This window comes from Notamacropus eugenii, chromosome 6 (genome assembly GCF_028372415.1).
Source record: "Notamacropus eugenii isolate mMacEug1 chromosome 6, mMacEug1.pri_v2, whole genome shotgun sequence".
NCBI lineage: Eukaryota > Metazoa > Chordata > Mammalia > Diprotodontia > Macropodidae > Notamacropus > Notamacropus eugenii.
Window position 1 is genome coordinate 24,531,414 of NC_092877.1, and position 576,716 is coordinate 25,108,129.

At 38.3% G+C, this 576,716-nt stretch overlaps 3 protein-coding genes and 1 long non-coding RNA gene across 8 annotated transcripts; 3 read left to right on the plus strand and 1 right to left on the minus strand.

The window, feature by feature from the left end:
* The first annotated feature begins 85,076 nt into the window (after positions 1-85,076).
* LOC140510565 (uncharacterized) lies at positions 85,077-143,566 on the plus strand. Its single transcript, XR_011969287.1, has 5 exons — positions 85,077-85,208; positions 110,565-110,639; positions 140,200-140,301; positions 141,176-141,315; positions 142,335-143,566. It is a non-coding gene; the product is annotated as an uncharacterized lncRNA (long non-coding RNA).
* Positions 143,567-144,087: 521 nt separating this feature from the next.
* Positions 144,088-204,088, plus strand: SLC5A12 (solute carrier family 5 member 12). 4 transcript variants are annotated; one of them, XM_072619304.1, is made up of 16 exons: positions 144,088-144,195; positions 166,608-166,879; positions 170,226-170,291; positions 172,588-172,639; positions 174,171-174,238; positions 177,626-177,780; positions 177,887-178,027; positions 180,685-180,814; positions 183,807-183,895; positions 188,829-188,941; positions 190,555-190,622; positions 193,519-193,605; positions 195,502-195,680; positions 200,197-200,300; positions 201,993-202,120; positions 202,829-204,088. In XM_072619304.1, exons 2-16 carry the CDS (start codon positions 166,682-166,684, stop codon positions 202,976-202,978), a joined length of 1,728 nt encoding a protein of 575 aa, XP_072475405.1. In that variant the 5' UTR covers positions 144,088-144,195; positions 166,608-166,681; the 3' UTR covers positions 202,979-204,088. The 4 variants fall into 4 exon arrangements, with proteins under 4 accessions (XP_072475405.1, XP_072475403.1, XP_072475402.1 ...); XM_072619302.1 differs by lacking the exon at positions 144,088-144,195 and adding an exon at positions 162,271-162,498; XM_072619301.1 differs by lacking the exon at positions 144,088-144,195 and having other exon boundaries at positions 166,188-166,879.
* A 14,835-nt stretch (positions 204,089-218,923) lies between these two features.
* On the minus strand, positions 218,924-448,781 carry ANO3 (anoctamin 3). Its single transcript, XM_072619308.1, has 26 exons — positions 448,403-448,781; positions 445,105-445,176; positions 423,457-423,560; positions 386,527-386,685; positions 374,610-374,710; positions 364,989-365,033; positions 361,501-361,632; positions 357,587-357,693; positions 354,634-354,689; positions 347,572-347,693; positions 342,016-342,150; positions 319,558-319,654; positions 313,632-313,692; positions 269,497-269,579; positions 268,923-269,063; positions 267,754-267,918; positions 254,694-254,730; positions 249,165-249,276; positions 248,094-248,151; positions 239,985-240,082; positions 238,591-238,724; positions 235,771-235,923; positions 228,670-228,817; positions 226,858-226,938; positions 226,569-226,674; positions 218,924-222,067 (listed from the first exon to the last, which is right to left on the minus strand). Exons 1-26 carry the CDS (start codon positions 448,569-448,571, stop codon positions 221,885-221,887), a joined length of 2,859 nt encoding a protein of 952 aa, XP_072475409.1. The 5' UTR covers positions 448,572-448,781; the 3' UTR covers positions 218,924-221,884.
* On the plus strand, positions 300,304-314,385 carry MUC15 (mucin 15, cell surface associated). Of its 2 annotated transcripts, none has more exons than XM_072619306.1 (3): positions 300,304-303,913; positions 306,552-306,701; positions 312,025-314,385. In XM_072619306.1, the coding sequence occupies exons 1-3, from the start codon at positions 300,343-300,345 to the stop codon at positions 312,252-312,254; spliced, it is 3,951 nt and encodes a 1,316-aa protein (XP_072475407.1). In that variant the 5' UTR covers positions 300,304-300,342; the 3' UTR covers positions 312,255-314,385. The 2 variants fall into 2 exon arrangements, with proteins under 2 accessions (XP_072475407.1, XP_072475408.1); XM_072619307.1 differs by lacking the exon at positions 312,025-314,385 and adding an exon at positions 307,277-307,945.
* Positions 448,782-576,716: the final 127,935 nt, after the last annotated feature.

Sequence of the window (576,716 nt, forward strand, 5' to 3'; positions counted from 1 at the left end):
TTCAATCTTTTGTAGAAGCTGCAAGATCCTGCATAAGCCTGACTGTGATTTTATGATATGTCAGTTGTTTCTTTCTGGATGCTTGCAGTATTCTCTCCTTGATCTGAAAATTCTGGAATTTGACTAAAATATTTCTTGGCATTTTCAATTTGGGATCTCTTTTGGGAGATGATCAGTGGATTCTTTTGATGACTATTTTACTCTCTGCTTCTAGGACCTTAGGGCAGTTTTCATCGAAGATTTCTTGAAAGATGTTGTACATGCTCTTTTTTGATCATGACTTTCATGTGGACCAATAATTCCTAAATGCTCTGTGCTCAATCTATTTTCCAGGTCAGTTGTTTTTCCAATGAGTATTTTTTCATTTTTTTTGAATTTTGTTTGTCTGATTCTTGATTTCTCAGAGTCATTAACTTCACTAGTCCAATTCCAATTTTTAATGCATTGTTTTCTTCAATTAACTTTTGTACCTCCTTTTCCATTTGGCCAATTTTACTTTTTAAGGAATTGTTTTCTTAAGTGTACTCCCCTCTCCCATTTTGTAAATTGTATTTTTAAAGGGATTGTTCAGTTTTTCTTCTGCATCTCTTATTTGATTTTTAAGATACTTCTCGAGCTCTTCCAAGAAGGTTTTTTTGGGCTTGAGATCAGTTCATATTCCCCTTTGAAGTTTCAGTTGTGGATATATTGACAATGTTGTCCTCCCCTCAATTTGTGCTTTGATCTTTCCTGTCACCAAGGTACTTCTCTATGGTCATTATTTTTCTTTGTTGCTTTTTCCTCATGTTGTTTGCCTTTTATTTCCTGGTTTTTAAATTTGATCTCTGCTTCTGGGGCTCAGAGGGAACTGTCCCAGACTTCTTGTGCTGGAGATTAGGGGCCTGATTACAGGTTTTCTGTGCTGGGGCCTCAGGTACTGGCAGCTGGATGTTGTAGTGATCTAGTAGTTTATCTGGTGCTGAGGTAGAGCTGGTGGTGGCTAGTGTGTGCCTGGTGTTGGAGCTTGTCTGTTTCTCCATCCTGAGGCTTTGGGTCTCTCACTCAACTGCTGAGGTGGGGGTTGTCACTGGCATGCTGGGATGCCTCCTGTCTTGTACTGGTCCCCTTCAGACACAGCAAGAAAGACCTTTCCCCTTAATCCCCCTATCCTTTGCAGCTAGAAAGGCTCTCCATCTTTCTGCTGGCTCCACTTTTCCAGGATTTTTCTTGGGGCAATATTTTCTGGATTTTTCAAGGTCTATAAGGGAGGGTGACAGTGACTTACTGCTTATTCTTCCATTTTGGCTCCTGGAAGTTAAAATAGGAGACTTTCAAACATTCTGTCTGTGGGCTGATAGCTACAGATGGATGGATGGATGGATACATGGATGCTAACTCCATTGATGAATGCTCTGCACAGGACTGTGCTCTTCTCTTACCCAGGTCCAACAAACCTTTCATAATGACCTTATAAGTTGTCTCTGGCATCAGCGGTTTGACAGGTCTGGAAACCACCACTGCTGCCAGTGCCTAAACTCTACTTCTAATAGGTGCTGGAGTTGGGATAAGGATTTTCACAGCATATATGGACTCCATTTTAAACAGAGAAATAGAATTTTTCAAAATATTGTATTAGTGATGGCTGTAACACATTTAAGCTACTCTTTATGCTGAACATCAGAAAATATAATTTTTCGTGTGCTTCAGATTCTAATCTTATTTCACTTCAGAATTTCCATCTATATATTATAGGATCTTAGAACTAGAAGAAAGCATAGAAATTGTGTAGTTAAACAAGTGAAATTGAGAATCCCAGTGGAAAAGACCTTGTTCAACGTCACACAACTAGTCTCTGTCTTATCTGAAGTACTGTGGGGAAAGGAAGGGGGGAAGAGGAAAAAGAGGCAGAGGAGAAGTCAAAAAGAGAGAGGTGAAGGAGAGAGAAATAAAGAGGGAAGAGTAGGGAGAAGGGAGATGATAGATAAATTAATCAACAAATATTCATTAAACACCTTAGCACTGTAACAAGCTATGTGCCTAGAATACAAAGACAAAAACAAACAATTCCCTGCTCTTAAGGAACATCCATTTTATGACAGGCAGTAGGAATATAAATAAATATATCTCTACATATCTACCTATCTACCTATTGATGTATCTATCTATCTGTCTGTCTGTCTGTCAGTCTGTCTGTCTGTCCGTCCATTCATCCATCCATCCATTCATCCATCCATCCATCCATCCATTTATCTACCCATTCCTTCATCTACTCATCCATCTACCCACCTGTCCATCCATCCATTCATCTATATGTCTGTCTCTCTATGTCTATCTATCTATCCATGTTTTTATCTAGTCTGACTTTTTCACAGTCAGTGCAAAGGCATAGAGAAAGTAGATGGAATGTTATATTCAAGGAACAGCAAATAGTTCAGCTTTCTGGGCCTCCAACAGAATACATTAAATTATACCTATGAAGGAAGAAGGACATGGGGTAGCAAGAGTAAAAGAGAGAATGATAGAGTAGAAGAAAGAGGTTGATTGTTAAGAGTTATAGGAGAAATAGAGGAGAATTAGACATGTGGGGAGATAAAAGGCAACTGAGGAGAGGAAAGAAGAGGACAGAAGAAGGTTGTGTCTTGTTAGCTAGGGGTATGTGTGTGTGAGAGAGAGAGAAAGAGAGAGAAAGAGGAAAAATAAGAAGGAGGAGAAGGAGGAGGGAGAGGAGAGAGAGAGAAGGAGGAGAGGGGAGGGAGGGAGGGATAGGTTACCATATCCATTTGTCCATTTGTCCTTTTCAGGTAAGACCAATTATACCTCCCTAGCCCCATTTAGTTAGGAGTGTTTCTCCTATAACCTTGTCTTGCTATGTACCATCATCCTAGAATCCTCATTGGGCAGGGCTACAGAGTTCTTGCTCTTCTCTGTGCTTAGAATCTCCTGAGAAGTGACAAGTATTTTCATCCGAGAAGCAGAAAACATCAACTTCTCATTTCTGGGAAAGGAGCCTATTTCTATATTGTAAATATGGTATTGATTTTCCCATCTTTTCTCAAATGCAAAGCCAAATGACTTTATCTTGCCTACTTTTTCCTTTCTTATTATCATCATCTAAAACGTCAGGAGACCTTCGCAATATTAGATTTGTTAGGCAGTTCATACTCCCTCAGTAATGAGCTGCAGTTAGAGTGAATTTGTCACTGAAGATAAACCTATCCCATCTGTTGGCTAGGTCGGTGCATCCAAAGCAAAAGGTGAAATTAAGATGGTTATCAATATCCAACAGAAATAAAAACAGCCAACTGGTGATGTGCATAGAGGAGTATGTATATCCAAGGCCATATGACTGCTTGGAAACAGATATCTATATACCAATTTATATACCAAGTACACAATCACTTAGAAATCTACCTTGATACATTATTTATCTGGTAAGTGATTTAATATAAATGAATTTTTTTTGTCCTCATAACTAAAGTTCATCACTTCAACTGCCTTTCCCTGCCTTCGGCTCAGTAATGGGATCGAAGAATAACCAAATATCAGAGTTGGAACAGACCTCCATGGCCTTTTATTTCAATATTTACCTGATCAAAAATTCCCTTTACAGCATACAAAGATTTGATTGTTCAACCTTTGCTGGGGTTAGGGTGAAGGACCACTCCTCATCCTGAACTCAGCCCAATGGGCTGAATCAGCCCATTCTATTCTTATTTTTTTTCTTTAGCAGAAAAGTTTTAAAAATGTATTTGTTTTCAGTTGTCTACAATCACTTCCATAAGTCTTAGGTTTTCTCTGTCCCCTCCCTCCACCCTCCCTCCCTGAGACAGCATGCAAACTTATATGGGTTCTACACATACATGTTTATTAAATATATTTTCACATTAGTCATGTTGCATGGAAGAATTAAAATGAATGGGAGAAATCAACCATGAGAAAAACCTAAACAAAACAAAATGTAACACAATAGAAAATATTCTGTTTCATTCTGCTTTCTGATTCCACAGTTCTTTCTGTGCATGTGGATGGCATTTTGCCTCAAGAGTCCTTTGAGAATTTTTTTGGTCCTTGCATTGCTGTGAAGGGCTAAGTCTACAAGAAAAATGCCTCACACACTGTGGTTGTTACTGTGTACAATGATCACTTAGTTCTGCTCCTTTTACTCAGCATCAGTTCATATAAGTTCTTCAAGGCCTCTTTGAAGTCTTCCTGTTTGTCATTTCTTATAGCACAATAATATTCCATTACATTAATATATCATAACTTGTTCACTCATTCCTCAATTAATGGGTATCCCCTTGATTTCCAGTTCTTGACCACCACAACGAGAGCTGTTATAAATATTTTTGTACATGTGGGATCCTTTCCCATTTTTATGATTTCTTTGGGATACAATCCTCTTTATGCCTCCCTTGAGACTTGTATTTGAAGATCAAATTTTCTGATGAGCTCTGGCCTTTTCATCAGGAAGGTCTGGAAATTCCTTATTTCATTGAATGTCCATCTCCTTGCCTGAAATATTATGCTCAGTTTTGTTGGGTGATTGATCCTTTGTTATAGTCCCAGCTCCTTTGCCTTACAAAATGTCATATTCCAGTCCCTCTGATCTTTGAATGTAGAAGATGCAAGGTCCTGTGTGATTCTGACTGTAGTTCAATGATATTTGAATTGTTTCTTTCTGGCTGTTTGTATTTTCTCCTTTACTTGATAGTTTTGAAATTTGGCAACAATATTCCTCGGTGTTTTCAGTTTGGGATTTCTTTCAGGAGGTAATGGTGGATTCTTTCAATGACTATTTTGACCTTTGGATCTAGGACCTTAGGCAGTTTTCCTTGATGATTTCTTGGAAGATATTGTGCAGGTTCTTTTTTTCATCATGACTTTCTGGTAGACCAATGATACTTAGATTTTCTCTCCTGGATCTATTTTCCAGGTCAGCTGTTTTTCCGATGAGATATTTTACATTTTCTTCTATTTTTTCACTCTTTAGATTTCATTTGACTGATTCTTGATGTCTCAAAGAGTCATTAGCTTCTACTTGCCCAATTCTAATTTTTACTAGATTGTTTTCTTGAGTTAACTTTTGCATCTCCTTCTCTATTTGTCCAATTTTCCAGTTAGGTTTTGTATCTCTTTATCCTTTTGTCTAATTTTCTTTTTAAATTCTTCTGTGAATTCTTTTTTCATGTTTTTAAGATCATTAGCCAATTTTTCCTCAACCTCTCTAATTTGGCTTTTAAAATTCTTCTTGAGATCTTCCATGAATATTTTTTGGGCTTGAGACCAGTTCATATTCCATTCTAAGGTTTCAGATTGGAGTACAGTCTCACTGCTGATCTCTTCGGGAATCATGTTTTGGTCCTTGTCCCCATAGTAAGCTTCTATGGTCTTGTCTTTTCTGGTTTGCTTCTTGCTCAGGATGATCACCCTTTACCCGGCTTTTAGAGTGGATCTCTGTTTCTGGAGCACAGGGGGCTCAGTCCCATGGTTCTTGTACTTAGAACTTGAGGCTTTGTGTATTGTGGCCTCTGCTTCTTTTAGTTAGAAGCTAGAGTGCTGCAGCTTGTCTGGTGCTGAGCTAGCTGGTGTGCCAAAGCAGAGGCCAGGTGAAGTCTTTCTGAGTTTCCCTAGAGTTAGCCTGGAGCTGGCTACACAAAGTGTTGGGGAGGGGTGGTCTGGCCACAGGAGGTCTCCTCTCCTGAGCTAGAGCACAGGCAGGCTCAGTAGTTTGTGGACCCTGTCTGTGCTAGTGTCCTCCCAATTACCCTGGCTGTGCAAAGGCATGCCTGGGGTCCTGGTGTTGGCACTTTCAGGTTCCACTCCCCTGGGGCTAAAGATTTCCTCCAGGTTTGCTGAGGTATGGTTGTCTGGGACAGCTCCAGTCCTGCACTGGTCCCCTTTTGCCATAGCAAGAGGGAGCTCTCCCTCCTTTGCAATTTTCCTAGACTCTCTGACTAAGAGACTGTTTACTCCTTTGACTGATACCACTGTTCTAGTATTTCTCCTGGGGAAATATTCTCTGGGTTTTTCAAGGTCAGCAGGGAAGGGGGATAGCATTTACAGATCACTCTGCCATCTTGGCTCCTGGAAGGCAAAGTAGGTTACTTACAGACATTTAATTTGTGGGTTGATAGTCTCAGGAGCAATGTTGCTGTTACTTGGGGTTCTGTGCTTTTCTCTCACTCACTTCCACTGGACTCCTGTCCTGGGCTGATATGTTTGAGAATTCATACTGCTGCTGCTGCTTCAGACTGCCAAGGGCTTCCTGCTTGGCTTTGCTATGGTGGATCCATGCTGGTACAGTGTGTGTGCTGTGTGCTATGTGCTCCTCCAGCTTCCTGCAACAGATCCTTCCCATCCACCTTCCAGGCTGTCCTGGGCTGGAAATATGCCAGGGTAGATTTTGCCACTCTCCTAGTGCCATTCTCCTAGTGGATTCTGCCACTCCAAAATTTGTTCAGATTCTCTTTTTAGAAGTAAATGAAAGAGTTTATCTTAAAGCTTAGGTGAGTATGAGTTCTCACTCTGCCATCTTAGCTCTGCCCTTCCTCATTCTATTCTTATTCAGCCCAAGTTATTAGGAAGCTTTTGTTTTTTTTACATCAAGCCTAAATCTGACTCTTTGAAACCTCTGTCCATTCCTTCTTATTTTGCCCTTTGAGACTGGAAAGAACAAATATGGTCTCTTTGCCATGTTCTATTATTGTTGCTTTATTTCAGTTGTGTCTGACTCTCATGGCCCCATTTGAGATTTTCTTGTCAAAGATACTGGAGTACATTTTATAGATGAGGAAACTGAAGTAAAAAGGGTTAAGTGACTAGCCCAGGGTCACACAGCTAGTAAGTATCTGAGTCTAGTTTTGAACTCATGAAGATAATTCTTCCTGATTCCAAGCCCAATGCTCTATCCATTGCATCACCTAGTTGCCCATGTGACAGTCTTTCAAATATACTTTCTTCTCTAGGGCTATTTCTCCAACTCCAGTTGATACCACCAAGGCCACTCCTAGCACTGCCTCTCATGGTCCCTCATCAGTATGCTCCCATTGACAATAGCACAGTCAGACTTAATTACCTTTAATTGCCTTAATTACCTAATTAATTATAATGAGTAACCTCAGATGGTTTACTGAGAATTTGGAGCAAGAACTGTAGTTACCTATCTCTGAGGGACATTTTCCTCTAACATATAAGGTCCTTTAAGAGGATGGTCTCAAAGATGTGGAGACCACATATAACAAGGGGGCCACTCACGATTTCTGATAACTAGGATCTCTTTTCTCACTCATAAAGTACCATCTTATGAGTAACTCCACTGGGTTCAATAGTTGGTGTCTTTCTAGAGTTCATAGTGGACATTCTTCTCTGGTACAAGAGATCACACTCCTCCAGACTGCTTCCTGAAGGAAAGTTGGGGGCCAATCCTTTTGTATCCATGTCTTTCCATGTGTGTCTGTCTTTGTTACCAGTTATAAGCTCTGCTTTCTCAGGTGACCATCTGTTTGTCTTCACTATGTCCTTATTCTCTTAGTTGGATGTCTTATTTCTTGCTAGTCCCTTTTCTCCACTGACATGGTCCAATGGAGGGTATGAGGAGTGTAAAAGATTCTTGATGTACTTCCACCACCAAATGATTCACCACTTTTCTGGACAATTGCTGAAAAATCTCCAACTATTCAAGGCCCCCAAGGGCTTGGAAAATTTATGCTTTTCCTTCTTGACTCTGTTGAAGAGTCAAGGATCACAGGTTAGAAACAATCTTGTTTACAGATTTTTAAAACCTAAGTATGTCTGCTGATTGGTTGAAATAGGAATGTGATGATTCCTTAATTCATAGATGCTTGGAAAACAGAATCTTGCCTTTTATTCTTCAGGCCAAACATTCCAAGTCCCTTTAACTAATTCTCATGTGGCATAAACTTGACATTTATTTTCTCAATTGCGTTGTGTATACTCTCCAACTAATAATAATAGTAGGAATAATAAAAATAACTGACAGTTATATAGTCTTTAATGTTGGCAAAAGACTTTATCTCATCTGATATTTATGATAAATCAATGAGGTAGATATACCCCAAATTTACATTCCAATGTAAACCTTAATTTTACAGATGAGTTAACTGAAGTTTAGAGACATTATTTACTAATTAGAAAAATTAAGCAACTTATAAGGCATCTTTTTCAAGTGTCTTAGGTGGGATTTGAATCCAGTTCTATCTGACTCTAAGTCCAATACTTTGGCCATTATGTCAGTGTCATGTGGAAGAGAGATTTGATGCATTTTCCTTGATTGTAGAGGACTGGCTTCTGGAGGTAGTTTGAGGAGAGGAGACTTCAGGCCCACTTGTAAGAGACATAGGGAGGGATTGGTCTTCATCTGGGTTGGCCTGGAAGATATCTGAGGTGCCTTTCGAATCTATGATTCTATAACCCTATGAACCTTTCCAAAGATGACTCTGGATCTTCTTAAAGATCTATTGATATTTCAACTGGAAGTGAACTCACATCCAAACTACCCAAAAACTTTGTTCAGTAGCTCCCATAATGTATTTTCCCATGATCTTGTAAATTAGGGTTGAGTCTTTGTCTTCCTGATAAGTTTAATGAAGACAGAATCTGTTTTTCTTAATGGCTAGAATATTGTTCTCAATTTCCATTATTGTACTTGGTAATACAGTTTTAACTTGGTTTTTTAGTTTTTATTTCTCTCCTACTGGCCTCAGGGAACAACTTCTCAACTCTGCAATAGCTATATTTGATTTTAACAGGCTTCCTCCAGACATTCTGGCCCTAGTTAGCAGCTTCTAATTTAACATGAATTGGGAACATGATCACCAAACTTGTATAGACCACCATGATAAAAAAGAATCATTGAAGTCCTGAGGGAGGTAAGGTAGTGTATGACTTTAATCTAAGGTCATTGTGATCTCAGGACCCGGTGTTGGTGGTCAAAGTGGCTTAGTGGATAAAGCACTCCATTTGGAGTCTAGGGAGGTGAATTTGAATACTGCTACTAACATTCCCTGGGAAATCATGAACTAGTCACTTAACCTTGCCAAGACTCAATAGCACCTTGTAATCCTTAAACCACAGTATAAATGCTAGCTATTACTATTATCCACAAAATAGAACTAAATATGCCTACACTATCTGTCTTGCAGGGTTGTTTGAGGAAAGTACAAATCTCAAAGTCTTCTGTAAATGTAATAATTACAGTTATTGTAACAATATTACGATAGTGTCATTATTGTTTAATTATAAAATCTGGGTCTCTGTTCTCTAGGACTGACGTTGTCCAACATTAGACCTTTGCTACTGTCACTAAATTCACACATCACATACTCACGGCAAGAAAATCTTAGCATAGTTGTCTATTTCCTCTGTTTTCAGAGGGCTTTTTATGGGGCCCAAACTCTACTCTGAACTGAAACTTCAGTTTTTCTGCTACATTTCCACTGCGTGCCAGTACAAACTGTACACACTTAAGAAACTGGGGCTGTCCAAGTTTTGTGCTACTGTTTCTCTATTAAACATGGTTAGCCTTTGCTTCAGGCTTCTTCTGAAACAAGCCAATAAAAGACTGATTTTTTAATCATACAAATGTATCTTTAAGTGTTTAACTCTTTGGAACATTAGAATATGCTCATTTTGCTTTGTCATTATTTAGTATGAGGCTTCTATCCAATGAAGCCACATAATGGAGAAACTTGACTGCCAAGGTAGGCTTTCAAAGATCAGAATTGCACACACTATGCTTGTTTTCTGTGCACAATACTTCTAACTCTCAATTCCATAAATGTCTTTAAAATGATGAGTGTGGAATTTAGAAAGGGTTACAGTTTCAATAATCATTAATAGATTTCCTCTATAAAGTTTCTCTCCCCGCCATGGACTCCCAAAGTATGTGTACATATCTATCTATCTATCTATCTATCTATCTATCTATCTATCTATCTATCTATCTATCATCTATCTATCTATCTATGTTTGTCATCAATTCTCTTTGAGAGTTGACTAGAACATGAAGAACTGCCTCTAGTATGTAGAAGTGACTCATCCAGGTCACAAACCTAACATGTGGCTATGTCTGAACACTTACAGACTGTGATATAAAAACAAAAGACATCTATATCACATTTTGAAAAGTAAAAAAAATCAGCTATAAAAATAAACAAAATGTCATCATATGATCACTAAAAATTCATATGACTGTATTTTGTGTGCCATTGTCCTATGACCTACTTCCATCCTGGACTTCCTCAATATACCACTTTGTTGCTAGTCTGTTTCCACCAGAATACTGTTATACCTTGGCTCCAACTCCACCAAATTCAGAGGATCCAAGAACAATCATTACAACCAATCTAAGAGAAACTATAATCAAGGGGGAATTTTTGTGGCTAGAAAACGTACCCCAAATTGCCAATAATGAATATTCCATAAGCACGATGGCTTTTTTAGTGCCAGATCCTATTAGAAAAGTAGACGTTCCATTAAAAAAATCCTTATTTTGCTAAATACTTTTGAACTGAGAAAATGATATCAAATAGAATGAAGTGTCCAAGGATGAGAGATATAGATTTACATGCTAGGTGGAATTTTCATATGAAATGAAAGCTCTTAAAATCATTTGCCTCATTCAAATTATATGAGATGTTCTTCATACTTTCCACAGTCTACCTTCCTAGATGCTTTCATTTTTATTTAGATTTCTGGAAGATTTCCACCTATAAAAGATTGGTGCTGTTTCCACCAATGTGCAGGCAATAAATTGTACATTAGAGGTGAGAGGCACTTGGTATTGCAGAAATTGCAGTGGATCTGGAGTGAGGAGATCAGGAGTTGATGTATGGGCACTTTTGCTTACTATTTGTGTGACTTCAGGCAGGTTACTTTCCTCATTGTGCCTCAATTTCCCCTTTTCTTGAGCTATGTTACTTCTGAAGTTCCCTCCTCCTTAATGTTCTGTCTGTAGAATCAACAGCATCCAAACCACTAGAGAAAGACTTCTGGTTGTCTAACTCTATGGCTGTTTGGCCCAGCAATAGAACTCAACCATATTATTATGACTAAGGGTTCAACTCAACAGCCAACATTCATACTAGCATGGTGTTATGTGTCTTCCTGGTGGCATCTCGGTGTGTTCTAAATATTAAGATCCCTTTAATCTTCCTAAATAGTGTTGGAGAGAAACCTGCTTACTATTATATATTATATGGAACACATCTTACTATTGTCCAGATTTGGATGTTATACAGATTGGATGAAATTCCTCAAATGTGACAGCCTCTTGCAATAAACCCTCGATGTAAAATAATTGCCTAAAGTGTTAGGTTTGGTCCTTTCTCCTGATACCAAATCACTTTATACAGTTTCAAAAACTTTACTCTGTGTGGCAAAAGTCATGTATGGCCACAGGTTTCCTTCAACCTGGAAATCTTGTCTCTGCCGATCTTTAGACACAATATCTGTCTTCATGAAGCTTATTGGTAAAAGAAAGACAGAGATAGCTCAAATACAAGGGAGTATGGGAAAATGTACCATGTGAGTTATTGGACAAATCACTTGAATAGTTCAGAGGTAAGAGATCACTTCCAGTAGAAGAAATTGGGGAGGGCTTCATGGAAGAGGTATTTGAAATGGGCGTAGAGCTGCACTGATAGTGTTGGAAAACAGTATTTCAGGTCTAGGGAACAGCTGAGGTTGACCTATCATAATGTTGGTATAGAGTAAAGCCAAACTCTATAGGACACATATTTCTACCCAAAGATGATACCACTGATACTACCAACATAGCACACTCAGGACACTGGATTTTGGTTTCCTTTCTCAGTAGCAGAGGTGTGTCATATTTAGTCCTTGTTTCCTTATATGTTGTCATTTGTGTGAAAGGTGGGCATTCAGCCAGCCTAAAAACATTTAGTTTTCTCTTATGTTCCAGGTACTTCTCTAAGCTTTGGTGATAGATACAAAGAAAAGTACAAGTGAGATCCTTGAGGTGTTGGGTTGAAGGGATTGGGAATAAAGCAGTGAGCAATGGAAAGTGGGGCTTGAATAATTACTGCTGGGAATTCAGAATCCCTAGGATGGGGAGATGTGATGATTAATAAACTTTGATTTGCTTTTAGGTATAAATCCATAAACATAGGGTGAGTACACATGGGAATATTTTCATAAAGATTTACATAGATGTAAATGACAGTAAGAAAAATTAAGTTTTAGGTGTATGAATCTAGATTTGGAGCTCCATGATAGTCCCAGTCTACAATTGAGGAAACTGAGGCCAAGAAGGTTAAATGACTTTTCCAAAGTCCCACAGGTGATGATGCTGATCTTGGCTATCTGACTCCAGAGTCACTCTCTACCGCCTCCTGATAGAGCGAACCCATAGATAGGAGACGTAGACCTCATACTTCAACAAGACCCAAATATGCTGATAGAAACTCAAGGCTGATCAGTTAGAACATTAGCTGAGATGAAATGGTTTAAAAGTCGTTCTTCAGGGTCAAACAATCAAATGAATAGACAGCTGGGGATCCAATGGTGTGGTTAGAACTGATGTATCAGGCAGAACAGGGAACTAGTTGTTCCTTTGAGGTAGAGTCAAGGCTTATTACCATATAAGTAGGGGAAAGTAAAACTAGGCTAAAAAGGAAGAAATCTTTGGATCATCCATTCTGTTGATATTTCTTTTATGGGAAGACCCTGTGAGTATGTGTGTAAATTACTGCTCATGGACCGAAATGGGCTTATTTATAAGCATCATGTATAAACTGACGGTCAAGACCTGTCCAAACCCAGAGACAGTTTGATTTAGAGTGTGACCTGTAATTAAATAAAATCTAAAACAAATTTCTAGAGTGAAAATTATGTCTTCAAAGACACGGAAATTTAAAATTTCAAAACTACCTTTGTTGAGCTAGTTATAAAACAACTCATTTTTAAAGGTTTTTTAAGACCATCGATGTTAACAATTTAACTTACTTTAAAAGCTCATCTTTTTTTAAAAATTCCTTTTTCAATTCAGTAAAAACATTTTAAAGATAATTTGTTGTTTTAGGTTCTAAGGAAAGCTGTTCCTTTTCCCACAAGGGCCTACCCTATCAACCATGCCGCAGATGGGTTGTGCTATGAACAAGTGACCCCATTTGTATGTATGAACATCCACACACGTAATATTAACAAGGTAGCTCTTGGCTTTGACCCTTACAGGAATCCTTAGGCTTTATTATGCTTTTTGGACAGTGACTGTACCCCATATGAGTACTGAATAGTGGAAAAAGCATATAGACTTGGAACCCAAGTCCCTGGGTTCAAATTCTGCTGTTTCTTCTCCCTTGTTGTAGTTATTTCAGTTGCGTGTGACTCTTTGTGATCCCATTTGGGTTTTTCTTGGCAAAGATGCTAGAGGTTGCCATTTCCTTCTTCAGCTATTTTGCACGTGAGAAAACTGAGATAAATGGGGTTAAGTAACTTGCCCAGGTTCACGCAGTGTCTGAGGGTCAATCTGAATTCAAAGGATGAATCTTCCTGCCTCTAGACCCAGTGCTCTAACTACTGCACCACCTTGCCACCCCTAAAAATGATTATTAACTTTCAATAGCTCCTTTGGGTTTCTGGGCCTTGGTGATGTCTGGCCACATTGGAGCATTCATTACCCCTTCTCTCTGAACTTCCAGGTTAATTTCTTTCTGCCTTTTGTAACTTTCTGCCTCTATCCCTTTGGAAGACCATAAGCGTTGTTCCAATTTGCATTTTTAAAAATTGCTCTGACATTTGGTGTTAAATCGTGGCATGTTTGGGTTCTCTCTCTGCCATTCTCTTTTTTCAGTGTCCTTTGCTTGATTTTTCTCCCCACATTTTACTCTAAATGGTCAGTGCTTTTTAAAGCATCTTTTCATATTGTTCATTAAGGAATCTAATTTCCCTGCTTATTTTTCTCCTTAATTATTTTTAGAGCTCCTATCCTACTATGCAGGTTTTTTGGTGCCTGTGGTCTACTTATTGGACATTTCTTTTTCTGGAGATTTCATCTCACCCTCTCCCCATCTTCTACAACCTTAAATACCTACTGGTTGTGTCCTCTTTTTTTCTTTTTTTGTTTGCTCATTTCAGTCTTTCTGCTTTTTTTCTTAAGTTCCTTCCTTCCTTCTCTCTCTCTCCCCCTTCCTTTCTCTTTCTTTCCTTTTCCCTTTTTAAACAATGATCCATGGCTTATTTTACTCCACTTTTTACTATTTTAAGGTGAAAGAGGGGAGCTAGACTTGAATATGACCATGACCTCGACCATCTTGTCCAAGCTTTCTTTTTTCTTCTTTTTGAGGAACAGTTGTTTTGAAGAGGAAGTTTTTGGCTTAACAATACAACAGTTTCCAGTAGTGTTGGGTCTCATTTACACCAGACAGAGGATTGGACTAGATTAGCCCTAGCATCTCTTAGAACAGGAATTCTTAACCTGAGTCCACAGACTCTCAATGGGTTGATGGATAGAGATCTGTGAACTTGTGTGGGAAAAATTAAATCTTTGTTTTCATCAGTTTCTAACTAAAATTTAGCTTTTCTTTCAATTCTGAATGTAAGAAATGAAATATATTTCTGAGAATAAGTCCATTTTGAGAAGAGGTCTATTAACCGTCTTCACCAAACTCTCAATGGGGTCTATGACACAAAAAAAGATCAAGTACCGTCAAACGCCATAAGTCTATTGCTCATATATTGTTATTTTTCAGTTGCTCAATTGTGTCTGACTCTTTGTGATGCCATGGACTTGTCCATGAAGTTTTCTTGGCAAAGATACTGGAGTGATTTACCACTTCTTTCTCCAGCATGTCCCCGTTTTACAGGTGAAGGGCTAAGGCAAATAGAGATTAAATGCCCAGGGTCACACAACTAGTAAGTGTCTTAGGCTGGATTTGAGCTCAGATCTTCCTGACTCTAGGCCAGTGCTCTATCCATAGTATCACCTTGCTGCCCCATTATTCATGTATTTATGTTTTAAAAAATCATGTTGGAAGTGGGAAGATCAGGTTGCTTCTTCATAAGAATACGATTTCCATTAGGATCAAATACATATTCTGATCAGATATATACATACTATAACTCAATCAATCAATAAGCATTTACGAACCACCGACAATGTGTTAAGCACTATCAGGGCTATGTTGCTATCCTTACAGGTGAGGTCTGTTAATAAGAGCCTTTTGATATGTTAATAATAAGCCCATTTATAGAGAATCAACTTATAATGATTTTTTGTTTTGTAGTCGATCAACCTCAGTAAGATTGTACTATATGTAGCATGATGGCCCATGCAAAATTAATATTGCAATTATGGAAAAGCAGTGAAAATTTTAGATAATCATTTAATCTAAGGAGACTCCAAACATATGACGCTAGTTTTTTCATCCATTTTCCCCCATATTTTTTTGTTTTCTGGTACAGGAAAGCTGGTGTTAAAAGTGCCTCCAAAGAGAGACTTATGGATGAAAATAAAACCGAAGGCTGTCTTGTGATATAGATGATATACTGTGCAATAAAACCAAATCCTTCCACTTTAAGTTTGAACAAATCCAGATGTTTTCATGTGGCAATTATGGGAAAACTTCATGTAAATTACTTCTGTCAGAAATTATTTGGTTTCTGGAAAACTCTGGCATACATTACACCTGAAGTACACAAAGGAAAAATTGCCTGAGCTCCCCTATGCTCGTTAGTTACAATACAATGCATAGCACCAAGGGCTGAAACGAAAAGCTCTGGGCATTTTAGAAGATGGTCTTAATGGAAATAGTTTCTTTATAGCAAAAAAGCTGGGCTTTTCCACTAAAAACAAAACAAAACAAAAATTGCAGAATCTCAGAGTTGGAAAGGACTTGAGCAGTCGTCTGGTTTTGCCAGGGCAGCTGAGCTAGTGAGGGGGCTCAATGGATAGAGTACTGGCCCTGGGGTCAGGAAGACTGGAGTTCAAATAGAGCCTCAGACGCTTCACCGGCTTTGTGACCTGGAGCTAATCACATAGACTCTGCTTGCCTCAGTTTCCTCAACTGTAAAATGGAGATCACAGTAGCACGTGCCTCCCAAGGTTGTTGTAGGAATCAAATGGTATAATCGTTATAAAGTGCTTAGCAACACACAGTAGGTGCTTAATAAAAGCATTATATAAGACATGCAATATCTGATGTTCTATATAAATGTAATTATTCATGGAATATATTGCATGTAATATAAAACAAAGAGAGAGGAAGAGAAGGAGGGAGGAGTTGATAGAGCAGGAAAGATAAAGACAGAGAGTTTTAAATGGGGGGTTAAATCTTTGTGAATGAACAACTGACTGTCCCTTTCAGTATATGCTTAGCTATATTAAAGACAATATTAATGACAAATATTAATGGCTCCTACTATAGATACTATTTCCAAAGGAGGCTATCTCAGCTCAGGGCTATAAGATTTATTACTTTGATTCACAAAATTTCCATGTTAGAAAGGCGTTCAAAACCATTTATTCAATCCTCTCCTTTCACAGATGAGGAAACTATGGAAGGTCAGAGAGGAAAAAGAAATGTGTCCAAGAACACACAGTTTGTTCGCAGTAGAGCAGAAACTAAAACTGAAACGGGAACTGTTGTTCAGTTGTTACCGCTATGTCTGATTCTTTGTGACTACATTTGGGGTTTTCATTTCAAAGATATTGAAGGGGTCTGGCATTTTCTTCGCCAGGTTATTTTACAGAGGCAAGCAGGGTTAAGGGACTTGCCCAGGGTCACTACCACATATCTGAGGTTGGATTTGAACTCGGGTATTCCTGAGTGCAGGCTCAGCGCTCTGAGCCCTATGGGGCTACCTAGCTGTGGTCTGGTAAAATTTCTACTACACAAGTACACAGAGCTCTGGAGTCAAGTTAGTCCAGTTTCATCGGATGCTGTGTCCCTGCATCATTTAACCTATATTTACCTCAATTTTCTCATCTGTTAAATGGAATTAATAATATCACCTGTCTCATAGAGTAGCTGAAATGACAAAATAGATATTTGTAAAGTGCTTAGCAAATCTTAATGTGTTTCTATAAATGCTAGCTGTTATTGTTATTAATTGATATTGTCAGTTTAATTTAGTCATGTTGTTAATTAATTTCTCCCTTCCTGATCAAGAATATTGGCTTAAAGAGAAGACTTTGGGGGGGACAGCTAGGTGACCCAGTGGATAGAGCACGAGTCCTGGAGTCAGGAGGACCTGAGTTCAAATCCAGCTTCAGATGCTTACTGTGTGACCCTTGGTAAGTCACCTAACCCCGATTGTCTCAGATTTTGTCAAGTAATTGGTCAACTTAGCTATTTGAAGTTACAGTTATGAGTATATGACAGGATATTACAGGCTGATGCAGCAAAGCTTTTCAGCTGGCTGTCTTGTTTCAGTATTCACTGGTTTTGAGGGATTTAGAGGTGCATAAGAGCCTAGAGACTATCACTGTTCAAATTTAGCATCTCACAGGAGAGATACCTAAAGCCTAGAGAAGGGAAATGAGTGGACATGGCTTATTTAAATTCATACAATTAGCAAATCTGTGATTTAATTTAAGATCATTGGACCACCCTATCTCAATACACTTTTCTCTATAGCACACAGCTATTCATTAAGTGCCTGCTGTATACAAAGATGCTAAGTCTATCCTTATAAGACAGAAGAAAAGGGCCCTGGAGAACCTCCTTTCATTTTGTAGAGAAGAAAATTAAGACCCAGAGAAAGGATATGATTTGCTAAAAGTCTCACCGTGATTGATCCAAGAATAGATGCCACATCTTCTTAACTCTGTGCAGGGCTTCCTTCTTTCCAGGTAGGTCAAATTATCAAAGCAGAAGTTGGATCACCAACGTGGACCCTCTCACAGTACTTCTACTTCTCTTTCTGACCTACATCTGTTATTAGAAAAATCAAATGGTGTCACTACAGAAGGCTTGGGCTTTTTTCCCAGGAGGTTTCCCATGATATCAGCATTCTATGGTTGTATCTATGTAACACTAAATAGCTAGGTATTTTAAATTATTTAGATCATTGGATGATAGATCTAAGGCTAGAATGAACCCCAGAGGCCACACAGTCTAACCCCCTCATTCTACAGATGAGGAAACAGAGGTTCAAGGAGGTCTGGCCCAAGGTCAAATTATGGTGTCAGAGATGAGCTGCTTGGCCAAGTGGAGAGAAAGCATCTGACTAACTGAAACAGCAAAATCTATTTCTTAATTAATGTTCTGAAAATGTCAAGTTGGAAGGCATCTCTGAAGTCATCTAGTTCTACCTCTTAGCCATTTCAATGATCCTTCTATGGTAGAGGTTCTTAATCTTTCTCTTTGGCATTCTGGGCAATGCCTTCTCAGAATGATATTTTTTAAATGAAGAAAATAAAATACAGGATAACAAAAAAGTTGATTATATTGAAATAAAGTTATCAAAATTTTTTTTAAAAGTTCACAGACCCCAGGTTGTGAATCATTATTTTTATTGAGTTGGTGAAATCCTACCTCCCTGTAATATCCAGCCATCAATTCTATTTTTGTCCTCTAGAATGCAAAAGAATGCATGCCATTAATTTAACCCATAACTTTCTGTCACTACTGAATTTTAACAATAAGGTAAAGCGAGGCGGATATCTGAGCAAGAGAACATTTATTAGGAGGCGCATACTACCTGTCAGTAAATGGGTCAACGGCTTCACACGTCAGATATTAGATAGACATGCCCCTACCATGCTTAATATTATCTTTTCCCACTAAGATATTCTTTTTACTTTACAGAAATATAGTCAGTCTCCCCATAGTCTTTAGAATCTGAGCGTCAGGATTGGGCTCATTATTTCAAATATAATCTGACCACAGCAATGTACCATGAGGATCATCTGCTCTAGGTTAGGTCCTATTCTACTACCAACATAATTAAGGTTGTTTTTTGACTAGTCATGTTGTGTGGCTGTTTTACACTGATCATGTGATCAACTAAATACCTCAGGTCTTTTTTACATGAGCTGGTGATTAGGCAAGTTTCTTGATGCTGAACATATGGAGATGATTTTTTTCTGAACCTTGACAATAAAACTTAATCTTATTGGTTTCAGCCCATTCATCACATTAGCAATCCCTCCCTCAAAAAAAATGGCCATCCTATGAAGGTACAATCTAATTCATTACATTTATTTGTTCCGTTTATTAATTGAAAATTGTGGCCAAAGGAAAGGATGAAAGCTGAACCATGGAACATAGAGAGCAATATACCTCCTGACTGAGCTATATGGATTAAGTTACATATGGCCAAGTCAAGTGATCTGATGGAATTCTATTTTGAGAAAATCTTATATTGGTTTTATTAACCCTGCCTTCCAATCCTAGAATCCTAGAGTCAAGATTTTAAAAGCTGTATCATAGAAGAGGAACTCATTCTTGTTCCATGGTTAAAAAGTCTATGGCTTGTGTGGCTGCTTAGGAATCTCCAGTTGACATTACATAATTCGACACAAGGGCCCGTGCAGATGTTGTTTTAAAATTGGGGAGTTTGAAAGCAAGAAGTTAATCTCAGATGTCTAGACGTTCCTTCCCACATGACTCCAGCATGGAAGGCTGAGACCAAGGCCTTCCCAACCTGAATAATTTATATATCTGTAGTGTATTTTCACTGTCACAAAGCCAAGTTCCCCAAGAAATTTTGCCAGAATGCTGCTCCGCTCATTTTTCTTTGATCTCCAACCTCTTGGTTCTAACACTGGCTTCCTTTCTTGCCCCAAAGCAGGAAACAAGCTCCTATTTGTTAGATAATGTCTTTTCCACTAAGAGAATGTAAGCCTTTGGATAAAAAGTCCTGTTTTCAGGTCATTTGCTTTCCCAGGAAGTGGCCTCTAGCCCTTGGAGAAAAAAGTCCTGATTCAGGTCATTTGCTTTGCCAGGAAATGGCCTCTTTTAGCAACTGAGGCTTGCTCCCAATACAGAGGGTGTGCCTGCTGCCTTTGAATGAATTATTCCAGACAAGGCAACAAAATAGATCGTATCCTTGGCAGAATGATACCATCTGCCTAATTCAAATCTTTTTGTATGGCATTGATACAAATATGGAAAGAAAATCTTCTCTCTATTAGATTATATTAGCTGTTGAATAAAAAGTTGGCCTTATGTATAGACAATGAGTCACATCATGACTTGAAATTTGAGGGGTCCAAGAAAGGAAGGCTCTATTCTCAAATAGTTCCCTCATTGGCTTACCCTAGAACCTGAAATTCTGCCATTAATTATTCATGTCTTTGAGTCAAGACATATGTCTTCTTGAGTGCCTAATGAAATGAGCAACATATCCAATCACTCACTACATATCATTAGCACCAATTAGTATGAATGATTATTGCTGTTAATAGCATGGCTTAGCAGATGGAGAAGAGGCCTTGGAGTCAGGAAAACTTAGGTTCGAATTTCACCTTTGATATAGATTGGCTGTGTGACACGGGGCAAGTCTTTGAGGCCCTCAGACAAGGCTCTAAGACCAGAAATTGCCAAATGGTTACCCAATTGCATTGGTAAAGAGTTTTCTCATACATACATGAATATTCATACTGCAGATGTGTGTTTGCAGGCATATCTAAATGTATGCAGTTATATGTGCTATACATGCTTATGCAGTAGACATACATGTGTATATACACATATATGTATTTGTATATGAATATGACTAGTGAAATATATATATGTATATACAATTATCCTTTCCACATGGCAGGAGGTAGGGATGTGGTGCCTCTATGATCTGGAAAATCCACGTAAAATTTTTTGGCCCTCGCTTCGTATCAGAGAAGAAGTCTGAATTATTATCTTATTAAAAGATAAAATATGTTGATATTATACAATATTATACATATATTTTATGCATTTCTGAGTTTCTAAACGTTTTCTGTGTCATCTGCTAGCCTTTTTGTGTCATCTGTAGCTTCGGCAACACTCCTCTCCCAAATTACCATTTAGTTTTTTATGCTAATCCATGATATACTGAAACTGTGATGGGAAAAGTCATGATGTGGAAGGAATAACTGTAATCTCTACATTGATATATATGTATATGGATACTGTAAACATATATGCCTATATACACATGTGTACATATACATAAATATGTGTATATGTTTATAGGTATATATGTATGTATGTATACAGTACATATATGTATATATACACATAAATTATATATACATATGTATATCTAATTAGTAGCAATTGTATTAACTCACATTTTTATTCTATATGGTTTATAAAGCTCCTTCAAAAAACTCTGTTGAGGCAGGTACTGCAATTTGTTCCAGTTTTACAGATGAAAAGCATCGAAGGGTAGGAGATATTTGGCAAATGACTAATGAATGTCAAAGGTAGGAGTAGAAGAAAGGTTTTCTAACTCTCAAGTCAATGTCCTTTCCAACACATTAATATGCCCAATGACTTTCCTATAGCACAAAACATTAGTGCAAGACCCTGACAAAATGGGACCTAGGAAGGTGGACTTTGACAGAGCATATGATGAAGAGATAGTTTGGGGCTCTAGGGTCCTTCCAGGGGTCCTGAAGAGTGGTGATCTGCTCTGTTGGGTCATCGTGAGGTCCTGTGGATGTATAGGAGGGGAGCAAGAAGAAAGAGGGCATGGCAGAGACAACGGGTAGTGCCAGAAGCAAATGTTCCCTAAATAAATGTTGAACAAGCATTCCCTGAGTAAAAACCACAATTAATCATAATAACAAACTAGCATTTATGTAGAGTTTTAAGGGTGCAAAGCACTTTATATATATATGAAATACATATATAAATATATATGCGTATATATGTATATATGTATGTATGTATGTGTGTCTATGTGTGTGTATGTGTGTCTATGTGTATATATATATGTATATATACATATATATATATACATATATATATATGATTTCATTTGATCCTCACAGTAACCCTGGGAGGTAGTGGTTATTATCCCTATTGAATAGATGAGGAAATTGGCAGATAGAGGCAGATAGAGATTAAATGACCTACCAAGGATTATAAAGTTAGTAAGTACCTGAAGGCAAATTTCAACTCAGATCTTTTTGACTCCAGGCTGGCCATTCTATCTGCTGTGCCATAGCTGCCATAACCACTAGTCATCATAAGCTTTCTGAACAATCAGTGTAACATCGGAACGAGTAAAATGCCTCATAGGCTTTCTTCAGAGGGCAATCCTTGTGATGCAGTACATACATGAGGTCAGGATCTTCATAAGTACAGCTCTGGCCTCAAACATTTACTTGCTGTATGACCATGGACAAGTCACTTCATCCCTCAGTTTCCTCATCTGTGAAATGAGCTGAAGAAGGCAATGGCAAACCACTCCAGTATCTTTGCCAAGAAAACCCCAAATGGGGTCATAGAGTTGGAAACACTTGAAATGACTGAACAGCTCTTTGATTCTCTATCACATTTCCCAGAGCAAATAAACTAGGCCTCTTTTCTCTTTAAGCCTTCCACACCATCTCCTTCTCTTTCTCAGTCCTCTTCCCCTTTACTGAAAAAATAGAGGTCCACTGCAGTGAGCTTTCTCTTCCACATCTTGTATTGCTTCAACATTATCTCCCATTATTTCCCCCTTTACTACCATTCTCCTGCTATTTCCCTCAACAGTTTGCCCCCAAAATCATCTTCTAATTGCCCCCATCTACTTCATTCTAATTTTCTGTTTCTTCCTTATTAATTACCTGTTTCCTGTAAACATAACAAGGCTCCCTCATCCTTTAAAAAATAACCAAAAGACAAAAATAACTCACTTGACTAAACTCTTCTTTCCAGCTATTGCCTCTCTCTCTCCCCACTCTTTAACAATCAAACTCCTTGGAAGAAGCCATCTGACCTCCTTGCTTTCATTTCTCTCTTGTTAATGTCTTCTAAACTCTGGAATCAGGCTGCCAATGTTATCACTCAACTGAAGCAGTTCTGTCCAAAGTTACCAGTGATCTCTTAATTGCCATATTTTATAATTGATTCTCAGCTATCATTTTTTCTTGACCATTCTGCAGTATTTGATAATGTTGACCCCCTTCTCCTTCTGTGTATCTCTCTTCTCTGGATCCTTTGTTGGATTATCATCCATGTCTTGCCCCTTAACTGTGGGTGTATCCCACGTGTTCTGTTTTGGAACCTCTTCCCTTTCTTTCTTCTCTCTGTGTGACCACACTATTCCGTTAGATTCAGTGATCATCCTTAGGTAAGTACTCCTGTGATTTATATGCCCACCTCTAGCTTTTCTCTCTTTTTTATCATCAATTGGATATTTCAGATTGGATGTCTCATAGGCATTGTAGCATCAACAAGTCCAAATAGAGCTCACCCCATCTTTCTTATTTCCCTATTTCCATTACAGGCATTGCCATTTTTCTAGTCACCTGGGTTCTCAAATTTGATAGCTCATTCTCCCTTGCTCCATAAAGCTAAGCAGTTACCAAGTCTTTTTGATTTTGCTTCCACAGTGTTTCTCCCATCCATCCCCTTTTTTTCCCCACAGATAATCATCTCCCTTGCTCAGAGCTTAATTACTTCTTCCTTAGACTGTTGCAATAGCCTATTAATTGGACTCTTCCCCATTCCAATTCATCTTTCACTCAGCTGTCAGTCATTTTCCAAGTCTAACCAGGTCAATCTTCTATCCAACAAATTACAGTGACTTCCCTATTATCTCTGGGATTGAATATACTATCACCTGTTTAGCTGTTAAAGCCCTTTACAACCTAGATCCAGGCCCATCTTTCAGGATTTATTATGCATCACTCCCATATATGCATATTATATTACTTATTCATGTTCTTTCATATAGCTGAGTCAAATTGAACTCTTTACTATTTCTCATATAATACATTTGATCTCCTTCTGTTTACTGGTTCACCAAAGGTGTAAGATCTCTTTCTTCTCAAAACAACGCCTCTACCTTATAACCTAAGACAGTGGAAACAGCAACGAGGCCTTTGTGACCTTGGACAAATCACTTAATGTCTATATGCCTCAGTTTCATCATTTCTAAAACACGGGTCTTGGGTGAGATGAACTCTAAGGTCTTTTCCAGTTTTAAATTTATAGGAATATTTAATAAATTATTTAATTATTTAAAAATAATTTATAGGATACTATGATACCACTTCAATCCTTCCATTCACCATAGATTTGGCCTTCATTCATCTAGCTGGTCTGAACAAAGTTCATTCATGCATTCTCCAACTTCATGCTCAGTATTAGGCAGTTGGGAAACGAATTGGTCAGTGCCATGATTCTAGTGCTCCTACCATCTCTTCCCACTCATTTCCTCTGTGTCAGCCCTCCATGTTATGATATATGGTCTTCAATAGTTACTGTGGCTCCCAAAGTTCATTACTTTCTGGTCAATGGTCTGATGAGCTTCTCCAAACCTAGCTGGTCCTTGGACAATGAACACGCAATTTTCTATTGAGACCACAGAAGAAATATTTCCAACTGTCTGGGACCTCCTGTAATTTGTGATCAAATGACTTAAGCTTTCAGAACCCAGGATTAGCTCCATTCCATGAAAAGGAATCCAAGTAAAAGTTTCTCTCTTTTTTAAATAATATTCCTCACTGAGAAAGAAAGTAAATATTTCTTAGAATCATAGGAACCTAGATAATAGAACTAGAAGGGACCCCACACACCATCTAGCTCAACTCTCTTATTTTACAAATAAGGAAACTGAGGCAGAAGGAGGTTCAATAATTTGCTCAAAGCCACAGAAGTAGTATTGGAGGTGGGATTTGGATCTAGATTATGCTCTTTAGAGTCATTACTCTTTCGATTAATGAAGCATAATTTTGAAAATTTGAACTTAGGTTTTCTGTTTCATAGGGGAAAAAAGTAATTTAACCTAGTTAACCATCCAGGTTCACCAAAGATGAATATTACTTCCCAGGATCTGAGGGGGACTGTGAATTTGCAATGTGGAACTCTCATTTCCCCATTATAGCAGTAGGTGACTGCATCTATAGAAGGACATGCAGCCAAAGCTGGGGCGAAGGCTTGGAAATGCTATTGGAGCCTCCCAGCAGCGTGCCTTATCCTTGCTAGCACTAAATCGATTTGGCAGAGGCTAAGACTGACTGTTCCAGTGGCCTGGGAGGGCCATAAAGAGTCAGAAGTGCAGGAAGGCAAAGGGAACATGATCTCAGCTCTGATTACTTATGAAAACCTGTTAATAGAAAGTCTTGCTTTGAGTGCTGAGGTTGGATACATCTCACTGAGAAGGATGAAGGCCCTCTGAGCAGAATGGCTCTGTTTCCCAGCACTGTTCATTTTCAGAGAATCCCCCCAGACCTTATGAATCTTATCCTTCTCATGGGATGTGGGGCATCCTTGTTATAAAAATGTGGGAAGTATCTCTTTTCTCCTTTATGTAGTTCTTCCTCCAACAGTCTAGCTCATGGCTTCATTATGACTCAATCGACAAGTCTAGGGTGTAGCTTGAGTCAAAGAGAGGTCATGTACTGTGACCAGGGTTGCAGTGCTATAAGTGTCAGTCAGGATTTGAACCTCGATCTTCATAACTCCAAGTCCAAAACTGTATCTACTGTACTTCATTGACATTAAATGTCCCCAGATTGTACTGCCACATTGTGTGATGACTGACTTGGATAGACTTGGCTTTTCTCAGCAATGCAAGGTTCTAAGACAACTCCAAAAGGTACATGATGGAAAATGCTGTCTGTGTCTAGAGAATTATTGAATCTGAATGCAGATCGAAGCAGACTATTTGCTGTCTCTCTTTTTCGCTTTGTTTCTTCTTTCTTGTGGTTCATTCTATTGGTTATAATTCTTCTTTACAATGTGACTAATATGTAAACATGTTTATTACGAATGTATATGTAGAACCTGCATCAGATTGCATACCATCTTGGGGAGAGGGGAAATGAGAGAGGGAAGAAAAGTTTGTGGAACTGAATGTCATAAACTAAAAATAAATAGATTAATTTAAAAAATATCACCAGATTATTATAAGATTTCTACCATTCCAGGTCTCCACATGGCTGCTGTGCAATGGTAGCTGGCAGACAACTTGGATTGGAGAGGCGAATGAAGGCAGATTTAGGGAAAAACTGGGACCAAAGTGTAGAGAACGGCAGGAAGCAGATTTTGACTCACTATAAATAGCAACTTTCTAACAATTTATGGAAAGAGCAGCTTTGGGTGGTAGTTGGTACCCTATCATGAGTGGCATTCAAGAAGGGCCTGGAATTGGGTAAAGGGGATTCACAGTTCAGTGACTGTTGGACCATGGAGCCTCTGATACATGTTTAAACTCTGATTCTCTGATAGATTCTGTGAAACCAAATTGTAAAATGGGTCAAGATTTCAGATAGAATAGACCACAATTCTAAGATGATCAACCAGTGGTTTCAGTCAGTTACTTTAAAAAAAATAGCACAAAATGCAGTCACATCAGTTTGGTGTCATGTAGATCAATCAACAAGCAGATTGCCTTAATTTTGTTTTACAGCGAACTGTTAACATATTGTGTGCCTATTCAAGGTATAGGATATCTCCATATGATGAATATCATGTTGAAGGCAATTTTCCTGATAATTCATATGGTTAACCTTGGCTCTTGAAAGTAGAACTAGAAGAAATGGGTACAAATGGTAGAGGGGAAGACCAAGGATTGACATAAAGAAAAAACTCCTTAATTGTTAGAGCTACTCCAGATGAAATGTGCTGCCTGGGGAGGCAAAAAGCTCCCCCTCTTTGGAGATCCTCAAGCATAGAGGCTGTATGACCACTTGTTGGACATATTATGACAAGAATTCTTGGTCAGGTTGCTCTAGTTGATCCCTGAGATCTTAGATATTCCAGAAGTTATCTTAAAGCCTAGGACAGCCATGTGAGCTCGTGAACCTTCCACTTAGTTTTCTAAACCTCACATTCCCATAAACAAAAAGTGTAATTAGTTTAGGAATTCTTTCTTTCTAGACTGGCATCACAGAAATAGTAGTAGCATCCTTAAATAGAACACAGTCAGATAAAAATGTGCTTTGTGTTATTGTTGTGGAGTCATTTCAGTTGTATCTGACTATTCATGATCCCATTTGGGGTTTTCTTTAAAAACGTACTGGGACGTTTTGCCATTTCGTTCCCCAGCTCATTTTACAGAGGAGGAAACTGAGAAGTGACTTGTTTAGGGTCACACATATAGTCTGAGGCCAGATTTGAACTTAGGAAAAAAGAGTCTGATTCCAAGCCTGGCACTCTATCTACTGTCATAGAAGTCAAAGACTTTTCTCTTTGCCCTTTTGCTCTCTTTTGGAAACAGTACTGAAATATATTAAGGCAGGAAATAATTCCTTATTTCTGATCTTGGAGGGGTCTTAACAGCCAACTGTCTGATTGAGATAACAGTCGTATTTCCCTCATCCTCATTCAATTCTAAAAGAGTTGATTAGCATATATTTTAAAAACTCAAGTTCAATAAATCTCCATTAAACATCTACTCTGAGCAAGGCTTAGTCTAGGTGCTAGGGATCCAAACCTAAGAATGACACCTACCCTCAAGTGATTTATGTTTTAATTGAGGACTATAGTGGTCTGAACAGTGGAGCACTGGCCTTAGAGTCAGGAAAATCTGAGTTCAAATCGTGCTTCAGACATTTACTCACTTTACGATCCTGAAGAAATCACATCACCATTCTGGGCCTTAGTTTCCTCATCTGTAAAATAAAAGACTAGACTCAACCATTTAAGTCTCTTTTAGCTTTAAATTGAAGTCTGATCCTATGCACACAGGTAAATAAAATGCATGAGAACTTGAGGAGAGGGCCTTAGCAATAGGTGGTGGATGTAGATCAGGGAATGCTTTATGGAGGAGGTGAAGCTTTGAAGGAGCCTGAAATGATGCAGATGAAGTCAGAGAACTTTCCAGTCATTGGTGGAAGGCAGGAGGGGGAGTGGCTTTTGGGAATGACCGGTGGTGGAATGTCAATTTCAGAGGAGTAGTTAGTTTGACTAGATGCTAAAATACTTAAAGGGAACTTGGTGAAAGATAAGGCTGGAAAGGTATTTGTTTTTCTTTAAAATGAGTCAAAATTAATTTTGTTTCATGGCCCCCTTTTGAGATGCCCTTTGATGCCTCAAGATCCCATAAGAGCAAGATTGGGGCTTTTGCTGAATGGGAGCTTAGTGGTTTTTAGCAGCAAAGTGATTCTGCAGACATAGCTGGAAGTATTTGTTTTGGAATCATAAAAATTCTAAGAAATCAATCATTGGGTGGAAAATAGTTTCATAAAAAAATGTTCGAGGTTAGGAGCCTGTGTCCTTTCTTTCAGCACAATAACTTTTCTTTTTCAAGCTTGTTGAAAACATAATGTTTTTTGGTTAATATTTCTTTCTTTTAAAAATATAAGGTTTTTTCTTTTTCCTTTGTTTTTGAGATTAATGATGAAACATATGAGCGTAATGGCTGGACAAGCCTTCTCTAAAACAATGAGAATGTGGCTAGGATTTCCAAGCCTCAGTTTCCTTCTCTGGAAAATAAGGAAGCAGATCGGAAAATCTGAAGTTCTTTCTAGCATTAATAGTCTATGACTGATGAGCAGATACAGAAATAGCACCACATTTGGGTTTAGAGCATCTGGGTTTAAATATTGGCTCTTTCCCTACTTCCTGGGTGACTCCAGTGTTAATCCTTGGGCTTCAATTTCCTTATTTGTAAAATGAGGGTTGTGATGAGCTGCTATATAGATGACCTCTACAGAAGATAGAATAACTGATGTAGATTTTTAAAGTTGCCAAAGCACTTTACACACATATTATTCATTCGATACTCATCACAACACTATGATTTGGTGTTATTATTACCCCTATTTTAAAGTTGAAGAAACTGGGTCAATGACTTGCCCAAGGTCACATGGGAAGTGTCTGAGGCTGGATTTGAACTTGGATCTTCCTGACCTCAGACCCAGTGCACTATGGCATCCCCTAGCTACTTTTTCTGTTCCTTCTGGTTGTAAATCTGTGGTTTGGGGAGTCATTTTTAGTATTACAGTCAAGGAATGATCAACTAAAGCAATGTTTTATAATCATTCTTTTAAAAACATTTACTAAGGATCTACTTTGCTTAAGACTGGGTTCTGAGGATCCCAAGGTTAAAAATAGTCTTTGCCTCTGCAAATGGGAGATGACACGTGGATATTTAGTCATAAAAAGATATATTTAAAGTGGTCTCAGCTGATTCTCCAGGTGCAAGTGCTTCCTTGCCCTCCCCCATTCCCTATAAGGTTTTTTGTTTTTGCTTGTTTGTTTTGCAAATACGTTATTCATACTTATACATGTATGTGATTTCTCCTTGTAAGCTCCTTAAGGCAGGGACTGCTTCATTTTTTAGCTCCTCTTACAGTGCCTAACACTTAATAAATGCTTTTATATTTATATATAAAATATATTGATATTGAAATATAAATACATTTAAAATATAATGAACAATTTAAAGGTTAAGAGACTGCCACTCTTGCCACAGAATTACTCTTTTCAAACTGCAAGATAGTTGAAAGCATAAAGTTTTTTTTGCTGTTTCGTTCTTTTTCTTTTTAAAAAACTTTTTAAAAATTAATTTATTTGTTTTCAGTTTTCTACAATCACTTCCATATATCTTCGATTTCCCCTCTCCCCCCATCTCCAAAACTGTGTGCAATCTTACATACGTTCTACACATACATTCTTATTAAATACATTTTCAACTTAGTCATGTTGCACAGAAGAATTAAAATGAATGGGAGAAACCATGAAAACAAACCATAACATAACACAAGAGAAAATGGTCTGCTTCATTCTGTGATCCAATTCAATAGTTCTTTCCCTGGATGTGGAAGTCATTTTGCCTCAAGAGTCCATTGGGAATTTTTTAGTTCCTTGCATTGCTGTGAAGGGCTAAGTCTACCAGAAAAATTCCTCACACACTGTGGTTGTTGCTGTGAACAAAGTTCTCCTAGCTCTGCTCCTTTCACTCAGCATCAATTCATATCAGTCCTTCCAGGCTTCTCTGAAGTCATCCTTTTCATTGTTTCTCATAACACAATAGTATTCCACTACATTCATATACCACAACTTGTTCAGCCATTCACCAATTGATAGGCATCCCCTTGATTTCCAGTCCTTGGCCATCACAAAGGAGCTGCTATAAATATTTTTGTACATGTGGGACCCTTTCTCATTTTTTTGATCTCTGGGATACAGTCCTAGAAGCAATATTGCTGGTCAAAGGATATGCACATTTTTGTAGCCCTTTGGGCATAGTTCCAAATTGCTATCCAGAATGGTTGGATCAGCTCACAGCTCCATCAACAATGAATTAGTGTTCCAACTCTTCCACATCTTCTCCAACATTTATCATCTTCCTGTTTTGTCATGTTAGCCAATCTGATAGGTGTGTTGTGGTACCTCAGAGTTATTTTGGTTTGCATCTCTCTAATCAATAGTGATTTAGAGCATTTTTTCATATGACTATAGATAGCTTTAATTTCTTCCTCTGAAAACCACCTGTTCGTATCCTTTAACTATTTATTAATTGGTGAATGACTTGTATTCTTATACATTTGACTAAGTTCTCTCTATATATTTAGAAATGAGGCCTTTATCACAGATACTAGTTGCAAAAATTCTTTCCCAGTTTTCTGCATCCCTCCTAATCTTGGTTGCATTGGGTTTGTTTGTGCAAAAACTTTTTAGTTTAATGTAATGAAAATTATCCATTTTGTACTTTTAATGTTCTCTGTCTCTTGATTAGTCAAAAATTTCTCCATTCTCCATAAACCTGACAAATACACTATTTCTTGTTCCCCTAATTTGTTTATAGTGTCAGTCCTTATACCTAGAACATGTATCCATTTGGACTTTATTCTTGTGTATGGTGTCAGGCACCAGTCTGTGCCCAGTTTCTGCCACACTGTTATTTGGTTTTCCCAGCAATTTTTGTCAAACAGTGAGTTCTTATCCCAGAAGTTGGGGTCGTTGGGTTTATCAAACAATAGAATGCTGTATTTATTGACTAGTGTGTCTTGAGTTCCTAACCTATTGGGCAGCTAGGTGGTACAATGGATAGAGCACCAGTGCAGGAGTCAGGAGGACCTGAGTTCAAAATCTCACCTCAGACACTTGATACTCACTAGCTGTGTGACCTTGGGGAAGTCACTTAACCACAATTGCCTCATCCTGGGTCATCTCTAGTCATCCTGATGAATGTCTGGTCACTGGGACTGATATGGCTCTGAAGGAGAAATGAGGCTGGTGACCTGCACAGCCCTCCCTCTCTCAAAACAAAGTCAAGTGCAAGTCATGTCATCATTTCTCTGATGGCATGGTCTTCTTCAGCAACAAGGGATGAACACACATACCTAACCTATTCCACTGGTCAACCCCTCTACTTCTTAGCCAGTACCATGTGGTTTTGGTGATTGTTGCTTTATAATACAATTTGAGATCTGGTAGGGCTAGATGTTTCCATCTTTTTCAAAAAATACAATGGATTTCGTTATTATCTACTTGTCCATTAGCATCTACTTTTCTACTAAAGTCTTCCTCTGATGGCCCTGCATAGCAAAGGGACCTCTGGGTGCTCAGAGGCTATGCCAAAGGAACTGAAGTTCTGGTGGGTCCTACCAAGCCAGAAAGGCTTTGAGCAATGAGCCATTGTCAGACAACCACCCTAGCTAGGCAGAAAGGCACGTCACCGGGAAGTTGGCCATGACTTTGTGGATTTTCTTAGCCATAGCAGTGCTTGAAACAAACAAAGTGTGGTTTTAAGAGGTGCTCTCTGTGATAACTGTAGTTTCCCACATAATCAAAATCATGAATCTTTTGAAATATGAAATGTCAAAAGATGAGGGGCAACGTGGCAAAGGAGAATCAAAACAAATCTAAGTCAGGATGATGTGGTTTTAAATTCTGGTTAAAGACTGCTCAACCCTGGGCAAGTGACTTAACCTCTCAGCATCCCAGGCAAATCTCAGAGAGGATAGAATTTAGTTCATTTGCTAGTCTGCATTGGCAGAAGGAGTTTCCTCTCTGGGCATTCCCTACCCAAATGAAATCACACATCCAATCCAAAAACTCAAAACAAATCAAAACAAAAAAAAAAAGACCCTGAAAAAGGAATAAAGATGTGTTGGCTTTCAGTTATCCTGATTTTTTCCCTTTTTCTATAACCAGTCCCCCTCCCCAGATTGCTTGTTTGTTGGCACAACATTTCTAATGAAGGAAAGTGACATATGAAATTAAACTCCAACCCCAAATTTAGAACAAGATGAATTGTTTTGGGTTTCTAACAAGAACCAGCCAACTCTTCATAATAGTCATAACCACAGTTTGGAGAAAAAGCATTCAGCATATACTGAGTATTTTTTCTGTGGGAGTAAAAAGGAATATCTATATGGACTGGGTCTTTAGTGTGAATTGCTTTATTTGGCCTCACAGGTTCTGGTTAAAGTAAATACCTGAGTTTGCCATATCCAGAAAATTGGTACTCAAGAAATATATGATCACAAGCTTTATTGTTATGTGATGCAACAAGCAGGCAAACAAAAGCATATACACACTCCATAGAAAAATAAACCGGTGGAGATTTGTCCTCATCCTCAGCTGAGGGGGAGGGAGATCTGTTGGAAAGAGAACATGCTCAACTTTGGGGTTCAGGTGGCAAGATTATACTCCCTAAGAATGGGCTTGATTGAGACTAGGTAATTGATACCAGATGTAGGAGGGGACATTCCTAAACAGATCCAGATGTGGTAGAAAAGTTTTTAGAATTCCTTATTGACACCAGGCTGGACAAAGTTTGGGTAGGAAGAGTTTCTTTATCCATAACTCAAACTGATGGGAGGATCTAATGTTAACTAAAGTAGCAGGAGTATGGCTCTATGTCCTTACATTAGGTTGAGTTCATTCCATCAAAACAAACCAACCTAGAAGTCTTATTTGCCTTAAAGAATTAGCAATGGGATTAAGTACAACTCTCTGTTTTGCCTATATGTTTCTATGGGCATTGAGGTCTAAATGACTCTATACTGGAGTCTGATCATTATAACATTATAACAGAACATCAGATAATAAACAGTATTGAATAATATAAAGACTATAATTATTACATACATCCCATCCAGAAGTTGACACTGATGTCCATCCACCTCTGGCAACTACTTTAAGGGATGTCTTGCTTGTCATATTAGCAAATGGGAAAGTTTAATTTAAGACAATATTTTTGAGATTGTAGTTTGGACAGTGGGTTAGATAACACATAATAAAGTGATAACTGCACTGAGCAGACAATTGATTTTTAATACATTCTTAACTTTTTAGTCTTTGTTATAAAATTAATCTGTATAAGACCCTTCTTATTCCTTCCAGATGTTAATTTTCATGTTGATTCACACCTGAAAATCATCAGGGAACTTTGCTTAAAATGACATGGATATTCTGCAGCATCCCGGGGAAAGGGATTGGAGTGGGAAAGGATGGGAATGTGTAGAAGATGGATGTGGATAGGCATCAGCTGAATTGGTACGAAATTTGGGATGAAGGCAGCCAAAGTTTGACCCTAAACTGGTGATTGTGGAGAGCAGGAATGATACATTAGGGTGAAGAGTGAATTGATGAAAGCCATGAGGAAAGGGAGAAGTAAGTTGGTAATGTTCCATATTCAATTGCCAGGGTCCCTGGACTTCTGACTGCCTGACTATCTTTGCCATCAATAACCTCTAGGGCGAAAGTTATTGTGATGTACCAGTCTTAGCTGACCTTATGACACAGAGTCACCGTGGATAAATCCCACCATTTGGTGTTTTCTATGCCTCAGACCATGGGCACTTCAACAACATAGATGGATGCATAAAGCTCTCTCCTAGGGAAATGCTAAGAAAAAAATGGGAACTACATCCATAGATACAAAAGAAAGATACTGAAACTCTCAGAGCTATTCTGCTACATTGCAATAAGGGTCCTGCATAACTCTTGATCTCTTCTTCCAAGTATTGACAGATAATACAGAAATGCCCATATGATTAGGACCAGTCTCACAGACTCTAGGTCAGTTAGGTGTTACAATGGATAGAACACTGGACTTGAAACCAAGAAGACTCATCTTCATGAGTTCAAATCTGGCTTCAGACACTTATTATCTGTGTGACCCTTTGCAAGTCACTTAACCCTTTTTGCTTCAGTTTCCTCACCTATAAAATGAGCTGGAGAAGGAAATGGCAAACCACTCCAGTATCTTTGCCAAAAAAACCTCAAATAGGGTTATGAAGAGTAAGACATTATTGAAATGACTCAACAACAAAAAACAATACAAAATTTAGTAGTGAAAATCCTACTTTCTCCTTCACACATACACACCACACACATAAATCTATAGATGCATATAGACACACACATATAACATATACATATGCACATATATACATTCATATGTTTAGACAGCTCCAGAAAGGAGAGTGAGTAAACCTTGAGTGGTTAATTATTTTTCAGGAATTTCTGCTGGCTCTTCAGCTCTACTATTGGCAACCCTAGTTATTTACTTTGACTACTGTTTAGTGTCATCAAATCACAGACTTTTTGAGATCTGGGGGTTGTTTAACCTAGCCCTCTCATTTTACAAATAAGGAAACTGAGGCCCCAAAAGGGTTAAGTTCCTGGCCCAAGATCATATCCAGAGTAGTAATCCAGAGACAGGATTTAGCCCTTTCATTTCTAAGACCTGTATCTGTAGCCACGGATCTCTGCTTGAACATGTTGTAATCATCCCCTTCTTTGTTCTCATTTCTAGTCAAATATTCCTGTCTCAGTCCTCTGAATGAAAATTCCTTCCCCTCCATTGGAAGGCATTGGTTGTCATCATGAAAGTAGGAATACCTCCAACCCTTTGTAGTGTAAATTTGAGTTCCACTTCTCAGTAAGATTGGTAAGGGGTGAGGGTGGGAAGAGAGTCCATACATTGGAGGCTTTAAATGAGATGGAGCAGGAATACTAAGGAGAAAGCAGAGATATATGGCTTTATAAATATAGGAACACAGGCAAATAGGATTCACACAGATCACACTATTAATAAAAATAATAACTTGCTTTTGTGTATTGCATCTACATTTTAGAAATATATTCCATGGAAAATGTTGGAATACCAAGCATTTCCTGTTTAACTAAATTAGCTTTGAGAGAGCTGGAGAAGTCCAGAAAGCAGTGTTTTCATGGATAGAGCAAATACAAACATAGGAATCAATACCTCAGCTTTAATCCTCTGATGTACTTGGGAAAAGACCATCTTAACTCTGTGGGACCTTCCTTTGCTATCTAGCATCTGGCTACACTGAACTCATGAAGTACTAAAAACACACAGGAAGCCACTTGGCTAAATATTTTAAGCTCAGATTTTCAATTTCATGAAACTAGTGAATTACCTGATTACCAGGAATGTTCAGGGGTAGGATAGCAGTGTTGAATTTCTATTTAATTCTATTTAACTATCTATTTCATTTTATTTAATTTTGGCTGACTAGACAATTGATGCATATTTTATATTACATATATGTGTGTATGTGTCTATATGCATATGTGTATATATATGTACGCATACATAAACACACATGAGGCATCCCTGATACAATTGTCAAAAGTGGCAATGTATATCAAAAGTGATATTGTATATCATTGTTAACTTGTGGATGTGATACATGTAATTATTATAAACTTTATATTGTTTGATTATAATTTGATGTCATATTATAATGCTAGGACTCCAATGTGGAGTCACTTATGCTAAGTGGTCCTGATGCCTGTAGAAACACACAGGTAAAACACACAGTTGTACTTTTACATTGTTAACTCTATATTGGGGAGATACTAGTAAGTGTCTGAGGGAGGATTTGAACTCAGGAAGATGAATCTTCCTGACATCAAGTCTGACACTCTATCCACTGTACCTTAGCTGCCCTAACCTAAAGATAGATGTTGAAAAATGAATATTTTTTGAGTATACAATAAACAAGTTAAATACTTATAAGAACACTCTTTGAACAAACATATATCATTCACTGAGCAGTAGTAGAGGCTGGTAATAGGATAAGGCTTGCAGCTTTTTAAAATTGGATATAGATGCTATATTTTAGTAGTTATGCTACTATCTTCACATTATACAATTAGTTATAAAGTGCTTTCATATACATTAGCTAGTGTAACTCCTCACAAAAGCCTTCTAGGGTAGAGGTGAGTCTGGATCCATGTAGGTCATTTCAAAGTGTGATAGATGGTATAAATACCATGACCTGCACAGTATTGATGAAGAATCTGAGGAAAAGAGAAGGTCAGGGGCTTACCCAAAGTCACACAACTACTGTGCGGTGGCTCTTTGTGCTGTGGCACATTGCTAAGCATTTCATATGTGCTTCGATCTGGATTAGAGGCAGTATGGTATTGTGGATAGCATCCTGGACCAAGGATCATGTATAAACTATGGGACCATGGGCAAGTATCTCAATATTTCTGAGTCTGTTTCTTCATCTGTAAAATGGGGACAAGAATAAGATCTATATCACAGGGTGGTTGTGAGGATTTAATGAGATAATATTTGTAAAGCAGTTTTCAAAACTTCAACATTATATATACATGAGTTATTATAATAATATATCAATTACCTATTATTTCATTGATGTGGGTACTCCCTCCAGTGACCCCACTACAGAAAAGACGAGGTTTAAAGTAGGTGTGAATTTGTGGTGGGGAAGTGAAGATTTGGAATTTTAGATGCCTGTGGGTTATCCATTTGAGAATATCCAAGAGGTACTCAGTGATATGAGCCTAGAGCTCAGGAGAAAGACTGAAACTAAATATAGATTTGGGAATCATGTACATAAAGGTGACAATAAACCCACAGGAACTGAGGAGATCATTGAGAGAGAAGAGATGAAAGAAAAAAAGGCACAGGAAAGTACCATGTAGGGCATCCATAGATAGAGGTTGAGAGATAGATGTTAGTTTAGCAAAGGAGACTAAAAAGTTACAAATAGCGTGTGCTAACTTAATTATAATGTCAATAGGAGATTTTTGTCTTCTCTAAAAGCCATTTCCCCTCTTTCAGAAATCATCTCTAAAATTATAATGTAAGTCAATGAAAAAATAATCTGTAGTTTGTCCTCCAGATAAGGTTACCTTCAAGTTCTCAGAAGTGCGCCTGTTGCATTAAATGAGAGACCCCAATACTCTAGCTAACTTGGGAATTCTTACTAAGTTAGTGAAATCTGGTTGCACAGGACAGTTCTACCAGTCTAGGGGACATCCTGACTCATAGAGATGCAGCGGTCATGAGATCATGGTAGGATTCTAGCCGTAGTTCACCACAGCTGTGAAATTGGCTTGGGCTTCTTCTGAGAAGAAGAGATAGATGATGGATGGTCAATGGGGATCCAAGACAGTTGGATTTATTGAAATATATTCTCCTGATGCTGCACACCTGTGAGAAGAGCAGCGTTCTTGGTGAATACTAACAACAAATGTTTTTGGTTTTTCTTTCCTAAAACATTTATTGGCTGGTTAAGTGAAACAAGGGAGCTTAAAAACTTGAAAGCATTGTTGAATTGTTAGCGTTTTCTTTTCAGGTCTGTGTCCAAAATAATCACTTCATTTTGAGCCTCAAAATTCTGAAGTTGATCTATGAACTAAAAAAGACAAAATCTCAGGTGTCCATATTCCTTCTGCTGTCATGCCAAGCACGGTTCCCTTTCCAGGATGCTCCAGGCCAAGAGTTGGAGCCCTTTTGGTAGCAATGGAGGAGGTATAGATGTGTGTTTATATTTTGCAGGCAGATGGCTAAGTCCCTGATTTAACTAAGGCTTAATGGAGGGAATTAACTTGTTCTGTTTTCCCCAGAAGGCAGAACTAGAAACAATTGGTAGATGTTGAAGATACAGGTTTAGGTAGGATATAAAGAAAAATTTGTTCCTACCTCAAAGACGTCTGAAAGTGAAATGGACTCTATGATTCAGGGGCTGATGGTTACCCATGACTAGAGGTCCCCAAGGTTGAATGGTCATTTGTCAGGGATGTCAGGGGAAAGAAAAAACAACCAGCAATAGTAAAAAATTCTTATCTGGGTACAGGGTAGGCAACAGCATTGTGAACAGTCTTGGACTTGTTCTCCATAGCTAGACCTAGATTGCACTCTCGACCAAGAAAATGCAGATTTGAATCCTTTAGCCAAGATTCTCTCTAAGTCTCAGTTTTTCATCTGTTATGTGCTGTATCAACACACATTTTGATGATCAATCATCAGAATGCGCTTACAGCGTTTTGGAACGATAAGACATGGTATCAACACTCACAATGACTATTGTTCAGTTCTTGCTATAATAACCAGGAGGATTCTGAAAGGAATTAGGAGTTTTTTTTTTTTTTTTTTTTGGTGAGTGGAAAAAACAGACCAAAATCCCCCAAGGAATTTCTATAAATGATTAAGCAGTTGCTGGGAAGGCCATACATTTATCAAAGTCTGCAAAACCACTTCATAAGGGCTTTTGCTCCATTACTCCAGACTCTTGGTAGGAATGCTTCAGGAGATGGACCAGTGGGTCCAAATCCCGTCAAATCAAATTGAGCTCACATGCGTGGACAACAGGATGATGTCATTTCTGGATTCACTTCATAAAAGAATTGCTGATGTGTCTTGTTTAAACCCCCTTGCATATTCAATTATGATGATTTTCTTTTTCCATAAAAAGACTGTATGCTATTGTTGTAAAGCACTCTACAGAATCACGAAGTCAGATAATAGTCATTTCTGTCCCGCATAATACGCTTGAATCATCCAAGTAATTTCAGAGGGATGGAATTTCTCTTCCCACATGTCCCAGAGGTGGTCTTTATCCTCATTTTGAATTTGGCATTGAAACGCCTTCACAATGGGTCATTTAATATGGGGTCTTTAGTTTTGGGACCATCAGAATTAGAGTTGGAAGGAACTTCAAGAATCATCAACTCTACCATCACTTTACAGAAGAGGAAACTGAGGCCCAGGAAAATTACAAACCTAGCCCAACGCCACATTGTTCAGAAATAAAGGGAATAGGATTTGACTGGGCTCAGATACGTACTAGCTGTGTGACTCTGGGTAAATCACTTCACCCTGTTTGCCTCAGTTTCCTCATCTGTAAAATGGGCTGGAGAAGGAAATGGCAAACCACTCTAGTATTTTTGACAGGGGAATACCTGTCAAAAGAGTCAGATAGCATTGAAATGACAGCAACAAAAGAACCTCTGACTAAAAAATCAGGGCTTTTTTCTGATGTAGAATACCTAGCATTAGTCAGAACAACAACAACAACAAACTCTTCCATAAAACAGGAAGAGAAGTGGGAAGAGAAAATGTATCTGCTGAGAATCAGGAATACTCCGTAAAGAGAAACGTGGAGAAAAGGCTATGTAAAGAGACACAGACCTGAAAGGGGACATAGTTCATTCCCTTTATTTTATATAATTATGTAATAATTTATATTATCACTTAATATATATTATTACATAAATACATATAATACATATTGCATAAATATTATTGGTTTATTATTATTGTTTATTATTATGTATTACATAAATGCATATTTATAATATATTACATAAGTATTATTATAGCAATCAATTATACTATAATATGTTAATATAACATAATATTTTACACAATAAGAGAACTGAGGCCCAAAGAATGGAAGTTGCTTCGGTTTTGTAGTTCTGTCATCAGGTACTGGGGCTAGACTCCTCACCTCCTGACTCGCAGTCTAGTGTTGTAGTCCTCTGAATGCTGTAGGAAGTCAGAGCTAGGTCTGTTGGGAAGTAATAATAGCTGATTTTTCTTTTGTATTTTATGCATATCATCGCATTTGAACCTCCCAGGGACCCTGTGAAGGAAGGTTCTACATCTCCATTTAAAGAGGAAGAAGCTAAAACTTAGGGAGATTAAGTGACTTGCCCATGGTCCCACAACTAAGAAGTCCTCTGTATCTTCACACTGCCAAGTCTTGACCTCTATCCTTTATTCCCCACTGCTCCTTAGAAAGCAGTGATGGATAGCCAGAGCACGTGCACGCTGGTTGGAGAAAAGGCTTGCCATATGACATTGCCTGGACACTGATTTATTATCTAATATTTTCCATTGCTTATTTTCTCCCAACCATTACAATTAGAAACTAAGCCTCTGGCCATAAGTTGGGGCAGTGAGGAAAGAACTCAAGAGTGCAGTGTTTACTATAGATACTACAAACATCAACTCCCTTGCACATTTGTAGCTTCCAACTTGGACTGGTGAAGCAGGCTATGTTTGGTCCTACCTTTATGGACCACCCAGGAGCCTCATCTGGAACAGTACTTGGTGGCTTATTTACTTGAGAATCTGGGCCAAATGGAACATATTACACATCTGTTCCTCCATCTGCATTGGCTACCTATTTTTCTTTGAATGTTACTCCAAAGCATGAACGTGATCTCTGAATCCCTATGTTGTTGGAGTCTGCCACCATGGAGGCTCTCTTTCTCCATGACCAACTATATTACCAATTTTTTTTTTTTTTGCTCTGAGTTTCAAAGCCCCGCTTTGGGGCTGTTCCCTGAGGCAAAACTTGCTTGACCATTTAGGACTGAATGGCAGATGATTGTGACTATGTGTCCATGATGATAAAAGAGGTGCAGGAAAATAATTGTTAGCAGTTAGAATAAAATATTAAAAGTTGGAAGAGACTACAAGGTTCATCGGATCCTCTTGTTAATGGACTTAACAAATGCAATTCAAATGTAAGGGGTTAACTGCAGGAATTCTCTGATCAATCTGAGATTATTTGTTGGTGTATCTCTCTATAAATTGCATCGCATTGAGAGATTGAGAGCATCTCCTTCAGCAGTGGGGTTAAACTCAGAGCCTTCTAAGTCATATATAAGGATCAACTTAGAAAATTGCATATTAATATTATCGATGTTCTATTATATTTTAGTTTATTTTGTTAAATATTTCCCAATTACATTTTAATTTGGTTTGGTTCATACTTGGGATTGTTGTGGCCATAATGCCCCAGAAGGTCAGTGTTTGACCTCTGTCCTTGAGGATGAGCAGTTGATTCTCAGAGTTGGGAATATTTTGATTTACTTAGGCTGTCGTGAGTTACAGTCACCTCTTTGTCTATCAGACATGTGATAGAACTATCTCTTGGAGTTTGAGAAAACTGAGTTAAAAATCAGGTAGCTAAAGAGCTATCCCAAGGAAAAGGGTGGAGCCCACATCTTTGCATAGACTACCCTGCCCTTGTGAACTTCTAATGCTAGATTTGGCCAGAGGCAGATTACTTTTGCATGAAGTCTCATCTGTGTGACTGAACAGGTGAAGGGGAGGTCCTGTACCCTAAGTTCCTGGACAATTGTAGCCTTTTGGAGAGAAGAGAATTACATATGTGGCCCTGAAGCTGGAGGAGCAGCAAGGGGACTTAACCACAATATAGAGGAATGTAATCCTTGAGTTTTCATTCTATTGCTACCATGAGTTATTTGGAGAATGCAAAGCTGGGGGTGAAATAGGGGGAAGGGAAAACCCTAAATATGTCTGCCCTCTGAGAGAGGTCCCAACCACAGCATGATAGGATGAGTACAAATGATTGTGTAGATCTCTGACTGGAGGAGAGGGAGAGATGGAACTCACCAAAGAGGGAAGACAATTATATTGATGGAACCCTTTGAATTTTCTGCATTATTACTGGGGAGCAAAATAAAAGAAGTAAGTCCTACCCCCAGTATGTTTGTATGTAGGCATATGTGCATGTTTATATGTATATACATGTGTTATATATATACATAATATATTTATATATATCTGTAGGTGCTTGCTTGGGAACAGTGGACCCTTTCTCAATATATGTGGAGACAAAATGAATTATATTCTGATGTTCCCAGAAGAAATTCTGGCAGGAGACAAATATTATTATTCAAAAATATTATTTTGAAACATTTTGTATATAAGTCCAGAGTATTATTGTCCAGGTGATGGGTTATACAGGATTTATTAAGGAACAAGACAGTAAGACAATTAACTCTGTAGCTGCAAAGATAAAAATGAAAAAAAGTTTCTTTTCTCCAGTAACTTACATTCTACTATGGGAGATATGTGTACATATAAGTAAGGTAATCTCAGAAGGAAAAGAATGGTAAGGAAGGCAGTTGGGTAGGAGATTTGGAAAGACTTCATGTAGGAAATGGTATCTAAGTTATTCTTTGAAAGAAGCACCTAATTCTGAAAGGTGAAGATGGAGAGCACTTTGCAGATATGGAAGAACCCTCTGAGAAAAGAGAAGAAGGTGGGAGATGGCATGTTAAGTGTGGGGAGATAAGCTACCAGGATCATCTAATTGTCCCCAACAGGGATTGACTCACAGGTACTTCGATACTTAGTGAATTGTTCATTGGAAGTAGTGATGGATTTTGGACATAGTAAATCTCATAGCTGTATCCATTCCTGTCGAAATGCCAAAGTCAAAAAGAAAACATTAATTAAGTCAATTACTCAACTTGAAAATCCTAGTCCCTTTTTTTCCAAAAGCTTTCCTCCTCTTGTGCTGTCCCTGGCCAAAGAAATTTTCCTTGGTTTCACTGGCCCAGGCAGAGATATTTCTTTTGCCCTTGGAATTCTCTTGAACACATTTCATTTGCGAAGTCCATGAAATTGGGTTGTAGAAACATTTCCACAACTTGCTTATTTTTTTTTCCAATTTGGCTCCCTGGTGAAGCAAACAGCCTATCTTACCTTAAATGACTGTAATAGAAAATGCCTCATTGGCTTTGAAGGATGTTTGGGCAGAACAAAAGTAGTCATCATTAACCCAATAAAAACAAAAACATGGGGATTGCAGGATTAATGTTGCTTCCCCCCCCATTCCCTCAAAGCCCACATACTTAAAAACCATGATGGGTAGAACAGATCATTTTAGATCATTTGGATCATTCTTGCTTTTTACTCTACATATTCTCCTTAAATTTTAGCATACGTAGGATTATAGATGTAGAGTTGGAGAAAACTTAGAGAATATGTAATCAAATTCCCTTCATCCATAGTTGAGAAAACAGACCCAAAGAAGGAAATGACTAGCCTGAGGTCACACAGCTATAGGGCAGAGATGGGGTTTAAATTCAAGTTCACTTCAAATTCAGGGAAATTAATAAACTTTCAAGGGAATAAAAAAACATCACATTTTGAATAGAATCATAGATTTGGGACTGAAAGGGGCCTCAGATGTTATATAGTATACTGCCCTCATTTTACCAGTGGAGAGGATAAAAGCACAATTAGATTGTGAGTTCCCTAAGATCACAAATATTGCATAAAGAGGATTCAAACCCATATCCTCCATCTCCACATTGAGGACTTGCTCTACTTTACCATGCTATTTGTCAACCTCTCTATAGTTTTAAACTAGATTAAAGCCCAGATTATAAATGTTTTTGGACAATTGGAGATTCTTGGTATAGTGGAAAGAGACTGAGATTTTGTACCAGGAGGCCTGGGTTGAAATCTTGGCTCTGCATCTTACCTCTGTGGTCTTGAAAGAGTCCGTAGCTTCTCTGAATCTCCTTTTCTTCATCTGTCAAATGAAGGGATTAGATTTAATTATGTTAAAGTTTCCTTCCAGTTAAAAAAAAAACAACAATTACATTTTGAACTACAATTCCTATTCCCTGGAAAACATTTTATAAGAAAATATGAATTATATTCAAATTTTAACAGTAATGTTGCTTTAATTTTATTGGAGATACCAACAAGGGTGATATCAGATCTTAGCTTGAAATAAAATTGTGTAGCTGATACAGTGGGATTTTATGCAGTTGCATTTTACAGATAATTCAGGACATGGACAGATCCAGTCTTGGGGGTTGCGCCACAATCAAGTCAAATCAACACATATTTATTATGAACCTACTGTGTACCAGGTACTGTACTAAGCACAGGGGATATAAAAATAGACAAAAAGACAGTACCTGCTCTCAAAAAGCTCATAATCTAAAATGGAGGTGTGGAGGGAGACAACTTGCAAATAACTATGTAGAAACAAGAGATATACAAGATAAAATGGACATGATCTCAGAGGGGAAACACTAAGATTGGGAAGACTGGGAAAGGTTTCTTGCAAAAGGCTTTGATTAGTAATTGAAGGAATTCATGGAAGTCAGGAGATGAGGATGAGGAGGGAGTTCCAGGAATATAACTTTTGTTTTGGTCTCCACACATAGATGTGAGTAAAATGGCTCATTCCTCCTTCCTGTACAAAGGGTGTAGCTGACATAACCTTACTGAATCTTAGAGGTAGGAGGGACCTCAGAAACTATCTAGTGCAATGTGTGTCTGAACAAAAATTTTCTCTATGACATCCTGATAAATGAATATCTTGCCTGGAAACTCTCTGGTGATGGTATTTCTATCACCTCCCAAGGTAATCATCTTTACTCTTGAAGACAGCTGAAGAAAAGGAAGAAGAAACAGGGAAAGAATAGGGGAAAGAGAGAGGTAGCAGAGAAGGCATGAATGGAAAGAGGTTCATTTATCAGAAGGGAAAAATAATGAAGCCCCAGAAGAATAAGATTCAGGACTTGAAAATATGGAGATGATGGTGCTGACTGGGAAATGGTCATGGCATGGGATAGAGTTGACATGTTGCCTTTATAGGAAGAGCTTTCTGATGCTCCCTTTTTAGAAGGCGTATCTCTCCTCTCTAAACCTTCTTAGCTTTTGGCTGTACCTCTCTTTTTCACTTACCAATCAATTTTTTTATGATAGCCATTTCCATATTCTATCTATTCATAGAGGTCCTATTTCTCTTACTAGACTTTATGTTCCCTGAGGCCAAGTATTCTTTATTATTTACCTTTTGAAGATAAGTTTATTGTTATCTTTTGTTCTGACATCACTAGATTTTCCCTTATATTGTTACCTTTCCTACTACCCTCCCCAGAACGATTCTATAAAACTTTTTTTAAAAGAAAAAGAGGAAGTATTTTTTCAATCCACAAGACCAATCAGTACTTTAAAAAAAACCCTAATGATATATAGGCAATGTACCACATCTGTGTATCATCTCCCTTCCTCTCCTCTGCAAAGTAGTAAGGTGATGTGTCATCTCATGTCTCCACATTAGGATCGAGCTTGTTCATTGTGATTTTGCAACATTTATTTTCTATAGTTTTGGTTTTAATCTTTCCAATCACATTGTGGTAGTTAATTGCATATATTGTTTTCTTGATTCTATTTATTTCACTTTGCATCAATTAACTCAAGTCTTCCCAGATTCTCTGTATTCAGCAGATTTGTCACTTCTTATAGCATGGTAATTTTCCATTATATTCTTGCACCACAATTTGTTGAGACATTCCCCGATTGATGGACATCTACTTTGTTTCTAGTTCTTTACTACAGCTACTGCTACAAATATTTTGGTGACCATGGGGACTTTTTTTTTTTAATCAATGATCTTGTTATTTATGTTCAGCAGTGGAAATCTGGGTCAAAAGGTGGGGGCATATTAACTACTTTATTTGTGTAATTCTATATTGCTTTCCAAAATGGTTGTAGCAATTCATGGTTCTACAAATAATGTTATCTTCCCAGGATCCCTACAGCAATGACTATTCCCATCTTTTATCATCTTTGCCAATCAGCTGATTGTTAGGTAAAACCTTCGGGATTTTTTAATGTACATTTCTTTTATAAAAAATGCTTTACATGTCTTATGTACATATATCATCACAGCAACCCTTTAAGGTAGGCAATGCAGATGTCATTATCTCCATCTTACAGATGAAAAAGTTGAAGCTCAGAAGCCTGAAGTGATTTCCCTGTGATCAGACAGTTACTAAGTGCCAGGACCCAGGGATTCCAATGATCTCTCATGTGTGCTCTTTCTATTGTGTCATGTTGCTAGGCGCAGGAAGTGCTAAAAGGTAAAGTTAGATTCAACCACATGATTGTTTTCAGAGCTGGCCCTATGCTAATGTGAACTTTTACACAAAACTTTTACTCCAGAACAAAGAGGAAAAATGCATTATAAGAGTGATGATAAGTCTACAATGGACTCAACAAAGCCAAATGACTTTTTGCCATCTTGCCCCCTCCCTTTGTCCTTGGGAAGGCTTATTGTCTCCAATCATCCATATAAAGGGTTGATTAGCCCTGCACATCTGAATATGGAAAACTCTCAGAGGAATTGACAGGGAAGATGGAAGAAAAGGCTTTTGATTCATTTGCTTTCACTTATGGAAATATTTTTAATGATCTGTAATTTCAACACTATTACCTATCCTGCCTCAGCTTGCAACTTCTCCATGTCTGAGCAGAGAGTTTCATGAACTGCAGTGAGCAAAGACTCCTCCACTGGGAGCCAGATTTCTCTTGAGGGGCCTCTCTCAGCCAAGCCAGTCAAGCTGATCCTGGACAAGAGAAACACTCCCAATCCAGCTCCAGACCTGTAGTCACAGCTTTTCCTGCTTTGTATACAGAACCTGTCAGAGGTTAGGTTCTGCTGGCAAAGCCACTGAGAACTCAAAGTCACCTGGACACCATGATGAAGCATCAGAGCAGGACTTTTGTGGAGGAGGATGGAAATTAGCCATGGTTGGAAAATTATCCTTGCTTTATCCAGGCAGTAAATCTAAGCAGGGCATGTGTCTTGGCAGATTACAGTAGCGATGTGCTAAGTGTTTACTGCCAAAAGGAATAGCGAAAAGACAGTGGATAATTATAAACACTGCTGTGGAGCATTAGTGAGAGGAGACAACTGAGAAAGAATTGTCCAGACCTAAGACAATCCCAACTCCAGACATTGATCAAGGAGTCACTTTATTCAAAGCCCCAGGGTTTTTATCTAGAATAATGATAATAACAGCTCAACTTTACACAGCACCTTAAGGTATGCTAAGCATTTTACATATATCATGACATTTGGTCTTTCATGACCTTATACAGTTATCATTCTTTGCATTTTCCACATGAGGAAACAGAGCTTCAGAAGAGTTGCACAGCTAATAACTGACTGAAGGAGGATTCAAATCAATTCTTTTGGCATCTGAGTCCAACATTCTCATGACTATCCCACATGTGTCTAGGGTATGCTGTAGACATGCCCATCTGTCAATAGATGCACTGATCACCATAGGTCACGTGGGCATGATAGTGACTGGTAAGTCAATAGCATCCTTACACCCCAGCCCCAGCAGAATGTGTTGGAGGTCAGACAGTGGCTACTGAGGGCTCTAATCATCAAGATGTTCCTTCCAATTTTCTCTCTGGATACTCAATACATATATTTTATTAGGTATGAGAATTGGATCCTGCCCTCACTATCCTGGATGAGTTTCACTATTTCTGATGGTTTAAAGCATCCTGGTGAATAAGGGTGATTTGTCCTCTGCTGTGTGGTGGGGAGAGAAATTTAACAAATTCAGGTTGAGAGGAAAAAATGTGCTCTGAGATTTCTTCCCTCCCCCCTCCCCAAATGAAGAGGGTAGTCACATACCAAGAGTCTGGAAACAAGACTTCCTGTTGGGGTTACAAAAGCACTGTTACATAAGGCCTGACCTCTGTCTGTGGGCACTGGTTCATCAGTCACACCAGGTCAAAAGCACAACATCAAGGGGTCATCCTACTTCTCTGGAAGGCCTTCACTCATGAATGTTGCATTCTTTATACCAGCTGACTAATATTTGCATGCAGTCCTTGACTTTTAATCCCCTTTTCAGCTTTCTGAATGTCTTTTTATAACACTGGATTTAGAGGATAAGATCCTCCTGGCTGAGATGAGATAATCTACAACTAAATTCATGAGTAGGTTTTAACTCTGTTAAGAACACCAGCTGCCTGGTGAACTAGATTGGACACTGGGCTTGGAGACAGAAAGAATGGGGTTTGAATCCTATCTCAGTCACTTAATAATTCTGGGACACAGAGTAAATCCTTTACCCTCTCTCTGCCTCAGTTTCTTCAACTATAAAATAAGGAAGCTGGAATCGATGGTCTCTGTGGCCTCTTCCAGTTCTGAATTGATCCTATGATCCTTCTTCCTGGTCAGAGAGTGTCTGGTGTATTATATGTGGGTTTGGGCACCACCTTTTGGGAAGGACCTTGGGAAATTGGAGAGCATTCTAAGCAGGACAGGTAGTATGGCTACTGGTCCCAAGACTGTGACTTGGAGGACTGTTTTAAAGACCTGGGGATTTTTTAGTGAGAAGTGAAAACCTGGGGGCAGATACGATTCTAGGCAGGGTTTTCACTTGGCAGATGGAACAGCTTTGTTCTGCTTGGTCTTAGAGGGCAGAGGAGAAGCAAAGGATGGAAGTCAGAAAGAAACTCATGGAGGCCTGATGCAGAAACAGGCTTTCTTAACAATGATGACAGTTTCAGGGGGACAGGCTGTGCTTGGGCTGGAGCTGCTGGATGTGGTACTGCTGCCCCTTGTTTTCAGAAGAAAACATCTGTATCTCCTAGTCCTGACGCTGCCTCCCTATACCAGGCCAGACTGCTACTGCAGGCCTGATCTCTGTTGTGCTTACCACTGATAGAGCCTGGTGACTCCACTTCTGTATGCCATGCCAGACTCTGCTCCCTGAATAGGGGACATTGTATTGCAGCAAATCTGTTATACCATTGTCAACACTCCTTCCTCCCTAGAGGGAGACAGAGAGGGTGGGGGAGAGGCGGGAAGGGGGAAGAAAAAGAGATAGATACAGAGAGAGAGACATATAGAGATGGAGAGGGAGAGACAGAGAGATAGATAAATAGATAGACAGATAGAAACAGACAGACAGAGACAGAGACAGAAGAGGAGGGAGAGGGACCAGAGAGATGGAAACACACATAGAGAATTTTCCCACTGGTCTCTCCTTGCTGAATGACCACAGATCCTTTGCCTTCTAGTCTCCCAGGGCTGAGGGATACCTCACAGTAAACAAGCACCAGCTCTCCAGGCATGGCCAGAAGCAGTGAACCTAATTCAGCGTCACCTTCCTTTGCCCCACTCACCTCACCCTTTAGTCAAATCCTTCCATTCCAGTTTTCCATGACTATGACAAATGTTCTGGTCTATTAATTAACTGATGTCAGTCTCCAGGCTCTTTAGGTCCATTTTTGGAGCAAAATGTCTAATTCATGGTCATTCTACAGTTAAGAGAAGATTTATTTAGCCATGGCCAGGGAAAGTTATTTAACCAGAATATGTGGTAAGGACTCTGCCCATTCATTCATATAAGGGCAACGCTCTTGTTTCTATGTTGCCCCCCACAGTTCATCAGCCAAGAAGCAGCCAGAAGCCAGAGCTCCCCATGTCTGTTTATTTGCATTTGATCAAGCAGCAATATCCTGATGATCCTGAGTCCATTTAAGTCTCCAGGATAGTTTCGACGCCACTTAAGGAAAAACTTGCATAGGGTTAAGGAGGTTACTGTATTTTCCCCTTCACAGGAAATGGATTGTGATGTGAGAGAAGAGTAAACAGGCCAGTGTCTCTGGTTGATGGAGTATTTGGAGAGGGATAAAATATATGAAGACTGGGAAGGACGGAAGGGGCCAGACTATGAAAAGCTTTAAATGCTCATTTTGTTGGGATTTTGTTTATTTTTGATCCTGGAGTTAATAGAAAGCCACTGGGGTTTATTGAATAACTGAGGGTGGTTTTGCGATCTCCGCCAGAATACAGGGGAGATAGATATTAGTCCTCAGAGACCTTTTTCATTCATTTTGAGTCCTGAGCTAAGTTTTCTAGGACTTCTGTCTGATAATAGCTCAAGCTTTTGTCAGATAATAGCTCAAGTTCAGGCTAATTAATATAGTTATATAATATAGAATTAATATAGTTCAATATTAATTAATATGATATAATTAATATATTAATAATACAATTTCTACAGCTAGCGACAGCTTATAGGGTGCTTTCCTCACAGCAACAATATCGGGGAAGCATTATCGTTAGTATTATACCCATTTTATAGATATTATGAAAGCAATGACAAGGAAGGTTAAGGGATTTGGCCACATTCACATGACGGCTAAGTGCTGGAATCCAAGCCTTGGGTCTTTTTTTCATTATCCTATTCCTTTTCCCTGTTTATCCTGCAAGAGTATGACCCTTTCAATAAAGTGAATTGTAGCAAGGAAGAGAAGTGGCTGTCACTTTTAAAAGCCTTGGAACTTCATCTTTATGTTTATTTTACCATTATCCGGGCTTCCAAAAGAGCCACCAATTTATTGTTTGGACCTTCAGCATCTCATCTGTTGAGCACCATGAATTAAATTTGTTCTGTAGCTATTTACATGTAAATAAATGAAGTCCAACCCATTCCAAGTCAAAACAACTTTTGAGTTACTCCTGTCTCTTCCAGTCTTTGTTTGGGCATTCATTCTCATTTCCTTTGGTTCCCCCTAGGGTCATACTTAGCTGCTCATCTCTTGATCTACTTTATTTTTAAAAAATTTTCCCCCACTTTGCATTAAATTAAATGTCTCATGGCAATTAATTTAATTTCTGTGTTAAATCTCAGGCTACTTCCTATGATTTATTTACTAATTAAATTCAATAAGCATTTATTAGATGCTAAATATGTGCCCAGCTATGAGGATATAAATACAAATGAAATATGCATTTATGCCTTCAAGAAGGTTACATTCTCTTGGGGGAAACAACATGTCAGCAGATAAACATGATCATGCCGTGGATGTGGGTTCACTGGCTTTGAGTCTGAGACTCAATTTTGAGACTACTCCAGATTCTTTCTTTGGGACCCCCCAAAATCCCAGACTCAGGGTGAACTCCCACCCAGAATTCCTACTGAGAAATTTAAAATTAAGTTCATGTATAATTCTTGCTTAGGTTTCTACAGATGTAGATAACAGGGTCTCCAACTTCTTTATAAGCATTCAAGGTGACAAATGATATTAAATACAGTACAAGTCTTTATTTCACCCCCAGAAAATGCAGGAGATGCAAAGGTTAGTCACCAATGAGTTCATAAAAGAAATTCCCACACTGCGTGCTGCTCATGCAAGCAGAATCAGATTAGGTGCATTTTTTGTATATTATCTCCCAAAAGTCCTCCATTTTCTTACACTCCCTGGATCTTGCCAATGTCAATTGCATTTTACAGTCTCATTAGATGGGGGCAGCTAGGAGGTTCAGTGGATAGAATGCTGGGCCTGGAAGCAGGAAGACCAGAATTCAAATCCAGGCTCAGATACTTACTAATTGGGTGACCTTGGGCGAGTCACTTAACCTCATTTGCCTCAGTTTCTGTGTTTGTAAAATGAACTGGAGAAGGACATGGCAAACCACTCCAATATCTTGGGCAAGAAAACTCCAAATAGGGTCATGAACAGTCAGACACAATTGAAATGATTGAACAACCATAAACTCATTAACTGAATGTACCACAGTTTACTCAACCATTCTCCATTGCTGGAAAATTTATGTTGCTTCCAGTTTGAAGAAATTCCAAACAATGATGCTGCAAATACCTATGGACCATACAAAGTAGGGAAAAAAACAATAGAAGCACTCAGTAGCATGCTACCACATGAAATGGTACCTCATGCCTAGGATATACTCCCCCCTCACCTATACCTTGCAGCTAGCTTGCTTCATCCCTTAGCACAGGTAACACCTCTGATGTGAATGAAGCCTTTCCTGATCCCTGATTTGATAGCATGCTCCTCTTCTTGAAATGACTTTACATTAATCTGTGGATCATTTGTGTTTCCTTATCCATCTCCATATTGCCTTCCCCCAGGAGAATATAAACCTCTAGAGGACAGGCATTACTTATCATTTGTTTTGTCATCGTCTCCCCAGTTTATAGAACAGCGTCTTGCTCATCATCAGTGCTTAATGAACTTTTGCTGAGTTAATCAATATATATTTTTGACAGATTTTAATTGTTCTTAATTTTAATACATTTTCAAGGTACATATTTCCTCAATCTGACTTCAATCACAGTTACAATTTTAAAAGACACCTTAGATATAGAGATTGCCAGCTAGTTTTTATGGTACTAATATATCAAGTTGTTTTCATCACTAGTAGAAAATATGATTTGGCTACTGGCATGTTGGAGTGTTTTGAAAGTGATCCCACATCAGAAAGAACAAATAGTACAGAACATTGCTACCTTCAAGCCAAGTCGACATGAAATGATTCACTTCGTGGCCTTTTGTTTGGCTCTCCTGTGAATGAACGAGCTTCAGAGTATTTTCTTGGGAAATATGTTTACAGATCCCCTGTTATAGAAGTGATGTTGGATGCAGGCAGATCCATGCCTTGTTCCACCTGTTACCACTCCTGATTCTCCCCCCATACCAACATCTATATCTGGACATTGAGAAATGTACAAGGAAAGCCATTCTGCTTGTTTAGGGGGACACACTTTCAAAACTCCACTTTGTGTGTCCTCAGTGATAATGGGAAATAAGAGCTTGATAATGTTTAGGAATTTTTTTTTTGGTGCTTGGACACCAGGCATGTCAACTAAGTCAACTGATGCAAGAAATTCTTTTCTTTTTGGTTTTTTAAATTAATTTATTTGTTTTCAGTTTTCTATAATCACTTCCATTTAAGTCTTAGATTTTCTCCCCCTCCCCCCTGAGATGGTTCTACACATACATTCTAAGTGACCACATCTTCACATTAGTCATATTGCATACAAGAATTAAAATGCATGGGAGAAACCCATGAGAAAAACCAAACCAAAACTAAACATAACACGAGAGAAGGTATTCTGCTTCATTCTGCATTCCAATTCCATAGTTCTTTCTCTGGATGTGGATGGCATTTTGCCTCAAGAGTCCTTTGAGAATGTTTGAGGTCCTTGAGGATGCAAGAAATTCTACATAATTTTACTATAACAAAATATTTTCTGCCACATGTGCAAATGAACTTTAAATAGAAATAATGGTAAGTCTATATTTTACTTTGAAATAAAATTTTTCATCCTAGTATCTCTATGTTCTTTGCCTAAAGGATAAAAACAGTTGTGCAGTTGTTTCAGTCCTGTCCAACTCTTTGTGACCCTATTTGGGATTTTCATAGTAATGCAACTGGAATGTTTGCCATTTCCTTCTCCAGCTCCTTTTATGGGTGAGGAACCGAAGGACACAGGGTGAGGTGACTTGCCCAGGATCACACAGCTGGTAAGTATGTGAGGCCAGCCTTGGACTCAGGAAGATGAGTCTTGACTTCATGCTTGGTGTTCTATCCACTAAACCACCTAGCTTTTCAATAAAAGCTATGTACTGTCTCAATTGACACAAATCGATCTTTCGAGATATTCTTAAATTCTGGTTTGGAGTAGCTAGGTGGTGCAGTGGATAAAGCACCAGTGCAGGAGTCAGGAGGACCCGAGTTCAAATCTCATGTCAGACACTTGACACTCGCTAGCTGTGACCTTGAGCAGGTCACTTAACCCTAATTGCCTCATCCTGGGTCATCTCCAGTCATCCTAATGAATATCTGGTCACTGGATTCAGATCGCTCTGGAGGAGAAGTGAGGCTGGTGACTTGCACAGCCCTCCCTCACTCAAAAAAAAACAAAGTCACGTGCAAGTCATGTCATTATTCCTCTGATGACATGGTCTTCTTCGGCAATGAAGGATGAACACACACAAATTCTGGTTTATCTTCATATTTCCATGATGATTTATGACCGTAAAGCCCATGGACTTATAAACATCTGCTCTCTGGCTGCAAGTTTCAAATCACCACTGAGATCTTAAAATAAACAAACAGCCTAGCACATGACTCAAAGGGCAGTGGAAGTGGAGAATTTCAGTAATGTGTGACCTGTGGCAGTGATGGCACATCATCCAAGGCATGCATGAACCAGAAAAAGGAGGCTGATGATAGAGATCTCCATGGGTGACGAAAGATAGACAGTCCCAGTGTGGCCCTGATGTCTGCGAAATATTCAAAGTGCAAGAGGAAAGCTATCAAAACACTGTGTGGAACGTCTTCAGAGGATCTGGAGAAAGATGTGGATGAGAAGGAAGGCCCAGAGGGGACCCTACACTGACAAGAGCATGGTCGTAATGAAGTTAAAAAATGCCTCTGTAGGATTGAGTCCCATCAAATAAATTAGGGTAAATGAGAAGCCTTAAAAAGGGCTTGGCAAACCCTCATACCAGAAGTACTAGTCTTAATTTCAAACCAATAGGTATCCAGTTTTCATCTACTTGGACACCTTCAGGTCTGGGGAACTCACTACCTACCAGTGTAACCTATTTTAGACTATCAGCTCTAATTTTTGAAAAGATTTTCTTTTCTTGTTAGCAGACTCTTCCTCTCTTAAAATTTGATTCATTGCTTCTAGTTTTGTCATCCAGGGATATCAGAGAACCTCATCCTTCTTATGAGGTTCCTAGGTGGCACAGTGGATGGAGTGTCAGACCCAGAGCCAGAAGACCTGGACATGAATACAGCCTCAGATCCTTACTAGCTGTGTGAGCCTGACCAAGTCACCTTACACTATTTACCTCAGTTTCCTCTGCTGTAAAATGAGCTGGAGAAGGGAATGACAAACCATTCCAGTATTTTTGGCAAGAAAACCCCAAATGGGGTCACAAAGAGCCAGAAACAACTGAATAATCCCTCATATTCCTTTATTTCTTCAAATAATAATCAAGGATCATAGATTTAGAAATAGAGGGGCATTTAGAGGTCATCTCTCTAATCCAGGTTAATCATTTTTCCTGGTATCAAGCCTCAATTTGCCTTTTTTGTAAATTCTAGTCCTTTGCCTTTGGTTCTACACTCTGGACTCATCAGAACAGATCAAACCTTTCCTCCACAGAAAAGCCCCTCAAAAACTTGAAGACGACTGTCATGCCCCACTCTTCTGTAGGCTAACTGTACCTAGTTTCTTCAAATGATCCTTAGGTGTCATGGGATTCAAGGCTTTTCACCATTTTGGTTAGACTTCTGGGGATGCTGTCCAGATTCGAAACTGTGGTGCCTGCAACTTTATGTAGTACTCTAGCTGTCATCTGACAGAGAGACAATCTCCTTACTCTTTGAAATTATGCTTCCCTTAATGCAACCCCAAATGCAGTTAATTAATTCATCTGGACCAGGAGACTTGAATTCACTGAGGATTCTTTCACTTATCTTGGGCATCAACTTCCTGCTATTCATCTTTTGTGGTCATTTCCAGGACAAGGGGCATTCTCCTTGGCAGAAAAAATAAAGAAGCCAAAAGAAGGGGGAAAGCTCTTCATATTGTGCTCTGCTTGCTTCATCCCCTTCAGTTCATTGTGTTCATTCAGTTCATATGGTTAATACTCCTAACTAGAGTTTTGATGGGACTATATCTCACTTGTAAGCTCATAGAATTAGAACTGGAAGACCTCAAAGGTCTTCTGATTTAACCTTCTTTTACAAGTAAAGAAACTGCGTCCTAGAAAGTTGAATGTCTAAAGATAGAGGTAATAAGTGGTAGAGCCAGGATTTGACCAAAGTTCTACTGACTCTAAATCCAGCGTTTATCTATCCTCTTCCTATGCTTTGCATCCGTCTTTTATGCATATCTTTAAACATCTCTGTTGGTTATGTTTCCTTGCACTCCTCCATTCATCTCCTCACATATCTTCTTTTTTGCTTCCCATTGGAATGTTTGGCACTCTTTCTTCCCCTCCCCTGGCCCCCATTCAGAGTTGCAGCAGACCAGATAATGGAGAAGTTCTAGAAAGGGGGGCAAGATAGAGGATGCTAGCGTCAACCAATCTACGTCTTACATGTTCTACCGCTTGAGCAAACCCTACCATACAGAGTCAGTGTATCATAGTGGATCAAAAGCTAGACTTAGAACCAGGAAAACCTAGATTCAATTCTGGCTTCTACACATGCTGGCATTTCATTCTAGGTTTAATCTCTTGGTCACCCAGGCAACTGTCTAAGGCTAAATGGTACAGAAAAGATACTAATTGACCTTGCTAGAGGGAGTTTGTACATCATGGATTCCCTACGCCAATGAAATCACAGGTCAGAATGTTGTACCTTGAGTCTTGAGAATTTCATTAAGAGCTCCCCACCCTTCCTGAGCTGACTTTCCTATTAGATTTCTATCCATGGAATCCTATCTACTTTTCCCTCTGAACCCTTTGAAATCTCTCTCTAGACCAGACTATATTCAACTATGTACAATTTTCTACTCCTTTCTTATAAACCCAAGGAAGAAATGGTCACTTTGCCCCAAGCTCCTCCCCTCCCCCATGTCTTGAATATTCTCCCTCTTACATTTGCCTCTTAATATTTCTTGTTTCCTTCAAAACTTTGCTTAAGTACTTTCTACACAGTCTTTACTCATCTTCAGCTGTGAGTACCCTTAGCCCCCAAAAGCAATCACTCAGAATTTATTTCATGTATATTTATTTTAATACATACTGTCTCCCCCAATAGAATGTAAAGTCTTAAGGGCAGGGATGAGTTTTACTCTTATCTCCATATCCCCAGTGCCTAGCACAGTGTCTGGGGCTTAGTAAATGCTAGACTTGTTGATTGTGGGAAGGGATAGCAACTCACTTTAATAGTGAGTGTGCAGTGTACACAGATCATGTTTTAGGATGTTCCATCTCTAGATCTCAATTTTCACCTTGATGGGCAAATAGAGGCTTTACCCAGCATTATCAAGTTGCCCTTGGATTACTGAGGCCAGTGTAACCACAGAGTTCAAAGTCACATCTGTCCAGAATAAAGCCCAGCTTTGGAAGACTCAAATATATTTTCTTCAGGATGGCTTTCCCATTCATTGAATTTCTACTTCTGCATTCTTTTTGGTCAGTGGTAATATATTTTCCAGGTTCTTCTTTCCCTAAAAAGAGGCAAGGAGGGGGCAAAGTACGTCTCATGTGCCTAGAAATAAATGTAATTATCTCCCCCGTGAGGGTTCCAGTCACACATTTATTCTACAGAGGGCACAAAACAGGGGTAGAGAATTTTGACATCTGGATCACATCAGATCGTACAGATTGTTGGGACCTTCCTGCCAACTTCTTGTTACTAATCCCTTGGTAACATAAAAAGAAAAAATATGGTTCTAAACTCTTCATAAACTAGAGTTGGGCAATAGTATGTTGAATAAGGCATTTATTGGGTTTGGTAGAAAGTTGAAGAATTTTCCTCTCTCTCTCGCTCTCTGGACCCATCTTTCTTTTTCTGTCTCTCTCTTTCTGTCTCTCACTCAGAGGCACATACATACATCTTCTCTCCCCACCCTGCCACCAATTTACCCACAAGCACACCTCTAGCCCTCCCCCAAAAGAGAATAAAATGGGGATCTGAACAGCTGGAAGCAGTTGAACCTCCCTTGCTGGCAGTGAACACAATGAATGAAAGCAAAATGTGTAAGTTCTTTAGGTCATTAGGAAGTTACTCTAATTATATCAATAACCCATTCATGGAAGACATTACAGTTTCTAAAGGGTTTTCTGCACAACAATATTATGAGATATGTCATGCCAATAGCATCCCCATTTTACAGATGAAGTGATATATATAGATAGTCACATGGTTAGTAGGAGGCAGAACTAGATCTTGAACTTGGGCCACTTTGATTCTAATTCCAAGGCTTTTAGAAAGAAGGCTTTTCCTGTGATGTTAGTACAGGAAGGGTCAATTAAGATGAACCATTCTAATCCACCCGTTTTATAGATGAGACATCTGAGTCTCAGGGAAGGGGAGCTGATTTGTCCTCGGTCCTGTACTTAGCAAATAGTAGAATCAGTACTTGAACCCAGCTTTTCTGACATCCAGTCAAAGGCATTTTTTGATGTCTCATACTGGCTTCTGCAAAAAGGTAGGAGAGAATTTGGGGGACAAGGGTATTTGGAGGTACATCCACAGTGTGTGACTGTATGTGTGTGTGTGTAAATGATCTGTACATACTCTGGTGACTTGTGTTCTAATTCCCAAAGCTCTTTTCTATTCTCATTTACATTTTGTCATCCCACATCATAAGATCAGTTGAAGTCTCAACTCTCTGCTTATCATTATCTCCTAAAACTAGACCTTAAATAATCATTTTTCTCAGTAGCTTCATTTTAAAATATACCATGCCAGACATTTTTAAACCAAAGACAACAAATGTCAATAAATACAGTTTAGGTTTTGAAAGTTTCAATGATCTTATTTGTCAGACCCTAGGGAAAGTAGACATAAAACCTTCCTAGCTCATATGCAGCTTACCTGTGAGGGAGGGGGCACAAATATTATTCCGTTTTTTACAAGGATGTAATTGAAGTTCAGAGAGGCCAAGAGATTTGGTCATTACTGGACAACTAATAAACACATACAGCGAGGACAGGAATCCAGGCATGAGAACCACACAGAAGAGAGTACTAGCCTAAGGCTGGCATCTCAGTCCCCCCAACTATTGTGAGAGTTTTTACTCTCTAACTGGAGGCATAATGGGAAGCCATTCAGATGTTTCATAAGTAGAGTTATAAGGTCAGAATAGTTTTGGCTTTGGTCTTTTAGTTAATCACTAAGGCATGGGTCTAATCTGCTGTGATTCCTGGGGGCATGGGTGAGGGAAAGCTCACACCAAGATGTGAAGGTGGAAGATGGAATGTCCTGAGGGAGGAACCACCAGAAGGACAATCATGTCCTTCTCCAGCTCATTTGACAGATGAGGAAACTGAGACAAAGAGGGAAAAGTGACTTGCCCAGGGTCACCCAGCTAGTAAGTGTCTGGAGTCAAATTTGAACTCAGGTCTTCCTGACTTCAGGTCTGGCACTCTATTTTACCACCTACTGGCCCATGTTTGGTTGTTTCCCCAGGATGGACTTCCTGAGAAAGGATCTGCTGAGAGCTAAGAAGGGCTATAAGATGGGAAGCAATGGTGGACAGCAATGGAGAACAAAGATGAGAGGTAGTGACCAGCGATAATTGCCAAAAATGATGGAGATGAGAGCTTTTGCAGAGACAGAGAACTTGTAGAGGGAAACAATTGTCTCTCAGTGCTGGAGCCCTTTCCAGGACAGTACTGTAAGTCATGAGGTTCATATGGTTCTCTGGAGGAAAAGCTACTCATGCAGAAATAGCACATCTTTCTATTGATTTGGGTCTGACTGCTTTTTGTTTTCATTGATTTGTCAGTGCAGTTTTCCCCCTTTGGAGACACAAGTTCATGGGGTACTGAGGTAAGGTAGTGACTGTTCTTTGGAGGAGGAGATGTCAGATTATGAAGTTCTAAGATTATCTAGGAAGGAACAGTGAGTAAGAAGCAAAAAGTCTTGCTGGGATAATAAATAAAAACATATATTAATATTTCAGAGAAAAACTGTGACTTGCATGGAACCCTTCTCATAATTCCCCAGTCCCATCAGTTAGGATACCAGGATTCCATGGAAGGCAAAACATAGATTCCCAGCTCCCTGGGTCCTGCATGGGAAACTGCAGAACTTGAAAATTAATTTCTGAAGTCTTGGTACTCCCCTCCTCTTCTCTGAGCTCAATACCTGTCAACTTACAATCAATCTTCCCAGACCGTAGTTTGCTTTATTACCCTACAATACCATGCAGGCCTAATGTTCTAATTGTTCACTGTTGGGTAGAAATTGGAAACAGACTTGGCTTTCATTAATTACCTCCTCTCCTCTCCTTTGCCTCTCCGCATCTCCACCATTGTTTAATTTGGCCTAGAAAGAAAATGCAGGCCAGGATGGATATACGCTCAGTGTGGCCACAGTCCAGACACAAACCCGGTGTACTGAGTAACCAGTTAACTTGAACTGAGCTTGCTAAGTTAAAATGCAGACTGGAATTCAGCTTAGGTACCAATACACAGCTTTGTAAGAGAAACTGGGTTTTCCCTACCTCTCACTTTTCAACATTATCCCATGAAAACACTCTTATTCGTGTAAAAACGAAACATCTACAGGTGTGGCCATCATGGAGTAGATTCACAAAAGCTTCCTTCTAAAGAAACTGGGTCTGCATGTCTCTGCAGTTCCCTTGGTTTCTTTCTTTCTTTCTCTTTCTTTCTTTCTTTCTTTCTTTCTTTCTTTCTTTCTTTCTTTCTTTCTTTCTTTCTTTCTTTCTTTCTCTGTCTCTCACTCCATCCCTCCTTCCTTCTCTCCCTCCCTCTGTCTCTTTCTTTTTGTCAAGAAAATAAACTCAGATAGATATAGAAACACAAATGCGCTCTTTTTCCTCCTCTTCTTTCTCCACCCTCATAGTTTGGAGACAGTGCAATACAGCAGAAAGAACACTGGTTCTAAATTAGGAGGACCTGAGTTCAAATCCCTCCTTGGAAACATATTATCTGTTTGATCTGGGCTTCCTCATATGCTAAGAGGAGGGGAATGGATCAGATGACCTTGGAGGTGCCTTCTAGACTGAGATGTGTGACTTTATGATATTGAATCAGTGATGAACTTAAATATATTCATGTGTCTTCCACAGCTGGGCCCTTCTGCTCTGGCCTTCTCCCCTCAACATATTGAATGACTTTCTGTGGAATTAACTAAACATGCACTGACTGGCTTTTGCTCCATGCCAGGTCTATAAGCTTTTAAACAGACCATATCCAAATGATGGTGGTTCTGCATGAATAACTATATAATCGAGTTTCCACTTAGGTTCAAAAGTCAGTGAAAAAGAGAAAAGTGTTTGTCCAAGTTTTAAAACCTAATTTCCAATCCTCATTTTACACTGAGCCTATCTTTGGTTTCCTGAAATCACTACTGGGATTACTACAGCTCAAGGTGGACACTGAATTCAGATTTTTTCCCACTAAATGTTGGCTTTTCCCCTAGGATGAATTTCTTCTGTATGAGAAGAGAAATTGAATTTGTTTTCTGCTATAAATTATCATGGAATCATAGAGTATTATATCTGGAGTGGACCTTAGAGATCCTCTCATCCAACCATCTGATTTTGAAGAGGAGGAGGTTGAGACCCAGGGAGAAAAAGTAAAGACTCAGCTGTTTATCCAGTCAATGAGAGCAGAGGGCAGGCTAGAGCCCACACCGACTCTAAGACAAGGTTTAGGTCTTATTCAATGTAGTATCTTCTAAGCACATGATCTGGTGTTCTCCATGCAGGGGGCACCATCACTTTGTCCTTCATTTCACAACTGGTGAGACTAGGGATTAATCTTTTCGTCACATTGAAGGTTTAGTTTTGGGCTCTTTGTAATTAGCCTACAATTTGAAGGCCAGGGGATTCATTAGTTCTCCAAAATTGACTTTCCTCTTTTCAACTTAAAACAATAGCCTTAACAACAAAAATAATGTGGGGTCAGAGGCTTCCTTAATCTCTCAAAGTGACTTTTCAGCTTCAAACAAGGGGAACAAGAAAATCCCTCTTCTGCCTTTCTGTCTTAAGCCATAGCTACCTAATTGCTTTTGACCCCAAATATCCCATGCTGAACCTAATGAACAAAGGGTCAGGCATCCAAGTGATTTTTCAAATACTCTTGAGAGCAGCTCAGTCTTCACATATGGCAGTCTTTTCCGTACTCTAGGACGTCGCTCATGGGCTTCTGGTGACCTGAATTCAGGTAACTAGGTTTCCTAGCCATTTTCTTATTTCAGTGCAAATTCTTTTGCTTTGTCTTTCTTGAGCCAAAGGTCCTTCCCCTTGGAAGGGTGAGCACCCAACATAAAAGCTGAGGCTTTCACTTTCTCACTATCATGGTTATCATCCCATCAACTCTGAGGAACAGTCTGGTCTGTTCTTTGCTCATGATCTTGACTCCAGCAAACCTCAGCTGCTTCTCCATTTTCTTCCTCTTTAGAAATCATTTTGTCTCTTCGTTTTGGATCTTAGAGATTCTGCTTATCCATGTAACTCTGTTGTATATATTCTTGGTGACTTCCCCTTGCTTCATTATATTATAATTATATTATATAATTATATATTATCATGGAATTATATAATTATGATATGCATGCTCAATGTATAAAAAAATCCATATATACTCATGTACATGAATATATTAATATATAGTCACATATGAATATATTCATATATGTAGCTATACTCATATGTTCATAACTATGCATGAATATATTTTGATCTTTTGAAAATGTGAATTTCTCAATTGATTTTCCACATCTGTCTCCTTAGGCATCTTTCCTTCAGTGAAATGGATGTTTGTCTTAAGCAATCTCCCTCAAGGATTTATTACTTTGTGGTGACGATGCGTATTTCCTGCTTCTCCTTGCTATGACTTACCCACATAGCCACACGCTGGAAGGCTAGCCTTGCTCCATTCTGGCTCAAGTATGAAGATAATGATGTTAGAGCATCCCTCCTCCAAAAACGAGTCCCAGATCTTGGTGACCTCCATTTGATATACTGTGTACTGGAACCACATGCTCTCCACCAGGTTCTGGGGGTAGCACCTCTTGGGATCCCAGCATCTCCAGAAGAATGTGTTCTTTTTCATCTCTCTTTAGTAATGGTGGGCAAGAATTTGTCAAGAATCATTCAAGACTGAGGTCAGCTCATTATAACAAAGATGGATGGAATTCATCGTGGCTCTGGATCCAGGAGGCTAAAGTAAACTGTGGCAATTAAAATGATGTCAAAAGACAAAGGTTTGGAGTAAATTGTAAACAGTTTTGTGGCCAATGGATGACTGACAAAAAAGCCTTCTTATTCTCTCATTCCATCAAAAAGAACAAACGGCTACCTTTTTATGTTTATATGTCTTTTGTACAGGAGGTGTTTCATTAAACAGCAATGGACTCTAAATGATTAGCAGTTTAATTAGAGGTGGACTTTATGAAGAGAAATAGGTTTACTCCAATGGTGGGCTGAGAGAGATATCACATCATTCTTGGATTGACAGACTATACCCAGACTGCCCCCAGCCTTGGGCAATCTAGACAAAAGAAAAAAATCCAAACAAAAAAATCTGTCTCTACCCAAGCTTGATTCAATAGAATTTCCCTAAGACCTAGAGATTCCTTGTAAAGTTGGGTTTGGTCAGATAGAGAAGTTTAGTTCAACCTTCAGAGACTGAGGTCTTGAAAATAGAAAAAATCGGGAACTCTGAATCTCCCCCAATCATCAGCTGTTAATGATCATTTCTCTCCTATTCAGAGACCACAGCATTCACCACCTGAATGATGACAAAGGGGCCTGTGGTCCAATCTGTATAACAACTTCTAGGAAGATTTGGCAGAGCAGCAGTGACAGGAAGCTAGATTGACCTGGTCCTCCATGGTCAGTGTTTTCTCTTGGACATACTACTCTAGCTCCTTCTGGTCTGGTTACAAGGCAGATTGTATAGCCAATGACTCCCCCAGATGATCATTGACTATGCAAGCTATTAAAACGTGGGATAACTGCAAGGATAGCTTGAGGGTAGAATGCAAATGATGTGTGCTGGCTGAACATGAGGACCATATTATTTTGATAAATTCCTCAGTCTGCAGTCTAGAAACAAATGGTTAAGCTCATGACCATGTAACTGGGTGAGAGTGCTGGTAATACTCCAGGCAGGAAGGAAGGTAATAATACTCTAGGCTTGGATTGGAGTCAGTCAGGTCCAAATTACAGCTGAGACCAGTAGAGAATGAGAAGAGGTAGAGATAGATTTTAAGGGTGATAGAGGTGGGTCACTGGGAGAATAAAAAGGAGCTTTCCTTTTTTGGGAAGTTTTCTGGTACTGCCCACACTCCTTAATATTAATAGCTAATGTTTATATAGTGCCTACTTTGTGCCAGGCACTATTCTAAGCTCTTCATAAATATTATCTTTTTTGATCTTCATAATAAACCTGGGATGAAGGTGTTAGCATCCTTTACAGTTGAGGAAACTGAGGCAAACAGAAGTTAAAGTGACTTGCCTAAGGTCACACAGCTAGTAAGCATCTAAGGTCAAATGTAAGCTCAGGTCTTTCGGATTCTAGGTCCAGCACTTTATCCATTGTACTAGCACTTTGGAGCTTTAACGGGGACAAATTGTTAGAGGTTGGGATCAGAAGCACCCCTTTCTCCAGCTCTATGTGCATTTTAGGGGTCTCCCTATTTGGATCAGATGCAAGCAATATTAACATAAATACTATTGCTTGTTATGTGTCTTTAACACTTCTGGCCCTTACTATCTGTTGATGAAATGGAATTAAGACCAGTACAAAACGGAGTTGAGCTGATATGGGAATAGAGAGAAGCAGTCAGATTCTGTCTCATAAATATCAGCTTTATCTTGTGCTGCCCCATGTATTGTCCTCCATCTGTTTTTCTGCACATCTTCCATGGGAATCTAGGCCATGTATTGTTTCATAGTTGCAGATACACGTGGTTAATCAATATCTCTTAATTCTGGGAAAAGGAAGACCCCTGAAACCGATTCAGCCCCCTTTCAACTCAACTGAAATCCATTCTTCCCCCTCCCAACTTGGAAAGCCCTGAATAGTTCCTCTAATAGAAATCAGATTACCTAATTTTGTATCCTAGTTTGTAACGTGTTAATTGTTTTCTTTTAGCTAATTGGTCTCATTTGATTAATTGTTTTTAATATGTAAAAATCTGGTTCACTCTGTATTCAGAGTCTTTGGACTGACTGGGGAGTTCATTGACCTGTTTATTATGCCTGTTTTGCTAATAAATGGTATCGGATGTTTCCTCAGTCATTATTAATCGTCCCCTACCCTGTGCTGTTGTTGAGTTGTTTCAGTCGTGTCCAGCTCTTCATGACCCCATTTGGGGTTTTCTTGGCAAAAATACTGGAGTGGTTTGCCATTTTCTTCTCTAGCTCACTGTGTAACCTTGAGCAAATTACTTAACTTCCTTGGGGCCTCATCTGTAAATCAAGGAAGTTAGATTATATGGTTGGTCAAATCTCTCTCAGCTTTTTACCTGATTGTCCTATCTGATGATCCCATCAGCACTTCTGGAATACATTTCAATGGCCTGGTTTGCAACCAGGACGCAGAGAATAGACTTTAGTTGAGAGGGATATAGGAGGACTTTTGAAAGTTAATGTAGGAGAGAGAAGCATGATGGTTGGGACAAAACCAACTTATCTGTTATCTTCATTTGCTTCCCTCACCCTGAACCGATAGGTATGTTTTTAGGTTTGGTCAGAATTCCGAACTTAAGAAATAAAAGAAGCCTTTCTATAAGACAGGATACAAAAAAAGATGATTGTACATGAAGCCACAACTCTATTATGTACAACTTGCTATTTCTTTTAAATAGATAATTTAAGGGCTTCTCAGTTCCATGTCAAATGCTCCATCTGCTACGCCAGGCTGTCTCTGGGAGGAAAGAACAGGAATCTGGGGTTAGGCTGGCAGTCTCAAGGGAATAATTCCTTAATTCCTTGAGTGGTAGACCAATTCCAAATGAAGTTTGGCATTCTATTGGGTTATGAAATTAGAGTTCAAAGAGACCTTAGAAGTTGTCAACTCTCTTATTGAAACCTGTACCTTGGTGCAGTGACTTGCTGGTAAGAGATAGAGAGATGAACCCAGGTCCTCTTGAGTCCAAGTCATGGCCAGCTTATCCCATGGAGAGTCCTAGAAAATCAGTGGGCTTTCTGGGGGAACTGGCCATCTAAAGTGAAAGAGAGGAAGAGGAGGAAGAAGACTCCAAGAAGAAAGAAAGAAATATTGAAATATCATTAGAGAAATCCCCTCTTCATGATTCTGCCCAGGGTCAGCTATGGAGAAGGAATGAGATCTCTTTGTCTGAAGTCTCCTCCAGGAAATGACATAGACTCTCTGTGAGCTATTCCAAGCTGTCATGTTATTTTAAAACACCAACTCATGACAAACATCATTAGCCTCATGAAAAGTGGCACACTTCAGAGAGGTGTCCACTGTTTCCAAAGAGAAAATTGGCATGTTGGGATAGACATAAACATTGATGTTTCATAATTTATCTAGTGGAATTCTTCTCAAGCCTCACCCTGCACAGGGAGGGATATCATCCTGGCTCCCAGAATAACATTGTTTATGGATGGGAATCAGAGAATGTACCAAGTATGTGCTAGTTAAAAAAAACAAATAAATAGAAAATAGCCAAGATCATTCCACGTAGCACCATGTGAAAAGCATTGTGAAATGGAGGAAGACTTGGAGCTAATTTCATAATCCAATCTAAGACTGACATGAACAATAAAACTGCCCCTCTGACGCGTTCTTCTCTTTTCCAACTCTTTGCAGTAATCAAAGGGTGACCCGTAAAAGTCCCATGACTCACAGGCTGTGGGGCAGCCAGGGGAAGCCTCATGGAGATTATGAAATAACTTTCTCTTGGGAGTTAGCAGAATCATCCCTCAATTTGGTTAAGTGAGCTCTATAAGTATTTATTCTCAGATGTTACAACTCCCAGCACCTGCAGCTACCCATGAGACTTGGGATCTGCCCGTGCAAACAATTTGGATTCCTACCCCACTGCCTGTCCCTTTTCTCAGTCTCTCAAATAGAACCTGGTTGGACAGACTCATTTTGAAGACTTTGAGTTGTTTTTTCCCCAGACAACTGCCTGCCGGTTTAAGAAAGCTTCAAATTTCACTCACTGGCTAAGGTTGACCATGTATATTCCATGTCTGTAGCTTCCAACCCCTTCTACCACCACTCCCCACTCCTGTTTTTCTTTCCTTTCCTTTGAAAAGCAGCTGGCATAGTGGAAGGAACGCCAACCTTGAAGCCAGGATGACCTGAGCCCAAGGTTCACCTCTGATACATCCTGGTTTGTTTGACCCTGGCATCTAGGGCAGAGGCATCACTCAGAAATGATCCATCTTGCCTTAGAAAACTACAAATGAACATAATCTGTGTTGCACTGTATTTTTATTTACCTTGTTAAGTGTTTTCCAATGATGCTTTTAATCTGGTTCTGCTGAACTCAGAAATGTTGGGATTCGTGCAGCTTTCTCTGAGTGTGATACCTCTGTTTTAGGAAACATTTTAAGACTCTAGGTTTCTGTGCACTTTGCATAAGAGTTTGCAGTCTCCTAATCTTCCAAGTTTGGGTTTCATAGTCTTTCTCTCTGTCATGGATTCCCCTTTGCTAATCTCGTTAATCCCTATGGATGCCTTCTCAGAAGAATGTTTTTAAATGCATAAAATAAAATACACAGGATTACAAAGGAAGCCAATTATATTGAAATAGTTTCAATATATTTAAAATATTTTTAAAGAATCAAATTCTTCTCTTCTAAGGGAAATCCCTTGGGAACTTCAGGAAATAAACCCTTTGGTGAAGTTAGTCTTTGTTCATATTTTTCATACAAGGGAGGTAGATGGAGTAGATGGGTGCTTAGGGAACAGCAGAGTTTTCTTTTAACTCTGATCTATGCAGGGGCCAGTGCTGAGGGATTTGGGGAACTCAGTAGTATTTCAAAGACAATTTCTAGCACAAAAGTTACTTAAAAGACCCACAGATTATGGGGTTGAAAAAAGTACACTGGATTTGAAGTCTGGAGGCCCAGATTCATGGCCTCAACTCTGATATTTTGTTAGCTGTGTGACTCTAGATAAGACACTCAATATTCCTGAACCAGAGTTTGCTCATCTGTAAAATGGGGACATCTGTATTACCTACTTCATTGGGATGGCAGGGTAAGATACCACACACTGAGGTACTTTTTGAAACTAAACGTGCCAGGCATTCAAACTCTACTGCAGAGAGCGCAGCTCTAATGGGTTGGCCTCTTTGTTTAAATGCCAAACATAAACCTGTCTAAAAAACTCATTTGTGGAGAACTAATGCAAGGAAGTCACTCATATGGTGTTCAGAAGAATCAATTCAAAGACACTCTCAAGGTCTCTGAAGAACATTAGAACTGATTGCATGACATAGGAGACCCTGGCAAAGGATTGCCCAGTATGATATGCCTGAGTCAAAGATGGTGTTATGCTCTGTGAGCAAAGCAGAATTGCAGTAGCTCAAAAGAAACTTGAGATGTGCAAATTTTGAGACGTCTCCCCCACAAATGTTCAAAGAGACCATTGTGTCCGATCTGTTGTAGAGCATACTGAACTTGTATTGGTCTGATCAGCCATATTTGAACACACTGTTACTTAACTCCAACATGGTGGTGTCACTTTGGTCCTCTGAGAATGAAGGACAACAACCAACCAACCAACCAAGAAGAAGGGAAAGGAACAGGCCTTTATTATGTAGTTATTAAGTATAAGCCACTATATTATAATATTTACAAATATTATCTCACTTGATTCTCCCAACAATTCTATAAAGTAGGTGTCTTTTTTGCAGCTGAAGAAGCTGAAACAGAGAGACTTCTCCAACGTTCCATAGCTAGTAAGTGATTTAAGAGATTTAAAGAACTAGATATCAATCAATGTGAATAATGGATCCCTGTGAATTGGTCACAGATATTTGAATTTGCATTATATAGTTATAATTATGTAAAATATGGTCATTGGCGCCATTCTAGTAGAAATATGCAGTTTGAATTTAGAGAATCAGGATTCATTATTTACACTAATCAGAACCTAGATTAATAAATTTATAAAGGCCAATAAAACGCTCGGTAAATGTCAATAGTTCTTCTTCCTATGAAGTCATTAGAAAAGAAGTCAGGCAATGCCCAGACTTTTCCACAGTACAGCAATAATACAGGCATCAAGTGACATGAAGTCCTTGCATCTAGACTGACTGGCTGACAGGGAAGGAGTTGTATGGAGTGCTGTATACCTTCACGTTGATTTTTCCCTCATTGCAAACAACTCTGAAGAGTAGAAAATGGACTGTTTTAATCCAAAGTGTACTGGAAATGGGGTTCACTATTTGGGACACATGTTCCTTGAGGTTTCTTGTAGCTCAGGAATGATGATCCTTTGATAAACCCTGGCTCCACTATGCACTTCTTGGGTCATTTAAACTCTGACTTTTAGTTGACTCATGTGAATCAGGGATTTGAACTGGACCTATGACTTTGTTGGCATGGAGAATGAACACCAATGCAAAATTGGTATAAGAAAAGGTGTGTGTGTGTGTGTGTGTGTGTGTGTGTGTGTGTGTGTGTGTGTGTGTGTGTGTGTGTGTGAGAGAGAGAGAGAGAGAGAGAGAGAGAGAGAGAGAGAGAGAGAGAGAGAGAGAGAGAGAGAAAGAGAGAGAGAGAGAGCAAAAGAAAAGAGAGGAGAGAGAAAGGAGGGGGCGCAATGACACAGGTGGCAAAAAACAGTCTTGCCAAGGCAGAAGGCCATCTCATCTCCTGAACCAGCAAAGAAAGAGAGGGTAGGTTGAAACAGAAATGAAACCTCACAGTTGATTCAACTCATTCCAGACCTTTCCAACCTGCTGAGTGTTTACAGTACTGTGCCCAGCAAATTAAAGCATTTTCTGGACTATGTCAGTGTTTCCATTACTGTTTGGTTTGAGTTTGCCCTGAAGTGGCATAAGTTTATTAGCGTGTCCATAAAAATTTATATTCTGCTGAAACTTGGCCCCTAGCCAGAAAGTAAATGTTTATATATGCTTTCAGATATTAACTTTCTTACATTATTCATACTTTATAGGCCTGCAACAAAAATCCCCAAGCATACACAGCTCCCTGTGTTGGTGAACTCACTAAGCTTTTCTTTAAATGATTAAGTTGGAAAAGATTTGTCTATCAATGGCTAGCATTTTTTAAATTACAAAGTGGTACCTGAAGTAGACAAGAAAAGGGATAGAAGTGACATAGGCATATTTTTTTGGGCCTGAGACTTCAATGATGTGGATATTCCCTCCGAAGGTATGTACCATAATTCCTCCAGGCTACATGCAGGATTCTTCTCCATGTCTCTTGCAAAAGCTCCATTGGTTCAGAGGGGATCCAAGATGCTAGGAACCATCTCAAATTTTTCTTTGTATGAGATATAGACCAATGTAGTACACAGTCTATCTTTTGGTTATCCTTCAACTACAGGTCAATGTATTGTGTTATTGACTTAGTTTTTATTAAATGGATGAGACTATTCATATAGATGATGATAAAAACTGGAAGTTTTCAAGCAAAGTGAGTGTAGGGTAAGTAGACTGAGTTAATAGCACCCTGTCACATTCCTCCTGACCAGGACATATCTATTACCAACAAAGACTGCTAGAAAATAGTGAGGCAACCAATGCACAATCTCCTACCACCTCTTTCAATCTAGTCAGGGTTCCTCCTTATTAAAAATCTTCAAACAGAGACTGGATGACCTACTACTGGGGAGAGAATAGACAGAATTCTTGATCAGGTGCCAAGTTGTTTGGATGAGATATCTGTTCTATCCTGTTCTACCTTTGAGACTGTAGGATTCTGCTACAATCATGGTATTGTTATTCAAAATCCTTCTGAAGCTGCCACTGACTATGAGCTAAAGAATGAAGACTTTGGTATTTTGTGAGGCAGTCTGCTTTAGCCTTTGGCCAGCTTGCAGTTGTTTTGGAGTATTTCTTTCCATTTGTAGTGCAGAGGCTCACCCACCCACACTTGAAAGAACAGCTCGAGTCCCCAGAGTTCAGCTTCTGCTTCTCCCCTCACTCAGTATTTTAGGAGTAACGAGGAGGTGTGGTTCTAGTTGTTCATGCTCCTCTGGCCAGTGTGTTTCCCCAGTAATAATAACCAATTAACATCTCCCCAATATTTGATTAATTAACATAAACTAATTTTTACAAAGGGATATTTACTGAGAAAATAGGTATAACAGCCACACACACCTCCATACACATATACATATATATATAATACACACATACACACTAGCCCAACCTGAGAACACATTCTCCTCTGTCCCTTGGTATCTGAGAAAAGTGTGTTCTCTCTTAAATGTTTCCCCACCAAGTTCATTCCCAGATTTGCTTTAGTCAACTAAGCTATTTCCTTACTTGTAGGATACAGTGTCTTGACTGCCAGGTCAATTCATGGCTGGGATGGGTCAAGTAGGTTGCTCTGGAGGAGGAAAAAAAGGGAAAAAGAAAGAAACTGAATGCTATCTTATTATAAATGACCCAAGTTGGCCCCAAAGATAAGGTGAGAAAATAGAGGTATGGAACATTGCATATACTTTCATATTTAGTTGATGTACTGGTTAGTTTTGTAGAACTTTTTAGAAAAACCTTTTCCTCCTTTTTCTGTTCTTTGATACAAAGGATAGGTCTCTTCAGAGAGGAGAAGAAAGGGAAGGATATATTTGGAAATTAAGATAATTTTAAAATGAAATAATACACACACATATGCAAATGTACACACACACATATAGCTGTTGTTTAGTTGTATTTGACTCTTTATGACCCAACAATTTTGGGATTTTCTTGGCAAAGATATTGGAATGTTTTGCTATTTCCATCTGTAGCTCATTTTACAGATAAGGACAGTGAGGTAAACATGGTTAAGTGACTTGCCTAGAGTCACACAGCTAGGAAGTGTCTGAGGCTAGATTTGAACTAGGGAAAGTGAGTCTTCCTGACTTCAGTCCCAGGACTCTATCCACTGTACCATCTAGCTGCTGTGCATGTGTGTGTGTGTGTATGTATGTATAACTTTTTTAGGGTTCTAAAACCTCCCCTTCTATCCCTCTCAGATAACAATCCCACTTTAATGAAAACAACTGAGGCCTTTCTATGTGAGCTCCCTTGTTTCCTCATCTCTAAACCCTTTGGGTTCCACCTTTCCTCTTTCCTCCAGTCTCTGAAATTGAGAAGACCCTTTTCCTTTGACAAGGCCAATCCCTTGTACTTGTGCCCTAATTCTATCTTTTTCTGTCTTCAGCTTCCCATTAGACTCTGAGCTTTTTGTGAGCACACATGGTCTTTGCCTTTTTTTCTATCTCCAGAATTTAGAATAGTGCCTGACAGATTTTAGTTACTTAATAAATGTTTATCAGCTGACTAAAATATTCAGCCTCTCCCTATTTTTAATTCTTTCCCTACTGTCTTTAAATATGTTCAGTCTTCTCCATTCTTAAAAACAAACAACAAAACAACTTTCACTAAATCCTGTCATCCTCAAATGCTGCCATCTTATGTCTCTCCTCCCTTGCTCAGTCCAACTCCTAGATATGATACATTCACATCTTTCTCCATCACTTAATCTTCAATCCTTTGCAATCTAGGTTCCTACCTCATCACTCAACTAAAAGTTCTGTCTCAAAAGCCCTTGATAATTTCATAATTGTCTAATTTGATAATATTTCCTTCACCTTAAGTCTTCTTAGGGTATTACAGATCATCCTTCTTTCCCCTTAGATTCTCCTGTCTGGATTTTATGACACAACTCTCTTCTAGTTCTCCTTCTCCCCCTCTCTTATCACTCCTCATCATCCATTGAAGGTTCATCATCTCTATAATGTCCCCTAACTGTGGGTTCCCCCAATATCAGCCCCAACCTTCTCAGTCTTCTTTCTCTACATTTTCTCTCTTGGTGACTTCAGCTCCCGTGGGCTTAATTATCAACTCTATGTTAATAATTCCCAGATGTATGAGTATATGTGTGTGTGTGTGTGTGTGTATGTGTGTGTGTGTGTGTGTATGTGTGTGTGTGTGTGTGTGTGTGTGTGTGTATTCAGCTGCAGCCTCCCCTGAGCTATTTTTGCTTTTTACAAGATGCAACTTAAGCATTATCTTCTATGCGAAGCCTTTTTCTTATTCTTGCAAATGTTATTGCCTTTCCTCTGAAACTACCTTTGTAGTAGAATATCTTTTTAGTAGCTTCAGAGGGAGGGAATTAATAATCGCAAAGATCAAAAACTAGGGAACTATTTTATACTTATTCTACTTACGTTGATTCTGTATATCCTTTATATACTTATTTTCTCTCTCTTTAGGATGTAACACCTTGAGAGCAGGTATTTTTCATTCATTTAATATAATATAGCAACTGGCAAATGAGATACTTAGTGCTGATTCATCAATATCATAGTTTGAAGATAGTTTGAAGACTCCACTTTCTTCCTTTTTTTAAAAAAAATTACATATTTTCCTTCTAATCCCATGGACACTCTCTGATTTTCTCAATTTTTCAAAGAGCACAAATGACAGGTCACAGAAACCAACTTTTAGTTGGTTTTACTAAAAAAGTTTACTAAACTTTTAGTACTTCCAGCATGTTATAATGTAGTGTCAGGACAGATCAGTACTACCTTACCAACCCCTTACTTATAAGTTTCACCTGTTATTTGATCTATTCTTCCATTCAAAAATTATTGATGTGTTTTGTTATTAGATGAAAAACATTTCCAGAGTACTCCTTGTTCATGAGAGATCTCTTTTAAGTAAGCAAAAATGTTAAGTAAAGCTCCCAATAAAGTGATCTCTTCAGAAAGTGCATCATTACATTTATGGCCTCATCACCACTATATCCATTTGAAAAAAGAAAAGAAAAAAAATAATTTCTTGTGAGAAATATGCAGAGTCAAGGGAAAAAATTCCCTCAAAGGCTGTATTATGTCCTAAATAAGTCACATTTCTGTAATGCACAGCATGTTTCATCATTGGTCTTCTGGAACTGCGAGTGGCTATTGTGTTGATCATAGTTCTGAGCTCCCAAAGTTGTTTGTTTTTGCAGTGTTGTTATGGTGTAAATGGCTTTTATGATCCTGCTCATTTCATTTCTAATGAATTTATAAAAGTCCTCATTATTGTTCATTTAAAAATATTAATGTCATGGTATAAATTGCTCTTCTAGTTCTGTTTACTTCATTCTGCATCAGTTCATATTACACATTCTATGTCTTTCTGAACTCCTCTATTTCCTTGTTTCTTTCAGTACAACAGTACTCCAATACATCCATATGCCACAATTTATTTATCCATTCTTCAATTGTTGGATATCCTTTTAGTTACCAAGATTTTACTGCCTCTCCCCAGAAAAGAGCTGTTATAAATGGTTTTTTTTTTGTCCATAAAGGATCTTTTCTCTTTTCTATGATTTCTTTTAAAGTATTGTCTTAGATGGAGTATAGCCAGATCAAAGGACACACCATATTTAGTCATTTTTAGTGTGTAAATTCTGAATTGCTTTCTAGAATGGTTGTACTCATAGCCAAGTCCACTAGTAGTGCACCAATGTGGTTGTTTTTTCACAGCCCCACCAACATTTTTCATTTTCTTTTTTTCTCATTTTTGCCAGTCTGATGGGTATAAGGAGGAATCTTGGTTACTTTTATCTTTATTTTTCTAAATAGTAGTGGTTTGGAGCATTTTTTTTTCAAGTGGCTATTAATAGCCATGGATTTATTTTCTTGAGAACCATCCACTTCTATCCGTAGACCATTTGTCAGTTGGTATATATCGTCTGATAATATTCAGAGATGGAGAAAAACATTTTGAAGAAATATAAAACTTATTTCTATTAAAATATTAGAAAATAGAAGTAAATGGACTTTTCATTAAGATTATAACTAGTATATAAAACTAAAACCAAGAACTGTCAGTATTTTTAATGGAGATAAACTAGAATCCTTTCTAGTTTAAATAAATTTAAGGATGAAACAAGGATATTCACAAATATTTGACATAGCATGAGAAACCCTTGCTGTAGCAATGAAACAAGAAAAAGAAATTAAGGGAATAACCATAGATGAAGAAAAAACAAATGATCACCTTTTGTCAATGATATGGTGGTATACTTAAAACAGTCAATGAAAAATTAATTGAAATAATCAATAGCTTCAACAAACTTCCTTGCAAGATAGAAAATAAATCTACACCAATCATCACCACTTCTACATAACACCTTTCAAACCTAATAGGATGAGATATAAAGAGAAATTCCATATAAAATTACTACAGAATAGATCTGTCCTTCCCAAAGATTTTCTCCATAACAGAAGCCAGAAAAGCAAATCTGTTCAATTATATGATCTCTGAGGTTCATTCTAGATCTAAATCTTTATAAGTTTAGTCCTGCCTTCCCTTATTCATTATCATCATTCCATCCATACCCAAGGAACGCTAAATGTGCTCTTTCAACTTCGGTGCTTCTCTTTTTGGTATTCTTAGCATTCCTTTACACTTCAGCCAATCTCCTCTATAACCCTTCAAAGAACCGATGTCCTCCCCAAAGTTAGTCCTAGGAGTAGATTATAAGCACTCTAGGGAAGGTATTTTGTTCTACGCCTTTTGCTATGCTCCTGGTGCTAAGCACAAAATACACATCACTGAAAAAAAATTTGTCGGGTTTATATATGAGACTTTGTGGATAGCTACTTGGTAGGATTTGAAATATATTATTCTTCTCAATATTTTTTTTACAGTCCTACCTCAAAATGATTGCTGGAAGCCACAGTGGGCTGCACAAAAAGGCATAGGATGCTCAGTTTAGAAGGACATTTTTTTTGTGTATTGCCTGGATGCTTTTAATACTTATAACATGGATTAGTTATTAGTTAGTTCATACCTTGAGCCTTGCCAGTTGAGGCAGAGAATATGTAAGTTTCCATGTCTTTTTCTTTGTACTCCCCCATCCCTTCTTGTATTTAAAGTCATCCGGAGCCTAGAATAGCATGAATGCCACAGTATAATATCTAAAAAAATAAGCAAGTTTTTACTCCCAAGAAATAGGAGCTTGTACACACACACACACACACACACACACACATACACACACACACACACACACACACACACACCACAGTGGTTAGAGCTTGGAGTTAGGAAGACTTGAATTCAAATTCTGCCAAAGATACTTGCTAGCTATGGGGTTCTGGGTAAGTTTCTTAATTTTGCTCAGTCTCAGTTTTCTTCTTCTGTAAAATCAGGAGTTTGGACTTGGTAGCCTCTAAGGTCCCTTCCAACTCTCAATCTGTCTATGATGCTATAAATTCTTCATTTACCCACTCAGTCTCATGGTAGATCATTCCATCTGGTCCTTTTCCAAATTTAGACAAATCTTTCTGGTTTCTTAACCAAGTCCACTGAGAGAAATCATGGTAAATCAGAGGCAAAACCACTGGTTCTTGAAAAGGTAAAAGAAAGGTATACTAAGACTCAAAAGGCAAGGTAGCAGCAACAAGGTCCCAAAGGAGACCTTGTATGTGGAATCTTGAGCTAGAAGATCTTCATGTTATCTTTTTTCCCCTCTCGTAGTTGTCTCTCTCTCCCCTCCCCTGTCCTCTCCTCTTCTCCCCTGTCTTCCCATCCTCTCCCTTTCCTCTCCTTCTCTCTTCTTCTCCCATCACCTCCCCTCTCCTTCCTTCCTCTCTCTTCCTATCCTCTCTTTTCCCCTCCTTTCTTCTCTTCCCTTCCCCTCCCTTCCCCTCTCTTCTCCTCTCACAGAAACTCCTTAGAGGCAGTTCTAACAAGAAGACTCATAACTAGACATCTTGGCAGCTGGGATGGCACTTGAGACATACAACATTAATTATGCCCTAAAACTGAGTGTGGTAGAGAGATGATCTTTGCATACCAGACATTCATAAGAAGAGAGACACCCATGATAGGAAAAACCTGGGGATTGAAAGACTGCACTTTTAAAATCATCATTTTATTTTATTTTTTCATTGTCTAAATTTCCATGCCCACAGGAAGACCCTCAGTCACCAAGGTCAACCAAGGCAGGCCCAAGTTGACACTCTCTTAACTAGCCTTTAAAACCAATTCTGGAAGAGAGAAGTTCCTTGCTATCTGCCATGGGCATACCCATTACTTTTCATAGTCTCTCTTTGGCCCTGGCTGCATTGATAATGAGAGGCAAAGCTATTTTAGACACGATAGTTAAAATCAACAAGGTGTTGCACATTGATTAAATGAATTCTCTTATGCACCCTTCACTCTGAAATGGTGTCTTTTTGTTGTCAGAAACTCCTTCTAACTTATTCTGAATACAATGGCCTTCAGCCCAGACTAATAAAATCCGCTTTGACCCAAATCGACAATTCCCAGAAACATTCTTTCAAGTGCATAAAGACCTGAAGGAAGGCAGGGGCCAGCCAGTCCTGCCTGTGATAGTAAGCTGTTCCTCAGGGAGCCTCACAAAATGCATCTGAATCTGAGATTTACAGCCCTTCTATCTCCTTCACAAACATAGGCAACATTTTCCAGCCAAGTTCTTAGGATTGTTTTTACATCTCTTCTTTCCAGCAGAAAAAATGGGGTGTCTGAATGGGGAGCTAAGATATTTATAGTAGACTAACTTAGTTCTTCATTAATTCTGCATTGTTTTTACATGAATAACCTATTTCCTTTATCCTAGTATTAATGAATTGATGAGGTTTGAAAAACCTTAGAATAGTCTAACTGTGCCAGCATAAACAGCCTGAAAATAAATCCCTCACCTCCCTGCATCTCTAACAATGACTTAACAGTTTGAAAACACTATATAAATCATGGTTTGATTGAGAGGTTGTGTATGCCTTAGCAAGGGACAGAGAGATGGCTGCATCTCAGGTTCTCAGGTAAGTATTTCATTTCTAAAGATGAAGCCCAACTGTGATAGCTATGGTCTTATTTAAAAAGTGGGAAGGAATTCAGGTACCACCATATGTCACGAAGTGTTTTCCTGACTAATATAAGGATCTCAAGGGAACAGGATTCTGCTCACCAGGGAAATTTTAAAAAGTATTAGGGGAAAATGGAGCAGGTAGGTTTAGTCAGATTCTACCCAATAGCAGGAAAGCAGAAAACAAAACAAAACAAAAAGATTTGAAACGAAAGGCTCATAATGAATGTTGGTGATACACTAGACCAGTTCAAAAATGTATGTTTTCCATCTGTATAGAATCACGGACTGCCAGTGGTAACATTTCCACATATTAAACAAAAGAGAAGTGCAAAGGAAAATGTAGTAGGAGAACTGCTGTAATCAGAGTTAGAGAAGAAAACTGAAATGATTTCCCAAATGATACTCTATAGTAGTAGGCAGTTATGTGGTTCAATGGATAGAGTTCTGTGCCTTGAGATAGGAAGATTCATCTTCTCAAGTACAAATCCGACCTCGGACATTTCCTACCTTTGTGACTGGGCAAGTCACTTAACCTTTTTGCCTCAGGAAGATACTTGAAGGATAACCAGTGTTTAGTTAATAGAGAAAAAGGATCCCCTATAGATAGTGAAGTATATTATAACCAATGATGAATTCCCTATAAAGAATTATACGAATATTATCAGGGACATGTCTTGACTTCAAAGGAAGCCAGATGGTCATATAGTAGGAGTGGAGGAAAACCAATAGACAACCCAGAGTTTCCATTGGTACCTACACAAAGGCAAAATATATTGGGAAAATCTCCAGCTATTTCAGGAAATTCTGTTATACAGGATTTATGGGAGGACATGTATAAGAGGTATATGGGATAGACAAGCATTTGTAAGTCATGAACTGCCTGAATGGAGGAATGACCTTCATTGTTGGTAAGAAGAATAAATGATTGAATGAATGAAAAATTATGAAGTTCTTCCTATGTACCTAACTCTGTGAAGACTAACTCTGTGGAACTTGATTAGAGCTTCCCAGGATCATAGATTCAGAGTTTGGAGGAACCCTAGTAAATCACTGTATATCTGAGGAAACTAAGGCCCATGAAGAAAAAATGACTTCTCTAAATTCACCCACCTAGATAATATCAGTGGCAAGATTAGAACCCAGATCCTTTGATTTCATGAGCCTTTCAACACTGTTGTTGTCGAACTCACTGTGTATTATACTAGCCTGTGCTTAAGTTCTATGGCCTTTTCTCCAGAGAATTTCTAAAGGGTAATTTGGGATAGCTTTTCTAAATGCACCGTCTTTGAGCTATACAAGGCTTTGTGGGGTCTCAGAAACAGGAAACCTGAGGATTTGAAATCTGGCTCTGACACTGACTGCTCATATGACCTTGGAAAGCCTCAAAGTCCCAATTTCCTCATCTTGAAAATGGGGATATTAATGCTAGTATTACTACTATGACAGAGAAGACTTCTAAGGGAATGCCTTAGTCCTAATGCACTCTATAGGGCACCCCAAAAATCTGAGGATGGTTTTATTCTTTAATAGCTTAAAAGCCCTTATAATTTTTATGCTTTAATAGCTCAGAACTGCACTCATATTTTTGGGACAAGATGTAAGGTATTATTGCTGCTTAGGTTCTGCTGAATACAACTACGATACCATTGTAAATTGCACAAACACTCTGATCTCACAACTCCCTGGTGACTTTGCCTGTCACAAGGCACATTCTGTACCAGGATTCTGAGTGGTTATAACAAGATGGCCTGGAAGCCTAGATGTCACAAGTGATTAGTAAAAGAATCCTAGAGTTTGGAAAGGATCAAGCCTGAGAAATGAATCTCCTCTTCTCCAGTTTGATGTCTGGCCAAGGTATCAAATAGTCAACCCAAGGGCAGCGTGTGGAACACAGCACTCTTAGTGCTCCCAAACCAGATTGAAATGTAATTGGGAAATATTTAACAAAATACATGAAAATACAATAAAAGAGAGGTAACATTACATTTTAAAACTAATTAATATGTAGCCCGTGGTCCTATTTTAGTTTCACACAAATTGTTTGGGGAAGGGAGTACTGAATTTTTTTGATTAGAAAGATCTGAGGATAAGGGTTCATATCCTGGCATATTAGCTATACGACTGTGAAAGTCCCATATCTTTTCGGGGATTTGACTTCCTTCTCTGGAGAATGAAGTTAGACTTGACTAGGGGACTTGACACTATCTACAGTTTCTTCTTACCTATGTTCCTGAGATATAATATGACTAGAGTAGAAGATTATGGAACCATAATGAGGCCCCCTATGTCAAATTAACTTTTGCCTTCTGTTTATATAACTGATCCATGCTGAGCTTGCAGTCCACTAAGATTCCAGGTTTTTTTTTTTTCCCCCATGGGCAGCTAACCATGTTTTCCTCTTATCCAATTGGGCAGTTGATTTTTTGAAACAAAATTTAAAACTTTACATTTATGCCCATGAAGCCTAATCTATTCTGTCTGGAACCTTATTCAAGCCTGTCAAGATACCAACAACAATAATAGCCTGCATTTTAATGTTTTCAAAGCACTTTCCAAATGTAACTCTGAGAGGTAGATTCTATTATTATCATCCTAATTTTGCCGATGAAGAAACTGACGCAGACAGACCTTAGCTGGTAAATATCTGAGGCTGGACTTAGATCTTCCTGACTGTAGGTCCAGCACTTTATCTGCTATACCACCTAAGTACTAAATATTTCTAGATTCTCCAGGGCATGGTTCAATTGCCTGACCTTTAGAGATATGGATTAATATTTTTATTGTGTGTTCATTGTGAAACTGGCATTTGGTGGTGAGGGAGTTGTTTTGGATAGAGCTTCAAATACTCTTTCCCCATTCGAAAAATAATGATCGATAGCCTTGCTTGAACTAAAACTTGCTTCCCATAGACTAACAATATTTAAAGAAATAAATAAATGTAATTTCTAGTACAGTACCTCCTGTCTCTGAGGAGAAGACCATAGCTGGTTAAACAGAACCGTAGCCTGATTTTACAATAGTTTATTTTTTTGTTATCATTATTGTAGCTTTAGGTTTTTCAACTGTCAAATGGGGGTATGGTGTCGAATAAATTCCTTTCAACTCTTAAAGCTTTGCTTGTATGACAATTTCTAAATTTCAGGATGAGCATAAGAAACTGGGTGTTTTATAGAGAGAATGGGAGAAGGAAATCTCTCTTTTATCTTTTCTTTTTGTTATTTGTTTGTTTGTTTTAGGAATTTCACTTTCATTTAATTACTTTTTTATGTAGAATGCAAGGATAGAATTTAGGATGGTATCTTTTATAATGAAAGGACAGAATATGAAGAAATTTAAATTGTGATGTCAGAAACATTCACTCTAATGTTTCTAAATTTATAATCATGGCAAGATTTAGTCATTTCTACTATATATGTCAGTCTATCAGAGATAGCACAATGTAGGGGCTAGAGAGATGGCCTTAAAGTCAGGAAAAACTGGAGTAATGCCCTGCCTCTGACAGGAACTGGTTGTGTGACTGTGGGTAAGTCACTTGACCTGTCATTTCTCTGGATTATTTTCTAAGACTGTAAGTAGCAGAGGATATGGTGATCTCCAAAAGTATAAGGGAGTTCTTTATCTTGGAGGATTTTTACTAATAAAATCATAGGTTCTTTTCCTGTTCTTGTCTATGTGTCAGTCCATTGGATCAGATCTGTAAGACTTTCAATATATTGGATGTCATATTTGATATTTGGTCTTTGCCCAAGAGCTTTACTAAATGTTGTTCACTGTCAACATTAACACTTTCCATTTCTAAGTGGGAGTGCCACCTCTGTTCTTTCTCCCATCCTCACAATCATTGCCCCAAGTCTGGTCACCTTTGTCTGAAATACGTAGATCATTTCATCATTAACCTTGCCTCCAATCTCTCCTCAATGTCAATATATTTCATACACTGATTCTAAGTGAATCCCATTTAAGTATAGCTTTTACCATCACATGGCCATGGCTATGCCATAACCTTATGGGGCATCCTTCCATTTGGGAAACTTAGGGCCTCAACAATTTTAAAGGTCTCGTGAATACAAAATTCCTGAATACAACTGTCCTGCGTGTCATCACTCTTTGCTCAAGAGACTCCAGGCCTTTTTGGAGACTCCAAAACTGCTTATTGTCTGTTTCTGCAATTCTAAACTTTTCAGTCCAGTGTTTGGAACCTCAGATCTATCAAGTGGTAAGCTTCAGCCAGCTATTAGTGTGAGAGCTCCTTTTGGGAAGCTACAGTTTTTTGTGGTTCTTTCTTTGAGTCTCCAGCACTTAACACAGTGTGTAACACATGGTAAGTGCTTGTTGATTTGTTGACTTGATGTCTACTAATCCAAACCACACTTGAAAAGGAATATTCGCTAAAACATGCCCAACAAGAAAATGAGGAAAAATCCATATCTACATGCCTTCCAAAGGTAGGTGGGTCTTTTTGGACTCCCGAAGACAGAACTAAGAACAAGGAGTAGAAGAAACCGACGCATGCTACATGCAAGGGAAACCAGACATGTCCATGGAACAGATTAGGGAATAGGTTCTCCTTTACCCTGGAGATCTTCAAGCAGATAATGGAGACTACTTATTGGAAATGTAGAAGGGATTTTTGTTCTAGTACAAGAAGACCCTTAAGGTGCCTTCTAACTCTTAAATTCCTTGCTCCCATGAAATGAGATTATGTATCTAAAGTGCTGTTTTGCTTCTATCTAAGACCTACTTGTTTGCTTTCCCTTTGGAGGCCTCATGGAGGGAATCTGACTTGAGCTGGCCCATGAATTTTGTTAAAAGCCTATAGAGTATATGCATTAATACACGTAAACATAGAGCAAACCATTGCATGGTAAAAGTCATTCACATCCAAAGAGCAGACTAACAAATTAAAGAGAGAAATAATCTTAGTTCCTCAGAATATGAAGTCATGAAAATTGGTCCAAGTGGCTCAGCAGTAGAAGGTTCTGAGAAGGCAGGGAAAGAATGAGGGTTCTGGGTGGTGGTGTGAATGGAGGATGGAGGCAGCAGAAGGTCCAAATGCTGAAAAATTTTCAGAAAGAGAGAAGGCCACGACCAAATCGGCTTCACTGTCTTCCCATAACTGATATTTCTGTGAATCTCATTATTTAATGCATTCCAAATTACAGAGAAATGACTTTGATCTGTGAGTCAGCCAGGTAGTGGTAGAACTCACCATATAGAAGGTCCTTGAGAGATCTTGCTTTTGTATTTGTACAAAATTTTCTATTTGTACCAGTGCATGGTATCCCCAAGCAGAGTACTGAGTACATGGTAAGTTTTTTCTTTCATTCATATTCACCCAACCATCTATAATGCTTCCAAGCGTTGGGGAACCTGTGGCCTTGAGGCCAAACATGGCCCTGTAGGTCCTCAAGTGCAGCCCTTTGACTGAATCCAAACTTCAAGAAAAAGTCCCCTTAATTTAAAAGTCCTGGTGATTACACCTCACTTAAAAAACAAACAAACAAACTCATTTTGTGACCTTCCACAGCTCAAGCCCTCATTACTTCTTGGTTAACTTATGGGGGTAAAGAACAATGTGTCTAAATAGAACTCTTTACCTCAGTCCTTCCTTAAAAGTAAGTTCAGAGCCATAAGCAGGAATTTGAATGCTGTGAGAATGTGCTATAATTAAGTGAAGTGAGAAAACAGAACTACTGGGAAAGTTGTTGCATTGAGGTGGCTGAAGGAGGCAAGGCAGAGAAAGGCTCATCCCATCCTAGTATATGGTAGTTTCCAATTTGAACCAGTTATTTTTGCTAACTAGGTACTGAACAATGTTTTTCTGTGCTACTGAAGGAATGCAAATTCTGCCAGCACTCTACATTTGGCACCCTGGGACAAAGCCCTGATCACCTCATCTTTGTTATGGCTCTGATTCACATTACATATACCTGTAATTTTTTTCCCTTTAGCATTTCTAAGTATGTCTACCTCACTCCTGTGAAAAGAATGACCATAGATTCAGGGCTGAAAGGGACTTTAAAGGCCATCAAGTCTGCTGAATGATATTTACTGGGCACTAACATGGGGAACTTCATTCCGACTTTATGGGAGAAAAAAAGTTCTCTTGGCATCTGCTACCTTCTAACCAATTTCCAGTCTATTGCATTTCTAAGCAACAGATGAAACTATTTTCCGAGTATCCCATGACTCCTCCTCTCAGATAATAACTAATATCTTTGCCAAAAGAAAACGCTTCTATGTGAAGAGGTTGTGAATAAACAGATTTTTAACTCTCTTAGAATTTCAAACCCTTCCTTGGAGATGGTTTCTTTGCTATGTGGATCTATTTGTTGATTTCATGTAAATGAGGTAATTGATTAAGTCAGACATTCACAACCACAAAGTGGAATTTCTAAGGCAGAAAGGGAAAAGGGCAAATGAGTTATGATCATTTGTTTGAATCATCATTGTGTGTTAGAAAAGATGCCAGGGTGTGCAGATGGCAATTCCATCCCTTACTGACTATATTTTTTGAGCATCTGAGAACACTCACCTTTCTCCGGAAGGTGAAATTCAGAATGACATTTTCATGCCAACAGTAAGTCATGGTTCCTTTTTGAAGGGCTGCCCATTTTTGCAGGCTACTTTGTTTTTAAAAGCAGCCTCAGGAAAAAAAAAGGCTACCTCATTCAGGGAATGATGTTCAAGGCCAAGGCCTTCAAAAACAACCAGTGACCTGTTCTATCAGTTCATGACTATACCTGTTGGCTGTATGTTTATTCAGCCTGATAGGAACAATCAACTTGTAGTTAGTTCAAACTTATTGGAGTTGGGATAGTGCCGGGATGGGCTTTTCATTCTACTGGCTATAAGTTTCTCTCTCATCCCCTCACTCCCCCCAAACTTTGCTAAATCTGAAGATGGCTTATATTAAGGAACTTAATCAAATGGGTGACATATAGTTGGTCATCCAACTCTGTTGGTGCTCTTGTTTCAGCCTTCTGGTTGCTTACCCAATGTCTTGCCATCGTGCCAGCGCTCTGAAAGGCCAGCATCCATAGGTTCTTGCTCAGGGATACTATTATGGTGGAGAAATATTCTAAAGGAATATTTTTAGAATGGTACAGTCATTGTTCTTTGTTAAGTACTTAAGACAGTTCAAGATAATAAAGGAAGAGGGATGATTCCGCTATGAGAAAAAGATTAGGACAAAAGAACTGGGAAGACTTTTCAGACAAATAAGAGTGAACAGCTGGTCTCCATTATTACCGATAATGAAAAACATGGAGAAGTACCTTTCTTAAGTCATAGACTGGAGGTGAAGATGAAATGGATAAAGACAATTCCACCCTGAAACTTGCTATGTTTCCCCTTGGTTGAACTAAATGTCCTCTAGGCTCCCTTTCAACTTTGAGATTCTCTGATTCTATGAAGGTATTATTCAATTTAATTCAACTCAACAAACATTTATTAAGTGCTTATTTTGTGCAAAGAACAGTGCTAGGTAATGTAATCTGATAATGACTGATGCAGCTTAAGATATTTTCCAAAACTCTCTACCAAATAAATCTAAATAAAGATACTCTTTCTTTCTTTGTCTCTATTTTACAGGTATGTTTTGTTTTAATACCACCTACGTTTTACAATATATCTTTTTTTTTTCTCCTCCCCTTCCAGAGGGTCATGCCTTAAAACAAAGAATAAAAAAGAGGAGAAAATGTTTCTGCAAAACTAACTAACCACACGTTCACCAAGTCTGATGTTACTTGCAGTGGTTTTCACTGAAGACTTCCACCTCTGCAGAGTAAGGTGGGTGATACATTCTTATATTTCCTCTTTGGAACCAAGCTTAGGCATTATAATTTCACAGCATACAGTTCTGAACATTTAGTGTTGTCCTTCCCATTTACATCGCTGTCATCATCATGTATATTGCTTTATGGGTTCAACTTATTTTACTTTGCAACAATTCATTTGAACCTTGCCATGCTTCTTACGGCATATTCATCATTTATTATGGTGTAGTGTGGTGCCTTTCCATGTACCACACCTCGCTGAGCCATTCCCCAAGTGATGAGGATTTATTTTGTTTCTAGTTTATCACTGCTACAACAATACTGCTACATACCTTCTTGAGGTATGTGACTAGCAGTCGTATCTCTGGGACCCAGCTATTGTTACAAATTGTTTAAGCTTCATATTATGTCAGAGAACAAGGATAAATTCATTATAATTAAAAACATTATAACATAGCTCCCATTTTCATAGAACCTTGAGGTTTCTAAAGCAGTGTATACACATTATCTCATTTGATCCTTGTAATGATCCTGTAATGTGATTAGTATTCTCATTTTAAAACAGAAGAAACTGAGGGTCAAAGAAGTTGTACTCCAGGGTTACTCAGCTATTAAGCGTCTGTGGCAGGATTTGAACGAGGTCTTCCTCAGCCCAAATCCAGCTCTTTTTTCACTCTGTGATGTTGCAAAGAGTTCTATCTTCAGCAAACAAGCCATTTCATTATCTCCTAACCTTTCAAGGATGGAAAGTTGTGTTCTTGCCCACATACTGGTCTGATCTTAAAGTGGACATGATGGAAACATGAGGATAGCGATTTGTCCTTCACCCAAAGAACACCAAGTATTTGAGATTAGGAAACTGATGTTGCTTTACGCAGGAATTTGGCCCCTCACAGGAAGCCTGCTTTTGCCTGAGGCACAGAAGAACTTAGCCTGCAGGAAATTCCTAACCAGAAATGGAGATCAGTCTTAGAGGTGGCCATCAGAAATGGAGACCAATCTCAAACCTGGCCACCAGAAATGGAGACCAATCTCAGACCTGGTCAAGGCTGCCACAGTCATATGCTTTGCCAGGGAAACATAAAGCTCCCCCTCAATGTTGGTTAAGTCAGTATAAGGGTGTTCCTTTTCAATGGCTTTTATCTACCCTTCCCCTCCTGGTCCTTGGTTTTCTTGCCTTCTCCATCACTCACTGCCAACTCTCAGCTGAAATCTTCTGATACACAGAGTTGAAGGTCTATGCAAATCATAGAAAGGGAGAAGAATATCAAAAAATGACCATACATTGGCAGGGAAGACACAGTGGAAAAAAGTTTTAGATTTGGAGTCAGAGGACTTGGATTCAAATGCTGGGTCTGCTACTTAATGGGTGTGTGACTTAAATCACTCAACTTCTATGGACCTCACTATTCTCATCTGTTCTTTTATTCATTTTTCAGTTGTATCCAACTCTTTGTGATTTCTTTTGGGGTTTTCTTGGCAAAAATACTAGACAGGTTTGCCATTTCCTTCTCCAGAACATTTATGGATGAGGAAACTGAAGCAAAATGAATTGACTTGCCCAGGGTCACATAACTAGTAAGTGTCTGAAGCTGGATCTGAACTCAGACCTTCCTAAGCCCAGGTCAGGAATTCTATCTACTGTACCCAGCTGCCCTAAATCTATAAAATGAAGGAATTGGGATAGATGGCATCTGAGGTTCCTTCCAACTCTAAATCATGTTCCTTTGGTCCTAGCATAGGGGATGGCTTGTAGAGTGGCTTACCATAAGTGTTCTTGTGTACTAGCTCCACTTTGCTTTTTGAAACTAACAATTTGGACACTACATATACTTCCAACAGAGCCCTTGGTAGTAGTAATATCATCAGTTGTCATGTCCCTTTCACTTGTTGGATAGCGTCATTCTAACTTGTCCAGCAATCTGGGGTAAAAAATCATAAACCCATGATTAGATAGTTCCTGATGAAGTAATAACATCAACAGTATTTAATAACAACAATGTCTAGCATTTACATAAGGATTTAAAGTTGGCATGGGGCTTCAATGTTATCTCATTTTATTTGCACAATAGCTCTCTGATTTAGGTTCCATTTTGCAGATGATGAACCTGAGGGATAGAGAGGTTGTGACTCATCTAGAGTAACACAGCTAGCAGGTGTCTGAGATAGGATTCCAAGCTGGGACTTCCTGACTCCAAGCCCCAGACATTTTCCACTGCATCACCTAGTTGTCTACTTTTACCAAGATAGAATCAAAATCATTTTAGTGGAGAGCAGAACTTTGGCTCTCTGAAGGAAAACAAAAAGAGTAAGAATGAGTAAAAATGGCACTTTTCTAGTATTAGCTCTAATTTCTTTTGTATTGATTTTTATTGTATTGATTCTACAATGTAAGTGATTTTTATGCTCTATTAACTTGATGTTTGAGTCTACATCTACCTTAAAGCCACTTTGCTATGTCCTTGAGTTGAGCTCGGGAAATAAGCTTTCTCCCTGAGCTGGTTTAAAGATACCATTAAAGGAAAAGTTCTTGTTTCTCATACTCTTTGCCCCTGACATATCTTTAAGTGCCAACAAGCTAATCTGGTGCCATCTCCAAAAGATGTCTGTCCTTACTGTCCTTGTACAATTAGGGGAGATAGTATCTCCTCCAAGGGAACAGCAAGTCTAGTAGTACTGATATCCTAGCAAAGAGGCGGATGTCTTCCATAAATCAATGAACTTTCCTTCATTGCCAGACTAGAATACTAGTCCACTTGTCTTAGCAGAATCAGTTTTAGTGTTCCGTGGGTACCTAGACAGTCTTCTTTCCTTCATACCAACAAGGAGGGTCCCCCCCTTCTCACTGGTTTTACTGAAGCGCTCAGTCTAATCTGCTTTCTTAACAGTTATATGAACTATACCAGTTAACAATTATACCAGTTAATAGTTGTATCAGTGTTAATAAACGGATCTTGCTCAGAGTATGCACTTCAGTCCAGCTTTATTATCTTTATTTTTTATTATTATAATATTATTTTATCTGTTATTATTATTTTTACTATTACTATTAGTCACAACAGTGCTAGAACATATTGGACCTTGGACTTCCCACTGGTTTGACATATATAATGAAAGATCATAAGGTCATAGATATAGAACTGCAAAAGGAATTAAAAAACCATTCAGTTTAAGATCCTAATTTTACAGATAAGGAAACTAAGGCTCAAGATGTGGCATGTCTAAGACTAGACAGGTAGTAAGCTTTAGAGGTGGAATTTGAACCCATAATCTCTGACTCTAAAGCTGATATACTTGATGGTTTCTTCCAGTTCTAACATTCTATTAGCTTATTCTTTTTCCCCCACCCCCTATTTTTTTCTGATGGCTCAGAACCCATATTCCCAAGCTGGTTTTTGCATGCCAAGGTATATAAATGTTCACATAGAAGCATTTTCCATTGGCTGTGATTTTAACAGTAAGTATTTCTTCATTTATTTCTTCTCCTCTGCAAGATTAAGTATGAGATGATATCCCCTCATTTGTCGTCTATGAATAAAGAATTTTAGAACTTATATAACTCAGCATCCTAAATGGTACCATGACCCTTGAGAGTATTAATTTCAATTAGGAGGCCCAAGAAGATTATAAGATTTGAGTCACAGAATTTCAGAGTTAGACGGGGCTTACTCAGCCTATATCTAAATAAGGACGATCTTCATAACTGTGACCAACAAACTGAAATCCAGCCTTTCTCTTATGGACTCTTTTGGAGAGGGGAGGTGTCAGACAGACAACAATCAGTCAATAAGCATTTTTCAGCTACTTACTATATGGCATCTACTGTTCCAAGAGCTGGTAATACAAATACAAGCAAAAAGAAAAATAAGAAGTTTCTAACGGGGAAGACATTACATAAAAAGGAACTTGAAAGAGGAGGGCAAGAGGGTCAGAAGGTACCTGACCCAAGAAGGCCCAATGTATGCAGCCTGATGGGAGATGAAGAACTGGCTGGCCTGGGAGGCCTCCCTAATGGAGGTTCTGGGAGAAACCCATGGTCCTCCAATTAGAAGAAGGAGTCCAAGATCAGCCTCAAATCTCCACAGGCAGTACATTTCATGAAGCATTTGGAAGTGTTGGTTTTTATATACTTGGAGTCTAAGTTTGTGCCTTTGCAGTGAGGTTTCTTGTTCTATAAGCACGAGTTGAATAAGCCTAATCCCTCTCCTACATAATGCCTTAAGAGTAAACTGAAGCAGTAGCTAAGCGACTTGCTGCCATATCCTTCCAGAATCTACTCTTTAAACTAATCCTTTTCTGGCAGGAGGTCAAGGCCTATGACCATCTTGATTATCCTCCTCTGGCTGTTCTGCAGCTTATCAGAGTGCTTTAGAAAATGTGGCACCCAGAAATCAAGATGGATTCATGATAGATGAATAAATTCAACTCGACCTGGGAAATATACAGAAGAATGAACACTCCACAGTTTTGGACAATATGCCATTTTTTCCCACTGTTTCCTCTTGCAGCCAATGAGCAAATTGAATACGACTCTTTTTGTGGGGGGAGGGATTGGGGACTTTTTTTATACATTTGTTATTATTGTTGTTTAGTCAATCAGTCGTGTCTGACTCTTTGTGACCCTACTTGGGGTTTTCTTGTAGATCCTGGAGTGGTTTGCCATTTCCTTCTCTAGCTCATTTTATAGATGAGAAAACTGAGGCACAAAGGTTTTAGTGACTTGTCCAGGGTCACACAACTAGTAATAGTCTTAGGCTAGATTTGAACTCAGGTCTTCCTGACTTCCGGGCTGGCACACTATTCTATCTTGCTGCCTATTTTATACATACGTATTTACAAACTGAGATAAAGTCATCTAATGGTCAGTTGAGTCGGTACTCTTGTCAATCACCAGATCAACAATGCAGAGATGGTTAACTGTAGCTTTCTTACACTTAGAGTATAGGCTTAATCGATTCTGTGTAAGAATCTGCAAACCCAACCTATCAGTTTAAACAGTCTTATATGTCATGTGACTACATAAGCAGCATAGAAACCAGAATGTGATAGAAAATAGGAGAAGATCACTATATACAACTGGAAACAAGGAAGAGAAAAGGGAAGATAAGGACGCCTGCTAGGTGCTCAAAACTGGAGCCCCAGCTTGGTTCCTGATCTAGATCTTACAGGTGGTATGATCTGTCCTCTAGGAATAATATCCAGAAGCTCAAAGTAGCAACTGGCAAATTGTCCTCTTCTCATCACAGTAAGACCACGAAGTCTGAGCCAGAAATTCTCTTGCCATACTGTTTATATTTATATATCTGACATCTGAAAATTCGTAGTGCAGTTTGAAGTTTTAATAGTTTACAGTTTTCATAATTTTATTACATATATATTATAAAATATAATTGTTATATTATTGATTGATATTATTTTACAACAACCAGTAATTTTATTATGGTGCTAAGATTTCTGAGACACCCTGTATATATGTACATAATGTGTTACTGCTGTTTGTTCTTCAGTCTCGAAGAGGACCCATGGCCTCATGAGGGTGATTTCTTGACTTGTGAGTGAATTGGCTAGAAGTGAGACAGAGCTACACAAAGTTGTCTACCTTACGCTCTCCCTGAGTCACTGAAGTCCAGTGGCAAAGCAAGGTCAAGATGGCTGGGAATGGTTCAGGATGCAGTAGATGACCTTGGCCTTTCTAAATTAAGGTCTCTCTTGGGTCATAGTTTGTATACACACAAACATATATGTATACATGCATTACATATATACACACATATCCATATGTAGCATCATCCCTGGCTCTGAGGAGCTGGCAGTCTGATTGATTACTATGCCAACTATTTTTAATCTGCCCTGGATCTGTATGGTCTTAGATATATGATTTTCACCCTCATGTTTTCATTTACACACACACACACACACACACACACACACACATACACACACACACTATATTATACACAATATATGAACACTTTATATCTCAATGTAGTCTTGGTGTTTCTCACATTGGACTTGGATTCCAATTCCCTTAATGATAATAGTTGGCATTTATGTAGCACATTTTACAAATATGACATTATTTGATATCCACAAAAATCCTAGAAGGGAGTTGCTGTTATTATCCCAACTTTATAGATAAACTGAGACAACAGTTAAGTGACTTGCCCAGGGTCACACAGTAAGTATCTGAAATTGTATTTGAACTCAGGACTTTCTTGACTCCACTGTGCCACCTAGCTGTCTCCTATTCTGAAGAATCAAGAAAAAGTGTCATTTCTCCACAGAGAAAGTAAAACAAAATTAAGTGAACTGGGATAATGATAAATAGAAAATATTCTATTACCTGAGTAGTCTCAACAGGAATCCGTCAGCCTGTCTGGAAGGCAACATTCGTTTTAAATGAAGAAGAGAAGTCAGCATCATTAGGAAGATAAAATGCTCTTTTAAATCAGCAGTGTTTATCTTCCCCGTGTTTCCATGTCTACGTCTATGCTCTTCAGTCGTGCCCTACCATATAATTTTCTCTCTTTTATAGATCACAGATGTTGGGCTAATGGGTTTGTAGTTTTAGAAAATGGTCCTCATCCCTTGCCTCGATATTGGTCCCACATTTACAGGACTATTTTTTTGGAACCTTGCACAAACTCAAATGTTTATGGTTGTCACTAACCTCAGAACTAAATATGATCTTCCCCTCCAAAATGTCAGAAGACATTTTTTCATTAGCTTCTGGAAACCAAATGGTTTTGAGAAACCCTCTTCCCCCAAGGAACTCAGTATTACTTATCCCAAAATTATCTGGTAGCTAAATGAATTGCAAGAGACAATGTGTAAAAGCAGCATTGCAGCAAGGATGCAGGGAGTGCCCAGTAGGGAGTAGGATGCCCTTTACCTCTTTTTCTTGAGCAATTGGGTTTAAGAGTTAAAGAAAAAAGGCACCAATACGTTCTCCATTCTTTTGGGGAAACTAGAAGTAGGGAAAAAGGAAATAGATACATGTAAAGGCCAGAGCAGGGCACTGTGGTCCAGCAGGAGGTGACTAGTTACCATGGATTGATATAGCTCCCAAAGGAGTCATGTGAAAAAATTTTGTGTAAAGAATTGTGCCCTGGGAGTTAGGAGACTTAAGTTCTAACCCCAGTTTTTCCATGAACTCAGTGTGGTCCATGGGCACCATGGATAACTCTTCCATGATATTTCTCATCGCTTCACAACGTCTCACATTTACCTAATTGCTATCATCTTAGTAATGGTAGTGGTTGATCATTCTCTGCACTGGTCAGCTGCCAAGTGAGGCTTGACCTAAAAGTGGGTAACCAAGTGACCACATACTCATCCATGATCTGGTTATTTATGCATTTCCTTCATGAACAGAACTTTGTTAAAATAGCATACAGATATTCAATAATCAAACATTATTCCAAAGTAGCAGTTCTTAAGCTGGGGTCCATGAAGTTTAAATTTATATACTTTGGTATCCTTATTTCAATGTCGTTGGTTTCCTGTGTAATTGTATGTATTTTATTTTATGTGTTTTAAAAACATTTTTTGAGAAGGGGTTCATATGCTTCACCAGACTGCCCAAGGGCTCCATACTTAACACAAGGGCTTAAAGACCCTGCTCCAAAAGAATGACTTAACAATTTTCAAGGAAAGACCCTACCTGACCTCAGATAAACACACTCTGTACCACTAACCTTCAGCTATTATCTATTACTGCTTGATTTATCTGGTTTTTCTTATTCTACTTTAAGGGCAACTTTTAGCTTTTTGAGAAATTGTTGATGTTTTGGGTATCATAATGCTGGGAGATGTTGCTCCTCTGTCATCTTTCGCCTTTCACCTATTTCTGCCTAGCCCAGAACTTTGCTTCAAAAAGCCCTTACCAGTACTCTCACACAGCTATTGAACTAGTAGGATTAAGCTGTTACCTATCACTTTTATACACATCTTCAAGGAAAGACTTCATCTATTGTCCTGATCTGTAGGCTTAGAGCACCAGAATCTTCTTTTATGGATTCATAAGTTCCTAGTATGTGTAGCATGGGCTTTCAGGCTAGTATCTCAGCTTAGAGAAGATCTTGAAAAGTTGGGTCTCCAGAGCCAGGCTGCCTGTGTCCCTCCTCAGGAATCTTGAGGGTTTGGGGAGGTGATTTCCTAGCATTAATATAACTTACAAGCCCTCAACCGTGTTTTTTCCCCATTGAATCACTGGTATAAAATATTTCCTAAAGCAGGACCACACTCTGTACTAAATATATATATATTTAGAGAAGGTAACAAGCAATTAAATGTCTATTATGTGTCACTGAACCTCTGCCTCAGTTTCCTCATCTGTAAAATGAGGATAATAATAATATTTACCTCCCATGATTGTTCTGAAGATGATATGAGATAGTCCTGTGAACACTTAGTTCAGCACCTGGCACATGGTAGCAGGGCTGTGAAGTAACTGTGATCTAAATACATTTTCCTTTCTTCCTTTTCTCTATCTGGCCAAGGTGCCGGGATCATGCTTCACTTTGCATCTAGCTACTACCATTGTTCTGCCCTGTGGTCCTCCCTCCCTCCACTTGCTCCGGGAATAATGATCAAATCATAAACAGCAAGAGAATAACAATGAACTTCCCACCCTCTATTCAGCATTTCTGTGACTTTTTCTCACCGCTAATCCCTTCCCTGGCTCTGGTTCCTCTTCGTGAATTCTCTCCTGCCAGTAGAGTGAAAGTGCCTTGAAGATCTTGCATTCATATCCCTAGGGCTTATCACAATACCTGCCATACAGTAAGCACACGTAAGACAGCCCTTCCTCTTTCCTGTCTACAATGCCCTTGGGCTGACTCTGCCCTTGGGAATATTGGAGCTTCCTGAAATGAGGTTGGTTCAGGACTGACTGCTTCCTTGGTCCTTCTTCTACCCACTGATAGAAGCAGAGGGCAGGGTGCTGCCTCAGATAAAAAAGAGAGACAACTTCTCACTCTCCTTCCTTTGACCCTTCAGGTGACGTTATGTAATGGATAGCAATGAGATGGGGTGCTTTTCTCCCACTCCAACCAAATGGCAAACTCTCCCAAATGGGCGTTAAAGTGAGGGCACTCAACTTAGGTTAGTTTACAGAGACCTCTGGCCTCCATATCTGCTTTGTGATTTCCTTCCGAAGAAGTGACCAGACTCTGATTTTGATATGAAAGCCCCTGAATTTGGATGTGACCATATATAGGGTCCCCTATTGGGAAAAAGAAGTAAAATACAGTAATAAGTGAAAAGCCATAAAACCTTAAACTTTGTTAAAAGTTTAGAAGCCTGAACATGGTGACCTGTTAACAATCACAACTTAGATCCTGAATGCTGTTGTAGATACTGAGTCATAACTTAAGAAACTCTGACCTATGAAAGTCATAACAAGAATATTGCGACTTATATGTGACCGGGACATGATTGATAACCAAACTTACGTTTGAGCATAACATTGGCCTAACTCCCAACCTCATTACTAAGCAGAAAACCAAAGATATTTATCAATAAACAGTGATGCCTTCTCTAGCTCCTCCTCCCTTTGTCTGTTTTCTATAATTATCACGAGAATTTCAGGATTCTTAGTGTGGATCCACTGAACTATCTGGCTGCTTTCCCAGACTCAAAATTGTCCCTGTTTGTAAGTATTCAAAAGGATTGGTTAAACTATTACCTATAATCATTCTGGAGATACTTGGCCTCTTCCTTTTGTATCAAAAGAACACCCCATGGTAATGAGAGAGGTATAGGGTTCCCTAGCCAGGAGAATTCTGGACCTTGTACCATGTGAATTCAGTGAATCTGCATTCATGGGTCCATGTGGTAGAGATGACTGTTATCTCAGGAAATTCCCATATTAGAGAGAATTCCGCCAGCATGAGGATGTCTGGGAATTGTTTGAACAGTACAGAAATGCAATGAAATGCACACTATATTTTGTGATCTTGCATTTTAACACTTGTGATTCAGACTGTGAAAGAGTATTTAAGTAGCTGTGATAGGCTTCCTATGGGTCTTTGTGTCCTTTAACATTTTTTTGTGTGTAAGAAATAAATAACTGTCCCATACTTAATTCATAATAGGAGAAATTCCACATGGGCCATATTCTACCCTTTACATAATTTGTCCCTGAAGTACCAGTGTGGGAGTTTAATGAGCCAAGGGGCATGAATAAAAGAGGCCTCAGCTCCCTCTCATTTAAGGTCAGTCTCCACAAGGATGGAATCTAGGTCAGATCATATGCATAAGTCTAGAGGGCAATGCTGTATCCTTTAGGGCTAACAGTTATTCTTTAATGGTATATATACGTTTAAACAAACAAACTTACTTCTGCAGTTCTCAAATCTTAAGTGGACAGATGGACACTAGTGACAATAGCAATGGTGAATGACTTGAAAAAAAGTCATTTTCAGAGAAAATACGGCATTCCCTTATTTGTAATTAGTAACACATCTGCTCAGTGTTTCAGATGAACATCTAAGTTCCAGAATGATGCTTATCAATTCTGCCTTTACATTTGTCCCCCTCTCTCCATTCACTCAGCTACCACCCCAGTTTAAGCCCTATTCCTTGCTATAGACTCTTAATTCGATTTCCTCATTCAAGTCTGCATGTTGGTGTGAGGTACAGAGTTGTCAAGAGTTTGGTAGAAAAGAAACACTTGCCTTCTCTTCTTAATTTTCCAGTTTCTAAAGGGAAAAGAAATAATCACACTGTTCATGATTATTCCTTGGAAAATTTACAAGGGTTTGGGGCAAGGAGAAAGACCATTTCTCTAACTTTATTTATAAAATTAATTTGCATTATTCTTAGACCTAAATATTCAAAACAGTCATGATTTACAGTTTAGAATGACAAATCCCTTTCCCATGGCATGCCAGATTCAGTTTCCAGATGTGTAGCTTGTGAAACTGAATTATTCGTTACAGGTGTTGTGGGTTATTTTTTTCCCCTCCCACTGGCATTATGTAATTAACTAAAGAAGCAGGAGGAGACCTGTTGAATTCATTTTGGAAACTGGATACAGTTGGAACTTCTATTGCTAAAGTATGTATGATCTAAAATGCTACTATTTGTAATGTATCCTTGGGTCTGTTCACTCAGACCTGACAGGGTGATGTGGAATTGCATGATAGATGCATGTGTTGCTAATTGGAGAAGGAAATGGCATTCTCTGGAATTCCTTCATGGACTACATCAAGGCAATCAGGCTGTGCTAATTGAATGACCATATAAAGCTGCCCTAGGGATACATTCTTTAAGATACCTTCAACGAAGAACTTGAGTTCTTGGCTCTGACGCTTACTTATACTGAAATATAGAAAACACTGATAATAGTTGAATTGCTTCAGCAGATAGAAATCATTGCATATTGAATTTGGTTGTAAAGAATAATGAGCTAAAATAGAAACAACAAAATTATTTCTTCTTACCTCCAGTGGTCACATGAAAAAAAATATCATCCCTGATCTAATCTACCATATTCACTCATTTCTGTGGTGTTTTCCGTTCCCCTCCTTCCCATCCCTGTAGTGCAGTGTCCCAAGCGAAGCCTTCTTCCAAACCTTCCTATTGCTTTTGAGGGTGCATTATTCTCCCAGTCACCCAGGTTCACAACCTTGGCTTTCCCTTTGATTCTTTTCTCCATATGGCCAATCAAAATCGGTTCATTTCTACTTTCACAATATTTCTCATATCTGTCACCTTCTCTCCATTCATTTTGCTACCACTCTAGTTCAAGCCCTATACATCTCTTGCTGTGGCCTCTGAACTGGACTTCCTAAGGTCTATATGATGATGTGAGGGAGAGTTGTCAACAGTTTGGGAGAGGTTCTACTTGTCTTCTGGCTTCCAGCTTTGAGAGAAGATGCAAGTCTTCTTCACAGAGAGGTCTCTAGAGGGACAGAAAGACTCTGGGAAGAAGTCAACATGAAAAGCAGTCAATGCCTTGAGCATATCCCTATTCCCAGCTTGCCTCTAGGGACACTTGAGGAAATTTCCCATTGGGTGAAAGATTGGGGCACTCTTTCACTTGAGCAGAGTCTTGTTCCTAGTGGAAGAGCTCATTCACTCTGTGTATTGTCTGGTATATTCTCATCAATATAACTTTTCTGATTTCTATTTGATATTGGCTTGGATAAATGAGTTTGTTTGCTACTTACTATGTGTGATAGCTTGTGTGTAACTGGTACTTGATAGGAATGGATTCAAACATTTGGAATATAGCTTGGTGAACTCCCTCCCCATTAAGGGATAGCAATCAGGAGAGTAGCTTGAACCCAAAATTTATTTCCCTTAGACTAACAATACTTAGAGTGGCAGACAGATATAACTCTAACCTAGTATTACCTCTCTGAGGAGAGCAGAATGACCTACCTTGTTGCTCAATCTCCTGCTCCCCAAATGGAAGTAATAAAAGTCTCCCCTGGAGAAAGATGGGAGGAAGACACTCCAGAGATAAGTTTTCCTTTTTCTTTTTAAAAAGGATATTAGTAATATTTTATTTTTTTTGATTACATGTAAAGTTTTTCAATATTCATTTTTGTAAAATTTTGATTTCTGAAGTTTTCTCCCTCCCTCTCTTCCCTTCCTCCTCCCCAAGACAGCAAGCAGTTTGATAGAGATGATACATGTAAAATCATGTTAAATATATTTCCACATTAGTCTTGTTGTGAAAGAAGATTCATAACAAAAGGGGAAAACCAGGAGAAAGAAAAAACAAAAATAAAAAAGTGAAAATAGTACGCTTCAATCTACATTTCAGAATCCATAGTAGATGTGGATAGCATTTTCCATCATGAGTGTTTTGGAATGGTCTTGGATCCCTGTGTGGCTGAGAAGAGCTAAGTCTATCAGGGTTAATCATTATACAATGTTGCTATTACTGCGTACAATGTTCTCCTGGTTCTGCTCACTTCATTCAGCATCAGTTCATGTAAATTTTTTCAGGTTTTTCTGAAATCCACCTACTCAAAATTTCTTATAGAACAGTAGTATTCCATTACATTCACATACCACAACTTGTTTAGCCATTCCCTAATTGATGGACATCCTCTCAGTTCTAATTCTTTACCACCACAAAAAGAGCTGCTATACATATTTTTGTAGATGTAGCTCCTTTTCCCTTTTTTATAACAGAGATATGTTTTCATGGCTCTCTGGGAGTCACAATCTAGATAAACTCATGCAGGATATAACGTACATGGGCAACACACATGTATGTATTATACAATATATATGTCATATACACACATATGCATGTACATATTATATAGTATGTATATTATATCATATATGTATATATACATAAAATATGTGTCAGATGTTAGAAGAAATCAGCATATAATTGTGATTTCCTTGGGAACTCCCAGTGTGGAAATTTCCTCCACTGATTCAGAATGGCATTCATCTATTTCTTAGGATCACAGGAGCATGAATCGTAGATCTAGCCCTGGAAGGGACCATCTAGTCCAGTCTCTTCATTTTTTAAATGAGGAAATTGGGTCCAGGGGAAGCAAAGTGACATAATATTATAGATTTGCTCAAGGCACTGAGAAATTGAATGACTCAAACCCAGGTCTTCCTGACTCCAAGTCTAGACCTCTGTGCATTGCACATTGATATTCTTTCTCTTTCCTCCCCTCAAATATCCTTTTCCTTTCTGTCTCCATTTCTCTTCCACTCTTTGTCTCTTTTGTTCTTTCTCTGTTTCTTTTTCACTTTCCTCCCCGTCCTTCCCTGCTTAAAAATATGATATTTTGTGTTAGCAAGATGATCATAACAATTGGTGAATTTTTTTTCAATTGGCAACTTGAAGGACCAATCTTCAGTTATCTGGAAAATTTCTTTATGTGAAAGAAATAGCTCAATTCTTGACATGCCAGATAATGAGGTATTTCTATTATCCATCTGAGACCAAAGCCAAGCCTTTCGCAAAAAAATAAAATAAAAAAAAATAATAAACGGCTAGAACAACTCTGATGCAAGGTTGTGAGTTGCATCTTGAAAAATCATTTTCTTTAGAGAACACACTCAAAATCTATGTTGTTTTTCCCAAGGAATCTGCAGCTCAGAAATCTCTTATTGCATTAGCCAGAAGGTTCATAGGGGATGATTATGTCTATTTGCAGGGTTGGGTGGTTTTTTTTTGGATACATTTCAGCATTGCAAGATTTGTCATCTGAATATTGGCTAAGAAATAGCCATAATGTAGAAACTATTTTTTAATTATCAGAAGCCTATGTTTTTTGTATTTTAGTGACAGTTTTGGGACTTCAAAGGATGATATTTCCTCATTCTTCTTATCTGACTTTTATGATTGTATTGTGAGCTTCTCATCCATATCTGTCTGAAAGACCTCCATAGAGAAATCACTCCTCATTCTGGATACTTTTCTCTGGTTTATTTAATACCTCAGAGGTCCCAAAGCAACACGGGCTGTCCATCTATTAATTCTGACATCCCTTCCAAGTCAAATATTCTATGATTCCTTACGCTTGATATGAAGACTGTGCCACTTCATATTCTGGTTGTACATGGAGGAGACAGCATGGTGAAGTGGGTAAAGCACAGGATTTAGAGAAAAGGACCTGGATTCAAATACTAGTTCTTATTTATTACCTACCTAACATTTGGCAAATCACCTAAACTCTATGGGTCTTCATTCCCTCATCCGTAACCTAAAGACACTGGACTAAGGTATCTTCCAATTCTCAAGCCATCCTTATGCTTCATGTGGTGAGTTATCATTGGTCCTAGGTTGTGCCTCTATGTATTTACCATGCATCTTTCCATTGCCCTATTATATATATGTAAGGGTAGTAATATTTAACTTTCCACATTGCAATGAATAAGTGAAGTTTTTAAATAAGTGAAGTTTTTAAAAGTGTTTTGTATAGTAGAATGTAAGATGCCTAGGACCAATTTTTCATTTTGTATTTGTATCACTGGTGCCTAGAAGAGTGCTTTGCCCATTTTGGTGATGTGGAGGGATGTGTGTGTGTGTACGTGTGGTGTTGTCAAGACTTGTGATTTCACTGTTGTGGGCAATTTCTGGTATATAATCTTTCACTAATGGTATCAACATGTCAGCTATGGTATTTTTATTCGCATAGGTCAGATTCTTTACCTAAGGTCCATAAATTTATATTTATATATATGTATATTTATACATACACAGATATACACACATATGCACATACACACATATACACATATACATACATATATAAACACATATACATATACACTCACACATTTGTATATATGCATACATATATATAATCATATTTAATATAATACCTTATAATTATTTATATTTTATTTTATAAATTTTAGAATATTATTCTAAGAAAGGGGCTACATGGGCTTCACGCTACATAGGCTTCACCAGAATGCTCAAGAGATCTGTGACTTAAAAAGGGTTAAGAAATTCCATGTGCTTGCCTGGGACCATGAAAGTTTAAGGGTGTGACAACAAGGGTGTGACAGTCTCATGGAATACAGTCTACTTGCCAATAGGAATTGTTTCATTCTTTGTATTCATATCCTCAGTGCTTTCCCAAGGCAGGCACTTAATAAATGAATAAGTTGATTGATTGATTTGAACCTAGATTTTCCTGAGTCCAAGACCAGCCCTTTAGACCATGCTGTCTCTCACCTTGTACACAGTAGGTACTTAATGAATGCTGGATTAGGTTAGATTTTTCTCTGGTACTATCTTAACCATGTAAATAAAGTTAGTAAGAATAACTTCTTTACATCTCAATTTAAATTTTATTTGACAAATATTTATCAAGCACCTACTACATGCAAAATCCTGTGCTAAGGAATGGGGGAAATAGAGTGATAAATAGGACACTGTCCTAGTGGAAAGGATGTTAGATTTTGAGTGAGAGGATCTGGATTCAACTGCTGCTTCTGGCATAGAGTGACTGTCCCAGGCAATTCTCTAAGATTATACTGAAAGATATGATAATTTCTCTCCTATATTAACATTCAATTATTTTTATTTTTTCTTGAGGCAATCAGGGTTAAGTGACTTATGCAGGCTCAAGCAGCTAGTTAGTGTCTTGTATCTAAGGTCAGATCAGGACTCAGGTCCTCCTGACTCTAAGGACGGTGCTGTATCCACTGTGCCACCTAGCTCCCCCCTAATAGCCAATTATTGAATTAGGACTAAGATTTTTAGAAATCAGCTCCTGCGGGTTGTTCAGGTAGCCTTTGAAATACAGTGTGCACAATGAGATGAAATCTTAGATGAAAACTCAGATCTGATCAAAATATTTGTAAAGAAATTTTAGTTTAAGTGAATTGGTGGACTCCAGTGTTTGGTCAGGTATAAATGGAAGTAGATTTCCCCTTTTGTCTAGATTGTTCTTACTGGGGTGAATTAAGTCTCTTTGACTAATACTGTGTGATCAGAGTCATGTCCCCCAGATTCTCATTAGAACAAGTCCACCTCTCATAATATTGATTCTCCTCTTATGTATTAACCAATTGGAGTTGATTGCCACCCTAAGTTATACCCACTCTTTCAAAAGCATATGAATGTTGAGCGGGTTCCATGTGAGGTCTTTGACATTCAAGAGTGTCCCTGACATCTTTTATTAATTATCCGCAGGATGATTAAAAAAAATGATTCATTACCTGGAAACTATGTCTTTTGAACACTGTAGAATAATTATTAATTTAGACTGGTAAGAGTTCCCTCATAGGGAGTTCTGGAGTTTCCTAAGCGGTGAAATCACAAGGTCCAAAACTAAATCAAATTGAAGTAAATCAGCCAACCAACACCAAATAACAACAACAAACCCTTTCCAACCTTAGTGAGGCCAAGAAGAGCTTTTCTCCAAGGCGTCATCATCCAGGGTACTGTTGGACTTAGAGGGGGGAAGGGAATGGGTGTGTGGGATGGCTGTCACTTAGTGCCCCAGCGAACCCTGTAAGGCTGTAAATATCATCAATCAATCAACGCTCATGTATTTAATCACCTACTTGTGCCAAATACTCTACTAGGTACTAGACATACAAAGGCCGAAGAGGAATGAGAGCCGGACCTTGGAAAACTGGCATTTTCGGGAGGAAATTATATGTACTGTGTGAGAGTCTTGAACGTAATTGACTTTCCGGCAAGGCTTTGGCTGGCTTGCTTATGAGACAGTCTGAGTAAGTACTGGCCTGCACTTTGTGCTTCTTCCTAGCTCAAGAAGAAAGGATAATAACCATAATAAGTAAATATAACAATAATAGAAACAGCAGCAACAATTCCATTATAATATGAGCTCCTCAAGTGAAGGGATTGTCTTTTGCCCTCATTTGCATCTCTAGGGCTTAGCACAGTGCCTGGCACATAGTGCGCACTTAATAAATGTTTATTGGCTGACTCCATGGAAGGAATCAAGGTAGAAGGGCAGAATTGTCTGGTACAGAAGCAGTTTTAAAAGTCTCTCTGGAAAGGGATCCAGTAGGAGTTTGGGAGAGAAGGAGGAGGTAGGGACAGAAGCAACAGATGGCGGCCCCTTCTCTGGAGATTTACTCTCAGGTTTGTAAAGGCTGGATCCTCATCCTTTCCTAGTCATGAAGCTGCGAATATTAAGAGAAGGGAATGACTGGCTTCTGGCTTCTTGTAGAAACCAGCTGGAACAATGGGGAATTCACTCAATTCTCTGCTTCTTGCCTTTGTTTTGCAGCCAAGTACAACAAATGGCAGGGTTTATTACTAATGGTTTCTTAAGAGTTCTTTACAATGTTGACGATGGTTTGCTAGATAAGCATAAAAAAGATTTTAATTGCATCTTTAGTTTCTGTTTTTGCTATAGAGAGTACTAGAGAGAAGGAAAACCTGTGGAAAATTGATTATGCAAAATTCAACTGGCTCCTGGCTTGGCTATCAACAGATTGCCTTGGGCCTCAGAGTATTTTGTGATGCTGATGTCCAATTTGTATGTTTTACACTTTGGGGGGGGGGGTATAAAATTTCTTTATAGAGAAAGAAACCATGAGGCAATGGGAGATCCACCCTAGAATAAAACCCTCATAAGCTAACATCATTACTTCCCAAAATGTAGGTCTCTTTGAACCAGAAGTCTTAGGTTTTTCCTCCCTTCTCTAAAGTGACAGATGTGGGAAGGGGAGTACAGTCCTCAAGAGAAGGTCACGCTTTGAATCAGCCACAATGAGGAGCACAGGTATAGTCAACTTCATTCATTTTTTTGAGTTGCATGAAAAGTGTTCCTCATCTGTGTGGTCCTACATAATTATCTCAGTCATCAGCAAATTTTTTGGTGTTGGTTGGTTGGTTGATTTGGTTTTAGTCTTAGACCCTGCTGTTTCATCACTTGAGAAACTCCAGAAGTCCCTGCGAGGGAAATCCTACCACTGTGTGTACACACACACAGACACACAGACACACACACACACACAAATGCCAGGTGTGCCAAGAAAGGCCTTGTATAGAAAGTGGTCCTTGGACAACATCTGGAAAGAAACCAGAGATTCCAAGAGGTAGGGGCAATGGCACATACCTCTAATGGTGTTACTTTAAGTGGAGGAGACTGAGAAGTCTGGGTCTGGGACAGCCATGGTGATATGTAATAGAAGTCCCTTGGTGACACTTAGGGGCCCACACAGATGGCTTGTGCACTTGATGACTGGTGGACTATTAATTGGCTCTGAATCCAGAACTGGGGGTGCCATCACAAAACTGAGCATTTTTTTTTTTTTTTGCTGCTCTGTTGGTGGAGTGCTAGGTGGCTAGGTGGTGTCATAGTGCACAGAGTGCTGGGTCTAGAGTCAGGAAGACTCATTTTTCTGAGTTCAAATCTGGCCTCAGACACTTATTAGCTCTGTGACTCTGGGCTAGTCACTTAACCTTGTTTGCCTCAATTTCCTCATCTGCAAAATAAGCTGGAGAAAGAAATGACTCCAGTATCTTTGCCAAGAAAAATCAAATGAGGTCATAAACAGTTGAACACAACTGAAATGTCTGGACAAAAATAAATGATGGAACTCTATCATGGTTTGACTTTTTCACTGACAGAGTCTGCTAAGAGACACTGCTTTAAGAAGAGAGGCCTTGGGCCTCCTCCCTTTTGGCCTTTCTGTGTCCCTGAGAAACAGAGCTTCTATCCTTTACTATACCATTGCTTTCATTTTTAGTAAAGGAGATTAATCTTTCCTTTGCCATTTGCTCTTTCCTTTTTAATGGAGATTAATCTGGAAGCTTGAAAGTTCAGGTGAGCATGTCTGTAAGCATCTGAGCATCGCAGATCCTGTGAGTCCAGAAGTCAAAGTCCATGACAGGTTTTCTAGCCATATCAGTTCCTTGAGGAGTGAGGCTCTCTGGGACCCAGTCCAGTGATTGTTGAGATGGGGACTCGGTCAAAGATAAGAGTGATGGATGAGAACTTGATAAGGCTAGGACTATGTAGAAATTGTGCTAAGAGTGGGCTGAATACCCTAGAGCTCATGGGAGTATAGAGGAGAGTGTGTCTCACATTTTTGGTAGGAAATTTTACAGTTCCGTTCTTGCTGTATCTTTGAGGTAAATTTCCTTCTGTAAAAACTCATTGAGGTTCAAAGGTTAGACAGAACTCAGGCTCTACTTACTGGCATCCACAAGTGGGAGACTTCTGAGAGCTTGAGCCAAAAGATCTAGAGAAGTGAAATCCAAACCTCTCAGGATATCACTAGAACTCTGAGGAGGACATAGAACCAGACTGCTTCTGACTTAATGCCTCACTTCACAAAGATGAGAAGACACAGGGGCAAAGCCAGTACAAAAGTCTAGTGAAAGGACTTGGAGTGTCATGTGTGAAAAACCGCAAGAAAGCTAGCTTTCCAGAACTGGAAACACATGGTGGGGAGAATTGTGTAATAAGGCTGGAAAAGGATAGGGTCCTGTTGAACAGAGCTTTACATGTCAAAGAGAGGAAGGGACATTTGATCCTTTTGTTAGGAGAGAGCCACAGGAGCTGTTTGAATAGTGGGATGATGTCATCAGACCTGTTAATGTGTACTGGTAGAAGAAATTTCTTCACCAGCAGTTCCCTGTATCAATTAAATTCCACAAGCAGACACCTCCCCCACTCCATGGAAATTATAAAGAACTCAATGGAATTTTTCTTATATTCAGAAAGAAACTGGGGATCTTTGAGAATCTTGAGACCATTCATCATTCTAAACACCAATGTCCATTGTAAAGGCCTGGGGGGTGATTTAAGCTTTTGGGTTGGGTGAATTCTTGACAAAGAGTGCGTTTATTGTACCTCTCATATCACAAAATAAACCCAATGGCTGACACCCTCCTGAGGCTTATTAAAAATAGCCCTGTGGTTATCTCTCCTGTAAGCTGCAGGGAAGCGGAGCCTGATTTTAGAAAGAAATAAAGAAACCTCTGTTTAACTCTAGCCACATGAGATCTGAAAAAAGAAATCATTCTTTCTAAGCTAAGAATACAGTTCTTTTTGTAGAGGAGAATATAGCACTTTGGGGGAAACTGCAGTATTTCTTCTCCATAAGTCTTCTGCTCTGACACATCAGGCAGAGAAGCCTGGAAGGCCCAAGAGGCCTTCTGTGTGTTACGTGAATGTGCTAATATGGTGGTTGGTTGGAACGTTCCCCGGCTGTACCCTGTTATTCTTCATTTCAAGAAAGGAAGGAAGGGTTGCTGATTAGCTCAGCTGGGCTTGGTATACGTAAGCAAATGAGTGTGAAAAGCTCTTAGGGATTTGTTTATGGCTAACCCATCTCTCCGCTTTACTGTCTCCTCTCTGTTCTCACTTGACAAGAATTTCAAATTAGGTTAGCTGGGTTGTTGCTCAGTTTCCTGATTTCTTCCTGATAACCCTGACTTTTGAGCTATAAGAATGATTTATGAGGAGCCAAAGACATAAGAAATTATGTCAGAATTCATCCGTGAGTCCTTTAAAGAAAAATTTCACCTCGGGAGCCTGGGGAACTAGGCTATGTTTGTTATTATCTTTTTTTAAATAAGACCATTGTAGTCTCTTCACTATTACTCATCTGGCAAATATCTCAAGGCAAACCATTAATCAATCTTACATTTTGTTCTGGTTCTCCTATGACTCAGGACTCAATGGAACCCATCCATTTATTCCTTTCCCACTGGTCATGTTTGAACTCCCTGTCTTGTTGGCTTATGACCACCACAAAGACAATGGTCATTACTAAGCTAAGGAATTAATAGATACTCAAATCAAGTTTATAGATGACCCTATGAGCCAAACTCCTTGACTTGGCAGGAGAGCATAGAATGGAAGCTCCTTGAGGTCAGGAACTGCTTTATTTTTGTATTTGTATCCCCAGTCTTGTGTCTTACACACAGTAGGTATTTAATTGTGAGGTTTAAAAAGTTTGAGACATAATTTTTGAGTAATTAATAATTTTATTAATAATGTTAGCATATTACTGATTAATTGGGTCACTGACACTCTCAAATGCTAAAGATGAATCCTGGTAGTGGTCTCACAGCTTATATGCTTTTGGAAGAGTGAGTATTCCTGAAAGTGGAAATCAGCTCTGATTGGTTAACAATTAATGAGAGAATCCTGTCCTTCAGAGACTGAGCCTTAAAATGAGGACTTTGGAAAAAGGGGAGGAACTCTGGATATCTGCAAACCATTGGTTATTAATAATAATTTTTCACATAATCAATGTTTGTTGAATTGAATTAGTTGGCATTGGCTCAACAACCAGCTTTTAAGAAATATCATTTATTTTGAAGTATTTCCAGAATGGGAATGATTCTTGGAATTTGGACTTCAGAAGGTAGACAGAGATTCTATCAAGAATACAACCAAGGATGTTTATGTTTGAAAAAGGTGTTGGGCCAGTTATGTAGTAAGAATGGGGCAAATGACTTTCCTGGCCATAGTTTTCCACATCTCCAAAACAATCCAGTCAGACTGGATGATCCCTAAGTTCTGGACAGAGCTAACAATTTAGTGTTCTCAAGAGACAACAGATTATAGGATCATAGACTCAGAACTAGAAGGGATATCAGGTCCAGATGAGGAAACTGAGATATTACAATTTCCCTAGTTGTCATCGCTAGTAAGGGCAGGATTTGGACCCTGGTCCTCTTACCCCTTGGGTAGGGGCAACCCCTACACAAGACAGGTTGGGTGCTACCCTGAGATGTTAAGAGAATGAAAAGGACCTCCAGTACATTCGTTAGCCACATGGTGACAGAAGGGCAAGGTATCCGTGTTGGATACCAATTACGTTGACAGATGAAGCATGAATGGGCTTGTGATTTTGGTAGAGACAACATCCACATTTTGGAAATCTTATATCCTCTTGATTCGAGTGACTTTCTTCTCCTGATAATTTTCAGTTGATCCTGTGTGTAGCTTATCTGTACATAGCTGTTTGCGTGTTGCTTCCCTTATTAGTCTGTGAGCTCCTTGAGAGCAGGGACTTTCTTTAGCCTTTCTTAGCACTCCCAAAGCTTAGAACAGTAGCTGGCACTTAAAATATTTATTTTCGGACAGATATATTTTTCAAATGCAGCAGGACACCTAATTATTAAAGCTAAAAAATTGAGACATCTGTCACACTATTTTTGTCCAACATAATTAAATTGCAGAATTGTACTTTTCTTTCATTATCTATAATCAGAATCTATGGTTTGCTCCCTTAGATAATTTAAATCTTGTGCCAAGAAGTGCATTCTTCTTTGACTGTAGATATAACCAGTGAGGTAGTCAGTGTGGTAGAAATAGCCCTAAAAGATAGGTGGTATATGATAGGGGATAAGTTAGGGGTTGTGCTTAGAGTGGGGAGCACTTTGTTTAATGATGCCTCACAACCAAAGTTCCTCATGGATAGGACTGTCTTGGTTTTGTATATGCAATGACAGTAGCCATCACACTGCCCAGTGCAAAGTAGCTGCTTAATAAATACTTACTGATTGATAAAACAGGAAGGCATTTACTAATTGAAGGCAGCTGTCAATACTATCAAGAAGGAGAGATGAAAATAAAAGGACCTATATGTACAAAAATGTTCATAGCAGCTCTTTTTGTGGTGGCAAAGAATTGGAAATGAAGGAGATGCCCTTTAATGGGCAAATGGCTGAAGAAGTTGTGCTATAGGATTGTGATGGAATGCTATTGTGCTTTAAGAAATGATGAACAGGACAGTTTCAGAAAAACCTGGGAAGATGGACACGAACTGATGCAAAGTGAAATGAGTAGGACCAAGAGAACAGTATACACAGTAACAAAAATATCATATGATGATCAATTGTGAATGACTTTGATTCTCAGCAATACAATGATCCAAGATAATTCTGAAGGACTTGATGAAAAATGCTAACCAACTTTGGGGAAAAAACTGATGGAGTCTGGCTGCAGATTGAAGCATGCTATTAATAATTTATGTATTCTTGTTTTTTTGTGTCTGTTTCTTTTTTTTTGCAACATAGCTAATGTGGAAATGTTTTGCATAGCTATACATGTATAATGTGTATAAAACTGCTTGCCTTCTCTAGGAGTAGGGAGGAGATGGAAGGAGGGAGAATATTTGGCAATCAATTTTTATTTTAAAAAGCAAATATTGAAAATATTTTTTACATATAATTGAGAAAAAAGCAAAGATATACAACATATGGACTAAAAAATAGAGATATATTATCAAGATTGCAGAGTCCAAATGGAGGAGGACTTTACTGTGTCATAGATTCAAAGCTGAAAGGGGCCTCTGAATGCCATAGAGTCCTACCCTTTCATTTAACAGATGAGGAAACTGAGGCCATGGAGGTCAAGTAACTTATCCAAGGTCATACGGGTAGTAAGCATCAGATCCAGGACCTCAAAGTCTATGAAAGAATGATTTAAAACATGTTCTTTCCCATTATTCTTCAAGCTGTGACCTTGGGTAAGTCACTTCTCTGAATGACCCTCAGTTTCTTTTTCTATAAAGTAGGGATGCAAATACTTTCATTGTCTTGGAATGGGGACAGGGTTATGAACTATGAAATCCTATAAAAACACAAACTATTGATTCCATGGACAAACTGGAAGAGCAAGGAATAGTGTTTTTATCAGATTTATGGAGAAGCAAAGAATTTTTTACTAAAGAAGAGGTAGAAAGCAGTATGAAATGCAAGATAGATAATTTTGATTATATTAAACTGAAAAGTTTTTGCACAACCAAACCCAATGCAACCAAAATTTGGAGATATGTAGTAAATTGGGAAAGAATTTTTACAGCTAATCTCGGGGATGAAGGTCTCATTTCTAGAATATATAGGGAACTGACTCAAATGTACAACTATGCAAGTCATTCCCCAATTGATAAGTGGTCAAAGGATATGAACAGGCAATTTTCAGAGGAAGAAATTAAAGATATCTATAATCATATGAAAAAATGCTCCAAATCATTTTTGATTAGAGAGATGCAAAGCAAAACAACTCTGACGTACCACATCATACCTATAAGATTGGCAAACATGGCAGAATAGGAAAATGATAAATGTTGGGGAGGGTGTGGGAGAGTTGGAACACTAATTCATTGTTGGTGAGGTTGTGAGCTCATCCAACCATTCTGGACAGTGGTTTGGACTATGCCCAAAGCGCTACAAAAATGTGCATACCCTTTGACCCAGCAATATCGCTACTAGGACTGTATCCCCAAGAGATCATAAAAATGGGAAAGGGTCCCACATGTACAAAAATATTTATAGCAGCACTCTTTGTAGTTGCCAAAAGCTGGAAATCAAGGGGATGCCCATCAATTGAGGAATGGCTGAATAAATTATGGTATATGAATGTAATCAAATACTATTGCACCGTAAGAAATGATGAACAAGAAGACTTCAGGGAGACTTATATGATCTGATGCTGAGTGAAAGGAGCAGAACCAGGAGGACTTTGTGCACAGCAACAATCACAGTGTGCGAGAGTTTTTTCTGGTAGACTTGGAATTTTGTAATAACACAAGAACTTAAAAAAAAAATAATTCCCAATGTTTTTCTAAGACAAAATGCCTTCCACACTCAGAGAAAGAACTATGAAATTCATTCGCAGAATGTAGCAGATCATTTTAGTGTGTGTGTGTGTGTGTGTGTGTGTATTATGTTTTGATTTGTTACATGATTTCTTCCATTTATTTTGGTTCGTCTACACAGCATGACTATAGTGAAAACGTATTCAATAGGAAAGTATATGTAGATCCTATATAGAATTGTATGGCATCTTGGGGAGGGAGGAGGGTGGTGGGGGGTAGGTGGGAGGGTAAAAATCTAAGTTATTTGGTAGTGATTGTAGAATATTAAAAAATAAATAAAAAAACCCCACAAGCTATTCTTATCACTCTCTATCTCTACCAGCATCTGAACAGAAACAGTTTCAGTTGACATTGACTTCATCATCTTTCTGGATGAACCTGATTGGCAGCTATATTGGTAAGACGTTCTATACTAAGTCATTATTGGCCTTGCAAAACCAACAGGTTAAGTGAGGATATATTTAATAATAATAATTAGCATTGCTATAGCACTTTAAGATTTGCAAAGTTCTTTACATATGCTATTTTATTTGATCCTCATCATAATTAGCATATATACGTATATACACATATGTATATGTACATATATATCTATATATATCTCTTATTATGTGCCAGACCCTGTACTAAGTACTTTCCTGTTATTATCTAATTTGATATGCCTCACTACAATCTTGTAAGATAGATGCTATATCCCCTTTTACAGATGAGGAAACTGAGGCAGAGGAGGGTTAAAAAATTCAGAGTCACAAAGGTAGTGTCTGAGGCAAGATTCAAACTCATCTTCCTGACTCCAAATCCAGCATTGTTCCTACTGACACATTGGCGCCTTAATCCCAAGGTTTCCATGCAAAGTCTGCGCTAATTATCAGAATCTTCCAAGAAGAAATAAGAAGATTACATGGAGAAAATATAGTACAGTGGAAAGGGGACAGTGTTAGAACCAGAGGACTTGGATTCAAATCTCGCCTTTGACACTACCTATATGATCTTGGGCAAGCCTTCCTATGCCTCTGTATCTTACCTGCAAAATAAAGGCATTAGACTGGGTAACCACTGAGGTCCTTTATGGTTCTGGAGCCATAATTCCCTATGATAATGTGAGCAAAGGCATGAGGGGCCAGTGGGGAAGTTAGTTTTGGGGGTCCCGGGGTAATATTGAGAGAAGACATCACAAATCCATGTGGAGTATTATATTTAGGGTCAGAAAGACCTCCACTGAAATCCCTCCTCGGACACTTAATGGGTGTATTTTCCTGGATAAGTTGCTTTCTGGGCTGCTGTTTCCTCATTTGTAAAATAAAAGGATTGCACTAGGGGACCTCCAAAGACACTTCTAGTTTTAAACCTATGATTCTGTGAGAATGATCAGAAAGTAAGATCCAGGATGGTGAAAAGTGATTGAATTAAACAGGCAAGGAAGGAGACCAGAGTATGGAGGGTCTGGATGTAGTCTTCAAAGACAATCACAGGTTCTTGAACCAGGAGATTATGTGATGAGCATGTGAAATGCAGGTTGGTAGATAGACTGTCTAGGGAGATGGTATCTGGGGGCAGAGTGGATCCAGCACCTCAGGCACTCACTGGCTGTGTGACCCTGGGCAAGTCACTTAACCTCTATCTGCCCTAGTTTTCTCAGCTTTAAATGGGGATAATAACAGCACCTACCTACCAGGAGTAGTGCCAAGATCAAATGAAGTGATAATTGTAAGAAGGATGCTTAGCACAGTGCCTCACGTAGAGTAAGTGCTATGTAAATACATATCTCCTTCACCTTCCCTCTCTTCCTTCTAAGGTTCCTTTCAGTTCCATATCTATGGTCCCATGACCTGCTCCAGGTGTGAAATGACAAAGGTCATGTTAATGGAAGTTGGAATGCTGTATTATAAGATCATGAATTTAAAGCTGGGAGAGTCCTTAGAAATCATTCATCTAACCAATTCATTTTACATATGAGGAAATGGGGGCTCAGAAAGGTTAAGCAACTTGCCTAAAATCCCACAGACAGTACAGCCAAATTCGAATCCAGGTCCTCAAACTCCCACTCCAACACTTTTCATAGCACCATACTACCTCTTATCAAATCTGCTAAGGGTATTTTGGAGAAAGAGTTAACAGTACTTGTTGATGGATAAGTAAGAGATGCGATGAAGGAAAAGAATGAATCAAAGATAAAATAGACTTCTTCCCTGGGAGAAATGATGGTGCTACTGACACAAGATGGAGCAGTAGAAAGGTCAACCAATTTCATGTAAAAGATGAAAAGTTAGATTATTGACATGGTGAAATTGAGGTAATGGAATGAGGAAATGGAACTGAACACACAGATTGAGACATCAATGGTAGAGAATGGATGAAAATGATTGAATTTTCTAAAGGTGAAAGTGTAAAGACAAAAGAGTAGAGTGTCCCGCCCAATAATATTCCTGTGACCTTTGACCTGAGGTTTTCTACCACAAAGGGCTTTAGGTCTGAGTGAGGTTGAGTATCCTCCCCCTTAAGCTTATGAGATTTTTCTTCTTTCTACCTCATCATTCCTGCTCCAGAGTTCCTCTAGAGAAATAACTAAAATAAATCTTAGGTACAGCTCATGTCTAGGGTGTCTCCAAAAGGTGGGCAATAGAGTCCTTTGTAGAAAAAAGCTACTGTTTAAAATGGCTGTCAGTTATGACAGGTTTATTTCCTATGCCTCAGAGACCATGTAAGACAGAAAAGATTGATAAGGCTACCAAAATATTAAAACACCTCAAGTAGTCCCTTACACTCTTAATGTTCCCTAAAGAAAATCAAGATCACTTTCTATGACAGTAGAACAGATGCCTTGTTTTCACATAGGAAGACCTGCATTGGCCAAACAACTCATGGGTCCAAATCTCTGAGAAGCCAGACCATGGCTGTCTTGAGTATTTTAGCTAAAGCATAATCCTGACAGAGGTCTTCTCCTCTGGCAAGTGTTGTTATAGATATTTTCTCCAACCAGGTGATTGGGCTCCCAACTCAGGGACTCAAGAACACTTAAATTCACAATGTATCTGCCAAGACTATTCTCTTATCACAATCACTACTCACCAGCCCGTGCTTAGGGGAGGAAACAGGAAATGGAAGAAGGTGGCTGCTGTCTCATCCTCATCTGGCCAAGCACCTGATCCTACTGTCCTGTGATGGTAACCACCATTGCTGTTGGGGGAGGAGGAAGTGCTTGAAGGCCAAGGAAAGGCTTGAAGAGGCCTCAAAGAAAGACTGGAACTCTTTACCAAGCTTCTTTTCTGGATGATGCAACCCCTAGCTACTGGAGAAATTACTGTGTTTTTCCAGTTAGATCAAAATCGTTCAACTGAATCACAGTATATATCCATCTGCATGGGAGTTGCCCCAGTCCAGACGGTCAGGAGTTCCTCTAATTACCTCCCTATTTACCCCTCAGTAAGAAGGCATGACTGACAGTCAGAAATGCAGGAACATCTCATTTTTCCAAGCCTCAGTGTCCTCATCTTTAAAATGCGTAAAGTGCAAAGAGTGCTATACCTTAAGTCAGGAAGGCCTGAGTTCAAATACCTCCTTAGACATTTACTGAATGTATGACTGGACCAGTCATTGAATTTCTTTGACACTCAGATCCCAGGTGTATAAAATAGGGCTGAAAAGTAGCATTTATCTTTTATAGTGGTTATAAGGCTCAAATGAAATACAGTAGATGAAGTGCTTTGCCAACCTCAAAGCGTGTTGTCAAAATCTTTTCTTATTGTTATCATTAATTCCTTTGGACTGGAACTATTATTTCATTGATATAGGGAGCTCCCAGTGAGGAAATTTTTCCATCACTGAAGATTAGAAGGGGCAAAAATGTATCACTCAAAAGTGTAGGATGGGTAGAAGGGGTGAACCATTCTACATGAGAGCGGAGCAAAGACCTGCTGTCTTATTGGTTTATTCAAAGATCTAGCAGAAGGCATGTTGGGTAAATCCTTCAAGGAGGAGCAAGGAGGAGAAACTCCTCAGAGACCTAGAGTCTGACACTGAGATGATTATGTGACTTATCCAGGGTCAGTGTGGCATGAGTTAAGAGTTCTGAGCTGGGAGTCAGAGACAGCTCATTCAGATGCTGTCTCAAGCACTCAGAAGCTGTGTGACTCTAGAGAAATTAAGTAACCTCTTGGTTTGTTCATCTATAAAAGAGGATAATGATAACACCTCCCTCACTGGGTAGATACAAGATTTAAATGAGATACAGTATGTCAAGTGTTTGGCAAACCTTTAGCCTTTACATGTGTCCCCCATTTTCTGGTCCTTCCATTCCTGTTTACTATTTCCCATCTACATGGCAGTGAGATTGCTGGAGGAAGAGTCGAGAAAAACATGAGTTCAAATCCTGCCTCAGACAGTTATGAACTGCCTGCTGCCAAGCAACTTACTGAACCACACTCAGTCTCAGTTTCCTGATCTGTAAAATGGAGATAATAATAGTGCCTAACTTATATTATGGTTGTGAGGATCATGTGGGATAAAATGCATAATTTAAAGAATTAAAGAAATACTAGCCACTATTATTTCCAAATCTTTGATTGCTGTCCTTACCATTTACCAGTTTGTATGTGTTGGCTATTAATTATGATTTAAACATATATGAAATGACCCATTTTGTAGGGGTGGTCCCATTTGCAGACATCTTTACCTTTGCCATCTCACATCTTTCCAGTGGCTTTAAAGTGGAGAAACAAGAAGTGAGAACAAGCTTGTCCCAAAATATTAGCACTTACTTCAGCAAGTAGCTGCCTCCTTCCCCAACCCCTTCCCCAAAATGCTAGATCAGCAAAAGACAGACAGGCACTTGGGAGACTACAGTGCACAATATGATATTCATAACTAGTGAAATTGGCCCAAATAACCAGCTCTTTAAAAACTCCAGACCATAGCTGAGGTCTAGGCAAAGGGGCTCCATTCTTCATATGCCTCGTTGAGTTGTTTCTCCTCCTCCTGGGAAAGTTAAATTTCAGTCTTGTCCTGCTCATTTTCTTAACAGCTTTTTCCTGGCATGTCTGGAAAGTGATGCTCTTGAGACTGACTTCTCGACCATCGAATGGTCAGTTCTTCAAGATGGGGATTCATGAAACAACTTCATTTTCCATTGGAGAAGGCAAAAACAGATTGAGATCTATTTTTCTTCTTTTCCTTCAAGGACTTCCAGAGGCCTCCTTTAGGGTGTATTTATTGTCTTAATATAAATTAGAATGAGAAGATCCCCCAACCTTGGGATCTTTGACACAGAAATATCCCTATGAGGTGGGCTGGTGGGGGGGAGGTGGGGTAGAGAATATCTTATATAGAAATATTCAGAGCAGTATTAGTCACAATTAAAAAAATAAATAAGTATAATGATGGAGGAATGGTAGTGTGAATGTACCGAAATGTTACTGCCTCCTCCATAAATGACAAAAAAGGAAAAGTTATTAAATATTACTGATAAAGTGATATGGAGTAAAGCAAGTGAATTTGAACCCCATTATATATACCGACTAAATTAAACAAAATAATGACACCAATTACAAATTTTTTAAATCGTAGAATATTTTAACTGATTATAAAATTCACAGATTATAAAAGTTTCGAGCATGTACAAGAAAGAGTACATTTATTTCTAGCTTTGTCAAATTAGAATACAGTCTTTCATCTCTGTTCTGGCCTAGTACTTAGTACTAAGTACTTAGCACTTATCGCAAGTCTCTGGCAATTAGTAAGTGTGCAATAAATGTGTAATAGATGCCTGTTAACTGACTGACCTCACCTTCAACTCTTCAGTGTCTTGGCCTTAAAGATAATCAGTTCAAAGGCACTGACTCCCACCCTTGAAGGTGTTGCCTCCTTGTCCTATCTTTGTTCAAGACTTCTTCTCAATAGTGGGTATCTGCCACCATCTCCCTTCTCTCCTCCTGCTTCCTTGCTGGTGAATGTTTCTAGGAAAAGTTAAGTAGCACTGACTAGAGTCATTCCAAATTCCTGTTGGCCAACTTCAACCAGCCCTTATTGCTATATGGTAGTCCTTCTGTTTATGCATATTGCACTCCATTCGGGAACTATTCCAAGCTGTTTCTCTCAACTCCTAATGCCAATGGCCTTCCTCTCCACTCTTTTCAGCAGGTCACCTCTCCTTTTTTCTCTCTTTATTGAAAAGATCAAACAGCTTTTCTTTTCTAGTTCTTATTTCTTGTTCTCTCTGACACCGGTATATTTGCGTGTCATTCCACACTCCATCCTGTAAAACAAATGATCTTCCTCAGCATCTCTGCTGAAATTTGCTTTCTTCAAGATCCAAACCAGGAGACATTTTCTCCCTGTAACTTTAAACACTCCAGCTTAGGATAGTAGGGTTTAGAGGTATAAAGAATCAAAGAAGTCATTCAGTCTAATCAAATTCATTTTTACATAGTCTTACAGATAAACCATAATAATAACTGAATCATGAGAGGTGATGGACCTTCTCCAAAGACTCGTATTTTTCTTAGCTTTTACTCCCCTTGATCTTGTGGAAGTTTTTAACCCTGCTAACCTTCCCTCCTCCTGGGCAGTCTATATTCCCTTAACTTCTGGGTCACTTTTCTCCCCTATCTTACCTCTTCCTGCTCTTCTTTATTAGTTTATTTGCCTCCTTGTTATCTCAGTGGAAGTATGTGTCCCTCAAAGATGTGGTCTAAGACCTCTTCTCTTCTCATTCTGCCTTCTCTCCCTTGCAGGTCACTTTCACTTATATGGCTTTAAACACCATCTCTATGTAGATGAATCCTAAAGACCTCAGATTCACACCCAGATCCTCTGATGCCTTTTCTCCTTTCATAATACATTGCTTTTATTGTAGAAATTTTGTGCACATGTCTTATCCCCTAACAGATGGTAAGCTCCTTAAAGATGAGGGCTATTTAACAACGTGATGGTGAATAAGCAGGAGCATGAAGAACTGGAGACCATGCCTTCTTGAGCCATTGGAGTATTCAGCTTGGATATGCAAAGACTTAGAGGAAATACTATGGCCGTCTTCAAGAATGTGAAGGGCTGTATTGGGGAAATGAAATATGATAGGCTTTAATAGATATAATAGAATCATTGTTGGAAATCTTCCTTCAGGATGTTTCATAATTTGCCCCATGTAACTGATTGCTTCTTTATGTGACCAGTCTCCTAACATTAACACATTTTACTTGTATTGTTTGATTTCTTCTTCCACCAAAGTCCTAATCAGCTGTCTTCATTGTGGTAGGAGAGTGACTTAGGTTATTGAAGGAGATGCAAGTGAAATGCAAACCTTGTTAAGGCCGACCAAATTGTAAAGCCTTCAAGCATAAGCCCCAAAGAGTGGTAACTAGGGTAAATAAACTGGGCTTTGTCCTACACTCATAGTCCTTGAGTGTGCAATTAGGTGAATAACTCCTTCTCTTCTCTCCTGTTTTTCCACCCCTCGATTTGTGGCCCCACACTTTGAAGTAGTAACTACATATATCTTTGATTAGAGATGTCAAATATAGGGTGCTGAATTCTATCTGAGTGCAGCCTGAAGCAGATCAAAATATAATTGAGAGATATTTAACAAAATAATAAAAATACAATAAAGCACAGATAATGTTCATCAATAGTTTTCAAAGTCAATATGCAATCCCCAGGATGCTGTTTAATGGCCCTGTTTGTATTTGAATTTGACACGACTGTGTTAAGGCTTCCCATGGTATAAAGCAGTATTCCTTTTTCTCAGTCACTCATGGTATCTTTCATACTGCTTGTGTTTGGTCTCAGAAATTTCTTCTTGTCTCTGTAGTGACTCGTGAGGAGTTAACTGAGAGGATCTAATCATTTTCACTTTGAGTTATTTGCATAGTTCATTGCAATATCTTGAGACAGCCTGGTCTTCCCTTGCAAGGTACATTTTCTCTACATATGCACATCTGTACACCAGATTCAGAGTTTCCAGATACCTCACTGGTAACAAACAGAGGTCAGAGAGTTGGGTGGATGGGTGAATGAATGGTTCATTATTTGTTGCAAGTACTCTAGAAGTTCTTCAGTCTCATAAAAGAGTAAAAATTGGGACTCTTTACAGAGACCTTTCTGATATTTTGCATGCACCTCATTCTCATCTCATGAAATGTTGATAGCATTGTCCCTGATTTATGTTTCAAGTATTTGCAATCTGCACATGGACATAATTGCCAAGAATTGTCTCAACTGGTTTATCAACATCCATTGCTGATATGTCTGACTACTGATTAAGTCAGAATTGAAGGTGGAGAATTGAAGGATCTGATTTCATTATCTTGTTTCACTGATATGTCACATAGATATAGCTAGAAATAGAAGAAATAGGTATAGATAGAAGGAGAAGCCTAACCTATGCCCAAAAGACCAGGAAACCCTTTTTTGTCCCCAAAAGATGAAAAATAGCCACTCCATTTTGCTTCCTTCCCACCACTTGTTTAAACTTTTCCTTTTATTGATGTAACATTGGTGGGTATTGTTGTGGAAGATAGAATTGACTGGGTAGTTCTCCATCCTTTAGTCTGGAGAAATGGCAGCACTGAAGCCTTCCCAGATGTTGTTCATCTTCCTCTGTTGGTGTGGGGTATAATTTTTTTTGTCAGTGCTGCTACTCCCCATCTCCCTCTTCTTTAGAGATTTAATCAGCCATACACTTCTACAATTATCTGGCTTTTAGCCTAGTGAAAATATAATAGTCCTCATCTCCATGGGGTTCCCCCTCAACTATCTTATGGAATGTCTGCAGATTAAATATTTTTAGTGCAATCGTAATTGATTGGAACCCCCAGTTAGGAAGATTCCTTCCATTTTACAGAAGATTTGTCTCTTTTCCTAATCTAAAATTTAATTATTTCTGGTTAACCCCTAGTTTCTAGCATTTTCCTTTGCTCATCCTGGACTGGGAATGCAAGACAAGCTCAAGATGAGTCTTTGTGACCAACCCTAAATGTTAAGCAAAATCATGATACAGGAAATGATCAGATAAAAGAACCAAGATAAGTATGTAGCAGTGCTCATAACTGGACATCTGGGAATAGAAGAAATTGGGGAAAGAGCAAGCATTGAAGAACTCACCTCATTCCACGAAGAGGCAACGATAACCAGCATCTTCCAACAGAGTTCTTTGTTCTAAGATGCCAGCAAGGGACCCCACAGCCTGTCTCAAGCTCTTGTTCCTCTGTTATAGCTCAGTTTTCGTTTCTTCTTCTGTCTTCACCCACTGCTCCTATACTGCCATTTTCCTCCATGAATTATCAGTACTTGACTGGATTCCCTTGTAAATTTATTTTTACTAGCCAAACATTTCTTGTGGATGTATCGATCATTTTCTGTTTTTTTTGTTTATTTGAGTTTTGATTTAAGTAATCTTAGAGCCAAACAACCCGTGCTTGGATTCCAGCTCCCTAACTGACTAACTACATATTTGGAATTATGCTAAAAGTAAGTCACTAAATTATCTGCTGAACTAGAGACTCTACCTCTTAGGCGTATGCCCCAAGGAGGTCAAAGACAGCACAAAAGATCTCATATACACTGAAATATTCACAATCTCTCTTTTTTTTTTGTAATAACAAAGAACTGGAAACACAATAGATGCCCATGGATTAGGTAGATAAACTGAAGTACATAAATATAATGGAATGTTACATTGCCATAAATTAACTATTAATATGCCTAATTTAAAGAATTATGATAAGACGTGAATCTCTATGATAAAAGGTGAAATAAACAAAACAAGGAAAACACTATACACCATGACTGCTGTGATGTAAATGGAAAAATCAGAAAACTGAGAGTGAACTCTGGGTAATTTTAATGATCAAGCTTGGCCCCAGAGAAGAGTCAATAGATCATTACTTCATAGGACAAAGTAAGAAGGGTCAGAAGGGATCTTAGATGCAATAGAGTCCAAGACTCTCGTTTTACAGATTTTCTTCCCATTTTTACAAGAGTCTATGGGGGTCTAGAGAATTGTGCATATTGTCAGACATAGTTGAAATGTGGGTTATTTTTTCTGCTCTTTTTTATTCTCTGTTACAGGGGACCTAATTGGTCTTTTGCCTTAGATCTGACCCCACTTCAATCCATCCTCCACAAGGCTGCCAAAATGATTTTCTTGAAGCATGAGTCTGCTGCTCAATAAACATCAATGGTTCCCAATTGTCTCTAGGAGCAAATATAAACTCTTTTCTTTGTCATTTATTTATAATCTGGTCCCAACCTTTCTTTCTAGCCTTAACACTTATTCCCTTCTTGTACTGAATATATCAGTCAAACTGGCCTTCTTACTGTTATTTATAAAAGATCCTCTATTTGCCTTCTCTTTGCCTTGGTATGGGTTGTTCCTAATGCCTGGCATGTACTTCTTCCTCACTTTCATGTCTCAGAATCCCTAATTTCTGTTAGTCATCCCAAGCCTGGCTTTCAATCTGAAGCCTTTTATGATCTCCCTGCCTAACAGGGTTCTGCCTTCCAAAATCACCTTGCAGCAATTATGTACATATTGTCTTTATATTCCCTGATTCCTAGTAGAGTATGTCAAAGGTTGCTCAGTCATTCCATTGTTTCTGTCTCTTCAAGACCTGATGGACCATAGTACACCAACATTATCCATGTGGTTTTTTTGGTAAAGACACTGGAGAGGTTTGCTCTTTCCTTTTCCAGGGTTTAAGGCAAACAGAAGTTAAATGACTTGACCAGGATCACACAGCCAGTAAGTGTCTGAGGTCAGATTTGAACTCAGGTGTTGCTGACTTCAGGCCCGGGGATGTATGCACTGAACCATCAGAAGTCTCCACCAGTTAACTAATAGGTGCTTAATAAAACTTGTTGATCAACTGAAGAGAGAGGGGAAATGGTGTATTTAAAAATGAAGATAATAAAAACAAAAAGTTTTAAAATAGTGCTAAAATAATTACCAGTTTTATGGCCTCAAGCAAGTTACTGGAATTTTTTGAGCCTTGAAGTACATATCTGCCAAAGTGTGGGGCAAGGAGTGCCTAAATCTGCTTACTAAGGTGTCAAGAATGAATGAATGAAAAATATCTGTTATGTACAAAGTGCAAATCAATGGCTCGAATATGCAAATATGCAAAGAATATGTCCCTGTTCTCGAGCTTTCATTCCAGTGGTGGAGAGAATATATTTCTTATCATTCATTCAATCAATCAATAAGCACTTATCTAGTACTTATGCACCAGGAATTATGCTAAACTCTATTATATGAATATGCATGGTAAATTCTAGAATTTATTTCCACATATGTTGAATAGAGGCTATAGGAAAAGCCAAGGGGTACATAGATTGAAGAGATGGGATTGCCTGGGATGTAAGAACGATCTGAAATTTCCTCAGCAAGGAGAACTTCTTGTATAAGAATTCCTTCCACTGATGCAGAGTTGGGAAGACCTGAGTTCAAATTGAGCAGTACATACTTGCTAGCTGTGTGACCCTGGGCAAGTCACTTAATCCTGTTTGCCTCAGTTTCCCCATCTCTAAAATGAACTGAAGAAGGAAATGGCAAACCACTCCAGTATCTTTGCCAAGAAAATGCCAAATGGAATCGCAAACTGAAAACAACTAAACAATGCCAATGCAGCCTTGGTAGCTCCCATTTTCACAGGACTCTATCACTTTTCCAACTTCCAGTGACCTGAACGTTTTTCTGAATAGACTAATTAGAGCCTTTACACTGGAATGGAAAATAGCAATGTCTATTTGCCTGAGGTGTGTAGAAGTGAAAGGATTTGCCTCAGATCACATATCCAATAGCTATATTTGGGACTTGGTTTGAACCCAGACATTCCTGACTCCAAATCTAGTGTTATGATTGGATAGTATACTGGACCTGAAGTCAGTTTCAACTGAGTTCAAATCCTGGTGCTTGGTATTTGCTGTGTAACCTCAGGCAATACTCTAAACCTCTCTGGGCCTCCATTTTCTCACTGGCAAAATGAAGGGGTTAGACTAGATGACTTTAAAGGTCCTTCCCACTTCCAGAGCTGTAGTTCTTTGAGCCTACTCATGCCAGGCTGATTCTCTTTGTATATAGTAGCTGTTGATTCTTGTCACTGTAAATACCCTGGGAGGGAGAACTACAGTATATAATTCTTATTTACAGGTTCATCCCTATTTTAATGACTTTAATTCTTGATGAATCCCAGCACTGCCATCTGCAAGTATTTGTCCACACATAAGTCTTACTAAGAACCTTCTGCAAGGGTGGTCTGAAATACTCAGGAGTCTTTTAGGGAGGGTTATTCTACATTTATAAGTTTTGGAATAGTTTTTTTTAAATTTCTTTCCCCTTGCTACTGGATATAGGAATAGGGTTCCTCTCTCAGCCTCAGTTTCCTTATCTGTAAGATGAAGAGGTTAGACTCACTAGCCTCTAAATTCCTTTAAGCCCGAAATCCTATAATGTGGGATTTAATGTATGTTCTCCCTGCTATAAGGGATTTCCAGGCAAGTAAACTCCTACCAATGGAGGCCAGCACCTTTCCTGCAATTTATCTTACCTTAGAGACCTGCCTAGAGCATGAAGAGGTCAAGTTATTTGTTCAGGTTCACCCAGCCAGGATGGGTTAGGAATCTTCCTGGCTTTGAAGACATCTTACACTACCCATTCCACCAAGTCTCCTGCCTCTCACAAGCTACTGGAGGGAGCCTTGAATGATTCTCTTAGCAGGTTTTCTCTGCTTTCTCATTGATCATAGAGGAAAGGATCTGTGGACAGTTCACAAAGATTCTGAATTCTATTCCCAGTAAGTTTAACCCTGGAGATGAGATCGTTCCTTTCTCCCCACTTACACAATGGCAGGGTGTGGTCCTTCCAACACTGAGTTCAGTCTATGGGCTTACTCAGATCCCTTAGCTTCAGTCCTGAGAACAAATCTATACTTCCCTTCTGGCTTACAGCTCAATCTCCCAGCTCATTTAGTGATGCCTCAGAAGGGTTAAGCCTCTTTAAAAAATCTATGAACAATTCAAAGGATCAGAGATTCAGAGCTGGAGGGGATCTCAGAGGCATGTAGTCTAACTTTTTTTTTTAAACAAATGAGGAAAGTGAGGCCAAGAGAAATTAAGTGACTTGCCCAAGGCCACACAGCTAGCTAAGTATCTAAGGTATGATTTGAAACAGAATATCTGCCATAATCCCAGTCTTTCAAAGGATTGTGGTCAAGTCACTGTAATGCCTTTAGAGAGGCAATGATAAGAGATCCAAAGCTCAGATGAAGAACAGAAAACTTTTGCTTTCTTAACACTTCAGAATGTACTGGATGATCATCCCTCCCTTCCTATATCTTTCTCTTCCTTTTTCTCACGCTCTCCACTATTCTCCTCTGCCTACTCCTCCATCATCCTTTTGCTTGCCCTGTCTTAGTCTCTCTTTGTCTCTTCCTTCTCCTCCCTCCTTTTCCTTTTCTTCTTTCCCTTCTGAACTTCCTGCATTTAATATGAACAAAGACTCCCCTCTCCTCCCTCCACCAGTCTGCAGATTGGAGTCTTTGGCACATCGGAGTGTTGGATTCGAAATCAGCAGACCTGAGTTCAGATTCCTATTTTGACACTCATTTGTAGTTAAGTTAATTTTGGCAAGTCATTAAGCTACGTTACCGTCCCAGATCTCAGTTTCTTTGTTTGTAAAATGGGCTAGAGGAATGGACTCCATGACTGTTAAGGCTCTAGCTCTAAATTTATGATCTTTATTTGGAGGCAAATGAAATCAAGCAACCTATCAAGCAACAGATTCAAATCTTACTTCTGCCAGTTACCACCCCTGTGACCTTGAGTAAGTCATTCTCCTTGATTCCAAATTTCCTCATCTGTGAAATGAGGGGGTCAGACTAAATAGCTTCTGAGGTGCCCTTCCGCTTTAAACCTAGCACCCTGTGATCTAGCCATGCCTTCTCATGCTACTCAAGGCTTGCTGAAGCACAAACTCTGTTCCCTTAAACATGGGGAGGCCGCCACCTGGTGGCCCTAGTTCAGTATTGACTGGGGACTCCTGGAGCACACACAGCTGTTCCCCATTAGATGCTGGGTCAGGCTCCAGACTCCAGTCAAGTCCCTATCACAATGTTAAAGGAGGATTGGGATCTTATAAAGGCATTCTTTATGGATTTGTAAAGAAAGGGTCATTTGAATTGGGGAGCATGGCTCATTTCCGGCAGCTTTCTAATTTCACTCCACATTTGAATAGCGTTAGTGTCTTACCTTGAACACCCCCAACTTAATGGTGGTGAAAAGTACCCATATTGCCTCAGTTGGCCATGTGTTTTATGGACCTTCCTCCTCTGGAGGCAGCTGGGGATTGAGCAGTCACACAGAAGGGGCTCTATGTCTCAGGCGACTAGGGAGGGTCATTAGGAAAGTTTATACCTTGCCAATTCCCCCTCCCCCCCCCCCAATCCATCTCTGGAGACTGCATTCAAACAGTAACCACAAACGAAATCAAAACTGGTCTGTTTTCATAGCTTGTTGAACACAGAGCTCTTTACCATTATTTTTTGTCTCTTGGTGAGACTCACCTGTGACTCCTCTGGGTTCTTCGAATAAACCCCATGTTAGTGAAAAAGTCCCATGGTCTTAGAACTGGAGGAGATCTTAGGGGATCATCTAGTAGTCTAGCTCCTCTATTTTTTTTTAAAAGAATAAGTTTAACACCCTGAAAGTTTAAGTGATTTGCCCAAAGATACATAGGTAATATCATGTATCTGGAGTTGGAAGAAAACTTAGAGATCATTTAGTCTAGAGATTCTTAATCTTCTCAGAAAAAAATGTTTTTAAATGCATAGAACAATTCATACAGGATTACGAAGAAACCAATTATATCAAAAGATAATTATCAAAATATTTAAAGAAACAAATTCATGAGTTGTTCATTTTATATATAAGGAAATAATTGTAAAGTGAGAGAAAGTGGCTTGCTGAAGGACACGAAGGAGGCTGAGCTGGAATTTGAACTCAGTACTTAGGACTCCAAGTATAGTACTCTTTTCATGGTACCACATTGACTCTGGGAAGGTCTGGGATTTGAACTCAGGTCTTCTTATTCCAGATATATCATTCTCAAGCCCAAGATTGGGAAAGAAAAAAAACAACTTTAAGATCATCAAAAAAAAAAAAAAAAGATGTGTGCTAGGACTTGTAGGAGATAGCCTTCAGGCTAGTGAATTGGCTTTTATGGAGCTCACCAACCTGCCATTAGAATTTCATGATCAGGCTTGACAGACTCACAGTTGCAGTTTCCAAAGTGACTCCCTGGTTTTGCCTTCCTCCCAGACTATTTGCTGTACTCGAATACTCTTTCTTCTCTCAAAATAACACTGTAACAGAAAGTGACATGTACATTGAGGGGGAGAGGGGATGGTTCATTATAATCACAAGTTGTCTGTTATTCATTAAATGGAGATTTTCTTGAATCTTAATTGTCATATTGTAAAAAACTATTTGAAAAGTGCAGTAGAAAGGGCACATCAGCAGACCTGCATGCTAAGTCTTGGCTGTCCCAATCTTATTCTTCGACCCTAGGTAAGAAATTTAAGTTACTTCTAACTTTCTCCATGTTTAAAATGGGTAATAATGCTGTCTACCTCACTGGGAAGTAAAGAGGGAATGGACAATGAAGGGTACTTTGGAAAAAGACAAAGCACTTTACAGATAAGTGGGTCATCATGGGTCATCTGTGTAGGAGCCATTGCCCTAGTTGGGATGAGGTCAAAGAGAGGATTTAATAATGCAGTAATCCTTTCCACATTGCAATTTCCCCCTTCACAGTTTGGACACATCGTGAACAAGCATAAAAAATTAAATGGGAAGTTTTGGGGAGTTTTGCAGAAACCACAGACAACACATAAAGGCCAGCAGATGACACAGAAAATGTTTAGAAACTTAGGAATGCATAAAATGTATTTATAATATCAACATATTTTATCTCTCAATACCACAATAGTGCAAACTTCTTCTCTAGTACGAAAGGAGGGCCAACAATTTTATACAGATTTTCCAGATTGCAGGAGTGCTGCACCCCTAATCCCCACCATGTGGGAGGGAGAACTGGAACTAATAGCCAGCATTTATACGGTGCTTTAATGTTTGTCAAATGCATTAAATAAGTTAACTGAATTGATGCTTGCAACAATACTGAGAGGTAGGTGCTATTATTATTCCCATTTTACAGATGAGGAAACTGAGGCATAGAGAAGTAAGTTGACTTACCCAAGATCACTCAGCTAGTTAGTGTCTGAGGCAGGATTTGAGCTCAGATCTTCTGGACTCCAAGTCCTGAACTCTAACAACTGCTCAATCTATCTGAGTGGCTTCTGAGCATGCGAAGTAAACTTCTAGCTACAATGCACTTCTGAGGTCCCCCAGACAGAGTGGGATTTCAGTGTACACCAGCAGATATTCTTGTGTTGCTCTATCATACAATGACTACATGAATTTAGAGATTGGAGGACCTTACAAGTGATGTCATCCAAACCCTTCATTTCACAGATCAGGAAACTGAGGTCTAGAGGCTTCACTCATGAAGGTAACAGAAAGTGGAAGGTACAGAATTTGAACTCGGGTCCTCTGACTCCAAATTTAGCACTCTTCATTGCACCATGTTGACTTCCCAGGGGTGACAGGGTCATGGTTCAAGTTGAAACTCTTGACTCTTGATCAACCAGGGTGGAACAACTGGGGCTCTGCTCCAGGGCACTAAAATTTAGAGGATGTAAACATTTAACATTCACTCTTTCAGCAGAGTAGAAGAAGGTAAAAGAATCATGAGTTTTGGGTGAGGATGTTGATTTTTGGGGGTTTCTTCCTTTGGGGATACAACAACCAATTTTCCATGGATGCTGGAAGAGAAATAGGAAAGACAAGTTCAAAACAGCTGTAGGGACTGTGGTATGCAGTTTGTTCCAACCATACTTCTTTCCCTCTGCCTCCTAAAGACATTGCCAACTTGCCATTCCACCTTCAAAATTTTCCTGCCCTCTAACTTGACCTCCCACCTTCCCTCTGTTAGCATCAAAACTATGTACCAAGATTCTAGCTCTAAGTGCCCCCCCAGCACCTACTGTTGACCATTAAGCACAGGTCTTATAAGTCCTACAGTCAAGGAGAGGGGAAGAATGGGAATATAGGAAATATGGGAAAGTAAATGGGGTTAGAAAGCACTATGGAATGAAGAGTGAAGACAGCTGTGATCAAACTTGCGGTGTACTGGAGTTAAGTCCTAAGGCTCTGGGAAGTCTAGAGAGCCTACTGGGAAGTTTCCAGTGTGAGCATTTATATTTCAGAAACCACAACAGCTACAAATCAGGGTTTGATTGACAGTTTTCTTGATTGTCCATACACAATAAAGTAACAGAGAAAATAATACTAGTGCAGAAAAAATTTTAAAGTGGAATTTTATGGAGAACTGGACATACACCAATATGTACCTGCTCATAGGGTGACTGAGATCAAATGAAATAACAGGTTGGAGTTTAGACACCTTAAAAGGCTAAATAAAAGTTACTATTGTACCATTGAAAAGACCAAAGGCATTCTTTTCTGTATATTATCCTTTATTATTAAGGATGAAGATTAAATCATAACTTTTGAGTGGGAAACATGTTTTGAGGTCATAAAGGCCAGATGAGGAAACTGAGACCCAGACAGGCTGAATGACATCCCTAAGGTGACATAGCTAGTAAGTGACAGAGCCAGGATTGGAGCCCAATTCCTCTGACTCCATGGTTCCATGCTATCACCATGAAGTTGATTCGAATAATGATAACTTGATAAGTTGATGAAAACTATGATGGATAGAACACTAAACCTGGTGTTAGCTAACCCGGATTCAACCTGCCTGCCTTTGACACATTATCATAGACGAGTTACTCAACTTCTCAATGAATATCTTAGACAAATCTCTGGGACCATATGTTATAAAAAACTTGCTCATCTGTATCTGTAGAGAACATTTTCCATGCTGGAAGTTACCTAAAGTGATACAATCAGAACTCTGGACCAAAAACAAAAGAATACACTCAAAAACGTAACTTTGAAAAACATGCTATACCCCACATGCATCAGAATGTTTATAGTGACACTTTTTATGGTGGCAGAGAACTGGAAATAAATAAGATGTCAATTGATTGGGGAATAGCTAAACAAATTGTGGTACATGAATGTATGGAATGATATTGTATAAGAAGCTATAAATGTTGTTCATCTGTTTTCAAAGAGGACCGATGACATCATAGAATGATGTCTTGACTTAGGCGTGAATTAGATTGAAGTGAGTCAGAGTTGCATGAAATTGTCAGCCTCACTTTCTCTTCCTGTTATTGAAGTCCAGCGGCAAGACAAAAGTCAAGATGAGATTTGTCCAAGATACCTTGTAATGACCTTGGTGTCTTCAATATCTGACTCAAGTTCTACAGAGCTTGCTTCAGCCACCTTCATGGTCCTTGATACAAAGTGTTTCGCAAGGGGGATTCTCATCTGTGCTTCCAAGAAGCTGTAGCATGCACAGCAGCAGCACCCCAATAAAGCTGTCTCAGCAGACAGGCTAAAGGGTAGCTGGATAACCCATTGGTTTGTCAGTGAGTTAGAGGGATGTCTACCCCAAGCATTTGAAGAAACTATGAATATGATGAATTCAAAGAAGCAGGAGATGGTACATATACTGATTCAAAGTAAAGCAAGCAGGATCAGGAAAACAGCAATCAAAATAACTACATGTAAATGGACAGAAAAACAGCAAAGTAATCAAAATGGAAAAGTGCAACATTATAACGACGGAGCTGGACTCCAATGAAGAAATAGGGGAAGATGCTTATGTAAAGGAGTAGGGGCTCATGAGTTTATCTATCTAGAGAGAAATTTGTACTGAACTTTTGCTTTCCAAAATTCTTTATTATAAGGGATAGAATTGGAATGATGGAGAGGTAGGCATTCACTTGGCATTCTGCTCTTAAGACCCCATTTAAAAATTCTCAGTTTGATCATTGCCACTTTGGAAAACCACAAAAGCTACAAACCATGGCTTGATTCATTATTTTGTTGATTATCTAGTCTTGAAAAAATAATGAAGACAGTGTTAAGGAAGATTAAAGTTAAAAACGTATCTTGCATAAGTTTTTTTTTCAGAATCCATAATTTAACGTTTACCAGCACACTGCTGAATGTGGGTGATGTAAAAATAAAAAGTATCAAGAAAAATCTATTAAACTGAAACTGAATGCTGCAGAAACAAAAAAGCTTGGCCCCAAAGAAGAGTTTTCAGGAAACACATTCCCCACTTTTTAAAACAGATGGCAGGATTATGGGTATGGAACACTATATATTCTGTTAGACTCTTTTGATGTATTGGTTGGTTTTACTGAGCTGTTATGGGAGATGAGGTGAAAAAAAGATCTGTAAAAATTTGTTTAAGAAACAGGATTGAGCTGCAATGCTACCACCATTTTGTACATATTTTCTTCCTCATTTGTTAAATGAAAACAATGGACTAGATAGCTTTGAAAATCCCTACTAACAGCTCCTCGAAATTTGGCATGCACATAGGGCCAAAAACATTAGCAAAGACTAGAAAACTCCTTCAGTAAGTCTATGGGAGCCATCAAATACTACCTTATTAAAGTGAGGGAAATAAGTATGGGATGTCATTTGTAGCCAAGCACAGTGAGTAACTTAATTGGATACTAGCCCTGACTTTAGATAGATCCCATGTTTATAAGGATGGCCACATCAAAGGGAAAGACAAAATTAGAAATAACTTGTAAAAGAAACCCTCCTAGGCTCCATGGTTCATTCTGTAATAAGTATCATTGAGATCCTTCTTGAGAGGTCACTGTTAGATTACTGCTTTGGCTGGCCGCCCCACTACAAAGTCAATGAATGTTTGCTTCTATTTTTTCTTTTAACCTCCCTCCCCCTCCCAAGCTGGTCATCAGTAATGAAAGCCTGTGTGTCCTTAATAATGGTTGTGGAACCTACCATGTATGCAACAAAAATATGTGACATCTTGCTTAGGCAAAAAGGAAATTTAACAGTGGATTAGTTTATGTTAAATACAAGATAGTTTGGAAGGAAGGGTTCTAGGAACTGATGTGATCGGGAATGACTTCATGCAAAAGTTTGTGATGCATTTTAAAGGAAGAAGATTCTGTAAGGCAGAGTTGGAGGAAATATATTTCAAACTTGTGGGATGGCCACATGAGATGGTGATGAAGGGTTATGTATAAGGAACACAGAGAAAGACAATTTGGGTATACTGTGGAAGAGGAAGCCATGCCCAAAGAGGCTAGAATGATAGGTTGGATCCAGATTTTAGAGGGCTTTAAAAACTGAGTAGATAAGTTTCTGTTTGTTCTGAGGAAGCCACTGGCATTACATAGTCAGATACTCAGGATAGGCTTGGATATCAAACTCTAATCTCCTCTTTCTAAGTCTGGTACTCTGTCCACATCACTACATAACCTCTGCCTAAAAATAGGTAAGTACAGTTGTACAAAAAGTAGTATTTTGTTGACTGTGAGTTGGTGTGAATGTGGGTATGTGCATATCCATGGCAAATATTTGCTCTGAGTCTGGATGAAAGACTGGTTCCTTGTGTTCTCTGGAATTTTCCAGAAATAAAAAAGGGGAAACTCTATACCAAGAATTTTCTAAAATGCCTAGTTGAGCTCTCTGTGAACATCTGGATAACTCTATACTAAAAGTCTTCATCTATATTCTACAGATCACTGAAGGAAGTAATTTCAGACTGGAACAGCCCAGAGAAATGCTTCAATTTTTCACTCAGTGTACATGTAACAATATCCTTTTGGAAAGAATTTATTTTATTTTTTTCAAAGGAATAAGGGGGGAAGGGCAAGAGGGAGGAAAGAATGTGGAACTCAGATTTAAAAAAAATAACCATTATAATTTTTTAACAAATAATTGGGAAATTTTAAAACAAAATAAAAATACATTAAACATGGAAAATGGATGTACAGAAAATTGACTGATTTTTAACATTGATTCTTAAGTCATTAAAAATAGCCTTTGGAAGAAAAAAAGAAACAAAATATTCTTCCCAAATATTCAGATTTCCAGAGATAAGCAACCCAAAATGTTTTTACAATTGACTTCATTTACGACATGGTGCAAGGGATCCAATATCAGAAGACCTAGACTCAAATCCCACTTCTGCCACTTACTGGATTTGTAAACATGATAGTTTACATAAGCTCTTGGGTATTTGTTTCCTCCTTTATAAAATGGCAAAGTGGGACTAATTGCTCTTTAAGTTTTCCTCCTTAGTGGATAATCTAAAGATCCTTTATCCCAAGATACAAGAAGTTGGCATTAAGCTTTCAAGAAGCAGAACAGAGTAATGGAACAAGTAGGGGTTGCTGTTTTAGTCCTATCTTTTCTACCCTTGCTTGATGTTGGACAGGTCATTTTACCTCCTGGTTTAAGTCTCAATTCTTTAAGCTAAAAGTATGAAGATGATCACCTTCTCTTTATTCATGAAGACCCTGAGCCCCCAGAAGGGAAAATGATCTGTCCTGGGGCACACAGAACATCCAGTCATGCTAACAAGCATTTATTAAGCACCCATGTGCCAATGTTAGTAGTAGAACTAGATCCAAAGCCCAGATCTTGTCCAATGGTCTTTCTATTCCATTGCCTTTGTAAACAAAACAAAGCAAAAATAAAAAAACCAACTTTCTTCAGTTATCCATTTTTAGATATTTTAATTATATTATGATGTAATTATGCACCAATTCAGCTCCTAAAGTGGCACAATTTTCAGTCTTAATACCAATACCATGATATTTATCAATACCGTGATATTGATAAAGACACAGGGCTTAAGATCAGAAGACCTGGATTTGATTCCCTACTCCATTTACTAGTTGTGTGGTCATGGACAAGTCAATTGATTCATCATGAAATCTCTGTGAACATGAATCCATCAATAAGCCCTTAAGTGCTTTCTATAGGTTGAGCACTGTGTGAAGTGCTGGAGATACAAATGTAATCGTAGTCTGGTACATTTCAGACCTTATTGGCTGCTAAGATGGCATGCATATATGGAGGGCACTAGGAAGCTATTTCAAGGGGAATTATGCTAATGTTGCAGGAAAGTTTCTTGTAGAGTCAGTCTGTGTAACTAGCATGTATTCCCATCTATTACTGGGTATTGGTAGTTAATCACAAGTTGAAGATAAGATTTTTTTCAAACAGTTATTCCAAAAATCATGTAAGTTTCAGTTATGATCTCTTTGATTTAGCACACTAGAAGGATCTTGGCAATTGACAAAAGTGGTGGAGTGGACAGTGCTGTGAGTTTGAAAGGCACAACACCAGAGGACTCCTCAGAATCCTGTCAATTCAAAGATTTGATGTATAACCAACATAGCATTGATGCACTAAAAAACAAGGAGATCCAGGAACCTAGCCCACTGAAAGCTGAGACACAGGTTCATCTGAAAGCCATGCCCTGTGTGGATGTGAACACCATGGAACCAATGTTGTGTAGGAACTGAACTAAGTTCTGAGCCTAATCTTGCCACTCCCACACCCCACCTCCAGATCAAAGTGGTGTAAGGGGAATTATATTCCCTGGACAAGGTATTGGGGAAAATGTTTGCACATTTATTCTTGGTTGAGCTTTAAAATAAATATTCCTGAACACTAATTAATTGTTGATGGAGCTGTGAGATGATCCAGTCATTCTGGAGAGCAATTTGGAACTATGCGCAAAGGGCTACAAAAATGTGCATATCCTTTGGCCCAGTAATATTGCTTCTAGGACTGTATTCCCAAGAGATCGTAAAAATGGAAAAGGGTCCCACGTGTACAAAATATTTATAGCAGCTCTCTTTGTGGTGGTCCAAAACTGGAAATCAAGGGAATGCCCATCAATTGGGGAATGGCTGAATAAATTATGGTATATGAATGTAATGGAACACTATTGTGCTATAAGAAATGATGAACAGGAAGACTTCAGAGAGGCCTGGAAAGACTTATATGATCTGATGCTGAGTGAAAGGAGCAGAACCAGGAGAACTTTGTACATAGCAACAACCACAGGGTGCGAGGATTTTTTCTGGTAGACTTAAAACTTCATTGCAAGGACTTAAAAAATTCCCAGTGATCTTTTAAGATAAAATGCCTTCTACATGCAGAGATAGAACTATGGAATTTGATCACAGATTGTAGTAAATCATTTTCTTTTGTATTACATTTTGGTTTGTTATATGATTTCTCCCACTCATTTTAATTCTTCTATACAACATGATTGTGGTGAAAATGCATTTAATAGGAATATATGTATAGAACCTATATAAATTTGTATGCCATCTCGGGGAAGGAAGGGGGAGGTGGGGGGAGGGAGGGACAGAAAAAAATCTAGATTGTCTGGTACTGATTGTGGAACACTGAAAATAAATTTCAAAAAATTAAAAAAATAAATATTCCTTTATAAAAGCCAAGTGATGTTAAAGGAACTTGGGGTGCCAGTTATTACCCTCTAAAAAATTGGGAGACATAGATATAGGTCTCAAGGTAGTGACAGCAGAGAAGATATCCCTGAGAGAATGAAGTCAGAGCACACATGCACACAAAGAATAAACAAGCACAACCTTAAGGAGTGATTTCCTGCAGAGGGTTGAGTCTTGAGCCATTGGCTTGAGTCTTGAAGGAAGTCAAGGTTTCTAAGAAATGAAGTTAAAGAGAGGAACATTCCAGTCAGGATAAGCCAAGGCAAAGGCTCAGAAAAGGGAGATAGAGACACGAGTGAGGAAAAGCAAGTAAGCTAATATGATTGAATGACAGAATGTGGAAGAGAGAAGGGTCTTGGAAGGAGGGTGCATCTTTGAGGAAGAGGTAGCCAGCAGCGTTCAATGTGGCAGAGAGATCACGCAGCAGAGAAAAGGTTGTTTAGACTTGGCACTTAATGTATCATTGGTAATTTTGGAGAAAATAGATTCAGTTGAACGATGAAGTGGGAAACCAGAGATGTTAGAAGATAGGAGGAGGAGAAGGAAAGGAGATATTGCATGTAGACAGATTTTTCAAGGAGTTTAGCTTAGAAGGGAGGAGAAATATAGCATGATAGCTAGTGGAGATGACAAGGTATAGTGAGAGGTTTTTAAGGGTGGGAAAGACTTTGGCATGTTGGTAGATGGCAAGGAAGGAATCGGCAAATAGGGAGACTGAAGAATAGGGACAAGAAGGGATAATGATTGCAGATGGAAAGAGATGGGATCATTCCTATCACTCAATGGTACATTCCTTGTTTCCTAATCTGGAAAATGGAAATAGCATTTCTAGCTGTCACAGTGTTGTTATGAAGAAAGGATGAGCTATGAAGTGCTACATAAACATAAACTCTCAAGAAATTATGTGGTTACTGAGGTAGTCATCCTATTCCATTGGCCACTGAAGAAAGACTTTAGGGCAATATTTATAGAGGGACTAAAAATATTATATACAACATATTAATTTTGTTGTCACTAGCAACTTTGGTGGGCATCTGTGCTCCTTCTTCTTTGCTCCCTTGGTTTTCCATTATATAGAACAGGCAAGGCAGGAGTTCTATGTCTCTTCCTATCCCTGATGATGACGATGATGATGATGATGATGATGAACAAATAAAGCTCAGAAAGGAGGTCAAGGAAGGAGAAAGAGAAGGAAAGAATGGAAATAATACCTTTTCACTGAGATAACCCATTCTTTCTCCCTTCTGGTCTTTCTCTTTTCCCAAAAAAGGAAGCAGAAAAAAATTAGTAGAATCTCCAGAGTCAGGGCCCAGGTAGCCAGGCCAGAAGCAGCAGGACAAAAGTAGAAGGAACAAGGACTGGTCATCTCAGTCCCCCCCACATCTTTGAAGTCGATATAGGCCGATGCATGAAATGTCTTACCATGCTGGATAGGCTCCAAGTACAGGACTGGTGAGAGACTTGGGTATCTGACTGGAGGATCAGTTTAACTAAGTACAGAGCAACTTGATAACAGAAGTTTTACAACCATCTGATGAGTGATCAGACCACAGTCACTCAGGTAACTGTCTGCTGAAACAGGGGAGTACTTGAGCTCTACTTCAGTGACAGGAATGACATCACATGAAATTGTGTCTGTTTTGTGTATTAAAATAAATTTTTTAAATCATTTTAAAATTAAGTAGACGACTATTTAGCATAATTTTATAGCTCTAGCTTTCAAATACATATACTTATTTATATAAGTACACAAATATAAATATACTTTATGGTACCTAATAGCTTTAGTAGGGAAAACTGTCCTTGTAACTACATAAAAATGCACATATACACAGGACTAACATGCTCCATGACTGGAAACTTTAGATACAGTCCCAGGAAAACATACGCATGTCTCTCCTAATGTTTCTCCCTTGTATGTTTCATTTCTCTGTTTGAGAAAAGTGATGTTGGTGCCTGTATAAAGGTAGTGCAAAGACTGTAGCTCTTTCCTCTACTTAACTGTTTTATTTATAAAAGCTCTGGGCTGATTTGCATAGTACAGGCTAATGACTAGAGATATGACAGGAGGTAAAATGGATATATTTGTCCCAGTTCAAATAGCAGACTGAAATAGAAACAAAAGAATTCAAAAGATAGAATAATCTCAAACTTAGGATTTTGGCTGGTTGGTTGTTGCAAATGTGATTCTGATTCACAAAGGAGATGAAATAATCCCTGAGACAGTAGCATAAAGATTCTGAGATTTTTTTTTTCTTGCGGGGAAGAGGATGGAGCAGTCTTAATTCAGCAATGGATGAACCAGCAAATGGTACCAGAGCACAGTTGAATTGAAAACCCACAGGTAGAGCAGAACAGCGGTATAGTAAAGGACCAGAAGATGGCAGCATCATAGAGAAAACAGCACAGAACAAGTCAGGGTAAGAGGGTTGTGTAAGAATAGAGTAGGCACTTAACAAATACTTTGTTGAATGACTGATTGAAAGTAACTTGCAATATTGTTGAGATGATAATGAGTGACAGTGTACCAGAGTTCTATCTAGACTACATCTCCAGGGTTGTTTTTTTTTTTTCTTCTGACCTTGGCTACATGCACAAATTGGGCAGCTAAATAGAGCTTTGGACTGGAGTCAGGAAGACTCATCTTCATGAGTTCAAATCTGGCCTCAGACACTTACTACCTGTGTGACCCTGGGCAAGTCATTTGTTTGCCCTAGTTTCCTCATCTCTAAAATCAATTGGAGAAGAAAATGGCAAATCATTCCAGTATCTCTACCAAAGAAAAACCCAAATGAAATCATGAAGAGTCAGACATGACACAACAACAACAGCAGGAGCAACATATGTAAATTAAATATGTTCTCTGATCACTTCTTGTAAAATTAGTTTGAACTCAGTCTCTATGAAAAGAAAAAAAGCTCTAACTGGACTCCAGTGCTTTGTGACCCATTATTATGCACCAAACTTTCTTCTCTTGCTCAGAATACCCGGGAAATAAATTGAGGATTAAGAGTTCATGGCACCGTGTGATTTTTTAGAAGGAAGAGCAGGAATGATTTGATGGAAGCCTTCTCCGATGCTCAGATCCCAGGAAGTCTCAGAAAATTTTCAGTGCAGAGTGTATAATTGGAGAAAGCGTTAAAGAAACCTGGAATTTCCATTAGACTGTGGCCAAATAAATTGGAGATCTTTTTCTCTATTGGAAATGAGGCAGAATTTCATTAGAAAACATGGAATTGAAGAAAAAATAGTAACATTAATGGTATTTATTCTTTGATACTTGGTGGTTTAAAATAAGAGCAGTTCTCCTGGTACCTAGTTTATGTTTTATTGAAAAATAATCTCACCGAGGAGTAGATAAACTAATGCTAATGATAAATCCTACAAAAAGAAGCCAGTTGGGCCTGATGATGTCAAGGTGTATCTGCTGCACTATCCCCCTAAGACTCACAAAAGCTCTGGGATGTTGGTTGGGTAGTCATGGTTATATCTATTTCAGAGATGAGGAAATAGACATGGAGAGATTAAATGGTATGTGATAATGATGTTCATTGACATTTCTAGGTGGCTTTAGGTTCTAAAATATAACTTTCATAAACTGTCATTTTTGATGCCCGTAACCCTGGGAGGTATAAACTGACATTATCTCCTATTTTTACTCATGAGGAAAACAGGTTACAAGAGTTTAAGTGATTTGCCAATGGTTACGCAGCTAGTAAGTATCAGAGGTGGGAACCTGGATCCCTCCAGTTTAGCTCTCTTTCCACCATACTCTTTGTCTAAATTCCTACGTGTGTACATCCATTGAGTCAGCCATGCTTTTGGGGCTATGCATTTTTTTGAGGCTCAACAATTTACAGCACAGTTCAGCAAACTCCTAATAAGGGCCTGCTAAGTGCATGGTAGAAGGAAGCTTTGGAGTTTAGAAGACATAGATAGGTTCACGCATTGTCTCTAATCCATACTGACTGTGTGTGATCTTAGGAAAGTCACTTAACTTCTGCATACCTCCACACAACTCTCTAAACCTAAAAATTGCTAAACAGTTGCTGATCTGCATTGTTAGAAGTTATTTCCCTATATGGAGTTCCCAATGTGGATAAAAACACAAATCTGGAGAAAAAAAAGTTGTTGAACATTGTACTAGGAGAGATACTGAGAAAATAAAACTTTACTTTTAGGAAGCTTACAACCTAGCTGGGGAGATTGAACACTTCAGTATGTGAATAAATGTAATAAGAAATAGAACAGAATGTGAGCCACTAGGCAGTGTAGTGAATTGAGGGCTGGGCCTGGCTTCAGAAGGACCTGAGCTCAGATTTGGTCTCAGACAGTTATTAGCTGTGACTGAGCAAACACTCAACCTTGTTTGCCTTTCTCATCTGTAAAAAGAGCTGGAGAAGGAAATGGTGAATCACTTCAGTATCTTGACCAAGAAAACCCCAAAGGGGGTCACCAAGAGTCAGGGACAGGCCTGAAATGACTGGATGACAACAAGAAGAATAGACTATGTCTGTAAGAGCCTTGACTCAACTCTATACCATTGAATGAATGAAACTAGAGCTTTCACCCAGGGCACCAACCAGAAATAATCCACTTCTTTCCCCATCCTACTCCAGATGGTTTCAATCAGGGATGTATCTTTTACCAGATTGGACTCATTAATCTTGGACCAGCAAAGTAGCTAGTGAGTGTTATCCACGTTTTGAAAATGCAAATTGGGACTTGTGGACAAATCACTTAGTCTTTTTTGCCGCAATTTTCTCATCTGTAAAATACAGTTAGATTAGGTAGCCTCCGAATCATCTTCCAGATAGAAATCATCTACTGTCCTATACTCCAATGGTCAGAAATCAGCTTTTCCAGATTGTGTGTGTGTGTGTGTGTGTGTGTGTGTGTGTGTGTGTGAAAGACCTTAGTTTGTAAAGGCCAAGGTGCCTAACTGTATCTTGGGCTATCTCCAGTCATCCTGATGAGTATCTGACCACTGGACCCTGATGGTTCTGGAGGATAAAGTGAGGCTGGTGACTTTGCACAGTCCTCCCTCACTTAAATCCAATCCACTAGCATGTCATGGCACCACTTTCCTGATGTCATGGTCCTTTTCAAGAATGAAGGACAAACAACAATGTGTGTGTATATGTGTATATGTATGTATGTGTATGTGTGTGTGTTTGTCTGTCTGGACAGGGCTCAGTTTGGGGTAATTAATTTGAGCCATGCCATTCTAGTGGATACACATAATAAATAGTGTTGATTGATCTGTATGTCAACTATACCAGTTTGACTTTGTCCAGGGTCTCTCACTGTATCTTGGGCCATCTCCAGTCATCCTGATGATTATCTAGTCACTGGACCCAGATGGCCATGGAGGAGAAGTGAGGCTGGCAATCTTGTACAGCCCTCCTTCACTCAAATCAAAGTCAGTTGCAAGTCATGATATCATCTCCCCCATGTCACGGTCCTCTTGTGAATGAAGGACAAACATAGCTATAGACTAGAAAGCCTCAGCACGTAGAATACATGTGGCTGCCTGTAATAATGAAATATACCTAGGCTTTTTGGGGGGAACATAGAGAATTTTAGTAAAAAATTTCCCTCTCTCCTTTCAACACCGCACTTGGAGAACAAAATCAGGAAAATGTTTTCTTTGCACCAGTATCTCCTCTTCCCTTCCCCATTCTACCATTCCCACCCTACCCCTTCCAGGTAAGGAAAAAAAATGTGTAGTGGAAAGAGTACTGCATTTGCACCTGGATTCAGTTCTCAGAGGGGATGGCTAGGTGGCAAAGTACATAGAGAGTCAGGCTTGGAGTCAGCAAGACCTGAGTTAAAGTTTGATTTCTGGCATTTAGTAGTTGCGTGACCCTGGGCAAGTCACTGTTTGTCTCAGATTCCTCATCTGTAAAATGTGGATAACGATGGCACCTCCCTTCCACAGCTATTATGAGGATCTGATGAGACAACAATTGCAAAGCACTTAGCTCAGTGCCTGGCATTTAGTGCTATATGAATGTTATCTATTATTACTATCATTTTAAAAAGTTCTCAACTCTGCTATTTACTTATATGACCTTGGGTAAGATTTTTAACTTGTTTAGGACTTACTTTCTTACCTGTAAATGAAAGTATGAGACTAGATAACCCCCAGGTCTCTTCCAGCTCTTAATCATAAATCTCTCTCCAGCAAATTATATCCCCCTCTGCCTGCACCCCATTGGGAAACAACCTTGAAGCCAGTGGAGATTTCTCTTAGGAAGATAACATGGTGTTCTCTGCAGAACAAAGAAAGGGATTAAATCAAAGGGAGAACTTGCCCCACGGTGGGGTGGGCAGTGGGGAGAAGTAGGCAATCTCCATTACTCTTATGACTTTATCTTTAACTTTCTCCCTTGGCCTGTGCCAAGATGTTGGGGGCAGTGGCCCTTCAGTTCATTTTGTGTTCCTCCCTTCTTCCAGGGAAGGCCATGAGTAATGACTTACAGGAAGGAAGAAGGAAGGCCACAAATGTTTATTAAGCACTTACTATGTGCCAAGCATCATAAACAACAACCTTGGGAGGTAAGTAGGTGAGCTAGGAGAGTTGCTTGGTCTGTTTTCAGTTGGACCCAAGTCACTTAAAACTCACTTTTGAAACTTGAAAGGAAAGGAAATTCTAAATATAAACAGACCTTTTTTGTTTACCTGGAAAAAATATCTCCTTTTCTCTTATAAACATGAAGATTTGATTAAAGTAATCATCTTCTATAGGTGTCTGAAATGCTAAGGGAAGAAAAAAGATTAGTGAGCTGGACTCCAATGAACTTTGTTCCTGGCTGCTGTGTCAGTTTTTTAAGTAACTGTCCCTTGGAAAATAGCGATGAAACAATTGGAGGTTAATGAAAGGATAATCACAGCTGCTGTGAATGAGGCCTAGATGTTTTTATTTTTCCGTGCTCCGTTTCCAAGGGAGACTTGCCCTCTTCTACCCTACCCTTCTTTCCTTCATGATGCCATCATGGAAAGATAGTTTGCAAATTGCTTCACAGGTTTGTCAATTGGTGTCCATACTGACACATTTGCGCCAGCAGCCATCTGGACTTCTGCAAACACTAAATGATGTCACCTGTCTCCCACCTCTAGCTTCCTAAGAATGAAAGCTCTCCAAAAATGGAATGGGAGCTTTTATTCCCCTTGAATAAAAGTCTTTAAGCAAAGGCTGGATGGCCACTTAGAAGGTATGTTGTAAGGATAGTCCTTTTTAAGGAAAATAGTCACCAAGGACCCTCTTAACTCAGAATGTCTCTGATTTGTGTATTATTTTGCTAATATAGATTTTAGATTTTAATAGCCAAGTTCAAAACTTGAGTTATTTCTTAGTATTAATTGGTATTCATTCTTCTGTAAAAAACACAACTAAATTACACATCCTTTATCTTGCCCTATTGAAATCCAGGTCAAAGGTTTCCAAGGACTCCAGTAAATAGACTTTAGGGAGGCTGATTCCCACAAGGGACCCCAGAAGAATGGAAATCCACAAAGTCCTAACATTCAAATGAATCCCAAGTATGCCAGGAGGATAAAATACCTCTGTGGGTAAGTAGACATCCCCTCTCACAAATCCGTAACTAGGGAAGCCATAACTGGGTTTTGACCCCAGGGTCTTAATTTAGATGGTACAAAAAAAACACTTGTCCTGTGGAACCAACTGGTCGTTACATCTAATTAGCAAGAAGTGTTCAAATGAGAAGCTACACTATTGGTGTATCCTCCTCCAAGGCAGCTGGCTATATTCCAGATGAGCTCCTCTTTGGACATGCATCTAACCCCATTGGAAACCTTTCTGGTGGCAATTCATAAGTATTTTTTTTAAAAACACCTACTCTGTGCCCAGAATAGTGTTAAGCACTAAAAATAAGCAGACATAAGAGAAAGTAAAACAATGTCTGTCCTGGAAGAGCTTACATTCCAGTTAGGGAAACAATATATGCTCATATAAATATAGTAACCAAGTAATTGTAGAGAAAACTTTACTAATAGCCTTTATATTGAAAGTATTCCGCGAACTGAGTGTAAAAGAGATTTTAAGAGGTCCAGGTAATGAGGGAGAACATTCCAGGCAAGGGGGACAGACAGCATGAAGGGATTTGGATAGGAGCTGGAAGATTATTGGAATGAACAACAAGTAGGCCATCTACAAAATGGTGGGTGGGTTGAATTGGATGACTGCCCCGAAGAAGCTTATATTCTACTAGGACTATACAACGTATAGTCAGATATCTAAGCACAAGCTTATTTCAAGAAGGGAAAAATATTAATAACTGAGGAGCTTAGGGAAGAGAAATATAGTGGAATAAAGGCTAGATTTGAACTCATAGAATCTGGGTTCAAATTCTGGTTCTACTACTTCCTATTTGTGTGACTTTGAATAAGTCATGTCATGTCTCTGGACCTCAGTTTCCTTAGTTGTAAAATTATAGAACTAGACAAGATGACTGCTGTGGAAGTGAAGGATTCAGAGTATAGATTGAGATTTTTTTTTTTTTTTTGGAAATAACTAGTGTGGGAATTTATTTTGTTTGACTGTAAGCTCACAGTTTTCTTTCTTTCCTAAGGAGGAATGGAGCAGGTGGAAGAGAGAAAAGATGGATCATCATTGATTGAAAAATTAAATTAAATTTGAAAATAGATAGCCTCTGTGGTCCTTTCTACCTCAATATTTCTAATCTAAGGTTTTATGGGAAAAGTCCCACCTGAGTGGATTCATAATATCGTATTTCTAATAGATTGACAGTTTCATGGGCAATCATCTTTTTTATTATTTTGCTATGTTATGGAAATGTTTGCTTTGTCCCATAAATTAAAAATAAAATAAATGATTTAAAAAAAATCACATTTATAGAGCTGGAAGTGATCTCAGGTGTCATCTAATCCAGTCCCTCATTTTACAGATGAGAGAAACAGTAGCTTAGTGGTGTTAACGGATTTGTCCAGGGTCACACAGATAATTAGATGCAGAGATAGGATTTAAATCCAGCCTTCTCATTCTAGAATCAATGGCCTTTCCATTGTATAAGAGGGTTAAGGTAAGGACTCTAAGAGCTGGAATTGACCAAGACAAGGCTGATCTTCAGGAGAGCTTCAGGTTGATTCACTGGCTTACTCTCATTCTAGCAGGGAAATACTTTTTGCTGTCACCAGTAAATAACACAAGAAAATTAAGGGGTCTATGTTTGGGCTAGTGACTTTAGTATGAGTTTTATTATTTGAAACTTTCAGAGAATATACCTGAATTTCCACCTCATTCTTATGAACTTTGTATGAAAGATAGACATCAACATCACAATTAGGGAATCATTAACCAAAGTCAAAGTCCACAAAGAAATCTTTAACCTCAAGAAAAAAAAACAATGCCTGCAAACAGTGTACAAATTGTTCTCTAAGTACAAACCCTTCAACTTGACAAAAACATAAGTGCTTCTCAAGATTTATACATATGTTTAAATAAGTACACTTTCCTACTACATAGGGCAGGAACGGAACCTGTGATTTCATTAGCCCAGGGGATTCTCAGGAGAGAAAATTACCTCCACCAGTGTCAGTTGGCAGCTTCTCCTTAATTTTTTTTGTCCTGGACAGTGTCTTGGAGCATTGAGAGTCAGTCGATAAACATTTTTTAAGTGCTAGACTGTACTAAATGCTAGGGAGTGTTGACCTGAAAGTTGGTTAAAGAAAAGGCAACAGGCTAAAGGAATGCATTTATTGCTAATTCCCTTTAAAGAAATGGTAATGTAGTACTACAGAGCCAGGATCAAGACCTGACTGCTCAGTACAGAAATCGTCTGGCTTAAATACATTTTACCGTGAGAAAGGAACTCTCTTAGTTGAACAAATTGTAAATTTAGTAAGACAAGACAATTAACAAGGCAGTGTCACTTGGGTTTTATGATTTCAAGCTGTGTAAATTTCCTCTCTGTAGCATATGTCTCCATGACATATGATAAAGAGAAAATTCCCCCACTCTAGTGGCAGACATCCTGGATAAACAGGTCCTTGAAATTGCTGACACAAGAAAGGGTATTTTTAACAGAGCTGACAAAGTTGAAATTACAACCCAGGGCATCTGTGTTTTTTATTATCATTAACATGTCATAAAAAGGGTCTTCTAAGGAAATTACTAAGTCAGCCCCACCTGCTTTGCTGACACACCAAAAGACATTCTCCAAGTTTATTTAAGATTAACGAAAAGAGACTATTAGGTCCAAACTGTTCTTAATTCAAGCTTTGGCCCTTATTAAAGTCCAAATTTTATATTAAATACTATCAGGATACAAAGAAGGGCAAAAGACAGTCCTTGTCCTTGAAGAGCTTATAATTTAAAGGAGAGGTCAAGTGTCTTGGCCGTAGTCACAGAGCCAGGATGTACCAGAGACAGTATGGCAGCACAGCGATTCTTGGTTTCAGTGCAGATTCTCTGTACGTATATATTTGCAATATATGCATGTTAATATATACATAGATACATTATATATATGTGTGTGCAACACACATATATGGGGTTGCTCTGTACTTATGTATACATATATATGTCTCTATATAATTGAGAATATTCAGGTATTTAATAATTTATATATATTAGCAATATATTTCTTATACTATACATATATTTATACTAAGTTAAATATTTAGATGAATGTAAGTACTTTGAGAGCAGGGACTTTTTTCATTTTTGTCTTGATATCCAATTCTAGATCTGTGATTGTATAATCCTTTCTGAAGTATCTAGCATGGTACTTGGCACCTTGTTTATTATTATTCAGTCATATCAATTATGTCCAACTCTTCATGACCTCATTTAGGATTTTCTTGGCAAGGTATTGGAGTGGTTTGCCATTTCCTTCTCTAGTTCATTTTACAGATGAGAAAACTGAGGTAGACAGGGTTAAATGACTTGCCCAAGGTCACACAGCTATTATGTGTCTGAGGTCAGATTGGAAGATGAACTTTCCTGACTCCAGGCCCACCACTCTATTCACTGAGTCACCTAGTTGCCTTACTTGGGACATAGTAGGTGTTTAACGATTATTACATATTTTCATGAGTTATAAAAACAAATGTAGGTTCACATCAATGTTGGGTATGAATGATTAATTTTTGGTAAATTGTCTTTCTCTTGGATATCCTTTCAAAACTAATTGTTTATTTAAATAATGTGTTCTACCTGGTTTTCATAGGTAATTATGAATTTCCCATAGCTTTCACCTCATACTACTTTCCTGCTTAGGCTCTTTCTATATTTTCTGAGAAATCAAGAAAGTCAGTCATTAGTCATGACAATAGAAATGCAAATCAAACCCTATGTCCCCAAGGATGGAGTAGAGACTTCATGGAAGGCCTTTTTCACTCTGGCTATCTTTGGGGACCAGGGCCAAGCCTTTTAACTTCTCTAAGACTCAGTTATTTCATTTGCAAAATGGGAATACTAATTACAGGTGGGTGTATCAAGTGAGATAATTAGTATATCTAAAGGGATTTGCAAACCTTAAAACACTTTATAAATATTAGTTACCATTATTAATGATAATAACCTGAAAGTTAAAGAAAACACAGAAACTGAATTAAAATTAGCTTTCTCCCATTGATAATGTTTTCGATTCCTCTTTCCTTTTAACCTCCTTGTAAGGTGGAGTTCCACTGTGCAGTATCTGTACTGTTAATGAGGAAGAGCCTTGAGCATGGAAGGAAGTAGTCTTAATCAGATAGAAATCCAAGGTTAAAACCATGTTACGAACATGTCTTTCATCAGTGTTAACACAGCATACATGTTTTATCAACTTATAATGCCTGTCCCTTGGCCTTTTCTTAGATAGGACATTGGCAGAGCCTTGGCAGAGTCAGAGAAGGCCAGAGTATTCTGGGACCTTTTGTAACCAGAAATAAGGATCTTGGTGCCAGCTTTGACCTAAGGCAAGACTATGAGGCTCCAAGAGGATGCCTTTGAGTCTCTTATCCCTGGATCTAATGTGCCTTCAGGCTGACCAGGACCCAGTGCTGAAATGTGGGAGGATGAAATCAACTAGACCCTGTTTTCCCCTGGCTTTATTAAAATCTCATTCTATCAGGTCAAACTAAGCAAGGATTCTTGACCACACCATTCACTAGTACCACCTTCACTTGTAAACATGATTTCCTAGTATTCTTTGCATTCTAACATGCTAGGAAACCCTCCTAGTTGAACAATGGGATAAAGTGCTAAGACTCTTTTAAGGAGTAGCTCAGACCATTACTTCTTTCATGTTTTGAAAGGTAGCATCAGGAGATGACAATACCTCTTTCATGGAATTAATCCCTAATGGTGGAAATTTTTAGTCAGGAAGAACTTTCAATACTAGTTAAATTCCAAACCTTGTTTGTTACTTTACCACCCTATGCCTCAGTTTCCTTACTTATAAAATTGGAAATATCATGGTTTTATGAGAAAATTACTTTGTAAACCTTAAACCACTGGATTATCATCAAGTCAAGTCACCAAGTGTTTATTGAACACCTACAATCGGCATTTAGGTGATATAGTAAATAGAATGCTAGGTGTGAAGCTAAGAAGATTCATCTTCATGAGTTCAAATCCAGTCTCACTTACTAGTTGTGTGATCATGGATAAGTCACTTAATCCTGTATGCCTCAGTTTCCTCATCTCTAAAATGAACTGGGGAAGGAAATGGCAAACAACTCCAGTATCTTTGCCAAGAAAACCCCAGACAGGTTCTTAGAGTCGGATAGAATTGAAACAACTGAACAGTAATAACAATAACTATGTGCCAGGCACTAGACTGAGTAGAGGGAATATTAAGAAAGGCAAAAACCAATTCCTACCCTCATGGAGCTTCTAGTCTGATCTGCAAACAACTATGCACAAATGATATAGACAGAATTAATTTGAACTAATCTTACCAGGAAAAGGCTTCTTGCAGATGATGAGACTTTAGCAAATTTTCATTATCATTATTCTTGTTAAATAGGCCATATATTAAAAAAAAATTGAAGCTTCAAGAGACCACAGAAGTGATCTAGTCCAGTTCCCTCATTTTGCAGAGGAGGAAACTGAGGTTCAGATAGGAATTACTTACCTAAAGTTATAGAGTTAAGGGTAACTCAGACACACTGGTGAATCAGGGCAATGTTTAACCCAAGGATGTAAAGACTTCTCCTGGTGAAATGGGTAGATAAGAGCAATTTGTTCCAAATATCATGAAGGTGGCTGAAGCAGGTACCATGGAGCACTTGGAGCTTGGTTAGACATCGAAGATGCCAAGGTCATCCATTGCATCCTGGGCATTTCCATTGTACTGACCTGTTCTGCCACTGGACTTTGATGACTCTGAAAGAGAGTGAGGCTGATGACTTTGCACAGCTCTGCCTCACTTAAATCCATTTCATGACATGTCAAAACATCACCTTTGTCATTAGTGATCAAAAGTGAAGGATGAGCAAAAGCAATAAATGCTTGTTGATGGAATAATTATTTTGCCTTCACTCTGTATGCCTATGTAGAGGTAGCTTGACTTAGTGGATAGACTGCTGGTCTTGGGACCAGGATCCAAATCCCTAGTTAATCCCTCTGGCATTAACTATGTGTCTCTAGAAAAGTCAGTTAAGTTTTATGTGCCTTGGGCATCTCTTGAGGACTTCTCTATTAAGTCATAGAAGAATGAATGAAAAATTTATTTACCATATGCCTAGTATTATGCTAACTGGAGATAAAAATACAAAAACTGACATAGTGTGGTTCCTGCCTTCAAGGAATTTATAGTCTTATGGGTATAGGACTATCTTTTACCTCTTTTTGTATCCCTATTGCTTAGCACAGTGCCTGGTACAGAGTAGGTACTTAATGAATGTTGATTGATGGATTGATTGATTGTGGTGGAGCCAATACATATAAGAAAGTAGTGGCCATAAAAGGATGCTTTGGTTTGGAAGTCCATAGGGATGCTGAAAGGAGATTTAAGGGAATAGATTGATAACCCATTCTGGTAGAAATTACAGCATGGTTTTGATTATAACTTCCTAACTAGAAAGTATGGAGGGGGCGAGATGGAGTGGGCCTTGTGATGCCTCATTACTCAGGGAAAAAGGGCTCCAGAGCTGAAATCTCCAGGACCCTAGTGCATTGTCTGATGTTTAGAGTACAGACCCAGGGTGAAAGACAAGAAGATGGTGAGGATGTGGTGGGGGTTGGGGATGGGAGGGGTGGGATATGTCATTAGGGAATGGACTTTCCATGTCATGAAGTTGCTACTGGAATGAAATCCTAAACTTTTTAAAAAATATACGTGCTCCAATCCATTACGGCTGTACTAAGCTATCTGAAAGTGGAAAGGTGCCATTTCAGAAGGTAGTGGACGCTCCTTTGTTACACTTCTTCAGGTGGAAGATCCATGAGCACTTGTCCAGAATGTTGTAGAAGGCTCTTCACTGTTGTAGGTATCAGACACATGATGGTAGGACTAGGCAAAGAAGGCTATCTCTGAAGCTATGCCTTTCAAGGAGACTTTTTGGCATAACTTCTAAGTGAACATTGTTATCATAAAATTCCATTTTCAAGAATGCTCTAATATTGATTTTATGATAAGTCAAATTGCATATGTTTAGGCTCAGAATGTCTCATGAATAGTCATCTCCAGTGGGTACAGTATTCACATTGTGTATAATACACTTTTATGACTTTGAGGACAAGGAGGCAAGAGTTGGGGGGAGTACTGGGTGAGATTCAGCTGCTGCTAAAGAAGAGTCTGCTTCTTACTACCTGTGTGACCTTGGGCAACTCACTTAACCCTTCCAGGTCTTATGTAAAGTGAGTAAGCTGTACTAATCCCTTCCAGAATTACTATACACACACATATATATTATATATACACACATACATATATACACACACATACACACATATATATATATGTATACACACACACATATATATATATTTATATATAAATCCCATGTTCTGAAATTCTTTTGTATACCTTACCCATACAAGCCAATAACAAGGACTCATTTCTTTAATGTAGACACTGCCTCCCATGATTCTACAGCACTCTCAATCCATCTTATGTGACTATACTCCACTTTCGTGCATGGGTGAACCAAAAAGGGTCTGTCCAGTAAACTAGGAACCATTCTCATTTTGTTCTGAAATTGAGATGATACCCATGGGATACCTGGGTTATCCTCTGCCTCTTTCTCATTCTTGCCACTTACCAGCTCATCTTTTTCCATCACACATTTCTTTGACAATTTTCACTATGGTACTTCCCCAAACTTTTGTTTATTAAATGTTTCATTCTACTCCCATCACCCTTAGTTTCTCTGTCGCCTCTGTGCAATGCTTGTCTTAGATCTTTAGAGACCATAGTTTTCCTTGACTCGTGGCCATATACAGTGATGATTATACACATATGTATTAATGAAATCCATGAAATTTCTCTTCCTTGTGTTATAACACATAACAACATTGTTGTGGTGTTAAGGCCTGCCATGCAAATAACAGAGGCTTTAGAATTTTGGAGCATAATGAAAAGAAGGATGATTTTTAGATGCTCATCCCAGCTTGTTTTCCTTTAAACTTTAAGTGCCATATTTTCTGGACATTTAACAACAGTTCTTCATAGACAAGTTGGAACCACATTGACTCAGAGGAGATCTGGCAGATTAGAAAAGTAGATGACTCATCCATTGTTGGTGTATGGAAATGATAAAGATCCACTCCAGAGATACATGGCTGACAGTGAGTGGAGTACAACCCCAGGGCCACTCTGATAGCATTCTGTTTGACCAGCCTTTTGATATATGCATAGAGGCATAGCCACCCAGATACAAATCTCTCAGGAAAAGCAACGTAAGAAAGTATGACAACAGGTTCCATGTGTTGGGTGAGAGGACTCACATCATCCTGAGATTAGATTTACAATCAGTTCAGAATAGAGCAAAGGGCAAGGATGTTCAAAGACTGGATGGCTCCTTTTGATCCCCCTGCCCCACTTCCTACATAGGGTCAGAGGCAGGACTGTCATTTCATTAGGAGAGAACTCATGGAGAAGGGAACTCCCTCTACCCCATGCAGAAAGTACTTTCTTTGATATTTCTAGTCCTAGAAAGTTGCCTAGAAAACTGAGAGGCTAAGTAACTTGCCCAGGATGACTAAGTCAGTATGTGTCAGACAGAGGGCTTGAACTCAGGTCCTCTGGGGTTTGGGTTTAGAATCAAGTGTCTCTCCACAAAGCCACACATAGATAGGCAAATGGCACTATCACCTCCTCCCTGTTCTTTTTTTCTTATTATTTTCAAAACGACTTGTGTCTCTTTTATGTACTTTCCACTCTCTACTTTCCAATAATGTTATTTTTATCCATGTTTAATCTCTCCTACGCGGTTGAAAGCTCTTTGAGGATAGGACTGTGACCCTAGGGTTTTTCCTTCAGAATCTAACATAAAAGCTGGAAAGTAGGTGGGACAAAATATGTATCTGTAGAATATTGAGACCATTGATCCCTTAACTCACAGGGTAATAAGTACTGCCCACTAATTCATAGCATTTAGTCTAGATAAACCCATCCAAGTTTCTATATCCACAGTTGAGGATTTGGTCTTTTGTGCCCTTGACTTTACCCAGAACATGAGGCCACTCTGAGCAGTTGTGGGGGATGCTTAGTAAAGGACCCTGAACCCTGTGCTCAACTGCCCTCTTGGCTTGAACCCCTGCCACGAAATGCTCCACTTGTTTGGCTTGGCTCAGTGTTATTTCTTTCTCAAAGGTTAAGCAGCAGTGGGCTCCATGCTTGAAATCCTTCCCAGAAGGACTCTGAAACTGGCCTCTTCAAAGTCTTGACATGTCTCTTCTAAGGTTCATTTGTTCCCTCTTTGCTTCCCAATGATATCTTAGTGCAGAGACTCCTTGTCCTCCTCTCCCTCCTATTCCCCTTCCTCCTCCTCCTCTCCTTTCTCCTCTTCCCCTTCTCCTTGCCCTTCTCCCTCTTCTTCCTCTTCCTTCCCCCCTCATCCTCCCTCAATCCATAATTAGTGAAGTGGAAAGAGAACTGGGTTTGGAATCACAGGAAGTGGGTTCAAATCCAGTACTGTAACTTACCATTACCCTGATCTTGGGAAATTTGCTTCACTCCTCAGGGCCTCTGTTTCATTATCTATAAAATGAAGGAGTTGGGGTATGAGAGGTTGTTAGCTTGGGGCTTATGAGCTTACTTAAAAACTTTTAATACCCATATGCCAATATAATTGCTTTCCTTGGTAATCTTAAGAATTTAATTTTTTTGCACTTAAATATGTTATTCTGAGAAGAGGTTCACAGGCTTGTCTAGACCACTGAAGGGGTCCATGACACAAAGAAGGTTAAGTACCCTGGACTAGATGAGCTCTAAGTAGCTTGAAGTGTGTGAACCTATGATCCTATGATATTCATTCATTCTCTCTCCCTCACACACGCACACACACATGTGCATGCACACATGCACACACATGCACATGTATGCGCACACACACACACTCTGTGTCTCTGTATCTGTCTGTCTCATGCAGAGTTGTGGAGGATTTCTGCACTTGTTTTGTCCCTCCCATGCCCTCCAAATAATTGCAACATACTAAAGTCTTTTGGAAGTCTTTCAATGAGAATGAACCCACTCTCTCTTGAAAAGGATCACTCTACAGATGTTAGGAGGTTTGTCTTGATGTCTAATCTAATTTCTACCTTCTGGAGCAGCAAAGACTAAGACTAATCCCTCTTCCAGTCAACATCCCTTCATGGTTGTTTGTCCTTCATTTGTGAAGAGGACTAATGACGTCACAGGGTGATGTCTTGACTTGTGCGTGAATTGTATTCATGTGAGGCAGAGTTGGACAACGTTCTAGAGTCATCAAAGTTCGGTGGGAGGCAAAAGTCAAGATGACTGGAAATAGCTCAAGATGAAGTGGATGACCTTGGCATCTTTGGTGCAGATACTTACTTGCTTTGTGATCCTGGGCAAGTCACTTAACCCTGTTTCCCTCCATTCCCTCATCTGTAAAATGAACTGGAGAAAGAAATGGCAAACCACTCTAGTATCTCTGCCAAGGAAGCCTCAAATAGGGTGATGAAGAGTCAACACAAGTGAAAAACAACTAAATAACAGCAAAATTCTTTCAAAGACTTGGACACAGATATCATTTTCCTCCTCCTCAGGGATGATACATCCCCAGTTTCTTCAATTAGTCTTTAGATGGCTTGAACCAGAGACTTCTCATCATTCTGGTAGCCCAATATGTCACAGTTAAATGGGGGCTTTCTGAATTGAATATGAGACTTGGCAGTGGGAGTCAATATTGGGCTGAATCTAAAAAAGAATAAATTTAAAAAGGATACTTGTGGAATCTTACATTTTTCTTTTTAATTTAAAGAGCTTATTTTTAGTTTTCAATATTCACTTTTATAAGATTTTGAATTCTAAATTTCCCCCCACCTTCCATTCCTTACTCCCCCAGATGGTATATAATTTGATATAGGCTATACAGGTATGATCACATTAAATTTATTTTCATATCAGTTATGTTTTGAAAGAAGAATCCAGAACTAAGCTGAAAAACCATGAGAAAGAAAAGACAAAAAGCAACAAAAAGGAGAGAAAATAGTATATTTCAATCTGCATTCAGACTCCATAGTTCTTTCTTGGAATGTGGGCAGAATTTTCCATCACGAATCTTTTGGAATTGTCTTAGGTCTTTGCATTGTTCAAAAGAGGCAAGTCTAACAAAGTTGGTCATCGTACAACGTTACTGTTACTGTGTACAATATTCTCCTGGTTCTGCTCACTTCACTCAGCATCAATTCATACAAGTCTTTCCAGGTTTTCCTCAAGTCTGTCTGTTCACAAAAAAAACTGTTATAAATATTTTTGTATATAGGAGTTCTTTTCCATTTTTTATGTTCTCTTTGGGATACAGATCTAGTAGTAATATTGCTGGGTCAAAGGGTATATACGGTTTATAACTCTTTGGGCATAGTTCCAAACTGAAAAATCTTACTCTTGCATCAAAAAAAATTGACTTCACAGTTATAGCATAGGGAAGTATGGTTTTAGACAGAAGTCTGAAAAAGGTCCAGGGGCTTTAGTAGATTCTAAACTTAGACAGAAAATAATATAATCTTGGATGTGATTAAGAGAGGCATAGTTTGCAGGAATGAGAAATTGATAGTTTCTCTGTACTCTGATTCAGTAAGGACCTATCTGGAGTGTTCTGTTCAGTTTTGAGTTCCATGACTCTGAAAGGACATTAGGATCCAGAATACGGCAGCTGAGATGGTTATAGGGTAATCAGCTGAAGAAACTAGATGGACTTATTCTGGAGGAGAGAAGATTCATAGGGTATAGAACCTCTGTCTCCAGATACTGAAGGGCTGTCACATGAAAGGGAAGTAAGGCTTATTCTCATTGATCTTAAAGGGCAGTTATCAATAATTGCAAAACTATAAATTTAGGCTCAATTTCAGAAAAAACAAAGAAAATCCCAAAACAAATGTCTTTCTAATAACTGGACTTGTACAAAAGTGGATTAGGTTGCAAGGACAGTACCAACAGCTTTCTCCAAAATGGAATTCTTCTTTAAGAAGAGACTGGATGATGCTTATTACCTATGTGACCCTGTGCCAAATAGCAACTTCATTTAATATCTCTAGGCTTCAGTTTCTCCATTTGTCAGATGACAGGCTGTGGCTAGATGATATCTGGGATCCTTTCAGTACTGGGTCTACTTTGCACATATATTACAGACAGGGGTGGGAATAGATGAATGCTTAGGTCACTTCCAAAACTGAAATTTTGTGATGTTGACCAGAGCACATTAAAATTTTTCTTATTTCTGGGTGCTGTGCCTCTCCTAATTCAATAGAACATCTCATTAGTTTTTGCTTTGTTTTTTGTTTTGTTTCAGTGTTTTTTTTGGTTGCCATTATTGACTCTTGTGACTGTTGAGCTTGTAACCCATTAAAATTCCTTGAGTTTTCAGATAAACAGTTGCCTAACCAAGAATACCCAATTTTATGTTTGTGAAGATGAAGGTTTGTAACCTACATCTAAGACTTTGGATTTATCCTATTACTTTTCATCTTAGTAGTTTCATCCCAGTTTTCTTGTTTGTCAATATCTTTTTATTAGTGACTCAGATAATGACATAGTTATCAAATTTACAGATGACAGCAAATTGGGGGGGATAGTTAACACACTGGATATTGGTCAGGGTCTATGTGCCAGACACTGCATTAAGCCCTTTATAATTATTTTCCCATTTGATTCTCACAACAACCCTGGGAAGTAGGAGATATTATTATATCCCCATTTTACAGATAAGGAAACTGAGGCCAACAGAATATAAGTGACTTGCCCCAGGCCACATAGTTTGTTGTTGTTCACTTGTGCCTGACTCTTTATGACCCCATGGACCATGCTGTCCATGGAGTTTTCTTAGCAAAGATACTGGAGTGGGGGAAGTAGGTATCACAGTGGAGAGAGTACTGCCCCTGGACTCAAGAGGACCTGAGCACAAATCCAGCCTCAAAAGCTTATGAGTTATGTGACCCTGGATAAGTCACTTAACCCTAATTGCCTCCAAAAAAAGGAAAGGATAAAAGATACTGGATTGGTTTGCCATTCCCTTATGAGAAAGGTGACCTATGTACCTATGGCTAAATTTGAACTCGGATCTTCCTGATTCCAGGCTCTTTGCTCTATCTAGTAGTAGCCTTGGAAGTATACTTCCAATAGACTTTGGAGGTTATCTAGTTCAGTCCTCTCATTTCAAAAATAAGAAACTAAAACCCAGGAAGGCTTAATGACTTCTCCAAAGTCACACAAGTAATAATAGATCTGGGATTTGGATGACCCCGAGTCCAGCATTTTTTCACCGTTACAATTCTGCCTTCCAATCCCAAGATAGTTGGAAGAGAGTGAGAACTTTCCAGAAGAGGCAGCACCTGAGAGGGACCATGAAGGTAGCTAGGGATTCTAAACAGCAGAAGAGAGAATGGTTTGCATTGCAGGCATGGGTGTGCTTGGGGAGAGGCAGTTGCTGTAAAGGAAGAGGCAGAATGCTGAGCTCAGTCTATACCAAGCTGGTAAGTTTGGTTAGAGTATAAAATATATGAGGAAAAGCAATGTGAAAAAAGTCTAGAAAATATGCCTGGCTAAGGAGTTCTTAAAATTTTATCTAGCATTTCCTATAGAAGATAAAGAGTAACTCCATAAGTGTAGGGACCTCCCAGATGAGGGAACTCTCTTTACCAACACAGGTTGGCACCTTCTGTGTGACTTATAGCCTTAGAGAGTAATCTAGACTTAGTGATGTCAAACTCCAATAGAAATGGGGCCACTACACCATACACGGGCTGCAGACTGATTGAATTTTAAAATGTTATCTTTGTTTTCTTGTATTTGCATTTATTTTGTTAAATATTTTCTAATTATATTTTAATCTAATTGGGACTACTCAGAAGTACCACACGATTGACACCTCTGTCCGAGAATACTGAGGGCTTGAATTACTTGTCCAGTGGTAGACCTCCAGTATGCATTAGGAGCAAAAATTGAACCTAGCTTTTCTTGGTTCCATGGCCAGCTCTCTACCCACTGGGGAACCGGGTTAACTACCAAGATCTAATAGATCCTATGATAGTGCATGACTTGTCAGTTCTTATATATTTAAAAAGGACCTTGAGATCTCCGAGGCTTAGCAAATGATGGAACGTCTTCAAATAAATCACTCAACATCTCACCATGGATTGGCTTTGGAGTCAGAGGACCTGAATTCAAATCACCCCTTCCCCATCCCCATCCCCCTTAGGCAGTCACTCCCTTCAGTTTTGGTGTCCGTAAAATGATTCAATCCATCAGCAAACATTCCTTAAGCACTTAATATGTACCATGCACTGTGTGTTTGCAACTGGGGATGCCAAGACAAAGACTGAAACCATCTTTAATCTCAAAGAGTTTGTGTTCCTGAAGGAGACAAGTACATTTGAAAGTATATAAAGAATAAACATAAGTAAATTTAAAGCTGTTAAATACGAGATATTTAGAGAAAGAACGGAGTAAGAGTTGGAGGAGAAGATGAAAGGATTCATGGAGGTATGCTGAGGTTTTCTCCAGCTAGAGATTTCTGTGACCCTATAGTCTTGGTTTTTCTCTAAGACTTTTTACCCTGGTCTCTCTCTGACTTCACCACCATTTCCCTGCATCATTTCGGGTCAATTTTATCTGCTTCTGGGACAGAATAGAAACCTGGTGCTAAGAAAGCAAACAGTTGATGTCTTGAATTGAAAATGAAAGAAAGACTCTGCTATTCCACTGGCAAACCCAAGCCATGCTCCATAAACGGCTATGTGCTCTCCCAGGGTGATTATGAAAGATCCTGGGATGATGGAAGGGTGTGGAGTCAATGAGCGATTATTTACCTCCCATTAGTCACATTATCTTGATTCTTAGGACAATGTGTTCTGCCTTGAACTCTGTCTCCTGGTTGGAATGTACATTTTTTCAAGCTGGACCAGGGAGGTATTCTTTGCGGGGAAGAGAAACCTTTCCAGGGTTTCTAAAATCACTTCTTGTTCCAGGGGCAACTGTAATGTAGTGGAAGTGGAATCCTGGGTTCAGGTTCTGGTTTAGCCAGAATCAGCTATAGGACCTCCTTTCGGAACCTCAAATCTGAAAAATGGGGATAACATTTTACACTGTTTATGTTTACTGTTGTGAATATAAAGTAATGAACAGAAAACTCTATATACTCTTAAATTATTGCCAGAGTGAGACATTGGGGAACGGTGGAAAGGGTGCTGGCCTAGGAGTCAAAAGTGTGTTTGAATCCTACTCCAGACTCTTTCTAGTTGTATGACTCTGGGCAAATCACTTAATCTCTTCATCCTCATCTGTAAAGTGAGGGGATTGGACTCAGTGATCTTGAAGTTTCCTTTCATCTCTAAATTTAATTTCTAAATTCTAAATCTAACTTCTAATTTCTAAATCCAATGAAATCAGCTCTGCCACTTAATTTGTATGCCTCAGTATCCTCATCTGTAAAATGAGGTGGTTGTATTACATGACCTGGTAGGTCCTTTTTTAGCTCTAAATATCATATCCTTCTACCACCACTTACAACAGCAAGATTGACCCAATTCCAGGCTCGATAGATATTATATAGTGGATAGTTTGTAGAAAGAGGCTAATTAAAGTGAATAGCCAAAGGCTTTTAGGCAGATTTCAACCACTCTTCTAGTATAAACCTGTCTACTTAACCCCAAGACCATGTTGAGGTAATTACATGTCATTTTACCAATATTCACGTCTTGTACATGCCTTATGAGCCGAAAATTAAAGCTTAGGTGGGGTTAATATTAAATGGAAAAGATGTCAAATCCAAGAGGGTCTACTTAACCAGTAAGCAATCACAACACTTGAGGACCTTGATGAAAATATGTCTGAATTTAGGATAGATATTAGCCAGTTACCCAAAAGAAAAATATTTAGCAGCCTAGTTTTTCATTAACCCCCATCAAATCAACTGTAATAACCAGGGAAAGAAATCTCAGCGGGTGTGTGCAGGAGCACCTGGCAGATGGTGGTATGTTTACTAATAACTGAAATGGTCTTTGCAGATATCAGATATCCTGTCTTCAGCAAGCACTAGCTGTGTGGCCACGGGCAGATCACGAAACAACTCTCAACCTCAGTTACCTCAAATGTAGAATGAAAATAATGGTGCCTGTCGCATTGATCTCTGCTGTTGTGAAGGTCAAATGAGACGTTGTACACAGGGTGCTTTGCAAACCCTAAGATGCGATTTCAATTCTATTTCGTTGGCATTTATTTTACTGTTACTTTTATGTACCTTTATTTGGTTGTTTATTAATTATATATTGTTGACATTTAGAAATGTCTTTGACTTTTTCCAGATGCATGAAAAATTAATCCACACTTACTAACCACCTACTATATTCTAGGGGGCAGGTAGGTGGCTCAGTGGATAGAACTCTGGGCCTGGAGTCAGGAAGACCTAAGTGCAAATCAGGCCTCAGACATTTAGTAGCTGTGTGACCCTGGGCAAGTCATTTAACCAGTTTGCCTTACTCCACTGGAGAAGGAAATGGCAGACCACCTCAGATCTTTGCCAAGAAAACCCCATGGACAGTATGGTCCATGGGATCATGAAGAGTCAGACACAACTGTATGCTTGAACAATATATGCAAGGAACTGTGTTGGATGCCAAGGATAAAAAGACATCAAGGTAACAGCCTCTGTCCTCAAGGCATTTTTTTTCTGGGGCAGACAACATGTATGTGTATAAGTAGATGCAAAATGCGTATGGAACAAATTCAAGATTATTGGGACTTTTGGGGAAGCAGGTACCAACAACTGAGAAATCACGAAAATATAACAACAAAGCACTTTTTCACATGTTATTACCCCATTTTACAGATGAGGAAACTGAGGCTAAGAGAGGGTCACTAAGGTAAATGTCTGAGGCAGAACTGAACTCATGTCTTCCTGACTCCAGGGCCACTCTGTTCACTGTGCCATATTTTGGAAATGCTGCATGGAGGACTTGGTGTTTGAACTGAGCTTTGAAAGAAAGGAAAGCCTTTAAGAGGAAGAGATGAGGAGGAAGGACATTCCAAATTTAAGGGACACCTGGTACAAAGGGACAAAAGAAGCATGGAGCCATGAAACATGGCCAGAAATATTGAGCATTTGAGGGGAACAATGCATAATTGTTAAACTCAGAAAGGTAGGCTAGAGGCAGGTTGAAGTCATTATCTGATGGAGAAATTATATTTTATCCTAATGGCAACAGGAAGCCACTAGAATGTTTTGATGAGTGGAGTTGACATGATCAGATGACACAGAACCAAAAAAGAAAAAGTAAATGAATCCTTTTTGTGTCAGTTGCTTAGATCATAAAAGTTAAAGTATGCTTCTTTATGTTATTTGAGAGATAATAACTAACAGTCATTAAGAAAGCAATGAATACATTTCTGAATTCCAGATTACTGCAGATGAGGAAGCAAGAACTTTAATTGTTGCTTTTCTATCTGAAACATTAATGCCTTGATATCTGTCATTGGACAGTGTAAAGGAAAGGGGGAGGGGGGTAAAGGGTGGCATGGAAGGGAAGCAATAAAGTGGTCAAAAAGAAAAAAAAATGTGTATGTGGGAAGCAGGATTATTGAAGCATTTTTATTTTTAATTTTTTTCTAATTTATTTTTAGGTTTTGACATTCATTTCCACAAGATTTTGAGTTCCAAATTTTCTCCCCACCTCTCCCCTCCACCCACATCAAGACAGTGTGTATTTTGATTACCCTTTCCCCCAATATACCCTCCCTTCTATCATACCCCTCCCTTCTCTTATCCCCATCCCCTCTATTTTCTGGGAGGACAAGATAGATTTCTATACCCCATTGTGTTTACATCTCATTTCCCAGTTGCACCTAAAAACAATTTTTAACATTCGTTTTTAAAACTGTGAGTTCCAACTTCTCTCTCATCCTCCCACCCCACCCATCCCCACTGACAAGGCAAGCAATTCTATATGTTATACATGTGTAGTTATGCAAAAGACTTCCACAAAAGTCATGTTGTGGAAGACTAACTATATTTCCCTCCATCCCATCCTGCCCCCCATTTATTCTGTTCTCTCTTTTGACTCTATCCCTCCTCAAAAGTATTTACTTGTAATTACCTTTCTCCCATTTGCCCTCCCTTGTATCATCCACTCCCCCCACTTCTACCCTTCTCCCCTACTTTCTTGTGGTGTAAGATGGAGTTTCAGAGCAAATTGAGTGTGTATGTTATTCCACCTGTAAGCCAAATGTGATGACACTAAGGTTCACTTTTTCCCTCTCACCTCCCCTCTCTTCCCTTCCATTGCAAAAGCTTTTTCTTGCCTTTTTCATATGAGAAATAATTTGTCCCATTCTATTTTTCCCTTTCTCCTCCCAATATATTCCTCTCACCCCATAATTTTATTTTTTTTAGATATTATCCCTTCCAATTATGTATATAATCCCTCCAACTACCCAGATACTGAGAAAAGTCTCAAGAGTTATAAATATGATCTTTCCATGTAGGAATGTAAACAGTTTAACTTTAATAAGTCCCTTCCCTTATGATTTCTCTTTCCTGTTTACTTATTTATGCTTCTCTTGATTCTTGTGTTTGAAACTCAAATATTCTATTCAGCTCTAGTATTTTCATCAAGAATGCTTGAAAGTCCTCTATTTCATTGAATGCCATTTTTCCCCTGAAGTATTATACTCAGTTTTGCTGGGTAGGTGATTTTTGGTTTTAGTCCTAGCTTCTTTGACTTCTATAATATCATATTCCAAGCCCCTTGAGCCCTTAATGTAGAAGCTGGTAGATCTCGTGTTATTCTGATTGCATTCCACAATACTTGAATTATTTCTTTTTGGCTGCTTCAATATTTTCTCCTTGACCAGGGATCTCTGGAATTTGGCTACAATATTCCTAGGAATTTTCCTTTTGGGATCTCTTTCAGGAGCAATCTGTGGATTCTTTCAATATTTATTTTACCCCCTGGTTCTAGAATATTAGTGCAGTTTGGCTTGATAATTTCTTGAAAGATGATATCTAGGCTCTTTTTTTGATCATGGCTTTCAGGTAGTCCCCATAATTCTAAAATTGTCTCACCTGGATCTATTTCTTAGGTTAGTTATTTTTTCAATGAGATGTTCTCACATTGTCTGCTATTTTTTTCATTCCTTTTGGTTTGTTTCATAATTTCTTTATTTTTCATAATGTCATCTGCTCCATTCTAATCTTTAAGGAATTATTTTCTTCAGTGAGCTTTTGGATCTCCTTTTCCATCTGGCCAATTCTGCTTTTTAGGGCATTCTTCTCTTCTTTGGCTTTTTGGATCTCTTTTGCCATTTGGGTTAGTCTATTTTTTACAGTGTTATTTTCCTCAGCATTTTTTGGGTCTCCTTTAGCAGGTAGTTGACTTGTTTTTCATAATTTTCTTGCATCACTCTCATTTTTCTTCCCAATTTTCCTCTACTTCTCTTACTAGATTTTCAAAATCCTTTTTGAGCTCTTCCTTGGCTTGAGACCAATTCACATTTTTCTTGGAGGCTTTGGATAGAGGAGTTTTGACTTTGTTGTTTTCTCTTTGCATGTTTTGGTCTTCCTTGTCACCAAAGTAAGGTTCTATAGTCTGACTCACTTTTCAGTTTTTGCTTGTTTTTCTAGCCATTTACTTGACTTTTGAGCTCTTTGTCAAGGTAGATCTCTCCTTCCAGTGGGGGTGGGAGGTGTACTGCCAACCACTTGATTCCCCCACAATCTGTGGGCCTAGAGCTCCAGAAACGGTAGCTGTCTCTGCCCTTGTTGCTGCTGTAGCTGCTGCGAGTTCCTCCACCCCCTTTCCCTTTTGTCACCTTGGGGCTGGTGCTTGATCACTCCACTCTCCCATTCTGGTACCATAGATTTTTTTCCACTGACCTTCCAATTTGTCCTCAGTGTTCTGGGGTCCTGAAGTCTGGAAACTGCCACAAGTGCAAGAGATTAAATCTCCTCAAGACCTGCTCAGGTCCTGTTTGTGCCAGTGAGTCCCATACTGGACTGTGCCCAGCCCCCTGTGTGGCATGATAGACACTTCCCAGTGACCTTCCAAGCTGTCTTGGACTGGAGATTTGCTTCACTCTGTCATCCAGTGGGTTCTGCAGCTCTAGAATTTGTTTAGAGCTATTTTTTCCAGTTATTTGGCTGGGCTTGTGGGCAGCACTCTGGAAAGTGTGTACTGTTACCCTGCCATCTTGGCTCCACTCCCCTGTTGAAGCATTTTTTAAAATAATATGCAGAAATGAATAGAAGGATGGCTAGAAGGAACCATAGACTAATAAGATAGTATAGAAAACCACACATTTATTATATACTTCAGAGAAAAGCATATAGACATACATAATAGAAGTATTCAGTTTTCTCTACAATCCTCTCTTTCTGCTCTCCCTTGTGTATGAAAACATTCATTTTATTTAAGTTCAGAATAAAAAAAGAAATAAAGAGAGAAAAGACTAGGATCCTGGAGACTTGGGTTCAGAAGATGATTCTGATTGTGGCACCAGGTTGGTTGTTGTTTGTTCTTTAATTTTGAAGAGGACCAGTGACATTGAGGATAATAACAAGCTTGATTGGATTTAAGTGAGGCAGGGCTATGTGAAGTAGTTAGCCTCACTGTCCCTTTAAGAATTATTGAGTCCAATGGCATGACAAAATTCAAGAAGACTGGTAATGGCCCAGGATGGCATCTTCAATACATGATCAAGTTCCAAGCATTCCATGGTGCTTGCTTCAGCTGACTTCATGGCTTTTGGAACAAATTGTTCTCATCTGCCCAATCTGCCTGGGGAAGTCTTCACATGCTTGAGGTAAGACATGCCTCTTGATGAGTCTAAGGCCTGTCAGTTACCCTCAATCTAGTTTAGTTCATCCGCTGAGAAGGTTTTATCAGCATGTGGTTGCTGAATGTGGTATAGCTTTTTGGAGCCACAGGTTGTTGTGTTTGTCCTTCATTCTCAAAGAGGATCATGACATCAAGATTATGACATGGCTTGCAGTTAACTTTGATATGAGTGAGGAAAGGCTGTTCAAGGTCACCAACCTTACCTTCTCCTGAGCCATCTGGGTCCAGTGGTATGACATTCATCAGGACAACTGGAGATGGAGCCGCAGGTAAGAGTTGAGTGAAGGTGGACCCAAAAGGTGGATGAGCAGCCCTGAAAAGGGCTCAACAAGTCCTCCCACCAGAGATGCTAGTTCTCCCTGAACACCTCATACAGCCCCATTATGTTGGTATTGACTTTGGCAATGTACTTTATGTCTTGACTTGTGCTTGATGTTCTCTGAGTCCCATCCAGCTTTCACAATCTGTGTTCTTCCTTCTCAGACTCCCTCCAGCCCCAACTGTCTATCATTCTATCTTTCTGAACACTTGATAGTTACACGGAATAAAATGTGGCCAGTCCAGACCTCAAGGGCTCTGGGAAGCAAGCCGGTATTATTTATTCATGAACGGGCAAGGTAAAAAGATGACTAGATGACCCTTCCTGCCAGTGTTTTATTAGATTACCAAAGAAAGCATCTGAAAAGTCAAATGATTTGATCCAGTTGCTTTTTGGCATGTGAAACAGACAGAGACCAAAATTAAGTGTGAGTATTTGGAAAACATATCACCCCTCGCTAGGCTAGACACCCCTTTCCCAGGCTAGCTGAAAAGAAAATGAGCATATGAGTCAAGGCTAAAAGGAATGCCAAAGTCTTGGGAATATAGAGACATCCAGAGAAGAACTATTATGATGGTGAAGGGCCTTGGGATCAAACCTCCTGAAAGATGGATAACTCAGAGAAAAGAAGACTCAGCACAGCCATGTAGCTGTCTTCCAATATTTGAGGACTTGTCATATGGAAGAGGGATTATACTTGCTCTACTTAGTTGCATGGACCAGATTTGCTCTCTGAACAGAGGTTGCAAGGAGACATATTTAGTCTTGGCATAAGGAAAAACTTCTTAATATTTGGAACGAGGCCAAAGTGCATTGGATTGCCATAGGAGACATTGCGGTCCAGTGGGAGATTCCCTGGTTCTGGAGGCAGAGGACTAGATTCTTTTCTCACCTCTGATGTTTACCACACATGTGACTTGGGGCAAGTCCCTAAATCTCTCCAGGCCTCAGTTTGTTTTAACATCTTTAACGTGATAAGGTTGGAATAGAAGGCTGTGGAGGTCCCTTCTGACTCTTGATCTATGATCCTATATGTCTTTCTCCCACTAGAGAGGTCTTGGGAATGTTGTTCAGGGAATTCTTGATCAAGTATGCATTGAACAAGATGGCTTCTGAGACCTCTTCTAAGTCTGAGATTCTGTCACTTAATTTCAATTTCCTCATCTGTAAAGTGGAAATATTTTCATTATATGCCTCAAGGAGATGTTGAAAGAATCAAAAAAGAAAATACAAAGGCAGTCCTTTATAATTCTAAAGATCTGTTTAGATGAGATTTGTTATTATTCACTCATGTACACCAATGGAGCAAAATGCAGGTAAGGTTTACTACCATGCTGAAGAAGCTTTGAATATAATTCAACAGGAGCAGTCCAGTTAAGTATGTAAAGCTCATTACCAATATGTTGGTCCCTTGATGAATGAATTCTTTGTCCATGGCTACCTATGAGCCAAAGAAAAATACAAACAGGCTCTTAGTCCTACATGGTTGCTATTTATTTCTATCATGGTGGTTACAGAATTGTGGGAAAGGTAGCAAAGGAGGCTAAGCATTAGACTATCCATGGACATTCATTTAATCTTTAATACTCTATATGTGAGGTCTTAGTCCATTGAATCATATCAATATCTTCTTATTAAAGAAACCAGAAGATAAAAAAATATGTAGCTAAATGGAAGGATGGCTTATAGCTTCTCCTTGAGAAGGCAAATAAAGGAGTGGAATTTATTGTGCATCTAAATACAATGAAAAACATCATGTCATGGTGTCCGTGGTTATATAACATTGCAATTTGCTTAGTAATTGCATACAAAGAGAAATGGACATAATTATAGGTAATGTTCTTATATCTATTGCATAGAATGAGGGGACAAAGAAAGTTTGTAAAGGACAAGCTAAGAGCTTCTAAGTCAATATATGCTTTAATACTTGGTGACTTCAACATAAAAGTAGACATAAAGAAGGACAGTGAAAAACTATGCTGAAATGCAGTTCAGGAATAAGAAATGAGAAAGGCCAGCACCTTGTGGACTATTCAGAAATCTTATGAGTGTATATCACAAATATTCTTGTCAAGAAGAGAATAAGAAGGAAAGGGATGGTTTCAAATAAATCAGGAAAGATTTAAATGAACTGATACAAAGTGAAGTGGGTAGAACCAGGATAACATTGTACACAGTAATATTGTAAGGATGATTAACTGAAAGACTTAGTGACTGAGCAAGACAATTATCTAAGACAATTCCAAAGGACCCATGGTGAAAATTGCTATCCACCTCCAGAGAAAGAACTGATAAAACCTGACTGCAGATTGAGGCACACTTTTTCATTTTATTGCTCTTGCTTTTTTTTGCAACATGATAAATATGAAAATGTGTTTTTTATGACTCCACATGTATAATTTTTTATTGTATTGCTTGTCTTCTTAATGGGTAAGGGAGGGGTTGGAGAGAGAAAGAAAATTTGGAACTTGAAATTTTAAAAATAAATAATAGTGTTTTTTTTTTAAAAGAGAGAGACTCACAAGAAACTGAGCCTCTCACTCTCCCCAAATCACAAAAAAAGTAAAATTGATTATATTCTAATAGGAACTCATTTTGATATGGAAGTTATTACTGAATTAGTTGTCTGAGCATAATCCAGTCATTGAACTGGGGGAGCAAAAGTCAAAATTTACATCAAATTAGAACAAAGGATCAAAATGAGAACATATGGCATTTTATTGGGGCAACTTTAACTTGAGTCACATTATCAAGATGTTGAAGCTGAAAGAAAAAAGAGAAATGGATAAAAACAGACATTGACACAGATTATTAATATTTCTTAGGGAAGTTTTCCCAGTTCTAACCTTCCATGAGTTCCAGTTCTAAATCAACATAAGAAATCGCTAATTGGAAAATCCTTATCTCTTAATGGACTAAAGAATGGAAATATGTCAGATATTTAAGTAAGAGGCTATTGAGAAATGTCTAAGCAGTTGAAAGATAGACTGAGTAGTCCTAGCTCTGGAGTAATCAAAAACAATGACTCTCATTTGGAAGATAGCATGACAAGTGGGACCAGATTTAGAGTTAGATGAGCTGAGTTCAAATCTTAGTTCTATATTACCTTTGACAGGTAACTGGTCTTCTCTGGAACTGTTTCCTCAGAGGTTCTTAGCCAAAGGAATCCCTGACACAAAAAGTTTACCTGGCTAAGTCTTTGGACCCCTTCTCAGAAAAATGTTATTAAATACTTAAGATGCATAGGAATGTAAAGGAAAACAACTGTGTTGACATAGTGGCGAAAAATTAAAAACAAAAATGAAGTTTATAGGTTCCCCATTTGAGAACCCCTGTATTTTATGATCTCTCAGATCTCTTTCTTTTCCTCTGATCTCTACACTTTAAAAATTTTTGCTAGTCTTTTGGAGCAAATGTTCTATTCAATATACTGAGTCTCTTGTTTTTAGAACTCTGCTTCAGTTTCTTCCTATGACAAAAGATTCATCAAAATGATGTTTTTTCCTATTTACAGATGTCACTATACACATTTAGAATGTTGAACTGCTTAACACAGTCTCATTTCCATATTCCCAAGTAATGTTTAACCTCCAGTAAAAACCTGGGAGATAAAAGAGTGTGTTATCTGTACAACATAATTCCACCCCCGTTGGTTATTAATTTCTGAATATCTGAATCCTTTGTAGAAGAATGTACTTCAGTGGCTGCACCGAAAGCCCCAGGCTAGGCTCAGGTTTCAGGTTCTTGTCCTAGAGTGTGACAATGATTGAAATCTGTTTTGGGTTTCATCTCTGAAATGCTTCCTGATCTAGAGTCTCCCCAGGAGCTCCATTCAGTGCTTCTTGACCCTGGTGACTGTTAAGGTCTGAGTGTTCCTTCTCTGGGACAAAAGACTAGCCACTTGTGGGAATCATCCCTGAACCCATATTCTTTGTAAGGACTGGAAAAGAAGAAAGCATCCACCCAGCACCATGTCAGCAGGAAGGGCAGGTGTCCAGACTAAGAACTTTGAAGTTTGGGATTATGTCGTATTTGCTTCTCTCTTTGTCGTTTCTTCAGGAATTGGAGTGTTCTTTGCCATAAAAGAAAGGAAGAAGGCGACTTCCAGTGAGTTTTTAGTGGGGGGCAAGCAAATGCACTGTGGTCCAGTGGCTTTGTCCTTGACTGCTAGCTTCATGTCAGCAGTCACTATCCTGGGGAGTCCAGCAGAAGTATATCGATTTGGGGCATCCTTCCTGATTTTTGCTGTAGCATATACATTTGTCGTCATCTTTACCTCTGAGCTCTTTGTGCCAGTTTTCTACAGGTCTGGAATTACCAGCACTTATGAGGTAAGGGAAATAATCGTTTGGAATATCTAGATTAATTGCTAATATGCTGACCAACCAAGTTCTCTACATGGGTTTACATTCCCATAAACCATTCCTGCACATAGTAGGGTGCTTAATAAATACCAAATGAGTGGATGGATGAGTAACATACACAGTCTTTGTACTAAGAATTTGCACAGTGCTGAAAGAGCAGCATATACAGTCTTGTACTAAGACTTTGCATAGTGCTTATACTTAGTGCTATAAACTCAAAGCGTTTTCACATCTCTCCTGTCATTTGGTCCCTGTGGGTCAATAGTCTGCATTTGGTGGATGGGAATGGGTTCTGGCCAGGAGTGTACTGGCAAATGTTTAACAACTGATTCTTTGGAAAGTTTAATCTGCATTTTTAACTCCCCCCATTACTTTCTTAAATCTAGATAATTAACAAAACAATAAATTAAGCCCTAATTTGTAGCATTTGCCAACTTCCAACTTTTTCATAGTGAGAATTTAATGATTAATTTTTCTAAGCCAGTTTGAACTGGCTCCAGAACATCCTTGGTGCTGATCCAAATTTGCACCAAACACTGAATTTTCTATACTCACAAACAGCTACAGAAAGGGATATGTTTTGTCAAAAACTGTTCAGTTTTTAGAGGATACCTTTTGGTCCCAAAGATATAGGCAAGATAAGAATGATCTTTATCTCCATTTTACATGTAGGGAAACAGTTACAACTAAGTTACAACTTGCCCAAGGTCACATAAGTAGTTAGGGACTAAACCCATAGAATAATCTAGGTTTTTTGTTCTCTAGCCCAGGATTCTTTTGAATATATTATGATGAAAGTCTGAGCATTTCATATCGAATCATGGAATTGGAAGGAACCTTAGAAGTCACTGAGGTCACTCAAGTGCTTGTCTAGTTTGTGCTTGGAGATATCCAATAAAAGAGAGCCTATCCATGAGCCAATGCAGCTTTGGAGGAGTTCTGTTACTGTGTTTCTCTTTGTAGAGACAGAATTTCTTTTCAAACACAGATTTATTACTACGTCTTTGATGTTTCTTTTTCTTCCAACAAATATCCATACACACACATATTTGAAATGTTACAGGACATTATAAGCAAAGTAAGTGTTTATAGGAAAATTCCCTATCTTATTTAGAAGCAAAAATGGGATACTCTCTCATTAATTTTCCAGCACTTCATAATAGAAATAATAGCTATATAATGCGACTCAGGAACTGAATTTTGGAACATCCTCACTAATCAGTTGGGATAATAATAATCTTCCTTCCACTTTGGATACTCATTAAAAATGAACATTTTTCATTTGATAAGGTAGAAAAGGTTGGAGGTGTAAACAGATGTTCACACTCCTAGAAAAGGAAAAATGGAAGGGTAGAGTACTGGATTTGGAGTCAAAGACAAAGGTTCAAATTTTACTTCTGCCAATTAATGCTTGTATAACCTTAAATGAATCCCTTTTAACTTTTCTCAGCCTCAGCTTCCTTACAGGTAAAATAAGGGGGTTGGGCTGTATGGCTTTTAAGGGTCCCTCCTAGCTCTATATCTGGGGTGCTAATCCTATGAATGAATTGACCAGCCAGATCACTCAATTCAGCCAAAAATACTTGACTACTTTTTAATAGAATGGACTACATCTACCTGAATTTAAATAAATCACACAGCACTTTGTTAGGGGCTTAATAAATATTTGCTGAATTAGACTAAATAGACAGTGACAAAAAGCAAAGAGCACAGACATGGGAGTCAGAGGACCAAGGTTCAAGTCCTACCTCTGGTAACTACCTGTGTGACTTTGGGCAAGTTATTTGTCCTCCCTAAGCCTCAGTTTCCTTCTCTGTAAAATAAGGATATCCCTTACCTGTCATACCTAATATGTTTCCAAGACATTTTATTTTTCCTCTGCAAATCCTGATACCTATGTTCTCTAAGAACTATCCCCATTTCTCCCACTCTAGCTCAGGTCCCTCATTAACACCCATGTGGTCTACGGTAAAGCCTCCTAACAGGTATCTCTTATTCTCTTCTTTTTTCTTTAATTCATTTGCTGCCAAAATAACCTCTCCTATGTATAGATCTGCTCATGTCAGACTTTTGGTTAAAAGTATCTATTGAGTTTCCATTGATTGCCTACTTAGTAAAGCCCAAACTTTTTCATATGGTTTTCAAAGCTTTCTACCATCTATCGCCATATTGCCTTTCTAGCTTTAGCTCATATTGCTCTCATATTATCTGCTTTCTAATTAAACTGGACAAATCTCTGGCACTCAGATCCTCTTTGCCTTTTCTGATATTCCTCTGATGCCTGGAAAACCACCCCTCCCCCACTCCTCCTGTTGAATTCCTAACTGTCTTTCCATACTTAATTGAAATGCTACCTCCTGAATGAAGGGAACACTGCTCACCTCTGGCAAGGCAAGCCCCAGAAGCAATTCCTCTCTCCTTTCTTTGGAATTGTCTCTATGTCTTTTGAAGTTCAACAGCTATATAATTATTGTGACTGAGAAGTGAGGATACCAGAGGAATGACTGGAGTCCTCAACAGCCTTAAAAGAAAACAAGCTAGTATGATAATTCAAGGGGGATGGTGGTGTGAATTTGGAGTTAGTTGTAACCTTAGGCAAATCCAAGAAGTGAGGGACAATAAGGAAGATCCCCTAAGCCTAGATGATAGATCTGATTAAGTCTGGTCTCAGTGGAAATGGAAAGGAAGGGGTGGATTTTATAGTATGAAATGAACACACAGAATGAAAACACCACCTTAAAGACTAAAAATCCCATGCACGGAGAAAACATGGTGAGATGTTGCACAGAAACAAATTTTAATTCAGTATCAAGAAAAACTTGTTAACAGAGTTAAAAAAGAAGGAAAGAAATGCAATGGGCTGCTTTGGATGGTAGTGAGTGAACCACTGCTGGAGGTATTAGAACTGCGATTAGCTGGTTTCTTGTTAAGGATGTTCCTGTCTAGGTAGGGGTTGAAGGAGAAGCCTTCTGAGGTCGTTTCTAACTTTCATGATCTGTGATTCTTAGGCTCATGAGGTCATAGATGTAAAGTTGGAAGGGACCTTAATGGTTAATGAGAGCCCAATTCCTTCATATTAAACATAATAAATGGAGGCATATAAAGGTTATAGCTATATAGAGGGAATGCTAGCATTATGAAAGTTAAGTGTCTTGGTCAGGGTTATACAGCTGATAAATATCTCAAGGTAGGATTTGAAGTCAGGTCTTAAATCTCCGTGCAGTGATTGATCTGTTATGCCACACTGACCCCTAGGTTACTGCTGGCTAAAGCACTACTAATTTTTGGCATATTTTCTTTTTGTTTCCTTTAGTATTTACAGTTAAGATTTAACAAGGTGGTCCGGTATGCTGCTACACTTATCTATATAGTGCAGACGGTAAGAATCATTTCCAATGTGGGGCTTGGGTGCTGGGGGAGGAGAAGAGGGAATTCTTATAGGAACTCGCCCCTGGTGAGTGGTGAGATTTCATTTTTCCAGTTAGGTTGGCAAATAAAGCAAGCTTCTTGGTACATGGGTAGAATTTACAGGGATCCATGACTACAGATCCAGGGCTAAGGATAGGAAAAGTAAGTAGATGCCTAGGACATAACATAGAACACTTTGAACATGACTCTTTTTTTAAGGACATATTTTCAATTCCAAAACATCCCACTATCTATGACACATGGAGACATAAAGAGGCAATGTGTCATAGTGGATGGTGAGTTGGCCTTGGCTTCAGGCCTCAATTCCCCCCCAGACAATGCTCTAAAAAGCTAAGTTGTGGTACAAGGTCAATCTACATTGGTAGAAGTGTCTTCACCAAAGAACTCCCTGCATTAGTGAAATAACAAATGTGATAAGAAACAAACAAATGAATAAATGACACATGGAGGATTCAAGTCATGTACATTAAAAACATATGCTCAGAGTTGTTAGTGAACAACAATCGTAAACCTATTCTTGAAAGAGTTGAGTTCAGTTTTTCCCTGGTAGTGAGAGGACAGTTTTCAAGGATACGTAGATGCTTTGTCCTGATTCTGTCTGTTTGCCCCAAAGCAAGACTATCGTTCATGGACTTACTCATTATCCCCCTTGTCATTCATGGAGTACAAATTAATTACTTGTTTTTACAAATAAGTAACCTGTTTTCTAAGAATTTAGTATAATAATTTACCATAAGTAGACCTAGAACATTGTGAGGATTCCTCAACAAAATTATGGTCACTCAGAAGAGATAAATTTAATGATTCATATGGCACATAAAGAATGCCTATTATCTGGATTTTGAAATATCCACCCTCCATTCAGCTGCCAGTGTGATTTTCCTAAAGCTCAGGTCCTATCATATCTCACCCCAGGCAATACACTCCAGTGACTTCCTATTGCTTCCAGGGTCAAATACAAAATATTCTGTTTGATATTTAAAGCCCAGGATAACTTAGCTCCTTCCTACCTTTCCTTATTCTCTGATACCTACTTTTCAGTCCAGTGACTATGGCCTCCTGGGTGTTCCATGAAGAGTTCACTCCATTTCTCAGTCTCAGACACTCTCTCTGGCTGCCGTCTCCCCCATGCCTGGGATGCTCTCTTTACCCCCTCTGACTTCTGACCTCCCTGACCTGCTTGAAGTCCCAACTAAAATCCCACTTTCTTCAGGAAGCTTTCCCCATCCTCTCTCAGTTCTAGTGCCTCTCCTCTGTTAATTATCCCTGTTTATCCTATCCATAGAGCTTGCTTTGTGTTAAGTTGTTTGCATGAGGTCTCACCCATTGAATTCTAAGCTCCTGAAGGGCAGAGATTGTCCTTTTACCTCTTTTTGTATAGCCAGACTTTGCAGAGTACCTGGCACATAGTAGGTCTTAATAAATGTTTATTAATTGATGGGCAGCCCATTTAGTTACATATGTATATATGTTATATATACACATGCATGTGTGTTGTTGTGGTTTGTCCCTCATTCTCAAAGAGGACCATGACATCAGGGAGGTGATGCCAATGGAAAGGGAGAGAGGGAGGGGAGAGACAGAGAAAGAGAAGGAGTGAAATAGAGAGCAAGAGAGACAGACAGACAAAAAAGATTGTTGGTGTGTCATGATGAATAGAGAATTGGTTTCAGAATCCTGAAGCCTTGAGTGCCTAAATGACCTTGGGCAGGTCATTTTCTCAGGGCCCCAGGGAAGTTTCTTAGTCTACAGTGGTAGAGAAGCTTCCTTCCAGGAAAGTACCTCTTGCACCGAAATAATAGGTCAGGACAAAACCCATATATGTATATTGGTTATTCTTTAATTCACTTACAGAGGTATAATGATTAATAGGTCTTCTAGTCTGACTCACTCACATTAGGGAATGGGAGAAGATGGAGAAGAGAATCTTCTTCAACCTAGGGGGGAGGAGGACCAAGACATTCCCAATGTCATCAAGTTCCTACAGGATTTAAATATCTTACTGTGCATCTCTTACGTCCTGATGGTTTCCAACTCCTCTCAGTGAGGTGATGAGTGGGGGCAGGAAAGACATGTGTTGTGCTATGTCCTGTTAACCCCAATGGCTTTGAATAGCCAAGTCTATGATGAGGGTGCTGCCACCATCAAGAAAGGAGACTCAGTAGAGGCCACACTAGATGCTTGCAGGCAACCTGTCGGCCAGTCAACAGCTTCTTAGCAACTCTCTTCACCTCTTTCTTCTTTAGATCCTCTATACTGGAGTGGTGATTTATGCTCCTGCTTTGGCACTCAATCAAGGTGAGTTGGGAGAAAAATAATGTCTCAACTATGCCCTCATCCTGACTTCTGTAAAATGCATATAGCATTGACAGGCTATACTTAAGGCTAAGTGCTCCCATGGTTGAAGGCTTTGGGGGCAGCTGGGTGGCACAGTGGATAAAGCACTAGACCTGGAGTCAGGAAGTTCTGAGTTCAAATGTAGTCTCAGATGCTTATTAGCTGTGTGACTCTGCACAAGTCACTTAATTCCTATTTGCCTCAGTTCCTTATCTGTAAAATGGGGACTCACTGGAGAAGGAAATGGCAAATTGTTCCAATATCTTTATCAAGAAAACCCCATGGAAAAACTCTGTGGGGTCATTTGGAGTTGGACACAAAGGAATAAAGCACAAACACACAGCTTCAGAGTGAGGATGACCTAAAAGAAAAAAATATATATATACATACACACATATATGTGTATATACTTACATACGCATATATATATAAAACTAATGAGTGAAGGATCAAAAATATTGGATTTATTGGATTTATTATTGTCCAAAAGTATAGCGCTTCTCCAATATGACAATGGATATGTGGAGTCATTTATTTTGAAATAATTATTCAGTCAATTACGATTTAAAAGGAAGAGATGATTCCAAGTTAAAAAGGCTTTGTGTCCAGGCCTGGCAATAGCTCATGTATCTAATGTCCAAAGTCCAGGTTAGCTTCGTGCAGTGGGCTTGTCAGAAGGCTGGCCACCAGCTACTGATTTTTTGCTTTCAGCAACTCCTGAAGGCCCAAAGATAGAGAGATTGTTATGGATATTAATGGTCACAACAGTGAAATCATGGGTCTTTGAAGTTGGGGGAAAAAAATTCAAGCGACATTTTAAAATTTTATACATATACATCTACATTTGTATATACGTACACATACGTATATATTTATATATGTCATTATTTTATTGAATTGTTAAAATCCATTCAAAATGGCAGCATTTCTTACCAAAGATTTGAATTACTTGAAAATTATGGTATATGAGCAGTTGAGTGCTGTAGCAGATAGAATGCTAGGCCTAGTAGTCAGGAAGGCTCATCTTTATGAGCTCAAATCTGAACTCAGACACTTACTAGCTATGTGAGTCTGGGCAAGTCACTTAACCCTGTTGGACTCCGTTTCCTCTTCTGCAAAATGAGATGGAGAAGAAAATGGCAAACCATTCTAGTATCTCTGCCAAATAGGGTCATGAAGAGTAAGACACAATTGAAATGACTGAATTTGTAGTATAACCCTGCTGACTAAGGAGGCACATTCAGACCAAGAATAGAAAGGTGTGAAATCTGAGAAAACCTCTTCTAAGTCTTATGGGTCTTCAGGACTGGGTCATGGTAAGTTATAATAAAATAAATGTGACATACCTGATGGAAACTAGTTTCCTAAGGGAGTTTATAACTAGACTTACCCCTTCAAATCAGGCGAACTTCCTTCTGCCTTAATTTCTGTAGAAAATTCTCTGCTTACCTTCCTTAGAGAAACCTTTTATAACATTTCTTACCTTTTGTAGTGACTGGCTTTGATCTCTGGGGATCTGTGTTTGCCACAGGAATCGTCTGCACATTCTACTGTACTCTGGTATGTATGTACCGCTCAGAAAAAGTTTTGCCAGCCTAAGATGGAATACAACCAAATCACAACCGGCAGAACTCTAATTCTGGAGTGAATGACTGCATTTCAAAGTTATGTGAAAAAGAAATTGCTGGCTTGAGTGTTCATATTTTCCAAATTATGAATATTTTTTCTTCAAATGCATTTTATTGATCTCCTCTAAGTAAACAAGATATAAACTTGGGTTGATGCTAGAATATCATGAAAACTGTTTAGATTTACCAATGGCTACATGTCATTCTGGTAATTACCTGTTTTTTTGGGGGGGAAGGAATGGATTTTTTTTTCATTCATTAGCCACATTCATCCACAGACAACATGTATACTGCCTAAGAAAAATGACCTCTCCCCACTGGCTACTTGTTGAGAGCGAAAGGATGATTGTATGTATGAGTAAGATGGCTGGTATTTGGTTCAATCTAAAGGTCATCCATTTCAGGTTGAATGTTGGTGTTGGCTAGTTATCAGTAAACCTGGAACTATTTTCTGCATTCTGATCTGTACTCACTCAATTCCTTAGCCTCAGACCCTGAGAGGTATTAATAATATGTTTAAATAAATGTTAGCAGTTAACTGTGATATTATTTTCCTAGGGAAGCAAATGGACATGGGTAAGAAATATGAGTAAGTAATTTGGAATGTGGGGACACAGACAACTGTCTCTAGATGCTGAATCGTTTTATACATTGTCATTCAACAGGTACCCAATATATGATATCACTACCAGGTATAGCATATAATATGCATTGAAATGCACCACATTATCCTAGGTTTCCCTTTCATCTTTTCAGCATTCAGAATTGCTTTGAAATGTCTTTCAGATACATTTCTCTTCTTTTCATTCCCACTGTCATCACTCTTTCCCAGATCCTCATTGATTCATACTAGACCTACTGAAATAGTTTTCTAATGAGGCTCCAATGCTTTTGCTCTCACTCAGCTTAATCCATTAAACACCAAAGCTAGATAAAATTTCTAAGTCATCTATGTCATTATGTCTTTCTTTGACTCAAAACCAAAAACCTTTTCAGTGATTTCTCACTGCATATGAATGATGAAATTCAAATTCTTCAGCCTGAAGTTCAAGTTTGGTCATCATCTTTCCCACCATAATTAATCTCATCATGTCCTCCTATTCACCAACACAAACTCTCTGCTCCCTTAAAGCCTATTTCTTCACGGTGTCCCAGAACATGACAGCCATTTTCCAAGTCTTTGGCTTTTGCTCAGGCTGACTTTCCCTTCCCTCATATTGTACTGGTATTCTTGATGCCCCAGATCATCCCTCTTCCAGTTATAGAAACTAGGGATTGCTGAAGCCATATACACTATGCAGGGCAGATTTTGATTTTGCAGCATATCAATATGGCCCTCTGCTGGAATTTGCTCTTCTCATTCCCTGTTTCCAGAAAAAAATCTTTTATTTTCCTTCAAGACTCAACTCAGGGGTCACCTCCTTAAGGCAACTAGGTGACATAGTACATAGCAGGCTGAGCTTAGATTCAGGAAGACCTGAGTTCAGATTGGGCCACAGATACTTCCTAGCTCTTGGACCCTAGGCAAGTCACTTTAACTTTTTTGTTGCCACAGAATATTCATTTACAAAAGTGGAGGTGATAACAGCACCTATTTTACAAGGTTGTTATGATGATCAAATAAGATGGGGGGAACTAATAAATATTTTTATGTGCCTACTGTTTGCCAAGAACTGTGCTAAGTGCTTTACAAATATCTCATTTGAGTCTCATAACAACTCTGGAAGGTCATTGTTGTTCAGTCATTTCATTTGTGTCTGATTTTATGTGAACCTATTTGGGGGTTTTCTTGGAAAAGATCCTGGAGTGGTTTTCCATTTCCTTCTCCGGCTCATTTTACAGAAGAGAAAACTGAGGCATACAGGGTTAAGTGACTTGCCCAGGGTCACACAGCCAGATTTGAACTCATGAAGATGAGTCTTCCTGATTCCAAGTATAGTGCTCTATGTACTGTGCCACCTAGATGCCCACTCTGTGAGGTGGGTAATATTATTATCACTTTAGAGCTGATAAAACTTGGGCAAATAGAAGTTAAGTGATTTGTTCAGGGTCCTACAGTATGCAAGACTGGCTGAACTCAGGTTTTCCAGATTCTAGGCCCAGCACTTGGTCCACTGTACCATCTACAGTATCCCAGAGAAGTGGGCAGCCCAGTCTTTGCTTGAAGATCTCCAAAAGGGGAAATCATCATGTCTGGAAGAAGTTCATTCTACTTTTTGGAAATTCAGTTAGGAATAAATCTGTCTTTCTAATCATTGCTTTCAGAGCTGTCTCTTGGCTCCCCCCCTCAAATCTTCCCTTTATCTTTCAGTATATCTTTTACCAATACCCCAAATCAATCAGTCATCCATCCAAGAAATCAAGAAAAAAATGTTGATTTCCTACTGCTTCTCCTGATACTTTTTTTGCAAGGTACTTGTGCATAGTAGGTACTTAATGGAATAGTTGTTGAATTTATTTGAATTTTGGAGTTCCAATTTGAAACATTTGACTATACCTTTCTAGAAAGGTAATGTTAATTTTAAAGTTATGTTTCTCTATGGAGTCAAATCCAATTTGATTCAACTCAACAAACATTTATACTCTGATGAATGCAAATATCTCTCACTGCAATTTAAGCCCTTTTGTTATCAATCACACAGGAGGACAAATGCTCATTTCAACGTGATAACTCTCTAAGAAAGTCATAGAGTTAACGGCTACATGATTACTAATATGAGCCTCATGGAAGCTGTTGTTCCAGAACTGGTTAGATGGGAGATCTGGAATCTGGATGATTGAGTCCTTATCAGACCTAGTTGAAAGAGTCAGATGTTTTACTATTATATAGACAGTCATGTTTTGAAAGGAAGTCTTTTAGTCTAAGCCCCTCATTTTTATATGTGGGAAAGTAAATTCCCTTTCAGTTCTAACATTCTATGAGTCTCAGAGAGACTGGTTTGAGTCTTATATACATTATCTATCATAACTGGTAAAATACAGGAGACAATGACAGGAAGCTTGGAAAGATAACGTGAGGATTCACATGTAAGGGAATATGATAAGGTGAAAAGGGCACTGAATTTGTAGTCAAAGGTCTGGTTTCAAATGCTACGTCATCACTGAGTCACTTAACCTCTCGGGCTTCAGTTCAGTCTTCCTCTGTAAAATGAAGAAGTTGGATGAGATTGCCTCTTAACATTTCTTCCAGTTATGCTTTTATGATTCTGTACTTGATAACATAAAGTCTTCTTGAACTTTTGAGCAGGTGACCCCAGGAATAAACCAAACTCTTGTCATGTTTGATCTGAAGAACTCACATGGATTCTATGTGTTTCAGGGAGGATTAAAAGCAGTTGTGTGGACAGATGCATTTCAAATGATTGTCATGGTGGTAGGATTCTTGACGGTTCTTATCCAAGGAGCAGCATATGCTGGTGGATTACAGAATGTATTAGACCAATGCAAAAATGGGTCTCGACTTGACATATTTGAGTATGTCTAATATGATTTTATTCTGTTTTGGGTTACCATTCCTTATTTTTTACAATAGCATCTTGGAATCATGGAACATGACCTGATCTATGCATGTGTCTCATAGCTTTGACGTAGATCCTTTGAGAAAGCATACATTCTGGACAATTGCTGTTGGAGGAACCTTTACATGGCTAGGCATCTATGGTGTTAATCAATCCACAATACAGAGATGCATCTCTTGCAAAACAGAAAAGCATGCTAAGATGTAAGTTGGTCTTCATCATTGTCATGATTATCATCATCATAATGTATTCATTGAACACCTACTATATGTCTGAACATATGCACATATTGAGCACCTTCTTTACATAAGCTAAGTTCAGGAATAAGACATTCTCAGTGAGATCTAAGAGCTTCCTTCAATGAGGTTGAAGAGATAGATCACATTTGGAAACAGCAGTGAACTATGAGATTCTTAAGAGCAGGAACCATTTTGTTTTTTATGTGTATTACTAGCACCTAGGACAGTACCCAACGATAGTCTTATTTAATTTACTTATTAAATTAATTTATAAACACATAAATATTTAATTAATAAATATAAAAATAAAAAAATTAAATTAAAATAAGTAATTAAACTACTTATTAAATGGTTGTGGGATTGAAATCCAGTCTGAGATTCAAGCACTACCTTAACAGCTACTGGTGGTATGACTTCACTTCTTAATTTCCTCCTCTGGGAAATAGATCCTCCACTTGTGTCATTGTTCTATGAAGGTATGATTTATTATAATCTAATAATTCCTAGGATAGCAGAGACATCTTTAGGAGAATGGAGTTTGGGGAAGAGGAACTGGATTAGGACAGATAGTAAAAGGTTACAAAGGGGATATAACTTTAGAAAGGCAGGACTGAGATGATTTTGAGGATGGGGACAGATCCTTCATCTCCCCTCCTTAAGAAAGGCAGCAAAGAACGTTGGCAGAAATGGACATGCTATGCATGATCAGGGAAAAATTAATATACCAATGAAATAGGAATTAAGGATCTTTGAAGTGTAGTGGGAAATAGTTAGAATCTAATATATATCCTTTTAGTTGATAAACTTTTGATTTATCTGAATAGTATTCTTTTGAAGTGATTTTTAGTAGATTATCCATTCATGACCTCATCAGAAGCAATGATCAAAGGATTGCAGAATTTGAGATTTAGATTAGAAGGGATCTCAGTAACTGGTTCAATCCTTTTATTTTCAGGTGAGGAAACTGAGGTCCAGAGAGGTGAACAAATTTGCCCAAAGTCACAAAGGTAGCAGATAGCATAGCTGAATTCAACTTCAGGTCAGAGGGTAATAAAATATTAGATTTGGGATCTTATAAACCACCTAGTACAATAATTTCCTTGTTTTCTCATCAGATAAGGAAAGTCAGGGCCAGAAAGGTTAAGTAGCTTGTTCAATGTCACACAGGTAGTAAGGCAACCACCTTGATTTTTTCAAGGCTGTAGTATTAATTCCAAGAAATTGAATACAAAGGTATAGACACAACCAACAAGTTGTCTTTATATACTATTTCATTCACATTAAAGGTGGCTAAATTATACCAGGCTTTGACATTGTTAAACCCTGAGATTTATCACTGTTACTGACACCATTATAAGAAAAATCTCTTTAAATTCTACTTCACTTTATAAAATAGCTGTTCCTGAGAAGTTGTGTTTCAAGTGGATTTTTGTTCAAATTATATCTTAAATGCATTAATTGGACTTTATACTTAAAAGATAACTGGGCTGAAAACATTTGAATAGTAAAGAATTTTCTGGCAAAAAAAAATCCTGAGTTATTTGTCTGGTGAATAGGAATTTTTCACATGTTGGATTTGCCTAGTATTATGGTTAGGATGATCTTCCCTCCTTCTCTTCCTTCTTCTCTGCTCCTCTTCCTATTATGACTCCTCTCCTTTTTTCCCTCCTCCTCCTCTTCCTCGTTTCCCTTTTTCTCTTTCTATCACTACTCCTTCTACCCCCTTCTTGCTCCTCCTAATTCTAAAAAAAACCAGAAAAACATTTCTAAACCTCACTCTTCAGTAACTTACTTCCTTGAAACATTATCTTATCCAGCAAAATTCCACAAAAGAATCTTGATAATGCCTAAAAGATTTTTTTAAAATAAAATTTAATCTATATGGTTCTAAAGGTCATAAATAAAGTGCTCATGTGGAGAGGAAAACTTATTTCCTTTAAGCAGCAGATGGGTGACCACCTGTTAAATAAGTGCTCCTATTTCAGATAGACTTTGGACTAGATGACCTCTGAACTCCCTTCTGACTGGGACTGTATGACTTCCAATGACGGGGTTCTCTCATTCCAATAAGGCATCCCATTCTACTTTGGAACAGTTTTAATTATTTTAATTTTATTTATTTTTAATTTTTTAAATTATATTTACATAACTATAAATTGTTATATTAATAATCATATTATTAATTAATTATTAGAAAGGTATTCCTTATTTAGCTGAGCTTCATCATCACATAATTTTCTGGTTCTGGTTCACTCAAACAAGTAAAATAAATCTAATCCCTCTTACACATGAGAACTCTCAAACATTTGAACACAGCTATTATCTTTCCTAAATGCTCTTTCCTTCAATTAAAAAAAAAATTCCTCCATCCATTTCTTATATGACATTGATTTTGAGCTTCTTGCCTTCCTGGTGGCTCACCTCTGAGTATAGTTGATCTCACCAATGTTTTTCCTGAAGGTTGGTGCCCAGCACTAGATGCACTCCTGCATGTCAGATTTGTGCTGTACAGGCTACTCAGTATTTTAAAATGTATGTTATCCCATGTGATTCTCACATCAGCCCCTTGAGAATGGATTCCATCATAAGGGATACTAACAGGCCTCTCTTCTCTCTTCTAGTGCTCTTTATCTTAACTTAATTGGTCTCTGGATAATTCTGGCCTGTGCAGTCTTTTCAGGCCTTATCATGTATGCTTATTTCAAGAACTGTGACCCCTGGACTGCTGGCATCATCTTAGCACCAGATCAGGTATGGATGCCAACAAGGTGGGTTGCCTGAAGGGACCAGATGGGGTAGGTTTGCTGATCATTTCTAGGTGAGCCACAAACAACACTGTAGCACCAACGTGATATTCACAGTGCCTGTGGTGGCCATGAGTATCCTAGAGTAATTCTCCATCATGAAATACAACAGACTCTCCACATGGAAGACAGAACCAAAGCATTTTTTCAGACACCAGAAAGTCAAAACCATCATAGTAACAAAAATCCATACCCAATAACAATGCAGAGGACAACACCATACCCAAGCCTTCTCCCTGTTTGACTTCCCACAAACCAGTTCCATTAAACAAAATCATGAACAAGCTCTTTCATGCACACGGGCCAGCTGCCTGCTTGCCTGCATCCTTCCCAGCTCTAGTTGTTCTCTCACTAATTTCCTCTCAGCTTTGCTGTAGCCTCTTCCTGTTCTACCCTTCCTGTTCCACCTGTTCAGCAAACTCCTCCCAGCACAGGGTCCATGTGATTCAGACTCATATAATTCAGGTTTCCATGGGATCAAGGAAGGTTTCATGGATCTATTAATGAATGGGAAACATCTTCCCATTTAAATTACTATTACAGATGTGAAAATCAAGGAAAGAGTAGTGTGGTCTAACAGAAATACCTTTGTCCTAAGAGCCTAGAGAAGAAGGCTCCAGTATAAACTCTGCCATTTATTTATACTGTGACTTTTGGCGAGGTACTTATCCTCCATAGGCTTCAGTTGCCTGATATGTAAAATGAAGCAATCATACTAGACTATCTGTAAAGTATCTCTTAAATTCTGTGAATTTATGAGGTTCTGAGGTTGTTTATGCTGTCTGTTGGCGAGAAGTATGTCTGGAAAAATGGCAGCCACTTGGGTCTTTTAAAAATTTTATTGATATCATTTGTTTTACATCAACTTCATTTCAAATAAATACTTTCCTCCTCTCCTAGCTGGAAAACCACTCCTTGTAGCAAGGAAAGGAGAGGAGAGAGAGAGAGAGAGAGAGAGAGAGAGAGAGAGAGAGAGAGAGAGAGAGAGAGAGAGAAGAAAGGAAGGAAGGAAGGAAGGAAAGAAAAAGGAAGGAAGGAAAGAGAGAAAAAAGAAAGAAAGAAAAAGGAAGGAAGGAAAGAAGAAAAGAAGGAAAGGAAGGAAGAAAGAAAAGAAGAGAATGGGAAAAACAGGTCAGTAAAACTCAAAAACAGTTGAGTGTAATAGGATATACATTGTTCTATAACCACAATCTCCCACTTCTACAAAGTAGGAAGAAAGGATATGCTTTTCTTTTTCATCTGAGGCAGCTAGGTGGTATAGTGTGAATAGAATGCTGCCATCTGGAATTGGGAAGTCCTCATTTCAAATGTAATGTCAGACATTTACCAGTTGTGTGATCCTGGGCAAGTCACTTAACCTCCACCTGTTTCCCCCTGTAAAATGCGGATAATAAATAGCACCTACCTCCCAAAGTGGTTGGGAGGATCAAATAAGATATGTGTTAAATGCTTAGCACAGCGCCCAGAATATAGTAGGTAGGTGCTGCGCAAGTCCTCCTCCTCCTCTTCCTCCTCCTCCTCCTCCTCATCATTATCATCAATCTTCTCCTTCTTTTCCTTCTCCTCCTCCTTTTCCATCTTCTCCTCTTTCTCCTTCTCCTCCTCCTCCTCCTCCTCCTACCTCTTGTCAAGGACCAGACTTGGTCATTTATAATTACATGCCATTTACACTTGTGGCTTTTTTTGATTCTGTCTCTTTAAATTGTTGAAGTTATATATATTATTTTCCTATTTCTGCTTATTTGTCTTTCCATCAGTTCACAGAAGACTTTAGTCTGGAACATTTTAAAGCAGGAGTTCTTAATCCTTCTTGAGTTATGGACTCCTTTGGCAATCCTGATGAAATTCAATGGACCTCTTCTCAGAATAATGTTTTAAAGTTTGCAAAACACTTTACAGATATGATTTCATTTTATCCTCATGATAACCCTGGGAGGCGGATACTCCTATTGCACTATTTTACAAGTGAGGAAACTGATGCAGCCAGAGACTAAGTGACTTAATCAGCGTCATACTGCTAGTAAATGTTCAAAATCAGGTCTTCCTGATGGCAAATCTATTGCTCTATTGACTGAACCACTTAGCTGCCTACGAATGCACAAAATACATAGATTCCAATGGAAACCATTAAATTGAAATACATCTATCAATTTTCTTTTGAGACTTACTGCTAAGCTTCTTCCACTGTAGTTTTCTTCTGGACATCTTCATCATGAATTGCTTAAAGGCCATTCAATGTAGAGACTTAGAAAGTAGTCAGAAGGGGCAGCTAGCTGGTGGTGGATAGAACATCAGCCTTGGAGTCAGGAGGATCTATTCAATTCTGGCCTCAGACGCTTACTAGCTGTGTGATCCTGGGCAAGTCACTTAACTCCAATTGCACCCCTCCCCCAAAAACCAACAAACTCAAAACATACAAAGAACCTAACAACAAAAATATTTGCCTAGAATACTGAGAGATTTTGATTCCTCTCTGCTCACCTCTAGCTGCAAGTATCCCTTCGCTAAAATTGCCTTGTATTCATAGAAGAGCTACAATCTACACCTGTGAAGTGAGCATTCTACTTACATACCCATCAGCTGGGGACTGGCATACCATCGTGCTGGACAAAATAATGAAAGGGACAGTTTCAGAGGAACCTGGGAACTTAGGTGAAGGGATGAAGAGTGAAGAGAGAAGAGTCAAGAGAACATTTCACACAAAATAGCAACAGTTTAAAGAATTGAGTGACCAATGACCAGACATGATCCAGAGGACTGATCATGAATCATGCTACCCACCTCCTGCGAGGTGGTGGACTCCCGGAACAGAATGGGACACACGTTCCTTCCCTGAAGGAAGGAGCTGCATTTATATGGGAGCTGATATTGCTTGAGCAACTGGTAAAGTTGCCCAGTTAATCATCCCCCTCCTTTTTTTTTCTCCAACCTCTCTCCAGCTGATGCCATATTTTGTCATGGAAATATTTGCCTCAATGCCAGGACTCCCAGGACTATTTGTGGCATGTGCCTTCAGTGGAACCCTGAGGTAAGCTGCCTGAAAGTTATTTGCTATGATGACAGTTAATACAGTCTAATGAGGAGAGGGCTCGTGTTGAATCAGGCAGATTTGACATATATTGACTGTGTGACCTTGAATACATCTTTTAACTTCCCGTGTCCTCACTCAACTCTCTAAGAATGTAACTCACAAAGGAGTTATAGACAGAAAAGTAATAATAATATTATGATGATAATATAAAATGTATTAATATATGATATGATGTGATATAATATAATAATTAGCATTTTATGATACCTACTATGTGCCAGACATTGTGCTTAGTACTTTACAAAATTTTTCTCATTTTTATTCTCCCAGCAACCCTGAGGGATGGGTCATATCCCCATTTTATAGTTGAGGAAACTGAGGCAGAGGTTAAATGACTTGTCCAGGGTCCTTGAGTTAGTGTTTAGGGTCAGATTTAAACTTAAGTCTTGATGATTCCAAGTCCTGCATTCTATTTTCTGATTGGTATCAGTAGAGTAGGTTTCTAAACTTGGAGTTCTCTATTCTAAAGAAGTCAAGATCAGACTTAAAGGGGAAAAAAAGATTGTTTGTGGGTCAGGAGTCCAAGAAAAGTTTAGCCACTGAGTACTCTAATCCATGATAACTGGGGAAACAAATTTTCTCTCCTTCCCTGGCTCTACTGTGAAATGTTATGTATGACCAATCTGCTTTTTATAGATGTCTAGAATGATGGGCACGTTGACAGCAAAATGTTTCTAACCCCCAAACACTCTGGGGAAGGAGACTGCTTTCCCAAACAAAGGAACAGAAAGCTGGGAGACCTACAAATTCTCCTATGTGAACAGGTCCCTCTGTCTGCAGCGATAAAGAAATCTGCTTTATTGAGCCTGCCAAGAGTCCAGATCAAAGAACTTGGCAGCTGTGCCCAAGGACAAGGCTGCCCACCCTCTTGTTTATTGCCTTAACATGGAACAGGGCCAGGATGAAGCTCATAGAACCATCGCTGTTGCCTTCTGGGACAGTCACATCAGGGGATGGACAAGTCTGGGAAACCAGCAATTGGGCAAAAGTTAACCAGCTGAAAATGCTCAGCTGAGAAGGGATGCTAAGTGTGAATTCTGCTGAAGGCATTTCCTAGTTATGTGAACCTAAGCAAAATATTAATATCTTTCAGCCTCAAATGAAATTAACAATAGTCCCTATTTCACTGGACTGTTGGGCAACTCCATTGCTGTGAACAGCTCTGATGCTGAAATAATAACTACCACCATCACAATCTTTCATATAGCACATTAGTCTAGCCTTTATACAGCTCTTTAATCTAGGCTTTATAGAGATAGCATTTTCATCTCCTGAAACTGGAGATAGTGGGAAGAAAATCCTCTCTTAAAATGAAGTTTCTCATCTCTTGAATATATGAGTTTAGAGAACCTGGCAAAGCTAGGCTCACAGGTATTTATGATAATAAGCTGTCTTGGGGGTGAAAGGAAATATTGTGAGGGGGGGCCTGAAATTCTATATTTGTCAATTTTACTGTTAAAAGGAAACTAGACCATTATTTTCATTTATGTAAACTTGAAGCTAAGGACCGGTTCTTTGAAAATTTGTATCATCCAACCCTAGCAAAGGGCAAGGCAGTTGGCAGTCTGCAAGTCAGTTAATACATATTTTTATGGGCTTACTAAATATGGAGCACCGGACTAGGTGCTTTGTAATCTTTTTAAAAATTCAGTTCAATTAACAGCACATATAAACTAGTTACCTTGAAAAAAATAGACACTGAGCTTAGGGAAAAGGGAACACAAAAGTTTTTATGGGAAGTTTCCATGGAAAGAGACTTGAAATCACAGGATCTGAGTTCAAATGTAGATTTTGCTACCTGAATGATAAGTCACTTAACCTTTCTGGGTCTCAATTTTCTTTTCTGTAAAAAAAAAAAAATGACTTTTAAGGGCCTTTACAGCTCTAGATCTTATGATCTTAAATATGAATCTATAATATTGTATGCTCTCTGGGGATAAGCCTGCATAGTGTTATTGTGAGGTTCTGGGGGATAAAAGGCACCAAGTGCTTAGGAGGAAAGAGGTAGATATTACTAACTAACTAACTAACTAACTAACAAGGCTTAAATGTCACTCAAGATAGATTGTTGCCACCTCATAGCTTAGCTTAGAGCTATTCCCAAGGAGACCAATCCTCCCCAAGCTTTTCTAAACAAGCCATAGCAGTAGAGGAACAATTAATTTGCAGCATTAGCCCATGCTGACATAACATCTTTACAGCCATCACAGAGTTTTGTGAGATGTCTCTGTTAAGGCATTTTGTAGACGTGAGCCTTTTTCTAAATAGGCTGACCCAGCAGATAGGACCTGCTAAAGAGTCAAATAAAGCTAAGAGAGCAAGGGAATTAAATACACACATACACACATACATACACACATACATACATACATACATACATATACATATGCATATATATACACATACAGATGTGCGCACACACACACATATATACAGAGGGAGAGAGAGATCAAAAATAGCAAATTTTTAATGAATCACTTATGAAATCCTTTTTGGCTTAATGAATTTAAAAATATAATAAAAAAAAAACCCAAATAAACCAGATCTACTAAGTTTAAAAAAGTTAGGAGGGGCAGATATTCGTATGTACTCAAATGCTTTTTAACTAAATGCTTTGAAATTTGCCCAAAGTATTTTTATTACATTTGCTTTAACTTCATTGTTATTTAGTCCCTGAGCAGTCCTTTCTCCTGCATTGGGCAGGTCTTCTCAGCCAGGTTGCAGAAATCCAGACCCATTTGCAAATGGGCCTGTTTTTGACTGTGCTCCTTTGTGCAACAGAATGTATTGCAATCTACCTCCAAGAGACTTACGTTTTGAGGGCAAATAAATAGATTAACTTTTACTAGCACTGAAAAAGCTTAGCACTGAGATTTCCAGCCCTCCTTGAAGCAGTCAGGGCAATCTCATTCCTATTAAGATCTCTGAGGCTGAAATAATAACAACTTCACAATAATAGTAGCTTGCCTCTATGTAGCACTTCAAAGTTTACAAAGCACTTTGCATGTTATCTCTCTGATTCTTGTAACAACTCAGTGACAGGGTCTTTTACAGAGGAGGAAACTGAGGCAGGGGGAGGTTAAATATCTTGCTTAGATTCACACAGCGAGCAAATGTCTGAGGCAGGATTCAGACTTAGCCCTTTCTGAATCTCCACGTCTGGCACTCCATCCACCATGTTGCCCAGCAGGTGGATACCAAGGGCTGATCTGTATCATTCGATGCTACATAATCAGCAAGAAATGCTATATAACTGCTCAGTGAGGAAGCTGAAAGCAGAAGGCCTTGGATCTCATATGACAGGTCAGCATTTCAGTCAACAAACATCTATGATCTGCCTTCTGTGTGCCAGGCTCTATTCTCGGAGCAGGGCAGGAAGATGTAAAAGTCAGTCCATGATCTCAAGGAGCACAGCCTTCAGAAATAATAACTAATGGTTTATTTCTAGCTATGATCCTGAAATATCTGGAGCCCCAGCTTTCTCCTTGGGAAGTTGGGTTATGTTCAATGCCATTAAATACACTGAGTGCAGATAATTGGCAGGAAATAGCTATATTATTGTATACTCTTGATTCCCTCCCTCCTCCCTTCCTCCCTTCCTTCCTTCCTTCCTTCCTTCCTTCCTTCCTTCCTTCCTTCCTTCCTTCCCTCCCTCCCTCCCTCCTTCCCTCCTTCCTTCCCTCCTTCCTTCCTTCCTTCCTTCCTTCCTTCCTTCCTTCCTTCCTTCCTTCCTTCCTTCCTTCCTTCCTTCCTTCCTCCCTGTTCCCAGCAGGCTTCTCTACAGCCTCTTTGGGGTAGCCAGCCTTGATGTATCTCTGCTCTTTGGGAGACTGAGTCTTTTTCTCCTTCTCTTCCTCCTCCTCTCTGCTCCCACTAGGTCAGGGCTTCTTAATGTGGGGTGCATGGTGAGATATCAGAAGGGTTGTGAATGTGGATGGGAAAAATGACATATTTTCATTAACTTTGGTTTCCTTTGTAATTTTATGCATTTAAAATGATCATTCTGAGAAAGGTCTCATAGGCTTCACCAGACTGACAAATGGGTCTGTGACACAAGAAGACTCAGAACCCTAGGACTAGACTGAAGGGAGCTCTGATGTTTCCAGTCTCTGGAGAAGGTGAACAAGAGAAATGGACCCTGGGAACATCTTCCACTTTGTCTTGTTTTTCCTTTCATCAGAATGTACATCCAAAGAATGTTGTCTAGAATCAGAGGTTGGGCTCTTGTTCCTGGAAAAATTTAATTCCTTTTAATTTATCAAACACTTATTAAGTACAAGAGATCATGCCCCGTGCCATTCTGGTGGCTGTCACAGCTGTTGCAGCTGCTGCTGACTTCAGATGACCCTAAACACTCTCTTTTTCCAGAAAATTTGCTGGTATTAAAAAAGGTTCTCAAGGCTATTAGTACCTAATTAATGTCTGGATTAAGAGCTTGAGTCAAAAACTGCCCTGGAAAGGAGGGAGCCAATTAGAGTAAGGAAGGAGCTAGCACTTTCTTGTTGTTCAGTCATTTTTTGGTCATATCTGACTTTCTGTGATTCCATTTGGGGTTTTCTTGGCAAAAATATAGGAGTCGTTTGCCATTGTCTTTTCCAGCTCATTTTAAAGATAACTTAGGCAAACAGGTTTAAGGGACTTGCTCAGGGTCACACAGCTACTAAGTGTCAGAGGTCACATTTGAACTCAGGTCTTCCTGACTGCTGGCTCAGTGCCACCTAGAGGCATCCACCGTGAGGCAATCCTCTATTTGAGTACTTTGGAAGTGATACCATCTCCCTGAGCTGCCCAACTCCTGGGCTCCATGGAGGGATGGGAGGCTTGTGTCATAGGGCTCATGGGCTTTTCTCTGTTCTCTCTCTCCCTGCAGCACGGTGGCTGCCAGCATTAATGCCTTAGCAACAGTGACTTTTGAGGATTTTGTCAAGATCTTCTTCCCCAACCTGTCTGACAAGCTGAGCACGTGGATCAGCAAAGGCTTATGTGGGTACAGTTGATTGGCCTCTCCTGATGTACTGTTCTCTTGCCTTGACCCTGGGTTCCTTTGGAAGGCTTCCCATCTCTATGGTGGGGCTTAGAATACAGGATTATAGACAGACACATGCATGCATACATAGTTGTACACAGAACTTTAAATACATGGAAAAAAATAGCCAGAATGATGTCATGGAAAGAGCATTCAGTGTGGAGTCAGAACACTTGAGGATGAATCCAATCTCTTCTATTTGTGATGACAAAGTATCATTTCCCTGGGCCTCAGTTTCTTCATCTGTAAAATGGTGGGGGGGGGGGGGGGAGCAAGGGTTGAATTATATGGCTTCTAAGATCCCTTTAGAGTATTCTCATCAGAGATGGATATTTAGGTAGGAACAGGATGGTTACGGAGAAACTTACTTGAACCCTCCCTTCTTCCTGCCTTCTCATTATTTCCCCTAAAACTGTAGGAATAGGAATTTTTTATTTACATGGGGAATTCATTTTTTTAATCAAAATTCTAATATCTCTAAGGTTCCTTTCACCTTTAATCCTATGATCCTATGAAATGTACCTCTGCCCTGCATTCACCAAAATGGTCATTGGATTGTATCAAGGATCACATGAACACCTTCCATTGGTGAAGTCCTTCAATGTAACAATCTTTCATTTAGGGTCTGCTTTGAGCAAGCACTATGCTAGACTGCTGTATACAAATAGCTGTTTATCTGTGTGTATCTATAGATCTGAAGGACAAAAACACAATATATGTGTGTGTGGGGGTGGGTGTCTCTAGGAACATATTATATTCAGTTACACAGTGATTATCTAATCTGATCCATGAAGTAGGAATAATATCAAATAACGAACATGTCTTTATTAAGTAACCCCTGTATGCCAGGCTCCATGCTAAGATTTGGAGATGCAAGTACAAAGAACAAAGTGATCCCTATTATCTATGAGTTTGTATTCTACTGGGAAGGCAGCAAGTGCACACACACATATACACACATATATACATACACACATATGTGTATGTACAAGTGCATACACATACATATATGTGTCTGTGTAAAATTTAGTTAACGAATACATATGTACACACAAAGTAGTTAATTGGAAAGTATTATGGGAGGGAAGATTGTAGCAACTGGTAGGGTTCAGGATATGTATTATCCCTATTATGAAGATAAAACAACTGAGACCAAGAGAAAGATAATTTGCCTGAGGCCACGTGGCTTTGAGAGGCTGAGCCAGATGGCAGGATCTTTTTTTTCTTTCTATCCAACTACAAAATGGTAGTTTCCCATGCAAACTACAAGGATCTGTGTCTACTTGCCTTCTCTCTACCCTTACTTGTTCCTAAAGTGTTTGGTCAGAGAAAGAATGTCCATAAGTTTAATTCTCAAGAATTCATTCAGTCTGACACAGGGAAATGCTCATTCTAGGAAAGACCCTCCTGAAACTTTGTTAGTTTTGAGGCAATTTTCATAGGTTAGTCCAGCTCTCAATGAATGAGATCCTTTCTGAAGGTGAATCTTCTAGGGAGTCTGGTTCATATCAGGATTGTACAGGGAGGCAAGGTCCACAGAACTGTTCCAAATGACCATTCTTTCTTTCAGGCTTGTTATTTGGAGTTCTCTGTACCACCATGGCGGTTGTTGCATCCTTCATGGGAGGTGTTCTACAGGTATAGTTTTGAATTTATGGGGAAAATATAGGGGAATTTTCTTGTTAATATGACTTGTTCACAGAAGTGTGTTTGAGAGAGCATGTACTGGATGGTTATGCCATTTCTTAAGCGGTTTTAGAGATAGTGTTACCTGATAGAGGGCTAGATTTGGAGTCAGGGAGTTCAAATCTCACATCGACATTTACTGTGATGTTAGCTGTGTGAACAGATGTAACTCACTTGACCTCTTTGGGAATTAGGATTTTCACACACTCTTCTTGCATTCATATTTATTTATTTTTGTTTTTTGCAGGGGTGGGTGTGGGTGGGTGTGTTGGCAGTCCCAGCTTGTGGTTTTATTGGTACATGGTATTTATTCCCCCAGAGAGGAAACATCCCCTATTACTACAGACTGGCAACTGTTAAGCAATTTATAATATTAAAGAAATTCAGTGAATTGGGCACTGAGAATTTAAGTGACTTTTCCCAGGGTTGTATAATCAGTATGTGTCTGGGCAGAAGTTCTACCCAGGTCTTCCTGAATCTGAGGTCAACTCTTCTCTATACCACTCTGCCATTCTGTAGTCATGTATTCTTCAAGTTACCTGCAACAGAATATTCTGTTCTCCAGGGCAAAATGCCAAAGAAGCTGAGATAGTAAATTGCTGGTTTAAATGAATTAGAAACCCATTAAAACATCAAACAACCTTCCAAATGATGGAATGCCTAATTGGTGATGGGGCACAGAGGGCATGTTAATATCATATTCAAACATGTCTAGTTCTGAAAGCAACATCAGAGCCTCCAGTGTGGATGTTTGGGCTCATCTTCAAATTGCCCTATACCTTTACCCTCTAAGTGCATTGGAATTGGTGCTTTTAAGCACCCTTAAATGGGGAGTGCCTTACCCTGTCTACTCTTCAAAGTGTTTCCATATCCCTTATCCATAAGGAATGATACCTAGCTCCAGAGATATTGAATGGCAGAACCAGAAATGCAGTACTTCTTTTTTTTTTTTTTGCTTTTTGCTACCTCTCAACATGGCCTTTCTTATAGAAGATAGAGCATCCTCAGTCTTGTTCTCTCTCTCTCTTGCTGTTCAGTCATAACACTGAACTATACTCTCCATAAGATTTTCTTGGCAAAAGTAGTGGAGTGATCTGTCATTTCCTTCTCCATCCCCTCTGTCTACCCTCATTCATTTCTCAGATTCAAGATCAGCATAAGAACTAATGACTAGGGCTATCCAAGAAGGGAAAGGCCTGATTCAGGTGTAGCCAGTGCCCCTTTCCTGAGGTGTTCAAGTTATCCATTAGGGACAACGGTATTGGATGATGGGTGAACTAGAAAACCTTCAAGGCTTCTTCTCACTGAGGCAGCCAGGTGGCGCAATGGCTAGAGAATTAGACTTGGAGTCTTATAATGTGTGTGTAGGCAAGTTACTCCCCTATAAGCAGAGATAACAGTAGCAGCTACCTTGCAGTGTTGTTAGATATTATATAATGGTATTTGTAAACCTTGAAGCACTCTGTCAATGTTAGCCATTATATTATTCTGAGATTTAAAAGAAATCGTATAGATGCTTCCATACAGGATAAACCACAAATATAACAAAAGACTTAAATCCAACATGAATATTTTAAAGCTGGCACATTGGCCTCCCCCATTTCCCACCGAGTAGACACATTTTCTGGAATAATCAATTGATGCTTCACCACCTTGCTATGGTTAGTCTGTATTTCCACCAGGTATAGCAAATTACTTTATCAACTTCCTGGATTCTCCTAGGTGCAATAAATTGGAAGTGAGTAAATTAGTTTCTCCTACTATACCAAAAACCAAAAGCAGTTTTGAATTAATCCCATCAATCAGGGGGAAAAAAATGCAAGGCTTTTCTTATTAAGTGTCAGCTATGGGAAAAGAATGCCTTCAGTCCTGCTGGCCTCCGCTTTCTAAAGCTATACCTGAGTAGTTTATTTCTCTTAAAATGAATCCTGAGCAGAATTGGATTTTGTAGCACATCTTGCTGGATGAAGATTCTCCACCTGGAAGGGACCTTTGACCATCTTGTAGAATCATGGAATTAGAAAGATGGGAGGTCATTTTGTCTAACAGGTAGAACTAGAATCAGAATTCCTTCTCCAGTCTATATGACAGCTGTTCATCCAGCCTCTACTTGAAGATGTCTAGTGATGGGGAGAATCCGTGACCTCCAGAAGTGGCTCATTCTACTTTGGATAGCTCTAACATGAATGCTTTTCCTTATCTCAATCTGTCTCCATAAAATTTCCATTGCATTGTTCCTAGATCTTCCCTATGTGTCTAAGAAGTTTAAATTAAATTATGCTTCCTTATTATAGCCCTTCAAATACCTTGATAAAGTGAACATTTCTTTCCTAAGCTTCCTTTTAGCCTCATTTCCCAATTCCTTGATCCTCCTACTGGAACATCTATAAAATGAGAGTGCAGAATTGGACTAAAGGATCTCTGAGGTTGTAGTTCTAGTTGTAGATTCTGTGATCTTGCAAAGTTATAAGAAGAGCCTGTGAAGTTAGGATTTTTTTCAACTAGAGGAATTGGGATGGCCAAGTAATCAGAGAAAGTTTTATGAAAGAGATAAGAGACCTTGAAAAATAGAATGGATTTCAATAGGCATAGAAAGGGATGGGGAAGATAGTCAGACAGGAGGATAGTATGAGCAAATTAGAAAGTGAGGTTCTCAAGATGGGAAAAAAGTCAGAAAATACATGAGAGGTAGGATGAAGTGGAGAGGTATGAAATAGGTAAACAAACTAAACTAGAACCATTTCCCTTTCCTTGGGTACAAGGGTAATGGATGCCCAAGGATTGTGCCAGGCCAAGTCCAGATGGGACATTACTACAATGCCTTGTCTTTGTGCCCTTTCCTCTCCAGGCTGCACTGAGCATCCATGGCATGTGTGGGGGACCCATGCTTGGCCTGTTCACTTTGGGAATTATATTTCCTTTTGTCAACTGGAAGGTATGAGCTGAGAATCACTTGTGAAATCTCTTTCCCTTGACTTCCTCTCCGTATTTCCCTTTGCCTCAAGCATTATCTCATAGCTGAAAGATATCTCTTTGGGAGTGACAGACATTTCCCTTAGACCAATAGGAGAATCCCCTGCCCTCCTACTCTCCCCCTCCCTACTTCCTTAATCAAAACTGTTTAGGTTGAAGCTACAATTCTCTATAAAGAAAGTACAGGAATTCCAAAGCTGTGTTGCAAATCCATTCAACAACTATTTATTTATGGCCACATGTACTGAAACATGGAAGCATCTTCTATGTGCTCCAGAGCACTAAAAGAGAGCCAGGAGAATGGGGACATGAAGGGGAGAGTGGAGGGAGGGAGGGAGAGACAGACAGACAGACAGACAGAGGATAATGGACAACTAACAGTTGAGTACATAGTCTTAGAAAGTCTTTAAAGGGATGTTAAAGGTCATCTAGACATTTAATCAAAAAAATTATTGAGTACCTACCGTGTTCCAGGCACTGTGATAATCCACTTCCCCCACATGACAGATGAGGACACTGAGGGGCAGAATGGTTAAATGACTTGACAAAGATCACACAGATATTAAGTGAGAAAGTTTTGTTTTGAACCCAATAATGCAAGATCTCTTTAGCAAGAGTAAGGATGCTGTCATTTTATGTTGTCCAGCAATGCAGACATTTTTTTTAAAGCATTTTATCACAACCTTTTTATTCTATGACAAGGATGAGTTCTGGCTTCTACTCTTGGTCAAGTTATTCTACAAATCATACACTTACAAAGGTGAGGAACTTTGAGGTTTAGTTTATCCTCTAAGGAATAAGTCCTTCCTTCCCTTCCCCACTCCAAGGCACTTCAGGTTGATTTAACACACTGTATTGATTCCAACAAGGGCTAATGAATAATTCACTTTAGTTGGGGAGAGAGAATCAGGCTGGTGATGTTCCTTAGACACTGAGAGTGGAGCAGCTTTTCTGGTTAGACAGCCAATATGAGTCAAGCAAGTCCTTTCCAGGCTCCATGGGGAATAAATGATTAATCTAGTGAAGACTTGAGATACTCATAAAATCTTTAGTTTTTAAAATTTTAAAGGGATGCTCATTCAGTTTCTAAAAGTTTACATTGATGGATGGTCCCATGTCTGGAATATTCTTCCTCACCTCCAACTTTGAGGAATCCCTAGGTTTCAAGCTTCTTGATGGCAGGGCTTTAAGCTTCTTGCCTTTTTTGTGTACCTCAGGGCTTGGTATATAGTAGGCACCACATCTTAGATAAGTTATTCCCATTATTTCAAGTTGTTTGTTTACTTTTCCCCATGAAATTACTTTGGATATGTTTTATATTTATTTATTCAAGGGCTGGCACAGCTACAGTTTGTCATTGTAGTCAAAGTGACCAGTACAGTGCTTGGGGACATAGTAGCTACTTAATGTTTGATGAATTATATTGAATTGGGTAGATTTGCTCTTACGAAAAAAGTGACAGCTGATGAGAAAGACAAGCATATCAGGGGAATGATAGCGGCACATGCCTGACCATTTGTAGCTATGTTCCTTAGGATTAGAGGAAATTTTACCACAGGAGGAGCTATGGCCATTTTGATAAGTTGGCACTCCTTATTTTTACAGTTTAAGATAGTTAAGCCCAAAGGACAGACTTCACCTATGAACATGGTGCTTTAAGCGAAGACCAAATTGGCTTTTAAATACGACTGCTGTGTGGGTGACAGGGGAGATGAAATGGGAGGGAGTAAACTATTTCCAGGAGACAGGACCAAGAATGTAATCTAGCTTCCAGACTTATCAGTTTTTAAACAATATTCATTTTCATTCATTCTATGAGATAGCTTTTCAGTGTCTAATTTCTTTTTCCTTCCTGAAGGGTGCCTTTGGGGGCCTCCTGACTGGAATTGCCTTGTCGTTCTGGGTGGCTATTGGAGGTTTTGTGTTCCCTGCCCCAGCAGCCAAGACCCATCCTTTGGTTTTATCAACAGAACAATGTGTTCAACTGAACATGACAGAAGCATTGCCCACAACGGCTCCTCCAGAGATTGTGAACAGGTACATTTACAACAAAAAAAGAAGCTTATTAAAGCAAAGTATATATGCCAGTGCTAGGTTTTATCCATAGATACTTTTTTTACTCAGTGAAATATGAGGAGAAATCTTTAACTACATCTGGCACATGCTGGACTTTGAGTGGGCCAGCCTGAGCCACCAATGTGGGCTGATCAGAGGTGCAATTGAGCTAGGAAAAGAGACATTTTGGCTCTTGAAGGGACAGACTGAAGGCTCCTGGAGAAGGACGTTACACCCAAGATCAAATCATTGTGATATCCCTCTCCTAGAGTCTTCCTTTCTTTCCCAACTTTGTGGGGCACTTCTCTTACTTTTCTTGGTGCAAGCAATCTTGGTGTCTTGTGTATGGTAAGAGTCCTGCCTGCCAAATATTTTTGCTGTAGGTAAAATAAAAAAAAAACAAAACAAAACAATGTACTCACAGAAAAAGGAGTACAGAGGGAAAGAAAGCATTGGATTTGGAATTGAGAGACCTGTGTTTGAATACAGCCCTGCTACCTACTTCCTATGTAAAACTGGGCACATCACTTAGCCTCATCTGTTCCTTTCAGTTCTAAAGCCTATGACACGCCTTTCTCAAGAGGCCCTACTGGTCTCCTCCAAGAACAGACAAAGGTTAAGAGTAAAAGAGTTAGGAGGCAGGCAGATTTGAAACTCATCTGTAATTAATAGGAAAAGCAAAATTCGTAAGTGACTACATGGAGAGTAATCTTTGAAAGAGGGCTTAGGCCCTCTTTAGACCCTGAGGGTCAGGGAAGAAATCAGAAAGGACTGAATGGAGAAGGTACAACTTTCTCTGGCACCTTGATATTAGAAATTCTAAGTCCCTGAGGAGAAAAAGTTCTGAATTTCAAGCATGAGGGACAGCCTGTGGAAACACTCAGAGAGCAGATACTGTGTACGTACAAGGTACAGCACATTCTGGCTAGTGTGGCCAGAAGGCAAAGTACGTGAATGTGATGAATGTGTAATAAGCCTGGAAAGGCAAGTTAGAGCCACATTGTGAAGGTTTTTGAATGATAGAGAAGCTGGTATTTTATCATATAGGCAGGAAGTAGTCAACTTTTGAGCAAGAATTACGTGGTCAGACTTTGCTTTAGAAGTAGTTGATTGGTCACTGTATAGATGGTAGATTGGAAATGAGAGGGCCCAAAGAGGATGCAATTCCAATAACCCAGAAAAGAGATGAGGAGGACCTGAATTAGAGTGATGACCATATAAGATGTAAGTGGAAATAAGGGGAGTGATGAGAAACTCTTGAAGATGGAACTAACAATACTTGGAAACCAATTAGAAATGTAGAGAAAAGGTGAGTGAAGATGAGGATAGTTTTGAAATTGCCAACTTAGGTAACTGGAAGGATGGTGAGAGTTTTGCAGAAACAATAGCCGGAATAATCAATCAAAGTTTGTTTTTTGCTGTTCTGCCATTTTTCTCCCAGGGAGTGGACTCAATTTTGCCCTTTGTAGTCAAGTAGCTAAATCTAGATCTCAAGAAAAAGAAGGGGGTTGGTGGAGGTATGGCAAAGACAGGTACGACAATATCTCCTCCAACTCAATGTCAGATGACACTCCAAATTTAGCCCAAAGTATAAGTGATCACCTAATATGTAATAGGATCATTAAGGGCATTGTGCAGCTTGCCCAAGATTCCCCAGCAAGTAAAGAACACAGATAGGTGTTGAGGCCAAAAAACCTCAATCTCAAGTCCAATATTCTTTCTACCATTCTATTCCGTCTTCTTTATTTTTTCCCCACTTGTTAGCATTGTATTTTTTCCCAATTTTATGTGAAGATATGTCTCCTCCTTTAAAGGAAAATTCTGGCTTATCCTAACTTAAGCTCAGTTTCTTTCTTAGGAACTCATCATGAGAGAGACTCTAATTTGTAGGAATCATATTCTTGCTTCCCTCACCAAAATTCCAGATTCACAGCAAAGAGATGACATTACTGGTTTTTTCTTTTTGTCCCCCAATCTCAGTATTCTGTCTTGTGCCTTGGCACAAACTGTCTTCACTACCTGAAATGAATGCACTCCCTCCTGGCTTATTTCAAGCCTCAGATCAGGTATCGTCTCCTTGGGAAAGCTTTTCCTTACCAAATATCTTAGTATTTATTTAGGTGTTTACTTGTTTCATTCCCTGGGAGAATGTAAGCCCCTTGAGTAAAGGACAGAAAATCTACTGCCACCCACAGCACCAAGGTCAGAGATGTTTGTAAGATCATGATTTCAGAGCTGGAAGGCTATCTAATCCAACCATTTCATTTACTTCAAAGTTTCTTAACAGAGTTGTGCGTGTGTGTATGTGTGGTTTTTTTTGTCCTGGACACCTTATCAGAATAATACTTTTAAATGCACAAAATAACAAAATCTACAGAGTTACAATAGAAATATAATTATCCCATTTTTTAAAAGTTCACAAAAAATTCTTATTTTATAAAGAAACTGAGGAACCAAGGGGTTAAGTGACTTTCCCAAGCTCGAACCAGTTCCTACAACTACAAATACAGCATCCTTTCCACTACACTATAGAACATGGAGTTGGTGCTCGTTAGAGGATTAACTGCCCCCCCCCCCCAAAAATCACTTGATCTTTAAAGGAAGAAAAGTCAGATGAAAATTCTTCCATGACGTGGGTAGCTTAGGCTGGGTCACAATACATGGGGCTAAGTGATATGTGAAAAGGCTAGGAAGGAGTCAGGTTATGAAAAATTTTAAAAGTCAAACAGAGGAGTTTATATTTGATCCTGGAGGTGACAGAGAATCACAGAGGACTGACATAGTCAGATCTGCACTTTAGGAAGATCAATTTTATGCTGAGTGGAAAAAAGCATAGAGTGGGGAGAGAGCTGAAGCAGGGAGATTAGTGGATTATGGAAATGATCTAGGTCTTCCTGACTCTAAATCTTCCATCCAATATATTATGTGTATAGTATTGGTCTATAGCTTATACTCTCTCTCTCTCCACACACACACACACACACACACACATATACATACATACATGTAAGTGTGTAGTTGCTTGGGTCACAGAGAGGGAAAGTGATGTTTCCAAGATCTTACAATTAGTATAGAGTCAAAAGTGAGATTTCAGTACATTAGATTGTAATCTCCTTGCAGGTAGGGACTTTCTTTTACTTCTTTTTGTTTCTCAAGCCCTTGGCAAATAGTAAACACTTAACAAATACTTAGTGCATTGAATTTAAAGCCCAGGACTTCCTGACTCCAATGCGGAGAGAAAGAAATATAGTTTAATGAATATATAGCTAGAAAACCTGGGTTCAAGTCCTGGCTGATCCATACTGGCACTGTGATCCTGGAAAAGACTTCTAACTTGTCAGTGCACCAGTAAGCTCTCTACAAAAATGAATTGCAGAGGGTGTGTCCAGTTGCAGTGGGAGAGGAAACTTCCTTATGTGAGAGTTCCTTTTATCAAAGTATCTGTGTCCCTTATGTATCTATTATTATCATAGACAAGGAAATGGAACTGTCCAGAAACACATAGTCAGGGGCAAAGACAAGGGCAGAACTCTTCCATAGCACCTTGTGGTCTCCACTTCCCATTCGTGTTAGGGTTGCTCAGTTGTTCCAGTTACATCCAATTCTGCATGACCCCATTTGGGGCTTTCTTGACAAAGATACAGGAGTGGTTTGCCATTTGTTTCTGTAGCTCATTTTACAGATGAGGAAACTGAGACAAGCAGTTAAATGACTTACAAATAGTAAGTGTCAGAGGCTGGATTTGAATTCATGAAGATGAGTCTTCCTGACTTCATATCTGCCACTCTATCCACTGTACTGGATACTTCTAGCCATGGCAAGGTAGATAAAGCCTGAGACTTAGAGTGAGGTAGATCAGGGTTTTGGGATCCTGCCTCAGATACTAGCTATATCCTTCCAAGTACTTCACTTAACCTCTGTCTCAGTTTCAACTGTAAAATGAAGATAATAATGGCACCTACATCAAGGGTTTCTTGTGATGATCAAATGAAAAAATATGTAAAGTGCTTTGAAAACTCAAAAACATTATGTACATGGTAGCTGTCATTATTATTATTAGACATCACGAGATCATGTTAGTGAAGGACTATGTCAAATCACCTGTTAATATTAGTGCTCTCTGGGTTATTCTTTCTTTTTCTATAAAATGGGGAGAGTAACAGTCTATGTTCTACCTAACTCTTGGGGTTGTGAGCAGCATGTAATAGATGGTTGAAAGGGCTGAACTGTTGGTAAAAAGTATTAACATTTATACACTTGAAATAACCAGGAGATGTAAAACCTCACATAGTCTATAACTTGTCAAATTGGATGCCATCAAAGGCCCCTGTGCTGGGCTTTGCTGCTTGGTGAGATGCCCTGGGAGCCAGCAGCAGGCTCCATGGAGCTAAGCCTCTTAGAGTTTCATCTTATCTAAGTGACTTCTGTTCTTCCTACAATTGCCTGTGCAGAAGCCAAGGCCGTATCGATGATCACTTTTCTATTTGCATTTTCACAGACCAGCCCTGGCTGAGACTTGGTATTCACTCTCCTATCTTTACTACAGTGCTGTAGGGTGCTTGGGATGCGTCCTTGCTGGTTTGCTTATCAGCTTCATAACAGGTTGGTACCATTAATTCAATTTTTGGGGTCTTAATAAAAATCAGTCCTAGTTCTGGCAGAGCTGACCTTGTGTAACAGAGAATTTAGTAGTGGTCAGAAGGGACCAAGCAGCCCCTCTGGTCCCTTCCCTAACTGGTCATGAAAATTCTACCTTACTCTCTTTGGGATATAGCACCGAAGTCCCTTCCTAGGTGGTTTAATAGAGTGGACTTGGAAACAGAAAAACTTGGGTTCAGTTATCTCAGATACTTGCTAGCTAAGTACAGGCAAGTCACCTAATTAGCCTCAGTTTCCCCATTTGTCAAATGGGAAGAATAATAGCACCTCCCTCAAAGGTTAAGGATAAGTAAGATAATATATATAAACCATGTTGCCAACATTAAAATGCTGTATGTGTGTTAGCTACTATAATCTTGGTAAGGTCATAGATTTAGAGTTGGAAGGGAATTTAGCAGCCATCTCATCCAATCCCTCACCTAACAACTGAAGAAACTGAGGTCTGGAAAGCTTAAGTAATATGCCCAAGATTATACAGGTAGTAAAGGAGAGGAGCTAGCATTTGACTCCTGGTCCCCTGATGCTAAATTCTCTGCTTTTCTCATTATACAATGGTAGTTTTATCAATCATTAGCAACTCTATTGAATTACCTAATTAGAGCCAATTGCCTTGCATGTCCCCAAAGGAATGGGAAGTAAGACGGCTAGATTTGATTTTAGAATGAAGATTAGACAATACTGAAGAAAGGTATTGGGTTGGGGTAGAGGAGGAGGAAGAATCTTAGACTAATAGTTTATCCTTCATTTCAAAGAGGACCAATGACATCGTGACTTTTTGAATGAAATAGATGGAAGTGAGGCAGAGTTGTACAAAGTCATCAGCCTTGCTATCTCTTCTAGAGTTATGAGAGTCCCGTAGCAAGACAAATGTCAGGATGACTGTCGATGACTTTATACAGGGAGAAAGGATCAGTGGAAGGAAGGCCCAGAGCACCTACATTCATCATTCTGCCAGTATCTGACCCTGAAAGCTGACAATAATGATAAGAAATTGGGCTAAGAAAAACAAGAATCTTTGTGTTCTTAACCTCAGATCCATGAACTTGTTTTTTGAATGTTTTGATACCTATTTCAATGTAACTGATTTCCTTTATAATCTTATATATTTTACATACTTAAAAAAATACTCAGAGCAGGGGTCCACAGGCTTCACCAGACTACCAAAAGAGACCTTGATACAGACAAGGTAAATAACTTTTGTCTGAAAGGAAAGGGATTGCGAGAAGCATCCTCCTTTTTCATGCTAAGGGTTTCTGGTCAAAGCTACCTTTATTTGGCTAATTGTATGTCAAGAGTTTATGTGACTCATGAGGGCTAATTGGGTAGATTAATTATTGATTTATATCTATCCATGTTAACATCTAACATGCTTGGAAAGGACCTGTTTCTTAAATTGTGAATTGTTTTGTTTCTGTAAGTATGAGAGCCACAGTACCTGGTTTGGGAATCAGTGGTAGGACTAGAAAGACTCTTTGGATTCCTCTACTTCTTTTATGTAGGAAGGAAAGAGATTCCCAGAAAGGGCAAGTGGATTTCCCAAGGTCACCTATTGCATTTGTGGTAGAGTGGAAAATAACAACTAGATTTCCTGTCCATTATGCCAGGCCATAAATACTTTTGGGAAATATTTTACAGGTCCAGAGAAAGGCAAAGATATTCAACCACGATTGATTCGACCAGTTGGGAATTTGTTTTGCTTTTGGTCTAAGAAATACAAGACATTATGCTGGTGTGGAGTTCAACATGACAGTGAGACAATTCTTGTGAGTTGGTTTTTCACACCTATAAAACCTGCCTACCACTTACCTAGAAGTTGTCTTTTCAGTGGGTGGAATTGGAAGAATTCACAGGGGTAGCTAGGGAAGAGTCAATCCAGTATACAAACATCTGTTTCTTTCTGGAGTGAGGTGTTAATTCACTCTTTAGTTTTCTGCAAAGTCAAGGGTAGGAATGAGAGAGGAGAATTCCAGAAGTGGAAAATCAAGAGCTAATCCAAGGGTGTTTTCAACAAACACATACTTAAGATGCCACCCACCCTGGAAGAGAAGGGAATGGAGGACCAGAATATGGAAATGTGATTTTAGTCTCTGAGAGAAATCTCAGTAAGCAAGGACTGTCCATCACACACATTAACTAGAGTTATATTTATTTGTTGATTTCAGTTCAAATTTGCTCCAAAATTTCCCCAGTCTTTCCTTTTACCCCAGGGTTATCCCATAGCCCTTAACAAGAATTAATTGGTTCTGCCATATAGTCAAGCCCCTAAGTTTTCAAGGGGGAATTTTCCATTCTCTTATATTGTGACCTTCACAGCAGCATCCTTCTGGAATCTTATGATCTCCTGGGTTTATGGAGCCTCTAGTTTCAAACTCTTTCCCTGGGATCAATCTTATAGTGTATATTCTATGTGCCAGAATGGCTAATTACTGCTTTAGGGAGAAGCCCTGATCTTTTCCTGTTATTTTCCTCAGGACAATCTTGAAAACGACTCTTCCTGGAAACAGGGGACTGAATCTGCCTTGCAGAATGGACTCAGAGACAGCCAGGACCATATCCCTGGCTATAACCCTGATGAGAAAAGTTATACCAATCTGGCTGATGACAAAGTTACCCATTTCTAGGGACTAAAGTCTGCCTCATGTCCCAATGCTTGTTTCTTCACTGCCATCTGAGTCACAGACACAGAGACACCAACATGTCTATACGTTTGTAGAGATATTCCACTCCTCTTTAAAACTACAGTCCTGGGGCAGCTGGGTGGCCTGGTGGATAGAGCACCAGTCTTGGAGTCAACAGGGCCTGAGTTCAAAGCTGGCCTCAGACACTTGACTCTTACTAGCTATGTGACCCTGGACAAGTCACTTAACCCCAATTGCCTCAAAAACAAACAAACTGCCAGTCTTGCTTTTGGGATTCTAGCTGGCTGGTAGAAAAGTAGAGCAATGCTGTAAAACTGTACGCTTTTCAAATACATATTTATGTTTATTTATGAATATAAATGATGTCAAGAGGAGACCCTTTCCCCAAGCATTCTATGCTTTAGAAGCTACCTTTTTCTATACCTGCCATTCCTTTCATGGTCATGCCTCAATTAGAGTTGGTTTGAGATTCATCAGAATCCTCAAAATTGGAAGGAACTTAAAAGCATCTTACCCACCCTTCTGACCTCCCTTGGCCTTGGTTTCCTCATTTGTAAAAAGGAGGGGATCAGTATAGACAGTCTTTGAAGTCTTATCCATCTCTAAGATGATGAAGCTGTTATAGCCCTTCCCATATTTTAAGCCTGGAATCACCCCTACTCCTAAGATATCTTTTCCCCCAAGTACACTATTCTCAAATTTTTATTACAGAAGGAGCTAGAACTCATATCCTTAATATAGCATTTACATATATACCCTGTTGATCACTAAAGATGGTGTGTGTGTGTGTGTGTGTGTGTGCATGCTCTTAGGTGCTACTGATTTTATAATGAACTAGGCAAAAATGCTCAAGGCTACTGACCACTATTCATAGTCCTGTAGCTCCTCTGTCTTCAGTTCCATGTCATTTGTCTTGGCCATATCAACTAAAGCTTGGAGATCAAGTAAGGGGGAATATGGAGAAAAGTTACACACTATACTCTCAGTCTGGACATCTGGGAGAGGGGAAGATAATGGGGGGTAAGGTAGAGATGTATGTTTAAATATGGCATTTGCTTTTCTATAGAAAATAAATATTACCATTAATATCAATCTAAGAGATGATCTAATCCAGGGGTGGGGAACCTGTGGCCTCGAGGCCACATTTGGCCCCTTATGTCATCAAGAGAGATCACCCTTTGACTGAATCCAAACTTCAAAGAACAAATAATCCAGTGATCTAAGTTTATAGGCAAGGAAAATGAGATCCAGAATGGTCGTCATTGTGACTACGGTCACATAGCTGATTAGTAGCAGAGAAAGAACTGGAACCTAGGTCTCAGGTCACCAAATTAGGCACCCTTCCCTCCATAACAGAGAAGTCAAACTAGTATAATCAGCACCAAATTAAAATGTAATTGGGAAACGTTTAGCAAAAACAAATACAAATACAACATAGATAATATTAATTTGTGGTTTTCTAAGCAAATATGTGGCAGGTAGAGGTTTCTGTTATAGTGTGACATCACTTCTAAATACCACAGTATTTCCCATCTCTACCAAGCTACTATGAAACACTGGTTTCTTATCTCAGCAACCATGCTTTGTTAAAGAGGGAGATTAAGTGAATTAAGCCATTTGTAGGACAGAGTTCTAGAAAGCTGTGGGTAAAGAGAAATGTAGAAAGATCCACTGGTCCTCCTGACTGTTAACTAGCCCCCAAAGCTATGTATGCCTATATGACCACCTTCTGCCCCCACTACTAGGCTCAAGCAAAGCCTGGGTATATTCAGATGACACGTAGAAAGGCATGCTTTTGAATCTCACAAACATTCAGTAAGGACCTAAGTACTAATGCCTGGAGGACATACAAGCATGAAGCAAAATGTTGTCCTTGACTCATTGGAGCTCAGAATCTAATTGAGGGATGTGGTAGATATTCAGATAACTGTAATACAAAATTATAAATGGTAAATACAAAAGAAAGGTATGGACCAGGTATTTTGAAAAATCTGGTGGTAGAGAAAGGATAGTTCCTGAATGGAACACCAAGGATGGCTTTCTGGGAGAGATGACATTTAAGCAGGGTCTTAAAAGATGGAGAGAATTGCAAGGGGCACAAATGGGGAGGGGGTCAAGAGAAGACATTCTAGACATATAGGATGATATACATAAAGAAAAGATTGTTCAGAACATGTACAGGGCACTTGCTCAGGATTATGCAACTAGTAAATGTCAGATCAGGCCTATCTGACCTGAGATCCAGCCTTCTATTCACTTGGGAAGGCAAGCCAGGCTATCTTTTGTCTCATTTCTTATCTAGCCTTTCATTACCGAATGGATTCTACCTCAGACAAACTGAGACCTGGGAAAGATCTTAGCTTAAAAAGGTCAAAGTCTCCCATTACGTCAAGGGCCATCACCAGTCCTCTTGACCTATGTCTTGCCACTGGACTCAAATGACTGGAGAAGAGAGTGAAGCTGATGACTTTGCACAGCCCTGCTTCATTTAAGTCTAATTCACTTGCAAGTTAAGACCTTGTCCTCCTGATATCATTGTCCTCTTTGAGAAAGAAGAACTAACAATACTAGACCATCAACTAAGAGGACCTGAGATAAGTTAAAGTCTAAAGGTCAATAGAGAGCAAGACAGGTTTACACAGGTCAAGAAATGAGTGGCTTGGGAACATAGATTAAAAAAAAAGAAATGAATATTTGAAAAGCATTTTCAAAACTCAAAGCACCATATAAATGCCAGCTAGTCTTTAAAAAGTGATATTTATAACTAGAACATCTAGTCCAGCACATTCATTCTACATGTAACAGTACTGGGCTTTCACTGGCCAGTCTCAGCCCTGCATTACATATAGATGAGGAAACAGAGGTCCAAATGTCAAGCGAAGTGACTTGACTTGCCCTAGTCTACCCAGGTAGCTGAACCAAAATTTGAACTCATGCCTGGTAGTTCTCAACTCAGGCTGGTTCAGAAAACTGGGATAGTGCATGTGGAAGGAGGGATCAAAGCCAGTGAAAGTCCCAGAAGGCTGAGTTTTTAATACATGATTCTGACAAATAAGGAAACTTGATCCAAAGGTAAGGGGTCCTTTCTTCCCTTCTGCACTTCCCAACCATACCATTTCTGCCCCCAGATCTGCCTTTGTAAGGAATGCACCTGCCCTTGTAATAAGAGCTTCTGCTGCACATTTTAAATAGAAAGCAGAAGAGTCTGGGATAGAGCTAAGCTTAAAGGACAGGAGTGGATTAATTTCAGAACAAATCACTGATCATTTAAAATTGAATCAGGGTAGTCATATGATAAATGTAGAGTCAGGAAGAGTTAAGTTCAAATTTCACCTCAGTTCAACACAGTTGTAATATCCTTGGCAAATCAACTCATCTTCTCAGCCTTGGTTTCCTCTTCTGGAAAAGAGGATGCAACAGTAATAACACTTATGGGGTTGTTGTGATGATCAAATGTGATAAATGCTTTGCAAATCCCAAGGCACTATTTAACAACAACATTACTACTACTGCTGCTGCTGCTGCTATTATTACCACTACTGTTACTACTACTCCTGGGGCTGCTGCTGCTGCTTTTACTACTGCTACATATTAATATTAAATATGACTACTACTGCTATTACTTCTACTCCTACCATCACATTATTATCAAAGATAAAGAAAAGAAAGCCTTGTGCATGGAGATCTTCCATCTTATAATAGGGAAGGAGGAACATGTGAGACAGGAGAAAAAGGAGATGAGAGATGGAAGAGTACGACATGAATAGCGAAAGGGGAGGAAAGAGAGTCTGGATTTCGGAAAGGCGGAGAACAAGATCAGGAGGAATCAGCAAAAGGGGAGTTTATTCTTTAGACAAACATCCCTAGGCAGGGATGTGCGGGTTTGAGGACACAACAATCGATTTTTTTTGTTACACCAAGGGCAGTTATTTTCCAACCTACTCTGCAGTAATAAGATGCTCCATTGAATATCAGTGGAATTTAATTATAGAAACAATGATGAAGATAGCAATTCACCAGCCTTGGCTGGAAGACACCCAAGGAAGTTGTTAATAACCAAATAGCCACCAGTTGCCAAGGAACGATAACATAACCTAATGTCGCCTAGCAGCTACATTAACACCCCCAAAGATATATAAATTGTATCAGATGGAGACTTTATAGGCCACTGGGACATATCCAGGATAACAATGGGTATAAGGGATATAGGGAGATTGAAATTTTACACAGAATTAAAGGGGTAGGGGAATAAAAGGAACCAGGAACTTGCTTTTGCTTTACTTATTTCCTGCACTTAAATGACTCATTTCAATCAACAATAATCTTTTCCCCATCCCACTGTCCTGGGAATATATATACCTCATAATGTATATAGTACTATACTATATATACCTCAGTGCCATCCTGGTTGGGAACTGGAAATGAATGAATAACTGAATTCAAGTAGGAAATATAAAAAGCAATTTTTGTACTTACATTTGACCTCTTGACTTCCTCAAGGTTGAGATCTCCCAAGACTAATGTCCCATTGCTTCTCTTTGCAATGTCAGTTATCAGAAAATTCCACAATGCTCCTCTACCTTCAGTGGAAACATGTTCTGCTCCCCTGCCCCTTCTGCTACTCTCTTTTTTTAGATAGTTCCATCTGATCTGTAAAAGGACAACTTAGGAGGACATGACAGTATATGAAGGTGATTCAGAGCCCATTTATAGGGAAAGAACTTCAGGTAATGGTTTTATCACTAGGAACGCAATGGTTTCAGCAGGTGAGGATGGGGACCTCCAAGAATTCTTGATACTCAGGACTATAGACACCAAAAAAAGATTTGAATTCTTCTGAAAGATTCTTCCAGAATCCATCCCTAAAAACTTGAATACTGGCAGTGGGGAACCCAGACCAGAGGTGCCAATAGCTTTTCTACCATTAACTGGGTTACCATGGGGGTAAACTAGTTCTAGGGGCCAAGAAGCCATTTTGGATGAATTTGGAGAATATTTTGTTATTTTTAAAAGTGATAGGTTTGGTGTTGGACCATGAATATTTAGGAGATGGAGTAAGTGGGGGCAGGATGGAGTGGAAGGATGAAGATTGTCTGGAAGTGTGGCCCAGAGGACTCTAATTATTTGGAACCTGTTATAGCTCTCCCTTTAGCTAAGAATCCCTTGATTTAATGATAATAATGTCATCCTTCAAAAGTTAAAGGGTCCAGCAGAAAGGTAATTGAATCCTGGACCTGATTCTCTTCTCTCCTTCTGCCCCCCCAAAAGAAAATGGTTACTGGAGTGAAAGTAACCAAGACATTGATGGGGTTGGGTCCTAGAATGACCATTTCATTTTAAAATTTATGATAGAAAAGAAATAGAAAGTCAGAGATAGTTTGACTACAGATATTGGGAAAGCAGATTTCAAAGGATAAAAGTAGGATCTAATGACAATGGATGCATCACTGAGATGTAAAGAGAGAAGTCACAAGAAAAAATTAAGAACATGGCTATCAGACTTATGGATAGGGGAGACAGAACGCATGGTGAGGTATAAAATGGATAACTTTGATTACCTGAAATTAAAAGGCTTTGGTACAAATAAAACCAATGTAGCCAAGATTAGAAGAAAAGCAAAATTTTTTTGTGAAATAAATAATTCAGCTTCTCAGATAAAGGTCTCACTTCTCAAATATATAAAGACCTTTCTCAAATTTATAAGAATACAAGTCATTCCCCAATGGATAAATGGTCAAAAGTAGGAACTGGTAGTTTTTTGGAGAAGAAATCAAACCTACATATAGTCATCTAAAAGCACTTTAAATCACTACTGAGTAGTGAAATGCAAATAAAAATAACTTTGAGATATCATCTTATGCCTATCAGAGTGGCTAAAATGACAGGTCACCTTCAATTTGGGAATGGCTAAACAAGTTGTGGTACATAATTGTGATGAAATACTACTATATTATAAGAAATGATGAGCTGGTTGATTTTAGAAAAACATGGGAAGACAACATGAAATAGTGAAAAGTGAAATGAGCAGTGCCAACGGAACACTGTATGTAATAACAGAAATATTGTCCTAAGAAGAACTTTGAATGATTAATTTATCTTGAGTGTCATAAATACTCAAAACAAATACAAAGAATCAAAGAAAGATACTATCAACCTCCAGAGAAAAAACTGATAAATAGTAGTAGATATAATATGGTTTTACATATACATATATAATACATACTATGTATGCATTTAACACATATGTGTATGTATATAATTGTAACCTTCACTAGCGCAGGGTGGGGAGGGAGGGAGAAAAAAATCTGGCAGAGAATACAACAGACACTAAGTAATCATAATCAGATCAAGAGAACAAAAGGAAATTAAGAAGAACAGAAAATCTGGCTAGCTTTGAAAATAATGTGTAGTATTGATTACATAGTTTTTTTTAAATAAAGAATCTGACATGGAAATTTATGGTTATATAGCAGACTCTCTTTATATCATGCTCTGTACATGGGAATGTTTTTTTTAAAAATCTTTTTGTATTTAAATTCAAAATGAACAACAACCAGAAGATCACAGAGGATCAAAGATATAATGAAATATCTCAGTGGGGAATGTCACTGACAGAAGAAGAAAGTGAAGGGAGCTGAGACACTGTAAGCCACTGAGCTGGGCTTCAATTCTTGGCAAAATTCTAGAATGTATTGTGAAATGGATAGCTACTAAGATCTAGAAGGCAACAGACAAAGCAACAAACATTTGTTAAGCACTTATTATGTGCCAGGTATTGTGTTAAGTGCTGGGAACCCATATATGAGCAAAAAGTAAAACAATTCTTTGACCTCAAAGAGCTTACATGTTAAAGGGGAAAGGCAACTCATAAAAAGGGGCTGAAGAGTGAGAGGATGGAGGTGAATGATGAAGGCACCTGAAGGAGGAGAGAGGATTTTGAAGTCCAGAACCTTAGGAGCTGAACAAGGAGGGGAATGAAGACTGGCTGGCTTGAGTTCTTCCACAAAATGGAGAAGGCCCCAGGAGGACCTTACCAACTGAGGGATTACAGGGAAGAAATATGACTTTATCAAACCTAGAAGTCATGTTCATTCTTGGTCCTAAAGCACAGATGATGAAACCCACCTCCCTCTTCATCTTGACAAGGTAGCTTGACTCAGTGATATAGGGGACGAAGTTCTGGACCTGAAGTCGGGATAACCTGAAGGCAAATCCAGCCTCAGAAATTTATAAACTGGATGAACCAAGGCTTTAAAAGGTACTTTGCTTCTAACTGACCTAGTTTCCTCATCTATAAAATGGAGATAACAGAGCACCTACCTTCTAGGGTTAAAATGAGGATAAAATGAGATCATATTTGTAAATTGCTTTGCAAATCTTAAAGCATTACATAGAAGTTAGCTATTATTATTAAGGATTATTACAGAGACATCAGAGATTATGGGTATGGAGCACCACACATACTGTCAGACACTGTCAAGACTTAACTTAATTGTTTTTCTTTGATACATGAGAGAGTTCCATTGCAAAGTAAATCATTGTGATAATAAATCATGAAATCATGGTGGCATTAAAAAGCAAAAAGTATCAGTCAAAGGTTTTCTTAAGGTATGACAAAAAGAACTATTTATCCCAGACTAACCTCATTCCTTTCCTCTAAAGCCCTTCCCTTCTCCTCTGTTCCTCTTCTGCTTCATGGAAGCAGCTATAATATTGTTGTTGTTCAGTTATTTTCAGTCATATTGGACTCTCTCTGATTCCATTTGGGGTTTCTTGGCAGAGATACTGACATGGTTTGCCATTTCCTTCTTCAGCTCATTTTAAAGATGAGGAAACTGAGGCCAACAGAGTTAGGTGACTTGCCCAGGGACATACAGCTAGTAAATGTCCAAGGCTGATTTTGAACTCAGGAAGATGAGTCTTTCTAACTACAAGCCCTTAACTCTATACACTGCATTACACCTAGCTGCCCTCATTACAATATTGGACTAAATCAAATAAGGTAGAATTTTAAAAGGGTGCCAAGTCTCATCCTTAGGCTCAAAAATTCAGCATCTCAAGCACAAGATAAGAGATAGCTACTTGACTAGACACAAGTTTATTTGAAAAAGATCTGAGGGTATTAGTAGACTATTAACTCAACATAACTCAGCAGTGTGATATGGTATCCAAGTAAAGTTGATGAGATGTGAGTCCGTGTTGAGAGGAAAAGCATCCAAAATTGGGGAATAATACTCCCACTATACATTGTCATGTTCAAATAACATCTAGAGTATTTGATTCAGTTCTGTGCATTACATCTGAACAGAGCATTCAGAAGAATGATGAATGACCTCAAGTTCTGGCCATATGAGAAAAAGCTGAAGGGATTGGGGATGGGATTGGAGCTGTTTAGTCTGTGGAAGGCACCATTCACTGAGAAAATACTAGTACTGTTCAAGTGTTTGAAGAGCTGTTAAAGTAGAAGAATAACCAGACTAATTCTGCTTGGCCCCAGAGGGTGGGGTAGAAAAAATAGGTAGATGCTAAGAAATATAGTCTTGATATAAGCAGGCGTAGGGATAGGAGGAGAAACAAACTTCCTAACAATTAGACTCATTGAAAAGTGGAATAAGCTACATAAGGGTATAATGGGTCCCATTTCATTGAATATCTTCAAACAAAGGCTGGATGACTTTGGGTTAGGTGCGATGTAGGGAGGATTCTTGCTCAATTACAGTTAGGAGGAGATGTCTTCCGGGATCCCTTCTTGATCTGGAGTTCTGTAACTGTTACTGACAAATATTAAAAGCAAAAATGCTTATGTAGAAAAAGGATTTGATCTTCTCATTGGCCCCACAGGAGAGAACTGGGAACAGTGTATGTAATTAACCGAATGAAAGATCTAACTTGGATATAAGGAAAATTTTCTGGACTATTAAAGTTACTCCAAAATGGAATGGGCTGCCATAAGGAACAGTGGGTTTTTAAGCACTAAAAAAAAGCTGGATGAGTATGTATTTTGATGGCCTGCTGAGGTACGGATTGGACTTAATCCTGGACATTGCTCCTAACTTAGAGATCTGGTCTTTTTCCTCCAGGTTAACTATTCCAAAAAATTTCACTAAGTCAGTCTTTCCCAAACATTCCATTTAAAGATTTCTCCTCTCTTTTTCTTTAATCATTATTCCTACCCATATAATCACCTTCTTTCTACAAGTCATTGAAACACAACCCAAGTTCTGCTTTTGGTCAACAATAGACATTGAGCTATAACCACGTCCCAACTGTCCATACTGTTTGGCACCCTACAAAGCATGTTAGTCATAGTAATAAAGCAAATATTTACCTGATATTTTCCAGATGAGGATGATAAGGCTCTGTGATGTCCAGTGACTTGTCCAAGGTCATACTAGTGCTGGCTTCCATTTCATAAATCCAGATCTGGCATTTTGTTCATTATATCTCCCATTTGAGCATTTCCAATGAAGATTTGTGATAAGTCATTGCCATTGCTTCCTTGATGGACTTCATGTTTGGATGATTTCACATCAGAGGAGCTTCCAGGCGTGTTCACGGATGAGGCTTAAACAAAATAAGGAAGTTGGGAGGAACTGGGGGTAGTTAGCCTCAGGAGAAGATATTGGGCTCCTAGTGGAAAGTGGAGATCTCTATCTTCAGAAGTCTGTGGAAGAGGAATAAGACTTGTCCTTCCTGGTCCAAGGGACAACGGCGAGAACAGAGAATAAAAGCTATTGAGGAAGAAGATTTGGGTTCAACATATGAAAATAATAAGAGCTGTTTAAAAGGAGAATGGGATGTGTCATGTGGGACCTCAGAGACTTACCAACTCTAGTCCAAATCACCTGTGTGGGGTTTAAAAAGGTTTGAGAGATGTAGTTTCTGGATAATTTAATCATTTTAATAATAAGGCCAACATATTTATTAATAAAAAGATGATCATTTGGCCATCTCTCTTGGACCAAAGACCCTATGTATGTGAATATTTTCTTCCATGTTAGAATGTAAACTCCTTGAGGGCAGGGGGCATTTCACTCTTTTTGTGGTTGTCTTTTTCTCCCCTGGACAGTGCTTGCAATATTGTAGGTTTGTTGAATATTAAGCGTTCGTTGAAAGAATTGATTAAAGTCCACAGTTACATAGGTGATAAAGACAGCCTGAACTGGAATCCTGGCCTCTTGACTCCAAATTCAGATTCTTCCCTCCATGGTACCACCTGCTTTATTAATCAAAGCTATTATTGTTATCATCACCATCACCATCACCATCATCATCACCACCACCATCATCACCATAATTATCACCATCATCATCATCATCACCATCACCATCATCATCACCATCACCATCATCATCATCACCATCACCATCATCATCATCATCATCACCATCATCACCATCATCATCATCATCATCATCATCATCATCATCATCATCATCATCATCATTACCATCACCATCATTCTTAGTCAGGCACAGGATGAACAATTTTTCCCCATAATGTTATTATAGAGAGAACTCTGAAGCTGAAAGGAAGGATAACTTTGAAAATTCCAAAGGTCCCTTTAAATTCTATTATCCTATGATTATCTGAAGAAACCTTTGAATCCTGATTACAGTTTTAGACACTAAGCAAGCTATGCATTGGCAGCATGACCAAGTGGGTAGAAGGCCATTCTTAGAGTCAGGACAACGTATGCTCAAGCCCCATCTCCAATATCTAATGGGAATGTGATCAGGAACAAATCAGTGAATCCCTCACTAGCCCAGGCAACTCACCAAGGCTACGGGTTGCTGATCCTCATTGGTACCAAGTATTTCCCAAAGTAACGACAGTACAGTTCTAGACCAAAAGCAAGACATGACCTGATCATTCATTGAAGACAATCTGCAGAGAAGAAGTCTTGTTTCTTTTGTTGTCTATGGTATTTGTGTCTAAGACTTAAGTCCCTAATCTATAAAATGCTTTCACGACTTTAGTGCGTTTAAGAAGCTTTATGAATTTTAAATTGCTATAGAAATGAGATTTTTAGCATTAGGACGTTAGAAGGAAAACATTAAAGCCCAGTAAATGTCCATGTGACTTTCAACTCCCCACCTATCGCTACCCTTCCTGTAGTCAGTAATGAGTAATTGAGTTGAGCCATGACAGCAGGGGTTCTATAGACCATCAGCTCAGTGCCAAATTCTCAGTGAAGACATGAGAACAATTTGTGAAGTCCTTGTCACAGAATCGTCAAGAATGTGGTATCATGCTAGGATTTGAGCTTTGGATTCCAGGAATAGATTGAACTAAGTCAAAGATCAGTGCCTTAAATACAACATAATCAGAGCTTTTCTTTTCCTCCCATTTCTGGAATAATCAGATGAAGAATATCATTGCTCCTGCAGGAACCAGCCAATCCACCATCACCCACAGGACAGGTAATTCAGCCTAGTAGAAGTGGTAAGGCATACGAAGGAAGAGATAAGAAGCAGAAAACATATGCCAAGCAAGTCAAAATACTACCTCCTCCTTGACTACCATCTCTCCTTACAGTCTGATGGAAACAGCCCAGGATCCTGAACAGAAAAATCTTGGTAGTAGCAATGTTCCCCAAACTGTCAGACCAGGTTCTAGACCACCCCCACAACCAGCAGTAAGAGGAGGCATCATTGTTGAGAAGGGATTCCTCATCACCACAAGGACCAGCTATGACGAGCTGCTACCAACAAAGAGATAGACAGAGACTTAGGAGTGGCAGTGCCCTCAAAACCACTGGTCCTGCTTCTAGCCCAGCCATCATCTGGGAAAGTGTCTTCTATGGAGAAGGATCCAGCCAAATCCAACAAATTCCAACCACTTACCACCTAGAGGGCAGGCAAGCCTTCCTAGCTGAAGCAACAAGACACTGGAAGGGAGAAAGAGGAAGTAGCATGTGCCTGGCAAGACATACAACCCCCATCTTCTTGACCACCATTTCTCTCTAGATTCTGATAGAGACAACCCAAGACCTCGAACTTAAGATTTGAGAACAGCGATGCTCCCAGCCCAGTCAGTATCTGTAACCATCACCCTGGGAAGAAATCTTTGTGGCAACATAGTCTGGTAACTGGAGTTATTATATCCCCTGCTACGGAAGACCCAGAGAAGAAATTTCTTGTTACCAAAGTCCTTGGCATTATGAAATGCGTCAACATCTGAAACTGATACGATATTTTTTATCAGTGAAACAACATTAAAGAAAGTGTTACTATCTGTTTTGGGAATGTACCCTAAGGACAAGGAGGCCTTCCATCTGACTTGTAATAGAAAATCTCCCACATGGATGGCTTGTCCCATTAGAATGTGAGTTCCTTGATTTTCTATTTGTATTGCCAGTCAAGTACCTAATGCTTTTTTTTTTTCCACTCATTTCTTCATACTGGGAAAATCGGTGTCAATCTATTTTCCTCTGGTTTCACTCATCATCCTTATAACTTTCAACAAAATATCCCTCTCTGGTTCCTGATTCTCCTGTACATGTTGTCATTCTGTTAGAATGTTAGTTCCTTAGGGCAGGTATTGTCTTAGCTTTTGCATCTGTATCTCCCATGCTTATCTCCCATAGTCAAATACTTAAAAATGCTTTTTCATTCATTCATTCACTTATTCATTTATTCACTCATTAATTCATTCAGTGGCTTCTGTGCATGCTCTTTTCATCATAATTAATGTAGGTAAAATGACTTATGAATTGAACTATAGAATGCCTGTCCATGAAAGGCAGGGTGGCTTTGTGGTTAGAGCACTAGATTTTTGGAACCAGGATGACCTAGGTTCAAATTGTAAGAATTGTTCCCTGACATCTACTGATTGTGTGAGGCAGCATAAGTTATTTACCTCTCTTCAGAGTCAGTCTCTTCATATGTAAAATGTAAAAATCACAAGGTGATTGTGTAAGTGCTTCAAGCACAATAGACAAGTGAGCTAAATGTCAATGGTGACAGAAGTCTTGGAATTCTTTTGTACAACTTTCTCATTTTATGGATGTGGAAACTAAGGTTCAGAAACAGGAAATGACTTGCTCAAAGTGAGGCAGTTGCAGTAGTAACAGAGCAGAGACTAGACTTTAGTTTAAAAGATTAACACTCTTAGTCTACAAATGAAGAAACTGAGGACAGGAGAGATTAAGTGATTTGCCCAAGGTCATGTTGCTAGTTAGTATTGGAGGTAGGATTTAAACCCAGATCTCTTGACTCTATAGCTGGTGATCTCTTCACTATACTACACTGCCTTTGTCTTCTAGTCCCAGTGGACTCTCTACCCAACTCCTGTGATTTCCTAACAGCAACTCTCCATTCAGCACTGCAAATCAATTATCCACTCTCCTCTGTCAAGGCAGTCATAACAAAAATGATATACGAACACAATTAGAATAAGATAGACTTTTCATGAGAAATAGCTTTAAAATAGTCTATACTGCATATTCTCAGGAGTACCCCGTCATTGGCTTCTTGAAAGATGTATCGCCAGAATCACATGAAAATTTAAGCACAAAGAAATTATGAAATAAATCTTTCCACATTTGAGTTGTCAGTGACCTAAACCAACCCCAAATCCAAATGAAAAGACTTAGAGATTAGTGGGCAGTGAGGTAGTATCATAATGCATGGAGTGCTGGGTCTAGAATCAGGCAGACTCATTTTCATGAGTTCAAATTCTGCCTCAGACACTTCCTAGCTGTGTGACTCTTAGCAAGTCACTTAACCCTCTTTTCCTCAGTTTTTTCATCTGTAAAATGAGGTGGAGAAGGAAATGACAAACCATATCAGTATCTTTGCCAAGAAATCCCCAAATGGGACCATGAAGAGTTGGACATGATTGAAAACAACTACCAGACCTTGATTTAAGGCAAAACTAGAAGCAATGGGCAGAATCCAATAGAAAGGCAAGGTTAGGCTCTATAAAAGAAAAAAAAAAAACAAAAAATAAAGTTTACTAATAGTGAAAGCTCATCCAGAAGGACAAAGGTTTGCAGACTTTCCCTCACAGAAGCCTTGCAAGCATGGGAGACACCCTGACTATTTGCAGGATTACTAGTGCGGAGCCACTAGGGACTGCCCCAAGCAACCATTAAACTGAAGGGACAATTTATTGCGTCCGTAGCCCCTTGGCAATGGAGAAACAAATGAGCTTAACACCTAGCTACAGACGATAATTACACAAAATAGGAAGCCATCAGATGGCACAGTAGGGGTTCTAGCCTAGATAAGCTCCTTTCTAGTTGACCCCACCCCTAACCTCTGAGGGTAAATTGTGGATTACTTGCCCCAAGAGGAATGGAATTCAAATTCCTGGCACGGATTGGTGACTAGGATATTCAAGCTCTTTCTCCCACGTATAGTACCATATTTTCTATTGCCCAGCAACACTGGCCTTCTTGTTTTTTCTCCCACACATGACACTCAAACTTTAAGACTCCCTTCCTTTTCACTGGTAGCACCTCACTCTTGTGGGGGCAGCTAGGTGGCACAATGAATAGAGTGAAGTCAGGAAGCCTGATTTTCCTGAGTCAAAGTCTGGACTCAGAAACTTTGTAGCTGTGGGACCCCTGGAACATCACTTAACCCTGTTTGCCTCAGTTTCCTCATCTGTAAAATGAGCTGGAGAAAGAAATGACAAACCATTTCAGTATATTGGCCAATAAAATCCCAAGAGGGATCATGAAGAATCAGATATGACTGAAAAACGACTGAACACTTCACTTTTAAAAAACTCTCCCTCCTTATCTCAGCTTCCTGTTTCCCTAAGTCTTAGCTAAAATTACAAGAAGGCTTTTCTGATCCCCTTTAAAGCTAGTGCCCTCCTCTGTTGATTATCCTGTATGCCATGCTTGTTTGTTTGTTGTTTTGCTTATTAGACTGTGGACTCTATGAGAGCAGAGGCCATCTTTTACACTTCTTAGTATCTCCAGTACTTAGCACTATGCCTAGCAGACAGCTGATGCTTAATAAATGCTCATTTCCTGCCTGTAGACAGACAATCACAACACTTAGCATTTCTATGTCCCTTTCAGGTTGCAGAATGCCTCACATACTTTAGCTCATTGGATCCTCGACAACCCAACTGGCAGCCTGAGCTTGGTTGAGCAGCTTGGTTGAGCAGCTCCTTTTCTTCAACTGTAAAATAAAGAAGTTGTAGATAAACAGATAAGACAATCTTTCAATTCTTACTAGGTGCCAGACAAAGTGGCAGCTGTTGTACAAGATGGTCATTGCTTCCAGCATTAGCATTTATCTCACAATTTATCGTGCTACACATTTGCAATGCACTTGACAGAAATTTTATTCCAACCTTACAAGACCCATCATGAGGGTATCATCTTCATTTTACAGTTAAGGAAACTGAGGCTGAAAGAGGTGAAGTGACTTGTCCATCGTTCCTCAAGCAATAAATGTCCAAGACAGGATTTGAACCCAGGTCTTCCTGTCTCCAAGTCCAGCACTACATACATAACAGCACCTAGATTCAGGAGTATTTAGAGATAACTCTAACTGACTGAAAATAGCCAATTGTTAAATCTTCAGAGTAAGCATTTACACCGTGGAAACTGGCAAACACTACAAATCAGGGCTTGATGTATTGTTCGATTGATTGTCTCTAGACTAAGGAAAGTGATGGTAAACAAATTAAAAATCCAGATTAAATTTAAATGTGTGTTGAGCATTCTTTTTCCCTAGAGGGCTGGTTGTTAAACAACCCTTTCCATTATACAGCTTCCGAAATCTTCATTACTCAATAAGATTTTAAAAGGGGCTGCAGGAGATTGGTAACACATAGATAAAAGAAAGAACTTGTGTGTGCTGACTAAATTGCTTCTTAGGAGGGAGGATTAATTTGGAAACCACAACCTGTATCATCCCTTGATGGGCAGCAATTGTAACAAAAAACATAATGGAGAATAATTGTCATAGTAAATAATAATTTATTGTTTGAAAAAGACTCCTGTTCATCCCACTCTAGCATGACGTTATGCGAGGCGTCACAGACACATTTTAGAATTGTGGTGTTCAAATGCCATGCCTGATCATGCATTCTCTCAAGTTCACCCCCAAAGTGCATGCATAGACCAAGAGGATCATAGAATCAGTCAGCTACAACCTCAAAGAAGTATTCCACAAACTTGGATTTGGAAAGAAGGCCCAGGAGCTTTGGCCAGCTTGACAAGGCAGCCCACATGCATAGGTATGGATCCACTGTTTGCAAAAAACATTGATGTAGGATATGAAAAATATATTTTGACTGCATTCATGTAATACAGAATTCCTGAGAAGAATGTGTGCTGTATATCTTTGTAAAATAATGTGCATTCTAGATTAAAAAATCACATGCTAGACTATTCAGCCAAGCATGTCTGTTAACTAAAGCATTATTGATCTGTCACTGAATCCACAGACCTTCAATGGTGGCTGAAACACTGCCCATCAATAATCCAATATAATTCTTTTCGAGTTTTTGTGCTGCTGTTATCAGCCAGGGAAAATTTTAATATTGTTTTATTAACTGTCCTTCAAGTCCCTCCTCCCTTATTTTTTAGGTTCAAGAAATTGTTAATAATTAAAAAGTACTTTTTACAAACTAAAATATTATCTATTTTTCTATTTTTAATCAGCATTTTGTCTCAGATTAAAAAAAAATAATGCTCTACATGGTTTGGGGGCATTAGGCAGGCCACTGGCTAGACTAAAGAAACCAAAATAACAAGCCTTTGACATTGTTCTGTGCTGGGGGCTAGGTTTCAGAGAGAGGCTATTTCTGCCTTGTGCCCAAGAAGACCCTTTGAGGTTTGATACACAAAGGTCACATATCAAATTTAACTGGGCACAGAGTCTAGGTAAGTGCATACACAGAACCAGTTAGGAAGAAAAGATAGTGTTCTACAAAATGTTGGTGCTGAAACTCCCTGATGGAATTTATGGTTGCTGTTGGATGAATTTATAGCAAAATCAGGAAATCTAGAGAAGGAAAAGAGGGCAATCTTTGGAGCAGATGGGGTAGAGACTACCACTTGCTTACAAGTGTCAGGGAAGTAGATACAAAGAATCCCCCTGCTCTAATAAACAGGTCATACGCTTGGCTCTTCCTTTAATACAAAACTGAGAAGTTCATATGTATTTTCACTAGCATTTACTGGCATTATTCTAAAAATAAAGGTGGAAAAAGGAGAGATCATTTTAGTGTCATCCTTGTAGAAACAACTTCCAAGAATAAGAAGTGTCATTCTAATATCGCATCTGATACAGCTATGGAAAAGTCAATTTCCACAACCGCCATTCTCAACTCCCAAACAGGTTTCAATCTGGGAATTTTTGGAAACAATTCTGCTTGGGAACAAAGGTTGAAAATTAAGTCAAAAAAAGCACTTTATTATCATAAAGATTTTCTACAAAAATCTGGGGACTAGCTTTGATTTTTTTTAAGGATAGAAGAAAGAAATTGTCCTGATTTTTTCATACTTCTCTCCTCCAGTGGACACCACAAGGTACCCGTTCTACTGGCTTTAGGTGAATGCCCTATGGTATTGGTTTATCGTAATTCACCAAGGACCTTCTTCACATTGAAATCATCTGAATTCAAACTGGTCCTGACTTTTGCTCCTATAACCCTAAGTACAAAGCCGGTGGGTACCTTTTTCCTTAACTTCCATCATGTTTTGTGTGATATCTCAAAAACAAAATGAAAACAACTGATTTTAGAAGAACGCAAAGCTCACAAATATCTAATTCTAGCCATAATATTTAGTTACATTCATGCATTGAGAGAGAGTGCATACATCTTTAAAAGAGTAGCCAAACCCGTGCACATTGTCCAGCTTCTCTTTCCCTGAACAAAGAAGACGAAAGGGCATAGTCTAGAGTGGGTCTTGCGGCCAAATGAGCTAGAGATTGAACATTGTTGATGAGCCACTATACAACAGCAACAAAAAAGGAAAAATAAATATTTACATACTTTCACGGCGACATTCTGGGACAGCTTTCCCAACAGATTAAAAGGAAAATCATATTGACCTTATCTTAACACAGTAGGCCATGTCAGAACTTTGGCTATTTCTCTTTTGAATAGCATAGAAAGTGCCAGTCTTCCCTTCAATGTAGGGGATTCCAGCTACTTCTTAGGAAAACAAGCCGCAACACTCAAAAAAGTGTGCCTGGGGTCCAGGCAGTGCTGTTTTCCTTTTCCTCCAGTGGGTAGCACAGTCATCAGATTTTTAGGTTTTTTATTTTGATTTTTTTGGTGTAACCTTGAAAAAGAGACAAAGGAAAAATGCCATGCAATTCTTTAACTGCACAGTCAACAGTCAACAGCACATTTTCCATTGCAGCACACAAGATGACGAGAGGCCAAGGCTACTCAGACTGCAGGTAGTCTGCAGGAAGGAGAACATCATGTAACAGCAGCCAAGGAAACAGCTCCTTTGACTCCTTCATGGTAAGCATCACAACTCAACTGAGCAATGGGAAGGGGAGGTGAAGGAGCAGAGACCACATGACGATGTTCAGCATGCTCTGACTGTGAACATCTACGCAGTACATTTGCCGGGCTCAGAACTCCAATCTTTTTTGACTGTCCTAGAAATTCCCCAAAGCCTGGTGCTTTAGGGAAGATTCTGAGACTCTTTATTGGCCCCCTTGGGTCCATGCTGACCTGAGCACACAGCCACACTGGGTGGGGCTCTTCTTTGGCCTCCTCAGGAACCTGGCTTTCCCAATTTATAGAAAAGGCTGTGAAACAATCATTCCCCACCCAGTCCACAGTTTCCACACATATTCAGATGTGTGCTTCCCCACGAGTCTCTGCAGGGAACAGGAAGGCCATGGTCTTCCATCCCCCTGATGGCTCAGTCTCTCCCGGGGCTCTGGGATCGGCTAAGGCCACTCTTGGTGATATTGCTTCCCGTGACATTTCCTCTGTTTCTGCAAATGCTCCAGTTCCGCATCATACATCATTTCTTGGACTAAATACTTCTCCCGCCTCACTCGGTCAGATAAATCTTTGGGCATGTCAGGAATCAGGTAAGCAATGAAAGACTTTATTCCAAAAACCAGGTGCTGAAAGTGAAAAAAAGTGGGGAGAGATAGTTTTCAAAGACTTGAGAGAAACAACTGAAAAACCAACCAAGCACATGCAAAGGCAGAACATGTTGCCCAGGAATCTATGAGAGAAAATATCTTGAGAGTTCAACTGAAATGGGCTGAAGTGAAGGAGGAATGGAGAGTGAGCCTGGACATCAGAGTTCTAATCCTGGCTCTGTCACTGACAAGCTACTTGATCTTGGGCAAGTCCCTTTCAATCTGTGAGTCTGCTTCCTCATTTGTGGGAAGGTAAAGGGTAGGGATCTGTGATCTCATTGGCTATTATTTCATGGAGAGAGACAGAAATCAAAGGGGTGGAGGCTCCCCCTATCGATTCAAATTGGCTGCAGTCTTCAACTTTGAGAGTTTCTCGTGGCCTTCCTGCAGCCACCTAGCCACTATATGGTAGAAGTGGATTCTAGCACAGGTCTTCCTGACTCCAATGTCAGCCTCTTTTACATAGTACAATGCTACCTATTACCTATAAAATGTGAATCATCCTTGCACCAACAGTCTTTGGGGATTTTAGTGAGGACAATTCACAGAAATCCTTCCCATTGCTTTGTAAGAGTGTGCTATTATTAATTGTATTACAGATCTGTTCCTTTTGGTTTATCTCGGTTGGGGAGGTGGGAGAGCAAACAGATTTATAATTTAGTGTTGTACATACCTAAGACCTTCATCAGGGCTGTTTTCTTTTCATTGATCATTATAAAAACATTAGCTGAAGCTCAAATTTAGATTAATATGAGTTTCAAAAGGACAATTCTAGAACAAGTTGATTAAATAAGTGTACATGGCTTGGCAGAAATAACATCCTTCAAAAGACATCAAGACCTTAAGAACAAAAATGAGATATGGTTGTGACCAACCTATAGATTGGTTACTGCGGCTCACAGATACTTACCTCTAGTAGAAATTCAGGTCATTTACATACAGCTGAATTCAACAAATGTTTGTTAAACAACTACTGTACACCAAAGACTCATTTTATACCAAAGGCATGGGCCAACATAAAATGAATGCATCATCTTTGTAGTTTAATGAGGATGAAGAGCATGGGTTCCTTCAAATCTTTGGTATATAAAGGATGGACAATACTGCAGGATGGCAAGCAGATAGTCTGATCTATGAAGGAGCCTTACTGAAGTTTAGCAGACCTCCCTGAGGGAAGCTTCTTGGTACAATGCATTTCTGAAAATCTCTTCTGAAAACAGATGGCATTTTCCAGGGACATAGGAAGAAAAGTTTTCCAAAAGAATGTACACGACACATGTTAAAGTTAAACCCGATCATTGACATTTTCTCCATCACTTTCTAAAATCTAGATAATCAATAAAACAATAAGTCAAGTCCTGATTGGTAGCATTTGCCAGTTTCTGAGGTGCAAAGGTTTCCACTTAAAATTTAGTAATCAGCTCTCATAAGCTGGCAAGAACGAATTTTAGCACATCCTTGAATTTTCCTAAATGAACAAGGTCAGTGCTACTGACCAATGAATCAGTATCAAATAAAGCAGAGTTATTGTAATTTCTTTTCTTCTGGGCTGATAATTGTATTCATGCAGTGAGGTTCCCGACCAGGAAATCTTTTTACTAATATAGTTTCCCCAGGACATGGTAGGTGTGGTCACCCATGGTCACCCAGGGTCACACAGCCCTAAGTGTCAAAGGAGGGACCTGAGACTTGGAGTCTTCTCTTACTCCAAGAGCGACCATCTATCCATCATACCATGCTGTGCCATGTAGGAGTCATGGGACCATAGGACGCCAGGACTCAAAGTCTAGTCCAATCTTCTCATTTTACAGATAAGGAAACTGAGTTCTACAGTAGCAAAGACAAATGATCTTCCCATTAAAACAGTAAGATAAGCAGGGCAAACATTAGTCTCAGCATTTTATAGAAAGAAACAGGGAAAAATCAGGGAGAAAAGTCACTGTGAAGTCTCACACCCTGAGTTAGTAGGGCAGTGACCAAAACCCAGATCCCAGCTAGGGCTTCAAACTTATTTCCACTACTCCCAAGGATGCGTTCAACAAGCAAAGTTGCTATAGAACTCTATAATTATTTAAAATATTAACTACTCCAAAATGTGCAGAAGTATACTGCCCTCATTCATTATATGATGGGTCCTGACATACTCTACAACAATGTGGCTCAGTAGATCTCACTGTTCTGAGAGTAGGAAGACCTGAGTTCAAATCCTACTTCTCATAGTGGCTAGCTATGTGGCCACGGGCATGGGAAAACCTTCAAAGAGATGCATTATGTAAATTACTTTATAAACTTCGAAGCATGATATAAGTGCTGATTTTTATATCTATTAATGCCCTGTAGGCTTGAGATTTTCCTAGGCTCTGACTGGTGAGTTTTTCTTTTCTCTTCCCCAGATCTAGGCTTTTACCTTATTTCCTGGCTATGCCCATACCTCTAGCTCCAACCAGCTAACTTTACATATCATTTCCCGTCATTAGATGGAAGTTCCTCCAGGCCAAAGAATGTCTTGCTGGATTTCATTTATATCCCCAATGTATCTCTGGGCTTGATTCCCCGAGTAAGTACTTACTAATCTTTACACTGAAGTTTTGATTTTATTGAATAAGGAACTCCCCAGGTAAGAAAGCTCCTCCTACCACTGCAGGTCATCACTTTCTTTGCAGTTTATAATCCTGAAGAGTTGCCTAGAACACTTAACCTTAGAGGGATTAAATGTCTTAGTCAAGATCATATGGTCAGTATATGTATGTCAAAGGTGGGACTTGGACCCAGGTCTTCTTGACCTCATAGCCAACCCTTTAAGCCCTAGTATAGCGGTTACATGATGTTGTCTCTCTGGCAGGGGAATGCAATCATGAAAGGGTTGTCTTATGAAGATTAACATTATGCACAATGGATTGAAGCGGAAAAAGATGGTGGGCAATTCTACCAACTTAAGCCTATTGAAAATAATGCAATCATGACTTAAGTCAGTGACCACTGAAATGGGAAAAATGCCAATGCTTCCAGGTCTGGACTGAAACAATGGCAGCTCCACTTAGATAAACACAATAGCTGCAGAAGACTGACTTTTTGTGGGGGTAGATGCAAATTTATTCTGGACATATTTGATTTGGTGAAAGTATCACTTAGCAATTGAAAAACAATTGGAATAGATTTGGATAGAAGGCTTGTCTACTGTAGGTTATGAATTTCCTAAGGGCCAAGGCTAAGTTCACATGAGCTCTTACCTGCAATCTATGGGTGGTCAATAAAAGTTTGATGACTTGGGAGTCACTGGCACAAAAAAGATGGAACTCTCTGAGTTGCAAAAACTCTTTGAGAGTGAGATGTTACCAGAAAACAAAGGACTGCTCCTTAGAGGAGAGCCATAGCTAGATGGTGGGAGAAAAAAAAAGGAAGACTGAGAAGGTGTCTAAAGAAGGATGACAAGAATTTGGTAATTGGAGTCCAGCCAGACAAGAATTTCAAGGAGGGGATGGTGGAAGCACATCAAATGACAAAGAAATGTTGAGGCAACGAGCTAACAAATAGTCATTGGATATATCACCTCTAATAAATATTAGGAAGGAAAGAAGGAAACTATGCATTTATTAAGTACCTGCTTTATTTATTCATTAAATGCTAAGCACTTTAGAAATATCATCTCATTTGATCTTCACAACGACCCTGTAAGCTAGGTGCTATTATGATCCCCATCTTACAGTGGAGGAAACTGAGGCAGATCGAGGTTAAATGACTTGCCCAGGTCACAAAGCTAGTAACTGCCTGAGGCTGGATTTGAATCTGGGTATTCCTGACTCTAAGCACAATGCTCTGTCCAGTGAGCCACTTAAACCACAACTGATTTAGCTTTTTTTTGGTACTAATGCAGACAAACTTAGCCAGAACATACTGCCTCCCTCTCAATCCCACCATGCCCCCCTCAATATCAATGGTTAAAAACTCCTCCTTTGCTTCAGAGCCCAATGTATGTGTCTCTTTTTTTACAAAGTCTTGTCTGATACTACCAGCTTCAAAAAATCTCTGAATTCATCAAGTTTTTCAAAGCATTTTGCTTGGACCTCTGCTTCAACCTTTCCATGACTTCCCTTCTGTTGCAATTAGTTTATACAAGGGTTATTCTTACTCTAAACTCCTTCAGGGAAGAGACTGTACTTTACTCTCCCTGTATCCTCTGTACCTTATGTGGTTATCATCTACCACAGTAGGTGTTTATTTAATGTTGAGTTGAATTTGTTTATGTGAAACAAACAACATGACAAAGAGGCAGTAGTGAAGAGAAAATCCAAGTTTGACTTCAAAGCCAGACACTTAGGAGTGTGATCCTGACATTTACTTGTGTGACAATCATTTCAACTTGTTTCTGCATCTATAAAATGAGGATAGTATAGTTTGCAGAAGAAAAGCGCTGTCTATAAAAACAGGGACTCTAATAACTGATCCAAGGATGGCCTTTTCTTTTGGATCTTTGCCTCACCTCAAACACGATGATGAAGGCCAAGCGAGCAGCGAGGACATGCCAGAACTGCAAGGTTAACTCGTATGGGTTGGAACTCCACGGTGGCGCTCTGTAGTCTCGATACCTGAAATCCACAAAACCAAGAAGCATGAAGTACAGGGGAGACAGTGGTCAGGCCCGAAGGCTCCCAGTTTTCAAGAGAGTTCAAAGACAGTCCATCCAAAAGCCCTCATTAGACTACACGGAGGGAGGAGAAGGAGGGAGGCAGGACATAATGGAAAAAGAAAAAGAAGCCCAAAATAGATACCTGCAGTAGCCAGAGTGGCCCGGGCCAAGTTCGCTCAGGTCAAACACGGATAAGCTGCTGTTGACATACCCTTTTAAACACCTGGAAGAAACAAAGGAAAATTAAAATGACTCATCTGTTACATACACAGTAGGCACTTCATTGATACTCACTCTATTGAGTGTCTAGAAGACTGAAATGAGAATCAAAGGGAATTGCTAGAGAGAGAGGAATAGACAGACATCCAGCTATAAGGGAGTGAGGTGGGAACACTAAGTGCTGACAATGCTTTCCAAGGAAATTTTATTGTAAATGGTAATGATCAATAATAATGATGACAACATACACTGATAACCATTTACATTTATAGCATTTCCAAAGCACTTTAAAAACCTTTCATCCTATAAATGACCCTTTCTTCCCCTTCTCCTCCTCATTTCTGTGATTCTAATTACGGGATTTGTCCATAGTCATACAACTTGTTAAAGGTAAGTATTAGGAGCAGGATCTGAACCCAGAGCTTCCTGATTCCAACTATATCACTACTCCACTCTTAAGAAAAAATTTAACATGTCAGACTAGACTGAATGGGAAGGAAAAGTCTAGAGGTCAGGAGTAGTTGGAACTTCCCCAAATGGGAAATAATACCATCTTTGCTAAGCACCACTTTTTAGCCACTAGATGGCGGAAAAGGTATCAATTTAATCATTCTTCTAAGGGGAAAATCAGAACTGTATAATTCTGATAGGAGTCAGGGCTGGCTTTCTAATAACATTTTTTATATAAAACTGTATGATTACCAAGTTTTTCATTCATTAACTTCTGTGATTTTCTTTTTCTTCTTTTTCAATTAATGATGTGCTTTGTTTTTACATTACAAACATTTATAGGTCACTCTATGAGATTTCTCTTGTAACAAAATTAAACAGTTGAGTAAAACTAACAATAATACATTGTGCCCTCATCTGAACATGCATGTAACATTCCATATCTGTAACACTCCTACCTTTTTTCTTAAAAAAATTACAGAAATCTATTTTCTCTCCTTCCTATATCCCAGTTTTTTGGAAATAGAAAGAAAATAAAAAACAAATTTCTTTTAATAAATAGGCATAGTGAGGCAAAAAAAAATTTTGCTTGAAATATATGTATATGCCTACATGTACATGTATGTAAATATGTGTATGGGTGCATATATGTATATATAAATACAAATATAAAATTCTGCAGCCTCAGTCCATTGCTTTTCTGTCTTGGGTAGTGTTGTTACCCATTGGTGCTCTGAAATCCCAAGTGGTCATTGTACGGAACATAGATTTTTACCATTTTCCAAGATGTTTATTTTTATAGTTTTGTTCTTGCATAAATCATTCTTTCATTTCTTTCTTCATTAGTTTGTTAAAAGTTCTCATTTTTTATGATATTAGTGATACAATATAAATTATTCTAGTTATGTCTATTTTTCGATGAATCAGTTCATATAAGTCATTTTACGGCTTTCTGAAATCATTTATTTCCTCATTTCTTATCAGATAAAAGTATTTCATCACTGTGATCTTGGCATTGTCCCAGTGCTCCCGTTTTAGCTGGCAGCAGCCCTTCCTTATTTCTATTTCTATCCAACTAGCTGCCCCCAGTAACAACGTTTCACCTAACAACACAATTCCTTGGAATGGGCAGTGTGAGGTAGATATGCCTAGGCTGCCCATGCATCAGTATGGACTTCATGATTACAAGTGCAGAATGCAGAACTGCAACCCCTGATATCCCTCTGTGCCAACATAATTTCATTTTATTGTATATAAAAAGGCATATTTGGGATTCCAACCTTACCTTTCTTGACTGTATCCTTGACCTTTACATGGGCCATATCTGAATGCATACACAAAGCGTGGGATGTAATCAGAAGTGATAGCAATGACAAATGCATTGGTGATTACAGCTAACACACCAATTCCTTCGAGAATTCCATACCAGATTCCTAGAAAGGGAAAAATTCTAGATCAGAGGCAAGGATTAAACACAACAACTGGACAAATTATTATTAACCACCTACTACACGTAAGGCATTGGAGGGATACAAAGCAAAATTCAACCATTTATCTCCCTCAAGGAGGTGGTTTTCTTTTGTGGGGCACAAGACATAGAGGGACAATGTCATATATTAGAGCAGTCAAAGAACCTGCCTGTGATTTTTACCATCTGTCCAAGCCCGGCCAAATCACAATTGCCCAGAGCTTCAGTTTCCTAATTAGTGAAATAATAAGGTTAGACTAAATGACTTCTGCAGTCCCCTCCTGCAATTCTAAAACATCGCACCTACTCCCCAGGGTTACTGTGAGGACCAAAGGAGATAGTAATTGTAAAGTTCTTACTGTAATGCTTAGCATATAGTAAGCATCATATAAATTGTTATTGTTGCTATTTTATTATCATTGTTGTTAAGATCTAGTTTAGCTGAAGTTGCAAGGACCCCGAAGGAGAGATAGGCAGCAGCATGTGCCAGGAGGCTCAGACCACCATGGCCGCCTTGACTGCCATCTTCCCTCAGACTCTGGAGACAGTCCATGGCCCTGAACCCAAGTGCCTTGGGATGAGCAACATTTCCAGCGTCATCTTGGGAAGCAAGTCCTGTGGAGAGACAGCCTGGTGACCATTCCTTCAGGTGCTTCAGTCACAGCTACTGAAGATCCAGAAAAGAAAGTTCTGGCCACAGCATTCCTTGGCACTGTCAAATGGTTCAACATCAGGAAATGAAAATAATTTTATGAGTGGAAATGACACCCAAGAGGAAACAGTACCATCTGCTCTGGCGACTGCAACCTAAGGAATATGAGACTTTTCCAGCTGACTTGTAGCTGAGGCCTTCCAAATGCATTATCTCACCCATTAGAATGTAAGTTCCCTGACAGCAGCGCCTGTCTTGCTTTTCTATTTTTGTATCCCAGTGCTTAGTGCGTGATAAATGATTAATATATGCTTTTTCACTGATGTATTGATTCATTCCTCCAGGAAGAAATGTGCCAGCTCATAAGCATTTAAGAGACAGCTGTGAGCCAGACTCTGTGCTAAGAGCTGGGGACACAAAGAAAGAGAAAAGATAGTCCCTGCTTTCAAGGAGCTCACAGTCTAAAGGGAGAGAAAACACTTGAACAACTCCGTAGAAACAACTGCTGTTGAGTCATTTCCATTATGTCCAACTCTCTGTGACCACTTTCAGGGTGTTCTTGTCAGAGATACTGGTGTGGTTTGCCATTTCCTTCTCCAGTTCATTTTATAGATGAAGAAACTGACACAAATAGTGTTAAATGAGTTGCCCAGAGTCACATGGCTAGTAAGTATCTGAGGCCAGATTTGAACTCATGAAAATAAGCCTGTCTGACTCCAGGGCCAGATTCTATCCACTGCACCACTTAGCTGCCCCACAGAAAACATAGTTAGAATAAATTGGAGAGGACAGAAAGAAGATGTTGTTGTTTTCCCTTGGTTCGAGAAGAAGGCCATGACATTAGGAAGATTATGTCAAGACTTGAAAGTGAATTGGATTTAAGTGAGGGAGGGCTGTGCAGAGTCATCAGCCTCACTCTCATCTCTGGAGTCATCTGGGTGCAGTGGCATGATATAGATCAGGACAACTGGAGATGGCCCCCAAGAGGGCAAGTAGTGGCGTTTAGGAGACTTTAACTGAGAATTGAAGGAAGCGAGGGAAGCCAGGAGGCACTGTTGGGTAGGGAGAGAATTCCAGACATGGGAGATAGGCAAAATTGCCAGGGTTTGGTGTATGGAGTGTCTTGTTCAAGGAAGAAAGAGTTAAGAAAGTCAGATAGAAGAGTACATAGGGTAAGGTGTATGAAGACTGGAATGGTAGGAAGGGGACAGTTTCTCAAGGGCTTCACACACTGAAAAAATGATTTTATATATGATCCTAGAGGTAACTGGAATTTGAGTAAAGGGGGTGACATGGTCAAATCCATAGGAAGGTCATATCCTGAGTAAAGGATAAAGTGGAGTCAAGGGACAACTGAGGCAGGGAGTCTGATCAGCAGGTTACCGCAAAAGTCCAGGCTTGATCTATACCCAATTTGTACCATATTCTTTCCAATTTTCCCAACTTTTTTTTTTTTTTTTTGCCAAATAATGAATTCTTATCCCCCACACTCAAGTCAAATGTAAGGTTTCTGTACTTATTTGTCTAATGTCTTATTTGTCTCTCAAGGGCAGGGGCAGGGGGAGGAAATAAAGGGGAAAAAAAGAAATTTACATGATAACTTTATTATATATTTAAAAGAAATAAGTCATACATAATGGACTTGAAGCTTCATGTACAATCATATTTTATTCTACAGTGTTATGGAAATGCTTATTATATTTCATAAATTTAACATAAAATAAATAATTTTTTAAAAAGTCCAAGTTTGAGGTTTTGAAGGCCTGAACCAGAGAGATTGCAAGATGGGAGGGGAGGAGTTGTTACCAGAGATGTTCCAAAAGTAAAATCAATAGACCCTGGCAACAGATTTGATTTGGGGGTTGGCAGGGAGAGAGGAGTAGGGCTTTAGGCAACTCTGGTGGGAAAATCTGAGGGAATCATATTTCTCTTCTTCCCTGAAGAAAGGAGACTAAGTAGGAGACATGATGGGATGGTATTTTTTCCCTTCCCCCAAAGGCAGAAGACCTGTCAGGAGAACTGATAGGATGGAAGGCATTTCTCCCCTTAGCGCTAAAGAAAGGAAAACAGGCAGGAGACTTGGTGCACTGGAATGGTATTCCTCCCCTTCCCCCCGAAGGCAAGAGACTAGTGCACGATGGAATGGGCTTAACAAGCAATCATAAGCATTTATGTTTTGTTTTTTATCTTTTATTTTTAGATAATCTATAAACACTTTCAAATACTGTCTTGAAAACTACAGAAGTACAGGGAAGACCAAGGTGGATTTCTCCTACAAGATTAATTAGCCCATATTCAGCCATTGTGCTATACTTCCCAGGGGAGGACCAATGGTATAACCTGCTGATTCAAGGAATTTGGTGTTACTGTATCTGCACTGCATTTTTATTGCCTTTCTGACTTTAGACCACATGGATTGGTTAGGGAATCACCTTTGCCTGCTTCTGCCAAACACTGGAATTATTTCTCATGTTAACAAGAACATCAGTCCTTCCTTCTCTCGCCCTGCATCTGAAAAGCCCTCCCCTTCTTACTTAGAATCCTTGGTTTAATGGATCATTAAAAAAAAAAAAATCATTCTTCAAGTCCTGTGATCTCCAGGATTCATGTTGCTCCATGTACATACCCTGCGTTTTGACATGGCCAAGTGTCTAAATTGCAACATGAAAAGAAACCAAATCTAACACGTCCTTGGTATCAAGCCACATTTGGTGGGGGAAGCCTTAATTTATTTAATAGACAGAAGAAAACAAGATACAGTGATATAAAGACACAAGAGCCCAAGATGGCAGCCAGCTATCTACCTTTCAGTGACTACCTTTACATTGAACAACTTAATTCTAGTGTCTTTCCTCTGTTGATCGTCCCTAGTTTTTATCCTGCTTAGAGCTGGTTTGTACATGGCTGTTCGCATGCTGTTGCTTCATTAGACTGGGAGCTCCTTGAGAACAGGATTGCCTTTTGCCTTTCTTTATTTCCCTAGAACTTAACGCAGTACCTGGCACATAGTAGATTTTTAAATAAATACATATCGATTGATTGAATAGTAAGTGGTAGAGGACGAGTTTGAATTCTCAAATTCAAATTCTAAATTCTCACACCACTTTGCTTTTTGACAGGTTACCCTTTACCACAGGTGAATGATTCTAAAAGGTAGGCCATATTTGCCAGAAGCACCCAATGGGTTTCAGTTGTTTGAGCACCAAGGAGACCTTGCCAGAGGGAGTGTGCTTTTGAAATGGTCTCATGGCATGACTCTCAATGATGGTGAACATGCATGGTGTTAGTCACGCTGATGAGTCTCCAGTCCTAGTCTGTTCAAAATTACAGACGTGACAAAAGAAGAAAACAGAGATTTTCAAAATTCCATGCAGTCATAGGATGACAGAAACTGAGATTTAGAGCTCGAAAGGACCCAGGGAGGGCTTCTTAACTTTGGCAGTCTGGTGAAGCCTATAGACTCCTCAGAATAATGTTGTTAAATGTAGAAAATAAAATGTAGAAGATTATAAAAGAAATAATTGTGTTGAAAGTTATATAAACATGCACACACACACACACACACACGTTCATAGATTTCTGATTAAGAAACCCTGATTGCAGTCCTGTGCTTTCCTTTTAAAGGTGAAGAAACTGATGCCCAGAAAGGCTGTGATTAACAGAGAATGAACCAACTTCTTCCTGCCATATCATAGTGAACCAAGCAGCTCTTTCTTCCCTCATCCTTAGTAGATCTCTCTCTCTCTCTCTCTCTCTCTCTCTCTCTCTCTCTCTCTCTCTCTCTCTCTCTCTCTCTCTCTCTCTCTCTCTCTGTCTCTCTCTGTCTGTCTCTCTCTCTCTGTCTCTTTGTATGTATGTTTGTGTGTGTGTAAGAGAGAGAGACACAGAGAGAGAGAGAGACAGACAGACAGACAGAAATAGAGACAGAAAAAAGATATAAAGAGATCAGAGAGACAAACTTAGAGATAGAGAAACAGAGAGAGAGAGACACAGAGACAGAGAGTGACAGGAGATTCAAGAGACCTGAGTTTCCATTCCAGCTCCAAAACTTACAAGCTAACAAGTTAACTTTAAACAAATTCATTTATCTCTCAAAACCTCAGTTTCCCTGCCTATAAAGCATTAAACCAGCATTTCCTAAATGCCTACTCTGTTGTTGGGCACTGTGCTAAGTGTTGAGAATACAAATAAAGGTAAAAAAAAGATAGGACCTACCCTCAAGAGGCTTATAATGTAATGAAGATAACACATAAAAAGAAACTGAAAGGAGTGGGGAGTCCTGAGGATGCCCTGCATCCCTCTAATGTGCACATCCTAATTCTACTTCTGCCCTTTAGAGCTACACACAGTACATCTAATATATAATATAATATCTTTTGTATTTAATTTGTTGTTTAGTCATTTCAGTCATGCTTGACCCTTCTTGATCCCATGTGGGGTTTTCTTGGCAGAGATACTGGAGTGGTTTGCCATTTCCTTCTCTGGCTCATTTTACAGATGACAAAACTGAGGCAGACAAGGTTAAGTGACTGGCTTAGGGTCACACAGCTAGTAAGTATCTGTGACTGGATCTGAATTCAGGTCTTTCTGCCTCCAGGTGGGGTGCTCTCTCCACTGTGCCACCTACCTACTATTTATAGTTAATACCCCTTCAGATATTTGAAGACTTTGTAACTCATGTGGGCCTACATTCCCTACATACCAGGCTATCCTTGCTTCAAGAAAATAGGGTCATCCAATCACTCACATTATGGTTGATGTAAATGAGGCCTAGGGATTGTAAGTGATCTGTAGAAGGTCACACAGGTAGTGATAATAGCATTAGCTCATGGACTAAGCAAGGACAAGAATGCTTTCAGTACCCATCTCATAGAGTTATTATAAGGAAAGATAGTTCTAAACTTTTAGAAGTCCTATAGGAATTTGATCTGTTACTGCTACTATTATTTTATTTTCTCATCTTTTTTGATATGATTCAGTTATAAATGAGCCCTGAACAAGTCATTATGTTGTGATTATTCTTGTATGTTTAATGTTCTGTGGAATACTAGACAGGCATATAAAAGAACTGGTTATTCTAACAGAACACAATCCCTCCACTGAGAAGCAAGCTCATCTTCTGCTGCCTCATTAAAAACATATCTGGGACTATTCTTGTAGGAAACTAGGTGCCCACCTGGTTTCAATTTCTTGAGTCATGCCTCAACATTTTGAAAGTTTTGCATGTCACAATGTTTGGAGATTGTTAATATTTGCTAGGGTGGCATACCAAAGTGACTTACCCACTCTACTTACAAAAAATTGTTAATTTTTTTATGGACCAGTGTCACATCTGGTCAATTGTGGATAACTCTTTTCTTTGTGATAATATTGCAATTCTAGTATATTCTATTTATTGAATTCTCAAGGAGAGTTTTGGGTTTACATATGTAATATAAGGATTTTTTGTTCATTAATTTGTGGAAGCAACCAAACCTGTGATATGTAATTCTAGTCACCAGTTTATTTATTCTTAGATATTTAATAGGTGCTCAATTTTCCCAGCCTACAATGATGTGTAGGGCAGTTTCTAACATTTTCTTGCATTAACTGCATTAATCAATAAATTCCAGTTCCTTTAGCATAACCCTTTTAAAATTTCTGGTGATGACCAATGTCTGAATTACTGCAAAAATCCTTTCTTTTCTATAATGACCAACTCTGCCATTTATTCCACTCTTGATATATTGTTGGCTGAATTCACAAGGCTATTGCCCATGGAGGGCTTTTTAATTCCGCTCTTGGATCTTAGTTGTTAAAACAGGCTCCAGACAGAGGTAAAATATTTTCAGTAACATTCAACACATCCAAATGCTGTTGAGCCTTTACTATTATTACTCTTTGGAGGAATGTCTACTTCTTCCTGAAATATTCCTATGTCTTTTACGCATCATTATTAGAACTTGATACCTTCAGTTATTTACAGGCTTAACTCTCTTTGGAATATTCCCATGGGTAATGATTTGACTGAACAGTGGATGGAATTTTTCACTTTTTGACACATCAGAATCAAAGGCTGGGAGCCACAGGAGCTACATAGCAGATTCTACAAATGGACAGATTCAACTCATACAGTAGCCATTCAGCTGGGAGAATCCATTAGCTGTTTACCAATAATCTTGACCTTCTTTGTTTCCATGCTTGGAGGCATAAGCCAATGATGCACACCCAGTAATGGCTCAAGAATTGGTTCATCACCAGAGCAGTTTCTAACGACACACACTTACCTATATTGGTTGCCCTTGCAGGCAAAGGTCTTCTCCATTGGGTGACAAATTTGTAGGCATCCAGTCGGATTTCAATGATGTTGTTCATTAGGGCCAGGAGTGGGGCCAGAGGGAAAGCTGCCACAAATATGGTGACAAAGCCAAACTGTAAAACTGTACAAAAAACAAAGGCACCAGATCAGGAATGGCAGAGAAACTAGAGGGAGCAAGTCTATCAAAATCCAACAGTGGGAAGAGACCTTAGAAACTCTCGTAGTGTGATTCCCAGTCTGTGGACTAAAGACCTCTTGGAGGCTGTACACTTATTATAACGGGTCCACGGATCCTCAAATGCACCTGGCTTTGTCATTTTGGTTGTTATCTCCAACAAAAAGGGCAGCATGCCTCAGCACTATTTTTAAACTAACCAAACATATGTACAAATAAGTATATATGTATACGTACACATTAGAGTCAAAGGCTAGAAGAGATAAGAGCTACAAAGCAGATTCTGCCAATGGACATTTTAACTCAGACAGTAGCCATTTAGTTCTGAGAATTCCTTAGCTGTTTACCAATAATTCTGAATATGTACATATGAATATATATGTATATGGACACACAAAGCAATGCAAGCGAATATCTATGTCTTTATGTGGATATACACATCGATATTTACATACAAGGAATATACATTCAGGTATAGGCATACATATGTAGACTTATATGTGCACTTATGCATACATACACATGTATATCTATGTATAGATACATATATATTTTTATGGACACAGATAGATACACACACATATATGTGTTATACTTGTATTGAGGATGCCTTTGTACTTTGTATAAAGAATTCCATATGCATGTTCATTACTCTTGTAATAAATTCATTTTCTACTCATGTCTTATGGAATCATAACTTTTGGTTAACATACATATATACATATATATGTATATGAATATATATGTATGGATATGTGAGTGCATAAATGTGTGTATCTATCTACCTATTTATCCATCATTTCATTAATGGAAAGAATTCCAAATGTGAAAATTCCCTCTCTCTATGCAGAGCACATGTTCTGTTTCTCCCATCAGAATGTGAGTTCCTTGAGTGTAGACAGACTATTCTCCTTTTCTATTTGAATCCTCAGGGCTTCGTAGAGCGCTTTGTACGTATTAAGCACTTAATAAATGCTTTTCATTCATTCAGTCATTTCTTTGACACTCATCTGTAATGTAGGGTCACAGCTTAGGAGGTTAAACAGGCTAAGAAGGGCCCATGGTCACAAAAGTAGTATGTGACGGAGGAAGGATTTAAAACCAAGCTGTCCTGGCTCCTCCATCTACCCCGCCAGTCTGCTTCTTGCCAGTTCTTAATGTAGGCATATTTATGTACTTACAGAATACTGTTTTTCACAGATGTGATTAATAAATGTAATAGATGTAATATGTTATATACCATGATACAATTAACATGTATCATAATTAACATAGATGTGGTTAGTAAATACCAATTAATTTATATGTTACTAAATTCTCAATAGTTTTAAAATAATTACATTAATGCTTATCAATGTATGCTAATAATGCAACTATCTTGTGGAGAGTTAGCTTAAAAATTTTTTTAAAGGAATTTTATACCAAACAATGATTAGGAAACACTAATCTTGTTCTGAAAGCAGCTAAATGTTACAGTGTCTGGGATGGTTCATGAGTTCAAATCCAGCCTCAGACACTTACTAGCTGTGTGACCCTGGGCATGTCACTTGACCCTGTTTACTTCAGTTCCCTCATTTGCAAAATGAGCTGAAGAAGGAAATAGCAAACCACTCCAGTATCTCTGCCAAGAAAACCCCAAATGGGGTCATGAAGAGTTGGACACAACTCAAAAACGACTGAACAATGACAGTCTGGTTCAACTCTTTGAATTTACCAATGAGCAAATGGGATAGAAGGAAGCTAACAGATTTTCCTATACTATAGCATTACACTGATTAAAAGACTGAGACAAGATTATCACCCCAGTATTAAAAAAAAAAAACAAAAAACAACAACCCAGCAAACAATTGGATGAGTAGGGATTGGGGACAAATGTGACTACACAAAAGATATGGGATTTTAGTGGACAATGAGATCGCTAAGGAGCCATCCTTAGAGATCATAAGATCATAGATTTAAAGCTGGAAGCAACAGATGTTATCTAGTTCAATTCCTCATTATACGGACAGAAAACTAAGATGCAAAGGCTTGAAATGACTTGCCCAAGGCCTCTCAACCAGCACATGGCAGGTTTGGAACTTGGGCCCAGGGTCTCTGGTTTCAAATCCAGTATTCTGTCCTTTATACTTCACATGAAATAATGGTAATATGCAGCAGCCAAAGCAAAACCAGATTCAGTCCTAAGGACAGAGTAGGAAGTGGAGGCAAGGCTTGTCATTTCAGCAGTAGAGGAGACTCCTTCTACCAGACCATGCTGGCATCTTCTCTCAGTTTCTGACCAAGTTATATAGAGCACAACAGAGGTTCAGTTAGGGTCAAGTGTACCAAGAGTGGGTCTTTCTGGTTTCAAGTTCAGCTCACTACCTACTGTGCCAACCTGTCTCTCCATGTAATCTCAGGTTGAAAAAACTAAAAGGACCAGAATTTCAGGATATCACAAAAGAACAAGCAAATGTTGTTGGACATGCCTTTTGTGGCCTAAAAGAACTAGTTTTCAGAATAAGCAATGGCTCCACTATCAGCAGATAAAATACTTCCCAGATAGTCCCATAGTCTGCTCCGAATGTAACACAAAATGTTTCACATCTCGAAAGCCTGCGCATACATTCTTACCCATTTCCAAGTATTCGTCTATCAATCCGTGGAGATTCATGGGCTGTAGATTCCAATCTTTTTCCCACTGGGGTAACTTCATCACCTGCTCGTTTCGTTTAATCTTGTGTTGGGTCCACCAGTTGTGGAACAAGCTAGAAGATAAGATTGTGGGACTTTAGATACCATGCCTAAGTGATGCTTCAGCAATGTCCCAGGTAGATGTGATTCTGGGTCTGTTCATGCTCCTGACAGAAGTCAGGCCTAGTGTTCTAGATCCCAGCCCTGGTGGAGTCCTTGGAGGTGACCATACCACCCAATCCTGATTCTGGTCCTCTGGGTTCCTCTGAGGCTCTTCCTTTTCCATCTGAACCAACTCCTCCCCTCTCCCCTCTCTGAGTCTTACCATTGATCTCCATGTCATTTAGACAAAAATATTCCTGTGATGAACTGAATATATAGGACCGTGTGGCCTAATATCTTTTCCAGAGATGTTGACACATGATATAGTTACATGTCAACATGTATTTCAATCCTGTCCTCCACACTGTCCCTCCCTGCCTCTGTCCTTAAAAAGAAGCTCTTTGAGAATAGGAACTCCTTCATTCAATAAATCTGAATATGTAACTCCCTTGTCTATGGCACTTAATAAATGGTTATTGAATGGGACTGGATTAATAGAATCTCTGGAAGAAACCTTAGAGGTCAGTCCAACCCTCTCATTTTACAAATAAGGAAAATGGGGCTCAAGAATGTTAGGTGACTTGCCCAAGGTCAAGTTAAGTATCAGAGGTGGAATTTGAACCTAGGTGCTCGGACTCCAGAGAATGTGCTATTTCTTTACTGTATTACACTAACAACAAAGCAGCTTGGAAACGAGAAAAACAAATCCAAATATTGTTTGATGGGCCTGCCTGAGCTTCTTATATCAAGAACTAACAGGACCTTGTGCTCCTCCATTCAACTACCCCCCAAAATCTGTTCTACATGTAACTTGGCTTCATTGGTCCCTAAAGCTCCTATAACACGTTGTATTAAATATATGTAGAAAGAGAATTTGTTTTAATGAATGGCACATGATTAGGTTCATTAAAATATTCCCATGTCTGCCCTCAGAAGCAATTAAACTTTAAGGAAATGGATAGAAACAGAATTCCATGGAAAACCACATTTCTCCACTGATCTTCCTGTTGTGAAAACCAATGGTATCCAAATGCATCTCCAAGTCCAATTCTCACTGTTGAGTTGAAATAGCTGCTCATTTTTTCCCCGCTGTGAAACCTCTAAGGTCAGATCCATTGGGTTCATTGAAGACTAGGAGGTCCTTTCCTAAAAGTGATTGACTTCAGTGAGAGTTGCCCACCCCATCCCAGAACATAAGGCAATACTTCAAGAAAAGCAGAAAATGTGCTTACGGGTATCCTAGTTCCATGAAGTTGTTCCATGTCTGCTTTAAAACCATAATAACGCTCATCTGCAGACAAAGGTCAATGAGACAGCCGCTGGGGTGACACTGAAAAAGAACAGTAAAAATACTTGAGTGGAAAAGTTGCTGCTTGGATATGAGGGCAACATTCCTTCTGGGGAGATGGGACCGAGATTCAGAACTTCTGAGCAATATTCCCTGAAGGCCTGAAGGAGATTAAATCAAGGAACCAGACAACTTGAAAAGCCAAATGGGACTGATCTGGGCCAGCCTCCATTACAAGGATTCCAACTGTAGAAAACTTAGCAGATGATCATTGAGTAGCTACTCTGGAGGAAGACATAAGAGGGAACATAATGGCTTCCTTCAAATAATGGAAAGGCCATAATATGGAGGAAGGCTCTTCCTACTTTCTCTTGGAGATAAAAACAGAGAAGCTGACTTTGGTCTCATGGGGAAGCTAGGTGGCACAGTGGATGCTGCAGGACCTCAGGCACTTATTAGCAATGTGACCCTGAACAAGTCACTTCACCCTGCTTGCCTCAGTTTCCTCATCTGTGAAATAAACTAGAGAAGGAAATGGTAAACCAGTACCTTTGCTAAGAAAACCTATGGAAAATCATATATGACTAAAATGACTCAACACAAACAAGAAGAAGTTTCCTAAAAAATAAAGCTGTCTAAACAAGGAAGGGGTTGTTTCAAAAAGGGGTAGGCTCCCTTTGCTGGAGGCCTTTAAACAGAGGCTGACTGATCCCTTTTCAGGGATGTTAAAGACCAGTGAATCCCTGTTTAGGTCTGAATAGAACTGGATAAATCCTGAAGGCCATTCCAATGCTGAGATTTCATAACTTTCAGTGATGGAGAACTCACTACACCTCACAATATCTTGAATTTCTATAACACTTCAGCATTTCCAAAAACGCTTTGCAGACATTATATTATTTGAGTCTCACAAAGATTCCACAAGGTAATTTAATAATGTACTGTAAATACTCTTAGCCCCTCTTTTAACAGATGAAGAAACTGAGGAATTCTGTAAAGTCAAGGAGTAATAGTGGAAAAAACTCTCTTTAAGGACCCTCCCAGTTCTAAATCAAAGATTTCATGATTTATCTCAGCACTCAAACCTGGGCTTTCCACTTCCAAATTTAAGACTATCTCAACTATTCTGTGGCTATATGAAACACTTTTCTTTTGGGGGATATTAAAACTACTAAAGAGTACCTCCTCATGTTGAAATGAATAGGGATCTCTGCAGCTTCTCTAAATCTGTCCTGTGGAATGACATCAATTTGATCTTTCCACAAAATATTTTATGGATTATAAATCTCAAATGAAGGAGGAATTTTGATGAAAAATTTTTTGGTAGGGACAAGAAAGCAAACCCACTGGTCTTCCATGAAGTGAGAGCATAATGTAGAGGAAAGGTTACACATGACTTAGGGTCATTGAATTTGAGTTCAAGTCCCTACTTTTTAGATGTGTTTTGTGCCATGGCATCAGGAAAGACTTGTGGCCATACATCACAGCCTCTGCTCTCTGGGTGCCTTGGTATGCTCATCCACAAAAAAAAAAAAAAGTAATAACCCTTATAGGATTATAGATTTGAAGGTGAAGGGGGCCTGGGAGACAATCAAATCCAACCCCTCTATTTAATAGGTGAGGAAATTGAATCAGAATCAAGGAGATACTATTGCACTCTTCTATGTATCTCAGGAATGATTGTAAAAATACAAATAAAACCAAAAAGACAGTTCTTGCCTTCAAACGGCTTACATTTGAATGGGGGAAAGATGACATCAAGAAAGGAGCTGGAAGGGGAGAGCAGGTAAAGATGAAGGTACCCTTCCAGGCCAGACAGAAATGTGTGAGCTGCAGAGGGTCACCTAAGTGTTGTTCATATCCAATTATTCAGTCGTGTGTGACTCTTTGTGACCCCATTTGGGTTTTTCTTGGCAAAGATACTAGAGGGGTTTGCCATTTCCTTCTCCAGCTCATTTTTACAGATGAGGGAATTGAGGTAAACAGGGTTAAATGATTTGCCCAGAGTGACACAACTAGGAAGTGGCTGAGGCTAGATTTGAACTCATGAAGATGAGTCTTCCTGATAAGTGTATAAGATGGAATTTGAAAGCAGGTCTTTCTTATTCCCAGCTGAACATCCTAGTCTCTAAACCACACTCTCTCTACCTGTAAAGTCATCGTAGGGAAGGGACTTTGGAAACTAGAAATGTGAATTATAATTAACAATACCCTTGAATTTTAACTTGGGGGCATTATGATAATGTGATGAATCTGAGCTATGATTCACGTGTCCTTCCCTTTCCCCAGCTCCAGAAATAGTCCTGAGGACTGTTCGAAGAAATACTGATGGTTTTTTTTTTTGTTCTTTTCAGCTTTGATCTATTCCTTCATCTTCTTTGCCAAGTCTTAGGGATCTAAAGAGAGGGAAAAATTAGGACACAAAGAGCCTCACTCTCTGGTCCTGGTGTCATGTGACTGGATTCTCAAAGTCACACAGAGAAGAAGACTTCCCTCCAATGGTCATTCCTATTTTACAACAGCTAGAGGAAATTTTGCAGATGAGGCTGCTGGCTTGTAGAATACCTGATCTCCCCAGCTAGTAAGTGGCAGGGTCCACATCTGAATCTACTTTTTCTAAGTTCTAATTCAGTCATCTTCCCTCTTCGGAACCTTTCTCAGAGCTAGTGACCCAAGTTTCCTTACTGTCACTTGGGTCCTCTTTCTACCACAAAGTGACAAACATGGGTTGATTTATAAGATTGAGAACAATCTTAAGAGCCTTGGACTCAAGATGGATACATATTTTTGAGGCAGGGAGGGAGGTAGTTCCGGGGATATCTGTACCATGGATTGTTGTCCAGAAATGGCAGACTTGCATAGGCTTTTCCTGGAAACTTTACAATGAAGGGCTCAGGAATCAGGGGGCAGGTAAAGAGTACAAAGCAAGCAAGGAGAGGGAAAGGAGGGGCACAGAATAAAGTCAGTCTGTGCCACAGTTTTATCTAAAATGGGCTCTGGCCATTCACTTTGTGGCACAATAAATAGGAAACTGGATCTGGAGTCAGGAAGATCTAAGTTCAAATCCAGCCTCAGACATTTACTGACTGTAAGATTCTGGACAAGTCAACCTCTCTCTGTCTCAGTTTCCTCATTTTAAAAACGGGTATAATAACAGTTTCTACTTTCCAGAGTTGCTGTAGGGATAAAGTAATATAATATTTATTAATCATTTTGCAAGTCTTAAAGTATTATAGAAATTCTATCTATCATTATGATGGATGATGACAAAATAAAACTGTATAACTATTATGACTACCAAACAGGCTGAATGAAGGATAGCAATGTGGCACTAATGCTTGCAGAACTTTTAATGGCATCATGAGACAGAAATAATGTCCTTTTCCATCGTCAATTGCCACCACTGAGGCATGGTAAAGTGATGGGTTTGGAATCAGAGGGAAGGAGGTTCAAATCTCACATTAGACTGTGTGGTCCTTGGAAAATCCCTTAGCTTCCCTCAATCTCAATTTCCTCATCTGTAAAATAGGGATAATGATAATACCTGTACAACGGTCTTAAAAGCAGAGGTGGTTGTCTGTCATGGCTTTATTTCCAATCCAAGTGCACCTGCCTTTCATTCATGATTACCCTGTTGGACCAGGTTCCAATCTACTCACATCTTCCCTGAGAGTGGCCCCTCAAGGCATTTATCACCTGGGTAACCATAAAGCAGTGGGGTAGGAAAATTCACCCACTCCCCCAAGATAACCACCCTTTTGAACATCAGATCATCCAGTGGCTGTGGCAGGATCTCCTCAGGGGATGCAGTCTGAGCTCTGATGCAGGGCTCATGTAATGAGAGTTCTTTTTACGATTTTGGCAGGACAGAGGAAATCACTCAGGATGAACAGTTATGGATGGCTTATGATCCGCATCACCTATTACATAACATTATCTTTCCCTCGAAGCTCATGCCTCTTCCAAATGTGGCTATTTCTGTCAAGGGCACCCAGGTATACAACCTGCCATCCTAGACTCCTTTCTTTCACTCACATCACCCACCCAAGCAGTTGCCAACTTTTATTGTATTAAAAAGACAACCTTTATACCATATTTCATATACATCCCTCTTCTCTCCAGTCATAGAGACACCACCCTGGTTCAGGCCCACATCGCCTTCTGCCTCCTTTTCCTGACTCAGATTTCTTCATCATTCACAACCTGCTAAAGTAATTTTCCTAAAGAACATGTCTGACCTGTCGCCCTCTACTAAATAAGTACCATGACTCCCTCTTACCTCTAGTATCTAAGATAAGCACCCATTACTGGAAGGCCTTGATGATCCTGCCTCAACCTACCTTTTCAAACTTATTTTACATGACCTGCTTCCTACAATCTGTGGTTCAGCCAAATTCATTTTTTGCTATTTCTCATACTCATACAAAGACATAACTGAAAAATCCAAACATGAATAAAAATGATGATATTTTGCCATCCCTTAAGCAGAAACACATAAAGAAGAAAGGATATATAATAATATTTAATGTAAATATTTTCTATATTAATTGATATCAATTAATTAATATATATTTAAAAATACTTTCTGCTACATTAACATCAGAGACAATTCACCATTGCTGTTTTCATTATGTATGAAAAGCATCTTCCTAAATAGAAAGACGACTCCTAGTAAAATAAACTCACTGAATGTTATGACCTATTATTTTTCATACAGTGTTCTTCCAATTTAAAATAAATAAGAAAAAAATTTACTTGGCTAGCCACATTGATAAAACTAATTGAATGATTAATGACCAGCCAATAATTATTATTTATAAGTCTGTCCTAGATCCCAGGACAGGCAGGTGGGCAAAGCAGTAGATAAAGGATCAGACCTGGAGTCAAGGAGATATGAGTTCAATTCTGGCCTCAGATACTTATTAGCTGTGTGATCCCAGGCAAGTCACTTAATTCGTGTTTTGCCTCAGTTTTTTTCATTTGTAAAATGATTTGGTGAAGGAAATGGCAAACCATTCCAGCATCTTCGCCAGGAAGACCCCATATGGGGTCATTGAGTTGGATATGACTGAAAATGACTAAACAACAAAAAAGGCCCAGGGCATTCATGAAGCTTTTTCAAAAATAATGAAGCACATTGAATCAAATTGTTCGTTGGAACGAAAGAGGTTATGTGCATGTGTACACACATAGACGTTATTTTCACTAATAAAGTACATACTCAAAAACGCTTGCAGACCACTGCTCTGACAGTTACTGACAAGGGTGTTGTTAGAATCAAATGAGACAGTGTATGGAGAACTTTAAAAAAATATATAAATTGAATTACCCTCAGCATTATCATTTTTATTATAGCCCAGTCTGGGTCTGCAGGACATTCAAATAACAATAAAAACTTGAATAGTCAGTTAATTCAAAAGATATTAAAAAACAAACATAAACAACCTGAATTGTCCAAGATAACTAGCATTTGCAGCATAAAATAATTAAAACTCTTACTGCCAGTGTAAAAACTGGGTTTTGAAACATTTCTCCTAGAGTTTTTTTTTTTAACTCTTTCAACTTCCTTGATGTGTTTTGGTTTTACATAATAAACATTTACAGTGTACTCCAGCATACAGAGGTCTCCTGTGACAAAGTAAAACTGAGTAAAATTAACAACAGGGTTGGTAGGTGGAGCCATAGTGCACAGAGCGCTGAATCTGGAGTCAGTAAGGCTCATCTTCCTGAGTTCAAATCTGGCCTCACACACTTCCTAGCTGTATAACCCTGGACAAGTCACTTCACCCTGTTTGCCTCAGTTTCCTCACATGTAAAATGAACTGGATAAGGAAATAACAAACCATTTTAGTATCTTTTCCAAGAAAACTCCAAATGGAGTCATAAAAAGTTGGACATGACTGTAAATGACTGAACAATTTTAAAAACTGGCAATAACACAATCACCTTGTCTCCTAGAGTATTATCTGTCCCTTTTATACCCAATAATCTAAAGTACATTTGTCTCATTAGATTGAACTGTGATTTCATTTCCCCTTTGAAGGAGAACCTTCTGTCAATGCAGATCAGTAACTATTCCACACCTTAGATTCTTAGATTCATGACTAGGGCTCATTCAGTCAGTATGTATCAGGGGACTTGAAGGTTGCCTTAGGGTTTTCTAGCCCTTTGTCCAATTTGCCATGTTCCTCATCATATTTTTTCTTTTATTATTAAAAAAATCCAAAAACCTTCATTGTGTTTCTTTGTGGGTGCCCTTTACTTTTGAATAACTTTGTGTGATTTTATAACAATTTTAAGCAGGCCTTTATACATGGTTGAATCCTAAAGGAGAGCATGTTTCTGTAATTCTCAAGATATTAGCAGAATGGACCCCTAAGCCAGATGCAGATCACAGGTAAGCAGCTATCTGTTCTGGATCAGCTCAGTTCCCAACTTGGACTCTACTAGCTCCTGGTGAGAGTGAGAGATCACGGGCTAATAAAGTCCCTTTAACCATAAACTGGGTGGATGTTAGAGGGCTAATCTTTCAGGAGTTGTGGACATGGTTTTGTTTTGGTTTTTTTTGTCTTTCTTTTTGCTTTTTTTTTTTGCTATGTCCATAGAATCAACTATAATACATTTGTAGTCGGAAGGTCTGGGTTCTAATTTCAGGTGAGCCACTTTTTAGCTGTGTGATCTGGGACAAGTGATTTCAGTAATCTGGACCTTACTTTTCTTTTCTATAGAATGAAGTGGTTAGATTAAATGACCTCTTAGATCCCCTCCCCCACAGCTCTGAAACGATGACTTTGTCTGGGGGTCTTTCAGCAAAACCAGAATGAAGTGTGCTTGTAGTTGGTTCCTCACATGGGGGTCATCTCCGAAGAACTGGGGAGATTGGTTGTGGCTGGCTCTCCCTGAGGATTCTAATCACTTTCTGGAGGATTCTGGGACACCTGCATAAAACCAGGCCTCACCTAAGTGGCTTCAGGTAACTGTTTTTATCTTTAGTTCTGAAGGTATGCAATAGTGCGTTTGTATTAGGGAGAGGTTAATTGTATCAGTTTAAAAAATCTAGAAAAACCTGTTGTACCATATTAGTATCTACCAGTAAAAATCGCTGTTTATTTTCAGTAGGTTCACAGAATGGCATTAGAAATGTGGCTCTCCCTCAGGGCTCCACAGTATGGAAACAGTTCCACAAATGACAAGGACTTTTCTCGAGGTCACCTTATCTTTTTATTTGCTAATTCCTGGGAAGAGAGAACCTGAAGTTTCTCAACTGTTCTTGATTCTAACATTAGAGAAAATGTGGTACAGAGAAAAAAGGATGGAAATTGGAGTCATGGGCCTTTCATTTAAATCTGAACTCTGACTCTTAATATCTTAATTAACATATTAATTCTTTATACTGCCAGGGGCAAATCACTCTACTTTGGGGAGACAGTAGACTCAGGTTCCTCATCTCTGTAATGAGAGGCCAGTTTCAGTGAATTCTGAGGTCCCTTCTAGTTCTAAATCTATGACTGCTGAGGGGCACTCCATCTCTTGGTCTCCATTTTTCTCCAAGGACATTTCTTTGATGAACAAATGCCAGAGAGTCTAGTGTCTTTGATGAATAAATGCCAGAAAGTCTAGCCATTAGCACACATTTATAATAAAAACTCCTTTCCAAAGAGATTGGATCAAATATTTGGAGCTACAAAGGACCTCAGAAATCAATTATTCCAACCCTCTTATTTTACAAATGAGGAAACTGAGGTTCCTGAAGATTCAGTATCTTGCCCAGGGTCATAGAGGTGGGATATGAGGGCTTTTCTCCCAATGTCCTTGTAAGGTAATTAGCACAAATGTTATTATCAGTTCTATCATTGAGGAAAGTGAAGCTAAGATACATCAACTAAGTTATATATAGCCACCTTGCTAGGAACCATCAGAACTGAGATTCAAACCCAGATATCTTGAACCCCAAGTTCAGTATTTTTTTCTATGCACCAAGCTATTCCCTTATTTATAATCTTGTAGCTCTCTTTTCTCATATCAGCCAACTATATCACCCTCAGATACTTACTTCTTCCAATCTCCATCGGTCAAAAAGTTTATTGTACTTTCCTGGACGACCTGAAAACCTATAAAAAAGGAAATATCCAATTCAGTAGAATTCATTGGGAATTCAAAGTAACTACCTCAAAAGAGTAGAAATGGAGATTTTTTGGAAAAGGTTTGTTGGAAAAAACTATTCCCCAAATGTTTTATTTTGGTTTGTTTATATCAATTGACAAGGATTCATTTGATTCTGAAGGCACTGGGGATATGGAACACAAGAAGGAACAATTCCTATTCTCAAAGAACTGAGATTCTAGCAGAGTAAGACCAAGGCACCGATCACAGTAGAGTGGGAAGTACTTGTAGGTAGAGATGGCTTCATTTTTTTATTTCTATCACTAGAGTTTTGCATAGTGCTTGCTATAGAAACTTAATCAATATTTGCTGAATTGAAGTCAAATTTGCTTTAAATAAAGCAAAAGAGAAAGAATAGAAAATTATCAGATGCTTTACTCCCATGGGAGCTAGCATCCAGATGTTCTCCAATCTGTGTGTTTTGTGCTACATAGATGGTACATTTGGGTGACTGCTCTCTCCGGTGTTCATGCTTGGATGGTACTCCTGAACCCCGCCTTAACCAGTCTTGGTGCACAAGTGGCAAAGAAAATGATCCAATTGTGCAGAACTATACAGTTCCCAGATCCCTCCCTCACTGAGTGCTGTGTACTTACCTAAAGTGGCTTAAACAACAGCCAAAACGGCAGTAACATTAACAGTAACAACAAGAAGCAGACAGGCTTCCAGTTGGAGACATTTTACTATGTGTGCCAGGTGATACACTAGGCATTTACTGTACTGTAATCCCTGCTTTTAAGGACGGACACAAAGATATATACAAGGATGGAAAAGAATGTAAGCCTTTAAAACTGTGTGATTCCCAACCCTTAGTACTGGCTTGCTCCTAATACAAATGGACCATTCTATAAGAAAGAAGAAAAGAGCCTTTTTTGGGAAATGGGGGAAGAAGGGGGGGAACGGAGGGAGGAAGGAGACTCTTGCCCTGGCCAGAATCACGGCACATATGGAGGTAACTTACCTGCCCAGAAAAAATGCAATGTAGAAGATGGAGCTGTTTAAGTTGACAAACTGAAATAGGAACATCTTCAGAGCATAGCTGTTCTCCCACTCCAATTCTGTTCGAGGCTGTTCTAAAAGGAGCAGCAGAGGGTGGGTTACATGGACTGATGGAGACACACTTCAGGTGCTAGAATTATCATCATTCTCACTGAATCTCAGAATTGGAAGTGGCCTTTGAGGCCATTTAGTCAAACCCTCATGTGAAGCACAAATCTCTTTGGTGGCATCCCTACTGGGCAAATCATCCCAGTGGCAGATGACGATCTCCTAAAACATTTCATTGTACTGTTGGGTCACTTTAATTGCTATCTAAATCTTTGTTACTTTTACTTATTTGGTCTGTATGTGTGACTTTATCAATTGGGAAACTCTTGGTATGGAAGCTTCTTCCACTAATATTGATTACCACCTCCTCAATAACTTATACAATCACAAAATTCACTGAGAGGCTAAAAGACTTGTCCACTGTCATAAAACCAATATGTGCAAAAAGGACAATTTGAACTCAGATCATCTTGCCTTCAAGACTGGCTTCTCTATCCAATTCATGGATCGCACATCTTACCCTAATAAACACAAAATTTTCATCTCCATATGCAAAGATCAGGAAATGTAGATTATATATGAAACTATAAATCTTGACTATATTTTTTTTGTTTTTTAAAACATGTAAATATATGTATGAAATTAATCCAATATGTTACTTTCAAAGCTATCCTGTTTGTGTTTCCTTCCAAACTCTGGTCCTTTCTGTCCATTGCTCCCAGAAGAATACATCTAATATAATCTTTCAACTATTTGAAGATAATATTCCCATTCCCCAAATTGCTTCAGCACTTGTCAGTGGACCATAGAAAAAGATTCTTCAGAAAAAAGCCAAGAGAATTTTAAGGAGCTACGGAGCAGAACAGAAATTCTCTTTGCTACATTTTCCTTATGGAAACAACATTTAAATGAATGCCCTCAGTTTGATGACTCTTTTCAGAAAGAATTCTAGTGTTAATGACCCCAGAAAATGATTTTATGGTTAGATATTTATCTATCACCCTTTACAGTAGCACAGGCTACCATCCTGCTATCTCTTTCCTTTTCAAAACTTCAATTAAACAGGAAATTCAGGGTCTCACAAATTTTCCAGACTCTCACTTTTTGGAAATTTTCAATTCTCCTTCTCCTCCTCCTCCAAGTATCAGTGCTATGGTAAGATCAAGAGCAGCCAATCACACAAACAGAGACTGGTAGTTATCATGAAACTGTAAGCCCCTTCAGGCCAAGGACTGTTTTTGACCTAAACTGAGTATCATCTAATTTGCTCTGCATTGTGCTCATGGTAGCAGCTTAGTAAATGTTTGTTAAATTAGACATTAGAAGTAGAAGGTAGCTTAATACCTAGGGTAGGGCAACCAAGACTTTGTCTTATAGTATTGACCTTTAGACTACTTCAGAATTACCAAGGAAGCTTAACATTTAGTTAAAGATGATTATTTAAAAGAAGCCATCATATACGCCTTTTTAATATCCAACATTTGCTAGTCATACTTTTTAATATCTAACTTTTGTTAGCCACTATAGTAATAAATGGAGGTAATTAGATGGCACAGTAGATAGAGCGCCAGGCCTGGAGTGAGGAAAACTCATCTTCCTGAGTTCAAGTCTGGTCTTAGACATTTGCTAACTGTGTTACCCTGGACAAGTTACTTAATCTCTGACCTACTTTGCCTCAGTTTCTCCATCTGTAAAATGAGCTAGAGAAGGAAATGGCAAACCACTTTAGTACCTTTGCCAAGAAAACCCCAAAGGGATTTGGACACAACTGAAAAATTACTGAACAGTAACAGTATAATGACAAATTTCCTTTTTGGTGAACTGAATGTCTTAACTATTCCTTACATTATTTTCACATCATCAATCACAAAGTTGACTTGAGTTCTATGCTCCTTGACCCAGGAACCAGTACTGCTAGCTATGGTTCTGCAATATTTGAGGTCACTCAAGCCAGAAGGAAAAAAAAAACCAAACTACCCCTCTCCCCAGAGGCCATAAGTCTTGCTTTCCAGGCTTTACCGTCAGCTCTCTATTTACTGCCATCTTTATTGGAGAAAAAACCAATAGTTGCTATCAGAGATGTGATATGACACGAGAGATTATGATAGACAATAGGTCAATGTGCTGTATGTTCAATGTAAAAGCAAAAAACAAAACCAAACCCAAAAGGCTATCCTTCCTTTTAACATATCTGCATAGAAGCAAACAAATATAAAAGGATGACTTTCTTCAGATTTGGTAAAAACTTGAAAGAAATATAATTTAAACCAGTATAAGTGAATGACATAAAACAAATGTTTGAGATACAATATGTGATAGCTAATACGGTTAGTTAGCCTTAGAATCAGAAAGAACTGAATTCTGTTCCCAACTGTGATAAAATGCTATCTTGTGACCCTGCACAAGTCACTTAAGTGGGTCTTAGTGGGCCAGACAACTCTCTAAGATGGTCTGATGCTGAGTAGATACCACTATGCAAGGCTGGATTTTCATCTATCAGGGTAGGTAGGTGGTGGGTGCAGTGGATAGAGCACTGGGCCTACAGTCAGCATGACCTGAGTTGACACACATACATACATGCACAAGTATATCACTTCCTTATAAATATTTTAATGATGCTCATATACAATTATATATGCATATACAGCCATATAAATATGCAAACACAGTGCAGGCACACATTAGAGATATGTGTGCGTACACATCTATATGCACACGTGTATAAACATTTGATATACAAGTACATGTACATACACACCTATAACATACACACTTGTTAATATATATTATATATAATATATATTTGTAAACAGATACTACGCATACAAGTATCAGAAAAAATATTTAAAAGAAAGTTTAGAGAAGGACGAGTATCGTATTGGGAGTTAGGAATCTTGAATTTTACTGAGGTTTGGGTTACTAATTCCTCCTATGACCTTGGGCAAGTAAGCCATTTCCCCTCTCTGGCACTGTCTGTCCTTATCTGAGGGATGTAGGTGTTATCTAAAGATATTTCATCTCTAGACCCATAACTCTATGATTTTTAAGGGCTGAGTGATGATTACCTTTGTTTCCGACTTGTCTCACTCCTAAATGGTTGGAATTCTTATTTTGAATATTTTGTTTTATTTTTAACAAAGCACAACATGACATAATAATTATTTAAAATAACTAATGGAAAGGAATAGTTGAGTGTATCACTGTTACTGGTTGCCAGACAGCTGAGGCTCACTGAAGGAGAATTCAACATATTAACTTGGAACTGGGACTTTCATATTCCATGAGGTCAGAGGAGATGGTTGTGGATTGGGAGGGGCAGAACAGATGTGTTCCTGGCCAGAAGATCTCTTCTTTCATACTATAAGACTCCTCAAAATACTATTGATACATGTCAGGCATTACTGTCACAATGTCCAGACCCAGACCATACTCTTATTTCCATTGCGGGGTTAGTAGCAAACCTCTCTCTAAAGAAAGTATAAGCTGGGTCCGCAATCCTCAATCAATCAATCGAGAACCATTTATAGTGAAGTCACTTTGTCCTCTATGACAGAATGACTATGGTTATTAAATCACTCTGACCTTTTGAGAAGAGCTCAGCTTCATTGGAGGCAAAAGAGTTTCTACAATCCATGATTTGGGACAAATGAATGACCCACAAGGACAAAGAGAAAGTGGATTGCCCTTTATGCAAGAGAGTAAAAATCTTTTTTTTTTCAAACTCTAAAAAAACTACCTGCAGAAAAGTGAATCTAAGCCCTCTTTCCTTTTTCCTTTATGGTTTCCAGGAAAAAAAAAGTGTTTGGACCAAAATAAAGAAAAACTAAACAATTCCCTCAACTCATCCAAATCCCCAAACTGAGTGTCATCTACTGAAGGTGAAACTAACCCAAAGAAATTAGCACAGGCCTGGAAGGATCAAATTGCTAGTCAGTCAGAAGTGGGTGGAACAGTGGTTTTTGTAGGAGTTTTATCTATTCTTGGATGATTCTGGGTGGAGGGGTTCTTTGAATTAATCTAGTTCAATCTTCACCCTGGGGTATGAATCCCATAGAACTGGAAAGGCTACTTTTTTCCTTCCTGAGGACTGAAGCTAGGAATCGTAACCTCTGTTTAAGGAGTTTTCCAGTTTTAGCTAACTCATGACTTGATCATTCTAAGCCTAAACTAATTTGACTTCTGGCATATAAATAAGTATTTATTTGGTGCCTACTCTCTGCCATATACAGTGTCAGGTACTTTTTTCTTAAGCAAATATTTAGAAATTTTATCTCATTTGATCCTCTTGATAACCCTGTGAGATAAGCCCAATTAACTTTTCAGTAGCTCCGATAGACTCTAAGATTCTAAGCTGTAGAACTGTAGCTAGAGAGAAGAAGGAGGAAAAGGACTAAGTGTTTATACTGACTCTACTATGTACCAGGCACTGAGTTCAACTGTGTTTGTTTTTAACAGATGTCCCATTTGTGCGAGATCGATGCTTTTATTGTCCCATTTTATAGTTGGGGAAATTGGGATAAGCAAAAGTTAAGCAACTTACCCAGGGTCACACAGTTAGCAAGTATAAATATGAGGCCACAGTGAATACATAGAAGACATTGGTCATTCTTGTCACCCTCCCTTCCCCCTCTTCAATGTAGTTATGCTCTGGTTTTGTAATTTAGAATCTTAGAGTCTATCAGAGACACTAACTGGGAAGTATGTGACTGTCTAATATCATATAACCAGTTGGTGCAGGTGTCAGGGGGACTGTGAACCTGTCTCATTGATTTTGAGATCTGTTTTCTTTCTCCTTTCCTTGCATCTATTCCTATGCCCTTAAAGTACAGTAAGGATTCCAAGAGGCTGTAAGATATCCATGGTTGTTAACACTATGCTAGTCGGGTCTAGATCATGGGGCCTGGAACTATGAAAGATCTTAAAGGTCATCTAATCCCATCCCTCACCTCTTTCAACCAATGAGACACAACAAAACTTAAGCCTCCTACTTAAGCAGGGGAATGTGCTTATTCCAGAGATGGGGAAATCTATTAGAGATGAGGAAAATAATTAGGTTGTAACAGCACTGGAAGGAGAGAACGTTCACAGGCCACGTAGCTTTTAAAGAGATCATGGGGCAAGGGTAGGGACCTAGACTGAGCTTCCATTATGAATGTTTGCTCCCACCTCAGTCCCCTCTCCCACTGACTCCCTCCTTTGGTCCGTTTGAAGCTAGGAAGGGTGACTAAAACCCCTAAACCAGTCCTGGAACACCTTTGTGAATGAAAACAAAGTGAGCTTATAACTGAGAGTGTGTGACCCATGCCTAAAGAGGGATTTCAATAGATTTTTTCAGTGCTAACAATCAAATCAAAATGTCCTCATACTAGAAAAAAAGAAAGTGTAGTTACACCATCCATTGTGTTAAATAGTTTATCGTGAATTCAATAACTTAAGTGCTTACCTAGATTGGTAAGGAAATAAGCCACCTTTTCATAGACCTGCAGTTAAAAGAGAGAACCAGTGTTAACAAAGGGTAATAACCAACATTCTGTTCACTGGGGGAAAGGCCAGGTTTTAAGCTGAAAAAAGGGAAGTCTTCAAAACAGATTTCAAACAATGGGACTGAATATATATAATCAGGATTATAGAACAGAAGTTTAAATTGCTAGGTTATTCTCTTGACATTGTATTTTACAAAATGTATACAGCATGATTCCTGGAAGACTGGAGGTAACACTGAATTTCTAAACCAGAATAGTTTTTAATAGGTAATTTGAAGAGCTGTAAAGAAATAAACCAAGAGAACATTTTCCCATCTTGGCACTTTCTAGTTCACACTCTGTACGAGGCACCATGCTAAGCATTTTACAAACAATATTTCATACATCAGTAGTTCAGTAGAGCCTTGGAGAGGGAGTGTTTTCTAAGTTTAGAATGCTCTTTCTTCTCCTCCTGCTGACATCTTATCCCTCCTTCAAGATTCAGCCAAAATTTTCCTCTTCTATGAAACCTGCTTCCAGGACTATCTCTAGAAGTCATCTCTCCTTTCACCAATCTTGATATTCTGTAACCTATAATTTTTTAAAAACAAAACTGAAGGCTTCCAACATGCTTTGCTATGGGACGATGAAGGCAAGAGTCACATAGGTTAAGACATGGATGGATTGAAATCTGAACCCTTGAAAGGCATATCCATATTTGTGCATCTTTGGTTCTAGGTCTAAACCTAGAAGGGAACTTACCTTATTTTACAGATAAAGAAACTGAGGCCCAATGAAGCTAAATTACTTTCCCTGATCATACAGAAAGTAAGTAGCAGAGACAGAATTGGAACTCAGGTTCTCTCACTCTAAGGGCAGTATGGATACCACACTGGCCCCATCTATAAGATTCCACTGAATTATTGACATATTAGAAAATATCTGTAAAATTCTTAGCACTGTGCCTGGCACATAGAATGCTCTTAATACATGCCTGTTTCTTTCCTTCCCTCCTCCCCTTATTATGTTCTACTGAATTATATCCATCTATGAATATTTCTTATCTCTACTACTGAGCAATTAGACCCTTGAGGACAAGGTCAAAGGTCTCAATTCATTTTTGTATATTCTCAACATGAGGCAAGGGGCATGTAGTTTTTATTACCTTTCATGTATATGCCCCTCCAATGCCTTCTGAGTGATATTCACTTTTAATCCTTTTGAGATTTAATTTTCTATGACTCATAATCATACAACACCACTGGTAGAATACTGGTGCTAAAAATGACCGTCTTCATTTCAGGGAGAAGCTGAGGGTCATTAAGAAAGTTTTGTCATTTTCCAAAGATAATACTATTCTCTTGTTTACATGTCAGGCTAATTCACTGGCCAGACCTTTGACTTGATGAGATACCTGGCCATTCGATGAGAATGTTTTTGAGATTTTCCCATGAATCCCCTATAAAAGATCCACCATTGTGTTGCAAGCCTTTCTATTGTTCTTCTAAGATCTTAAGTATGCCAAGGTAATACTCAAGGGCTCTATTTAATATTTCTTAGTTTTGCTACATGACTGATTCACTCCTTTTCTCCTCATGTCAATCCTCAATTATATCTTTGGTGCCTTTTCTTAAATGCGTGAATGAAAAAGTCATTTCAAATGCTTGCTACGTCATGTACAGTACCTATATCACAAGGTTGTTGTGGGGCTTAAAGGAGGTTAGTTATATAAAGCATTTTATTAACTTCAAAGTGCTAAGCAAATAGCAGTTATTTTAAGAAACCAATTTCTTGCCTTGTATGGTCTACAGATAATGAATAGCTCAGCTATCAAATTGACAGTGCCAATGGCATTCCAATGGCATTCAAGTTTTAGAAAACATCTATATAAAAACAGGTAATACACATTGTTTTGGGGAGACAACAAATTATTGTTACTCCTATCATTAGTTTGGTGAGAGATCTCATCTACAAATTAAGGGATAGGGACTAGAACAGAGGTGGGGAACCTGTGGCCTTGAGACCACATGTGGTTTTCTAGGTCCTTGGGTGTGGCCTTTTGACTGAGTCCAAGTTTTATAGAACAAATCCTTTTTTTAAGGGGATTTGTTCTGGGAAACAGTCAAAGGGCCACACCTGAGGACCTAGAGGTTGCAGGTTCCCAACTCTTGGACTAGACCTATAATTTTAGTGGTAGAGGGAACTTTTTAGGATAACTAGGTAGTACAATGGATAGAGTGCCAAGCTTAGAGTAAGGAAGACCTGAGTTCGAATTTGACATCAAACACTAACTGTGTGACCCTGGATAAGTCACCTAACCCCATTTGCTTTAATTGTAAAATGAACTGGAGAAGGAAATGGCAAACTACTCCAGTGTCTTTGTCAAGAAAACTCCAAATGGGATCATGAAGAGTTGAATATGACTGAAATGACTCAGTAACATCAGAGAAGACTTGGTTTAGGCAGCTCCCTCCCTCTACCAGTGTCTGTTTTTATTTTTGATTGAATTTATACCCTGAGTGCTTCACCCAGTCAGTACTTAGTAAGTACTCATTGCCTTTCTTTTGCAATATCTGTCTTAGAGAGTTGTCTAGAAGACTGAGATAGTAATTGAATTACCCATGGTCACAAAGCTGGTATGTGTCTGAGACAGAACCTGAACCTAGGTTTCATTGGTTCTATAAGCTTCCCCTTTAGAAATATAAACAAATAAAGAATGAACACATATGCCTTCTCCACCAGCCAGGGTTCCTCTCACTGATCACATGCACTAAGCATCTTCTACATACACTACAAAGTTATTTCTAAGGTTTCTATCACCTTAGGTGTGAGCAGGATGTGACCTACAGTTACCCTCAGAGAAAAGGTCAAGAATAATGCTCATTCCATGATGTAGCTACACATCTGGGTCACCCTCAAATGCATTCTCATGCCTCCCAGTGCTAACATTCAAGGGTCTAAGATATGTTCCAGCTCTAATTTTGTATGCTGTAGGTCTTTATGTCCTTTCCAAGTGTGACATTCTATGTCCTAAGATCTCTCAAAGCTCTAATATTCTACGTTCTTTGTTCGAATGTTCTTGCAACTCTGCCACTTGATATAAGGTATGTCTCAGTTCTAACATTATATGTTCCAAGAGACTTTCCAGTCCATGCATTGTATTCTATCACTTCTTTTAGCTCTATGTTCTTTCCAGTTGAAATTCCACATTCTATGGTACCTTTTCATTCTGATATTTTATATTCTAAGACTCCTTACAGCTCTTACATCCAATATTCCAAGGGTTCCTTTAGGCTCATTCTAAGTTCTATGTGCTCTGGCTACTTAAAGATCAAGCATTCTTATAATTAAGTCTACACAATGGCTAATACTTAGTGAATCCTATGACTTTAAAGACAGAAGAATTTCATTTTATTTGGCTGCTTTTCATTTTCTTTGAAATGGCACAGTATCCCTTAGATTGATGCAGCTGGGCAGAATCTCCTACTTACACTGTATTTTAATATCATTAATGAGCTTTACTGGTCAGTTAATTAACAAAGAAATCTGTCAGGGCTGGCAGGAAAGCCACCACCACTGGCCTTACAAGAACATTGTGAATGTTTTGTGAAACTTTAAGACATTTCAAAGCCAATGTCTGATAACCTAATAATGCTCTGCACTTTAGAGAGCAGGAGTGAGGGGACCCCAAGTATGACTACCCCTTTGATAAAGATATTTAGGAGGAGATACAGTATGACTCAATTACTAATGTGCACAATATTTATGAAGCAAAGATAGCTCTCTTTTTCCCAAGTGGGTACCAGTTTTACATGTCAATATAGGTTACAGGGATGGGGAATCTGGCCTTGAGGTCACATGTGGCACTCTAGGTCCTCAAGGTGTTCAAATGCAGCCCTTCAGCCAAAAGGTCACACTTGAGGACTTAGAGGCCACATGTGTCCGTGAGGCTGCAGGTTCTCCACCCCTGATAGGATTTAGTACTGGCCTCCATATTAGTTTGGCATTGAGTTCAACTCATTCATTTCAGAGAGCAAAAAACCTGAGGCACAAAGCATTCTTTTGACAAGTGACTAGCTAAAGATTTTCATGTGAAAGATGGGTATAGAGTCAAAGCTTAATCATTTACATATGTGAACATTTAGATGAAGAAATCCCAGAATTAAAGAGCAAGGGATTCAGAGTCAGTAGATCTGAATTGAAATCTTGGCACTATATTGACATACCTGAGTGTCCTTGAGTAAGTCCCTCAACTTCATTGAGACTATTCTCTGTAAATGAGGGGTTTGGATTACATGACCTCGAGATCCCTTACAACTTTTAATGCTATAATCCCTAAACTGTGTCAGCTTTAAGAGGCATTGATTTCCTCCTCCTCCTCCCATTATATCTTTTTATTGTAAAAAGACAATGGAAAAAGTCAAGAGATATTTATTAAGTTCCTACTATGTATCATGTACGAGAGAGACAGAGAAAGGCAAAAGACAGCCCCAAATTTCAAGGAGCTCACTGCGTAAAGGGGGGAATAACATATTAACATCTAGCCATACACAAGCTAAATACAGCATGTTAGAATTAAGGGGGATCAGGAAAAGCTTCATGGGATTTTGGTGGCACTTGAAGGAGGTCAGGGGAGCAGAGATGAAGAGACAGAAAATTCCAGGCATGAGGAATGACCAGTAAAAATGCCCAGAGCTGGGAAATGGAAGGGTTTATTCAAGAAATAGCTCAAGGTATAAGAAAACTGGGAAGGAAGGAAGATGTCAGATCATGGAGGGCTTTAAAAGCCAAAGAGGATTTTATATGGTATCTTAACTTTGACAGGGAGCTACTGGATTAGACAGAGTAACATGGTCTGACCGGCACCTTTTTTTTTTTTTTTTTTAATAAGTGGGGGAGGCATTGATTAAGCATTTCCCAAGACTATCAAGGCTTTATTTTATGACAGTGAGTAGAGAGCCTGGCCTTCGCATCAAGAATACCTGAGTCAAAGTTCTGCCTCAAAAACGTGCTGGTCAGGTGACTGCACAAAGTGTCTATCCTTTCAGAATTTTCTAAGACTAAATTTTCGGGGTGTTGCCAACCTGCCTTGGTAGCTTCCTTATCAGGGGTGCCCTAGACCAATGAAATCACAGGACCAGTCCCTACAAAGATTATGACAAATCATTAACACTCCATAATCTATATTTTACAATAAGCTCATTTATATCTGAAATTACGTTAAATAAAAATGTCTCACCGCTAGATACTGGGAATATCTGGAGGCATTTCCTAGATAGCAACCCAAGAAAGTTTTATTGAAGGTTGTTTGGATAATTAAATGAGATAAAAAATGCATAACATATAATAAACTTTGCAAACATTGCTACATAAAGGATAGTCATGATTGTTATTAGGAGAAGGCTAGCATCGAGTAATATAAAAAAATACTAAACTGAATATCAAAGGACATAGGTTCAAATCTAGCTCTGTTTTGTAGTAAATGAATTAAGGCTTAAATTCTCTGGAATACAGGTTTCCTCATCTGTAAAATGGAGAGCTGACTCAAGGAGTTCAAATTATTATCCCAGCAGAGGATTCTTTGGTCCTATACTATGCAAGTATGTCATACTGCAAAAATGTGTTACTCTTGTTAATAGGCACTAAACATCCTGCATATAAAATAGAATCAGGTCTTCTGGACTCTAGGTCCAGTGTGCTACTTATACACATGTAAGGCATATATACAAATGCGCACACACACACCTATACAAATGTAAACATATACACATGCATGTACACACATATATACATATACATCTACCTATATAAACTTATACTCATAATAATAACAGCAAGCACTTATATAGTGCCTACTGCATGCTAGGTTGGCACTGTATTAAGCTCTTTCTGTTAATACGGTATCGTTTGAAGCTGACAATAAGAGAAGAAAGTGTTATTATCCTTATTTTATAGTTGAGGAAACTGAGGCAAGCAGAAGTTTAGTGAAACATAGATATAGATAATACACAAATATGCCCATACGCATATACATACAAATGTGAATATATGTATGTACATATATATATATGTACATATATATATATACACCTGTGTACACATATACATACATATGTGCACAGATATATTTCCATTTATTGATTGGAAAAAATGAGACTTAGTGAGGCCACCTTACTTGTCTATGGTGCCAGTAGGGATCAAAGCAGTATTTGAACCTAGGTGTCCTAAGTTCAAATCCTAATTTTCTTTCCATACTCTCAATCTAACTAGATCCAAGCTTATACAAAAGACTATGATTCCCAAATTTTCATAAGAAATCACAAATTTTCATCAGACTGTGATTCTCCATTTCATGACTCTCAATTATTTTTACAATGGAAATATTTCTGTTACACTATCAACATACTATTTATTTTTGTCCAATAGATTATAATTTTGCAGATATCTTGTTGTAGAGGAAAGGCAGAAGAGAAGATTTGAATTAGGATGATCTTGGAAAATCCACAGTCTGTGTCACTATTGTCTTAAGCCCCAGATTTGAAGGGATCTTAATAATCCCATTACCTGTTTTTAGATCAGAAAAGTGAGACTCAGAGAAAAATCACCTAAAATCACACAGGCAGTTAGCAGCAAACTCAGAATTGTTGTCAGATCTTCTCATTTGTTCTATTGTAGAGCTTTTCGGTAGGGAAAAAGCAAACAACTTTTTTAGTTTCTGTAGTAGTAAATAATTACCCCTTTGGATTGAGGCAGTCAGTGCCAGAAGTAACACTAAGTCAGAATCCAAAGAGGTTTTAGAAAACATAAACTATACAGTATCTGAAGTCACGAAAGAAAGTAGTCAATGGGCTGATTTTGTTTTCCAACATCCTTTCCAGATGTACTTCATACATCCCAAACTATGAGTCAAAACTTTGCACTGAACATTCCAAGGACTGTGACCTTGGACTCAAGACATACTTCGGCAAAGATTTATATTTAGTAGCACAGAAATTAAACCACTCCCTAAAAAGGCAGTTTTGGGAAAGCAGATAAATCAATCGACCAGGATTCGGGGACTTCAGAGACCCTCTAGTCGAGGGGTTCTGAATCAGAAATCTCTGGATTCTTAAAAATTTTTTGATAATTCTTTTTTAACATAATTATTTTAATATCATTAGTTTCCCTTAAAATTTTATATATTTTATTTTACATCTTTAAAAACATACCTAGAAAAGAATCATAGGCTGCACTACCCTATGATAGGGGTCCATGATGGAAAAAGAGTTTAAGAATCTCTGCACACATTTGGTTTGCATGGTGTGACTGAGGTCTAGGGAAGTTTAATGATTTGTCCAATGCTACCCCGATGTTAAGCATTAAAGGCAGGACTTTGAAACCAGTCCTCTGAGTCCAGAACCAGTGATCTCTCTGTCAGACTATACAGAGAGCACTGAGTTTCAGTATTCTCATCTGCAAAATGGGAGCAGTAGTAGTATTATTATGTACATGGTGTTAACCAAGTTCTCAAGTCACGTTAGGCTCATTTCACTTAATGCTTAGCTAACAAGGCATATTAAGTCTTGTGTTCTGGTGAAACACAAGGTCATATATTTAGAACTGGAAGGGACCTTGAGGACATCTAGTTTAACCTCCTCATTTGACAGAGGAAAAAACTGAGATCCAGAACAGTTAAGAGTCATGCTTAAAGTCATGATTTAATAAGTAATGGATGCTGGATTTGAATTCAGACCCTCTGATTCTGAATCTGGTCTTGTTTCTACTGTCCTAGTCTCAGACACTTAGTAGCCGTGTAACTCTGGATAAGTCACTTAATTTCTCTCTGCATCAGTTTCCTCATCTATAAAGTGAGAATAACATAATACTTACCTCCCAGGGTTGTTATGAACAAAAAATATTTGCAAAGTACTTTATGAGACTTAAAACTCTGCCTCTATTTATGTGTGTATATACAAACACACACACATATACATACATGCATATACACACACACACATACACTTAAAAAAATAATTACTATAATGAATAAAAGGTCTACTTATCCTGTAGTCATATCCTTGAACTTGCTTATTAATTATGGTGAAATCCTGCCTCTTTCCTGATTAACTACACGTTCACTCTGCCTAGGAAGCCTCCTTCCCTAGACCTGTCTCTCCTTCTCTTGATCTTCCTTTTTTAAAAAATAATTATTTTATTTGTTTTCAGTGTTCTACAATCACTTCTAAAAATCTTAGATTTTTTCCCCTCCATCCTTCTCTTTACTCTTTCCCTCCCCAATCCCTCCCTGGGTGGGCTTGCAATCTTATATATTATGTTCTACATATACATTCCTATTAATTATAATTTCACCATAGTCATGTTGAATAGAAGAGTCAGAATGAGTGAGAGAAACCATAAAACAAAAGAAAACAAAACATAACACAAAAGAAAATGTTCTGCTTCATTCTGTGATCCAGTTCCATAGTTCTTTCTCTGGATGTGGAAGGTGTTTTGCCTCAAAAGTCTATTGGGAATGTTTGAGGTCCTTGCATTGCTACAAAGGACTAAGTCTACTAGAAAAATTCCTTGCACACTGTGGTTGTTGCTGTGTACAAAGTTCTCCTGGTTCTGCTTCTTTAACTCAGCATCAATTCATATAAGTCGCTCCAGGCCTCTCTGAAGTCTTCCTGTGTATTATTTCTTATAGCACAATAATCTATTACATTCATATACCACAACTTGTTCAACCATGTTCCAATTGATGGGTATCCCTTTCATTTCCAGTTTTGGCCACCACAAAGAGAACTGCTATAAATATTTCTGTACATGTGGGACCTTTCCCATTTTTATGATCTCTTTGGGACACAGTCTTAGAAGTGGTATTGTTGGGCCAAAGAGTGTGCACATTTTTGTAGCCCTTTGGACATAGTTCCAAATTGCTCTCCAGAATGGTTGGATCAGTTCATAGCTCTACCAACAATGAACTATTGTTCCAACTCTCCCACATCTTCTCCAACATTTATCATCTTCCTGTTTTGTCATGTTAGCCAATATGATAGGTGCAACATGGTACTTCAGAGTTGTTTTGATTTGTATCTCTCTAATCAATAGTGATTTAGAACATTTTTTCATATTACTATAGATAGCTTTAATTTTTTCCTCTGAAAACTGCCTGTTCATATCCTTTAAAAATTTATCAATTTGGGAATGACTTGTATTCTTGTACATTTGACTCAGTTCTCTATACATTTTAGAAATGAGGCCTTTATCACAGACACTAGTTGCAAAAATTCTTTCCCAGTTTTCTGCTTCCCTCCTAATCTTGGTTGCATTGTGTTTGTTTGTGCAAAAACTTTTCAATTTGACATAATCAAAATTATCCATTTTACACTTCATAATATTTTCTATCTCATTTAGTAAAAAATTTCTCCATTCTCCATAAATCTGATAAATACACTATTTCTTGCTCTCCTAATTCATTTATAGTATCAAACTTTATACCTAGATCATGTATCCATTTGGACTTTATTCTTGTGTACAGTGTCAGGCATTGGTCTATGCCTAGTTTCTGCCACACTGTTATCCAGTTTTCCCAACAATTTTTGTTGAGCAGTGAGTTCTTATCCCTGAAGCTGGGATCCTTGGGTTTGTCAAACAGTAGATTGCTATTTTCATTCAAACTGTGTCTTGAGTACCTAACCTATTCCTCTGGTCTACCCCTCTGTTTCTTAATCAAAATCAAGTGATTTTGATAAGTCCTGCTTTAAAATACAATTTGAGATCTGGTAGGGCTAGGCCACCTTCCTTAGCATTTCTTTTCATTAATTTCATTGGTATTCTGGATCTTTTGTTCTTTCCGATGAATTTTGACATTATTTTTTCTAGCTCTACAAAATAATTATCTGATAGTTTGATTGGTATGGCACTGAATATGTAAATTAATTTAGGTGGAATTGTCATTTTTATCACATTGGCTCTCCCTACCCATCAGCAATCAATGTTTTTCCACTTACTTAGATCTGATTTTATTTGTGTGAAAAGTATTTTGTAATTGTGTTCATATAGTCCCTGGGCTTGTTTTGGCAGGTAGACTCCCTGATACTTTATAGTGTCTATAGTAGCTTTAAATGGGATTTCTCTTTCTATTTTTTGCATTTGGGCTTTGTTAGTAATATACAGAAACGCAGAAGATTTGTGTGGGTTTATTTTGTAACCTGCAACTTTCCCAAAGTTGTTTACTATTTCAAGCACTTTTTTACTTGATTCTCTGGGATTCTCTAAGTATATCATCATATCATCTGCAAAGAGTGATAACTTAGTTTCTTCTTTGCCTATTCTAATTCCTTCAATTTCTTTTTCTTCTCTTATTGCTACAGCTAACATTTCTAGTATCGTATTGAATAATAGTGGTGATAATGGACATCCTTGTTTCACCCCAGATCTTTTTGAAAATGCATCTAGCTTATGCCCATTGCATATAATGCTTGCTGAAGGCTTTAGGTAGATATTGCTTATTATTTTATGTAAAGTTCCATTTATTCCTATGCTCTCCAGTGTTTTCAATAGGAATGGATGCTGTATTTTGTCAAAAGCTTCTTCTGCATTTATTGAGATAATCATGTGATTTCTGTGAGCTTTTTGTTGATATGATCAATAATGCTAATAGTTTTCCTAATATTGAACCAGCCCTGCATTCCTGGTATAAATCCCACCCGATTATAATGTATTATTCTCACGATAAGTTGCTGTACTCATTTTGTTAATATCTTATTTAAAATATTTGCATCTACATTCATTAGAGAAATTGGTCTATAATTTCCTTTCTCTGTTTTGGCTCTTCTTGGCTTAGTTATCAGAACCACATTTGTATCATAAAAACAATTTGGTAGGAGTCCTTCTTCCCCAAATAGTCTATATAGTATTGGAATTAAATGTTCTTTAAATATTTGATAGAATTCACTTGTAAATCCATCTGGCCCTGGATATTTTTTCCTAGGGAATTCATTGATGACTTGCTCAATTTCTTTTTCTGAGATGGGGTTATTTAAGTATTCAACTTTCTCTTCTGTTAATCTGGGCAATTTATATTTTTTAAAATAATCATCCATCTCATTTAGATTGTCGAATTTATGGGCATATAGTTGGGCAAAGTAATTTATAATTATTGTTTCAATTTCCACCTCACTGGAGGTTAGTTCAGCCTTTTCACTTTTGATGTTGGCAATTTGATTTTCTTCTTTTTTTAAAATCAAATTGAACAAAGGTTTATCAATTTTATTGCTTTCTCTTGATCTTTCTTCAAAACTCAGCTCAAGGCAATTTGGAACTATGCCCAAAGGGCTACAAAAATGTGCATACCCTTTGACATAGCAATATTGCTTCTAGGACTGTATCCCAAAGAGATCATAAAAATGAGAAAAGGTCCCACATGTACAAAAATATTTATAGTAGTTCTTTTTGTGGTGGCCAAGAACTGGAAATTAGGGAAATGCCCATCAATTGGGGAGTGGTTGAACAGGTTGTGGTACATGAATGTAATGGAATACTATTGTGCTATAAGAAATGATGAACAGTTAGACCTCAGAAAAACCTGGAAAGATTTGTATGAACTGATGCTGAGTGAAATGAGTAGAACCAGGAAAACATAGTAATAGCCACAGTGTGTGAGGACTGTTTCTGATAGACTTAGCCCTTCACAGCAATGCAAGAACCTAAAACATTCCCAAAGGACTCTTGAGGCAAAAATGGCACTCACATCCAGCAAAAGAACTATGGAATCAGAACAAGAATAAAGCGGACTATTTTCTCCTGTGCTATGTTTTGTTTTGTTTTGTGTTTTCTCCTGATTTCTCCCATTCACTTGTATTCATCTAAGCAACATGACTAATGTGAAAATGTGTTTAATAAGAATGTATGTGTAGAACCCATGTAAGATTGCATGCTACCTTGGAAAGGGATTGAGGAGGGAGGGGAGGAAATTTAGAACTTATAAAAGAGATTGTTGCAAACTGAAAAGAAATAAATCAATTAAATATTAAAAATGAAAGACTCAGTTCAAGGGTCAAGAGATCTTCTTTCCCCTTCTCCTTCCAATCTTTGCATTCCTATTATGATCTAACACTCAGTGTGCCATAATATAATAATCACCATCAAACTGGCTAGTGCTTATAGAGTATTTTAAAATTTTGCATTTTTTATATATATTATGTCATTTGATATACTTAATTGCATATATTATTTATATACTCAGCAATTATTCAATTCTCTGTGAGTCATTTGTGATTTTTAAGATTCTAATCCTCTTAAAGGAAATCTGTTTAAACCTGACAATAATACCAACAACTTCCATTTATAGAGAAGTTCATACTTCCTAGTTTATACATATGTCATCTTTACTCCTCATACTAATTGTAGAATTGGTATGATAACCCCAAACTTTAGAAATGAAAAAACTGATACTCACAGGGATTAAATGACTTACCCAAGGTCATATAGGGAATAGAAGAGCACACAGGGCTATTCATCCACCAAGGCCACAGAACACAAGAACACAGAGTATCTTAGGAGGATGGTGCTAAAGCCTGAAGGACCTAATAAGCTACTATGTCGAGCTCCCTCATTTTTAACACTTGAAGGAACTGAAGTACAGAGAGGTCTGAAATGTGAATGGCTAATAGCAATAATAATAATAATTACTACTACTAATGTCAATAACTAGCATTTATATGGCTCCTTAAGGTTTGCAAAGCACTTTACAAACATTATGTTATTTTATCCTCACAACAACTCTGGGAAGTAAGTGTTATTCTTGTTCTCATTTTATAGATAAGGAAATGGAGAAAGGCATAGGTTGAGTGACATGACCCAGGATCATGAAGGTAGTAAATATCTGAGGCTGGATTTGAATTCAGAACTCTCTGACTTCAGATCTAGCATGAAGTTTTATTTGCTTGAAATACCATGTGGGTCTATTCTGGCTTCTCTGTGAATAAAATAAAAGCGAAGATAAGTTGCAGCAATTCTTGTCTCCTTCAAACAGAAATGAAAACATCTAACACTTACAACATTGAGAAACATGATGATCACGAAATTGATGCAGACTCCAGTTCCTGATGTAGCAAACTGCCAGTACTTCTTGACAAAATACCACTTGAAAGATGCAAAGTGCTCCATGGCCACCAGGCGATAAACCACGACTGCAAAGACCGTGGTGAGCACCAAAGAAATCTGGATTGGGAGAGATGAGAACGGGAAATCACTACCCAGCTTGTGCCTCTCACACCAATCACCCTGACCCAGGGAGAGAAGCAGGCTCCCCAAGGGAGGAAGGAGACACAATAAACTCTGTTCTTATCTCAAATAATAGATGATTTTGTTAAACACTTTATAGTTGAACTGAACCATATGAAATCCATGCAAAGTTTTAGGACAAAGAATCCAAAATCATCATTCAATTTACACTGAGAACCATCTTATGTAGTAAACGTTGCTCAACTCTATTCCAATATAAATGTTTTCCTTTCATATTTAATTTTATTTATTTAAAAACAATAATCTGAGGATCCACAGTCTTCATCAGACTGCCAAAGGATCCATGACCCAAAGAAGGCTCTATACCCATTCTAGTAGAAGAAAGCATTCAACAAGTGCCTACTATGTGTCAGGCACTTAATTAGGTTCTGGGTATTTCACTACAAAAATGAAACAAAACTTATTCTCAAAGAGCTTACATTGTAGCAAATCAAAGCTCTTTAAGTTTTGTCTTTTTATTCTTAACACCTAATATACTGCCTTGCACACAACAGGTGCTTATTAATATTTTAAAAATGAATCACAGAGAAAGACATTCTCTATTCAAATCTCTACAGACTGTAAGGTAACATCAGTTGGGTATTTTTAGTAGAAATGTTGTATTTTAAGGAATTTCTGTTTCTCTGCCTTATTCATGCAGCGGATATTCCCAAAGAGGTCTTTATTCTAAGCAACATAACTACTGTCCTCAGAAAAATTCTATGACGTTTACAAGCATCTATTCTGCCCCTACCCTTGATAACTCCCCATTAACCCAATGTATGTTTAATGAATATATTTATTTAATAAGGTATTCAAGGTCTCACAATCAGTTGTTCCCACAGAAAAATTGTAATTCTTCCTGGATCTAGAATTCTCTGTCTTTTAAAATATCTTATTTGGGAAAAGGCATGAACATTAATGTTCTGACATTACTCTACCATTAAGAATATTCCTAATATGGAGATCATAAGCCGAAGGAGTTTATCCATGAAGGGCTGGTAAGGCTCAGGTTTTCCTGTGATGGGATTCACTCTTTCCACCTGGGCATACTTTCTCTCAAACTGGGGTCGGACATTTTCCTAGGAGAGAGATGACAAATTAATATATGAGAGTAAGTCATGAACTCTAAATATTTTCATAAAGTCACCATTAAGAGCAAGCCAAGAGTTTTGCCTGTTTAAAACTAAAATACCTATAACTTGGCAAGAGGAGTCACTGTTTTTCTCAACAATAATGATAATAAGTACTAACATATTTCTATAATATTAGAAAAGTGTTTTATACCAAAGTGACCATTCTCCTTGTGTGTGAGTTTTCTCAGGGTCTTGTCGACATAGACCCCCTCTCTGGTGCTTCCCTTCCCTCTCAACTTCTGTGCATGCACTGGCCAGGTTACCCCTGTCCTTGGTGAAACTCTACTTGAGTTCAGACTGTTGTCTACATTATTATCATGACTCTCTCCCAAGTCGATATGTTCCAGGCACAAAAATTCTTAATTCCATCACCACTTACCTCTTCCTCTTCCCAGTCAATAAGGTCCCAGTCATAGGTCAACACAGCCCTCCTCCTTTTCCAGAACTCCAAGAAAACTGTAGCTGTAAAAAATAATTTGTTCTTCAGCAATATCATGCATTTATCAGGAGAAAATGAGGAATGTGAAGCCAGGAGGACATCGACAAGAGTCCTCAAGATGGGCAGACATAGGAGAGTTCCTTTATTTATCATTGAGGTAGCTCCTTTATCAATAAAATCACCAATCCACTTGAACTTGAAGTTTTTAAGAATAATATCATTTATTTTTCCCATTAAATTGCTGCATTTTAAAATGTGCATATATTATTTTTATAATCTATGCTCTTCCTCATGAGATAGGAAAGGAAGTAACACTAACTAATAGATAATGATCAGTACCTTTCCAACTGCTGTTTCCCCTGCCTATCTCTCTACTATGATTCCCTCCAACAGAACACTAGAAGAAAGTCAGCCTTGAGGGGTGGAGGAACATTTAAGTCAGTCTTGAGATGTGATTCAAAAACAGCGAGGTCTTGTAATTTTAAGATATCTAGAATTAGTACTATGAGTTAATAAGTACCTAGTATGATATGACGTAAATGTTTGTGCTGTTGATGACTACAAATTTTGCCAAGTTGTGGGACCATTTTAATTAAAAAGAATTGTTTATACCTGCAGTAATTATAATGCTGAATAGTGTGCAAAGAATACCAAGAAAATACCAGATGCTTTAAAAAAAAGAAAGAAATGGAAAGGTCTTCACAAAGACTTTATGAACTTTGAAACTGGGTGGTACACAGCGAACAGAGAGCTGGGCATGGAGTCATGCAGAATGGAGTTCAAATCCTGTCCCAGACACTTACTGTGTGACCCCGAGTAACAACCTGTTTCCCTCAGTTTCCTCATGTGTAAAATAGTGATAATTATAACACCTGACTCCCAGGGTTGTTGTAAGCATCAAATGAGATAATAGTTACAAAGTGCTTTGCACAGGACCTGACATGTAAGTGTTAGCTATTTTTGTTATCAATTAGATAACGTTTAGATATTTTAGATAATTAGATAAAGTTTTTCTTTAGTGAGGTATTGAATTCCATTGCACAGACAAATTAGAAATGCTGCCTGAAAAGCACTGCAAAAGTAAAGAGGAAGAAAAAGAAAGAAGCTGCTATCTTCTAGCCATTGTAATAGTAATAAAGAGATCTGTATGTTTTCAACATAAAAGATGACTAATAAATGGTTGTTCAGTGGTTATTAGCTATCGTCCTTTGTTCTTGGAGAGGACCAAAATCACATCACTCTATTGGAGTCAAGGAACAGTGTATCTGACTGTATGATTAAATGCATAAAATAAAATACATGAGATTATAAAAAGGAAACATCATTTCCCCCCACCCCGCTATTGCACACACATGCTTACAGACCCTGCTTTGATGCTTATAAGCTATTGTTACCATGGGCTAGTCATTTAATCTCTATGATCCTCAGTTTCTTCATTTGTAAAATAGAAATGGAAAGCAATCAAAGAGCATGTGTCAGGTACTTACTACAGCTACAAAGATCTAAAACAAACAAACAAAAAATCCTGGCCTCAAGTAGCTTACATTCTATCAGGCATAAACAACACTTACAGAACTTATCTCATTTATTCTGTGAAAAGCCTCAAGTGAAGTTGTATGTGAAGTGCTTCCCAAATCTCAAAGGTCTACGTTAGCTATATAAAGACTCTAATTAAGCCAAGGAGTATAGGTTCAGATTAATCCCAGTTTCAACCTGTGACTTCCATCAATAGTGGTTTTGTGGTACCCTTGAGGATTTCACAACTTAAGGAAAGTTTCCATTCTGAGTTTCAGCCCTAACCTAGTTTATATTAAATTTTGTTTTTAGTGTTTGGACTCAGACATTTATTTCATCTTTCCAGAATGGAAATTTGAGGGAAAATAAGGTACACTTTCTAATAGAATAGTGCCCGAGGATGTCTTGGGTTAATAGAATGATTTTTTTTTTTTCAATTTGAAAGCATCTTAAGCATCTGTACTATAGAGTAGATAGTTTTAAAAGGCAATGCTGCAAAATTAACAATTCTCTTTTATCTGTTAGTATTGGAGACCTTTCCTGGGCTTCCCATCCTTAAGATATTTCAAATATTCTTAAGTTGCCTTATATGACTAGAGTTGTGATATATGCTGTTCCACATTTTGAGACTTCCTTAAAATTTAGAATCAGCTTTTAACTGGATGTCAAGATTTCGTGTTAGAACTACCTAGAGCCAACAAAGATACCAATTCTTTTTTGATTTAGCAGATGAGTCTTAAAGTCACAGAGACAGTAACTGACTAGCCCAGAGTCATGTAGCTGGCAGGTGCTAGAGGTGGGATTTAAACCCATGTATCCCTGATTCCAAGCCCAGTGCTGTTATCTACTCCATCTCCCTGTTTCAGGGAATAACTTTTAGTAAAAAATAAACATACTGATATCTTTCTAATTAGTGTATGGGAAAAGCTGCTATCTTTAGAATCAGAGGACCTGGATTCCCTCCTTTCTATGGTCAAATCCCTTATCCTTTCTGGGTCTCATTTCCTTGTGTATAAAATGAGGGAGTTGGACTCTAAGTGGCCTCATAGATCCTTTTTAACTCTAAATTGATGACTGGACTCAATTTCTAGGATTGTAGAACACAAAGACTGGAAAGGTCATCATTTTGTAGACATAGAAACTGAGATACAAGAGGTAGAAGTAGACCATTTTGCCCCAAATTGTGCAGTTGTGTTGGTGGTGGGGCTGGGATTAGAATCCTAATCTTTCAATTCCCACCCCTGGGTTCTTTCCAGTATACAATCCCACATCTATAAAAACAAAATATAACAATAACAAACAGAGATGGGTAGAACAAATAAAGAAAAGACTGTTCTGAAAGTGGAGTCTGAAAGAGAATCAAAGACTTGCCTGATTATCAAAGACAAGAGCTTGAAATTTCTTAAAATAAACTGGAGTTGAAATCACTGTTTATCAGGAACAACAAAACTGAGGCTGCCAATTTGAAGAGGGTGCTATTAAAATTTTCATTTCCTCTTTAGATTTATTTTTAATAATATCCTCAATCTTCCCCTAAGTGGTGTTGGAATCTTCCCTTTCACAAAAGTCGAATTAGTTCTACTCATGATTTGGGGAGCTCTTTGAATTCCAGGAAAATATTTACAAAACAATTTTAGTTGTCCCCTCCCCCCTTTCGAGGTTCACTTATTTTTAATTTGCATGATAACTTTTATTTTCACATTACTTTCATTTTCTAATTGATTCCTTATGACTCCACCACCCAGTAAGATATCCCTTGTCACAAACAATAAAAGAAAAAGCAATTACGCCAAACAATTACATCATTAAATAATCAATCAGTAAACACTGATTAAGCCCCTGCTATCTCAGGCACTGTGCTAAGTGCTAGGAATACAAAAAGAGTCAAAAGGTAATCCCTGCCTTTGAGGAGCTCACAATCTACTGGTGGAGGCAATATACAAGCAAAATATACAAAGAGAGGATATACAGCCTAAACAGGAAATTAACAAAGACGAGGAATTAGAATTAAGAGGGGCTGGGGAGATGGGCATGGGAAGGAACCGAGGGAGGTCTAGTAGTCAGAGTAGAATAGGGATTCCAGGCATAGAAGACAGCCTTAAAATAAATTCCTGGAGCCAACAGATGGAGGGTGTTACGTATGGAACAGCCAGGAGGCAAACATCACTAGGTAGAGTACTGGTCTTCAAGAAGCCAGGAAAGGTAGGAGAGGACCAGAATGCCAACCAGAGTATTTTGCATTTTATCCTGCAGGCAAAAGGGAGCCAGTGGAGTTAATTGAGTGTGGGGGTGACATGACCAGACCTGCACTTTAGGAAAACATCAACTGAGTGTGAGTATATGCCATGTTTTAGGTTCTCTACAGAGAAGACACAGAAATGCATTTTCCCATCTCTTCCTCAGGAACAAGCTTTATTAATTAAATTATACAGTATTTGGATGAATTTTTGTAATTATTGTTGCTATCCTTTCCATTGCTGTAGTCATCATGTGCAGTGTTTTCTCACCTCTGCCTATTTTATTCCCCATTAGTTCAAATGAGATAATTTCAGGGTTAGCTCTTTAGTCACCAAGAAATAGTGCCTTGTCCATAGAACAGAGCAGTTTGCTAGTTGGGAAGAGTGTTAGAGATAATGGCTGGATTAAGGGTTAATGGATGGATTTGGGTTAAGGGAGAGATAACTATAACCTTGACACTGAAAGTCACATTTGGAAATCCTTAGCAGATATATGTTTGTCTTATTAAGTCTAAGAGTATTCAATTCCTTCCAACCCTACACCCACCCTCAAATAGCATTTAATTATGTGCCTAAAGTTTTGTAAAATGATGTACGTGCACTATTCACTAGGTTCTCTTAACAACCCTATGAGACCAATGCTATTATTAACCTCATTTTATAGATGAGGAAACAGACTCAGAGAAACAGGTCAAGTTAAATCAATAAGCCTTTGTTAAGCACCAGCTTCATTCGAAGTATACAAAGAAAGCCAAAACAATCTTCCCTCAAGGAGTTTGAAGTCTAATGAGAGAGAAGATATCCATGGGATTGTGTACAAATAACATGTATACAGGATAAACTGGAAATAATCTTAGAGAAAAGGTAGATAGCATAATTGGGTCAAAGTCTCACTAGTTAGTGTGGGGGCTAGAAGTTGAACCTATGTGTAGAGTTCAGGAGGCTCTCTACTATGCCATACTACTACTGATATATTGGCATATACGTACATACATATATATGTATATATATACAAATGTATGTATATATATACACACTATACACACATATATATGTTATATTTTATATAATTATATTTTTTGAAGGATAGAGATTTGAGAAAAAGCAAGGCACAGTGAATAGAGAAGCTGCTCTCAAAGTCAGGGAGACCTGGCTTCATGTTCTTTTCCTGACATACTGTTTATATAGCCCTAGACAATCATTTAACCTTTTGATGATCTCAGTTGCTGATTTGCATTGGTACAAGGAGTTTCTGAAATGAGAGTTCCCTACACAAAAGAGATCACAGGCTAGTGCCAAAATTAAAAGAGAGAGCTAGAGCAAGAAAGTGAGAGAGCAAGTGAACAAGCAAGAGAACGAGAGCAAGGACAGAGAGAGAGTGAGAGAGAGGGAGGGAGGGACAGAGAGAGAGAGAGAGAGAGAGAGAGAGAGAGAGAGAGAGAGAGAGAGAGAATACACTGGAGAATGTGAAGATAAGAATCAGGATGGATAAGAATCAGGAATGGACAGGATCAGATCTGTACCACTGAAGGGAGTACCTGGTAGAAAATAGCCCTGACTTTGGAGTCAAAGGACCTGGGTTCAGTTCCCAGCTCTGTCACTTACTACTCATTTAGTCACTTGACCTCCTTGGGTCTTAGTTTCTTTATCTGTAAAATAAGTTGGGTTGAACTAGAAGGCTTCTAAAGCTCCAGCTCTAAACTTATAATCCTATGAGATCACAGATCCACTGAAATTCATTTCAATAACGCTTCAGTGTTTAGCTTCATACTCCAAAGGAAGGTAAATTTGGATGGCCAAAAGATGCCCAGTTGACTGGGTTTTACAGCGTTCATTCCCTTCCCTTCCCTTCCCTTCCCTTCCCTTCCCTTCCCTTCCCCCTTCCCCTCCCCTCCCCTCCCCTCCCCTCCCTTCCCTTCCCTTCCCTTCCCTTCCCTCCCTTCCCTTCCCTTCCCTTCCCTTCCCTTCCTTTCCCTTCCCTTCCCTTCCCCTCCCTTCCCTTCACTTTTCCTTTCCATTTCCCTTTCCCTTTCTCCTGTCTTCTCCCAAAATCTTAAACCTACTACACTCTGAAACTGGGACTCCAAGGGGCCTCTGCCAAGGGCTCCTGGACCCTGTTACCTTTACAGTGATTATCAATAGTAACTTTTGCTGTTTCCCACCCAGCCTCATGTCTTTGTTTTTCTGGACCTCATTAAAGGGGCTATGCCCTGGTTACTTCTTAAACAGGTCTATTCAATGAATGGGTGTTGTCTCACCCTAAGTGACTAAAAGGCCCAAGGTCTCCCAGTGCATCCTGGGCCATCTTCATTCATCCTGAGAAATATCTGGTCACTGGATTCAGATGGCTCTGGAGAAGAAGTGAGGCTGGTTACCTGCACAGCCCTCCTTCACTCAAAGCAAAGTCAAGTGCAAGTCATGTCATCATTTCTCCAATGGCATGGTCTTCTTCGGCAATGAAGGATGAACACGATCCACACAAAATAGACTGAACTGTCTTTGGTACTGAGATTTGACAGATGCAACTGGCAGGTTCACATTCATTTGTCTTTTCTATTACTCATGCTTTCTCAACGATCATAGAAGGCCAAGTGGAAGTCACACTCCCAAATGTATTAAATAACACCAAGTCTTTTTCTTTGCCTTGAGCTTATGGGGTTTACAAGAAGCTCCAAGTGGAAAACTCTATTCTGCATCTATAATGTTTCTGTTTTCTTTCATCCACAATGTCTCTTTCTAAAGTCCAGAGGTATGTGCCTAGCTTTCAGTTTCTTCTTTCCTTATGATTCATGCATAATTGGGCTAATTTAGTAACCTCATTTCAACAAGAGCTCAACAAAGTCAACTGAAAAACTAGCTCAGTTCTGACATTGAGATATCAAGGTATTATCACAATGGCATTTGCTAAAGGTGAGAGATAAACATTTGGATTAGGTAACAATAAAACTTTAAATTATTATAGCCCTTCATATTTGGAAAATTCTCAATATAGATGATCTCATTTGAGCTTTCCAATAGCCTAGAAAGTTAGCAGCAGGTATTAATACCCTCCTTTTAAAAATGAAGGAATTTGCTCAAGGTCAGCCAATTATTAAATGTGCGGTTATCTAATCTCCCTCAAGGGTTTAATCAGAGCAATCTTGTTCAGATATACAGTGAATGGAAGCAACTTCTGACTTCTATGGTTCAAGTAAGGATTACTGAATTGCAATCAGCCTGGGGAGGGCTGTGTCAGAAATTCTGTCCAAGAGATAGACACCTGAACCCTTTCATGCACATATACTCACACACACGAAGAGACTCAAGGATAATGTAACCTCTCACTTTAAATGCTCTTGTTAAATTCATAACCACTCATCAGTCCCCTGCTCCGCACCCTGGCTAACTCCATCTTCATTGTTTTTGACCAAACCCCAAGAAACTGCATACTTAAAAGAATCTTCAAACTCGATGACCTTTGAAATGGTAACTGATCACTTCCTTTCCCACCAGCAGGGGTGACAACAAAGGAGAGAATGTTCCCAAAGAAATAGCACCACCTGTATTGCCACTCTTACAATGTGCCAGGTACCTGGCAGTATGTTCTCCCCAAGGCCTTTTCCTTCCTCAAGGAGAAGGCAAACCCTTCCTGACTTCATGAATTTGACTTAGGGTCATGTGCTGAGACACAGCTGGTTAGGGTGGGTGGTCTGGGTAGGAATATGGTGTTATGGTTAATCTCAGTGTTACCTTAGCCAACAATCTCCACTTCCTATAGATCCTTGTCATAAAATTCTGTCGGCTGAGAAGTACCAAGGGCTATCCTGATTATTTTCTCTATTGCCCTTGTCTCTCTGGCCGTGATGACACTGTATTTAACACATCTGTCCCTAAGAGTTCTCCTTAATCCCTATCATGAAAACTTTCCATGGAGGAAAGATATTGGTCAGATCTTTTGACATCATGAAACTTATTTTGGGCAGGTGTAGTGAGGGATTTAGATATAGAGGTGAAAGGCACTTCAGAGGCCACTCAGTCCAGTTCCCTCATTTTACATAAGAGTAAACTGAGGCACAGAGATGTTAAGTGACTTGCTTAGGGTCATACAGCTAGTAAGTGTCCTAGGTGGGATTTGAACCTAGGTCTTCTAATTTAGGAAGTCCAAGTCCCCTTTCCACTACTGAGGGGTCATATTGACTCTAAATGGAGGTCCTACTAAGATGCGGAAATGACAGCTTATTAGAGTTGCCATCCATCAACACCAACTCCTTGAGTCTTGTACTGGGACAGTACAAATAGCAGAGACTGGGGACTCAAGCCCAAATAGCCCAACTCAAATTTAAGGCAATTTCAACTTTACTTTGCTACCTCTTTAAGAAAAATGGCTGCTTTCCTATCCTTGTTGATCTGGGCCCCCACCCATGTTGTCAGTTTGTGCCAGTGAAAAATATATCACACAATTACTTCTTTCCTTTATGAATGAAGAACAGTTTTTCCAGACGTAGGGTTCACTCTTTGTTGACACTTACAGCATTAACCCTTTTGGTAAAAGGGCCTGTTACCTTCTGACTTCACTTCAAGTGGCCAGCATTTTCTCTAAGCTATTTCATTCAGCACAGGTTACGTTATCATATTGAGAAAATGTAAAGCACACGGGGAACAGGCAAAGAGAGAAAGGGAAGTCCCTGATGGGATCACAGAGATAGGAAATTCCCAGATGAAGAAATACCCACTACCAATTTAGTTTGATGCCTTCTCTTTAATTCAGTCTTAGCCCAGAGTACTGAGATGCCCAGGGTCACATAACTCACTTATGTCAGAAGTAACACTTGAATTCAGGGTTTCTCTGTCAACCATGACCTAAAATGGTACCACAAAACAAACCACTTTTAATACCTCTCTGTGGTATCCCCTTGATTTCTTCTTTTTGCATGCAATTATCCTGGTGTCAGTTCTGTTCTGTTATGTGATAATTTGCCTTTTCCAACTTGGACAACTCTCTAAACTGTTTTTGCTCCCCATTTCACCTCCTAGATATGAAGTTTTTGCCTTCATTTACCAATTCAGTTCATTACTGAGAACAGAACTGTGAGAGGAATGAAGTCTGTTAAGTGATCACTTTCCTCTGGTTAAGCATTGACTTGGAGACAGGAAGACCTGAGTTCAGATCTTGCCTCAGACAATTATTATCGGTGAGACTCTGAGCAAGTTAGTTAATGGATCAATGGTTATGTCCGCTGACAGTTCTTAACGAGCCTGCAATAACAGTCCAGCATGTCACACATTGTTGGAAAATCCAGCATGCATCAGCAGGAATATGTGTGTTTAATGACTTGTTTATAATGCGATACTATACTATTACATGATTTTATATTGTGTCATCAAAATTTCAGTGCAGAAACCTCCAGCAAATTTACAATAAATTATTAAATTTAAAAATGCATCATTTAAAAATATTTTATATAGTTTTGAAATGATACAAATGAAAAATAAAACCTTGTTAAATAGTTAAAGAAAGTAAATTTCCAGGGGGGGCACAGTAATTTTTTTTCTAGAAAAGGCATTGGTAGGCCAAATAAGTTTGGGAACCTCTTGCAAAAGGGTCCTCTTGGGAAGACATAAGTGATATACTGAAGTTCCCAGAGGAAACCCTAGTGGGGGAAAAAGTAATAGACTTTCCCAATACCTTCCCCAAGCCCAAAGTCTGATATTTGCAAGGAAAACCAAGAAGGGGCAAGATCAACGCCACTAAACCATAAAGACAGAGACTTTCCTGAGTAAACCTGATCCTTTTCTGCAGTTGTCATAGGCTAAGCCCAATTTAACATATGGATTACAACTGTCTGAATTAATCCACTGGAGCCCCAGGCAGATAGTGTAAAAATCTCTTTTATGGTAGAATTGTGTTTAAAAACAATCTTAAAGAGTTCTTTCTTAGGGAGTTTTCCAATTATTCTTATCTAGAAGTTCAGAAATATTTTCTATTCTCTTATCTCCAAAGCCCTCTGCCCTTAGTTAAACAAAATCTGTTTTCCCAGCTCCCTAGAAAGAGTAGTAAGTACTTAAGAACATCTCCACAATAAGATTTACTGACTGAGAAAGTCACAGGATGCTCCTGACTTCTAACTTCAAAATCCCCTTCAGAAAAGGAGGAGTCTTCCCAGGTGTTTGCCCCAAAGAACTCATTCATCCTCCTATTCTTAGTGATACAGAGGCTTTCAAAGAAAAGACTCTTGTGTGGTAAAGAAAGGAATCCAAGAAGAAGGAAGCCAGTCCTTGAAGCTGTGCCGCAGATTCAGTGGTTTTCCTTTGCATATGAGCTGCCAGAAGGTCTGTCTGCCTACCTGAAGGTGACTAGCCTTTAGGGTCAGAATCCCTTCAGCAGGGATGCATCTTTTCTTCCCAGTTAGTTTTTGTTGTCATTTTTTTTTCAGTTGTACCCTTTGTGATCCGTTGGGGTTCTCTTGGTAAAACACTGGAGGGATTTGCCATTTTCTTCTACAGCTCATTTTAAAAAAATAATTTGTTTTCAGTTTTCAACAATCATTTCCATAAGTTTTAAATTTTCTCCCCCTCCCTTTCCTCTCCCTCCCCAAGATGGCATGAAATCTTATATGGGTTCTACACCTATATTCTTATTAAATACATTTTCACATTAGTCATGGTGCATAGAAGAATTAAAACGAGTGGGAGAAACTATGAGAAAAACCAAAACAAAACTAAACAAAAGAGAAAATAGTCCACTTCATTCTGAATTCTGACTCTGTAGTTCTTTCCTCTTCTCCAGCTCATTTTACAGATGAGGAAACTGAGGCAAACAGGGTGAAGTGACTTGTCCAGGGCCTCACAGCTGGTAAGGGTCTGAGGTTGGGTTTGAACTCTAGAAGATAAGAGTTCCTTACTCCAGGTCTTGCTCTTTATCCACTGCACCACCTAACTGCCCCAATCTAAAAAATGAGGAGTAACCATATTTACCCGAAAAGGTCGTTCTGAGAATCACTTGAGATATATGTAAAATGCTTTGTAAATCTCATACAAATGCTATAGTAATTGCGATCATTATTTATTTATTTATTATTACAAATGAGCAAATGGAGGACTGAGGAAGTTTAGTGACTAGCCCACTATGCTCCTTTGACATCTGGGTCTCCAGAAATCATCAGAGGGCTACATTACAAAGAAAACCACTTTCTTTTGGAAAAGAATTCCTCATGGGAACCGAAAAACTGGCATGGGATGGAACCAAGGGAGGGAACTGCAAATTAGAGGTTCTTGATTGGGAAATCTGGTGATGTATTCAGAGAACTAGCTATGCAGGTAATTGATCTTGATGACAGTTTCCCACCATGAAACCAATTTTTGAAGCTTCAGCTGGCTGACCACAGGAATGCTTATATGCCAGAATGAGGACCTGAAATGTCTTTTATTACTAATACGGCAAGAGTGTCACAGCCTAGTCAGAGCATTTTACCATCCCATCAACCCACTGAGATATACTTTTAGGCAGCACAATCTTAACCTGTCATCATTTAACTTGTACATAAAATGAAGAATTGCGGTAGGTATCTTATCAGAAATGAAGGAAGGAAAGAAAGAAGTTTTTTTAAGTGCCTACCATGTGTCAGGTAGCAATTCTACAAATGCTGCTACATTTGATGCACACAACAACCTTCGGAGGTAGAAGTTATTATTATCCCCTTTTAAAAGTTATGGAAATGGAAGATGAAATGACTTCCCTAGGTCATACAGCTAGTAAACATCTGAGGTTAGATTTTGAACACAGGTCTTTTTGACTCCATACCCAACACTCTGTGGACTGTGGTGTTCCCCCAACTGTTTCAAGGATACCTCTAGAAAGCAATGATTGTTCAGAAGGACCACCCAGTGAGCTATCAGAAGATCATGTGCAAGATGGAGGTGTTAGCATCCCATAATGTTTGCTAATCGATAAGCAAATAATAATAACAACAATAAAAGAATATTAACACTTGACTGATGCTCTGGACTATATAAAGGAAAATGGAAAACAAAATTAACCCAATATGGAAATTAACCACATGGAAAAAGGAAATTAACTTAACTAATTGACATCAGTATTTCTTTGTCATCTTGTGAAACTATGCTGAAAAAATTTAACCTTTTTAAACAAACTCCTTTCTTACTCAAAGGAAAAGCTACTTGTATTGAAGAGTCACCAATCACCAAAAAAGCATTAATGAAGGGTGTGTATATTAATATGTGTGTATATTTGCAAATATATGTAAAGTTTGAATGTAGGTCTTGAAGAACACAGGACTGCTCAATTCACTATGCTGCACTGCCATTCTTATAACGATATGCAAAAATATGACTTTTATACACTTTATGCCTATTTTGTAATCTACCAAATACTGTATATGGTTACTTATGTATCATGCAAACATTTAATATCAAATATCCATGTATAATTATTTGCATGTAAAATATACATATGCATACACACAGATATATACACACAGGAACTTATTTCCTAGATATAATTATAGACATGGAATCGGGAAGACCTTTGTTCGAATCTGACTTCAGACAATGAACAAGTCATTTAACCTCAGTTTGCCTCAGTTTCTTCATCTGCAAAATGAAGATAATGAATCTACTTCCCAGGGTTGCTATGAATACAAAATGAGATCCTTGTAAAAACATCTTGCAAACCTTAAAAGTGCTTTTACAACACTATTATTATTTATATGTATTTTTAATACTGTATGCTTCAAAATGCATTATAATATAAATATTTATTATATATGCATAGGCACACATGTGTGTATATATTCCTAATATATATGTGTATATTCCATGTATATGTGTATATACACTCCTAAATGTTATCATATCTTTGTTCAAACTCTCAGTGTATACATTCCTATCCAGTGCCATAGAAAGCCACCATCTCTAGTACCTGTAGTTTGTATCTCAGGGAGTAGCTTAGGGATTAAGACTTTAGTGACTTGTTGGCCTTCACACAAATAGCGTGTTTCAGAAGGAGAATTTAAAATCAGGTCTTCCTGCATACAAAACTTTCTATCTCGTATGCTACACTGGATCTCCTGTGTGTGTATTAATTTCATAAAGTCTCCCAATTAAACACTTTATTAAAGGTTCTATTATCTCAAGATAGGCTACTTAGTTTCAGAAAAGCTCAGTAACACAAGGGCTCCTGGGTCTTGTCACCCACCCCACTCTGGAACCCTTCACATCTCCATGCACTTGTATTTGCCCAACAGCTGAATATATTTTTATGTTCTCTCCCCCAATTTAATGGTGAGTTCTTTGACAATAGAGACTTTCTTTTCCTATTCCTATCCCCAGTGCACAGCAGTGTTTAGCACATGGTAAACACTGAATAAATGTTGTAAAATTTCATTTTTTCACTCATTTGTTCATTATATATGAATATACATATTCTGCTGTTTGCCTTTGTCCTCAAAGAGGACCATGACATTAAGGAGATAATGCCATGACCTTGAAGTGAATTGGATTTAAGTGAGGGAGGACTGTGCAAAGTCACCAGCCTCACTTTCTCCTCTGGAGCCATCTGGGTCCAGTGGCCAGATATAGATCAGGACGACTAGAGATGGCCCCAGATGCAGTGTATGTGTATGTATGTATCTATATATGTATATATGTGCATATATACATAGATATATACATATACATATATACACGTACATATACATACACTCATATACATAGGCAGCTACAAAGTACCCAACACATGATGGAGTCTGGCAATTTTTGTGATGTCCCACACCTACTACTCCTCCCTTCTTCAAAGAAAAGATAATTCTAATTAATATAACAGAAAAGTCCCTGATATAGTACAAAGAGTAGCAGACATAATCAGAAGCCCTTGTTTTAAATAATGACTCTACCCCCTGTCACCCATGACCTTAGAGAAGTGACTCTGAAACCCAGTTTTTCCTCAGTAAAATGGGTACAATAACTGTCCAAGGATCAAAGCAAGAAACAGTGGACATAGTTTAGGCAGCTAGGTGGTACAGTGGACAGAGTGCTGGATTTGGAGTTGGGAAGGCCCATGTTCAAATTTGGCCCTAGACACTTATTAGCCATGTGACCTTGTCCAAGTCACTTAACCTCTATTTGTCTCAGTTTCCCCACTTGTAAAATGAGGATAATATTACAGCATCTACCTCCCAGGGTTGTGATGTGGATCAAATATGATAATAACTGTAAAAAAAGTGCTTAGCACAATGCCTGGCATGTGGTAAGAGCTATATAAAAATGTCAGCTATTATTATTATGGTTTATGTTACAATTCTCTATCTCCCAGAAAGTCCCCTAAAGCATTCATTCAGGTGCACTCCATAAGAGGCCTCACAAAAGTCTGTCACCTGAGGACCAGCCTAGACAACATGGCGAGAGTCAATGCCACATTGCCCTCAGGAAGGATGACATTTTTCTGGCATCCACTCCCAAAGATCATCTGCCAATATGTGTAGGAGCTGTAGTCTGCAACAGCCAAAGGAAGGGTCATGTTACAGTCTTGAATTCTTGAAGTACAGTATCATGGAAAGGACACTGAACTGGTTGTCAGGACCTGAGTTTGAATCCTACCTCTCCATCTCTGGTAGGACCTTGATCAAATCACTTAAGCTCCTTAGGCCTCTCTTTTCTTATCTATAAAATGAAGAGACCTCTAGGGTCCCTTCCAACTTGAAATCTATGACCCTATGAGCAAATAACAACTCTGCTTAAATCCTTTTCTGATGTTTCATTATGGATGAGACTGTATCTTTTGAAGGTTATAAAATAAAAGATAAATCCTGGTTAGTCCTTTTAAGCCAGAAAGGCTTTGGATATGGGCCACCAACATGTGGACAACCTAATTCTGAAGACATTTGTAACCAGAAGCTTGCTGACTTTTGTTTGTTTGTTTGTTTTTTGGTCACAACAATTTTGGAATATCATAGGCTAAGGCCCAGAGGAGTTGTAGTCAATGCTAATGGAAGGAACACATACACAAATAACACAGGTTCTATAAATGGATGAATAGGAGAGACATTTCCATCAATGTTCTTCCAAGCTTACTACATGACTGCAGGTCCTGGAAAAGTAGAATCTCGGAAAAATATTTCCTTCTTCCTCTTCCTATTTTCCTATTCTGGTATGACCTGCCTTTCTTTCCTTCAGAGACTAGTCCCAAGAGTTAACTGGTTCATTTAAATACTATGTACATTCCTTGAATCCACTGACCAATTATCCTTCCAAGATTTGCATCCTGCAAGACATCAAGCCTGGTTCAAACTCACTGTCTACCTTGCTCCTTCTCCTAGGGTGCTAGGTTTTGCTTGAGGAATCCCACAGTCATGCTGGTTGAGTCTACTAAAAACTTAAGGTCTATCTCCTCAAGCAGTCCTCACTTCTTGGCAATCTGTTTATGCCTCCCTTCATTTATCCCATCCAGTATTTGCTTAAAATCCATTTGTTCCCCCTGATTTAAAGGATACTTCCTTGGTTAATGGCCATCAAGTTCAATCCTTTTATTTCATAGAGGAGGAATTGAAGAGCAGAGAATGGAAGCTATTTGTCCAAAGACACACAGGTATCCTGTAGCAGAACTGGAATTTCAACCCAAATTTTCTGGCCAAGTTTCAAAACTCTTTCCACTGTCCCATGTTGCCTCTCAAAGTCTTCATGCTATCCAGAGAACCCTCACATAGCAGATGATCCCACCTTCTACTTGACTGAGAAGGCTGATGTAATCTGCCCATTTCTCTCCAGCCTTCTAAATCTCTCATTTTTCTCTCCTTTGTTCCAGTCTCTTAGAAAGACACAGTCCTTCTTATTTCTTCTCCTTCCTGCCCACCTTCTCCTTTTTCTAAACCACCTTCCATACCATTACCAAATTCATCATCCTAAGGTATAAATTGGAACATGACACTCCCTCTGCTCAAAAACATTCTGTGACTTCCTACTCCTTTCAAGATAAAATACAAACTACAGAACATGGCTTTAAGGTCTTTCATAATTTTGTTCTGACCAACTTTTCAAGCCTTATTTCATGTCACTCCTATCCAGGCACTCAAAAGTCTGCCTAAGGGCACTAGTAGCTGCTCCCCATGCTTAAAATTCCACCTCCCATCTCCTACATTTATACTGGCAGTCCCTCTGACTGGAATGCATTATCCTACTCATCTTACATTTCAGTATCGCTTATCTGCCTAGAAAACTCTGCTCAAGCTCAGGCACACCCTTCCCCTTGCTTTTCAGGGGTGAGTCCTCTCTTCCTCCTCAAATTGCCTTGCATGGAAAAAAAAAAACCTAACACTAAGAATTAGGGTACAGGTTGTGGCTACACAATACAATAAACATTTTTTGACATCAGAGATAGTGGACACTTGTATCCTTGCATCCCTAGTAGCTAGCACAATGTCCTCTTATTGCAGGTGTTTAACAAATGGCTTTTGAATGAAACCAAAATTACAAAGAACGGAAAGGACAATGGAAAGACTTGTGGTTAGATTAAATAGATGACAATGGTGACTTGCAGAGGAAAAATAGCCTAAAAGGCAGCTAAGTGTCACAGTACGTAATTGAGTGCTCGGTGTGGAGTTAGGAAGACTTGAGTTCAAATTCAGTCAGAGCCACTTACTGACTCTGGATGTGTCACATTAGGTCTGCTTGCCTCAGTTTCCTCATGTGGGGATACAAATAGCACCTACCTTCCTGAGTTGTTAGGAGGATAAAGTAAGATAATGTTTGTAAAGCATATTGTAAATCTTAAAGCACCGTATGAATGATATTATTGGCATTACTATTACAGTAAGAAAAAAACTTGGTGAGCAATAAGTAGGATAGATGTATAACCTATTCCAGTGCATGATTCTCAACATATGAAAAGCATGAGAAAAAAAAATAAAACTTCAACACTGGGGTTGGGTACTCTCTAGGAGATTTGTGAAAAGGCAGAGCAAGAATTGCACAGATAAGCTGAAGGGACTTCAGTCTACAAAGGGAGAAGGAATTAAGAACATTGAGGAATCATGGATTATCAAGGTATCCATTAAGATCCACAGAAGGAAAACAGAATAACATGGTGGAGCAAAAAGGAAGAAATATCATTCCTTTCTTAAAACAAAATGAAAAACAAAAACAAAAGACTGGAAACTGGTGACACAGGTGGTCTAGTGGATAGAGAACTAGCCTGAGACTTAAGGGGATCTGAACTCAGGTTAGGGTCCCAACTCTTCCACATACTTGTTCAGTGACTCCAGGTAAGTCACCTGATCTCTACGTATCCAAGTTACAGAGCAAATGATCTCTGTTGTTAATGGAATTCCCTTGTTAGGAGGTCCCCATATGGCAAAATCACAAATCCAGTCTTTCAAAAGCAAGATAGTTGAGAAAAGAAGAAAAAGAAAGCAGTAGGGATTGTTGGTGGATTGACTGTAGGTTTTTAAGGAGATACAGGAACAAAGAGGGCTTCAAAACTGTTTTGTATTGTCATGGTCCCTCTACGAATGAAGTCCAATAAAACCTGAAGATGCCTTCTCAAATACTATTTCTAAATGCATAAAATAATATAGCTTGGATTATTAAGGAAATCAACAATACTGAAATAGTCATAAACATATACATATTTTAAAAGTTCACAAACCCTATTAAGAAGTCCTACAACTAAAATAATATTCATTGAGGGATCTCTTCTTATACCTACTCTTTCCTCCCCCCAACCCCCATATCATTAAAGTTCTTAGCATGTGGGGTTCAAATGGCTAGAACTAGAAGAAAAAACATTCTTTCAAATATCACAGAGGCAGAGTAGGTAAGGAGCTCAGAGGTCATTTTGTCTAACTCCCTCCTTTAGAGGTGAGCCCAGGGGCAGTTCAGTGAGTGGTCAAAGGGCACATTATTTGAGGAGAATTGGTTTTCCCAATTATCTGATGAGAGAGAGAGGGAAAGGTGATTGTTATGATGACATTCTGGCCTCTAGCCTATGTCCTATCAGGAGATCCAGCTTTTCATCTTGGTCCAGTTTCTTACTTTGTGATTGGGTATAAACAAGTCCTTCTGTCTTTTTGAGCCTAGGCTTTCTTCTCTAAAGAAGAGTCATTGGATTATATGGACTTCCATCCTTAACTTTCTATGACTTGATCACCTTCAGGCATTTAGTATCCCATACACACTTGCTCAATTAGCTACAATTTTATCAACAAATAGAATTGAATTCTAATGCTAATGTAGTCTTTGAGGTGTAAGCTACAACTCTAGAATCAGATGTTTGGTACTTTGTAGGCACTGAGATAAAGACCATCAATAATAATAATTAATAACATTTATATAGTACTTACTATGTGGCAGGCACTGTGCTAAGCAGCTCATTTAGCGCTCACAACAACTCGGATTGGTAGGTACAGATGAGGAAACTGATTCAAGAAGCATTAAAGGGACTTGCCCAGAGTCACACCATTAGTATGTGAAGTTAAATTTGAACTGTAGTCTTCTCAATTCCAGGGCTCCCTAGCATGAAGTCTATTTCCACTTCAATCAGTGATGCATGAAGATCATGAAAGTCATCATTTTTCAGTCCCTCAAGGGCTCCAGAAAAAAGTATAGTTAGTTCTTCATAGAGCTGTGACAAAACTTAACAAATGGGTATAATACAATGGGAAATCACCATATAAAAAGTGCAGAATATGTCACTATACAGAACTTGGCACCTGAAGTTGGTTCGCCTAGTAATGACCTTGTGGGCTATCTCATTTGGCTTAAGCTTTTCTTAAGAATCAAGAATCCAGGAATGGGATTTGCTATAACTGGTACCTGACTGACTGAATCTTAGTTATTTTCTTTCCAGGTCAGCTCAGAGAATTTGGTATACAAATGGGCAAGGCTATGGCAGTCACCATAACCAAGCAGATTTACAGAATATGCAATAAATTTTAGCAAAGGTCAAATTTCATAAATTGATTCAAATGCCTAGAAGAACATGAACTTGATTGTCAAAGCAGAAAGAGATGGGAATTTAGATTCATCAGATTTTAGAAATTAAAGGTCATCTGGTTCAAACCTGCCATTTTGAAAGAATATTAAATAATTTCTCCAAGGTCACTTATGAACTCTGTGTTCAAATTCAATACTGCTTCCATTATGCCAGGCTGTCTGCCTCTTCTGTTGCTGTCTATCAACAGACAGGTAAGTGATGATTCAGGAGTTCTCCAAATACTACCCCCTGATGACTTCTATCTGAGTGTCCATATGGTATTGTGACTGTGCTAAACTTAAATCCTACACTTAAGCAAAGGTACTAGGATTCACTGAAGGTCAAATGATGAATATCTGACTTGTCCATAAAGTTGTAGGTGAGTGACAGAAAGTTTTTCTGGCAGGTGATCTTAAACTTTTTTTATTATGGTTAACTTCAACAATCTGATGAAATCAATGGGCCTCAGAATATTGTTTTAAAATGTAAATAATGAAATGTAATAATGTAAAATAAATAAATGTAATAGATACTGTAAAAATTAAGGATAGAGAATTACAAATCAAATCAAGTGTATTGAAATAAAGTTATCAAAATACTGTTAATGGTGTTCTTTTCTTAAAGGTTCAGGGACCTCAGGTTCAGAACACTTGACTTTAAGCAATCCTACCTGTGATGTTTGCTTAGTATCTTCAGGACCTTAAAGCAATTATCTCCATTTCCTGGGCCTCAGTTTTCTCATCTGTAAAATTAGAGTTTAACCTGACAGCTTCTAAGATTAGTTCTAAATCTACATCCCCATAACAATAATGGTCTTTCCACAAAGAGACACAAGGACACATAGACAGATGTCTACACTGATGAATTTGGAGTTAGAGATCTGTGTGATTTCGGGTAAGTTGCTCAAATTCTTTGTAAAAAGATGGTTTTAGACGAGGTGATCTCTGAGATGTAAAGTCCTCTGATTCTATATTACCAAAAGAGATAAAGTGCTTTGTAAATCTTAAAGCACTGTATAAGCATTATTATTTTTATCAGCTAGGTGGCACAATGGATAGATGCAGGGCCTGGAGTCAAGAAGACCTGAATTCAAATGTGACCTCAGACACTTATTAGCTGTATGACCCCGGGCAAGTCACTGAACCCAGGTTTGATTTAGTTTCCTGATCTGTCAAGTGAGCTGGAGAAGGAAATGGCAAACCATGCTAGAATCTTTGTAAGGAAAACCCCAAATCGGGTCATGAAGAGTTGGATATGACTAAAACCACTGAACAGTAACCACCATTATTATTAATACCATTAGTTTTTTATCTGGCCATCACGTTAATCACCAGAAAAACTAGTTGGGCATTGTCAACAATATGAAAAAAATCATTCTGCCAAAGGCAACAAATTGCTGTTAACAAATTAGTATCTCAACATCACACACATTCCTCAGAGCAGATCTGAAGCAAATAATCAAATCAATCTTAAACTGTCAAACAACTTTGTAAACTTTTCTGTCCATGCTTCAGCACACGTACTTTCTGAAACACTTCTTTCCTTTGGTCTGTTTCTTAGCAACCCTGCAGACTGAACAGCAGGTCATGATGGACGTGTTGCAGTCAATAGGATGCTAGACTTGGAATCAGGAAACTTTTTTATTGTTTTTTAGTCGTGTCTGATTCTTCATGACCCCATTTGGGGTTTTCTGGGCAGAGATACAGAGTGGTTTGCCATTCCTTCTCCAGCTCATTGTATAGATGAGGAAACTGAAGCAAACAGGGTTAAGTGACTTGCCCAGGGTCACACAGTTAGTAAGCATCTGAGACCAGATTTGAACTCAGGAAGACTCTTCCTGATGCCAGGCCCAATGCTCTCTGAACTTTGCCATCTCAGGAAAACCTGACTTCAAATCCTATTTTAGGTAGCTGCTAGACATTTGACCATGGGCAAGTAACCCCTCTGAATCTTAATTCACTCATCTGTAAAACAGGGATGATAATAGTATTTGCCCCAAAGGACTGTTATGAGGATCAAATGAGATATGTGTAAAGAGGTCTACAAACCTTAAAATAATATATATGTGGAATAATATATCATAATAGCTAATATATATGTCTTACATTTATAACATATTCTATTTACGTAATAGTTGACATAATATTCCATCTGATATTCATATCCTACATTCATATGGCATCCTATGTCATATTTATATGATAATATATCATGGGATAGTATTTTATGATTGTAACATAGGAATATTAGCCATTAACAGGGCATCTAGGTGGCACAGTGGGTAAAGCACCAGGCCTGAAGACAGGAAGACCTGAGTTCTAATCTGTCCTCAGGCACTTACTAGCTGTGTAACCCTGGGCAAGTCACTCAATCCTGTTGACCTCAGTTTCCTCATCTGCAAAATGATCTGGAGAAGGAAATGGCTACATGAAGAGTCAAGGGTCATGAAGAGGTAGATACGACTGAAATGACTGAACAACGACAAATTAACTATTCCAATGAGGATTATTTTGGATAGTGGGTCATTCCTCCCTGACCACCTGCTTGGACTTTGCACTGTCCTTCACATGTCTAGGACCCTGCCAGTTTAGCCAGCTTCACCTTACTGCTACTCCATGCATCCCCTGCTGCTTCACAGATGTAGAATGCTTAAATTTTTATCCAAAGTCCTGTATAGACTTCTATCTCATTTTATGCATACCTTCTATTTTTAATTTTTATGCTTATATACTTTCATATAAGCATTATCTATCTATATCTATATATCTTATCATCATAATTATGGATAACATTATTATTACCTTTTTAAATAAAATTATCCATGCAAATGATACCAAGAGCTGATGGGACTCAGCCCATCATATTAGAGAATTCTCATGTCAAAAAAAATTAATTCAATAGATTTTAATTGAACATCTACAACGGGCAAGGCATTGAGTGCTCATTCATATGCCACATCTTAGATATCCATACAAAGACCATTTTGAAAATAACAGCACTAAGTTGCATTGAATTCATTAAATAACTGACAATTCTAAAAACAAACTTCCCTCCTCCCCGCAGATCATAGATTTGGAGTTGAAAAGGACCTTAAACACTCACTTAGTTCAATCATTTCCATTTTACAGATAATGGCACTGAAGCCTACAGAGGTAAAGGGATATGGCCAAATTAACATAAGAAGTCAGTTGTAGAAGCAGAATTCGAACTGACATCCTCTGACTCCAATAAGAGAAACTAAAGAGAGATAGAGACAGAGAGAGAGAAACAGGGAGAATCCTGCCTCCCCCTTCCACACACACTTAGAGTGTGTTCAGAATTCCTAAGGCACCTAATGAACTGGGTTGGATTCCCAAACTTCTGGTCCTGAGTTCATGATCTATCTTATCTCAGAACAGTAGACAATAAGTGGATGTCCCTTATTTAAGTAAAGTTAGAAGAAGAAGAAGAAGAAGAAGAAGAAGAAGAAGAAGAAGAAGAAGAAGAAGAAGAAGAAAGAGAGAGACAGAGAGAGAGAGAGAGAGAGAGAGAGAGAGAGAGAGAGAGAGAGAGAGAGAGAGAGAGAGAGAGATAATCATCTCCCTTCCCAGAATTCTAAGGCACAGGTTTTTTATTTGAGTGCTACTGGTTTGATGTGTCTGTGTTTAAGAGCTCACTGAAATGAGCTTTCAAACTTCACAGCTTAGAAGCAGGTCAGTTGGGTTCCTTGGGTGCATCTATTACCTGGGCTAGAGACAGCTGCACCTACTTTGGTTTCTCTGGCACATTCCTGCAAGAGAACGGGAGTCTTTCATTCAGTACCTGTTGGCAGATACCTCATAGGACTGAAAGGTAAGTGCTTGCTTCAAAACTAAGTGATAAAGATTCTTTGCTTCTCTTACTTTAAAATGTTTTTTTAAACTCATGAATTGACCAGAATCACAGTTCAGGATTCAACTTGATATCCCCAAAAACAAAAAGAAATATCTGTCCTCATACACTCATTAGGTCACTTGGCAATTTGTGTTTCATAAAGCAGATATAATGAGCCCTGAAAAAAAAAGAAGGGAATTGAATGAAGTCTGTGACTGAACCTGAATTTGTGGGGTGATGGTAGAAACCTATCTTGAGTGGACACCCAGAAATCTGTAGAGAGGACAGTTTGTTTGAGTTGAAAAAGCTGGGTCAAACTTAGAACAGTAGGGAAGGGAGGTTTTGAAGTCACATGGATTTACTGGAAGCTTCAAAATGATTAAAGGAAAAAATCAGAAAAAAAGTCTGGTTTCTTTCAGTTTAAACAATTTCTAATTCCATTTTCTTAGGGAGTTGGTGAATCTCAGCTGGAGAATGCTGATTTCTGTTTACTGGAAACAGACATTTGGTCACCTTTATAATCACAAAGCTACTCACTTAAAATATCTGTGTACTCCATATTTAAAAAAATATATATATATCTTATTCATAGGATCTTATAAGAACATTAAAGAATTAAAAAAAACCTCTAAAATTTCAGTTATTACTCCAAATCAGCCAAAATTTTGTAAAAACTAAACAGCTCCTTGAACAAGATCCATGAAATATACAAGTAAATTGACAGTTCACTTAAAGCTAAAAAAAAAAGATATAGTCATATATAACAGAAGATGTGCTGAGGAATGACAAACTAAACCTATGTTGAAGAACATTTATATCATGCTTTTAGATGATATTAATTTTCTAGTCAATCCCTTTTAGAATATCCAATCTTTGAGGTAGATTTTTTTCCAGGAAAGAAAGGGGGAAGGTCAGAATCATAGTTCTCATAAAATAATTAAAATTAAGAAAAAAAAGAATTATAGTTCTCACTAACATTCTTCCCAGAACTTCTTGTCTTTGTCACTTGGCCCAAACCCTTTGGAGATACCCATACTCATTTCTGCTTTTCCCTCTAACTGAATACTTATTCTTTGGAGCACTGGATTTTACACATTTGTTTTGCTTGGGATTCAGAAATGTTGTCTCATTGGCTTAGGCGACATCTGCTACAGAAATTCTCTCTCTTCATGAAGACCAGAAATTCTTTTTTTTAATGTATAGTCTTAGTTGCCCAAGTATGGAGAGCTTAAGAAAATTATTGACTGTCATAATATAGCTAGTCAGAGCTTGACGGATCAGAACTGGAATCTAGGTCTCTTGTATGCTAAAGCTTACCTGGAAATAGTTAACTTGGATTAAATGCAGCTATTAAAATATTCTTTGATTGTACAATCAATCTATGACTTACGCCTGTCCTCTTTGTATAAAATAATTATCAGGGTTGCTCCTTCTCCTGCCATCAAAATTCCATAAAGGTGCAATTTTTTGGAAATCATTATTTTTCATGTGATCTAGAAACCTACCAAGACTCAGACATTTTGGGAGGTGAATACTAAATATCTGAGAATGATGAAAGAAAAAACAACTTCCTAACAGTGAAATAACTCAAAATGGAATGAGCTGCTTTGTGTGTGGGGGTTTCCCCTAACTAATGAGCAAAAGCTGGGTGACCACTGGCTGGGGTTGTTTTAGAAGGGACTCTTGCAAAGAATTCTTATTTAAAGTTACAAATAGGACCCTATGGTTCCTGAGCTGTCTTGAGATAACTTGAACATGCCATCCCACGTATTACTGACAAATGTTCTTCTTGGTAGTTAAGAGATGAGCACCATGTTCCACACTTGTACAGTCAGACTCAGATACCACAAAACAAAGCAAAAACCACACAAACCCCAAACTTTTTCAGCATTTTAAGGGTTTAGGCAAAATAATTTTTCCATAAGAAGGAATGCCAAGTATGTCCATCAATTATTACATCTTAGGAGTTTTTAAAAACTTATGCTCTTTATTCATCTATAGGCTCTTTCATATGCACTTAAAATTCCAACTTGATCAACCAGTATTTTATTAAGTACCCACTGTGTGTCAGATATGGAGCTAGGCACAAGGATACAGAGTTGAAAATGAAACTGTCCCTGAACCTTAAAAAGCTCAATATTGTCTCTAGGAGACAATATGTATATAAATTAGCATATATGACACATATAAAATTAATGCAAAATTGGAGCAAACCCTAATGGTCCTCTAGCCCTATCCCTTCATTTCATAGAGAGAATCCATATATGGAAAGTCACTTTCACAAAGTCACATGACTAATGAGACTTGGAGCCAGGTCCAGTACTTAAGTTTCCTTCCCCAGCCCCTCTTCATTTATCTTTCATTATAGCAGTGTAATTAAGGTGATGTGTGCATGTATAAAAACCTCTGATTCCAAGTGGGTTTACGTGAAGAGACTTAAATCTCTGTTCCCTGTAATTGCTAATGATTACCTGGCATTTGGAGAGTACTCCCCCTAATTTCTCCATCAGGTTGTCTAGGGCTTGGTGCTTCCTGAGAGCACTATTAGAATAAAGCTGCCCAAAATAAAGTTTTCTAGCAATAAAAGGGGAAGAAAAACCCTTACCATTCAAACTGAGTGGAGATTTCCTGGCTTCCCACTCCATTTGCCCTTCATAATGGTCTAACCCCCCCATAGAAAATAAGTAACATGAAATTCCCCCTAAAAGACTAATGAGGTGCCAACCTTTTTGTGCTTGTTTAGAATTAGGAAAAAACAATGAAAAGATTCCTCTGTACTGAAAAATTCAAGACTCAGAATCCTCGCTCTACCTCTGTGCTCCTCCTCTGATTTACCCTCCCCTTTCTCTCTGAATTGTGGGGAGTTTCTCACATTTTCTGTGATTCTATCCTGTCACCCATTCCCATTTTTGTCTTAAGTGTACACCATATGGACCTACTAGCAGGCAGTCACAGGAAGAAGCAGAGGTCAAAAAGGAAAAAAAAAAAACAAATAAACTGTTCTCTCTGTTTTTACTTCCATTCTTCTGCACCTCCACCCTTTCCTCTAGTATCCTGTCTCCCCACCTGTAGTTGTGTAGAACTGGGCAGCAGGTGGACTGGAGAACACACATGGGAGACCAGTGGCCAAAATCTTGAGAAAGCTTTAACATAGCTAAGGCAAATCAAGAGACCAAAGGAAAGGAACTAGAGTGAAGGAGGTAAAATTAAAAAAAATTCATCTTTAGGACCCCATGATCTGAGTCTTTGGAGCTCCCAGCATATCTGAGTTTTTATGAGCTATGGGTTAACTAAATCTAAATTCAAAATGAGTACATCAGTAGCCAGGGATGAACATGGAGCAGAATGAAGCCCCGTAGACACTTGTTTTGTATTCGAGAAAATGGTTATAACCATTTAGAAGCTAGTGGGGTACAGTGACTTACAAAACTTACTTTTCACACTACCTATGTGACCTAGGATAAGTCAAAAAAAAAAAAAACTCTCTGAGCTTCAGTTTCCTTATCCATAAAATGAGGTCTCTGAGGTTCTTTTCAACACTAAATTTTTGCTATCAAATGGGTTCCATTCTACTTTTGTCTCTTACTACCTGTGACTTTGATTAAAATCACTTAATCTCTCCAGATCTTAGTTTCTTCTGTAAAAATGGGGGAGGGGGTCGGATTAAATAGCCTGTGAGCTCCCTTCAACCTCTAGCTCTATAGTCCTCTACTTTAGAATGGGAGTTTTGAAGTCATCCAGTCTGATCCCCTTTGTGGTACAGACAGGGGGGTCTGATGCTTCAAAAAGCCAAAACAAGCAAACAGAAACCCTCCCAAACAAAAACCCTGCCCAGGGCTGCCTAGGTAGTATGTGACAGTTGTCTTATGTATTCACCAAATCTGAGTCATAGTTTCCTCATCTGTCAAATGAGAGGGTTGGACAGGAAGACCTTAAAGTCATTTCTAACTCTAATTCCACAAGAAGATAAGCTCCCTGAGGGCAGGACTATTGGAATACTTAGGTATTTGTGTCCCAAGTACCTAGCATAGCACAGGTTCGGCCATGAAAAAGAGAAGAAAAACTAGCTGGGCAGAGATCCACTTGTGCAATATGGTTAACTCAGAGAGTATCTATCTACCTTCTTATCAAATGTTGCTTGAAAAGAATTAACCATTGAGTACAAGAACCTTACAAGCCTGATATATCACTCTCAGACATTCATAGCATAGCTCTTTCCCTTTTCTTTTCCTGGGAGGAAAACTAAAGGATTATGGGAAATTGCAGAATATCTGATTCTTTTGGAGATGGGAGTGGAGGGTTGGTGCTAACTCTTCACCATTTGAAATCTATGGCAGAAAGGCTGCATGAAGGGCTGGTGAAGACCCCTTTTCCCCTACTCCCATTGAAAGTTTAAAGTAAGAAGCAGTAGAAACAAAGAAGCCAAGTCATTATTGGGGTTTCATTAAAAAAGCAAAAAAAAAAAAAAAATGCCCAGGAAGAAACAGACACCAAAATTATCAGACAGATGAGGTGGGACTTTTTTGTGATGCTGAATTATAATGATTGTAACAATGATGACAAACTGAAGGTATTGAAGGGTCCTCAACAGCTCTCTAGTTCATCCTAAGAACCTAGAAGCCCATCTATAGAACATTTCTGAAAACTGGCCTGGATGACCTTCGTCCAAAGACAAAGTGAAGAGGAGAAAACTTGTTCAAAGAAATGAAACTTTTAATAGTTAATGTTGGGGTGGGAAAGATAGGTGGAGGAATTTTGTTTAATGCAAGCAGTTATATTAGGTACTAGTGAAACAAAGAAAAAAAATCCAAGCCAAATCCCAAACCAACACAACAGCATCTGCCCTTAATGGGCTTCCATTTCACCAGAATCCTCATCATTACATTTCACATGATGAGCAGTGCATCTTCCTCGAGTTTCAGAAAGATCAGAAAAGCATTGTGGTATACACAGAAGTGAGGCAGTTAGGTTGCCTCTGTCTCTCATGCCAGACTTTCCTTATTGCTCAGATGAAATGAGATGTAGGTTATTTTTTAAAGGACAAGTTCCTTTGAAATTAAATTCAACAAGTGCCTTAAATTTATTAAGCTACCACTGTATGCTAGGTTCTTGTTACTTGGGCAAACATGAATAGTGTTTTCCCTTAGGTAGATGAATGTGGACTTTGACCAGCATAAGCTCTGTGAAGGTTGAAATAACTCCCCTGGGTTGAGAGATATGGTCTCCAAAATTGAACTTGGAGCCAACTAGGGGTCCATGACTTGATCCTAAGGGATATAGGATCAACCAATCAGAAGGTAGGAAGATGAGTTTCACCCTGATCTCTCTCTAATACTAACCAATTTGGGGATATGTCTCCAACACAACTTTGTGTATCCTTATTCCTTAACACCCTCTCACTGGTTCTCTATATCATGGGATATAGGCATTCAAGACAGTGCTAGTCTAAGTACCACCTGTAGGGGTGAGTAGATAGGTGAGAGTCATTGGGAAAGTTCCTCTTCCCTTTTCATGATTCAGCATACTTACACAATAGAAAAGAAAATGGCAGATTACTCCATTATCTTTGTCAAGAAAAACTCAGTTAAAGTGAAGTCCATGGGTAAGAGTAAGAGTAAGACAAAATTTAATGATCAAACAGTGGTATGTCTATAATAAGTAAATATAGAAGTAGCTAACGAGTTCAAAAGATGGATTATTAGACTTGAAGTCAGAAAAAAATCTGAGTTTAAATCTTGCTTCAGATTCTTACTAACTAAGGGATGCAGGCAAATAACTTCATCTCTATTTGCCTGTTTCCTCATCTATAAAAAAAAACAATAGCACCTGAGGGTAAACTTAGATAATGAAAATATTTCACTAACATCAAAATGCTATGTAAATGTTTGTTATTATTATATATACAGAGTGGTGCTATATGCTCAAAAATTTACATATAGGTATGTGATTTTTTTTTTTAAACCACTGGTGTAGAAAACCATGGTCAGTTCTCCAAGGTCAGAAGTACTCTTCTCATCATATGATATAATGAGATTTCACATAAAGTCAAGCATAGAATCCATAGAAAATTTCAGGGGAAAATCTCACACCTCAGGTGGGCACAGAGAGGTAATATGTTACAGCGAATAAAATGCTAGATTTGGAGTCCCAGAAAATCTTATCTGCAGCGTATATTTGCTACGTGACTAGGTGAGTCCCTTCACTTCTCAGCAGCTCAGATAACCATTCTTTATAGTCAGCTGCAGAACGTTAATGCTCTGCATTAATTTAGGGCACAACCCTATTGAGATTTCCTGATGTCAGGGAAATCAGGGGGACAACCACCTATCTACCCAAAGAATCCAACAAGAATAAAACCTGATGAATAGTGAATTCTAACTTGCTCAGAAAAGTTTGACTTGCCTTTAAAGACTATGCTTCAGCTTTCCAAGGATCTGGGATTGCATTGTCCTGGGTGCAAATTTCACTGAAGCTATCTGCCACTGCAGAGTACTGTGAAGATGCTTGGGAATCCTGCTATAGGAGATCTGCCTGCAGAGACTGGATGGCCACCCGAATGTTTCTGGTGGGATTCTGGCCCTAGAAATAGATGAGATGACCTCTGAAGGCTAACCCAATTCTGCAATTTCATGATTGTATGGAATATGCAAAAATTACTGCTATAACAGAAAATTACAATGAACTTGACGATCCCTTTCTTCACAGATGTTATAATAACTGTTGGTATGGTTCAAGTAGAATTACCAGAATACAGAGCAGTTCAGATGACTGAGCTATGGCCCACTCAAAGGGTCATGGTGGTGGGGATGGAGTGAAGGAGCACCCTTTAACACTGCACCCACACATACTTCTAAAAATTATGACCTATGTGACCTCTGACAAGGTACTTAAACATCTCTAGGCTTCATTTTCCTCTCAAAAATGAGAGAAGACTTGGGCTAAATGGCCTTGGAGAAACCTCCCATGTTTATATCTCTATGACGTTATCATCTCTAAAATGCCCCCACCCCCAACTGTGGATGAGATTCTCTGTTCTCTTTCAGTGACCTTATCAACTGAAATGCCTTGAATTATCCCTATGGCGATAACTCCCTAGAGCTATATTTCCAGTCTCTTTCCAGAGCTCTGCTTCTGAATATTAAATTATCTACTCAGCATATATGTTACCTATTGGATGTTTTGAACTAGATGTCTTATAGGCCTCTCAAACTCAAAATGGTCAACGTGGAACTCGTTATCTCCAATATCCACTGACCCCTAGGTTCACTGCTATTATACTCAGCCAGATCTATGACTTTGGTGCCATCCTCGACTACTCACCATGGCTTCCCTAATTTATCTAATCAGTGTCCAGATGCTTCAATCTCTCCACTCTCTAAGTCGTAAAGCACATTTTCCTGAAGAATATATTAGATCGTGCCCTTTCTACTCTATTCACCCCAGTTTCAAGGACCAACTCTAAACTCTTTCATTTGACACTGAAAGTCCTTCACAACCTAGCCTTAACATCTATCCTTCCATCTGGGTTTTACATTAATACCTCCCTCTCTCCCCCAATCCCCAGACACTGCAGTGTCCAATCTGGTCACCTTCAGGTTCCTCCTGCAAAATATTTCCATCTCCTGCCTGTCTTCCTTTGCAATTGTTCCTCATGCCTGGAATGCCCTCTTTCCTCACTTTCCTCACATAGAATCCCTAGTTTCCTTCAAAATTTAGAGAAAGTACTAGGTGCTACAAAAAACCTCAATTCCTCCAAGCTGGTGCTGCCACCCACTCCTCTATCACACTGATTTTGTAGGTATATTTTATATACCTATATTTGTGTATGTTGTTTCTCCCGGCTGAACTACAAGCCTATGAGGACAGGGAGTATTTGTATTTTTATTTTTATCTGTGTATTATCAGAGTTTAGCACATAATAGAATCAATTAATAGTTGTTAATTATTACTGGAGAATGACTCATTTTCTCTACTTTTAAAGCAAAAACAAGAATAGCATATTTTTTTGGAAGAAAATTCTTTGTTCCTGTCTGTTTTTATGATATTTCCAACTTCAATGCATCCTTAAAGTCTTCTCCTTTAATGGAGATGCCTCTCTGAACTTCATCACAGTCATAGTTGGAAAGATTTATGTGGCAACTGACACTCCTTATTCATCCTTTTTTATAGGTGCTATATTAAAAAACCCCAAACAAACAGTGGTCCCTCAAGGAGTCCAAAATGTTGACTTCTTCCAAAATCTCATTGATGTTAATTCTGGCTGACTTCCTGGTAGCCAAAAGTCAGGGTAGCCAGAATCCACAGACAAGTGCTTTCAAGTCAATAAAAATATCATGTAACTCCTCAAGTGATTCCTCATCTGAATCCTCAACATTAACTTTGAAAGACAGCAGTATAGATTCAAGTGAAATAATTTCAGATTCTCGTGAGACATCCACTGAATTTGACATTTTCTCTGGGACAGAAGAGACTGAAGTGACAAAGTCAAGTGAAATACTATCAGGTGACTGGAGCTCAGAAGTCAACGTTGTACCATCATCTTCATCAACTCTGACCACTGAATCTATTCTTTTTCTCCATGTCCCCAGGGATGAAATCTCTGCTTCTTCAGATGACAAGGAGGCCCTTATGGACTCCCTTCACAAACATTTTACTAAAAGATCCACTGAATTTGACATTTTCTCTGGGACAGAAGAGGTTGAAGAGGCAAAGTCAAGTGAAATACTGTCAGGTGACTTGAGCTCGGAAATGGACGCTCCTTCATTATCTCCAGAAGTGTTTCCATTGGTAACTGAAGCTCCTGTAGAAATATCCATTGAAGATCTTATTGAAACATCCACGGAATTTGACATTTTCTCTGGGACAGAAGAGTTTGAAATTCCAAAGTCTAGTGAAATACAGTCAGGTGACATTAGTTCAGAAAAAGACATTGTGCCATCATCTTCAGCAACCCCCACCACTGAGTCTGTTTTTTTCTCTGATATCTCCATGGATGAGATCCCTGATTCTCCAGAACACAAAAGAATCACAGCACTTCCAAAGCTAACTGAAGCCCCTGTAAAAGTCTCCACTGAAGATTCTTCTGAAACATCCACTGAATCTGACATTTTTTCTGGGACAGAAGAGTTTGAAATTCCAAAGTCTAGTGACATACTGTCAGGTGACATGAGTTCAGAAACAGACATTGTGCCATCATCTTCAGCAACCCCCACCACTGAGGCTGTTCTTTTCCCTGATGTCTCCATGACACAAAAAGATTCTCCAGAGCACAAAAGAACCACAACACTTCCAAAGCTAAATGCAGTCCCTGCAAAAATCTCCACTGAAGATTCTTCTGAAACATCCACTGAATTTGACATTTTTTCTGGGACAGAAGAGTTAGAAGTTCCAAAGTCTAATGAAATACAGTCAGGTGACATGAGTTCAGAAATAGACATCGTGCCATCATCTTCAGCAACCGCCACCACTGAGTCTGTTTTTTTCTCTGATGTTTCCATGGATGAAATCCCTGATTCTCTAGAACGCAAAAGAAACACAGCATTTCCAAAGCTAACTGAAGCCCCTATTGCAATTTCCATTGAAGATCCTACTGAAGCATCCACGGAATTTGACATTTTCTCTGGGACAAAAGAGTGTGAAATTCCAAAGTCTAGGGAAATACTGTCAGGTGACATGAGTTCAGAAATAGACATTGTGCCAACGTCTTCAGCAACCCCTACCACTGAGTCTGTTTTTTCCTCTGATGTCTCCATGGATGAAATCCCTGATTCTCCAGAACACAAAAGAATCACAGCACTTCCAAAGCTAACTGAAGCCCCTGTAAAAATCTCCACTGAAGATTCTCCTGAAACATCCACTGAATTTGACATTTTCTCTGGGACAGAAGAGTTTGAAATTCCAAAGTCTAATGAAATACAGTCAGGTGACGTGAGTTCAGAAATAGACATTGTGCCAACGTCTACATCAACCCCCACCACTGAGGCTGTACTTTTCCCTGATGTCTCCATGACACAAAAAGATTCTCCAGAATACAAAAGAACCACAACACTTCCAAAGCTAACTACAGTCCCTGCAAAAATCTCCACTGAAGATTCTCCTGAAACATCCACTGAATTTGACATTTTCTCTGGGACAGAAGAATTTGAAATTCCAAAGTCTAATGAAATACAGTCAGGTGACATGAGTTCAGAAATAGACATTGTGCCATCATCTTCAGCAACCCCCACCACTGAAGCTGTTTTTTCCCCTGATGTCTCCGTGGATGAAATCCCTGATTCTCCAGAACACAAAAGAACCACAGCACTTCCAAAGCTAACTGAAGTCCCTATAGAAATTTCCATTGAAGATCCTACTGAAACATCCACTGAATTTGACATTTTCTCTGGGACAAAAGAGTATGAAATGCCAAAGTCTAGTGAAATACTGTCAGGTGACATGAGTTCAGAAACAGACATTGTGCCATCATCTTCAGCAACCCCCACCACTGAGGCTGTTCTTTTCCCTGATGTCTCCATGACACAAAAAGATTCTCCAGAACACAAAAGAACCACAGCACTTCGAAAGCTAACTGCAGTCCCTGCAAAAATCTCCACTGAAGATTCTCCTGAAACATGCACTGAATTTGATATTTTCTCTGGGACAGAAGAGTTAGAAGTTCCAAAGTCTAATGAAATACAGTCAGATGACATGAGTTCAGAAATAGACATTGTGCCATCATCTTCAGCAACCCCCACCACTGAGGCTGTTTTTTTCTCTGATGTCTTCATGGATGAAATCCCTGATTCTCCAGAACACAAAAGAACCACAGTACTTCCAAAGCTAACTGAAGCCCCTGTAAAAATCTCCACTGAAGATTCTCCTGAAACATCCACTGAATTTGACATTTTCTCTGGGACAGAAGTGTTTGAAATTCCAAAGTCTAATGAAATACAGTCAGGTGACATGAGTTCAGAAACAGACATTGTGCCATCATCTTCAGCAGCCCCCACCACTGAGTCTGTTTTTTCCCCTGATGTCTCCATGGATGAAGTCCCTGATTCTCCAGAACACAAAAGAACCACAGCACTTCCAAAGCTAACTGAAGCCCCTGTAAAAATCTCCACTGAAGATTCTCCTGAAACATCCACTGAATTTGACATTTTCTCTGGGACAGAAGTGTTTGAAATTCCAAAGTCTAATGAAATACAGTCAGGTGACATGAGTTCAGAAACAGACATTGTGCCATCATCTTCAGCAGCCCCCACCACTGAGTCTGTTTTTTCCCCTGATGTCTCCATGGATGAAGTCCCTGATTCTCCAGAACACAAAAGAACCACAGCACTTCCAAAAGTAACTGAAGCCCCTGCAAAGATCTCCCGTGAAGATACTCCTGAAACATCCACTGTATTTGATATTTTCTCTGAGACAGAAGAATTTGAAATTCCAAAGTCTAATGAAATACAGTCAGGTGACATGAGTTCAGAAATAGACATTGTGCCATCATCTTCAGCAGCCCCCACCACTGAGGCTGTTCTTTTCCCTGATGTTCCCATGGATGAAACCTCTGTTTCTCTACACCACAAAGAAACTACAGAGTCTGTGAAGCCAAAAGAATCTTCTGACATCAGTACAACCCCAGCCTCCATCCAGAATCCAACAACTGTCATGCCTACAAACAATGAGATTTTCATTTTTCCTTCTACCACCAGCATAGAACTTGTTGACTCAAGTGATTCTGTAAAACTACCAGAGGAACAACTCTCAGATGCTTTCAATACTTCAAAATTTGTGTCAATCACTGTGCACAAAGAAAGTAAGTATACTACTACTACTACTTCTACTACTTCTATTATTATCATTATTACTACTACTGTTCTAATGATGACAACAATGATGACATCACCACCTCCAAAGAAAATAGCAAACATTTGCTTAGTACTTGAAGGCTTACAAAGTTCTTCTCACAGATTATCTTTTTTTTGTCTTCACAAAAACCCTGAGTAGATGCTATTGCTGCCCTTATTCTACAGATGAGTAAACTAAGCCAGAAGTGATGTCATGACTTGCAAGTGAATTAATTTTAAGTAAGGAGAGCTGTGTAGTCACCAGCCTCACTTTCTCCTCCAGAGCCTTCTGGGTCCAGTGGCCAGATATAGATCAAGACAGCTGGAGATGGTCCAGGATGCAGCTGATATTTTTAAGCTAAGGTTTTTCTGAATTCTCACTTTGACTGAGACAACGCTCATTCAGTGATTAGACATGTTTAAAAAGTGAGTCAAGGGATGGCCTCTTTAATCCTGCCCCCCAAAAAATAAAGAAAAGAAAAAGAAAATCAAACTGGAAAGGGAAGACCCTTGGGGTTTCTGGCCAAAAGAGAAACAATTACTATTTATATTTACTTTGATCCATCAGGGACCAAAGAATAACCATTAAGTGGTGCTTGGGTAGGGACCTGTGGTTGACTAATCCCAACAACACTTCCCCAAATTGAAAAGTCCATGAGGAGGGATGGGAATTCAGAGCGTGCTGATTACAAACCCAGCATTCTAGTCGCTAGGCAATTAGCCTCAATTACATAGGAACTCTGTTCCTTTGGGTGCTAACACACTCGTCAGTGTTTCCTCACCCTTGGTGAGGCTGGTAACATCATACATACAGAGCACTTTCTAAATCATAGCACCATGTCCAAGCACCAGTTACTGTTCACATTATTACCTTCTGTGTTGTGGGTGGGGCTTTTTTTTGAGGGGTCCAAACCTGTAATTTCATTGACATAGGGAACAAACAACTTCTTGGGGTGGAAATTCCCTCTGTTCATGGACCTTGGCAATGGCTCAGTAACTTCTCTTGGAGCACTATCCAGGGGCTGAGATGTTAAGTGACTTGCCCCATGTGCCAGTCATGGGACTTCCTGATTCTTAAGTCAGTACTGGATCCATTAAATACAGGAAGACCTGGGTTCAAAGTCTTGCATTTGGAACAAGTTGGTAGAGGAGCAAAATATAGTACAGCAAAGGAATATTGTATGACAGTAATGCGGAGGTAAATGGAGCTCTGCTTGAATCTGATTTGGCCTTTGCTATCAAGCCTCATAAAGTAAAAAGAGAAAGATTAAATGGGGCATTAGGGCAGGTCCTTAGAGCAACAAGAAACTTTAGAGAGTCAAATATCCAGTCTTTAGTTTTGTAGACAAGGCCCATCTAGGTCATATGTCAAACCACAGACAATCACATTTCATTTTGTCCCTGTCTCTGTTTTATCAGGACCCAACACTTTCCATTAACTAATCTTCCTGAGGCAGCTAGGTGGCACAGTGGATAGAATCCCAGACCTGAATTCAAATTTGATCTCAGATCCTTACTAGCTGTGTACCCTGGACAAGTCACTTCACTCAGTTTACCTCAGTTTTCTCATCTGTAAAATGAACTGGCAAAAGAAATGGCAAACTACTTGAGTATCTTTGCCAAGGAAACTCCAAATGGGCTTGGGAAGAGTTGGACATGACTAAAATGACTGGACAGCCAACAATAATCCTTCTAATTCCTGAATTTTCCTGCTCTTCTCTGTAAGTTTGGTTCCATGTTTTGGCCCCAAGCTACCTCTCCTCTTCATACAGCTTACCTCAACAGCTTCCACCACCCTACTGCAGGTACCTACAGTGATGGTCACACCATTAATTTTGCCATCTCCCACAAATGTACCACTTTCATGTTCATGAAACTTGTAAGTCCTTTATCTGATTACAACCTGTCTTTCCTCCTCTCTCCCTGCCTTAAAACCCCCAAATCTGCTTTATGTCCTCACCATGGTATATAACTCCACCTCTCAGTTCTCAGGACATCACCCCTGCACTCATTACACCTTCCCTTTCCCATGATTACCCTTTGGTGAACCAGTTCAGGTCTGCTTTATCCTCTTTTCTTTGGTCTTTTTTCCACTTACTCTATGGAAGAGCTTGCCCTGACAAATGTCATCCTTGGACCACTCCCACCATCATCTATTGCCTATGTTTTTAACCAGTATTTTCCTGATACTAAGCTCTTTTTTTTTTTTTAAACAAGAAAAATCCCTAACAATTATCAATGAAATGAATCAGCAACTATTTGGTAGATGCTGGGGATAAAATATAAGGAATGAAACAATCCCTGCTCTGAAAAAGTTTATGTTTTACTTTAGAGGATGAAAACAAGGTCAACATGCAAACCCGCCCCACTTGTCTAAGGCAAGTTTTCTGGCCTCTGGATTCAAATCTGTTATTATCTGTGTGACTTTTGTTGAAGTTGCTGTCATTTCATCTTCCATGGCCTTGGAAGATTTTCCCAACTATAAATTGGGAGGAAGGAGCCATACGTATGGCCTCTGAGATCTTTTCCAGCTCTCGACCTGTGTTTTTATGATCTATGGTCTTTGATGAATCTAGAAATTCATTTTGGCTACTTGTCCCTCTTCAGAGAAAACCAGTGTTGGAGTAGTATTTGGAATTGTTCTGGGATCCGCAGTTGGAGCTGCCTTACTTGCAGCTGTTGCTTTCCTGTTGTACAGGAAGAGGAAATCTAATTTGTTTGCCCACCAGCGTTTTTTTGATGAGAAGAATGAGCCAGGTAAGAAACAGGTCTATGTCCTTACTTTACAAGTATCCAGTAGTCCACTCTTAAAATAGCCCATAATCCCATAATGAGGTTTGGGTGGGAGAGCATGTGGTGTTAGAGATGACTTTAGTTTATTATTTTATCTCCTATCTCAAAGGAGGAAGTATATACAACACTGCCAAAAGCATTCACTATGGCAGCAGAAGACATAGGTTTTGGCCTTACCTCTGATCCTTAATGACCTGTGTGACCACAGACAAATCATTTAACATTCCTGGGGCTTAGTACACTCCTCTGTAAACTGAAATTGAGGGGGTGGGGGGAATAAGATTGCACTAGATGGTCTCCAAGGTCCCTCTCCATGCTAGATCTATGATCTTACCATCCCAAGAAAGATGATACCCAAAACAATCTGCACCAGTGAGTGAAGGTTGGGGTGAGGTAGGGTATCTGGCTTTATATTTCCTTTCCAGTAAAATGATTTGAGGCAGCCATTCCAGAATCTCAAAACTAAGTCTTTGAAGTTGGACTTTAAGGAAGGATAGGGGGAGAGGTAAATAATGTATCATTTTGTTCAATTGCTTTAGAATCTAGCAGTTCGAATGCCGTACTGCCAACCTACTGCCCTTAGTGACTCCCTCCTCAGGACCACCATTTTGGGAAGGACCCCAGCCATGCTTCATCTCCCTCTGGCCTGGACTCTACCTCCTTCTCTTCGCCTGCTTCATTATTCTTCCCTTTTCCCTTGGCCTCCCATCGGCTTTCCAGCACCCCTATTGTGTGCTGTCTTCCCTGGCTTAGAATGGAAACTCCTTGAGGGTAGTGATTATCTTCCTTGTTTGTGTTTGTATCCCCAGTGCTTAGCTTATTAGTGACACCAAAGCAATTGCTTAATAAATGCTTTATCTCACCATCTTAATCCATCTATTAAATATCCTCAGAGAGTATGGAAATATGCAACAATGATAAGACAAAGTTTCATTCTTATTCCATGAAATTTCTAAAGATTAGGCCACCATGCCCCTACTCTCTATACCCCTGAAGGGGAGGGGCTCAGAGTGGATACTGTCAAAGCCCTCTTGTCTATCTCTATAGAGTTCCCTGGTACCCATACTTCCCAGTCATTCTTGGAATTATTTTCTAGATTCAAATGTAAATAAATGTCATCTGCAATAACCATAAAATGGAATGGTAAACCACTTTAAGCAATAAAGCACTGAAGGATCGTTTATACAAATAAAATAATCTGAACCAGATTTGATGTTGTCAGTTCTGACGTCTGATGCACTCCTCATCAGACAAATCTCCATTTTCAAATTTACACATGACACAAGTATCCCTAATCCATACTCCATACTCCTCGGGATTAGCTACTGCCTGGCACATAAAAAATGTTTAAACAAACTCTGAAAACAATCTAGTCAAGGTCAACAAAGCTAGCTTGATAAGCTTAGATGGCAACCCAAATTCTGTTCTGTCTTAGGATTTAAGTCTATTAAATACTTCCATTTTTTATTTTTTTCTGGTTTTGACTAACAACGCAATGCCAAAGGACAAGTTAGTACCTGTGGCAAATTTTGTACCTGTGGCAAATTTTGTAAAACAGCAGGGCCAGAGATGTTGTTGTAATTCACCATAAGGTGTATAACTGGCTTCTCTGCCCCACTGCAGACCATTTTTGTTGTCTTTCAAGTGACTATACCACTAGTCTATGGATGACATGGAGTGTCATCATGTTGATTACTAACTTGTCTCTTTATGTGTATTTTTTAAAAGTCAGAATTCAAAACATGTGCTGTAGTTTTTCACCACACATCAATACGTGTCAACATGAGAAGGAGCTCCAATCAGTAGGAGGGATTCCTAGTATGGGAAGTCCTAAGGAAACAGAATGAAAAGCCATTGAAGTTTAAAAATCAAGGCCTGGGGAGGTGCTTAAAGGCACTCAGAGATTGACTAGCCTAAGGGCCAATGACTGGAAAGAATCAGAGCTGTGTTATGAACAGAAGAGTTTTGGACTCCAAAGCCACAACTATCTCATGGGATGTGCTGCGCCTTTTGCTGGATTCCCTCTCTCTCCCCCCTTCTTTCTCCAGGCCCTTCCTCCTCTCTCTCCCTCTTCTCTTTCTTTCTCATAGACTTATGTCTGCAGAGTTCTTCATTTTTACATGGTCTCCTTTGACTTTCAGAATAATGTGTGGGAATAGGTTCTATGACTATTTTACAGATAAAGAAACTGAGGTAGACAGACTGAGCGACTTCTGCAGGGTCACACAGCTAGAAATATGCAGGATTTAAACTTAGAGTTTCCTGATTTTTAAGGCCTGAGTTCTAACCACATGTAATTATACAAAGTATGTGTGTATATGCATATATATGTATTTAAATTTATACAATTTAAATTATATATGCATATAAATGTATATAAATTACAGGCACATAAAGACACATATGTATATTCCAATGGGTATAGACACATTTATGAGTACACAAGCATATACGTCTATGTGCATATGTAGATATATACACACAAATTTGGAGCACTATCTCTATGCTACACAGGATGTATGCATGTGTATGTGTGTGCGTTATATATATATATGTATATGAATACACAAAAATATACACATACATTCTAGTACATGCAAACGTGTATATGTATGTACACATATACAGAACACAAATATATATATAGAATGCACTTAATATACTGTTGCTATTCATCTTTTGTTCTCAAAGAGAACTGCTGTCTCAAAGACAGCAAGAAGGTGATGCCTTGACTTGTAAGTGAATTGGATTTAATTGAGGCAGGGCTGTGCAAAGTCATCAGTCTCATTTTCTCCTCCCAGGGTTATCTGAGTCCAGTGGCAAGACAGGGTGTGGCAATAAAAATTGCCCGGTATGGCAATGCAAATTAGACTGAGGCAGAGCTCTGAACCAATGGCACTTTATTAAAGGGTTCATAGTCCCCTCTAATGAAGTGGGCCTTAGATCTTCCTCAAAATCTGAGATGACCCTTACTTTCAGGGCCTTATTTTTATAGAGTTAGATATCTAAACATTCAAGAACAGCTATGCAAAATACAGAATAATTACACTGCTTGGCATACAATGCATAGGCTAAAAATGATCTGTCAGCAGGGTTGTGAGTAGGGAGAAGCAGGGAATATCTCCATTGGTCATAAGATGGTCATAAGATGAACACCTTCTCTTGTTGGACAAGAGAGAATGGTGTGGAGGTACAAAAATAAATTCGGTGGACTTTCCACGTAGTTGAGTCATTTCTGTCACACTGGGCTTGGTCACCGTAAGGAAAAATAAGAGTGGGAGGCTTCTGGTTAATTTCCAATATGATTAAGCAATTGGACTTAATCTGCAGCTCTCAACTCTGGGGTGAAATATATAGAACTTATGATCACTACCACTGTGGAATCATATGGAACTGAGCAATAGCGACTACAGTTTGAGCCAGGGGTCTTCAAAGAATCAATCTTCTCATTGAAGATGACCCCATAAGCAGTGAGAGATCTTGGCCTTTTTAAACTGAGGTCTTTCCCAGATCTATTTGTTTTAGGTAACACCCATTCAGTAATTTAAGGCTAAATAAGAAATGAGGCAAAAATGGTCTACTTTGCCTACTCAAAAACAACAAAAACTGGGAAGGGAAGATCCTCAGGGTCTCTGGCCAGAACAGAAACAATTGCTATTTACACTCACTCTGATCTATCAAAATTGAAATAAGGACCAAGTGATGCTTGGGATGAGACCTATTATTGTCCAGTACCTGAAAGCCAGACAGATTAAGGCATGGTCAAGTAGCTTTATTTGAATTCTGATGGGCTTTAACAAACTCTGGTTTTCCAGAGTTCTATTTCAAGAAATCATAAATGAAACTACATGGGACAAAAGAATTAATTGTCCCATTTCTTTTCTTTTCTTTTTAAAGATAGAATAAGTAGGGAAGAGAAAAAAATAGTCCCCAGGCCCCCAAATATCTTGGGAGGTTTCAGCCATCAAAATTTTTATTCCTTTGGCAGAGTACCCACATGTAAGGATATGATTCATCACGTAGACAGAGGAAGGGAGGAAGGGAGGCAGAGAGGAAGGATGGGAAGAACATTAGTCTAGTGAAACTGGCCATTGGGTCTTCATTGGGGCAACTACTACTTACAGTGTTGTTTGTCCTTCATTCTCAAAGAGGAACAGTGACATCAGGAGGATGATGTCTTAACTTGCAAGCAAATTGGATTTAAGGGAGGCAGAGCTGTGCAAAGTCATCAGCCTCACTCTCTCCTCCAGAGTCCTCAGAGTCCAGTGGCAAGACATAGGTCAGGACAACTAGAGATGACTCCAGATGCAGTGGTAGACCTTGGCTCGGTTAAACTAATGTCTTTCTGAGGTCTCAGTTTGTCTTAGACAATGCCCACCCAGTAATTAAAAGTAGATAAGAATTGAGATAAAAGATGGACTACTTTGCCTTTATAAAAAACATCAGTCTGGGAGGGGAAGACCCTCAAACTTTCTGGTCATAACAGAAACAATTGATGTTTACACTGATTCTAAGCCATCAAAACCCAAACAATGAGCAAGTGAAGCTTGGACTGGCCCACTCTTGGCCACTCATTCCAATTGATATATACAAACATGTATATTTATATGGAAGTATATGCATATAACCATACATAGAACACTCATAGAAAACACACAAACATATATAAAACACAAACATATACAGAACATGCAATATAAACCCAAACCACATATGTACATATATATGTACTCATACAAGTCCTAAGTACTATCCCCATCCCAAAATATGTGCATACACATGTATATATCCCACTACATACACATGTGAATATTTACATATAATACACACAGGTACATGTGGCATGGTCTACTTACATGTGCACATATATGCACTTGTGTATACACAATATAGAGAAAAGTCCAGAGCACTACCTCTATGCCACAATGTGAATGTATGTGTATAAATTTTATAAATGTATATATATATAAAATGCACTCCAATGTACAATACATATATGTATACCTAGGTACACATGTGTATATAAATATACACATATATGTATAATCATGTCCATATGCATGTACACACATATATACAATATAATGGCACATACAGACATGTTTGGATAGGTTACAATTTATATTCCTCGAGGAAATAGCCCCTCAGAAAGATAGATGAGCTCACAGACCTCTGGGGTCCTGAATGGCTTCTCACTTCAAGCAGTAACAAGTAGTTCTGAACATGGTTAACCCTGCCACTGCTAGCTTCCTAAGACCATTTCGCATTGTTTCTGTTATTATTTCAGTTCACCGATTAGACAATACAACTGACATTTACAATCTGGGTTTTGGAGGCACCAGCTTCTTCAAATCTGCTTTCCCTGATGACCCAGTCATGGAGAAGAACACGGAAAGGGCAGGAGAAAACATTCAGATGAAGACTATCCCTACAGCCTATACTTTAAATAAACCATGGGGAATAGGACTTCAGAAAACAGAATCTCGTTTCATGCCGGGCATTGTGTCAAATCCTTGAGATGTCCAGGAGATGACAGTCATGTAGGCATGAGGCAGATTTTAAAATTGTCACCAATGGAGATATTTTGATGAAGAATGTAAATCACATAGTAAGTTACATGTCCCTGTCAGTCTTGTTTGTATTTTCTCTCAAAGGAATTCTCTATTTTAAGATTTACCTCATACTGAGCCTGGTCTTCCTTACAAAGGACAATATTTACTGAATAAAAGCTAAAAGGCCCCATATTGACAGCATATCAAGCCAGGTGATTACCTAGGACCCCGTTCAATGAGAGTAGATAACCCAAATTCAAGGCTTATAAGACTGGAAGAAGTTTCCAGAAGCTAGAAATGATTCCCTTCCACATTCCCAGTTCAACACAGTTCTCCAGTTCCACTACCATATCTGCCTTCTTTTAAAAGGAGAGATGTGATATTCGGTTTTTTTGTTGAATTTATGACTTGTCACTAGCCTGGTCAGCCTACGTGACACTTTAGTCTGGTGAGAACTTGGTACAATATGTGAGCTATTAGAAGATGAAAACTGTGAGAGAAAATACGTTTTCTGCCCCTTTGCTGTTCCACTGTCTCTCCAAAGCTTTGCAGCTCTTGGAAATGAATCTACAGTTTTCTGGGGAGAGATTGTTGGTTGGGGGAGGCAGTGACATGGCTGAAATGACCTCATCAAGGAAAGAAATATTACATTTCTGGAAGCAATGCCAAGAACCTGAGAAACTGTAACTTGCGGCAGACCCTACAGGTTTATAGCAAGGCTTCTTTCTGTATGAATTAGAAAATGTAGGAATCTGGAGAAGGGACCAGGAAACCCTTCTCACATGAGTGTATGAGAATATAAACAAAACAAATAGTTTGCATGCCCTCAGATAACAGAAAATGGAACTCCAGAGTGACATGGTATTGCTTGTTAGCTTATTATTATTAGCCTGGGTATGGAATGGAATGTTGGCATGGGGTCCATAGACTGTGATCTTTTTAAATAGACCAGGCCTAGAAAAAGAAGGAATGTAAAGATCATTTCCATATATGCACAAACAAGACTGAACAAAGAGACTTTTTCCTTTTGAAGAGTTGGTTACTGATAAGGAGCAATAAATCCAGAAAAGAAGTCTAACGTCTTTCCATCTTCATAGATGGCACAATGTGTCCTTTCTGAAGGTTTGGAGGAATGACCAAGGGAAAAAAAAGTTAACCTGCAGCAATAGGGACACTGGAGTTAGATCAAAAAATTAATTCAAAGAAGGCAACCCCAATCCTAGACTCCAATTCACTGTTGAACTCATTCACAAATATTGACTAAGGGACACATTTTCATCTGAACTTTTGTGACTCCATGAATTTCCCCCAGGAAGAAGGGAAGGAAACAGAGAAGACTCACCCCATATTGCCATAAAAATAGCAAAGAAGACTGTCCCTCCATTGTCAAACAAATGTGTCACCTGAAAGAAAAATTAAACAGAAATGATCTTTTGATCTAAAGAATCCTTCAGTACTGGTTCCATCAATTTTTTCCTTTGAGAAATATTTCTTATATTTTATTATTTATTATTATTTATTAGATGTTTTGTGTTAAGTTTTGGACAGGAAGGTGTACCCCCCCATTTCTCCCTTATTTTCTCCTGATTTTTTCCTTTGTTTCCCCACCTTTCAAACAACACCCTTTTTTTTAACTCAGAAGTTGTACTATTTCTGTAGTACCTGGGTAGGCCATTTACCATATGAGATCTGACATATTTGATCTCTCCATGAAACACCGAGCAGGATTTGTGCTGGTAAAACAAACATATCTAGGACTGCAGGTTTTCTTTCCAACACTTCCCAGATCTAAGGTGTCTACACAACTTTCACCGGGCTCCCCACGTGGCCCAAAGTCTGTACGATATAGTTATTTCCCTTTATCTTTTGTTGGGTACTTTCATCACTCAAGAAAGGTAAAGATTTTGAGTTCTGCATTTCATTTCATTCTATGATGTCAGGATATAGTCAAAGATTGTTGAAGAAGGTAATGTTGAATGACACTTGAACAGTGGAAAAAAGCTCATTTGTATCACTTGGTCAAATATTTATCAGTAACTGTGAAGTTTGTGACAGAATCAAATGATTTGAATAAAGATGTTAGTTCAGTCTTTGAACTGTGTATTTTCCTGTTTTGTTGTTTCTGGGGTGTGCGCGTGTGTGTATAGGTTTGTGTGTGTGTATGTGTGATTCTTTTTTTTACTGCTCCGATAGCTACCCAATTACCAAGCTTAGTTGCAGCATTAGGAAGAAAAGTACATTTTACATCCCAAAGGAAAGGCATATTGCAAAAGGAGGAAGATGAAATGGATGGCCATTGATGTGCTCTGCAAACAATAAGTCATCACTGAAAACACAATTGTGAAATGTTCTGTTTGAGGGTTCATTTTGGAGTTTTTGGTATGGCCACTATACAACTAGGGTAGCATCTCTCTCAAAGGATCTTTCCATTTCAGAAATTTTCTGATATGATACCTTCCATTTTAGATGCCTGGGATTTCCAAAATCTCTTTCACAACTCTATGTTTTTATCATGGGTAGAGAAACAAGTATTATTAAGCAGAGAACTGAAAAGTAATGAATGCCACAGGATTGGACCCAAAATAATAGCTAACATTGCCAAGCAAGAGAGAATTTAGTTTTTTCCCCTTAGGCAACATCTAAGGAAATCTATGTAGGGGCTAAAAACCTAGCCAAGTAGAATGACCCTAAGCAGTCCCTGGATACAGCTATATATAGATTTAAGGAAAATTCATACCTCTTCTCTCTTTCCTTTCTATGAACCCTACTCTTCCTCTCTCTCATCTCTCTTTCCTACTAATAAGTACCCAGAGCTAGACTTAAAGACTAAACTACCAGGTTAGCATTCTATTGACTACTGCCTTGAAAAGAGGTTTACTACACAGACATATGGAAAAAATGAAACCCCACCAAACTTGTGGTTTCATTCAGATAGGGAACTTCTGTGGCAGAAATTCCCTTCATGAATGCAGATTAGAAAATTTTATTCAATTTATGATCTTGAAAGGTGTTCTAGGAGCACAGAGAGATTATGTGGTTTATCCATAGTCACAGGGAAGCAAGATAAGAGGCATTTAGTTTCTCCTTTCTGAGTTCAAATTTGGCCTCAGACACTTACTATCTATGTGACCCTAGACAAGTCACTTAACCCTGTTTGTCTTAGTTTCTTCATCTATAAAATGAGTCAGAGAAGGAAATGGCAAATCATCCCAGTATCTCTGCCAAGAAAACCACAGAGTCAGACACATCTGAAATGAATCAACAACAAAAAAGGTATGATAGAGGCCAACATTTTCAGTAAGGAAGCATTTCTTCCCAAATCAGAAAGGTCTGGGACTCATTTACTGTTAGGGAAAATTGGGGACTACTTGCTAGAGAGACAGTCTTCTATGACTGTTCTAGCTAACAGATTTGATGAAGCACTTTAATCACTGCTGAGATTTCATATATATATGTATACGTATATATATATGTGCATATATATATACATACACACAGACACACACATATATATGTATATATGAAAACTTTTCATATACTATGAAAAATTCTACTGAAATGGAAATCAACTGGCTAGCACTGGCGGCTCTGAAATGAGCCTCCCCACAATTGTAGAAATTTTTAGGGCAATGGAAAGAACTCAGTGTTTGGAGTTCAGTTTCCAGGGCTAGAAAAATCACTGACCCTCTCTGACCTTTAGTGTCATGGATCATAAATGGAAAGATCTGTGACAGAGGCAGGATTTGAATCCAGATCTTTGTTGTTGTTCAGGTATATCTGACTCCTTGTGATTCCACCTGGGATTTTCTTGGCAGAGATACTGAAGTGCTTTGCCATTTCCTTCTTTGGCTTATTTTACAGATGAGGAAACTGAGGCAAACAGGATAAATGACTTGCCCAGGGTCATAAGGCTAGTAAGTGTCTGAGACCAAATTTGAATTCAGGCCCCATTCTCTATTCAGTTCACCCTGACTGTCCAGGCTGAACCCAGGTCACTTGATTGCCAATCTGCCACTCTTTGTAAAGCAACAGAGTGCCTTCATCAGGAAAATCAGAAGATCAGACTACATGACCTCTGTGGGTCTGGTGGCTTTAAATCCATGATGTATCTGACAAGAGCTGTATGGGAGAATTCAGCGTAAATAAAATAAACAATTGTTCCCTAGGAAAACACTACGAGTTTTAGCTATTTTTCCATCATCCTAAGGTTTGTTTTAAGTGTGAACACAACTCTCAAGTTATAATGGAAGTCAATGTGGAAACATGATTCAATATACAAAGCTTGGGTTTTCAAACTTTTTTACAAGAATTCACTTCATTCACAAAGTGTGATAAACTCCTTATTCCTTCCCATCATTCTTAGCTTTAAGATACTATCATATACTGCAGGATGGTTTGAGATAAAACGAAAATGAGCACTATGTCTCTGTCACCTCATAAAATGTAAACTGCTTGAGGGCAGGGACTATGATTTTTTTGTACGATCACTATGTAAGCACAGTGCCTGGAGACAAAGTAAGTGCTTGAAAAATACCTTTTGAATTAAGACACATAGGTTTCTGCATGGGAATGCTCCCTCCGTTCCAAATCTAAGCCTTATACTGAAGAATTTCTGTACATTATATAAACTTGTGTTCAGTTTGTTGGCTCTTAGATCATACAGCTAGAAGGTAAGGGACCTCAGAGACGACTTCATCTGATCTCAGTCTATATATGAGAAGACCTAGACCTAGAGGGTGATCAAGATGCCATAGGTGGTAAGTATCAGAGGTAGGACTTGAGTTCAGGGTCTTCCTGTTAGGTAGCTGGGTGATGTAGTAGAGAAAGAATTGGCCCTGGAGTCAGAAAGACCTGAGTTCAAATGTGATCTCAGACCCTTACTTGCTGTGTGACCCTAGACAAGTCACTTAACTCCATTTGCTTCAGTTTCTTCATCTGTAAAATGAGTTGGGGAAGGCTCTGGCAATCCAATCTGGCATTTTTGCCAAGAAAACCCCAAATGGGGTCACAAAGAGTCAGACATGACTGAAGTGACTGACAAACAATGAAACAAGCCTCTTATTGGCTGTGTGACCCTGGGAAAGTTACAACTTCTCATCACCCCAACAGCCCAACCCTCTAAGATAAATTTGCCAAGAAGGTGCTAATAAGTACAGTCTTTATTCTCATCATCTAACTCACTGATTTTTACTTGTCTGATGAATGGTAAGGGGGCAGTATGGAGGTGTGGATCTCAATTTTTTTTTTTAGTAATGTATCCATTTTTTCAAAAAGCAAGGAAATAACTTACATAAGCCTTTAAAATCACAGAAATGCCAGAGAAACAAATACAGTAAAATTAAGAAATTGTATCCCTCCAGTTCACCCCCAAGGTCCAAACCTATTTTGCTCCTTAAGGAAGCAATTATTTTGGGAAAATTTTCTAACCTGGCACTTGGATTGCTTTTACTTCTAATAGGAGTTACTAGGTAAATTCTTTCCAATATAATTAATCTCCTGACAGTTATGGACCTCTCTACCCTTTTCCTCCAGGAAAAGTGGCCCTCCTGAAGAGTGAGGAATTCCATCTGGAATTTGTAATGTTGTCAAGGAGGAATTCTTCTTGAATTTTAGGAACAAGTAAATGTGTTTGATTAGAACTGTACAATCTGAAACTGGAAAAAAAAGGACATTAACCAGATGGGGCCCTCTGACAGTCATGTAGATCTGAATTACTTGGAGGGGAGCTTGGTAACTGTATTTAAGGCCAGCAGTCTGCATCTAAGAGTTACCAGTTTTGTTTAACTTAAGGCACTTACTAAGATACCCAGAGAAAGGTTTCTGGCTTCGCAGAATCCCATTGTATTTTTGAAGAGTGAAGAGGCAGCAAGGGGGTGCCATAATGCACAAAGTGTTAGACCTGGAGTCAGGATGATCTGAGTTCAAAATTAGCCTTAGACACTTACTACTTATGTGACCATGGATAAGTCATTCAATCTCATCAGTAGCCCCTGCACTCCTCCCCATCTCAGTCATCTCAGGAGAGACACTCTCAGAAGTCAGCCATTTACAAAACTCAGGCTAGCACTCAGGAGCTATTACACTGTGTTAGAATGAAAACTCATTCATCCTCTATCTCTGTTCAGACTGGCTACTGGTTTCCATTGCATTGCCAGAAAGGATTAGACTAGATCACTGTAAGAATATTTCCAGGATTCTTTCCAGATCTCAGCTAGGATATTAGACTAATCCTGCAAATGACTTTTTCCTACAATTTACACCAAACCATGAAAACAGAAACAAAAATCCAACTTGCAATAATCAGAGTAAACAAAGAAAGGAAAATATTTGAGAAGTATCCTAACAAAAGGGATCTTTTATGAGATAGAATTCTAATTTCTAGAATCCAATGTGTCATCAAAAGTAGTATTATTGCTATAAGACCTCTTTAAAATGAATAATTTCATTAAAAATCATGAGAAAAGCAAGAGAAAAATAACCTCAAATAAATGTTTACTGCTTTTTTGACTTAGAAATACCTCAGTTGAAATATAATTATTAAGTAATGAGAGTTATCCTTGACTCATTTCCCTCCCTCTCAGCCTACATATCCAGTTTATTGCCTAATCCTATCAATTCTCTCTCTAAAATATCTGTAACGTCTGGTTCCTCATCATCACTCCTCCTGCATGGAAACCACCCAATTTCAGTTTCTAAGAATTCCCCCAAACAATAATTTTGCCCTTGCCCATCCAAAACTCCTGCAACTGAATCTTCTCAAGGCTAAGACTGACCAAAACAAGCCATCATTCAAAAACCCACCAGTCACTCCACACTGGCTGGGGATAAAGTCTAACTCCTTTATTTTATTTTTAAATTTTTTCTCCTCTCCTCTTTTGCCTTGCTTCCCCCCTTTCCTGCCTTCCTTCTTTCCTTCCTTCATCTCTCTTGCCCTTTGTATAATCTACAATGTTGTCGGAACATGTCTCCTCATCTCCCAAATATACTCATGGCCTCACATTGGTTGGTGCACCTCTACTGTGTCTCCCCCCTCTTGTATTCCACCCATCTTTCGAAGCCCAGCTTAGTGCCCCCTTTTCTACAATGCCTCTCTGACTGACTCAACCTTCTCTCTCACTTGATTCCATTTTTCAGGTTTTAGATTACTCTTTTGCTTTTGATTATATTCTAAATTCACATTTTTTTTTTTGTGGACACGTTTCTTCATTCAAGTAGACAGTAAATTACTTGGGGAAAGGATTTATTCACACAAAAGATGCTTCCCTTACCTTAGCATAGATGCAACTTTCATTCAGTTTCTGGAGCATGCAGCTTCTCTCACACATTGGGCACATCAGGATCTCTGTGGATTGGCAGATTTCTTTGCTAAGAAGTTCAAACAAGGAGGATTAAAAAATGCTAATAATATTCTAAGCAGAATCTTTATGGTCCTAGGCATATGTGATGCAGAAGAAGAATGTGTTTAAAAGAAAGAAAAGGAGGGTAGTGGTAGTCAAGTTCAATGCATACATTTTCTGCTCTAAGAAATTTCAAAAACTGTCATAATGGCTGCTATCTCTGTAGTACTTCTGAGTTACAAAGAGTTGTCATCACAGCAGTCCTTTGAGATAGATGGAGTCAGGGTTTCTTATTTCTGCTTAATAAATGGGAGATTGTGATCTGCATCAGTGTTGGAACTTGAACCCAGGTACTCTGAAATCACAGTCATTGCTTTTTCCAACACACCACAGAATGACTATTTAGGATAACATATACTAGTAAAAGTCATACTGCTCATAAGAAAGAGTATAAAGCATATCAAGGAAATATGAAAGTGCAAATGAGGTGGATTGTTCATCGAAGTGAATGATAGTTAACAGAGAATCAGACTGAATACTGGAACTGCTAGCCATCAGATGTTAAGACAATCAATAGTCAGTCAATAAACACTCATTAAACATCTGTTATGTGGCAGGCACAGTGCCAAGTGTTGAGGATACAAAAATGTGTCAATGAGGAGCTCACAATCTAATGGGGGAGATAAGTAAGCAAATGTGTGTAACCATGTTATATGCAGGAAAAAAAGAAAATGATTCAAAATGGAAAGGCACTAGAATTAAGAGGGGTTGGGAAACACTTCCTGTGTAAGATGGGATTTTAGTTGGGACTTAAAGGAAGGTATTAATGCCAGTAGGAAGAGATGAGGAGAGAGAGCATTCCAGGTATGGAGGGACAGCAAGAGAAAATGCCCTGAGTTAACAGACGGGGTGTCTCATTGGTGGAATAGCCAAGAGGTCAATGTCACTGGATTGAAGAATAAATGTTGGGGAGTAAAGTGTAAGAAGATTGAAAAAGCAGAAGGGGGCTAAGTTAGAAAGGGCTTTAAATAAGAGGATTTTGTATTTGATGCTGGAGGTGATAGAACTCACTGGCGGGTGACATGGTCATATTTATGCTTCAGGAAAATCACTTTGGGGGATGAATGGCAGATGGATTGGAGTGAAGCAGGCAGAACCCCCAGCAGTTATTACAATAACCCAAGGGTGAGGTGATGAGAGCCTGCACCAGGATGGCAGTAGTGTCAGAAGTGAGAAGCGGGCATATTTAAGAGATGCTGCCAAGCCAAATCCATAGGAGTTGACAACAATATGTGTGTGTGTGTGTGTATATGTGTGTGTGTGTGTGTGTGTGTGTGTGTGTGTGTGTGTGTGAGAGAGAGAGAGAGAGAGAGAGAGAGAGAGACAGAGACAGAGACAGAGACAGAGACAGAGACAGAGACAGAGACAGAGACAGAGACAGAGAGAGTATGGAATCAAGGAAGATAACTAGATTACTAGATTGGGAGACTGGGAGGATGGTGTTGCCTTCTACAGTAATGGGGGAGTTTGGAGGGGGAAGGTAGGGTTTAGAGAGAAAGATGAGTTCAGTTTTGGACATAGCGAGTTTAAGACCATTCAGACTAGGGACCATTTAGTTTGAGATGTCTGAAAAGCAATTGGAGATTCAAGATTGGAAGCACGCAGAGGCTGGGACAGGATATATAGATCTGAGAGTCATTGGCATAGACATGGTAATTAATTCCACAGGAGTTAATGAATGGAAGGGTTACAGTGTGTTAGAAATATGCCTTAAGAGAGATTTGTAGAATATAGATCAAAACTACATGGAATGGGAAAATAGGTGTGGATGATTGAATGAGAACTTGATGCCACTGGAATATTCAAATAGGCATTTATTTTTATTGCTCATGGCATTTACTTCTTTAACTTTTTCCCCCTTTCTCTTTGTTTATCTTATCTTTATATTTCTTTATGTCTTTCTTCCATAATTCCCCACCCTGTGTTTCCTCTCTACTTACCTACCTAAAACCTTTATTGATGCCTTTTTTCTTAATTACGTCACTGTCCCATGACTGTCCAATGTTGCTCATGACTCATTTTCCTGTGTTCCCCCTCCCTCTATTCCCACAAGAAGCTCTTTTCTAGCAACAAAGAACACTAGGGTAAAACAAACCACCATGTGGACCAGATGTTTTGTCAACTTTCCAGGCAGTCTGATATCCATGATCGCTTGATTCCTCATTAAAATACTCTGAAATATGGGAGGGCAAGTATTGGTATCCCTATTTTCATAAATGTAGGAACCGAGGCTCAGAGCAGTTTCATTAGCTGCTCAAAGTCACACAGAAAGTAACTGGCAGAGCTGGTGCTGGAACTTAGACCTTATGTTCTCCTCTGTACAGCTGCATGGCCAAAGACAAAGTCTGTCATTACCAGTTAAGAAAACATCCAAAACTATACTGTGGGAAGTATGAAGTAAAGTTGTCTTGGGAATTGATGGAACTGAATGTTTGCTACTTTCTCTCTCTCAGTACCATCTACCATCATGGCCATGTCTTGATTGTTGTCTACTTATATCTCTCTTAGAACATACCATTTCAGTTCATGGAGTTCATCAGTGTTATGCCTTTTGGTTTTTATCTCAGTTCATGGATCAATTCAAGTATAAATTAGAGATAGCTTTAGGACAGTAAAGATCATTAACGACCAACTTTGCAAATATCTCTGAGCCTGAGAGCATTCAATGACATTGTGCAATGAAAGGATGGCTTCCTCTTTCACTTTCAACTGTCCTTCAAGTTGCAACTTATTCACTAAAACCCAACTCAATTCTATAAACATTTCTTTTTCCCATTCACTTCCTTATTTTCTCATGTTCACTCATTTATCACATATTCAATCAGAATTCAATCAGGTTGAGATTGGTCAATTCTCTCTCCACATGATTTTAGGCCAGTCCCCTTTTCTTGACTCCCAGGCTCACAGCCTTTGTTCAGGCTTTCAATATCTCTCCCTGGGTGGGGCGTACAATGGTTTCCCACCCAGCTGTATTTCTTTTTTTTTTTATTTTTTTATTTTTTAATGTTTAACAATCACTGCCATACAATTGCGATTTTATCCCCCCCACACCTACCCCCCACTACCCCCCTCCCTCCCCACGACTGCATACAATTCTGTATAGGTTCTACATATACTTTCCTATTGAGTATATTTTCACTATAGTCATGCTATGTAGTCAGACTAAAATAAATGAAAGAAATCATATAACAAATCAAAACATGATACACAAACACATACACATACACAAACATGATCTGCTACATTTTGTGAATGACTTCCATATTTCTTTTCTGAGTGTGGAAGGCATTTTGCTTTGAGGACCACCTTTGGGATTTTTTTTTTTTATAAGAAGTTTTTGCGTTATTACAAAATTCCAAGTCTACCAGAAAAAACTCTCGTACACTGTGGTCATTGCTGTGCACAAAGTTCTCCTGGTTCTGCTCCTTTCACTCAGCTTCAGGTCATATAAGTCCTTCCAGGCCTCTCTGAAGTCTTTTTGTTCCTCATTTCTTATGGCACAATAGTACTCCATTACATTCATATACCATAATTTATTCAGCCATTCCCCAATTGATGGACATCCCCTTGACTTCCAGTTTTTGGCAACTACAAAGAGTGCTGCTATAAATATTTTTGTACATGTGGGACCCTTTCCCATTTTTATGATCTCTTGGGGATATAGTCCTAGTAGCGATATTGCTGGGTCAAAGGGTATGCACATTTTTGTAGCCCTTTGGGCATAGTTCCAAATTGCTCTCCAGAATGGTTGGATGCGCTTGCAGCTCCACCAACAATGAATTAGTGTTCCAGCTGTATTTCTAAAAATATGTTTTAGAAACTTATTTTTTAAACATTCTTTTTGAATTTTGAGTTCCAAATTTTTTCCTTCTCTCCAACCCTTCACCCACTGAGAAGGAAAGCAATTTATTATTATTATCAATTATATATGTGAAATCATGTAAAACATATTTCTGTATTAGTCATTTTTTTTAAAGCAAGAAAAATAAAGAGAGGAAATTATACTTCAGTTTGCACTCGAGTTCATAAATTTGATGGGGTCTGAATGCAGATCAAAGCCTGCTATTTTCACTTCATTTCTTTTGTGTTTTTTTTTCTTTTGGTCTGTTTCTTCTTTCACATATGACTAATACAGAAGTATGTTTTATGTGATTACACACATATAACCTATGACAAACTATTTGCCATCTTAAAGAGGAGGTAGGTGTGAAAGGGAGGGAGAAAATTTGGAACTCAAAATTTTTTTAAAAAAATGAATGTTAAAATTTGCCTTTATGTGTAACTGGAAAAAAATGCTCTTAAAAAAGAGTTCACCGGTTCTCTCTCTGGAGGTGGATAATATTTTTTCATCCTGAGTCTTTTGTCTTGGATCATTATATTGACCAGAGTAGCCGAGTCTTTCACAGCTGGTCATCACTACAGCATTGCTGTCACTGTGTACAATGATCCCTTGGTTCTTCTTACTTCACTTTGGATGAGGTCATATAGGTCTTCCCAGGTTTTTCTGAGACCACCCTCTCATCATTTCCCACAGCACAGTAGTATTTCACCACAGTCATATGCCACAATGTCAGTCATTTCCCAATTAACGGAATCCCTTCAGTTTCAATTCTTTGCCATCACTAAAATAGCTGCTATAAATATTTCTCTACATATAGGTCCTTTCCTTTTTCTTTGATCTTTTTGTGATACAGACCCAATAGTGATGTTGCTGGGTCAAGCAGCACACACAATTTTATAGCCCCGTGGGCATAGTTCCAAGTTGTTCTTCAAAATGGTTAGACTAGTTTACTATACCAACAGTTCATCAGTGCATCTATTTTCCCCTCATCTCCTTCAGCATTGAAGAAAGGTATGAAGTAGTACTTGAGGGTTCTTTTAATTTGCCTTTCTTTAATTAATAGTAATTTAGAGCATTGTTCACATGATGATAGATAGCTTTGATTTCTTTTTCTGAAAGCTGCCTGTCTATATCCTTTGGCCACATCAATTGAAGGATGGCTCTTTTGTAAATTTGACTCAATTCTATACTCACTATATATTTGAGAAATGAGGCCTTTATTAGAGAAACTTGTTCTAAAACTTTTTGATATTACTTCATTGTCTAAGGTACCTTTTAGCAAAATGTAGTTTTCCTGATTATCCCTTTTATTAGATCTTTTTTGCTTTTGGTTTTTCTGAGATCATAATTGCTACCCCAGCCCCTCCCTTTTTAGTTTAGCTGAAGCATGTTAGATTTTGCTCTAGCCCTTTATTTTATCTCTGTGTATCTGTTTCAAGTGTCTCTTATGAAAACAGAAACATACTTTGGATACTGGTTTCTAATCCATTTTGCTATCTAATTCCATTTTATGAGAGTGTTCATCCCATTGACATTTCTGCCCCCCCCTTCAAATTCACAGTTAAGATTACTAACTTTGCTTTTCCCTCCATCTTATTTTCTTTATTTTTTTTCTTTTTCCTTCCTCAAAAGTCCATTTTGCTTTTAACCATTGCTTTCCTTAAACCTGACCTCCATTTTATCATTCCCCTCCCCACTTTTCTCTTGTCTTATCCCTTCCCCTACTATTTCCCCATTGGGTAAGTTACATTTCTATGCACAACTATGTGTGTGTGTTTATATATGCATGTGTGTGTTGTGTAGTATAATATGTGTATACACTACACAACACACACACACACATTCTTCCCTCTTTGATCCAGTTCTACTGAAAAGGAGGTTCAAGCAATGCCCACCCCCACCAATTTCCACTCCATGTAAAATTCTTCTCTGAGTGCTTATTTATGTAAGAAAATTTTCCCTATTCTACCTCTCTCTTCCACCTTTACCCAGTGCATCCCTTTTCCCATTCCATTTTTTTGGGAAACCATTCTAACATAATTGAATCACATCGATGTCCTCTGTCTATGTAAACTCCTTTTAACTGCTCTAATAATGATAAATTCTTAGGAGTTACATGCATCAGCTTCCCATAAGGGAATGTAAACAGTTTAACTTTACTGAGAGTGTTAGGACTACTCTTTCATGTTTACCTTTTTTTTTATACTTCTATTGAGTCTTGTGTTTGCATGGCAAATTTTCCATTCAGCTCTGGTGTTTTCATCAGGAATGCCTGAAAGTCCTCTATTAAATATTTATTCCTACCCTTGAAGAATTAAACTCAGTTTTGTTGGGTAGTTTTTGTTCTTGTTGTAATCCTGGCTTCTTTACCTTCCAGAAAATCATATTTCAAGCCCTCCAGTCTTTTAATGTAGAAGTCATTAAATCTTTTGTGAAACTGATTAAGACTCCCCATATTTCAACTGTTTGTTTCTGGCTGTATGAAGTATTTTCTCTTTGACCCGGTAGCTCTAGAATTTGGTTATAATTTTCCTAAGAGTTCCCAGTTGGGAATCTCTTTCAGGAGGTGATTGGTAGATTCTTACAATTTCTATTTTACCTTCTAGATCTAAGATATCAGTGCAGTTTTACTTGATAATGTCTTGATATATGATATCTAGGCTCTTTCTTTGATCATGGCTTTCAGGTAGTCCAGTCATTCTTAAAGGTTCTCTCCTTGATCTTTTTCCAGGTCAGTTGTTTTCTTCTGATAAGGTATTTTACAGATTCTCCTACTTTTTTCCTGTTCTTTTGACTTTCTTTCTTGGTGTCTCATAGAGTCATAAGCTTCTACCCAACTCTAACTCTTAAGGAATTATTTTCTTCAGTGAGATTTTGCACCTCCTTTTTCATTTGGCCAGTTCTGCTTTTTTTAGGAGTTATTTTCATCTGTGATTTTTTACCTTAGAGTAATTCTATTTTTTAAAATGCAATGTTCTTTATCCTTTTTTTGTCTCTTTTACCAAACTGCTAATTCTCTTTCCATAATTTTCTTGTATTACTCTCATTTCTCTTCCCAATTTCTTCTCTGCCACTCTTATCTCTTTCTTTTAATCTTCTAGACATTTTCATTGGGCTTTGGGTGAATTAGCATTTTCTTTGAATTAGTATTGCTTTGTTTATAGCTATTTTCACATTGTGGTATTCTTCTGAGTTTATGTCTTGGTCTTCCCTGCCACTGTAGTAGCTTTTTATGGTCAATTTTTTTTTTTTGCTGTTTTTTTAGTCATTTTTCCAACTTATATATTGACTTTGAACTTTACTTTAAAGTTGGCTCTACTCACCTAGGGATGGGAACACATTGTCCCAAGCTTTAGACTTTTTTATGCTGCTGTTTTCAGAGCTAGTTCTGGGAGTTTGCAAGTTTTCAGTGCCTTCAAGGTGGTGTGATCCTGGGAGAGACATGGTTACTTTTCTCCTTGTCTGAGCTCTGATCTTAATCCAGAAAGGGCCCCCAGTCCCTTGCAGGTACAAGTGTTAGCACTCCTTTTTGCTTTGAAACTGCAATCAGGGTCCTTATTTCTTGGTAACTGATCCTCATAGCTCCTGTCCACCCTGGAACTCCAACCTAAAGCTACATAGGGGAAGCACCAGCTACCTCTGCTTCTAGCAAAGGATTTTTAAAATCTCTTTCTGATGAGTTGTGTAACCCTAGTCCACAGGCAGAGAGCTCCTGAAGCTATTGCAACTCCCCTCTGTGTGGGGGTCCTGGACAGAATTTCACCTCTGTGTCACAGAACTCTCCTGTTGACCTTTTAAGCTTTCTTAAGTTAGAAAAAAGTCTCACCTTTACTTTTGTTGGCATCGAAAATTTGATTCAAGGTATTATTTTAAAGTTGTTTGGAGGTGAATGCTGAGAGAATTCAGCTGAGTTATCCCTATTTGCCATCTTGCATAAACTTTTACTAAGTGTTGCTATGGAAAGGTACCATGCTAGGTGCTAGGGACACAAATATGGAAAAATAGAATAGTCTTCAATTTCTTCAGTGGTCATTGCCATAAAACTGCAGACAACTCCTATGAACTTCCCCCATCATGCCACAGGAAACTTCATTTTGGAAAATCACTCAGCCCGAGTTCTCACACCTCATCAATACCTTTTGCCTTTGGGGCTCTTCCCTTAGATTGAAGGATGAACTCTTAAAACTTCCTATAATGTGGACATCCAGATCTGCCAGATTTTCATTTCTAACAAGGCTACATTCCAATGAATTATTCCATTTTCAGTTCTCTTTTGTAAGTTGTCTTCATCAATGAGGGCAGGGATTGTTCTCCCTTTTCCTTGTATTTGTATCCCCAGTGCTTAACCCAATGCCTGGCACATATAGCAAATGCTTAACACATCCTTGTTGACTGATTGACTGACTAGTAGGAGAATATGGCAGGCACCCAAATAGTCTTAATTCAGGCAACAACATTTGATGAAAATAGTAACAAAATCAGAAAAATAAAACCTAGATTTGAATCCTAGCCCTACTACAAACAAATGTCTTTGGGAAAGGCAACTTATCTCTCCAGACCACAGTTTCCTCATCTTTTAAATGATAACCCTGGAAGTGATATCTACAACCCCTTGCAAGGCTATAGCCTATGTTCTTAAATTTAAAAAGACGCATTAACATGAGATGCTCCAATAAGAGAGATGAGAAATTAGAAAGGAGTGGCAGTCTCTAGCTTCAGAATTTACCACTGGTTCCACTAACCCAATGGTGTTTTATGAGTGCTTGTTGATTGATGAGGCAAATTTTAACAGAGAAGTTGAAACCTTGACTAGACCTTGAGGACAGAGAAGGATTTGAACAGGTGGAAATGTGAAAAGAGGACATTCCAAACCTGGGGACAGAGGATGGGCAAATTTACAGAGGTAAGAAGGGACAGTCTTACATCTAGAGTGCTAGAAAAAACCTTCTTTTGAAGTTGTATAAATAATTAGAGGCTCTTTTTTGTCAAGTATAAACTAATCTTTAATAGCTAGAACCTTTTTATTTATATTATATTTTATTTATATTATATTTTATTTAATTCTTGGAGGAGATGCTTGAAGAAAGTACATGAAAACATTCAATATAAGAAGAGTGCAATCATGGAAATGATAGGATGAATTTTCTTGCCCCAAGTGCATAGGTATCAAAAGAAGCAAAAAAGGTAGCACACTTATGTGTTCAAAGAAAAGGTAAAAATTAAGAAAAATAAATATTAATATTCATTTATATGGACATTTATATAGACACCTAAAGTACAGACATCTCTGACTTCTGCTCATAATCATACCGTGGTTGGATCATTGGACCACCCTTTATACTTCAACCTTATACAACCCTTTCATAATTATATATTTTCTAATGATACTGATGATACCTATGACAAGTGTGTACTATGCTATAGGCACCTGTGACATTTCCTGGCATCATGGGAGAATAGAAATGGAAGAAAACTAGTGACTTGGAATTAAAATCCCATTACTATTTCTCATAATCTTACATAAGCACTAGAGGGAAGATTCCCATTAGCTAAGAAGAAACAGGTTGGGAGAGCTCAGGGTTGTTTCTGTGTAGACTTGAGTAACATAACGTTTCCTTAAAGGTTAATAACCTAGGGGTTGGACTTGTAAACCTAGAGTTTACATTGGGGGGGGGGGTAGAAATCAACTCCCAATAGAAAATAAGGTAAATATTTAGGTATGAAACAGCCTAGAAGATCTCAGATTACTTTTTAACTAGGATTCTGTGAAATTAACACATGGAAAGTGATTATCATGTTTAATTGGAGGAGAAGGAAGGATGGAGGAGGAAGACACTGTGTTAGAGTGGAAACAATGCTGGATTTAAAAACAGCAGGGCTGTCTTAGAAGCTTGTCATTGACACTTAGTTCTGTTGTGAGGCCAGGAAAGCCACTGAGTCTGACTCTTTTTCCTCATCTTTAAAATGAGGATTTGAAATAGATGGAGAGAACATAGTACAGAGTAAAGGACAATGACCCTGGAGATAGAAGATCTGTGTTTGGATTCTGTTTCTGAGTGATTACTTATTGTGAGTCCCTAGTCAACTTAATCTTGTTGGAATCTCAGTTTCTCTATCTGTAAAATCAAGAATTAGAACTAGATGGCTTCCTAGATCCCTTCTACTTCGATGGTCCTATTGTTCCTTCCAGTTAAATAAATGATCCAGTGATGAATATGAATGATGATACTTTTGATTAATGTAAAAAAAAGTCATTTGTTGTTTTCTGACATCCTATCAACTTGAGAAACATCTTGCTGATATTCTCTCTAGGTCTAGATGGAGAAGGATAATGAGAGGAAACTCAAGAGATCTGCTCTGAGCTAAGAATTTGGTCAAATCAGAAAAGTTTACAAAAGACAAGAAAAGCTCTGAAACCAACTGGGGGATTCAAGTTCAAGTTACTATGAACTCAGGAAGGGTTAGGGTTGGAGATAGAGTCAAAGGTTCAAGTTAGAGATGCATTTAGAGTCAGAGTTGGAGTCAGAGGGACACATTTAGTAGCCCTAATTGGTTAAGTTAGAGTTGGAAGCAGAATTAGAGGTGCATTTAGGTTAGAGTTGTGGGCATTTAGGGTTAGGATTCTATTAATTTCTAACCCTAACCCTAATTGCTTCTGACTCCAACTCTAAATTCTTACACACTAGATTTCTGTAGTCTGAGCTAGGATTAACATAGTAAAACAACCACATCTGTTCAGTAAGTAAAAATTATGTTAAAGGAAATATTTATGCATTTTCTTTTATCTGGATTAACACAAAATCTAAATTTCATGGTATACCTAAGTGGTACACTTTTGGAGAACCATTGTAGTGCGTGTGTGCATGTGTGTGGGTGTGTATGTGCATGTGTGGTGTGTGTGCATGCTACTATTATTTTAGGCTTCCCACATTTTGCCTTCTACATCCAAAGTAAAAAAGGATTGGTCTTCGCTCAGTGGGGAGGCAGGAGAAATAACAACATCCTAGATAACCATATCAAACCAATGCATAGCTTTAAAATCCTCTTTTAAAGTTGGCTATCAAGTGTTAAAGTTGATATAGCAATTCTCTAAGACTTCATTGGATCTTGGATCTCATCACCTGTTGGCCATTCCTTCCAATGACACAGATTTGAACTCATCCCTACCTGCTCAGTCTCTGGGAGTCATTCCCATGTCCTCTCATAAGGTTATCCTGGAGTGTCCAGCATTTGGGGACTCACTTTCTCTTTATGTGGAGAGAACACTATTTGGACACAGGTTGTCCATTGTTTATCCCTGGCCCTCACCATATGACCCACCTGCCTTCTCCTTCTCCTTCATCCTCACTCTCGTAATTATCATTTTATAATTTGTAGAGGTGGAAAGTGCTTTTCATAACAGTAGCTCAACTGACCTTGAACTAAGCAAAAGAACACCCCTGTAGTTTCTTTTCTGCCTGATTCTCTGCACACAAGAAAGATCTTAATAAATTACTGCCATCACAGATCAAGGCAGTATACCCCTTCCCACCTGCACATCACACCTACAGATGAACCAGTCTGACACCCAGAATACTCCTCCTGTAATCTTGACAGCTGAGATACGTACTGCTTATCTTTGAGAAGAAAAGAAAATCTGACAGTATCTTAATTATAGTGACAGAAGTAACAAAGTCATGTAATACCATAAAATACGACCAGGAAACAGTTTGATAAAGACTTGTAAAGTACTCCTTTTACTAAAGGTTAAGAGGAACTGCCAACTTTCTTCAGGTTGGGGTGGAGGGAGCTTCATGTGATATTATTAGAACAGAGATTCAATAGCATCTCTCCCAGGGTGTCCCAGGTATATCTTTGCTCCCCTCTCTTCTTGCCTTACATTTGTCTCCCAGAGAGATTCCTAGCTCAATTCCTTGAATGCTCTCTCATGAACCACTTCCCATGGTTTAGGATGACCTAAAATACTCCCCCTTGTTTTCTAACTTGCATTCCAACAGAGTTTGACTTTAAAACCACAATCTTCCTGTCGTACTCCTTTAATTATCAACCTGGCAGGAAGACAAAGGAATTCTCAAGGATGACAGCATGATGCTCCCTCTACCCCAATCTCTTGCCATGGAGAAATCTTGGGAGATGAACTTTCTTGAACGTAGGTAGGAAATGTGGGGATATAGTGACAGAATTTCATAAACACATGTTTTTCAGCTGACCCTTTAAGTATATTTTTGATGCTTTGTAGATCACTATATTGGTGACTCAGCCAGATTTAAATCTAAGGTTAGCAAGGCTCATTAATATATTAAACAAACTGCATTTGCTTACAAAAATGAAATGATTTCTGCATTCTCCCAATGAATTAACAATAGAGCTAGACAGTAAGAAGAAACAGGATTTGAAAGAGGAGAAAGACTCAGCAAATGATAAAATAATTAAAAAAATAATGGTCAAATATGATTGACATAGAAATTGGCAGTGCTAAGATTTGAACCTAGGGACTCTGAATTTGAATCCAGGTCTGATTTATCTTCATTCCGTGATATTCCATTCTACTTCCTCCCTCATCTATCAAACACAAGTCCTGGCATATTGTAGATGTTTAGTAAATGTTTATTGACTGAGTGATCATATGTGAAATTTCTAAAAATCTGTTCCACTGAGAAAGAAGAAGGAATGCTGCTACAATGGGAAAGATCACTGGCCTAGGACTCGAAAGAATCATGTTTGGGGCAGAGCCAAGATGACAGAGAGCAACTACTCACCTAAGCTCTTAGACAAACTCCTTCAGGTACCTCTAAAAAAGAATCTGACCAAATTTGCAGAGGCAGAATCCAATAGGAGACAGACTGTGGCAGATTTACAACCCAGGACAGACTGGAAGGTCAACGGGAAGGATCTGTTACACCTGGGTGGAGGAGCGCACAGCACAGCACATCCTCACCACTGCAGGGTGGTCTGATGCAGCAGCTGCAGTGCAGAATCTCAGGCAAGACAGCCCAGGATGGAAGTCCAGCAGAACTGAGCAAGCGAGAGCCTCAGAGCCCCAGGTATCTACAGCAGCTGCACCTGAGATTATCAGCCCACAGATTAAATGTCTGTAAGTCATCTACTTGAACTTCTGGGAGCTAATGGTGGAGTGATTGGTAAATGCTCTCTTCCCCTCCCCTTGTTAACTTTGAAAGAACCATAAAATATTTCCCCAGAAAAATCCTAGATCAATGGGATCAGCAGAAGGGGCAAACAGTCTCATAACACATGAGGCTAGGAATATTACTAAGGAGAACCCCTCTTACTGTGGCAAATGACCGAAGCTGTCCCAGACAGCCCCACCTCAGTGAACCAACCAAGAGGAGATCTGGAGCCTGGGGTGGTGGTGCAGCCTCATAACCATCACCAACAGGACCCCATGCATGCCTCAACACTCCAAGAAAAATGGGAAGAGACCAGAGCAACCAGAATCACCAATCACTAATCTTATCTTTGCTCTAGCTCAGCTGAGGAGATCTCCCATGACCAGATCACCCCTTCCCCACACTTAACAAGCTAGCTCTAGGGCTAATCCAGGGATACACATAAAAGAATGCTCCTGGCCTCTGTTTTCTCATAATGGCCAGCTGGGTACCAGGTTCTTTAGCTTCTAGCTGAAAGAACCAGAGGCCACAATACACAAAGTATCATCATGATGAGTAAGAAGCAAAGCAGGAGAAAGACCACAGAATCTTTTATGTGGACAAGGATCAAAACATGAATACCAAAGAGATCAGTATTGAGACTGTACTCCCATCAAAACTTCAGAAAGAACTATGAACTGGTTGCATGCACAAAGAGCACTCTTTCAAGAACTGAAGAAGGAAATAGAAGAAAAACTGGCCAATGATTTTAAAAGTATGAAAAAAAGAATTCGCTGAAGAGAACAGCGCATTTACAGATGGAAAAGGAAGTACAAAAACTAACTGGAGAAAATAATTCCTTAAAAGGGATAATTGGACAGATGGAAAAGGAGATGCAAAAGTTAACTGAAGAAAACAATTTGAAAAAAATTAGCATTGGGCAAGTAGAAGTTAATGACTCTATGAGATATCAAGAATCAGTCAAACAAAATCTAACAAATGAAAAGATAGAAGAAAATGTAAAATATCTACTCGGAAAATCAACTGACCTGGAAAAAAGATCCAGGAGAGAAAACCTAAGAATGATTGTCCTATGAGAAAGCCATGATGAAAAAAAGAGCCTGGACAATATCTTTCAAGAAATCATCAAAGAAAACTGCCCAGAAGTCCTAGATCCAGAGAACAAAATAGTCATTGAAAGAATCCACTGTTCACCTCCTGAAAGGGACCCCAAACTAAAAACACCAAGGAACATCACTGACAAATTCCAGAACTATCAAGTGAAGGAGAAAATATTACAGGCAGCCAGAAAGAAACCATTCAAATATTGAGGAGTTACAGTCAGGATCACACAGGACCTTGCAGCTTCTACATTAAAAGATCGAAGGAATTGGAATATGATATTCCATAAGGCAAAGGAGGTGGGACTACAACCAAGGATCAATTACCCAGCAAAGTTGAGCATAACATTTCAGGGAAGGAAATGAACATTCAATGAAATAAGGGATTTCCAGACCTTCCTGATGAAAAGGTCAGAACTCAATAGAAAATTCGATCTTCAAATGCAGTTCTCAAGAGAGGCATCAAAAGGTAAACAGGGGAAAAGAAAAACTTGTTACTCAATATGGGCAAACTGTTTACTTCCCTATAAGGGAGGATGATACTTGTTAATCTTGAGAACTGTATATGTATTATGAAATATAAAAGGGACATACATAGAGGGAGCAGGTATAAATGATGTAATGATAAACATGTGATTTAAGGGTGCAAAGGAACTGTAACAGGAGATGTGAAAAGGAGAAGGCAGAAAATAGTAAATTACATCACAGGAAGAGGCACAAAATTATGTTAAAGTAGAGGAAAAGAGGGGAGGAAGATGAGCATTGTTTGATATTTGCCTTCATCTGATTCAAGAAGGGAACAATAAACTTAATTAAGTATACAAATCCAACTAGCTCTATAGGGAATAGGAGGAGAAGGGGGGAAGAAAGGGGAGGGGAGGCTAAAAGGGAGGGAAGAAGTAGTAAGGGTAAAGGGGAGTAAAAGGGAGGGGGGTTGAAAGAAGGAAGGGAAGACTGCAGGAGATGGGGATCAAAAAGTAAAACTCTATTGTGGAGGGGAAGGGAGAAGGGAGAACTAAAAGCACAAAGAGTGAGAAAGAAGATGGAGGGAAATACACAGATTATAATCATAACTGTGAATGTGAATGAGGTGAACTCTCCCATAAAACAGAGATGGATAGCAGAATGGATTAAAACCATATTCTAATAATATGTTGTTTACAAGAAACACATTTGAAATGGGGGGATACGCACAGGGTAAAGTACAAGGTTGGAGTAGAATATGTTAGGTTTCAGCTGATGTAGCAAAAGCAGAGGTAGCAAGCCTAATCTCAGACAAAGCAAAAGCAGAAATAGATCTAATCAAAAGAGATAAGGAAGGAAACTATATTCTGCTAAAAGGTACCATAGACAACAAAGCACTATCATTAATAAACATATATGCTCCAAGTGGTATAGTATCCAAATTCTTAGAGGAAAAGTTAAGGGAGTTACATGAGGAAAATAGACAGCAAAACTATAGTACCTATAGGACGTCAACTTCCCCCTCTCTGAGCTTGATAAGTCAAACCTTAAAATAAACAAGAAAGAAGTTAAGGAGGTGAATAAAACTCTGGATAAGGTAGATATGATAGATCTCTGGAGAAAAATGAATGGGGATAGAAAGGAACATATGTTTTTCTCAGTAGAACATGGCATATATCCAAAAATTGACCATATACTAGGGCATAAAAACCTCACAATCAGTGCAGAAAGACAGAGATAGTCAATGCATCCTTCTATAGCATAATGCAGTAAAAATTATATGTAATAAAAGGCTATAGAAAGATAGACCAAAACTTAATTGAAACCTAATCCTAACGAATGAGTGGGTTAAACAACAAATAATAGAAACAATCAACAACTTTATTCAAGACAATGACAATAATGAGATAACCTACCAAATCTTATGGGATACTGCAAAAGCAGTTCTTAGAGGAAGCTTTATATCTTTGAATGCCTACATGAATAAAATAGAGAAAGAGGAGATCAATGAATTGGGCATACAGCTGAAAAAGCTCAAAAAAGAACAAATTAAAAATTCCCAAGTAAATACAACATTAGAAATACTGAAAACCAAAGAGAGATTAATGAAATTGAAATTAAGAAAACTACTGAACTAATAAATAAAACTAAGAGTTGGTTTTATGAAAAAACCAATAAAATTGATAAACCGTTGGTCAATTTGATTAAAGAAAAAGAAAGAAGAAAACCAAATTATCAATATCAAAAATGAAAAGGGTGAACTCACCTCCCATAAGGAGAAAATTAAAACAATATTTAGAAATTATGTTACCCAACTGTATGCCCATAAATTCAACAATCTAAATGAAATGGATGATTATTTTAAAAAACATAAATTGCCCAGATTAACAAAAGAGAAAGCTGAATACTGAAATAACCCCATCTCAGAAAAAGGAATTGAACAACCATCAATTAACTCCGTAGGAAAAAATCTCCATGGCCAGATGGGTTTACAAATGAATTCTATTAAATATTTAAAGAACAGTTAATTCCAATACTATATAGAGTATTTGGGAAAATTGGGGAAGAAGGAGTCCTCCCAAATTCTTTTTAGTGATACAAATATAGTTTTGATACCTAAACCATGAAGAGCCAAAAGAAAGAAAATTATAGACCAATTTCTCTAATGAATATAGATGCAAAAATTTTAAATAAAATTTTAACAAAAACAATACAGCAACTTATTATGAGAATAGTACATTATGATCAGGTAGGACTTATACCAGGAATGCAGGGTTGCTTCCATATTAGGAAAACTATTAGCATTATTGATCATATCAACAACAAAACTGACAGAAACCACATGATTATCTCAATAAATGCTGGAAAAGCTTTGGACAAAATAAATAAACCCATTTCTATTAAAAACACTGGAGAGCATAGGAATAAATGGAACTTTGCTGGGGATGGAAGCTCAATTCCATGTGGACAGTCTCGGGCGGGTAAAGGTGGGAACTTCTAAATCTTAGAGTTCTCACGAGGCCCCCCATAAACACCAGGGAATCGAGGAGTGAGACCGAGCAATCTCATGTATTTCCGCCTCTTCCCATGAGAAACGTGATGGGAGAGAGCTCTCCCCGCCCTCGAGATTGTCCCGGATCTGGGCACACCTATTGTTATCTAACAGGCATGGTATTCAGGTGTAAACTGTGAGGCTGGAGAGCTTAATTAGGATCAGGAAAGCCTGAAAGCGCTCTTAGCTCGGGAGGGGCCCTGACCGACAGAAGGCCTCTCCTCCCTTTCCCTCTCTTCGCTTTTCCCTCCCCCTCTCTCCCCACTTACACTTCTGCTTCCAATCTCTTATTATAAGATCTTTGCCTCCTTGGGAGATTCCTCGCTCCCTCCTAAGGAAGAATTCCCCCTGCACTTGTAACCAGAACCCTGAATAAAAGCTTAACCCTTGTTCGACTCTGAGAGGTCTCTTCTCTCATACGACTATCCAGTTTGACCAGCTGAAGACCTGTGAGAGGTAAGGTAAGAAGACTCGGGTAGCCCTCAGGCCTCTAGGCCTGGCAGAACTTTCCATAAAATAATAAGCAGTATCTATCTAAAACCTTCAGCAAGTATCATATGCAATGGAGATAAGCTAGATGCATTTCCAATAAGATCAGGGGTAAAACAAGGATGTCCATTATCACCACTATTATTTAATATGGTACTAGAAATGTTAACTGTAGCAATAAGAGAAGAAAAAGAAATTGAAGGAATTAAAATAGGCAAAGAAGAAACTAAGTTATCACTCTTTGCAGATGATATGTTGATCGAAAATCCCAGAGCTTCAAGTGAAAAACTACTTGAAATAATAAATAACTTTGGGAAAGTTGCAGGTTACAAAATAAGCCCACACAAATCTTCTGCATTTCTATGTATGACTAACCAAGTCCAATAGCAAGAGATAGAAAGAGAATTCTCATTTAAAGCTAGGATAGACACTATAAAATATTTGGGAGTCTACCTGCCAAAACAAATCCAGGGACTAGATGAACACAATTACAAAATACTTTTCACACAAATAAAGTCTGATGTAAGTAAATGGAAAAACATCAGTTGCTTGTGGGTAGACTGAGAAAATATAATAAAAATTACAATTCTACCTAAATTAATTTACTTATTCAGTGCCATATCAATCAAACTATCAGATAATTATTTTCTAGAGCTACAAAAATACTATCAAAATTCATCTGGAAGAACAAAAGGTCCAGAATATCAAGGGAACTAATGAAAATAAATGCTAGACAAGGTGGTCTAGCTCTACCAGATCTCAAATTGTATTATAAAGCAGCAATTATCAAAACCACTTAGTACTGGCTAAGAAACAGAAGGGTAGACCAGTGGAACATGTTAGGTACTCAAGACACAGTAGTCAATGAATATAGCAATGTACTGTTTGAAAAACCCAAGGACCCCAGCTTCTGGGATAAGAACTCACTGTCTGATAAAAGTTGCTGGGAAAAGTAGACAACAGTGAGGTGGGAATGTGGCATAGACCAATGCCTGACATCATACACAAGAATAAAGTCCAAATGGATACATGATCTAGGTATAAAGATTGACACTATAAGCAAATTAGGGGAACAAGAAATAGTATATTTTTAAGATTTATGGAGAATGGAGAAATTTATGACCTAAGAAGAGATAGAGAACCATATGAAGTACAAAATGGATAATTCTGACTACATTAAATTGAAAAGTTTTTTCATAAACAAAGCCAATGCAACCAAGATTAAGAGGGAAGCAGAAAACTGGGAAAGAATTTTTTGCAATTAGTGTCTGTGATAAAGGTCTCATTTCCAAAATATATAGAGAACTGAGTCAAATGTACAAGAATACAAGTCATTCCCCAATTGATAAATGGTCAAAGGATATAAACAGGCAGTTTTCAGAGGAAGAAATTAAAACTATCTATAGTCATATGAACAAATGCTCTTAATTATTATTGATTAGATGCAAATCAAAACAACTCTGAGATACCACATCCACCTATCAGATTGGCTAACATGACAAAACAGGAAGATGACAAATGTTGGAGAAGATGTGGGACAGCTGGAACACTAATTCATTGTTGGTGGAGCTGTGAGCTGATTCAACCATTCTGGAGAGCAATTTGGAACTATGCCCAAAGGGCTACAAAAATGTGCATACCCTTTGACCCAGCAATAGTACTTCTAGGACTGTATCTCCAAGAGATCATAAAAATGGGAAAGAGTCCCACATGAACAAAAATATTTATAGCAGCACTCTTTGTAGTGGCCAAAAACAGGAAATCAAGGGAATGCCCATCAATTGGGGAATGGCTGAATAAATTGTGGTATATGAATGCAATGGAATATTATTGTACTATAAGAAATGATGAACAGGAAGACTTCAGAGACACCGAGAAAGACTTATATGATCTGATGCTGAGTGAAAGGAGCAGAACCAGTAGAACTTTGTACACAGCAACAACGACAGTGTGTGAGGATTTTTTCTGGTAGACTTAGAACTTCATTGCAATGCAAGGACTTAAAAAAATTCCCAGTGGTCTTTTAAGGCAAAATACCTTCCACATGCAGAGAAAGAACTATGGAATTCAATCACAGAATATAGCAGATCATTTTCTTTTGTATTAAGTTTTGGTTTGTTTTATGATTTCTCCTATTCATTTTAATTCTTCTATGTAACATGACTAAGGTGAAAATGTATTTGGCAGGAATGTATGTGTAGAACCTATATAGAGTTGTACACCACCTCGGGGAGGGAGCGCAAAAGGAGGGGGAAGGAGGGGAGGAAAGGGGGAAGGAAGGGGAGGGAGGGGAAAAAAGTTTTGGATTATATGGAAGTGATTGTGAAGCACGAAAATAAATAAAATAATAGTAAAAAAAGAAGAAAAATAAAGTGCCTGGTTCTATCTGGGCTTTGATTTTCCTAAAAACAAATCATGTTTGCAGCCTTGGTTTTATTGCTTAACAGCTATGGAACCATGGATAAGTCATATGAACTCTCTGAGTCTCAGACAACAGAGGAGACTAGATCAAACTCTGACTGGGAGGATCTCAAGCTCGGCTTCTCAAATAGGTCCAGATACTGAACAAAGTTATTGTGGCCATTAGTTCACATTTTCCAGAACAATTTCATATGAGAAGGAAACACCTTCTGGAAAGGGAAAGTATAATATGTCTTATACATGTATGCTTTTCCTTTAAAAATGTGTATCGATGCAGTGATGATTTAAGCAAAAGACAACCACAAAGAAAAGAACAGTGGATTTGGAGTGAAGTCCCTAAATTCAAATCCCCCTACATCATGGGTCAACTAGTAAAGTTACTTATTCCTGTGGTGCTTGGCTTCCTCATCTATAAAATGAGGGTGCTGGTCTCAATATCTTTTATATTCCCTTTCAGTTCTAGGTGTAGGATTCTATGTTCCTATGAAATCAACCTCCTTGGGACTCTGTTTCCTCAACTCTAAAATGAGGATTGGATCACAAACCTGTGAAGGGTATTCAAGGTAGTTTTTTTTTCCATCATGCATTTTTCTCAAACAACAAATAATAAAATTATAACTATTCTAGAAAAGGCTGTACCATACACAGACACATATACACTTATTGCATATATGTACATAAATATATCTGTGTCTCTCTATAATCTGTATCTGTACATGTATGCATGCATATATATATAAATATATATGTAGGTTTATATATATATATATACATATGTTAATATGTGTGTGTATTTAATACTTGTGTGTATGCAGAGTGCTCAAAAGTCTTAATGCAGTTTTTATCTATTAAAGCTATAAAACTTTATAAATATTTACCTACATAAATATCCATATATCTCTATATGTATCTCTCCATAAATATAGACACATATACTCACACATACAGACACATCTCTCTATATATCCATATACACATACATGATTCTTAAGGAATACACACATATATGCATTTGTACAATACAAATGTACCTATGCATAAATACAGATTTTCACATATTTGTATATATGTATATGCATATGTGTGTGTGTGTGTGTGTGTGTGTGTGTGTGTGTGTGTATAAGGCAGCTATATGGCACAGTGGATAGAGTACTGGGCCTGTAGTGAAGGAAGACTCATCTTCCTGAGTTCCAATCTGGCCTCAGACAGTTACTAACTGAACATGTTACTTAGCTCTGTTTGTCTCAGTTTGCTCATCTATAAAATGTACTGGAGAAGGAAATGGCAAACCATTCTAGTATTTTTGCCAAGAAAACCCCAAATGGGGTCATGAAGAGTCGAATATATTTAAGCTTCATTTCAGCATTAGTGTGATCAACTCAAATGTCAGGAGCCCCTTGAAGACACACGCTTGCTTGAACACCGTTCTTCACAGAGTGGAATTTGGTTTCTTACGGTTCTGGTTCATTTGAGAAGGTTTATTTTAGTTTGGGGTTTTATGACTGAAGTCCTAGAAAGGCCTCATCTCAAGTGGTTCATCTATACAAAGTCATGATGTCATAGTAATAACAATAAGCGCTTAGATGTACCTAGCCATTTATATTTATAAAGTGTTTGACTTTTATTATAATAATAGTAGCTCATTTTTATGTGGTACTAGATAGCATTATGACTTATAAAACCTCCTCTTCCGAGCAATCTGATGAGGTAGCTAAAGATGATAGAATATAAGCATCTTGAATGCAGGAGTTCTTTGCTCTTTATCTTTGTCACCTATATGACCAGCACAGAGCCTGGCACATGGAGATATTTTATAAATGCTTGCTGATTGATGATGATGATGAGGATGACGATGGTGTTAGCAACGATGTGATGATGATGATGATGGCTGTCACACATAACGGACTTAAGGTTGGAAAAGGTCTTTTTGCATAATCACCTTGTGAGCTAGGTCATATTCGCATTATTACACTGAATTTACTCCTAAAGAAACTGAGTCTCTGAAAGATGCATTTGTCCATGGAGGGTCAACATCATTTGTTAGCATTAGCTCTGAAAATAGAATCCAGGGCTCCTGCCTCTTTCTACTGAGGTCCTTCTAGAAGAATGTTGAATTTGGCCTAGGAGGAACCAGGTTCAAACTCAGTTCTGCTCCTTACTGCTTGTACTATTTCCACTGAGTCACTGACCTCTGTGGACCTCAATTTTCTCCTCTTTAAAATGGAGACATTGGACTAAATGTCCTCTAAAGCCTGACACCTATGATCCTATGAGGTCACCTGATGAACATGGTGACCATAGAGATCCCCACTAAAAAATGATCACGCTACTTACCTTACTTGACTGGAGTGCATGGTAAATACTCCATAGAGGAAAACAAACAAGCCCACAAAGGCAGCAGGGATCAGCATTCCAGTGTACCAGCCTAACCAAGCAAAGTACAATCCAATCTTTTCACCAAAATAGCGCCTGCACAGAAGAGCAAACACACAACTTGTCAAATAGTGCTGTAAATTTAATGGTGCCAAGTCTAGAATTTTAGGGGGTAAACTTGAAGCTAGTGGTCAGTCAGTAAACATTTTTAATGTGCCTGCTATGTGACAGGTACGCTAAATTGGAGGAAGAGGCAAAGAGACAAAAGTGAAGGAGTCTCTGTCCTCAAGACCCTTAGTCAGATCTACAGCCACAAACCCTGTAGATGGAGCTGATGATGACAGGTAGCATGGTAGATAGAAAGCTAGACCTAGAGTCAGGGATACCTGAGTTCAAATCTGACCTAAGACCTATATCTTTGGGCAGATTACTTAACCTCTCTCTGCCCATTTCCTCATCTATAAAATGGTGATTATAATCTCACTTGCCTCTCAGGGTTGTTGTAAAGCTCAAATGACATAATATTTGTAAAGAACTTAGCACACAGAGATTGGTATACAATAGGTGCATAATAAATGGTAGATATGACGATTAATAGAAAATCCTCTTCATTTCCTCATATCATGTGAGGATGGAATGAATTTTATTAAATTACTTTATTTTGTTTGATAGTCTGGTTTAATGGAAGGCACTGGACTTCGTGTTGAAAAAAATCTATCTTTGCACGCATTACTAGCTGTGTGTCCTGGAAGCAGATGCTTCACAGGCACTCCATTCACTGGGACAATGAGATGCTGAAGTAGTTACTGATGGTTCACATTCATGTTGCATTTGAGGTCTGCAAAAACACTCTGCATTTTATCATTATTTTATCGTATCATTTCTACATATTTTATCTTGATCCTCTGAACCTTGAAACAACCCTGTGAGGAAGATGCTGTTATTATTCCCATTTTACACATGTCAAAACTAAGGCAGGTCCAGTGACCAGCTTTAGAGTCATACAACTAGTGAGTGTCTGAGATGGAATTTGAACTCAGCGTTGTTGAGTCCAAATTTATCATTCTCACCAGGAGTATGGCAAACAGCTTTCTCTGCTGTTCTATTTCACTCAGTGATTATAAAGAAAAAGAATTGTTAACCTTAAAACTGCTTGGGTAGGGTAAACTGTTGTTTGAAGGCTGCACATTTCCCATCAACATCCTTTATATAGCCATGACTTAGCACAGAGGAATTAAAAGAAAAAAAACTTCTCAATTCCCTCTTGTTGTCATTATGTGTAATTGTGTGGTAGGACACATCCGTTTGTCCTTGTTTGCTAACGAGCCCAAGGTCAATTGAATTCTTAAAAAAAAACCAAACAAACCCTAGGACAGGGTGTCAGGAGACCTAGGTCTTACTCCCAACTTTGATTGTTGTTGACATCTATGTGAGCTCAGGAAAATTGCTTGCCCTCCCTGGGACTTTGCTTTCTCTGTTATTAAATGAGAAGGTTATACTAGGTAATCCTAAGGTTCCCTGAGTCTATGACTTTAGGTGGTAACTGGTGAGATCCTTTGGTTAGTGCTGTCAGTCAGAAAGGACCCAAGAGCCCACACGAATAAGGATCCCAGAGGACTCTCTTCCCAGAATTCTCCCTGGTGTGTCACCTTTTGTGGATGTGGTCGCTAGCACACGTATTTGATCCCTGCAGTTACTGAACTGCAGATGCATTAGACCTTAAAGGACCTCCTGGGATCTCAGTTAGAAGGAGGGAAATTGTCTTAATGCTGCTTTTTATTCAGTCTCTCCTTTTTTTTAATTTCTCCATCTGTCCCCAAGTTTTCCCTTTATGTGTTCTGTTCAGAGACATCTCCCTCGTTAATCCTATTATCAAGTTCATTGCCATTCAGTTTACTTTCACAGGATCGCAATCATTTTATAAGACAAGTGGAAGGAACATTAGACAATCTAATCTAAATCTAGCATTTGAAGAAACTGAGATTAACTGACTTGTCCAAGGTCACCCAAGTCGTATGATGCCAAAAAGATGAGTTTTAAATTTAAGCTCTCAGACTTCAGAGTTTTTAACTAAACCAAACAGTCTCTTATTTCTCTTAGGAAAGTGCTATCAGACAATTTAAGAGTCAAAGACTGGCTTTCAAAGCCATTCAAATACCTGTTACACTTGTTAAACCTTAGGCCCTTTTAATTACTCCAATCCAGTGACACTGGCTTCCATAATGGTCCTCACATATAATGCTCCACCTCCTGACTCCAGGCATTTGTCTGTCTGTCCTTCATGCCTAGAACTATCTCCCCTCCTTATTTCTGCTTCCCAGCTTCCTCCAGGTCTTACCCAATGTCCCATCTTTTGCAAGAAGTCTTTTGTGTCCTCCTTAATCTTAAGGTCTTCTGTCTGTTGATTATTTTTAATTTATCCTTTAAATATCTTGCTTGTATGTCAGTATTTTCATGTTGTCTCCCCTAATAGATCATGAGCTCCTTGACAGCAGGGACTATCTTTTGCCTTTTTCTGTAGACCCTACATGTAGCTCAGTGACAGGTACATTATAAATGTTAGTTGATTGACTGAAGGAGTATCAAAGACCACATAGTTCATAGGAAACCGCCTGGAATGTATGTGAGTTGGGTGGGGGTGGCATAGAAGGAATTGCTGGATTTGAAGTCAGAATGCCTGCAATTTGATCAAGCTCAGTTCTACCACCTAATAGTTGTTGACCTTGGATAAATAATTTAACCTCTTTTAGCCTCATTTTTCTCATCTGTAAAATGAAATGTTTAGATTGGATGGCCTCTGAAGTCCCTTTGAGGGCTATTTATATGGGTCCACCAATAGCCTATTCTTTTATCATACAGTAAACATTCTCCTCTCAAGACGGAGGCTCAATGTTTTACTAGGTATTATAGCAGATCCCCTGTATCAAATCCATGTTTCTTGGAAATGCCTTATTTTGGGGTTCCATTTAGTATTAAGGGAAAAGAGTAAGGAACCTTATATTGAAGGGGAAATATAGATACAAATTCACTTATGTTATATCTACAGTTTTTACCATAGATTCTTGGAGGTTGTATTCTTTTGGGGGGGGGGGTGTCCAAAAGGTTGCTATGGGAAAAAAAGCTGAAAAAAACCATAACTGCCTTAGAAAGAAATGAATTGGAATATTTATCAGCAGATGTGAATCTCCAGCTTTTATGTATAGCATAAAACAGGGAAAAAACTCATATAAGTAAATACTACCTTTTTCAAAGTAAGTTTGAAATTTGATTTGATAAAAGCATGGTTTCCATACATAAATTATTCCTGTGGTGGTGGTGGTGGGTAATAAGATGAAGTTAAAGTGAAAATTGCTTATAAAATACATATACCCATTTGTAAAGAAAACAGAATGGAGTAATTAAAAAATGTATCAATACGATGTCCCCTATCTTCTTAATACCAAGAAGAAACTTTCAGGAACTAAGGAAGCACAAGCCACCCCCAACCTCACTCTGAGCATGACTCGTCCTTTTTCTTATCCTCCTTACTACAAGTTCTGAGATAATCTATGCTCATACATGAGATGATAGGTTAAAAAAATGGGAGCCCTAAAACGACATGGTGAGAAATTATCTTCTTCCTCTTCCTCCTCTTCTCCCTCTTTCCTTATTACTTTCTCTTTTCTAACTTTTACCTCTTTTCCCTTCCTCCTAGTCCTCCACACACACACACACACACACACGTATTCACATACATACATATACATTCATACACACACTTTTTGGGGGGTCAAATATTAGAATATTGTAGTGGAACAGAATCACAGAAATTGACTTTGGAAGGATCTCTGCTACTTGTCACTTATGCAAAGAACCAGCTCAGAGATTTAAAAGTCAAAAGTATCACAGGGGTCATTTAACTCAAACCCTTCATTTTTTGAGTAAGAAAACAGCCTAGAGATTGCTCGATGACTAGCCCCATGTCATAAAGGTAAGTACCAGACTGAGGATAAAAAGTAGGTCCTCTTATCCCTCATCCAGGGAGCTCCCTTCCTTCTCTTATATGCTACCATTCCTACATAATTCAGATAAGCCTTACATGAATAAGTCAGAATTTAAGAAAGAAATTAAAATTTTCTTATTGAATTAGAATATTCTGCCATTAAATCTACCTAAGTATGTAATTATATCTGATTAAAATCTTTTAAAAAGCCATCTGAATATTCTTGAAATTTTGTTTAAAAAAAGTAGAACATCCTTCTTCCTTCATCTCCTAGTTTGCAGGGTACTACTTAAGGAAAATTGTCTCATTTGCAAAACATTTGAGTGAATATTTGAAAGATCAGGGATTTCTGTGGTGCGAGGGAACTCTTCATCTGATAACTCCCTCTCCCAGCAGATTACTATCTATGACTTAGCGGGCAGTTCTTAGGAACATGCCTGAAGGTCAGAGGTAATACAGTAATGAAACGCTGTTTCTAATAGACAGACCATGGTACTTGGAACCAAAAACAGTGAGGGCTCTTGTACTCCCTCTGACTCATCTCATATTTCATTACCTGTAAAAAAACATCCAGAGAACCTACCTCAGTGTGCGTGTGTGTGTGTGTGTGTGTGTGTGTGTGTGTGTGTGTGTGTGTGTGTGTGTGTTTTGGGGAAGGGAGATGCAGCCTGGTGTTAAATATAGTGATGAACTTGTATTCAAGACAATCTGGGATCAAATTCCATTGGTGACACTAACTCTTATGACTATAGCTAAGTCACTGAACTTTTCTGAGTCGCAGTTTTCTTATCTGCAAAATGGGGAAAAAATGCCTTAAGCACCTACCTCATGAGATTGTGCAGTTCAAATGAGATCATGCATAGAAAGCATTTTGAAAATTGTCGAGTGCTATATCAATGCCAGCTATGGAATAGCTGTGTTCCTGGCCAAGCCCAGTACTCCTTCCACTAGTCCATCGAAGGCTATGGTTTAAAATCTTGCCCTTGAAGTTCACTTCCAAAGTGACCTTAGTTATTGAATGTCCCTGGGACTTCTCTATAATGTGAACAGGTCAGACCAGAGGTCCTCTGATGTCTCTTCCTGGTCTAGATCTATGATCTATAAATGACTAAGAATTCCACCAAAATAAGAATAATATTTGGAAAACATTCTTTTGTAGAGGCAGTTAAGTGGCATAGTAGACTGAGTGGTATACTTTTAGTCAGGAAAACCTGGGTACAAACGTGGCTTCAGATATTTACTAGTTATATATCCCCGGAAAAGTCACTTTAACATCCGTCTGCCTCAGTTTCCTCAACTGTAAAATGGGGGTAGCGATAGCACCTGTCTTACTGGATTTTTGTGAGGATAAAATGAAATATTTGAAAATGCTTTATAAACCTCAGATAATTCTATTATTATTTAAAAACTCAACAGAGAACCTTTTTGAGTATGAGTTTAAGGGTAATGTTCATTCATTTGCAAAAATTACTCAGATGTGGACTCTGGATTTTTATCTGTCTGAGTCAGCAGTTCTCTCAAAAATGTGTTAGTACCTGATTAAGTCGAGGGGTTGATACTTATACCACATTCCCCAGCAGGCCCAACGCTTATATAGCAGGTGTCTGTGGTTCTTGGCTCCATGAGTTTTAATCGGGTGTCTGCTTTGGTAGCTTCCCTAAAGAAAAAGAAAATGATGAATGGATAGCTACCACATGAGTGAAAGGAGAAACACAATGACATGACAACTGTGTTTTTCTACTTTTAATGGTCTCATTTGACATTTTAGTGACAATTTTATAAATGGCGCACATGAGGAAATGATCAGGAACCTATCTTTCCAGGTATCCCTTCACTGGTTTTTATGTCTGAATTTAAGATCTTTTTAAAATTCTGTGAGACAGATCTACACCACTTAGAGTCAAATATGTTTTAATATTCAAGGTTTAGAGAACCTTAGACTTTTAAAATAAAGAAAATTACTCTTTTTTAATGTGGGAAGAATTTATGTGGAGGGAAAGTATTGCAACCTTCCACCTAAAAGTTGGGCAGTAATACTGAAGCAGTGGATTCTCTAACCTTTGAAGACTAGAAGATTATTAGAGTTGATAAGGAGAATGCAAAGGCATTGAACCATCTAGGAGAATAACATATTTTATAGAATTCTAGGATCTTTACATTTTACTTTTGAGGAAATTATACACACACATACATGTTTGTGTGTGTAACTATTCTTGCTTTCCAATCAGATAAAGAAGACAGGAAATCAAAGGGCTATGGATCTTGAGCTAGAAGGAACCTCAAAGGTCCTTGAATGCAAACTCTTCTTTGTACAGATGATAAAACTAAGGCACAGAGGGGTTAAACTACTTACACAGGTTGTAAACAGGAAAGTCAAGAGGCAAACCCAAGTGTTCTGACCTCAGCTCTCAAATAGTCATTCTACTACATCATGCTGTCTCTGTAATGGGGGTATAGGGGGTGAAAGCAAGTATAATTATTAGTTAGTTGTAAGGTGTCCTTCTTTATCGGAGTCTAAGAACTGGAGATAAGACAGATCACTGCCACTTCAAAGAATTTCTTTTGAGCATGTAGACTCATTCAAGGGAAAATGTTAGCCTGTTTGTAAATAGGACTGAATATGGTAAAACCTCAATTAACCAGAATGTTTTTAAGACAGGGAATAATTCCAAGTTCTGTATGCTTGTGCTGAAAATCCTTATAAACAGTGTATTTTCCTTTTCTATTACTTCCAGAGATATGAGAAGATGATGGATTTGGAAATATTCCAGACATACAAATGGTCTTTTGGATGCTTATTACTGAAGCATTCCAGCCATACTTTGGTGTATTCCCTCATTACAATTTTACTTCCCAGTTCTAGCTCTAAGAACAATACTCAAACAACTCTACCATTCTTGGAATGTATATGTAAATCATGTGTTCCATGACCCCAGTCACCACTCCATTTGACCAAAACAATCCCTGGCCACCACTCCCCATCCATATTATCTATTGGAGTGCAAGGACCTTGAGAGGAGGGATTTCATTGGTGGTCTGTATCCACAATACTTAGGGTAGTGCCTGGTACATAGTAAGCACTTAATCAATTTTTCATTCATTTCTCCATCTAGCCTGACAACACCTGTACTCTCCTGTCTACTGGCACACATGAGATACAGATAACAACCCAGCTGTCCTTGACTAATAGCCGCTCCCCCCCAATGGGGACCAAGATGTGACTACTTCATCTAACATCTATTCTTACTGTATGATCTCTCTCTTTTTTTTGATCTCTCTTTTTTTAAGAAGGAACATGAGTACATGTAACAAAACCATACAGAGCATCATTTCTATAAGTAAAGGAAAAGTAGGTTCCCTTTATAAACAACATGACATAATCAGTCTTCTTCCGCAGTACTTTTCCTTTCCCATAATCTTTCACTTCCCCATGGATCAGTTAACTACATTTAAGACAATTAATGCAAGTATGTACATCCCTCTAAACCATCACTTCCTCTTCCCTTTAACTTACATCACACAAAATCAAAGAATGTTAAATTTGCAAGTGAACTTATTGTTGAGTTGTTTCAACCAAGTCCAACTTTCTGTGACCTCATTTGAAGTTTTCTTGGCACTGGACACTGGAATGGTTTGTGATTTTTCTCCAACTCATTTGCCAAATGGGGAAACTGAGGCAAATAGAGTTAAGCTGCTTGCCCAGGGTCACAGAGCTAGTAAGTATCTGAGGCCAGATTTGAATTCAGGTCCTCTTGACTCTAGACCCAGCACTCTATCCACTGTGTCACCTACCAGTCTGGAAGTGGACTTAGATATGCTCTAACACTTCTATCTCATTATACAGATGAAGAAAATGAAGTTCTGAAAATCATAATGGCTTATACAAAATTCCACATTCAATCAGTTGGGGTGTGTGTGTGTGTGTGTGTGTGTGTGTGTGTGTGTGTGTGTGTGTGTGTGTGTGTGAGAGAGAGAGAGAGATATAGCACCAGGAATCAAAGGACTTGTCTCCAAGTCTGGTGTATGATGCATATATCTTGCTTGGTTACTCTGGGAAACTTTCTCTCTTTCCTTGTATTTTGGTTATAAGCTAAACAAAGCAAAAAAACCAAACCCCAAACTCACAAGAGTTCTAATCATAGCTGATGTACTTAAGTAGTGCTAGTTATAAGCCTTGTGGTGATGAAAAGAAAAGTCATGTGTTTCAAGTGACATTTGAGAAATAAATTAGAGAGCAGACATCAGGTTTTAAAGCTTTTCTAAGTGCCCAGGAGAGCCTCTTAGAAGTTCCACAAAATTCTCCATTTACCTCCTTATCCATCTCTAATTGAACCTGGTTTTGCTTGAGCACCAATACTTCAATGTACTAAAGAGTCATGCTTTTGTCCCTGTGGGTGCCCCATGGACCAATGTACATTGGAACCCTTCTGTGCCTTCCATTCTCAAAGTATCTTGGATTTATGTATTTATTTTGTGGGGGTGGAAATGCGTATGTATGTATATCTGTATGTATATCTATCTCTATACATGACTATCTATATATGTACATATGTATGTTTGTGTGTGTATGTGTATATGCATGTGTATATTTGTATCAGTAAGCACTCCAACATACAACGGAGGTGGGGAGGGGGAAGCTGCTATCATAGGTTCTTAGATCTGCATTCATAAAAGGAAAACGACTTTCCAGGGGTTACTTGTTTTTGTACTTTAGTCCTAGTAAAGCCTCTTGACTGATAAAGGCAAGATTCGATCAGGCCCTTGATTATACTCAAACAAAAACATCAGAAGATCCTTATTTTACTTGCCATTACAATATTGTATACACATATACATATAAAGCACAAGCATTTAATAAGTAGCTCCTTACTATGTGCCAGGTGATGTGCTAAGTGCTGGGCATACAAAGAAATGCAGAAGGTTGTTCCCTGCCCTTGAGGAGCTCCCAATCTAAAGGTGAAGACAACATTAAAATAACTGTGTAAATTAGAAATGTCTAGGATAAATTGGTGGTTATCTCAGAGGGAAAATACTAAGATTAAGAAGGACCTGGGGAAAGCTTTTTGCAGAAGATGAGACTTAAGTCCAGACTTGAAAAGAAGCCAGGGAAGACAAAATGTAGAGATGAGAAGAAGGAGAGTTCTAGACGTTATAAACAGCCAGTGAAAATGGCCCCAGTAAGGAGGTGGAGAGTCTTATTTGAGTAATAGGCAAGGAGGCCAATGTCACTGGACCTTAGAGTACATGCCAAAGAGTAAGATGCAAGGAAACTGGAAAGGTAGAAGGGAGACCAGGTTGTATTGGGCTTTAGAAATCAAACAGATAATCTCATATTTGAGCCTGGAAGTAATTGAGAGCCAGTGAAGTTAATTGAATAGGTGAGTGATACGATCAGACCTGTGTTTTAGGATGATTAATTTGAGAGCTAAGTGGAGCATAGAGTAAAGTGGGGAAAGACGTGAGACAAGCCAATGCCCCAGCATGCTGCTACAACAGGCTGAGTGTGAAAAGATGATTGCCTACAGGAGGCAGTAGTAGTATCAGAGAAGAGAAGGGGGTGTATTTAGGAGATGTCACAAAGGTAGAAATGATAGGACTTGAAAAAATGATTGGATATTGAGGAAATGAGAGAGTAGGGAGTAAACTGTGGCACCTAGGTTGGTATCCTGGTAACAGGGAGGATGGTGGTGATGTGAAAAATGGAGGAGTTAGGAAGAGGAGAAGGTTTTGGGGAAAAATATAACATGTTTGGAAGGGATGAGTTTAAGAAATTTACATCTAGTTTATCTAGTTCAACAGGTACAGCATGGTAGTTGGAGACATGACACTGGAGGTCAGGCAAGAGGTCAGAGGTGAACTGGGAGATCTGAGAGGCCTCTGCTTATAGATGATAATTAAAACCATGGGCAGTGATGATATCAGAGAGAGAAGATAGTCTAGAACAGAGCCTTGGGGGACCCCCATGCTTAATCTGTGATATGGACAAAGATCTAGTAAAGAAGACTGAGAAGCAGCCATCAGATAGATGTGAGGAGAAGTAGATGTTTCATGAGAAACTAGAGAGAAGATAAGATCAAGGAGAAGAGGGTGATAGACTGTATCAGAGCCTACAGGGAGGTCAAGTAAGATGAGGACTGAGAAAAGGTCATGAGATTCGGCAGTTAAAAAAACATCAGTAACATGGAACAGAGCAGTTTGAACTGAATAACGAGGTTGGAAGTCAGACTGCAAGAAGTTAAGAAGAGAGGGAGATGATAGGCAGTGGTAGCATCTATTATAGATGTACTTTTTAAAGTTGGCCAGAACAGGAGAGAGGTAAAAGATGATAGATAGTAGGGACAGAGAGATCATGTGAGCTTTTTATCTTTTTGGTTGGGGAGACAAGGAATTGTTTACAAGGAGGAAGGAAGCAGGAGACAAGGACTTGAAACCAATCAGCCACATGGCACTGGCAAATATGCATCAATCTCTGAACACTCATTTGGAAACTGAAGTGGTTGGGCTACAAGGTTACTTCAAGTTCTAAAATATTAGCATGTAGCCCAAGAGTTGGATTAAAAATATCCATGGCATCAGTTTCGTATTTTTTCCACAGTTTATCACTGTATCTTAGCAATGGACTGGAAGACTGGAGGGCTTCACATCTCCAACTACCTTGTTGAACTGGAGGTGGAAAAAACCACAACCTCATCACTGATTATAAGTCACAGTCATGCTTCTTTCCACTGGGCTTTATGTCAGCCGTTTTGGTGTTTCCTCAGAGATTGCGTTCCATGATTTATAAAAACGTGATATGACTATGGGACTATTGATGTAAAAAAAAATAGGTTTGCCTGTTGGGTGTTAGTCTGTTATTTTCCAACTGGGAAGGAAATTGTCTTAGAAGACTGTTGCCAGATTAATTCTTTAGATGGAGTCTTGGGGCTCATTTCTCATCAAAGGCAGTTTTCTGATTATCTGTAACTAATTCAGGTCCCTCTAGTCTATCAAACTCCCACAAGAGTCAAGTGTAATCATTCTCTGAGGTTCCAACACCTTAGTGAGAATCCATCATGACATATGCAGTTCATGCATAGGCTAATAAGGGCAGAGAGTTTGGTACTGTTGTGAACTGTGTATGTCACTGTGTGTGTGGAGTGGAAACATTCCTACCCTTGCTATGCATTTTCTCTCCGCTACTGATACTACTATTGAGAATGATGGCCCTGAGAATCTGTGTTGTTGCAATGATCAAATAAAAAATTCATTTATTTTCATAATGGAAGGAAAATGGAATCAAGATTTTCAAAAGATTTTCAACAAAAAGTTTCTCGAATTTGACAGGAATCAAGATTCTTATTCTGTTGAGTCTCACTTCATGTGTTCTTTTTCTCTAATCCAAGAGCCTTTCCCTATGTCTGTCTTCTCCTTTGTGTTCACCTCATTACAGCTTATATAAATAAATACTGCTGGGTGACTTTACCTTCAGATGTTTTATTATGAAATGGTTCTTATTTGTACAATTATCCCTATTCTCCACAGCTGTCTTTTTTTCCTGTTCAAATGGCCATGTATTTATTTAGCTGTGTCTACCCTCCCCGCCCCCCAATGGAAATTCCTGGACAGCAGGGATTTGGTTTTTTTGTTGCTTGTTTGTTTGTTTGTTTTTTATTTTGCCATTTGTATCCTCAACATTGAGCACAGAGACTTTCATGTAAAAGAAATTTAGTAAATCTCCACTAACTTTGTAACTTTTGTACATTCAGTCATTACCCTGTGTCCCCTTCCCAAAACAGTAACACCCCTTCCTGAACCTGATAATCAACCCGTATTCGTTCAGTGAATATTTGAATTTCTTCCTGAAGAAATCACATGTGATTTAGCATTTGAATTGGCATGTTTATGTATATGTACACAATATGCATAGAAATAATACATATATACATACCATATGCATACATATATAGTACACACATAATACATACTATATATAGTACATGTGCTATATGTTATGATACCATGTTTTATATAATATTAATATATCTACTATATAATATATGAGAAAGAAAGCCATACAGATAAATACTTCACCTCCTTGCATACAGCAATATTCTCTTGTCCATTTGGCCAATCTCAAGTCTCTCCTTCCTCCAATCCATCCTCCATTTTGCTTCTAGCTGTATCTTTATGCAAATATATGACTATGCTAAGTCTCAGCTCAAACTCCTTCAATGACTCCCTACTGCCCACATCTTCCTTACTTATGAATGTCTTATCTCTTGAGGGCAAGGTGTTATTTCTTTTTTCCACCTTTGCATCCCTCGCATCGAGTGCTCCACCCCTGAAAGATACTTAATGAATCTTTATTGACTTACCTTGATCAAAGATCAGAACAAATCAGATTTTATAGCTAAATAAACAAAAAATCTTGTGAGCCAAAGTACCAGGTTAACTAACTACTATGACCACTTCTTTCAAAACGTTCACTCTATGTCAAAGTTTTGCCATAGGATGGGAACATAAGCTGCCACATATAAATGCATATTTTACATTCTTGGATTCTTTTTGTCACTAAATCATTCAGTTTTTAAAAATAATAACATGGAATTTGAAGTTACCTCATGAGGAGGAAAGGATGCCTCATATGTGCCATTGTTCAAGAGTTTATTGATACCTGGGCAGAGAAGAAAGTCAGTCAATGTACCAACTCGAAGACTTCCATAAGTCGATGAATATGCACATCCGAGCATGGGAAGGGGCAGTGGAGGGATGGGGGTTTATTCTTAGGGCACAGCTCCATGCAAATCTTAAAATAATCCAAACAATTTTTGTTAAGTTGATAAAAGACAATGGCAATGAAGGCGATTCAGCATGGTCATGATATTGACATCATTAACAGTGAGACATGAAGGGCTAATACATTTGATCACATTGGGTCAGGAAATATCCTGTCCTATATTTTTAATAGCCAACTTACCTTTCTTAGTATCAGCCCATGGTCTCACCCATTAAATACTCTGGGCTGCCACTAAAGTTGATTTTCTCCTTGTCTCGATTAATCCTTTTTCATACTTTCCCATTTCCTTGTCTTAGTTTTCATTGTGCTTTTTTAAAACTGAGAATGCCCTCCTTTATCTTATGAATTAATTGCATTCTGGGCCATCTCCAGTCTTCCTGATGAATATCAGGCCACTGGACCTAGGTGGCTCAGGAAGAGAGAGTGAGGTTGGTGACCCTGCACAGTGCTTCCTCACTCAAAAGAAAGTCAAGTGCAAGTCATGTCATCATTTCTCTGATGTCATGGTCCTCTTTGAAAACAAAAGATGAACACAACAATAACAAATAACCTTAGAGTCCCAGCTCTGATGCTCCCTCTTCTATGAAGCCTTCCCTGATTTCCTCTGGCTGGAAGCAGTTTTTCACATTTGATTTTATGACCCTTTGCTCTTGCACTCCTAACCTTTCTTCTTCTACATTTATAAAAGTAATGAAGGAAGACTTCCAGTTTTTTAAGGGAATGAAGGCCCAGTGATGAAATTATAGGAAGACAAAGGTCACACAGGATGGGCTGTGGTTAAATTGTGGCTTTCAAAACTGGAGAAAATTTCCAAATTGATGAGATCACAGATTCTCTAGAATATTTGAGTTTCTACTTCCATTTTAATTTGCATTATATTTGCCTGTGCATATGTATTATAAACCAAACCCTAATCATTATTGAGTCCTTGATGTCAAAAGCCACATTACACTTACCTTATTGTCATCCCCAGTGATTATCTTAGTGCCAAGAATAGTCTGGGCAGCATTCAGCATATGTTGGTTGAATGAATACATGAATGCCCACTTCACTTTATTTTGCATGAGTCCACAATAACTTATTGAACACCTAGTTTAATGCTATAATATTCAATAAATAAATCTCCTTCTAAAATATATTTTTATAAGACCACTGGTGCTCGCTGGTTGGTTATAAACAAGAATTGAATGAACAAATGAGAGAAGACACCATCTTCCCAGAGCCCCTCTCTTACAAAGATCATATAATTCAACAAAACAGATACTTTTTTAATTCCAAATTCCTAAAGACAATAGACTTAATTTTCTCTTACCTACAAATTGTGATTCTGTCTTTAGTGTCCAAAGTCAAGGGTGTTTATTCAAGTGTAGTCACTGGAACCAGTAGAAGTTGAAAAGCTTTCAAGATAATATTTCTGAATTTCACTGAATGCTTCAAAGGCTACTTAATTAAATCTGTACCCAGATAGGGATCTTTACCATGATATCCTCAACAGCTGGTCATCTGGCATATTCTTGAAGACCTCCAAGTATAGGAAACTTACTACTTCCTTAGCCATCTCTTTTACACTTCTGGATGGCTATAAATGGTAGGAATGTTTTTCTTAGAATGAGCTAAAGTCTTTCTCCTCCATAACTTTTCACCTCTCATGCCAAATACTTGAAGAATGCTACCATGTCCCCCAATCAATATTCTCTCCTCCCTAGGCTTCCTCCAGTTCTTTTATCCAATCAGCTTTGAGGCCTCTCACAATCACATTTAAGGATGGGCTGACACAGTATTTGTTGTTATGCCATTACAGTTGTTTCCTCCTCTTCATGACCTCATCTGAGGTTTTCTTGGCAAGGATACTAGGCTGGTTTGCCATTTCTTCCTCCAGCTTATTTTACAGATAAGGAAACTGAGGGCAACAGGGTGAAGTGATTTGCCAAGGGTCCACAGTTAGTAAGCGTCTATGGGTGGATCTGAACTGACTTCCCTACTCTAAGCCTGGCACTCTATCCAGGCTGTCTGAATAATAAACAGTCAGTGGGAAGTGGCCTGGATTTACATTGGCCAGAATCTTACTTTTTAAGTTTGAAAATTACAAATAATAAATCAAATGAGATAACATATCTACGGCACTTTGTAAACGTTAAAGTGCTAATAAATCTATTAATATTATTTATTATTATTGCAAATCATAATAACAAAGCCAATCATTTAACTACAGAATATCTCTTACCTTAAAAACCAAACAAAACAAAGCAGTTCCCCTGGGGGCAGGGACTATTCATTTTTGTCACTGTAGTCCTAGCACTTAGTATGTGCCTGGCACATAGTGGCCAAAAGGCAGTAGAATTGAATGAAACTGAGCTAAATTGAGAAGAAATTTGAAATGTTGGCTCTGAAAAAGGAGTTGTATTTATTCTGCTTCAATCTTATTAAATGAGAAACATCACAGGAAGAGCAGCCTCCTCCTAACACAAGGCTAGCTTTTTGTCAAAGACCAAGTCTTAGTTTGTTTTTTGCTTGTTTGTTTGAGATTTAGTGTCACAGTTACAGAAGGTTAGGTCTGAAAAGGTCCTTGGTACCCATAACTCGAAAAGACTTTGAAAACAACTTCTTTCTAATCTCTCAAGTTTTAGGGGAGTAGACTGACACCCAGAAAGAAGCAGTAATGTGGCCAGTGTTACAAGAACAATAAGTCGTTCAGGTTGGACTGGAAGCCCCAAATGATCACACCCCAATTTTCATGCTCATAGCATCATTGGAGCCTTGGATTAAGGTCTTACCCATTTTTGTTTTTCCGTCTTCGTATTTGGTGCGTTGGAGCACATGATGAACAATCCTGCTTCTTGTGGAGTTGTTGAAGAAAGTGTCCTTATTTGTTATTGTAAAGCTGTGGAAATGATTGGAACAGTTTTAAGACTCAGAGCCAAGCACAGGACACAGCAAGAGTGTAGAAATGCCACACAATCTAAAAGGCTTTCTCTTTAGAATGACAGCCAACGCGATTTCTTTTCACGATCCTCATATCTCGACAGACAAGAGCCTGCCGTTTCTCTTTCCATTCCTTTGAATGTTAATTCGTGACAAAAATATCCCCACAAAAGCAATCACCTATCAAATGTCACTTTGAATGTCTCCCTTCAGTACTTGTCCTTGGCATGGAAAGAGGAGGAGAGCAGCCTGTACGTTTGCTTCCACTGAATTATTTACAGTTTTGAAGTAATGCTGACCATGTGGCTGGCAGCAGGGTTTCTTCTAAATAGAGATGATTAAAAATTCAGCCCCCATTTCCTAGATTACTTCCCAGGGTTTCAGTTCTTTCTCAGCAAAGAAATGAATACTTTTCCTCTCTGTAATCTCTCTGTCCCTCCTTATCTCAATCAATGCAGTTTGATTCCAGTTTGGGGTAAGAGAACTTCCAACGACTCATTACTCTTCCTTTGTTTTGGGCCATCCACATCCTGCTTTCCTCCTAAAGCTTTGGTCCAAATGAAGACTGTGTTCTACAATGCACGGTAAGAACATTTGGTTGTCTGGAAGTCTGTTACTGGGCACATGCATACACATGTCTTACAATCCAGTGATGAATGGTATTCATAGTGATGAGCCTGAAGGCTGGAAAGTCTTGTATTGCTCTCTGAAGCATTAAGACCTCACAGGATTGTATCTCCAGCCCAATTCACCCTCCAGATGGCTCCATTTTCTTAGTACCCTTTCTCCCTTTGGTAGAACTCTCCCCTGAAGCCTGTTCTCCTGAAGGGCCTCATGTCTACTCACTTTACTCCCAGAACAATTCACTCTCCAGACTGCTCCACTTCCTCAGCAGTCAGCCTTCTTTAAAATAGGAGCTGTCTAGTTTTCATGATTTGTCTATCTGTCTGTCTGTCTAACTATCTGTCTGTCTGTCTGTATGCCTGTCTATCTATCTATCTATCTATCTATCTATCTATCTATCTATCTATCTATCTATCTATCTATCATCTATCTATCTATCTATCTATCTATCTATCTATCTATCTATCTATCTATCTATCTATCTATCTATCTATCTATCCATCTATCCATCCATCCATCCATCCATCCATCCATCCACATTTCTCTCATCATCACTGTCATTGTGGGTTCTCCTTTTGGTCACATAGATCATGTCAAGTTACTACTAACAAAAAATATTCTACCCCCTGGTGGCCAACCTTCCAAAGAACTTCCAGAAGGCACCATTCTTTGTTAGACATATAAGAATATTGATTGAGAGTTAGATGGCACCTAAGAACCCTTGAGTCAAATACCCACATTTTATTGATGAGAAAAATGAGGGAGAGAAATGCTTACAATATATTATAGATTTTGTTTGAAGGGACCTTAGTTCATCTCCCTTATTTAATAAATGAGGAAGCTGAGACTGACAGGTTAAGTAACTTGTTTAGAGTCACAAAGCTAGTAAATATCAGAGTCAGAATTTGAATATAGATCTTCTTGACCCTAAGTGCATTTTACTTATTACACCATGCTGTAATTCCAATAAGTGGTGTTTATATCTTCGTGGAAATTGTCATTTCTTTTGTTCTATGGCCAGTCCTTCAAGAATTCATGGTCACCCCAATGCTATGATTCAGTTGTAATTTATACTTTTAAGGAACTAAGTATGTTTTATTGTGATTTCATTCCTTACTAACTACATATCTTCTAACTTTTAAAAAAGTCTTTAATGAACTTGAGGAAGGAAAGGTACTACATCCTTTAAAGAGCATCTCAGGTTGACCAGTTACCTCATTTGCCCCAAAGGAGGAATGATTACAATAATAGTATGGCATGGTGGGCATATTGGGATTTAAAGGATAAATCTCTGTTTCCAAGAGAAACCCAAGGTTATTAAAGAAACTTTGAGGTTTCCTAAAGACATTTTCCAATTGTTGAACTATGAGCCTGATATTTTTTTTTTTGTCTGTGGATCCCAAATTTACACAGTGGTAAACAAGCTCTGCAGGTTATCTACCCAAACAAATGTCATAAAAGGCGTAATAGAATTTCTTGTCTACTTGATCATTCTTGTGTGGATGGTTAAGGATTTCCTTTGGGAGATTCTTCAGTGATCTAGAGAAATCTGAGTAATGTCATTTGCTAATATGAGAATCCTGAGGATCTTACCATTCTCAAGGAATCCGTCTACAACTTGAATTCTTGGATCTTTTAAATACAGATATTCTGCCGATGCTATTTTATGGCTATGCAGCATTAAACATAACGCTGTCTGAAGAAATGAGAATGGATATCACATGGAGGTCAGTGTTGAGAGTCAGTATTAAGTACAGTGCCTGGCACATAGGAGGCGTTTAATAAATGTTGATTGATTGATTGATGGTGGGTGTGAACTGGTCACAACAGATGACTTAAGAAGATATTCAAAGAACAAAAAGGCCAATGAATGGCATCATGTGAATGTAAGAAAGGAAAGGAAGTAGAGCTGATCACATAGCAAGGGCAAGAGATGATAGGTGGATAGTTCAAAGTTTCCACTGGTATCTTTTTGATGTCAGGACAAACTAAAGATAGCTTCCAGCACATTGTATAGATACTCTGCAGCAAACTTATGGAAGAATATGGACAAGAATCATGAATGCAATATGGCTTGCATTTTTGGAAGGAAATCTAAACTGTCAAGACTGCAGATCCATTTGAATATCTGCAAGTATAGTGGATAGAAAACTCTCCTCAAAGTCAGGGTGACTTGGACTCAGGACTTCTGACTCATATTGGCCAATCATACCCTACCCCACCTTGCCTGCCCCCAAGTCCATCAACACTTTAAGGTTTTCAGTATTAGAACAATAGAAAATAGGCATGGACACAGGGAGTATTCTCACAAAAAAGAGCAACAATTGATATTTCTTTAGCCCTTTGACGTCTATAAAGAGTTTCTGCTTCCTCATCTTATTTGATCCTCATAATGGACCTGTAAAATCAATACCATTATTACAAATAAAAAGAATTGACACATACAGATCCTATTATTATTCTCATTTCACTAAGGAAAAATATTTAGAGAAATGAAATGACTTACCCAGGGTATCACAGCTAGTCAGTATCAGAGGCAGGATTTGAACTCAGTTCATCCTGACTCTAGATCTAGTATTCTATCTACTACCTGACCTAGCTGCCTACTACAGGCTTTAGTATTCCCATTTTACAGATGAAGAAACTGGAGCTAACAGAGTTTAAGTGACTGCCTGGGCTAATGTAGCTAGTGAAGTATTTGCAGTGGGAGTAGAGCCCAGGGATTCCTGGCTCACAGTTTATCACTCTCTGTTCAGTACCCAGGCCAGTTCACGGTAGATGCTCAGCAAATATCTGTTGAATCGAATTTACTGTATTATTATTATTATTATCCCTCGCTGGCTGCCTACTAGAACAGCAATCATTAAGAAGGCATAACAGGTTGGCTATTAGATGAGCAGTCCATAAACACTGCAGTATTTATGATTTGAATTTATATGACTCATAAAAGAAAGAATTCATAATGCTCACTGAGTGTTGTTCAGAAATTAAGTGTTAAATATTAATAAGGAAATAAAGACTGCCTAAATTGACAAGCTACAGAGATGCTGCTTTTCCTGCTTTATATTGTTGGCTGCTCTGGTTTCACAGCAGAATGAGCACATGAGGCCATGGGAGGCCGGTGGGGGATGGGAATACTTACTGGTGCATGCGTGCCCTGCTAAAAGGGGCTGTATAGCAGTCTGTCTCCTCCAAGTCGGGCAGAGCCTCCTTGTCGAGTTGCATTGGATTTTTGGGAAGCCAGCTCCTCAGCTGGATGGTTTTTCTATACAAACTGGGACAAAGGAACAAATTAGATTGGATTGGATGAGATGGCTATGCAGTGCCACATTTATCATTAAGTGCTGGAAGAAATAGAATTACAGACTTCATCCTATGGGTGGGTGATTGAAGTGCATAAAACACCCTCTACCTTTAAATGAAGAGGTTATGTGATCTGTCCTGAATCACTTTTGGAATAAGTGTACTTATTCCAGTACTTAGGGCATAGAATCTCACTTCATTCACTATTTCCATTTATTTCAAGCTTGATAACAAGGCCCAAATTATTGTTGTAATACGATGTACTATAATAGAATCCATAGCACAGGGAGTGCATATAATAAATATTTAATAAATGCTTTATCTGCCTGTGAAGAGAATGAAGCCTATTGATGGGCATTATTATAGAGGAGATTCATTTTCTGTATAGGTTGGTCAAGATGGTCTTTAAGGTTCTTTTTAACTCTCAAATTCAGTGATTTAGGTGGAAACTGGTCCAGATATTCAGAAATTCTAATCCCTCAGTGACATTCTATGTTCCACAATGGAGTCACCTATTAATAACTCCACTGACGCCCTTTGAAATCAGGAAGGGGGATTGCATATGCTGTCAAATACTAGACACCATCATTTTCTTACTGATCCCTCTCTAACCCCCAGCTTTTGCAACTCAGATACAATGGCATCATGGGAAAACTTTAGAGCTTTTATTTAAGCCTGCAATCAATTCAGTGCAATTGCAACTTGATTTGTATTATTTTTATAGCAAGGTTTACATTTTTCAGTCTCACCCCACTAGTTCTGAAAGACATGTCCACCATAGAATCGGAGACTCTTAGAACTTTAAAGGACCTTAGGACTATCTATTACTTTCCTTCCAACCCCTGCCATTTGATAGGTGAGGGTCCTAAGATACAGAGAGATTTTGTGACTTTGCCAAGATCACAAAACTAGTTTATTGCAGAGTTCACTTTATAACTCATAATGGATAAGGTTGAGGGCAAAGATTTTCTCTTTCAGCAAATTTTGTCTTTAAAAAACTAGACCCATGCTATCCAGGGTCATTTCAGAAGATATGGCATCAAAGGAAACTGGGATTGAAACCACTGGATTATATACATATGTATAGATAGATAGATAGAAAGATAGATAGATAGATAGATAGATAGAAAGATAGATAGACAGACAGATATAGTTAGATGTGTATACAGATATAGATAGATAGATAGATAGATAGATAGATAGACAGACAAACAGATAGATGGATAGATAGATAACCACCACATGCGCTTAGGAACAATTTGTAGATCACAAATAGTGGAAAGGACACTGAAACTGGAGCCAGAAAGACCTGACTTCAAGTTCTACTTCAGATATTTACTAGTTGTGTGACTTTGGGCAAACACTTAACCTTTCTTCATCTACTAATAATTAGTTTTAATCCCAAAACATATCGTAAAAAATTGCATTTCCATTTTTCTATTTCACTAGAGTCACACTGTGTTTGTATACGTATGTGTGTGCATTCACAATCTGTCTGTCTGTATAGCTACCTGAGGCAGTACTTAAATTTGGTCGTATGTTTTATATAACACTTCTTTCTTTCCTGTTCCATTCCTCTGTCTGCTTCTATGGTGACTGCTAATTTCAATCACAGAGAATCAGAATTTGATAGGACCTTAAAAATCATCTAAACTCAAAACCATTTCATTCACCATTCCACCACCCATTTTTCTTGATGTTCACACTGGACAAGATATACCATTTGTTCAAAGTCATACGAAAAGTCAAGAGCAGATTGATTATTAGTAGAGACCAGGACAGAGTCCTTTTTATTAAGAAAATGAAGAAACTGTGAGATAGATTTTTGTCCTAAAATAAGGATGTATTAAGTTGATTTGATCTAGTGGCATTTGACCAAAACTTAGAGTGGAAAGTCTAAAATTCTTCATTGCATATTTGTTCTGTTTTTGATTTATGACTTACAAAGTATTAACATTTTAAACTCTTATTCTTCCCTCCAGTTTCCCAGACTTAGAAAAATATTAAATCTGAAATTTACTGTAGAATTAGCCACTTCCTTTTCTTTATCAAGTGGGCTGACCCAATATTTTTGGAGATGCTGTATTCTTCACTACTCATATTTCTCTAAAATGATTGGTTTGGACTAGATACATTCTAAAGTCTCAACCACCTTTGACATGCTACAGGCCAATTTTTTCAGTGGCTCTTATCTCTGATGTTCTATGTTCTGGGTTCTAAGGTTCTTTCCAGTTTATATGTATTCTATATTTTGAGGTTATTTCTCAATATTCAGGGTTCTAAAACCCCTTGCAGGTAGCTTTTACTCTGGTATACCATGCTCTAAAAACTAGGGTCTTTAAACATTCTTCCAATTCTCACATTCTCTATTCAAAGACTCTCTTCCACTTCTAAGTTTCTACAACACTATGATTCTAGTTATTGCTCTAACCTTTAAATTGATTTTACCTTTAATATTTTCAATGACATTTTATTCAGTATACTTTTTTCACCTCCACATTTCTGTTTTGTTTCTGCACCTCTGTCTCCTACCTTTTTGATCATAAGTAACGGTATGGCAACATTCCAGAAGACTTTTGTTTGAAACTCCATAAAAAGGAAGATCACTTCCTGCAAGGAATGCGTATCATAGCAATCCAAGGATCCTCTTCTCATAGATTTCAGGCAGCTTGGTTCCACTGATTTATCTTCACTGTATTTACCAAGGCTACCAAGTGAAAGCACTTTTCAAAAATATATGTTTAAATATATTTTTAATATATTCAAAATATCTTATCTACATATATATATGTTTAAAATTCAGTTCCAACATTACCAAACAGGAGTCAAGATTGTCAATTTTGAAATTAGTCCAAGTTCTGTCACTCTCATTAACTAGCTAATAAAATGCATATTATGCCATTTTGGGCCCCATTTTTGTCATCTTACAGTGAAGACGCTATCCTGAATAATCTCTAAGCTTCCTGGCCTTTCTTTTGTTTTCTATGTCTACTGTAACAATAGCAATTGATCATTACTGTATTGTGTAATGCTCTGTTTTTCAAGAACTAAAATTTCATTCAGGTAAAACCTCCTTTCCACATCATTAAATTGTGTAAGATTTCTGTCCATGTCTAATTGAGTAAAAAGGAACAATTCAACTGTCTGGGCAATTTTAAACATTGCGTTATTTGGTATAATGACATTTTGAGAATCTTCTTGAACACAATCCAACTCATTATTTTCTCCTTGAATTTGTAGGTGGTTTGTAAGGTAGAATTGAATTGGGGACTTTTGTTTGCTTGAGGATAATAAGCTGGCATCAGAGTAGCTTTATCATCCACCAACCTATTCAGGGTTCTGTTCTTCCAGTCAGTATAATAGCATTTTTTCCTGGAACAAAAAAACATGGAGAAAAGAAATTAGCTGAATATAGTTGTGAGAAGTTATAATGAAAGTTAACTATAATTTTCAAAAATATCAAGCATGAATATTTGAACACAGAAGGAAGACTGGTGTATAGCAAAATATTGCCTTATTCTCAACCAATGGCATTAACTGATCTCACAGAAAAATGAAACAATATTTCAGGGTATGTGCAATTTCATAGCAATGTGATTTTTTTAACAAATAAGAAAGCTAAAATTATATGATCAGCTAACAAAGAAGACCAAAATCACTTAAAATTGAGGCTTAGAGAGATCTGACACTGTGACAGGACAGGAGAAGTGGAACCGTTTGGCCCTAAAGTCATGTGTTATCACAAGCAGCCCTGAGGTCTGCAAACAACAACTTGGGGGCTAAAGAGGGAAGAAAGATGGCTGGTTCAAGGATAAGATGTAAAATAATTCAGAGATATTCTTAAAAAGAGGAAGGAAAAGAGGGGCTACTTCACCCCAAGGAGTCCTCTGTACATTTACTTTAAAATCATTCTAAAGATTAAAATAATGAAATGAATTTGAATATTGCTTCTTTTAACCAACAGATATAATCAATACATAATCTGTAGTTGGGTGGGCATGGTCTATGTTGTCAGAAGAACAAAGAAATGGAAAGATATTAAGCCCCAGGCAGTATCTATAAAGATATTTATTAAAACTTGGATTCTGGACACTGTTTTCCCCCACACAGTCCAATTTCCCAAGAGAATGATGGAGAAGTGCAGTGAATGAAGCAGTACTTTGAATTTCCACAAGTCATATAAAAATAAATAAAACCTTTTTCTCCTATTCCAGAACCAACTTGATAGAATAATTAATCTGATAATTCTTTATCATGAGTAGAAATATTGCTCTTTTATACAAGAAACTATCTATATAAATAACATAAGAGCTCTATAAGATAAGAATTAAGATAAATTAGGCACCAGACCTTCATGAGGCAGAATCTAGTGGAATGGATGATGGAGTTTCACGTAAAACTTCAGATGATGCTTCTTTATAATGTATGAGATAACATGTACGTACTTTTTCAAACCTTACAATGCTACATAAAGACTATTATTGTATCACTATTACTATTACTAAAACTGTTACCATGCTACACCACCGATTTGACTGTTTTTAGGTGTGCTATTTTAAAAAAATATGGAATACACTAAATTTGCAGAACATGTTTCAGATTTACCTTGGAGAATCTAGATAACTCTTGGAAAACATCACACGATTAGAACAAAACTCAATGCCTATCAGGTAACAGATTTTTCTATTCAACTTGTTGAAGTTCTGCTGTTTCACAGTAGATGTACGGTGCTGGTATTTGCATAAGTAGTTAGGGAGTCACATAAGATAAAACACACTCATAAGCGTGCAAATGACATCTGCCCCTTTTTCTTCCTTTTCACCTTCAATAGTAGGAAAGACTTATGGTAGGAAAGGTCTTATCACTACTTAGGAAATGTTGACAAAGGATAAAGTTCTGTTCATGAAATGCAAAAAAAAAAAGAGATAAATTTAAGACTAATTTTCAATATCAATAGAAAGTTTCAGGAATGTATTTAAAAGATGGTAAAGGTCACATGTACATTTAACTACAGCAGATATAGTTGGTAATATTATGTGTCTCCAGGGAAAAGAGCACTTGGACTGAATAACAGTCTAAATCCATAAGCTGGGATCATTTATTTGAAACTATTATTATTACTGAGGATTAATCATTCTCAATTATGATATGACTCCATAGAACAAAAAACTCCCGGTACGGCTGCCATGATCTGACTGCATGTTTTCAGACCGTGTCCAACATTACAAAGTGGAAATGCAACTGGTGAAATGATTGTCTGGAATAGTTAAGGGGAGTCTTACTGCACAGTGGGTATAAGTCAGAGTCCTAATGCATAGCCACCACTGTTTCTCATTAAATACTCATTGTTCCCTATGAAAAGGGATGCAGGGTAGGGATACTTTCATTTTTTGTATCTCTAGATGACACTGAGTATAGAGTTCTGGACTTGGGGACAGGAAACTATGTTCCAATCCAGCCTCAGACACAACTATCTGTACGAGCCTGGACAAGTCACTTCACACAGGTCTGATTCAGTTTCCTCATATGTAAAATGGGGATAACAGCATCCATCTCCCAGAGCTGTTGTGAGCATCAAATGAGATATTTGCACTTTGCAGACCCTAAAGTACTATATGAATGCTATTATTATAACATATTGTAATATTGTATGACGTATTGTATATAATAAAATGTTAGCTTGTAGCATTCTAGCACATTGAATAATATTTAATATACACAATATAATAATAATGACTTTTATTATCGACCATCCAGTGTTTGGAATATAGCAAATACTTAACTGAAGCACAACAAAGTACTTCAAGAGAGTCTTCCCAATAATTTCACAATGTTTTTGCTGTTCAGTTGTGTCCAGCTCTTTGTGGCTGCATTTGGGGTCTTCTCGGCAAAGATACTAAAGTGGTTTGCCATTTCCTTCTCCCTTCATTTTATAGAGAAGGAAACTCAGGCAAACAAGGCTATGTGACTTGCCCAGGACCAAATAGCTAATAAGATTTGAACTTAGGAAGATGAGTCTTTTATCCTTAGTATTGAAATAAAAAAGTAACAGAATGAAGCTTTATTTTACAAATATATGTACATTGTATTACATATGTATAATACATATTATGTATGTATATAAATGTATGCATATACACATAATAAATTCGTAAAGGAGGAAGCTGATTTCCTTAACGTAAGGGTCTTAATATTTATTTTGTGTTATGGTTGCCTTTGCCAGTCTGGTAAAGCCAAAGGACATTTTCTCAACAATATTTTTAAATGAATTAAATAAAATACAAAGAAGTTCACTCCCCCTTATTATACTGCAAAAGTTATCAAAGTATTTAAAAAGTAAAATAAATTAATGGATCCCAGGTTAAGAACCTTTACTGTATGGGGAATAAGGATGGGACTTTATGGGGATTAAAGATGGGACAAGGCAATTCTATCAAAAAGGTTATAAAACAAATCTTTCATTCAGGGTAAAGGATATGAAAGTAAAAAAAAAGGAAGGATAGGGGGAGAACTTGCCTAGAAGAACAGAAGGTTATAGAGAATAGATAAGATCCTTCCTGAGGGAATAAAGCTGTCAAAGACATGAGAAGAGGACAGATACTGTCATAAGGTTTTCATAATCTCAGTTTTACAGCAGATTAATTTTAAAGTAGATGATTCTACTTTAAAAGAATCCACAAGGGTGGATTAAACCAGGGGTGAATAGTCTAGGTGATTGATGAATGGTTATTTCAATGAATGGACTATAAGTTGCTTAAGTACATGAACCATCTCCAATTCATCTTTATTTACATCTCCAGCTGTTTACCAGGATGCTCTTCATGTTTCAGACCCTCAAATATTTGTTAAAATTTCATCAACTGAATTTGGCTTGACTCTTGAAGGTCATCTCTAGAGTGTTTTGACACTAAATGTGGTATTCCTGAGACAATCAGAAAAGATAACATCTGGGGATGGGCCATGCTATGCAAAAGGTTAGGACTGCAGACTGAATTTAGGATCACTTTAGAATTCCCAAGTGAAGAAATTATCTTTATCAAAGCAATTCAGCATCTTCTCTGTCAATCACCATCTTGACTGATCATACAGCCAAGACACATCAGAGAGAGAGAACTTGAAATCAGATCTCCCAGTCTTCAAGTTTTAGCTTTCTATTCACTGAGATACTGTCACTCAGGAACAAAGAGGACACAGGTTCACAAATTAAATTTTATAAAGCAAAAGGCTTATTAGGTGCTTTGTTGTATTTTAATGAATCAAAGACATAGAGAGGAAGAGGAAAGCATAACCCTTGCTAAAACAAATGATCATCCCCAAAACTATATTTGGGGATTCAACATTTACCAAGAACCTAATATTTGTAAGTTCCTAAACTGGGTTGATAAAAATGAAAGCATCCCTTTTCTACATTCTACTTAGGGCAGAGAAATAAGCCTTACACAAGTACATCTAATAAAAATAAAACTGAGGAGAGAAAATACTAAAGAGTGAAGGGTGTTAGGAAAGTCTTTAGGAAGAAGGAGAAATATGGGATGGACCTCAGTGGAAGGCAAGGAATCTGGGAGGCAAGAAGAGGGCTGGCGAGACTCACAGAGGCCAGATTTGGAAAGCTGAGTTTAAGGAAGAGTGGGTAGTCTAACTTGGCTGAGCAGTTCATTAAGGGGACATAGGAAAACACAGGTGGGAGCCAGGTTGTGGAAAACCTTAAATGCACATTAAGGAGTTTGTATGCAATAGTAAGGCTGAATATTCTTAGCCTTTCTTTAGCTATCAGTTTCATCACAACCATGATGCCACACATCTTCTCAGAGAGCTCTCAAGTTTACCTTATGGTTTTTCCATTTACAAATGTTTTGATCACTCCTGGAATTCCAGTGGATAATGTCCTTTGTGGGGTAGAGAATACTACAGCCATTATTGCCTGCCTTATGTAGCAAAAGACGTGATGTTATTCTTTGATGACATACCACTATTTTAAGATGCCATTTTGCAGCTTCATTCACTTTGATTTCTGGTTATCTGATCACCATTTGTATTTTAGCCAATGAGATAAAAATCATTTGAAGGAATGACATCATTTATCTTTTTTTGGTTCTTTTGCTAGCTTGCAGACACATCTGAGAAAGTGAAGGTATCACTTTGCAGATACATAATTAGTAATTTAAACCCAGAACGTCTCTAACTCATTGCTGCCTTTAGATGAAAGCTCATTTTCATAGCTGACAAGGTCAAGGCTCCACTTGGCTAAATTCAGCAAAGATAATGGAAACATAGGGAAAAAAAATCACAGTATATTAGACACTTCCTTCTGTTATGACAACATGGTTTTTAGAAGCAACACAATTTGTCCCTGACAACAACTGTAAGTCAGTGATGTAGAAAATCTTCCACAGAAATAGCTAAATGACAGAGATCTTTAAGAATATGCATTCAAAATATTTTGAGCGACAAAAATGCTCATCACCAGAGATGGTGTTTAAATTGCCTTTGTGACCAAGAGCAGAAATAACAGCTTGAGGATATATCTTCCAGCATCAAATATGGGATGAGAAGTGAGAATGCACTCAATTACAAGGAGGCTTTAAAAATCTAGTAAGTTTGTACCATATAGACACAATACATTTAAGATTTGTTTCCGTAAACATTTTTGTATATGGTAATAATCTATCAATAATCCTTCATTAAGCACCTATCATACACCAGGAACATGTGCTAGGTATTGGGAGTAAAAATATAAAAATGAGATCGTCCCTGTCCTCAATGAGCTTCTAATCTCTCAGAGGACAGGGCGTGAGCACATGAGTACACATACAATAAACACAAGGTAATTGCAAGGAGGAAGTACAGTTTATGTTCTGCACATTGAACAGTGAGGCGGAATGTTCTTAGACTTTCTTTGGTTTTTAGCACCATCGCAATCATGATGCCACACATCTTGTCTCTCAAGTTTTCCTAATGGTTTTTATGTTTACAAACGATTTGATCCATCCAAGAATCGCAGTGGAAGATGTCCTTTGTGAAGTAGACAGCAGCATGGCTAGCACTGTCCACTTTGTGTAGCAAAAGGCGGGCAAGCAGAGGCTTGTGCTATTTTTTGGTGACGTTACTATTTTTAAGATAACATTTTTGAGTTTCATCCACTTGGATTTCTGGTCATAAGATCACAATTTTCTCACTATGGCTAGAGGATTAAAAATATCAAATCTAGCCCATATATATGAAGTATAACTGGGATATCCAATGATAAAAAGTCAAATAACAATCATTCAATGATTTCAATGAGATGGAACTCATTACCTCCCAAGGCAAATTGTTTTTCTTAAACTCCATTAGATTCCTATTATTTCCCAGATTAAATATAAAATTCTCTTTGTTCTATTACAACCTTCCATAACCTGGTCCTTGCCTGCCTTTTTAATCTTTTTATTCTTTATTCCTTTCCATGTATTCTAGGATTTAGCAACATTGGCCCCCTTGTTCCTTGAAGACATTCCATCATCCAAGTGGCCAGTGTGTTTTCAGTGCTTTTTCTCATAAGCTTGGAATCCTCTCTCTCTTCATCTCCATTTCCTGGTTTCCCTCAAGTCTCAGTTAAAGTGCCCCCTTCTAAAAGAAGCCTTTCTTTCTTTAATCCTAATGACATCCCTCAAGGTGATATCCAATTCATATTTCTAATGTCTTTTTGAACACAAATTTTGGCATGTTGTCTCTTCCGTTAGACTATGAGCCTGTTGAGAAAAGGGGTTCTTTTCTCAACCTGTGTACTCCTTGCATATGGACTTGCACATAGTAGGCGCTTAATAATGCTTTCAGACTTGCAAATTAATATTTCAGTCTACTCATCTGACTGCATGTCATAAATATCGACAATAAGTAGGTTTCATTCATTTGATTTTCCACATGTGGCTTCTGGCCTATGATTAACTGTCAGTTTCCTCAGGGAAGTCCTCTGGTGTTCCCTGGCTTCATGTATTTAGAACAATGTCATCCATGGATGAAGTACCTGCATGTCATCTCCTTTAATAAGAAAGTCCTTTTTGTCTTTGGCATCTTAGACAACTTTGGCAAGCCCATGTCTTTATGTGTTATGCTATCAACTTTCCTGGTTTCCAGGTTATAATCATGACTTGCACTGATTTCATAGTTGATGAAAACCAAGATGACTTTTCAATATGAACTGTTGTGCAGCTATGCCTTTCCATAGTATATCATAAGTGGGTTCCCTCCTCCTCACCCCAATAGAAATACAGCACATTTATCTTAACCTTGTAACATTCTATTTTACTAGATTCAATCCGCTATTCTTCTAAACCACTATCTTTTAGGCTCCTTAATCTTTAGTCCAACATATGAGGTCTTGCTCAGAGCTTCACGTTGCATAAAAATGCATAAGCATGTGCCATGGATTCCTCTTTCCAGATTCAATAAAAACTAAAAAATGGGGCAAAGTGCCGTTCCTCTTGCCTTAGCTTAGCTTTTCTCTGGCACCACTTCTTGCCCAATTCTTAGTGTGACATTCCAGCCCTGCTCTGATCCCATTATTGGAGTCACACAATTACCAACATGACAATATGATGATGATTCAGTCTCAGATACTTGTCTACCATTATGACCACTGGAATCATTCATAGGCAATCCATGCTTCTCAGGACCCTGGGGAAGATTACAGGCAATGTTTAGGTTGGCTTATGATAGGATCCTTAATGGGGATCTTCCAAGTCAGGGGAACACTCTACTCCTGATGTTTAGTTTCTCTTTTCTGGTGTTGAGGGGAATGATGTAATCATAAGCAATGATATGCCCAGTCCATTCAATGACTCCCAAGTCACAGAATTTCAGAAACAGAAGAGAGTTCAGAGGTCATCCAGCCCAACTTACACCTCAGTGAGAATTCCCCTTGCAGTCTCCCAGATAAGCAATCATGTACCTCGCTTTGAAAGACTTAAATGGATTTCCTTGCTAAATTTTCTGCCAGGACAGAGATATTCAAGCCTATATCAAAAACCTATCCAGCAAGCATGTACTATGCTCTCATGCCATTAGAGGTTCTATATATTTGCAAGATCTTCCATTACTCTTTTTTCCTGTTGAATTCCAACCATTTAAAGTAAGATACACATGTCACCTTCTCCACAAAAACTCCACTAACCTTCTACTCTCTTCAAGTTGGCAATGTTCTTCTCCACTGGATTTCAAATACACCTTTGTTTTACATCACCATAATATTTTGATGATGTCATATCATATATTTCATTATGTGCATATCCATTGCTTATCCATGCTAAACTAAAAGATGTATTAGGGCAAAGACATTATCTTTTCTGAACTATGTCTCTTCCCCAGTACCTAGCGAAGGGTCCAATATACAGCAGGATATTTCATAAACATTTTTCGTATGTGATCAATGGAAACTGTTGATGATAAACCAGGGTAAACTTCAACAAAAGCACATAGTGTCTTTCTCTTTCTAATAGCAACAATCACAGCTAACATTTGTACCCAGCTTTAAGTTTGCAAAGCACTTTATATGCCATTTTTTTGAAAATAATGGAAAAAGTGGAGGAAGTTGGGATGTGGTCTCACAATGTTTTTCAATTTGTTAGAGGTAGTACAGATACACACATATGAACTGAAAGATTGGGAAAAAAGGAAATAAGCTTAATTATATTTCAAGAATTATCATGCATGTGGGTGACTACTTCAAGATTCTTTTTAGATGTTCTGAAAATGTTAACATGGAAAAAAAATCACAGAAAATCAGAATGATCATCTAACACATATTCACATATTTCCAAGGTCCCCTTTGGGTCCTCAAGACTACTTTAGAAAAATGATGTAAACAGTCACTTGTTGACTTTAACCTATCCAGTCAAATCACTTTGTAATGTCATTCAGATCTTCGCAAACATATTTGGTGATGAAGCTCATTACAAATCTTTCTGTGTAACCCAGGTTTTCAGATGGCTTCAATCACCTTAATTAAAAATCTTGAACAATTATGTAGTGGTGGGGGGGCAGGGTGGTGGAGGTATATATTCTCTGCTTATTTTTCAAATACTGTGTAGTATAGTAGAACTATCATGAGGTTTTTAGATTCTAGGTTCCAGGTCTGACACTGCTCAATTCTGAGCTTAGAAAAGTTACTTAACTACAATGGGAGAAGCTGAGTGGAAGGGGTCAGATAATGAAGTGAGTATCTGCAACTGAAACAGCTGGGTTTGAATCCTAACTCTACTTACTATCTGTGTGACTTTGAATAAGTCTTTGAACTCCTAGTAGACTCATCTTCCTCATTTATAAAATAAAGTTTCATTAGGTGATCTCTAAGACTACGTTTAGGCATCTAGGTAGTGTAGTAGATAGTGAGCTGGGCTTGGAGTTAGGAAGATTCATTTTCATGAGTTCAAATCTGGCCTCAGATACTTAATAGCTGTGTGACCCTGGACAAGTCACTTCACCCTATTTGCCTGAGTTTCCTCATCTGTAAAATGAGGTAGGGAAGGAAATGGCAAACCACTCTAGAATCTTTGTCAAAAAAAAAAAACAAAAAAACCCAAATGGCATCATGAAGACTTGTTCGTGACTGAAAAAAATGCCAAATAACAAAGACTCCTCTTAATTTGAAACCTGAGGTCCTATGACTACTAGTCCTTAGTTTTTTTATGTACAAACTAACACTGTTGGACTAAATGATCTGTAAGGTTATCAATGGCTCGATATTCTATGATCTCAGGGACAAGGGATATATATTCAAGAAGCAAACATATATATCTATATATCTTAATGATATATATACATATATATAAGTATATATCTCAATGAGGTATATAACTTGACCTTTGAAGTGGATAGTGTTTTTATATTGTTGTAGTTGAAAAAAGTCTAAGAAATGACCAGATAAGATTAATACTAATACAGTGTGAGAAGGACAAAAATACTTTACTGTACCTGAAGGGCATCCTGATATTCATCCTCTCTGCATATTTGCACAGTGTATCCCATGGGCAGTGGATTTTGACAAACATGATATCACTATTCGTAACAGATTGCTGTAAAGGAGAGCAAGACAGGTACCATAAATGAGCTATGCAGCTGATGTTAAACTGCCTAATCTCATTTCCCAGGGACACCTTCTGTCTTAGAATAAAAGAAAACATATCTGACAAGTTGGAGAACATCCAGCAGAGGGTAATTAGGACGGCAAGGGATCTCAGGACTCTGACATATCAGGAACAATTAAAGGGCCTGGAGGATGTTCAGTCTAAAGAAAAAAATCCTAGGAAGGGTATGAGAACTGTCTTCAAGTATATGAAGGGCTGGCACTTTGCATAATATAACATTGCAAGGACTGGCACTAGTAGTTGACCACTGCCCTCTTGGGCAGTTAGGTGGCACAATAGATACAGTACCAGGCCTGGAGTCAGGCTCATCTTTCTAAATTCAAATCTAGCCTTCGACACCTCTGTCTTACTAGTTTCAGTTACTCTAGCAACATGTGTACCCATCAATTCCTAACACCATGGCTCCTTCAAGACTCTCTCTCAGAGGAAGAAATCATAATGACTATGGAAATGAGGATAGAAGAGAAGACAATGAAAGAAAGGTTCTAATTTTGGAGGCTTCAGTATCTTTGAAGGTTGATCTAAGAGGCACACTTTTTTTTTTGGCTCCAGTTCAATAGATGATGCTTTGAAATGCAGAGCAAAGAATGTACTAATTTCCATTTCAAAGACAGAAAAGGATGTCCAAATTCTACAATGAATGCCCCAATCCGGGAAAAATTACACACATATTCATTTAACTGCTCCATCAAATAAATGGTTCATGTCAGTGGCCAAGTCCAGCCGTGGGCCATGGTTCTCACTTACTGGTCTTTCAAACATGTTGACATCTAATTAGTTCAAGAGAAATTGCCTCAGGAGGTAACTACTGATACTTACATGAGACAACAACTTCATTTATTCTTGTGGCAAAACAAGTTGGCATTAAGAAAAGATGTTGTAAAGAAGTCTTTTTGGAAGGAGTGCTATATTTGGAATTAATGACCTGGGTTGAATTTGGGGTGTGGCAGGGGGTGATTCACTGAAATGGTCCAGCCATTCTAGAAAGCAATTTGGAATTATGATTACAAAGTAAGTGAACTGTTCATGCCCTTGGAGTTGGCAATTACAATACTTTGTAGTGGGATTGGCCTATATTCCAAGGAAATCAAAGAAAGAGGAAGAAACCCTATTTGCAAAATAATATTTATAGCATATCTTTTTGTATTGGCAAAGAATAGTGAATAATACTAAGGGTGCCCATAAATGCCATGGAATACTATTGTGCTATGAGTAATTAACAAAGAGATGGTTTCAGCAAGACCTGAGAAGACTTGTATGAATGTTGCAGAATGAAGTGAGGAGAATCAGGAGAACATTTGCTATACGGTGGTATGGGAGGTGTTGGTAAATAACATTTCAAGTACTGGACATCAGATTTGGAAGTTTGCCATTGCCTCCTTGGGCATCTAGATGGCACAGAGGATAGAGCACCAGACCTGGAGTCGGGATGACTCCTCTTCCTGAGTTCAAATCTGGACTCAGACACTCATTAGCTGTGTGACCCTGGGCAAATCATTTAACTCTATTGGCCTCAGTTTACTCATCGGTAAAATGAGTTGGCGAAGGAAATGGCAAACCACTCCATTATCTTTGATAGGAAAACTCTAAATGAGGTCACAAAGAAATGGATACAACTGAAATGACTGAACAGCACTGCTGTCTATGGCATTAGAAATTGTTTATGTCAAATTCTGTTTTTTGTAGGAGGCCTTTTCTTATAGTACTTTCAAATTACTTTCATCAGCTTTTTATATATCTTGTATGTATGTATGTACGTTTCATCTATTAGATTTCATCTATTAGAACACAGGCTTTTTGTGGTTAGAATTTTTTCCCTCCTTACTTTGTAACACCAGTGCTTAGCACAGAGTCTAGCACATAGAAAGTGATAAATTGACTCAAATGATTTGGCAAGGGTTATGGTCTCCATATGACAGTAGATATGTAACATCTTCTGTGTGCCTGGGTTTCCTGTCTAGGAAATGCCCATGTATATTTGACCATTAAGGATTGAAGCAAATTGAGGTCTAGACTACTCCCTGACCCATCAAGGGTATACCAGTGGTCTAGGATGAGAATTATCATTTAGGCCAGGTTTTCTCCAAGGCCTTGTTAGAGTTCTAACATTCTAAAACTCCATCCTTACCTATGTGTAGAGGGAAGAAAACAGAGGAGAGATGTAAGCTGTCACAGTCCACTTCTTGGGAAAGAATTATTTCACATTGTATTTCATTTCTCTGAATAACAAAATCCCAATATACTGGATATAAATGATTCATATCTTTTGAAGTTGTCTCACTTCAGTGGCTCCCACCTTTTCCCTGAATATTCTAAGAACAAATTGAATTTATTCTTCCCCACCTCTCTACTTAAAAAAAAGTCATCTATCCAATTTCAGGCCTCTGGAGATTTTAAGAATATCTCAGCAAAGTTATTCTAATTCAGCTAACTTTCACATCCATCATCTCACTTTGGGCATCACAATATTATTTTGGGATGATTATCCTTCCATTATAAAGTGAAGAAACTGAAGCAGAAGAGATTAAGAGGCCTTCAGTAGGTAGCTGGAATGCTGGACTTAGAATCAGGAAAACCTGAGACATATCTTCAGAAACTTATGAGCTGATGTTGGGCAATGCATTTCCCCCTGCTCTGCCTAGGTTCTTTTTCTGTAAAATGAGGGGATTGGACATGATGCCCCTCTCCATATCCCTTTCAGTTAGAAATGAAATGATCCTATGAGGTCTCATGGTGGTCAGTCTACTACTGGATATCACTCCACCCCTTGACCCGTATTATTTCTAGCAGATTCCTCCCCACTCCTGCTACCATGTTCCTTCCTCTCTCACTTTCTCCTTCCTCCTTTTCTCAGTGAATTCTGCCATAGAAAATTCCTTAAGTTTCTTCTACTTCCTAAATAATATCTTCCCACTTTTTCAGATTTAATGCTCTGAATTTTATAGAATAGTATGTCTAGGAGGGGTTATCATCCAAGTTAGATAAGACACTTCTTTCAATCACATCACAGACTCTCCCAGGGTCACATAGGTCTTATGTAGCAGAGGTGGGAGTCAAATGCAAAATTTCTTGATTCTACATGCAGTATGTTTCATTACCTCTTTTAAAAAATATCATTAATTTATTTCTTATCAGTTTTCTATAATTACTTCCATAAGTCTTAAATTTTCTACCCCACCCTTCATAAGACTGCATGCAATCCTATATGGGTTCTCCACATGCATTCTTATTAAACACATTTTCCCATTAGTCATGTTGCACAGAAGAATTAAAACAAATGGGGGAAACCATGAGAAAAACCCAAACAAACAAAACATAACACAAGAGAAAACATTCTGCTTCATTTTGTATTCCAATTCCATAGTTCTTTCTCTGGATGTGGATGGCATTTTGCATCATGAGTCCCGTGGAAATGTTTTAGGTCCCTCTACTGCTGTGAAGGGTTCCATTGTCTCCTAACCAAGTCAGTAGTTGTTTGGGGGAAAAAGGATAGGGAGTGAATGAAGATAGGGATGATATGCCATGAATTATGATGAGTTACTTACAAAATACTATGTCATTTTATCTTCATAACAACCTTACAGTAATCCTTACACCAAAAGTTCCCTTTTCAGCTTCCTTTTATGGGTTGTCTTCTCTTTGAAATTATACATTCCTTGAAGGCAGGGATTGTCTCTTTTTCACTTGTATTTATATTTTGAGGTATCCCACTGCATCTGGGACCATCTCCAGTCATCCTGATTTATATCTGGCCATTGGACCCAGATGACTCAGAAGGAGAAAGCGAGGCTGATGACTTTGCATACAAGCCATGGCAACACCTTCCTTGACATCATGATCCCCTTCAAGAAGAAAGGACGATCAACAAGATAATGGGAATACACTTTGGGAACTATGCTTACTACTTTATTTCTGGGAAGATCTGAGATTTCTGAAGAAAGATTGTAGAGCTCCAGGTCACCAGAAGACTGCAGGACTTGTCTGGAAACGTAACCTTGTCTTAAGAGATCATTGCAGGAAGTTTCTGTGATGTGATCTGGTCTCATGACCTGTGAGCTAGCATATTTCTGAAGTCTTCTTTCCAAGGCATTCTCCTACCTTATAAGCATTAAGGACTGTCAGAGAAGTGACAGAATCCTTTCAAGACAAGATAACAGTTTTGCAATTAAAAAAATGGAGGGAGGCAGAGCCAAGATGTCTGAGCAGAAGCATATATCTGCTCAAGTTCTCCCCTCAAAGGCCTTAAAATACTTCTAAAAATGACTCTAAACAAATTATAGAGCAGTAGAAGTCACAAAATGACAGAGTGAAACAGATTTCTAGCCCAAGACAACCTGGAAGCCTGACAGGAAGGATCTATCACACTAGGTTTGGAGTGAAGCGTAGCCCAAAGTGGGTTGACTTGCACAGACATGACTGTAGCAAGCTTCAGGGCACAGAATCATAGGCAGCTGCTGTAGTTTCCAGATTTCTCAACCCACAAATGCCAAACACAGCTTCAAAAGTCAGTGAGAAAACTCTCTCATCTGCGTGAGAGGGAACTGCTGTCTGCCCCAGACCCAGAGGGGTTGTAGTCACTGGTGCAGCAGTAACCACTGCTGGAGCTCTCAGACTACAGAACCTGGGGAAATTGAACAGCTGATCTGGGTCTCATCCCTGAGTGGAAGTCCTGGGGTTAGCAAGAAGGCTGGTGTGTCAGGGCTGGCGGTGGCTGAGGAGAGAGAACCCTATTCACAGTTTCAGGGCAGAAAGTGTGCTTTGGATTGCTCATAGACCAGAGCACAGGCCAGGACAGGAATAATCTCTTCTCCCTTGACTATGCCACTTTGGAGGAACTGAAAACTTTAAAGTTCCTAGAAATATCTCAGAGAACAGCTGCACAAACCTCCGAAGCCTAGGGTAGTATACCCTCCACTTGACAAAGGACTCAAAAGTCAAGTTAATTGGCTGGGAAAATATCTAGAAAGGGGAAAAATGGGATTATAGAAGGTTACATTCTTAGGGAAAAGGTAATTTCTTCCATTCTTTCAGATGAGGAAGAGCAAAGCATACTATTTGAGGAAGACAGCAAGGTCAAGGCTCCTACATCTAAAACCTCAAAAAAATATGCAAATGTCTAAGACCATGGAAGAACTCAAGAAGGATTTTGAAAATCAAGTAAGATGGGTAGAGGAAAAATTGGGAAGAGAAGTGAGTGATGCAAGAAAATCATAAAAAATGAGTCAACAGCTTGATTTAAAAGACCCCCCCCCCAAATGCTGAAGAAAATAACATCTTTAAAAGTACACTAACCCAAATGGCAAAAGAGGTACAAAAAGCCAACAAGAAGAATGCCTCAAAAAGCAGAACTGGTCAAATGGAAAAGGAGGTCCAAAAGCTCACTGAAGAAAATAGTTCTTTAAAAATTAGAATTTAGCAGATGGAAGCTAATGACTTTCTAAGAAATCAATAAATTATAAAACAAAACTAAAAGAATTAAAAAAATAGAACACAAGGTAAAATATCTCATTGGAAAAACAACTGACCTGGAAAATAGATCCAGGAGAGACAATTCAAAAATTAGGGGGCTACCTGAAAACCATGATCAGTAAAATATCCTAGACATCATGTTCCAAGAAATTATCAAGGAAAATTGCCAACATATTCTAGAACCAGAGGGTAAGATAGAAATGGATGACCTTCTGAAAGAGACCCCAAAAGAAAAACTAGGAATATTGTAGCAAATTCCAGAGTTCCCAGGTCAAGGAGAAAATACTGCAAGCAGCTACAAAGAAACAATTCGAGTACTGTGGAAATACAATCAGGATAACACAAGATCTAGCAGCTTCTACATTAAGGGACCAAAGGGCTTGGAATAGGATATTCCAGAAGTCAAAGGAACTAGGATTTAAATCAAGAATCACCTACCCAGCAAAACTGACTATAATAACTGAGGGGAAAAATGGTCATTCAATGAAACAGAAGACTTTTCAAGCATTCTTGATGAAAAGACTAGAGCTGAAAAGAAAATTTGACTTTCAAACACAAGAATCAAGAGAAACATGAAAAGGTAAATAGGAAAGAGAAATCGTGAGGGACTTGCTAAAGTTGAACTCTTTATATTCCTACATGGAAAGATGATATTTGTAACTCTTAAAACTTTTCTCAGTATTTGGGTAGTTGGAGGGATTTTATCTATCTATCTATCTATCTATCTGTCTGTCTGTCTGTCTGTCTGTCTGTCTGTCTGTCTATCTATCTATCTATCTATCTATCTATCTATCTATCTATCTGTCTGTCTGTCTGTCTGTCTGTCTGTCTGTCTGTCTATCTATCTATCTATCTATCTATCTATCTATCTATCTATCTAGAGAGAAAGCACAGGGTGAGTTGAATAGGAAGGGATGATGTCTAAAAAAATAAAATTATGGGATGAGAGAGGACTATATTGGGAGGAGAAGGAAGAAATGGAATGGGGCATATTGTCTCCCATAAAAGGGGCAAGAAAAAGCTTTTTCAATGGAGGGGACAAGGGGGGAGGTGAGAGGGAAAAATTGAAGCTTACTCTCATCACATTTGACTTAAGGAGAGAATAACATGCACACACAATTTGGTATGAAAATCTATCTTACACTATAGGAAAGTAGGAGAGAAGAGGATAAGTGGAGTGTGGGGATGATAGAAGGGAGGGCAAATGGGAGGAGGGAGCAATGAGAAGTAAACACTTTTGGGGAGGGACAAGGTCAAAAGAGAGAACAGAATAAATTGGGGGCAGGATAGGATGGAGGGAAATATAGCTAGTCTTATACAACATGAGTATTATGGCAGTCGTTTGCAAAACTATACATATTTAGCCTATATTGAGTTACTTGCCCCTTCAGTGGGGATGGGTGGGGAGGAAGGAAGGGCGAGAAGTTGGAACTCTAAGTTTTAGTAACAAATGTTGAGAATTATTTTTGCATACAACTGGGAAATAAGATACAGGTAATGGAGTATAGAAACTTATTTTGCTCTACAGGACAAAAGAGAGGATGGAGATAAAGGAAGGGAGGGGTATGATTGAAGGGAGGGCAGATTGGGGGGAGGGGTAATCAGAATGCATGCCATTTTGGGGTGCGGGAGGGAAGAGATGGGGAGAAAATTTGGAGCTCAAAATTTTGTGGAAATGAATGTTGCAAACTAAAAATAAATAAATAAACATTTAAAAAGTTTTGCAAATCCTTGTAGTATGCTGAATAAAAGGGTTTTAGGAGAGGAGAAGCAGAAAGGCAAGTAAAAGAACCTAGTCTTTCTGCTCCTGGTCCAGTTCTTACTGTATGCTAAGCCATAACTGATTCTTCAGTGGTTTCCTGTTAAGATGGAGGCAGGAGAGAGTTCATCAGCAAAGATGTTCAGGAAAAAGGCTCAGTGGCAGAAACTCTCCCATTTTCCAGGAAACAGTGTTCATGGCACCCCTGCTACACTTTAAGGCTAACATGTTCTTATAAATGTGCTTCTGAACAGAATCTCTGCATGACAGAACAGCATTTCTGCCATCAGCTACTGAAATGTCAAGCCAAGTGCAAACCGAGTTAGAAGGTTTCTCCTTTTGTACTTTCCCCCCTGGGATGTAAGATGTGTCTCCTTCTGTGCCTCCTCCACTTAATCTCCCTTTTCTTATTTTTCCTCTTTTAGAGAGGAATAATTGTGCTTGTAGCAGCAGGAAAACTGAGTACCTTTGCTTCAGAAAAGAAAGCTTGGCATCTGGCACTCCTCGATTTGGTGGAGGCATGCTTTCAACATGAACAGGACGCCCACTGCCTTCACCCTTCACATCTTGATTAAATTATTCCACCCAACATTCCCAAGAGGTAGAGGCTTTATGTTTCACAGATGCTAAGCCAGAAGCCCCTAAAAGCTTGGCGACTCACACTGATCACACTGTAAGCCTAGAGTTACTGCTCTAAAGGTGAGAGATAGTGACAAAAATCTTGCTCTGGAAAGATGGCAGGACTCTAATCCTGGATATTCACTAAGGAGCTATTCACTAAGTGAGGCTGGGAAAATCACTCTAGGACTCAGTTTATTCACCTACAGATGAGGGGACCAGGTTAGATGCTTGCTTCAAAGTCCCTTCTTGCTTTAAAATTCTGTAAGATTATTCTATGTCTTGGCCAACCTGATGAATTATCAAGTGTTTGGGTACTAGTTGGCATAGGTTCAATTTAATTTAAGCAGGAAAAAAATAACAGCCATTAGGGTCCAACTATGAGCAAGGCACAAAGGCAGAATTGGGAGATATGAAGACAAAGGAGGGAGAGGGAGGTTGACATAAGCCATGTAAATAATAAGTACATATGGTGTATCAACCAAATAATATTTAACAATTGAGAGAGAGAGAGAGAGAGAGAGAGAGAAAGAGAGAGAGAGAGAGAGAGAGAGAGAGGAGAGAGAGAGAGAGAGAGAGAGAGAGAGAGAGAGAGAGAGAGAGAGAGAGAGAGAGAGAGAGAGAGAGAGAGAGAGAGAGAGAGAGAGAGAGAGAGAGAGAGACTAGAAAATATAGAAAGGTGATGGATTGTTGTGTGTAACAAAGAGCTAGCAAATACCCCTAGTTCAAAACATGGCACATAACAAGTGCTTCATACGTGCTCTCAGTTGAATTGAATGTTTGAGCATCTTTTCTTTTCAGATCGACTGCAGTCTTCTTGAGCTCAGGAGCACAGGGATGAGAAGAGATTAATTATTGAATGAATGCTAACTGATTCATCATCAATAAAACATGTGTGCAGATTGTGAGGAATAATTACAGCTGTTAAAATAGTGGAAGGCATACCAAATTCCACTTGCCCTATGACTATTGCCAAGTCCCTCCTTCACCTCGCTGATGTTTGCCAGCTCTGAATTTCAATGGTATACCACTAGAGAATAATTCTATTATTTAAATACACACACACATACACTATATATATATATACACACATATATATATATACAGATATATAATAGCATATACTGCTAGTATACTATGCTAGTATACATAGCATATGTATACTAGTGCTACATTTATACACATGCACACACATACACACACACACATACACACTGCATACCAGCACAGTATACAGAATATATATTATATATAGTACATATATACACGTACCCATATATAAAAGTACATATCCTACGTATACTCTGCTGGTATACATATTATATGATACATACATATTTACATATATATATCCATCCATCTACCATCTATGTATCTCCTAGTATAGAGAAGGGGCAGCTGGGTGGTTCAGTGGACAGGCCTAGAGTCAGGAACACTCATCTTCTTGAGTTCAGATTTGTACTTAGACATTTACTAGCTGGATGACCCTAGGTGTCACTTAACTCTGTTTGCCTCAGTTTCCTCATCTGTAAAATGAGCTGGAAAAGGAAATGGCAAACCACTTCTAAACAGTCAGACACAACTGAAATCAATGAACCACAACAAAGTAGAGAACACTTCTAGGTGAGGAAAGTCCTTCTACTAATACAAGTCAACACTTTCTCTGCAATGCATGCTTTTAGTTGCCTACAGCTTATGGGAGACTGTCTAGCTCATTGTTAAACAGTGAGCATGTGTCAGAGGTAGGATGAAGACTCAAGTCACCCTGACTTCAGGTTGACTCTTTCAACTATGCCATCTTTACAGGCAATATTACTACCAAAGGCCCAAATGTGAAGTCTAAATGTAATACTTCTCTATTCCAGATATCTGAATGCTTTCCCTAACTAGAGGACTAGGTAAATATGTGTTATCATTTTACAAAAACATCCTCAAGCTAACAGAAGCATTAAAGTTATCCAATTCTTTATGACCTTGGATCTGGAAATAGCCAAATAGACAGTGATTCATGTAACTTCTGCCTCCTCTTTGCACCAACCATCTCCCTTTCCTAAAACATTCTCCCTTCTTACCTCATTACCTTGAAAACCCTTTTTTTTTTTCTCAGAAGTCAAGTTTGACTTTCTTTGTTTTTGTTGTGCAGTCACTCAGTCATGTCTGATGACTCCATGGATCACAGCATGCCAGTCCCTTCTTCCTTCCACTATCTCTCAAAGTCGATCCAAGTTCATCTTTATTGTTTCCAAGACATCATCTACCCATCTCATTGTCTGCTGTCCCCTTTTCCTTTTCCTTCCAGTCTTTACCAACATCTGGGTCTTTTCCAATATGTTCCATTTTCTCAGTATTTGACCTTCCAGTGAATAGCCTGAATTAATTTCCCTAGGCACTGACTGATTTGATCTCTTTTCTGTCCAAGGGACTCTTCAGCACCACCATTCAAAAGTGCTGATTAGGGCTCTCAGCTTGACTATCTACCTGGAGCTTTTTCTGACCCATCAGTTGCTGGTACCTTCTCCAACTTAAATTTATCTTATATTTATTTTGCGTCTACTTCTTTATGACTTGTCCCCACTAAGAATAACTCCATCCCTTGTTTTCTCAATGAGGGTGGCTAGGGAGGGAGGAAGGGAGAGAATGTTGAACTCAAAGCTTTAAAAATGAATGTCAAAATTTGTTTTTGCATGCAGCTGGGAAACAAGATATACATGCAATAGGGTATGGAAATCTATCTTGTCCTACAGGAAAATAGAGGGGAGGAAGATGAGAGAAGGGGGGGTTTATAGAAGAGAGGGCAGATTGGGGGAAGGCATGGTTGGGGTGCATACTATCCTGGGGTGGGGAGAGGGGAGAGATGGGGAGAAAATTTGGAATTCAAAATCTTGTGGAAGTGAATGTTGAAAACTGAAAACAAATAAATTATATAATGGGAAGACTAACTCCATCTTGAGACCTAATTGCTAATTGGTAGTTAGGCGCCTAGATGGCATTTACATAATTTGAGGAACTCCCTTTCCAGTCTTCTCTTTTGGAATTAGGGTTCTTGTTCTCTTTCCAGTCTATTGCATATCCCTGCCAGCTGCTTTACTTCTACTTTTTGTTCCTAGTTCCCTGTTCCGTTTTGTCTTCCCCTCTTGGAATGTAAGATCCTTGAGAAGAGGGACTATCTTCTTTATTGTAATCCCAGGCCTTCACACAGTATGTAGCACATAAATAAGTGTTTAATAAGTGCTTGCTCCATTCGTTCATCTATTCATGTACCTATCTTGTTTTCCTTAATGAAACATAAATTCCATAGTGTCAGAGAGATTTTCATTTCTGTCTTTTTATTATGATACATAGTAATGCCTGGAACACAGTAAAGAGTTAATACATGCTTAGCAGATTAATTGACTACTATGCCATAAGAAATGATGAACATGAAGAGTTCAGAGAAGCAGGAAGATGCATATGAACTGATGCAGAGTTCAATAAGCAGTGTGTAGGAACAACATCCACAATGCCTCCAATAGTGTAAATGAAAAGAACGCTGAAAGGAGGTTGAACTCTTGAGTGAGGGAAAGAGGAACGCTTAGTTCAGAGAAAAGAAAATGAAATAAAACCCCCTCCTTTTGGCAGAGAGTTAGGGAACTTCTCTAGGCACATTGTTGCACATATTATCAGAAACAATCACAGTTATTGGTAATGTTGGTTGAGCTATTTTTCTTTCTTCTAAGGAAGGGATTAATTCCAGAAATAGAATCTAGAATCACAGAGATATAAAAACAGAAGTCATTGATAAGACTTCAAAAAAATCTCAATTATTAAAATAGTGTGCAAGAAGAATTTATTTATGAGTTGAGCATATTTCTTAGCATGCATGTTTTCACCAGGGAATGAATGCAGTCAAGATTCATACCTCTCTTTCTAGCATCAAGCCTTCTTCTCTGAGGTTCCTTTCAAATGTGCTCCTTTTCTCTACCTGAAGACTGGATTTTTTGTACACCAAGATGTAATCGATACGCTTTTTTCCATCTTTGAAAAAGAGACTCGATGTTGCTGCAACTTTCTTCTCCTTCTGCAAAGACAGGAACCCAAAAAGACAGGATAGTGACCAATATAGTTCAACATAAACATCCAAGCCACTCTTGAGGGGTTTCAGCTTTTTCTCTTTTGTCACAAGTCCTGATTGCCAAAGCTGTCTTCCAGTGACCAGATTCAAGATTCTTACTGAGCACAACTATCACATGAGGATACAGGTAGCTGATGGCTTTATAATCTTTTAAGAGTTATCTGGTACCTGACATAGATTATCTCATTTGATCATCACAATGATAATAGTACAGTGTTTTCTAAAGATTTACAATGTGTCAGGTTCACGTGTCACAATGATAATAGTACAGTGTTTTCTAAAGATTTACAATGTGTCAGGTTCATGTGCAATGTGAATAGAAATTTAAGAAATCAAGATGGCACTTTGAGAACCACTTATTTAGTAGGGAATGAGAAACTTTCTTCCTATGTACTGTGAAAAGGTATTAGTTTGTTTCCGAGTAAATTTTACTGAGTTAACAGTTAAATGATAAGTATTTATTAATCACTTGGTATGTGCGAAGCACTGTGACTCACATTGAGTATATAAGGATAAAAACAAAGCAGTCTCTGCCTTGAAGGAACCTATGTTCTATTATCCACCAGTTTGTTATTAGTTCTGGGTGTGCCTTATTTCTTAAATTCATTGTGAGATATATTAAAGGGGCTATATTTACTAGTCATATATCCTCTAAACTCTAGCACAATAATACATATTTATATAATAAATTATTCATATTACCAGGAAAATAGACTATTTTCCTATCTGTGGCTTGGGCTTAGAACAGTATCAGAGGGAATTAAGTGGTACAGTGGAACTGGAATCAAGAAGATCAGTTCAAATCTGGTCTCAGACATTTACCTGCTATATGACTTTGGGTAAGCCACTTAATGCCTGTTTGCCTCAGCTTCCTCAGCTGCAAAATAATGATAATAACAGCAGTGACTTCCCGGGGTGGTTGTGAGGATCCAAGGGGATAGTTTTTCTTCTATGTCCACCTTGAGAGGTTCTCATCCTGAGGTCTGCTGATGAATTTGTTTTTGTTTGTAAAGGGATAACTTTACATTGCATTACATTACCTTATTATGAACTGGACAACCAGTTCATAATAACTGGTTTCCTTTGTATTTCTCATATTTTGTCTCATTCATTTAAAAATATTGCTTAGAAAAGGCATCCTCAGACTTCATCAAACTGTTAAAGGACACCCATGACACAGAAATGATTAAAAATCCCTGAGTTAGAAGACACTTGAAAAGTTATCAATAGTGAGCACAGTGATAAATGGAATCACAGGGACCCTTGGACGACATCTACTCCACCTCCTTCAATTTCTAGATGAGGAAACAGTCTCAGGGTGCTTGAGTGATTTATCCAAGGACGCAAATGTAGTATCAGAATTAGAATTTAGGTTCTCTTGCCCCAAATCCAGAAGTGTTTTCTAAAACTTCAAGTGCCATATTTTATCATTACTCTTACTATTCCATGAAGATGTCCTATCTACCAATGCATGTGTATAATTTCATTTGCTCTCTCTTCCCAAATGTGCGAATATGCATATAAAGTAGGACCTTGGTTTATGAATTTAATTCATTCTGAGATTCTGTTCATCATGCAATTTGTTTGTATTGCAAAGTAAATTTTCCTATAGGAAATAATGTAAAATCAGATGATTGGTACCACATCCCCCAAAATATTCATAGAAAATAATTATTCATCATTTTAAGTAAGCTTTCTATCCCTAATTCACCTAAAATACAATAGCAATGATTAGTACACAATATAAACTGAAAATAAAATAATTTAACCTACACTTTACCTTTGAGAAGAGTCATGACTACCATAAGGGAGATGAGAAGGAGGAGGAGGAGGAAGAAGGGTTATTGCTTGGAAAGAGAATCTCCTTCTATGAGATTTCAGTGTCGGGATTGTTCTCTCTTATGCTACTTTCACTTACAGTAAGACTAACACTGTTGCAATTGCTTATTTTTTGCTTTTTTTAGAATCACTTTCATGTTTTGACTTACTGATTGTTTTCTTTTTTACGTTCACTTCTGACTAGGAATCTAATGACACTTGTTTTTGACATTTTTTTCAGAATGTCACAGAAATGTGACATTGCATTATTGTTAAAAAAATATTCATGGCTCTCATCACCACAGGCTTATTTGATGTTTTTCAACAAAATTTGGATATTCACATTGGAATTTTTGTTCATCATGCAAGATAAATTTTGCAAAAAATTTTTCCTCATCCAGTGAAGCATATGTAAACCAGGTTACTCATAAACTGAGGTTCTACTATACACACATTATCTATCTATCTATCTATCTATCTATCTATCTATCTATCTATCTATCTATCTATCTATCTATCTATCTATCTATCTATCTATCTATCTATCTATCTACCTGTCTGTCTGTCTGTCTGTCTGTCTGTCTGTCTGTCTTTCATTTGATTGTGACAACTTCCTGAAGTAGGTATTATTATCACTATTTATTTGTTATTGGGGGAAACTGAAGATGACAAAGGTCAAGTGATTTACCTAGCACTTTTGTAACCTTGGGTGACTACGAGGATGGTGGGGGTGCTTCATTAGGCCACCTAACACTCAGGGAAGAGTAAGAGTAAGAGAAAAACCATGCTGTCAAATAGCATGGGAAGGACAGGCAGGATGCAGGTGCTTGCAGAGTAAGAAGTCCTGTTTTTCAGTGTGGGCAGGTGGGACAGATAATACTTTAATGGCTCTTTCATGCCCCAGAATTGTTTTCTGTGGCTTCTCACAAGAGCTGTTAAGGCTAACGAAGGAATAAGGGAATTCCAGGTTTGCTCTCCATTGCACCATACTCTAAACAATGAGCTCAGTTCTGAGACATTTAGAATCTCAATCTAAATCCACTGAAGGCTTTGTGACATTTCAGACAAATAGGAAACACTTTCTTATAGCTTGTCATACATTGAAAATGGCTGTGGAGCAAAATCCAATTAATTAACAAGGACATAATTCATCAACCATTCAGAGGAGTGATTCTTCACCAAAGACGGGGATTCAGGATGTCCTCTAGAATTAGGCAAGATTCTGGCCTGTCACAAGCATTTTGTTCTTAAAAAAAATTAGTTCATTGGGAGGGGAAGATTTTTTCTCTTGTCTTAGAGATTTGACAGTAAGTGGCATATATATGATATATATGATGTAATAAAAGGATTCTATAAAATGGATTTGATATATAAATGAATATATGTTGATATATGATATATATGTATATATACATACACATATACATACATACACACATACATATATAAATATATGTTGCTGAATGGCTTGCTGAATAAAGGAAATAGAAAGAGGACTTAGACCTGTGATTTCATGAAAAAAAGAAGTCTCTGGTGTGGAAGAACCTCCTCCCAGTGCAGGTTAGCAACTGCTTTGCAATTTAGTGTTTTAAAGAATTGTCTAGATTACTGAAAGGCCAGGAGACTAACCCAGGGTCATACAGCCAGCGTGTATCAGAGCTAAGAGGTGTCCCCAGGTCTTCCTGGGCTCGCTATGCTATGCTGCACAACACTTGACATATGTATTGTTACTCAGTCTTTTTTCAATCATGTCTGACTCTTCATGATCCCGTTTGGGGTTTTCTTGGCAAATACTTAAATTCTCATTGACTGATTGATAGTTAAATCATTTCTGGTGAAGGAGATACAGAGACTGATATATCTACTTAAGTATGCTTTCCTTCATCATTGCCAGCTTTAAAATTAACATTCATACTTAAAATCACTTAGATCAAATGATTCAATCCTCACAATAACACTGTGAGGTAGCAAGAGGAAATTACCATCATCCTCAATTGGCACTTTGGATCATTGAGGCTCAGGTTAAACAGCTTGATCAGGGCCTTATTATTAGTGACTGAACTAAGAATTTGACCAACAAAGTGATGAGCTTGTAAATGATTAACTAACAACTCTATGAAAAGAACTATACACATTCAAGTTTAATCTGCAGTATTAATATGTTCTCCATCATTTTAACTATTGATAATTGACAAAACAATATATTAAGCCCTGAATGTTAGCATTTTCTGAATTCTGAAGTGTAAATTCTCACACTGAAAATGTAACAATCTAATATCATGAACTTAAGCAGTCTCTAGCAAACTGAACCACACTGTCCTCACTTGGAGTCAAAGACTCTTAGCAATATATCACACTTTTGTAGAACCCCTTTGGGGAGTGAGGTATAGTGGAAAGATCTGGACTCACAGTTAAAGAGTACCTGAGTTTTAACCCAAACCATGTCACTAATTCATGGAGTAACAGGCAAGGGACTTCCTCTGACTGGTTTTGAGCTTTCATATCTGTCCCGTGAGGACACAGGATGAGACAGTCTTTAATCAATCAACATCTATTAAGTATCTACTATGTGCCAGGCATTGTGCTAAGCAATAGGGATAGCAAAGAAGTAAAGTTGAAAAGAACGCTGAGCTTGGGGTCAGAGGACCCAAGTTCAAGTTCCTATCCTATCTCTTTGAAACCATGTCATCTTTGGCATGTCACTTAACATTTCTGGTCTCAGGTGCCTCATCTGTAAAATGGGTAGAGGGATGGTTGGACCAGATAACCTCTGAGGTCCTTTCCATTTTTTAGTCCTATATAACCATGAAATACCAAGCTATTGTACAAAGTTAGGAAATAGATCCATTTTTAAGTAACTTGTAAAAATATCTTCTACTTAATGTACTTTGTCAATGTCACATCATAAAGTGGAGGCCCCATCAAAGACTGCAACAGTCCAGATGCTACCAAATTTGAAAAAAATGCAAGTATGACTTGGTGAAAGACTTTATGTCAATTTTCTAAGGATCTGCTTAAACTAGTATAAATCATAGGATCAGTCTTAGAGCTTGAAAGGACCTTAGGGACCATCTAGTTTAACCAACTTTTTCATAAATGAGGAAACTGAGGTGCAGATAAGTGAAATCACTTGCCCAAGGTCATGCAGATGGCAAAAGGCAGACTTCAAATATGTACCCTGGTGCTTTCACTCTAAACCCTGAGTTTTTTCTCCTGAATTACAGTTTCCTTATAGAGGCTCGCCAGAAGAAGCTAAAGAGATGATCCATTCCTCCATGCTTCCATCTTTCTGTTCATCCTTCCATTCATTCTTCCATTCATTCATCCCTCCTTCCTTCCTCTCTCTATCTGTTCTTCTTTCTCCTTCCCTCCTCCCCCCTTCCTTTCTTATCCCTTTCTCTCTCCCTCCCTTCTTTCTTCTTACCTTTCTTCCTTTCCTTTCTCCTTTTCTCCCTCCCTCTCTCCCTCCCTTCCTTCCTTCCTTCCTTCCTTCCTTCCTTCCTTCCTTCCTTCCTTCCTTCCTTCCTTCCTTCCTTCCTTCCTTCCTTCCTTCCTTCCTTCCTTCCTTCCTTCCTTCCCCCAAAACTCATTTAGACCATTTACTAAGATACCGGCAGGATTTTGATCTCCCTCAGTAGAATCACAGATGTTTTGAGGCATAGAAATAGAATAGTGCATTGCAAAATTCATAAAATAGCTGACATTTGTATGGTCTTTGAGAAATGCTTTACATGCAATCCAAATTCAATCTCACAAAAGCTTTGAAATGTAGGTGCTATTATTATCTGCTTTTTACAGATAAGAATACTATAGCTCAGAGAGTTGATGGGCCTTGCTCAGGGGCACATAGCAAGTGTCAGAACACGAACCTTGAATCTACCACCCTTTCCACTGCACAACACTTACTTGACTGTAAATCCATTTTGGGGAATTAACATTTTTGGATGTTTTAAAAACATAGCACCATGTTTAAGGATATTAGGTATATTTGCTCACATAATTTAGACAAAACTCTCTTTATAAATCTCCAAGCTCAAACATTTCCAGAATAAATAGGCATTTGGCAATTTCCAATGGTTTATATAACCCTGGCAATGAAATGTACCAATTAAAATGATCCTAAATAATGTTTCTTTCCTTCAGGGAAGGAGCTAGGTTTTATATCCTCTATTGGAAAACCTATTATTCGATATTGTCAAGGGAACAGTGAGTCTTGGGTCCCACATCATCTCACTGAAGTCTTTCCTATCACTAGTCAAATCACTATGTTCTGATGAATCAGAGCCATTTATTCTAGCAGACCCCTTATCAGAGTTTATTATTTGATTAAATGATCACAATCAGGTTTCAATATAATAATAATAATAAATACAAAACAACAATGACAAAGAAATATTATGGAAAATTAAGTGAATAAACTCTACTGCAAATGGGTCATTACCACAGACCAGACTGTTGCCCACAATGAGAAAAAGTTAACATTGATCCTTCAACAATTACGAACATTTAAAAATAGGTCACCTTAGCAAATGTGCATTATCTGTAAGGTTCATGGAACAAAATACTTTCAATATATAGCACCCAACCCATCTGGGGACACGATACAATGCATGCCATCTCTTCTATCCTGTCTATTGTTAGCATTGTTCCTAAGCTCCCTTTGGAGAGGTCATGAAGGAGAAGCTTACACCCTAATGTAGGGTGTCCCAAGCCTTGACGTAGTTTGAAGCTATTAAAGTTTATGACAGTACCAAGATTGTTGCAACATCCTGTACTTTTATTCTATAACAACAACAGTTTTTTTAATCTACCTGTTCAGTAGTCCATAATCTATCATATATACACACACACACACACACACACACACACACACACACACATACACACACACACATATATATATATATGAGTGATTCAGCTAAACCCTATGCCTGAGAATGAATTGATTATAACAAAAATAATGTTTCACATTTATATAGTACCTAAAGGTACTATGCAAAATGGTATACATACACTATCTAATTTGGTCCTCATAATTCTGTGAGAGAAGTGTTTTATTATCTCCATTTCACACAGGAAATTGAAGTTTAGAAAGGTCAAATGCTTTGTTTAGTCCCTTTGTGGCTGTGTCCAACTCTTCATGACCCCAAATGGGGTTTTCTCGACAGAGATTCTGGAGAGCTTTGCCATTTCCTTCTCCAATTCATTTTACAGACGATGAAACTGAGGCAAATAAGTTTAAGTGACTTGTGCAGGGTCACACATAAGTGTGTCTGAGGCTAGATTTGAAGTCAGAAAAATAAATCTTCCTGACACCGGGCCCAGGTTTCATTAGAGTGCCTAATGTTACATATCTATTAAATTTCTGAGTTAAGATTCTAAGTCAGGACTTTCTGATCCAAAGTCTTGCTTTCTATCTACTTCCATTGAATCAATAAGCTATAGGCTATAGGAACAAGTGATTTATATAGGCCATACATACACATGCAGAGAAAAAATAAACTATTTTGGGGAATTTAGTGAACAGATCCATTATCATTGTGCACCTAATATGGTACAGTAGACAAAGCGCCAGGTCTTGAGTCAGGAAGAGTCATTTTCTTGAATTCAAATCTGGCCTCAGACACTCACTAGCTGTGTGACACTGGGCAAGTCACTTAACCCTCTTTGCCTCAGTTTCTTCATTTGCAAAATGAGCTGGATACAAAAAAAGGCAAACCACTCCAGTGTCTTTGCCAAGAAAACCCCAAATGGAGTCACAAAACAAAATTCATTCATCCCAACATCACAGATTTGGAGCTGGAGAGGAATCTGGAGGTCCCTGAGTTCAACCCCTTCATTTTACCAATGAGGAAACTGAGATACAGGGGAAGAGATTTCCCAGGGTTACCCATTCAGTATCTGAGGTAGGATATGAAATGAGGTCCTCCTGACTCCAAGCCCAGTGCTGTCTCCACTCTCCCATATTGCCTACTGTATCCAAGAGAAAGCAATTATAGTGGAGATAAAAGCCGATGTCAGGGTTGGTAGGGAAGGAGGCATTTTATGCATTTTATCTGGGAGAGTTATGACAAAGAGCAGTGGCTGAAAGCCAAATTTGGACGAAGAGCAAGTCTAAGAAGCAAGGCTCCAATCAACTCACACCCTCTAGTGATTCACTTGCATATGAATCAGTGTCAAACTCAACAAACATTTACCCACCTACTGTGTATAGCTCTCTATTATACAAATCATTCACTCTGTAAAATGATTGAAAAAATGATATTTAACTTGGGCTCTGGGAAGCTGAAGCAGAGCCAAATGAGAAGGAACATATTATATCATTAACAGATGCAACTTTCTATGAAGAAATAATAGACAAATTAGCAACTAACAGAGACGAATAGGGAATATGTAAAGCCAAGAGGCACAAGCTCGACTCTCGCTTCCTGTCTTTAATGGTCTGGAAATGAACCCACATAAAAGATAATAACAAGTAACCTCAGGAGACTGGTGAATATCATTCTCTCTATTCTCCTGTGCAAAAGGAAATGAAAATGCCAAACCAAAGCAAAATGATTCAATCTCAGTTACTTCCCCTTCCTAACCCCGCCTCCCCCCCACCACCCAGGCATGGTCTAAGGTGAGGCAGCAGTATAACAGATAAAGATCTTGTTTAACTTAATCTAAATCAGTTGGGGATCTCATCCAACTCTATAATCCTTTGACACTAGATGCACCATACTAGACACATTGGTCACTCGATGGATCTTCACACATCACATTTGGGTAACTGCAGACTTTCCAAAGTCTTCGAGGTGTTCCCTGTCTCCCATGCCCAACATTTCTACACAGTCTCCTGTTGGAGATTCTGTAACTATGTACCATTAAAAATCATAAACATTTAACCAATTGCTAATCAACCAGTTAATATGTGCCAGGCACTGTGCTACGGAAAAGGATCAAACAGTCTCTGTGATCAGAGAGCCTAAATTCTAATGAAGGAGATATTTTAATGAAGATATGCTTATATAGAGATAGCCCTATCCTCACCAATATTAAATTATGTGGGAAGGCAATCTAAAAGTAGATAAATTAAATACGTGAGCTTATTAATTAATATATATATATGTAGATAATCTGAACCTCCAGGTTGTATTTAAGAGGGAGACATAAGTCAACAACCTGCCCTAAAGATGCTTATATTCAAATAGAGCTACACATAAATACATACTGGATATATGCAAGGTAAATATAAGGTGTTTTTTTTTTTTCTAAGCAGGGGAGGCATTGGTAGATGGTGGGATTAGGACAAGTCTCATGTTGGAGGTGGCACATGAGCTGAGATTTAAAGGAGGGCTGAGTTCTAGAAGGTAGAGTTAAGAAGTACTTTGTAGAAATGGGCTAAAAGCCTGTGCCAAGGTAAAATATCACAGGAGTCCCATTTGTGTATATCCAAAGAGCAATGAAAAAACAGATGGTGGGCACTATTACGGTAAGCTGTAGCAAATGATCTCAAAAATAGCAGGTATATATCTGGCAAGAGGTCAACAGGTCAGGTGGCAGAAAGGAGGGATAAAAGATGAACAGGCCCTCTGTTATATGGCATCCATAAAATAGTAAAAGAATGAGAGAAAAGTCTCTAGCATAGAGGTCTGATTTTTTTCTTTTTCTTTTCCTTTCATAGGGTATTTACAGTTTATTATTGTAAAAATTGGTTTAAGTACTTCGTCACAGGCTCTGTGTTGACAGTTGATCTTCAAATTTTGTCTGCAGCTTCTGTGAAACTCCCCCCAAATTCCCATTTAACTTTTGTGCTGACCTGCAATATGGTGAAACTGTGATGGTCAAAGTCATGATGTGGAAAGGATAACTGTTGATAACATTTCATTTCCCCCTCCACAATTTTGCATTTGCTCTTTTTCTTTCCCAGGATGATTTCCTTCCTTACCTCCCCCTCATAGGATTCCTAGTTCTTTTATAGTATTTGTTGCTGCTGAGTCAGATGCCTCTGGAGGAGAAAGTAAGGCTGGTGACTGCATAGCCTTCCCTTCACTCAAATCAAAATCTATTGTAAGTCATGTCATTATCTCCCTGATGTCATGGTCTTCTTCAAGAATGAAAGACAAACCACATAACCTGTTGTTGCCATTTCAGTCATGTCCAACTCTTCATTTGGGGATTTCTTGGCAAAGATAATGGAGTGGTTTGCCATTTCCTTCTCCAACTCATTTTACAGATGGGGAACTAAGACAAAGAGGGTTAAGTGACCACCCAAGGTCATACAGCTAGTAAATATCTGAGACCGGATTTGAACTCAGGAAGATGAGTCTTCCTGATTCCCAGCTCACTGCTCTATCCACTGTACCACCTAAATGCATTATTTCATGTCTTTTTCTATAAGAGGTCCTTTAGGATTTCCAGGATTCTCAGTTGTATTTTTAAAAGGCATTTTGTATTTATTTAGCTGAGTATGTGCTGTTTCTCCAAACTAGCACAAGTTCCTTGAGGTGAAGTTCTGTTTCATGTTTGTTCACAGTAATGGTACCCAGTGCATACACAATAGGTGCTTGATAAACACTTCTTCAATTTTAAAAAAGGAATATTGAATTATTTCACACAGACATTGCCTTGGTTGAGAATACTAACGTGCATTTCTATCCCTGATCTTTATGATAAAATGCACTAATTCCAATTTGCCCAAAGTACCCTGGGCTATATACTTTGCACTTGCAGAAAATTGGTTTTTATTGTTCAACAGGCTGCTGGTCTCCAGACTTATGACACTGAGAAAGGGACTCTCCGCAGGCATCCCTTGAAGCAAAAAAAAAAAAATGGTCATCTCCTGGGATGGGAAAATTTGTTGTATAACAACATTGCTTAGGTAGGGGTGGGGTGGGAAAGGGAAAAGAAGGAAAAGGCTATGTCCTTGCCACAGTTCCATGATGCTATAAAGGAAGTTATGTCACATCATGCCTGAGAAAAAAGAAAAGCTTTCTAGTAACAAAAAGTCTCATTTTTAGGTGACTCCCATTATCCCTGATGTGGGAAAAATTCTCAGGAAGAGCAAGTTGGCTTTTTAGTGAAGAACAATCTCTCCTTTGGGTTACCAGGGTATAATTTAGTGAAGTATTAGGTTCCTACTCAGTGGACTAGAATTTATAAAATACCTACTATGTGCTAAGTGCTGACATAGCTGGAAAGAAGCTAAGAGAAAATCTATTTCAAGGGCATCATTTTGCAGAGAGAGAAACTGAGGTACAGAGAAAGAAAGTGGATTTGTGTACCACTAGGCCAGTCATTACAGTGTGGCAGCTGATGTAGTTATATTAATTTCACTATGAAGCTTCATTCATGGCATGTAGAAGAGACCCAACTCATAGTATGGTGTCTACTCTTTTCCAGTGGATCGCCATTGAGTCAGATGGGGTGCATCCAGAGATGAGGCATTGATGGGCTAGGTTAGGCTTCCTTGATCATCGTTGATCATCCTTTGGCCATATAGAAATGGAAGGATCTTGGAAGTGTTCTGGTTCAATCCCCTCATCTTACAATGACTCCCAAGGAGATTAAATTATTCTCCTGGGATCATACAGGCCTATAACTAAGATTTATCATGTTCTGCTTTCTATTATAGTTACAAATAAGTGTGGTACCTCCCCAGACTAGATGATAAACTCCATGGGATCGTCACCTTTGAATTCCTCCTTACCATACCCCCACACTTCTCACTGAGATGAGGGGACCCAAAATCATAGATAGCCTTGGAAATCAGGGCAAAAGGTGCTTTTCTCTTATCTTGTGTATGTCTAGCCATCTTGAAAAAAAGTAATGTGGAAATAAATACTGAGAATTTCTCTGAAACAAAAAAACATTTAGAAAAACAGCAGCGAAAGCTCATATGTTTTAAAAACAGTTCTCCAGGGCAGTGATGGAAAACTCAAATAGAAACAGATCTTATGAGGAGCATATTGATTGAGAAAACCCTACATTGGCATAAGCTACATTGTATTTTTATTTACTCTTAAACCTTGCCCAATTTCATTTTTAATTTGGTTCAATTGGGAATTTTACTGGGTTCATGGCACCTGACACCTCTGTAGTCCAGAGTATGTTCAGGTTGATGCATTCTCCCTCTCGGTGGTTCTGAATTGGCACTTTTGATGGTGGGTATGTTTTTAAGATCAAAGTCATCATTCAGTTGACTCATGATAGAGGAGGCTATTACATACATGGTATGTCATGGGAGGGGAAATGAGGAAAATTAGTGATGAAAGTTTACTTCAACTAATACCATCTTCCCCTCAGCCTCCTGAATCTTGAGGACACTATCTGTTTTTGTCTTTGGATCTCTAGATCCTTTAAGAAAATCATTTAAATCATGTTTGTTGAACTGATTATCTTTTCAGTCTTCCATTCTTTCAATGAATATTTTTAATGTCTACTATTGTCAAAGCTGGTTGCATAATTAAGATCAATCTTCATAACAAATGGAACTCTCCAAAAAGAGAAATGGATTGTCTTGAGAGAGTGTCTCATCATCGTAGGTGTTCAAATAGCGCCCAGAAGATCACTCATCGGGGATGTTGTAGAGGAAAATTAGTCATCAGTCCCTTCTGACAATATCTGACAAATGTTACTTCAATTAGATATACCACAAACTTCAAAAATAGAGAGAGAAATAGAAGACTATAATGAGACTTCCCATTATGTAATGGAAAGAGAAATGGCCCTACAATCAAGATCTGAATTGACATTCTACCTTTGAAATATACTGGTTGTGTGACCTTGGTCAAGTCACTCAGTCTGTAGCCCAGTTACTTATCTCTATTTACAGAGGAAGTTTCTTCAGTAGGCAGCTTCTCTATCAATCCCAGTTCCAGTTCAAGCACATAAATAAAAATGATTTTAAATTTAAGAAAATCAACAACAGAATTTTTTTAAAAAACCTTAATACTATGAAGAGGATTTTATGTTAAAATTCATTTGCAAAGAAAGGTTTCATCCTCTGCAATCTCTGTATCAGGTGTCTATATTCTTTATTCTATTATCACCACTAGACTGCAAACCACTATTGCTTATTAGGAATAAATAACTATAACGTGTAAATGAGTCTCTCCAATTTAAATCCCTCAAGCAATCTGTAACAGGTAAAACAAGTCAAATCAACAAGTCTTTGTTAAGTGCCTACTATGTGGCAGGCACCATGCTAAGTTTCAGGGATACAAACGAAGGCAAAAAGTTCGATCCCTATCCTCAGGGACAACTGAATTCCTTTTGAGTTGGTTAGTAGGATCTGTTCATATTTTATATTTTATCTTCTAACATATTTCTCAGATTTTTGAAAAAAAATATAGTATAGCTCCCTGTCAGATAAGGAGTATGGAAAAACTATTCTCTATACCTTTAAGCCCTAACCTTCTCTAGGTCTATAATTTTACCCAAGATGAATTCTTATTTCTCCTTCCTCTGTCAAGCAAAGAAAAATTGCACTTCATAAAACAATACTTGGATTTCAATTGCCTTATTCTGCCATGGATAAAAATCTCATGTGCTTGGATGACCTTATATGAACCACATGCCCTATTGGTTTCACAAGAACTCATCTCACCTGTTCAACCTTTTCCTCTAAGTCTGAGGAGATCAAGTGGATGTGCTCTGCGGTATCCGTACATACAATGTGTTTATCTCCTTCCATGTCTTTCCTTATGAGGCTGCCTCTATCTAATAATAGGATAATATAGCACTTGACATCGGTTTGACAAGCACCTGTGATGAAGGTTCTATTAAGACTCCATTTTAGACACGAGGAAATCAAGGATGAAAGAGTTTAAGTGGCCAGGGGTCACACATTTAATAAGTATCTGGTTTGATTTGAACTCATTTTCTTAACCCCAAGGTCAGTAATCTATCCACTGGACTACGTAGCTGCTCAAATGCCTAGCATGTCCTTCCTTCCTTCTCCTTCTTAGCAATTGAAAGTACTCAGTCTTTCAAATCTCACATCTTTTATCATGACAGCTAGCATTTATCCTTAAAGTTTACAGATTGCCTTACAAATATTACCTCATTTGACCTCAGTGGCTACAAAATAGGTGCTATGCTATCCGTGATTTTACAGATGAGGAAACTAAAGCAGGCAGCAGTTAAGTGTGTACTAGTTATCCACAGTACAAGTACGAGTAAGTATCTGAAGCTGGGTTTGAACTTGTGCAAGTGGTTCCATCTAGACTGTAAATTCCTTGAGAGGAAAAAAAACATCTAATTAAAAAAAAGAATATTAAAATATCTACATATTTGAAGTAGTGCGTTTTGTAGGTTAGACTTCCATTGCTCATGGACTCACACATGTAACTAATACCTCAGCACCAATATTATCACTTTTCAGTTTGAATCAAGACTTATGAAAATTGGATCAAAGGAGCCTAGATTTAGAATTGGAGAGTACCTTGTTATCTCTTTATTCCAAAACCCTGTCTCACTTAAAAGATGAGGAAACTGAGGAAGAGACCTTGACTAAGGTTGCATAGATTATAAGTAACATACAAGATTTGAACCTATGTCCTCTGATTGCAAATATACAAGTTTAAACCCAGCGTCAGATACTTACTCGTACTTGTACTGTGGACAACTAGGAGACACGTACTAGTTGTGCTACCCTTGACAAGTCACGTAACTGCTGCTGCCTTAGTTTCCTCATCTGTAAAATCAAGGGAAGCATAGCTCCTATTTTGTAGGGTGTCACTAAGATGAAATGAAATAATATTTGTAAAGTAATTTGCAAACTTTATACCATCAAAAGTTGCCTCAAAGCAGTTTTTTCTTTTATTATTTTGATTAGCAATCAGTCAATATTTATATGTACCATTTTAATGAATCTGCATTCTCATCATCATAGGTACTCTACTTTTGTAGATAACAGTTAATCCCTCACTTCTAATTCTATGCGATTCTCATCCAGATTCTTCATTCACTCAAACCTTATTATTGCCTGTGAACTGTAATATTATATATTCTGCATAGAACCTCCTGATGAGATTTATCCCAAGTATTGAAAGACTTTCCTGATACCAGGGAGTTATTAGGCTGTCCATCTGTTTCCCCCATTCTTTTCACATCACTGGCCCACTTTTTTTTCTGAGGGGGAGCCAAGAGGTAGCATGTGCCCGTAGAGTCAAAACTCTACTACTGCCTTAATCATTACTCTATCCCTAGATTTCAGTGGAGACAGTCCATCAACCTGTACCCAAAAGCCCTGGAAAGAAGAATGTGACACAGACCATCATTGATATTTCCAGACCTGTTCTCAGAGCTATCATTCAAGGGAACAGCCCCTTTGGAGATGGAGCCTGGCATACCAGCTGCCACTAACTCCAGTTGCCAATCAACTGCTACCTAAGGGCTCCGGGTATGGCAGCACTTTCAAGATCAATTGCTTCTAATCTGGACCCCACAATCCCATTCAGAGGAGCAAGCCTGTAGAGATCTAACTTCTCAATTGCCTCCACAGGTGTTAAAGACCTTATCTCTTCAGCATCCTGGGTTATTTAAGAACCAAGAAACAGAATTCTTACTGCCAATGTGCTGGGCACCAAATGATTCAAGGGCTATGACTGAGTGATGAAAGTGATATAAAGAAGATATATTATAATGCACTTTGCCACTGTAACCTAAAGGCATTTGGGCTTTTCTATCTGACAAAGATAAAACCTCTTTGAGGTGATGTGTTCCACTGTGAGATGTAAGTTCCTTGAGAGCAGAGGCTCTTAGGCCTCTAATTTATGTCTCCAGAACTTTACATAGAAAGAAATCACCTAGGTGGGGAAATGGATTAAGAGTCAGATTTGGAATCAGGAATACCTGAGTTCAAGTTCTGCCTGAGATCCTTCTGTATCTGTGTGATCCCAGGAAAGTCACTGTTCAGACTGTTCCCTCATCTGTAAAAAGGGAATAATACCACCTGTGTTCACAGGGTTCTTGTGAGGATTCAATGAAATAACATATGTGAAATGCTTTTGCAAGCCTTAAAGCAGTATATATTCTTTATTATTATTATCATTAATTTATTTTTTGTGGTTCAATAAAGACAGTGTTGAGTTTAGAGTCAGAAAGACAGAATTCAAATCCTCCCTCAGATATATCACAAACTCTCTTGGTCTTCATTTCTAAAATGAGGGGGACTCTCAGGTCCCTTTCAGTTCTAAACTTAAGAATTGATGACCTCTTTATTGGAAAATGGAAATAGAAATTATTCTTCATGGGAAATGAAATTTAGACTACCATGGTCATCCCTCCTTTCCCTCGTGGGTCTACCCACAACTTGACTCATGGGAGACCATGGAGCTCCATAACTAACTGTATAGAACTGGGAAAACATGCACATTGAAAAGATGGATTTTTGTATCCAGGGCAGCTTGGTATTTTAACAATCTCAGGAATTAGACAGTAGGTTTTTAAAAAGTAATTCTTTGAATACAAAACTATTTTTCATTGGTGGATGAAAGTAGATCTCAGTTCACCTAAAATCTAGCACAGTTAGGGGAAAACTGAATGACTTTGCTTCTCTGCAGACCACGGAAAAGAACAAAAGTTTTGTATTTGAGAAGGATTCATCCTACTAAGTCCTCATTTCATATCTCTTGGGTTGAAGTAACCATTTTTCACATTTGTGGGTTTTTGGCTTTGGTTTTGTTCTTATAAATAAGGATTTCAACAATTCTGGTTCATTAGGGAAGCCCCATATGATAGGACTTGACCAAGGACACAAAATGAGTCACCAAAGACAAGAAAGATCCAGCAGCCAGAACTTCTAATTCTTTCTTATTTTAGGATTGGAGAAACTAACTGTCATGTGCAGTACTGTATCATATAACAAGGGCAAGAGCTAGTGTCAGAAGTTCTGAATTTGAGCCCTGCCACCACCACTCTCTGGCTATATGACCATATTCAACGAAACCTCACTGAGTCTTACCTACATCACATATGCACATTTTTTGTTGGTGTCCCCCTCATTCAGGACATAGATTACTATTATTTAGATCAGTTGCTCCCATCTCACTTCATAATTACATGAGATGTCTGCCTCTGGACATACAGCCAGCATATATCACAGGATGGATTTGAATTCAGATCTTCCTCCAGGGCTGGCCCCCTCCCTACCATACCATGCTGTCTCTCTCCTCACCTACAAGAACAGGATAATGATGCTACTCTGATGGAACTGAGTGGAAACCAGTAAGAAAATGGAGTTGGTTTGCTGTGGAGATCAAAAGAACTATTGAGATTCTATCTTATGAACACTGATTCCATCTTGTGCTACCATATGCATTATCTTTTATCTTGTTGTTTTTCTGTAAATTATCTATGAGAAACTCAATTATATAAGCCATCTATTATTTATTTCATAAACGCAGGTGGATCCAATTAATCAGCATCTCTTAATTCTGAGAAAAAAGAACCCTGAAACCTATTCATCCCCTTCCCAACTTGACTGAAACTCACTCTTCCCCTTTCCAACTTAGAAAGCCCCTAATCTTTCCTCCAATCAGAAATCAGATTACATAATTTTATATCCTGCTAATTACTTTTAAAAATTAATTGTCTTTAGTAGAATGTTTTTAATATATAAAAATCTGTGTCACTCTATATTCAGGGTCTTCGGGCTGACTGGGGAAATTCATTGACCTGTCTTCTTAATAAATCATATAGCTTAGATTGTTTCTTCAGTTATTATTAATCACTTACCTCATCTCAAAGGATTGTTGTGATGATCTATCATTGAAATGTTTTAACCACAGAGAAATAACTGTCATCTTAGAGTAACAGTCTAAATCTCAAACTCTGATCCAATAGAGACTGTGGAGTTTAAGACACAAAACAGTTGCAGGTATTTTTACCATTTCTATTTTTTGTTTTTTAAAGTTTCCAAAGTAACTTTAAACTTTCCTCCATTTTTCTGGTCTCAAATTGGTAGTTTCCTTGGGTATTCCAACGAAAACAGAAGGCCAAGCCTTTGAAACAGATTTGTTTATTAAGGTCTAAATAGATCTACTGGTATAACAAATTTGCAGTTTTCCTTACCTTCTACTTGTCCTGAGTCACAGAAATATTTTTAAGAGGCAAGTTATGACTACCACCTTAATGGAAATCATTAGAGGCCTCCTTTTTTAAAAGCATCATAGCAAAGTAATTTTAAAAATAGGAAATCTATGATCATTTTTCATAAGTTTTGTTAATAGGAATCACCCAATAGAATGTAAACTACTTCAAGGCGGGAACCATTTTTCCTTTGTCTCTGCCATCACCAATATCTAGTACAGCTTTTAATAAATTCTCATGGAACTTCTTGAGTAATATTGTATTTTAATTTCCATTTTTGGAGAGGCACATCTTTTTACATCTCGGAAAAGTAATTTTTTTAGGTGCTGTCTATCCAAAGAGACAGGGAACTGTAAAGATGGTTTTCTCAATAGGATTATCGAGGCTGTTGAGTAGTTTCAGTCATGTCCAACTCTTTGTGATCCCACTTGGCATTTTTTTTGGCAAAGATACTGGAATGGTTTGCCATTTTTTTTTCCAGCTTATTTTACAGATAAGGAATTTGAGGTAAACAGAGTTAAGTGACTTGCCCAGGGTCACCTAGTTACTAAATGTCTGAAGCCAGATTTGAACTCAGAAAGATGAATCTTCCTGACTCCAGGGCCCTTCGTTCTATTCACTGTGCCACCTATCTGCCCTCAATAGGAGTATTAACACTTATAAATAAATTAATGAATGAATTCTTTCATGAATGTTTTTCCTTTCAGAAATCTTCCCTAGAGGACCTACTCAACCTACTGGGATGTTTTTCCCCTAGGTTTCTCAGCATTACACAGATACCAACAGAGCATACAGACTATTCATCAGTTATTCTTTGTTTTCACCAGTTGAGGTCCATCTTTTTCACTAGTCAAAGTGAAAGGAAAGAGCTATGAATCTGGAGTGCAGAAAAACTGGGTTCTAATTCTGTCTCTGTGTGACCTTGGGCACATCCCAAGACCTGTTCTGGCCTCACTTTTCTAGTCCGTAAAATCAAGGAGTTAGAATTTGAAGATCTCCTTCACCTCAACATCTAGGATCCTGTTATTCTTTATAAACCATAATATTTTTTCATACTCTAGGTTCTATCTTCTATTATGTTCTAATGATATATTTTATCTGTCAATTAATAACTGTTATTATGGGACATCTGGGTGGTACAGTGGATAGAGAACTGGGATTGGAGTCAGGAAGATGAGTCATCCTAAATTTGAATCAGATCTCACTTACTAGCTGTGAGATGCTGGACAAGTCACTTCACCCTGTTTGACTTATTTTCTTATCTGTAAAATGGGCTGGAGAAGGAAATGGCAAACCACTTGCCAATAAAACTACAAACAGAGTCACAAAGAATCAGACACAGCAGAACCGACAACAATGACAAAACCGTTCTTATAAGGGTTTATGTTTTAAAAGGTGGCAAAAAAAAGTCCTTCATTAACTTTTTGTAGTTGTGGGATATTCTTTTTCCTTTGCTCTTCTATATGAATTCTATCTCCGAATATTTGCTAACTCTGTAATAGGCTGTTGGTACTTTTGTCATACTGCATAACCCTTACAAATTAATTTTAGTATTATGGTATTGCGATTATAACAATTTGATCTAACCATGAGCAAGAAATAGCCTCCTAGGTGGCAGTTCTTCCTTCGTTTGTCAATTTCTTTCCCAATTGTCTTTTTCCAGGTTTCATGTGCCACCGCACCTCAATGCCCAATGCATGACGCATTTTACTGCTGATGTAAATTTTGTTTTCTTTCTCCCCCCCACCCTGATTTTGTTAGTAACATATAGACTTGCAGATGATCTCGTTGGGTGCATTTTATATTCTCATACATGCTAAAAAGGTTATCTCAATTTTTTTTGTTTAGTCTATTGAGTTTTCTCACTCCACATTCCTACTATCCCTACCATTTCCCCAGCTGAATATAAGATCCTTCTGAGGGCAGAGGTTGTTTTTTTTTTGTTTGTTTTGTTTTGACTTTGGGTCCCCAGCATTTAAGATAGTTATTAGCACAGGAAGCTACCTGGCAGAAGAGACAGCATGCTAGGCCTGGACTCAAGAAGACCTGAGTTCAAATCTGGACTTTACCTCACAAAACAACAACCTCTGCCTGCCTCAATTCCTTCAACTGTAAAATAGGGATAATACTAGCAGCTACCTTCCAGAGTTGTTGAAAGGATGAAAACAGTTAATATTGGTAACACAGTGCCTGGCATGTAATAGATACTTAGTAATTCCTCCCTCCCTCCCTTTGTCCTTCTTTCCTCTCTCTCTCTATACTCCTTATTGATAATATGGCAGAGCATGGCCATGAAACAAAACATGGCAGCCTTATAATACCAGTGGCTCCCTGTTAGTGTCCAGGCACTCTGTGTATTCTATGAACCAGCCACACCAACCTTGCTGTTTCTAACAGAAAACACAGTATCTCCTATCTCTATGTGTTTAAACCTGCTGTCATCTATTCATACCTAGAATATTCACTTTTCTTCGGCCTATTTTACTTGGTCTTATTCAAGACTCATCTCAAATCCTACCTTCAGTAGGGGAGGTCTCTCATGATTCTCTCCCCACTAAATCACTCCACTCTGTTTCTTCTGGAATGATCTTTTATTTCCACTACATATAGCTTGTACTCAGAGAGTCATTAGCATGTTGTCTCTGTCATTCAGATAGGAGTTCTTTGAAGATGTGCATTTTCTTAGGCTATCCCTATACTTAAAATTCTCTCTCTCCTTCAGTTCTGCCTACTGACCTCCCTAGTTCCAGCTGAGCCCCAACTAAACCTTTACAGGAAGCCTTCCCCAACTCCTCTTAATTCCAGTGCCTTTCTTCTCTTAATTATTTCCTATTTATCCTGCCTGCCTTGTAGTATCTCTCCCATTAGATTAGAAATTCCTTGAGGACAAGGACAGGAACTATCTTTTGCCTCTTTTTTGTAGCCCCAGTTCTTAGCTCAGCACTTGATAAATATGTGTTGCTTGACTGTTTAATTTGTACCGATCCAATGATATAATGAGATAGTCAGAAAGCCATTGGAGTCAGGAAGTCCTGGATCGACACTCCACCCCTGGTCCATACTATGTGACCACAGGGAAATCTCTATGAACTCACACTTCTCTCCAAGAGTAAATTGTAGTCACAGGTAGGGTTTTTATGCTGGGATCACAATTCTGGTTGAAAATGCACATACAACACAGAAGTATTTCTTCAGTAGCTGTGGTATCATTTTTTAGGTCTCAATACTCAGTTGCAATAATCAACTAGGTGGTAAAGTAGATGGAGTCCTAGACTGGAGCAGAAAGACCTAAATTCAAATCCAGTGTCAGACACTTAAGACTATATCACCCTGGACAAGTCACTTAACATCTCACCTTCAGTTTCTTCATCTGTAAAATGGGGATAATAAGAGCACCTATCCCTCATGGTTTTTGTGACAACAAAATTGGATCATACTTATAAAACACTTGCAAACCCCAAGCTATATGTGTTATTATTATTAACATTATTATATTAGTTTATCTTAAATATATATGTATATGCATGTACATATATACACACATACAGATGTATATAAACATTTCAATGGAAATATGTTAGACATTTCGGGTAACTACATTAATAATGCCAATCTACCCCAAAATATCAATTAAATACATGTCATTTTTAATTTTTGCAAGCTAGGCTTACTATTTACGTATTTCCACTGCATGTCAAGGGAACTCATTTATCTTTTTTTTTTTTTTACAGATTCAATAAAATCTCTTGTGATTTCTGAAAAGATTCCAAATCATTATAACCTATATTCACGATGTTCTAAGAAACACCCTGAGAAAACCTTCAGTTGCAATGAGAATATGAATTATTTAATGTTGCTACGATGGACCCATGACAATTAAGACAATTTACCAGACACAACATAAGATAAATATACATCATCATCCTTTCCAATCCTCTTCCCCCAAAGATTTAATTTCTTTCCTTTCATACTTTGGCACCTGGAGACTTTTACCTAGCTTTAAGGTTATGGTGATACAAATGACAATACGGTCCAGAGGACTAACATATAGCTATGCATTTGGGGTTCCCAAAGCAGCCAACATGAACTGTGCCCTTAAGTAAAGAAATGTGATATGTAGTGTTTATTTCTCTGGTGCTGTTCAGTCTTCTCAGCTGGGTTAGATTCTTCAAGACTCCATTTGGGGCTATCTTGGCACAGATACTGGAGTGGTTTCCATTTCTTTCTCCAGTTCATTTTATAGATGAGGAATTGGGGCAGACAGGGGCAAATAACTTGCCCACAGTCATATAGCTAGTGAGGGTCTGAGACAAGATTTAAACTGAGGAAGATAAATGTTCCTGACTTCAGGTCTGGTGCTCTATCCACTGTCCCACCTAGCAGCCACTCAATTTGAATATGGGGAAAAGTACAATGAGAAATTAACAAAACTTTGACTTAAACAGAAAAGGGAACTTAAATGCTCTAGGAGCTCATAGATGACTTTTACTACCAATTTGTGCTATTTCATAGTTTCCTATTTTACTCATTATTCTCTAATCAGGTAGGAAGCTTAGTTGTTTCTATAATGATGAAATAATGTATGTGCTCTTAACATGGAAATGTAACAAATTACTAATTGCAACATCTTTCAAAACCACTTAATATTTTGTTCATCGCATACATTTTGGTGCCCTAGTCCAAACAGACAATTTACCCTCTGTCATAGTTCTGTTTTATCAGTGATTATACAACTTACTGAAGGTTACAGAGGCAGAATGAAAGTTCTTGACTCCAAATCTACTTTGTTTCCCCCAATATCTCTTACTTTATCTGATTTAGAGCCAATATATGACTTTCCCATCTCCTTTTCCAGTCTCAGATAATCTCAATCGCCTTAAACTTATGGTATTTTAATTCTCGTTTATTTAAAAAAAAATATGAGGGCAAAACCTATGATTATAATGAACTCTGTAAAGGCAATATCTGTATGAAATTCTGTAAAAATCAAACAAAACACTGTTCCTCCTGTAAAAAAAAAATAAACAAATGTTACATGTCATTCTCTTTAATCAGCAAAGTTAAGAATGATTATCTAGTTGATTTCAGAGATCAGAAACTGAACTTCATATAGAGAAAAAAAGTGACTGCATTAGTTTATAATCCTAAAATATCTGTGAATAGTTTCACAAGGAATGGGACAGAGAGGTCTGTGGCAAGCAGGGCTGTGCTTACCATGATAACAATGAAAACTCATACATATGTTGTGTTTAATGAGTGCAAAATTCTTTATATCCTTACATTACATACAAATATAGAAACAAATATTTATTTATAAATATTAGATAGATTGATATTTATTATATAGTATAAATAATTTTTATATTTGTGTATATATATTTTTCAATGGATCCTCACAACATTATGAGCGGCATGATCAATAATGATAAATAATAATAGCCACAGTGTCAAGTGTGAGAACAAGACAGTCAGTAGCTTGCATCGTATAGCAGAAAGGGGAGAAGCACAAGAAGATTGGGAAGACAGGAAGGTACTAGGTCCTGAAGGACATTAAAAATTCAACAGAAGATTCTATATTTGATCCTGAAAGTAATGGGGAGCTACTGGAGTTTGAGTTGAGTATGACATGTTCAGATCAGAGCTGTACTGAATCCATAGGATGTGGAATGACCTCCAAGAAAGATGAGATAGAAAGGAGAAGAGGACGCATCATTACAAACAATCAAGGTTAGTGGACATGCCGTGGATGAATGCCTAGCAAAGGAAACTGAGAAAGAAGAGCCAGACACGTAGAAGAAGGACTAAGAAAAATAAGTGTCATGAAAACCTAGAGAGGAGAGAGGTGAAGGGGGTGGTTAACAGCAGGGGTCAAGAAGGATGGGAACTGACAAAAAGACTATTTAACTGATAACTGACGGATTATTGGAACTTTAACAAGAGCAGTTTCAGTTAAATGATAAGGTTGGGAGTCAGACTTTAGAGGTTTAAAATAGAGTGACTTTGAAGGAGTTTAACAAAAAGAGTTACATAATTATAGTGGGAATGCTTAAAGTGAGGTTTTGTTGATTTTTATTTGAAGATTGTGGAGACAGATGTGTTTGTAAGGCAGCAGGAAATGTCAATAGGTAGGGTAGCACTGGAAATTAGTGAGAGGAAAATCTGCTGGCAAAGACAGGATGGGATGCCATCAAATGTATATACAAAGGAGTTTGAGAAGGGCTTCATGTACGACAGGGGTGAAGGAGCAGTAGTCGGGGAACACATTGGAGTGAAATGAAGAAGAGAGGAGAAAAGGGAACCCTCAATGAATGACTGTATGAGACAAGGTCTTCAGATGAGAGAGGGAGAGAAGGAAGTGTCTTGTGAGGCTCGGGGGTAGAGAATGAAAAAGTTTGGAAATGTCACTGGGGTGGATTTGACAGTAAATCAATTTGAAAGGTATAGAAGGATTGCCTTGCAGTGGGTAGGTCCTGTGTGTAATTATGTGTGTGTGTGTTCGTCCCTTGTTGCCAAAGAAGATGATGCCACCAGAGAAATGATGATCTGACTTGCACTTGACTTAGTTTTGAGTGAGGAAGGGCCATGCAGGTCACCAGTCTCACTTCTCCTCTAGAGCCATATGAATCCAGTGATCAGATATTCATCAGGATGACTGGAGATGACCCAGGATGAGGCAATTGGGGTTAAGTGACTTGCCCAAGGTTACACAGCTAGTGAGTGTCAAGTGTCTGAGGTGAGATTTGAACTCAGGTCCTCCTGCCTCCTGCATTGGTGCTGTATTCACTACACCACATAGCTGCCCAATTATGTAGCTTAAATTTGTAATGGAATCATTCCATACAGTTTTATGAATTTCTCCACTCCGATCCAGGAGCAAGTGGATCACAGAAAATGCAGTAGATGACCGGGGAAATTCAAGGTTAGGGTTTAGCAAGGTATGATAGGAGACAGGATAAGTGAGCAAGAGACTAGATAACAAAGAACAGTGCAGAGTTGAAATGGTTTAAAATGAAGTCAAAATAGGGAAAGGAGAAGACTGAAACCAGGAGAGGGGATGACTTAAGAATTGAGGGAACTGAGGATTGGAGGTTTTGATGAAAAGGAAGTTAAGAAGAGGAGTTCAGGTTCATTAGAGGGAAGGATGGAATTGTAAAACATTATGACTGGATAAAGGAATTTCAGAGTTCATGACTCAGAAGTAGAACATCTATGGGTGATGGTAAGAGCTACAGTATCAACGTCTCTGTAGGCAGCTTAGGTGGGATGAAGAGATAGTTCATGAGAAATGAAGACTGAAAAACAAGGAAATTACAGTATTTGGGAGCATCAGTGGGTATATTGAAGGCACATGGTAGGAGCTTCATAAGTATATGTTAATTGACCAATCTGTCCCCTTAGTGATTCTGATAGCTTTTGTCATAAGGCTCTAAATCTTCCTCTAAAGAAAGGATTCTTAACCTGGGGTTAATGAACTAAAAATATGTGTGTGCATGCGTGTGTGTGTGTATACCAGATGGTATGATTTGGGCTCCAGATCTTTTGTAGTCATGCATTAAGTAACTCATTTTTTTCTCCTTTGATTCTTTAGATATTGTTAAGGTTCTTTCCTAGAAAATGAAACAATTGATCAATGATAAATTACCTCACTAGACTCCTCACTAGACAATTATTTGCCAATAATTTGCCAATAATTAATTCTGTGACTTTTTAGCAGATCACTGAGAAATGCATGCCTCATTTTCCTCATCTGGAAGGGGAGGGCCTTGGACTAATCTCTAAAGTCTCTTCCAGCACTCAGGCTCTGCAACTTAACTGCAGGAGGTAAACCATATGTGAATGAATCTACTCAATGACTGTCTGCCATAGTCACTACTTAGAAGAACTCACCTGGCAGAAGAGAGAACAGCTCTTAGCCTAATACACTGCTTCTGCCCTCTAATAATGAATGAATGTTTCTAGGGCACTGACACAATTTTCCTTTATGAGTCAGGGAGGAAAGGAAAGTCCTCCTGCATTACTGCTAAGAAGGAATCCTGCTCTCTCATTTCATGGACCCACAGAGAGCCTTCCTCAGCATACTTCCCAGGCATTATGTTAAAGATCAGAGAGAACTGGACTCTTTAGCAGTTGCAATAGCTTCAATCAATACATGAGATCTTCCCTTGCTATGGAGCTAAGGAGAGGGGTGGGAATTCTTGTGTCTGAAAACTGTGCAATGACATAGCCTCTTAGCTTCTAGACTAGTGGTATTGAATTCAAATCTAAAAGGGACCCATTAAACTGTATGTAAGGAGGGCTACGAGGAACATATTGACCTGGAAAATGACATATTTGTATATTTCTTTTTTTATTAATACATCAGCACATTAAAATCTGGCAGGGATTACATTTTAATCTGGTTAGATAGCATTCTTGAGTGTTGGGAGCTGCGTGTGGCCCCCCAGTGCTGATGTTTGACACCTCAAACTCTAGCTGACTCTCTAAGACTATAGACTGCAGAAATAGCACTTTGTTATCTTTCTAGGAGAATCAAGAATGTAAAAACCATGAATCCTCTCCTGGACCTCTAACAACATGTGCCCTCCCTCTTAAATCTTCCTCGTGTTTATTTTCTATCCATAATCTATTCATATTGTTTCTTCCATAGTTCACTTTGATCTCTGTAGCTCCATTGCTTAGCACAGTGTTTGGCACACATTAAGTACTTAATAAGTGCATGTTGAGTGACTGATACATCTGGAGGCAGCGATGAGACCTGGGAAACACATTATTTTTCACCTTATCTTTCCCTTGACCTATGAGAATTCTTATCTTCCTTCAAAGCACAGAGTGGATGCCACCTACTACAAAAAGCCTTTCATGATCCCACCAGTTATTAGGTCTCTACTTCTCTTCACATTACTTAACATAACACTATATTTACTTTGCATTCAATTACTGGTATATTTGACACCCATGTGATCAAATTCCTCATTTTAAACACCTATATGGGGCAGCTAGGTGATCTCTTAATATATACAGAGGTATGAAGCAGGGGGAAAGTCATCTTATTCATCAAAGACTCAGTTTACTCATCAATAGAGGAGTAATACTCTGCTATTCTAGACCATAAAATGGATTATATTCAGAAAAAGGTTCAGAAAACTGGTACTTGGATCCAGGCAAGTGAAAGGGTAGCTCCATCCCATAAGCACTTTATCTTTCCATACAACCACTCCTCCCCATTTTTTCTCCACCAGCTTTTCCATTTTTATTTTAAGCACTACCATCCTACTCACCCAAGTTCTCAAACTGGGCAGTCATCCTTGCCTCTTTCCTCTCCTCATCCGATATATTTATCCATGCACAAGTTCTTGTCATCTTTCAAACAGATCTCTTTTTTATTCATTGAATCATTACTCTAATCTGTGTTCTCTAGACTATAGAAAAAGCCTCCCAATTGGTCTCCATTCCTCCATCTGTTTGCTTTCCCAATCTATCTCCCACACAACCAAAAGTTGACTTTAGTGTGGATGGTCTACCAAGAAGGGGGAAATCTGTGATTCACAGAGATAGAAAATAAAAAGTTGAGTTATTTCATTTTATTTTACCTGTAGCGTGAATCCCCCTCACAAGTGGTTATCCAGCCTCCCTTGGACCACAAGATACCACCAGTGATATAGAAGTCACTACCCTCAGCAGAGTTCAATTCTACAGTTGAACTCTACATTAATGCTAAGCTATTCCAACCTGTTATGATTCCACTGGATTCAGCAAACCTAGTATGGGCAAGATGAGAGGAAGTTTAGTGGGGAGGATAGAGAGCCAGACTTAGTGCTGGGAAAATCAGGGTTCAGACTCTACTTGTAGGCAGATTGGCTACACAATCATCACGAAGTCTCTCCATTTTTCAAAGCATCAGTTACACTCACTAAGATAGCTAATTACAAATATCTGGCACATACAGACTACATAACACTTTCTGATTGGTTCATAAGTTGTGAATCTACATTTTTAAAGAGTTTGCACACAGGGAATTCCCTAACTTGGTAAAAATCATAAGTTTGCATTGCACACACCCCACCCCCACATAATGTATTAGACACTGAGATATAAAACAACAGCAACCACAACCACACAGAGTTCCTGATCACAGGTAACTTACCATTCATCACAAGTTACTATTCAAGACTGTTACCAGAGTTTCTGACATTTGCCCAGTTCCCTTAGAAATTATTCCTCAAGATCACAAGCCCAGAAGGAATGCTGACTATGAAGAATTCCAGGAAACCTCATAGTAGGGAATGTCGAGTGAAGCAAAGAGAGACAAGGAAAAGAATTCACAAAATAACTGCAATTTAAATGAAGTCTATACAGGGAAATAACAAAAGCAGGCTTAATCATAGAGGTCAGGATTCACACCAAATTGTTCAAGTTTAGGCCATTCCCTTTCTTTCACTCAATAACTGAAATAAGTAATGCACTCTGCAGAGCAGGGGCATTTAGCTGGGCATTGAGAAGTGTGTAGTGTATCAAAACAAAAATAATCTAATCAATAATTAAGAAAACTACATTTTTTCAATGGAAGAAAAAAAGAAAAGAGAAAATAGAAATTATTATCCTTCTCCATTTTCCATTTGCTTACTGCTTGAGATGAGCCAGAAGGCTGCTTTCAGGTCCTCGATCTTTTTTTTCTACAGTGAATTTGAGATGAGGATTATTGTTTGCCTTTCACTCTTAAAGAGGACCAATGGCCTCACAAGGGCAATGTCTTGAGTTGTGTCCAAACTAGATTTAAATAAGGCAGAGCTGTGCAAAGTCATGAGCCTCACTCTCTTGTTCAGAAGTATGGGAGTCTAGCAGTGACACAAAAATCAAGATGGTGGGCAATGGCTCAGTAGGAGCAAGGAACTGTTCTGGGGAAGGATTTGGTTTTGTACGTGTCTTTGCTCATGTTATTTCCACAGAGTTGCTCCTTGTCAAAATGCAGAGAATAAGTCAACGCTGTTTCTCATTAAAAAATGAAGACTTTAAGAGACTGCAACAAATGCTCTCACTGACTGCTGAATGGTTTTGTATTTGAATAAAGGTTATTATCTGGTACTTGTGCCTTGAGATAATGGAATTCTAAAGGGAAAATATTTGCAAATCTATGGAACAAGCAGGATAAACAATTCAAGGAATGCTAGGCTTGATTCCTAAGTGTCCTGTGAGAAATTCAGGTACCAACAAAGCCAACTTAGGTTTTTAATTAAACTGAATGTGTCATCAGTGTCTCTGGAACAAATAAGAGCCTAATTTCAACTAATTTCCTAATTACAGAATATCATGGATAGCACAGTTCAGATATATTTTTTATTTTAGAAGCAGCAGAATGGAGAAAGAGGATGCAGAACCTGAAGTCTGAAAGGCACAGGTTGAAATCCTGTCCCTAACAATAACCAGCTATATGATCATGGGTGATCAAATAAGCCCCGAGCCTCAGTTTCCTCATCTGTAATCAGAATAATATCTATAATTCCTACCTCACAGGACTGTTACAAAGATGAAATGTCACAATTAATCGCACATATTTACATAATCGCTTCCTATTTACTGAGTCAATGTATAAGGTACTTGAAAGTACCATACAAATGATTATGCTTATCACCATGTTAAACCCACCCGAGGCTAATATCATATAATAGGTTTTTAACTATGGAAAGGATTTGAGAACTCAACTTACCCAACCTGCATTTGAAGGATGGATCCCATTAATAACATCTATGAACAAATGTTCCTAGATTCTCTGGACAAGTAGAGGAGGAGTTTGTTCTCAGTGGAAGCAGCCTCTGCAAGCTTTGGACAGCTCTCATTCTAAGTCAATCCCTCCCTAAAACGTCCCATTGCTCTTGGTGATGAACCCCAACCCCTCCCATGCAATAAAATCCTAATTTCTCTTTCATTTGATAACCCTTCAAATATCTGAAGATGCTGTTTATCTAGACCAGGGGTCAACAAATTACAGGTCAAGTCTGGCTCCCCACTGATTTTGTATTGCCTGTGAGCTAGAATGGTTTTTACATTTTTTAATACAGTTATATAACTGCCTGAGGAACAAAGACAAAAGAACGTCAAGTGTGGTTGCATAACCAGTTCACACTTGTAAGGGGCTCGGTAGTCAGTCAGCTGCTGAGAGCTTGTTTTCTACTGTGTGACAGGCACTGGGCTATATGCTAGCACTTCAAAGAAAGGTAAAAAACATCCCTGCACTCCAAGAGTCACATTTTCTTGGGAAGACAACATGTAAATAACTTAATATGTACAAGATATATATAGAGCAGTTGGAAAGATATCTGGGGACAAGAGCACTCAGGTAAGGTGAGAAAGTTGGACTGGAGCTGAGTCTTGAAGGGAAGAGTAAAGAGTAGAGATGAGATGGTGGAGCATTTCAAGTACAGAGGACAGCCAGCGCAATGACACAAAGTGATATGCCATAGGTGGCAAACAGCAACTGGTTCTCCCTACCAGCCTCTCAAGGTATGTAGAGGAAAATAACATGGATGAAGCATGGAAAGCTGGAGGGGGGAACACAGGTTGTGAAAAGCATTACATGGCTAATGGAGGACTTTATATGATCCTGTGGGTAATAGGGAATCACTGACACAATCTGAATTTGAGCTATAGAAATGATACTTTGGAAATTGAGGGGAGGATGGATTAGAGTGAGGAGTGCCCAGTTAGGGGCACCAATGAGAAAGCAAGAGGCAACACAATTTAGCAGATAGGATGTCGGACTTGCAGTCTAGAAGGCTGGAGTTTGAATCTCTCCTCATAGAATAGATAATCTCATAAGCAGATGGCTGCCCCCCCCCCCCCCTCGTGCTATTCCCCCACTGTCTGCACCCAAGAGCCATGCTATTATGTACATAAGTGATTTGAGAAGTGCAAGGGAAAAATATTCTTTGCAATTTAAGGGAATTCTATGCTTCTAATAATGCAACCTATGTTTTGATGACCACATAGATTCTTTCATACAATCTGAAAAATTAATAAATGCCTAAACCAATTTTATATTAAACTGACTTGACCCTTCCCTTTGCTGTACATATGACCATGGTATCAAGTCATTTACAGTCTTCTGTGCTAAGGATTGCTGCCAAAATCTATTTCAAAAGCAACATTTGTGACTCAGACCACATCCATCATTTCTTATGGCTGAACATGCTTTCTGGGATCACTATGGTATCCTCCAGCTAGGCACGCATTTCTTCCAGAGGGTTTGCTACAGTCTTAGGAGGTCATCTTCAAAAAGTGCCCTGTCATTTCATTAATCTTTATTAAATCATTAATGAAATTGCATCACTTCTCAATTACATGGGGGGACTTAGAAATAAATACAATTAACCCAAGTTAATAATATCTCCAGGTGGCTGAATCCCTGGAAAGTTCAAAGGAAAAGAGAAAAACAAAACAATGCAGAAGAAGTATTAAAAAATTGTGATTGTTGCTCAGTTGTTTTCTCCACAAAGATGAATCTTCCTTATCGTGGCCCAGAACACGATCTAATTTGCCATTTATACAATTTGGCTGAAATCTTAGAAATAAGGCAGATAACATGGAAGAAAAACAGAAGATCTAGCTCGGGCCCTCAGATTTCAGATTAGGCAAGACTGGCTGGCAGATAGATAATTTCTCTTTGTAAAAGACATCTCTCAGGCTGTGGAGCCAGTCTCCCTAAAGGAAACCCCCTCTGTCTATAGTCAGGATTATCAGAGTAGAAGGATTATGACAGGATGTTGAGATTTAGGGGTGCTGTGACCCCAAAACACATGGATCCTGCCCAAATTAATTTGACCCAAGGCTTCTTTGAGCCAAAGAAAAGCAAGGTTTATTAAAGCATCAATGTGTGGGTATGATTCTAAAAATCCCCCATATTGGCCAGACTCTTAAGGACTCTCACCATTGACTAGATTCTTAAGGAATCTGAGCATTTATAAGCAGGCCAGACAGAGTCTGAGCACCTTCATTGAAACAAGGTGGAGCTTATATACAGAATGACTGTGGGAGGGATCTAGGGTTGGCCAAGTAGTCTGGGGTGATTGGAGGAGGGCTCAAGGGAAGATCTTGATGGGAGTAGTCAGGAGGCTGGGATGACTGGAGATCAGAGGTCAGGAACCTAGAGAATGGGTTTTAGAAAGGATCAAGGGTGGAAAGCAGCCAGAGGCAACAAACAGTGAAGGCCTGGGCTAGGTTAAGGGTAACAGAATTGGGTGCAGGGATAATGAAAGGACAGTTGAAGGAATTGCAGCCTCAGGAGAATGCCAGATCAAGTGGGAAGATTCAAGGAGAATTCAAGGGGGTTTTCAGGGCCTGTACCCCAACAAGGATAGCAAACATCCAAGTATCTATCCTATAAATTTTGAGGAAACCACTGAGTTTACCAGGAAACGAGGCCTCAAGAGGAACCAAGGGGATGTATCAGTGCAGCTACTGAGTGGTCAAGAAGATGGAAAGAGTACTAGGATGTAACACCTTAAAGAGACCCTTGAGACCATCTAGTGCAAGGCCTGGTCTGAAGAATGACACTCTTCTAGTCTAACATAATGAGGAGCTATCCAGATTCTACTTAAAGTTCCCTGAAACTCAGTCTCCTTCATATGTGAGTATCTCTAAGGGTCAGTATCTGTCTCCTCTCCCTGTATTGGTTCTGCCCTTTGTGACCAAAGAGAATAAGTTCATTCTGTTTTGGTTTTTGCCTTTTTTTACATGGTAACTCCTCATATAATAATATTAACATTATGAATAACATTTATATAGAACTTTGAGGTTTGCAAAGAGCTTCACATGTTATCTCATTGAATTCTAACAAGAATTCTGTGAGGTAGGCATTATTATTCCTATTTAAGAGATTAAATTGATTTATAATTAAGAGTTTTAGAGAGCTAAGTGACATGATAAAAATAATAAGAGCATTGATAGGACACTTAAACTTTGTAAGACACATTACAGATATTATCTGATTTGATCCTCACAGCCATTTAGTGGGTCACTGCTATTTTTATCTACATTTTACAGAGGAGGAAACTGAGGCAAACAGAGGTTAAGTGACATGATTGGAGTCCTATTGCTAGCAAGAGTCTGAGATGGAATATGACCTCAGGTATTGCTGACTTGGGTCCCAGAGCTTTTTATCCATGGTGCTACTTACCTGCAGCTGTATGCTTTCATATATCTCATGAAAATGTTCTCTTGGCTAACCTTAGCGGCTTTTACAATGTAGTCTGGTCTCCTCATCATCTTAAGGAACACTCCTCTAGAATGCCATTTAGGGCATTTGGGCATTGGGTATACTCATATATATATGTTTATTCTCATCATTGATCAGGGGTTGAGCACTTAGAAGGGATCAAGGTAGCTGCCAGCTCAGTCACTTAATTTTGCAGACTTATCAAAAGCCATCTTACATAGTAAATATCACAGCCAGGAAGCAAAACCAAGTCCTTTAACTAGAAATACAATATACCTTCCATTGTACTAGAATAATATATAGCACTTAAACAGTGTTTTGAGACTTGCCAATCTCTTTACCTACTTTACTCATTTGTTCCTAGCAATTCTGTGACGTAGGGGCTATATTACACACCTTTTGCAGATGAGAATAGTGCTTAAGTCACTTGCACATCATCAGGAAGCCTCCAATTAACTCAGGCAGAATTTGAGCTCAAGTCTATCTGACTCCAAGTTCAGTACTCTATCACTGTGCCACTTCTGATAGATCCCATAGCCTATTTTCCAACATGAAGGATGCCAGGGAGTCAGGCATAGCTCTTTTCTTTCCCTTTTTTGCTCTCTCTCCTTTAATCCTGATCTCAAAGCATCCAGATTCTGGTCATCCAGAACCAATACCCACTGACAAACTAACAGCAACGCTCATAGTCACCACAAGACACAATTCCCAAAGCATAGGCTCATGTCCTTCTCGATGGGGTAAACAGCTTGAATCATCTCCTGAAGGCATCCTTGCCTCACAGTCCAGGAAAATCAAGGATACTCTCAAAAAGAAAGTTGAGTCATCAATGAAATGCTAAATTGCAAATCAGCAGGCCCTGTTCAATTGGGTATTGTTTGAAGAAATTCAGGGTCAAAACCAAACAAGTATCAGTTCCCGCCATTGCCTCTCATCCTCCCACCTCCCATGAAGCATCTCTCCTTGGCCTTAGGGATCTTTTGGGCTCAAACATAGGCCTGGATTTATAGATCTAGAAAATAGCTATCATGTATCATAGCTTAGAGCTTAGATCCTAACGTCTGACATTTATATGTGACTGACAAATGATAAATAGCAGAGAGGCAGGAGGTGTATATGCCCAATGGCCCTGTATCTCCCAAAACATTTTAACTAGTACTGAGACACGGAGCAGACCTGGCCTACAAGGATGGAAGAATTCCTTGCCACAAGCTCTAGAGAATATACATAGAATATTTATTCTCCAGACTTTTCTGCCTGTCTGCTAAGAAGGCAAAGCTGGAGAGAGTTATGATATAGTGTTTCAAGACTTGCAAAATCCCACTCATATTCACAAAGACAGAATGTATCAGAAACAGTTCAGAGTTTCAAAATGAATTGTTCAAGCACTTTTATTGATGATCTCCAATGAATCCCAGCCTTCTAGCCCTGAAACTTAAGAGTCAATGTATGACATTTATGCATCTATCTCATTACTAAGATTCAATCAATCATCCAACAAGGATTTAGTAAGTGCCTACTATGTGCCAGGCACTACGTCAAGTGCCATAGGTACATAAAAGTAAATCAGTCCATGTTCTCAAGGAATTTACTTTGAAGTGGGGAAGATGACATAGACATATATAGATACACAATTGATATGAATTAATTTGGGGAGTGAAGACACTAGCAGCTTAGGGGACTGAGAATGGCTTGTAGAAGGCATCATTTAATTTGATTCATAAAGGAGACTAGGGGTTTAAAGACATGGAGGTGAGGAGGGAATGTATTCGAGGCACAGGAGACTGCCTCTATACAAAGGCACAGAGTTGAATATGGATCGGCACTTATGAGCAACAGGAAGGTCAGTTTTACTGGACCAAAGGGTGCCTAAGGTGGGGGTATGTGTGTGCTGAATTAGGCTGAAAAGAGATACTTTGGAGCCAGGTAGCAAAGGACTTGAAGTACCAAACTGAAGAGTGTATATTTGATACACAAGGTGATAAGGAACCACTGGAATTTACTGAGGAAGTGATTAGACTTCCCCATTAGGAAAATCATTTTGCAATGTAAAGGTGCCAGACCTCCAGTCTATGACCTAGTGCTGCCTGAGCTGGATCAAAATGGAAACTGGAAACAAAAAAAAATACAAACAATTTTAAGAAATATTTATATGTAGCTTTCTAAGTCAAAAAATACCAGCAGCGACCCTTAGGTATGGAAAGTTTGACACCATTGAACTAGAGAATGGATTTGAGTAGGGAGAAATCAACGAGACATTAAGTGACTCAAGGATGAGGGGAAAAAATCTGATTTCTCTTTGATCCTGCGCAAAGCAATACCAGACACATACTAAGTCCTCAATAAATACTTGATTACTGAGCCAACAAACAGAGCCATAGTCAGACGTGTTAGAGTGCCCTTTGCTTTTCCCAGGCAGGTTTGGGGGCAATGAGTCTGAAGCTAATGATCTGCTCCTCACACTCAAACTCAATAAGGACAGAGCAAGCATAATGCTATTTCCTAGATCTTCCCACATGCAAGATGTATGAATAATAAAAAGAATAAAGAAAAGCAGAATCATTTATATTTGGGAAGATGATCTTTGATACTCAGGGAGAATTAGAAACTTAGTTATTAGCATTGCTCCTTTGCTCTCTGAGTACAAATTGCTTGGGAAACAAAGGCTCAGTCAATAAGCTTTTATAAAATGCCTACTATGTGGCAGGCATTTTTCTAAGTGCTGTAGTCACAAAGAAAGGCCAAGAAGCTCACTAATCTACTGAATAGATATCCAAATATGACATGATAGCAAGGACTGGATTATACTCTTTTTTTTTTTTTTTTGTAAACCACAAAGTAGACATGGCATTTTATAAAAGTTGGAAGGGCCTTTAGAGAAAAGCTTGTCCAATACCTTACTCAACAAGGATCCTTTCTACATCACCTCTGACATGTGTAGAGACTGTGTTCTATTTGTTTTATTTTCTCAGGACCTGGCAAAGTCTTTGGCACAAAGAATGGACTTAATAAACAAGTGCTGCTTGTTCGGCTGATTGCAATATGCATTCTATAAAGATATAAACTATCTTTCCAAATACTTAGTGCCAGAAACCAGTAGAGAGAATAGACTATCACCACAGAAGTTTAAATCAAGAATTTCAAAAAGAGGTTGTCTTCCCACACATATGGCAACTAGGCAGCACTGTGAATAGGCAACACTGGGCCTGGAGTTAGGAAGACCCAAGTTCAAATCTGGCCTCAGACACTTACTAGCTGTGAGATCCTGGGCAAGTCACTTAACCCTGTTCGTCTCAGTTTCCTCATGTGTATGAGTTGGAGAAGGACATTGCAAGTCATGACCTTATCTTTGCCAAGAAAACCCCAAATGGGGAGGGACATGAACAGTTAAACACAACTAAAATGACTTAACAACTATCGAAATCATTCTCTCAGAAGTCCTTTAATGATTTTAAATTCCCTTTCCATCTTCCTCTACCACTTTCAAACCAATTGTCCTCTGTGATTTAAATGCTTCACCACAAAACTGCCCCATTTTCTTTCAGAAAGAACTGAAAAGTGATGACCCAGCAGACATTGGCTTAACTATCTGCAGCGTACCATTCACACATTACCTTAGTCATGGTTTCTGGTTTTCTTATGGTGACTTTGACTTTGATGAGCTGAGCTTCATCAGTACCATGTTCAGAGTCTTCTACATAACTATCTTTCCCAACATCTGGAAGAAAGAAGATCAGAGTAATTTTTCTGCTGTTAGAGTACCTAATTATTTGGGACAGGTAGAGTCTAGTTGCATGGGAAGGGGTTGTTTAGTATCTAAGGAAGTTCTTTTGAAATTTTGCCCCAAATATCCTCTTTTCATTAGTATAATTTTCAGTGATAATTGTCATACTCAGGGATAGAGCCAAAATGATGAATCAACCTGAATTTCCCTAACATTCCCTTCCAAGAAATTTTGAAATAACTCCTCAAATCAAATTTTGAAATGGCAGAAGCAACAAACAGGTCGGGGTGAGATATTTTTTCCAGCATAAGAAAACTTGGGAAGTCAGTAGGAAAGGTCTGTGACAACAGGATTGGGGCTACCCCAGAGTACATGTTGGAGCAGCATCAGTTGGTGGACCTCAGAGACAGATGGGACAGTGGTGGTAGCAGCAGCAGCTTAGGCAACTTTTGGAGCTCTCAACCTAAAACTAGTAAGAGTGTCAGACAAATGGTGAGAAAGAGGTTACAGGGGACCTTTTGGTGGTATTGGGTGTAGGATTTGGCACTGTTTGGCAACTCTATTGCCCATAATGTAGTTCTGGATTACAGTTTCAGGGTGGAGAGGAGCACTTGTGGTCAGCCACAAGGGAGTACGGGCCCTGGTCACAGTTCCAAGAAAGAAAGGAACACTACTGCTTGTGGTTGTAGGAGAACCAGGAAATGAGTCCAAGTTCAAGGGCTAAGAGGAGCACTACCACTTGTGGCTGCTGGGGACCCAGGACCATTCCTGGGTAAAGACCAGAACATAGACTGGGAAGATCAGTGATCACACCTCTTCCTGGATCCTACCACTGTGAAAGCACTGAAAACTTGCAAATCCCCAGAGCTAGCTCTGAAAACAGCAATGTGAAAATGCCTGAAGCTTGGGAAAGTAATTACTCACCCTAAGATGATCAGAGCCCCACTTTAAAATAAAAATCAAAGTCAAGAAATAAACTGGAAAAATGAGCAAATAGCAGAAAAGGAACCTGACCATAAAAAGCTACTATGGTATCAGGGAAGAGAAAAATTCAAACTCAGAAGATGACAAAATGAAAACAGTTATAAAGAAAGCATCAAAGAAAAATGCTGTTGGACCCCAGCCCATCAAGAAGCCCTGGAAGAGTTAAAGAAAGACATAAGAGTGGCAGAGGAAAATTGGGAAAACAAATAGGAGTGATGTGAGCAAATTATGGAAAGAGAATTAAATGACTGAGTAAAAGGGGCACTGAAGAAAATAATACCCTCAAAAAAGAATTGATTAAACAGAAAAAAGGTACAAAAATCACTGAAGAAAACAACTCCTTACAAATTAGAATTGGGCAAGTGGAAACTAATGACTCTATGAGGTATCAAGAAATAACAAAGCAAAGTCCAAAAAAATATTGAAAAAGTGTGAATTATCCCATTAGAAAAAAAAACTGACCTAGAAATGAGGTCAAGGAGAGACATTTTAAGAATTATTGGACTACCTGAAAGTTATGTTCAGAGAAAGAGTTTAGACATCATATTTTAAGAAATTATCCAGGAAAACCTGCTCCAATATTTTAAATTTAGGGGCTAAAACAGGAATTGAAATGATTCATTAATCATCTCCTGAAAAAGATCCCAAAATGAAAACTCCCAAGAATATTATAGCCAAATCCTAGCATTTCTAGGTCAAGGAGAAAATACTGCAAGCAGCTAGAAGAAGCAATTCAAATATTGTAGAGTCACATTCAAGATCACATGAGATCTAGTAGCTTCCAAATTAAAGGACTGGAGGACTTGGAATATAATATTACAGAAGGTAAGAAAGTCAGAATTGCAACCACAAATTAAGCAAAACTGAGTACAATCCTGCAGGGGGAAAGTAGACATTTAATGAAATAGAGGACTTTCAAGCATTTCTGATGAAAAGACCAGAGCTGAAAAGAAAATGCGACATTCAAAAGCAACACTAAAGAGAAGTATAAAATGATAAACATGAACAAGCTTAAATATGCCAGTAATACATTCAATAAAGTTAAACTATTTACATTATTATACAGAAAGATGATACACATAAAACTAAAAACTTTATCATTATTAATACAGTTAGAAATCTTCATAGACATGAGGCATGAATATAAGTCTATTATGTTGGGATGATCTCCCTCCCAAAAATGAAGCAGGGTTAAAGACAGGCATGTGCTGGGAAAAGGAGGGAGAGGAAAAATGGGGGAAATTATCCAACATAAAAGAAGAATGCAAGGAAGAGCTTTTATAGTGGAAGGGAAAATGTCAGGGAGTCTGGTGTTGGTACGTAATGCTTGAACCTCACTCTCATCTGAATTGGTCCAAAGAAGGAAGAATATATATAGACACACACACACACACACACACACACACACACACATATACACACACATTTAGCAGGTATAGAAATCTTTTACCTAATAGGAGTGTAAGGGGATAAGAAATGTGGAAGAGGGTGATAAAAGGGAGCATATTAAGGGAGGAAATAGTCAGAAGCAAAACAGACTTTTGAGGAAGAAAGAATAAAAAGAAAGAGAAAAAAACATAAAAGAAAATAGAATGGGGGGAAATACACAAGTAGTAAATGTAATTGTGAATGTGAATGAGATGAGTTCAGCCATAAAATGGAAGTGTTGATAGCAGAGTGGATTACAAACCAGACTCCAATAATTTATTGTTTATAAGAAATAGAAGTTACTTACTTGAAACAATTCTTTATTGAAATAGAAAGATACACATAGAGTTAAAATAATAGTGATTTTTGTAGCTTTTTACTATTTTTATGTAGCAGAATCTATTATGCTTCAGCTGAAGTAAAAAAAAATGTAGGGGTAGCAATCATGATTTTAGACAAAGCAAAAGCAAACACACACCTCATTAAGAGGTAATCAGAAACTACATTTTACTAAAAGGTTAAAAGACAATGAAGTAATATAAAAAATGTGGCAAGTTTCTCTGATAAAGGCCTCATTTTTCAAGCACATATTGAGTATGGAACCATATCAAATTTCTTAAAAAAAACCCAAAACCTTCACCAGTTGACCAATGGTCAAATATATGAATAGGCAGTTTTCAGAAGAAGCAGTTGAAGCTGTTTATAGTCATATGAAAAAGTGCACTAAATTATTGATGAGAAAAATGACAATTAAAACATCTCCGAATTACTGCTTCACACCTATCAGAAATGACAAATGCTGGACAGGATGAAGGAAAATAGGTACATTAATAAACTGTTGGTGAAGTTGCAAAATGATCCAATCATTCTGGAGAACAATTTTGAACTATGCTGAAAGTGCTATTAAACTGTGTATACCATTTGACCCAGAAATACGTCTACTAAATCTGTATCTCAACAAACACAAAAGAAGGAAAAGGACCTATATGTATAAAAGATTTACAGCAACTCCATTTTTTTTTTTTTTTTGGTGATAATGAATTGGAAATTGAATGGATGCCCATCAATTAGGAAATGGGTGAAACAAGTTACAATATATGATTATGATAGGGTACTACTGTGTTATAAGAAATGATGAGGATGGTTGTTTCAGAAAAAAAAAACACATGGAAAGACCTATATGAACTGATGCAAAGTGAAGTGAGAACTAGGAAATCATTGTAACAACAATATTGTAATGATTATCAGTTCTGAAGAATTCTAATCAATCCAATGATACAAGTCAATTCCAAAGCACCCATGATGAAAAAATGCTATCTATTTCCAGAGAGAGAACTGATGAACTATGAGTGCAAATTGAACCATAATTTTCTTGATTTCTTGATTTTTGTGTGTGATTAAGCCAATATGGAAATATGTTTTGCATGATTTCATATGGATAATTGACATCATTTTGCTCACCTTCTCAGTGAGCAGGGGAATAGTTGAAGGGATTGAGAGAATTTGAAGTTCAAAATTTAAAAAGAAAACAATGTTAAAAAAATAAATATTTTAAAAAAGGAAATAATCATATTCTTTTTTTAATATGTCTTAGGATAAATAGATCTAAAGCTATAATCGATCCGGGGGTCTTCTAGGCCAACTGCTTCATTTTTGTAAATGAAGATACTGCGTCCACTTATTTTCCTGAACTTGATACTGATTGTGCTGAAATATACCAGATAGCTAAAAATGAATTAAAAAAAGATAATCATCAATATTTATAACCCATGATCCTGGTAGAAGGAAAACATTTTTGGTATCTACTACTACGTCAAGTATTTTCACATAAGCCAAGATATCCTGGAGAAATCTGACATCTGAAGCTCTTCTCACTAACCTTAGATACCATGAAATAGTTGCTATAAGGCTTGTCACATTCATGGATATTAGACGTTTCTCTTTTTTCTTTCTTTTTTCAATGTCTTTAAAATCATAAGGCTTAAGTAATAATAGCTAGCATGTATGTAGTGCTTTAAGGTTTGCAAAATACTTAATAAAGATCATTTTATTTTATCCCCCCCATGACCATCATAAATAGATAGTATCATTATTCCCACTTCACAGATTAGTAAACTGAGGCAGAGTTTAAGTGCCCAGAATCACACAGTTATTAAGTATTTGAGAATATACTTGAGCTCAGACTTTCCTGTTTTATCATTTTGATACCCCTTTAATTACTCAGTAAAAAAATATAAGTAATATAATAATATAATATAACATTTAACATAACATATAGGTTATATATAACATATAACATCATAAATGTTATATTATACTATTATATTATTTCATTATAATATATTATATACAATATACATACTAAAATAATATAATAAATAGGTAAAAATTAAATAATATAAGTACTTATATCAGAATTTTTGTCACTGCTCTTTGAACTATTTCATTCAGTGCTATAACTTCTTAAGTTACAGAATCCACTCACAAATAACTTAACTGTTAATACTTTAGTTTTTACTGTGACATCAGTGCAGTCACTTTTAAAAATTTTTTATTATATTCACTGCATTTAGCATTGGGTCATAAAATATTCCCACATTTCTTCTGTACTCTTCATGTTCATTGTTTCCCATTGCACAGTCATATTCTATTTCACTCATGTATCACAATTTTTTAATCTGTTTCTCAACCAATAGGAATCTGTGTTTGTTTCCAATTCTTTTGTATTAAGGAAAACACTGTTATAAACATTTTCATGTCCATGAAGTCATTTTTTTCTTCTCATTGACCTTCTTGGGCATATTCTTAGCAGTGAGGTCTATGAATCAAAGGATATGACTGTAATTCACTTCATATATTTCTAAAATGATTTCCAAAATAGGACCAATTTTTAACTTCAGGTAAAATTTATTAGAGTGTCATTTTTTCATAAGCTTTCTAGACACTGAATGCCCCCATCTTTGGTCATCTTTGTCCTTTTGTAAGGTTTCGAGGTGAAACCTTAGGGTTACTTTGATTTACACATCTATTATTGATGACTTGGTAGGGTCTTTTATGTGCTCAATACTAGTTTACATATCTTTTCTGTTGACATACCTGGACCAGTTATCTCTTGGGAATGGCTTAATTAATATCACTAAAATTAAGTATCTATTAGAAATTAGACTTCTGACCTTCTATATTTATTTATATATTTCTGTAAGGTATCTTTTTATCTTGGAAATCAGAAAAATTAAACACAAATATTTCCACAATCAAATATTTTTTCTTTTACTGAAGCTCCATCAATTTTGTTAATGTAAAAACTTCTCCATTTCCTGTAACACTCCGAGAAATACAAAGGAATGAAAAAAAGGAATAAATAAGGATATAAATCTAAAAAGATAATATATCTTTTCAGGATAATTAGGAAGAAACAAACAAGTTTGACAAACGTGGTAGAAAGTCTGTGGGAATGGGATCACTCTAAAGTACTTTGAAAACTGATCACATGGTCAAAGAAATGATTTCAGAGAGGAAAAGGACAAAATAACTTTTAAGGTAATCAATAACTTAAAATATGAATTTTAAACTTAAAACAAATGAACAAAGTTTAAAAAGAGGAAAAACTCCCACATACCTACAATGCATACATTATATATATATATATAAAGGAAAAACATACAGAATCAAAACTTACTCTAGCTCAGATGAATTAAAAAGAAAGCAGAAGGGAAATCATGCTATCAGTCAAAGGAAAATAAAACCACAAGATCAATATGGATAAGCAAGTTGATTTCCTTATGCTTAAAGGAACCATAGACAACAAAACTATGTCAATATTAAAGATGCATGCACCAAATATCATAGCATCTACGTTAATAGAAGAAACATTTCCTGATTTGGAAAAAAGACATACACAGTAATTGGAGGCATTAATGTTTCTTTTTCAGAACTAGACAAATCTAACACATAAACAAAAGAGAAAAATATAGAACAGAAGAAATTATTGGAGAATTTAGAACCAAACTATTTTTGATACCTTCTGAATGGAACCACTAAAAAATGTAATATATATCCTCAAAACACACATTAGCTAAATACAAAAAGATTAATGAACTCAATATGCAACTAAAACTTGGAAAGCTAAGAGATCGTTAAATCCAAAATTAACTGTAAAGACAAAATCTTGAAAATCTATGGGAAATAGATCAACTGAAAATAAGAAAAGTACTATGAAACTGATTTTTAAAAATTCATAACCTAGTTTATACGTTGATAGACTTTTAGCTTCCTTAACTAAAAATGTTGAGGGAAATTAATCAAATTAACCAAATTAAAAACAAATTAAGGCAAAAATCACAACAGAAAATAATTACCAGAATCTATTATAGTTATATGCCAACAAAACCAGAATTTTAAGAAATAGATGATTTTGTGAGAAACATGTAAAATATCTCAATTAATAAGAATATCAAATGGAAATTTTAAAGAACTGAGTCTCAGAAAAAGAAATTAAAGTAGCAGTAAATGAATTACCAAGGACAGTGGGGAACTTGGGAGAAGACAAAAATAAAATATCCTCATCTATCAAGATGGATTTATAGGAGAATTCCATCAATCTTTTGGGAATAATATTTTGCTTTTCCCCAATTATATGTAAAAACAATTTTAACTTTCATTAAAAAAAAATTTGCGTTTCAAATTCTCTCGTCTCCAAACTTCCTATGTTCTTCTCCTTCTCCCTTCTGTCCTTTCCTCTCCAAGATGGTAAACAATTTCTCCAACAAACTTTTGAAGGAAACTTTTAAAGTTGTATCTTATTTCCAATATTATATACATTCTATTTTTAAAGATAAGGATGAAAAATAATACACTCTACTAAACTCTTTATTTCTGAGGAAAAATATATTTACAATGCCTAGTTAAGAATTTATAATTTACAAAATTGTCTCTTTTCTTCTTTACAAAAAGGGTTTCAGTTACTAGCTGATTGTGAATTTTGGTAAATCCTATTGTGCAATTTTCCCATACAAAGAAGAGCAAAGTTCGTAAAATGTTCTTTATTAAAATGAATTTATTCATATTTATCTAGGAATTTAGAGTTTTATTTTTGCTTTTCCCTCAAAGTTTGAAATTGCTAGAGAACTCCATATTCTACATTAAAAAGCTTCAAACAATCCCATTCAATCCAATCTGATAAACATTTATAAGCACTTATGGGTTACAGGGTATTATTCTAGGAGAGCAGCTAGGTAGTGTAGTGCTTAGAGCACTGGACTTAGAATCAGGAAGAGGCATCTTCATGAGTTCAAATCTGGCCTCAAACACTTAAGAGTTATGTGACCCTGGGCAAATCAATTAACCCTGTTTTCCTCAATTTCCTCTCCAGAATCTTTGCCAAGAAAACCCCAAATGGGATTATGGTGAGTTGGACAAGACCAAAAAACAACTTAGCAATATACTAGAAACTGGGCATAGAAAGACAAAATGAAAATCTACTTATATCCTCCAGATGATGTATCCTCCTGAAAGATGTATCTGTCTAGCAGTAAGCACCCTGACACACATCCAGGATGGTCTGCTGGTACAGGTTCTTAGATCTGCTTTTCTAAAAGGAAAGCAACTTTTGAGAAGTCAAAAATCTTCTTTAATCACATAAACCAACAGAGGAAATGCAAGCAAAGAAATAAAGACGGACAGACAGTGCTTCCAACTGTCTGACCATAAGCAATACATACATCACAGATCAACAGACAGAACTGTCTGACCACTATATACATACACAATTACAAGAGAGAGAAACACAAACATCTGGGTTTTTAAAGCCCAAGGAAGGAGCTCCTTAACGGCTACTCAGAGTCTCTTCTGGCACATGGACCTTCTTCCAAAGAGTAAGCCCCTAAAGCAAAACCACACCTTAGAGTATATATACACTCTCCAGAGACAGAAGGCATCACCTTAGTGACCCAGTGCCTCATCAGCAATTAACAAAATGTGTGGGTCTCCCTCCAAAACAAGGCTCGCCTAATCAAAGTTCCCTTAATGGGCTTCATCTGAAGCCTATTAATGGAGGGGGGATCTTTAACTAGTATTACCACCGGAGACACAGACAATCTCAGACATACAATGGTCTCTCATTCACCATACAACATATGGCACATAGTCCATAGTGTCTTTAGTGAAAGGCATCAGATGCACAAATTCATTGACCCAATGATGACTTTCTATTCCTGGAATTTTCCTTACTCCAACTATTTTCAGAGCATTTTAAACATATTCTTTTATCTCTGTCCTTAATAAAGATAATAATCAATGTTTGAGTGCAAGACTAGGCTAGGGATTCTGACATTTTGATGATGATGCTAAGCTTCTATCCTCACTTGCTGGATACTCTAATAATTCCTGATCTTAAAATCAAAGATCTAGGATTAAAAGAGATCTCAGAGGGCAGCTCTTCCAACCTTTCCATTGTAAAGAAGAGGTAACTGTGAGATAACTGATTTTATTTCTCCCATTTTCTATATGAGGAAAATAATTATGAAAGATTAAGTGATTTTTCCCAGAGTGCCACAGATATTAAATATCTGAGGAAGGATTCCAAAGATTTCCAGCTAGTAAGTTTCCATTAACGGGAAATCAGGCATTAATGCAATCAGGATTTCAAACATAAGGAACCCAACCTCCATTGTTGTAGCATGTGTATGATTAGGAGGCATCAAGTCACAAACTATTAAATTCAAAGTTTCATATCATATCACCTAATTTCATCATTTATTCCCAGTTTAAATCTTTTTCTACTTGATCTACTGAAAATGACAGTCAAATTTGAGAGGTAGGAGATTTAGGTCCTAGGCAAGCTTTACCCCTTCTAAGTGGTGAGTCACATAACTACTCTGAGCTATACTTTCCTTATATGTTTAATTTTCTTACTGTTACTTGCATTATATCTCACATAGTTACTGAGAGTCTTATGAGATAATGAACTAGAAAATGTTCTGAAAGCCTAAAACAATTTGTAAGTAGCAGCTATTGTTCTGCTAATAATAACCTCTCTGAAATTATAGATCCCATCTGATTTATCTTTGAATTTCCCATAATGCTTAGCATACAGCTCAGCACCTAATTGGTTCTAAATAAACGTCTGATGAATGGATGGATGGATGTGTCAAAAGGCTTATATTTGTGACCTGAACAACAAAACATAGTGAATAAATCATAAACCATTCTGGGACTAGGAGTGAATGTCTCTATAAAAATGATCTTAAAATTTAGACGCTAAATCCACTGAGAAGCTATGATAAAATATGGGTGTATGCCAAATTGAACATTTCACATTCAACCCAGAAAGGTTCTTCATACTCACTATAACATAATTTATGGTAAAATTATTTTTTGCTGCTGGTGCTGTTCAGTTGTGTCTGACTGTAACCCCATTTGGGGGTTGCTTGGCAGATACTGGAGAGCTTTGCCATTTTCTTCTCCAGTTCACTTTATAGGTTAGGAAACTGAGGCTAACAAGGTTAAGTGACTTGCCCAGGGTCACACAGCTAGTAAGTGTCTGAGACCAGATTTGAACTCAAGACAACAAGTCTACCAAATCCAACTCCTTCATTTTACAGATGAGAAAACTAAGATGGAGAGAAATTAAGTGACTTGCTCAGGGTAATATAGCTAGTAAGCACCTGAGATCAGGTGTGAACACTGAACTTCCAGATTCCAAGTCCAATGCCTCATCCTTAAGGATAAAGAAGGGGGAAACTTACTAAGATGATCTCTCCACATCTCCTGGAATTTAGTCATTAAGCTATGTTGCCTGAACTGTATTATTTTCAGGTGATTTGAGGCAATACTACGGTGGCTTAAAAAGTCAGGAATTGCTGGTAAAAATTTTTTTCTCATGTCTGTAGTTACTTTTCTTAGTTAACTGCTCTTAATAACTGACTATTGAGAATTGCTACTGACCTGAGTTTGAAGTCTGTGGTCTCTGTTCAGATTCTCAAATCTAGGTTGTGACTAGCAGCACTGGTCCAATCATTTTGTAAATTTTGGTCATAAAGGTGGTTAGATGAGTACACATTCCATCTCACTACCAAATAAACCAACCATGGAACAAGCTATTTTGTTTAGTAAGATGAAAACTTCTCGAACATGAAGATTTTTCATTTTTGTCATATCTTGAATGAGTCCATCTTAAAGATTTCTCTTCAGTTCACTCAAAGCAAGAGTTTTGCATCCTTCTTGGTTCGTACACTACAAAACAACCAGTCTGCATTCTTGTTACTGAGCTGACAAAACAGATAAAGTTTGGCATCAAGGCTAAAAACATAGAGAAACCCATCTATAAGGATAATAAAACTAGAATCTAGTTACTTATGGTTTAAAAGATCTCTTCAGGTTTGGTAAGGGTAGGGAGGTACCTATTTCTTGAGTCTCCTCACAGTTACAGATGTTTGGTGTATCTGAGTTCCTAATGAGTTGAGTCAAAATAGCAGTATTATCTTTCCATTTAGGATTGTAAACAGTTCAGCTTTAGAAAGTCCTTTGTGATTTTTCTTTCCTGCTTACCTTTTCATGCTTCTCTTAATTCTTATGTTTGAAAGTCAAATTTTCTTTTCAGGTCTGGTCTTTTCATCAAGGATACTTGAAAGTCCTCTATATCATTGAATGACCATTTTTTACCCTGAAGTCTTATACTCAGTTTTGCTGGGTAGGTGATTCTTGATTCTAATCCCAGTTCCTTTGACTTCTGGAATATCATATTCCAAGCCCTTCGATCCCTTAATGTAGAAGCTGCCAGATCCTGGGTTATCCTGATTGTATTTCCACAATACTCAAATTGCTTCTTTCTAGCTGCTTGCCATATTTTCTCCATGACCTGGGAACTCTGGAATTTGGCTGCAATATTCCTAGAAGTTTCTTTTTTTGGATCTCTTTCAGGAGGTGATCAGTAGATTCTTTCAATATTTATTTTACCCTCTGCTTCTAGAATTTCAGGGCAGTTTTCTTTGAAAATTTCATGAAAGATGATGTCTAGGCTCTTTTTTTGATCATGGCTTTCAGGTAGTCCCATAATTTTTAAATTGTCTCTCCTGGATTTATTTTCCAGGTCAGTTGTTTTTCCAATGTCATATTTCATATTGTCTTGTATTTTTTCATTCTTTTGGTTTTGCTTTTAATTTCTTGCTTTTTCATGAAGCCATTAGATTACATCTGCTTCATTCTAATTTTTAAAGAACTATTTTCTTCAGTGAGCTTTCAAAACTCCTTTTCCATTTGGTTAATTCTGATTTTTAAAGCATTCTTCTCCTCACTGGCTTTTTGGGCCTCTTTTGCCATTTGAATTAGTCTATTTTTTAAGGTGTTAATTTCTTCAGCATTTTTTTTTTGGGGGGTCTCCTTTAGCAAGCTGTTGACTTGCTTTTCATGGTTTTCTTTCATTGTTCTCATTTCTCTTCCCAATTTTTCCTCCACCTCTCTTACCTGATTTTCAAAATCCTTTTTGAGCTCTTCCATGGCCTAAGACCATTGCATATATACTTTGGAGGTCTTCCTCTGAAGACCTAAATTGTTCCTCCTCATCTGAAAGAATGGAAGAAAATACCTGCTCACCAAGAAAGTAACCTTCTATTGTCTTATTCTTTTTTCCTTTTTTGGGCATTGCCCCAGCCAGTTACTTGACTTTTGAGTTCTTTGTCAGGGCTGTCAGGGCTGTTACTCAGGACTGAGTTTCAGATCAGCTGCTCAATTCCTCCAGGGGCTTTAGGTGGAGGTCTTCCAGGGCTGCTACTCCAAACCTCGCTCCCCTCTCCTGGGTGAAGGAGCCCTCCCACTGACCTTTGAAGCTGTTTGTGGGTTGAGCAATCTGAGAACTGGTGCTCCCAGTGGCTCTCCAAAGTCTGTTCAGGGTCCTGTCACTGTCCCTGTGCTCCATGCTTCCTGGGCTGTGCTGTGTGTGCTCAAGAATGATGAATTTTAATTTAGGTACTGAGTTTGATCCTTTAAACTCTGACATCCAAGGATCTCCTGGATATGAAGTGATCTGTCCTTAGGCATTTGTAGTTAGGATAAAATTCCTAGATATGTTTGGAAGAGGGTTATTCAAGTTAAGGTGTGATGGAGTTGGGGAGCACCCTCTTTCAATCCTTAGCAATAAATGTGTATCTTCCCTAGTAATAAATGAGGATACCATCATTAACATCAGATAAAACCAAAGGTCTGGTCACAGGCTTGGAGTGCCAGTATCATGGTGGGAAAGGAGAAATAGGCCTGAACAAAACTTCTACCTAAAGTAGGGAGGAGCCTTGGGGTGCAGAAACCCTTTTCATCATTCCTTTCTACCAAAGCCAAGTAGATTACCAGAGTGGTTTGATTTAAAATGGGTCCTACTTCCCTTTCTTCCAGAAAATTGCTCTCTTATACCTTCTGAAATCCCACCAATTAATGATTTAATAAGAAAATATTTTGGGGGCAGCTAGGTGGTACAGTGGGTAAGGCACCAGACCTGGAGTCAGGAAGATTTGAGTTCAAATTTGACCTCAGACATTTACCAGCTTTGCGACCTTGGGCAAGTCACTTAACCCTGCTCACCTCAGTTTTCTCTAAAATGAACTGTAGAAGTGAAATGGCAAGCCATGTCAGTATCTTTGCCAAGAAAAACCCAAATGAGATCACAAAGAGTTGGACATTCACTGAACTGACAGAATAACAAACAACAAAACATAAGCTTTTAAGGAAGAAAACTTTGGGGAAAATATATGAGGAGAAACTATTCATATTTCATTGTAAATTAGCTCAATCAACCTATTTTCCTCTCACCTAGGCAAAGAGAACTAAAGAGATATTGTGAGAAGTTGGTATAGAACAGGGAAAGGAATTGGAAGGAGTTAGTGGAAAATAGCACATGGGAAAGCCAAATCTGAGTAGGGTATAGAATGTCATTAGAACTTTCAGGATCAGAAGCCTAGGCACATGATGAGTTGAGATGGAGAGTACTAAGACAGAAGAGTGACAAAGGGATATAACTGGAGGGGGTCAAGGGCTACCTTGGATTCTATAATAAATTTCACTGAAGTCAATCCTCCTCATATGAGCATCTCTCTATCCTGCTCCAACCACCAACCACAATTCTCATTTAACTCCTCAGTTCTCTTCCCTTCCTCAATTCCCTCATATCCCTTCCAGTCCCAGAAAACTGACATTTTCTACAAATGTCTTGTCTGAAATGAAGAGAGGCTAAACCAGGGGAAACAAAGAAGTCAAAGTTCTAGAACTTGAATTTCTAAGAATTAAACTTGGAAGACCATTCTCTGGCCATCAACTGTTTGAACCATCTTCTCACTTTAAAATCACCCTCTCAAAATTAAGAAAACTTCTACAAATTCATGAAGGGATAAGTGAAGTGATCTAGAAAAACTTTATCAAGACAACATTATGGAGAAAAACAGCTCTGAAAAACCTTAGGAGACCAATGAACACTATGATAAACCATGAGTCCAAAAGGATGAAGATGAAATACACCATTCACCTCCCAAGGGAGGTAGGATGAATTTAAATTGTATAGATACACATCTTCAGACATGGTTAATGTGGTCATTCAATTTGTGAAACTGTGAAGATATGTAATGGAATATATATATATATATATATATATATATATATATATATATATATACACATGCACACACACATATATAAATACATATATAAGTAAATATATACAGTTACACACATATATACATATATAAAAATAAATATGTATATATGCACACATACACATATATACATATACACATATATACATATACACATACACATATACATATACACATACACACACACACACACACACACACACACACACACACACATATATATAGTCATTGTGTGTGTGGGTAACCAATGGGAGACAGAGTAATTTTTTTTAAAGAGAAAGCAGGGGCTTTGCAATTTCAGAGCATTAGAGAATCATAGATCTAGAGATGAAAAGGACTTCAGAAGTGACATTAAATTTTTTGGTTGCTTTTCTTAAATGGTAACTGTTCCCCAGGAAAACTACAGTATTTCAGAAATTTACTTACCTAAGAAAAATCACTACAGGCTATGAAAATCATTTTATAAACACAGCTTTCTAAGTTCTTTTACTAATTCTGTAAAATAAGTAGGAAACTGTCACACACACACACACACACACACACACACACACACACACCCCAAAATTGCTCAGAAGCCAAGCATTGAGCCCCACAGCCACTACTGTGAAGTTAATGAAGGCAACAGAAGGTAATTTTGCAAACATAATATGGAATAATTTATTTGGTTTTGTATTACTCATGAATAAAGAAGGAATCTATTCTCAGACATATCTATGATCTTATCACATTGGATATTCCTTCCAGTGATGCCAATCTCAGGGCAGCCATGACTGGAGTCTTGTGTAATTCTTATCTATGTCTTCCTATAAATTCGACCCTGTAGGTACGAGGCAAAACTTCTGTTCTTCCCAGATTCCTTCAGATATTCCAAGAATGCCAGTGGAGCAAAGTAATTTGTTTTACATTAAAAAAGCCTTACTCTGAGATGCAAATGACAGTAGCTGATCAAGGCCTAGATTAAGAGTCAGTAAGATCTGGGTTCTGATACCACTGCTGATGCTTACCAATATCTCCATGACCACTGGTAATCACTCAGCTTTCTCTGACCCTCTAGCAACTCTCTTAAGACAATGGATGACTTGAGGCAGGATCTGCCTAATTTTTGTCTTTATATTCTCAGTATCTAGCATGGTACTAGGCACATAGAAGTTATTTAATATATTCTGGATGATTACTTAAAAAGCTATTAACCTGTGAAGTTACTGCTATTCTATTGAAGGACTAGTGACATTATTCAATCGCTAGGAATATGAGCTTGCTATTCCTAAACACGTAGCTCATTGGCTAGGCTCTTGGGGACATCCCTGGTTTCTTCAGTCTCAAAGAAAAATCCTGGTGATCATGTAGGACATGAGTTGACAAAGGTGCTCACTGGTCATCTTTAATCCATGAATCACAGACTATGCCTCTAACTCTGACCCAAGGTTCTTGAATGTGCCACTGGTAGCAAAAGATGAGGGTGAAAGTGTGAATGTATGGTCACAAGGTGCTGAGCAAACTCTTCAAGACACAAGAGCTGAGTTGGCCCTCACTTTACGCCCCTAAGAAGGATAGTCTGTTTCTGTATCTGGTATTGCTAAGTAAACATCATGAATTATGATGTGCTAGAAAGAACTCTGGTTGGTCAAGAAACTTGGTTTTAAGTTTTGTCATTGGTAGATGACATCAGTATTCTCATCTCTAAAATGAGGGTGTTAATACAATGCTATCTCACTGGGCTGCTATGATAATTGGATAAGATAATGAACGAAAATGGGCAGGCTGCATAAAATATAAGCATGCCTTTTTCTCAGTTCCTAGGGGGCTTACGTGGGTCTGACTCTCATTCCATGAATAATTTAAACACACCTAAAGCTGAACTTACATCTGAACACTCTACCTCTCCACATGTCCCTAAGGGGACAACCACATTCTTTCCAGTCCCCTGCTCCTGATGGTCTATCATCTGCTATTAGAATGGAAGCATTGAAAACAAGGGCAGGTTTACATTCTGTTATTTGTATCTCTAGTGCTTAGCACAGTGCCTAGGATACAGGAAGCAAAAATAAATGCTGTGTCTGTCTATTGGGTCCAAACCTGACTTGATCTGCCTGATCACATATAGCAGTATTATTTGAGCGTAATGTAGCTTAGCTGCATTAGTGACTGACCTGCTTTTCATAGTTATGGAGCTAACAGGTTCTGTGCTTTTCATCAAACAAGTAAGCCAGAGCAGAACTAGAACTAATAATTTTGAGCCTGGGGCAAGGCACATTAAGGTATCCTCAAATCAACCTAAAAAAGTTATTTTTCAATATTGAGACACTGAATTCTGTGGGCTCTGAATGTCCATTCCAATACAAAACTATTCATGATTTTGTCAGGGAGGATGAGGGCCACATGAGCCCAGATAGGAAAAATTACTTGGTAGCTCCCTCCTTTCAAAGTTCTAAGGTCTATTATTTTTATGCCACTGAAGGACTGCATATGTTTTCATCCCTTTCTCAGTTCAGTACCCCGTGGCAAATTCCTGGTCAATATGCCCTCGTTCTGACTTTGAGCAAATGGTCAATTACGCTCCTTTTCCAGTTTAATTTATTCACAATTATGAGGCATTATCTCCTTTTTTTCTGAACATTTTGTGATCTCTTGCCTACTCAATCCCATCTCCTCTTCAAAGTGAAAGGAGTGGGACCTTCTACATTTACGATATTAAGTGAACCAATACAACTCAGTCATTTCAAGTACTCTTTACTGTCATTTCATGATTTCAGAAAGTCTTAGATGAACTTATCGTAGTAATCTAAGATGGTTTTCCTGCTACTGGAATATGCAATAAGGATGGAAAAAACAATTTTAATGGAAATAAGGAAAGGTCATTTTGTTTTGGCAAGGCAATGTTCAGTGAAGTATTTTTGAAGCTTGGGGATTGTCAGAGCCCTGAGAATCATCCCAATAAAGAAATTTTATGTTGGTGGTAAAGGATTAATTTTTAATCAGCGTGATGTTGGAAAAAAGAACATTGACTTTAGAGTAAAAGGACTTGACTAAAATCCCCACCTAGAAATTTATCACCCTTGTGGCCTAGACCTTAACTTTGGTAGATCTCCATTTGGGCATCTGTTAAATCCTCTGACTGGAGTAGATAGCCTCCAGCATTCCTACAGCTCTAGGTCCATAATCCTTAGCTTCTTGGCCAACTAAATTCTTTTCCTACACTAAATCTATTATTTCATATTTCTATGATCTTTGCACTCCAACAACATAAAGAAGGTAGATTGGAGAAAGCAAGAACCTTTGGGCTTCTAGGCAATATTGTCAAATTATTCCCAGGCTCCATCTAACCACATCCCTGTCCCTGCAACTTCCTTCTGGAAAACCTCAAATGCATGTTCGTCAAAGGGAGGAACTGTATGTGCACAGTTGTCTCCAATTGTTTTACTTTCTTTGCATCCCCAGCACTTAACACAAGGCTTCTAGCATAGTAAGTTCTTGATGACTGAACAATTGACAGCACTATTCAATGATAAATTCATTCTCTAAATGATATTAGTCCATAGGTGGGAACTCCAGGCTGAGAAACAAGGATCCTTTAGTCTCCTATTATTACTCTTTCTTAAGACAAGATTAGACAGAGTGATGATTCTTCCTAAAAATACACATATTATATAAATATTATATCTATATTATTAATTATATGATTATAATATAATAATTACTATTGTTATATATCACATTATATTATAAATATTATATATACACATACATCTATGTATATAAATTATATATATATATGTGTGTGTGTATATATACACACAGACACACTTTTGTGTTGTTTAGTTGTGTTTGACCCTTTGTGATCCCATTTGGGCTTCTCTTGGCAAAGATCCTAGGATGGTTTGCCATTTTTTTCTCCAGCTCATTTGTAAAATGAAAGAGTTAGACTAAACAGGCTATGATGTACCGTCTATCTCTACATCTCTCTTCCATGACTCTTTGAATCTGAGTTTTCAAGAAGGGCTGAAGCAATTGATATCTTTCTATCTATCTATCACCTATCTATCTATCTATCTATCTATCTATCTATCTATCTATCTATCTATCTATCTATCTATTTATCTATCTATCTTATCTATCTGTCTGTCTGTCTGTCTGTCTGTGTCTGTCTTTCTGTCTATCTATCTATCTATCTATCTATCTACACACACACACACACACACACACACACACACTCACACACACAAATTTCTGGTGGGTTCCTTTATGTTTCTAGTGGTTCCTGGGAGTTCTCATTGCTTCCTGATTTTGTTAAAATACAAATAAGTCTCCTGTTAGTCTATAGTAGGCTCTCTCCCACTAAGGAAAGGAAGGCAGTTGAAACTGGAGGGAGTGAGTGTTAAGTGAGAAATGCCCCAGTGACAGCTAACTGAAATGCAACATGGTCAAAACTAAGCTTATTTCCTTTCTCCTTCAAATTTCCCCTCTTTCCAATTTTCTTTTTCCTACAAATTATATCATAACATTGATGGGGGGGAAAGATAGGTGGAGTACTTGAAGCTCAATAAGTGAATTAATTATAGAACTTCCAAATATCCCAGGGAAGATACAATCAAAATAAAACCCCAAGGTTTACAGTGAAAAAGGGTGAAATTTACATGATAATGAGACTTAAGTGAATGAAAATTAAGCTATTTTAAATGTAAAGGAATGCTTCAGAGTGGCATAGGAATCATGGACTTCCTCCAAGGATATCAAGAAATTGAACATAGTCACACATACTTTAAAACAATACCGATAACTGGTTCTATTCAGGCTTAGTTATTACCTGTGTGTAAGAACTGACTCAGTACCCTGCATTTTGTGGCACAGTCAAAGCAATATTATAATTTCTGTTCCTAAGAGGGGAAGCAAGCCTATGGCTAGGCACAATGATCTCCACCCAAATGGAATATTACTATTTTATAAGGCCTTCAACTGGACTGAGAAGACAATGTATGACTTGGGATGGTACACATTTGAAAAACAAACAAGTTAGTATAATCCAGACAAATGAAGTAACAATTTACAACATTAATAAAGATATACACAATGGGTCTTTATGATCATGTTGGAATAAGGAATGGATGAGAAGAGAAATGGTTACAAATAATCTCAAATGATGGCAGAGATGTTACCTAATATATGATTATTAACACAATTGCGATTTTATACATTAGTCATTTTCTCATGCACCTTTTGGGGATTATTGGATAGATAGTAAGGGAATTGTGTGAGCCATACTGACTCCATCTTGTGACTCAATTCTAGATCCTGCTCAGTTTCCTTTCTACTCAGTTATGGATCCAGTCTGTTGTGAGAAAACTTTTCAGTGATGGGAATTGTGAGAAAACTTTATTGCATTCTTTGAACCTAGCCCTGTGTGGCTGAGAAGCTGGACCACCTATATCTTTTGCTTAGATACCCCTTAGCAAAGGGCATAGATTATGCAAACCAAGAACCACTCAGATCTGAGGAATGATAGAAGGAATTTTCTCACAGTTATACATCTCAAGCAACCCCTATGTCTTCTCTGAAAGTTGGCCTTGTATGGGTCAATTATTTCCATGTTTTTTTCTTTCTGATTGAATACAGACACTTGAGGGTAGTAGGACTCCTCTTTTTCTGATTCCATGAAATTGCACCTGTTTATTCTCATCTTCTCAACTGGGATAGCCTCTGATCTTTTTTTCCAATTAGACATCAGATTACTTCATTATAATTCTGTTTATTGTTATCTTTTAATGCATAAAAATGTTTTCCCCTGTATTTGGGGTCCAGTGCAAACTGGAGGGGGCCTGCTCTTGATTTGATATGCAATTGGCATGCACTGCTTAATAAATCTATATGCTCGAACCTTTGCCCCCTCAGTTATTTCATCCTTTACCCATCACCATCCTACAGAAGTAGGAGAACTACTTCAAGTGCCAAGCTTCATTCATCTTCCTCAACATACTCAACTCTCTGGCTGCAGCTTTTCTGCAGTCTTTCTGGTTGGCTGCCTTAGAACTCTACCACAAAAAGAAAAGAAAAATGAGAAAAATAACCACTAAATGTGACATAAGACAGATATTTTTCTGAGTATTTTGTTTTTGCTGCTGTTGCTTGGTTGTGTTAGTCATGTCTGACTCCATGACCCCATGGGGGGTTTTCTTGACAAAGATACAGAAGTGGTTTGCCATTTCCTTCACCAATTCTTTTTACAGATGAGTAACTGAGGCAACGTTAAGTGACATGACCAAGGTCACACAATTGATGTGTGTCTGAGGCCAGATTTGAACTCAGGAAGATGAATCTTTGTGACTTCAGGCTCAGCCCTCTATCCATTTTGCAAACACAAACACAAACAAAACAAGTTAAACACATACTTGTTAGCCTCTTTATCACCTATTGAAAGTCTAATCTTAAAGCCTCTAATTTGCTGTAACAGATAGAAGAGAAATGGTTACAAATATTCTTTAGATCAATTTTGGGAACCATTGGAATTTGTTTATATTTTAGCAATCTCTCTACTCCTATATGGGAAGTTCCAGGCCAATAAGTCTTTCCCCATAAACGAGTGTCACTTTAATAGTGTACTCTTCCCTTGGTCTCATGCCAATTTTTCCAAGGGGAAATCCATCAGTATTTTTACTATTGCCAGAATCATCATTTTATAAAGAATATCTCTTTGGTGTTTCACCATTATGAGAACTCATTATTCCCTTAATGAGAGTATCTCTTAACTTATCATTCCTTTAGAGTTAATATCTCTTCCCCAGAAGGGTTGGGGCAAAGCTTATCTTAGCTAGGAAGAATTTGAAATCACGAGGGGAAGTGTGACTTCTAGGGCAATCTTCCAGGAAGATTTCCCTTGGTGAAAGATTAACTGGAGTGAATTTTTTTTAAAAGGCTGTCCCTGTGGCCTGAATTCTGTCTCTTGGCTTGGCTGGCTATGTCATAAGTCAATCTTCCATTACAATGCTAATTAATTAATTAAAAGACTATTTGGATGACTTCTTAGAGAAGACATGTTTAAGACTTGACTGCAACAGGAAAACACTCAATATTTTTCATCATTAGAAATATGTATAAGCCTCCAACCACTTTTACTCACCCCTGTCCCTCTCCACTCGGAGGAGAAGAGGGACAAGTGTGGCATCTAACTAGTAGATAGTCTAGAGAAGACTGAGGTATTACGAAATTTACCCTGAGTTTTACCTGCACAGTAACACCAGGGTGAATGGATCAGTTCAATCAAAGATCTTTTGCCTGACATAAACCATTTAATTAACCCAAAGACCTGTTCTGCAGATATTGAAGTCAGAGGACAAAACATAAATGGCGAGGAACTGACATTCAAGGACTGGAATTTGACAGTTCAGTGTCAAATGCCTGAAAGTCAATTGTGGGTCACTGAAAGAAAAATGATCTAGATTTTTAAAACACTGACAACATGGAAAGGGAACCAGGAGGTAGCATTTCAGAAATGAACTTACCTAAGCATGAATCACTAAATGCTGAAGAGGACAGCTTGTACAAATTGCTTTCTACCTTGTTCATCTTCCTACCTGAAAAGGACAGACATACTCTTCTTTAGGCCTTGGGAAAACAAGGTCAGAAATCAATTTAAAAAATAAGAATAAAAAAAAATGCCTCCTATGTGCTAGGCACTGTGCTAGATGAAGGGGAAATTAGTAAGCTCCTACTATGTGCAGGGCACTGTGCTAAATACTGAGAATACAAAGAATCAAAGACAGTATACAAACAGCACATACACATGAAACAATCACTGCTATCAGAAAGCTCTTTACATTCTAATGGGCAAGACAGAAAACACATACATGTAAATATATAGAGAATGAATATGCAGAAAATAAATATAAATGAGGACATAGTAGTTTGGGATGGGGGAGGGTACTTGCTAACGGGAGGGATGAGGAAAGATTTGCTGCATGAAGTAATGCTTAGACTGCATCTTCCAAAGAAGAGGGAGCCGAGTCTAGCCTTGGAGAATGGCCAGTATAAATGTGCAGAGATGGTTGTTAGATTGTCGTGTGCGGAACAGAGAGAAAGTCAGTTTGGCTACATTAGAGTGCAAGATCGCCCAGTGAAGCTGGAAAGGTAGTTTCAAGCCTTTACAGAGCCAAGTCAAGGAGTTAATAATTAATGTAGAGGAATTAGGAAGATATGAGAGTTGGTAGAGCAGAGGCTTACATTTTATGAGGAGAAATCAACATGCACTCATACTGATGCACAAAAAACAAAGAAGATTTTGAGTCATTAGAGCTGCTACTCTAATAATGGAGACGAGAAGAAAGATTTTTACAGATCTTCCACCAAAGCAAATTATGAAGAATTAAATATCTGATTAATAGCAGAGGGAGGGTTGCATGTTACACTAAAATGGCTTTACCATAATCGACTATGGATGGTTTCACTTATGGGTAGGGAAGTGTCCTAAATTAAGCTGCAATGTAATGGTTCTCAGCTACCCTATTCACCAACTCATTATTGTCCTTAGAGTCAGCCCACTCCATTCTCCACTGGCTCATTTGCTAGTCTAAACTCTCAATCTCCCAGTCTGACATAACTGCCAAGTCCTGACTGCAGTGAAGGCTGTTTCTAAGCACATGCTGCTTACCAAGTACAGGAAGAGATGAGTACTGGAGCCTCTGAAGAGAGGTGGATGATTCTCGCATATGGCATGGAGGGCCATGTAGTGAAACAACTAACACTCATGACACCCAAAGTCCACCTGCACCCCAACATTTCTGTGCAGTACTCATTAGCTAAATGTGGTTTGCCCGGAATGGCCAAAGGAGGAGTGTCTTGTTAGAGATTCAGATCTGCCAGGAAATTTGAATTTGCTTCCTGAATTATCCCCCCATCTGCCAAACTCCCACTAAATACTCAGGCACACAATTCCAGAGGATTGTCTATCTTGGAATTGCTCTCACTGGGAAAGAGGCATGGAGCTATGGTCAGAGAAAACTGGTACGCACAACCATGACACACCTGTATTTTCAGTCTCAGTCTTGCTGGCCTTTAAGAAAGTCTAAAAAGGGTTAAATTCTTCCTGTTAAAAAAAATAGATCTGTGATATCATTGGTATAGGGAACTCTCTTCGAGGAAACACCTTATATGATTGCAAATGTGCCTCCTCTATAAATTAGTAGGGTAGCCTGGGGGCATTGAGGAGGTAATGACAAAACCATTATTTAAGTGTAAGATGTGGCCTGCCTGATTCCAAAACTAGCTCTTTACCTGCTATAATGTGACAAACTTTTAACTTCCTCCAAGAACTTATACTCCTCAATTAATAAATATTATTAATTGATGTATATTTGTATAACAATAAATGTTGTATGCTAGAGATACAAAGAATAAGAAAAAAACAATCTTTGCCCTTAAAAATCCAATAGGATGAAATTGGAAAAGTAAAGGAACATAAGGGAGATGGGAGCTTTCTATCATACTGAAAGTATACATTCTTATAAATAGTGATGTATTGGCATATTTCCCTATATTAAACATTGCAAAGGAATACTAAAAGGGCTGAGAAAATGATTAAATAACCACCACAGAATTATAGAGTTGGGTGGGATATAACAGGTTATTTAGTGTATCTTTCAGAACTATGTTAGAGGAGTCATTCAGACTCTGTTTGAATCCATTTAATTACTGGAATCATTATTTCCACAACATGGTAGCTTCCATTGTTGGAAGCCTCCAGCTATAAGAATGAACTCCCTTATGCTGTATTATATTGGCAAGAAGGAGGACATGAGTTAGAGGACCTCAGTTTGAAGTTCAATTCTGATACTTGGGAATACCATGGGAATTATAAGACAATTAAGGGGGAATTGTAAGTCACTTAAACTTTCTGAGGGAGGTGAATTAGATTGCTTCTATAGTCTTTTCCATTAGCAATATCTTATAACATTATGATAAGCCAAACTTTATGTATAACTTCCCTTTAAGATGAAATAAAATTTAGTGGCTCTTTCGCCTAATAATCTTTCAAATAGCTGTCATAGCTTTTAAGCCTTTAACTGCTGTGGTCACCATCCCCTGAACATACTACATCAGGGACTTTTAATGTAGAGTCCAGATCTCCAAGAGGCCCCTAAGTAGAACATAGAATGAAATGAGAAGGGGAAAATGACATCTTTATGTCATTAACATTTCCATCACTTATGAACATAGGTAACCAATAATATTCTGTGAAGGAAGCCATAGACTTCATCAGATTGCCAAAGGGACCCATGATTTAAAAAAAAAAAAAAAAAAAGCTAAGAATCCCTCTTCTATACCAAGGATCTATGATTTATCTATGATTTCATCAATGTAGGTAGCCATCCACTCATGTAGGTAGCAGTCCTTTCACACCTTGGTAGATAATTTTCACTAATTGTCACAGATGAAAAAAATCACTAAATGGCCAGTCTCCTGAGAAGGCTCACATTTACACCAAATTATGTTGGTACTCAGAGAACAAGCATACAATTCATTTTTAACTCCATCTTTTGATACTTCCTAACTCTGCATAACCAAACAGAACTTTAGATCTACTGGTCCAAATTTCAAGAAAGCAGGGTCACTTCTGGGTCATTATTGGGTTTTCAGAAGCGTACAAGTGTACAAGGTTCTCAATATTCTTCTGAACGTATGGTACCTCCAACTGAACCCAGGACTGCTGTTGACATGTGATCTTAAGATAATTTACAGGGACTCAACATTACCTTAACTAGAATTTTCTCTTTCAGTCTCCCAAGCCAAAGATAAGTAGCTTACCATGGTCTGCTATTTTATGAGCAGCTGATGGTCCTGGACTTAAAGGTTGTGGTTGTATCTGATTTGGGGAATTAAATGAAGAATGTTTACTCAGATTCTGAGGGTGAGTCTGACTCCTGGAAGGCTTTAAAGGCTGTTCTTTCTGTATTTCATTCTTGCTCATGTTCATACCTGAAAAGCCCAAATGGAAAACATGAATAGTAGTAAATGTAAATAGGAAATAAAATGGTTGATTTTTAAAATTGCTATGAGTGTCCTTAAAAAAGTAGTTATGAGTTGTATTAACCAGGGAGCAAGGGATGGCAAAGTATAGTGAATGGCAAGCTAAACTTGCAGTGAAAAATTCCTAGGTTCAGATAATGCCCCTGACTGTGCATTTGCTATGGAAAGTCTGGGCAAGTTACCATACCTCTTAGTGCCCCCTAAAGCTCTCTAAAACTACAAGTTGCAGAGGAGACAATGATTTCTATTACTCAAGACAATTTCTATACCAGAAATTTCGTAGGTAATAAAATCACAGGAATGGATCAAAACAGTCCCATCAAAGGAAACAAAATTAATCTAAGGACTGAACTAAATAAAACACTAATTTGTTTCAGACTTCATTTGGAGACTTCTTTCCAGTCCTAATAATGCTCTTATCATGTAAGATTACAACCACTCCATGCATTAGTCCACTGGTTTGCATTAGTCCAATGAGCTGTTGTGATCATAAATAGTCAAAACTTTGTGGCTAGCATCTCTACACAAGGAGGTCTTTTAATTATTTTAAAGTTCTATTTTTACTGCAGTTTCAAATTCTTTCTTTTTTTACACCCACCAATTCCCAATCATGGAGAAGGCAAAATATTTGACATCTACTATTAATATGAAAAACTGAAAAACCTATTTCTTTCTGAGTCTATTGGTCTCTATCTGGAGGCAGATAGCATTTTGTTATTGGTCCTTTGGAATTGTCATGGATCGCTGTACTTATGCTCAAACCAGGAGGGAATAGCCATTATAGAGATGAGGAGATAAGAGATGGATATTTGCATGGGAATGAAGGATAGGAAATAGTTCAGTAACAGGGAACTCAGAATGTCAAAATTCTAGGACAGTTTTTTTGACTCTTTCCTCTTTCTTTTTTTTTTCCCTTTCCCCATTTCATTAGTTTCCAAGAGTTACCAAGTCTTTCACAGTTGATTATTTTACAACATTGATATTACTGTGTAGAGAATTCTTCTGGTTTTGCTCACTTCATTTAACATCAGTTCATGTAAGTCTTCCCAGGTTTTTCTGCAACCATTCCCTTTATCATTTCTTACTGCACAATAGTATTCCATCGCATTCATATAGTGTAATTTGTTCAGCCATTTCCAATCGATGGACATCCCCTCAGTGTCCAATTCTTTGCCGCCACAAAAAGAGATGCTATAAATATTTTTGTACATGTGGATCCTTTTCCTTTGCTGTCCTTGGGGTATAGACTGAGTAGCAGTATTGTTGGGTCAAAGGGTATTCATAGCTTGGTAGCTCTTTGCATATAGTTGAAATCATTCTCTAGAATGTTTGGAGTACCTTACAGCTCCATTAACAATGCATTCCCACATAATATTCCCACAACTGCTCCAGGAAATGTTATTTTCCTTTCCTGTCATCTTGCTTCATATGGTGGGTGCAAGGTGGTCCCTCAGAGTTGTTTTAATTTGTTTTTTCTGAGTTATTAGTGATTTAGATCATTTTTTTTCCTTATGACTATAGAGACCTTTGATTTTGCTCCTCTGAAAAATGCCTTGGCTAATCTTCAGATAATGAACACAAAGCCTTTCAAGTTCCTATTCAGAGCCTTTCCAGATTTATATGACCTAGCTACACTCAAGAGGCAAAGACTTTGAGATCTACCCTGTTACTAAAAGGTACTAGAGTATTTTGTCAGTGGAGGTTTAGATCAATTTAAGTCATGAGGACACATATATTCATGACTTCATTAATTAGTCTACAAGGACTTATTAAGCATCTACTACATTAGATGACCTATACAAAGGACTAGAGATACAGACCACCAAATGAACTGATTTGTACCCTAAGGGAGCTTAGAGTCTATTAAAGGAAATCACTTGTACACATATAGCTAAATAGAAAACACACATATATTTTATATACATATTAATATTATATATGTAAATATATGTAATACATGTGTATTACATATGTGTGTATACATACACACATCATATACCATACACACAAACACCATATATATTCACTCATTCTCTCTTTCCCTAGAAAATATATATATCTTATACCACACACACACACACACACATGTACCACATACCATGTATTATACATAATATAAAGATATATATAAACATACTTCACATACCATATATACACATATCTATATCTATATCTATATCCCCTAGGGGATTGAGAAGGTACTAGAAATATCTTCAAGGGGATTGGGCAGGGGAGGAAGTGAATAAATTAGGAAAGGACCAATATATACATTGGAAGTTGAGTTGAGCTTTGCAAGGACATGTGCATTTTTGAAGATGTAGCTTTATGCTCAAGCGAGGGGAAAACAGCCAGCATAAAGGCAAAAAGAGGATGGATGAACCTTTGGACACGAATGAAGGATAGGAAGTAATTCAGTTTAGGTAACCAGGAACTCCTTATATCAAAACCAGAATATTTTATTCTTGGACAAAGTTTTCTTCAACTCCTTTCTTTCTTTTTCATTACCATCGGATTCATTTTTTTTTTTTTTTTGAGTTTCCAAGTCTTCTTGATTTTACCTCACCAGCGTCTCTTTTGTATTCCCCCTTTTCACCATTTACAAAGATGCCAACCTAATCTGGGCCCCCATCACTTCTCACTTGGACCATTTAATAGTCTCCTAATTGCTGCTGTTGAAAACATTTCCCCTTCTAATTCATCATCTGTACATAACGTAGGTAATCATCCTGAGAGAGACTCTGACCATACTACTCCCCTTCTGAAGAAATTTCTGGGGCTCCTTTTTGCCTTTAAATAAAATGCAAGGTTCTGAGTCTGGCATTTGGTGGTTTTCATTGTCTGCCTTTGTAGATATTTCTTATAATTTCCCTTTACATATTCTATTTTCTAGCTGAACTAGCTAACATGAACCTCTGTCCCTGATGCTCATCTCCATTTCTTAGTATCTGACGCACCATCAAAATTCATCTGAAGGGCTGCCCCCTACAAACAATATTGCATGATCTAAGGCATTAATTTTTTTTCCCTCTTGAAAAGCTGCATTCAGCTGTTTTGCATTTCTTCTCTAGAACAACATAAATTTTAATAGCAGGAATGTTCTCTCTAATGCCTATCATAGTGCCTTGCAAATAGAATGCATTTAATAATTGATAATGGTAATATTAGAAAGGTTTTCTTTAATTTCAACAACATAAAGACTATTCTACTGATCGGCCCTAGTGCTTCTCTTTGAAGTCATAAAGAATCATAACCTCTTTTCTCTATAACTAAGCTTCACCAGTGTTCCATGGTGGGTAGAGTGTTGACCTGAAATCAGGAAGACCTGAGTTGGAATCTTCACTCACTTACTAGCTATTTGACAATAAGCATCTCTTCCCTTCTGTGGGCTAAATTTTCCTCACCTGTAAAATTAAAAGTTGAACTTGACAAGCTCCATGATCCCTTCCAACTCTAAAACTATGATCCCCCCAAATGGTGTGCAACAGTTTATACTGAACGGTATATCCTCAATTCCCAAGACTAAATATTTCTAATTACTTCTAGCCACCTTCATCTGAGATGTTTCTGAGTCTTCTCATCAAGTTCCCACATCCCCATTCACACACACAAAGTCCATTTAACTTTGAGAGATTAATGGTGAGCAAAGGTCGTCTTTAAAAGGACATGTATTTTAAGATGCAATGTCCTCAGAATTGTATATTTGAACTTATTTTTAGAGATGCAAGAGAATCTAAATACTGGAACCCAAAAATAGAATATAATTTTTATCTTTAGTAACTTCACCAATTTTTCCTCTTTAGAGAGAGTATGTATGTGTGTGCAGATTTGTGCTTTCGTTAGTGTAGGGCAACCTTAGTGTATAAATCCCCTTGATCAATCATACTATCTAAGATCTAGGGTTAGAAGGGACCTCAGTCCAACCCCTACATTTTACAGATGAGTTAACTGAGGCACTGAAGTGTTTCATGTTTTTCCTAAGGTTACACATCTATCAAGGGTCATAGCTGGGATCTAAAAGCATGTTGCGGGGGGACCATATTACCTGGGAACTTTTCTGACTCTTATGGTCTTCAAGTTCCCTGGAGGCAGCTAAGACTTAAATGTTTTGCATATGGCCACATGAATTCAGGTCTTTCTGACTCCAAGGCCTGATCTCTAAGCCACTACCATTTAAAATGATCTATAATGCAGGCAAAAGGTTTGGTGAACCACATATAAGTACATGAGCAGGTCCACAACTTTATAGTCTCCTTGTGAATATAAGGAAGCTGAAATTATGAAGATTCTGGAAACACATACCCACACATACATGAAGAGAGAAAAAATACCCTTTCTGCTACATAGAACTGTCTTGGAAACAAGACAGTGAAATTCACAAGAAATAATCCATAGCAAATTAAAGAAAAGCAAGTTAATAAAATTCAAATCTATGTCTACTTAGAAATTTTGTGGCTCCCCCTTCTAACTCTCCTGTGTATATGTATGTCTAAATTCTAGAAGAAAGAGGCCTGGTGGGTATAAGCAGAATGAAACACGTTATTGATGATAATTTGTGTGAGAGAAGTAACCTAAAAGACATCAAGAGGGTATGATGACTGAAAAGAGGCAAGTTTACCACATGGGCCTGACAGTTCAGGGACTACCAAAGCAATATACAAGAACCATTAAAAATATCCACAAGAAAGCATTGTGTTGCATTATTCAGTTAGATTTTCTATGAAGAGTTTATGGATGCACACAGAGAATTATAGAAGACAATACTGCAAGGACGAATTTTCACTTGGTAGAGACAGTACCTTGACTAATGAGACTCAAGATTCTTTAATGTATTCACCACACTTAAAGCTAATCATGGAAAGTTATGAGTATACTTCCAGAAGGAACCCATCTTTGTCTAAAAATAGTAGAGGAGAATTCCTTCTTTAAAGGAATTGTAATGCTAAGAAACAAGGAGGTCAGTTCGGAACATGTCATTAATATTTCTCCCTTTTTTTTTACCCCCAAATCTTTGTGTTACAAGTGGTCTTAGCTTTCATGTTCTCATGTGCAGGATGCAGAGAGTTGCATCAGGATCCCTCCTCAACTCTTCTTTCCCCCTAATAATTCTTTAATTCAATTTTCTTTAAATTACTTTATTGAAGAAACATTGCCCACAAATATTAAATATTCAACACATTGCTGCTCTACTCTTTATGAAAAAAAGAAAAACCTCTTCCATTAGCAGATACATGCTTTCCTTCCTCACTTCAAGTGACCACCAAGAAAACCTTCTTTATGATTTAGATGGTTTTTAGAACCATACTAGAGGAAAACCTCAATTACTATAGTGATGGCGTTCATTTTGTATTCATTCACCAATTCCCTCAGCAAACATTCACCTATTAAATGCCCAGATGTACATCTAACTATACTTTACAGCAAGAGGCAAAACTAAATATTTTGCAATCAGCATCTTAAAGTTGGTAGGAATCACAGAGTTCATCTAATATAACCCAGATCTGGATCTCCTCAAAAATATTCCTCACAGTTACAGATCTATCATAATGAGGGACTCATTCATGAGGCAGGCCATTATGCCTCTGGATAGTAGTAATTCACTATCAATATTGAACTGATATTGAACATATGTTTTCCTCTCACCAACTGCCCCAACTGCTTCTGTTTTGACACTGAGGGGCCAAGTAGATCGAACTCTTCTTATTCATTGATAACCCATCATATTCTTAAAAACATCTGCCACTGTCCTGCTGTTTTCACCCCCATCCCCAATTCTTCTCCATTCAAGATCCTTAGGTCATTAAATGTTATTGATAGGATTCCTTGGAACATATCTGTAAGAACTTTCATTACTTTAAGTAATAGATCTGGGTCAGGTGACTTAAATACACTTAGGTTATTCTTTTCTATAGCATTTTATTTTTTCCCCGACTTATATGTCAAAGAAAATTTTAAGATTTTGAATTCCAAATTTTTATCTCTCCTTCCCCTTCCCTCTTCTGAAAATGGTAGACAGTTTGATACAGTTTATTCATGTGTTATCATTTAAAAATATTCCCATATTAGTCACAGTTGTGAAAGAAGAAACGAACAAAAAATGAGAAAGAATAAAGTAAATGAAAAAAAAATTATTTGTTCTGCATTCAGAGTCCTTCAGTTCTTTGTCTGGATATGGATAGCATTTTCCTTTTTGAGTCCTGTGTTCTTGTCTTGCATCACTGTGTTGCTGAAAGGAGCTGAGTCATTCATAGCTGATCGTCACACAATGTTGCTGATACTCTGTACAATGTTTTCCAGGTTCTGTTCATTTCACATTGCATCAGTCTGTACTACTCTTTCCAGGATTTTCTGAAATCTGCCTGCTTATTATTTCTTACTGAACAATAATATTCCATTACATGCATATATATCACAACCTGTTCAGTCATTCCCCAATTGATGGACATTCCCTCGATTTTTAATATTTTGCCACCATGAAAAGAGCTGATATAAATATTTTTGCCCATGTAGGTCTTTCCCCCCTTTTAAGATCTGTTTGGGATACAGACCTAGTAGTGGTATTGTTGTGTCAAAGGGTATGCACAGTTTGGTTGCCACTTGGGCATAGTTCCAAATTGCTCTCCAGAATGGTTGGGTGAGTTCACAACTCCACTAGCAGTGCATCTGTGTTTCAATTTTCTCACATCCTCTCCAACATTCATCATCTTCCTTTTTTGTCATATTAGCCAATCTGATAGGTGTGAAATGGTACCTCAGAGTTGTTTTCGTTCCCATTTCTCTAGTCAAAGGTGATTTAGAGCACTCCTTCATATGCCTATAGATAGTTTTGATTTTATGATATTTTATGATAATGGTTGAAGGCGACCATTTATGAATTGGGGAATGGCTTATATCTTTTTTATAAGTTCCACTCAGCTCTTTATATATTTGAGAAATTAGTCCTTTATCAGAAATAATTTCTATAAAGATTGTTTCCCAGCTTTCTGCTTTCTTTCTAATATTGGTTGCATTGGTTTGTATAAAAGCTTTTTAATGCGAAATAATCAAAAGTATCTATTTTATATTTTGTAATGTTTTCCATCTCTTGTTTGGTCATGAATCCTTCCCCTTCCCATTGTTCTTACAGGCAGACTGTTTCTTGCTCTTCTAATTTGCTCATGGTATCACCCTTTGTGTCTAGATCATGTACCCATTTTAACCTTACCTTGGTATACAGTATAAGATGTTTTTCTGTCCCTAGTTTGCTTCTTATTGTTTTCTAGTTTTCCCAGCAGTTTTTATCAAATAGTGAGATCTTATCCCCAAAAGTGGAGTCTTTGGGCTTATTAAACACAAGGTTACTATGGTCAGTGACCAAAGTGTCCATCTGTACCTAACTGTGTACCTAACCTATTCCTCTGATCTACCACTCTGTTTCTTAGCCAGTACCAGACTATGTTTGATGATTACCTCTTTGAAAGTGGTTTGAAATCTGGCACAGCTTCGCTGCCTTGTTTCACATTATTTTTCATTGATTGCTTTGATATTATTGACCTTTTGTTCTTCCAGATGGGTTTTATTTTTCTAGCTTTATAAAATAATTCTTTGATATTTTGATTAGTATGGCACTGGATAAAGTAATTTAGGTAGAACTGCCATTTTCATTATGAGCACTTAATATTTCTCCGGTTGTTTAGGTCTATCTTTATTTGAGTGAAAATTGTTTTATAATTGTGTTTTTCTTGGCAGAGAGACCCCAGGTATTTTTATTGTCTGTAATTATTTTAAATGGGATTTCTCTTTCTGAGGGGTTTTGTTGGCAGTATCAGAAATGCTGATGGATTATATGGATATATTTTTTATCTTATACCTTTGCTAAAGTCGTTAATTTTTCTTTCTCTTAATTTGATTTTTTGAGATCTCTGTTTTGCCCTGCATATATTCTGCTGTTTATGTATTGTCTTTCCCTCAAGACTGTGAGCTTTTTGAGAACAGGGACTGTCTTTTGCCTTTGCCAAAGCTTATAATAGATGTCTACTATATTCCAGGCACTCTAGCTACCATACCAACAGTTACAAATTCACAATCCTACACATGGTTCTGAAAAAAAATAAAGAGGACTGGAACATGATATGAAAGAGATGATCCCGTATTGTACATAAAAGGATTAGGGCATCTAGAAGAGGGAAAATTCAGCCTAAGTAAAGAGTGTCATGTTACAGAAATAAAAGGTAAACTTGGATTAATAAAAACAAAGAATGAGAGATATTTTAACCCTGTCCTGGTCCAATCACTTCTGGAGTTCTAACTCATTTCTGGATGTACTTTAAGAATGATATTGATAAGCTACAGAACCTACAGAAAGTAATGAGCAGGAAAGAAAGGGACCTCAAACTCCTTCTTCTATACAAAAACCAGCTGAAAGATTTAGGTATATTGATCCAGAAGAAAAGTCCTGGGGGAGATGTGAAAACTTGATTTACTCAAAATAAATTTTAGTGCCATTATATGAATGAGTTTACATTCATTCTGTTGTCCCTAGAGGGAAGAATTTTAAGCAGTCTAGAAAACCTAACTGAAATGGTAGCCACCCCCATTATTTAAGCCCAAGTAGGGAACACAATTATTTGGTTAGAATGGAAATTAGAGGGAGAAAAATTTGATCTACCGACATGTAAAAAATTCTAATAATTAGAGGAAGAAGGAAACGAATATGCATTTATAAGAGCCTATCATGTGCCAGATACTGTGCTAAGCATTTTACAAATATTATCTCATTTCATCTATGTAGAACTATCCAAATGAGAGATAGACTATGACAGATGATAAAGGCCTTTCTGAGGCCCTCAAACAGTGATTGGATGCTGACTTTTGGAGTTTGTCATAAAAAAAGGATTCTTGGCCACGTCTGGATTGGTCTAGCTGCTCTGAAAGTCTTACTTTCCCTTGGCTTTTATGATTGTAACAATTGGATGACATGTTGTAGCGCTATTTACTGAAATAGGACCCACTGAAATAAGAGCTTAAGACCTTTGATACCATAGTTGATGGACAAGGACAATAGCCATTTGGCATACAAGCATTATATTACTCATCAGTTTGTTCTTGTTTTTTTTTTTTTTTTTTTATATATACTTTTCTAAGCGAAACTCAACCACTGAGTACTAATTGACTGCTGACCCTGGACTCAGCATTTCTGTTGAATGTTGTGGTTATAGAGAAATAACAAGGATATATAGAAATAGTGGGCTATATAATTCCTACTAGTCAAGGGGTTCCTATGGTAGCTGGAGAGATAAGACTAAGAAGCACAAAATAACCACAGATCACATCTAGCTTCCTTCAGGAACTGTGCCATTGGGTCAATTGCTTAACCTCCCTGGGCCTCATTTACTTCATCTGTAAAATGAGGAGGTAGGGTAAGTTGGATTCTAAAGTCCCTTCCAGCTCTGGCTCCTAAACACCTTTGTGCTAATATTTAAGAAAGAAAAGATATATATGGATGCCAGAAGAATTTAGAGTAAAGGATAATTGATGAGAATTCAGAGAACTCTTGAAAAAATTTGTGGAAAGAAGTGATATAAGCTGGCCCTAGAGAGAAGAGAAGAATTTGGAGAAGTACTAGAATGTAAACTTCTTGCGAAATGGGACTGATTCATTGACCATATTTCTATCCCCCAAGTCTAGCTCATTAGCTGACACATAGTAGCTCCTTAAAAACCTTTGCTGATTGATTGGATTAACTGAAGAGGTCTGGCAAAGGGAACAAGCGACTAGGGAACACAGCAGATAGGGTGCTTGGTCTGGAAGAAGGAAGACCTGAATTCAAATCTGGCCTTAGATACTTACTAACGGTGTGATCCTGGGCAAGTCACTGAACCCTGTTTGCCTCAGTTTCCTCATCTGTAAAATGATCTGGAGAAGGAAATGTCAAATCACTCTTTGTCATGACCACCTTTGCCAAGAAAACCCCAATATGAGCTCACAAAGAGTTACACAGAACTGAAACAAGTGAACGACAACAAAAACCAAGAGAACAATATGGAGGAAGGAGATACAGATGTGGCAACTGGCAGGTGTTGTTGAGGGTGGTTATGAGAAGTAGGAAATAAAGGAAATAGGGTAGAGTCCAGCAGATCATTTCATATGACAAGTCATAAGAAGTCACTGAATATCATAGAGCAAGGGTATAACATGACAGCCTTATACCTCCGCCTCCCATAACTCTTTTCTTTTAAAGCCCGCCACAAACCCTCTCAATGTCTCCACTATCAGTGGTCTCCAAACTTTTTAGATCATGGATCAGTATCAGTTAAAAGATATGTATACGTACTGTGAATGTGTGAATGCTTGTATATGTATTGTGAATGTGTATATGCACACAGATGTGCAATGTGAATGTGTATACATTTATATGTGTGCTGTGCATACATGCGTTTATCCTATGTGTATACATGTATACTGTGTGTTCATATGTATATGTATGCAGATACATTGAGCATGTATCCTCATTTTATGTTTCCTTATTTACTAATTATATACTTTGGTAGTTTAAACTTATTTGTATACATATTGTACATTTCATCTGCTACTACAGAAGTGTATCCTTCTTCGATTCATATCTCTAGAACAAATACTTGCTCTTAAGAACATTAGTGAGTTTGCTTATAGTGTCATAGATATAAAGCTGGACTGAATCTTAGTGTTGGTTTTATCTAACGTCATCATTTCACAGATGGGAAAACCAAGACCCAGACAAGGGAAATGATTTGACTAAGGTCACAAAGTGGTGGAGCCAGGATTTGAACCATGTCCTCTGACTCCAAAATTAGTCTTCTTTCTACTCCACTACTGCTACTCCTTCATGTTTAAAACACAGAAAAATAGTCTTATGGAGATCAATGGAATGAGAAAGGAAGACTGGATCAGGGAAACAATTTTGTTACAATAATCCAGGTACCAGGTGATGAGATTCGGGGCTACAGTGATGGCTATGATCTGAGGTCTATAAATGCTAGGAGTTCATAAGCTAATAAAAAGGAATTGAATTTGACAGCAAACAAATTGAATTATTGTGGAATTGTCTGAAAAGAAGTCAATAAATCGCAACCTACTTCACTTGAAATCAACATTTCAAAATAAAGAATTAACTAAGGGATGAGCTCACTACATAGAAATGCAGAGATCTCCTTCAAAAAGCATTCTGCTGATAGCTGCCAAACACTGGAGAATGCTTTCCTTTAGTACCTGCCTTATTAACAAGGCTGCTAAAGATGTGCACTCTTTATGTTAGCAAGGCCCAGGTTTATGATTTAAAGTTCACTGCCAGATCAGGGAAACAGATGGAAAATTCAAGTATTCCTTTCACATGGATGCTCAAAAGACAAAGTACATTCAAGATTTTAAATCCTGAGCTCTCTCTCAGCTCCTTCTCCCAGTCTTGGTCTTCTTCCTGTTTCTCCTCAGAGCTAATCAACTAACCAAAATCCTCTGCTCAGGGGCTCATCTGTACTCTCCCCATTTCAACCTTTTCTCTTTTGAAAACATGAATAATAATATATTTATACCAGAGTCAATACCTTGCCATGATTGGAACAGAGATCATCCCCAGATTGTCCTCAATCCATATAATAATGAGTAGTCCATGTCTACAAAAAGAATGGAGCCAGTAGTTGAAAGCCATGAATTAAAGGAGCACATTGAAACACAGGACAAGCATTGACTAGACTCTCAAGATCAATTCAATAATAACTTGTGATCAACAATGTATCTGTTCTCTAACATGAAAATAACTAGATGAAATCAACTCCAGCATTTTCTTGAAGATGGCAAGACCTGACCATGTCAAAACTGAGGAAAAAACTCATGTAGGTGCTTTTATTTTTTATTTTTTTTAACATAACTGGTGAAAGAATTGGTTTAAAAAAAAAAACATCAGCAGTGATATCTTTTTAATTGGTCCTTTAATTCCATTCTTAATCAAAGTATTAAGTAGTTTACTGATGGAAGCTGTCACATTAAATTAAAAAGGGATTTTATGTAAGTAATCTAACAGAAAAATTAAAAAAAAGTATAGGAAATAAAAGGAAAAAAAAAGATTTGAAATCCAATGAACTGAACCTGATTCTCAACTTCTCAGATCAATGGAGAACTCAACCACTCAGAGTCAAGAAAGGGCTCATGGAGCAGGTCACGCTTTGGCCAAGCTGTGAAGGTTTCCCTTTCCTTTTGGCTCTGTCTTTTGACCAGACATTCCTAATTTGTTTGGGAGTGACCGAAATGTATTCTTTATACAAGAAGTTTTACAGTTTCTATGGGAACCATAATTTCAGGTTTTCCTGCATATTGTTTACTTAGGTTGTCAAATTTTAACACAAACCTAAATATTCTTAATAATACAGACCAAATGAGTTTTCTTACATAAATTATTAACTGTTTACTTCAACTTGTCTAGGATTGGACAATTTCGGAAGGCACTAAGGCATCTGGTTAGCAAATATTTTTTTTCCCAAAATGCGAATAAATGCAAAAAAAAGAGGGTGAGTGGTGAACTCCAATTCAGTCCTCTAGAGGCATAATACTAGATTTATGAAAGGAACTGGGAATATTCAACATGCAGAAGAGAAGTTCAGGGTAGAGCGAGTGAGAGAGGGAGGAACACAAGAGCTGCTTTTAAGTATTTTAAAGGTTGGCAAGAAGAAGATGAATTAGACCTTTGGTCTTTTTGGTTCCAGAGGATAGAACAAAGTATTTTTTTTAAGGTAAGAAACGTAATGCTATTTAATTATAATGATCAAGTTTGCCCCCACAGAAGGGATGAGAAAATCCATCCCCCTCTCCTTTCTTTTCTGAGGAGGCTATAGATGTGGAATATTGTATTATATTGTTAGACTCAGTCTGTTAGTACTGCTGGATTTACACTGTCTTCCCGCCTGCCATTTCATTTGTTCCTAAAAGTGAGTTTATTCAGAAATAAAAGTGGCATTATAAAAAAGCTACTAATAAAATTTAAAATAAAAAAAAGCCTAACACAAAATGAGCAAAGGAATCCCTCAGTTTTCTCCCTTTTCATAACTTGTTTACTTAACAATGAATCATTTATCTTGATGGGTAGAGTAGAGGACAAAAGAGAATAAAATACATTTAAAAGACAATGAACCAATGGTGAGATATTTGCTTCAGTGGAAGTCACAGCTAAAGCTCCTAGCCATGAAAAGCATGGTTAAGACAGAGCCTCTTTGTTTTCTTCTCCCCACTCCTTCTACTGTGTGGAGGACAAAGAGGAATGTGAGTAGTTGCTGTTTCTACCCACTCCCTCCCCTACTCCTGAATGTGATTTGTTGGTGGAAATTTCCTTTATTGTTCACATAATGGTTCATATTTTTATAGCATTTTACACTTTGCAAAATTATTTTCTTCACCACAGTCCTTTGAGCTATACCAATATTTCAGTTTTCCAATTGAGAAAACTGAGACCCAAAAAATAAAAGTGACTTGCCCAAGATCACCAAGCGGCCACTGAGTGGCAGAACTAGGGTGTGAACCCACATGCAATGCTAAATCTAATGATCTTTCATTAAAGCAAGATCACAGAGTGAGATAGGGAATGGGTAAAGAACTCTCACTCAGAATTATTCCACATTTTGAAAGACCTTATATGAACACTTTGGTCAACTGAGGCAGTCTTTGCAGTCACATTGCAATTCTCTTATTTAGTGAGGGAGGCAATGAGATGGAATTAATAAGCCACTTTTGTTATGGAATATTCTATATGGCAAGGGTAGGGAGGGGAGTTAGAGAAGGTACAGAATATGAAGACAGCATTTAAATGATCCCTGCCTTCAAGGAGTTTACTATCTCTTCAGGGAAGCCAACATATAGTTCCATAAGAATATGGAAAATCCATAGAAAATATACACGAGGAAATCTAGCGAGGGAGCAAGAAAATGCCCACAGTTATATTGGGGGTACAGGATCAATATAGGTTTCATGGTAGTACTGAGCTAATCTTGAAGAAATCTTAGCCTTTTAAGCAGCAGTGGTGAGGAAAGGGTAGATTTCAGATATAAGGACAGCCAGGTCTGAAACCCAAAGGGAGACTTGTTATCCATGTATAGCAACAGAACTAGACTGGCCACAAGATTCAAGGATGGAGTTTGCTTGGTTCCCAAGATGCCAAAACTGGTTGGAAGCAATAGTGTCAGTCTTTCCAGGGAGAGTCTGGCAGATTGGAGCTAACAGAATGCTCCCCCAGTTTGGTTCCTTCTAGGTATATGAGAATATCCCTCCAGGCATTTCTTAAAGAAACCAGAATTGTCAGGATTAGATCTAAGAAGTAGATAACGACTATATTCCTTGTTAAAACTAAGCCCCAGAACAACAACAAAAAATATGCCATCACTCATAGCAAAAGAACAAACAAAAAACATTTAAGTTCTTGGTGCTGTGTTGGTCAAGGGGAGGAAAAAAAACACGATGGTATTTTTTAATTATCCTTACAAAGGTTATCTTAAGAAGAACTTCTATAAAAACCTTACAATTCTCCTCAACTGAAAAGATGTCCTGGACTGAATGGGATTCTTTCTGTCCAAGACATCTTTGAACATTATATGTTTAATCTATTACATACTTAAAAAATTGTGAGCTGTTCTAAAGAGATATATGGTTTCATATATAATCTTTTTTTCTGTCATAGTAGGTCTATGGAAATTATTATTTTATTTGGCATTAAGTTAAAAAAAAGATAGTGCACTCAATAGAAAGTAGAGTCCTAATTAGATGTTAAGGATTGGCTCAAAGTTACTCTATTTAGAGGGTGCTTATAGCATTTGTATTCTGTGAGCTAAGACAACGTGTGTGTGTGTGTGTGTGTGTTTGTCCTTCGTAGCCAAAGAAAACCATGCCATCAGAGAAAAATGACATGACTTGCACTTGATTTTGTTTTTTTTTGAATGAGGGAGGGCTGTGCAGGTCACCAGCCTCACTTCTCCTTCAGAGTCATCTGAATCCAGTGACCAGATATTCATCAGGATGACTGGAGATGACCCAGGATGAGGCAATTGGGGTTAAGTGACTTGCCCAAGGTCACACAGCTAGCTAGTAAGTGTCAAATGCCTGAGGTGAGATTTGAACTCAGGTCCTCCTGACTCCTGCACTGATGCTGTATCCACTGCACCACCTTGCTGTCCTGTACAAAATGCAAGCTGCAAGAATATCTTATCTTAGGATTCAATTGGTATGAATAATGGACAGGCAGGGTGAGGCCTGGAGTCAGGAAGACTCATTACCCCTAGTTCAAATCTAGCCTCAGACACTTGCTAGCTGTGTGACTCTGGGCAAGTCACTTCACCCCATTTGCCCTGGTGTGCTCATCTGTAAAACGAGAGGGAGAAGGAAATGGCAAATCAGTCCAGTATCTCAGCAGCACCCCCCCCCCCAAAAAAAACCTCAAACAGACACAACTGAAATGACTGAACAATGAAAAGCATAAATAGTCAGTTAAATAAGAAGCTTCTACCCTGTCTTCCCTCCATTGCAGTGGCTTCCTCTGTAGGGGCTTCATTGCTGCATCTTAGGGTCTCTCACTCCCTTCTCTCCTTCCCCTCCCAGCCCTCGCCCATGAATACTGTCTTTGGCAAGCTTTGTCTTATTTGCCTTAGAAGCAAAAACATATCATTTTGGACAAGTTGACTGAACTTTGTGGGGAGCAAAGGGTTCAAGACTAAGCATTTCAACATAAAAGCTGCGCAACCTACCCCAAGTCACTTGGTCAATCGATATCTCAGTTCCATCTGTAGAAGAATGATTAACAGCAAAATTATCCATTTTGGAGTTTGCTGAGGAAATCCAAGGAGATCATGTACATAGATCATTGAAAAACAACTTCAAGGTTGTAAAGGATCTCAGAAATCATCCAATCCAGCACCATACCTGAACATGGTTCACATCTATGAAACAGCTAGTGAAGAGTCATCTAGAATTCCTCTGAAAAGATGATCAGTGAAAACAGAAGGGCTAAAGCGAACAGAAAGTGTGCCTTGAATCTGGGTTCAAGTGCCTCTTACATCTAAGGGTTGAGTGACCTTAGGCAAGCCACTTACCTTTTCAGTGCTTCAGGAAACTCTAAGAGAGAGAGAAGATGCCAGCCTTCTTTGATAGAGAATTTCTCCTATGAGTACTTTACATCAGTGATGTCATGGGGGTGAACATTAACACTATCACAAGAATGGTCATGAAAATTCTGAGAAATTGATGCTAAATCAGTAATTATGTTGACTTGTGGGAGGAGGGAGGAATTATTTGGTTACTGTCCTTGGGTCCTCAGTAGAATGGAGGTAATTAATAAATGCTTGTTGAACCTCTTATTTACATACCACTTTATAGACAGGTCCCAATTAATGTAAATAATGGACACCCTGATTTGGTTCCATGTATTTACATTTGCATTATTTTGAAGTTAGAATTTTATAAAACATGGAAAATTAATTCTAGCTCCCCCCAAAATTATGTAGAGCAAATTCAAATAAAGCAACCCCTTCTGAGGATTCATTATTCTCTCTAACTGGGATCTAGATGATAAGAAAGCATTTTGCATTACATCATCATATGATCCTCCCAACCCTGTGAGGTAGATTGTGTTGAGTATTATTGTGGCCATTGTGCAGATGTGAGAAAGACATCTTGGCAGAAAGACGAACTGAACAGTCACGAAATCTTGCAGTTTACAAGGCTTGTCCAACGTCAGCTCATTCAAACCATAGCTGCCCAGCATTCCTCTCTCCAACTTCCCATAGAAGTGGGCATCATCTCCTCCTAAAGGTTTCAAAGGAAGGAAGGACCCCACTGCTTCCTGGGGTAGCCTATTTCATTTCTGGTCAAGCTTTTCCTTACTTTGACTTCACACTTGCCTCTCTTCAATTTCCACCCTATAGCTCTTAGTTCTACAGGTTGGGGTCAAGCAGAAACAAGGTCTATGCAGAAGTTCTTAATCTTTTTTTTTTTTTTAATGTCATGGACCACTTTTGCTATCTAGTAAAAATCATGTGATCCTTCTCAGAATAATGCATTTAAATGCATTGAATAAAATACATAGTAATAGAAAGGAAACCAATAATATTGAAATAGTTACCAATATTGGGTGAGGGAGAAGCAACTTCACACACCTCAAGCTAAGAGCCCCTATCTATTATTTCTTCCACAAGGCAACCCTTAAGTCAATTCAGAATCCATAGGGTTCAGCATTTTGAATCATTATTTGAACCCTGTTCTTTTGATCTAACACTAACACTGTGGGTTTCTGAAGGAAAGTCAAGGGGATCATTATTCATTCTATTTTTCCACAGTCTTGGAAAGGAGACATTGAATGTCATCTCTAGGATAAGGAAATCAGCTTTTACCATTGTATATTTGAGAATGACGAGGGGTCTCAGAAATAAAAGGGGTGAGACTGTCTAAGATGTAATAGTTAAAGCATTGGTCAGCATAATGGGGTGCCATGTACTAAACTGAATCCATCATTCCCTGCTTCCTCCCTCTCCCATAAGTGCTTAATTAATGTAAAATACACTTTATAATAAAGTCCCAAGTCTTCCCTAGTGTATTCTGATATGATCATCCTTAAGGCATTTCTGCAGATGGGGAGAAATAATGAGATTTTTAACACTCCCACCCTTCCATTGAAATATATCTAGAGAGTGAAAATGTTAAAGAAAATAATAAGGAAAAGCAATCATGAAATAATCTTTTATCCTTTACTTCAAAACATATGGCAGAATTGCTTTCACAAGAAATGTTACACCATTCACATACTGGGTATCTAATTTTGGGTCATATTTTTCAGAACTTAGGAATAAATGCATTTATGTGATGATTGAAGAAGGATTTCAGGCACAAATAATGAGGTGCCCAAAGGAAGTGTGTTTGTCTGGAGCACTGCAAAGTTATATGGCCAAAACAAATGTCATTCAGCTGTATCACCCATCTATTTATAATGGTTACCACCTTTTAACCTATTGCCAGGACAATACACATTATTGATGACCCCTCAACGATCACTTGTGGAACTCCAGGTGGGAATCATCCTCCTCATTGGAGCTATGGATACTTAGAGTAAGATCTGAGTAAGAGCTACTGAGGATAACAAGCACAGCTAGCATTTATAATGTGCATTAAAGTTTGCAAAGCACTTCACATTAGTCCTCATTTGGTCTTCCCAACAACCCTTTTAAGCAAGTGCTATTACGATCGCCATTTTACATGTGAGGAAACAGAGTCTGAGAGAGATTTACGTGACTTGCCCTGGTCACACAGTAACTGTCTGAGACAGGATTTGAACTGGAGTCTACTGACTCCAGGGGTGGGGGAGTAAAGTTGCTCAATGGATAGAGTGTTGGGCCTGGAGTCAGGAAGACCCAACTTCAAATCTGGCCTCAGACACTTATTAACTTACGTGATCCTGGGCAATTACTTAACCCTGTTTGTCTCCATTTCCTCATCTGTAAAATGAGCTGGAGAAGGAAATGCAAACTACTCCAGTATCTTTGCCAAGAAAACCCCAAATGGGGTCATGAAGAGTCGGATACAACTGAATGACAACTCATAACTCCAAATGCTGCACCTAGTTGTCTACTGGTGTCTATAGAGCTCTCTCTAGTGTTTTCTTCTCCAAGTGTGTCCAAGTTCTCAAGGTTCATGGCATCATAGGGGAGGTAAAGTCTTTGCTGATCCTACCCTGAAATGTTCTCAGGCCATTTGGTATTTGTGGTGGAAGATGGGAGGAGATGAAGCCTTGTTCCATTCCAGTCTTTTCCAAATGATCACCAAAGATCTTTTCCAGCTTTTAGAAGTCTAGAATCTTTTATATTCATTTGATGACCCCCTCTCCACTCCCAACATCCTATCTTTTTATTTACTTACTGCCTCATAATGGCATATTTAAGGCCAAAGACTGACAAAAATTAGATTCTAAGTGAATTATTAATGGACTGATGTATAGACTGTTGCCCCACCATGGGATGCTGAGCTCCAAGATCACAGGATCTAATGATTTAGTGCTGAAAGGGACCTTAGCCATCATCAATTTTAACTTCTTTTACTGGAAGGAAACAGTCTCAGAGAAAGAGTATTCAAGGTCACATAGTAAGTAAAGAAAACATCAACTGGGGAAAAACTGTTGAAACCTTGAAAGTACAAGTAATTTCTCTAGCTCAATCACCATAGCATTGAAAAGACAAAGGAAACCTAGTCCCTTTCTAGCTGTCAAAACAAACCTTTATATTCATGCAGATGCCAGTAGTTAACATAGGAACTGAGAGATGAAACTGACTTCCAAATAGTAAGGGACACTTGGGCCCCACCAGGCCACATTCACTTCTGATAGATCAAACATCCGCAATGATTGAAATAAGGAATGAGCCACAACAAAGAGCTGTAACAGCCACCATTCTTGCAGTGCTGTGCCTGTAACACCCAGTAATTGCTGAACTCTGCCTGTGGCTGACATGACCTCTCATTCTCCAAAACAAATAACATTTTAATTTATCATAATTGCTGGCCCCTCTCCCTGAAACATTTGCTGACTGCCAAAGGCCTTCTCAGAACTGTCACCATTCCTTGGTTCTGTTGTCGTTGTGCAGTCATTTTCAGTCACATCCGACTCTCCATGACCGCATTTGGGGTTTTCTTGGCAAAGACACTAGAGTGGTTTTGCTATTTCCTTCAAAGTTCTCTCTGGCCATTTTCTTGCCAAGATTCCATGGCCCCAGCCTCTGCCTCCTAGATCTTGTATTTGTCAAGTTACTTATCCAGGATCACGTAGCTAGCGTTTGAGGCAGGATTTGAAATCAGATTTTTCTTACTTCAGGGAGGGAGGAGAGAAGGAGATGGAGAGGGAGAGGGAGAGAGAGGGGGAGCCGGAGAGGGAAAGGGAGGGAGAGAGAGAGAGAGAGAGACAGAGAGAGCATCTTCCTGTATTCAGATGTAGGACCACTAGATAATGGTGCAGCTAATAGAGTTCTGGACCTGGATTTAGGAAGATCTGAGGTCAAATTCAGCCTCAGACACTTACTTAACTGCACAACCCTGGGCAAGTCACCTACCCCCATCTACCTCAGTTTCCTCATCTATAAAATACAATGGAGAAGGAAATGGCAAACCACTCCACAATCTTTGCCAAGAAAACCACAAAGGGGGGTCACAAAGAGTCAGACATGACTGAACAACAACATTCAGATGAAAGCTCTTTGAGAGCAGTGAAGGCTGTTTAGCTTTTTGTATTTTTATCCCTAACATTTAACATGGTACCCCCACATACAGACATAAACACGTTAATTATTAAATAAATTTGCTTTGTCTTCATTCATTTACATATTAATTCATCATAGATTTGGAACCAGAAGGACACTTAGATGTCCTCTTGTCCATTCTCATTTTTCAGAGGTGGAAACTGACACCCACACAAGTCATGAGAAACAGAGGCAGACTGAATCCTGGTCCTCTTACCCCAAATACAGAGAGGTGGTAATTAAGGAAGAGAATTTCTACGATGAGGGCATTTGTTCCAAGAATGGAAGTGGGAGAGTAAGGAATAAGACAACGAGCAGGTCAATCTGATAGTAAAACAATATTACGTGAATTGAACATTGTTAAAGAAGCCTGGCCAGTTAGCTCAGAGCCAGGGTGTGGAGTGTCTCAACTCCAGGTTAAGGTTCTGGCCTTTTAGCTTGAAGGAGTAGAGAAGGGATGAATTTTGATCAGAAGAGCAATGGACAAGCAGGATTAACCAAAGCAGACAGATACATTTGCTGGCCGCTAGGGAAAACAATGGAGAGTTAGTGGGACTTGGACTCAGGAAGATGCAATCTCAAATTGCCTCTTAGACACTAACTGTGGGACCCTGAGCATAACATCATCTCTCAGCCTTAGTTTCTTCATCTATAAAATAAGGAATAATATCACCTATCTCATAGAGTTTTGGGGAAGATCCAATGAGAATACACGTAAAGTTCTTTGCAAACCTTAAATCACCATGTAAATGCTAGATAGCATTATTATTACTGATTCTTACAACATCCCAATTATGACAGATTGGTACCAAAAATTATTATATGACTTTTCTAATAAGAAAATTGGGGTTGAGTAACATAAATGATTTGTCATACAGCTAGTTAGTGAGGAAACTCAACAGTAACCCATTAGACCTACTGTGCCATACTGCCTCTAAAGGCGTGGGCTTCTTTCTCTATGGATACAGCTACTATGTCTCAGTGTTAGGATTACTATGTCTAGTTTGTGGCATTCTCCCTGGATCTTCTTCATACATTCTCGGCACACAGCTCTGTGCTTCATTAATTTCTTTTGTTTCCCTGCAAAGCTTCCACCCACAAGTTAATGATCCCGCCATATGTTCACTCCCATCTTTGCCTATGCAAAAACACTGGGCACATATGAGCAAAGCAACCTTCTTCTCTCCTACCGAACAGGGCTGAGGGCGATTAATGAAATTGGGCTTTCCAAGTGTCTTGTGATTCATGGAAGAAACATGTTAACTAAGTACAAATTCTGTTCTGCGATACTGTCTACACTTACATAAAATTGGCCTTGAAATGGGGAAAATGTCTGTGTAATAAAGAAAAGTGAAAACACATCAGTGTCAACTGTCTCTCACGTGCGAGTTTTCTCATTTTACTTTTGGGCACAAGGACAATCTCCTTTGTTATGATTATGCACATCATGATCTACTGTGGTATGTGGCTCTTTGTTAACCTCACCCAACTTTGGCTAAGATTCAGTATGCATTCCCAAACCAATACTAATGTAATTGCTACATAATTTCCCATAAGTCTGTTAACCTCTCCATGCCTCAGTTGATGTAAATTTGGAATGTGTAATATGTAAATATGTAAATATGCAAATTTGGAATAATCGTGACTGTGGCATATACATCTCCTCTGTAAAATGAGCTGGAGAAGGAAATGGGAGAATGAGAATGTATGAAAATCATTTGCAGATTTAGAAAGACTACAGAGATGCAAAGAATAATAGCCATATGTTCATAGGGTTATAAATTTAGAGCTAGAGGGAACCTCAGAGTTCATCTAGTGCAAACCCTCAATTTTACATGTGAAGAAACTGAAGTATAGACAAGTTAAGTGATTTTCCCAAGTTCTCATAGTGGCACAAGTGAATCTAGAACACTGACCTCATGATTGCCACTCTTTTGCCCTTTCCAAAGATAGTGAGCTACTTATCCTTGCCAGTTAAAGGTAAAATGTGGGATTTTTTGTTATTTCTCAGGTGCCTAAACACTCTTTAAAACCTGATCACTCGCTACAAATTTTTTTTTCTCAAAAAAATTTAATTCAATTCATTTATTTGAATAATTCCATTTACACTCTGCTCAGCTTGGGGTATTTAGTTGAGAAGGACAAACAACATCCAAATGGGACAAGTAAAAATTAAGGAAAAAGCCACAGAGAGACTTCAGCTTAAGGATAAGACAATTCTTTGGCTTATGTCTTCCTGCTTCTCTTTGGACACAACAATACCAGCTGGCGTTGCCATCTCAACATCACACCACAAGAAACTTTTGATTAATTCCCCCCTCTGTTTAGGTATTAGATTCAATATTGAAAAGACCCGTAGGTCTAGATCAGTTCTTGCCTTCTTGCTTTAAAGTAAATTAGGAAGTTGAGAAAACTGTGCGTCAGGAAGTGCACAGAGACGTTTTGTTAAGCAGTCACACAGTTTCAACCGAGCACGTCTTAGAAAAATAGTAGCTCCCAAATCCTTAAGGGTCAAATGGCCTTTGGACCTTTCGATCACCAAACTTGCCATCTTGGATTTCTTTCACATACCATTTTCTGTCAATTAGAGACTCAAAATAGATTAGATTTTTTTGGAGGGCTGCTGCTGATTTCCCTTAATCATGAGAAGGGGTAGGTTGAATTGAGAGGCAGGAGATAAAGTCTTGGAACTTTAATCAAAAATCATCATTTTATTTAGTGGTTTAGAGCCTGCTCTTAATATTTCATTATGGAATGGAAGTGATGTTGGATTCTTAAAGGCTATACCCGCAGGGCATAGGTTCTGCGAGCTAGAGAGGGTTCACTTGAGAACCCAATGACAGCTTGTGCCTTCTGGCCTATGGCCTTATTGTTGGTTAGTGTCTTTTCATCAACCATTTAGGGTTATCTTGGCAAAGATACTGGTGTGGTTTTCCATTTCCTTCTCCAGATCATTTTACAGATGAGGAAACAGGCAAACAGGGTGAAGTGACTTGCCCAGGGTCATTCAGCTAGGAGGTGTCTGAGGTGAGATTTAAATTCTGCTCTTCCTGATTCCAAGCCCCATACTGTATGCACTGCACTACCTAGCTTCCTTAAGCCTACCTAAGAACAAAAGGGTTTATAAGCATTAGGATGGCCACTAGGTGATGAAATCTTGGACCATGGCAAAGAAAGAAACAAAGGAAAACACAAAATGGCCTGCATTGCTGTATTACCTATTTCAATCACTGCTGTAATAAAACAAGGTTAAGAGAAATAGATGCAGAAGGTGCTAGAGATTGGGAAGTTTTTTGGCCCTCTTTGAACATTTATTGAATACTCTAAAAGTGAGATATTTCCCTGACAACTTGAGTTAAATATATTAACTATAGTAATACCTATATTCACAATATAAATGAGAGGTTCTTAACATGAGGTCTGAACTTATTTTTTCTTTAATATTTTGATTATCGAATTTATTTCATGTGTAATTCTATGCATTTTATGCATTTAAGTGCATCATTTTGGGCAAGGATCCATAAGCTTCAACAGATAGGAAAGGCGGTTCATGCCACAGAGGAAGTTAAGAAGCTGTTATAAATGAAATAAAAAAAGGCACGAGGCACTGTCAGCCAAACTAATTGATATCTAAGGGTTCTCTTTGAAGAAGTAAATATAAAGGCACTGACATTGTTTTCATTATAGGTCCCATTTGAGAAGCGTCCAGGAAGAATCAAGAGAACCATTTGTTGGAGTTGTAGAGGTGGTTCACTTGTGACTTTGTCTCCAAATAAACAATCCATATCAATTCATTGAGTGCTTGGTCATTCTGCCTTGTGGTGTTCCTGATAAACTTAAGCAAAATATCACCATGAACATAATTATTCCTAATAGGTGAAGATATAGAGAAATACTTCAAAGAACTTAACAAAATACTGAAGACCAACTCAACAGACTATGAGAAATGAACATTTCTCTCTTATATTTAATAATTAATTATTTTATTAGGACTAAGTTTTTTTCTATTTCTTCTTTCAGAAATCATCCAGTGCAGAAAATCTCTTTCAGAGATTTACCCAGGTCAAGATCTTAACTAACAGTAAAAGAAATTCTAAATTTGGGCTAATGGGTATATTTTCCTTGTTGCATTTACTGAGACAGGCCTAGGGAAAGGTTGATTCACCCTATTATCAAGAGAGGTGATGTGGAAATTGATGTCTCTTTGACCAAGATTTGAGTAACCTAAGTCATGTACCAATCTGAGTTGATTGCCACCCCTCGTGAACACCTATTTTTCAAGGGCATATAAACTGTGATTCCACCACCATTAGGGATATTTGGTCTTAGAGAGATGACCAAATGACCATCCTTTTATTAATAACCTGCTGGCCTCATTAATAAAATGATTAAATTACCTGGAAACCAAGTCTCTTGAAATTTTTTAATCATCACAATACTAAAAGATGATCATGTAGAGAACTTCCACTTATCAAACCCTTTGTTGAATTGAGTCATGGGTCACCAGACCCAGTCAACATGCACACTGCTGTTCAGCTGCTTCAATATGAAGGTGTGTGCAGGGAAGGAAAGAAAATATAACACAGCAGAAAATATAACTTAGGATCAAGAAATTGACAAGTCCAAAGCCTTGAGCCTTCCTCCAAATCTCTAACCTAGCCTATCTATCATTAATTCTTTACAAATAATAAGAAGGTGCTGGATATGGAGAGCATTATATATTACAAAGGATTAAATAGACTATATTGTAATAGATGAGCAAGTACTGGTTATTAATCATGGATTCAAAGTTGGGGTTACCTCAGAGGCCATCTAATCTAACTCATCCATTTTACAGTAAAGTGATGGAAATGTTTCAATGTTTGTTTCAATATTAGTAAGATGGAGGATTAAAGATCCTCCTCCAATAAAGCATCTCCATTCGTATATTAAGATGATACAAGACCCCTTCCAAGAGAGAAACACAAAAATAATGTTCCAACAAGCTTTAGATTATTAATATCAAGAAAGCCAATTAAAAATAAAGGTACCTATTCAATAATGTGTTCACTACTATCATGGAAAAAGCTCTATTTAAAGTCCCCAAATCCTATGATTTCTTACAGAGAGCATCCCAAGTTATCCATCTGGTGAGTTAAGTAAGTAAGTAAGTAAGTAAGTAAGTAAGTAAGTAAGTAAGTAAGTAAGTAAGTAAGTAAGAATTGCAACACTGGTCTTCTTCCCTCTACACTGCCCTGCTTTCCTTTAAGGACCTATAAAACCTCGGGCAAAATCCTTAACTTCTCTGGCCTCCAGTTTGCCCATGTGAGAAAGAGGAGATTGGAATTAAATAACCAGAAATACCTGAGTTCAAATCCTGCTTCTGTTGCAACCACCTGCAACTCACTCAATCTTTTTTTCCCGTAAAATGAAAGATTGTACTACTTGGCTTATTCATTCTCTTCCTGCTCTAAATCTATGATTCTATGATCTTGGAGGTCTCTTCGGAGAGACATTTCATCATTTCATTATCCTTTTAGATTCTCAATATGTGGACTCCAGTTGACTTTTGAAATTTGCTTAAAAGCCTTATAAGGAGCTCACTCAAGGCTGTCTTTAAAATAGGGCAATGCCTGACCAGGAACGTGAAATCCATTACCTGGGATTGTCTTTCCCAATCAGTTCATGTATTAATATTGGAACACATGGCTTTCCTTAATTCTGCAGCTCACATATAATCTCTAGATTTCATATTCCTCATGCATTAATACATAGACATTACTAAAATGCTTCCAAATCTTTTAAAAGTCACTTTACATGGTTGAAAAGATTTTGCACATTTAAAAAAAAGATCTCCCCAAAATTGTGTGCATCCTCTTGATAAATGTCTCTTTTTTTTTGAAGAATACTTAGAATGAATGAGATTATGATAGCAGTTTTGTACTCAAAATCAGATAGCAAAAGGAAAATTAATGTTTGCTAAGTGAAAAAAAGGCACAATCAGTGGTGGGGGAGGGGGAACATGATTTTCCAGACATAAAGGGGAAATATAAAACACAAAGAGACTAATGTCAATTGTATTAAAGATGAAAAACTGTTTATTCAACAAATCAGTGGCTTTGTTGGAAATAGAATATGCACATAAAGGGCAAAAAAGGAAAGCAATACAAAGTCCTAAAGTCAGCACTTGTCTTAAATCCAAAGTTTGCTTCTGCCCTCCTCTTATTTTCTGTAGCCCAATCTTTGTCCTGCCCTCACTTCTCTCTTCTACCTTCCTATTTGTCCAATATCTTCAGAAATTCTTCAAAATGCCCATAATACCCACTGATTGGTACACCATCACACTCAAGACTGGTTTCTCCTCTAAGCAGAAGCCACTGTAACTTTATCCTTTGTTCTGGATTCCTTACTGTATGTTTTAATACATAAAATGAAATGCTTAAAACTAAAACGGAAATCGATTAGAGTGAAACATAGTTATCAACTATTTTTTTTAAACCCAAGAATACCAGGTTAAGAACACCTGAAAAGGGGGTAAGCATCTCAGTTTCACCCACCCAGGTGTACTTGATTCTCATAGCCCCACTGAATCTCTAATGGGTAGAATTACAGTGTAGCTGAAAAACCATTGGCTATATGAGGGATAAAGCCTTGGGGGAGGTGTGGAGGTGGTCCTTTTATAAGTCCTCAACTCTGACACATCTGTCAGTCACTAGATTCATCAGAATACTCGTCTTCGAATTTTTTTTTTGTTATATCAGCAACTAATCCTTGTAAAATACTGTATTTGCCTTACAAAAACCTCATGAGGTAGTGAAACTCATTTGCTGCCCACTATCTCCTCAGGATTATTCTTGGACTCACTTTAACTCTGCCTCATCTTCAAGGAATTTTGCATGTACTGATGGCAGAACATAAGGGGCTTGCCCTCAAGAAGTGTGCTAATAAAATAGTGCAGATTAATCATAATTACAAAGCAAGGGCAATGAGATGACCCAACAAAATCCTCTAGAAAATCTTTTTCTTTTTTCTTTCTTTAAAGAACGGTTCTCTTTCACCCAAACTACAGATACAGGGGACTACCCACAATGATATCCCAACAGCTTGGAACTGCTCTGTTTTCCTACCTAGACTGGTTTATTCCTCCAGAGGCAATCTGGAGCTCAGCATATTAAAGCTGACTTTGGTGCAGCCACCTGATCAGCCCACTGCTGCTCACAACCCATGAGCTCAAGGGATCTGCCAGACTGCCACCCCCATAGCAGGGATTATAGGTATGTGTCACCTGGCACCAGCCCCTCCTAGGAACTCTTGAAGGAGGAGAGATCACTTTAAGCTGTGAAATAGATGCAGAATTGGAAAGAATGAAACAGGGATCAGTGGACCTAGGAGTAGAGAGAGCTCTTCTTCCATCCCTTATGCACATTCTGATTAGGCAACTCACAAAGAGAGCTCGTATAAGGTTGCTTAGCTACTCCTCCCAAAATATGTCTAATGAAAGGCTACAGGCCACTTTTTTCATCTCCATTTCTATCATACAAATATAATGAAGACATTTGAAATGGGAGCCCTTGTGGCCCAGACATTGTGTATGTCCTTCAGACTCATGTCACTTGACTTCTGGTTTTTCTTACTTACATAAGAGAACAAAGAAAAATTTTGAAAAATAGTGAGGATTTAGGTATTTAACCACTAAGGTTTACAAAACCTTTTACATATAGTATCTCATTTGATACTCATAACAACTCTATGAGGTAAGACCCATTATTATCCCCATTTTACTCATGAAGGAGCTGAAGTTCAGAGGTTAAATGGTTAGCCCTGAGTCACATAACTAGTAAGTATCTAAGGAGGATGCAGATTCAAGTGTTCTTGGCTCTAGGTCCAGCATTTTACCTACAACTCTTTTTGGCTCATGAGACATACAAAAGGAGGTAGCAGGGTGGATTTTAGCAATCAAGCAGTAGTTTGCCAATTTTTATGTCGAGCACATGTCAATATGCAAAACACCCTATGATTCTCTAGGTGTGGGAGCTCTTAGTACGATAGCTTCCTTCAGTTCCACAGCATGTGACCCATCTACAATTTATAATCTTGGAGATTCATCTGAGACTCAGAAAGATTTAGTTACTTCTCCAGATCACCCAGGGAGAGTAGGAGGATCTTAATCAAACCTTCTACTCATTATGTTACTAATGTTAAATTATAGGATCACAGATCTGGAATTTGAAAGGATCCTAGAGACTTTCTATAATTATTCCTTTCCTCCTTTTATAAGTGAGGAAACTGAGACCCAAGAAGTTAAATGACTTGTATAAGGTCACAAGATAGTTAAGTGATAGAGCCAGAATTTGAAGCTCCCTTCCTTTAGGGTTGTGAATAACTTCAACAATCTCTTCCTTGCATCAATTGTCTTTCCTTCCTTCCTTCCTTCCTTCCTTCCTTCCTTCCTTCCTTCCTTCCTTCCTTCCTTCCTTCCTTCCTTCTTTCCTTCTTTCCTTCTTTCCTTCCCTTCTCTTTTGAAACTGTTCATGTATAATTAACACACATATAGATACATATATAACATATGTACATTAATTATTACATGCATGCTTTATTAAGATTCTGGATGTATGTGGACCTAGGAACCAAAGGAAAATACTATTAAAAAAAACAACCACCCAATTTCTGAAAATGTATGGAAAATCTTTTCATTCCAAACCTGTAATTGAATTTGTAGTGTGTCAACTCAGTGGAAGATTTGCGTATTGAGGAAGGTGTCACTCAGTCTCAGGCAATAAGAATACATACAATCTGAATAACAGGAAGAACCAGTGTTTACCAGTCCAAATATGAAGTCATGTTAGTACTAGAAGGAACATTGAATTAAGAGTTGCGAAGGACTTTAGTTAACATCTAGTCTCATGTTTTTATTTTATAGATGAGGAAATGGAGACCCATTGAAGATCATAGATGTATGCTTTGATCAGATCTTAGAGATCATCTTACATAACATCTCCCCATTTTATAGGAAAAAAAAAAGAAACTGAGACCCAAGGAGGTCATGCAAGTCACCCAAGGTCACACAAATATGAAGTGTCGGTGTTACTTCCATTCATTTTGGCATTTATTACACTGTCTTCTACTGAAAGACAAAGGAAAGGAATAAAAGAAAGGAAGATGAGAGTGTGTCAGAGAGAATGGCAGTTAGAGAGGGATTGACCTAAGGAGAGCAGAAGAGTCTTCTGGAGTCGTCACAAAAACAAAAGCCCTTTTGCCCTATAATAATCTTTAAAAACTTCATCACTTTCATTGGCTTACTGAGGGCTTAACATCCACCCAACACAGAAGAAATATTATAGCTATACATATAATATATAGTTCTGGACTCCTTGATTCAAGGGAACTTGTACTGCTGGTGAGCCAAGAACTCGTCATTTTTTTCTCTTGTCTTCCCCAGAATCACTTCACCCAGATGTCCACAGTCAGAAGATACTTAATAAGAGACAAAGGCTTCCTTCAGCTAAATGGTATGAATAATCTATTGGTTAAGACATTTTTCTTTCGTTTGTTCATTTTCAGGGAGTGGGGGGAGTTCTTCATTTTGGCTCTATGACTGATCTAAGGTGTTACCTACCTAGGCACTCTCTTCTAAAATGTGTGGAAATTTTCAAGATATTTCAACATTTCTCTTTTGAATCAGATTGTGTAGGTGTAGATTATCTTACTTAATCATAATTTTTAAAAATACATCAAGCTCGTTATAGATCTATTTTGAATGCAAAAGCAGTACCTGTAAAATTAGAATTTGAATACTCCTGCTAAACCTTTGGTTCAAAAGAAAAACAATACCCTTTCTAAGCCTTTATGAGGGAAAGATAAAACTTTATAAAATGTAACCTGAGATATTTAGCTTTATGGCAAAATGACCAAATGTGGTATTTTCATAAATATTAATGCTTCAAGCTCACATGCCAAGACTTCTCAAAGGGAGGATCTCTAAGCATATTTCTGATGCTAATGAATATTTCTGTCTTCCCAGTAAAACCAGTTGTGAACTTAAACTTCCCATTTGCAGGGAGACAGAAAATCACCATGTTATCCCACCCCCTCTGGAACTGGGTAATCTATCAGCCAAAAGTTGGAGAAGATTATTAATCGTTTATCTTACCTTTTTTCAGAGGAAAAGAAGAAATAGATGGCGAGGACAATTCAAGTACTTAGTCAGAGTCACTAAGGACAAAGGAATGAATGAAGCTGAGGGAAAGCTGTGAATGACAGCGAGAGCTCTGAGCATGGAGTGAGGGAGCCCTGAGTGTCGATCCTTCTCAGATATTTATAAGTTGTGTGAGTCTGGATAAGTCACCTAACTCTGCTCTGTCTTAGTCTCCTCACCTGCAAAATGGGGATAATAATAGAATCTACTTGACAGGGTTGCACTGAAGAACAAATGACACAATACTACAAGTTTTGGGATATTCTTTATATGTAAAACACACGACAAATATTCACAAGATACATATAAAACTTGGTTATCATTATTATTTGGTAATTATGGTGCAGAAAAGTTTAAACTTGGATTATATCCTATCTAAATTTACTTTTCCTCCATATGTACAGCTATACAATTCTCAGTAACCTGTTATTTTTCTTGAGGGGGTAGCAACATTTTCTCCAGATTGACTCGCCCTAGTATCACAGCAGGCAATCATTACTCAGACTCAGTGCTGATGTTAAACCTGTTGCCAAGAATTCCTGTGATGATCAATCACTAACTTTATTATGGTACTTTAGGATCTGCATCCCTCATAAGTGTCCTACAAGGGAAAGATGACCACTCTTATTCAAGGAGAGAGGGAACTGCACTATCCTGGAGAGAGAAGACCTGAGTTCAAAGCCTATCTCTACCCCTGTGTAAAGGTGGACAAACCCCCACTTAATCCATCTAAGTTTTCATTTCCCTATCTCTAAATACAGGAGGTTGGACTAAATGACCTAAAAATGTCCCTTTCAGCTCTAGATGTAACATCCTCATTTTATGGATAAGGAAATCAATGTTCAGAGCGTTGTCCTTGGTTATGATAAGACAGCGAATAACAGTCTGAGGGGGAATTCAGACTCAAGTCTTCTCATTCCAAGTCTCAAATGGCAAACTACTCTAGTATCTTTTCCTAGAAAACTCCAAATGGGGTCACAAAGCATCAGACACAACTGAAGGGACTGAGCAACAGCAATGCTACATTATTGGAATTCTTTGGAAAATTCAAAATTATATCATATTTGTATCCACCCAGATAAGTACACATAAATGCAGATGACATACTCTAACACAAGAATAGGTAACAGATATGTCATGCTAAAGAATAATAGCTCACATTTATAGAAGGATTTTTAAAATTTCATTTATTTTATTTTTAATTTATGAAATAAAACATGTATTTCCATAACATAGTACAACAGTAAAAAAAGATGATTGCACATGGAACTGTGAACCTATTATGTACAACTTGCTATTCTTTTAAAATATATAATAAAGTTATTGTGTAACTTCCTTTTTTTTCTTTCCTCTCCCCTAGATGGCTACCTTTAGATACATACACACATATATGTATACATATATACATATATGTATATTTCTTATATATGTGTAGGAATGTAAATTATGTATGCATATATGTAAATCTGTATTTATTGTTTATAAGATTTATTGTTTACAAAAGCAATTTCACCCTTGGATGGGGGTAGAGATTCTTTCCCTGGTTTCTGTATAGGTATTTCTCTATTCATTTTTAATGGAACAAGATCAGGAACTGATTGCAATGAGAGTCAGACTTTGCAACACTACATGAAAGAGTTTTGTTTTTTTTTTTGTGCCCCTCTGAATTTCCTCCCTCATTTGTTGGCTAATCATTCCAAGGCAAGTGAGTCTGGAAATATCATCAGAGAGCCCAACATTATGAGCAAACCCAATTCTCCCAGAGTTCTACTTCATGCTGGTTTCAGTTCATGACTCACAGGCATTTAATAAGGTCAGTTCTCTCTCCTAAGACACTAACCTTGCTTTTCAACCCCAAAGATGGAGTTTTCTGCCCTTTACTGAGAAGTATCTCTGGTTTCACTGGAAATGGAATTTTCAACAGTTTCAGACAAATTCAATGAAGGAGAGATTGCAAAAAGTAAGAAAGACCTGTCATGTGTAGGCTGAATGGCAACAGTTCTGAAACATTGCAACTAATTGCAAAATCTGAGACCATTTGAGGACAGCCATGTCTGTTTTTTTGAACTCTTTCTCCAAGGATCTCCAGCTCTGAATATGATGCCTATTGCTCATGAGTCTACTTAGAAAAAAGGTGTCTGTCACTGTTTGTGAGAAAGGATATCATTTTGCTCAGTCCTTATTTTAAAGAAGAGAAAGTTGAGATGAAGTGATTTGCCCAGGGTCATACAGCTAATAAGTCTCTGGGACTAGATTTGAACTCAGCGCTTCTGGACTGCAGAGTCTAGCCCTCGCCTTCTAGTTCCATTGCTGAAGAAAAACTGCTGTGGGAATTTCTTCATAGCACAACCTTGGAGGTAGTAAAGAAGTCCTTGGGGACTGAAGGAGGCCCATAGAGAGTACTTACATGATTTTTCCAGGGTCCCCATAGCTAATAACTGTCAGAGGGGCGATCTGAACCCCTGATCTTCTTGACTTCAGACCTAACACTCTATCCAATAGATCACTCTGTCTCTTAAGATAAAGACACGCTAATGGATCTACAACCTCACAGTTATGGGTGTTCCCTTAATGAGGTAGATTCTTAGCTGTGCCACTCTTGTTTACGTCATCCCCAAAATTTGTCACAAAATGTTATTGATCACTCTCAAGTTGTCTTGACCTCCCAAAGGTCCCGGTGTGTCTGACCTATCTGCTTTTTTTGACAATCCATTTCTCTAATGACATGCTACCACTCCTTCAAAATTCCTTTGTTGAGGAATTAAGTTATTCATTTGTATTTTCTTGTATTGAACAAACAAAGTATGTTTCTTGCTATTTCTATAGCAAAGGAGACTTTTGGACCACGGACATCGAAGCAAATCACAAATACATTCTCTGAAGTAGAATATGGCTGGTTAATTCAAAATCTTATAATTAGGTTGAGGACCCAAAGAATAAATTTGGGGTAAAAGTGTGGCAACAGAGTCAAAGACTAGGAGGAGCCTTGTACAAAGCTAGCAAAGGAAAGTGCAAAATCGGGAGATCAATGACTGAGTTGTTGGAATATTCTAGGAATAATTAAACAATTTAGCAGGTTCTGCCCACTACCTGGACTAGGTACCAGCATCTGTTTAAAACAGATTTCCCCATGCTTTCTTCAAGTTAACAAGAACTATTGTATCAATATGGTTTGGCAGTGACATCAACCTCTCTAGAAGCACAAGTAAAATTAGACGGGTCTAAGTTCCAACTTCCACATGTTGCTTAAGGGGCTATCCCCTGCCTACTTCTTAAACAGGCCTGTTCACTGAATGGGTGTTACCTCACTCTAAGTGAGTACCAGAATATACCTTGACCTAAAGGGACCAAGGTCTCCCATTGCATCCTGGGTCATCTCCAGTCATCCTGATGAATATCCAGTCACTGGATTCAGATGACTCAGGAGGAGAAGTGAGGCTGGTGACCTGCACAGCCCTCCCTTACTCAAAACAAAGTCAAGGGCAAGTCATATCATCATTTCTCTGATAGCATGGTCTTCTTCGGCAACAAAGGATGAACATAACAACAACAATATGTTGCTTATAGTGTGGTACACTGTAGGTGCACCCACCATGCTCTGTTACCTTTGGAAGATCCTTACTCATCTTAAATTGAGTTAAATATATTAACCATTAAATCTAGCAAGTTAGATTTGTAAAAACTAAATATATTTTTGTCTCTGCATTCTATGTTCAAGCTTACATTGCTATTCTAAAGTCTATAACTAAAACTGGAGTCTATCTACTCCTTATCACAGAGTCATCAAAATTCTAAATGCGGACAGGATTTTGGAGGCTATGTAACCCAAAACTTCATATGAGACATGAATATAATCTGCAAAATCCTTGACAAGTACCTAGCCTCTCCTTGAAGACATCCAGGAGTGAAGAAGCCAATTCTTTCCATTTGGAAAGAGCCCAATGTGTAGGAAGCTTCTTTTTAACTCCCAACCTACTTTGGGAACTAACCTAGTTTTCCACTCTGAACACTAAAATGAATAAATCAAATCCCTCTTCCCCATGAGAGACTTTCAAATACATGGAAACTGGAGGCAGCTAAATGGTACAGTGATTAGAGTGCTGGACTTGGATTCAGGAAGTCCTTAGTACAAATCCTGACTCAGATACTTATTAGCTGTACAACCTTAAACAAGTCACTTACTCAGTCACAGCTTCCTCATCTGTAAAATGGAGGACATGAATAGCACCCATTCTTCAGGACGGTTATGAGGATCAACTGAAATAGTATATGTCAAGCATTTTTGCCAACGTTAAAGCATTGCCTGAATGCTAACTCTTTTTCTTATGCAAATGTTAGTAATTATGGAAGACGGCCTTCATGACCCCATGAAGGTTTCTCTTCTCCTGGTTCATTATCTAGATTTCTTCAATGGGCATGGATTTCAGTAACCTGATACCCCTAGTTATCATCTCTAAATCCATGGTAACTTCCTCACCTCTCTCCTAAAATGTGGCTTACAGAACTGAACTCAACAACTGAAAAGTAGTCTAACCAAGGCAAGCAATAGTGGAATTATTGCCATACTTAATTTGTATTCTTACTAATGCAACTCAAATATAAATTTAATAGCAACAAATGAATAATAATGAAATGATAAATGAATATGATACTGAACAAATGAGCTACATGTTTATACATAGGAAGTGTCACACTGTTTCATTATTAACATCTTAATTATATATTTCTTCATGGTGGAGAGATGACTCGATCCTCAAAGGCTAAAATTATCAGCTGACACAAGATCTAGGAGGTTCTATCAAATTGGAAATATTTCCACTGGAATGATAGATTATATCTAGCATGCGTATTGAAGACTGTAAAGGCTTATTTATAGGGTATTGGTCATCAAGTGATAAGTTCTGCTGGTTTTAGCCAATCAGAAAAAAAATCTGTTAAGGCAGAAAATAAGGAAGGAATAGATCTGAACAGAGGAAGGAAATCTGGATGAAGATAAAGCCTTATATCTTTGAATGTCCCACCATTGACTCCTAGTGAACTTAAAGGTCACCAAAACACTGAGGAATTTTTCACATGAATGATCATTAACTATGCTCTGTTGAACAAGTCATTTAACCTCCATAGGCCTCCTGTTCCTCATTGAAAAGAGAGTTTGGGATCAGACAGCAAAATGTTCTTTTCAATATCTAAGCGTATGAGCCCATATCCCTGCTGTCTTGCACATTGGAAGTTGATTTGGGGAACCCAGGTTCAGCGCTTCATGTATCTTCTCTTTTTCTTTTCTTCATGTTAAACCTGGCCTCCATGATTAAATTCAAGCTATGTTTTTAGCTGGGTTATACTTAGAAATGACGCTTTTTCCCTCTTCAATCAATCAATAATTAAAGGAAGCAAGCAGCCCAACAACTTCTTAAGTCTCTACTCTGCATTAAGAAAGATACTGAAGGAAGCATTCGCTTTTTAGTTTAAATTAAAGACAGGAATGTATTTATCATAATTTGGATGGAAAATCACATACTACATAAGAGCAGTGGCTCCTACTTACATTGTGCTTTTAAAAGTTTATAAAGTACTTTATAACTGTGCAAGGTTATCTGGTCATACGACTTTGTCAGAAGTTGGATTTGAACCCAAGACCCACCCCCTTTTCATTATGCCATGCTCTCTCTCATCTTTGTTAGGCAGCTTATTGTAGTATATGAAGTACTAGACTGGGAGGCAGCAAGACCTCTATTCAAATTTGGGCTCAGATATTTACTAGCTGTGTGACCCTGGTCAAGTCACTGAAACGATTATCAGCCTTACTTTAATATGTAATATGAGGATAATAGCATCCACCTCATAGGGTTGTTGTGTTGACCAAATGTATGGAATCAATTTGATAACAGATGAAAGGCATTTTCAAAGTTTGGAACTCTCTTAATATGAGCGATTATTCCAATTTAGTCTGCAGGTCTTCGTATGGAACTTTCTTCATTATGGATGACAGAAAGATACAAGTAGTGGGGCAGCTATGTGGCACGATGGAGAGAGTGCCAGGTATGGAGTCAGGAAGACTCATCTTCATGAGTTAAAATCTGGCCTCAGACACTAACTGGCTGTGTGACCCTGGCCAAGTCACTCAACCCTGTTTGCCTCACTTTCCTTATCTGTAAAATGAGCTGGAGAAGGACACGGCAAACCATTCCAGAATCTTTGCCAAGAAAACCCCAAACGGGGTCAGGAAGAGCCAGAAATGACTGAAAATGACTGAACAACAGCAATTCCCTGAGAAAGGGAAATCCCTCAAAGACACTAAATAATAATAGCAATAATAATAAATGGTATTTATATAGCAGTCGTAAGTTTGAAGTGGACTTTATTACTCATTTGGGCTAAATGGATTCTATTATCCATTTCTTTTCTATGACTCTGTGCTTTCTTGTTTAATAACATCAACGATAGCATTTCCGCCACAGTGCTTCAGAGTCTGCAAAGGGCTTTACGTATTGTTTCATTTGCTGCTCATAACAGCCCTGTTAGATCGGTGCTAATATTATCTCTATTTTACATATGGGCAAACCGAGGCAGCAAAGTTTAAGTGATCTGCCTAGTGAAAGAGTTACTGTCTGAGGCCATATTTGAACTTAGGCACTTCTGACTTCAAGTCTAGCAGCACTCTATCCATCATGCCATCTAGCTATGACTCTTAGGCATTGATTGACCCACATGGAATATATAATAGAGAGCAATGGGTACATAGATTTGTGTTTGTTTCTTGGTAAAATGGGGCTGCTGGAAACTGTCATGTCACTGCTCTTACGAAAAGTCAAGCATATGAAAGGAACAGCTGGGAGGTGCAATGGGTAGAACACTGGACCTAGAGACAAGAAGAACTAAGTTTAAATTCAGCCTCAGATACTTCCTAGCTGTGTGACCCTGGGCAAGTCACAACCTCTGTTTGCCTCAGTTTGCTCATCTGTAAAATGGAGATAATAATGGTACCTGCCTCCCAAGACTTTTGAGAGGATTGAATGAGCTAATATTTACAGAGCACTTAACAGTGCCTGGGACACTGTAAGCTCTATACACACGTTGTTGTTAATATTATCATTATTATCACTGTAGCATCTGTCATCAATTTGTTAGAAGAAGGCTGTTCTTATTTTGTATATATGTATTATATATACATATATAATATATGCATAAGATCATGAAATGCTGATACTCTAAACTGAATGTTCATGATATGTGTCCCAAAAGTCTTAATGCTGATGTAACCATTAGTAGCTTAAATAACTTAAAATGTTTAAATAGTCATAAACATTAATAGCTTAAAAGTACATTGAGAATTTTGGGCCATTCTATATCTGGACAGCATGTTTACTCTTTTTTTTTTGCTCGGTAGTATCATTTTGTAATGTAACCATTTGATTCCCAGGTTCAAAACAAGAGCTCAAAGTAAAACAATGTATGAGGAAGGAAAAGGAAATCCTCAGTTCACGATGTTGCAGTCTTGTGAGCCAAAGTTGCCTAAAGGGTAGCTGGAATGAAATACAGCCCAGCAGCATAGACAAACTCGAAAGGAAGCTTAAGCATCCAGACAGTAGAACAGAACACTCAAGTAACCACACAGAACTCAAGAATCACACAGTGTTGGAGCTTCCAGGTCATGTGGTCAACGCTTTGGTCCCTGAGGTGATAAGTAAGAAGTAGTCAGTTACAGAGGTCGACCTACTACCTCCAGGGAAGAATCCTCCTGAGGAAAGTACAATTCATCATCAGAGAAAGTAAAACTGGGGTTGTTCTGGGTCAAGCCCAAGCCTAGGGAATACTTAAGATGTCACAATCACAGAATGTCAGAAACAGATGATTAGAGACCACTTCATACTTCAACAGAAGTCTGCTCAAAATCACAGAATTTCAGACTTGGTAGCATCTCCAGTATCTTCAAATCCAACCTGTGCTTCAAAAGGAACTGCTTCTACAATATAGCTGACAAATGGGTAAAAAGCTTTTGTTTGACAATGTCCAGTGATGATGACGACGATGACGATGATGGTGATACATTTAGGTAGCACTTCATGCCAGGCACTATGCTGAATGTTTTAAAATTATCTAATTTGATTTTTTCCAACAACTCTGGGAGGTAGGTGTTATAATTGTGCCTATTTCACAGATGAAAAAACTGAGGCAAACATCATTTAAGTGACTTGCCCAGAGTCTCACAGCTAGGCAGTATCTGAAGCAGGATTTGAACTCAGATCTTCCTAACTCCAGGTTTAGAGCTCTATCCACTGCTCTGAGGTTATGCAAAATAAATCTAATCCCTTTCCCAGATAATATATAGCTGTTCAAAAACTTGAAGACAGCAATCATATTCCCCTGAGCTTTCTCTCTTTCATGTTAAATATTCCTGGTTCCTTCAACTGACCTCTGCTTGCCAAAGCTCTCTTACGCTTCTTTTGTCAGACTTGAACCCATTATGTCTTACCTGTCCATTACCTCATTTACTTCTTTAACATCCCTGTGAAGTAGGTACTTGTTTTCCATTTTTAAAAATTTAATTAATTTATTTGTTTTCAGTTTTCAACAATCACTTCCATGAGTTTTAAATTTCCTCCCCCTCTCCCCTCCTTCTTGATATGGCATGCAATCTTATATGGGTTCTACACTTACATTCTTATTAAACATATTTTCACATTAGTCATGTTGCATAGAAAAATTAAAACAAATGGGAGAAACCATGAGAAAAACCAAACCAAACCCAAACATAACACAAGAGAAAATAGTCTGCTTCATTCTGCCTTATGATTCTGGATGTGGATGGCATTTTGCCTCAAGAGTACTTTGGGAATGTTTTAGGTTCTTGCGTTGATGTGAAAGATTAAGTCTATCATAAACAGTCCTCACACACTGTGGCTGTTACTGTGTATAATGTTCTCCTGTTTCTACTTCTTTTACTCAGCATCAGTTCACATAAGCCTTTCCAGGTTTTTCTGAAATCCACCTGCTCATCATTTCTAATAGGGCAATATTATTCCATTACATTCATATACCACAACTTGTTCAGCCATTCCCCAATTGATGGGCATTCCTTCAATTTCTAGTTCTTGGTCACCACAAAAAGAGCTGCTATAAATATTTTTGTACATGTAGGTCCTTTTCCCATTTTTATGATCTCTTTGGCATACTGCTGGGTCAAAGGGTATGCACATTTTTGTATCCCTTTGGGGATAGTTCCAAATTGCTCTCCAGAATGGTTGGATCAGCTCACAGCTCCACCAACAATGAATTAGTGTTCCAACTCTCCCACATCTTCTCCAACATGTAACATCTTTTTGTTTTGTTATGTTAGACAATCTGATAGGTGTGATGTGGTAAATCAGAGTTGTTTTGATTTTTTTATATGACTATAGATAGTTTTAAGTTCTTCCTCTGAAAACTGCCTGCTCATATCCTTTGACCACTTATCAATTGAGGAATGATGTGTATTCTTGTAAATTTAACTCAGTTCTTTATATATTTTAGAAATGAGACCTTTATCACAGTCACTAATTGTAAAAATTCTTTCCCAGTTTTCTACTTCCCTCCTAATCTTGGCTGCATTGAGTTTGGTTGTGTAAAAACTTTTCAATTTAATATAATCAAAATTATTCATTTTGCATGAAGTAGGTGCTCTAAGTTAAAATAGGAACCACAATTTCATAAGCATACAATTGATCAATAAATTAACATTTATTAAGTGCGTGCTATGTGCCAGGTACTAGGCTAAGTGCCAGGGATACAGAAACAGGTAAAAGACAGTCCATTTCCTCAAAGAGCTTACAATTTAGTAGGGCTGGGAGGAGGTGAGGCAAAGAACTTCCTCCACCAACTTTCTGCTTAAGGAGGGTATTCAAGCCAGCCATGTCTCATTTCTTTCCAAGTTGCAATCTAGATTTCCCGTACCATGCCCCATCACTTCACCCTCAAGTCTCTTAACTCCAGTTCTAAAATTTTCAAATTGGAAGTACCCTCTCTGTCCTGTGGCCTCTGAATGCATGACCCCTCTAAATACTTCCATTTATGGAAAGTGACCATGCCCCTTTCCTTGCCAGGCTGCACAGGACTCCCTCTACCAAGCCCCCATGCCAAGCACCTTTGTCTATGATCCTCCTTTTTTCATCTTTCTTTTGTATTGTCTCCCTCCATTAGAAAGTAAGTTCCTTAAAGTTAAGTACTGTACTTTTTCCACTTCTGTTCATATCCCCAGCACTTAACAAAGTGCTAGGAACGTAGTAATTGTTCAGTAAATGGTAGCTGACAGAGTGACTGATATTGGTTGGTTGAGTGTTTGGTTGTTGTCTTTCATTCTCGAGGAGAACTTAAATGACAATGTTGTAGTCACAGTACAGTGTCAGCACCAACACAGCTCTCCATTTACCTAAACATACTATCATTTCTTGATTGTACCCTGGAAGCAAGCACTGGCATTTAATAGACTATGTCATAGTAAGGAGGAGAGACAGACAAGATATGAGAGTGATGAAGGTGATGTGTGGAGCAGAGTGCTGAACTAATCATAGATTAGGTCCTCAAAACTAAATATTCACATTCAACAAAAGTGGCATCCCCAAGGCCAGATGACTACCAGAAGACTTAAGGTCAATAAATTAGAGTGCTTTTTCAAGTAGGAACAGTGTATTGCTAAGCTGGAGGGAGAGGTAAGTCAACACATGTTTGGCAACAGTGGAGCAGAAAAGGAGTTGGCAACTTTCAAAGATTTGGTATGCAGCACTGTATTTATTCATCTAGGCCAGAACACTTTCAAACATCAAGATTAGTTTGACAAAATTGATGGGGAAATTCAGAAGTTGTTGAAATGAAAAATATAGGGTTTGCCAGCCAGCTAGTTCATCCATCTCTAAGAAGACCGATTCTAACACCTAAATGAGTAGAAAGAATGTTGGATTCTACTATTTGTAGATTTTTTTAGTCACATTCTAATCGTGATGATTAGCAAGTAACAGTCTCTGTGGGCCTTAGTTTTTTTTAATCTTAAAAATGATGGAAATTGAACTAAATAAGGTCCCTTCTGTGTCCAGATCTAATGCTTTTGTTTTGTTTTCCTTAAAATGCACTACAACATGGCATCCCTGAAAAAGGAGAAAATTTCAGAGCCCCATAAAAACTCCTTAATGAAAAAAGTATGTTTGTACTAAGTAAATACTCACACCCCCAAAGGCAGTTAAATGCCTATTTTTTTTTAAAAGGCAGACACTTTCTAGGTTTCCCTTTGCCCAGACTCAGATCTTACTTTGCTACAGTTGTGTAATGGGTACAATTTATTATTGATAATAAACATTATTATTATAACTATTATAAGAACTAGTTGAGAAATTACTACTACTACTACTACTACTACTACTACTACTAGTACTGCTAGTACTAGTACTAGTACTAGTACTACTATTAGCAGGAAAAGGAAACTGCGCCCAATTCACAATAATAGCTGTTGTTATTATTATTACTAGAACCACAAAGCTAATATAGGCCAAAAGTGGAACACGAACTCAGCAATTCCTGACTGCAAGACCAGATCTCTATCCCGTATACCATAACTACCTCTAATTAAGTATTGTTTGGCTAAAAAAAAAAAGACATAATGAATTTTTGAAGATTGTATGGAATGCTATAGAATAAAGTAAACAAAACCAAAGATCAATTTCCATGATGATTATGGTATTATAAATTACAAGATCTCTAAAAGGAAGTCAGACCCTAAAGAAGAAAAAGGAAAAATGAAGGTGGCAGAGTCAACATGATGTAGTAGAAAGATGGACATGTAGAAGCTCCCTGCCCCTTTCCTGATAGCCCATAAAATACCTGTAAAAATGACTCTAAACAAATTCTAGAGCAACAGAAACCACAAAATGAGAAAGAGAAAGAGATTTTCAGCCCAAGACAGCCTGGAAGGCCAAAAGGAAAGGTCTGTCACACTGGACTCCAAGCAGAGCATAGCCCAATGTGGGCCGCATGGCATGGCAGGGACAGGACCGGAACAGGTTTCAGGGCACCACTGGCAACATCAGTTCCCAGATCGCTCAAACCACAAACTACAAAGACAGCTTCAAAGGTCAGTGAGAAAGTTCTTTCACCTGGGTGAAGAGGGAAGGTAGTCTGGATCCACCAGCAGCAGCCACTGCAGTGGCAGTATTCATTTTTGGAACTCTTGGCTTAAAGACCCTGAGGGAACTGAGCAGCTGATCTGGGTCTCAGCCCTGAGTGGCAGCCCTGGGGTGAGGAGGAGCATTGGCCTGGTGGAGCTAGTAGAAGCTCTGGAAAGGGAGTCCTACTCACAGATACTGGGCAGAAGAGTGCTTATAGTTGCTTCCAGACCAGAGCACAGGCCAGGAGAGGAGCAAACACCTATTCCTTGATTGTGTCACCTTGGAGGAACTGAGAACTTCCTGGTCCCTAGAGTGTACTCTCCTCTTGACAAAGGACTCAAAAGTCAAGTAAGTGGCTAGGAAAATGTCCCCAAAAGGGGAAAAAATAAGACTACAGAAGGCCACTTTCTTGGTGAACAGGTATTTTCTTCCATCCTTTCAGATGAGGAAGAACAATGCATACCATCACAGGAAGACCTAAAAGTCAAGGAATCTGCATCCAAAACCTCCAAAATAAATATGCAATGGTCTCAGGTCATTGAAGAGCTCAAAAAAGATTTTGTAAATCAAGTAAGAGAGGTGGAGGAATAATTGGGAAGAGAAATGAGAGCAATGAAAGAAAATCATGAAAAGAGGGTCAACAACTTGCTAAAGGGGAACCCACAAAATGCTGAAAAAAATAACACCTTTAAAAATAGGCTAACTCAATTGGCAAAAGATGTTCAAAACCAATGAGGAGAAGAATGCTTTAAAAAGCAGAATTAACCAAATGCAAAAGGAGGTTCAAAATCTTACTGAAGAACATAGTTCTTTAAAAATTAGAATGGAGCATAGGGAAGCTAATGACTTTATGAGAAACCAAGTACTTATAAAACAAAACAAAATTACAAAACAAAACCATGAAAAATAGAAGATAATATGAAATATCTCATTGGAAAAACAACTGACCTGGAAAAAAGATCCAGGAGAGACAATTTAAAAATTATGAGACTATTTGAAAGCCATGATCAAAAAAAGAGCCTAGACATCATCTTTCATGAAATTACCAAGGAAAACTGCCCTGAGATTCTAGAACCAGAGGGCAAAATAAGTATTGAAAGAATCCACCAATCACCTCCTGAAAGAGATCCAAAAAGAGAAACTCCTAGGAATGTTGTGGCCAAATTCTAGAGTTCCCAGATAAAGGAGAAAATATTACAGGCAGCTAGAAAGAAACAATTCTAGTATTGTGGAAATATAATCAGGATAACACAAGATCTAGCAGCTTCTACATTAAGGGATCAAAGGGCTTGGAATAGGATATTCCAGAAGTCAAAGGAACTAGGATTAAAACAAAGAATCACCTACCCAGTAAAACTGAGTAGAACACTTCAGGGGAAAAGTGGTCATTCAATAAAAGAGAGGACTTTCATGCATTTTTGATGAAAAGACCAGAGCTGAATAGAAAATGTGACTTTCAAACACAAGAATCAAGAGAAGCAAGAGAAGGTAAACAGGAAAGAGAAATCATAAGGGACTTACTAAAGTTGAACTGTTTACATTCCTACATGGAAAGATAATATTTGTAACTGTTGAAGCTTTTGTCACTATTTGGGTAGTTGGAGGGATTATACACACACATAGATAGATAAATAGATAGATAGATAGATAGATAGATAGATAGATAGATAGATAGATAGCACAGGGTTAGTTGAATAGGAAGGGATGATATCTAAAAAAGTAAAATTAAGGGATGAGAGAGGAATATATTGGGAGGAGAAGAGGAGAAATGGAATGGGGAAAATTATCTTCCATAAAAGAGGCAAGAAAAAGTTTTTCAGTTGAGGGGAAAAGGGGGGATGTGTGTGTGTGTGTGTGTGTGTGTGTGTGTGTGTGTGTGAGAGAGAGAGAGAGAGAGAGAGAGAGAGAGAGAGAGAGAGAGAGAGAGAGAGAGAGAGAGAGAGAGAGAGAAGAGAGAGAGAGAAGTGAAGCTTACTCTCATCACATTTGGCTTGAGGGAATAACATGCACACTCAATTTGGTATGAAAATCTATCTTACACTACAGGAAAGTAGGGGAAAAGGGATAAGTAGGGTGGGGGATGATAGAAAGGAGGGCAAATGGGAGGAGGGAGTAATTAGAAGTAAACACTTTTGGGGAGGGACAAAGTCAAAAGAGAGGATAGAATAAATTGGGGCAAGATAGGGTGGAGGGAAATATAGTTAGTCTTACACAACATGATTATTGTGGAAGTCTTTTGCAAAACTACACATATATAGCCTACATTGAATTGCTTGCCCCTTCAGTGGGGATGGGTGGGGAGGGAGGAAGGGAGAGAAGTTGAAACTCAAAGTTTTAGGAATGAATGTTGAGAATTGTTTCTGCATGCCACTGGGAAATAAAAAATACAGGTAATGGGGTATAGAAATCTATCTTGCCCTACAAGAAAATAGAGAAGATGGGGATAAGAGAAGGGAGGGGTGTGATAGAAGGGAGGGGTGTGATAGAAGGAAGGGCAGATTAGGGGAAGGGCTAATCAGAATGCACGGCATTTTGGGGTGGGGGGACAGGAGAAATGGGGAGAAAATTTGAAACTCCAAATTTTGTGGAAATGAATGTTGAAAACTAAAAATATATAAATAAATAAACATAAAAAAATGATGAAGTTAAGAGTAAAGAGATAATAAAACATTGCCTACTCATAGCACACAGATAGAGTACACTAAGAGAACATTAAGTATATTATCAGGTATAGTCATTATCATGATTTTTTTTCCCTCTTAATTTTTACTTTTATTTATGAGGAAGGATTCAAACTGGTGGTTGTTGATAGGAGTAGTAGATAGGGGAATCCCTTTCCAAGAATAACTATTTTGTAAAGATAAAACTCATCCATTAAAAGTATCATGTATATGTACATATATACATATGTGTGTGTGTGTATATATATATATATATATATATATATACACATATATAAATATAAATTCATGAATATCAAAGACTAAGGTTGAGGTGTAAGAGGAACAGGCATCTTGGCTAAAACCAACAGTGACTCACTTATCCTTGCATATGGGAACTTTCCAACATTAAGAGATACAGACTTAGCACTAAACCTGCATATGCAGCTGTGGATTTCTCCGGAAATAGGAGATGCAGACCTAGAAAGAGTCCTTAATGGAGAAAACATAACCCCAAACCACTGAACAGGAACAGTAGCAGGTCCATCAGCTTGGAACACAGCAATCAGAACTCTTATTCAGTGGCCTCCTGAGGCTAGCTGTGAATCTAAAACAGAAAACGGTGCCAACATCCATAAAGGGTCCCTGGAGTATAAAGGATGATCTTTATGTATTTCTTGAATGGAGGTAACAGTAAGAGTTCACATTTTCCATGGCATTTATGAATTTACAACACACCCAGCCCTGCCCATATATAAACATTGCAACATTTATTGTGAGAAAGTAAAAATAGTGTTATTCCCATTTTACAAAAGAGGAAACTGAGGCTCAGAGAAGTTAACACACAAAACCTCACTACTCTTCCTATCGCTCCACTATGGCTGGGAGAACATAGCTGTTCTTAATCTGGAATTAGGCTTCACCTTAATTAATCTCTAATAGAGGTTTCTTTGTTTTTAGATAATCCTCTCTGCAGATGGAGAAATAGATACTTTATGTCTACCCCGCCGTCCCCCACCCCCTTCTTTGACTGTAAAAGTAGGCAGCTTCTATGCAGATGTCTAACATAACTATCCATTAGTCAGGATGACAGCTCCCATTTCTGAAGAACTTTTGGAAAGCTCTTTTGTCAACTGCTCTACAACATCCCCACCCCCTTCCCCACCTGAAAGTACTTAGTGAATGGTTTATTGTCCCCCATGTACAGATGGCAAAACCAAAGTTCTCAATTAAGGAATTTGCTCATGATCCAACAGCTGTGGGAGCCAGGATTTGAACCTACTTCTCTTGGTGCCAAGTTCAAATTTTTTTTTCCTACTCCATTTGCCTGTGCATCTGGTACAAAAGAAGCAATAAGGCCTATTAGGTTTTTGTTTTTTTTTAACTGAACACTGGGCCAACTGTAAAATCATGACTTTTCTTTTTTCTTTTAAATTCCAATTACTTGCTTTGAAAACCCAAAGAGGTCAAATTTGCTTTAATGTATAAAGGGGCTTTAATGCTACAGAATAAATAACAGCACTTTTCTATTTACCATATGTTTAATGTGTATACACACATATTTATGATAGAGCTATATTGATAAATGCACATGTAAACTCCTTGAGCAGTAACTGTGCCATCTTTGCTTATAAATCTGTTTAGTTAGAACAGTACCTACCACAGGGAAGGTGTTTACTAAAGGCTTACTGACTGATTGAGGGGGCAGTGAGGTGGCACAGTGGATAGAGTGCCAAGTCTGCCTGGAGTCAGGAAGACTCATCTTCCTCAGTTCAGATCCAACTTCAGATAGTTATTAGCTGTGTAACCCCTGGGCAAGTCACATAATTCTGTTTGCCTTAGTTTCTTCATCTGTAAAATGAACTGGAGGAGGAATTACAAACCATTCCAGTATCTTTGACAAGAAAACCCCAACTGGGGACACAAAGAGCTGAGCATGACTGAAAGTGACTGAACAACTATTGATTGAAACTATACTTTTATCAGATCAACCTAATAGCAGATTATGTTATATCATCGCCTCAAATCAATCTGGTATGGGTTAACCTTCCCGTTTTTTTACATAATGAATGTCTACCCCAGATTCCCCATAAGAGGATTTGAAAAACTTCCTGGTGCTGTTGCAAAGCTAGCTACCTTCGCAGTTCTGCAACAAGAGTTGGCTTTTCTGTATCTTAGAGCAATCATTTTCTGTCACAAGCCTTGGTCTTACGATTAGGTCATCTTCAATATTTGGAGACTTTAGGCTCCAGAGTGGTCCAAGAAAATTCCATTCCTGGTCCAAAATGGTAGCTCTATAGATAGCGTGGGTATCCTTGAGCTCACCAGCATCACATCAGTCATGACTTTGCCTGATGTCATTGAAAAGCATTGCTGGAAACTATTTTGCCTTTTCCTATGAGTTCATCATATTCAAGTCAGAGGGTAGCTCAGGATCTCTTCTCCTCATAGGGCCCAAGGAAATGTGATACTTCCTTAAAATGCAAGCTCAATAAGAAAAGGTTGAACAGGTGCCAAAAACCCAGTGCTCCAAATTCAATCCTGATTACCAAGTGCTACTTGGGTGGAAGGAAGAAGAGCTGCTGAAGCAGCATTTCCCCTGGACCTGGGCTTTGGGACCCAGCCTGGGCATTTTGAGGGATGCTTGCCATCACAGTGAAATGAAGCTCAGGCAATGAATTTAAGATGGCTAATTATCATGCTGGCTGATACGTCTCTAGAGTTTTATAGCTTTCATGTGCTTTTGTAGGCATTCTTCCACCAATCTCTCCCTCCCCATGCCTCAATATTGAGGGGAGGAGACTCTGAGATCTAAAGGTCTGTGCAAAGTGGGCATAGATTCTATCTGTTCAGCCCAGTGATGGACCAGACTTTGTTTGGTATAGAGTTTTAACACTAGAAGCTTGGCCACTGGGAGATCAATTCCTTTGGTCATAGTAACTCATGAAGGTGATCTATCAAGGCATGGATCAATTGTGATGTGCAGGAGCAGAGAAAGTCACCACAATGACGATATCAGAATTTCCTTCAAGACATAACTCATCTATTAGTGATACCTTTCATGATTCTTATCCGTCAGTCAATAAATACCAAGTAGGGTGTCCACTTGGTGTCCAGCATTTTGCTAATTGCTGAAGATGCAATTATGAAAGAGGAAGACAATTCCCATCCTCAAAAAGCATACACTCTAATAAGAAGAAACTGAAAAAGGAAGGTGAGAAGGTACCCAGCGTGTGTATGTACGTATGAGAATTGATGGGATTTATTCCAGAGGGTGCAAGCAGGAGAGAAATGAGGAAATGGCTAGCTTGAAAGACCTCATTTGTGGTTGCTGTTACTGTTGAATCATTTTTCAGTTGTGTCTGACTCTTTGTTACCCCATTTGGGGTTTTCTTGGCAAAGACACTGGAATGGTTTGCCATTTTCTTCTCAAGCTCATTTTATAGATGAAGGACTGAAGTAAACAGGATAAATGACATGTCCAGGGTTAATCAGCTAGTAAGTGTCTGAGGCCTGATTTTAACTCACTACCACCACCATCACCACCACCACCATCACCAAATATTTTGTATTTTAGTATCAGGATGCATGTTGGTTCATCCAATAAGAGTTTTATATCTTTGTGTATAGATACTGATTCGTTTTTTGTTTTGGCATCCCTAACAATATGCACGTTGGAGATTTGCATATTGGAGATATTAATAAATACTTTCTGAATTAAATTGAACTGAATAGAAGAATGTGGACTTCTCCAACAGAATATGAACTTCTTGACATTGTAATTTTTCCCCTTTCTAATACTCTGTCTTCTAGAACACACTGACACAATTCATTAGTAGTTGATTTCAAGTCAGCTCTGCCCCTACATCAATAGTGCTCTTAGATCTATTCATTATTAATATCTACAACACCGATCTCTGACTTATGAAGAAGAAAAACCAAGTGACATAGTGTGCAGTCTTGGAACGCTGTGCTATATAGACACATAGCATATCATGAAACCATGATTACATTTCTTCTAACATAGCCCTAAAACTCTTACTCTAAACCTCTTGAGGACAAGGGCAATATTATCCTCTGTATTCCTTACAATGCTAATCCTAGAGCATAAATATTGACTGCATTGGTGGGTAAAGGAATCAACAGATAGATGAGTGAGAAAATGTTGGATGGGAAGGATAGGTAGACTAATGGGCAAATGAATGGACAGGTGAATAGGTGGATGGTTGGGCTAATGAATGGGTAGGTGGGTGTATAGTTGACTGGACAGATGGTTGAGTGGCTGATTGGATAGGCAAATGGATAAAAGGGTGATTAAATAGGTGGACAGATCAAGGGAGAGATGGACTAGTTCCTTTATCTGATAAGCTCACATTTCTTTGTTTTTTCACAAAGCACAGTGGTCTCCATTGAGTATACATTTCTAGGATACATTAGGAAATGTTAGTAATAAAACTAACAAAGCACAGCAGCTTTAAAAAAATACTATGATCCCTTAATAGTTTGTTCAGAGAGATGAGAAACCTTCACCCCAAGTCAGTCAATTTTTAATCTGTTATACAAGATGAAGGACGAATATCTACACTCAGTAATATTTTTTGCCTGTCTTATTAATCAATGAATCAACAAGTGCTCACCCTATGCAGGCATCAGACTCAATACTAAGTATACACAAAATGCAAAAAAATATTTACTCAAAAAGCTTACATTCTAATAGGGGAGACACCAGGTAAAGAGATGGATATATAAAAGATCCTAATGAATAGATAATAGTGAACAGGTGTCTAAATGGGAAGGATATTGCAGCTAGAAGGAGTACTGGAAAAAGGCCTCTTGGATGAGGTAGTATTTGTGTGTTTGTCCTTTGTTGCTGAAGAAGACCATGTCATCAGAGAAATGATGACATGACTCTCACTTGACTTTGTTTTGAGTGAGGGAGGGCTGTGCAGGTCACCAGCCTCACTTCACCCCCAGAGCCATCTGAATCCAGTGGCCAGATATTCATCAGGATGACTAGAGATGCTCCAGGATGAGGCAATTGGGGTTAAGTGACTTTCCCCAAGGTCATAAAGCTAGGGAGTGTCAAGTGTCTGAGGTGAGATTTGAACTCAAGTCCTCCTGATTCCTGCACTGGTACTCTATCCATTGCACCACCCAGCTGCCCAGGTAGTATTTGAGTTCAATACTGAAGGAAAACAAAATTTCTAAAAGTAGATGTTGTAAGGATGGTATTTCAAATATGGGGGACAGCCAGTGCAAATGAATGAACTGTGCTGTTCAAGAAAGTCCAGGTCAGGTCAATATATAGATGTAGGAATCATTTACAGAGAGATAACTGACCTCATCCATGGGAGTTGATACAAATACCCAGGAAGGCAGTATTGAGATAAAAGAATAAAACCTAATATGGAGCCCTGGAGGAACAGCAGACATGGCACAGATGACACTCCATAAAAAGGTAAATGGAGAAGGAGAAATCAGGCAGGTAGGATAACCAGGAGAGTGAAGGAGTAGGAAAACTTTGAGAAGAGGTATATTTGATACAGCATTTGACACAGAAATTGAGATATAGCATTGTGACATGGTGGTGTCACAAGATACACAGAGGTTAAGGATGAGGATGGAGAAAAGGCCATTAGATGTGACAAATAAGTGATTGGAAACTTTGGGGAAAGTCATTAAAGTTGAATGATGAAGAAGGAAACTTGATTGCAGTGTTCCAAAGAGGTTCAGAGACCAATTGAAAATAGGTCATTTTCTCAAGTTTATGGAAATTTATTATAAAGCAAAGCTCCAAGCAAGAAATTGATGTATCTCCTCCAAATCAAAGGCAGTTCTCTTTTTTAATACTATAATTATCATATCTGATCATGACAAATAAATATTATTTTTCATTAATTTTAGAATCAACCCCATGTGATTAAGAGGTAAAAAAAAAAAACCAAAAAAACACCAAGTCCCTCTGATAATGCCACAGTAACAAGCAGGAGAATGGAGTTAGGAAAACCAATAGCTTAAAAGCTCCTAAATACCAATTAGAAGCAGTTTCTTAACTCCTGAAAAACATTCGTTGGAATGGTTCATTTTTTAGTGAGGTCAGAAGATGTTTCTTTTCACCTCCATGGAAACAAAGCTCTAAATGGTGGTACAGTAACCTAATCAGCCTATAAAAATCTGTCCCACACATAACAGAATACATACTGAAATTTGGAGTCAGAATAGACTTAAGTTTGCAATCATTTCAACACTTATTTGTGGTAGGATCCTAATGAAATCCCCTAACCTTACTGAGCCTCAGTTTCCTTACCTGTAAAATGAAGATAATGATGTTTATTACATTACAGGGATGCTCGGAGGATCAAAGGAAAAACTATGTCAAGAGCTTTGCAAACCTGAAAGCACTATGTGAATGTTGGCTGTGATATTTACATCGGAAAGGCACAGAAAATGCTAATAATGTAAAGAATGGATCATTAAGCAGTTGACCAGGTGCTGGGCACTGTGCTAAGCGCAGGGGATGAAAAGGAAGATAGATGATAATAACAAAACAAGTAAGGAGTTCACATTGTAATGGAGGAAGCAATACTTAACTGTCTCTCCATTTTAAATATATGTACGTATATATATACACACATACACACACATACACACATATATACACACACACATATATACACACATACACACATGCATATATACATACACACATATATACACACATACATATATACATATACACATACATATATGCAGATATACACACATGCATACATACACATATACATACACACATATACACACATACATATATACACATACACACATACACACACATATATACACATACACATACATATATATATATACATATATACACACACACATTAAGAACTTGGGAACACTGAAGGTTAGCTTAGATCTTGGCATTCAGGTGTTCATGCTAATCAACACACATATATACCCACATGCATATATAAATATACATATTCATACATATATACATATATACATTCATATGTATATAGGAAAGGGGAGATAATCTCAGTGGGAAAACATTAGCAATGAGGGCCGGGGGATGACAGGAAAGCCTCATCTCAATAACTCTTAGATTAGCTTAGATCTCATCTTGATGACTCTTGAACCATTTTGCCATGATGTAGGCTCATCTGTACCTCTCCAAGAGTCATGAATCTCCTTGTTTGGGGTTGATAGGGAGAGATGGTGGAAATGAATGGGGACAAGGGAGGATCCTCTTCTCAAAGCTATTTCCTAGAAGATGGGTGAAAACACAATCCTTCTCTGTGTTTGCTGGGAAAATTTAAATAAGTGGACCCTGTCTTCTCTTCTCCTTTCCCTTTCTACTTTCCTCTCTTCCTTCCTGGTAGCCAGGTGCATTGGAATATATTATGGAGAAGTTATAGGCAGAGAGGAGGCAGAAAGTGATGTGGCAACATGAAGGGGAAGCATGCCATCTCAGATACAGACAGTGATTTAGTGATATATAGCTTCCCAGGAAACCAACCCAAAAGGACACTCCAATTGTTGAGCGACTGTCCCATCCGCCTCCCTGTCCTCCCTGGCCCCCACCGTGTTCTAGTGCCTCCCCCTGGAACATCACTTTCCATCTTATTCTCTACATAGCTTATATGTGTAGTTGTTTGCATAAATGGGTTGCGACCACCTTCAAAGCACAGACTGAGTTTTTTTTTTTTTTAATATATATTTCCAGTACTTATCACAGTGAATCATTTATCAAAGTCTTGTCAACCAATTCACTGTCCAAACCTTTATATCTGAGTCAGGAGTTTAGAATAACTTGAGCAAACTACTCTGGGGGCATGGGGATTATACTCAGGAATTCCTGAGCTTATTTTTAGTTACTTACAATTGGCATGTTGAATGATTTTTAAAAACTGTTTTAAGGCTGCTCTTTCCTTAAGTCAGTTAGCCTGGTGAACAGCCGAATAACTAGATCTAATAACCTTTCATGTTCCCAGGTTCTTAAATGGAAGGAGGCATTGAACCACATTGGTAAATGGTATCAAAAATCCCCACAATTTCAACCCATCTAAGAGAATCTGAAATTGTTGTTTAGCCACTTTTCAGTCATGTCTGACTCTTCATGACCTCATTTGGGGTTTTCTTGTCCAAGATACTGCAGTGGTTTGCCATTTCCTTCTCCAGTTCATCTTGCAGATGAGGAAACTGAGGCAAAATGGAATCACATAGCTAGTAAGTATATGAGGCCTAATTTGAATTCAGGAACATGAGCCTTCCTGACTCCAGGTCTAGCACTGTACCAACTGTGCCAACTAGCTGCCCTCCAGAAGGCTTTAGTCCATAGGCTTCAGTTGTTTAATCTGAACAGGCCCAAACACCTCTAAGTTAGGACTCTTCCTCATTTCTGGCAAGAGTTAAGATCTAACCGATCTTAACAGAAAGCCATTCAGTACATCCATATCACTTAGTTATTTATGGGGCAACTAGAAATGGGACATTCTGAATGTCTCCATTTCATTTCATTTCATTTCATTTCATTTCATTTCATTTCATTTCATTTCATTTATTTATTGATTCATTCATTCATTCATTCATTCATTTTTACCTTATATCATGCCATTGGCCTCATTTGCCCACATATTTCTCTTGACTTGCTTTTATAATTTCTTATTACCATTTAGAATTCCTAAAAATATTGGAGAGAAAGAGAAAGGTCCTCTAAAACCTCACCCCAATTTGGATTGGTATTTTTTTCAGTTTATACCCTGGATACTCTTATACAATAACAAAAAGTAATCTTACCCACTAATATAATAGACAACTGAATATTATCCATAAAAATACAGTATTTTAGTGACTTGTTATTAGACCATTTATGTTTGAAATCTACATAATTTATCAGATGACATTTTCCATTTGAAATATTTTCATAGACTCTTAAGGAGTCAAATTGCCTGAGAATGAAACTGGTTCCTGGCAGCAGCAAAATCAAAAGTCATCCATCAGCAATAAGCATCATGGAATGGTTCAGCTTTCAGGATAGCCAGGCAGCAACTGAAATCCATTGTTTCTCTTTGCCTGATTTGAATTATTTAAAATCCTGTAACTATAGACAGAGGAGACAGCACTTAAAAGTCTTTCTTGTTTTCAAGTTCATAAAAAGAACTGTTGAAAACAACTAGAATGGGAGAAGAGGAAGAATGAGGGCAGAAACAGGAAAAGAAATGCCACATGCGGTGATTTAGACTTTGAAAACCGGAAGGTACAAAATTGAAATGGAAACAAAACATGAGTCCTCATGCTGCCCCCCAGACTTGGTTAAGAGTAGAAATGTCTTCACGATAATTCCAGTATTTCTGTTCATACAACATCAATTTAATAGAAATATTTGAAAAATGAAACTTTGGCAGTAACAATGAATGCCAAAACATTGAGCCTTAGATTAAAATGGGATAAATGGAAAAGAACAGAAGGAAGAAAATGAAGATAAAAAAGGAAGAAAGGAAAAAAGGAAGAAAAGAAGGAAGGAAGAAGGAAGGAAAGATGGAAGGAAGGAGGAATGCAGGAAGGAAGAAAGGATGGAAGGAAGGAAAGAAATAAGGAGGGAAGAAAGGAAGGATGGAAGAAAGGAGGGAATGTAGGAAGGAAAGATGGAAGGAAGGAGAGAAATAAGGAGGGAAGGAAGGAAGGATGGAAGGAAAGAGGAAACATAGGAAGAAAGAAAGGATAGAAGGAAATAAGGAAGGAAGGAAGATGTACTTTTTTGGTCTTCAAGTTTTTTGTACATTTTTTCAGATTTTTTAAATATTGGTATTCTACAAGTCCAAAAAAGAATGTTTCATTCTATCTCTGTTACATAGACATTTGAAAGTTTAAAGTTATGCTAAATTCATATACAAAATAGCTTAATAATGTGATTTTAAAATAAGCATATGAACAAGAACTGCGTAAGATCATGTAGGACTCAGGCAACACAGAGGACCTATGGCTTATACACCCATTTGGTGACTTACCAGCTTAGTGAGACCCAGAAGAACTTGGACTCTGATAGCATGGCTTTCAAGAACCCATGGTCAGCTCTGTAGCAGGATGGGATGATGGAGGAACAAATGAACACTGAATGGAGGCTTTTCTAGAATACCAATGCACAACCATCTAGGACCCCAATGACTCTGGGAAAGAATCCAAACGATAGATGTTCTACCTCTTTCCCCACTTCCCCATTTTCTCCTTGATTCTCCTTCCTTAACCATAATATTAACTATTCTAAAGAGAGTCACAACTTTTCAGATTTAGGATTCTCGTGACAGAGAACCACTGTACCACTGAATTCAATTCAATAAACGTTGATCAGATGCTCACAGAGATGCTCTCATCCCTTGAATACTATCATCAACCCCTGGAGAACTGGTATAACAAATGTATGTGTATGTATTCATGTATACATGCATGCACACATACATATGTATCTCAAAGATGGAAAAATATATCTTCCTTCTTTCATTCCTTTGTTTCTTCCTTTCTTTTCCTCTTTTTTCTTCCTTGTGTTCTTTTTTTGAGCTATTCAGATCTCATTTTGATCTAAGGCTCAATGTTTGGGTATTCACAGTTATTGTCAAATACACACATACTCTGCATACATATATGTTTACATATACATGTGTGTACACATATATGTATATACACACCTGCCTTCAATTTACACACATGTAACATGAATATGTAATATAATAAACAGTACATTATGCAAATGTGGTATAAATATGCTATATATGTGTATAAACATGCATACAAACATAATATACACATACATTATATACATGCATATACATATGCATACACACACATACACATATACGTATATACACACATACATATACACATGTGTGTATGTATATATACACATCTGTATACATAGATGTATATATGTATACATACATATATGCGTGTGTATACATACATACATACATACATACATACATACATACGTTTTTATCATTGTCCAGCAAATACTTGGGGTGGGGAATGTCCTCGATTATGAGCTTCCTGTTAAATCGGCACCCTTTGTTGCTCTCAGCAGATGGGTTTTTGCCCTCAGAGTGTTGGAGCAACGGCTACTGTGTGGCATGATTAAGGCTGGTATAGAGAGGCCCTCCAGTTTGGGACAGAAGCAGCAGACAGCAAAACTGGGCCCAGTTTCTTACTAGCTCCAGGTAAAAGGTCTGGGTCTCCATCCTTGACTGACTATAATGAGAAGAGAACTCTTCTGGTCTGGCTGTCCCTCACATCACAGGAAAACATTAAGGATGAATTTGCTTTTTCTACACCAGCAATGCTGATTCTCTTGATTCTAGTGTGGCTACTTTTCTGCTTAGAAGGGAATGAGGCTGATGTTTCTGGGGGAGGTCAGAAGAAGTGAAGAGCACTTGTAATCACTTAGCTTTGTTATCCCATGGTACATCTGCCTGACTGGGCCTGTCAGATCTCAGCTTCTTTTAAGGATCTATCGTGATGCCAGTATTTTTAGCCATGAGTTCTGCTAAGGCTAGAGAAACAAACATTTGCCAGAATGTAATATGTAAGATCCCAAGATCATGGTTCTCATCTGAGGAATCATGCCATTGGGTGCTAATCATAGGTTATCAAGTCAAGCCCACCCCGACTCAATCTACTTTCTTTATTTTACAGAATAAATAAAAATAAATAAATATACACATATATAAATAATAATAAATAAAAGTAAAATCAAAAATTTGCTTCAGAAAGCTAAGGCCTATAGCTATTGGGCAGTTCGGTGGTAGAGTGGATTGAGTGCTGGGCCTGGAGTCAGCAAGACTCATCTTACTACCTGTGTGACTCTGGGCAAGTCACTTAACTCTGTCTGCCTCAGTTTCCTCATCTGTAAAATGAGCTGGAGTAGGAAATGACAAACCACTCTAGTATCTTTGCCAAGAAAAGCTCAGAGTCATGGAGAATCAGACACAAACGAAGCAAATGAACACAAAAGCAACACAGACATTAAGTAACTCAACCAACATTACAGCAGGCAGTCAGTGGCACAGATGCGATTTGATCCTCAGTGTTCCGACTCCATAGTCAGCGCTGACTCTTTGTGCCATGTTACTTCTCTCTCTCAATCCAGTCTCCCACACTTTTGTAAATATCCTACATAAAAGCTTTGTTCATATCCTTTTACTATTTCATTCTCCAGGAAATTGTTCTTGGTCTTACATGAATGACTCAGATTTTTACAAAAGATATTTGATGCAAAGAGTTTTTTCCCTAATTGTTAGCTTTTCTTATAATAGTTGAATTTATTTTTCACTTAAAAACTCTAAAAATACTTTGTAATCTAATTATATGTTTTATCTCTTAGTTAAACATCCTCCCCATGACCATAGACATAAAATGTATTTCCATCTATTCTCCTCTTTTTTCTTTATAAGATGTCACCTGTATATGTCCTGTATCCATCGTGCTGTATAGTATAAGACAGTGATCAAAGATACTTTCAGTGAAACTGCTTGCCAGTTTTATAGGGAGAGCAGAGATTCCATTCTCCCAGCTCTCAGTGATTTATGTGCTTGGCTTTATTAAAGTCCTGATGAGTTTTGGTTGTTACCAATTAGGCTATCTCACTGATACACTTAAAAAAGAGTACTAAATAATTTTGACAGTTTTCAGAAGAAATTAAATGAAAATCACTAAATATTAGAAAACTATAAATATAAACAATTCTGAGGTTTCACTAAAATGCCCAGTAAAATGATAAAGATGATGAATTATGAAGATTATCAACAATGCAGGGGATATGGAAGATGGATACACTAATACCTTTTTGGTCAATTGGCCCAACCATGCTGGAATACAATCTGGAATTATATAAGAAAAGAAACCAAACTGTTCGTGTCCATATTGAAAAAGAAAACTCAAAACTGAGCACATACCCCATGGAGGTTACAAGGATAGAAACAAAGGACCCAAATATACTAGCATAATCATAACAGTACTCTTTGTGGTAGTAAAAAAAAAAAAAAAAGCTGAAAAGAAAGGTTAGGCTTGACTGAACAAATTGTGGCATATTCATATATATTCTATGACCATACTCTTTAAAATGATGAACATAAAAAAAGGAAAGAGAATAAATATCTACTGTGTGCCAGGCATTAAGCTAAGCACTTTAAAACTTTATCTTCCTTGAAAATTCTGTGAGGGAGATGCTATTTTTATCACCATTTTACAAATAAGGAAACTGAGGTTAAGTGACTTGCCCTGAATCACAAAGCTAGCAAGTGTCCAAGTTGGGATTCCTGTTCCAGTGCTGTATCTCATAGCTGCCTAATATGAGGAATGTAGAGAAATAGAAGATTTATATTAGCTGATGCAGAGCACTGAAGGCAAAACCAAAGAAATATGATGACTTTTATTGCTGTTCAGTCGTTACAATTGTATCTGACTTTCTGTGACCCCATTTGGGGTTTTCTTGGCAAAGATAATGGAGAGGTTTGTCATTTTCTTCCCTGGTTCGTTTTACAGATGAGAAAAATGAAGAAAGCAGGGTTAAATGATTTTCCCAAGGATCACATAGCTATTGTCTGAAGTCAGATTTGAACTCATGAAGATGAGTCTTCCTGACTTCAGGTCTGGCACTCTATCAACTTCATCCCCTAGCTGCTCAAATAAGATGACTTCTGTAAATGTAAACAACTCTAGTTTACAGCTTATACTTACAAATTTATACAGTCTGCAGTAATCATGATGGTTCTGGAGAAAAGAGAATGTAACATATAACACTTTTCCTGAAAATAAGTTCTGGTTTTGAATATGGAAGTTTGCATCTGCTCTAAGATATGATTTTTCTGTCACTTGCTTTTGCTTAACTGATGACTTTTTCTTTTTTATGTAGAAGGAACTGATGACAAAGGCAAGCCTATTGAGAAAGAACACGGGTATCACTTCTCCTACCCATCCTTTTTCTCTTCTCATGAGGCCACTACACTAGCTGAGAAAACCCCATTACTTACATCTCATCTAGTATATTGCCAAAGTCTCTTACTTGTTCTCTCTGCCTCTGGCCTTTCTTTTTTCCATCCATCTTGTGTGTAGTTTCCAAATGGATCTTCCTGATGATGAATGTCACTTCTGTCATCAAGTACTTCCCATGGCCTCTAGGATAAGATATACACTTGTCTCCCTGCCATGTATAGTTAATTCCATCTTCCCTTTTTAGAATGACTTTTTTTTACTCTGTTTTGCATCCTAAGTTCCAGTCAATCTGGCTGCCTCTTTTCCCCATGTCTGGGATACTCTTCCTCCTTAATTGCCTCCTCCTGGAATCCCTAGTTCTCTTCAAGGTTTAGCCTAAGTTTTCCCTCCTATAGGAAGCCTTTCTTGGTCTCCTGGTTAGTAGTGATTCTCCCAACTCTATAAGTGGTTTGTATTTTCTTTGTTTTGTCTCTCTGTGAACATCCCAATTTTTCCTGATAGAATCCAAACTCTTTGGAGGCAGCCATGGTTTTCATTTTATCTTTATATGTCCAGCACCAGCCACAGAGCTTGGCACATAGCAGATGTCTAATTACTTATTCATAAATGTAATAAAATGGAAAAAGAGAGCAAAACTACAATTTTTTTTTTAAAAAGAAAGAAAAGATAAAGAAATAGGACCCTAGACAGTTAAAAAAACCCAAAAATTTGGCCAAGATCAAGTTACTGAGGATCTGGGCTGAGATCTTGGCTTATAGTTAAGGCAGCTTTTAAGTATATGCCAAGATTTCAGTCCAGATCCTCTATAGCTCCATCTAGTACTGTTTCTGTTATACTAAAAACATGAAAAATAAAGTGTACTCTATCCATAAAGAGCTTCTTCTTGTTGTTCAGTCATCTCACTTGTGTCCAACTCTTTATGACCCCTTTTGGGATTTCCTTAGCAAAAGGTGTTTTGACATTTCTTCTCCAGCTCATTTTACAGATGAGGAAACTGAACTAAACAAGTTTAAGTGATTTGCCTTAGGGTCACACAGCTAGTGTCTATGGTCACATTTGAATTCAGGACAGTGAATCTTCCTGACTTCATGCCCTCTACTCTGTCCTAAAGAGCTTACAATGCTATAATATTGAGGGTCTACAAAAGATGGACTAGATTTCATTCATCTTCCTTGGCTACCAAGGCCTGAAATTCTTCAAGGATTTCTTGCTGATTGGACTTGTGGTTTTCTCTAAATGTAGCCCATACCAAAACAACCATCATGAACTAGAACTGACATTATGCTGTTGTTTTTGTACCTCCAGTACTTAGCACATAGTAGGTGTTTAATAAACTGCTCTCTAGTCCTCTATATGAATTGTGCTTTGCTGCTAATGGAAACTCAGCAGGGTGAGGGCAGCTGTGGGTAATATTTGGCTGACCAGGTCACAGGAGATGGGCATGCATTTGTGAGCAGATTGTTGCCCTGGAGTCTACAAACTTATTGCTGTTGCCTTTTTTTAATGTTTTGAGAAATTCACTTCAATATAACTGGTTTCCTTTGTATTTGTGTTTCATGCATTTGAAAACATGAAGGGTTCCATCAGTTTTACCAGAGGAGTCTTCAGGACTCAGAAAGTGAAGGCACGAACATTTCAACTGATCATCTCAACACTGCCGTAGATTGTGTGTGTGTGTGTGTGTGTGTGTGTGTGTGTGTGTGCGCGCGCGCGCGTGTGCACACAATGCTTTTCACTGTGATGGAACAAGATTCAGGGGAATGTCCAAACTACAGAACACTTTTTTCTTTTGTTTTATTTTTAAGTAACTGAATTCAAAAGCTATTTCATCCAACTTAAATTTAACTTGAATGATCAGAAGTTATCAGTTTTTCCTCAACCATTCAGACTCCTACCTCTGCTTCCCAAACCCCATCAGTTTACAAACAGCAAAACTTTAGAAAACATGATATTTCTATGAATTGCAATTTCACCAAGTTCATTTGGGGATCATTTCTACAGCAACAAGTAACAGAAATAGAAGACTGTCCCGAGGTGTTATTTTGCTGCAGTGAAATTTAAAGAACAGGGAATGCCTTTGATGCCTTTTCGAGATTTTGCCCGGGATGGATTGGGTGAAATAGAGTTGCAACCATAGGAATTTAGGAACCCGGCATAAGACAATCTGGCAAAGTGCAAAAAGTATTAGATCAGCTGTCAGAGGATTTGGGTTCAATTCTTTACTCAATCACTTAATAGTCATGTGATCTTGAAAAAAAAGTCACTTTTCATTTCTTTGAACCTCCGTTTTCTCAACTGTGAAATGGGGGTGGGATCAGATTAGAAAGCCTCTGGTTGTCTCTCTAGTCCTAAATGTATAACTGAGAGGGGGGAGGGAGACATCAAAACTTCTTTTAATGAGATGACAAAATTGATGCTGAAGTCCCAGGCATTGGAGGTAAGAGAGACAAAAGCGATCATAGTGTTTTATTCTAGAAGGGAATTTAGATTTTACTTGGGTTGTTATAGAAATATTGTCCCTGGAGAGAAAGAGATGACAGCTAGGTCTGAGAAAAAGGAAATGCTCAGAGTCCATGGAAAAGGGAATCTCTAATAAACTTTGATTTCCATTCTATTCAAGAGACTCGCCTTAGGGGGTGGGGGTGGGGATTGCTGCCTATTTCAACTACTACATCTTTATATATTCCTGCAATAGGGATTTGGGGAGCTAAGGCTGGCATGAGTTATTTGTTAAAACAAGTGAATAAAGAAGTCCTGCTCCATGGGGCTAATGTTCTCTTCTATTCTCATCCATACTGTTCTCCCCCCTGCCCCCCACCAGATTTAGTATCTATTAGTGAAAATTATGTAATATTTCTGGGAAGGATTTGGGGACAAAGACATAAAGAATTCATGTACTATATCTTGTTTCATACTGAGCATGTACCTTACAGAACATGGACAGTTTTAGACTCATAAGAGCATGTTTTGTGGCATGCCTCAATGTTTCTTAGAATGGAAAAATGAAATTAAATTTTAAAAAAGGAAAAAAAAGGTCTCCCAGGGTAACAAAGTGAATCCTAGAAAAGGTCCTAAGAATCACCCAAATGACTCCTTAAAAGTGCAAAGAAAAATAGGATTTTCTAAGGACAGTCTCTTTTGAATTTAAATATCTTCTGTTCCCTGAGAGAATATAAGCTTCTGGAGGGAAGGGATGATATAGATGTGGTCTTTGTATTCTCCCCAATACCCTGCAAAATGCCTGATTCATAGCAAAAATTTAAACATATTTGCTGAGATGGATCTAGGAAGAAGTCTCTGTTTGCTCTGAAATACTACTTACCTTTAAGGAAAGGATTAACAAAATACTTTCTCTATAAGAGTCTCTTTTAGAGTTACCATAATTAACCAAAATGACCTTTCAGGCTCAGTTTGATTAATCTTTTCTTTACATATATGAAAATCAAGACCCTGAAATACTAAATGACTCATCCAGTTAACTAGGAAGATGAAACTGAGACCCAGAGAGTATAATCAATCATTCAATCAACAAGAATTTATTAAGTGCTTACTTATATTAAGTTCTTCCTTTGTACTAAGCTCTTAGAAAAAGCAAAATGGTCCCTGCCTTCAAGGAGTTTCCATTCTAATAGAAGAGACAAAAGGTGTGATAACGCTTGTCTGGGTTTTGATCCCGGGTTATCTAACTTCAGATCCACTGTGTTTTCCAAAGGCATTAGAATCCACATTTAACTCACAGTCCCAGGCTCTCTCCACTCTAAACTTTATTGTCATACACTGGGTAGAATAATGAACCTGGACAAAGAGCAACTAAGTTCAAGTCCCTACTGGTTGACTGTCTATGAGATCTTGAGCAAGTCATCCCTTCTGGGACTCAGTTTCCAGAATGCAAAATGTAGGGATTGGACTAGACAGTCTCAAAGAGACCATTTAGCTCTAAATGTGGAATCCTATCATCCCAGGAATGGAATCTGTTGTCTTAGACAGGCCCAGAAAGATGGAACATGTTGAGAAACTGGCCATTTCTTCCTAGCAGAATGACCTCATGCTGATGCTCCTAGGCATTCTAGGCAAGGCTATGCACCAACAATTACTCAGACCCTCACTCTTAAAATCTAATTACATTTTCCCCCAGCTTTTAGATTTATTATTTTGCTAAAGCTGCCTTTATTAAACAAAAAAAAAAAAAACAAAAAAACAAAAAAGGAAAGGCTATACAGCAGGGAGGCAAAGAACACTTCAAAATTACCTCTCCTAGATATAATCATAGAAACACCAAAAAAGACCAGTATTTACATAATTGTTCATTACTTCTTCTAAGTACTAACAGATTGAGTCAACGTTGACCGTTATTTGCGTTAAATTAAAAAAAAAACCACATGTATCCCCACAGAAAAAGTTCTTCTAGGGGCCATTTAAAGACAGTTTGTCTTTAGATGTGAGTGAATCATAGATGTGGATCAGAAAGGAATAGGATATTTCTGGTACTCTGAAAAAAGCAAGTAAATTATTTTTTTTCCTCCCAACACTATTTATAAAAATGAAGTAAAATCTCAGTCTAAAAATGCTGTATTAAAGTTAAACAAGACAGAGCTTCTGAAACAAATAAAATGTAAAATGTACTAGGAGCGTTGGTTTTATAAGTGGGAATATAGCTATAGCCATACGGCTCTGTGTGTGTATGTATGTGTGTGTATGTGTGTGTGTGTGTGTGTGTGTGTGTGTGTGTGTGTGTGTGTGTGTTTCATCTAGTGCTAAGACATCTGAAAGGTCCCAATTCTCTGGTAACTCTCAGAGAGCACAAACTTCCTGATGTCTCAGATACCCAAGACATTTCTACCCCTTCACCAGTGAAATCCATTCATAGAAGCTAAAGATACCAATCAAATGCTAAGTGAACAAATGGCAAGAACATAATTAAGAAAATGAAGGTCATATAATTATTTTAGAACTTTTTAAAAATCTAAAATGCTTTGCCATTTCATGAAAATATTGATACACATGAAACTGAACAACTTGATTTCTAGTGTCTCTATTGTCACCATAGCTATTTTAACAGAAGAGTAATGATTCTGGTTAATAAAGACATTTGGGCAACCTGTCATTGACAGGCAGGGGAGAAAAAAACATCTAAAAACCATTCAAACAGGATCCTTAACAGTCTTGAAAATCAAATGCCTGGATGAAAGAATGCAGTGATTGAGTGACATGTGAAATCATGTTTCCTTTCCTCAGCATTGCAGGGGCTGAAGATGAATTACTGTGCCATGCATAACAGGGAAAACAGAAGGCAAAAACTTGAGGGAGCCCTGGCTGAAGTTCTCAGATGCACTTTACAGAGAGATATTGTTCAAACTATGGAACATAGACTCTTCTGGGGGATCAAGCCTTGGTCTCAGACGGAATAAACTTTTCTGAAAGAGCCGATGAGTTCCTAGCTCTGATGACACGCTCACTTAAAGACACTTTCTAACACTGCATGGAGATTGAAATCATACGATGTCTTCAGTGGTTTCCACCCTACTGGCTAAACCCCCTGTAACACCAGGCTAACAAATACCACTCAAGTCCCTGTCCAACAGCTCCAGAATCAACTGGACATGCCAGGCTGTGCCATACATCCTTTGTGGTTTACTGCAGTGCATTCAGAGTCAGTGGAAATGGCACTTGGAAATCAGGATAGTGTGACAGGAGATTACTTAACCTTAGGCACAGTGAGGAATCTCAGGAAATCACCCTTAGCTAGTGATTCGGCAATAAGAGATACTTAATTCAAAGACCCAGAGTTGCTTAGGATCCGTCTCCAGAAGCCAAGTGGGGAGCTCTGAAGGGATTCTCCTGTCAGACTGCAAGGGCATGCAGACCTAATAAAAGAACCCGGGGAAGGGAGGTAAAGGGAGAGGAGTGGAGACTGAGGTTCTCACTAACCTTTCTGCTGCTTAAAGGATTGGATCGACCCTGAGTGGTGAACCATTTTCGTTCAGCTGAGCTCCGGGGAACTCACGCCAGTGCTGCAGGGAGAGAGCACTCCGGAACTCCTCAAGATCGGGAGCTTCTGGAGCTGTGGGCAACCCAACACCTGCTTTAGCAGGCGCTCTGCTGGAGAGGCTCTCCTCCTCACCGTTGTCATAGAAACCAAAAAGGGAGGTTCAGCGTCCCGACTCCCCTTAGTGGATACTTTGGGAACAACCCCCAGCATCGGTAGCACGCAGACAGAGCCAGGAAAGGATGCTATGCATGGTGTAGGCTTTCACATCCTAGGAGAAACATGCGTAGTGCTCTGCCTTGGGTTATAAATAAAAGAAAGGCAGCCAAGCAGGATGGAAAACCTTCTGCAAAAAAAAGTCCTAAAAGTTGATTTGCTTTACCAGGAGAGGACTCAAACTGAACCCAGTTATAAATTAGCTCAGTTTTGCAAGAAAGCCAAGGTTGCACTTTTGTAGCGGCATATCTTTGGAAGCAGAAATAAACGTATAGACTAATTCCTTAATTTTACTGATGAAGAAACTGCAAATGAGAGGGAAAATAACTTGACCAATGTCACACAGGATGAAAGTTAACAAAGCCATTATCTGAACCCAGATTCCCAGAAACTAATATTCCTTCCGCTGAGCAAGCTGGTCTCCCCTAGATTGAAAGGTAGAAGGGATTTGGGGTCCTTGAGTTCCTCTTTGCTCCTACATCTTCCCTTTACAGATGGTGAAACTGAGGTCCAAAGAGAGGCAGTGATTTGAACAATGACTCCCCACTAACAGATGGTAGAGCAAATTCCATGCTCCCACCGCTGTACCTTGTGGGTATTACAGCAATACCTGGATATCATGTAACACTAAATATAAAGGAATCTTTGAAACCTTCAGACAATAAACTGGATTGACAACAGTAACAATAGTAACAGCAACAACATGCAAGTGTACACACACACACAAACACACACTGAACCCGGAAGGTGCAAATGTTCGTGTCTGACTGACTTTTAGAATTTAACTATATGATCCAATCCACTAAATTTACAATCTGAAGGCATTTGACTTTCCACAAGTCAAATGCCTCATTCAGTCTCAAGCTTCCTTATTTATAAAATGGGTAGGGGGACTAAATATATGATTTCTAAGGTTTTTGCCAGCTCTCAGGTCCCCAGTCCAAGGTTCTTCCTAATACACCACTGTTGTCCAACCCCTCCTCTCTTTCCACCCTTTGTTATCAGTATGACAAGAGCCAAGAGATAAACAATTGTGAATTTAGGTAGCTAGACCAACTGAGAGGTCATATGGAGCAATGATGGGGGGATATGCAATTTCCAAACTGGATCCATCATATTGGGTTACTCTTTTTTGATCTTTGAGGATAGCTAGGCTGCAGCACCAAGGCAGTGCAGAGCAACGAAAAGGTTCACAAAGATGGACACTGAACGCTCCAAGAAAAAAGGCGCTAAGCAAACGGTAGTCTATTTGTATTGAAGTCACTTAAATAAGACAAATGTCCTTTTTCCTAATCAGGGAAATGGTTTGTATAGAGGGCTGTTTCTAACCATAGGTATAATAAGAGGCTTCTCAGGTTCAAGTGCTCTACTACTTACCGTAAATTTGACTTAGTAATTTCCTCTCCTTAAGCCTCAATTTCCACATCCATAAAATGGGAACACTATTCAGGTGCACTGCCTCACAGAATTGTTTTAAGTATGAGATTCTCTCTCCCTCCCTCCCTCCCTCTCTCTCTCTCTCTCTCTCTCTCTCTCTCTCTCTCAACACACTCATACACACATACATATATATTATATATATATATATGTACATACATATATCTGTATATCTGTTGACCTACATTGTCTCTATGCTATGACAATGAAGCAGCTATATATGGCATTGCTTCATAGTCATAGCATGAAGATAATGTAGATCAATAGATCAAAAGGCATTAATTAAGTGCTATTCCATGGAAGCTTGATGGCACAGTGGATGGAGCTCTGAGCTGGAGTCAGGAAAACTGAGTTCAAATCTGGCTTCAGACACTTCCTAGTTGTGTGACCCCGGACAACCTTGTTAACTTTGTTTGCCTCAGTTTCTTCATACATAAAATGAGCTGGAGAAGGAAATGTCAAACTACTCTAGTAGCTTTGCCAAGAAAACCTCAAATGGGGTCATAAAGAATCAAACGACTGAAATGACTGAGCATGACAAATGTACTGAGCATGTACTGAGCATGACTGGCTCTCTCTCTCTCTCTGTGTGCATGTATGAGTCTGTGCATACATACAGATACCTGTTATGTTGTGCTTATAATCCACCCAATGAACTATTATTATTATAAGATAAAAGTATATTAAGATCCAAAGTGCTCAAAACTGATCTCTCCTTTCCCTAAGACAGGACCATATTGGAAATTTTCGCAACAGAATCACTTCCTTCAGTTACAAGAGTATCTCTAAAAGGTTCTTTTTTAGTCATTCCATTAAGACTTTATTCCCAAACCTAATTCTGACATGGTGGTGAAACTGTTTTAAGAACTCATCCAGTGATAGTCTACATATGCCTGTGGCAATAGGCCCAACCTATTAATCAATTGATACACATATATCAAGTTTCTGGTAGGAGGTGGGCACCAAACTATGCTCTGAGGATACAAAAACAAGGCATGAAATAATCTCTATTTGTAAAGAGCTTACATTTGAATGGGAAAGACAGTAAAAATGTGCCTAAATATAGACAGAATCAATATGAATCAACTAAATAGAAAATAGTTAAATACAAGATAATGTAGAATGGCGGGTTCAGGGAATGCTTTATGAATACAGTAGTTCTTGAGATACACTTTGAAGGAGAGCAGCTTGGACCGATAGGTGGAGCAGTAGATAGACTACTGACCTTGTAGTCAGTAGGACTTGAGTTCAAATCTGACCTCAGATACTTACTAGTTGTTTGACCCTGGACAAGTCACTTAACCCCAAATACCTCCAAAAAAAGAAAAGAAAGAGAGGGGAGAAGAAAATGTTTTCCAGTCCTGGGGAATGTACAAAGCAAAAGCACAGAGACTGTAGATGGACTGTCATTTGTGAGAAACCCGGAGAAGGCTTTTTTGGTTAAATAAAGTATATTAGTGTTATGGTTGTAATGATTACAACATTAGGTAGTATTTATGAATATTACTTCATTTTATCCCTGAAATGACTCTGGGAAATAGGAGCTATTGGTACTTCCATTTTACATGTGAGGAAACTGAAATAAAGTGACTTGCCCAGGGTCATACAGTTAGTAAATGTCTTTGGTTGGCTTTGAATTCAGATCTCCCTGACTTTAGGTCCAGCACTGTATCTACAGGGCTCCCTGGAGGGACATGAAGGAGAATCATCTTTAGTAAACCTCTTCAGTAAGACAGTTTTGCCCAGGTGGCAAGAAAGAGAGGTTGAATGTCATGCTTGGGAAAACAGGAAGCAGGATCAATCCAGCTAGAATAAAGAGTTCATAAAGGGAGAAAATAGGGAATGAGATTGGAAGGGGAAATGGGAACAAGACTACAGGAGGTCTTAAGTGCCAGGCTGGGGTTTTTAGGTTGGATCCTATGAAACTACCTAAAAAGGCATGGTGGTATATGTGATTGTGCTATTGATGAACATTTACAGTGATGAAATAATTTGAAATACAGGAGACATTTCTCAGCATCCTCCTGGATTTTCTTCATACTTGTATATGATACTTACATTGTAGCCTGGTGGATAAAGCATGCTGGACCTGGAGTCAGTAAGAACTGAATTAAAATCCCCCCTTATACCCTTACTAGCCATGTGACCCCGGAAAAGTCACTGAATTTCTGTTTGCCTCAGTTTCTCCATTTGTAAATTGGGCATAATAATAACCTCTACCTCCTAGTTTTGTTATGAGAATCAAAGGGGGTAATATTTGTAAATTACTTTGCAAGTCATCAGGTGCTGTATAAATATCTTCTGTTATCGCTGTCATCATCTCAGTGGCTTCCCCACTACATTCCACTGTTCTCCATGATCATTAGCTTCTCAGCTTCCCTCATTCTGGTCAACCCTGATTTAAGACAAAATGCTTCTCACTGCCACTCAATGCTCCAAAGAATTCAGAAATCTGTGATCTTACAGGTATGGACATGTCCTCCAGGGATACAGATTACATAACCTACTTGTGATCACTTGGCCTATGCACCTAGGGTAGCCACTGCCTCCATTCAGAATCAATCATCAAAATTAACTAAGATACTAAAAACCAAGAGATCACTTTTTCTGCCTTCTTCTTTTGACTCCTCATTAGGATGGGAAGTAGAAATGCAATTTCAGAAAGATTTCTAACCCAATTTTCTTTTCTATGATCAACAGGGTCGTTTAGACCAATGCCTCAGGGCATACTACCCTCAATACTACAGTTAACCATTCCAAGTTCTAGAAATCAGCAAGCTCTATTGAACAGCTTTGCCATAAAGGTCTGTTTTCTGACTAAGAGGACTGGGGAGGTAATTGAGAGCTTGAACATTGCCTAGGACTGAGCCAGGAACCTCATATCTGACTTTATTTTTTTAATTTTATTTTAGATTCAAACACCACATATCTGACTTTAAATGAAACATTTCAATCTCCTAAGTGGTCTATTGATTGTTAACCAACACCACCTCCCCCCATACACACACACACACACACACACACACACACACACGCACACAGACACATACACACACAGCCTTAAATAGGCAAGTTGGCTTCACTTTCCAGAAAATGAATAATGATTTTCCCTTCCAAGGAAACACACTAGGTGAGGTAGTGGTTTCTTAGGATCCAATCCCAGGGTCTGCTGCAGAAAATTCAAAACAAATCTGTGGGTGTTTTTGAAGCATTACTTAAGGGAAGGCTGCTAAGGGAACCAGCTTTGGGTTAGATCAAGATTTCTACCACCATCTGCTTTACAAAAAACCCAGGGTACAGAGATAGGAAATGCTTAGGATGAGATTACAAGGGAAGGGGAGGGCAAGCAAGGGCCAATGTGTAAGGATGAATTCTGGGGTCACTATTAAAGGAAGGCAACTCATAGAAGTGACCTTCAAAGGGCAGCTTCTTCATGATTGTAGCACGCAAGTGATGTAAATAAATGGATCAATAAGCATTAATTAAGTGCCAATTGTGTGTCAAGCACTGCTCTAAGCGATACAAATACAAAAGTAAACATGAAACAGACCCTACCCTCAAGAACTTTTAATGTTATCTTCTGAAATAGCATGGACACATGTAAGCATATACCAGTAAAAAACAGCTAGATAATTGGGGAAGGAGCTCAACAGTAGGGACATCAGGAGGTCTTCATTATAGGAGGTGACCTTTGAATGTGACTACAGATTTGAAGAGGTCAAGGTATGGAAGGAAAGATTCTGAAATCCCACCTTTCACAAGATGCCTTTATCACATCCCTGAAATATTCATGCTTTTCTTGTAATAGTGTCTCTTATTCATCACACCCACTCACACAAATACGTTAGTATAAAGTTGTTTACATGTGGTCACTCTCATTAGATGGTGAGCTCCTTGAGGGCAGGGACCACTTTTGCCTTTCATGTATCCTCACTTAGCACACAGTGCCTGACACGTGATAGGCACTTGACAAATACCCACTGACTTCTGAATACAACTATGAGAAATGGAATGAATATTCATTAGTTTTGCTGGGGTAGGTGTTAAAATGTTTGCTCATTCATTCATTAATTCATCCTTTTTTAAACCCCTATTTTCTCTTTCTCCATTCCTTCTACCTCTTTTTCATTCTCCTCCTGAGTTTTCTTTGACTTGCTGTATCTCTAGACAGGCCAACATTAACTATCTTCCTCTTCCTTCTATGTGGAAGTCAAGTATGTAGCTCTTTCTATTGGGAAAACTCAACCCAGTGACCTTTCCCTGCAGCCATTGGTAGATCCGTTGCCCTATGGAGGAGTTCTAGTACTTGGAAAGTAGAAGATAGAGTGTCCAGTCTCATTTTCATGGTAGCCTGACTCCCTGGCATAATCAGGGCCTCAACCCTGCTCCCCGCGCCCCAACCTCACCATGCATTCTTTGTTTCCTACTATTCACCCTAGGTGAACCAAATGAAGTTAGCAGATGCAGTGAGATATATAGTGTATCAATCTCCAAAGTAGGATCTATCACTGATCATATGTATCCTCCATGCGATACTAATTATAGCGCTTGTCCCTGACTCAACCATGCCATCTCTTTTAGCTATTTTAGCTTCAAACTCTCCAATTCTTGCCCTTCCTACTGCTGACTATTTATCACTATGGCGGCAATGCCAGGAGACTCCTGGATTTGTTTCTTTCTCAACCATGCCATCTCCTTTAGTTATTTTGGCTTCAAAATCCCTAATTCTTGTCCTTCCTTCTGCTAGCTACGCATGAATATGGAATGGTGGGGATGCCAGGAGACTCCTAAGCTTGAATTCTTCTGCAGCTTACTATGAGTGTGACCTAGGTAAATTACTTAACCTCTTTAATGTTCAGGTTCCTTCTCTTTTGAAAAATAGGGGCAATAATGGCCCCAGTGCTTTTGTGAAGCTCAGATAAGATGTGGATTTTAATTCCTCTGGGAACTTAAAGTGCTGCATCACTGTCAGTTCTTATCATCCTTCCTTACCCATAATTCTCCCATTCCACATGAATATGGGCAAAGAAATTAAAACAATTTCTGTGACATATCACTGTAAGAGATGAAGAAATATAGTCACTTTTCAGGCACAATCCTTTAAGAAGTAAAGAGTCTAGGATATTGTTCTAGGAATCACATCTGAAGCTGGGAGGTCAGAGGCTACCTGGTCCAATTTTTCAGTTGAAGAGAACTGAGAACAAAGGAGAGTGATTTGTCCAATGTGCCTTGCCCAGTTTGTGACAGAAGTGAGATTTTGAACCTGACTATAAATCCAGTACTCTTTCTGATTGCTTTTTTTAAAAAAATAGTTATTCTCTATAGTCAACATTTATTCTCTCACCTCCAAACATTTGCACAAACTGTTTCCCTTGCTTGCAATACGTGCCCTTTTAATCCCTACTTTTCAGAATCCTAATCTTTAAGGTTTCACTTGTCACCTACCTGAACCCAGTTATTAGTACCCTCTCCCTTCTCAAATGAGTGCTTACTCAAATATGTCCACATTTGTTGCACCCTGCGAGGAGAATTAAAACTGCTTGGTGTCCAGAGGTATTTTTTTTTTGTAAGTCAAAATATAATACAGTTGCCTTGCATAGTAGGCATTTAATGGTTAAACTGAGGTATCTGGAAGTTGCTATAGAGAATTTTTAAAAGGCACAAATATTGAACTGAAGTGTCTGGTAGTTGCTATAGAGAATTTTTAAAAGACACAAATAAACCCTATCTTTGAAAAATACCCATGCCTGGATTGAAAAACAAGCCCTTTCATCTTATAATTATGACCATCACAATTTGGGAATGGGTAGAGTAAATTATCTTTGCTGTTGGAATAAAATGGCTGAGTGCCACATGTGCTGAAACATTTAGGAGGTTAAGTCTTCCACCTGAGTCATATTTCACCCATTTGCACCGAGTGTCAGCTGGTACTGTGGATCCTGATAAAGGCAAGAGATAAAGGGAGAAACCAGGAGGATAAAGCAGAACTCATTCTTTGCCTATTTTATATCATATGTCAGATTATGTCATATGTCATTCCACAGGAAGGGGAAGCAAAGGAGAAATCATAACTTTATGAAGTAGAGGGAGAGGTAAGCTAGGTCATCTACTCAAAAGAATGTTAGACTTGGAGGCAGAAAGCCCTGAGTTCAAATTTTGTCTCAGACTCTCCTGAATCATGTGACCCTACATGAGAGATTTAACTTTTCTCAGTCTCACCTTCATGATCTGTAAAATGAAGACAATAAGAACATCTATCTCTCAGGGTTGTTGTGAGAATCGATCAAGTGGTATATACGTAAGATGCTTTAGAAACCTCAAAGCACCATATAAATGTTAGTTATTATTCACATTAAAATTAATTTCAATGGAAATGTTACCTATTGGCATAGATTAAAATGCTATATTATTGTTCAGTTGTTTCAGTCATATCTGACTCTTCCTGACCCTATTTGGGGTTTTCTTGGCAAAGATATTAGAGTGTCAGCCATTTCCTTCTCCAGTTCATTTTATGAATGAGGAAACTGAGGCAAACAGGGTTAAGTGACTTACCCAAGGTCATACAGATAGGAAGTGTCTGAGGCCAGATTTGAACTCAGGACTTCTGACTCCAGGTCTGGCACTCTATCCACTGTGTCACCGAAGTGTCCATAAAAGTGTTATATAAATATTTGCTATTATTTTAATCATAATATCATTCTGAACTGGAGGACAGACCTGAATGATCCATTTCTCAATATTTCAACTCTTGGTTTCAGTCAAAGGACCTGGTCTGTTTTTTTCAAATCCTATTTCAGGGGTTTAAAGGCAGTGGTAAGGCAGAAAAAAATCCTCCAATATGTGAAAATAAGTTTGAGGGTTTGAATTCAGATGTATTATGCAGTATGGTATACTGGAGAGAGAATCAGTCTCAGAACCAGGAGCACATGGGCTCAAGTCCTGTTTCTGACCCAGATTAACAGTGATCTTGGCAAATCACTTAACCTGTCAGCACCCAAAGCAATTCTAGAACCCTCTAAGTTGTAGGAAGGTGCCGAACTACATTAATAGAAGGAGTTCCTCATCCACGAATTCTCTAGGCTAATGAAAACACCAGTCTTATAAATATTCCCTATTAATGTAACTGTTTTTTGTATTTGTCTATAAATCAATTAACACATAATGTTAGATGACATCTAACAAGTCTTTTTAATGCAGAAGTCAGAGAAACACAAACATGTTCCATCTTCTGGACAGTTACCTTTTTATTTTTTGAAATTACATTTTTTTTTTAATAAACCAAAGCTTCTCCTGGGGACAAAGGCCCGCCTTTTTAATACTGATTATTTATTGGTTTTGTTTCAGTGATTCTATTCATGGAACACTATGGTCCCATAAAACTGAGAAAGAGAATTGACAAGAGGCCAATGGAGAGGCACAAGATGGATGCGCACAAGGTAACAGAAACCACAAACAAAAAAGTTAGGAAAAAGCCAAGTTAAAAAGTGCTTAAAGAAATATGGGAGTGGAAAAAAGACTATGAATTAGCGATATGGCAAGAGGAAAGGCTCATCGATGGATAGGCTGGTTATTTCTTGGTATCTCTGCTATTGGATGTAAAGAGTGAATGAAGATGCTGAGAACTTCCCTCCCCTATTGTCAACTTCCCTGGGAATAGGTTCAAGACAGAATCCTAGATTTAGAACTCTAAAGTCCTTTGCTCCAACCAGGTTTTTATTATTTATTTATTCATTTTTGATGACACATTTAGTTTTATTGATTTTTTTTTTTTACATTATTGTTGTTGGTGGTGAATTTTTTTCAACTATGTCCGATTTTTCATGATACTATTTGGGACTTCCTTAGCAAATATACTGGAGTGGTTTGCCATTTCTTTCTATATCCCATTTTACAGATGAGAAAACTGAGGCAAACAAGGTTAAATGACTTGCCCCTCAGTGTTTGAGGTCAGATTTGAACTCGGGAAGATGAGTCTTCCTGACTCCAGGCCCAGCCTCCTAACCACCATGGCACCTCGTTGTCCATTTACAGTGTACATTAACGGATTATTCCTACTTCATGAGAGGTTTCTCGTAACAAGATAAAAGTTAAATAGAATTAATAATACAATGAACACATTTGAAAGTGAATCTGCACCCCCCCTTCTATTAAAAAACAAAACAAAACAGAAATCTATTTTCTCTCCCTCCCACCCTTTGTTTGTTGTTATTTAGTAATTTTTCAGTCATGTCCAGGGGCAGCTAGGTGATGCAGTGGAGAAAGTACCAGTGCAGGAGTCAGGAGGACCTGAGTTCAAATTTCACCTCAGACATTTGACACTCACTAGCTGTGTGACCTTGGGCAAGTCACTTAACCCCAGTTACCTCATCCTGGGTCATCTCCAGTCATCCTGATGAGTATCTGGTCACTAGATTCAGATGGCTCTGGAGGAGAAATGAGGTTGGGACCTGCACAGCCCTCCCTCACTCAAAACAAAGGCAAGCGCAAGTCATGTCATCATTTCTCTGATGGCATGGTTTTCTTTGGCAATGAAGGATGAACACACAGTCATGTCCAACTCTTCATGATTCCTTTTGAAGTTTTCTTGGCAAAGATAGTAGAGTGATTTGCAATTTTCTTCACCAGCTCATTCTATAGATGAGGAAACTGAGACAAACAAGGTTAAGTAACTTGCCCAGGGTCCCACAGCTAATAAATATCTGAGGCTAGATTGGAACTCAGGAAGATCAGTCTTCCTGACTCCAAGGCATGGACTCTATTTACTGTGCCATCTAGCTCCACCTCACCCTCCACACCACTTTTACCCTACTAATTAAAAAAAAAAGTCACTGAAACCCTGAGAAGCTTTAGTGATTTGCTCAAAGAAACTCAGCCAATAAGTAATTAGCCAGGCCTGGGTGTGAAATTTGGTCCTGCAAGTTAGCATTCAGCTTGTTTTCCACTTTATCACTCTACCTCCCATAGAAAGGGTAAGCACAGATGGATTACTGCATCATGGGATAGAATACTTACATTGTTGAGATCACAGATCCATTTTTTACTCTTTATATAATTTCTGGGAGAAAAGAGGAGGGAGATAAACATCGGAGAGCGAGAAGGGAGATTTTGAATTATATGCCTCCTTGTAATCCATCGTGTGCACATCCAATGAAAGTTTTGTGATATTTTGGTTTTTAGTGTGTTTGTTATTTTGGTGGATTTTAATGGGGGTGGGGAGGAGTAGAGGAGGAGGATCTGAAGTGTAACTGCCTATCACATTTTGATTCTTTTGATGGATATCTTCTTTCAGTCTATATCTGAATCTAGCTGTGTGGAAGCTCATCCTATCACTGAGGATTCCAAGCTCTTCTTAACATTGTTCTTTGCATTTTGATTTTTCAGGTTCTTATTGTAAAGCATAAACCTTGCCATGGCAAACCTCTGTTTAAGAAGCTTCACTGTACCCCTATCATATGATATCTATCCCTAGAATAAAACACAATCCCTACCCACATGCCCCCCCCCTCCTTCTTGGCACAGCCCTTCACAAACAATTGTCCATGAACTCTATGTTCCAGCTAAACTGACCTACTAGCCATTTTTTCAACTTGATAATTACATTTCCTGCATCTCTGTTTTTGCTTTAGCTACCTTCCATGTCTGGAGGAGAGCGTTCTCACTTCTACTTCTACCTCTTAGAATCCCTAACTTTTGAAGGCTCAGTTTATATTCCATGTCCTGTACACAAGCAATATTTCCTGACCTTTTCATTGTATTTTCTCTCTTCAAATTACTGTGTATATACATTATTTGTGGCATATAGTATCCTCTCAAAATATCTACTGGAGTTCATCTTCCCACCTGACCCATCACCACCCCTGGGGGAATGTAAACTCCTAGAGGCTAGAGACTTTTGATGTGGTTTTCTTTTTATCTCCAGTGCCTTTTCTAGTGCCTTGCATGCAGTAAGCACTTAATAAATGCTTGTTGGATGGGACTGAGATTATTCCTATAAATTATCTGTAGAGGAGCTACTCAACAGGATAGACGTCTTGTTCTTGAGGATGACAGAGTCTGACTGATACTAGCTTTCTGTTAATTCTCATTATTGTCATAGGACTCACTTCTGCTTGTTCCTACAAGTTCTTCTATGCCACATGTCACTTGCGCGTCATGATATTTTCCCTCTTCTTTACTCTCCTTCTTTCTCCTCCCTTTATCTTGACCCTTTTTTCCTCTCCTCCCATGTTATCCTTTCTCATCTCCTCTCCTTTTTCCTGACTTCTCTTCTTTCGTACACTCTACATACTTCAAGGGCCCCACATAATTCTTCTTTTCCTCTTTAGATTATCCAGTATTTTGATTCTGCTGAGGATCTTGGAGTTCCATGGTTTACAATCATATAATATCACTGAAAGAATAACAGTGGATGATATATGTTTTCATGGCATCAAACTATTTAGGATAATAGAAAATATTGTTCAGATGCCCAAAAGCAGTCTTGTTGGCTCATCTGGTATTCAGTTACACATCTAGGTCCCCACAAAATGCAAGGTTTATTTCAGATAAATAGACCATCACATCAAATAGTTTTGGCTGGAAATAATGTTGAAGATATCTAATTAAATACCCTTTTCTCTGATTAAGTGACTTATGACATACTCAGAATCATGCAGGTACTAGAAAGCTGAGCCAAGAACTGAACCTAAATCCTATGGCTCCAAATCTAATATGACTGGGCGGGTAGGTGGTAGAATGGAAAGAGATATGAGACCTGTAAGCAGAAAGACCTGAGTTCAAATCTGGTCTCAAACACCTATGAGCTGTGTGACAAGTCAATTAACCTTTCTGTGCCTCATTTTCCTCATCTGTAAAACAGGGAATAATAATAACTCTGACCTACCTTTGTAGACCAATTTCACATTACTTCTCATACATTTTATACTCCAGTCAACCTGGTCTACTTACTATTTGCCATAAATTACTCTCTTTACCTTAGACCTTACCTTGGCTCCCTTCTATACTCATCTGATGTGCCACACTAGGGCTACTAGTTACTTTCTCATCCCCTCCAGTAATCAAGTAATCAATATACCTCCCCCAATCCCTTACCTGAAATGACTGTATTCCTCACACAGGATACCACATATTGAAGCAACAGTCTAAACATGGTAGCTATAATGTTGCCACCAACGAGAATATGTTACTACCAAACTATGGGCAAATCTATTGAACTTCACATTTGTTATTCACATTCCTATTTCATCTACGAATGATGAAGGAATCACCAGGCTTGGCTAGATTTTGTGCCAAAAGCTCTGACGGTGTGTTTGTCCCCCTAAACTGGTTTTGGTTATTTTGTAAACGACAACAGAAACAACAGAATCCCAACCACAACTAGCATTTGTAGGGTTTTGTAAGGTCTGCAAAGCACTGTAATGTGTTATCACATAGAATTCTTGTGAGGTAGGTACTACTGCTGCCCCCACTTTACAGATGAGAAAACTAAGTCTATGAGAAGTTAAAGACTTGTCCAGGATCACACAGACAGTAGGTAGGGTCAGGACCTGAATTCAGATCTTCCTGATATCAAACCCAGTGCTCTGACCCAGTGCCCACCTAACTGCCTCTTTGCATTCTCCAGTCACCATGATGTATATCTGGTCACTCCAGATGGCTCTGGAGGAGAAGTGAGGCTGGTGACCTGCACAGCCCTCCCTCACTCAAAACAAAGTCAAGGGCAATCATTTCTCTGATGGCATGGTCTTCTCTGAAAATGAAGGATGAACACAGACCTGCGAGGAGACCAAGCTGTGTGAATCAGTACCCAGTTAACTGGGTAACTCAGCTCATCCATTCCCTTCTGTTCCCCCCTGTCCCTTCCTTCTCCTTTCCAAAGGAAGGTAAATTTGGATGACCAGAGGATGCCCAGTTAACTTGGGATTTATGGGCCAGATTTCTTTCCTTCCTTCCTTCCTTCCTTCCTTCCTTCCTTCCTTCCTTCCTTCCTTCCTTCCTTCCTTCCCTCCTTTCTCTCTCTTTCTTCCTTCCTTCCTTCCTTCTTTCTTTCTTTTCTTCATCCCTCTATTCTTTCTTTCCTTCTTCCTTCCTTCTTTCTTTTCTCCCTCCATTCTTATTCTTTCTCTCTTTTTTTCATTTTCTTTCTTTCTTTTTCCCTTCCTTCCTTCCTTCCTTCCTTCCTTCCTTCCTTCCTTCCTTCCTTCCTTCCTTCCTTCCTTCCTTCCTTCCTTCCTCTCTCTTTCTTGTCTTTCCCAAAACCTTAAAGTCATTGCATTCTGAAGGCCCTATATTGCACAACAGATTGTTATGTTTGTCGCTCATTGCCAAAGAAGACCATGCCATCAGAGAAATGATGACATGACTTGCACTTGACTTTGTTTTGAGTGAGGGAGGTCTGTGCAGGTCACCAGCCTCGCTTCTCCTCCAGAGCCATATGAATCCAGTGACCAGATATTCATCAGGATGACTGGAGATGGCCCGGGATGCAATGGGAGACCTTGGTCCGTTTAGGCCAAGGTCTATTCAAATACTCAGTTAGGGGGAGGTAGCACCCATTCAGTGAATAGGCCTGTTTTGGGCAGGGGCCTAGTGTTGTCCAATCTATGGGCTTCAGAGTGTAGTAAGTTTAAGGCTTTGGGAAAGGAAAGGAAAGGAGAGGAGAGGAGAAGAGAGGAGAGGAGAGGGGAGGGGAGGGGAGGGGAGGGGAGAAGGAGCCGAGTTACTCAGCTAGCTGGGTCCCTATTCAGGCAGCTGCGTCTACTCACAGATTGTTGTGTTCCTCCTTCATTGGCAAAGAAGACCATGCCATCAGAGAAAGATGACTTGACTTACCCTTGAATTTGTTTTTAATGAGGGAGGGCTATGCAAGGAATTCAGATACACAACAATAGGTCCCTGCCCAAACTCCACTTAATGGCTCTTTTTGGGACTCTCCTGGCTTCAGAGTGATTATCAGTAGTAACTGTTGCTCTTTCCCTCCCAGCTTGATTTACTTATTTTTTTCTTTTGCTTATTAAACAGGCCATTCCCTGATTACTTCTTAAAGAGAACTATTCACTGAATGGGCATTACATCACTCTAAGAGAGTACCTGAATAGGCCAAAATCTTCCATTACATTCTGGGCCTTCTCCAGTCAACCTGATGAGTATCTGGTCACTGGGTCCAGATGGCTCAAGGAGGGGAAGGAGAGGCTGATGACCATACACAATCCTCCCTCACTCAAAACAAAGTCAACTGCAAATCATGTCATCATTTCTCTGATGTCATGGTCCTCTTCGAAAATGAAGGATAAACACAGACAGAATCTTTCAGTATCTTCTACTATAGCATTTTGCCAATGAACTTGTTACCCTTATCTGCCATTTGGAAAGGAATCACAAATTTTCGAAACTATAAGAGACCTTAGAAATTATATTGCTCAATCCCAATCTTTTGCAGATAAGGAGGGAAAAGTCCCAGAGAAATTAAAGTCACTAAGAAAACATAACTACTAAGTGACTGAGTCAGGGTACAGTAGTCTATCCATTGCACAACACTGGTACAACATGCCCAAATGATAAAAAACAAATGTATTTATTCCTTTAAATACCATCTTCTCTCATTGGGAAAAGTCTCAACCTCCCACAAAGTGTGTAAACAGTTCATTATTTCCAGTTTTACTGAGTAGAGTACTAGCTTTATGATTTTTTTATCTTCCCCGCATGGCATGCCAATATTTAGATCAGCAACAGCAGTGTACCTTTTTGGAGGACCAATTCGCTAAACTTAGCCATCCCAAAATGATAACTATGTCAAGTGTGGCTTGGTTGATATTTTGTTGCTTGGCTTGTAAATTCTTCATATTGTTCCTGAGTTTTTCTTATGCCACTTTGCTCGTACTTAACCCAGGAAGGCTCAATTCAAATTCAATACCAATTCAAGATCTTGGCAGAACTGGAAGCGTTTCAGAAATTCACATCACCTTTGCTAATCTTCCCATGATTGACTCTGAAACACGATATAGATATTATTTAAAATAGCCATTGTGATGATAACAAAAACTGAGATGTGAAGGTAAGGTCAAGGCTGCACTATAAATTAATTGCAGGACCAGGATCAGCAGATTTCCTCATTCATCTTCTGGAACTTTAACTCTTAAATCTGGGACCCAATTCCCCTGAATTTTGTGATTTTGGAGTAGAGAAAGAACGTCGAAGGTTATAAGTAGATGAAGGTAGCTATATTCCTGGGCCCATACTCTCTCAGTGGAGAGTAAGCCATTCCTCAGCTTAAACTTTCCTCCTGTTATCAAGTGGACTGTCATTAATCCCCTCCAATGGCACAAAGCCAAAGAATAGGGAAGTCCTTTCAACCTTTTGTTTCCAGTTTGTGAGATCCCATTTCCCTATTTCTTTCCCACTGTCCCAAATACAGGAAAACTGTATCATTCTAACTGCTTCCTTCATTTTACATTGCCTTTTTAATAGGAAATGCTAATTATCACAATCTTCATCTGTACCTTTTTCTATTTTTTATTTAACCAATTTGAGTAGGAGCTGTTGTTACTGTAGAAGGTACTGTGTTCTTTTGGTTACCTTTCTGATCTTATATATTTGCTCCTGCCGGTTGAGCTGACTACAGATAAATGGCCAGTTACAAAGATCCTCTACATCTCTGACTGGCCTCTTATTATATTTTCAGCCATATTTATTTTCTTCTTTTGGGATGTCTTTGGGTGTTCCCTTAATAACTGACTCTAAGACAGAAGTTCTTAATCTGGATTCCCAAATAGGTCCAAGGAGATAGATTCCAGGTGTTCCATGAAATTGAAAGGGAGAAAATACATTTTTATTTTCACTAATATTTGGTTTCTTTCATAATGCATTTTATGCATTGAAAATACTATCCTGAGAAGGAATCCATAGGCTTAGTGAGATTGCCAAAGAAACCCATGACCCAATTAAGATTAAGAAGTTTAACTCAAAAAGAAAACATTCTTGACATACAGGAGTGCGAGTTATGAGGAGTGTATCAAACTTTGACTTCCTTAATACCATGCTCCAAAGCAATCATTATTAGACTAACTGAAGTTTTTATTTTTCTTCCTCTGAGTCTACTTTCAAACTGAAACAAAATATCATAGCATATCATCCAGAATCATACAATCTAAAAGTTAGAAGGGACATCACAGAAAATCTCTAGTCTCTGTGGTATCTGAAAGAGAATCCTCTTCAACATGGCCAGCCAGTGTTTAGTTATCCAGCCTTTGTGTGAAGACCACAGTAGAGTAAAAAACTCATGGCTCACGGCAGTCAATTTCACCTTTGGATAGCTTTAATTATTAGATTCTTTTATTTACATCAAGCCTAAATTAAGAAGATCAGGTCTTCTTCAAAGACCTTACTCACTTCTTTCATCGCCTTGCAATGGACAATGCTATATATTAATTTGCACGACCTTCCTAGTGAGTTGCTTACTTATGTCTATTCAAGTAGTAAGATGACTTATGAAATAGGTTTCTCATTGTCTTTGGCTGTATAAAATGAGTATACCAATTTTTGTATTTCCCTATCTAAGAGAATTCTGAAGTATTCCTTCTACTAGTTATGACTTCCTTGCATTTTCTAGTCTCATTTATAAAGAATATATCAATATAGCAATAGTTCAGGTCCTCCAGCAGTTACTGGACAAAGGTCATACAGTGATTGCAGTGACAGTTAATAATTGTCCTATTGTAATGGTTACGGACAAACTCAACCCTGCAACTTGCAAAGGAAAAGTAAGAATATATATACATATACACACATATATATGTATGTGTGTGTACACACACAAATATGATGAATATATATAATGAATACTGCCCCAATTCTACACTTAAGTGGCAAAGATATGACTATGGTCAAGATAGGTTATGAGGGACAAGCCAAGAAGATGTTAGAATTACTCTAAAATACAATGGAAAGCAAATTAATGGATTCTTATTATCTTTGATTACCATTTATATCAATATAGGCTATGATATTTCATGAATTATTTTTGGTTTAAAAAATAATCATCTGGATACTAACCTGATGATGTGAGACTCTCTACATTTAGCTTTGCTCATCCTTGCTTATACACAGAGACAGGTTGGACAATTCTTTAAAATCCTTCCACCTCTGTAAGATCTCCTAGCTTGGCCATGGAGAGTCTAGGGTCACTTCCATATAGCAAGGAAGCATCAGATTTTACCGAAGAGACCATTCTAATATTAATATTAAAGGTGACTATTAAAGTTGTAATATAAACACAATTACATAAGAACTAGTCTGTCTTCTTAGTAAAGTTTGTTTACTGGCACCTGGTACGGTGTGGGCATATCATACTAATGATCATATACTTGATCATTGAAATAAGATTTAAAATCATTTTAACAGCAAGCTAGAAACTTCTATACCAGTGATTAATATGCAACTTAAATATCATTCTTATCTGCTCATTAAAGGAGACTAATTGGGCTTTGACTTAGCAATAATGCCAAATATCAATCATTTGTATATATGACATCCCTCTCCACCCCCCCTCGCATATAAACAGATACACATATTCACAAACATTATTATAATGTAAGATCTCTGAGAGTTTGGCCTGTGTATTTTTTTTTTTTATCTCTTTACTTCCAGTGCCTTGAACATAGTGAATGCTTAACGATTGAACTGAATGGTATTATTCATATAGAAAATGATAAATATCTCTTTAAAATGTTCAGTTATTCAGACTTAGCTTCCACCCTGCTTATTCTGAATTAGAAGGGTCTGGTTGTAACTCCAGTAAGGAATTAGAGAGACCACTGGTATTTCTGAACCTCTAACAAGTATGTACTAAAATCTGCTTGCCAAATTCAACCAGGGTGTATATTTTTAGTCTGTGAAGTCTTTCTACCATCAAAAGCAAAAGTACATCTTCATAATTATCCTCAGAATAGATAACAAATAGTTACATAAGTTTCCAAACATTATAAGCACCAAGTCTTCCAAGTTTGTGGGGTTCTATTATACAACAATGCCTGGGAAATGAAAAAATATGTACAAGCATTGCTCTTTGTACACACAATAAAAACCAGCATTTGCATATGGTCCCTGCTCAGAGCTGACCTGGGTAGGCTCTGTGTTTCTAGAAGTTCCTCTCATTCCCAATTCCCCTTTGTTTTGGTGTTCCCCTTTCCAAGTTCCCCCTCTCTCTATCTTTTCTCCTTCCTCCCCATCAAGCTACAGGATCCTTTCCACTTTGGACATTTCCTCAGCTGGCATACTTCTGATTTCCCAATCACTTTTCTTCTTCTACAAACACTTGTAGAGGCAGCATGGAGTCATGGACAGAATACTGCACTTGGAAGAAAAAAGACCTTGGTTCAATTCATACCTCTGACACAGGCTAGCTGTGAGATCTGGACAAGTCACTTAACCTCTTTGCCTCAATTTCCTCAATTGTAAAATGAAGGGATTAGACATCATAACCTCTAAGGTCCTTTTTGCCTTTAAATCTATGGTGCCATGACTTCCACACTCTGTGTTTCATTCTGTGAGGGCTCTGTTGATAACTGAAGTTCATTGCGTCAGCTGTTGTTAATATTTAATATTGTTGTTTTATTAATATTAACAATATTAATAATGTTGATATTAATAAATTATCCTTTATTCTTGAATAGGAACAATGACACTATGAGGGTGATGGTTTGACTTGTGAGCACCTTGGATTGAAGTGAGGCAGAGCTGCACAAAGTCATTAGCCTCACACTCTTCTCCAGAGTCATCAGGGTCCAGTGACAAGGCAAGAGTCAAGATGACTGGCAATGGCCCAATTTCATCAGCTAATTCTCAGAAAAAGACATGAAGGTAGTGAACTATTCTCTAAGATATTAGTATTACAAAGCTTTGATATATATGTAAAAAAAAAAAAACCACCAAGAAACAAAACCTAGGACTGTAATTTCCTCAGCAGAGGGAGCTCTTAATAAAGGACTTTTAAGTTTCTAGGATCATAGATTTAGATCTAGAAGGGATCTGTGAGATTTAGTCCAATCATTTAACTTTCTAAATCAGGAACTCAGATCCTGTGGATCACACAGCAAGTAGGGTGCTCAGATGGGGTTTGTCCCCAGGACTTCCTGACTTGAAAGCCTGTGCTCCCTCCATCGTGCTGTTATTTCCTCTGCCAATGAAAAATGGTACCTGCTCTGCAATTTATAGTTTTCAAGAGGTGACTAGACCACTAAAGGCTTAAATGACTTGTACAGCCATTTTCTGAAAGAGCTAGAATCTGAAAACAAATCTTCCTGATTTTGAGGCCAACTCTTTACCTACTGAGTCACATTATGCTTAAAGAAATGTTTACTAATGGAAATTCAATGACTAAATAGTAGGTCAGTAGAGGAGTCATTTGTCACTATATCCTTTTGTGAGGGACCCATCCAGTGAGAGTGCTCCCTTTCCCATTATGGTATGTATGGTGACTTGGTTATTTGCGAATAATTATCCCATATATACAGAGGGAATCTTTCTTGTCATTTATTTTGCTATACTATTCAACTCCAGAGACTTCATAGCCACTCAAAACAGTTTGTTTTAACAATCCATACAAGATAAACTGAAGAGATGAACAATGTGTATTTCTAGACTTGATGGATAACCTATAGAGCTCCTCCATAAGTAGGATATATCTTGGATGGAGAGCAATTGGACAATACACTGGACCCACAGTTGGAAAAGAATGGCAAGTGATTTGTATAGCTTCTGGGAAGCTATGAAGGTTTTTTGTTTGTTTAAAGTCCCTAAGGTTTCCCTAAAATCCAAATTTTTAAATGCCGATATTCTGCCAATACTGAATACTACAGACTCAAATGAATATCACCAAGAGGACAGTGAAATGCAGCATGGTTGGTGTGAGTAGGCTATAATTCTTAAAAAGTAATTATGAAAAAAACTATTAAAGGATATTTTTAAAACAGACGGATAACTAATGAATTAAGACAGACTGATTGAAGAGGCAAGGAATAACAGAGAGAGAGAGAGAGAGAGAGAGAGAGAGAGAGAGAGAGAGAGAGAGAGAGAGAGAGAGAGAGAGAGAGAGAGAGAGAGAATCTTGTGCCCTGCTGGTAATCTTATGGTGTCAAGACAGACTCCAGAAGGAGGTTCAGCACATGGGAAAGCTAATGGGAGAACAGTGAATCAAAGTTGTATAGGAAAGTTATATGAGCAGGAATAAATGGGTTGTGATATGCATTGAATCTCCACAATGAGATCAGAGATACAGTTATAATATTTGATTTACTAAATAAGAGATTAAGTTATTAAATAAATATTAAATATGAGAACTTTTGCTTTGAAATACTTTGTTCTGCGGTTGGTCTGATTAAAACTCCATTGAGTAAAGACTGTGGGTTTCTCTTTTGCAAGTGCACTTCTAGAAACTATAGTTTTGCTGTCTTTTAGTATTCATTGGCCCTGCTTGTTGGTGATGAACCAATGTTTATGCAAAGTACTTCTTTAACTAGGGGCATCTTTCAGTCCCATGATTGTGAAAAACAAAAACAAGAAAAACCCTTGACCTAGCATTTAAAGTCTTCAATAGTATGGCTTTGACCGATATTTCCAGTATTTTTCACAAATCTCACCTTTATGAAGTCTCTTTTCCAGTCAATCAGGCTTCCTATCAATTGCTGTATGCAATAGGTCATCTTCATTCTCTATATTTTTGTACATCTGGTCTTCTGAATCTAGATTACATTTCTTCCTCTTTCCTATGTAGTCTCGTTCAAAGAGTAGTTTAGGCACTATTTCCTATACAAGGTCTTTTGTGGTCATCATAGCCACTACTGCTGCCAACTGAAAACCGATGATCACTAATGGTCAGATGAGCCAAAGAACCCTGTGAATAGCCCTGTTCTCCCACAATGACTTTTTCATCTATTATTGAGAAGAGATTTTCCTGTGACTATCTGGCAAGATATCACCATTTCCTCTACCACCATCTACCAAATAATTGCCATCATCAGGGCAATTATGTTTAATATTAACAATTATACATGACATTGTGCATCAATTTATTCAAGGCCTTTTCTGTTGCAACTAGTTGTTATTATTTATTATTTTTATGTCTTAAAATTCTGTTGCTTTATTTTTTTATTTCATGATCTGTGTATGTATCCTATCCCTCAGTAAATTAAATGAGAGAAGAAACATTTTGCCTGTGTCCTCAAGTTCACTCAGACAACAAGCATGTATTGAGTGCCTACTGACTATTCACCAGGTATCATGTTAAATCGGGGAACATAAAGATAAAAAAATGTTGTTGTCTTCAAAGACTTTCTATCCTATCAATGAAACCAATATGGATGCATTAAAACATATTCAAAATTTAGGCAATGTAAATACCAGATAGTTTCGGTGATGGGAGATATTGTCAGCAGGGGAGATTAGAAAACTCCTCATATAATCACTTAGTCAGTATTAAATAAGCATTTATTAAGTGCCTACCAGGTATGAGGCATTATTCTAAGTGCTGGAGAGACAAAGGCAAAGGATTGTCCTTGCTCTCAAGGAGCTCACAGTTTAATGAGGGACATAACAGGTTACCACCGGGTACAGGAGAAATCTGAGAAAATAGAAGAAAGTCACCTGCTAACAGGGCGGTAGGGCCTGGAGGTCAGGAAAGCCTTCATGTATAAGATGGGATTTTTATTTGTAACCTGAGAAAGCCAGAGGAACAAGAAGGCAATGATGAGGTTGGAGAGGATTTCAGATATGAAAAATAGCAAGAGAACATGACTTCAGTCTAGAGATGGCAAGTTATTTGTAAGGAACAACAAGGAGATCACTGCCAATGGATCACATAGTATTTGTGTGTAGAGAGGTGGAATAAGATAAAGGAAGCCTGAAAATATAGGAGAGGGCCAGGTTTTTAAGAGCTTTAAAAGCCAAAGAGAGTAATTTATATTTGATCCTGGTGGTGACAGGGAACAACTGAAGTTTAGTGAATATGTGGGTGACCCACAGGAGGTAAAGCCATAGTGCCTTGCATAATCCAAGTCCTTGTTAAATGCATATTGAATTGCTGGGATGAAATTGAGTCAGTGTCTACAGAGATGTTCCCCCAATCACGTGAACTGGAAAAGAATAAAGGCAAATATTCCAATCACAAACTTGCCAGAACCTATCTCTGGCACCACATTAAATTTAGAATTGTGTGATATCAACGTATACTTTTTAAATGTAAATAAGGGTTTCCATTGTTTAGTTCATGATTATATCATAAAATAGGAACCCATTCTGATATTAAACATTAAGTAAGATCTCAAACTAACTTGATTTGATCTAAATAAAAAGTCTTTATAAATTACATGGATATTAAGTTGTTAACAAGGAACATATATATATAATATACATACACACATATACATATATACACACATATATGTATTTGTGTATATGTATGCATATGTATACACACAAGTAATCCCACTTAAAATGAATCATAGTTTGACTTGATTCATTCTATTGGGAAAAATAGTTATTTACAACTACATATACACAGTCATGTAAATGTATGTATAAACATACACATACATACACATGCACAAATATGTCCTATGGAACATGGATTAGGCTTTCTTGCTTTACTTGATGTCTAGAGGGAAGAATACAGTACAATGGGTCAAAGTTGAAAAGGAACAAATTAATTCTTGGTGTAAGGAAAAGTTTCCTCAGAGCCACCCCAAACCGGAATGGACTGCTAGAACTCATCAAGTCACCATCACTAGAGGTCTTCAAGTAGAATGTAGATAACCAATTGTCTGACAAGGTGCAGAGAACCTTAAGGTTTCATGAGGTATTTAATCTATGTGACTGATTCAAAGGCTCCAAAATCCTACATGTGATTTACAAACTTTAGAATTTCACCTAGGCCAGGTCTAAAGAAACTAGACTAGGGAAGAATAACACATTACAACTAAGATTCCTTTGCTCTATGGCATCCCGTCCAACCTCTCTGCCCCTACCAAGTCCAGTGTGTTAGTCATTCAAGTCAGCCATTGCCTCTTGGAATAAAGTAACCATGTGTGATGGAGATATTTATAGTTGGCAAGAATTAGGGATAAAACAATCAGAGCAACACTTTATGTGCTTGAGACCTGCTTTGATTTCTCCAGATCTCAAGCTATTACCATTTGTCAAACAGGAGCTGAGACATGTAACTGGAGGAGAGAAACAATTGCATACTACATAAGATCTGAGGAATATTTTTTTTTTTTTGGAAATTCTCTTAAAAGGGTGAAACATATTCACAAGTGTCTGTAAAGCAATTAAGAATGAAAAAATGAATTGTTTTTACTATATGATTGACATCCTGATTTATTTTCTAGCCAAAGGGACCCTGGTGCCATTTGCTTTCTTCCCAAATTGACTAGTGTCTTAGAAATTGGTTTCCATTTTTGTGTTTGAGATACAATGTTCAGATAGCTCATCATCCTCAGTTACCTTCATTTTCAGTGATTTCCATTGCACAACACTCAAATTCTTTCAAAGTGACTCAGAGAAATAATTTACTGCTCTATTTTGCCACTGGGGGGCAAGGTTACTCTAAAATCATTCTAAGCAAACTTTCTGGAGAAATCTTAAAGAGTTTGATGGCAGAGGCTATATCTAAAAATCTTCTCAAAAAGTTCTCTTCTGAAAATCTGTATTTAAATCTTTATTTGTTGTATGATTTTTGGGCAAGTCACACCCATCTCTGGATCATCATTTCCCAAATTATTAAGTGAAAATTTTGGAAAAAGTGCTCTCTAAAGGTGACTTCTAGACAGTTGTGCATAATTTAAAGAGCAGTTGCTGTCTTGCAATCTTTGTGACCTTGGCTAAGTCACTTAACTTTATTAAGCCTTAGTTTCCTCCTCTTTAAAATGAAGGTGGGGGAGAGTTGGACTATATTCAATTCAAAATTTGTGGGGGTGAGGGTGGAGTTAGAATCTGTTTATAGAGAAGGAGAAACAAAATATACACAAGGTCATTCTTTTTCGAGTGGACACTACTAACTCAGTTCCCCATTTTAAAATGGAAGAGTTGGAAACTGTGACCACTAATGCCCTTTCGAGATCTAACTCTATGAACCTGTGAACTGGTTAGGAAAGGGGAAAGAAGTAGAAAAGACTTCATGTTAAGGAAGATACCTAAACTGACCTTCCAAAAGTGAAAGGGATCCCAAGAATCAAAATTGAGGACAGAGAACTTTCTAGGCTTTCAAGACAACTTGTACAAAGGCACAGAGGTAGGAGATTAAATGCCATTCACATGGAGCAGCTGAAGTACTTTCCAGCTCTAGATAAGGTAAGTAAGAAATACTCTTATTAATCTAGTACTACTTCTCTGTGGCACAGAATTTTTTCTGGTTGTTGTTCTTAAGGCTTTACATTGGAATATAGATTTCCTTTTTCTTATACATGATGGCCCATGTTTTTCCTTCCATTCCTGCTTTGGAATATCCAAGAGTCTTGTCCAAGTCCTTATCACCACATATCAGGATGACTGTCATTGTTTTCTAGCTTGTCCCTGCCTTTAGTCTGAGAACAATACACAATGGGAGTGGGGGGGAAGAGAAGCTAATCTTTGCTCAAGAATCTATAATGGCTTCCTAGTGCCTTTTAGAAAAAATTCTTATATCTGCCTATTGACACTATGAGGCTCCCACCTCCTCCCTAAAAAGTATAGCTGAACTGTAGCAGCAAGGGTAATGGTTTTAATCAACATGAGGAGAGTACTATCTAGTACAATGGTGACACCAGCATTAACCTGTAGGTAGTTACATTGAAGTACAGACAATTGTTGCTTTATGTAAGGGGAGCATTCTGTAGACCTCTATGCAAAGTAATTTTTATATAATGTTAATTTACCTCTATCCACGAGGTCACTTAGCCTGTATAACAAAGGCATACACAAAATAATTCCTTTATGCAAGTCATAACATATACTAAAAAGCAGGCATATTAAATACTGATAAAGTATTCACAGTATTGTATAATAAAGTTACCACAGATATTCAAATTTCTTTCATAATTATTTATGTAAAGTTGAATTTGCATAATTCAAATTTATGTAAAGTGAAAATTGCCTGTACATGAAAGGAGAGTTTTCAATGCAGGTGTTTTTCTATATAGAACATGGTAGTCTCTGAAGAAGGAAGAGAGCAGGAAAAAAGTGGTACCTCATCAAAATGGAGTAGTATATGTATATTAGGAACAGATTCATCAAGAGACAGAATAATGTGGAAAGAACACTAGTCTTGAATTCAGGGAGATCTGTAGTTGAAATCCCACCTCAGGCAGTTATTAGCTGTAGGACCATGGACAAGTCCCTTCAACTCTCTTTGCTTTCATTTTCTCATCAATAAGGTGTGAGGAGGTTAGACTCAATGTTGTCCAAGTTCACTGCAGATTTAAAACTATGACCTTATGAACCTATAAAAATGATCCAGCTTAAAATTCTATAAGAAACTGAGCCAAATTTTGAGGCATCAGTGCCTCAAAATCTCATTTCTTTAGCAGCTCATTCTTTCTCACAATTACCTTCCAACTTTAATGGGGTCCTGAACCCAGCTACCTTCCCATCTTAGTGTTTTCCTTTTTCATGTTCACTGAGTTCCCTGTCTTCCCTACAGGAAGTAAGACATACTACTCTTCCACATCAAATTCAACAAATATCTAAGTGTCTATTATGTCAGTTAATCAACCAACATATTGTTAAATGCTTCCTATGTGCCAGGTACATGATGAGGCAGCTAGCATGGTGGCTAGAGTTTTGGAGACAAGAACATCTGCATTTAAGTACTATGTTTGAGATATAATAGCTATGTGACCACTTAAGTTTTTTTCTAGACAAGTCTCTAAGAATGTAACTTATAGATAAAGTAACAATTTTCAGCAGTGGAGGGAGCTTTCACACTGAGAGTTACCTAAACTAAAGAAATCAGAGATCATGTTTCCATGTTTCCTGTTCCACTCTTCATGCCCTCTTACCCTCACCTCCAATTGTACAGCAGACTATACTAAACCCTAGGGATAGAAAGAGGAAACTGGATAGACAGATGCATCTCTGGCTAGGAAATTTGACCCTCATGTAGGTGGTGCAGTAGATAGAGCACCAGTGCAGGAGTCAGGAGGACCTGAGTTCAAATCTCACCTCAGATACTTGGCACTCACTAGCTGTGTGACCTTAGGCAAATCACTTAACCCCAACTGCCTCATCCTGGGTCATCTCCAGTCTTCCTGATGAATATCTGGTCACTGGATTCAGATGGCTCTGGGGGAGAAGTGAGGCTGGTGACCTGCACAGCCCTCCGTCCCTCAAAACAAAGTCAAGTGCAAGTCATGTCATCATTTCTCTGATGGCATGGTCTTCTTTGGCAACGAAGGACGAACACACATACACACACGCACATACGCATAGTACTCATTTAGTTTTCCCCAATATGACACACCCAGTTCTCTTACTCTGATTTTTGTTCAGCCTGGACTTTGCTGGCCCTCTACTGGTTTCAATAGTCATCGCAAGCCAGATTAAACCCTCACCTCCCAATTCCCTTAAGTCAGATGCTTAAAGACAATACAATTTGATTTGCTTTCCAGCTACTATTAATAACCTGGGAACATATACTTTAAAAAGTAATTGATGCATTTAGCTTGGAAATTTGTCACTTTTATGGCATTGTTAGTTATATTTGCTCAACAATATTATAATAAACCTGGGGTTCTTAGCCTCAGGTCTGTGAACTTTTTATTTGTAATACTTTGATAACTGTATTTCAATATAATTGATTTTTTTTGTAATGGTATTTTATTTTATGCACTTAAAATGGCTTTCTGAGAAGAGGGTCCAAAGGCTTCAGCAGACTGTCCAAGTGGCCCATGATCCAAAAAGGCCAAGAGCCCCTGTGATACTATAAAATCAAGCAGCTACAGAGAAAAAAAAATAATTTCAGAAATAGGGAAATGGAGGCTTTTAGCATCTAGAATAAATATATCCATTATTACCTCTGAAATAATGTATTTTTCTGGACACTTTTGTTTAAAATTACAGTGGTCTGGTAGATACCACGAATATCAATCACACAGCTTCCTAAATAGGAGTTGAAAGAACTCAGAGTTTACCTTAACAACTGATGAAGGAAAAAGCAAGTGGATGAAGAATGCTTGTTGTCTAGAGTATGAAATGCAGTTGGATGGGCAGTCCATTGAGCTTATCCAGATACTGTAGATGGATAATCAGGTCATCCCAGTGTCAAATAAAAAAGCAAAGAATAGACTGGAATACAATTAAAAATATATGAGCAGATTTTCCAGGAACTCCAGGCTTCATTCTAAAACCAAAATTCATTTTTTTCCTTTGATACTACATGGCTGAGGACCACAGCCAATAAAGATAAAACCTGTGGGTCAGCCAGAAGCAGTGATGTTGGAGCTAACCATACTAGTTCCCAGGAGCTGTGTGTGAGCATTTACACTTTGGAAACTGGCAAGCTACAAATCAGGGCTTGCGATTGTCTACCTTTAAAAAGTAATAGAGAAAATGTGAAGAATGCTGACTAAACTTTAAAAATGTATTCTACATGCATTCATCCAGCCAAACCACTATCCTGCCAAGAAAGCAACCTGTTATGCATTTTCCAGTAACTCCGTCCAAAGTGGCCGTAAGTGAATATGTATTGGTATGATTATCACTAGACTAGGAACATATACTTAAATAAATGAATATATCATAACCAACTGCAAATTGCCTACAAGAAAAGGCATAAATGTAATGATGAAAGGACCTGAAGAGGAAATAAGCTCGTCACAGATTTTAAAAAATACACAATGATAAAAGACTGCAAACCTGCATGCTGGACTACTGAGGCTCCAGCACGTGGGATAGATTTTCCATGAATGAGCACTGATAAGAGTCACCAAGGCAAACATGCTTTAGATGGGTTTTGATCACATTCATAACTGGGGTGGAGGTTCATTGATGTTTTTAAGTAATAGGAGAAAGCTATTTCATTGATTGATGCTCAAAGAATTTTAGGTTTTTTGATTTGTCTATAAAATAATCAAACCAGATTACAAAGGCAGGAGTTTCTAGATTTCTCCCCTAGAAATTCAATATAAAATCAAGTGCAAACACCATCAATTTGGGAAATGAAATTTAATTAAAATCTTCTTAAGGATTTGGAACTGATTTAATATTAGATTTGTGAAATAAATAACTATATACAAAGAAAGAAAGGAGACCCATAACTAGTAAAGCAGTTTCAAGAGATGCTGAATATGGGAACAATCTCTGGGAATTATTCATGCACGTCTGCTCACAAATCCCAATCTGTCCTCAGCTGGAATATACCTGAACACACCCTACACCCCAATGATTTTCTAGTCACTAAATGTGAGGCCAATTAGTTTTCAGATTCAAACAAAGAAGATGTGGAGACAGAAAGATCAGAGATTTGGGTAATAATCACAACCGCTTGTGGAAAGTAAATTATGTCATAAAACAGAGAGGAATTTAACAAACTATCCAAAGGAAATGAACTCTTTGTTTTTCTAATACAGTATGGTCCTGTGTTAATATCACAGTTCTTCATTCTTAAATACAGTTCTGCAGAACTTCTTCAAAAGCTGTCAAAATCATGTCTAAAAGACTTTGGTATGACACTGGAAGAAAATATTATAAGATGGGATTTCCTCCCTATAAGAAATTAGCTTCACCTTTTCTCTTAACTGCTTGGTACCTAGTGGATAGAGGGCTACCCCTTGAGTCAGGAAGATTTAAGAAACTTAATAGTTGTATGATCCTGGATAAGTCATTTAACCTATCTGCCTCAATTCTTTCATCTGTAAAATGGAGATAATAATAGCATGTCCCTCCCATGGTTGCTGTGAGATTAAAATTAGATAGTGTTTGTAAAGTATTTAGCAAATCTTGAAGTGATATGTAAATACAAACTAATTTTGATCACTGTTAACTAATACCATAGATATGCTATTGAAAGGATGATTTTTCAAAAAGTTGAGGGGAAATAGTTATATTTCTTTATTTTGTCCATATATTCCTAACAGACAATGTCACTTCTCTCAGACTCTCAAGCAACTGATTAATTGTGTGGCACTGGGCAAGTCAGTTGGTCAAAGTGTCAGTTTTCTCATCTAAGAAGAGATGCATTTATGCACAGACTAAGAACCAAAATGACTAGTCTAACTCTTATTTTACAGTTAAAGACATGAGACTTTGGGGGAATCTTTAAAATCATTTTGAGTTCCAAAAGTCCATCATGTCTTGATTCTCATAGAATCTTTGGATCAGAGATTTAGTCGTTGAAAATAAATGCATCCATCATATAACCAGTTGCAAATTGCTTACAAGAGAAGGCATAAAAGTGGTTATAAAAGAAACCAGAAAAAGAGATGAGTCAATCACAGATTTTTAAAAAAGCAGCCCAATGATAATAGAGTATAAACATGTACACTGCTCAATTAAGCCTCCAACACATGGGGTGGGTTGTCTATGAAACATTTCCATCAAAGCATGAGTGAGTCAGAAAGGAAAAGAAGTTCTAGATGAGTTTTCATTAGGATTTTGATTACAGGCATTAGACCCATCCTCCTAATTTCACAGGTGAAGTAACCGAACACAGAGAGGGTAGGTGATGTTTCAGGGTCACACAGATATATCATATAAGATTTGTGCCTGGGTCTTCTTGACTTCAAGTCTAGCGTTCTGTCCACTATACCATTCTGCCTACAAGATAACAGATACGTTTACTCAGTTGTGAGAGATCATCAAAGTTCCTCAAATGACTTCTTGATTTAGCAAACATATGTTCTCAGATTCTTTGCTGTCTTTATCTCTTTCATCAGAGAAAAGAGACAGTTTTGTGCTATGAAGCTGTTTTATTTACACAATGATGTGGTTATTATTTTTTCTTTACAGAGTAGTTTACCTCTTACATCTATAAGATTTTATGGTTTACATGGCATTTCCATTGAAACAATCTTACAATGGGGGATAGTGAGAATCTTTCCCGCCATTTTACAGACGATTAAACTGAGGTTTTGAGAAGAAATCTTAGTGCCAGAGCCATGACAAAACAGCAACAAAACCCAGGTCTTTTAACCGTAAATCTAATGTTCTTCCTACTATGCCAACCGACCTCTCATTTTTAGGCAGTTTTTCTCATATGCACAGAGTGAGAGGAGAACTCTGAAATCTACCCTGTGCCTGAACAAAAACTGTCATGTCTACAGCTTACTCCCAATAGTCATGAAGGCTTTGGTTGACCATTTCCAGGGACTGGGAATTTCCCACCTTTTGAGGTAACTCAATCCACTTTTAAATGGCTCTAGTTGTTAGGAAACCCTTTCTGATATTAAATTTAAATTCACCTTCTTGCAGCTTCTACTCATTGTGCTTCTGATGCCAAGCGGAATAAACCTGATTTAATTCCTCTTCCATGGGACATCCTTTTCATTCTCCATCAGAAGTAAGACCTATGTGGCCCCAACACTCCCAAGTGCTGCCTGAACTGGATCAAAATGTAACTGGGAAATAGTTAACAAAATAGATAAAACAGGCTAGAACAGGGAAAACATGAACATGTTTTTTTCTAAGTCAATATGCAGTCCACAGGAATCTGTTTCTATTTGAATGTCACAGCACTACTCTACAGAATTTGAAGTAGCATGTGCATTTGGGCAACAATTAATCATTTATTATGCTCTTAGTACCATGTGCCAGGCACTATTCTAGACACTGGAACTCAAAAGTAAACCTGGTCTAACTAGTGTTTTGTAACGAAGTCTCAATTAGTGTCAGCCCTGAGAGCTGAAGGCCCACACTTAAATAGCTTAGGACCATTTCTTCCATGACCCTGAACATCAAAGCTAGTGAATGGTGAAAAACCATCTTCCGAATTGCCTCCTCCCTGTACTTGGCTGTTTCAGCCCACACACTGTTCTGAAAGCCTGATGAGATGAGTGCATCGCTTACCAGTCCCTTAAGACAGAACAAAAGAACAAGTTTAACAAATTGCTCAGAAGCTCAGTGGACCAGAAAAAAAGAGTGGAAAATGATCAAAAAAGAACAATCTTTCATGCTGACTTACAGCTGAGTTGGCACTACTGTTCTGTGCCAGCCAAATCAGCTCTGAATCAGTCTGTATGTAGGAAGGGACAGTATTCACCAAATTACATTAGGAACGAAGGAGAAAAGTAACCTTTACTCAAGTCTTAATGAACTAGATTTATCTGTAACTATTACAAAGGATTAGGGTGACCAGATATGGCAGGTATAGTTTATTCATAGAAGATGACCAGCAATTGTTTGCTTAACAATATCGGTGAACAGTAAAAGAACATTAGTTGTACATTTCAAAGTACATGGTACTTTGAAAGGATAACAGGGGCCAAGGAGGAACCTTTTCACAGTTTGAAATGAATTTATAATACTGCAATAATACCTGAAGATTATTATATTGAGAAGGTTGGCACCATGACGTCATAGAGGACATTATTGACCATACTGGGTATCATGCCACGTTGGTAAGTGTGAGCTTATGGCTAAGTCTGCTAGATATAACAAATAGGGTAGAATTTTCTCAATCTTAAAATTAATTTTTAACAAGGAAAACAATGCAAAGTATTCAAGACCTCAGTCATCTGTGAATCTTTTCTAGATCACTTTTTTTCATCTCTCCCTCTTCCTTGACCCTTAGCTATTTAGTCACTGGATATCATCCATTTTGCTTTACCTCTTCCCTCTATCTCTTCTTGTATGTACCATGCTGCCATTTTACTTCCAGCCCTTGTTCCCTCACACCTGCTTTGTTACAATCACCTTCTAACTGGTCTCTGAGACTTTTGTCTCCTCTTCCTTACAGTCATACAACAAGTAATTACCTTTTAAACACCTTGCAATTCTGCAAGCATTCTTAGGATCCCTGGATCAGAGATTAAATGTGGCAGAGACCTCAAATGCCACCTAGTCCAAACCCCTCATGGAATAGATGAAAAAACAGAATCAAGGAAGTTGGATTACTTGCTCAAAGTAACAAAGGGAGTAAGCATCAGCGGCAAGATGTGAGCCTCATTCCTCTGACCCCAGAATCAGTGCTCTTTTCATCCTTTTTCTACGTGTTTTATCCATTTACTTACTCCAATTCAGTTCAATACATTTCTTAAGCACCTACAATGTCCAGGCACTTTGGTAAACTCTGGTAATACAGGGACAATACAAGGAGAAAAATGAAACTTTATATATTATAATATATTATAAATTATATTTATATAATGTGCTATACATAATAAACTTATGTTATATATATTGAATTATAGAAAATTTTTATGTCATTTACTTATCTCTGTGTATGTGTATGTGTATACATACACATATCATAGATGTATATGTGTATATATAATATATATATATAATATCCATCCAATAGAAGGTAGTCTCCTTAAGCACAATATTATATCCATGAATACTTACTTATATTCATGTATATTTATTTGTATTAATATATGTATGCACATATATACGCATATAGGTATATGTATGCATGTATACATAATGTTATCCTCAAAGAGCCTCTCCTTTATAGGAGGAATGTGATACAGATACTGATAAGTAATTCAAAAGTATTTGGGGAGAGAAAGAACTATCATTTGGACAAAGGAGAGAAGGTTTGTCCTATGAGATGGTAACTGAGGTTAGCCAAGAAGAAAGGCAAGGAATCTGAGAAACAGCGGAGTAGAGAAAGTACATTTTAGGAATAAGTGATAGACTTTGAAAAGGTATGGAGACATGAGATGGAATGTTAAGGTCAGGGGATGTTAAGGGTAAATTTTGACTAGACTGTAGACTTCATGATGGGGAAAACTAAGAAGTATGTACGGAAAGAGAGGTTGGAGCAAGAACGTAAAGGCATTTGCATTTTATGACAGAGGCAACAGTGAGTTGCTGAAAAGTGATATGGTCAGACTTGTGCTTAATGAAAATTATTTTGTTAATGATATGAATGCTGAAATGGATAGGGGGCAAGAAAACATACAGGGAGATAATTAGAAAGATATTACAATAGCACAGGCTGGAGATGATAAAATCTGATGTATAACTTTGAAAGTGAAGATAAATTTCCCCAACTGATAAATGGTCAAATGATATGAACAGGCAATTTTCAGAGGAAGACATTAATGTTATCTGTAGTCATATGAAAAAATGTTCTAAATTACCATTGATTAGAGAGATGAAAATCAAAACAACTCTGAGGTACCACATCACACTTATCAGATTGGTTAACATGACAAAACAGGAAGATGATAAATGTTGGAGAGGATGGGGGAGAGGTGGAAGACTAATTCATTGTTGGTGGAGCTATGAGCTGATCCAACTCTCCTGGAGATCAATTTGGAACTATGCCCAAAAATATGTGCATACCCTTTGACCGAGCAAAATAAAAATGGGAAAGGGTCCCACATATACAAAAATATTTATAGCAACTCTTTTTGTGGTGGTCAAAGATTGGAAATTGAGGGGATGCCCATCAATTGGGGAATGGCTGAACAAGTTGTGGTATATGAATGTAATGGAATAATATTGTGCTGTAAGAAAAAATGAACAGAGAGACTTCAGAGAGGCCTGGAAGGACTTATCTGATGTTGAGTGAAAGGAACAGAACCAGGAGAACATTGTATACAGTAACAACCACAGTGTGGAAGGAATTTTTCTGATAGACTTAGCCCCTCACAGCAATGCAAGGACCTAAAGTATTCCCAATGGACTCTTGAGGCAAAATGCCTTCCATATCCAGAGAAAGAACTATGGAATTGGATCGCAGAATGGAGCAGAATATTCTCTCTTGTGTTATGTTTTGCTTTGCTATGATTTTTCTCATGGTTTCTCCCATTGATTTTTAATTCTTCTGTGCAACATGACCAATGTGACAATGTGCTTAATAAGAATGTATATGTAGAACCCATATAAGATTGCATGCAGTCTTAGGGAGGGAGGGGGGAGGGAGGGGGGAAAGAGGGGGAGAAAATCTGACTTATTGAAGTAATTGTAGAAAACAAAACAAATAAATTAATAACAAAAAAAGAAAAATAAAAAATGAAGATAAATGTAAGGTATGATGTGGAGATAGAATGGGTAAGAGCACTTTATCCCATATGGGGAATGATAGAGAAGGAAGTATCAAAGATGGGTGTGATGTCAAACTTGGGTTACTGAAATGTTTCTGGCACTTTCAAAAGAAATAGGGAAGTTTGAAGGAAAGAATAGTAAGTCCAGAACAAAGAAATGACGAACTCTCTTTTGAACATGTTGTGATGAACATTTGGAGATATCTAGCAGACTAGTGATAATGGGAGACAAGAGGTCGGGTGAAAGAAACTAGAACTAAATATCTAAATCTATAAGTCATATAAATTGAGGTGAAAGCAGCAGAACAGATGAAATGATCATGTACAAAAGTATAGAGAAAGAAGAAGTCCTAAGACTGGTACATGGGGTATGCACTCATGTTTATGAAAGGTAGGAAATGAATACTGATCCAAATGAGATTGTGAAGTAGCCATAGTCATAAGGAGAACTAAAGAGAGAAGAGCGTTATAGAAGTGAAGAGGAAAGAATATATAGGAGAGGATACTTCATAGTATCAAAAAGATCAAGAATGGAGCAGCTAGGTGACACAGTGGATAGAGCACTGGCCCAAGAGTCAGGAGAACCTGAATTCCAATCTAGTCTCAGACACTTACTAGATGAGTGACCCTGGTCACGTCACTTAATCCCTGATTGCCTGCAAAAAATAAAACAAATAAAGAATCAAGCATGTCAAATGAAATGAAGGCTGAGAAAAAGACAAAGATGTGACAGTAGAGAGAAAATTAATAATAATAATAATACCTATTATTATATTTTTCAAGATTATTTGCTAGGTGGCACAACAGATAGGATGCAAAAGCCAGGAAAACCTAACTTTAAATCAATCTCAGACATCTACTAATTTTGTGACCTCAGGGCAAGTCATTTATTCACTATCTCCCTCAGGTACATCATTTGAAAAATGGAGATAATAATAGGGCCTTCTTTTCTGAGGTAAAATGAAATTATATTTAGAAAGCACTTTGTAAACCTTATATCAATTTATTATTATTCTGTCTCTTTACTACTCCCACATCTGGTGGCTCTTTTTTAGCCTTTATTTTGTTTGATATCATTGGTGCTTTGGTGAATTACTCTCCCCTTCTGAATATACCATTCCCTTTTGCTTCTATGAAGCTGTTTTCTCTTGACTCTTTTTCTGATTATCTGTTTACTATACAGTGTTAGCATTGGAAATCAGAATGCAATGGATTAAAAAGTGAAAAAGTTCAGGTAATAAGTACAGTTTGGTGACCTCTTTCCCCTCTCTCAGAAGTTTGGCTGTAAAAGACAGAGGGGCTATTAAAGAATGACTAAAGGGTAGTGGAGAAGCAAGGGAATTATTTTTAAAGAAAGAGAATAAAAACTTCTGGGAAAGATTTCTGGATGGGCCCAAGGGCAAATTGATTCTGTTCAGTATTTGCAAAGTAAATGACCAAATATGCTTCTTTCTCAGAGTCCTCAGAGAATGGAGCAAATGATGAGAAAATAGAGTTATTTACAAGCATTTTGGGATAAGAAACAGGGAAAAGGACATTCATGAAAAAGACTGAGATTTCTAAGTTAAGAATAGCATTGAATTGGGACACAGAGCCAAGACTGTGCAGTAGAAGGACAGACTTACTCTTAGCTTTACCCCCAAAGCCCATAAATACCTGTAAAAAATGACTAAACAAATTCTAGAGCAGCAGAAGTCACAAAACAACAAAGTGAAAGAGTTTTCCAGCCCAAGTCAGCCTGTACGGCCAACAGGAAACATCTATTGCACTGGGCACCACTGGAGCAGATAGAAATACCGGGCAGCAGCTGTGGTTCCAAGATTTCTCACTCCACAAATGCCAAAGACAGCTTAAAAGGTCAATGAGAAAGCTCTTTCACCTTGGTAAGAAAGGAGCAGGGACCAGTCCTAGCCTCAGGTCCAGGGCAGGCAGAAGTCAGTACAGCATAGTCTCCATTTTTGGAGCCCTTTCCCTAAAGACCCTGGGGGAATTGAGCCACTGATCTGAACCTCAGCCCTAAGTGGCAGCCCTGTGGTAAGGAGAAGCACTGGCATGGTGGAGCTGGAGGTAGTTGTGGATAGGGAACCCTACTCACAGATCCTGGGCAGAAAAGCCTGTAATCGCTCCCAGATCAGAGTACAGGCCGGGAAAGGAGTAACCTCCTCTCCCTTGATTGTGCCACCTTGGAGGAACTGAGAACTTACAGGTCCCTAAATTATACCCTCCACTTGACAAAGGACTCAAAGGTCAAGAAACCAGCTGGGAAAATACCCAGAAAAGGGGAAAAAATAAGATTATAGAAGGTTACTTTCATGGTCAACAGGTATTTTTCTCCAACCTTTCAGACAAGGAAGAACAAAGCATACAATTAGAGGAAGACATCAAAGTCAAGGCTTCTTCATCCAAGACCTCCAAAATAAAGGCCTCAGGCCATGGAAGCATTTAAAAAAAAATGAAAATCAAGTAAGAGAGGCGGAGGAAAAATTGGGAAAATAAATGAGGGCGATGAAAGAAAATCATGAAAACTGAGTCAACAACTTGCTAATGGAGACCCAAAAAATGCTGAAGAAAGTAACATCTTTTAAAATAGACTAACTCAAAAGGCAAAAGAGGTCCAAAGAGTCAGTGAGGAGAAAAATGCTTTAAAAAGTAGAATTAGCCAAATGGAAAAGAAGTTTCAAAACCTCACTGAAGAAAATAGTTCATTAAAAACTAGAATGGAGCATATGGAAGCTAATGACTTTATGACAAACCAAGAAATTACAAAACAAAACCAATAGAATGAAAAAATTGAAATCAATGTGAAATATCTCACTGGAAAAAAAAAAAAACAAAACAAACAACTGACCTGGAAAATAGATCCAGGAGAGAAAATTTAAAAATTAGGGGGCTACCCAAAAGCCATGATGAAAAAAAAAGTCTAGACATCATCTTTCATGAAATTATTAAGGAAAACTGCCATGATATTCTAGAAGCAGAGGGTAAAATAAATATTGAAAGAATTCCTCGATCACCTCCTGAAAGAGATTTGAAAAGAAAAACTCCTAGGAATATTGTAGCCAGATTCCAGAATTCTCATGTCAAGGAAAATATATTGCAAGCAAGCAGAAAGAAACAATTTGAGTACTGTGGAAATACAATCAGGATAACACAAGATCTAGCAGCTTCTACATTAAGGGATCAAAGGGTTTGGAGTATAATAATCCATAAGTCAAAGGAACTAGGATTAAAACCAAGAACTACCTACTCAGCAAAACTGAGTATAATACTTCAGGGGGAAAATGGTCATTCAATGAAATAAAGGACTTTCAAGTATGTCTGATGAAAAAAACCAGAGCTGAATAGATAATTTGACTTTCAAAAACAAGAATCAAGAGAAGCATGAAAAGGTAAACAGGAAAGACAAATTGTAAGGGACTTACTAAAGCTGAACTGTTTACATTCCTATATGGAAAGATAATATTTGTAACTTCAGAGACTTTCTCAGTATTTGGGTAGTTTGAGGGATTATACATACATACATACACACATACATACATACATACATACATATATGTATATATATATATATATGAACAGAGAGCACAGAGTAAGTTGAATAGGCAAAGATGATATCTAAAAAAATAAAAATAAGGTGTGAGAGAGGAATATATTGGGAGGAAAATGGGAGAAATGGAATGGGGCAAATTATCTCTTATAAAAGAGGCAAGAAAAAGCTTTTTCAATGGAGGGGAAAAGGGGGGAGTTGAGAGGGAAAAAGTGAAGCTTACTCTCATCACATTTGACTTAAGGGGGGAATAACATGAACACTCAATTTGGTATGAAAATCTATCTCACACTATAGAAAAGTAGGGGAGAAGGAGATAAGTGGGGTGGGGGGATGATAGAAGGGAGGGCAAATGGGAGGAAGGAGTAATTAGAAGTAAACGCTTTTGGGGAGGGACAAGATCAAAAGAGAGAATAGAATAAATGGGGGACAGGATAGGATGGAGGGAAATATAGTTAGTCTCACATAACATGACTATTATGGAAGTCTTTTGCATAACTACACATGTATAGCCTATATTAAATTGCTTACCTTAAAAGTGGGGATGGGTGGAGAGGGAGGAAGGAAGAAAAGTTGGAACTCAAAGTTTCAGGAACAAGTGTTGAGAATTGTTTATGCATGAAACTGGGAAATAATAATTACAGGTAATGGGGTATAAAAATCTATCTTGCTCTACAAGAAAAGAGAGAAAATGGGAATAAAGGAAGGGAAGGGTGTGATAGAAGGGAGGGGAGATTGGGGGAAGGGGTATTCAGAATGTGCAGTGTTTGGGGGTGGGGGAGGGGAGAGGTGGGGAGAAAATTTGGAACTCAAAATCTTGTGGAAGTGAATGTTGAAAACTAAAGAAAAAGAATAATATTGAATCTCTGTTGACAAAGGGGACATAATTTCAGCATTATTTATTGAATATCTACAATTTATATAGTGCCTTAAGATTTGCAAATATATATATATGTATAATGTACATATATACGAATAAATCTGTGTGTATATATGTACGTATGTGTACATATATATATGTATATATGTATATCACATTTGATCCTGACATCAACCATGTGAGGCAGGTGGCATGATTACCTAGCTATATGCTATTGCTGTTCTGCTATGCTTTGCTTTTCATCTTTAGAGGACCAATGATACCACAATGTTGGGGTCAAAGTTGTGCTCCACTATGGCTGATCAGACCGCAATATAAGCTCAGAAGGCTCCACCACAGGTTGAACGCAGAGTTCATATGAACATTTGGGATGGAGATGTCTCTCCATATGCATCTCATGTTTCCTTTGTGCTACTGCAATTCTGTTTTGCTCAAGGAACACAGAGTCTTCTTTGATGGGGGCACACCACACTAGGTGGTCCTATGACAGTGTGTCCCATAACTTGCAATCAACATTAAAATTCATTAGAAAGATATTGAGAATGTCTTTGCATCACTCCTTCTGACCTCTGTGTGAGCCCCTGCCTTATAAGAGTTTTCCATAAAATAGTTTTTTAAATAATTGTCCAGCCAGCATTCAAACAATGTGGACAGTCCATTAGAGTTGCACTCTTTGCAACAGAATTTGAATGCTTGTCAGTACAGCTAAAGAGAGGACTTTAGTATCCAGTACCTTATCTTGCCAAGTAATCTTCAGAATCTTCCTAGGAAAATTCAAATGAAAACAGCTCAATTTTCTGGTCTGGTCCTGGCAGACTGCCCAGATTTCAGTGGCATAAGACAATGAAATCAATGCAATAGCTCCATAGACCTTCAGTTTGGTAAGCAGGCTAGTATGTTAACATGCTAGTATATATTTTACTAGGTGAGAGAACTGTGGCTGAGGTTAATTTACATGTCCTCACTCACACAACTAGAAAGCATCTGAGGAAAGAATTATTCGACGTTTGGTCTTGATGTAGTTGTTTTGAAGGGAGAAGACCTAAAGAGATCATAGAATGAATTATACAAAAAAATTCACTAAACAGAAGTGAGGACTCAATTTAGATCAGTCTGTACTCAACTTCTGTGATATAATATGGATTTGTGCACCTGCCCCAACTCCCCTACTAAGGAAAGAGACTGAGATAAGCTACCATGTTTCATCATGGGAGTATCCTTGCTGCTACTGAATGTTCCGGGAAACTTCTTCAACTTTTGATTATCTATTTCAAAATGTCAGTTAAATGTCAGGGTGGACATCTTGTCTAGTGTCTCTGACTTTAATAGGCAAAATGGGCAATGTATCTAGCAAAGAACTTTTAAAGATAAGAAACTACATTATGGCTGGCCACCCTCAAAATGGAAATGGAATATATCATCAAAAACTCTGCATCTAAATCAAAGGTTTTTCAGTTGTTCCCACTGAATTATAGCAATCAAAGTTATTTGCTACTACTATAAAACAAAACAAAACAAAACAAAACAAAACCTCTCAACTCAGTGAAACCACCAGCTTTCATGACTAAAGCATAAATGATCTCTGTGGTCTTACTCATCAGACCTGCCCACACCAGTCTGGTATTAAAAGTGGTTAACAAAGTTGAAAACTTTCTTTGAGTCATCCATGTCATCTGAAGGGTCTCAGAATGGAGAATAGCTGCCGGACCTGTTATCTCATTGGTATGAAGGACTTGTGGGTGAGGAAGTCCTTTCTCCTAACGTAGGTGAGCATCACACCTTTAACCCATAGTCATAGAGAGCTGTCTAGAGTAAATCTTACTAAGAGGCTAAATAACTTGCCCAGGGTCATAGTCAGTATATGTCAGGACTGGAGAGTCAGCTTTCTAGACACTCTGTCATGCTTCAACCACATAAAACTTTTCAAAGTGACTATAACTAGGGACTTGAAACAATTAGTGATCCTCAGAAAGAATGAGCACCAACATGACAAACAATGAAATAAATCACATTTTGCATTCTATATGCTTAGAGGTATGTTTTAAAATTACTGAGTCACTTCTTACTAGACCTATATAGCAACTGGTTTTCTCTATGACCTTGGTTAAGCTATTTTACCATCTATGTCTTAGTTTCCTCTGCTGCGATTTAGGATGGTGGAGGAGATAAATGACTAGATTATCCTTTGCAATTCCAAAAATCAGTGATTTTCTTTATATTTTCCAAACACTGAATCAAAGCAAAGTCATATCATAAAAGTATGCTCTCTGGAAAACCTGAAGCAAGATGATATTTCATTTGGATTCATGTGGCTGAGAAACTCTTGTGGGAGATGCCACATCATTATGCACACAAATACCTGATGGATCTTCTGAAGAAATACCTAGGTTGTGATTTAGGGGGAGACATCTGAATTAGGTCTTGAAAAAAACCAATGATTCTAAGAAGTGGAAGTGAAAAGGCAGAGTATTTCAGGCATGGGGAACAATGTACACAAATGTAGAGAGGCAGGAGACAAAAAGTGCTTAATTCAGGGAACATCTAGAAGGCTAGTTTGGCTTAAATTAAAGGGCACATATAGGGAAAAATGGAAAATAAGATAGTAAGAGTCAATACCTCCTATTGTATAAGACAGTAAAGCCTTCTCTGAAACAAAGATAGGAGTTTTGGATATACAGATATCCCAGAGTAGAATATAGTATATTTCTCTTCACTGAAGGACTAAAAATAAAAGCTGGGTGCTCACTTGTCAATGAAATGGTAGAAAAGAAGCCAGTTAATATCTGTGTGGGAATAAATGGCTTTTGAGGTCCCTTCCAACTATTTTCTAATTCAGTTACCAGAGAGACAGAATGGTATAAGAAAAAAAAAGCCCCTCGATTTGGAGACTGAGTTCAAATTCCACCTCCTCCACCAGTGTGAGAAAATCACTTCCCTCCTTCAGATCTGTTTCCTTATCTCCAAAACAAGAGTGTTGGACTCTAAACTCTATTTTGTGTTCCTATGTCCTATTTCCCACATTCTGGTTGCTTACTATTTAACGAGCTTTACCTTTGCAAACAGTAGATGCATAATTAGATGATCATTAGTATATTAGAGGTAGGTCAGGAAAAGGAAGCCCAGAAAGGTGATGCAATTTGCCAGTGGTCTCATGGTTGGTAAGTCAATCAATCAATCAACAGCCATTTATTAGGCACCTACTGTGGGCTAGCCACTCTGCTAAGGGCAGGAAGCAGCTGAGTTTGGACCTCTAGGTCTGTGCTTGATCAATTTCACCACAATAGAACGTCAAAGACTCTGCATAAAGATGATAAAAAAAATAACATAAGAAACCATAAGATCAGAATACAAAAAGAAATCCCTGTGGCAACCAGAAAGCCCTGTGTTTATTCTGGAATATTTATATGGCTGGCTTACCATGGCAAACTTTTCTTCTGGAGCTGTTATGTGGGTTGTGAGATATCATTGGAAACCTAGACTGGATCATTTATCTAGAAAGGCAGATAATGAGTAATTTTGAAAGGTAACCACATTTAAATGGTGCTGGTTATGATAAATGATTTGTCTGATCTTCCTCAGTCTGTAAACTCTCCTAAATTAATACGTGAAAATTCATTATAGAATTTGGATGGGAACGTCACAGATACCATAGATGGACAGATGATTAGTAGACAGATGGATCGACAGATGGATGAATAGATAGATAGATAATAGAACATTGACTCTTGATGTTGTAGAACATTGGCATGCAGCTCAGGTACTATGCTAAATTCTGGGATTACAAATGTAAACAAAAAGAAGGCTTGTCTTTATCATTAGGAAGCTTACATTTTAATGGAAGAAGTTGATACATAAAAGTGAGTTGAGAGAGTAGGGAAAGGGAAAAAGTTAGATGGAGAAATTCAGAGAGTCACAGTTTCCATGGAGAAGAAAAAAAAACTGCTAAAAAACTACAGAAAGAAAGCAATAGTCATATTTCAAGTCACCAGGCAGGCATTATTCTCCCTATTTTCTTTTCAACAGATCTCTCTTTCAAAAACTGTTTTTGTTCATCTGAAATGCAAAGAACTGGCATAATCCACCCAGTTGTTTTCTACTATTTGGAAGCCATCTCAGCCACTCTGTGTGTAATTCAGCTGCTCAAAGATAGTGGCTGAATTGTACAATGGCCTCACCTTCCTCTCTTTTCCAGAGACTCATCCTCCATTCCCCTCAGGGTCACATACTTGTGAACTGTGAGGCATAGGGGTGTTTTCTGGACTGAATCAGGGAGAAAGCCCTCCACTTGGGACAATACTCTGGTTGTGCCACCCTAGTTGTAGCCCTCTGGAAACGAGGGAAAGGATGGAGATGATTCTACATTAGACCTTCTATAGAAAAAATATACTTACTGGCTAGTTAGCCTTTCTTTAGCAGGTAAACTGTCCACAGAGGGATATGGCAAAAAAAATAGCTAACATTTTCATCCTTTTAATTGTGTGTGTGTTTATGTGTGGTTTCTTCAAGTGAGATTCAAGAGCCTCTCAGAACACTAAAACACATTTGTTACATTTTAAAAAAATAGAAATGAAATTCAGCGTATACACCAGCTAAAGTCTGCTCTCAGTTCAGCTAATATATTTTGCTTAGAAGATGTAGTCTAAATGCTTCTGTTTTATAAAGATGTTATTTAGCAGAAGAGGTGCAGTGACGTTCAACAATTCACTTGAGTCCTATATTTTGTTAATGACAGAACCAATGACATAAAGATAGTTCTCTCAACTCCAAGTCTAGGTAACTGACTTTATTCCACATTGTCTCATTATTGGAAGAGGGCAATTAGTTTGTTCAGGACTCATCTTTGACCCTGAGCTCCATGGTCAAAATTATAAAATTAATAAAGTATCAAAATATAACTCATGAAATATGAGTGGTTATTCAGATCTCAACCTATACATTTCTGGTCATGTGGGTTTCTTTGAGGTATGGAGCTCTTACCCTAGTCACCCATATCTCCATCATCAAAGAACTTAGAAAGCATCACTCATTATGGTAAGAAGATCTGCAGGTAGGTGGCAGATGGATTGGAGGCAGCCTCCCACAAGGATAAATGATTGGGTAGGTCTCATCAAAAGGATGACAGGTAACAGATGGACCATATAGTATATAGACTCAGATCCATGGGACCACAAATAGTGAACGGGGAGACTGAGGACCTTGTGGCATATCAGTAACTTGGCTGTTCTAACACAAAAGGAAAGGCTGAATCTAGGATTGTAATTTCTGAATTTGGTGAATCTTAATTCCTAAATTGACTTTCTTTGCCTGGCTTCTCTTGGCTACCAGCCCAGCAAGGTAATTCATCTGTGTGGTGAATGGGGAGAAGAGAAAGTCTGAAGAATTAAAAAAATATATATATATCAGGTATAATGAATTATTTTTTCTTCTTCATTTCAGATAGAAACAGGAAATTTTTCAAATATCTCTGTTCCTCCATTTCTTTTTCTGTAAAATTAGGGCAAGAGAGACAACCTCTAAGATCCAGTTCTATATTGATGGCCTTATAATCCCTTACCTTACCCATTATACCTACTTTAAAAGAGAACAAAAATTCTAAGAAATTCAGAGGGTGAGGTGGGGGACTGGGGATGAGTAATTGCATTCATTTTTACACAAATTCCACTCAGGTAATTCTCTCTAGTTCATTTCTGTTTCTTTGTTCTTCTAAACCCTCCAACTGAGAATAGTAATAATCTTATATTTATTTAGAAATTTGAGGTTAACAAGATGCTTTACAAACATTATCAAGTTCAAATATGCTGGACACTAGCTCCAACCTATTTCTGCAGATTGATTACACATTATTTCCTCCTTTCTGCCAACAATACATTGTCTATATTCCAGTCAAACTGACTTTTTTTGGTTCCCTTTATAAGACTTTATATCTTCTTCACTAGTATCTTTGCATAGGTTAAGTCCAGACCTGGAATGTTCTTCTCTCCCACCCCTGCCTTTAGGAATCCCAAGTATCTTCTTTCTTCAAGGCTCAACCTAAGTGTCTTGTTCTACAAGAAGCCTTTCCTAATATTCCCAGTTGTTAACACTTTCCCCACTAGTGGTATCACTTGGCATTTACTTTGTATATATTAATAAACAGATTCAAGGATAGATTGTGTGCCTTCATTGGTTATAAGGAAACCCTATACAAAGGAACTGTTTCTGCCAACACAGGATCAGACTTTCTTCAGCAGCTTAGTCTTAGAGAAATGATGTTGAATTCATATTGAAAAAGGGCACCATTAAACCATGTAAGCATCTCTGCAGGCTACATATTGATGAAGAAAACCACATGTTAAAATGATCTATTTTCCATTGTATTTCACATATTTTATCATATATTTTCCATTTGTATTTTAATCTGGTCAGGACCCCACTTGGGAGTGTTGTCAATTTGTAGCCAGGAGCACGTATTTGTCGACTCTGGCCTGAAGCACTGAGAGGTTAAGTGCTTTAGCCACTATGTGTCTGAGGCAGGAACTGAACCCAGATCATCCAGGCTGCTCTCTGTCATTCAAATATCTATTTGCAAACGTATTTTGCATTTTCTTCTTTGTGGATAGGTGGTCATTCTCTATCTCTAGCTCCCCAGTAGTATGAAAACTCCTCAAGGCACAATGGTATTTTGTTTTCAGATCTGTATCCCAAAAACTAGCATTATGGTTGGCACAAGTACCTGACTCTCAGTAAATGGTAGTCACATTGAACTAAAATGGACTGGACTGAAAAGAACTGACCCAGAAGGCCTTATGGAAGATTTTGTATATCTGGGCATTCCGGTGGTTTTCCTTGTAAATTCCCTTCGATGCTAACAACTTACAGGTCAAATCACTAGAAAACTGTATAGGTCGGTCCAGACTTTTGCAGACTGTTTTTGGTCTTCAGTCCTTAACATTTTGTTGTCAAAAAGACTCTTCTCCAGACTCAACTTTGACAGGGAATTGTGTCCCAGGCAGGTGTGAATTTATGTTTCTTGGACATAAGAAGGGGGTAAAGGAGAAGAGAAAGGCTGCTTTCATCCCTGCAAGTTTGTTTGTCTTTCATAATGAATTCCATAAGAAACACCTTCGAGTGAAAGGTACCATGGGAAATACTTTCTCGACCTTTTGCTTACATGTCAATGATCTCATTGGGCCTGGTCCTTTTGATGATTAACTTTTAGTTGTCCCACAAACCCAGGGTGCCCAACCACATCCATTTTAATAAAAGAGACATCAGGAGGATTCTCTGCCTTCACCATCTAAACCAATGAAGGTGTAGTTCCTTCTCCTGTACATTATATAGGACTTAGAAATTACAGGATCACAAATTTCAAGTCAGAAGGGCCCTGGGACATTATCTAGTCCTCACCACCTCACTTTACATTTGAGGAAATGGAAGGCAAGAAAGATAAAATGAACTTCTACTGTTAGACAACAAAAAAAAAGGGTTCTAGATTTCAAGTTTTTGAAGGACTCTCCCACGGAGGAGTTAGACTTGTTTAGGCTGACCTCAAAAAAAAAAAAAAAAAAAGAACTAGAAGTAATGAGTATAAGTTACAGAGAGGCAGAAAACTTGGGAATGATTTATTTTATCCCAAAGTGAAATGTGCTGCCTCCAAAGGCCATATTAATAATTAATAATAATTAATAAAATAATGTATAATATAACAATAACAATATTAATAATCAGAATTTATATAATATTTTAGGGTGTTCAGAGAACTTTGCAGACATTATTCGTCTTGATTCCTGATTCTTCAGAACGTATCTGGGTTCTGTCTCCTCTCAGTTTATCTTATATTTACTTAAATGTTCATTGTTTCCTCCACTGGAACGTAAGCTTCTTGAAAGCATGGACTGTCTTTTGTGACTGAATGCCCAGTTAATACAAGACCTTCTCATACACCAAAGACTTAATTCATATTTGTTATATTGAACTGAATCATAGGAGTTCCCAGGAGTAAATAGGCGGAGAGATATTTTATTTTGTTGAGTGCAGCTTTTGTACCAGCGAAATGAAGATAGCCCAGTTTAAGGAGCCCATGGACTAAGAATCAGAATGTCAGACTTGGGTTTTGGGTGAGTGCCACTAACTGGCTGTCATCTTGGAAAAGTCAAGTTTTCCTCTGGAAAATGAGGTGAGCTATACTAGGTGATCACTGGGGTGCTACCGTTCTAGAGCACAGAAAAGCAGCAAAAGCAGAATGAGCCTATTAAAACTACAGGAATCACTGGAACTGAAAAGGAGCTTTCAGAGTCATAGGGTTCAAGTCTCTCATTATATAACTGAAACAGAGACCCTGAAAGGTCAACTGAAGTTGTATGCATAAAGTCAGTATGCATAAAAAGCACAAACCTAGGCTCTAGGCTAAAATCTTTGCCACTATGGACGGCATGCTATCTTGCTGAAGCTCTATCAGTACTGACTACCATTTCCTCCTCCCTTTCCTCTTCTCCCCTTCCCCTCCTATTCTCTGGTTGGGGAAGATAGATTTCTATACCCAACTAAGTGTGTATGTGTATATATTTATGTTTCTGTACACATACACACCCTACTCCCAACAGGGCTGATGGAGCTGCAATGAAAACTACTATGTTCTTCCAAAAATTTCTGAGGGAATACCGGCAAAGGTCCATTTGGAGACACTGCACCAAAGAGCAGATGGAGAAGCCACTAGGCAATAAAGGGGCAGGGGATAAAGGAATAATGGGGACAATTCCAAATGTGAGGATGAGTATCCAGGTTCATCCCTCCACTCAGGTGCCAAGCTGAAGTTCTTAAAGCACAATTTGAACCATGACACTCTCTTGTTCAAGAAGCCCCAGGGTTTCCTTCCTGCTTCTAGGATAAAACACAATCACTTCAAAACAGCTTTTAAAAACTCTTCACAAATGGACTTCAATGTAACTTCCCAGGCTGATTTTCACAATATCTCTTCACATACTCTGTGCTAAACCAGGGCAGCTTATTTCTTTTTCCTCTACAGGACACTTCTATCTTGAACCTCCATGCTTCTATACAGGCTGCTCCAGATCCCTCATTCCTGGAATATACTCCCTCCTCCCTTCCAACTCATACAGTCTCTGACTTCCTTCAAAGTTCAGCTTAGGCTTCCAGCTCCTATGCAAGCCTAGTCTGATCTCCCTGAGCTGTCAGCACCTTTTCCCCAAAATTACTTTGCATCTACTTTGAATACATTTTAAATTTTAGTTTTCTCTCTCAGCTTCTGTCTCACCTTGGAACTTTCCTTAGTACCTAGGGTCTCCTTACCATAGAACATTCATCCATTGCTGTGGCCTTCTCACACTGGAACATTTTCCTGCAATGCCAGATCCAGTATCCCAGTGGTGAGTTCTACGTGGGGCTTTCAGTTTGGGGAAGGGCTCAGGGTAGCCAACATTTATCACCCTCCCTGCTCTGCTTTTGATCTTTGGGATTTCACCACCATCCCCTTCCTGGGGTATTGTGTTTCCCCCTACCTTTTCATTTCAGGTCCTTTTGTTGTCTTTCTTCAGAAGAACATAAGCTTCCCAAGAGCAGAGATCATTTTTTTTTGGTTTGGTTGTTTTCCCATTGTGTAGTAGAGTGTAGAGCATATATCAAGCACTTAATAAGTACTTACTGTTTTATAAAAAACAATGTCAATCTCTCAAGTCCCTCCCAGTTACAAACAGCCATGACCCCTGAGAATCTGAAACCTTTGGACATTAATCGGATGTGATTTAGGCTTAAACAAGGAGCATCTTGCTCTGTTCATTTCCATGACTATTTCCATATACATGTTCATTTTCTGATGGTGCTTTCTAAGGCCCCTTAACAGCTCTTGGAAAGCTCATTCTATGAACAGGAAATTAGGTAAGTAAAGGGGTAACCAGGCAACAGCCAATGTTATCATAACAGCTTTATATAACATGAGAGCTGCTGTACAGGGATGGGCTGCATTGGCTTCTACAGAGAAGTTGCAAGTCACACGATGGGGAAGTCAAACAGTGTCTCCATTGGAATGGTCTACTTTCCATAAGCAGTTCAAGCTCATTTCTTTTGCATCTGCTTTGAGAATGGTCGATCAATGGAATCTAGAAGTTTTTAATAGTCAGGGTCTTATTCTTTTCTACAGGGCAAACACAATCTGATTCTGGGGAAAATGTTGAATATACTTTTACATTACAGTATATCTTGAACAGAATCTCACATTTGGATCTACCATTAATTAGATCTGCAGCCTTTGGCAGGTCACTTTCCATTTCTGAACTTTATAGGACCATAGACACATAGTTTTTCAGCTGTAAGGATCTTTAAGGGTCCTGGGAGATGAGGAAACTTGAGTTCAAAGATATTGAATGACTTTCTTGGGGCCACAAATCTAGTAAGTATCTGAAGTAGGATTTGAACTTCAGCCTTCCTGTCCCTGATGTCCAGTACTCTACTCACTACACAGTTATCCTTTCTACTCCACTTCAGTTTCCATATTTTGTGGGTTGGAATAAGAAATTAAATTGGAATTTTGTGGAAGCTGCAGATGACACACAAAGACCAGCAGATGACACAGAGCCTATGACCAAATACTTAACCCAAGTTTTACAATGAGTTACTGTAAATACCCCATAAAAGAAAAAAAAATCAGACTTCTTCTCTGGTATGAAGGGAAGGTCAAAGTTTTTACTCAGATTTTTCAAATTGCAGGGGCATTGCACTCCTAATCTCTGTGAAGTAGACGGAATGACTATACCATGCCACCTTTATCAGCAAAATGTGGGCATTGGAATAGAAGAAAAGGGATATGTGTTATTCATATTCATTGTCCTTAACTTCTAGCTCATAATTTTGTACATCACACTACTCAATAGTTGAATTGATCTCTATATCATCTTGGGTTCATTCTGACTCTATATCCTGAAAAGATCTCTGCCTCTAGGAGCAGAAGATTTGGATTCAAATCCTGCCTTCTGACACTTCCAGATAAACTTTGGGCAAGTGACTCAGCTTCCCTGTGCTAGATGGAGAGAGACATTTAAATGAGAGAGGGTATCTTCCCTCTTGTATCCTATAATCAACTATGGTGAGGGCATGTGATATACCTATAACTTAATAAAAATAATTCATGAGAAGGACTTTAGAGAAGTGAAAGGTGAAGGAGAAAATGATCTTCATTCCTGCCTAGGGTAATAGACTGTAAGTTATCACCTGAATTGAGGTAGATGAGAGACAAGGAAAAGGGATTAAGACTTGAATCTTTGCCAAACTATGGATACAGACCTGAAGGTTCCTTCGAAAGGAAAGACTTCATAATAACAGTTCCTATTTATTAATGCCTTAACATTTCTGAAAGAGTTTTTCTCATAACCCTAGCAAGTTTACAAATAGTGTTAGTACTATGATCCCCCCACAAGTGCACCTGAAATGACCTGTCCTATCGAAAAACCCCTGCTGAGAAAAAAACCACTACCTCCCAAGGCAATCTGTCTCTTCCAGGTTTGGACACCTCTAGTTACTGACCAATAGCAGAATCCAAATTGATGGCAGTTGTATTTAATGAATATCCTTCATTCTAACCAGCATTTTTGGTGGGGAGTACTTTTCTTATCTGTATTTCTATTCAACAGACTAATGGCCATTGTAAGTTAGGTTAATTCACATTTTCAAGGAGTTTTTCTTTAGACTGAGCTGCCTACCTCTCCAAGTTCATCCATTACCCTTAGTTATGTGCTGAGGCTATGGAGAAAGACTTTAATCCCTCTTTCAAGTAACAGCTTTCTATTTCAAATAACTGAGAAACACTTACTGTGTCTCTCCTAAGTTTGTCTTCTCCAAACTAAATGTCTCCTTGAACTGGCCTGTTCCCCAGTTTGCCTGCCCTCATGATCTCTCTTTTCTGGGATGATAGAATAGATTTGATTTAATATGAAAAAAAGACAAACAAAAACAAAAGAGAAACAAACACCTGCCATTTTAATACCCAGAAGGGAACCTTGTGAACCCTGTAAAAAAGGGATATTGAGTTCATGACGGAAGTAAAGTTCTTTGATGTTTACAGAATGTAGTCTCCCATTTCAAGAGCATGCCAATTCCTTTCTGGGCTCAGGAGGACACTCTGGAAAAGCAGCTTTGCCTTCCCTTCTCTAGCCCACTGGAGTGGGACCAGGGGAAGCAGGGAGACATAGCCACTGTATCAGCAATAGGAAAATAAGAGAACCTGCCTTGAATAGGACCTTGCAAGGCATTTCTGGGGTGAATAGGTGACCACATGGGCAGAAGAGTACAGATTATGAGATGAATGAAGGTCAAAGACAGGAGAGGTCATTTAGAACACCTCCTTGTTATGGAGGGAAGAAAATAAAGACTGAAGAGAAAGTCATCTGGATAGAGAGCTTAGAAGAAGGGCTATGATTTGAAACTAATCTTCTGATGAGAAAACTGGGGCTGTTCATTCTAGACAGCCTTAGCTTCTTTTATCTTACTTGTCTCTTAAATGATTTCACCCTGGTTGATCTCTTGTTTCTGTAAACTTTACACCGGCTTCCCCTTATTTGTGGAACACAATCCTTTACTGTCTCAGCATCTCAACTTCTAATTGTGCCAGGTTTCCTTCAAGGGTCAGTTCTACTACCTTACAAGGAAAACTTTCCCAATCCTGTTATCTGTTAATCATCTCTCCTAAAATTGTCACTTGTTTTCTGACCTTGTTTTCCCCCCATAAAAGGTAGACTCCTGGAGGACAGGTGCTGTATGTCATTTTTTTCATTATATCTGTAATCTAATACATTTAGCTTTTTGATCAGATTAGGTATTAAATAAATCTATCCTCATCTTATTTATTAAATCAAGGATGCTCTTGGACCAGTAGCTGAATCCAATTTGAAGGCAGTTGTAGTTAATGAATATCCTTAATTCTTGAACTGAATTTTCTAGAAGGGGGTTTTCTTATTTATGTTTCTGTTCAACAAACTAATGATCATAATAAGCTACATTATCAATGCACATAATCAATTTTCAGCACCATTTGATATATGTACAGACTGGGCTCCTGTACATGAAATATTAGCAGGAGCCTAGTCTAATGCCCTGACCAATGGAAAAATACATACGTATATAATATAGTAACTGTCATTTATGTAATCATTTTCATGTTTTCAAAACATTACATACATTATTTCATTTGATCTTCACAGCAGGCTTACATGTCGGATTGTTCACGCTTCAGAGATGAGAAAATTGAGGCAAAGACAAGTTATCTGACATTTTCTGGGTCTCACAGGGAGTTCATGTTGGGAGTAATATTTAACACAGTTGTCTCTAGTCTCCCCATTCCCCAGGCTTTTATAGTATACCATACTGCCTTTAATTCTAGCTGACTTTCTTTCTCAGTGAAATAGATTTAGAGCAGGAAGGGACCTGTCTCATTCAATGGCTTGATTTTTATATATGGAGAAACTGAAGCCCAGGGATGCTAAGTGACTTCTCCCTAGTCTAAAAAAGTAGTAAGCACAAGAAGTGGGTTTTGAAGCCATGTTCCCCAACTCTTAGTCCTTTTTCCACTGTACCATTTGGGGAGGGACATGCTGGCAAAGATTTTAACAAGTAGTTCCCTAAAAAAACTACATATGACAAACTTAGAAGTTTTATATGCAATACTAACATTTCCTCCATCACTTTCTTATGTCTAAAGTAGACAGACAACAAAACAATAAATCAAGCTCCAATCTGTAGCATTTCATGATTACTGTAGTGTAAATTTGGGTAGCTAAGTGGATGGAACACTGGACCTGAAGTCAGGAAGATTTGAGTTCAAATTTAGCCTCAGACACTCACTAGCTGTGCGACACTGAGAAAAATCACTTAACCCTGTTTGCCTCAGTTTCTTCACCTATAAAATGAGCTGTACAAGGAACTGGCAAACTACTCCAGAATCTTTGCCAAGAAAACCCCAGATGGGGTCACAAAGTGTCAAAGATGACCGAACAACTGATAAATAAGCAGTGTAAATGCTCATAACGAAAATTTTACAATTAGCTCTTGTGGGCCAGTTCAGGCTGGCTCCAAAATACTTCTGCATTCCAGTCATCACGAATCCAAGAGCACTTGTAGTGATCACCAGATTACTGTGATGTTTACATGAGAAAATGGGCACAGAACACTTTGAAAACTGCAAAGCCCTCTGTACATGTGTCTCAATCTGTCTCTGTCTCTCTTACACACACACACACACACACACACACACACACACACACACACACACACACACCCTTTATTGATTGGATCAATGACCTTATTTGTGTGAGTATTCTCCCCATAAGTGTAAATTTCCAAATCAAGTTTGTAATTGACCTCAAAGTTGGGTTAAGCAAAGATTCCTGGCCTGATTTCATAGTAAAGGTATGCATTTCCTTGTCATAGTAAGATGTACTTTTTGAATTATTTCCCCCCTATTTTATTACTTTTTGGCCACTATTCAATTCCACAATTTGAGCATTTCCAACCCAGCATCCTTCAGAATGATGACAGGTAAATCGAAACTTGAGAAAATAAAGTCTGGTGCTCTTTATAATGGATGACCCCAATTTTAACAGGCTATAAACACTGATCAATTTCAATTACAGATTGTAAACATGACTGATGACTAACATGGTTAGCGCCTGCTCTCCCAAGTCAACGCAATACAACTCTCACCTAAATAGAGACAAAATACCAATGGTATTATGTAACAATAAAATAAGAATCAGTGTAGCATTGAAGAAAGTTCATTGACCAAGGAGTTCATAAGAGTCTTGTCTTGGATTAATCACAAAGTAACCCCAATTTCTCCACAGTTTCTACTTCTGTAAATTCAGGAGGGTGGATTAGATGGACTAGATGGACTAGATCTCCTACAATCCTAAAATTAAATAACTTAGAATAATAAAAATTCATGAAAATAAAAAATCACTTGAAATAATTATGAATGAAAAGAAAATTGAGATAATTATTCACTGACTAGTACTAAAACCAAACATGTTCAATCTAAATATTGCATGGAGTTTGATGGAGATGAAAAGAGATGTTCCTTCACTGACATGATCCAAAGCCCAAAAGCACATAATTACTAGTGCTTACTTTTAAAAAATAATTAAGATAGGGTATTTAAATTTGATTAATGTCCTGTGGTTGCAGGTCTATGACATCACCGTGACACTCACTGGTTGTGGTCGATACTGATTTTCTTGTGACTTCAGTATTGCCCTAGTATGTAATGTAATGTAGTGCATGTAGCATGTATATAAACATGCAATATATGTATGATATACATATATTTGTGCACACATTTATGCAATGTACTTGTAGGTAGTAAGTTATATAACTTTACAAGTAGAAAAATTGAGGTATTTTGAAATTAGATCTTTCCTGTGTCACAGAGTACATCATGGCAGATCAAGAATTAGGATCTAGAGGGGGCAGAGCCAAGATGGAGAAGTAGAAAGATGCATATACTCTAGCACTTCCCCCATAGCCCACAAAACACCTGTAAAAAATTACTCTCAACAAATTCTAGAGCAGCAGAAGCCACAGTGAGAAATTTCTAGCCCAATGTAACCTGGAAGGCTGGCAGGAAAGGTATATTCCATGAGATGCTGAGCAGAGCAGAGCCAGCTCTGGTGGCATGGCACAGGGAGGAACAGGATCAGAACAGGCCTCCAGGGCAGAATCTCCAGCAGGGAGGGTCCCAGATCCCTCAGCCCACAAGCACCAAAGAAAGCTTCGAAGGTCAGTGTGAGAGGGCTTTCCCAGCTGGGTGAGAGGGGAGCAGGGTCCCCCCCAGCACTGGCCCCAGGAAGCAGCAGAGGTAGTGGCAGCAGCAGCAGCAGCAGCGGGCCACAGGCAGCCAGAGAAGCAGCCAGAGTCCATTGTCTAAGCAACTCAGCTTAAAGCACCTGGGGGAATTGAGCAGCTGATCTGAACCGCAGCCATGAGTGGCAGCCCCACCCCCACTCAAAGCCCCTGGAGAAATTGAGCAGTTGATCTGAGTCTCAGCATTGGGCACTGTCCTGGTGGGGAGGAGGAGCACTAGGACCATCCTCTTGACAAAAGACTCAGAAGTCAAATAACTGGCTGGAAAAATGTGCAAAAAAGGGAAAAAAAATAAGATAATAGAAGGTTACTTTCTTGATGAACAGGTATCTCCTTCCATCTTTTTTGGATGAGGAAGAACAATGTATACTATCAGAGGAAGGCAAGGCTTCTACCTCCAGTACCTCCAAAATGAATATAAAATGAATGCAAGTCATAGAAGAGCTTGAAAAGTGAGTCAGCAGCTTGATAAAGGACAACCAAAAAAATGCTGAGGAAAATAACACCTTTAAAAATAAGCCAACTCAATTTGAAAAAGAGGTCCAAAAAACCAATGAGGAGAAGAAGGCTTTAAAAAGAAGAATTAACCAAATGGAAAAGGAGGTCAAAAGCTCACTGAACAAAATAGTTCTTTAAAAATGAGAGTGGAATTCAGGGAAGCTAATAACTATGCGACAAACTAAGAAGTTACAAAACAAAATCAAAAGATTGAACAAAATATAAGATAATGTGAAACATCTCATTGGAAAAACAACTGATCTGGAAAACAGATCCAGGAGAGATAATTGAAAAATTATGGGACTACCTGAAAGCCATGATCAAAAAAAGAGCCTAGACATTATCTTTCATGAAATTATCAAGGAAAATTGCCCTGACAAAATATATATTGAAAGAATCCACCGATTACCTCCTGAAAGAGACCCCAAAACAGAAACTCCTAGGAATATTGTGGCCAAATTTCAGAGTTCCCAGGTCGAGGAGAAAATATTGCAAGCAGCTGGAAAGAAATACTTTGAGTTTTCTGGAAATGCAATCAGGATAACACAGGATCTGGCAGCTTCTACATTGAGGGATCAAAGGCTTGGAATAGGATATTCCAGAAGTCAAAGGAACTGGGATTAAAACAAAGCATCACTTACACCGCAAAACGGAGAATAACACTTCAAGAGAAAAAAATGGTCATTCAGTGAAATAGAGGACTTTGAAGCATTCATGATGAAAAGACCAGAACTGGATAGAAAATTTAACTTTCATACACAAGAATCAAGAGAAGCATTAAAAGGTAAATAGAAAAGAGAAATCATAAAGGACTTTCTAAAGCTGAACTGTTTACATTCCTACATGGAAAGATAATATTTGTAACTCTTGAAACTTTTCTCAGTATTTGAGTAGTTGGAGAGATTACACACACACACACACACACACACACACACACACACACATATAGACAGAGTATTGGTTGAGTTGAATCAGAAGAGATGATATCCATAAAAAATTAAATTAAGGGGGAAGAGAGGAAAATATTGAGAGGAGAAAGGGAGAAATGGAATGGGGCAGAATATCACTCATAGGGGAGACAAGATAAATCTTTTTCAATGGAGGAGAAAAGGGAGAAGGTAAGAGGGGAAAAGTAAAGCTTACTCTCTTCACATGTGGCTTAAGGAGGGAATAACATGCTCACTAAATTTAGTATGAAAATCTATCTTACACTACAGGAAAGTAGGGGAGAAGGGGACAAGTGGGGTGAAGGGGATGATAGAAGGAAGGGCAAATGGGAGAAGGGAGTAACTAGAAGTAAATACTTTTGAGAAAGGACAAGGTCAAATGAGAGTATAGAAAAAGGGGGGACAGGGTAGAATGAAGGGCAATATGGCTAGTCTTACACAAAATGACTCTTATGGAAGTCTTTTGCAAAACGACACAAATGTAGCCTGTACTGAATTGCTTGCCTTTTCTGTTGGGATGGGTAGAGAAGGAGGGAGAGAAATTGGAATTCAAAGTATTAGAAACGAATATTGAAATTGTTATTTCATATAACTGAGAAATAAGAAATTCAGGTAATGAGGTATAGAAATTTATCTTGCCCTACAAGAAAAGAGAGAAGATGGGAACAAGGGAAGGGCAGGGTGTGATAGAAGGGAGGATACATTGAGGGAAGGTAATCAGAATGCAAGGTGTTACGGGGTGGGGGGAAAGGAGAGATGGGGAGATAATTGGAACTCAAAATTTTGTGGAAATGAATATCAAAATCTTAAATAAATAAAACTATTTTAAAAAGTTAAAAAAAGAATTAAAATATAACTTTTATAACTTTGTTCATAGTAGTAACTTCCTATAGATATGAATATGCATGCATGTGTACATGTATGTATATATGCATGTGTACACACACACATACACACATATTCATAGAAATAGGTACTACATATGTAAAAGTAAAGATTGGTGTTTAGATTCTTGGTGAAATTGAGCCATCTGTATAAGTCTTGGCAAATTCATGATTAGAATTCAATTGCTTTGAGTTAAACAAAGGTAATTGGTTTTCTTTCTTATGTTTCATTTTAGGCATTCTTAATCAGAAGACACTTGAAAATTCTCATGGTAAGGTTGATGGATCACAGATTCACAGATTTTGAGGTAGAATGGTGCTATGATTTAGTCCCACCCCCTCATTTTAAGGAGAAGGAAAATGAGACTCTGGGAGAATGCTTAAAATGTACGTCTTAGGCAGCTGTATTTTACCCATTTTCCTTATGCACAAAGGTCTCTTTTATTTAAGCCACAGAGAACATTTTTATATGAAAATTAAATTGCAGGAACCAATTCTCAACATGAACAAATATATGCATGCACACTTTGCAAGACACTAGAATTTTATTACTTAGGTTGTTAAATAAATTTATGTTCAGTCCTCTGCAAAAAGAACAACCTAGACTTGACAGGTAACAAGAACAGCCAGTGTGCTTAAGTTAAGTCTGTCCCCCAGTGACCTTTGGTTTGTTAAACCTGAGCATTTGTTTGTCACATAAGTCTCTAAGCAGCTCAATACAGAAAGAGGAAGTTAGCTGTTAGATAAACAGCCCCCTAACTAAAAAGCATCCAAAGAGAAAAATCCCATTTAGCACCAGTCAGGGAAGGAACACGGCAAATTAAAATAATAAATCAAAGATAGCGGTAGACTATATATTTCAGAGTCTCAAACATAAACATTTACAAGGACAGAAAACAACAGAGAGGAAAAAACCAGTAAATACCTTTGACAATTTTAAACCAGTCTCGTAGCCAGGAGAAAACCAAAAGCTTCTATTTTCACATCTGGACAACCTTAAAAAACTGGAACTTTTGTTAATTGAAGAAAAAACAAAGTCAAATAAAAAAGGGCATTTATAAAATCATCAATAGATTGAAAATAAAAACCTAACACCGCCTTCTTGTTGGTGGTATCTTAAAACGGTACAAAGGTTCTATCCCTAACCTACAAGGATCCTGAAGTTCTCCTGATTAATTTTCTGACTCAAAGTCAGCTAGCTCATTGTTCCTTAAGGAGGAAAATGCAACCCACAGTTTTTAATCATCAGTAGGTAATAATTTAGGATAGTATTAATGAAATCACAGAAGGAGTTGGGTATCTATACCTAATACCTAGAGCCAACCCTGGGAAAACATCTCTAATTCCTGAAGGATCCTAGCACATTCAGAGCAATGCAGAGGAAAGTGGGTGTAATTAGAAGTCAGATGCCTATGGTTTAAATTTTGAGTCTGCTACTACCTGAGTGATCTTGGATAATTCATATGACTTCCCTGGGCTCCAATTTCCTCCCCATTAAGCAGGTTGAACTGAATGTGGCCTAAATTACCTTCCAACTGAAAAGTTCAGATCCTTTTGTTTTAATTTCTGAGGGACAATAAAAATTAAATTATAGTAAATCGTAGCTCTTTTTTCTCCCTACTCAGGATCAAACCATCATTTATAAAAAAAAAAATTAAAGTTAAAGATATATTTCATACCTACATGAAACTCCTCAGCAGATGTATCACATGGAGGTTATCCTCAGTTGTCAAAGGTTATATCAGAGGATGACTAGCTGTACTTTAACTTTAGCGATTCAGTGATGGTCTGTTACCTTTCCTCAGTTCAGTTAAAGATGAAGAGGCCCCTTCACTAGAGAGTTGGCCACCAGAAAAGGGAATTGTCTGATCACAGTAGCTCCTGAAACATGTGCTAAAGGATGTAATCTGTACTGGTGAATGGACTACCTACTACTACTACTGTCATGGTCACAGATATATTAAAATAGCTGAGAATTTGCTCTAAAATTAAATAGACCTGAGATAATGGGGGCAGGAGAAGCTAATAGCCCATAATAGTATACTTTTGCTCAGTTTTTTGTTTGTTGATGGAAACTATTGTCTTGAACAAGCAATAGTTTACGAAGTTGTCAATGAAATAACAGAAGCAGCTGAGTACATATACCTGACACCATTATTGGGGAAGGTTAAATCTGGAGAAGGACAGGAAAGTTGAAATGACTGTAACCCAAAGGGAAACCAATCAATTAGTTTATCAGTGAATATTCGCTAAGAGCCTACTATGTGTCACAGAATGTGCTAGCCATTAAAGACAGAAAGACAAAAACGAAACAGTCCTTTTACTAAAGAAACTTATTGGAGGAGAAATCATGTACTTATGTAAATAAACACCAACTATATACAAAATAAGTAGACGTTAATGGGGGGAGCAGGGACCTAGTACTTGGAGAAGGGATCAGGAAAGGTGTTAGGCAGGAGGTGATGTTTGAGCTAAGCTTTGAAAGAAACTAGGAGTGCTAAGAACAAATGAAGACAAAGTGTATTCTAGATACTGAGAGCAAAATGCATTAATGAAATGTTAAAAATATATTTTTAAAGGACCTTCAAATACATCTCTCTTCTAGCCTAAGCTTCCTGAGCATTGCCTACCTTAACATAACTTAAGATTATATGGCATTATTTCTAAGATGCTAATGGTACTTATTTTAATTATTGTGCTGAAGTCAGACCCTCCCCTTCCTGCCATCCACCCATGTCTTGAAGCTGGTTATTACAATCACAGAAAATCAGAAATAAGGATCAAGAGAGAGGTAAGGAGGTATTATATTAAGGGAGTACAGTACATATTAATGCTCTATTATCATTCTATGAATTGTGAAATAGATCTCTCTAAAGGAATTAGAAGGAAACCTATACATTAATTGGACAAAAGGACACTGGAATTGAGTGAAAATCACATAAATGAGTTAACATGCATAAATGTAATATTTTATAACCTAATTTTTACGCTTTATGGGAGGTCACAAGCATTTCTAAGTGCCTACTAGGCACCAGATGCTTTACAAAATTATCTGTTTTGATTCTCACAAAAACCCTGGAAGGTAGGTTCTATTTTTATCCTCAGTTTACAGATGAGGAAACTGGAGCAGACAGAAATAAAGTGACTTGCTCAGGGTTATGCAGCTGGTAAGAGTCTAAGGTTAGATTTTAACTCAAGCCTTCCTGACTCTAGGTCCAGCACTTCTACATTATGACACCTATGTGCTTTAAAAAGAAACATTACATATCCAATACTGTAAACTCCCTAAGAGTAGAGATGGTTTTATTCTTTTTTGGGTCCCCAACTATTAGCATAGTACATGGTGTACAGTAGGCACTTAATTATTGCTTGCTGGCTGATTGAATACTTATTATAACTAAATGGGTAAAGAATAAGGATGTAGATATGGTTAGAAATAATCCAGTCCTTATCTAGGTAGGCAGTGAGGTATAGTGGAGAAAAACTAGATTGGGAATCAAACACACTGAATTATAGACCAGACTTTGTCAACAAACCACTGTGCGACCTAGGGGAAATCACTGAACTCTGAGGCTCTGTTCTTTTTTGTATCACTTGAGGGATTTGGATTAAATTATTTCAGTGGTCTTTTTTTGCATCCATGTCTTAAATAAAATAGAAATGCCCACTCTTTTCTAAACCAGCATACTTCTCATTGAATTGCACAATATTCTCAAAAGCCATTTGGTGGCTGGTAGAGATCCAAATGAAACTTAGCTACATTTGCTTAATATTGTCTTAAAATACATACATACATATATATATATATATATATATATATGAGATGGAATATACATATATATGTATGTATATACACATACATATACATACACACACACACACACACATATATATATACATATATATGTGGAGAGAAAGAGAGACAGAGAGAGAATGGGATTTAAGTTCATTTTCACTCAATTATCTTTGCATAAAGAATATTCTGAGTTCAAAAAATGCTTTAAAATGATCTAAGTAGATAAATATTAGGCTACTTTATTAGGAATTTTATTTACTCATATTTTGTAACTAATTTTATTTACTTGGAAAGAAAGAATGAAAGAAAGAAGGCAAGAAAGAAAGAAAGAAGGAAAAAAAGGAGACAAACATCAATAAAACATAAAATATTTAAAGAAAAGAACACCATAGGATATTCAGAAGGGGATAAGGTCAATCAGTAAGCAGTTATTAAGCACTTATATGCTAGTAAAATTAGTACATTTAAAAAATCATTTCAAATTGATTTTATTTTTCAAAACTACCTCTTAACTCTAATAACCTGTGCTATGTGGTCGGTAGTCAACATACTTCTATGAGTGGAGGTTCACCTTAACTCAAGGCTTTAATCTGCATTTTAATAGAATAGTTCAATTACACAATCACCCAATACCAGAAATGGAAAAGATTTCATCTTTGATTAATTTAGTTCAATCTGTACCACAGCCTTTTTACAATACCTTTTACTACACCTCTGAAAAAGTGGACAACTCATCGCTGTTCACAGAACGCCATCATGGGAGAATCCCTAGTCTTATGAAATAACCTATTCTACTTGAGCTGGTTTTAACTATTCTTAGGATAATTGTTTTTGTTGCACCCCTTGTATCCACTTGGTGTCTGTCTCCCTGGAATTTTTTATCTCTACCCTTTGCAAGCAGAGCATAGCTCATTTCTTGTTCACATGACAAAGCTTAAAATAGCTGAAGACACATTCCATCCTTTCTATCTTCTTTTCTAAAGCTCCTTTCACTAATCCTCTCGTAGCCTCACCTTATCTTGATGATGCTCCTCAGGCATCATCCAGGCAGGTAGTTGGCACAGTGGCTAGAGTACTGACCCTGGAATCAGGAAGACCTAAATTCAAATCCAGCTTAAGTTGCAAGTCACTTCATCTTTGTCTGCCTCAGTGTCTTCAACTATAAATGAGATAATAATAACATCGACCACCCTTGGTTGTTGTGAAGAGCAAATGAGATATTTGAAATTTGCTTAGCACAGTGCTTGGCACACAGTAGGTGCTTAATAAATTAGCTTCTCCTTGCTTCAGATGGTCATCCTGACATGTACCTCATGAAACCAATCATAGACAACAGTGTTGTGATCTTCCTGGGCCAGCGTGAAGTGGGACCTTCACCTCTTCCATAGTACTCAGTGATAATTTTAATTTCATCTTTAGCTGAGCATTTTTGCAACCATATCACTATAGGTTCTTTTTGAGTCTCCAGTCCCCTGAAATCTTTTGGATCTTTCATATGAACTGTTGCTCTCAGGCCATGCCTCCGTTAATCTGCTCCTGTAAAGTGGAGAACATTAAATGCACTTCAGAGAAGCAGGAATGCATAGAATATGAATACAGGACTTGGGTTATAAAATATAATCGGATGAATAATAATGAGGAAGAGAGTGAGAAAAAATAGATGACATTTCTAT

Coding starts and splice junctions, on each gene's coding strand:
- SLC5A12 (XM_072619301.1), top strand. CDS start 166,520: ATGTCAGCAGGAAGGGCAGGTGTCCAGACTAAGAACTTTGAAGTTTGG. Junction 174,239..177,625: donor GCACATTCTACTGTACTCTG/GTATGTATGTAC, acceptor TATGTGTTTCAG/GGAGGATTAAAAGCAGTTGT. Junction 177,781..177,886: donor TCTCGACTTGACATATTTGA/GTATGTCTAATA, acceptor TGTGTCTCATAG/CTTTGACGTAGATCCTTTGA.
- MUC15 (XM_072619306.1), top strand. CDS start 300,343: ATGTTGACTTCTTCCAAAATCTCATTGATGTTAATTCTGGCTGACTTC. Junction 303,914..306,551: donor AATCACTGTGCACAAAGAAA/GTAAGTATACTA, acceptor GTCCCTCTTCAG/AGAAAACCAGTGTTGGAGTA. Junction 306,702..312,024: donor TGATGAGAAGAATGAGCCAG/GTAAGAAACAGG, acceptor TTATTATTTCAG/TTCACCGATTAGACAATACA.
- ANO3 (XM_072619308.1), bottom strand. CDS start 448,571: ATGAACATGAGCAAGAATGAAATACAGAAAGAACAGCCTTTAAAGCCT. Junction 347,694..354,633: donor CATCCTTTCCTCCTCATGAG/GTAACTTCAAAT, acceptor CTTTTTCTTTAG/GGAAGCTACCAAAGCAGACA. Junction 267,919..268,922: donor TATTAGGAATATTCTTAATG/GTAGAGTAATGT, acceptor CTCCCAATCCAG/ATTTCTTTGGTGCTCACCAC.